At 45.0% G+C, this 464,920-nt stretch overlaps 6 protein-coding genes and 1 long non-coding RNA gene across 8 annotated transcripts; 3 read left to right on the forward strand and 4 right to left on the reverse strand.

Moving 5' to 3' along the window:
* Positions 1-15,002: 15,002 nt before the first annotated feature.
* TBC1D10A (TBC1 domain family member 10A) lies at positions 15,003-70,912 on the reverse strand. The gene is made up of 9 exons (XM_040416702.1): positions 70,731-70,912; positions 37,133-37,232; positions 32,616-32,723; positions 32,431-32,537; positions 31,034-31,148; positions 30,889-30,954; positions 26,734-26,923; positions 22,751-22,905; positions 15,003-15,782 (listed from the first exon to the last, which is right to left on the reverse strand). The coding sequence occupies exons 1-9, from the start codon at positions 70,910-70,912 to the stop codon at positions 15,276-15,278; spliced, it is 1,530 nt and encodes a 509-aa protein (XP_040272636.1). The 3' UTR covers positions 15,003-15,275.
* Positions 23,363-24,520, reverse strand: LOC120988917. The gene is made up of 2 exons (XR_005776202.1): positions 23,787-24,520; positions 23,363-23,459 (listed from the first exon to the last, which is right to left on the reverse strand). It is a non-coding gene; the product is annotated as an uncharacterized LOC120988917 (long non-coding RNA).
* Positions 70,913-134,939: 64,027 nt separating the features above from the next.
* Positions 134,940-175,096, reverse strand: SF3A1 (splicing factor 3a subunit 1). 2 transcript variants are annotated; one of them, XM_040416704.1, is made up of 16 exons: positions 174,920-175,096; positions 168,177-168,292; positions 167,865-168,066; positions 167,243-167,500; positions 149,602-149,676; positions 141,961-142,111; positions 141,424-141,617; positions 139,071-139,188; positions 138,783-138,968; positions 137,670-137,791; positions 137,284-137,574; positions 136,536-136,746; positions 136,266-136,420; positions 136,066-136,167; positions 135,482-135,553; positions 134,940-135,282 (listed from the first exon to the last, which is right to left on the reverse strand). In XM_040416704.1, the coding sequence occupies exons 1-16, from the start codon at positions 174,971-174,973 to the stop codon at positions 135,181-135,183; spliced, it is 2,409 nt and encodes an 802-aa protein (XP_040272638.1). In that variant the 5' UTR covers positions 174,974-175,096; the 3' UTR covers positions 134,940-135,180. The 2 variants fall into 2 exon arrangements, with proteins under 2 accessions (XP_040272638.1, XP_040272637.1); XM_040416703.1 differs by having other exon boundaries at positions 168,177-168,295; positions 174,920-175,094.
* A 266-nt stretch (positions 175,097-175,362) lies between these two features.
* On the forward strand, positions 175,363-233,393 carry CCDC157 (coiled-coil domain containing 157). Its single transcript, XM_040416705.1, has 11 exons — positions 175,363-175,492; positions 181,082-181,333; positions 189,897-190,059; positions 190,243-190,879; positions 190,973-191,050; positions 194,748-194,935; positions 202,235-202,411; positions 202,593-202,755; positions 210,833-210,972; positions 228,047-228,144; positions 233,098-233,393. The coding sequence occupies exons 2-11, from the start codon at positions 181,086-181,088 to the stop codon at positions 233,282-233,284; spliced, it is 2,079 nt and encodes a 692-aa protein (XP_040272639.1). The 5' UTR covers positions 175,363-175,492; positions 181,082-181,085; the 3' UTR covers positions 233,285-233,393.
* Positions 233,394-246,153: 12,760 nt separating this feature from the next.
* Positions 246,154-306,773, forward strand: SEC14L2 (SEC14 like lipid binding 2). The gene is made up of 12 exons (XM_040416706.1): positions 246,154-246,306; positions 263,520-263,601; positions 277,988-278,031; positions 279,755-279,817; positions 285,391-285,579; positions 286,533-286,628; positions 288,164-288,224; positions 296,540-296,623; positions 297,457-297,563; positions 299,094-299,233; positions 299,842-300,011; positions 305,604-306,773. Exons 1-12 carry the CDS (start codon positions 246,253-246,255, stop codon positions 305,744-305,746), a joined length of 1,233 nt encoding a protein of 410 aa, XP_040272640.1. The 5' UTR covers positions 246,154-246,252; the 3' UTR covers positions 305,747-306,773.
* A 10,374-nt stretch (positions 306,774-317,147) lies between these two features.
* On the forward strand, positions 317,148-351,941 carry MTFP1 (mitochondrial fission process 1). Its single transcript, XM_040416708.1, has 4 exons — positions 317,148-317,522; positions 339,867-339,994; positions 340,545-340,777; positions 351,635-351,941. The coding sequence occupies exons 1-4, from the start codon at positions 317,456-317,458 to the stop codon at positions 351,717-351,719; spliced, it is 513 nt and encodes a 170-aa protein (XP_040272642.1). The 5' UTR covers positions 317,148-317,455; the 3' UTR covers positions 351,720-351,941.
* A 58-nt stretch (positions 351,942-351,999) lies between these two features.
* On the reverse strand, positions 352,000-385,130 carry LOC120988922 (zona pellucida sperm-binding protein 3-like). Its single transcript, XM_040416707.1, has 10 exons — positions 385,069-385,130; positions 376,697-376,893; positions 371,387-371,496; positions 368,884-368,972; positions 365,334-365,511; positions 363,857-363,965; positions 363,249-363,334; positions 361,695-361,786; positions 361,488-361,607; positions 352,000-352,164 (listed from the first exon to the last, which is right to left on the reverse strand). Exons 2-10 carry the CDS (start codon positions 376,811-376,813, stop codon positions 352,016-352,018), a joined length of 1,050 nt encoding a protein of 349 aa, XP_040272641.1. The 5' UTR covers positions 376,814-376,893; positions 385,069-385,130; the 3' UTR covers positions 352,000-352,015.
* Between the last annotated feature and the right edge of the window lie 79,790 nt (positions 385,131-464,920).

Raw genomic sequence — 464,920 nt, forward strand, 5'->3', positions numbered from 1 at the left:
AGGAGAAATGCTAGCACAGGCTTCCAGTATCCGTAGTTTCAGGTGCTGCACATCTCGTATCTTCACAGCATAGACGATTGCCTTCAGATGATACGAGATGTGCAGCACCTGAAACTACGGATACTGGAAGCCTGTGCTAGCATTTCTCCTGCGGTGTTTGATGTGTCACATGACCCTCTTCCTATTGAAAAAACAAAAGTTGGATTCAAAATGGCCAACTTCAAAATGGCCGCCATGGTCACCACCCATCTTGAAAAGTTTCCCCCCTCACATATACTAATGTGCCACAAACAGGAAGTTAATATCACCAACCATTCCCATTTTATTAAGGTGTATCCATATAAATGGCCCACCCTGTACAACTCCCACCATGCTTTGCTGTAGTCTGATAACTGTAGGCAGTCTGGGCATGCTGGGAGTTGTAGTTTTGCAACAGCTGGAGAACCTCATGTTGGCCATCCCTGTAATAGGTCATCAATATGAAAAAACCCGGAGAACCTCTTGAAGCTACCCCCAATACTGTGCCTGTTGTGCTCCCCCCCCCCCCCATGTCCACAAACACTATATTATACTATACACCCAGACTGCCCTCATTAGTAATGGTGCCCCCAATAGTGAGAATACTCCCCAAGACAGCCCCCATTAGAAGCAATGCCCTCCATATTGCGTCAAATAATAACGCCCCTACAGCACCCTAGTAGTAGTAATATAACCATAATGCTCCCAGTGGCTCTAATGTCCCGCTGTAGTGCCCCCCCCCCACTAGTTCCAATATATAATGCTCCATTCATAGTGCCTATATATATATATATATATAATGTTCCCCCGTAGTGCCAGTATGTATATAATGCTCTTCCATTCCTCCCCAGTAGTGCCAAGTATATATAATGATCTCCTTTTTCCCATCCCTGCTGCCCCCAGCAGTGTGGACATTTAGTATAATAATAAAATTTAAAAAACTCCTGCATCCCTGTCGCTGTCTGCAATGCAGACTACAGTTTTATCTGTAGCTTGTGTTGCTGCGTCCTGATGCATGCGATCCCAATTATATCACCACTCCTGCACCGGGTCTCACTTGATGACGCTATCATGCGAGACCCAGAGCAGGAGGTTGCGCTGTTCTAATGCCTCACAGGCTTGAGGCCTGGCGGCCTGAGGCTTGTGAAGTTAGACGGCCATAAGTGCGCCCCTATTTATGGGTAGCGAAGTGACACCCTAATGATTACCCTCCCCTATCCATCGTCCTGGCCCTAATTCAGAGCACATTACTGCAGGCGGTATAACAGGAGAGGACTATAACTCCCAGCATGTCTGAATCATTATTATTTAATATCAGAGCACATTACAGGGGGACATATAAGAGGATGGGACTATAACTCCCAGCATGTCCAAGCCGTTATTATGTAATATCATAGTACATTACAAGCGGAGGTATACAACTACCAGCATATCCAAGGTGTTGTAATGTACCCTGATATATAATAATGGCCTGGACATGCTAAGCGTTGTATTCCTCTCCTCTTATACCTCCTCTTGTAATGTACTCTGATATTACATAAGCTGGACATGCTGGAAGTTGTAGTCCTCTCTTCATACCTCCTCTTGTAATGTACTCTGATATTACATACGAGGAGGTATAAGAGCAGAGGACTACAACTCCCAGCATTTCCCTTGCACTTACATTGAATCCATACTTCTTCACATTATTATTATTATTATTATTATTATTAAAGCGCCATTCATTCCATAGCGCTGTAAATATGAAAAGGGATTTACATACATAATAGACAATTGCACTAATCATAAACAAGACGAGTTACAAACTGGTACAGAAGGAGAGAGGGCCCATGCATGGCTGGTCTTCTTCATTACTTTCCTGCTGAGCTCCGCCTCCTGTTCTGGTCACATGATGGTGAGGTCATCACAGGTCCTTCATTCCCTCTTCCCTGCTGAGCTCCGCCTCCTGCATCTGACATTATGGCAGGTCCTGTCAGCACTGTGGTAATGATTTCTCTTATATTTGAGGGAGGAGACCATACACTGCATTGTAAAGTGCAGCTGTTTAGCTGTCCACCCGTTTGCTTCCTCGGACGTTCAGCTGAACAGCAGCACTGAAGCAGGGGGCGCCTTAGACAATGGGGGCCCTGGGCCCTGGTGAAGAAAACACCCTTCACAACAGTTGGCCAGATCAAGAACACTCTCCAGGAGGTAGGTGGATGTGTGTCAAAGTCAACAATCAAGAGAAGACTTCACCAGAGTGAATACAGAGGGTTCACCACAAGATGTAAACCAATGGTGAGCCTCAAAAACAGGAAGGTCAGATTAGAGTTTGCCAAACAACATCTAAAAAAGCCTTCACAGTTCTGGAACAACATCCTATGGACAGATGAGACCAAGATCAACTTGTGCCGGAGTGATGGGAAGAGAAGAGTATGGAGAAGGAAAGGAACTGCTTATGATCCTAAGCATACCACCACATCAGTGAAGCATGGCGGTGGTAGTGTCATGGCGTGGGCATGTATGGCTGCCAATGGAACTGGTTCTCTTGTATTTATTGATGATGTGACTGTTGACAAAAGCAGCAGGATGAATTCTGAAGTGTTTCGGGCAATATTATCTGCTCATATTCAGCCAAATGCTTCAGAACGCATTGGACGACGCTTCACAGTGCCTGATGGACAATGACCCAAAGCATACTGCAAAAGCAACCAAAGAGTTTTTTAAGGGAAAGAAGTGGAATGTTATGCAATGGCCAAGTCAATCACCTGACCTGAATCCGATTGAGCATGCATTTCACTTGCTGAAGACAAAACTGAAGGGAAAATGCCCCAAGAACAAGCAGGAACTGAAGACAGCTGCAGTAGAGGCCTGGCAGAGCATCACCAGGGATGAAACCCAGCGTCTGGTGATGTCTATGCGTTCCAGACTTCAGGCTGTAATTGACTGCAAAGGATTTGCAACCAAGTATTAAAAAGTGAAAGTTTGATTTATGATTATTATTCTGTCCCATTACTTTTGGTTCCTTAACAAGTGGGAGGCACATATGCAAACTGTTGTAATTCCTACACCGTTCACCTGATTTGGATGTAAATACCCTCAAATTAAAGCTGACAGTCTGCAGTTAAAGCACATCTAGTTTGTTTCATTTCAAATCCATTGTGGTGGTGTATAGAGCCAAAAATGTTAGAATTGTGTCGATGTCCCAATATTCATGGACCTGACTGTATGGTGAATGATAATTTCTAACTAACTTTGTGAGGTATTAGTATCTGTCTTAGGGCTCAATCACACGACCGTATGTCTTTTTCAGTTTTTTGCGGTCCGTTTTTCCGTTTGGATAAGTAAAAGCGTTCCAAAGTTACTACCACATAAAGTGACACATCAGATTTGCTAAATTAGACTGTCATGAAGATGAAAACTGGCTGTAGCAGGAAAGGGCCAAATGTGCAAACAGGTGTTTGCAGCATGCTAAGGCGGAATTCACACTTCAGTTATTGTTGAGCCAAAACCAGGTGCGGGTAAAAAAAAAAAAAAAAACACAGAACAGGAGGAAATCTTTCCATTATATCTCTGAGTAGGCGTCACCACTGGTTTTGGCTCATGATAACCGAAAAATAACTGACCAAATAACTGGTGTGATCTTGACCTTATACAGGCTAAGGCCTCATGCACACGAACGTATTTTCTTTCCGTGTCAGTTCGTATTTTTTTGCGTATACAGAACCATTCATTTCAATGGGTCCGCAAAAAAAAAAACGGAAGTTACTCAGTGTGCATTCCGTTTCCGTTCCGCAAAAAAATAGAACATTTATTATTGTCTGCATTACGGCCAAGGATAGGACTGTTCTATTAGGGGCCAGCTGTTCCGATCCGCAAAATATGGAATGCACACGGACGTCATCCGTATTTTTTGCGAATCTGTTTTTTGTAGACCGCAAAATATATACGGTCGTGTGCACATCGTGTTTAGCTTAAAACAGGAACCTAATTGGATCCTGTTTTAAGGTGATGTGCCTAATTGTTGGGAACAAACACTTTTTTATGAAAACTTTTCCCCAATAATTGTCCTGCTAATCATTCAGTGTAACAGGATCTTAAAGTCCTGTGAGAACAGTATAAATGGAATATAAAAATATGTATATTTTTATTTTATTTTTATTAAAGAAATCGGGTGGCGCTACTCCAGACAATGAAGATCTGCCACAGAAAATTCGGTGGTGCTCAGCAAGGCTACATTTACACAAACGTATTTTGTTTCCGTGTCCGTTCCATTTTTTTTTGGCGGATAGGATGTGGACCCATTAGTTTCAATGGGTTTGCAAAACACCATGTGCTGTCCGCATCTGTATGTCCTTTCCGCAGCCCTGCAAAAAAGATAGAACTTGTCCTTTCCTTGTCCATTTTGCGGACAAGGCTAGGCATTATTACAATGGATCCGCAAAAAAAACGGATCTCAATTATTTTTGCGGACCGCAAAACACATACGGTCGTGTGAATGTAGCCTAAAGCAACAGTAATTCGTCAAGAGTTCTGGAAGTATTTTAAATGCAGCGCTACAAAAAAAAAGAAAAAACTTGAGGCAGGAGGAAGCATACATCCTGTCAAAGATAAAGTGTTCCAAAAGTTCTTGAAGTTGATGGGGGAGATTTATTAACCCCTTAAGCCCTATTTCACCTTAAGGACTTGGCCATTTTTTGCACATCTGACCAGTGTCACTTTAAGTGCTGATAACTTTAAAACTCTGACTTATCCAAGCCATTCTGAGATTGTTTTTTCGTCACATATTGTACTTCATGACACTGGTAAAATGAAGTAAAAAAAAAATTCATTTTTATTTATTAAAAAAATACCAAATTTACCAAAAATGTGTAAAAAAATTGCAAATTTCTAAGTTTCAATTTCTCTACTTCTATAATACATAGTAATACCTCCAAAAATAGTTATTACTTTACATTCCCCATATGTCTACTTCATGTTTGGATCATTTTGGGAATGATATTTTATTTTTTGGGGATGTTACTAGGCTTAGAAGTTTAGAAGCAAATCTTGAAATTTTTCAGAAATTTTCAAAAACCCAATTTTTAGGGACCAGTTCAGGTCTGAAGTCACTTTGCGAGGCTTACATAATAGAAACCACCCAAAAATGACCCCATTCTATAAACTACACCCCTCAAGGTATTCAAAACTGATTTTACAAACTTTGTTAACCCTTTAGGTGTTCCACAAGAATTAATGGAAAATAGAGATACAATTTCAAAATTTCACTTTTTTGGCAGATTTTCCATTTTAATAATTTTTTTCCGGTTACAAAGCAAGGGTTAACAGCCAAACCAAACGCAATATTTATCGCCCTGATTCTGTAGTTTACAGAAACAGCCCATATGTGGTCGTAAACCGCTGTACGGGCACACGGTAGGGCGCAGAAGGAAAGGAATGCCATGCCATACGGTTTTTGGAAGGCAGGTTTTGCTGGACTGGTTTTTTTGTTACCATGTCCTATTTGAAGCCCCCCTGATGCACCCCTAGAGTAGAAACTCCATAAAAGTGACCCCATCTAAGAAACTACACCCCTCAAGGTATTCAAAACAGATTTTACAAACGTTGTTAACCCTTTAGGTGTTCCACAAGAATTAATGGAAAATAGAGATACAATTTCAGAAGTTCAATTTTTTGGCAAATTTTCCATTTTAATCCATTTTTTCCAGTAACAAAGCAAGGGTTAACAGCCAAACCAAACGCAATATTTATGGCCCTGATTCTGTAGTTTACACAAACACCCCATATGTGGTCGTAAACAGCTGTACGGGCACACGGCAGGGCGCAGAAGGAAAGGAATGCCATACAGTTTTTGGAAGGCAGATTTTGCTGGACTGTTTTTTTTTTACACCATGTCCCATTTGAAGCCCCCCTGATGCACCCCTAGAGTAGAAACTCCAAAAAAGTGGCCCATTTTAGAAACTACGGGATAGGGTGGCAGTATTGTTGGTACTAGTTTAGGGTACGTATGATTTTTGGTTGCTCTATATTACACTTTTTGTGAGGCAAGATAACAAGAAATAGCTGTTTTGGCACAGTTTTTATTTTTTCATCTCCATTTTACTGGGATCAAAAGTTTTGCGGCCATAAGCAGGTGCGTGGCCAGACTATTTTTCCCCGGGTGAAAATCTGGGGTGGGCAACCAGAGTAGTACCAGCTGAGCTGACAGCCTCAGGGTCGTTGCGCAAATCTTGTTCATAGCGCATTCAACATCTGCCCAGAAAGATCGGATGGCCGGACAGAACCACCAGATGTGAGACAGGGAACCAGTGGCGGCAGTACACCTCCAGCAAAGATCAGTGGGGAGCAACTTGATTTTAAAAAGGTACTCAGGGGTTCTGTACCATCATAACGCTATCTTAACAGAGTTTTCTTGAATTTTTATGCATTTGGAGAAACCATGCGAGGATTTTTGGATCCACTTTCTGTCAGTGTCATCAAACTCAAGGTGGAGTTCTCTTTCCCACTCAGCAACCCATGGCGGCAAGTTAGAGTCTCTCGCACTGAGGATCTGTCTATAAATGAGGGTGGTGCACTTATGGGGCAGGCTTGGCAATAAAACGTAATTCTCTAACCACATCGGTTCAGGTAATGGGATGAACTTAGAGGTCATAAACTGCCTACAGATATTCTCAAAGTCATTCCTTTGGATGAAGTCCTTCCCAGGAGCTGGATCACCTAAGAGGGTAGTATAAAAACCGGTAGAGGCCTGGATCCCTTTCGTATCTCCTAATTTGTGACGTGACAATGAGAGCCAAATGCCCGATGGAGATTTAATTTGTGGGAACATTAGTGTGGGAATAACTGAAATAGGAGCCAAGGTAGAAATCTTGGCATGAGTAGAGGTTAATACCTTTGACTTGTGGCAGACATGAAGCATCCCTCTGGTAAGTTCGCTTTCTATTTTAGTCCCTTCTCCTGCCCTCTCAGGTATCCACAGCCTGTGAAACGATTGCTTGCCTAACAGGGCCAATTCTAAGTCTACATGCATACAGTGAATCTCTTGTCTGGTTAGTCTAAGCCACCTTTCTAAACTAATGGCCTGGATGTAGGTCGATAAGTCCGGGAGGGAAATACCCCCATGTTTCTTCCTTCAGGAAAGAAAACGAAAGGACATTCTAGGGCGACCCTTATCCCATAGATATCTGCTCATGATGGATTGCAGTTTATTAATGAAACTGCCTGGGACTAAAATGGGAAGGGCTCTTAAGGTGTACATTACCAGCGGCAGAATGTAAGTGGTGAGGACATTCTTTCTACCTAGCCAGGTAAGAAAAGGAGAGCCGCTCTTCGAGAGAATGGAAGTGACTTTGGAGAGTAGCGGGGGGAAGTTAAGACTAAACAGTAATTTGGGGTCCATCGGGATCAAAACCCCCAGATATTTTATTGCTTGTGTAGGCCATTTAAATGGCGTGAGGGCCTTAACCTTAGTACGTAAGGCAGCCGAAAGGGAAATGCCCAAGGCCTCCGACTTATCAAAATTTATCTTGAAGTTTGAGATGGTCCCAAAAGATTTGAATACCTGCATAACCTCCGGCAGAGCCTCTTCAGGGTTTGTCATCAAGAGCAGTAAATCGTCCGTGAAGGCAGCCATCTTGTGGGTGTAGCTACCTAATTTCACCCCTTTGATCATGGGGGATTGGTGAAACTTAAGTAGAAGCGTCTCTAGGGCGAGTACAAATAAGGTGGGGGACAATGGACATCCCTGACGGGTACCATTATTAATTTGGAAGGCGTTCGATAGGGTGCCGTTGACTAGTACTCTCGCAGATGGTGCAGAGTACAAAGTGTAAATAGCTCTAATGAAGTCCTCGGGGAAGCCAAAGGCATTTAGTACTTTACTCATATAGGCCCAGCTGACCCTATCGAACGCCTTCTCCGCGTCTGTGCCTAAGAGCACAAGGGGGAGACTTAGTTTTGATGGCGTGGGTGATCGCATGTATCACTCTACTAATATTATGCCTGCCCTCTCTGCCTGCAACAAAACCTACTTGTTCTTCACCCACCAGCCCAGGAAGCAACCTCGACATCCTACTATTAAGCAATTTAGCCCACCATTTCAGATCAGTATTCAGCAGCGAAATCGGCCTGTAACTTCCACAGACCTCCTTATCCTTCCCTTCTTTATGGATAATCGTTATGTGTGCCTCCTGGGCTTGAGGGGTCAAAGAACCACCCCTGAGGAGGAGGTTACATAGATCAACAAAATGGGGGATTAGAATGTCCTTAAACTTTTTGTAATAGGAGATTGGAAACCCATCAGGCCCAAGACTCTTGCCAGAAGGAATAGAGACTAGGACCTTGTCTATCTCTTCTACTGTAAACGGCTGAAGCAGCTGGTGCATATCATCCGCAGATAGCTTCGGGATATTGATGGAGCTAAGAAACTCCGATGTGCGTTCATCGATTTGCTGTCTAGTTAGGGGTACCGGGAGGTTATACAAGGTCGAATAGAAGGAGCAAAACTCCTGAGCTATTGCTGGGGTATTAATAAGTCGGGAGCCCGAGGCTGATTTGATGGCTTGAATAAAGGACTTGTTCCTTTGGCCCTTGATAAGGTTGGAGACAAGTTTGGAGCCCCTATTCCCGTGAAGGTATTGTTTAAAGCGCAGGGTCCTCAGTGCCCTAGCCGCTCAGATGTTCAAAAGGTCAGTAACCTTATGCCTCAAACACCAAAGTGACACCAAGACCTCATCTGAGCTTGTTTTCTTGTGAAGAGTTTCAAGTGTGGAGATCTGCTGAAGGTGGGAGTCTAACTGTTTCTGTCTGCGTCTCTTGGCACTAGAGCCCAAGCTTATAAGTTCCCCTCTGACCACAACCTTATGTGCCTCCCAGAGTGATGTCCCATTAGCGAGATCCCCAGCATTTTCCTGAAAGTAGTTTTTAAGACATTGCTAAACGGCCTGCCTATGTGGTTCCTCCTCCAGGAGCGTCTCATTTAACCTCCAGACCCAGGATCTCGGAGGTAGGGCGTGAATTCTCACCTTCACACTCACCGGCGCATGGTCAGAAACGACTATGTTCCCTATTCTGGCCTCAGTAACCGAGGACAGCAGGTGGTTAGCGAAGAAAATATAATCCAGACGCTGATATGTATTATGCGTCCGTGAGTGGAAGGTGTAATCTTTTTCCTCAGGATGGACGAGGCGCCAGACATCCGAGACCCCTAAGTCCCTGAGGGTGATAAGTAGTCTCCTCAGCTGTCTCCTAGAGGTAGGGCGACCTGTAGAGGTCGAGTCATTGGAAGGGTCAAGTGTGAGGTTAAGGTCTCCCCCCATGATGAGGTATCCCTCCTTAAATGTTTTTAGGGTCTCCAAAGTGTGGAGCAGCCAAGTGAACTGCCCACTGTTTGGAGCATACAGGTTCACCAGTGTGAACATAGTGTTTGCTACTTTACCTTTCAAAAATAGGTAGCGCCCATCTGGGTCAGCTAGTTTGGACGCCAAAGTAAAAGGAAAATTCTGCCCTAGGGCTATGGAAACTCCTCTGGCTGCTGAGGAATAGGAGGCATGATGCCATACAGGAAAATGTTTGTTTACAGTTTTGGGTATGTGTAAGTGTCTAAAATGGGTCTCCTGCAAAAGCACTAAGTCAGCACCCTCTTTTCGGAGCAAATGATAGATTTGACTCCTTTTCTGCGGGGTGTTCATACCATTCACATTAAAAGACAGTACCTTCAAGTCAGACATGTCAATAATGGGTGGTTCTGAGCAGATAGGCTAGAAGGCCAGGTGAGGGGGCGACACAGGGCAACAAATAAAAACACTAAATATGAACATAACAGCTGATAAAAGGTATTGAAGGTAAATACTGAAAAGGTAATATCTACCTAGGGGGACACGGACCCCAACAGGGGGGAATTAGTGTGAAAACACCCAAGAACCAGGTCCCACACACTAAGCCCAACACAGGGAGAACAGACAGTAGACATATGAAAAGCTATGTAGAGCAGGAGCGTGGTATATGAAACAAACTCTCTGAAATACAGCATAGTGTCACCGCCGCAAGCGCAAATAAGACCAGGGTGACTGGACCCCATATGCGATCAACAAAAAGCAGTCGGGCGGCGCACACTATACTAAAGATGGCGGTTTGGTAACAAAACAAAAAGTAGAGCAAGGGGGAAGGAAAAAGAAGGAAAAAAGGGAGGGGGATGGAAAGGTGAGGGAAAAGCAAGTGGGGATAAAATCAACAGCATGGAGATCAAGGAAATTGGACTAATAGAACATACAAAGGGGGCAATGAAGGGGTAGTTAGGCAGGAGACATAGAACCTGCAAGGCTGAGACACAGCAGCCGCCACAATCTCAATGGCGGTGGGCCCCAGAGTCCCAAATCAGATGGATCTCAGAAAACTCCTGTGAGAAGCAAGTTAGGGGATCCTCTTTGGGGATCTCTTCTTTTGCGCTAAACGCCAACCCTCCGTATGCGGCAAACTTGGAAGGTCCGTTATCGGGTTGCATGGAAGGCATGATTGAATGTCCAGGGCTTCTGACCCCAAGGCCTCCCATATAGGCGGCAAGTCCTCCAGGAGTCTCACAGTGTACTGTTTTCCTCCAATTGCGGTGCTAAGGCCGAAAGGAAACAGCCATCTGACCGGTAATTTCTTATCTCTTAACAGCGTGGTTAATGGGCGCAGGTTCCTGCGCTTGGCTAGCGTGCTCGCCGCCAGGTCTTGAAACAAAATCACCTTATGGCCATCCAAGGAGACATCGCCCTTCTCCCTAGCCGCTTTCAGAACGGCTGCGGTGTCTAGAAAGTTCATGAGGGCACAGACAACGTCTCTGGGCGGTTCACCCGCAGCCAGTTTGGGCCGAAGAGCTCTGTGAGCTCTCTCAATGACAATGGCGGCGGCCTGCTCTTCACCTACTAGGGAGGCAAACAGACAGCGTACAGTATCGGTCAGGTCCTCCGCTTGCACCGTCTCAGGTATTCCCCTCAGGCGGACATTTTTTCTCCGTCCCCTGTTTTCCTGGTTCAGGAAAGCTGTGTTAATCATCTTGGACATAGCCGTCAGGTGATTGTGGACTCCAACTTCATGCTGGACTAATAAATCATGGCTATCTTCCAGGTTTTCCACCCGTTGGCCAAGCTGCTGGAACTCGGCCTTGATATCCGACAGTTCTTTCATGACCGGGGTAAGGGCCTGGGCCAGCGATTGCTGTAGGAAGCTTCGGGTGAGAGGTAGGGAGCCCGACTCACCTCTATTGTATGTTTCAGCGTCTGAGCTATCGGCTTCCGAATCGGCTCCTTCCCGTTCAGAGAGGTTGCGCGCCTCCCGCGCCATCAGGGTGCGATGTAGATCGCCTTGTAAGGAATTTGTTCAGGTCCCCCTGAGTCTTTTTTGTCTTCAAAGTGGTCCCCCGAAGCTCCGATCTCTGAGAGTTTTCCCCATCTTGGGATCTGCGTCTACTGATTAAACCTGATAAAGCTGGGCTAGCGGTGTGGAGCTCTGGTGAAGACGACCTACACCATGGCTTGCTGGCTCCGCCCCCCCCCCCCACGTGTGACTTTTTGATCGCTTGCCATTACACTTTTTATGTAAGGTGACAAAAAAATTGTTTATTTAGCACAGTTTTTATTAAAAAAAAATTTACGGTTTTCATCTGAGGGGTTAGCGCATGTGATATTTTTATAGAGCTGGTCGATACGAACGCGGCGATACCAAATATGTATACTTTTTATTTTATTTATGTATGTTTTACCCAATAACAGCTTTGTTCAAACCAAAAAAATGATGTTTTAGTGTCTCCATATTCTGAGCCATAGTTTTTTTAATTTTTTGGGCGATTGTCTCAGATGGGAGCTCATTTTTTGTGGGATGAGGTGACGGTTAGATTGGTACTATTTTGGTGGGCAAACGCCTTTTTGATCGCTTGCTGTTGTACTTTTTGTGATGTAAGGTGACAAACAAAATGGTTTATTTTGCACAGTTTTTATTTCTTACGGTGTTCATATGAGGGGTTAGGTCATGTGATATGTTTATAGAGCCGGTCGATACGGTTGCGGCGATACCTAATATGTATACTTTCTCCCCCCCCCCCCCCTATTTTTTTTTTCACTTTATTTGGGGAAAATGACGTTTTTGTTTATTTTTACTTGAAACTTTTCATTTTTTGGGGGGAAAACTTTATTTTTTAAACTTTTCTTTTCACTTTATTTTTTTGTCCCACTTTAGGACTTGAACTTTTGGGGGTATATTCCTTTACAATGCATTCCAATACTTCTGTATTGGAATGCATTGGCTGTATGAGTAATACTGTGTGTATTACTCATACAGCTTCCGGGGCCTGTGAGATCCAGGGGGCTGGATCGCACAGATGCCTCAGGACGGCAGCACAGATGCCTCAGGACGGCAGCACAGATGCCTCAGGACGGCAGCACAGATGCCTCAGGACGGCAGCACAGATGCCTCAGGACGGCAGCACAGATGCCTCAGGACGGCAGCACAGATGCCTCAGGACGGCAGCACAGATGCCTCAGGACGGCAGCACAGATGCCTCAGGACGGCAGCACAGATGCCTCAGGACGGCAGCACAGATGCCTCAGGACGGCAGCACAGATGCCTCAGGACGGCAGCACAGATGCCTCAGGACGGCAGCACAGATGCCTCAGGACGGCAGCACAGATGCCTCAGGACGGCAGCACAGATGCCTCAGGACGGCAGCACAGATGCCTCAGGACGGCAGCACAGATGCCTCAGGACGGCAGCACAGATGCCTCAGGACGGCAGCACAGATGCCTCAGGACGGCTCATTTAGCCGAGGTGCCTGCTCAATGATTTGAGCAGGCACCTTGTTCCGATCACCGCCCGCCGGGGTTAAAACTGGTGTAAAGAAAAACTGGCTTTGTAGCCCATAGCAACCAATCAGATTCCGCCTTTCGTTTTTCAGCGCTCCTTTGGAAAATGAAAGGAGGAATCTGATTGGTTGCCATCGGTGACTAAGCCAGTTTTCCTTTACACCAGTTTGCCAATTTTTCCTGTTTTCAACACAGAGGGAAATTTATCAAACACAAGTGCAACAGAAATTAAGAGTACGTCCGATGCAAGACACGAGAGCCCTACAACCTGATTGAGGGCTGATGATGGGTTTCCAAGAGAGCTTGGAGGCCTGACGATCGCCAGAGACATCTACCAGAGGGAGGACTGAATAGTTTTTCTCCTGCCGAATCAATATTTGCCAGGTAGCGGCCGGATCTCTGCCGGATTCGAATATAGTGAATGCTGGATCCACAGAGCTCCGCAGGGCTCGGCCGGAACTCAAAACAGCCTTACGGTTCACAGGCAATACTGGGATACTAAGTTTTCAAAAGCATTATGTAAGCGATCAGAGCTTCTATTACCCAATGAGGGCGCACAGCCTTATAATGACATGTGTCTCTGCTTTACCTTAAGCTACCGAATTAGGGCTCATCCCGATGAACATAAGGCCTCCGTGCCCATGTTGCAGACTGCAAACAGCAGGTCCACAATACACGGCACTGGGCGTGTGAACTCCATGCTGCAGTGCGGACCCATTGACTTGAATGGATCTGCTATCCACAACACACAGCAAAAGATAGGACATGTCCTATCTTTAGTGAAGCGGAGGCACGGATTGGAAGCGCACGGAAACCTTGCCTCCTCACTGAGAAAGATAGGACATGTCCTATCTTTTGCCATATGTTGCAGATCGCAGACCCATTCAAGTCCATGGGTCTGCACTGCAGCATGGAGTTCACACGGCCAGTGCCTGTATCACGCTCACACACGGAGAGCGATTTCCCCACAGGACATGCTCGTGTGAAAAAGTCCTTAGTCTGTCCATATACTTGCACACTTGGCCTATGGGAAGACTGGAGCAAGCTTCTGTCAAACAGCTTATCTTACCTTAGAACAAAAGGATGAAATGTTTAAATGTCCAGAAAGGAGCAGTCCATACCTCAGAACCTACCAAGTAGTATGGAATCAATGAGAATCAGTCATGGGACTTCTAGAAAGAAAGGAAGCTAGCTTGCTCATGGGCCCGGTGATCACTGGAATTCACAACTCCCAGATTTCAGGGATGGGAGGACACTAGGGAGGAGCGAACTTGTGTTCTCAAGTTCGGCGTACAAGGTTCTCTAAGAATTCCTTTATGGATTCTGCTACCACGGACCATAAGTTATAGTCCGTAGTAGCAGAATCCATAACAGAATTCTTAGATAACCTGAACGCTGAACTTGAAAACACAAGTTCGCTCCTCCCTAGAGGACACCATACACATTAGATGATAGATGGGTTTGGCCAACATAGATCTAATGTGTATGGCCAGCTTTATCAATAAGAGGACGGTTTCCGTACACAATGAGCAATACGAATATGGAAAAAAGAAATACCACAATTTTATTAGACTCTGAGTATTGGCAAGCGTCTTTATTCTTTTTTTTGCAAGGGCTAATACCATAGATAAATAAATATTCCTGCTTGGCTGTGTTTAGTGTAACTATAATACACTGTGAAATACAAACCCTTCCCGGCAGCATCGGGAGGGTGGATAGTGTTGGTTGGTCATAGAATTCAGAGGATACAGTTCATTCCTAGAAGCTCTGGCAGACTTGCACTTCCTCTTGTAGTACGAGATCTAATAAGACGTCAAAGAACTGAACAGAAGCGCTATTGTGTGGTGATATAGAGCAAAATTCATTCTCTTTTAATCCATTTATTGGTACAAAGAGTGTCTGTGGGATGGAGGAAGGGAGCCGGTTTCATTTCTCTGGTTGGTCCCATGTAAGTAGGAAACAATAAAACCGTTGTGCATAGTAGAAGACGCTCCACTTTCAGCAGCAAAACATCTGGAATGACAGCGGGTGCAGAGTCAGCACCCATTTTCCTTTCATGATTGGTCAATACACAGAAAGGATCCCCCTGCAGCCTATACTGGGTGGTATTTCTAACTAGTCCAAGGAGAACCCCAACACAATACATAACGTGAGGTTTCATGTTCCTTGGGCAATGAAGACTTTTGGAAGTATAAAGAGATTAGGACCAGGAGACAAATTCTACAAATATACAACTTTTTTTTTCTTTTTTTTTTTTTACAAGTAATAATGCTGGTTTCAGTATCTGTCCCTGCCTTATTGTCTCCAATGTACATAACGATGCTTCTGTTACAGGAAGGTGTCTGAGGGATCTCTAGTATAGGGGCTGAAGAACTCTTGAAGCACACCGAAGAGCAGAATTTTGAGTGAGCATTTCTCCAGATGGAAACATTGTGGAAATTATAAATAGGTGTCTTCGCTCTCCTTGGAGCACAAGCTTTCACTAGACTGATGCACATTGAGAGAGTCTTTTTGGATTACTTTGGCCAACAAAGGCTGTACCGGTTCCTGCCGGTGATCTCTGGTCCCCTCACCACCATTTTCCTCTTTCATAGCCCCATTGGATTGGTCACCTTTCCCTTTACTCTTTTTCTTTTCTAACTTCTTTTTCTCCTTCTCCATCTTTTCCCTTTCCCTCATCTCCTTGTCTCTTTGCTTTTCTTGTTCCTTTTCTTCCTGTTTCTGCTCCTTTGTTTTCTTCCTGGAGCTTACATTGGATGGAAGAATAATGGACGGCGCGTGAACAAGAGGCTTGTGACCCACTGGGTCAGCGTCGCTGATGGCTTTGGCCCCATGCAAACGAGTGGGTGATTTGCACTGCAGTTCTCCATACTCTTCCTTCCACTTCTTTAGCTGAATTAAATGCTCACGTTCTACATCTCGTTCGGTAATTGGCAACTCCGCAATCTAAAGAGAAAATAAATAAAATATAATTCAACCTGGACACCGAGTCAACCATGAGCTATATATATGATGGCAGTTTGTAGAGGGAATTCATTGTTAATAAAGTGCTTTTATTTTGCTTAGAGTTAAAGGGTCTCACCTCAGATATTGGGGGCACCTCTGCGACCCACACCTATCTTTAGAACGGCCTGCAAAGTGAAGGTGGGCGCTCCACGCATCTGCATTCATTCCTATGGGAGTGTTCGAAAGTAGCTGAGCAGCGCGCTTGGCTATTTTCAGTAGTCCCGTTGAAATGAATGGGAAGAGCACCACGCAAGCACATCCACCGATCCATTCACTTCTATGGGGCTGACAGAAATAGCCGAGCCAGCACACTATTTCGGCGTTCCCATAGGAATGAATAGAGGGTGGTTGCGGGCTCCATTCTAAAGATAGCTAGCGATGTGCCCCAATGTCTGAGGTGAGACAACCCCTTTAACCCATTTAAAGAGATCCTGTTACCAAAAAAAGCGAGTAGATTATAGAACAGGAGAAGCAGAGCAGATTGATACTTGGTTTTGTGGGAAAAGATTCAGTAAATTGTGTTATGTATACATTTATATCTCAGCGTTTTCTGAACTTAAAGGGGTTGTGTCATCTGAGGATGTTGGAGAAAAGCGAGATCAGGCAAGGTGGGTTTCAACATGGTTAACTTTCCATTCCTACAGGAGACTAGGCACTGTCAGAGTCATCTAGCAGCCGCTTATTCCCTTCAACCCATTGAAATAAACCTGTTGTGGAGTCAGCAGAAATAATGAATGGCTGAACAAGTTTGGCCAACAGCTATGTCATGTAAAAAGCCTCTCCATTTTGCTGATTAAGTCACATGCACGCCTGATGGCTGACAATACATTGGTATTCTTCTCATTTCTATTTTGGAAAAAATTCTATTATATTATATGGTTTAATTTAGAAACTAACCTAAGTGGATTCTCCTAAGCCACCATCTTATTTAGGGTAAAAAAAAAAAAATTGTAAAAAAATATGGAGATACATTTTAACCACATGATGGTACTGGAGGAGATCAGAAGCTATGTCATAATATTTTACTGAAACTGTAGTAGATACTTCGGACAAACTCCAAACTTGTGGCTGGAAATTCTATAGTAAGTAGATATGCCTGGGATATACACTGCTCAAAAAAATAAAGGGAACACAAAAATAACACATCCTAGATCAGAATTCATTAAATATTCTTCTGAAATACTTTGTTCTTTACATAGTTGAATGTGCTGACAACAAAATCACACAAAAATAAAAAAATGGAAATCAAATTTTTCAACCCATGGAGATCTGGATTTGGATTCACACTCAAAATTAAAGTGGAAAAACACACTACAGGCTGATCCAACTTTGATGTAATGTCCTTAAAACAAGTCAAAATGAGCCTCAGTAGTGTGTGTGGCCTCCACGTGCCTGTATGACCTCCCTACAACGCCTGTGCATGCTCCTGATGAGGTGGCGGACGGTCTCCTGAGGGATCTCCTCCCAGACCTGGACTAAAGCATCTGCCAACTCCTGGACAGTCTGTGGTGCAACGTGACATTGGTGGATAGAGCGATACATGATGTCCCAGATGTGCTCAATTGGATTCAGGTCTGGGGAACAGGCGGGCCAGTCCATAGCATCAATGCCTTCGTCTTGCAGGAACTGCTGACACACTTCAGCCACATGAGGTCTAGCATTGTCTTTCATTAGGAGGAACCCAGGGCCAACCGCACCAGCATATGGTCTCACAAGGGGTCTGAGGATCTCATCTCGGTACCTAATGGCAGTCAGGCTACCTCTGGCAAGCACATGGAGGCTGTGCGGCCCTCCAAAGAAATGCCACCCCACACCATTAGTGACCCAGTGCCAAACCGGTCATGCTGGAGGATGTTGCAGGCAGAACGTTCTCCGCGGCATCTCCAGACTCTGTCACGTCTGTCACATCTGCTCAGTGTGAACCTGCTTTCATCTGTGAAGAGCACAGGGCGCCAGTGGAGAATTTGCCAATCTTGGTGTTCTCTGGCAAATGCCAAACGTCCTGCACGGTGTTGGGCTGTAAGCACAACCCCCACCTGTGGACGTCAGGCCCTCATGGAGTCTCTGTTTAATGACCGTTTGAGCAGACACATGCACATTTGTGGCCTGCTGGAGGTCATTTTGCAGGGCTCTGGCAGTGCTCCTCCTGTTCCTCCTTGCACAAAGGCAGAGGTAGCGGTCCTGCTGCTCGGTTGTTGCCCTCCTACGGCCTCCTCCACGTCTCCTGATGTACTGGCCTGTCTCCTGGTAGCGCCTCCATGCTCTGGACACTAGGCTGACAGACACAGCAAACCTTCTTGCCACAGCTCACATTGATGTGCCATCCTGGATAAGCTGCACTACCTGAGCCACTTGTGTGGGTTGGAGACTCCGTCTCATGCTACCACTAGAGTGAAAGCACCGCCAGCATTCAAAAGTGACCAAAACATCAGCCAGGAAGCATAGGAACTAAGAAGTGGTCTGTGGTCACCACCTGCAGAACCACTCCTTTATTGGGGGTGTCTTGCTAATTGCCTATAATTTCCACCTGTTGTCTATCCCATTTGCACAACAGCATGTGAAATTGATTGTCACTCAGTGTTGCTTCCTAAGTGGACAGTTTGATTTCACAGAAGTGTGATTGACTTGGAGTTACATTGTGTTGTTTAAGTGTTCCCTTTATTTTTTTTGAGCAGTGTACATACCTATCCGAAGATATAAAGGAAATAATACAAGAATAGACTAGAGGGACCATGCTGACTTTTTGTACAGTCATTTACTAGTAGAGATCTGCAACCTGCTGGTAGGTTACCAGACTGGGCAATCAATTGACAGCATGGGTTCAAAGTAGGGTTGTAGCGGGTATCGAATTATCGATACCCAATCAATACTTTTGTACCGGTATCGATTAGATACTGGGATTTGACATTTACCAATACTAGGCTGCGCTACTGCACAGCCTAGTATCAGAGAACATGGTGCACGCTGCTCTCAGCGTGAGCCATGTTCTCCTCAGCAGCACAGGGGAGGAGTCTCTCCCTCCCTCTCCCCTGTGCTGCTGCCGCCAATAAGAAGAGAGGGGGGCGGAGGAGGGCAGGGGCTGTGGCCACTGCGCCACCAATGAAGATAACTCACCCATTAATACAAATATAGGCGGCGGGTGCCGATGGCAGAATCACATAGCCGGCACCCGACCTCTATGACAGGGCGCTGCAATCCGCGACAGTTAACCCCTCAGGTTAAATGCCGCGGATTGCTGCGCCCTGTTCGGGTGCCGGCTATGTGATTCTGCCGCCGGCACCCGCCTCCTGTATTTGTACTAAAAGATTATTTATCTCCATTGGTGGCGCAGTGTGCGCCCTCCCAACATTAAAGTCATTGGTGGCAGTGGCCAAAGGGTCCCTCCTCCACTCCTTCTCATTGGTGGTGCAGTGGCAGCTTCTGATCGGCGCCCCAGCAGTGTAATCCTGGGGCTCCAATCGGTTACCATGGCAGCCAGGATGCTACTGAAGCCCTCTGGCTGCCATGGTAAGCTCCTGCTGCTGTGTGCACTATGCACAGGGCAGCAAGGAGAGTGTGAAGTCCTATTCACCCTAATAAAGCTCTATTAGGGTGAATAGGACAAGGGATGAAAAGATCCCAGGTTCTAGCCGCTAAGGGGGTTAATAGTTAAACAAAAAGTAAAAAAAACAAAAAAACATCTAAATATTAAGTTTAAATCACCCCAATTTTACATATAAAATATATAAAACAATAAACATATTACATATCGCAACGCCCAAAAAAGTGCGAACTATGCGCTAAACGCCATAACACAAGACGCAATTTTTTTGTCACTTTGTCCCCCCAAAAAATAGGATCAGACTGATTATGGGCCGGATGTTCCATAAAATGCGGAATGCACGCTGCTTTTTTGGAGTTTTATTTTTTTCGCGTGGTATCGAATGGTATAGAGTATCGCGATACTTTTTTATGGTATTGAAATAGAATCAGAATTTTGGTATCGGAACAACCCTAGTTCGAAGCCACTCTGGTGCCACCAAGGTTGATTTTTATGCAAACCAACTATCATACACAGTATGGTGCAAACATTTTAGGCAGGTGTGGGAAAAAATGCTGCAAAGTAAGAATGCTTCAAAAATAGAAGTCTTAGGTCCCTTTCACACGAGCCAGTTTTCCGCGCGGGTGCAATGCGTGACGTGAACATATTGCACCCACACTGAATCAGGACCCATTCATTTCTATGGGGCTGTGCACGCGAGCGGTGATTTTCACGCATCACTTGTGCGTTGCGCGAAAATCGCAGCATGTTCTATTTTCTGCGTTTTTCACGCAACGCAGGCCACATAGAAGTGAATGGGGCTGCGTGAAAATCGGGGATGCGGTGCGATTTTCACGCACGGTTGCTAGGAGACAATCGGGATGGGGACCCGATCATTATTATTTTCCCTTATAACATGGTTATAAGGGAAAATAATAGAATTCTTAATACAGAATGTATAGTACAATAGGGCTGGAGGGGTTAAAAAAAATAACCATGATCCATTACCATGGTAAAAGATCATGTGATGAGCGCAGTGACGTCATCAAAGGTCCTATTACTGTGCACAGCAAAGAATAAGACAGAAGAGAAGCCGGGCTGCGCGAACAAGTGGATTAAGGGGAGTTTATTTTTTTATTTTTTTTTTAACCCCTCCATCCCACATTTACTTCTGTATTAAGAATGCTATTTTCCATTATAACCATGTTATAAGGGAAAATAATAAAATCTACACAACACCTAACCCAAACCCGAACTTTTTGTGAAGAAGTCCGGGTTCGGGTCTGGGTACCAAACATGCAGATTTTTCTCACGCGCGTGCAAAACGCATTACAATGTTTTGCACCCGCGCAGAAAAAACGCAAACATGGAACGCAATTGCAGTGAAAACTGACTTGTTTTAGTGTCAAAATCGCACCATTTTACCTGAACGCACCCTGAACGCATCCGGCCCCAATCCGCAACGCCCGTGTGAAAGGGGCCTTAATTGTTTATTTTTATCAATTAACAAAACGCAAAGTGAATGAATCTAAATCAAATCAATATTTGGTATGACCACCCTTTGCATTCAAAACAGATCTGTTCTTCTAGATACACCTGCACACACGGTATTTGAAGGAATTCTGTCTTTTGCTCCAGACATCTTGGAGAAATAACCATAGGTCTTCTTGCTCAAAGTTCTTAATTACATGTTGTTTAACTGTATGTTTGGTTGGGGGCATTGTCCTGCTGCAAAATAAATTTGCAGTCAGACGCCTGATGGTATTGCATGATGGATAAGTATTAGACTGTATGTGTCAGTACTGAGGACACCATTAATCCTGACCAAATTCCCAGCTCCATTTGCTGAAAACTTAGCACAGCAGACAAAAGACATATCATTGTTACTTGTCTTCGAAATTGGAAGATGTCCCGTGGTGTTGTCAGCTTAGAAATGGCAGAAACCAATGGGACCCAGATACATTCATCTACTGTTTGCGGCCTAAAAGCCATACCTTTAACCTAAAAAGAAGCGCCAGGCGACTCAACTATGCATGAAAACATAGGAACAGTGGTGAAGAAAAATGGCAGCAGGTGCTTTGGACTCATGAGGCAAAACTTGAAATATCTGGTTGTAACAGAAGGCAGTTTGTTCGCCAAAGGGCTGGAGAGCAGGCAACAGTGAAGCATAGTGGTTACATGCAAGTTTGGGTCTACATTTCAGCAAATGGAGTTAGGGATTTGGTCAGGATTAATGGTGTCCTCAATGCTGAGAATTAAAAGGGACAGAATTATCCATCATGCAATACCATTAGGGAGGAGTCTGACTTCAAATTTATTCTGCAGCAGGACAATGAACTCAATATACAGTCAATGTCTCTCACGGTACCTTCTGTGACAGAAGTTAGAAGATCAGAGAGACTGACTGCACATGAGGTTAACTGACAGTCTCTTGATTCTTAGTGTTTGGTAATGACCACACCTCTTGTCAGGTGCAGCTAGCGGTCATTACGGCTTCCCTATTTAGTTTGGTTTCACACTTCATACCATGCGGTTGATACTCTCTGCTTGGATTTGGAAGAGTTGTTGTGTGGACCTTACCTGTGTTCCTGCTGATCCATTTTCTATAAGATAAGTTGTACTGCTCTTTCTATTTGGTTGTTCCCCTGTGCTTGTTGTTACTAGGCTTTAGGGAAATGCTGATTCGTTCACCTGGGAAGGAACTAGTAGTCTCATTCCCTGTGACTACCTCTAGGGCATCTCAGGGCTCCTAGGGTTTAGGTTACGGCATATGTATTTTCCCACCTTCAGGGTCTGTACATACTGACAGGAGTCAGGGCCAGAGCTAGGGGTTTCCTAGGAGGTGACCCTTCCCTTCTCCCTAGCCTTGAGGCCTAGTTCTTTGTCTTCTCCCTTCTGTTGTCTTTCTGGTGTCCCTCCCCATTATTCGTGACAATGTCATTAAGAGGTATCTTCAGCGTAAAGAAGAACAAAGAGTCCTGGAAGTGATAATATGGCCCCCACAGACCCCTGATCCCATCATCATCAAGTCTGTCTGGGATTACTTGAAGAGCCAGAAGGATTGGAGCAAGCCTACATCCACAGAATATCCGTGGTTAGTTCTCCAAGATATCTGGAGCCACCTCCTTGCAGAGTTCCTTCTAAAACTGTGTGCAAGTGTACCTAGAAGAATTAGTGCTTGTTTGGAAGGTTTGGTTACACTAAATATGGATTTGATTTAGATTTTTCTTTTAGTTTGTACAGTACTGTACATATATGAGTTAACAACACATTTAGTGTCCTACAGATAAACTATAGGCATACAGATAACAATAGTAAAGTGTGCATTTCAGTCCACAATTATTTAGCTCTACATACATTAATGTCTATTAGTATTTCATCTGCTCACCTCTGGGATAAGGAATCCTTCCTGCATGTATTTTGGATCAATTGCCCTTAATTTCTCCATAGTTTCATATTGACCTTGACACGACTTGAGCTTTTCAGAGGAACCAAGTGTATACTTCAGGAGAATAAGAGCCACCCGGAATATAATCTTGACACCTGTAAGGTTAAAGTTGGAACAAAGAAAATAAAATTATCTTGGTTCTTCTGATTTTCTGAAACCTACGGTAAACTAGCTATCAGTATATTATACAGAGTGTTCCAAAAGTCTCCATATATAAGGAATAGGCACTGGGCCTTATTCATCAAGCCGTAACAGAGAAGCTGGCCCCATTGCTTATAGCAACCAATCACAGTGCAGCTTTCATTTCCCCACAGCAATACCAGAAATTAAAGCTGCGCTCTGATTGGTTGCTGTGGCACAAAAAGACAGTTTTCTCTTTCAAGGAATAGTCAATAGTGGGCCTCATTTATCAGCACAGTCTAGGTATGGAGACTTTGTAGAATTCTGTAGAATCTTAGACTACTTCTTAACTAGGTCTTGTTATATTCTTGTTCCTTCCCACACTGCAGCCATGGCCCTGTTAATTTCAATGGGCAGGAAATATTGCACCACCATTTCTCTACAGCCATGGCTCCGGAAACAGAATACAGCATGCAAAAGTTAAAACATTTTTTGAAAAACTCTAAAGTTGTTTTTTCACAGGGATTGTCTGCGATTTTGATATTGATGGCCTATCCTCCGAATAGGTCATAAGTATCTGACAACCCCACCAGTGAGCGGTTTGAAGAGGCAATGGTGCTTTGTCAAGTGCTGCAGCCTCTTCCTAGGCCAGTCACGTTCATCGGAAGGGAACGAGCCTGGGCCACAACATTCTACAATGGTACAGTGCTGTGCTTCTTATGCTAGGAGAAGACCATATTGCTGGGTGATCTTCAAACAGCTGATCAGTGGGGGTGCCGGATGTCTGATCCCCTCCGTTAAGAAATTGACAACCTATCACGAAGATGGGTCATCAGTATCCTACTCCCGGAAAAACCTTTTGCATTTTTGTTTCCAAAGTAACACATACAGGGAAGGGTGGACAGACGACAACACATGCTAACAGACCGTAACCAAAACAGTCAGTCAGCTCCTCACAAGCAGGACGTGTACAGGCAGGCAACACAGCGCACACACCCTGCAATGAGTAACTGCTCCCTACAGCACTGTACTTGCCCATGTAATAAGGACAATGCACACCTCACACTGTGAGCTGGCACCAGACTGGGAATGCCCGCTGAAACCCCCCTCCCAAATGGGTGACTCCAATCCTGAGTCACTAGAACAGGTTCACCATTCATCAGCTGTTCTTGGTATACACACCTCTCACGGTGCTGCCAGTGCACATCGGATTGTTTTGGACACAGTCTATACAATACATGTGCCAATAGCTTGTGAGAAAAGAACTGGAACCCTGGCTGTATATGTCCACCCAGAACAATGGAGTGATGAAATGCACCCAAAATGAGGTTGTCAGTTATTTACACAGCCATGCTGGAATGTATACATTCCCATCAGTCCTCCCCCCCGTATGACCTCACATCCATAGGGCGCACCTACACGCAGAAGCTGGTCATACACCATTGTTTAGGACCAAGTGATTATTGCTCATGTCAATTTTATATTGCCCAGTTGTGACTTTTTATACATGATTTTTTTTTTTTTACATTTCGTTTTTTTTCTACCTTTCTCTGATCAGTCAGTCTGGCATAGTACTGGTTGTATGAGCAAATGTGGCCACTATTTTTCACAGGCCACATAGACAATAATAGTCTTCCTGAGTCCTGATGGCACTTTTCTAACCGCAAAGCAGTCAGAGCCCTACCCCAAGTCAGATTAATGTGGAGTAGGCGCTCATGCACACAGTCTGTGGTGGTGGTGCAGCCAGAGAATATCTGTGCCATCTTACAGCTCCCTAATAAATCCCTGAGAAAAATCTAGGGCGCCTCCGTCTTACAGCTTCCTAATGAACCCCTGAGAAAAATGTAGGGCGCTTCTGTATAAAACTGGCTATGACTGGTGTATTTTAAATCTATAATCATTGACCCATCATGGCTTTCATGTTTCTGTGGCTATTCAACAATGGAATAGTGTACCACATTGCACTGTTCTATTCAGTCAATAAAAGCTAGCAAAAACGTAAGGCATGGCGCCAGTATGAACAGAGCCTGGGAAAATGGACACAACATGCAAGCCTCTGATAGACAGACCTATGGCCACAGCACCGCAAAACCGCAATGTAAGTGATATCAGCAATCTGACAAACACACAGAATTTCTGTTCCGGTCATTAAAAATTGTAAATAGCGAAGGAAAGGCCATCAATTTCTATACGATATGAAGAGACTTTTATTCAAAGCATTATAGCATTATCATTATGATGCTATTATGCTTCGAATAAAAGTCTATTCATATAGTCAAGAAAGTGAGTGCCAGTCCTTCTTCGATATATACTAGTGGGGCGCCTTCCCTGGACGCGCGCACCGCGTGCAAACCGCAATGCTGACCCATCTTCTTTGATATTAAAAATTTTAAGTCACTACCCACCATCCCCACGCTATTAACTGGAAACCAATATTACGTTTAGAGCATTTTTCCTATCATTTAGAAGGCATTCAAGAATTTATCGTCATACCTCCGTTCTTACTCCCTTGTCCAATATCAGAGCTCACAACATTGCAGCGTTAATTGTAGCTACGATCTAAAACAAGGCTGGTTTGTTCTAAATAATGACAGACCGGACCTAGAAATACGTGCAAAGCAGCGATTCATCCTCCACCATTGATGGTGCACTCCCCACCTCATGCAAAAATTTAAAAATAAAATAAAAAACACACAGCTCAGCAATGCCACATGGTGCGTCTTGTGTTACTGAAGCCAGCCATATAAAAAACGGCAATTCCTCATCCTCTGTCTTGCAATAAGCAATTATCAGCCAAAATAGAGCAATGATATATCACATCTCCACTGCTGCACATCAGCACCCAGTATCGAGGTCACCATGCGGCGGTGCCACCAACTGTAATCCACAGATTAACACAAACCTTCGTTCTCCTCTTCAGTAATCTGGAGGGCAGAATTGTGATTAGACATGCAGCATCTGCTGCTTTATTCCCTCAATGGCGGGACATGTTGGTGTTACAAGAGTCATATGGCGTTATAGGTTTTAAAGAGCAATCTACTACATAGTAAGCTTTGACATAGAATATGTATTTGTCATATACATTTGTTGCGACACAAATTAATACCAGAGAATCCATCATGGAAATATCTAACGGCTGAAGAAATAAAGTTGTGTGCAATTGGAATTAAAGGGAACTAGTCATCAAGATTTAGCTTCTCCTCCTAAAGTAGCACTCCCAGTACACCTCCTGCCTCACTGTGCATGCTTATTTAGACAGTTTGTGATGGCGTACCCGGTCTGTGGGACATCAATCAAGCTCGGAGGGGTACGGGCCACTAGGACTACTCGGGAGAGTGGTTCCACCCACATACCTCCTTACTGCCATCTGAATGCATCAGTCAACGTTCTTCATTAAGAAGAAACAGCCAGAAGATATAAAATTATATCTTTGTAAATCTCTCACCATAACAGTGGCAGTTTGGTGGGGGGTGTCAAATCCCAATAACAGGTTCAATTTAAAAGGGATGTCCACCTTCTGGGGCCGTTTGGCAAGTCCCCTCCACATTGCAAGACTTGCAAAGGGAAGCATGCTTATCTGCTCCATGCTGCTGGGCTCTGGCTCCTTTAGCCGCTCCTGTTTGATGGGGGTCACGTGGCCACTGCAGTCAATGACCGGGTACAGCTGTGGCATGTACCCTAAGCATCATGTCAGAGGATCACGAGATATGCTTTCCTTCGCAGGCCTAGGGATGTGGGGAGGTTCTGGCCAAAAAGCTCCCAAAGGGTGGACAACCCCTTCTTGAGGGATAGAACATAGTTACCTTCGCAGAAAAACATGTCCCACACACGCAAGACCGAGCTCCAGGGAAGAGTCCGTGAGAATGCACACATGAACCATTCAGTCATGTACAAGATGGGGTCAATCTTCTGCTTGCTTAGATGCTTGTAGGCCACCGGGGACACCTTCCGAAGCATTGAAAACAGGATTCTACCATCTAATTGGATCGCTTCCTGCAAATATTAGATGCAAAATACTATACGGTAAACCATTTTCTTTGGATTGGGACATGAATGTTAGGATAAAAATACACATTCATTAAAAAATGGGATTTGTCTAGTACAAGACTTAGGCTACTTTCACACTGGCGTTTTGGCTTTCCGTTTCTGAGATCCGTTCAGCGCTCTCACAAGCGGTCCAAAATGGATCAGTTTTGCGCTAATGCATTCTGAATGGATAAGGATCCGCTCAAAATGCATTAGTTGTTCACTCACATAGAATATGTATTTGTCATATACACTTGTTGGGACACAAATTAATACCAGAGAATCCATCATGGAAATATCTAACGGCTGAAGAAATAAAGTTGTGTGCAATTTGAATTAAAGGGAACCAGTCATCAAGATTTAGCTTCTCCTCCTAAAGTAGCACTCCCAGTACACCTCCTGCCTCACTGTGCATGCTTATTTCAGTCACCATTCCGCTCTGGAGGCGGACACCAAAACGCTGCCTGCCTGACGAAGCGGAGCCAAACGGGTTGACATTCAATGGTGTTCAAGACGGATCCGTCATGGCTATAGAAGACATAAGGGTACTCTCACCTTAGCATTATTCTTTTCCGGTATTGAGTTCCGTCCTGGAGGCTCAATACCGGAAAAAAACGCTTCAGTTTTATCCCAATTCATTCTGAATGGAAAGCATTCCGTTCAGTATGCATTAGGATGTCTTCAGTTCAGTCCCTCTACAGTATTTGGCCGGAGAAAATACCGCAGCATGATGCGGTATTCTCTCCGGCCAAAATTCCGAAACGCCGGATCCGGCATTAATTTCCATTGAAATGTATTAATGCCGGATCCGGAACCTAGTGTTCCGGCAAAACGGATCCGGTTTCCCGGTATGCGCAGACCTTTAAAAACGCGAAAAAAATAAATACTGGATCTATTTTTCCGGATGACACCAGAGAGATGGATCTGGAATCTCAATGTATTTCTCAGACGGATCCGCATCCGGATCCGTCTACAAATGATATCTGTTTGCATACGGATTTCCGGATCTGGCAGGCAGTTCCGGCAACGGAACTGCCTGCCACATCCTCACAACGCAAGTGTGAAAGTAACCTAATAAAACCGGATCTGTTCATGATGGATGCATGCGGTTGTATTATTGTAATAGAAGTGTTTTTGTGAAAGTAGCCTAACTCTTAGGCCTCCTGCACACGAACGTGTGCGCCCCGTGGTCGTGCTGCGGGCCGCAATGCACGAACACCGTCCGTGAGGCAGCCGCAGCAGATCGGATTGAAGTGAATGGGTCCGCATCCGTGATGCGGAATGCACACGGAACGGTGACAGTGTATTGCGGATCCGCAATACGGTCACGGAGCGCACACGTTCGTGTGCAATAGAGCTTAAGCTTGCAGTGCAAGACTGTTTTCAAAAGTTGCCAATACAAGGAATCTTAAAGGGGATATCCCATGATTAATGTAAAAATGATCATTAGACATCATATAGTACATGACAGTCTCTTTCTAACAGAGCTAGAACCAGCCGTGTACCTCACATAGATCCAGGGGTCACCCAATTCATTGCTCTACACATTTATTTCAGGCTGGCAGCTCAGAGGGTATGCTCTTTCTCAGGGGATGTGTCCCATCTGCTGCAGCTAATGGCAGTGGAAGAGTGAAACTAAGAATGTGCATCCACCTCCGATGGTGGACAAAGAAATTACAAAAAATAGCAAACAGCAGGTGGCGCTATACAGATGGATTTTACTGAATAGCTCAGTGGCTATGATAAATTTATATTTACATGTAATTACAAAAGTATTCAGATCCAGGTGCTGGTTTGAAAACTGTAGAATATTTTTCATGGGACGACCCCTTTAACACAGTACGTTGTATAGCTCTGTAATATGGAAATCTATCATCATGGTCTAAGGAAAATAAAAATGAATCCCCTGCAGAATTAGGGGAACTTGAAATATTGCCCAGTGTGTTCGGGCAATTGAAACATCCATGCCACAGGTCCCTTGAAGTCTAGGTCAACTAGGAGAAGCTAAATGAACACATGACCAATCATTTCCCATTACACACATATCAAGAGAATCTGGGGCAGTCCAATAATAGACACAGAGGGTTGCCAAATCTCTGCGCCTCTGAAGCAAGCCTAGTTAATGGACAGCAAAGTCTTCTAGAATCATTGCATAGGTTAATAAATACTGGGCGGGAGAAGCACTTCACATAATAAGACTATCAGAATAAAAGTAAAAATATATTAAATATTAATTCCAATAGTAAACAATTAACCACAGACTTCAAACATTTCCCTCAATGCACAAATAGCAAAAGCCACTGAAAGGTTCAATGAATAGTGTTTACAGCAGAAAAGGTTCCCTCCATGTTCATCCCAGACACTTGAGGGCTAAATGAATACATCTATTGACCAACACATTAATAAACGGACACCTTTTTTTGTTGAAAATCTGATTCACAGGCATTCATTCTTAACCGGGTTATCCGAGATAGTTAAACTGTGCAGGAACCACTTTAAAATAATAAATAATAGTGTTTCCCACTGGTCCTACAGCAATAAAATGTCGTTCATAGTCAGAAGACCGCTGCAACCAATCACTGGTCTCCGCAGTCACATATGCACGTGTCTGCTGAGGTCAGTGATTGGCTGCAGTAGTCAAAAGAATGATGAAGATGGTATCATTACTGCAGGACTAGAGCTGCAGGGACCTGAGCAGCAAAACATTTAAAGGGCAAGTCATATTTATCCTTTATTAAATAGAAGCTCCTGCTCTTTGCCAACTTTTAAAAAAAATCTGAGTCAACCCCTTTTAACATTTAAATCGATGCATGGCTTGTCAATACTGACATTACCCAGGATACAGAATTGCTGAGTGAGTAGCAAATATTACCCGCAGGGCACTGTTTCCCACAATTCTCTTGCCTAGCCTTCACTGAGCACAATTGTTCCATTATAGGAGCGGCTCATTACATGGTGCGATGAATGGAAAATATGGAGACAGCTGAATGCTAGTGTGTTCTCCAGCCCAGTGGTCAGTCCCCACTGAGAACACATTTATGGCAGATCTAATCATATATAATAGGAAAGGCCCTTTAAAAGTTGCTAAAGATGACAAGCTCTACCCAACGCAGCTTGATTTTTTTTTTGTTATTACCAATTTATAGATTTTTTTTTTAGATCATTGGATCATCTTTGCTGCCCTGCTCAGCAGTCATTGACTGGCTACCAATACACCGATACATGGCAATCCATCAATCACTATGGAGAGGGTCAAGAGGAGGCAGAGGGGGCACTGCCCCCACAGTATGACTGTGTGCAGGCCGGAGAGCACAGCACTAAAGAAATGGAGATTAAATGGCAGAATTTGACATTTTACTCCAAGAGGGGAGCTGAAGATGCAGGTATAACGTAATAGCATCCCTCCTAACCTTCAGAAAGCCATGCATGCAGGGGAAACTGTGGACCATATCTAGTTGTTTGTTTGCACCATTGTGCTATAGTTAAGGGGCAAAAAAAAGAGCCAGCTACAGCCCACCTACCCTCATCTACAGTACAAGCCTTGGTCTCCTGACATACATTGCTCCTGGGTAGCCTCCCATGGCTGCCCCCATTAGGTCTCAGGGAACATTAATTATTGTAACTTCCCAAGACCTGTAATTTGTTAGGAAAGAAGTCAAGGTCACAAGGGTGGACCCATGGAGCTGCAGACGGCCTGTAGGATGCCCTCCACTTTCCTATACTAACCTTTATAGAGTCCATTTAGATGCAAAGCACATCTCACTTCCTTCAGACTACTTACATAAAGCTGATAGTATACAGTCAAATATTTGAGCTTCATGAATGAACCATTTTGACTGCGGTAACAATTTTAGCTTTAAAAAAAAAATTTAAAAAAAAGGGTCAAGTGTTTTGTGACAGAAAGAAACCCAAAATTCTCCATCAGTTCTTACCAGCTTCTCACTGTAATATCCCGGCAGATACTTCTCACAGATCTGTACCAAACACCAGAATGCTTGCTGTGGAAGAAAGGAAACCTGTAAGTGCAGAAGACCACATTCATGTCCAGTATGCTGGAGGCCGCACTACCCTACTTGCCTCCGCTGGCATATGCATAAGCAGGACAGCTGCAATAGGTGCCTGGGCTTGACAGTATCCTTCATCTGGTCGGTGAAGAGTGTAAGCTTTTAGTACCCTAAACAGATCTTGTTGACTGCAAGAATAAAAGGAGACCAGATTACTTTGCTCCATCTCATGCTTGTACGATTTACAGTGTGAAAGCATATAACTAGATACGCATAGCGGTTTTGTTTCCCCAAAATAAATCATGACCCCTCGGTACAACTGAATGACAATGCAGAACATGGGAGAAAAGTCCACAAGAACAACACAATATAGTTAGAAAACCGGTGGCATATTGGTGGTGGTTGCTGGCTTATGACTGATGGCGGGTGTTTCACTTGAAATCTCGGGCTCCCAATTTACTGCTGGAAAGTCACCCACACTTAGGGGGTCAATGCTGGCACATTTTAGCACCCATATTACATCTGCAAATCCTGGGTCTAATGATGCAGACTTACAGCACCATAGATTCCTGCAGTCTGGCCAGGATCTTGCAGCCATCTGCATGGGTCTGTCACTTCTCCAAGCCTGTGGCACAGGGCAGTAGCCGTTCCACCCACTGTTTGCAGTCTCCACAGGACCTCCCTGTAGGGACCCTCACTCTGCTGTTTCTTGATAGGTCTGGAGAACTCTTGATCCACTGCCCCACTGACTAGCAGAACCGGAGGGGAAGGTGTACTAGAACAGGCATACACTCCTTTTATTACCCTCCCCAAAGTATTCTATGCTCCTGCCAAAGTGGGGAACCTTTGATGCCTCAACACACTTATGGGCACAAAGCCAGCACTCATCAGGCCAACCTCTCTGCACACTCACATAATTATGACCGAAGTGCTAAATAAAAGACTCCCTAGCTTGGAGGACGGTGACCAGGCCAGTTATTCAAAGCAAAGAAAATGAACCGCGCCTTATTAAAACAGAAATAAAATGCTGCAGTCTACTATACATCACAAGAAACACACAGCAATTAAAGCAGCATATACATCTTATAACACAGTGTAACTAACCCGTTCTGCGCCAGTGGGGACAGCTCCACCACCCTGCACAGGACCTATTTCCATTAGAATGGGTTAAATGCATGTACAGGGCAGGGAGTTAGTCTAATTATACAGCACTTAAAGCTCTGTTCTAAAATAATCGTGGCATTGTGCCATTACATGATTTCATAAATCTGCTGTCCTCAGGCTTGCAGCCCTAAATCAATAACCTGAGCAAAATGTGGTCACATAGTCAGGAAAAGCCTGAATAATGCAGAACAGACAACCGCCAATAAAGCCATCTGAAAAGCACTGGTATTAACTTCAGCATGCCAAGACTCGAAAAATTAATAATCAATAGTGCTCATCTGCAGCAAATATCTAGAAATAACTCACCCGTGACCCCCTCGAGCGACAAACATCTCATGAAAAGGAAACTGCCGGTGGAGGTCTCTTTCTATGATGTCCACCCATTTTGGGTCACCTGCCATTGAGTCCAGCTCCTGAAAGAACCTCAAAGTTTTAGCGGTGGGACTAAAAGGCTTATCAGAACTCACAGCATTATTTCCAGTTACCCTTACAGTAAATTTGTTGGGGTTCTGGTCCATCTTAACCCTGCTTCCGGAAAGGTACTGCCAGGCACGGCCACGCAGTGAAGGCGGGATCCCCTTCTGACATCTCAGCTTTATCTGAAGATTAAAGAGGATTTCCAGGTGTATGTATAGTAATAAGAAACATTACATGTGATATGATCCATGCTTCCATTACATAGCTGTGATCACAGGGGAGCCTGTGTAATAAGAAGCCACCTGAAAGCAAACCTTGCATCTGCACCTGCAGCGGACACTGAGAATCTGCCACTGATGTATACATCATCTCATGGGAAAGGGTGGAGGAGGAGAACTGTGTAAAGGCTCATGCACACGACCGCTGCCAGTTTTGCGGTCCGCAAATTGCATGGATACCGGCTGTGTGCATTCAGCATGTCCGGCCGCTAATAGAACAGTCCCATCCTTGTCCGTAATGCGGGCAATAATAGGAGATGTTCTGGACGTACACGGAAAAAAATTTAATAATATATAAAATACATGTGCATGACACCTAACACAGGGGTGCACAACCAGGTCTGAGGGGTATTCTCATCTGAGGTATTTAAAGGGAACCTGTCACCAGGATTTTGTGTATAGAGCTGAGGACATGGGTTGCTAGATGGCCGCTAGCACATCCGCAATACCCAGTCCCCATAGCTCTGTGTGCTTTTATTGTGTAAAAAAATATATGCAAATTAACCTGAGAGGAGTCCTGTACGCGAGATGAGTCAGGGACAGGACTCATCTCAGGTTAATTTGCATATGTATCAAATCGTTTTTTTTCACAATAAAAGCACACAGAGCTATGGGGACTGGGTATTGCGGATGTGCTAGCGGCCATCTAGCAACCCGTGTCCTCAGCTCTATACACAAAATCCCGGTGACAGGTTCCCTTTAAAGCATATTCTATTTCTGGGACTGCTCACCTAATGGAAAAATGGGGGTCCTAAGCACGTGTGTGTCTCTTTGTATTGTAGAATTTGAGCCTTATGGAAACACCGGCGAGAGAGAGGCATAAACTAAAATGGAGATCGCCACACACATGCACAGCCATCTCTCCACCTTGTCAATCAGAGGACCCACAGTCTCCTGATATTTTGGGAGATATGAAATATAAACATATGCGTAGGTTAGAAGCCACACAACGCCATTGCAGGGTACTTGGGCCACACAGTCAGAGGCTGTACACCCCTGGTCTCACCAGTCATTGTCCAGCTTCTATTTTTCCAGAATAAGTTAAGAAACACAAGTGGTTGGCTGTGGTGTTACAACTGGACAGTCGACTTCTGATTTACCAATATAGGATCCCATGGCAAAGCATGGGGAAATGTTCTTCAACTTTAAAGGGTTTGTCCCATGAAGAGAACTTATGCACAAGTACGTCTGATTGGCAGGGGTCCAACCGATCATACGAGCAGAGTCCAATGCTCTCAATTTGAATGAAACTGCAGACACACATGCATTTCCACTGCTGCATTAATCTCTATGGGACGGCTGGGACAAGCGCTCGGCAGCCCCATAAAGCTAAATGGTTGATCCCCGCTCCATTCAAATGGGCAGAACAAGTCCGCATTCACGTGATCGGTGGTCAGACCGCTTCCAATCAGACACTATGCTGTGGATAGGGGATAAGGGGTCTTCGTGGGATAACCCCTTTAAGGTACTGTCAAACCATTTTTCCTTGGATATTACAGTGAATTTTACTCAAATAATCCATGTCTATAGTAATAAGTAAATGGTTTCCTTCAGATGGAAAACAGTTCATTAACACCATGGTGGGATTAATACCTAAAAACCTCTATTCGGTCTAACATTTGAAGTCTCTATTTAAAGACTGCATGGGATTTTCTCTATTCATATACACAGTTGGACACATTTCTGCAGGTTGCCCTTGGAAACAGACAGCAGATTGGTATCCCTGGATTATCAGACATGTGAGCTAACTGTGCACTGGTCAGCTGAGTTCCCACAATGCAATGCCCTCGGGAAAGAAGAAGCCAGCAGAATTTCCAAATGACCTTTAGCCATGAACAGAGGGAAAAATATACAATTTTAAAAACAGACCAGTCATCTATCCTCTGTTTTAATACATTTCTTTTAGTACATTTCTGCTACTCCTCCCAGCGTATTTTCTCAGAATTCTGTGTTCTGCTGTTCCTCTGTTATCCCTCCCATCAAATATTTGAACTGTCATCTGGATAATACCATTGTCAAAGGGGCATACCCTAACAATTTGACACGGTCAGCACTGATTAGAAAGTGTCAGTGTGCAGGGACCAATTGGTACAAATCAGTTATCCATATACTCAATTTGTAGGAGGAATAACAGAGGAACAGCACAGAAAATACAATTTCATGGCATACGCAAATATTTACTAAACAGACATGTCAGAAGAGGTGACAGGTCCTCTTTAAAATGGGTACAAAAGATATAAGTACAGCATTTGCTCAGCGTTCTCAGCATTTAACTGTTACCATCTTTGGGTCTGCAGTGGAATTTTCCCTTTAGTCATATTCTAAAATCACCCTACATGTCCAGCCCAACAACCCGAGACATAACACTTGGCTCATGGAGGTTCTGTCTAGACAAACTGCTGCAATGTTAAGTCCTGAGCTTCACCATAAGGCGGTATTAGCTATACTTCATGCCATCCACTAAGTGCTGAAGTCAGTAGAGTCAGAAGAATCAAGACTGGGCTTGTTTACTGTCTACAGGAGAGAACACTCCAAACAATATGGAGAATCAGCACGGTATACTGCGACCATACTCAGGGACCGCTGCCGTATGGAGAATCAGCACGGTATACTGCGACCATTCTCAGGGACCACTGCCGTATGGAGAATCAGCATTGTATACTGCGACCATACTCAGGGACCGCTGCCGTATGGAGAATCAGCACTGTATACTGCGACCATACTCAGGGACCACTGCCGTATGGAGAATCAGCACGGTATACTGCGACCATACTCAGGGACCACTGCCGCATGGAGAATCAGCACTGTATACTGCGACCATACTCAGGGACCACTGCCGTATGGAGAATCAGCACGGTATACTACGACCATACTCAGGGACCACTGCCGTATGGAGAATCAGCACTGTATACTGCGACCATACTCAGGGACCGCTGCCGTATGGAGAATCAGCACTGTATACTGCGACCATACTCAGGGACCACTGCCGTATGGAGAATCAGCACTGTATACTGCGACCATACTCAGGGACCGCTGCCGTATGGAGAATCAGCACGGTATACTGCGACCATACTCAGGGACCGCTGCCGTATGGAGAATCAGCACGGTATACTGCGACCATTCTCAGGGACCACTGCCGTATGGAGAATCAGCATTGTATACTGCGACCATACTCAGGGACCACTGCCGTATGGAGAATCAGCATTGTATACTGCGACCATACTCAGGGACCACTGCCGTATGGAGTGTCAGCACTGTATACTGCGACCATACTCAGGGACCACTGCCGTATGGAGTGTCAGCACTGTATACTGCGACCATACTCAGGGACCACTGCCGTATGGAGTGTCAGCACTGTATACTGCGACCATACTCAGGGACCACTGCCGTATGGAGAGTCAGCACTGTATACTGCGACCATACTCAGGGACCACTGCCGTATGGAGAGTCAGCACTGTATACTGCGACCATACTCAGGGACCACTGCCGTATGGAGAGTCAGCACTGTATACTGCGACCATACTCAGGGACCACTGCCGTATGGAGAATCAGCACTGTATACTGCGACCATACTCAGGGACCACTGCCGTATGGAGTGTCAGCATTGTATACTGCGACCATACTCAGGGACCACTGCCGTATGGAGAATCAGCACTGTATACTGCGACCATACTCAGGGACCACTGCCGTATGGAGTGTCAGCACTGTATACTGCGACCATACTCAGGGACCACTGCCGTATGGAGAGTCAGCACTGTATACTGCGACCATACTCAGGGACCACTGCCGTATGGAGTGTCAGCATTGTATACTGCGACCATACTCAGGGACCACTGCCGTATGGAGTGTCAGCACTATAGTGTAGCTCCTGCAGCTTCTTACTGTATTAACTACCTCCTACATCAGAGCTCCCCCAGCATTTACTAGGCTATACAGCGCCTTTGTAGTGCTGCAAGCGTCTGACCTCATTTATTGTGTAAGTATAGGCCTTGTTCATAGTGTATACAGTCGGTGTACAAAGTACAAGCCAAAGCAGCACTCCTTCCTGACCTGTGCACGTTCCTCACAATCTACCCGTCCACGTGAACTTGCAAGTCTTTCCAGTCAAACCCAGGCCCGTTCTTCTGGAACAGACAGGAGTCTTCTCTGCGAAACACAAATATGTCCCAAAACACCCAAGGGTGCTCTGAGCACACCCTTCCTTGCTGCACCCAGATGATAGGGTGGTGGTGTTACTGAATGGCAATGTACAGACTAGTTAATCTGCTGCCCATTTTAACATATCTGCATATTCCATTCACACATCAGCCTACCTTCTTGTGCCTCTTCGCCATCCATTTGTCCCAATTTAGCAGCATGTCCAGCCATTTTGCTTCCCTCTGTCTTAAGACCTCAACGGGCAATTCCTGCTCCCTGTGGAGAAAACACAAGACATAAACCCACATGTGGTTGGCAAGGTTTTACTAGAAAACACAGGCTAAAGGACTGCTGCCATCAGGGACCCCAAGGAGTAACTTGGGGCCCTCTATGGCATTAACACCTCTCAACTAATTGCAAGATTAAAAGGATTATGCGCTTTGGACAACAGGCGTCTGTCAGCAGTTTTGACCATCCGAAATGCTGACCGCACTAGGTAGGCAGGGGAGAGCAGTACAAACATATCTTTGTGGCACTTTTATTCTGCTCCTTCAAGTGCCAAGGAGGTGCAGCTTTAGGCCGGGTTCACACGAACGTGTGTGACCCGTGCCTGTGAAGCGGCCCGCAAATAGCGGGCCGCAATGCTTGTTCACCGGCCGTAGGTCAGCCGCATCGGATCGCGGACCCATTCACTTTAATGGGTCAGCGATCCGGCCGTTCCGCGAAAAGATAGGACTTGTTCTATCTTTTAGCGGAACGGAACAACGGGACGTAACCCCAGGAGGCACTCCGTAGTGCTTCCGAGGGGTCCCGTCCCGTGCGGCCGTTCCGCGATTCCGGATTAGCGGACCCATTGAAGTGAATGGGTCCGCATCCGTGATGCGGAATTGACACGGAACTGTGGCCGTGTATTGCGGGCCGCAATACGGCCACGGGTCACGCACGTTCGTGTGAACTTAGCCTTACTGTGAAGAGCTCTCTGCACTGAGCCGCTTCACACGCTCCTATGCTCTGAGTGATGGCTGTACCATCCAACCCTGAGACCACCAGTGGACCTCTGCCTTCAGTGTGCTGAAAGAGGTTCTCTGAGAATGGTTTAAGATGGCTGCCAGCAAGCGGTCCTAAAATGTGAACAGGGCGGGTTGTCTCCACTTGCTTGGGGGGGTATAGAACCTAACTATACTCCAGCACTTGCACATACTACATACTGGTTGCCATATCATAGGCAGGATCCCATCATTACCATCTATTGTTGAGCAGTGTGAGGCCCTGCCCCTTTATGCCCCTAGGAATCTCTGCAAGTGGATGCAAACAGTCCGGCCAGTCCTGCTCATACACTAGGACAATTTGCTGGCAAGCCATTTTAAATCATTCCCGGAAAAACCCTTTAAGGAGCAGAATACAACATCATATTCACACTACTCCTGATGATAAAAACTACAAAAATGTATGTTTATACTGCTACCCGAGCCCCTACCTAGTGCAGTCAGCAGTTTAGCATGATCATAACTGCTGACAGACTTCCTTTAAACAGTTTCCATTTAAATCAATGTGTTGCCAGTACAATACACAGAAGTGCTAGGTCCCTAGGAGTAAGACACACTTAGCTAGATTGAAGATCTACTGTAAACAGAAGAAAGTTCAGAATGAGGGAAACCCTATAATTTTTTGATTCATTCATTTTCAGACCCCTTGATACTGAGTTTACAACCTGATCTCAGGCTAGTTTCACACCAGAGTTAGAGACATCTGGTAGAGAACAGCCTAGCAGAGTTCTCTGGATCAGACATAGCCGATAAGTGCCACCTTCCCGCTGGACCCCATTGACTATAATGGGAACCAGACGAGATCCGGCCGCTCCCAGGATTCTGCCGGTCAGAAAAACCTGCAGCATGCAGGAAGGGAGGGGGTGGGAAGAACAGAGAGCAGTCTGCAGTGCTCTGAAGGATTTATGTCAGATGCAGCAGCACCACCAGCTAGGTGAAGGAATTATACATACTCTGCAGAAGTAAATTGTTAGGAAATATTTAATGAAAACTACGGCATTTACAAAGTTACTTAATTTTGCATGTGGGAAGCAAATAAACAAAAATTAAAAGAAGGGGAAAAATTCAGCACAAGGGTGTTTTTTAAAAGGCCATAGTAAAATGTGGGGCATTATTATAGATCTTATTTAGTGCTAAAACCAGTTTCTCAATAGGTCTTTATTTAAAAAAAACTGTTGTCCTTACAGCGAATTCCATCAGAGAAGCTGCCTGACGACTTGATATGTAACCCCTTATCTCTGTATTCCTGAAAGCTCATAAACAAAAACACTCATTTAAAATGGAATCAAATTCATATTCACACAAATTTGATTTTTAATCTGCAAAAAAAAAAATGGATCAATGAAAAAGGATAGTTTTGGTTTGCACTGGATATTTTACTCACTCCCATCAATAGCAATTTGATTGGCTATTCTGATGAGAAAAATGGACCAAAATAGGACCTACAGCGGGTTTCTCAGATCAGGTATGTGAATCTGTTAAAAAAAAAAAAAATGTGTGAATAGTCCTACTGACTACGGTCCTTTTAAAAGTGGATAGCGGATGGACGAACAATACAGTCATGTGAATAAGCCCTTACTGTATTTCTAGAAAAAGTTGATTATAAAACCAATTTGCACTTATTCTACATTTATCAATCACCACCTTTTTTTGTTTCCAATGTGCTCTTTTTCCATGTCCCCAATTTACTTCCACAGTACTGTACAAAGGGGAAAAGCAAGCACACTGGCAGATTGCTCAGTCTAGTATTTGCATGCAGCGCACAGAGGTTGTGTGTGGTGTGGACTAATAAAGGGAACAAATACAGTGTACAATGCTATTATCACATAAGCATTTCTGGCAGAGGAACAGCTTCCCGAAGTTCCCCGGTCCTAGCCTAGCCACATAATACAGTTCTCTGCCGGACCCCACTAACTATAGTGATATCTGGCTGCTTTCCAGCATAAATGTCAGGTTTCGGCCAGACAAAAATTTTGCATCTGCAACTTTTTGTCTGGCCGAACGCCGACATTTCACCGGATCCCATTTTAATCAAAGGGGATCTGGCCATGCATGGCATTATCTGACGGATTTGTAAACGCATATATGAATGTACCCTAAGAGAGCAACGGCCACAACTTATGACATAACCATGGGGCTTGGCAGTCACACAAGCGTGTAGTTGGCATCAATGTGTGTAAACGTCCTTCGATACAACTACAGAACAAGAATCACCCTGATCCACTTAGGTAGCCATGCCCAAGGGCTCTATTAAAGGGGTTTTCCTCATTCATATTGATGATCTATGCTCAGGATTGGCCATCAATATTTGATCGGTGGGGCTTCAACACGCTGCCGATCAGCTGTTCCCAAGTAGCTTCACTGCTGGAAACAGGGGCCGGAACTACAAAGATCTGTCCATTGTGTAGTGGATGAGCTGGTTACTGAAGTGAATGGCTACAGCACGGCGGTAACCACCTCTGTCCACTACACAATGTATGGAGATGTGTAGTACCCATGCCACAGCTACGCGGTAACAGTCCATCGGTCGAGATGTTAGCGGATCAGATATTGATGGCCTATCCTGAGGATAAGCCATCAATAAGACTATACTGGAAAACCCCTTTACAGTACTGTTTGCATCAAATTATTTAGGTGGACTTGAACATAAAGGTCTTCTACAGTATTTCATGTAAATTCCTGCTCATTCTGGGCTTTGAAGTCAAAGAGGCGGTCGATTGACAGATATCCCTGTATACACAGTCATAGAGGGGAGGCTGTCAATCACTGATAGGACTGCCTCCTTGACTTCAAAGCCCAGAACGAGCAGGGATATAATTTAATGAAATACAAGTTAGGGCCAATTTACATGATTTTGGAGGTCGGATGCGGACCCATTCATTTCAATGGGACCACAGCACACAGTGTACGGTCTGCATCCATACTGCTGTTCCGCAGCCCTGCAGAAAAATAGAACATGTCCTATTCTTGTCCATATTACAGATTAGGATAGTACTGTTCAATTATGGGCCAAACACATTCCGTTCCACAAATGCAGAACGCACATAGCCGGTACCCATGTTTTGCAGATGCATCATTTGCGGACCGCAAAACAGGCAATGGTCGTGTACATGAGCCCTAAGAAACACCCTTGAACATGAAATGCCAGTAATCACAAGCTCAGCCTCACAGAACCTTCAATAAACACATGTATTATGTATCATACATACTAAATTCTTCAAAAGGTCCACCACAGAGGAAAGTCACCATGCTACCTATGATAGGAAGGTAAAATCATATTTCTTTTCAGCTGTATGTATTGTAATTGTGGTGAAATCTGAACAGGAAATGACTACCCCTAGTGCTGAAGAGGTTAATTTCATCCCCATTATTTAGCATCATTATTGCAGGCCATTGAGAAAACATAATTACAAGCAAGATGTCTATCAGTGCCAATTAAAACCCCGCCCATGTTTTTGCCAGAACTACGAGTCATTCTGAAGGAGTGTAAGATAGATAGACTATGAAGGATAGGTACATACAGGCTCGGACTGGCCCAGCGGGGAGGTGGGGGATTCCTCGGTGGGCACCCAGTCTCCTGCGCCCAAGATAAGATGGAGGAGTAATTATTTCTCCTTTCTCAGGAGATAATTATTGTAACAAACCAGGTGGCAGTATCGCAGTGATGCTGCCTCCTACTGCTGTACATTGTACAGGAGGCCCCGCAGTATCTTCTAGACTTCTGGGGCTGCTGACTGTGAAGGAGGAGAGAACATGTCTGGCCATCCTTCCGCCCTCCCTGCTGTCAGGAAACTGTGGCTGCTGGAGAGAAGGACTCCTCTGCGGTGCTGGGCTGATTTCTCAGGTGTGTGTGACAGATGCCCCCCCCCCCCCCCCCCCCAATGCCCCCACTCTGAAAGCACCCCTAATATTGAATCTTCTCCAGTTGCCCCCTAATACCACTGCAGCTGCTCCAGGATCCACTATTACCCTGCCTCAGGTGACCCTAATGTCTTTAGTTACTTTAGGTTCACCCCCATAAGTGCCCCAACTCCAGATGCCCCCACTCTAAATGCACCACTAATATTGCCTCTTCGCCAGTTACCCCTGCTCCAGGATCCCCACTATTACCCTGAATCAGGTGACCCCAACATCTCTGTTTCAGTTATGACCCTCTGTTTGTGCCCTTTGTTCACGTTGCTCCTCTAGCACCTTTGCTTGGGCTTTGTTAAAGGTTGTGACCTGCAAAGGGGGTTGGACTTCTGCCGGAAAAATTCTGCACAGTGCATCACATTCTCCAATATTGACCCGTATGGTTTACATGGCAGCAGTGATGATATTCCGTATTTACAGGCATCACTGCTGCCATGTAAAGAGGTACTGGCAGCCACTCAGTCAAGAAGGGGGATTAGTGGGGGCTCCAGCATTCAGACCCCCACGGATCACTTAGTTATCCCTGATCCTGTGGATAGAGGAGAACTAGAAAAGTGGACACAGGCCCTCTAACAGGCGAGCATTTCTATTTTAGTTTGACAAATATTTTGGGCTAGATTTTTTAATTTTTATTTAATTTGATTTTTTTTTACACCCAAAGAAAACCTTTAAAGGGAGTCTGTCACCACATTTGGGCATATTAGACCGATCAAACAGAGTTATATGATCCACCCAGAACTTAAAAACGGTACCTTTGTTGTAGAAAACAGACTTTTCTTTTAGCCGAAAATGAACTTATAAGGTTATGTTAATGAGCCCTCTCAAGTGCCCAGGGCGGTCTCTCAATTCTCGGAGCCCCAGGCAGCACCTCCTCAACGGCTCATAACCCCGCCCTCCGTGCGCCTCTGCCCGCCCGTTTACTCCCCTCCCCTGTCCTTTTTCACTGCGGCTGTGCGGTCCAAATCGTAGCGGGCGCATGCGCAGTAGGTATTGCGATGCCCTGCCAGGAGCGGGCATCGCACTGCGCATGCGCCCGCTACGATTTGGACCGCACAGCCGCAGTGGAAAAGGACAGGGGAGGGGAGTAAACGGGCGGGCAGAGGCGCACGGAGGGCGGGGTTATGAGCCGTTGAGGAGGTGCTGCCTGGGGCTCCGAGGATTGAGAGACCGCCCTGGGCACTTGAGAGGGCTCATTAACATAACCTTATAAGTTCATTTTCGGCTAAAAGAAAAGTTTGTTTTCTACAACAAAGGTACCGTTTTTAAGTTCTGGGTGGATCATATAACCCTATTTGATCGGTCTAATATGCCCAAATGTGGTGACAGACTCCCTTTAAGGATAGGGAATGTGAAAAGGTAAGCAGCTATGACACATGGTCTTAAAGGGGTTGTCTCACTTCAGCAAGTCGGATTTATCATGTAGAGAAAGTTAATACAAGCCACTTATTAATATATTGTTATTATCCATATTGCTTCCTTTGCTGGCTGGATTCATTTTTCCATCACATTATACACTGCTCGTTTCGATGATTACGACCACCCTGCAATCCATCAGTGGTGGTCGTGCTTGCACACTATAAGATAAAGCACTAGCCTATGTGCGCTCCCATGGTCATGTGACCTATCTAAGAAGGTATATGTATCTGGTTCTGTTCACATTGTCAGTTGCTTGAAAAAAGACCACACAGGTCAAAACGGCACATTTTTGCTGGTGAATAAACCTCTGGAAATTCAAGGTTGGAGAGTGCTGCGGTTTTCTTTACAAGTGTACCCATGGTCCCGGCCACCAGAGAGGCTGACGCTTTTGCCTATAGTGTGCAAGCATAATCGCCACTGATGGACTGCAGGGTGGTCTGTAACCATGGAAACGAGCAGTGTATAATGTGATGGAAATAGGAATCCAGCCAGCAAAGCAATATGAATAATAACAGTATATTAGTAAGTGGCTTGTATTAACATGGATACCGGATGTGTGCATTCCACATTATGCAGAACAGAACAGCCGGCCTCTAATAGAACAGTCCTATCTTTGTCTGTAATGCCGACAATAATAGGACATCATTTTGTGTAAACAGCCATGCAGACATACAGACACTGAATGCACATGGAGTAATTCCCGTTTTTTGCGGCCCATTGAAGTGAATGGTTTCACATACAGGCCACAAAAATAATAAATGGTACGGACACGGAAAAAAAATAAGTTTGTGTGCAGGATCCCTAAGGTGGGCCCCCAGAATCAGTTACACTGGTGGACTCTAGGTACCCCAGTACGACACTGGGTACGTACAGATATATAGATAGGATACACACACAACCCAATTTCAAAAAAGTTGGGACGTTGTATAAAATGTAAATAAAACAATGCAATGATTTGTAAATCTAATAGACCCATATGTTATTCACAATAGATCATCTATCACATATTTAAAGTGAGACATTTTACCATTTCATGAAAAAAAAAAAAAAAAAATTTTGAACTTTATGGCAGTAAAACATCTCAAAAAAGTTGAGAAAGGGCTATGTCCACTATTGTGCAAATGTCTGTGAAGTGTGGAGACCAATTGCTGGAGTTTTGGGATAGGAAGATTGTCCCATTCTTGTCTGATGTAGGATTCTTGCTGCTCTTTTCTGGATTTTTCGTTTCATGATCCGCCAAATGTTTTCTGTTGGTGGGAGGTCTGGACTGCAGGCCGGTGCAGCACCCGGACACTTCTTCTGTGTATGCAGTATGTGGTGTATCATCATCTTGCTGAAATATGCAAGCTAGGCCTTCCATAAAAGAGGTTGTCTGGATGGGAGCATATGTAAAACCTCTATATACTGTTCAGAAAGTGCCTTTCCAGATGTGTAAGATGCCCACGCCATGGGCACTAATGTAACCCCATACCATCAGAGATGCAGGCTTTTGAACTGTAACAACTGGATGGTCCCTCTCCTCTGGAGTCCACAGAACACCTTGTCCGTAGTTTTAACAAAAAGTTTCAAATTTTATTTCATCAGACGACAGAACAGTTTTCGGTTTTGCTTCAGTTCATTTTAAATGAGATTTGCCCCAGAGAGGAAGGTGGCGTTTCTGGAAAGAGTTGACATAGGGCTTCTTGTTTGCATGATACAGCTTTAGAAAAGAATTGTAAGCGGCTCACCCACCAATGCAGAGATGGACCTGTATGTATATAAAATAAAAAATAAAAATGTGGGGAGCACTCAATCCTAAGTGAGTGCCCCCCACATTTTTCTTTTTTCTATGATACAGCTTTAACTTGCATTTGTGGATAGCACAGCGAACTGTGTTTATAGACAATGATTTCTGGAAGGGTTCCAGATCCTGAGCCCACTGGTGATCTCCAGTACAGAATCATGCGTGCATTTAACGCAGTGCTGCCCGTAGATCACAAGCATCCAATATTAACCGTCTGCTTTGTCCCTTGCACACATGGATTTCTCCAGATTCTCTGAATCTTTTGACAATATATACTGTAGATGGTTGGATAGTCAAAGTCTTTGCAACTTTACGTTGAGGAAGATTTATCTGAAATTGTTCCACAGATTGATGACCCTCTGCATTTCTCATGTGCTCTTTTAATACCAGTCAAGTTATAATTTGCTCCTCCAGCTGTTTTAAAAAAAAAAAAATTATTAGTACTACTTATTTTTCTTCTGTTGTTCCTGTCCCAACTGTTTTGAAATGCGTTGCCGCCATCAAGATCTAAATGAGTAAATTTTTTGTAAAGCATTGCATTCTGTTTCTTTACATTGTACACCGCGTCCCAACTTTTTTTTTTGGAATTTGGGTTGTGCTTATATATACACAGTATACATACTCTATATGAAGGATGACGCTCTGCTGTGGATCTGATAACAGACACATTGCTCAGAATAGGAGGATTTATCAGGCACTTCCTTTTCTGGCGATGCAATGAATGGAATGGGGGATGACTGCCCCTTCTCTAACAGCCGTGACCTTAGGAAGGAAAGTAAACTCATCCAGAGGAAGTTGGAGCAGTGATTTCTGGATCTCACGCATTAGTCAGTGAAACAAATGAACGCCCTACTGTCTCATCCACCGGCCCTGCACATGACTGAGGTGTTGCATCAACAATGCCTTCTTAACCCAGAAACAGCTCCGTGACTCACAAGGCTCGGCAATTTCAGAAAGCGTTTGGGTTTACCTGAATATCCACAACCCTAAAAACAGCACCAGGCCTTGGAGAGAGGTTTGTTTCTGGTCTGATCTCCACTAAATGTTCATCTATATTTGTAAAGAATGACATTATATATTATATATATATATATATATATATATATATATATATATACACACACACACACACACACACTGTATTTTCCTGTGTATAAGACTACTTTTTAACACATGAAAATCTTCTCAAAAGTCGGGTGTCGTCTTATACGCCGATATACGGCGTGCGGAAACTTACTTCCTACCTGGACTAGAGGCTAGCTGAGCCACCGTGCGCTGCATCCCAGCCAGCCGCTCCTGAAGCAGCCCCCTATCCCTGCTCTCAGTGGTTTTCTAATGCCGACAGTATCACATTCCGTACTACCGCTCAGATCGTCTTGAAGACGGGGAGGGCTGGGCAGGCAGGGAGAGATGACCCACCCAATCCAAGCAGGCTTTGTAAGCAGTGTGCACAGAAAATACCGGTACATCGCTTGCTGTGATTGGCTGGTTGTTGTGTACTGCGTTGGATTGGCGATTCTGAGGCGAGGCAAGGGGAAGCAGGAGCATCTGCACTTCAGCCAATTCTAATGTTGGAACGGCGGATCTCTAATGAAGTTTGGTGTGCATCTTATCTGTGGTGAAAAAACAGAGTCTATCTGGGGAGCAGATACATGTGGTGCTGAATACAGTACAGCTACAGCACCAGCATCTGTACACACGGTACAGCACCAGCATCTGTACACACGGTACAGCACCAGCATCTGTACACACGGTACAGCACCAGCATCTGTACACACGGTACAGCACCAGCATCTGTACACACGGTACAGCACCAGCATCTGTACACACGGTACAGCACCAGCATCTGTACACACGGTACAGCACCAGCATCTGTACACACAGTACAGCACCAGCATCTGTACACACTGTACAGCACCAGCATCTGTACACACTGTACAGCACCAGCATCTGTACACACAGTACAGCACCAGTATCTGTACCGGTTCATACAGTACAGCACCAGTATCTGTACCTACAGTACAGCACCAGTATCTGTACATACAGTACAGCACCAGTATCTGTACCTACAGTACCAGTATCTGTACCTACAGTACAGCACTAGTATCTGTACCTACAGTACAGCACCAGTATCTGTACCGGTTCATACAGTACAGCACCAGTATCTGTACCTACAGTACAGCACCAGTATCTGTACACACAGTACAGCACCAGTATCTGTACCAGTTCATACAGTACAGCACCAGAATCTGTACCTACAGTACAGCACCAGTATCTGTACATACAGTACAGCACCAGTATCTGTACATACAGTACAGCACCAGTATCTGTACATACAGTACAGCACCAGTATCTGTACATACAGTACAGCACCAGTATCTGTACATACAGTACAGCACCAGTATCTGTACATACAGTACAGCACCAGTATCTGTACATACAGTACAGCACCAGTATCTGTACCGGTTCATACAGTACAGCACCAGAATCTGTACCTACAGTACAGCACCAGTATCTGTACATACAGTACAGCACCAGTATCTGTACATACAGTACAGCACCAGTATCTGTACATACAGTACAGCACCAGTATCTGTACATACAGTACAGCACCAGTATCTGTACATACAGTACAGCACCAGTATCTGTACATACAGTACAGCACCAGTATCTGTACCGGTTCATACAGTACAGCACCAGTACATACAGTACAGTATACAAATGGCTAACAGTCAAGACCCCATCATGGCTCTACCAGCAAGAAGAAAGAAATATGAAGCCAGTTTCAAACTTAAAGTTGTAAACTTTGCCATGGAACATAATAACTGCGCTGCTGCAAGACAATATGGAGTAACAGAAAAGATGGTTCGGGACTGGAAAGCAAATGAAAAAGCATTAAAGAGTATGCCAAGGGTTAAGTTTGCATTAAGAAGAGGCACCCCACATTGGCCAGAACTCGAAAAACATGTAGCAGACATGGTGAATGAGCATCGCCAAAACGGTTGTGTAGTGACACGAAATCAAATGCGTTTGTTTGCACTTCAGTGGCCAAATCTAACCCAGATCACAGCAACAGATTTAAGGCCACTGTATCCTGGTGTACTAGATTCTTGGAAAGGCATAATATGGTACTGAAGCAAAAGACGAAAATTGCACAACAATTACCTGCAGACCTTAATGCCAAAGAATATAGCATTGGAAGAGGGGTAGTCTTATACGGCAAGTATAGCCCAAACCCTATATTTTAACTGGAAAAAGTTAAGGGTCGTCTTATACCCCGGAAAATACGGTATATATTAGGGCTGCAACGATTAATCAACATTATCGATAATATTCGATAACGGGATTCGTTGTCAACGAATCTCGTTATCTAATAATCGCCCGATTCGTTGCTATGCGGGCGGTCAGGCACTATGCCTGCGGGTCCTTGAACTTTAAATCACTGCATCTTTATTACCTTACAATGAAGCTCCAGTAACAGGCAGAGCGGGCGGCTGCGTAACGTCACTTACTCACGTGACGCGCATGCTCCGCCTGTTTCATTCATAAAGTGAGCAGAGCAGGCGCGTCACGTGACTAAGTGACGTTACGCAGCCGCCCGCTCTGCCTGTTACTGGAGCTTCATTGTAAGGTAATAAAGATGCGGTGATTTAAAGTAAAAGTTACTGCCGGTTAAGGAATACTGCTGTGAGCGGCGGGGCCAGGGCTGTTATGGGGAGGGGGATCTGTGGATGATACTGCTATGGGGGACATCTGTAGATGAGACATATAGCACAAGATGCTATATAGTGCCATCCACAGATCCCCTCCATAACAGTGCCATCCACAGAACCCCCCCCCCCCCCCCCCCCATTACAGTAGTTAACAGTGCCATCCATCGTTAGCTGCAGCCCTTGAGCGAGGCTTGAGAAAGGCTCATATGCGAGCCGAAACGTCGCTTGTGCCACCTATGGGTGAATAAACCTTTTTTCACTGAAGATTCAACTGGAGTGCAGTCCTATTTCTTTATTCCGTATTAGTGGGTAAGCACCAGTTACCATACTCGGACAGTGCACCCTCTCTACCTGTTTTTTGGCTTGGTGGTGCTGCTGGTAATTTTTATATATATATATATATATATATATATATATATATATATATATATATATATATATTTATTATATAATATATATATATACATATACATATACACATACACACACAGGGAGTGCAGAATTATTAGGCAAATGAGTATTTTGACCACATCATCCTCTTTATGCATGTTGTCTTACTCCAAGCTGTATAGGCTCGAAAGCCTACTACCAATTAAGCATATTAGGTGATGTGCATCTCTGTAATGAGAAGGGGTGTGGTCTAATGACAACACCCTATATCAGGTGTGCATAATTGTTAGGCAACTTCCTTTCCTTTGGCAAAATGGGTCAAAAGAAGGACTTGACAGGCTCAGAAAAGTCAAAAATAGTGAGATATCTTGCAGAGGGATGCAGCACTCCTAAAATTGCAAAGCTTCTGAAGCGTGATCATCGAACAATCAAGCGTTTCATTCAAAATAGTCAACAGGGTCGCAAGAAGCGTGTGGAAAAACCAAGGCGCAAAATAACTGCCCATGAACTGAGAAAAGTCAAGCGTGCAGCTGCCAAGATGCCACTTGCCACCAGTTTGGCCATATTTCAGAGCTGCAACATCACTGGAGTGCCCAAAAGCACAAGGTGTGCAATACTCAGAGACATGGCCAAGGTAAGAAAGGCTGAAAGACGACCACCACTGAACAAGACACACAAGCTGAAACGTCAAGACTGGGCCAAGAAATATCTCAAGACTGATTTTTCTAAGGTTTTATGGACTGATGAAATGAGAGTGAGTCTTGATGGGCCAGATGGATGGGCCCGTGGCTGGATTGGTAAAGGGCAGAGAGCTCCAGTCCGACTCAGACGCCAGCAAGGTGGAGGTGGAGTACTGGTTTGGGCTGGTATCATCAAAGATGAGCTTGTGGGGCCTTTTCGGGTTGAGGATGGAGTCAAGCTCAACTCCCAGTCCTACTGCCAGTTTCTGGAAGACACCTTCTTCAAGCAGTGGTACAGGAAGAAGTCTGCATCCTTCAAGAAAAACATGATTTTCATGCAGGACAATGCTCCATCACACGCGTCCAAGTACTCCACAGCGTGGCTGGCAAGAAAGGGTATAAAAGAAGAAAATCTAATGACATGGCCTCCTTGTTCACCTGATCTGAACCCCATTGAGAACCTGTGGTCCATCATCAAATGTGAGATTTACAAGGAGGGAAAACAGTACACCTCACTGAACAGTGTCTGTGGTTGCTGCTGCACGCAATGTTGATGGTGAACAGATCAAAACACTGACAGAATCTATGGATGGCAGGCTTTTGAGTGTCCTTGCAAAGAAAGGTGGCTATATTGGTCACCGATTTGTTTTTGAATGTCAGAAATGTATATTTGTGAATGTTGAGATGTTATATTGGTTTCACTGGTAAAAATAAATAAATTGAAATGGGTATATATTTGTTTTTTGTTAAGTTGCCTAATAATTATACACAGTAATAGTCACCTGCACACACAGATATCCCCCTAAAATAGCTAAAACTAAAAACAAACTAAAAACTACTTCCAAAAATATTCAGCTTTGATATTAATGAGTTTTTTGGGTTCATTGAGAACATGGTTGTTGTTCAATAATAAAATTAATCCTCAAAAATACAACTTGCCTAATAATTCTGCACTCCCTGTACACTATATGTTCCGCGATCACTCAAAAACGCAACCATTGATTTGCACTAAACTTCGTATACACATCCCTTGCTACCTGGAAAGAAATCAGCTCTCTAGGACGTACAGTTCCTGAGATATTCCCAAAAAATGCAAATATGGAAATCGGTATTAATTTCTCACTGTCCCCAAGAGCTCTGGGGAATAAAATTGTTTGGTAAAAAAGGCATGTCAGGAGTGGCAACACTTAGGCTGGGTTCACACGAGCGGATGCCGTGCGTGACATCCGCTCCGTGAATGAGAGCCAAGACCCGATGCAGACTGCAGAGGCACGGAGCATTAACATGACTGATAATGCTCCGTGCCTCTCTGTGACCTCTTTACTACGAAATCACAGAGCATTATCAGTCATGTTAATGCTCCGTGCCTCTGCAGTCTGCATCGGGTCTTGGCTCTCATTCACGGAGCGGATGTCACGCACGGCATCCGCTCATGTGAACCCAGCCTTAGTCTTTTAGTCCAGACTGTGTCTTTATTTTTGGTCATCTATATGATGCCCTGTAATGCACACTACCATCATTTTCTTGAGTGTGCTATGCGCATTTCTTGTGGACAGCTCAAATACCATGCATTTTTATCCATCCGTACTTTTTTTATTTTTTGCAGTTATTCCAGAAATTTAAAGGGGTTCTCTGGGAGTTCCATATTGATCAGCTGTCTCAGCTAATCAGGCCTGAGCGACCCAATGAGATTACTAAGCACAGCGCCGACATTATATAGTGGCTGTGCTTGGTATTGCAGCCCTGGCCATTCACTTGAATGCAGATAGGCCATGTGACCAATGAACGTGATGTCACCAGCCTAGGAAGAGAATGTAATGGTCACCGAAGCGATATGGACTCTTCAAGAAGCTGATCGGCGGAGGTGCTGAAAGTTGGACTCGCACTGATCAAACATCGATGACCTATCCCAGGGATGGGCAACTGCCTACAGTTATCAGCCTATAGCAGGGCATGATGGGATTTGTAGTTTTACAACAGCTGGAGAGCCGCAGTTTGCCCATCACTGACCTATCCCAAGGATAAGCCTTCCATATTGAACTCCTTAAATGAACTACAGCCAGGTACATAACTCAGTATGTGACTGCACTGCCCAATGTTTAATAAAGATCTCACTAATTATGTCACATTAAAATAAAGTACATTACAGGAATGTGTAATAGAAGTCAACTGGTGTACAGACTGCAGCTTTCATGGGACCTCAAGGCCCACAACACAATACCAAACCAACAATGCCCCTCGGGTCAAAAATACCCACAGGCAACAGAATAACAATTCATTATATACATAAGGTCCAATGTTCACAGATCCGTTTTGCGGTTCACAAATCATGCATCCACAAGATACTGGCGTTTTTTCCACCCAAGCTGGACATGGCGTCTAGCGCTGGATATCAGCCTCCATCTCAGATCCTGGCACATGTGTCGCCCACTGCTTCTTCCAGCCGTACTGAGGTGGGAGAGAGGGACACCATATGGTGTGTAGTCCCGTCTGACATAGGGCTGGACAAACCCCAGGAGCCAAGTAGTCAACGATACAAGTTTCCTTCCAATTGTTAGAGATGGTTTCTAATGTTGTATATACAAGGCCATTAAAATAAATAAAAGGGCACAGACCGGTCTGCCTAGCTCCGACAGTCTACAGTAATTTGGTCCATCCCTGTTTATATGTGACATTACCATTTCACCATAGTTAGTCATCCCAGGGATAAAAGTAAAAGCTGAAGTGGTTTCTTTTTTCCAGGAGAGCAGTCCTCGTGAACAAAGGATCACCGCCATAACTAAAACATGCCAAACATGTCAGGTATGTGAGCACTTTAAACAAGGCTGAACACCAATACATAAAGGAGTGGTCCTTCACCCAGACGCTTCCTTCTTATGACAAGCACAATGGGCCAGGATTCTTCACATTTGCACCAAGTTATTGTAACATATGGACATCTCTTTTCGGTTTGTGTCCACGGCTGAGTGCGTAATCATGAGCTTCCTACATAACACGTCAGGTCTTGGCCCTCGTACCTGCATGGTGACATTGATCAAACATACCTTCTACATCTGCTGGAAGATTTCTTAGATAGCGCTGTTCTGTGTCCCAAACACAAATGTGCACCTTTAATCGGAAGATAAGCTCACATACAGGGCGAGACGCTGATAGATGGTGGGGGGGGGGGGGGATCCCTGGAGAAGCTGGAGAACAGCAGGAACCCATTGAAATGTTTGTCTAGCAGTCTGGACGTCCGATGACGTGAATGGAAAATACACAGAACCATACAGCAGAAAATGACTGATTAGACCGGCCATACCGCATAGTAGTAACATCCGCAATACTGAAGTCAAGCAAACGCACTTCCCACTCTATGTACTAGTAAGAAATGGAGGAGAGGAAGTGATGACAATATGCTCGGGCATGGGGGCGTCTTTGGGTCAAACCTCAGACCTAAGATTAGGGAGAATTTTTCTGGCCATAAGAAGAGGCTACTTTATGGTCTGCAAACAGATTTGCAAAATACGGATACTTGCCAAGTACATTCCACATTGTGCTCATTCCCGTCAATGGAAATGACTACGCTTGTCCAGAATACAGACAACAGGACATGCTCTAAGGCCTCGGTCACATTTCCACGTCCGTTGAAAATCCATCCATGAAGTAGCCATGTGTCAGTTTTCGCCCTCCACATGTCATCTGTATTCCACAGACACTGCTGGACAGAAAATTAATCTTCTACCAGTGGTCCGTGAAAAACTACTGACAACATGGACGCTCTGGATGGAGCGCGCCCCCTTGCTCTGATGCCAGTAAAAGGGGCTGTTCAACACAGACATTTTTTTTTATATTTTTTTACTAGCTCCACCATGCCAGACCTGTGATGGGAAGCATACCTACCTGCTGTTCTGGCTCCCTGGGTTCACGGTTGTCTTCACTGGGCCTCCGTTCCTGAAAGTAAATTTCTGGTATGGACACGGTCATGTGCCAAGCTGCAACCAATGACTGACCGAAGTGGTGATGTAGCACTAAGTGGCACATCACTGCGCTCAATGCCACTTGGGGGACACATCACCAGGAACACAATGGCTGCAGCGGCACGAGTGACCACGTTCATGCTAGTTTACTTGTGGGGACCAATGCACAGTGAAGACAGTGGTGGAGAACAGGTAACGATGCTTCCCTTCACCGGGGAGGGTGGCATTCAAACAAGAAGGCAATCCTGAAATACCTCTTTAACCCCTTAAGGACCGGGCTCATTTTCACCTTAAGGACCAGGCCATTTTTTGCAAATCTGACCATTGTCACTTTAAGTGCTCATAACTTTAAAACGCTTTGACTTACCCAGGCCGTTCTGAGATTGTTTTTTCGTCACATATTGTACTTCATGACCCTGCTAAAATTGGGTCAAAAAAGTTAATTTTTTTGCATAAAAAAATACAATTTTTACCGTAAATTTTGAAAAATTAGCAAATTTCAAATTTTCAGTTTCTCTACCTCTGTAATACATAGTAATACCCCCAAAAATTGTGATGACTTTACATTCCCCATATGTCTACTTCATGCTTGAATTGTTTTGGGAATGATATTTTATTTTTTGGGGATGTTACAAGGCTTAGAAGTTTGAAACCAAATTTTGAAATTTTCAGAAATCTTCAAAATCCCACTTTTTATGGACCAGTTCAGGTTTGAAGTCATATTGTGAGGCTTAGATAATAGAAACCTCCCAAAAATGACCCCATTCTAGAAACTACACCCCTCAAGGTATTCAAAACTGTTTTTTCAAACTTTATTAACCCTTTAGGTCTTCCACAAGAGTTAATGGCAGATGGAGAAACAATTTTGAAATTTATATTTTTTGGAAAATTTTCCAATATAATCCATTTTTTCCAGGAGCAAAACAAAGGTTAACTGCCAAACAAAACTCAAAATGGGTTGCCCCGATTCTGTAGTTTGCAAAAACACCCCATATGTGGTCGTAAACTACTGTTTGGCCGAACGGTAGCACATAGAAGGAGGGGAACACCATATGGGTTTTGGAAGGCAGATTTGGCAGGACTGGTTTTGTTTATACCATGTCCCATTTGAAGCCCCCTGTTGCACCCCTAGAATAGAAATTTCAAAAAAGTGACTCCATCTAAGAAAGTACACCCCTCAAGGTATTCAAAACTGGGTTTACAAACTTTGTTAACCCTTTAGGTGTTCCACAAGAGTTAATGGCAGATGGAGAAACAATTTTGAAATTTCTATTTTTTGGAAAATTTTCCAATATAATCAATTTTTTCCAGGAGTAAAACAAGGGTTAACTGCCAAACAACACTCAAAATGGGTTGCCCTGATTCTGTAGTTTGCAAAAACACCCCATATGTGGTCGTAAACTACTATTTGGCTAAACGGCAGGACATAGAAGAAGGGGAACGTCATATGGTTTTTGGAAAGCAGATTTTGCTGGACTGGTTTATTGACACCATGTACCCTTTCAAGCCCCCTGATGCACCCCTAGAGTAGAAACTCCATAAAAGTGACCCCATCTAGGAAACTACGGGATAAGGTGGTTGTTGTTTTGGGACTATTTTTGGGGTAAATTTGATTTTTGGTTGCTCTATATTACTCTTTTTTGAGGCAATGTAACAAAAAAATTTAATTCTAAAATTGTTTCTGCATTCACTATTTGGTTTTGTGGAACACCTAAAGGGTTAACATAGTTTGTAAAGTAACTTTTGAATACCTTGAGGGGTGTAGTTTCTTAGATGGGGTCACTTTTTTGGAGTTTCTAGTCTAGGCTACATCAGGGGGGGCTTCTAATGGGACATGGTGTAAAAAAAAAAAACTGTCCATCAAAATCTGCCTTCCAGAAACCATATGGAGTTCCCTTCGTTCTATGCCCTGCCGTGCGGCTATATAACCATTTACGACCACATATGGGGTGTTTCTGCAAACTACAGAATCGGGGCAATAAATATTTAGTTTTGTTTGGCTGTTAACCCTTGCTTTATTACCGGCAAAATGGATTCAAATTGAAATTTTGCCCAAAAATGGGTGTTTTGGCACAGTTTTTATTTTATATTTTTAACACCGTTCATCCGAGGCGTTTGGTCAAAAGTTATTTTTATAGCGACGACTTTTACGCACGCGACGATGCCCAATATGTATGGCTCTCAGACTTTGGAGACACTAAGCAGGCATCCTAAAACTGCGGCCCTCCAGATATTGTAAAACTACAATTCCCACCATGCCCTGCTGATGGCAGTAGGTTGTCTGGGCATGCTGGGAGTTATAGTTTTACAACATCTGGAGGGCCGCAGTTTGAGGATGCCTGCTCTAAAACTAATATTTTTTGGGGAAAGAAAAATTGTTTCCGTGTCTCCAAAGTCTGAGAGCCATAGTGTTTTATGTTCTCTAGTGGACTGTTGAGGATTATAAAAATTTAGTACTCCATGGAAGTGTGATACTCCCTGAAGCAATTGATAATGCAGAGGCCCGGATGATCGGGGCAAGTGTCACATTGAGTAGTGGTGTCCTTCCGTATCCCCCTCTTGTGACACACTCTGCACTTTTTTTGGGTTCGTCCCTTCTTTCCAGTATGGGGGACCACACCTGGAAAGTGTTGGCCAGGGACGATCCGGGCGCCTCCAATTCCCGAGGTACTCCGGCCTGCTCTTTCCCGGTCCGAAAAGATCAGGTCCTTGAGGACTGCCTCATAGAACTGGAGGAATGTCCCTGTGCTGCCAGCGCTTCGGGATAGTACAAAAGAGTTGTACATGGCAACCTGTACCAAGTAGACCGCAACTTTTTTGTACCATGCCCGGGTTTTGCGCATGGCATTATATGGCGTGAGGACTTGATCAGAGAGATCAACTCCTCCCATATACCGATTGTAGTCGACGATACAATCGGGCTTGAGGACCGTTGCCGCGGTACCTCGCACAGGGACAGGGGTGGTGCGGGGGGCAAGTGGCAGGAGGGGTCTGGGTTAGGGTTAGATGGAAGTTTGGAAGTTTGGAATAAAAGTACTTTTTTTATTTTTTTTCTAACTTACTTTTTCCTTCTTTCCCTGCCTAACGGTGCCTCTCCCTCACTGACCCTAACCTACCTGGGTGGCGATGGGTGCAGGAGGGTGATTGATTCCGATTAGGGGGACACAGGAGCTGGTGCTGGACGATGCTGCACGGTCAGGGTGCTGGACAGGAAGAGGAGGGGAGAGAGGAGCGCAGGAAGTTTGAATCTCGCGCCTCTCTCCCCTGCACCAATCAGCACCCTGGACAGCGGCATTCAGCACCAGGGCCAGCACCGCCTCTCCAAATCCTCAGACTGCGATAGGTGGTGTATAATTACGCCACCGATCGCAGTCTTTTTTCGGTTCATCGGGTCACAGGACACCCGAATGGACCGGAAACGCAGAAAACCGCAGGTCTGAATTGACCTGCGGTTTTCTGCGATCGCCGATACGGGGGGGTCAAATGACCCCCCCTGCATTGTTACGGGATGCCGGCTGAATGATTTCAGCCGAAATCCCGTTCCGATTAACCCCTGCGGCGCCGGAGTTCCGATTTTAAGTCAGGACGTACCGGTACGTCCTCGGTCCTTAAGGACTCGGGAAATAGGGTAAATAGGGTGTACCGGTACGTCCTAGGTCCTTAAGGGGTTAAACCCTGTAGTTGGACATTTGCTACAGTTGTGTCCTGTAGCCTGAGCAATCATCTGAGGAAAATACGGAATGTAGGCGGATACATTTTACCTGTACTGATACATTGTAGCAAACTATCAGGGTACGGATTTGCCTCAATTGGATACAACTAATATATATATATATATATATATATACATATACATATACATATACACACACACACACACACACACACACACACTAAAAGAAGCAATAAATCTGTGCAGGTCTTTAGATTGTGAATAGAAATATATATTCTCATTCAATTACAGCAAACAGAGATCTTGACAATGGTGGGCAAATTAGAAATCTGTATAACTTTTCATTAAATAAGGATTAGGCTTTATTGTAAAATAAAATCCTAAAACCCATTAGTGGCGACCACAGATAAATTACGATTTGGAAAGCAGTGGCGGCGGTCTCGTCCACTTTGAATTGCACTATTATGTGGATATCGAGGACAATAATGGCCGCATACGGCAAGTTCTGGACACTGGAAAGACTGCCAATGTACATGGGACCAGTGCCAGTTGGCCCCACTGATTACGGTCCAGAAGAAAGCCACAGAATACAGGGTTGAATAAACGCCCATGAACATTATTTTTCTTACACTTACATAATGGAAACAGGATGTTGTTGAAGAGGAACTAAGGGTAATGGTTAATATTTCGTTCAGACGGTATCTCTGGAAGTTCAATTTAGAGAAAAATAATAATAAATTGCCATTAAAGGCAACTTGAAAGGAGTTCTCCCACTACAGAATGTATAGCTAGAATATATCATCAGGGTAGAAAATCCTAAGGAGTAAGGGGCTACAGAGCTAGTCCAGGTATCTGGGGGAAGCAATCTACAGAGAATTTGGTCAGTATGTGGGGAAGTTATGATTCATTTCCACCAGTTTTAGGCCTCATGCACATGGCCATTGCTGCTGTATGAAAAAACACGGATACCAGACATTCCGCATTTTGTAGAGCAGTACGTCCTGCCCAGTTAGAACTGTCTTTTCTTGTCTGCATCTTTTGCGGCCCCATTGAAATTAATGGGTCTGCATCCAATCCACAAAAATAAAATTAAATAAAAAAAATGCAGATCGGTTACGGACCTAAACCATGGTCGTGGGCAAATCTACATCTGCTCTAAGCTGGCATCCTTTTGATTTTGGTTCCCTAATTATTAGGGCCTAATACATCAGAACAGTCCATCAAGTTGGCTGGAGTAATGGGCGTTTGTTCTACGTGATTGAGCACTTGTTGTTAATGAGAATTGTCAGTATAATGTGCTCTACATTTTGGCCTACAGATATAGAATTATACATTATTTGGTGAAATGTATTAGGACACACCTCTTAATTGTTGAATTCAGGTGTTTTATTCAGTCCCATTGTCACAGGTGTATAAAATCCAGCCCCTTGCCGTCCAGTCTGCCTTTACAGACATTGGTCAAAGTACAGATCCTTCTAAAGAACTTAATGAACTCCAGTGTAGTACTGTAATAGGATGTCAGCATTATAACAAGTCAGTTCATTACATTTCTTACTTCCTATATATTCCACCATCAACTGTGACTGGTATGATTGTAAAGCGATAGCGTTTAGGAATCACAGCCTCTCAGCCACAGAGGACCACATAAAGTTACAGAGCGGGGTCACCATAAGTCACCAATGCTCTGCTGACCCAATAACTGCGGAGTACAAACCTCCTCTGCCATGAACATCAGCACAAAGACTGTGCCTCAGGATCTCCATGGCTGGACAGCTGCATGCAAGCCTTACATCACCAAGTACGATGCCAGGCGTCACAAAGTGATGTAAAGCACAGCATCACTGGAAAGGTGTTCTGTGGGGCGACGAATCACACTTCTCTGGCTGGCAGTCTGATGGACAAGTCTGGGTTTGGCGAATGCCAGGAGAACGTTATTTGACTGTATTGTGCCAACTATAAAGTTGGGAGGAGAAGGGATAATGCTATGGGCTTGTTTTCAGGGGTCGTCCTAGGCCCCTTAGTTCCAGGGAAAGGAAATCTTAATACTACAGCATACCAAGAGATTCCAGACAATTGTATGCTCCCAACTCTGTGGGAACAGTTTGGGGAAGGCCTTTTCTGTTCCAGCATGACTGTGCCCCAGTGGTCGGGTGAGTTTAATATGGAAGAACCTGTCTGGCTGCACAGTCCTGATCTCACTGGGATGAACTAGAACCGGAGATTGTGAGCCAGGACCCCTCATCCAACATCAGTGTCTGACCTCACAAATGTTCTTCTGGATGAATGGGCAAAAATTCCCACAGACACACTCCAAAATGTTGTAGAAGAGAGGAAGCTGCTTTAGGTGCAGGGGAATCTATGTTATTGACTATGCATTTAAAATTGGAAGTCATAAAAGCCCCTGTAGGTGGGATGTGTACGTGTCACAATACTTGTGTCCATATAGTGTATATCGCAGAACATCTTAGCTGCAGAGCCCACATAGTTTGGGAGGAGACCTTGAAAGACTGTGGACTCAAAGCAAACCACTGAGTAGAAGGCAGCTGGTGGACTAATGGAGAAGATAAGTGCCTGACCAGCTAAAACAGGAGCTCTTCTTTCTACCAGTGTGTATAGGAGGCCACAGAGAGACTTGTACTTGCTGTACTTGCTTCTGCAGTGTTGGAGCTGAATATATATATTTGATATCATTTGTATTTTTGGACGTTGGACTGGTCTTAGGCTACTTTCACACTAGCATTTTTTCTTTTCCGGCACGGAGTTCTGTCAAAAGGGTTCAATGCCGGAAAAGAACTGATCAGGTATATCCCCATACATTCTGAATGGAGAGCAATCCGTTCAGGATGCATCAGGATGTCTTCCGTTAAGTCATTTTGACTGATCAGGCAAAAGATAAAACCGCAGCATGCTACGGTTTCATCTCCGGCCAAAAAAACGGAAGACTTGCCTAAATGCCGGATTCGGCATTTTTTTCCCATAGGAATGCATTAGTGCCGGATCCGGCATTCAAAATACCGGATCCATCCTTCCAGACCCCAAAAAAAAAAAAAAAGGGAGGTGAAAAAAATAAATGCTGGATCCGTTTTGCCGGATGACACCGGAAAGACGGATCCGGCATTTCAATGCATTTTTCTGACTGATCAAGAATTTTTAAGACTGATCAGGATCAGTTGGCATACGTTTTACCGGATCACTTTGCCGCAAGTGTGAAAGTAGCCTTACTGCGGTGGTACTGCGTTTTTTTTATGTATAGTGTATATCAGTCCATCATGTGGTCCTAAAGCCTGCTGGATCTTACAACACACACTAAAAATACGGAAAAGAGAAATTACTAGTAAGCTTTTTACTAAGGCTACTTTCACACTAGCAGCAGGACAGATCCGACAGGCTGTTCACCCCGTCGGATCCGTCCTGCCTCTCTGTCCCCATTGACTATAATAGGGGCGGAGCTCCGGCGCAGCACAGCGAGAGGCCGCCGGACTAAAAGTACTGCATGTCCGACTATTTAGTCCGGCGGCCTCTCACCGCACACTGCCGTGCTGCGCCGAAGCTCCGCCCCCGTCTCTATTATAGTCAATGGGGACGGAGAGGCAGTCCGGCGGCAGGGCCGATCCGACAGGGTGAACAGCCTGTCGGATCCATCCAGCCGCTAGTGTAAAAGTACCCTAAAAGGGTCAAGAGACACAAATCCTGCTTGGCTCCTTAAAAAGGGATGGGCATACAACGGGTGCCCAAGAAACAAAATATGAAGAAGGTGGTCTTGCTGAAGGGAGCCTCCATAATGAAAGGATATGCTTGTAAAAGGGTCTCTTTTTCCCTGCAGTGCCTCTGTGGTTAAGAGAGGGCATCCCTAATTTCTGGTATCCAAACACTCTGGGGTTTAGTTAACTGTATATTGAGGGAAAATTTGTGGCAAACAGAAAAGAAAAATCAGAACGCAGAATCCCGACCAGAGTCCACAAGTATATGAAACATAATTGTCTTTAGTAAGCTCCTATAGTAAGCCAACAGCTCTGATCAGAGCAGCATTTCATTCTCCATGCTATTATCTGAAGGATGGCAAATATTAAGGATTAAAACTTCTTTTTATTGAGAGAGAATTATACAACATTTAAAATGTGTGGTGCTGCCAGGTCCAAAATGGGCGGCGCTGCCAGGTCTACAATGGATTACGGAAACAGAGCTTAAATTGTGTTAAAAGGGTTTTCCCAACTAATTATTTTTCTGATATACTAATGCCATAAAACTCTGTTTGGTAGAAGTCCGACTACTGGAACCTGGATCTGGAGAACAGACTTGTGCAGTTCTTGGAAGAGAAGTGAAGCACTTGTATCTGCCTGACCTTCTGTCATCCTGTGCCTGTACTAGTGTGTTACCCAACCCTAAGGCCCCTTTCACACGGGCGAGATTTCTGAGCGGGTGCAATGCGTGAGGTGAACGCATGCACCCGCACTGAATCCGGACCCATTCATTTCTATAAAGGCTGTGCACATGAGCGGTGATTTTCACACATCACTTGTGCGTTGCGTGAAAATCACAGCATGCTCTATATTCTGCGTTTTCCACGCAACGCAGGCACCATAGAAATGAATGGGGTTGCGTGAAAATCGCAAGCATCCGCAAGCAAGTGCGGATGCAGTGCGATTTTCACGCATGGTTGCTAGGTGACGATCAGGATGGGGACCCGATCATTATTATTTTCCCTTATAACATGGTTATAAGGGGAAATAATAGCATTCTGAATACAGAATGCATAGTACAATAGGGCTGGAGGGGTTAAAAAAAATTATTAATAAATAAAAATAAAAATATTTAACTCACCTTAATCCACTTGTTCGCGCAGCCGGCTTCTCTTCTGTCTTCATCTGTAAGGAATAGGACCTTTGATGACATCACTACGTTCATCACATGGTCCATCACATGATCCATCACCATAGTGATGGATCATGTGACGGACCGTGTGCTGAGCGTAGTGGCGTCATCAAAGGTCCTATTCCTCACAGAAGACAGAAGAGATGCCGGCTGTGCGAACAAGTGGATTAAGTTGAGTTAAAAAAAAAAATATTTATTTTTTTAACTCCTCCAGCCCTATTGTACTATGCATTCTGTATTAAGAATTCTATTATTTTCCCTTATAACCATGTTATAAGGGGAAATAATACAATCTACACTACAACTAACCCAAACCTGAACGTCTGAAGTTCGGGTCTGGGTACCACAGTCAGTTTTTTTTTATCACGCGCATGCAAAACACATTGCACCCGCGCGATAAAAACTGAACATCGGAACGCAATCGCAGTCAAAACTGACTGCAATTGCGTTCCTACTCGCGCGGGCTTGCCGCAATGCACCGGGACACATCCGGACACGCTCGTGTGCAAGGGGCCTAAGGGAAAAGCACATGAATTATACCCATTTTCTTGGCTACCTGGGATCTGACAGGCTTTGTCACACAGAACATCTAAAAAGCTGGGATGACTAATTATTGTTTAGCTAGAATGACTCACTGTATTTTGTCACCAAGTAGTATATTTTGCTGAAGGATTTTGAATAATTTTAAGAAACCTACATTAAAGGGGTTGTCCGGGATTGGGGACTTTGGTTTAAGTGGACCCCAGACACCTAAACAGTCCATACATGCGTGTCCTACCTTTATATGCATTTTCTGATGCCCCTTTTCCACATCTGAAAAATCGGAGCCGTAAATGAAGATTTTCTCAAAGTGAGTGACGTACCGGGCCCCTTTGTGGAGAGCGAAGCCTCTTCTTCCGCTTCGCAAGGAGCCCGGTGACGTCACTGCCAGCCACACTCATTATACAGAGAGCACGGAGGGCGGTAACTAGGCGGCAACTCACAGCGCTAAGCCACGCCCCTCTGGTCCGGTGACATCACCGGCACAGAAGCTAATTATGCAGAGCACATTGAGTGCATGTTAGAAGGGGGGGACTGAGCGTGCAGGCGTAAGATTAGGCTGGTTTAGGGGCGTAACTAAGAAGGGGGAGGGATATGTGCGGCAGGAGGCAGAATGTCAATGAGGGGGGCGGATGCACGGAGGAGTAATATGATGGACAGCTCAAACAACGCGATGCTGAGCTGCGCTAGGACCCACAAGGCAGTGCGGCAGGAAGTTACCGCACACGTAACATACATGTAAACAATCATTGGGGGAATGTCGGAGCCTTGGAGAAGTGGAAAAATACATAAAAACATCATGGGGGACCTTGAATCAGCTATATATGGTGAGATAACATGTTTTTTAAAATAATTTTAATCCCGACAACCCCATTAAATCACTTAAATGGCAATTTCTGCTCAGATTTATCCTGTTGTAGTGTCCTCCAATCACTCCACACTGAACACAGGAGGGAAGGGGAACAGCAACTGGGCCTGGAAACTAGGGAAGAAACAGGTCACCTCCTAGACAACCCTAATCCGGGCCCTGACTACCTATCAATATGAATAGTCCCTGAAGGTAGGAATATTCATATGCTGTATACCTATGCCCTTCTATCCCTATAATGCCCTGGAAAAGGTTAGGACCACAGATACAAACAGGGAACATAACAAATACAAACAAAGGTTAGGACCACAGATACAAACAGGGAACATAACAAATACAAACAAACGCGACACTTAACTTCTGTAGAGATGAAAGAACAGGAACACCAGAGACAAACTCACACCAGCTCAGCCAAACCCAAATGAAGCTATCTGCCGCATAGTCACAAGGGTGGGGTGAGACTATAAAGGGTAGAAGTGATGACCACTGAGCAACAGCTGAGAAAAGGGAAGTGGTCATTAACCCTATCAACACTGAATCAAGAGAAATCAAGGAGACTGTTAGATTCCTCCACGCTCAGCCAATCTCCTTGATTTCCTGACATCAGTCACCTGAGGGACCCATGACAGTGACAACTTGAAAGGTCCTTTTTATTTCACAGCTTCAGGCACATTTCCTAACTTATCAGGACAAAACCTCATTCCATTCTTGGCTGTGCACACAGAGCCTTATGAAATTCACCTAAAAAGGTATAAAAAAAAAATATATATATAATAATAATGTACAGATGACGCAAAACGTTTATCAGACAAGGTTCAGAACGGTCAGATAAAGCGGTTATCAATCTTACATGCTTGTCTTTATACAGTAGACAGTCTACAATACAGCTGAAAACCCTGGAGAATAAAGGTCCTAAAGCTACCTACACAGAAGCTGTGGGTGAAGTGTCAGGGTAGGTTCAGAAAGAGGATTTTGGGTGCCGTTTTCAGCGTGGTTTCTGTGCAGAAACCACCTCCCATTGTTTTCAAGAGTTCACAAGGCCACGGTTTTCAAGACTGTACCAAGTAGGGATGTCCCAATACCATATTTTTAAGACTGAGTACGAGTACCGATACTTTTATTTAAGTACTCACCGATACCAATTACCGATACCAATTTTAACAATAAAATACACACACACACACACACATTTTCTGACCACTGACCAACCAAAAGGCCCAAAAACAGAACTATAACATTCCAAGGAGACGTTATACTGTGTGGGGGGCAGCCACAAGGAGACGTTATACTGTGTGGGGGGCAGCCACAAGGAGACGTTATACTGTGTGGGGGGCAGCCACAAGGAGACGTTATACTGTGTGGGGGGCAGCCACAAGGAGACGTTATACTGTGTGGGGGGCAGCCACAAGGAGACGTTATACTGTGTGGGGGGCAGCCACAAGGAGACGTTATACTGTGTGGGGGGCAGCCACAAGGAGACGTTATACTGTGTGGGGGGCAGCCACAAGGAGACGTTATACTGTGTGGGGGGCAGCCACAAGGAGACGTTATACTGTGTGGGGGGCAGCCACAAGGAGACGTTATACTGTGTGGGGGGCAGCCACAAGGAGACGTTATACTGTGTGGGGGGCAGCCACAAGGAGACGTTATACTGTGTGGGGGGCAGCCACAAGGAGACGTTATACTGTATGAGGGCCACAAGGAGACGCTACTGTAAGGAGTCAGGAAAACAATTTTTGAAGCCCCCCTCCTCAGTATAATAGTCTTGTGGCCATCATACAGTAATGTATATTTCTTCTTGCCCTAATGCCTGCTTTTAGAGATCAATGTGCAGCTTGCAGGCAGGAAGTGAAGGACCAGGGCCATAGAAGACAGACACAACACCTTTATTTCTTTCTGTCTGTGACCACTTGGGCTGCTTATAATCTTCTAACTAAGCTTTATACACTTACTAGGGTCGGTTCCTATAACTTTTAAAACTACTGGCAGGCGAACTCTGTTTGAGGAGGCCGGAGGGTGTCTGGACTCTGGAGAGGCATTTCCCGCGGCTGGTTTGCTCCTGTGCTCCGATGTCTGTGTGGAGTCATCGGGAACATGGGGGGAGGAGCCGGAGACGGCCGCTGGTAATCCGGGCGAGGGGCGGAGACTGGGAGCAAGAAGAAGCTGTATTTGCTGTGCGAGATGCAGGGGCAGGCCGCGGACGAACACAGACACATTTAGAAGCGGCGCACAGGTATCGGGGACATTTGCACGAGTACAAGTACTCGTGCAAATGTCCGGTATCGGTCCCGATACCGATACTGGTATCGGGACATCCCTAGTACCAAGACTGTCCAAGTCCATTCTTGGTTCAGTTACAGCATGGACCCTCAGACAAAGCCGTAGCGGGAGTCTGCTTGTGGTTTAGCTGGATTTAATGGAGTCAAACCTAGAACGAATGAAAATCCACAGCAGACATTGCAACGCAGAGGTTTCTGCCGTGGGATACATGGAGGATTTTGACGAAGACAAAACCCATCGTCTCAACATACCCTTGAGCCCTTATTAGTCTGGACGATAAGCGGGAAAATTATCGGGAATGTGCATTCAGAGGATATTTAGCTTGTATAATCAAGCAGACGATCAGCCAATGAACGAGTGTAATCAGGCTGGTGCAAACATTGGGCAGTGTAATATCACTCTAAGGTCAATTCACACGTCCGTAGAATGGGTCCGCATCCATTCAGCAAATTGAGGAACGGGTGCGGACCTATTCATTCTCTATGGGGCAGGAATGGATGCGGACAAGAATAGGCAGTTCTATGGGGGTGCCGGCCGGGTGTATTGCAGATCCGCAATACACTACAGACGTGTGAATGGACCCTTAGGGCTCATGCATATTAACGTATTTTCTTTTCAGTGTCCGTTCCGTTAGTTTTTTTTTGCAGCCCGTATGTGGAACCATTCACTTCCACAGGGCCGTTACACACAAAAAAAAAAAAAAAAAGTAACATCTCCTATTATTGTCTGCATGATGGACAAGGTTAGGACAGTTCTATTAGGGGCCAGCTGTTCCACTCCGCAAAATGCTGCGTTTGCGGCAACTCGCGAGTCACACTGAAACCCCGTTGAGTTCAGTGGATGCACTGCTACACAGCCAAGTGATGAGTGTCGCGGCCAAGATCATCATGTAGTCCCAGCCTAGCACTCACTATTCCATAATATATGTTTCCTGTATGTAACCCTGATAATACACTGCAGGATAGCAGGACGAGAGCAGATCTCATGGCACTGAAACAGTTAATCAGAATCATGGCTTGAGGCCAGTGGTAAATGACAACTTTGGGGCTGAACTCCCCGTCACACGACCTGAATTGCGTGATGCAATTTTCTAAGTATGTGAGGCACATAACCTACTTAATGTAATTTCAGCGACTGCCTGACCACATCGGCCCCCGCTTATTCCAGCCTTGCCTATACCTAGGCCTATAAGGGGGTGCAACTTTCTAACATACAGCAGGAATATTCCAGAAATGCTCACTATGTGATGACCAGCGTCTCAGGACAATCTGTGACTGTGCACAGATGTACGCAGTAAGACGCGGCAGCACACCGGAATGTACTGAGCTGGAACCTCACCAAGCCCGGAACTGTGCAGAACGTTAGAGTGATCTAGATATTTCTTGGCACAGCATTGCCGGAAAGCCACCCTACTAACCAAAGTGGCAAAGAGCTTGGCAGTCTCCTTTACTCTACCCATTTCGTGGCACCAACGCCTCTTCTGATAGGGGATACTGCAGGTCAGGAACTTTTCTCCACCAAGCCTCAAGGTATGGAATTGGTGATTTTCCCAGAAATTCATCAGTGTGCTACAGATCTTGCAGTGAGGGGCCTACACATGCGGCAGAAAAATCTGTTCCATTCATAAGGGTCCATTCACACGTCCGCAACAGACGCACATCGCCGGCACTAATAGAATATGCCTATTCTCGTCCCCATATGCGGACAAGAATAGGACATGTTCTATTTTTTTTGCGAACGGAATTGCGAACCCATAAGTGCGTGTCCGCAATTCCGTGTCTGGGCAGCACATCGTGCTGCCCCATAGAAATAAATGGGTCTGCAATTCCGTACATGTGGCTTGCAGAAATCCATGTGCTTGCCCCCATTCAAATGAAAAGGTACTGATTTTCAGTTGCGGGATTTTCTGCCACAAACTCTGCTGTGTGTGAAGGCGCCCTTAGGCTGGGTTCACACTTGAGCGTTTTACAGCGCGTTTGAACGCGCTGTAAAACGCTCAACACATGAAAACCAATGCTTCCCTATGGCCCTGATTCTCACTTGAGCGTTTTACAGCGCGTTTGAACGCGCTGAAAAACGCCCTACGCTCAAACAAGTTCTTGAGCTTCTTTGGGGCGTTTTGACGCGCGTTTGTGGCCATAGGACACTGCAGTCAATCACACAAATTACTATTGCAAACAACGTGCATAAAAAGGCGCATATCAAATACGCTCAGGTCTGAACCCAGCCTTAGGGTTGAACCTACTGAGTAAAAGCATGCCTTTTCCTATGAAAATCTATTGGGGACGTTCTTGAGGAATTCCACTTTGAAGGATTATGCATATGAGGTGTTCAGCGTCAGGCCCAAGCCCCTTGGTGCACCTTAGCATCTCTGCTGTGTATCAATAGCTACCCCCCCCCCCCCCCCACCTTCTATTGATTAACAGGGATCGCGCCTGGCACAAAAATCCCACACTTGTACCACAGATTTACACTACTAGCGCAGTACATCTGCTTCCCCAGCAGCACAGAGGACGTCATCCTCCACCCCAAAGAGGAGATGCTTGGAGAAGACGTAGTGCGGAGGATCGTGACCTTTTGCTGGATGGAGGATGACGTCATTGCCGCTACTTGGAAGCAGAAGTAAGCCGGTAGATCTACGTCAAGGACTACTGGGTCAGATGCCTCGCTTTGTCAATCAAGGGGAGTAGGGAGTGTCAGTGGAGGAGCTAAGGTGCACCAAGGGACTTGGGCCTATCCCTTCGTGCAGTGAACATCTCGTTGCATAGTCATTAAAAGTTGAATTCCTCATGAATGACCCAGCAGGGTCAACCCTACCACTCGTTATGGCTCGTTTGATGGGGTTGATCCTGCTGGCATATGCCCTTTAATGTGACAAGTGTGAAAACATTCTGAGGGTTCATGAGCTATGTTGTATGGATCTGCAACAAGGCGCTCCTGGTTTTTGCTCACAATCACCGATGAAAATCACTGACCAGAAACTGACTATGTGAATAAGGCCTCATGCACACGAATGTTGTTTTGGTCCGCATCGGAGCCGCCGTTTTTGCGGCTTGGATGCGGACCCATTCACTTCAATGGGGCTGCAAAAGATGCGGACAGCACTCCGTGTGCTGTCTGCATCCGTTGCCCGCAAAAAAAAAAAAATATATATATATAACCTGTCCTTATTCTTGTCCATTTTGCGGACAAGAATACGCAGTTATATTAACGGCTGTCCGTGTCGTTCCGCAAATTGCGGACCGCAAAACACACAACGGTCGTGTGCATGTAGCCTATGGCTGTTTGACTTTTTTTTTTTGGCCAAAGCCAGTAACGGATTGTAAATTAATGTGAATATAGAGGAAGAACTTATACTTCACCTTCCTATCCACAAAGCACAAGACGGAGCCTGTACGACAGCAGAGGAACCAGATCACAGACATAGGCCATTGCCCCCAGAAGGCGGCGAAACTTGAGTTGGGCACTTAAGGCTCTGCCACACATTTTAAAGATGTAGATTCAAATAAAAAGGTAAAATAGTATCTGTATTTAATATTTTCTCTCCTTTAATAATTTTCTCCTGATTTGGGCTTAAAAACTGCATTAAAAAAACATGACCGTGTGGCAGCACCCCGAGGGTATGTCGTTTTTTTATTTTGAATGGTGCGCTCCTGCTCTCAGTTAGTGCCATTGAATGAAGCTAGATGGCAGCGGCTTTCCAAGGTGTCTAAGCGGTGACCGTGCCACGTATAGGCATGTACATTCTTGCCGTGGCCTGGAAAACTGCATGTGAAAAATCCTTGGCTGCAAGAACTGTGCCACAGCCTCCAATGGGAGTAGATTTGGTGCTGAAACCAGTGCCGAAAACCCATCTACCAACCACTTGTGGACTTTTCATTTGTTACATCCGATTTTACCAACTCGTGTGCGAGTATGAACAAGGTCTAATTCACAAACCAGGAGCGGGACCACATCACAGAACCCATGCCCATCTTTCCATTACACCTTATCTTGGTGGAGGATCCGCTCCTGGTTTTGGCTCACAAATCACTACTGGAAGACGCTGACGTGTGAATTAGCCCTCATGAACACAGAAATATCAGATTTTTCAGTCCACAAAATACTTTTTTTTTTTTTAAACTGACAGCTTTTCATGTACATCCCTTTGTTTTCTCTCCCTCCCATCAATGGAAAGGGCTCGTCATCAGCAAAGACAGATAAGAACAGGACGTGCAGAGATTTGCAGATCAGGCACAAGGATTTCTAATAATAAATAAAAATAAAATAAAAAGTACTGATGAATTTTCCCACCCACAATCATCTGCGCCTTTTTCAGGTGAAACACCTGGCAGGTTGATGGGACGCAGGATTTTCGCCCCATTACAGAAGAATGGGGCACTGGGAGAGGGCACCACTTGTCTACTGCATCACCCACCAAACATGGGTAACATGTGGGTGCAATCTGATGGTTCGTGTTGCCAACAGGTTTTAAGTTCTGAATCTGTGTTCCCAGAAGGAATGGAGACCCTGACAGACAGGTAACAGGTAACCCCTGCCCTCTGAGTGACAGCTGCCTGGCCCGACACATCACACACAGGATCCCTCCGAGGATGACCCGGGTGACGCATGGACTCCACAGTTTAACGCCCCCGATACTCACCGCTCGCCGTTCTCCTCGGTCTTGATCAGGAAGCCGTACTTGTCAGTCTTCCTCTCCGCGGTGAACCCGTTGATTTCAGAGTCGGAGCCTATAGACTCCAGTTCCGGGTCACTGAGGGTCTCCCTGGTTCCACGTAGGCTAGCAGAGGGAGACACGCTGCCCTCTCCGGGGCTCCGCGCCATCCCGGTTCCCCTCCACCTCTTCAACAGCTCGGAGCCATCACCTCGCCCCAGCCCCCGCAGCACCTCTCACTCCTCTGCTCCCAGTACAGCAGCAGACACCTCCTGGGGCCTCACTTACTTTCCCTGCCCCACTACTCCACCAGCCAATCGCTCGTCAGGGAGCAACACAGTCAGCCAATAGAAGCACGCGGCCGGTCTTAATCAGCCAATCAGAGCAGAGCACTGCCTGTCAGTCACGTCAGTATCCAGCAATACATAACATTAATTATCAGCCGTCCCGTTCTGCTCGTCAGCCAATAGGGAGGCGCGTTTATCGTCGGGAGCCAATAGTAGCGTGGAACTCCAAAGAGTCCTCGTGTCAATCTACATGACGTCTCCATGTGTGAGACCGGCGCTCCTGCAGTGTCCCATAAACATTCTCATACTGCCCTCACTGAAGCCCCGCCCTAATAGGTGTCACTCACACATGAGCCCGCCCACTAGTGTGTCAGTCAACATTGGCCCCTCCCAGGTCCTGGAAACTGTCAAGAGTAGGTGGCAAGTGCCATACGCAGAAGCCACCTGGTCAAAAGACCAGTCAGGGAGAGAGGGCAAGACTCAAGGGGAGTCTGCTGGTGTGCTGCCTGCCAATGCCCAGAGAGCCCACACACCTATAACCCTAGTGCAGGGATTCAGCAACCTCCTGCACTCCAGCTGTTCAGAAACTACAATTCCCAAAATGCTTCCTTGACTTCTGTGGGAGTTGAAGGAACCACTGAGTTGTAGTTGTAGTTTTACAGCAGCTGGAGTGCCCAAGGTTGCTGATCCCTGCCCTAGTGTGAGAGTGGTGCAGCCCCCTGCTGGCAGATAAGAGAAAGCCAGTATGTGTCTGCCAGTTTTTACTTTTGTGAAGGCATCAGGGATAAGGATGGGATTCCTTGTTTATGTCTAAAAATGTCCGACCGGTATGAAAGCAGGAGGACATCTGGCGGCCCGTGGTCAGCTTTACCTTGTGGAAAATTACAATGATGAAGACAACTGGGGTTTATCATAGGATCTGAGCAGATGAGTGTGAAAGTCAGACACAGTCCAGTTCTCCATAGGAACCATCGCTGGGAGAACACAACTTGTATACAGCGTTGGACCTGGGTGGTGACACTCTCTAGTTTACACCCAAAGCTGCTCAGCCCCAATATGCAATGGGCAGATAGCTACCACAATATCAAAGGTGGGTTTCCACACAAAAAGCTTTGGTGCTTCTCACATCGCCCTAAGCGTCTGCACTGCCACTCAGTCCTTAGGACCTACCACCCATATGGCGCCCAGGGCCATATCTCCCCTCCATGCTGCGAGACACAGTAAAAAGAATGACAAAAAGAAATGAACAATATGATCAATAAGTAAAAATATAAAGAGAGGTATAATGAGCTCCTGAGCTTCTTAGACGTGGAATTCTATGTGCTTCCCAGACATGAAAAGAGCAGGATATATGTGGAGATTATAGTGGAATCAACACATATTCCACATATACAGTGATTTTCAGCCCAAACCAGATACAGGTAAAAAAAAAACAGAGAACAGAGGCAAATCTTTCCATTATACCTTATTTCTGTGTAGCCTCTACTCCTGGTTTTGGCTCTTAATCGCTTATGGAAATTACTGACCAAACACTAACTGAAACACTGACCAGTAATAGAGGCCTTAGGCCTCCTTCACACAGTCAGTATTCGAAACGTTTGTTCATCGGGTGATCCTGTCTCGCGGGACCTTGTTTTTTTTTTATTCGTGGTTGTGGTGTCTTAATGGCCACTGGGTTCTAGGCAGCAGAGTCATTTGCAGTTAACTGTAAGTAAGGACCCTGCTAGTCAGGTGGAGTGATTGCTTGTTGAGCAGCTAATGTTTCCTCTTCTTCAAGAAGTCTGTCTCTGATGGGAAGAAGAGGAGTAAGAAGTCTAAGCGTAGACAATGTCATATTTAGAATCAACCTTGGCCTGACTCATGGAAAGGGGATATATGTGACATATGCAGCTCTCCTCAGGATGATCCCTCTGTTAATACTGAAGCATTTGTATTCTTTCTATGAGGAGCAAGTCTGATGGCGAGATATTGTCTGATGCTTCTTCTAGCGGTGATAATCACTTCTACCTTTTCCATAAACATAAAATTTATGATCTATTAAAATCTGTGAAAGAAACTGTTGAGTGCAGTAATGCCATAGAGGGAATGGCCAAGAACAAAGCTTTTACTTACCTAAAAAAGAACAAAGTTTCTCCTGATCACACTGTATTAAAAAAAAAGTTATCTGAGGCACAATTAGGCAGGACTGTCAAGAAATTAGACCCAGTTCTCAGGTTTACGACAGTTTACAAAACAGCCCCTAGGTCTTCTTAGCCCCGGGAGCTGCCACCCAATGATAATCTAGCCATTATCAAATTATCTGTGAATTCTGTTTTTCCTGCAGAGGATTCTTCTATGTTGAGAGATGACCTCAAAATGGACTCTTAAGCTTAAAAGAAATAGACCACCAACATTCAGATTGGCAAGACTCCCCTGTCCTCAGTACCGATTGCCAGAGCATTAGGCATCTGGCTTAGCCAGTTAACTAATCACCTAAAGGACAGTGTACACAGGGATTCCATTTTACAAAGCATCCATTTGATGAAGTCAGCAGCAGATTTCATGTGATGTTTCTATTGATAATTTGAAGTTCTCTGCTAAAAATCGAACCACTAACAATTCTACATGTAAAGCAATGTGGATCAAACAGTGTACTGGTAATATTCCATCTAAAGCACACTTGTATTCCTTGCCATTTCAACCACACAGCCTCTTTGACCCTCAACTTGATTAAATCCTTAAGGCCCTCAAAGGGATATCCTTTACTTGGAACAAGAAAAGAACGTCTTTTAGGAATCTGTTTCTGATTCTGGAGGTCTCCCAGGAACAGAGCAAACCTTAAACAGGATTCAAGACCAAGCTTTAGAAGCAACAAAAAATCTATGGCAGGTCCCTCTAAAAATCCTGACTCCTAACGCGAGGAGTCTGGTGGCTGGGGCCAGGTTAACCCTCCTCTCTTTGGTCCCTTATTGGGTCTTCTCCATCATCAACCACGTTTATGATCTGGAGTTCTCTGAATTCCCCCAGAAAAAAGTATTTCTCAATATCCCATGCAATCCAGTGGTTACTCAATCGGTTCAATTATTACTTCACAAGGGCACCCTGGAGAAAGTTTCATCTGCACAAGAAAGAAGGGGAGTGTATTCAAGGATGCTCCCAGTACCAACACCTGAGACAAATGGTGCCTTTTTATAGATTTTCATCTTGATGTTGTAATAGAGGCCTAGCTCCATCTTTAGTTCCAGTCTTGCTCCAATTTCTCCAGGAGGGTCTGCATAAAGGACTACCTTGAAAATTCCGTTTCCTGCCATCAACTTGACTCAACAACCTTATCATCCACACATTCTCAAAGCAGTAAGGAATATTAGACCTCTGGTTCATCTTCAATCTTCCTCCTTGGATCTTTCTTTAGCGTTAAAACATATAGTGGGACCATCATCTGAACCCATCCAAGAGACCTCCTTTCAGCATCTTTCTTGAAAGATGCTCTTCGTGGTCTCCATTACATCTGCAAGACGAGTTAATGAAATACAGGCCTTCTCTTCCAAACATCCATATCTGCGTGATGTGTTTAGCTTTAAGAACTATGCCAGATTTCCTGTCAAAAGTGGCTTCACAATTGGCTTTGGACTATGAGATCATCCTTCCAGGGTTATGTCCTGATCCTCAGGGTGAACAGCAGTACAAACTTCATACTCTGGATGTAAGAAGAACTGTTAAATGCTATCTGGACAAACTTAGTGAGTTTAGGAATTCAGAAGGCTTATTCCTTCAGTTCCAGGGCATACTAAAGGTAACAGGACAAGTAAATCCAGAATGTTCTGTACATGTTACCAATTGGAAGACTTGGACTGTCCTCATCAAGTCCCATCCCAAAAGGTCCAGAGTTCGCCCATATATCCCTAGATAAATTTGTAAAGCAGGTATTTGGACAAGTCTGAACACATTTATCAAGCACTACCGCCCAGACATTAGTATTGCAAGCAGCTTAGCCTTTTGCAGGGAAGCACCTAAAGCTGCATTTCTTTTTTTCCAACCTTTGATATTGATTTTCAGGTCCCTTCTGTGCTGGCATAGAACATCCAGGAAAATGATAATTTGCTTACCAAAATTTTTGTTTCCTGTAGGAGGCAGGCACCACAAACATATGCAATAACCCACTACGACATAGCTGGTGATAGGATTTGATATGCTACATGTTCTTAATGTTTTGTAATGTGTATGTTGTTTTCATGTACTTCAGACTGACTAAATTGGTTGGTGCTAGGCAGGAGTGTGAGCATCTAGCATCATCTCCAGTCCTGTAGCAGCCACAAACCACATTTGGGACTAGGAAACTAGGAAACTTTCCAGGGAAGGATTGTAGATCAGCATTTTTAAGAAGGTTGAGCAGCCATAAAAAGAGGATGTGCATGGAATCTGTAAAGGTAATGTTTGTCTAAGGCTGCTGGACTTTACAGCCTTCATTGAATCTAAAGGCTCCAGGACCTCAGTCATATTATTGTGGGAGCTTGCCAGTGCTGCTTTTGGGGATCTACACCCCATAGTGGGAATTGTAGGCGTTTTCTGATTAATTGCACCCCTCAGCTGGATTGAGGTATTAAGTATTGTTATATATGAAAGCGCATCTGAGCAGGGGAGCTTCTGGAAATAACACACTGATTTAGCCCCTGGAGATAACCCACTGATTGAGTGTCACGGATGGTTTTGCAGAAAACTAGAAGACAAAAATGAAGATCCGACTGACTTGATCCCAAACTAAGGAACATTAGGGTGAGCCCTATACAAGCCCTAGCGCTCTCCCTGACTGCTCAGCCCATGCAAAGATCTCTATGATAGATAATTGCATGCCCTCGTGCCTCGACTGTATGACACCTGAACACCCTATAATAGTGAGGGGACACGAACACCGGCTCCCTACACTTAATACGGAGGGAGTCAGGGTCACCTAGGATCAAGCCAACAGGAAAACACAAATAAAGGAACAGACTTATCTGAGGAAGCAGCAGTTGCAGCATCTAGCATAGCACAATCCAGGAAGTTGTATAAACCGCAAAGTGATGCAGTATGGGAGGGGATATAAAGGGATGCAATCAGTGCAACTAGATGACAGCTGAGAGAGGGAAATGAGATGACAAAACAAAAGCAAAACAAAAGAACCTCAAGCAAGAGGTACTGAAGAACATCTGTCAGAGCTTCTCAGATATCTGGCGGTGACATTGAGCCTCAGATCCTGCTGCAATTTTGTTGGAACTATTTAAGAACTGTACCTCGATAGGTTAACTGTGAATTTCTTGCTGTAGCATTGCTCAATTACAGCCCTACTCAGCGGGGAAAAATAATTCCTATCTGCAATCTTGACTATTGTAAATGTCCCAATAGGAGCGGGAAAACACAGGCCTCCTCACCAAGAAGCCTGCAATACATCGGGGCTGCTCCTATTCCACTGTTATGACGACGTTCCGTCTATGCCAAACAGAAAGGGCTGTACTGCTAATATGGCGAGTGGTGGATTTCACTAAGTCAATTTATTTACTTGCGATTTACTGACCTTCATGTAGGAACTCGCCTGCCATGAGTAGGGAGAGCAATCAGCCATTTCAGAACCAGAAACTTACAACAAAAAAAATTATTTAACTTTAAAACAGCTAAAAAAAATCTCAAACCGCAGTGTTGCTTGGAGCGCAGCAGGTCTATGGTGAAGTAGGTTAAAATTCACACTCAGTCCTCAATTTCATATATAAGACCGCGCAGCTCGGAAATTTCCCATTAAAGTGTCAATAATGAACATATGTAGAAAGTATCCTTCAAATGTGATTAATCACTGGGTTCCAGATCCGGGCTCCCTCCACAGTCAGTGTTTCTATCTCCTGGATGTTATACAAGAGAACTAGATATAGTGAAGTACCGCAAACCCTTCAGTAATCACGCTTTTTTATTATACTCACATTATTAAAAATAAATCAATGCATATAAAATCATACGAAGTACTACTGATTCCTCGCCTGCCTTACCCGGGTTTCGCTCTCGCTTGCTTCGTCAGAGGCTACTCTATACTAGATTTACAACCCGGGGCGTTAACTAAAAACGTATAAAAGACGTAATAAAAAATATTCTTTCCTATAAAATCAACAGAGATTCAGTTTATCAACATACACATAGTGCTCTCATCCAATATACAGTATATCCACCAACATCAGACTGTAACACAATTTGGTTATTATATATAGCCGCCAGAAAAACCTTTACATCTCACACATGCACTGCATTCACATTCATAGAAAAAAAAACATTCTTCTTAAAAAACTGTATTACATGTAACTTCCACATATTTACAGTATATCAGTTATCCCATAAGACAGGTCTTAATATCAAACTCTACAGTCGTGGCTAAAAGTTTTGAGAATGACAAAAATATTAGTTTTCACAAAGTTTGCTGCTAAACTGCTTTTAGATCTTTGTTTCAGTTGTTTCTGTGATGTAGTGAAATATAATTACACGCACTTCATACGTTCTCAAAGGCTTTTATCGACAATTACATGACATTTATGCAAAGAGTCAGTATTTGCAGTGTTGGCCCTTCTTTTTCAGGACCTCTGCAATTCGACTGGGCATGCTCTCAATCAACTTCTGGGCCAATTCCTGACTGATAGCAACCCATTCTTTCATAATCACTTCTTGGAGTTTGTCAGAATTAGTGGGTTTTTGTTTGTCCACCCGCCTCTTGAGGATTGACTACAAGTTCTCAATGGGATTAAGATCTGGGGAGTTTCCAGGACATGGACCCAAAATGTCAACGTTTTGGTCCCCGAGCCACTTAGTTATCACTTTTGCCTTATGGCACGGTGCTCCATTGTGTTGGAAAATGCATTGTTCTTCACCAAACTGTTGTTGGATTGTTGGAAGAAGTTGCTGTTGGAGGGTGTTTTGGTACCATTCTTTATTCATGGCTGTGTTTTTGGGCAAAATTGTGAGTGAGCCCACTCCCTTGGATGAGAAGCAACCCCACACATGAATGGTCTCAGGATGCTTTACTGTTGGCATGACACAGGACTGATGGTAGCGCTCACCTTTTCTTCTCCGGACAAGCCTTTTTCCAGATGCCCCAAACAATCGGAAAGAGGCTTCATCGGAGAATATGACTTTGCCCCAGTCCTCAGCAGTCCATTCACCATACTTTCTGCAGAAGATCAATCTGTCCATGATGGGTTTTTTTTGGAGAGAAGTGGCTTCTTTGCTGCCCTTCTTGACACCAGGCCATCTTCCAAAAGTCTTCGCCTCACTGTGCGTGCAGATGCGCTCACACCTGCCTGCTGCCATTCCTGAGCAAGCTCTGCACTGGTGGCACTCCGATCCCGCAGCTGAATCCTCTTTAGGAGACGATCCTGGCGCTTGCTGGACTTTCTTGGACGCCCTGAAGCCTTCTTAACAAGAATTGAACCTCTTTCCTTGAAGTTCTTGATGATCCTATAAATTGTTGATTGAGGTGCAATCTTAGTAGCCACAATATCCTTGCCTGTGAAGCCATTTTTATGCAACGCAATGATGGCTGCACGCGTTTCTTTGCAGGTCACCATGGTTAACAATGGAAGAACAATGATTTCAAGCATCACCCTCCTTTTAACCTCCTCAGGACCGCCGTACGCAGGATTGCGTCTTTGCGGCGGTCCTGTTGTTCTGGGTGGACGCGCCGGTGCGTCCTCTCGCGAGACGCGAGATTTCCTGTGAACGCGCGCACACAGGAGCGCGCGTTCACAGGATCGGAAGGTAAGCGAGTGGATCTCCAGCCTGCCAGCGGCGATCGTTCGCTGGCAGGCTGGAGATGTGATTTTTTTAACCCCTAACAGGTATATTAGACGCTGTTTTGATAACAGCGTCTAATATACCTGCTACCTGGTCCTCTGGTGGTCCCCTTTGTTTGGATCGACCACCAGAGGACACAGGCAGCTCAGTAATATGTTGCACCAAGCACCACTACACTACACCCCCCCCCCCGTCACTTATTAACCCCTTATTAGCCCTTGATCACCCCTGATCACCCCATATAGACTCCCTGATCACCCCCCTGTCATTGATTACCCCCCTGTCATTGATCACCCCCCTGTAAAGCTCCATTCAGACGTCCGCATGATTTTTACGGATCCACTGATAGACTGATCGGATCCGTAAAAATCATACGGACGTCTGAATGCAGCCTTACAGGGGAGTGATCAATGACTGTGGTGATCACCCCATATAGACTCCCTGATCAACCCCCTGTCATTGATTACCCCTCTGTCATTGATCACCCCCCTGTAAAGCTCCATTCAGATGTCCGCATGATTTTTACGGATCCACTGATAGACTGATCGGATCCGTAAAAATCATACAGACGTCTGAATGGAGCCTTACAGGGGAGTGATCAATGACTGTGGTGATCACCCCATATAGACTCCCTGATCACCCCCCTGTCATTGATTACCCCCCTGTCATTGATCACCCCCCTGTAAAGCTCCATTCAGATGTCCACATGATTTTTACGGATCCACTGATAGACTGATCGGATCCATAAAAATCATACGGACGTCTGAATGGAGCCTTACAGGGGAGTGATCAATGACTGTGGTGATCACCCCATATAGACTCCCTGATCACCCCCCTGTCATTTATTACCCCCCTGTCATTGATCACACCCCTGTAAAGCTCCATTCAGATGTCCGCATGATTTTTACGGATCCACTGATAGACTGATCGGATCCGTAAAAATCATACGGACGTCTGAATGCAGCCCTACAGGGGCGTGATCAATGACTGTGGTGATCACCCCATATAGACTCCCTGATCACCCCCCTGTCATTGATTACCCCTCTGTCATTGATCACCCCCCTGTAAAGCTCCATTCAGATGTCCGCATGATTTTTACGGCTCCACTGATAGACTGATCGGATCCGTAAAAATCATACGGACGTCTGAATGCAGCCTTACAGGGGCGTGATCAATGACGGAGGTGATCACCCCATATAGACTCCCTGATCACCCCCCTGTCATTGATTACCCCTTTGTCATTGATCACCCCCCTGTAAAGCTCCATTCAGATGTCCGCATGATTTTTACGGATCCACTGATAGACTGATCGGATCCGTAAAAATCATACGGACGTCTGAATGCAGCCTTACAGGGGAGTGATCAATGACGGAGGTGATCACCCCATATAGACTCCCTGATCACCCCCCTGTCATTGATTACCCCTCTGTCATTGATCACCCCCCTGTAAAGCTCCATTCAGATGTCCGCATGATTTTTACGGATCCACTGATAGACTGATCGGATCCGTAAAAATCATACGGACGTCTGAATGCAGCCTTACAGGGGGGTGATCAATGACAGTTGGGTGATCACCCCATATAGACTCCCTGATCACCCCCCTGTCATTGATCACCCCCCTGTCATTGATCCCCCCCCCCCCCTGTAAGGCTGCATTCAGTCTTTTTTTTGGCCCAAGTTAGCGGAATTTTTTTTTTTTTCTTACAAAGTCACATATTCCACTAACTTGTGACAAAAAATAAAATCTCACATGAACTCACCATACCCCTCACGGAATCCAAATGCGTAAAATTTTTTAGACATTTATATTCCAGACTTCTTCTCACGCTTTAGGGCCCCTAGAATGCCAGGGCAGTATAAATACCCCACATGTGACCCCATTTCGGAAAGAAGACACCCCCAGGTATTCCGTGAGGGGCATATTGAGTCCATGAAAGATTGAAATTTTTGTCCCAAGTTAGCGGAACGGGAGACTTTGTGAGAAAAAAATAAAAAATATCAATTTCCGCTAACTTGTGCCAAAAAAAAAAAATTTCTATGAACTCGCCATGCCCCTCACTAACTTGCGACAAAAAATAAAAAATTCTAGGAACTCGCCATGCCCCTCACGGAATACCTTGGGGTGTCTTCTTTCCAAAATGGGGTCACTTGTGGGGTAGTTATACTGCCCTGGCATTCTAGGGGCCCAAATGTGTGGTAAGGAGTTTGAAATCAAATTCTGTAAAAAATGACCTGTGAAATCCGAAAGGTGCTGTTTGGAATATGGGCCCCTTTGCCCACCTAGGCTGCAAAAAAGTGTCACACATCTGGTATCTCTGTATTCAGGAGAAGTTGAGGAATGTGTTTTGGGGTGTCTTTTTACATATACCCATGCTGGGTGAGATAAATATCTTGGTCAAATGCCAACTTTGTATAAAATGGGAAAAGTTGTATTTTGCCAAGATATTTCTCTCACCCAGCATGGGTATATGTAAAATGACACCCCAAAACACATTCCCCACCTTCTCCTGAGTACAGAGATACCAGATGTGTGACACTTTTTTGCAGCCTAGGTGGGCAAAGGGGCCCATATTCCAAAGAGCACCTTTCGGATTTCACAGGTCATTTTTTACAGAATTAAACTCCTTACCACACATTTGGGGCCCTAGAATGCCAGGGCAGTGTAACTACCCCACAAGTGACCCCATTTTGGAAAGAAGAGACCCCAAGGTATTTCGTGATGGGCATAGTGAGTTCATGGAAGTTTTTATTTTTTGTCACAAGTTAGTGGAATATGAGACTTTGTAAGAAAAAAAAAAAAAAAAAGAAAAAAATCATCATTTTCCGCTAACTTGTGACAAAAAATAAAAAGTTCTATGAACTCACTATGCCCATCAGCGAATACCTTAGGGTGTGTACTTTCCGAAATGGGGTCATTTGTGGGGTGTTTGTACTGTCTGGCCATTGTAGAACCTCAGGAAACATGACAGGTGCTCAGAAAGTCAGAGCTGCTTCAAAAAGCGGAAATTCACATTTTTGTACCATAGTTTGTAAACGCTATAACTTTTACCCAAACCATTTTTTTTTTTACCCAAACATTTTTTTTTTATCAAAGACATGTAGAACAATAAATTTAGAGCAAAATTTATATATGGATGTCGTTTTTTTTGCAAAATTTTACAACTGAAAGTGAAAAATGTCATTTTTTTGCAAAAAAATCGTTAAATTTCGATTAATAACAAAAAAAGTAAAAATGTCAGTAGCAATGAAATACCACCAAATGAAAGCTCTATTAGTGAGAAGAAAAGGAGGTAAAATTCATTTGGGTGGTAAGTTGCATGACCGAGCAATAAACGGTGAAAGTAGTGTAGGTCAGAAGTGTAAAAAGTGGCCTGGTCTTTCAGGGTGTTTAAGCACTGGGGGCTGAGGTGGTTAACATGTCAAGTCTGCCATTTTAACCCAATCAGCCTGACATAATGATCTCCAGCCTTGTGCTTGTCAACATTCTCACCTGAGTTAACAAGACGATTACTGAAATGATCTCAGCAGGTTTAATGACAGCAATGAAATGCAGTGGAAAGTTTTTTTTGGGATTAAGTTAATTTTCATGGCAAAGAAGGACTATGCAATTCATCTGATCACTCTTCATAACATTCTGGAGTATATGCAAATTGCTATTATAAAAACGTAAGCAGCAACTTTTACAATTTACAATATTTTTGTCATTCTCAAAACTTTTGGCCACGACTGTACATTAAACCCGTTTGGCTGTAATGTACCCAAACGGTAAATCCATTCAACCTCTTTTTTGTTGATTTTTATAATAGCGTCTTCCCCTCTCCATTTTATCCACACTTTTTCCAAGCCCACAAACTTTAAACCCTGTGGATTTTTGTTGTGCACCTTTTTAAAGTGGGCTGATACACTATGTGTATCTACTCCATGTTCTTGCATGCAGGTTTTAAATTTCCTCAAAGTTCTTCCTACATACTGGAGGCCACATGGGCACTCCAGCATGTAGATGACCCCCATGCATTCACAAATTAATTCCCCTTCTATCTTGAAAGCCGTTCCCTTGCTCTTGGAGGTAACTTCCTCAGTCCGAAGTTGCTTATTTCCCTTTGTGCGAATTTTACAAGCTACACAAAAACCGCACCATGTGTGTGCTTTTTATTTTTCTGTTGACGCGTGGGTAAACAGCTATGTACCAATCTATCTTTGATATTAGGAGCTTTTCTATAGATAACAATGGGCTTGTTTGGAATTAACCCTCCAAGAACTGGATCATTTTTTAAAACAGACCAATTTTTACATACAGAATTTTTAATCAAGCCTGCACTATTACTGAACTGTGTGATGAAGGCCAGTTTCATTTCTTTTGTATTCATCTCTATAGGTGCCAATTGTTTCTCCTTCTGTTTTTCATCTATTTCTTGTCTACTTTCTTTAACACCTCTTCCTTACATTCCTTCAAAAAGCTTTTTTTATATCCTTTTTCAAGAAACCTCCCCTCAATCAATGCACTCTGTAGATAATAGTCTTGCACCTTAGTGCAATTGCGATATATTCTTTTAAACTGGCCTTTAGGAATATTTTTCAACCAAGGTTTGTAATGGCAGCTCATAGTTCTTATATATGTATTTGCATCAGTTGGTTTAAGATAGGTTCTAGTTTTAAAAGTGCCCCTTTCTATACAAATCTAGAAAATTAACTGAGGTTGCACTAACAGTTCCAGTAAAATGGAGATTCCACGTATTATCATTTATATATAGTAGAAAATCTTCCAAGTCATGTGTATTTCCTTTCCATATAAATAAACAATTGTCTATATATCTATTCCAAGATAATAGACCTTTCCCCTCTTTATTGGTACATAGCTTGGGGCTAATAAACATCTTCTCCCATACAGCCATATATAGATTTGCAAAACTGGGGGCGAATTTCGCCCCCATCGCCATCCCAGTGCATTGTAGGTACAAGCTCCCATCCAACCAAAAATAATTATGCGATAAACAAAATTTTAAACATTCCATTAAAAACTCCCTTTGTTCAGATGGCATTCCGGTATCTTTTTTCAACATATAATCGACCGCAGTGATCCCATTCTCCATTGGGATCACTGTGTACAATGATGTCACGTCTACGGTTGCTATAAGAGTGTCTTCAGTACGAGATCCAACATTTTCTAGATGACGTATCTCCCGTGTCTTTCAAATACGATGGATTTTGACAACATACTTTTGTAGGTAAAAATCTATATGTTCCGATAAGCGGCTAGTGAGGGAGTTGATACCGGAGACTATTGTTCTCCCAGGGGGGTTGGTAATACTTTTATGAATTTTAGGAAGGTAATAAATGACCAGGATTACTGGGTGTTTAATTCCCAAATATTCATATTTCTTTTTATTTAAAATAATTTCCTCCCTTCCTTTTTTTAATAATATCTTCTTTTTTTAAATTGATTTCCGGATCTTTTTTGAATTTCTTATATGACGTCTCATCTTGTAACAAACCCCTCATCACCGCTTTATAATTTTCTTTATCCAAAACCAACAGGTTTAATGTAGAGTTTGATATTAAGACCTTTCTTAAGGGATAACTGATATACTGTAAAAATATGTGGAAGTTACATGTAAGGCTACTTTCACACTAGCGTCGGGGCTCCGCTTGTGAGCTCCGTTTGAAGAGTCTCACAAGCGGCCCCGAACGCATCCGTCCAGCTACTAATGCATTCTGAGTGGATGCGGATCCGCTCAGAATGCATCAGTCTGGCAGCGTTCAGCCTCCGCTCCGCTCAGCAAGCGGACACCTGAACGCTGCTTGCAGCGTTCGGGTGTCCGCCTGGCCGTGCGGAGGCAATCGGATCCGTCCAGACTTACAATGTAAGTCAATGGGGACGGATCCGTTTGAAGATGACACAATATGGCTCAAGCTTCAAACGGATCCCTCCCCCATTGACTTTCAATGTAAAGTCTGGACAGATCCGTCTGAACTACTTTCACACTTAGAATTTTTTCTAAGCTATAATGCAGACGGATCCGTTCTGAACAGATCCAAACGTCTGCATTATAGGAGCGGATCCGCTCTAAACGCTAGTGTGAAAGTAGCCTAATACAGTTTTTAAGGAAGAATGCATTTTTTTCTATGAATGTGAATGCTGTTGGATAAGTGATTTACGCAGTGCATGCGTGAGATGTAAAGGTTTTTCTGGCGGCTATATACTGTATAATAACCAAATTGTGTTACAGTCTGATTTTGGTGGATATATATTGGATGAGAGCACTATGTGTATGTTGATAAGCTGAATCTCTGTTGATTTTTATAGGAAAGAAATATTTTTAATTACGTATTTTCTAAATTTTTAGTTAACACCCACCTTATTATAAAAAGGCGGGTTGTAAATCTAGTATAGAGTAGTCCCTGACGAAGCAAGCGAGAGCGAAAACCCGGGTCGGGCAGGCGAAAAATCACTAGTACTTCGTATGATTTTATATGCATTGATTTGCTTTAATAATGTGAGTATAATAAAAAAAAACGTGATTACTGAAGGGCTTGCGGTACTTCACTATGTCTACTTCTCTTGTATAACATCCAGGAGATAGAAACACTGACTGTGGAGAAAGCCCGGATCTGGAACCCAGTGATCAATCACATTTGAAGGATACTTTCTACATACCTTTCATTACTGACACTTTCATGGGAAATTTTCGAGCTGCGCGGTCTTATATATGAAATTGAGGACTGAGTGTGAATTTGAACCTACTTCACCATAGACCTGCTGCGCTTCAAGCAACACTGCGGTTTGAGACTTTTTATCTGTTTTACAGTTAAATTATTTTTATTGTTGTAAGTTTCTGTTAGGTGGGTTCGGTTTCTCCTGCATTAGAAATTGACATTTTTGAATTTAGAGCTTATTTTAAATGTAATATTGACAGTGTATTTTCTGAGGATTGTGGTGAAGAGAAACAGAAAGACCTTGATGGTGTTTTCTCTGAGTTAGAGAAATTGATGACCAGGGAGGTGAACAAAATATCTGGCTGAGAGAAAGATCCCAAAAGGTCTTAGGCCTCTTTCACACTTGCGTTGTCCGGATCCGGCGTGTACTCCACTTGCCGGAATTACACTCCGGATCCGGAAAAACGCAAGTGTACTGAAAGCATTTGAAGACGGAACCGTCTTCCAAATGCGTTCAGTGTTACTATGGCACCCAGGACGCTATTAAAGTCCTGGTTGCCATAGTAGTAGTGGGGAGCGGGGGAGCGGTATACTTACAGTCCGTGCGGCTCCCCGGGCGCTCCAGAATGACGTCAGAGCGCCCCATGCGCATGGATGACGTGATCCATGTGATCACATGATCCATGAGCTTGGGGCGCCCTGACGTCACTCTGGAGCGCCCGGGGAGCCGCACGGACTGTAAGTATGCTGCTCCCCCGCTCCCCGCTACACTTTACCATGGCTGCCAGGACTTTAGCGTCCCGGCAGCCATGGTAACCACTCTGAAAAAGCTAAATGTCGGATGCGGCAATGCGCCGAAACGACGTTTAGCTTAAGGCCGGATCCGGATCAATGCCTTTCAATGGGCATTAATTCCGGATCCGGCCTTGCGGCAAGTGTTCCGGATTTTTGGCCGGAGCAAAAAGCGCAGCATGCTGCGGTATTTTCTCCGGCCAAAAAACGTTCCGTTCCGGAACTGAAGACATCCTGATGCATCCTGAACGGATTTCTCTCCATTCAGAATGCATTAGGATAATCCTGATCAGGATTCTTCCGGCATAGAGCCCCGACGACGGAACTCTATGCCGGAACACAACAACGCAGGTGTGAAAGAGCCCTTAGATGGCAACTACCTCTTAGTGCGGAAGAAGATAATGAGCTAGAGGGGTGGGAAACACTCATGAATGAATGTGCTATTAAAGTTATGCTGCATATTATAGGGATAAGATTTTTTTTATTAATAAATAGGGAAATAGAAGTAATACACAAGAAATTGGAACCTTTTAAAGCATTAGACGATTATAGAGAGTTGTCACAAGTCTGTCAGGAAAATGTAATAAAAATAGAGGCGGAAGTAAAAAATAAAAAACATAAAAAATATATTAAAGTAACAGATGATTATAAAAGAGGAAAAGTATATAAATGGAAATCAAAGGAATCAGGAGAGTTGACAAGTTTGAGAAGGAAATGTAGAAAGAGATGTGATTATATCTCATAAAGAGGAATTTACTGGGCATAAAAATAATTATTATAATAAGGGTCATGCCCAGATAAGAAGATATATGAATAATAAATAAAATTACCATTTAAATAAAGTGGGACCATATAGACGGAGAAATATGTATGGGAATGGTAATCAACAGAACTATAAAACTATAAAGAAATTATAGAACATATCCAAATAATATATATCAGTATCAGCAGAAAAACCAACAAGGATACACAGATGAAAATTCAGGATATCGTGTGAATAATTATCACCAACAGCAGCCAGAAGAGATGAAGGAAATAAGATACTAAATAGAGAAGATAAGCAGCAAAAAAAAAAAAAATCCCCACCAGAACATCAAAGGGATCCAAAGTGAAGCAAAACAGGTGAAAGAAAATGTAATGAGCAGTGATGAGTGGCAGGGGCAATATTTGAATTTGCGATATTTCGCAAATATTTGGGCAAATTTGTGTCATATATTCGCGAATTCGTGATCTCCAGTCATTATTTTCTTGATTGCGAAAATCGGCTTTCGGAAAATTCACGATAAAAAAGATTTGCAATAAAAATTTGCGATACAAAAATGCACGATCAGCACTACTCCTCTCTATATGGCTGTATGGGAGGAGATGTTTATTAGCCCCAAGCTATGTACCAATAAAGAACACGTGGCACGCCGACCGCGGTGATCCAAACACGTGACACGCCGACCGCTATAAACCACAGCACTAGCCGGAAGTGACGTCACCGGAAGGAGGATCGCGGCGGCTGAACTCGTGGAAATCACGCGCGCAGCGAGGAGGACGCCACCTACCACCCCGACGGCCGCAGAAAGATACAGGAAGATCCTGCACAGGAGTGGTAACGTACCCATTGTGGGATTTTTGCCTTTCAGGTTGTGATCCGGCCTAAATACAAGTCGAAGCTCCTATAGAGAGCACAGACATTCAGAAGCCAATAATAACTTATACTTATATTTACAACTATTTATTACCATCTATTGCTACAAGGGATCACCAACTACCCTGCATTCAGAGCGGCCAATATCTGGATCGCCCAACGACCCACATTGACCTATATTTTGAGACAGTCATTGGACACATGAACTACCTTTTTTCATGACTTTTATATATTTTTCATATATATTTTTCATATTTTTTTACATTTTTTGATTATATGAACTTTTATATGGACATAAACTAATACTTATTTATTTATTTATTCACCTATCTCTTTAAGGAGTGCGCACATCCTAACTTTTAACAAAATCATATATTTTAAAGAATAAATATAAAACCACATGTTAACTACCATCTGGTATTTTTAATAACCCTATTTTTACAACCTATCTAATGAATAGTATCCATAGACCCCATTTGCTGTGAGTGCCGTCCATTTATTCTATATATATAACTTAATATGTGGAATCTCCATTTTACTGGAACTGTTAGTGCAACCTCAGTTAATTTTCTAGATTTGAATATTTGTATAGAAGGGGTCACTTTTAAAACTAGAACCTATTTTAAACCAACTGATGCAAATACATATATAAGAACTATGAGCTGCCATTACAAACCTTGGTTGAAAAATATTCCTAAAGGCCAGTTTAAAAGAATATATCGCAATTGCACTAAGGTACAAGACTATTATCAACAGAGTGCATTGATTAAGGGGAGGTTTCTTGAAAAAGGATATAAAAAAAGCTTTTTGAAGGAATGTAAGGAAGAGGTGTTAAAGAAAGTAGGCAAGAAATAGATGAAAAACAGAAGGAGAAACAATTGGCACCTATAGAGATGAATAAAAAAGAAATAAAAATGGCCTTCATCACACAGTTCAGTAATAGTGCAGGCTTGATTAAAAATGCTGTATGTAAAAATTGGTCTGTTTAAAAAAATGATCCAGTTCTTGGAGGGTTAATTCCAAACAAGCCCATTGTTATCTATAGAAAAGCTCCTAATATCAAAGATAGATTGGTACATAGCTGTTTACCCACGCGTCAACAGAAAAATAAAAAGCACCGATTCACATGGTGCGGTTTTTGTGTAGCTTGTAAAATTCGCACAAAGGGAAATAAGCAACTTCGGACTGAGGAAGTTACCTCCAAGAGCAAGGGAACGGCTTTCAAAATAGAAGGGGAATTCATTTGTGAATGCATGGGGGTCATCTACATGCTGGAGTGCCCATGTGGCCTTTGAGGAAATTTAAAACCCGCATGCAAGAACATATTCGTGACATCATAAAAGGAGTATAGTGTATCAGCCCACTTTAAAAAGGTGCACAACAAAAATCCACAGGGTTTAAAGTTTGTGGGCTTGGAAAAAGTGTGGATAAAATGGAGAGGGGAAGACGCTATTATAAAAATCAACAAAAAAGAGGTTGAATGGATTTACTGTTTGGGTATATTACAGCCAAACGGGTTTAATGTAGAGTTTGATATTAAGACCTGTATTAAAGAGGACCTTTTACCTAGATATCTATAATCTAATTGGTCCCCGTATCTTTTGGCGCCTCATATGCTAATGAGGCGACTCGGTTATACTAGGCTTGGACTTGAAGTTCTCCTGGGCGCGGTTATCTTCTCCCTGGCTGCGAGCGAATCCAATCAGAGCGCCCCACTCTTAGCCAGGGAGAAGGAGCTCAAGTTCTCGCGAGTTCTTTACAAAAAAAATTTTGGGGTCAAGACATCACTGGGGGGACGCACTATAAGGTAGTATAATAATTAGATTATAGATATCCAGGTGAAAAGTCCTCTTTAAGGGATAACTGATATACTGTAAAAATATGTGGAATACAGTTTTTGGGGAAGAAGGCGTTTTTTTCTATGAATGTGAATGCTATTGGATACGCAGGAGTGCGATTTACGCACTGCATGCGTGAGATGTAAAGGTTTTTCTGGCTACTATATATAATAACCAAATTGTGTTACAGTCCGATGTTGGGGGATACAGTATATATTGGATGAGAGCACTATGTGTATGTTGATAAACTGAATCTCTGTTGATTTTATAGGAAAGAAATATGTTTAATTATGTCTTTTATACATTTTTAGTTAACGCCCACCTGATTATAAAAGGGTGGGTTGTAAATCTAGTATAGAGTAGCCCAGATCTGGAACCCAGTGATCAATCACATTTGAAGGATACTTTCTACATACCTTCATTACTGACACTTTCATGGGAAATTTTCGAGCTGCGCGGTCTTATATATGAAATTTCAGAACCAGAGGCTGGTCTGCCAGAACACCCCAACACCTCCCGGCTGGAGTGTCGGACCGCATCAAAATTGACTAAATTGGTTGGTGCTAGGCAGGAGTGTGAGCATCTAGCAGCATCTCCAGTCCTGTAGCAGCAACAAACCACATTTGGGACTCACTCAATAATATTGTAGGCGATAGGCGACTAACAGGAAATTGAGTGTTGTCGCTAAAATATAACTTTTATTCTAATAGTTCAAAAATTTGGGTATTTTCAACTTAATGTGTAGATAAAAAACATATAAACCGTCCTAGGTGGTGTAATTACCAGGTGTGAGTATATTGTCAGCCACTCAGACCCAGGGCCGGCGCCACCCATAAGCAAAGTACGCCACCGCGTAGAGCGCACTCTTGCTGGGGCCGCCGGAGCCGCTCTGGCCAGGCTTAGCATTAGGACCTTTTTATCCGGCCCGCAGCGCCGCCTCCTAGCTAATTTATTCACTTCACTTGCCGCTGAGGTAAATGCATAGAAGCGCCATAATCTCGCACAGGCGCACTGGATACAGTAGTCTGCGCCTGGGCCGTGCGGACTACTGGCAGAGGCATCGTCGAGCGAAGTGCCCATGCGCCGTCTTCCAGCACACCTCACTCGACGATGCCTCTGCCAGTAGTCAGCACGGGCGTAGACTACTGTATCCAGTGCGCCTGTGCGAGATTACGGCGCTTCTCTGCATTTACCTCAGCGGCAAGTGAAGTGAATAAATTAGCTAGGAGGCGGCGCTGGGCACGGGAGGGGATCTGTGGATGACACTTATGGGGATCTGTGGGTGACACTTGTGGGGATCTGTGGGTGACACTTGTGGGGATCAGTGGATGACACTTATGGGGATCTGTGGATGTGACACTTGTGGGGATCTGTGGCTGTGACACTTGTGGGGATCTGTGGATGTGACACTTGTGGGGATCTGTGGATGACACTTGTGGGGATCTGTGGGTGACACTTGTGGGGATCTGTGGATGACACTTATGGGGATCTGTGGATGTGACACTTGTGGGGATCTGTGACTGTGACACTTGTGGGGATCTGTGGATGTGACACTTCTGGAGATCTGTGGATGTGACACTTGTGGGGATCTGTGGATGACACTTGTGGGGATCTGTGGATGACACTTGTGAGGATCTGTGGATGACACTTGTTGTGGATGACACTTATGGGGATCTGTGGATGACATGGTATGTAGCTGGAGGGAGAAAACGTGGCCTTACCACAATGAAGTCTGTATAAATAGGTGGGTGACAAAAAAGGGGCGGGTCAAAGGGCGTGGTCAATAGGCGGAGTCAAGGGGCGGCAAAATTAGCTTTTGCCTAGGGTGGCAAAAATCTTTGCACCAGTCCTGCTCAGACCCAAACCTAGGACTGTGTATATTACAAAGGGAGCAGATAGGTGACTGGAAGTTAGGGGGTGGAATTGTTGCATTGAGTGCTCCACCACCTACATTCCCTCAACATACAGCAAGTCACCCAGAATCAATCTATATTGGTCTGCAAATCTTTGTCTGTAAACTAATTGACCTGGCTACATATATGTGTCACTTCTTACATAAAGGCTAACCCCTATCTCATTCAGGGTGAGTAACCTAACTCGCTCGACGCGTTTCTTTGGTTGCTATCAGGTGTGCAACCAAATCATCAGGAGCGCTTTAGAACACACAAACAAACAGAAAGTGCTACAGGCTCTAGTACATGGCATGCAGCACGTAGCCGCTGGTAATTACTCACACCTGGTAATTACGCCACCTAGGACGGTTTATATGTTTTATATCTACACATTAAGTTGAAAATACCCACATTTTTTAACTATTAGAATAAAAGTTATATTTTAGCGACAACACATTTGGGACTCAGTGAGAAAAGTAGGAAACTTCCCAGGGAAGGATTGTTTTTATTCTAATAGTTAAAGAATTTGGGTATTTTCAACTTAATGTGTAGAAAAAAAACATATAAACCGTCCTAGGTGGCGTAATTACCAGGTGTGAGTGTATTGTCAGCCACTCAGACCCAGGGCTGGTGCCACCCATAAGCAAAGTACGCCACCGCGTAGAGCGCACTCTTGCTGGGGCCGCCGGAGCCGCTCTGGCCCGGCTTAGCATTAGGACCTTTTTATCCGGCCTGCAGCGCCGCCTCCTAGCTAATTTATTCACTTCACTTGCCGCTGAGGTAAATGCAGAGAAGCGACCGTAATCTCGCACAGGCGCACTGGATACAGTAGTCTGCGCCTGGGCCGTGCGGACTACTGGCGGAGGCATCGTCGAGCGAAGTATGCATGCGCCGTCTTCCAGCACACCTCGCTCGACGATGCCTCTGCCAGTAGTCAGCACTGGCGCAGACTACTGTATCCAGTGCGCCTGTGCGAGATTATGGCGCTTCTCTGCATTTACCTCAGCGGCAAGTGAAGTGAATAAATTAGCTAGGAGGCGGCGCTGGGCGTGGGAGGGGATCTGTGGATGACACTTGTGGGGATCTGTGGGTGACACTTGTGGGGATCTGTGGGTGACACTTGTGGTGATCTGTGGGTGACACTTGTGGGGATCTGTGGGTGACACTTGTGGGGATCTGTGGATGACACTTGTGGGGATCTGTGGGTGACACTTGTGGGGATCTGTGGGTGACACTTGTGGGGATCTGTGGGTGACACTTGTTGTGGATGACACTTATGGGGATCTGTGGATGACATGGTATGTAGCTGGAGGGAGAAAACGTGGCCTTACCACAATGAAGGGTACAGTCTGTATAAATAGGTGGGTGACAAAAAGGGGCGGGTCAAAGGGCGTAGTAAATAGGCGGAGTCAAGGGGTCGGCAAAATTAGCTTTTGCCTAGGGTGGCAAAAATCCTTGCACCAGTCCTGCTCAGACCCAAACCTAGGACTGTGTATATTACAAAGGGAGCAGATAGGTGACTGGAAGTTAGGGGGTGGAATTGTTGCATTGAGTGCTCCACCACCTACATTCCCTCAACATACAGCAAGTCACCCAGAATCAATCTATATTGGTCTGCAAATCTTTGTCTGTAAACTAATTCACCTGGCTACATATATGTGTCGCTTCTTACATAAAGGCTAACCCCTATCTCATTCAGGGTGAGTAACCTAACTCGCTCGACGCGTTTCTTTGGTTGCTATTAGGTGTGCAACCAAATCATCAGGAGCGCTTTAGAACACACAAACAAACAGAAAGTGCTACAGGCTCTAGTACATGGCATGCAGCACGTAGCCGCTGGTAATTACTCACACCTGGTAATTACGCCACCTAGGACGGTTTATATGTTTTATATCAAAATACCCAAATTTTTTTAACTATTAGAATAAAAGTTATATTTTAGCGACAACACATTTGGGACTCAGTGAGAAAACTAGGAAACTTCCCAGGGAAGGATTGTAGATCAGCATTTTTAAGAAGGTTGAGCAGCCATACAAAGAGGATGTGCATGAAATCTGTAAAGGTAATGCTTGTCTAAGGCTGCTGGACTTTACAGCCTTCATTGAATCTAAAGGCTCCAGGACCTCAGTCATATTATTGTGGGAGCTTGCCAGTGCTGCTTTTGGGGATCTACACACCATAGTGGGAATTGTAGGCGTTTTCTGATTAATTGCACCCCTCAGCTGGATTGAGGTATTAAGTATTGTTATATATGAAAGTGCATCTGAGCAGGGAGCTTCTGGAAATAACATACTGATTTAGCCCCTGGAGATAACCCACTGATTGAGCCTCAGATCCTGCTGCAATTTTGTTGGAACTATTTAAGAACTGTACCTCGATAGGTTAACTGTGACCTTCATGTAGGAACTCTTCTGGCATAAGTAGGGAGAGCAACCGGCCATTTCAGAACCAGAGGCTGGTCTGCCAGAACTCCCCAACATCAAAATTGTGTCGCCGTAAACCTGACGGGAGGCCCAGACTCTATGGGATTTGAAGGGAGTCATCTAAAGGCAAAACTAATGTGAACCCGCAATGTAACAGCTAAGAAGCAACTACCAGAAATGGTTCCACACTAGCGTTGTCTGCTTGGCATCCCCCTTGGTGCACTTCCAAGTCCAGATGATCCTCCCATTATAAGAGGGTGAGCCGACTTGTGTGTTCTCCACTTGCCAAAATATGCAGCACAAATTGCCTTTTTGGACGGGCAACTTTGGCCAAAACACACACACTCAAACATGTAATAACCTGGTAATCTGGACGGCTGCATATCTGACCAATGAATAATGTAATGTCTTCGTCTCTGGATGCTGAAGGGCCCCATTGAGACATGCGCAGTGTTCTGTCTATGCAAATTTTCATGGGGCTGCCATTTTAATTTTCTAAAGGCTGCCATCCTGATTTAAAATTGGACAGACATGTCAATCCAATGAATTAGAGCTGTTGCGAGTGGGTTGGATTACAGCAATGAAGACAGGTGCAGTCTCCATCTCCCTGGCTTAAAACTCTTTAGAAGGTATGATATCCTACAGAGGAGGACAACGTAAACACAATACTGATGTGAACTCACAATGCAGTGACCAAGAACAACCTGTAATGGTTTTGCACCGACAGTGGCCACTTGGTGCCTTTTCTTGAAGTGACGAGGTGCAATGGTGCACTCATCAAGTCCAGAGGGTCCTTCCAAAATTAATAGGTGAGGTGTCTTGTTTGTTCTGCGCTTGCGAAAATATGTTGCAGCCTTTTTGGACCACTCCCCTCTCCCTATTGACATGCACCCTAGCCTGACACATGCACACAAACAAGTTGTCGCATGATGATGTGCATGGTTAAACAACTAACAAGCAAATGAAGCCATCATGACTGCCACCAGGGAGCTGAAAGATGCAAAAAAGAGGCACCCCCACTTGAAACGATGAGAGTGCATCAGTGCACTCTATAAGTTCAGTGAGCCCTCTGGGCAGTAAGAGGTGAGCCTACTGTTTTGCACTTGCAGTTGGGGCCATTTGTGATGTCATCATTTCTGGATGCTGAGGTGACCCATTGTGACACCTGCAGTGATCAGTTTAAAAAATTTTGATGAGGACTGTCATACTGATTTTCTGGAGGTTGACACTTTGATATGAAATAGGACACGCCAGTCAATCCAATGAATTAGAGCTGTCATGAATGGGTTGCATTGCTACAGAGGAAGACAGGTGCATTTGCAGCGTCCCACTACGTGTGTGTGGGCACTGCTTAAAAGCACTTTTTTATATTATTACAAGCATTTGGTTGTTATGTGTAACTTCGCATTTGTGTGACTGCAAAATCCCTGTTAACAGGCCTATTAGGTGCAATTTATACATCCCACCACTAGATGGGGATAAAGTGCAGGTCCTATATACACTCACCTAAAGAATTATTAGGAACACCATACTAATACGGTGTTGGACCCCTTTTGCCTTCAGAACTGCCTTAATTCTACGTGGCATTGATTCAACAAGGTGCTGATAGCATTCTTTAGAAATGTTGGCCCATATTGATAGGATAGCATCTTGCAGTTGATGGAGATTTGAGGGATGCACATCCAGGGCACGAAGCTCCCGTTCCACCACATCCCAAAGATGCTCTATTGGGTTGAGATCTGGTGACTGTGGGGGCCATTTTAGTACAGTGAACTCATTGTCATGTTCAAGAAACCAATTTGAAATGATTCAAGCTTTGTGACATGGTGCATTATCCTGCTGGAAGTAGCCATCAGAGGATGGATACATGTTCTCATTCTGTTTAGGCCAAATTCGGACTCTACCATTTGAATGTCTCAACAGAAATCGAGACTCATCAGACCAGGCAACATTTTTCCAGTCTTCAACAGTCCAATTTTGGTGAGCTTGTGCAAATTGTAGCCTCTTTTTCCTATTTGTAGTGGAGATGAGTGGTATCCGGTGGGGTCTTCTGCTGTTGTAGCCCATCCGCCTCAAAGTTGTGCGTGTTGTGGCTTCACAAATGCTTTGCTGCATACCTCAGTTGTAACGAGTGGTTATTTCAGTCAACATTGCTCTTCTATCAGCTTGAATCAGTCGGCCCATTCTCCCCTGACCTCTAGCATCCACAAGGCATTTTTGCCCACAGGACTGCTGCATACTGGATGTTTTTCCCTTTTCACACCATTCTTTGTAAACCCTAGAAATGGTTGTGCGTGAAAATCCCAGTAACTGAGCAGATTGTGAAATACTCAGGCACCAACCAGGTCTAGTACCTACAACCATGCCACGCTCAGAATTGCTTAAATCACCTTTCTTTCCCATTCTGACATTCAGTTTGGAGTTCAGGAGATTGTCTTGACCAGGACCACACCCCTAAATGCATTGAAGAAACTGCCATGTGATTGGTTGACTAGATAATTGCATTAATGAGAAATAGAACAGGTGTTCCTAATAATTCTTTAGGTAAGTGTATATTCAGGTCAGGCCTAGTGAGACAGATTAGTCAAGGCAGATCAGATTAACTAGGATGTAGTCAGCAGAGAGCAGATCTGAGGTAGTCAGATCAACTTAGTGGGAGGAAAGATAGAGTGAAGACTTCGCAACACAGATTAGTGAGTGGAGCCAACTTCGCTAGAAGGTGTTTACTCAGATGTTTAGGTGCAGAAGAGCGTTTTCCTTCTGTAGCTGGACTATAGACTTGCATCCCCGACCAGTAGGAGAAGAGTTTGCCTCCCTGGAAAAGAAACAAGCATTCCTAGGAATTCATCGGTGATAAGAGCCATTATTTAGGGCCACAGACACCTTTGCATGGTGGAGGTTTATAGCTTCAGGCAGCCACACCAACCTTCTGAGGGACAGTTGAGTTTTCCTGTCTACACATACTTAGCTTGTAGGGGAAAGTCAAGGAATAGGATCCAAGGCATCTAAAGGAACCAGGTACACCTAACCCACTGCTCCAAAACCAACCAAGCACCTGACAAGCCCTAAACAGTGGATTTGCAGTATCGTCTCTGTACCATCTAAAGACTGCATAAGTGTACCACAGCAACTGAAAATCCACTAAAGTGAAAGTTGTGAGTTGCATCTTACCACTGTCTACCTCATTATTACTACCTATGGTTGTACCACCATTAACGGTACTGGCGTCACGACAAATTACATCAAAGGACTCAGCCGCAACAAGCACCCTAAGCACCCTTAACATCAAGGGCACCTCAACCACCATCTTGGCTGATGCTTCCTACCACAGAAGCGTGCCCCGGAGGATTTCGAGCTGTCCACCTCAACACTGTGCTGCCAGCCCAGGGAGGCTATCTGCTGACCGTGAGTAAACTGATGAACTGGGTGTTATACCATTTGACCCCTTATCGGTCTACCGTGAACCTCACGTGTACCCCCTGCAACTGGCTGGCTGCACATTCTCCATCTTCTCTGGCTCAAAAATCCATATGGTATCCCACAGAATTAGACAGCATAGACACAAAATTGATGCAAATTTTAAATGCAGAGGCCAAGAAGCAACAACCAGAAATGGTTCCAAATTGGCAGTGGCCTCTTCGCATCCTCTCTTGAAGTGACGGGGGGTGCAATTGTGCACTCCCAATATATACTGTGGCACTATTTTAGTTTGCACAAAAGTGCACTTTTGAACCATCCCATCCCACCCTTGGCCAACACACACAAACACAAGCGTCCTCAACTGCTGATGTGCACAGCTGCACACTTGACCAACAAATGCAGCTGTCATGGCTGCCACCAGGGAGGTAAACAGCTGAGGCCCTTTGTGATGTCATTGTCCCTGGATGCTGAGAGCCCCATTGTGACATGCACAGTGTTCCTTCTATGCAAATTTTCATGAGGGCTGCCATACTGATTTTCTGGAGGGTGATACTTTGATTTAAAATTGGACAGATCTTTAAATCCAATGAATTAGTACTATTTGAATGGTTTGGATTGGAACAGAAGAAGCCAGCAAGAAGGCAACCTAGTTTACATACACTGTTGCTTGCAGCTGCAGACCACTGGGATGGATCTGGCTTTCAGAAACCTGGACCAGGTAAGGTCATTGCAGCAGTTCTGGGAAAGTGTGGTACCAGCACAGAGAGTGGAGAAGACAGAAAGGTGCACTCTCCATCTCCCTAGCTCAAAAATCCATGGAACATATGGTTCCACATCAGAGGTGGCCACTTGGCATCCTTGCTTGAAGTGACTGGTAGTGCATTGGTGTACTTACCAAGTCAAATGAAGGTGCTGCGGTCAGGGAGGTACAGTTGGGGCCCTTTGTGATGTTATCCTGCAGGATGCTGAGGGGCCCCATTGTGAAACACGCAGTGCTCTGTCTATGCCATACTGATTTTATGGAGGCTGCCACTTTGACTTGAAATTGGACAGACCAGGCTAAATTGACGTAAACCTGAAATGTGGCAACAAAGCAATAACCAGAAATTGTTCCGCATTGGTGATGGATGCTTGGTGTCCCTCCTTGAAGCAACAGGGGGGTTGAGGTGTGGGGGGTGCGGGTGCAGTGCTGCACTCCCCAAGTTAAGAGGGCCCTCCATTAAGAAATAAGTAAAGTAACTTGTGTGTTCTACACTTGCCAAAATATGTTGTGGCCCAGGGTGCACCTAGCCTACCGAAAATTTAAAAGCTGCCCAACCCCTCTAGCCTACTGTTTAAGCCATACTGTGATACAGTTGACTATAGAGAGATATTCCCAGAGCCCTAACACTGCCCCCACTTGTCTCTAGGTCTTGCCTCCTGAGGCAATCGCCTCACCTGAACTCATTGGTGGTGTACCCCTTTCTGTTGCAGTATTCCAATCTGCACAAACTTCCATTTTGTACCACACCATTCATTCCTATGGGCACACATCTTTGGCCAAAACAGACACACAAACATGTCCTTACCTACTGATGTGGGTAGCTGCACAACTGACCAAATAATAAAGCTGGCAACTAGCAGTTGGAGCCCTTTGTGATGTCATCATTCCTGGATGCTAAGGGGTCCCATTGTGACATGCGATGGATCCTGCTTTTAAAATCCTAGATCAGGCTGGGCAGATGCAGCGATGGAAGTAGCACATTACATAAACTGGACAAAAAGTTCTCCATCTCCCTGGCTCAAAAATCAATAGACCATTTGGGATTCCATGAAAGGGGGCGGTGTAGATGGTACACTGTTGTGAAACTGCAATGCAGCTACAAATAAGCAACATTCAGAAATGGTTCTGCACCGATGGTGGTGGCTTGGCACCCCCCCTGTTGAAGCAATGAGGGCACATAAGTGCACTCTCCAAGTCCAGAGGGCCCTTCCGGCAGAAACCGATATGGTGGCTTGTGTTTTCTGTACTTGCCAAAATATACTGCGAAAGTATTCCAATCTACACATATTGCCTTTTAGGGCCACGCCTCTCCCCTTATGGACAGGCACTTATAGCCATTAGACACACAAATCTACAAAGATGCCCTCATTTGCTGATGTACACAGTTATACACCTGGCCGATGAATTCACCCCTTAAGGACCCTGCCATATTTCACCTTAAGGACCCGGACATTTTTTGCAAATCTGACATGTGTCACTTTATGTGGTGATAACTTTAAAACGCTTTTACTTATCCAGGCCATTCTGAGACTGTTTTCTCGTCACGTATTGTAGTTCATGACAGTGGTAAAATTGAGTCAAATTTTTTTTTTTATTTATAAAAAAAAATTCAAAATTTACAAAAATGTTGAAAGATTTGCAAATTTGAACATTTCTATTTCTCTACTTTTATAATAGATAGTAATACCTCCAATTACTTTACATTCCCCATATGTCTAATTTATGTTTGGATCATTTTGTGAATGCCATTTTATTTTTGGGGGACTTTAGAAGGCTTAGAAGTTTAGAAGCAAATCTAAAACCCACTTTTTCAGGACCAGTTCAGGTCTGAAGTCACTTTGTGAGGCTTATATCATAGAAACCACCCAAAAATGACCCCATTCTACAAACTACACCCCTCAAGGTATTCAAAACTGATTTTCACAAACTGTGTTAACTCTTTAGGTGTTCCACAATAATTAATGGAAAATAGAGATAACATTTCAAAATTTCACTTTTTTGGTAGATTTTCCATTTGAATCAATTTTTTCCAGTTAGAAAGCAAGGGTTAACAGCCAAACAAAACTCACTATATATGGCCCTGATTCTGTAGTTTACAGAAACACCCCATACGTCACATACCGTATTTTATCCCCTCTGCTGACACGGAACAAAGCCGACTTGGTATTATTGGTGTAAGCAAATAATTTCATTGAGAGACTAGGATTTTGTTAAATAGCTTAAGGATGGTATTTAGGAGATCAATAGGTCTATAGTTTTGACAGTCCAGAGGGTCTTTGCCTGGTTTTGAGACTATAGTTATAAATATGAGTGAGAAATAGAAGTAGGAATCAGGGCACCACGTGGAAAGGAGTTAAAAAGAGAAGACATATGAGAGATCAATTCTGGCTTAAAGGTCTTGTAATAAAAATATGAAAAACCATCTGGGTCCAGTGCTTTAGCTGCTGGAAGCTTATCAATAATACCTGCAATCTCCTCTCCTGTGATAGGTGCATTAAGAAATGCAAGAGCTTAAGGCGAGTAGGTAGGCAATTTACAAGAACTCAGATAGGACCCCCGAAGCTGCAATTTGGATAGGCTATTAGCTGGCATGTTGTCCTGTGGGCTGAGCGTGCATGTGGAACCTGCATTTCCTGAATTTAATGGAGGCCAGTATGGCACCAGAGGAAGTAGTATTTAGTGTAGGTTCCTTTCCTAAAAAGATTGCCTTGTCATTGGTGGACCGGCACAAATGATTTTTTACAAAATGTTTTTGCCAAGAATCTCACATTTATAATGTAAACATTATCATTAGTACATTTACTATAGTGAGTATGGCACTATTGAATTTACTTATTTGTGTTTGCAGAGTGCTGTTGCATTGTGTTTGTTTTTTAAGTTGTCCTGTATGGCATACCAGTGGCATAACTACTGGGGAAGCAGCTGCTTCGGGGCCCGGCCTGCCAAGGGGGCCCGGCGTCCTGGCAGCGTGTGTGACAGTTTATTTTCAAGTTCGTTAAATATCGATGTCTTACTGTTCAGGGCCCCTTCACAGCAGCTGACCAGGCCCCCTCGCTAATGTGATCTAATCTTACTGTCTCCTAAAGTTTTCTGATGTGTCTGGGATTCGAACCCACAACCTCCAATGTCTGAGTGTATCAGAGGCAAAGCATTTACCCTCACAACCATAAAGGCTGCATTACAACTGATTGAAAAAAAATGAGACTTCTACTGTTATAGCTGGCTAAGTGTACATCTATACACATGACAGCTGCCCCAACACACCCAGCACTGCTATATCTCTATATGACAGCTGTCCCAGCACACTCAGCTCTGCTATATACTCTAAATATGAGCAGCTGTCATTGTGTATAGATGTTCACTTAGCCAGCTATAACAGTAGAAGTCTCATATTTTTTCAGTCAGCAGAAAGGCATCTCTTATGGTCTTGTGGTTAGATGCTTTGCCTCTGATACAGAAGGTCGTGGGGTTCGAATCCCAGCAGAAACCTTTTCTGAAAATACAAGCACTGACTCCATATATGGACATACAGGGCGGGACACAGGAAGAGGCTGCATCGCATCGCTGACATTGGAGGTAAGTAGAAGTGTTTATTTATTTTTTTAAATACCCGACTGTTACTGCCATGGGGGAGCGGGGGGCACTGATACTGGCACATGGGGAGGCACCTGATACTGGCACATGGGGGGGGGGGGAGAGAGGCACCTGATACTGGCACATGGGGGGGGAGAGGGGTTGGCACCTGATACTGGCACCTGGGGGGGGGGGGGGGGTTGGCACCTGATACTGGCACATGGGGGGGGGGCACCTGATACTGGCACATGGGGGGAGGCACCTGATACTGGCACATGGGGGGGGAGAGGGGTTGCACCTGATACTGGCACCTGGGGGGGGGGGGGGGGGTGTTGGCACATGATACTGGCACATGGGGGGGGAGAGGCACCTGATACTGGCACATGGGGGGGGATAGGGGTTGGCACCTGATACTGGCACCTGGGGGGAAGGGGGGGTTGGCACCTGATACTGGCACATGTGGGGGGGAGAGAGGCACCTGATACTGGCACCTGGGGGGGAGAGGGGTTGGCACCTGATGCTGGCACCTGGGGGGGGGGGGGGGGGGTTGGCACCTGATACTGGCACATGGGGGGGGGAGAGAGGCACCTGATACTGGCACATGGGGGGAGGCACCTGATACTGGCACCTGGGGGGGGGTTGGCACCTGATACTGGCACATGGGGGGGGAGGCACCTGATACTGGCACATGGGGGGAGGCACCTGATAATGGCACCTGGGGGGGGGGGGGGGGGGTAGGTGGGGTAGCACCCTGATACTGGCACATGGGGGGGGAGAGAGGCACTGATACTGGCACATGGGGGGGGAGGGGTTGGACCTGATACTGGCACTGGGGGGGGGTGGGCTGGGTTGGCACCTGATACTGGCACATGGGGGGCGGGGTGTGGCACTTGATACTGGCACTTTTTTTGTGTGGGGGCGGATGGCACTATGAAACTGGGACATGTGGGGGGGGGGGAGAGAGGCACTTGATACAGGCACATGATGGGGGGGCAATTATGGGGGACACTAGGCGGCAGCCTATCTGTCACGGATGGTTGTACAGGAAACAAGACAATGCAATATAATCAATGAATCACTGGATCCAAAACTAAGGAACAAAAGGGAGACCCCTGCATTAGACTGCCACTTCCCTGACTGCTCAGCCTATGCGAACACCCCAAAGGTGGATGGGCGCATATCCACAGACCTCGGCTATCTAATACCTGAAGACCCTACAATAGTGAGGGACACGACCACCGGCTCCCTACACTAGACACGGAGGGAGTCAGGGTCTCCTGAAATCCAGCAGACAGAAAATCACAAATAAAGGAACAGCACTTATCTTGCAGAGGACTGGAAATAGGAACAGCATGCACACACACTCCAGGAAGTTGTATAAGCCGCACACTACTGCATTATGGGGAGGAACTTAAAGGGAAGCAATCAGTCCAACTGCATGACAGCTGAGATAGACTAACGAGATGAGGAACTGAAACCAAAACAAAGAAACTCAAGGAGGAGGATCTGGAAGGCTCCTGTCAGAGCTTCTCAGCTGTCTGGTTGTGACACTATCAGAGGCCGGACACTGAGGGGCATCTACTGGGGCACTATATATGGGGCATTTTATATTGGTACATTATGGGGGGCACTAGCAGGAAGGGGGGAGAGGAGCACTATGGAGGCATTTACTGGGGGCACTATATAGGTGTATTTTATACTGGACATTATGGGGCACTATGGGACATTAGCTCAAGTGGGGGCATTACAAGGGGGTATTTTTGCACTGTCACATTATAAGGAGAATTATTACTACTGGGGGGGCATTAGATGGGCTTATTACTCCCCCATGGTATGACCCCCTAGTAGCAGCACCAGCCTATCCTGCTCTGCTATCCTCTGCCCTTCTCCAAATCCTTATTATGAAATCTTGCTCATTAGGATAAGCACAACATCAGCTCCGCCGAGCCCTCCGGCCAAGTGTGGAAGTGGTGTACCCGGAGATCCCCTAGGGCCAAAGGGGCAATTGTAAGTTTATCATTGAAATAGTTTATGTTATACACATATAGCCTACACTGTGCCACACAATAACAGTATCCGCTACCTATGCCCCACAATATACAGTATACCGCTACCCTGAGCTAAGGAGTGGGATTACACAGGAGGAGGGAGGTGCGAAGCGCGCTGGGGGGGGCCCTTACAAATATTTGCTGTGGGGCCCAGTCACTTCTAGTTACGCCCCTGTGGCATACAATTTAGAATAAAAAGAATGGAATCTGCCCGATATAGCCATTGGATCATAAAGAAGATGTTCATCTGCACCCATAATAACAAACAGTGTGGCTTGCTTGGTTTGATTCCAAAGCTGTTTAGCTAAAAGAGAATGTGGTTTACGACCCATCTCGTAATATCATTCCCTAGAATATAGTAGGAGTTTATTCACTTGGAAACTGAATTTCCATTGGTATTGAAATAGTTCATCAGGTGTGCACGCAATTTCTAATCAACGGTCTTTTAAAGTAGGAGTCATTCAAACTCCAGTGACCTATCCATATATGATCTTGTGAGGGCAGGCGGGAGATCTCAACAAGGGCATGGTCTGACCACATCACAGAACCCATAGTTGCCATTGTCAAAAGGTGTAACATGAGAATATTACTTAAAAAAGTAGTCAATTCTTGTATGGGTTTCATGAAGGGGTGAGTAAAAGTAAAAGGATCTATCAGTGCGATGGTTAATCGCCAGAGATTGTGTAAGGAATATCAGCAGATTCGTTTATGGAAGTCCCTAGATAATCGTAACTGGGATGCATTGGGAGGCCAGAAACTCTGTCCATGGTGTCAGAAAAGGCTATGTTAAAATCCCTCCCCTTACCCAAAAGAACTGTGGAGTTAAAAATGGACCTGGGAGGTGTTAGGGGCATAGACATTGCACAAAGTAACAGGATTACCCTCCAAAGAGCCCTGAAGAATAATATAAGGACCCTGAGGGTCCAAAAGGGATCTGGAGGGGGCATGAGCGGGATATAAGAATAGCCACACCGACTCTTTTTCAAGGCTGGATCGCGGAGTAAACTGCTGGATGGTATCTACAGGTGAAATTAAACATACAATGTTAATCAAAGTGCATTTCTTGCAAAGAAAAACTATATGAGCTTTAAGGGATTTCAACTAATTATGCAATAAGTGTCTTTTGACATTAGAGTTGAGCCCTTTCACATTTAGTGACACACTTTGTTTACCATGATAATTTGCATGGGAAATGCAAATTGTACACTCACCCACAGAGGTAGAGTCAACTCAGGAGGCAGGAATAAATGGAGCATTCAGTTAAGGGCTCGTTCACACAAATGTGTGATGGCCGTTACCGTATTGCGGATCGCATTTGCGGATCCGCAATACACGGGCACCGTTCCGTGGCTATTCCGCATCACGGATGTGGACCTATTCATTTCAATGGGTCCGCAAATCCGGAGATGTGGAACGGAAGAACGGAACACTACGGAGTGCTTTCTGGGGTTCCGTTCCGTGCTTCCGCACCACAAAAAGGTAGAACTTGCTCTATCTTTTTGCGGAACGGAAGGATCGCGGACCCATTAAAGTGAATGGGTCTGCGATCCCCATGCGCCTGCCCCATGGACAGTGCCCGTGCATTGCGGACCGCAATTTGCGGTCCACAGCACGGGCACAGGCTTTACACGTTTGTGTGAACGAGCCCTAAGGTAGCTGTAGTAATAGATTCTTGGGGTGACGTGACATGTTCTAAATATATGGGGCTCTACCGGAAAGGGAAACAAAGTGAGTAGGTGAGGGGAAAACACAATAAGGGCAGACAGGATAAGATAAGACAGACACCAAACACAGGAACATAAAAAATGTAGAAAGCTATGCCCAGGAAAACACATACTGAAATAAGGTCAAACAGTGCTAAGTAGTAGTGAGCACTCAGCTAAAGAAAAGATACATTATCTGAGAGTAAACACCCCGTCAAACTAGGTGGAAGAAGAGCTTAGATGCCTCTAAAGAGGTTAATATGCCAGAAGAAGATTACATGAGACTATCACAGCAATAGACAAACTGGACATAACAGTTTCTTAGGCTACTTTCACACCGTTCAGATAATACATCCGTCTGCATCCGTTCTGAACGGATCCATTTGTATTATCTTTAAAATAGCCAAGAGGGATCCATCTTGAACACCATTGAAAGTTATTGGAGGACGGATCCGTTTTCTATTGTGCCAGATTGTGTCAGTGAAAACGGATCCGTCCCCATTCACTTACATTGTGTGCCAGGACGGATCCGTTTGGCTCAGTTTCAGCAGACAGACAGCAAAACGCTGCAAGCAGCGTTTTGGTGTCCTTCTCCAAAGCGGAATGGAGACTGAACTGATGCAAACTGATGCATTCTGAGCGGATCCTTTTCCATTCAGAATGCATTAGAATGCAAACTGATCCGTTTTGGACCGCTTGTGAGAGCCCTGAACGGATCTCACAAACGGAAAAACAAAATGCCAGTGTGAAAGTAGACTTAGGCCTCTTTCAGACGGGCGTCACGGATTTGGTCCGGATAAGATGCGGGTGCGTCGCGGGAAAATGTGCGATTTTCCCACGCAAGTGCAAAACATTTTAATGCGTTTTGCACGCACGTGAGAAAAATCGGCATGTTTGGTACCCGAAACTCTTCACAGAAGTTCAGGTTTGGGTTAAGTGTTGTGTAGATTTTATTATTTTCCCTTATAACATGGTAACATGGTTATAAAGGAAAATAATAGCATTCTTAATACAGAATGCTAAGTAAAATAGTGATGGAGGGGTTAAAAAAATAAAATAAATTTAACTCACCTTAATCCATTTGTTTGCGCAGCCCGGCTTCTCTTCTTTCTTCTTCTTTGAGGAAAAAGGACCTGTGGTGACGTCACTGCGCTCATCACATGGTCCATCACCAGGGGTGGCAAGGGGGGCTTTAAATCCCAGTCGGTAACAGAGGGCACAGGAAAGTGCAGGGTAGTACAGAAATGCTGCAGATCAGCATAAGAGCGAATAGACCCTGAACAACCATCTTGTCTATTAGAGCAAAAGGAAATCCCTATCTGTGTGAGAAGAGACGATCACACAGTAGTGTAAGAAGGGATTGAAGGTGATGTCGTTTCTGCAGAGTAAACCAGGAAAGATCTGGAAATAGCTTAAGTGGGGCACCACCAAACTCAAAGTTACGCAGTGACCTGGCTTTCATCATAATGGAATCTTTAGGATGCAAGTCATGCAAAGCAGCAGATTACAATCATGCGGACGCGAAGTAGACCTTATGTGGGGCCCCGCTCCAATTTGATCCTATGAGAGGGAGGTTTCAACAAGGATTAGATTAATATACAAACTATAAGATTGGCGTGGTATTAGAAAGCAGGAGTGCTCAACCCCCATATGCAGTGTGCATCTATACAGGGGGAGAAGATCCTGCACTTGTGGTCCATTGCTAATGGCAATCCCAGCAAAAATGCATACCATGGAGGATGCCTGCAGTGGCCACAAGTACCACAATAGACATCCTACACAGGATAGAAAATGTGTGGATGTAATAACAGTAAAATTAATATAACAAAAACAGGTGCACACTGCGTCTTACTAACCCTCGTACTGGTGTAAAATTGAGAGATTAGCCAACATATCCTGCTTGGAGGACATGTCCGAGCCAAGTTTCTCAAGTAGCTCGGGACCTAACGCTAAACCTACTTGGGCCGTATGGGCAATACCAGAGGCCCAGTTGGCAAATTACAGGGGGCACAAGGTCCGACTCACAGTCACTCTCCCAGTAACCTCCAGCATGTGACCCATGCATACAGTGGGAGGAGGGAGAGAGACCTCTGAGCCCTACCCAAGACCAGGCTGATATAGCCTGGGCCTCACATGTGCACCAGAATACTGCCTGTGGATGGAAATAAAGGCGCATTCAAACTAGGAGTTTATACCTCCAAAAAATTCAATATACAAACTATAGATTGGCGTGGTATTAGAAAGCAGGAAGTGCTCAACCCCATATGCAGTGTGCATCTATACAGGGGGAGCAGATCCTGCACTTCTGGTCCGTTGCTAATGGCAATCCCCAGCCAAAAATGCATACAATGGAGGATGCCTGCAGCGGACCACAAGTACCACAATGGACATCCTACACAGGATAGCAAATGTTTGGATGTAATAAATAGTTAAAATTAATATAACAAAACAGGTGCACACTGCGGTCTTACTAACCCTCGTACTGGTGTAAAATTGAGAGATTAGCCAACATATCCTGCTTGGAGGACATGTCTGAGCCCGAGCACCGCGCAAGGTTTCTCAAGTAGCTCGGGACCTAACGATAAACAGACATGTCTCCAAGCAGGATATGTTGGCTGATCTCTCAATTTTACACCAATACGAGGGTTAGTAAGACTGCAGTATGCACCTGTTTTTGTTATATTAGATTAAATATAGCTCCCAGAATCACAAATAAGTCCTCCTCTCCTGTAAGCTCAGGAAGTTCTCTCACGCTGATTCTCTCACAGGTCTTCTAAATGACAGTTAAACTTTCTCGTAATGCTGTGGCATTGCTGTAATGGTGGAGTGAAGCTGTGATATATTTTGTCTGGTGCCAAATACTTAATAACATTGCAGACAGCCGGGATCTCTGACCTGCAGGTCAATTTGACTTCAGAAATAACAGCCTTAAAGTCCTCCTTAGTTGGGATCTTCTAGAAGTATGTCTACTGATTTTGTTGATCAGCCTGGGTGGGTCAAACCTGAGAGGGAGCTGGGCAGCCACACTGCTGTGCTCACAGGGGAGGTGCTGGAGAGAGAAAGCTGTGGATAATGGGGCCGGAGTGTTTATTCTCCCAGACCTTGTCCAGTAGGTGTCTAGAGTTTGTGATGGCACAGGATGGTTAGGGGATGTTGTAAGCTTCTGAGCCAGAATTTGTTTTCCCCCATTAAGGCCAGGCACCACAGTCAGGGTTGCCAACTGTCCAGAAGTTTCTGGACAGTCTGTAAAAATAAGCAACTTTTTTCCTGTGTCCATTAAAAAAAGGATGTGTCCATGATTTTTGAGGCTGGTGGTACTTGACTAGATTATTTTGGTGGTAATTATCATCAATTTACAGCTCACAGTTCTTATCAGTATACTGAGCTATAGACAGGTATTACTTATTATCGTTAGTATTCATTATGGTTTTCCAATTTGTTCATAAAAATATTGGCTGTCCATGATTTTGTGATAAATTTTTCCAGAAAAATTCAAGTTTGCAACCCTGACCACAGCATTAGGCTAATGTAAGTCCAGTGGAAGGCAGGAGCTGAGCTTTTAATTGTCTATATTGAGTGATTTTTGGACACAACACCTTTGGCCTCAGTACTGAGTGTTATGTCTGGAGGAAACCACACAGTGGTCATCTTCTGCTAAATATCAACCCTACAGTGAAGTATGGTGGTAGAAGCATCATGCTGTGGGGGTGTTTTCAGCTGCTGGGACAGAGTGATTGGTCAGGGTTGAGAGAAAGCTAAATGGAGCAAAGTACATAGATATTCTTAGTGAAAACCTGATCCAGAGTGCTCTAGAGACTAAGCTGAAGGTTCGCCTTCTAACAAGACAATGACCCTAAGCACGCAGCCAAGACAACACAGGAGTGGCTTAGGGAAAACTCTGTGAATGTCCTTAAGTGGCCCAGCCAGATGCCTGACTTAGGCCTCTTTCACACGGGCGTCATGTTTTTGGCGTGCGTCGTGGGAAAATGTGCGATTTTTCCGCGCGAGTGCAAAACATTTTAATGTGTTTTGCACGCGCGTGAGAAGTTAGGTGTTGTATTGTGTAGATTGTATTATTTTCCCATATAACATGGTTATATGGGAAAATAATAGCATTCTTAATACAGAATGCATAGTACAATAGGGCTGGAGGGGTTAAAAATAAAACATAATTTAACTCACCTTAATCCACTTGTTCGCGCAGCCCGGCTTCTCTTCTGCCTTCATCTGTGAGGAAAAGGACCACCATGGTGATGGATCATGTGATGGACCATGTGATGAGCACAGTGACCTCACCACAGGTCCTTTTCCTCACAGATGAAGGCAGAAGAGAAGCCGGGCTGCGCGATAAAGTGGATTAAGGTGAGTTAAATTATTATTAATTTTTTTTTAAGCCCTCCAGCCCTATTGTACTATGCATTCTGTATTAAGAATGCTATTATTTTCCTTTATAACCATGTTTATAACCAAAATAATAAGGGTCCCCATCCCAATCGTCTCCTAGCAACCGTGCGTGAAAATCGCACTGCATCCGCACTTGCTTGCGATTTTCACGCAGCCCCATTCACTTCTATGGGGCCTGCGTGTCATGCCCTGCTCAGACGATGTGCGGAGGTCTGTCAGATTAGCAGCACGTGTCTAATCATTTGTTTTGTTTTGGAGTCGTGCTAGACCCGCCTTCCTTCAGGTGCTCTGGGTGGGGTCATTGGCTTAAATTACTTTCATTCCCAGGGTGCCGTGCGGGTTATAGCTTTAGTCAGTCTGTGAAAGTAAGGAGTGAAGGATTGGCTTTTCCGGCTCAGATAAGATAAGTTGGTTTCTTATTTCTTTGGTTTGCTGTCTAGGCTTTTGTGTGTCGTCTGTCCCCTCCTGGTTCTGAGGGAACAGGCTGTCCCTTTTTCCCCTTTCACCATCTCAGGGATTCTAGGGTATTCTCAGCCCAGGCACGAGGACACATTATTCCTACCTTCAAGGTCTGAATGTGGGCAAAGCAGAATAGGGAGAGAAGTTAGGGATTAGCTAGGAGGTGACCTTATCCCCAGCTTCTCGCCTAGAAAACTTGTTTTGTGATTTATGTATCTTATATCCTGTCCGCCGTGACACTACGTTGCGTAAAAAATGCAGAATATAGAGCATGCTGCGATTTTCACGCAACGCACAAGAGATGCGTGAAATCACCGCTCGTGTGTACAGCCCCATAGAAATGAATGGGTCCGGATTCATTGCAGGTGCAATGCATTCACCTCACGCATTGCACCCGCGCGGAAAACTCGCCGTGTGAAAGGGGCCTTAAACCCAATCAAACATCTCTGGAGAGACCTGAAAATGGCTGTTCACCAACAGTCCTCATCCAACCTGACAGAGATTAAGAGGATCTGCAGAGAAGAATGGCAGAAAATCCCCAAATCCAAGTGTACAACCCTTGTGGCATCATACCCGAGAAGACTAGAGGCTGTAATCACTGCCAAATGTGCTTCCACTAAGTACTGAGGAAAGGGTCTGACTACTTATGTCAATGAAATACTTCCGTTTTTTCTTTTCAATAAATTAGTAAAGATTTCTAACACTCTGTTTTCACTCTCTCATTATGTGGTATTGAGTACAGATAGATGGAGAAAAACTTGATTTTTTTTTATTTTAGCACAAGGCCGCAACATAAAGAGAACAAAGTCAAAAGCTGAAGCCTTACAGAATGCATTGTATCCTGTTCATTCTACCATAAACTATACATATATCCTATTCATCCCATGTTTATGAAGCTCAGATAACTCATTATACCTCTCCTTGTATTTTTACTGATTGCTAATATTGTTCACTCATTTTCTTCCTTCTTTTTTATTATTTCCCCCATTTGCTACAGTGCAGGAGGCCAATATCTGTCACACAATGAGAGCCACCAACTGCCCATTATCACAAATACAATAAATATGGTAAGATTACCAAAGTATACGTACAGTATATTAACATCATACACAGCTGCAACAAAGTTAAAGGAATCATACACACAACTCACAACAGAATACACTCTGAGATGCTCTGCATGGATTAGGAAGCTATAAATTGCACATAATAATATGGTCTTTAAAGGGAACCTGTCACCTCTACTATGCTACCCTCACTGAGTGTTTCTAAATGTTCATTGTGTTACCCTAAACATATATATTACACTTTTAATTTCATTTGCAGACGAATTCAATAAGTATTATGCATTTTTTTTACTTCTCGCCTTTTATGTAAATTAACATAAAAGAGTCATATCTTACTTGTGTGACCAGAGAAGAGTCATATTTCCAAGCTCTGACTCATCTCAGGTTAATTTGCATATGTATCAAATCGGTTTTTTTACACAATAAAAGCACACAGAGCTATGGGGACTGGGTATTGCGGATGTGCTAGCGGCCATCTAGCAACCCATGTCCTCAGCTCTATACACAAAATCCAGGTGACAGGTTCCCTTTAAGGGTAGGGCTACATGGCAACATGTGTCTGACTTGCATAGAATTTTTGCGACTGTCGCAGTCACAACCTGTCACAAGTCACGTTGCAACATCATTTAAATATATTACATGAAATATCCGTGTTTTCCGCATCCGTTGGTCCGTTCCACAAAAGATAGAATATGTCCTATTCTTGGCCACAAAATGCGGTTTATGGACCCGTTGAAGTCAATGACGTCAACAGATGCAACACTGAAATCATCCGTATTTTGAGGATTGCAAAATATATAAGGTCATGTGTATGAGGGCTCAGGCTGGGTCCACAGCAGAGCTAGCAAGTTCTGTTAATCTGCTCTGTTAGGCTACTTTCACACTAGTGTTTTCAATTCCACTATTGAGATCCGTCATAGGATCTTAATAGCGGAAGAAAACGCTTTACTTTTGTCCACATACATTGTCAATGGGGACAAAACTGAACTGAACGAAACGGAATGGCCAAAATGCATTCCGTTCTGTCTGGTTGCGTCCCCATCGCGGACAAAAAAACGTTGCAAGCAGCCCGCAGTCAGACCCCACTGACTAGAAGGGTTCATTTGGGATGTAGACTTTTTCCTCCACTATTTTTGATAGAATCTGCCTCAAACAAAGCCTCCATATCATTAGAGCTCATGCACACTGCCGTGTTCGGCAGTGTGCAAATTGCAGATCTCTGAAATACAAACTATGTTCGAGTGCCTGCCACCATTTATTTTTTAACTTTCCTAGAAATGTCCTATCTTCATCCGCAAAATGGACAAGAATAGGACATGTCTGTGAAGGTTCTCATTTATCCAGGTCATGGTATATACAGTGGGGGAAATAATTATTTGACCCCTCACTGATTTTGTAAGTTTGTCCAATGACAAAGAAATGAAAAGTCTCAGAACAGTATCATTTCAATGGTAGGTTTATTGTGACAGTGGCAGATAGCACATCAAAAGGAAAATCGAAAAAATAACTTTAAATAAAAGATAGCAACTGATTTGCATTTCATTGAGTGAAATAAGTATTTGAACCCTCTAACAAAAAAAGACTTAATACTTGGTGGAAAAACCCTTGTTTGCAAGCACAGAGGTCAAACGTTTCTTGTAATTGATGACCAAGTTTGCGCACATTTTAGGAGGAATGTTGGTCCACTCCTCTTTGCAGATCATCTCTAAATCCCTAAGGTTTCGAGGCTGTCTCTGTGCAACTCTGAGCTTGAGCTCCCTCCATAGGTTTTCGATTGGATTAAGGTCCGGAGACTGACTAGGCCACTCCATGACCTTAATGTGCTTCTTCTTGAGCCACTCCTTTGTTGCCTTTGCTGTATGTTTTGGGTCATTGTCGTGCTGGAACACCCATCCACGACCCATTTTCAGTTTCCTGGCAGAGGGAAGGAGGTTGTCGCTCAGGATTTCACGATACATGGCTCCGTCCATTTTCCCGTTTATGCGAATAAGTTGTCCTGTGCCCTTAGCAGAAAAACACCCCCAAAGCAAAATGTTTCCACCCCCATGCTTGACGGTGGGGACGGTGTTTTGGGGGTCATAGGCAGCATTTTTCTTCCTCCAAACACAGCGAGTTGAGTTAATGCCAAAGAGCTCTATTTTGGTCTCATCAGACCACAGCACCTTCTCCCAGTCACTCTCTGAATCATTCAGGTGTTCATTGGCAAACTTCAGACGGGCCTGCACATGTGCCTTCCTGAGCAGGGGGACCTTGCGAGCCCTGCAGGATTTTAATCCATTGCGGTGTAATGTGTTTCCAATGGTTTTCTTGGTGACTGTGGTCCCTGCTAATTTGAGGTCATTAACTAACTCCTCCCGTGTAGTTCTAGGATGCTTTTTCACCTTTCTCAGAACCATTGACACCCCACGAGGTGAGATCTTGCGTGGAGCCCCAGAGCGAGGTCGATTGATGGTCATTTTGTGCTCCTTCCATTTTCGAACAATCGCACCAACAGTTGTCACCTTCTCTCCCAGCTTCTTGCTAATGGTTTTGTAGCCCATTCCAGCCTTGTGCAGGTCTACAATTTTGTCTCTGACATCCTTGGACAGCTCTTTGGTCTTTCCCATGTTGGAGAGTTTGGAGTCTGCTTGATTGATTGATTCTGTGGACAGGTGTCTTTTATACAGGTGACTAGTTAAGACAGGTGTCCTTAATGAGGGTGACTAATTGAGTAGAAGTGTCTAACCACTCTATGGGAGCCAGAACTCTTAATGGTTGGTAGGGGTTCAAATACTTATTTCACTCAATGAAATGCAAATCAGTTGCTATCTTTTATTTAAAGTTATTTTTTCGATTTTCCTTTTGATGTGCTATCTGCCACTGTTACAATAAACCTACCATTGAAATGATACTGTTCTGAGACTTTTCATTTCTTTGTCATTGGACAAACTTACAAAATCAGTGAGGGGTCAAATAATTATTTCCTCCACTGTATGTAAAGAATAAATCAAGGCAACTGGACTTACTGTAGATTTCTTGAAAACGTTTCACTCGTTCTTCCAACGAGCTTTCTCAATTCTGAGTGATTCTTTCTCAGAATTGAGAAAGCTTGTTGGAAGAACGAGTGAAACGTTTTCAAGAAATCTACAGTACGTCCAGTTGCCTTGATTTATTCTTTACAGATAAGAATAGGACATGTTCTATTTTGTTTTGCGGTGTCATGGACCGGACATGCGGATGCGGACCGTACATGGTGTGTTACCCACATCTTTTGTGGCCCCATTGAAATGAATGGGTCCACATCCGATCCACAAAAAATGCTGATTGGATGCAGAAAGAAACTACGGCTGTGTGCATGAGCACTTACTGTGCATATGGAGTAAACTGTCAATCAGCATCTGGAGGGCAAGGGCTGGGGATGCATATCACTGACACTTCTCTGGCAGTGAAAATGATGATTACTCACCAGTAATTGGATTTTCCAGAGCCCACAACAGTACCACGAGAGAGGAGGATCCGCCCCCCATAGACAGGAAACCTGCAGAATAAAAGGGCGGACACTCTCCTCCCAATTCAGTGTGATATCCAAACATCTGAGGAAGTCCGCCCATTTAATGTTTAGATAACAGACAATAATTTTCAACTTAGTATACATATGAGTCTTTTTTTTTTATGCTATATAAATAGCAAAAAAAATCTCCCCCATATGTTTGGTATTGCCGCGTCCGTAACTACCCGGACTACATAAATATCACGTAAATAAAAAAACTTTTTTTTCTAAAAAAAAAAAAAAAAAAAAAGGGAGGTTTTATTGCAAAAAAGTTGTAAAACATTAAAAACTATATGTATTTGGTATCACTGTAATCGTACTGACCCAGAGAATAAAGATATTATGTTATTTATGCCGAAAAATTAACACCGCAAAATTTATAATATAAAAATGCAGTGGCAGTATTGCTGTTTTTCCCATCTCCCTCCCAGAAAGAGTTAATAAAAGTTAATCAGAAAGTTATGTGTACCCCAATATGGCGCCATTAAAAACTACAACTTGTCCCACAAAAACAAGCCCTCATAAAGCTATCTAGAAGGAAAAATAAAAAAGTTATAGCTCTTGGAATGCGACGATGAAAAAAGGAAGAAAAACGATTGGTCAATAAGGCCCAAAACAGGCTGGTCACTAAGGGGTTAAAAAAAGGTTGAAGGAGAAGACCAGGTAGCCGCCCTGCAACTATCCTCTATGGCAGGGGTGCCCAACCTGCGGCCCTCCAGCTGTTGAAAAACTATAACTCCCAGCATGCCTAGACAGCCTACAGCTATCTGGGCATGTTGAGAGTTGTAATTTTGCAACAGCTGGAGGGCCGCAGGTTGGGCATCCCTGCTCTATAGAAACTGAGGATCTTTCTGCCTAGGAGGCAGCAACTGCTCTGAAGAATAGGCCAAAGAAATGGCAGAAAAAATCCACTTAGCAATGGACCCTTTGGTGGCCACTTTTCCCTTCTTCACTCTTTGTCCTCTTCCAAGGAGTGAATAAGATTTTCGCCAGCTTTCCGTGTGAGACAGGTAAATAATCAAGGTTCTTCTTACATCCAAGCAATAAAGTGACTTTTCTTCTTCTGACCTCAGGTTTTTAAAAAAGGTAGGAAGCCGCTTTTGGAAAAAAAAGCTAGATCAGGACGAATCAACACCTTGTCTTCCAAAAAAGAGGTGTATGGAGGGTTAATGGATATGGCTTGGATTTCATTAACCCTTCGAGCTGATGTTAATGCTACTAGAAGACATACTTTCAAGTTAAGACATTTAGGCTAGGTCTACACGACGACATTTGTTGCGCAACAGATAGGGCACAACTACACTGCAACATTTGTCGCGCAACATTTTGTTGCACCAATGTCGCACGACAATTTTTATAATGGCGGTCTATGGTGTCGCACTGCAACATGCTGCGACTGCGTCAGTTGCAGATAAAATCCGCAGCACAAATCTGTTTGAGCGGGACTAAACTTCTTTCCGCAAAGGAAGTCGATATTGCCCTCGTGGAGTGGGCAGTGACAAAGGATGGAGGAGCTAACCCCTGGGCTAGAAAAGCTTCCCGGATTGCCTCTTTTACCCATCTACTCAGAGAGGGTTTGAAGGCCTTTAGACCTTTGTTTTTACCCGAGAAGGAGAGCAGAAGGTGCTCTGATTTTCTAAAGTCCGCAGTCCTGTTCAGGTAGATTCTGAGATTCCTGGAAATGTCCAAGGAGTGAAGGGCTTCCTCTTCAGGAGATGACGGAGTGGGACATAGGACCGGCAAGGAGATGGTCTGATTTCGGTTTCCGAATGATGGAACTTTGGGAGCAAAGGTCGGTAAAAATCTCAACAGGACACAGTCATGGAGAAAGAGGGTATAAGGCTCAGCGGCCGCCAAGGCCTGTAACTCTCCAATCCTTTTGGCCGATGTTATGGCCAGTAGGAATGTGACCTTTAAAGATAGGAATCTAAGGTCTACATTCTCCAGGGGTTCAAAGGAGGGAGAGGATAGCCCCTTTAGAACAACGGATAAATCCCAACCAGGGATAGGTCTCAGGATTCTAGGTTTTAATCTTTCGGCTCCCTTGAGGAACCTCCTGAGTAGGGGGTCTTGAGATAATGGTCTACCTAGAAAGGCAGAAAGAGCACTGGTATGGACTCTGAGAATAGACGGGCTTAGACCCTTGTCCAGGCCGTCCTGCAGGAATTGTAAAATAGCTGAAAGAGGAGGATCTGAGGGTACTACCTCTTAAACAGCACACCACTGAAGAAAGATCTTGTGAATTCTTGAGTACGCCTTGTTTGTAGACTTCGCACGGGAGTGTGAAATAGTTCTCAAGACCTCCGCAGAAAGCCCTCTAGCTTCTAGTAGGGACCTGTCAATCTCCAGGCTGTCAGATTGAGTTTTCTCAGATCCAGGCAGGGACCTGTGTCCTGATACACTAGGTCCTGCATTAGGGGAAGTCTACAATAAGTGCCCTGACTCATCTTCATGAGCTGGGTGAACCAAGACCTCTTCGGCCAGAATGGTATTATTGCAATGACCGGTGTCTGGTCTTGTTTGATTTTCGTCAATACCCTTGGTATCATGGAAAGTGGAGGGAATATGTATGCCAGCCTGAACCTCCATGGTATGGACAGGGCGTCTATCGCCACAGGGTTGTCCTCCTTGTAGAGGGAGCAGAACTTGTCCACCTTCGTGTTCAACCGGGTCGCCATCAAGTCGATCTCTGGAGTGCCCCAACGTAGAGTGATCTGGGTGAAGATGTCCCTGTTCAGTGACCATTCGCCTGGAACTGGCAGACCCCGACTGAGCCGATCCGCAACTATGTTGAGATCCCCCCTGATGTGAACCGCGGAAAGGTGGGATAGACTGAGCTCTGCCCAAGAGAGAATTAGACCAACTTCTTGGAGAAAAGGTCGAGACCTCGTACCTCCCTGTCTGTTGATATAAGCAACCACAGTCATGCTGTCTGAATGGACTCTCACCGCCTTCCCGCGGATGAGAGGAGCAAAATGATAAAGAGCTAGACATACGGCTCTTAGTTCTCTCATATTGGACGAGAGAAGCCTCTCCTGTGGAGTCCAGGTACCCTGTACTGGACTGTCTTCCAGATGGCTCCCCAACCTAGAAGGGAGGCGTCTGTGGTAAACGTGATCGAACGAGGTTGAATCAAGTACCTCCCATCTGATAAGTGTTCTGATGGACACTCGTCGAGGTGCCATGAGGAACTGTGCGGCTCTTATGACTCGATCTTTCCTTTCCGGAGAGAGAGAAAGCGTCATTCTTTGAGAATCCACTATAAATCTCAGGAATACCCTGGAGGTGGAAGGCAGGATCTGGGACTTCTCCCAATTTATCAGCCAGCCTAAGCGCTGGAGTGTCTGAAGAGCCAGCTGAAGATGGGTTTGAAGAACATCTAGAGAAGCGGCTTTTAGAAGCCAGTCGTCTAGATATGGCACGATTTCTAGCCCTTGAAGCCTGAGCCTGGCAACAACCGGAGCCACAACCTTGGTAAAGGTGTGCTGAGCGGAAGAGATGCCAAAGGGTAGAACAGCAAACTGGTAATGTTTTACCACACCCTTTATGGAGACCGCAACTCTTAGGAACTTCCGGTGAGTTGGATGAATAGGGACATGAAGATAAGCGTCCTTTAGATCTATGGTGACCATGAGGTCTCCGGGGTTTAGGATGTTGATTAAGGAGCGGATGGTCTCCATACTGAAGCGCTTCTGCTTTATGAAGCGATTTAGGTAGCTCAGATCTATTATTATGCGCCAGTCTCTGGAAGGCTTTGGGACTAGAAAAATGGGGGAATACACCCCCCGCCCTCGTTCGTGGGAGGGAACCTCCTCTAGGGCCCTCTTGTGAAGGTAAAGGAGGACCGCGTCCTCCAGGATCTTCTGTTTGGTTTGAGGTAGAGTCCGAGTTAACACAAACTTCTTCTGAGGGGGAGACACGAAATCTATCGTGTAACCGGACAAAATTATATTTAGGACCCACTGGTCAGGAATTTCTTGCAGCCAGGCCTTCCAAAAAAAAACTTAGACGACCTCCGACCGGAGGAGAACTTAAAAGTTGTGTGTCGCACGGAGGGCCCGGAGGGGAAGGGGAAGGTAAGCGGGAGAGTCATAGGTCTGCTTTGCGATCTTTGCCCCGACCGAGATCCTCGTCCACGTCTGGAAGACCCCTGGCGTCTCTGGGACCTACTGCGGCCCCGAAAGGACTGTTGAGGTAGATTTTTCCCTTTTTTGTCTGCCAGGCTCTCCATGAGCCTGTCAAGCTCGGAACCAAATAGCCTCCCGGGCTCATAGGGCAGGCTGCATAGATTGAACTTGGAGGCGTTGTCGGCGATCCAAGGGCGCAGCCAGAGGGGTCTACGGCTGGCAGAAGAAAGCGCCATACCTTTCGCAGCAAACTTTAAATGTTGCGCCGAAGCAACGCATAAAAAGTCCGCTGCCAGCAGAAGGGTTTTGAATTGATCCAGAATGTCCGTTCTGGCCACCCCAGCCTCTAGGTCAGACTGAATCCTCAGGATGCGGGAGCGTACGAAGTCTGCGACCTCGGAGGAGGCAACAGCCACCGAAGCGGAGGCTGCTGCCGCGGAGTAATTGCGCCTTAAGGTGCATTCAGCCCTCCGATCTAACGGGTCCTGGAGGTTACTACCGTCATCTGACGGGACTAGGGTCCTTTTAGAAAATTTGGAAATCGCCATGTCGACCTTCGGAGGCGGTACTCCGACTCATGGAGGGGAAACATTAGTTTGAACCTCTTATTGAGGACTGGACCCTTCTCCGGGTGCTTCCACTCGGTTAGCATCAATCTCTTAAGATTCTCGATCACTTTGAAGGTCCTTAGCCCCCTAGAGGTGGACGGCGGAGCTTCCCCTTGCTCGACATCACGATCCCTTGACCGGATGGAGCGCAAAAGCCTTTGAGTCTTTTCGGCTGGAAACAAGTACGAGTCTTTATCATCCGAGGAGGAGGAGGAGCGGTCGTCTACGGAGATAGCGTCTTCCGCCATAGGCACCGGATCCGGTAAAGATATTCTTGATCTCTTGGAAGAGAGGGCACTTTTGATCTCGGAAATGGAGTTAACCATGAAGTCTTTCATCCAGCCAAACATGTCGCTCATGGTGGGCTGAGACTGAGGAGGACGACACAGCGGACACCTATTGTACTCATAGGAGTCCGGCATTGGCATCTCGCAAGAGGCGCAGGTTAGGTGTCTCTGCTTGTGGGAAGCCTTCCCGCGCAGGTGTCCTGCTTGTGGAAGAAAAAAACTTGAGCAAGTTTTAGAAATAACCATATTATTTTCTTTATCCCTTTGTAATTTTTGGTTTTATGAATATATTATATAAATATATTAATAACACTCCTACTAGGGCACCGCTACCTAGTTCTATCTATAGTTTAAAAGAAATGGGGCGAGAGAAACCGGCAGCGCAATAGTGGGGCCGGCGATTGGAAACGCGAGGCGGCCCGAACGCCGGACAGCCGAGCAAAAAGGTACAGTGCTGCCGCGTTAGGCTCCGCCCCTCCCGCTGATGCAAAGAGGCGGACGACCGCAGCACGAACAGCGGATCTTAGGAGAAAAGGCTGGAAGGGAGTAGGGAGTCGGCAGGCAGATGGGGAAACGTTAACCTGAAGAAAAATAAGGATTTAGCTGGTAGGGAAAAAAATAAATAAATAAAGAATTTTTAAGGTAACAGGCCGCAGCCTGACCCGTCCTACTGTCCACAGGGACAGAGGAAAAAAAGCACTGTGAATGGGGCAGTCTGCCCTTTATAGGGGTGGGTTTTACTAATTATTTAATTAGTGCTTGGTAGGGAATTTAATGTCAACAAAAATCCCACCTGTCCTACCAGTTTCACAGGGGAGAACTCCCCACTTGTGCTGCTGGTAGGACGTAAGGGAACACCGTTTTGTTGTCCGTCATAACTCTGAGATTCTTCCCCCTTATTCTCGGAAGGACTGACCTCATTGCTAGACCTACTGCTGCCAGTTATTTTTGGTTTGTAGGGAGACTTCCTGATTATGAGCCCCCACCCCCAGGGACTTGAATTCGTGGTTAGACACCAGGTCTTCTAACCTCCATGAAACTCCCTGAATCAAGTTTTTTCTTTCTAACCACCATCCTAAGTTAATGAGAGTTTAGTCTGAGATTCTTATTTTTGATTCTAGGGAGTCGTTTCCCACTGGAGAACCCTTAAGTAAAGCTGTGCCCATTTTACTGCCGTAAAGCCGTGAGGGACCCCAAGACAGACATTCTTTTCCTTATAGAAACCAATGGGTTTCTGATCAGATCTCTGATTCTCTCCTGAATATGTCTGAGCTTTTCTTCTGGCAACATACATTTCTTTGAGGATGAGTCCAGGATCAACCCCAAAAATGTCTGAGTTCTTGTAGGAAGAGGCCTTGATGGGAGGGCCTGAAACTGAAGATGTTGTAGCTGCCCTCCTATTTTTACCACAACTCTTAAGAACTTTTTATGTCCTTGGAAGATTGGAATGTGATAGTATGCATTCCTGAGATGAGTACTGCCATGAAACAGTGAGGAGGAAGAAGGTTTATTACTGATCTTATAGTTTCTATCTTGAATTTTTGTTTATTTGTAGGAACCGGTTTAGCTTTTTTTAAGTTTATCGTTCTGAAAGAACCATCTTTTGTTTTTTTAACTAGAAATAGGGGAGAGTAAAACCCCTCACCTTCTCCTCCTTTTGGGATGGGCACTAAAACAGATTTTTTTACTAATTTTAGCACTTCTTCCATAGTCGATTTACCTTGAGCCGAAGTCCGAGCGTTTGTCATTAAGAATCTTACCGGAGGGACCATACAAAATTCTAGTTTTAGTCTGTTGAGAATAGTGTCTAGAATCCACGAGTTGCGAGAAATCTGAGACCAGGCGGGGAAAGAGTTTTAATCTGCCCCCTACCTAACCTCTGGCGTCCTTGCTGATCCTGTTTCTTTTTGTCTCCAAAGGGTTGGTTGAAGAAATTATTTCTTCCCTTTCTTTGGGTTTTAAATCTATCATCCCTTGATTTTCTGCCTCCTTCTCTGCTGTTCCTAAGGGGACAAAAGGATGGCAAAATCTACAGGTGAAACTAAAAAAATTAGAATATCGTGCAAAAGTCCATTTATTTCAGTAATGCAAATTAAAAGGAATTGCATTAATGCAGCTTAAAATTTGAATTTTGTGAAAAGGTTCAATATTCTAGGCTCAAACTGTCACACTCTAGTCAGCTAATTACTCCATATCACCTGAGCAAAGGGTACCTCAAAATTGTGACTTTGGGGTTTCATAAGCTGTAAGCCATAATTATCCAAATTATAACAAATAAAGGCTTGAAATATCTGGCTTTGCATGTAATAAGTCTATCTCAACTGTTAGTTTCACCTTTTAAGTTGCATTACTGAAATAAATGAACTTTGCATGATATTCTAATTTTTCAGGTTTCACCTGTACTTCGCGAGGAGAAGGAACCCTGAAAACCCGGAATTAGACTTACCGGTAATTCATTTTCCACGAATCCACCATGACGGCCCAGAGAGATTGACCCCTGACCTCTGTAGGGGCAGGAACAGAGACAGGTTAAAAGGACCCCTCCCACCACCATTCACCAGTGAGTTCCAGATTATAGTGCCACAACCACCGGTTAAGAAGTGAAACACTCAAAAGTTTATATATATATATTTCTTTTTTGGTATTAACTCATACCAAGTCATTAGAAAAAATTTTTGGGTGAGATATCATGCTGTCATGGTGTATTCGTGGAAAATGAATTACCGGTAAGTCTAATTCCGGCTTTCCACTTCACCACCATGACGGCCCAGAGAGACATAACAGATTATATACGTCTTAGGGTGGGCCAACGGCCTGTAGGACCTTGCGACCAAAGGCCAGGATAAGTCGAGTCTATAATGTTTAATGAAGGTGTTTACACTGGACCAGGTTGCGGCCTGGCATATTTGATCTAGGGAAGCTCCTGCCCTTTCAGCGAATGAGGCAGATATGGCTCTTGTGGAGTGAACCCGAATGACGTCTGGACAACTGATGCCTTCGATCTTGTAGCAGTCTGTAATAGCCTTTTTTACCCATCGGGCAATGGTAGATCTGGAAGCTGCCTTCCCCTTATTTTTACCACAGAAGAGTACTAGTAAATTGTCCACTTTTCTAAGGTCTCTAGTGACCTCTAGGTATTTTAGTACTGTTCGTTTGACGTCTAGGTGTCACGGCTGAGGATGGGGAAAACCCTCAGCCGTGCGATGCCACGAGATGTTAGTCGCTGCTCGGCCAGGACAACAGAATAAGGAGCAGGTCACCTCCTAACGCATCCCAAATCTGACCCTGTCTCCTAGCTGCATGAGCCGACCTTGAAGGTAGGAGGGCTCATGCTCAGGAACCTCGGATCCCTACTAACCCTCCGCCGATCCCTGAACTAGGAGCTGGGTAGACCACCTGTTCCTCCTGGATGCGGAGAAACAGGAGTCTAAACTGGCCGAGCTGCAAGGGGATATAAACATAAACAGACTCCACATAAACATAAACTTAACATCACAACATTTATGACCACAAGGGTGGCCCTCACTGGCAGATGGTATAAAGTAGGGGGATGACTCCAGCAGACCATGGCTGAAGTACCCCCCTGACTACTGCTCTCAGCAGAGGCTATATAGGCCCAGTAGCCACACCCACGCAGACACACCCAGTGTTCACACAAACAGAAGGGAGTTAACCCTTCCTAGACCAGGCAAGGGAAAACAGCCACATACAGGGGAAGTGTACAAACCCTTATCACACTGCAGCTGTTACCGCAGGCAACGACATGCGTGGCAACCGTGTCCTGGGAGTCAGCCAGAAGGCCGAGACACTGCCACCACATGTACAGAATACAACACGTTACCTCGGGCAGCCACAAGTGAAGGGAAACTATCACAGTGCACACACTCAAACTTCGTGCACACCAAACATATAAAAAGGCACACCTACAAAGACAGGTTGCCATGTGTAACCGCATGCAGATTGCAGCAAGCTGCCAAGCACAAACATGTTGCCAGCGGCAACCACATGTGAGGCAACAATCCAGCCGCCCTCACCATGTGATTGACAAAAACCAAACCGTAGGCAACTGCATGCGGATACAGGAGTCACGACCATGAACATGGTCGTGACACCAGGGTATGGAAACGTTCCTCTCCAGAATTTTTAGGATTCTCACAAAAGGAGGGAAGAATGATCTCCTGGTTTCTGTGGAAGTCGGTTACTACTTTTGGCAAAAACGTCAGGTCTAGCCTCAAGATAATTCGATCCTCCTGGATTGTGAGGTATGGTTGTCTTATTGACAATGCTTGGATCTCACTCAGTCTTTTTACTGATGTTATAGCTATAAGAAAAGCCACCTTCCGAGAAAGATGCTTCAGGGAACTCGAGTCCAAGGGCTCATAAGGCGGACCTTTGAGTCCCCCAAGGACAGTGTTTAAGTCCCAGGTAGGCACCCTTGATCTGAGAGATGGTCTTAGTCTGGCTGCAGACCTCAGGAATCTTTGGATCCATCTATGGCTGGCTAATTCAGAATCGAAATAGGCACTAAGCGCTGAGACCTGGACTCTAAGGGTAGAAGGACTTAACCCTGACTCTAGTCCTTTTTGCAGGAAGTCCAGGATCCTCTGTATATTTGGTTTAGTCTGGTCTGGGGCCTCGTCACCTGTCCAGGTGCAGAATCTTTTCCAGATTTTAAAATAAATGGAGTTAGTCACCTTCTTTCTGCTGGCCTTTAAGGTAGATATAACACCTTCTGAGAGACCTCTGCGTCTTAGAAGGTCGGACTCAGGATCCAAGCCGAGAGGTTGAAGATTTCCGGATGAGGATGGAGAACCGGCCCCTGGATAAGGATATCCTTCCTCCTTGGGAGAATAAATGCTTCCTGTGGGGAGAGGTTGGTTAGAATCGAGAACCAGCTCCTCTTGGGCCAGTACGGGGTGACCAGGATTACTCTGGCCCTGTCCCTGATGATTTTTTGGATAACCCTTGGGATTAACAGGAACGGAGGGAAGGCATATGCAAGATCCCAGTTCCAGTGCAGGGAGAAGGCGTCGATCGCTAGGGGCCTGTCCCTCGGGTTTAGGGAGCAAAAGGTTGATACTTTTGCGTTTTTATTTGTAGCGAATAGATCTACCAGTGGGAGGCCCCATCTCTGGACAAATAGATAGAAGATGTCGATGCTTAGAGACCATTCTCCCTGGTCTATCGTAGTCCTGCTGAGGAAGTCCTTTTAAATGAATTGCAGATATTGACTTTACATTTTTTTTCTCCCCAAAGGAAGATTTTTCTGGACAGACCTTCTAGTTTTTGAGACCGTTTGCCCCCCTGATGCTTGAGGTAGGACACGGTCGTTACATTGTCTGAATAGACCTTTATATGTTTGTTTCTTAGTTTTGGAGCGGCTGCTCGTATTGTCTCCCAAACTGCCCTGAGCTCCCTGTAGTTTGAGGACTGAGCTACAATTTTCGGAGGCCAGTCTCCCTGGTAGAGGTCGGAGTATATTTTTGCCCCCCACCCTTTTATGCTGCCATCGGTCAGAACATACACTGCTGGGGTTTTGAGCCAGACCATGCCCTTCTTTAGATTTTTTGTTTGAAGCCACCACCGGACTGAAGATTTTGGATTCTTTCTGCTGGAAGGAAGGTTGTTTGTTTTACCGAATCCAGCAAAAACCCTAGGAATTTTACCTTGGTATCTGGAACTAGGGATGACTTCTTTAGGTTTATCACCCAACCTAGAGCTGTCTGAAGGGAGCAGAAGATCTCTCGATCTGCTATAGACTGATCCACCATGTTTGAAATCAGTAGAAAGTCGGCTAAGGAACGACAGTCACCCCCTGAGACCTCAGGGAGGCAACCATCTCTACCGCCAGCTTCGTGAAAATCCTTGGGGCTGAGGCCAGCCCGAAGGGGAGAGCCACGAACTGGAAATGGTGAACAGACCCTCTGTGATCCCTTACTGCAAAACGCAGAAGCCTCCGAGACTGGGTGTGAATAGGAACATGATAATATGCGTCCTTCAGGTCGATTGTACAGAGGGACGCGTCTTTTTGAATTAAAGGAATGGTAGAATTTAGGGATTCCATCTTGAACCTTTTGTAAATTACAAATTTGTTTAGCCTCTTGAGGTTTATAATCATGCGGAAGGAACCCCCCGGCTTCTTTACTAAGAAAAGGTTGGAGTAGAATCCCTGCCCTTGTTGAAGCTCGGGAACAGGAATCACTACTCCTAAATCCAGGAGATTCTGGACCTCCTTCCAAATCTGGCTGTGCTAAAAAAGGAGAAGAGTGGTGAGAAACTAAAGTTTAGTCTTACCGGTAAACGGTTTTCCAGAAGTCCGACATGACAGTACCCACTGGAGGATGTCCTATTGGATATCTGTAGGGACAGGAAGCGTGAAAAGGTTAAAAGGCCCCTCCCCTACCATCCCACCAGTGTTCTTTCCAATTACTACACCAGATAGGATCCAAACCATTTATTGAACTTCCATGTTAATCTCACATTGGAAATGTAATTAGGGACCCTGGCAATAATCGAAAAGAAATATGGGGGGGAAAATAACGGGTACTGTCATGTCGGACTTCTGGAAAACCGTTTACCGGTAAGACTAAACTTTAGTTTCCAGGACGTCCCTCCATGACAGTACCCACTGGAGAACTACCAGCTAAATAACTAGGGGGGGACCACAGCCTGAAGGACCTTACGACCGAACGCTAGGTCCTGGTTGGCCAGAGAATCAAGTCTATAATGCTTAACAAATGTAGAGAAACTGGACCAGGTAGCGGCCCTGCAAATCTGCTCCACCGAAGCATCCGCTTTTTCTGCCCATGACGATGCCACTGCTCTGGTGGAGTGGGCTTTTATGGATAAAGGGCAAGTAAGACCTTTTTGTATGTAAACCTCTCGAATCAAGTCTCTGATCCAACGGGCTAGAGTCTGTTTCGAGGCCTTGCTGCCTCTGTTCCTTCCCCCAAACGAAACAAAGAGGCTCTGAGATTTTCTCCATGGCGCCGTCCTCTGAAGGTAAGCGAGAATGGATCTTCTTACGTCCAGGCAGTGGAATCTTTCCTCCTTCGTATTCTTGGGGGAGGCACAAAAGGAGGGAAGGATTATTTCCTGGTTCCTGTGAAATGAGATACCACTTTTGGTAAGAAGGACTGATCTAATTTTAAAATGACTCGGTCATCTAGAATTTTCAAGAATGGTTCCCTGATGGAGAGGGCTTGAATCTCCCCAATTCTACGAGCTGTGGTAATGGCTAGAAGAAAGACAGTTTTTAGGAAAGTAATTTATCTGATAATGGTCAATAGGCTCAAAGGGAGAACCACAAAGACCGTCTAAGACTATATTTAAGTCCCATGGGGGGACCGTCTGCCTAATCGTAGGTCTCAACCTGGAGATTGATTTAACAAATCTTCTAATCCATCTGTGGTCTGCCAGAGGGGTATCCAGGAAACTACTCAAAGCTGATATTTGGACTTTAAGGGTACTGGGTTTCAGACCCAAATCGAAACCTGCCTGTAAGAAGTCCAGGATGCAGCCTATGGATGGGACCGAGATCCCTGGATGAGTATCTGAGAGCCATGATGTAAACCTCCTCCATATCTTTAAGTATATGGCTGAGGTTACAGGTTTGCGGCTCGGCTGCAAGGTTGAAATTACCTTATCTGATAGGCCTTTACTTCTTAGGATTTGCCTTTCAGGATCCAGGCTGTTAGTTTCAATTTCTCGAGGTTCGGGTGTTCCAGGGGCCCCTGTACGAGAAGGTCCTTCCTTCCTGGAAGGGTTATTGGATCGTCTATGAGTAAATCCTTTAGCAGCGGGAACCAGGCTCTCTTCGGCCAGGCCGGGGCTATCAGAATAAGGGTCGCTGAGCAAGTTTTTAGCTTCTTCAGGACCAAAGGAATCAAGGGAAAGGGAGGGAAGGCATATGCCAGGTTTGTGTCCTAAACCTGGGATAAGGCGTCTACCCCTAGTGGATTGTCTCTGGGGTTCAGAGAGAAGAACTGATTTACTTGGGTGTTCCTCCTGGAAGCAAATTGGTCTATTTGTGGGAACCCCCACTGGTGGCAGATCTGAAGGAAGACCTCCCGGTTTAGGCACCATTCGCCTGCGTCGAGACAGTGTCTGCTTAGAAAGTCTGCTGCTGAGTTGTCTGCCCCCTTCAGGTGAACGGCCGTCACAGAGAGGATCTTCCTCTCTGCCCAGTGAAAAATCTTTTCTGACAGAACCTGAAGATGAGGGTTCCTGGTTCCCCCTTGCCTCTTCAGGTAACACACCGTAGTCATGTTGTCTGACAGGATTTTGATGTGGTGGTTGTAGAGAATGAAATCGGCCGATTCTAGGGTCTTCCATACAGCCTTCAATTCCCTGTAATTTGAGGACCTGTGGCTGTCCAGGCTGGACCATCGACCCTGGAAGACATGACCCTTCAGATGGGCACCCCAGCCCCACTGGCTTGCATCCGTGGTGATGACCATGGAAGGAGACGGGTTCCAGGCTACCCCCTTCCTTAGATTTTCGGGGTTGATCCACCACGAAAGGGATTTTAGACACCGCTTTGTAAGCGCTATCCTTGTGTCTAGGGAATGATGATCCCTGTTCCATGATGACAGGATTGCGGCCTGTAGGATCCTGGAATGAAACTGAGCCCACGGGATTACTGATATACATGATGTCATCAGGCCCAGAATTTTCATAGCCTCTCTTAGAGTATGGACCCTCCTTTTTTGGAACGCCACTATCTTCTCCTTTATGATCACCTGCTTGGACTCTGGAAGGAAGGAAATTTGATTTCTTGAGTCCAAGAGAACTCCCAGGAATTGTTTTCTGGTGCTTGGTCTTAGGTCGGATTTGGGGTAATTTATTATCCAGCCGAGATCCTTGAACAGAGCTAGGGTCTGATGGATGCTGCTCTCGAGGTTCAGTTTGGTGTCTGCTATTAGGAGAAAATCGTCGAGGTATGGAACAATCTTTATCTGCTGTACTCTCAGATACGCCACTACCTCTGTGATGATCTTTGTAAAGATGCGAGGGGCCGACGAAATTACCAAAGGGAGACACTGGAATTGGAATGAAGGAGAGTCCCCTCCTGGATGACTGCAAACCTGAGATATTTCTGGTGTAAAGGATGAATCGGGATGTGATAATACGCATCCTTCAGGTCCATGGTACATAGTAGATCTCCAACTGAAATTAACGGGATTACTGATCTTATGGATTCCATCTTGAACTTGTGATAGGTTATTGACTGGTTCAAGGATTTCAGGTTGATGATTGTCCTGTAAGAACCATCCGGCTTTTTTATTAGAAAAAGGCTTGAATAGTGTCCCAAGTATTTTTGATCTTCCGGAACCTGGACTATAGCATTTAAACTTAGAAGCTTCTGCAAGTCCAGACCTAACTGATCTTGTTGCTCCCTTGAATGGAATTGGTGATTAGGAATCTTTCCGGGGAGGACCGCGAAATTCTAATCTTACCCCTTCTCGGATGGAATTGAGGATCCACTGATTTTGGGTAATCCGAGTCCAGGATTCCCAAAACAGGCGGAGCCTGCCCCCTACTGGCCTGATGTCATTGTTTGCTTGGGCCTGAGTTAGGATTGAAGAGGAACCCTCTACCTCTCCCTCCTTTAGGGTAGCTCCATCTACCCGTTTTACCTTTTCCTCTCTCTGAGGATGTGAAGTGCCTAGAGGTCTTACGAAAGGGCTGTACAGGTTTCTTAGCCTTTTCTTCTGGAAACCCCTTCTTTTTGTCCGCTGCACTTTCCAAGATGGAATCTAGGACCTGGCCAAAAAGGTATGCTCCAGTAAAGGGGATTGCACATAGTTTGTTTTTTGATGCAATGTCTCCCGTCCAGGATTTGAGCCAGAGGGCCGTCTTGCAGTATTTGTAAGGGCGTCATTCCTGGCGGAGAGAAACAAATCGACTCTGCCGAAGCGTCTGCCATGAAGGATGCTGCAATCTTTAGTAACGGTAAGGACTCGAGTATTTCCTCCCTGGAAGTTTTCATTTTGAGATGTTCTTCCAGTTGCTCAAGCCATAGGCACATGGCGCGAGCAACCGAAGTTGCTGCAATATTAGCATTAATAGTAGCCGCTGAAGATTCCCAGGCTTTTTTCAGAAGAGCATCCATCTTCCGATCCATGGGGTCCTTTAACTGTGAGGAATCCTCGAATGGAATGGACGTCTTCTTCACCACTTTGGCGACCTGGATGTCGACTTTTGGAACTTCATCCCAAAGTTTTGTTTCCTCCGGGTTGAAAGCCATCCTGCTTTTAAACTCTCTGGGTACATAGAGCTTTTTATCGCCCTCTTCCCACTCATCTTTCTTAAACCGCCGAACATCTCGTCCTGTACAGAACGCTTCGGCTCCTCCTCCTCAACAGCCATGGTTTGTCTCACTGCTGTAAGGAGCGAGTCCAGATGTTCTGAGGAAAATAGATATCTCTTGGGTTCCTCTGACACGGAAGGGGGGATCTCCTCCTCCATTTCGTCCGAAGGATACCCGGTTTCCTCCTCCGACTCTGATACCACATGTACTCTGGCACGCTTGGACGGAGGGGAAGAGGGAACTGGAAGGGAAGGGGGCTGACTCATTCCTGCCGCCTGAACTTCCTCTCTGACAATGGCCCTCAGCTCTTCCAGAAAAGATGGTTGCTCCTCCTTTAGGATTTTTGCCAAGCAATCCGTGCAGAGGGCCTTCTTATACGACTCAGAAAGCTTTTTAGTGCACGTAGCACATTTCCTAGCTTTCTTCCTGGAGTCTCCATGTGGTTTGTGTCCCGTCTCCTTTTCCACCTTAATAGGGGGAGAAGGAGATATAAAAACTGGTCTAAAGGATTTATTAACCTAACCAGCCGGATACTACTTACAGTAGTCTGGATGAGGGGGTCAGCTACCGCATCTAGCCTGCTCAACCCTTGGGCCTCCATGATGTACCTGCCTGGAGCACACATCACAGCGTTTTATAAAGGATCTTACCTTACTGGCCCATCCCTCATCGCCGCCGGATCGCCTCCTCTTCCGGGGGACTCATCCTAAGAGGAGTCGACCTCTCATGCGAAGCCTCCGGCTGAGGCTCCAGCCTGAATGCGTGCCGGTATCCTGGCCACGTCACTTCCGGGTCGCACAGGAAGTGACGTGGAACGCATCATCGGAGGAGGACGGAGCCGCTGCTGTGCGCAGAGCTCCATCGGAGAAGCCGCAACAGCGTCCTGGTACCGCGGCGTCAGAAAAAAAGGTACCCGGAAAGCTAGGGGACCCCTTCCCGGAGGGGTGCTGGCTTTAGGCCGCAAACGGAGGCTGAAGAGGAGAGGCATGAGCCCCCCGACCAGCCTGGCCTAGTACTGATCCCTACACGTAGCAGAGATCCCTTCTCACAGCTCCTATCCCCGTAGGGACAGGAAGAACACTGGTGGGATGGTAGGGGAGGGGCCTTTTAACCTTTTCACGCTTCCTGTCCCTACAGATATCCAATAGGACATCCTCCAGTGGGTACTGTCATGGAGGGACGTCCTGGAAATCAGAAATACATTCAGAGGGGGGGGAAGATAACTCTATCCTGTAGCCGTTCTTGATAAGATTTTGCGCCCAGTGGCTGGGAGAAGTCTGCTGCCACTGAGCAAAAAATTGGGATAGTCTTCCCCCTATCCTGGCGTCACTCTTTCTCAACGCCCTTGTTCTGGGGATTAAGGAGGTACCCTCTACCCCTCCCCCCTTTTGGGTAACTCCAACGTCCGGATTTACCTTTACCACGAAATGAGCTATTTTGGGAATATTGACTACGAAAGGGGGGTTCTCTCCTCAGGGAACCCTCTCTTTTTATCAGTAGCCTTCTCGAGAATCTTGTCCAATACAGGACCAGACACGTATTCACCCGAGAAGGCTATAGAACACAACTTCATCTTTGAAGAGATGTCTCCTGACCAAGATTTCATCCAAAGTTCCCTCCGGGCAGCATTGGACAAGGCCGCGTCCTTGGCTGAGAATCTAATTGTCTACGGGGAGGCGTCCGCTAGGAACACTGTTTAGGAACCCTGTGGCAGATTTTAACAAGGGAATAGAGTCTAATATCTGTTCCCTGGACGTCTTGTTAATTAGATGATTTTCTAATTCATTCAGCCATAGGTACATAGACCTGGCGACTGAAGTAGCGGCTATGTTGGTCTTAACACTAAACATAGCTGCCTCCCAGGATTTTTTTTTAATTAACTGCCTTCCTTTCCATGGTGTCCCTTAACTGACAGGAGTCCTCGAAAGGTAGCGAGGTTTTCTTATTAACCTTGGCCACCTGGACGTCAATTCTGGAGACTTCGTCAAAAATCTTAGAGTCCGACGGGTCAAATACCAGGCGGTTCCTGAATTCCTTGGAAATCCCTAGTTTCTTTTCTGGATGGGGCCATTCATCCTTCACCATCTCCTTAATGTTTTCATTTATGGGGAATACACGGGAGCGTCTGACCTTCAATCTCCCAAACATCTCCTCCTGAACTGCATGGGGTCGCTGGATGTCCTCCACCCCCATTGTATCCGACCGCCTTTAAAAGGTCACTCATCTCGCTAGGAGTGAAGAATTTTTTTGAGTCCTCGACGATCTCACCCTCAGATAGGTCGTCCTCTTTTTTGGAGGATGAGGCATCGCCTTCTAAATCCTCGGAGGAGGAAATGTCCACCATCCTGGGCCGTTTGGGTGGGCAAGCCCCCAGGCTATCTTCACGGAGGGAGGCCAGAGAAGACTTAACCTCCTCCTGAATCATAGATCTAAACTCCTGCATAATTGAGGGTTGTTCTTTTCTCACTAACTTGGCAATACAATCCTTGCAAAGTTTCTTAGCATAATCATCGGGAAGCCTGATGGAGCACTGAATGCATCTGGCGGTCTTCCTCGGCTTTTTTAAAGCAAGTTTGGCCTAAAGTGAGAGCAGCCCATCAATTTTATGTCGATCCAGTATAGGTGCATAAATCTAGATGCAGTATACTAGAAGACCCCAGGGGGAGGGGCTCATACTAGTGGTTATCAGAACAGCCATACTAAGGCACCCTCCCCACTGGCCCCCATCTGTCAAGCTGCAAGCATGCCCAGGTGGGCTACTCACGCAGGGGCGCTCTGGAGCGGTCTGCTCCTTCTGCTGCGGCTCCTTCTCCGACATGTCCTCCGTGATACAGAGAGCGATGCAGAGAGCGCAGCGGGAAAGTGCTTGAGCATTTTTGTAGAAGACATCCACTTCCGGGTTTCATCCGGCGGCCTGGAAGTGACATCAGATGCGCGCGCCTGCGCAAAACGTCCTTCCGGTCAGCTACCTACACAGGGAGGTAGGCGACCCAGCGGTTGTTATCCGCAACTTCTCTGTGCTGCACACCGTTCCACGTGCTTTCCCTGGCCCATCTCCTTGCCGGAAGCTCATCCTCCCCCTGTGGCCAGGAAGTCTGTGCTTCTAGAGCAGTGGTGGCGAACCTATGGCACGGGTGCCAGAGGCGGCACTCAGAGCCCTATCTGTGGGCACCTGTGCCCTGGAAAAAGTCTATGGTGTACCAATATGCCTTAGACTTTTCCTGCCATTCATCAGCGTAGGGCGCACTATGAACAGCACAGGCAGCCCACTGAATGTAGGCAGGCTATTATAGCTAAATGATAAAGTATGTGGAAGATGCACTATACTGGACTGTAGTATTCAGGTTAAACTGCCGTGTTGGCACTTTGTGATAAATAAGTGGGTTTTGGGTTACAGTTTGGGCACTCTGTCTATAAAAGGTTCGCCATCACTGCTCTAGAGCATCAGCGATGCCGCCAGGCACATAGCACTCCAGCACCCAAGACGCTCCCCTCCAGAGGCTTGCTGTGCCTCTGCTCGTCCCCTCAGTTCACCAATTGATGCCACTCCTTACCTCCGGGGACTGCAGGTATGCCCAAAAGGTTTAAACCCACGTTCCAGCCTAGAAACCGGGGTCAGCATAGGAGCACCACCAGGGGGAAGGATCTGAGAAGAAAATTGCAGGCTTCCCCAGACAGGAAACCACACACTGAATTGGGAGGAGAGAGTGTCCTTCCTTTTATTCTGCAGGTTTTCTGTCTGTCTATGGAGGGCGGATCCTCCTCTGTCACTGCCATTGTGGGTCAAGGGAAAAAAGTGTTAGTAAGTTATCAAAATTGTTTGCACTTAAACACACAAGTGAAAGACTACTTAATTTGGTGTGCCCGTGACACCTTTATGCTGCTCTGACACAAAACAGCATAATAGAGTAAAATGCTCCCATGGGGTTGTGCTACCATTAAATATTTTAATGTCAGCATGAAAAGTTACCTTTGTAATTTACGGTCACAAAAATACTCCAGTTGTGAAATATACTTTATTATAATGCCTCTACAGTGTTTAAATCTGCATGATAATGTGAACATCCACCTAATGAGGAGGTCGCACATGATCAAATACATCCTTCAACCACCAGTCTGATCTAGCTGCGACAGTTACAGGGAGAGAGCAGCACTAGAAAGGTCATGGCCCCTGAGCTGTGATAAGAAGAAGATGCAGCAAATAAGCCACATTCCCCTAAACATTTTATGTTAACGAAAAAAGTCCACAGTCTCAGAATTTACAACCTTCCACAATTCAAATCCACATAGAATGCTGAATATATTTGCTTTCCATTTTAAATATATTTTATTCTCCAGTCAAACAGAATGTTACATCAAAAGCTGCTGGTTTCTGGTGAGCAGAGAGCAGTGCACTTTGGGCCTTCATATCACAGTTACAGTCAGAGCACATGATCACCTAGAAGTAAACCACATATATAACCCATGAAGAAACCAGCAGAATTACTTTCACTGGGTGTTAATGGCAACAAAACCAACATATATCTCAAATCCAATTTTTTTTAAATTAGCCACATTTTGTGGTATTTTGAATTTGCAAGATAAAACGACAAAACCTTTCATTCTCAGAGACTTTATTAATACAAATCAGTTTTTTCCACATCATCCATATGTTACAGTGCAGTCTGCATGATGGCATGCTCATTTATGGCAATGATGAGGTTCTCTCATATCTAACATTAAAACTAAATGTTTGTGATACAGACATGAAGAAACTAAATTAGCGCAACTTATGTATTTGAATCTCAGAGAACAGACAATGGTCAAAATAGAGCCCAAACTTTGCAGTTATTAAATCTCATTTCTTTCGGCCTCCTCTCTCTTTCAAAGCCAGGTGGATTGTCGCTCCATTCTGCATGTTGTAGTAAGCCAGGGAGTTTGAGTCCTTAATAAAGATACCCTGTAGAATAGCAAAGGCAACATTTAGTCAGACAACTTATCTAAGCATCTCTATCAATTGGCAACTACTGTGGAGATACAAATAAAGTAAGGTACATTCATTCACGAGAAATAGGACATGTATTGTAATTTATAAAGGGCAGCAATTATGGAATTGCTTTGTAAATGTCAGTTTAAATCTACTGGAAACTTGTACTTACATCATACTGAAGTTTCTGTTTCCCAGCTGGCATGCCAGTTGCTTCATGAATTTTAACCTTTATTACAGAGACCTATAACAGAAAAACATAAGTTATTGATGGGCGTCTTCTTGAAGGGGTTTTCCCGAGGGTTTAATACGGATGACCTATTTTCAGAATAGGTCATCAGTATCTGATTGATGGGGGCTCCTACACTCGGCAGCCCCGCCGATCAGCTGTTTGAAGAGGCTGCGGAGCTCAGCTGACCACCAGCTGCATACCAAGCACCTTGGTGTCCATTGGATAGCAGCTGTGCTTGGTGTTGCAGCTCAGTCCCATTCACTTGAATGGCACTGAGCTGCGCCTAGGCGATGTGACCAACGAACGCGATATCACTAGCCTGGGAAGAGGGGCTCTGGCTACTCCGTTCTCTTTAAACAGCTGAAGGGGGAGGGTGCCTGAAGGCAGACCCCCACCAATCAGATACTGTTGACTTATCCTGAGGATAGGTAATCAGTTTGAAACATTCAGACAACCCCTTTAACCACAGATTTGATAAAAATTGGTAATTATACCACATGCTACAATCTGTATTATAATTTTACCTGATCAGAGAGAGGCAGAGTGAACGCCTGCACTTGACCGCTCAGCTTCCATTCAGTCTTATCTTGCATGTTGGGAACTTGTACTTTGACTGTGACAGGACCCTGTAACAGAAAAAAAAACATAAGTGAACAGTGTCCAATACGGAGTTTAGTTTCATAGTCAAGGTTTGAGAAAACAATGTTAAAATATCTTTACATACTTTGTTCCTACGCAAGAACTCATCTTCTGGAATTAATGACTCTTCATTCTTCATTTTCTTGGCAGATGGTTCATCTTCCATTGGTGGTGGAGGATGAGATGGGGGCAGTGGCGCTGGTGTAGGTACAGGGGCCACAGGTGGGGCAGGAACAAATGCTGAAATTTAGAGAACTTCAATTACAAGCTGTTTAATCCAGGACACTAGCAGAGTTTGCACTTGGTGTAAAAACAACTGAATGAGGTACATCACAAACTAACATTCCATACTCACCAGCTGGAACAATCATGTGTGGTGCTCTCTGTGCCATCACTGGGGGTGGGTTTGGCGGCATTTGCACCACATTAATCCTAGGTGCGTGCAAAATTGGTGGCATAGGAGCAGCCAATACAGAACCAGGAGGAAGACGAACCACAGATCCCATCGGGGGCCTTTGCATTATAGGAACAGCAGACACCATAGTAGTACGTATAGGTGGTGGCATCTAAAAGACAGAACCTTGTTATTTCTGTAACCACATTTTCGTTAAACAGTTTAAGCCTTGCAATACAATTTTATGTTCAATTTTTATATATTCGTTACAGTTGTTTAGAGCATTCAACGTGGGAAAAATCATTTTGACATATGTTTTTTCAGGGGAAATAAAAAGTTGCACCAAGGTTGTCTGCAATCTTAATTTCAATTAATGAATTTCAACCTGCTCTAAGCTTCTGAATTTTCTTACGTAGACATGTCACCCAGTAATACATGCCTGGAGGACTGAGTCCAGGATGCTGCTGTCTTCCCTCCACAAATGGTCTTGTTTGTGCTTTCCTTGTTTTCTGCTCCCTCTCCAAACATTCCCATGTATTCCCAGTCATCGTGGGCAGGCGTCCGCTGCATTACACATTGCCACCCACTAGTCTCCGCCTAGCATAATGATGTGAAGCCCAGTATGTCACCGGCTCACAACAAACAGACCTTGCCCTGCGTGATGCAGTGCACTGCAAGGGGAGCCTTGGACCTTAAATGTAGTACTTACGGTTGGTGGTCGAGACACAGGAGGGTTGATCTGTTGGTGAAGTGACACTGGTGGAGGTGGCCTTGGAGCAGAATTCATTGGTGGTGCAGAACTAGGAATGGTAGGTGCAGAAGGTGGTGGTGGTTGGTTGATTTCATTAGGCTTGCTAGGACCAATTTTGTCCTTGCCATCTTCATCTGGTACCAACCCCTTAGCCTTATGGATAGCTTCAATTTGCTCCTGCAGAGTTATATTTGCCTGTGCTGCTTGTTGCGTACGTGCCATGCTGCCAGAATGCCCATCCCACGTGACCTATCAGAACAAAAATATTAAGAATTGTGAAGTGGTCAGCAGTATAGAATTATAATTCTACCCAGCCTAAAAAGGGAGAAAAACAAAACGTATACCTTCTCCTCTGGTTTCTGGATCTCTTCCTCTCCAATCTTTTTACCAATAGCCGTTTCTTCAACACCGAAAATATCGGTACGGCGTTCAGCCAGCTGCTTCAAGCTGCTTTCAATATCCAATCCTAAAAAAAGAGGAACAAAAATAATGAGGATAATAAAAGCAGAACATTTCCAATAACCACATCAAAAATCTTATATTTAATAATAAAGTAATGGGGGTAATGCTGTTTGCAGTTTAGACCAGTACTTGCATCGTAATAGCACATAAACTAAGTCAGTCCTAGGTAGTTATATCAGCTCCAAAAACTTGGAAAGGTATAAAGGTATTGTTCTATTGCATTACTTGAAGAATGTAATCTCATCTATTTTTCAATAAAAAAAAACAGAAGAGGGAAGCAGCAGTAAATTCACCTGTTCTCACATGGCAACACTTCAGCTACTTCACTGAACCATTTTTAAGCATTAATTTTATAATAATTAACAGAGGTGTACTTTATTTAGCACCATTTATACCAAACACGTTTTTAAAGACTCACATAACTGTCGTTTCAGGATAACCAGTTACGTACACAAGGAATTACACTATATGTGGCCATTATTTCACTTGTATTCTGCATTTATCAGCAATTTCCCCCTTTGTCAGTTTTCCTTTAGCTAGTGAGCAGAGACTAGCTGCTATGGCGACTCAAACACAGCACAAGAAATCCTGCTTCCTTTTCCCTATAGCAGAGAAGCAGCAACAAAAAGCAGTAATAAGCAGTGTAGCTGTGAATCCAGCACCGGAGTGAGCAGTCTGTGTCTGTCTGCCTCCCTCTAACTCCAGCAGAGCACTCTTCCTCCACCCAACTCTCTCTCCATGGACTTCTATTGGCAGCATGTAACCTGATCCATCAAACAGCTGAGAACCAAGGGTGAATTATCAACTCGGGGAGATAAGAAGTGGCTCATACATGGAGAGGGGCATTTTCTCGATAAGATATCTTATGAAACTTCTTATATTTGCTTGTACTTCTGATTTAGGCTAATTGTGTTGAAAGTTCAGTGCCTTTTGAAGAACTAATATTTCAGGAGCAGAGGACAATATGTAAATAGCAAAGGTAAAACTCCTCTCACCTGGAGCATATACTTCATCATCTCCTTGTTTTTCACGAATAGAGCGATCTCTCTGCTCTAGCCAACGTGGATCCAAAAGTCCAATGCGCATGTGCTCCTGCATTTTGCTGGCAGGAATCTTCTCACCAGTGATAGGCGATACTAGATACTCATCTGATGCAGGTGCAGGCGGCTGTGGCTTAGAGGCTGTAAGTATAGGAAAAAATAAATAAACGTGGAACATAAATTAAGTACAAGATTTGCAAAGAAGTGGTCATCTGTAAGACAACGAAAACAAAATGTACCAACCTTTGGGATCATAGTCTTTACGAACAATTACTTGATCTGGAGTTGGAGGTAAAGGTGGAGGCATTGGCGACTCTGGAGGAAGAGGAGCCTTTTGAGCATAATCCTCATCATCTGAGCCCTGAGAGAAAGACCATACACCAGTTAGAGTAAAACCATTGAAAGCAAGGGCTCATTCACACAAATTGCTTAGAGCTTTAAGCTGTAAAACAGCATGAGTTTTGAGCATTTTTAAAGGCTTTTTTTTTTTTGACAAGCAGAATTGCTTAATTTTGTACAATGCCAAAAAGGCTACATACAGAGCATGCTACATTTTAAAAGACATTTCAATATTATGTGGACTTAAAGGGGTTGTGCAGTGGCATAATACTGATGACCTATCATCAGGATAGGTCATCAATATCAGATCGGAGGGGGTATGACCCCTGGGCAACCCCGCCATTCAGCAGTTAATGCAAGTGCTGCTCTCTCTTCAATGTTTACCTACACGTTGTCAGTTTTGCAGCAGCGTTGCAATGTAGTGAATGGGACAAGCAGTTGTATTTACCTGCACTGCCGCAACAAAGAAGATGGCGCACAGGTAAAACACAGTGATCCCTTTAAATATCTGTGTGTGTACTGGGAGTCGACCCCAGCTGATTGATATTGATGACTTATCCTGTGGATAGGTCATCAACATTACACCACTGCACAAACCCTTTAAAGTACAATTAGAGATTTTAAATAAGCCATGAAAAAAAAGTTAGGTTTTTATATAGTTTACTAGGATTTGGACATCTCTATAGGGAAGGGGGCACCGTTAAAATAAATAAATAAATACATAAAAAACATGTGATATGAAAAAAAATATGAGCCATTTCTACTCCATTTTCTTGAGTGAATAAAAAGCATAGAAGGGCCCTAAAGTTTTTTGACTTATTTGCCGCTTTTTCTTTAACATCAAACAGAAAAATGCCACCAGCAGATATTAGCTGCAAGTCTGAGACTGAAACTCCGTCCACACATTTCATTTTTTTTTAAAATGTTGGTTTAACGCCTGAGAAAAAGCCAAAAACGTGTAAATAACAATGCAAAAAAAGTTTGTCTTTAGCTGCAACACTTATGTGTAAATGTATACAATTTCCCCTGCCATCTCTTGGTTGAACTTAATTGACATGTCTTTTTGCACCATACTATGCTACTATGAGCAGAGGTGCCATTTTGTTGTCCACTGTTCAAACTAGTTATATAGACATCACACAATGAATAAAAAAAGAAGAAGGTCAGAACATCTAAAAGGTGAAATAGCTGAGCAGCCAAAGATCCACAAGACTTAGCTGCAATCTGCTCCAATACTTTATGTGAGAAAGTACTAAGGCCTCTTTCACACGGGCGTCATGTTTTTGGGCCGGATAAGATGCGGGTGCGTCGCGGGAAAATGCGCAATTTTCCACGCGAGTGCAAAACATTGTAATGAGTAGATTGTAATGTAGATTGTATTATTTTCCCTTATAACATGGTTATAAGGGAAAAGAATAGCGTTCTTAATACAGAATGCTTAGTACAATAGCGCTGGAGGGGTAAAAAATAAATAAAATAATTTAACTCACCTTAATCCACTTGTTCGCGCAGCCCAGCTTCTCTTCTGTCTTATTACTTCAGGAGCTGGGTAAAGGACCTTTGATTATGTCACTGCGCTCATCACAAGGTCCATCACATGATCCATCACCATGGTGATGGATCATGTGACAGACCATGTGATGAGCGCAGTGACATCACCACAGGTCCTTTTCCTACTGCACAGCAAAGATGAAGACAGAAGAGATGCCGGCTGCGCAAACAAGTGGATTAAGGAGAGTTAAATTATTATTTTTTAACCCCTCCAGCCCTATTGTACTATGCATTCTGTATTAAGAATGCTATTATTTTCCCTTATAACCATGTTATAAGGGAAAATGATAATGATCGGGTCCCCATCCCGATCGTCTCCTAGCAACAGTGCGTGAAAATCGAACCACATCCGCACTTGTTTGCGGATGCTTGCGATTTTCACGCAGCCCCATTCACTTCTATGGGGCCTGCGTTGCGTCAAAAACGCACAAAGAGGGGCATGCTGCAATTTTCACGCAACACACAAGTGATGCGTGAAAATCATCGCTCATGTGCGCAGCCCTATAGAAATGAATAGGTCCGGATCCAGTGCGCGTGCAATGCGTTCACCTCACGCATTGCACCCGCGCGGAAAACTCGCCCGTGTGAAAGAGGCCTAAGAGCACATATCTTTCTGCCACTTATGTTTCACTTGGATCCTCATTGAACTTTGGTCAAAAAAGGAAATGTCCATAAAACAAAGTGGACAATCAAAATAGAATCTTACTTCATCCATGTCTTGCACTTGAGTATCCTGATCCATTTGAGAAGATTCTTCATTCTTGCCATTCTTAGCGTCTTCCTCATCATCAGATTCAACCTCCATCTCCACTTCCTCACTTTCTCCAAACTTTTCGTATCGTTCTTGGATTAAAATACGAGCACCCAATTCTTCAGGCGTTGTTGGAGGAGGAAAGTTACCTTTAAAAACACAATGTAAAGTTATTAACAAGATTCTCAATTCACATTACCACTATTAATAATGAAAATTAAAAGGAAACATGACAATCTTCAGGAACTGCAATTTAGGCAAGGAATCGGCAACCCACGGACCTCCAGCTGCTGTGAAACCACAACTCCCAGCATTCACACTGACCCTGCTGTTCTTTTAACTTCCATAAAAGTGAAAAGGAGATTCTGGGACTTGTAGTTTCCGAACAGCTGAAGTGCTGGATGTTGTGCAGCTATGTCAAGTGTGTAAGAAATGGAGGTACTCATTCAGCAAATCCCTAAGTTTGATGGTAATATTTAGTTTTCCTGTTACCTTGCTCATTGGGTTGGAAGTCAACAATCTCTACCACAACAAAATCATGCCAATCTATTTGAGCATACGCCACTCGCTCTCTTTCTTTTTCCTCCTCCTCTTTCTTCCTTTCCCGCTCTTGAAACTTTGCCCACTCTACACGGTAACGAACCTAAACAAAAAACAAAAAACAAAAAAAAGACAGAAATGCAAAATGAGAATTCAGCATCTTAATCTATTTATATATATATATAAAAAAAAAAAACAACAACATACATGAGCTTTATAGGAAGCATTTAACCAAACATTTTATATATTAAAGCATACTGTTGATGCAGAAGTATTTTTGTACAATAGCAGATCCCTGCTGAAAAGTTACTTTAAGCAAAAACGAGATTTTTGTGAAACTCACCTGTAAAATCTTTCTCGCTTAGTTCATTGGGGGACACAGGACCGTGGGTATAGCCGCTTGCTGCTACTAGGAGGCGACACTAGGCTGAAAAGTGATAATTCCTCCCCTGCCGGCTATACCCCCTCCAGCCTGGAGAGAGCATATCAGTTTGTGCCCAAGCACAATAGGAGAAGGAGGGGGGAGAAAAAAAAACAAACACACACATGCGGTAAACAACCAATAACTGACCAAAACCAGTCGGATCGAACCAGAACTGAGGGCCATACTGGCTCCACAGCCGCCAACATTTACGGCAAACAGAAATTACTGGGTGGGAGCTGTGTCCCCCAATGAACTAAGCGACAAAGATATTTTACAGGTGAGTTTCACAAAAATCTTGTTTTTGCGCTCGTATCATTGGGGGACACAGGACCGTGGGACGTCCTAAAGCAGTCCACGGAGAGGGAAACAAATCACACGCCCATGGAGAAAAACGCCCTCGAGGATGCGTAACTCACTGCCGCCTGCAAGACTGTGCTGCCTGGAGCAGTATCCGCCGATGCCTAGGAAGGCACCCGGAAAAACTTGGTGAACGTGTGCCCGGAAGACCAAGATACTGCTTTCCACACTGGAAAGCTACTGCATGACTGAGATGGACCCGAGAAGTGCCGACCGCTGGGCCAAGACTAAGCTGGGCGGTGTATTACCCTGGGAGCGGAATGCCCGAGCAAAAAACGCCAAACAGCTGGCTCCTGGCCGCAACTGTGGTAGTAGAACGAAAAACCAGGTCCGCAGAATCCTCCTCTGGCCAAGAGAACGCCCCCTAGGGAGCGGAATATTGGTAAACCAATGCCCTTATAGCCGTAGAGGCTTGTGGTGAGATTTATAGTGAGAAGCTGCCTGAGATACCACCGAAAAAAAAACGCCTGAGCCAAGCATGCCCCCACTGCAGGGCCAAGAATCAATACCTCGAGAGAAAGGTAAAGTAAAGCCGATGTGAGCATCACCGGTGATTAAAAGCCCCGTCAGTGACCATATATTGACAATGTGGCAACCCTGCCTGGAAGGGCAGATGAGTGGAACAAAGATGAGAGAAATACTCTTGCCGGGTGGAGTGCGATTACGACGTCCAACGCCTCCACCGTACTCGAGTAACCCTGGGCCCGTGAAAAAAATTGAGATGGGCTTCCAGAGTCATACAACCCATGGCTACTGGTCAGCTAGAAAGAAGGAGGTGGTGATCAGTTATCCAGCTCGAGGAGAGACAGGGAAGGAAAAGTGTGTTCCGTTCCAGGGATGAAACCCCCACCAGAGGTGGCAAGTCGTGACAGACACCCATTCTACCAGTCGTGGGAAGACTCAGTCCACCCTCGGAATGAGCAGAGAAAGAATGACCACCATTGGCTTGAGGTGACGTAGACATTACTGATATCTGAAGAGAGGTAGCACCGATGGCGTCACGGCATCACTAGTAGAACCCAAGTCCTGCTTATAACGGCAATCTAGTGGTTGACGAGTGCTGAAGGGATTAAGCTACTCAGTAGAACGCACTCGAAGGTAGGTGCTGATCAGCAATGGCAATTACACCATCGCCACGCCCGAGTTGACGACAGAAGAACAACAGTTGTCAGAGCAACGGTCCATTATCGGTAGTGTAAACCAGAAAGAGGCCAGAACTAAAGCCCATTCCCATCTGAGACTGGCGCTCTACAAAATCTAGTGGTAATGCGATACTCCGCCTGAAGATGAGGCTATACAAGGGAAGCCACAAGAGTAATGCTCACGCCATACTCCAGCTGAGGAGTAGGCCACACCGTAGAGGTCACTGATTCTCGTGCTAGAAGAATCAGTCACCTGACGAAAGAGCTGTGCAGTAGGAACCTTAGCATGTAATGGTCACGCAAAACACCCTTGTGCAGTAGGAGCTACCGCATGCTCCGCCAGCGTGAAACTGAGGGGAAGGCCTGAGGACATCCAGTAGAAGTCATGGTATCATGCTGTCTCAGTTATTAGAGCTAACCTTAAACCCTCCACCTGAAAAGGGCGCTGAACAGGAGCAACCGCCGAAGTAGTGTCAGGTTAGAACCCCTACCTGAGGGGGGCTGTCCCACTACAGCGATTACGATCATCTAGCCCCAGCGTGAAGACTTCCCTGCGAAGGAGAACCCGTTGTAGTAGTCACTGCAGAGTGCCAGCATAACACCCTCACCTAGATAAGGAAGAGTGGTGGACGAAGCATCCAGAGTCAGTGGAATATTCTGCTTGCTGGAACGTGATCACAGTATTCTGTGTAATGTGACTGACCTGAACGGTGGAGGCTCATGGGGATGGGGGGGGTCTCTAGGACACAAGTGTTGCTGGGTGACCCCCCTGAGAGCACAAAGGTCGACATTTTTGTGTCCCCAACCAGTGCCGGAAGAAAAGAGGGATACAATATGGGAGCAGCCATAGTATCTAGTGGCAGTATTCATATGCCACTAGATGGAGAGTACCAGGCACCAGCGGGTACCGACTGTTGCCACGGACCACCTGTGAAGGAAGCCAAGGCATCTAAGTGTCGTGGCGTAGTTGAATTATAGCATGCAAAGATCCTTAGCGATTCCCTCGTTAATGGATAATTTGTAGAGGGTAATGTCACAGGAAACAGGTGATTGCAAATGAGTGATGGAATAGCAACCAATGGTAGTGCAATCCCCCGGTTAGGGAAGGGGGTAGCACGATAGTCAGAACCACAATCTACGGAAGTGTAATTAACCACCCCATGGAGGGGGGTAATGCCTACGGTAAGCACTGCACTCAGTGGCAGTGCAATCACTCCAGCTATGATAGGGAGTAACATATTCAGTAAGTACTGTAACCAGAGGTAGTGCAAATACATCACCTATCGAAGGGGGTAACGCACTCAGCAGGAACTTGCATATGACGAGTTCTGTACCCGGTGGGAAGTGCAATTATTCCACCCCAGTAAGGGGGTAATGCATACGTAAACACTGCAACGGCAGTGAGAATGCCATAATGCCACATACAAGAGGCTAATGCATACTGACAGTACTGTGCCCAGTGGAACTGCAATTCCGCCATTTACCAAAAGGGGGACGCCTATGGCTGGCATTGAGACCACCTAAGGAAGGAGGTAATACATAAGGTAAGTACTGTATCCAGTAGAAGTGCAAATACCGCCTAAGGAAGGGGGTAATGCATACACCGCCGGCTAGCACGGACGTAATCTTGGAAGATTGAACTGGATTCATGTCAGAGTCCGAATAACTGCTCCCCCTCCCCCCCTTGGAACTAACCCCTCCAGTGAGGGAGGGTCTGAGCGTGACCATGGGATGAAGAGTAGGGCTTGCGGAGGTGAGTCAGGAGGAATTATGTCCTGCTTCGGCCCGCTCGTGCGCAGTTCCACCTCTAGCCCATGGCTGTTGCAGGCTGTGTCGGTGTTGATATAACAACCCAACTACCCCGGAGGTGGAATGGAACTAAAGGTCCGCTTACCAGATTGCGCAGACGGTGCTCTATTAACCAAACGACCCTGGAGGGTGGATTGGGAACTTCCAGAGGATTGGGAAGTTTCAGTGGTTCTTCACTGGCTTTGCGCAGTTGGAGCATTATCAACCAAACTGCCCGGAGGGCGGATTGGGAATCCTTCAGATGTAGTCCACTGGATTTGCTCAGTTGGAGCATCATCAACCAAATGGCCTCAGAGGGAGGATTGGGAATCCTTCAGATGTACTCCACTGAATTTTCTCAGGTGGAGCATTATCAACCTTTAGGCCCCTTTCACACGGCCGAGTATCCCGCGCGGACGCGATGCGCGAGTTGAACGCATTGCACCCGCACTGAATACCGACCCATTAATTTCTATGGGGCTGTTCACATGAGCAGTGATTTTGACGCATCACTTGTGCGTTGCGTGAAAATCGCAGCATGTTCTATATTCTGCGTTTTTCACGCAACGCAGGCCCCATAGAAGTAAATGGGGTTGCGTGAAAATCGCGAGCATCCGCAAGCAAGTGCGGATGCGGTGCGATTTTCACGCACGGTTGCTAGGAGACGATCGGGATGGAGACCCGATTATTATTGTTTTCCCTTATAACATGGTTATAAGGGAAAATAATAGCATTCTGAATACAGAATGCATAGTAAAACATCGCTGGAGGGGTTAAAAAAAAATATATTTTTTTTTAACTCACCCGTTCACTTGATCGCATAGCCCGGCATCTCCTTCTGTCTTCATCTGATCTCTGTGCAGCAATAGGACCTGTGGTGACGTCATTCCGGTCATCACATGATCCATCACATGATCTTTTACCATGGTGATGGATCATGTGATGACCGGAATGACGTCACCACAGGTCCTGTTGCTGCACAGAGATCAGATGAAGACAGAAGGAGATGCCGGGCTACGCGATCAAGTGGACTAAGGAGAGTTAAATTTTTAATTTTTTTTTTTAACCCCTCCAGCGATGTTTTACTATGCATTCTGTATTCAGACTGCTATTATTTTCCCTTATAACCATGTTATAAGGGAAAATAATTCAATCTACAGAACACCGATCCCAAGCCCGAACTTCTGTGAAGAAGTTCGGGTACCAAACATGCGCGATTTTTCTCACGCGAGTGCAAAACGCATTACAATGTTTTGCACTCGCGCTGAAAAAACGCGGGTGTTCCCGTAACGCACCCGCACATTTTCCCGCAACGCCCGTCTGAAAGAGGCCTTAGATGTACTTGGATTTGCGCAGGTGGAGCATTATCAACCAAACGACCTCAGAGGGCGGATTGGGAATTGTGAGAAATCCTCCACTGTCCGGGATAGGGCACAGGCCCAGTTGGGTACACCAGCCAGGGTGATCCTGCAGTGATGTGCGCTGAGGAGGGCAGGATCTGTATGGCGTATTTTTTTATTTTTTTTGTGAGGACCTAGCCTTAGCCTCACTTGGAGAAGAGGCAGGAAGGACTGAATACTGCAATATTAAGGCACATTGTGCCTGCAGATAGAAACCTAGGGTAAACTGGTGCCAGCCTTAAAGAGGTGGCTGTGCAGGGAGGGTTAAACTGCCCAAGGACCGGGGCGGAGCCAGCGGGCTGCCCGGGAGATTCGCACCAGAAAGATGGACCCGCCTCCCCATACCTGAGGGTGGAAGTTGCGGCCTTGAAGGCCGCAAAGCCGGGGGCTACGTTTTTACGCAGGCCGACCGGGACTCACCGCCGGTCGGAACACAGCGGTACCTGGATCGGTGTCCACAATGCGGCCGCCTTCCACTGGCTGCGGCGGCCCACCCTGTGTGCCGGAAGGAAAAATAAAATAAAAATATAAAAATCGGTAGGCCCGAATAAAGCCTAGATTTTGCGGCGTCCGGCCGACTGGGGTATCCGTTCTGCCTGCTCTCCCTCTGGGAAACGAAGGGACCCAGAACGGCATTAGCGGGCGCCCGGGATGGATCTGTCGAGAAAGTGCGGCGCTTGGCCGACCGGAGAGCCCGCCTGGTTGGTCGGAGAACGGGGGCCCGGAATGGGGCGCAGAAGGTGCCTGTTTGTTGAGAAAGCCTCTTGAATGTCCCCTGTCCTGATATGTCTAGATCGGAGAGGGGTGGGGAGACAGAAACTAAGATGCCGCCGTGGAATGGGATTAACCCTTTCATTGCTGAGGTGAGATGGGCGACGGGTGGATGATTCGCTACCCCCTTAAGAAGGGGGTCATGGTGTGAGGGGGACAGGGAGGAACAGTAATACTCACCTGTCTTTATCTCTTCACCCTTAGTCTTGTACCAGCAGGGCCACCACACGACCGCTGGCACCAGGCATCAGGGTCCAGGCAGAGAAGGGCTGGAGAGGAGGTGGCCCTCTTGCTGGCGGGAAGCAGGGGAGCGAGGCTGCCCTGGTTCACTTCGTCTTCTTGGGGGAGGCAGGGCGGTGGAACAAGCAACACCGGCCAGCCTCCCAGGGAGACAGGGTCGCAAGCGTTCCTGTGCCCCATCCAGGAAATCTGTAAAAAAAATAACAAAATGAAAAGATCAAAAAAGCAACCCTGCTAAGGGAGGTCAGCCTCCTACGACAATAAGCTAAAAACTGATATGCTCTCTCCAGATTGGAGGGGTATAACCGGCAGGGGAGGAGTTATCACTTTTCAGCCTAGTGTCGCCTCCTAGTGGCAGCAAGCAGCTATACCCACGGTCCTGTGTCCCCCAATGATACGAGCGAGAAAATTCCTGTTTCATCATGAGCTGCATTACTATATCCTCCAGGGCTGTCGCTGTACATGTACGGCTGAGTCCAGTTTTTTTTTAGTTTTTTTTTACTCGTTTTATTGAAGTTTAATAAAGAGGCATGGACATTACATTATGACAATGATGTATCCCGCGCAGGGGAGATTCGATCTTTATCTCATAACCGTAAAAGGTGATTGCTGGAGTCCAGGGTTTAGCTGCTGGGTTTCTACTGTTAACACAGATCGCAGACATTCAACCCCTCAGATACTGTGGTCAATTATGACCACAGAATCCGAGGGGCTTTCCCCAGGAGCACTGCGCTCCCGGGGCCCGAATGGCTTCCCCACACAGAGATGGGGGAAGCCGTGGGTTCTCTGTAATAGCATGGGGTCTCTATGAAGGAATGCAGGCTATTAAAGCTGTAGTTCCCATGCAGGCCTGCAAGTAGCAGTGCTACATAGGAAAAATAGTGAATCTCCCATACACTGCAACGGTAATTCACTGCAGTGTAAGAGAGAAGCGATCTGAAGATCTTATATTCAAAGCCCTCACTCAGCTCCATAGACATAAATATAAAAATTTTATTTGGGTCAGAATATGGCAAAACAAAAAGAAAAAAGTTCTCCAAAAGGGTTTTTCTCTTCAATATTTAAACACAAGAAAAACAAAAACAAAAAAATGTGGTATCGCTGTAATTTTACTGACTGAGAATAAAAGGGAACAGATCACTTTCTCTTCATAGTGAAAGCCTACTATGCAAAATTAAATGGTGCCATTAGAACGTACAACTTGTTCTGCAAAGAACAAGCCCTCATATGGCTATGTGAACAGAAAGATAAAAAAAAAAAAGTTATAGCCCCAGGAAGGCAGGGAGGTGGGAAAAAAAAAAAAAACACAAAAAAGAAAAATTGCCTGGTCTTGAAATGGTTAAACAGTTAAGATGCTCATTAGGCATAAAAAGCAGTTAAGAAAGTAAGTTACATTATTTCATTTTTTCAGCAAGAAGACTACAGCAGCAAACACAATAAGATCCATAAAATCAACAGGTTTTACAATTACCTGATCTAACACCTCGGTGGGGTTCTCAGCCTCTTTCTTCAGCTTGATGTGTAATCCCTTTGGAGGAATCAGGATCTGGAACAGATAAATGGGATCACTTACAAAGTGCTGTCCGTTGTCAGGGCTGCAGAGCTCGCACAGTCATCTTTATTAATAACTTTGAAATAAAGCCAGAGCGGCGCAGATAACCGACTCACAGCAGCTTTACCAGCTGCCTCGCGAGGCATACCGTCTGTAAATATTCATACACTGGCAATAATACTTGGCAGTCTCATACATTTAACAAATGTCAAGTTCAACAGTAAAAATTTGATTTTTTTGTACTCACCGTAAAATCCTTTTCTCGTATTAGGCATTGGGGGACACAGCACCATGGGTATATGTCCAACTACCACTATGAGGCGACACTAGACAAAAAAAAGTGTTGGCTCCTCCCCGTTGGGCTATACCCTCTCCACAGACACTAGGCAGCTCAGTTTGTACCAAAAGCAGTAGGAGAGAGAGGAAAGGCAAGGAACCAACAACTCCCGTACCGGGAAAGATCAAGAGACCAGCCCGGAGAAGCGGAAGTAAAACATAGGGTGGGATCTGTGTCCCCCAATGCCTACTACGAGAAAAGGATTTTACGGCGAGTACAAAAAAATCCAATTTTCTCGTGCATGGCATTGGGGGACACAGCACCATGGGACGTCCCAAAGCAGTCCCCGAGGGTGGGAAAAGAACAGCCATGCCATCTGTTGGGCATACAGGTGCGGAAGAACCATGTAACCCAACATGAGAAAAGCATGGAATAGGCAGGAAGCCGCATAACCAGGTAAAAACCTCAAGGAAGCCACAGTGACGACTGCCAGCACCCCAGGATAAATGCCTGGGAGAACGACCCAAATGCAAGAAGAAGGCAAAGGGGAACACCGAGCTCAGCCGAAGGCTGGAGAGAAAGTAGGACAGCACCGCGTATCGGAGCTACCCAACATTCTAATGGGGAGCAAGGGAACATGGAATCACTGAAGGCCAAATGAGTGAGGGAAGCCATTTCAAGGCTCACATGTGAAGGGAGCAGGTCTCCCCTTACCGCAAAGCAGGTGAAGAAGTTAAGCGCCCTATTGAAAGGAAAAAAATCCCAAAAGGCGCTAAGGGAAACCGCCAACCCTTGCAAGGGGAGGGGGTTGTAAGTAAAAAACTGAAAAAGAGAAAAGATAAGACCTGAATCCCCAAAATAGGGGACGAGGAACAAGCCTCTGAAAACAAAATACCGCTGAGAAACGCAAGACCGGAGAAACTCCGGCCAAATGAAGTACCCTCACTGGCCGGGATCGCATCGCGCCTGCGCACAGTCTCATTCTCAGAGGCTGCTTCTGAGAATGAGACTGTGCGCAGGCGCGATGCGATCCCGGCCAGTGAGGGTGCCGGGCGCATGCGCTGAAGATAGCCGGAGACACTAGTAGCCGCCCAGCGCAGTGAATATTGATGAGCTCGGCGGCGCTTCAAACGGCAGTTGCGGCGAGGCTGGCTGGGCACAAGCTGAGGTGAAGCACCGCCCCTTGGGCAGATTGAACCCGATATCAGCAGGTTATAAAACTTCACATTACTGTAGTTATAAGGTGGACAGGGGGGATACTTACATGATTCTTATACACTTTATAAGACCTGTACGGTCATATATATACCTTAATATGCTTTTTGGCCCTGTCAGTGTCCCTTTAAGATTAGAGCGATGTGGCCGCATGGTGCACCCTAGGACCAGAGAAGTGCAACGGGTGCCCCGTAGCAATGGTACCTATATTCCGCTTGGGAAGGGGAAAATAGGGCAGCACAGTACCACAAAGAACGACAGGTGCACACCACAATTAAGTAAGTGCAATGGCAACTGAAGGAGGCCCTCTATTCCACCAGAAAAGAGGGAAACAGGGCCGCATAGTACACCATAGAGCCAGACAGGTGTAACGGCTGCAGCAACAGAGACGGTGCAGGAACTCTAAGAAGGCAGTAAGATGGCTGTTTGGTGCACACTATGATGAGGTAGGTGCAGTGGCCACGGCAATAAAAGGTGGCCTCAATATCTCGCCCGGTAAGGGAGAAATAGTGCCGCAAGGTACACCATAGGGCCAGACAGGAGCAACGGCAACAGCCTCTGGAGATAGTGAAGGTACTCTACCGTGAAGGGACCAAGGTGGCAGCCTGGTGCCCACTAGAACCAAACAGAGGCAATTGCTACAGCAATTGAGAGTGGCCTCTATATCTCGCCGGAAAGGGAGAAATAGTGCCGCACGGAACACAATAGAGCCCGCCAGGGATACTGGATACAGCATCAGGAGATGGTGTAGGTACTCTACCCGTGAAGGGAGCAAGGTGGCTGGAAACAGACAGTTGCATATGCTACGGCAATTGAAGGCGGCCTGTATATCTCGCCCGATAGGGGGAAATAGTGCCGCATGGAACACCATAGAGCCAGTCAGGAGTAATGGCTACAGCATCTGGAGTAGGTGTAGGAACTCTACCTATGAAAGTAACAAGGCGGCTGGAAACAGACAGATGTAATCGCCACGGCATAGACAAAAGAACCTTTAGAGGCAGAGAAGGGTTGCCAACCCTACAAGTGGCGTCTGCCTGAATCATCAGCTTGCCCAGAACATAGCCCCTGGATAGGGGAACCAGGAAGGTCTGTCGTGTACAGCCTACGAGGGCGTACGTACCAGAGACACCGCGTAGGTGTGCCAGTTGTTAAGCACTGAGACGGCTGCCTTACCTGTGCGGTAATTACCTGTGCAGGCAGGAGAGCGCCATCCGAAAGTCCACTAGAGGGGTACCAAACCTGGGTAGGGTAGGTACCACCATGCACGTTTGACTTGACCACACAGAGGGATTCTGCATGGTGGAAGACCGCCTGATGCTCTGTTCCGAGGGAATTGGTGCAGAGGTGTCCCCAGAGGCAACTGACAGAGAAGGCTTCGTCACCAGCCTCAGGCCTGTCCTGGGGCGACCCAAGGATGCAGAGGAGGGGTGGAAGCTAGTTGAGACCACCCGAAGAGGGTCCGTGGGCTACTCCTTGCGTGACCCAGTACCTGAGCGTGACTCATCTGTAGGGAGGACCCTGGGGGGGGGAGAGGAGACCGCAATTTGTAGGCAGCGCTCCAGGAACTCCGCCAGGGATTGGGCGAGTCAGGCAAGGATCCCATGGCTTGACATGGAGGGAGCCTATTCAGGGGGGACCTACACACAAAAGGGTGGGAGGGGGACAAAGCGACTACATGGAAACCTCCGTAGACAAAGGACGCACGTGAAATACGTGGCGATCCGATAGGGAGGCTGGGAGAGGAGGCCCTCATAGAGCAGCAGGGCTGTCCTATCTGTCCCCGGATGTCACGTTCCCCAAGAGGTGCTGCAGCAGCTATAGAGCAGGTGGCAGGGCTGCAGGAGAATGCTGCAATCGAGAGGGGAGGGAAGGAAAAGAGCCTGCGGAGTAATTCAGCCAGAGGCTGCCTACCAGACCCCAGGAGCTGTGCAGGGCACCCCAAGCAAGATGGCGACCGGAGAGAGCAGGAGCCGACAGCCGAAGGAAGAACCGCCCCTCTGAGAGAGAGCAGGGAACCTGGGGCTGGATTGGCAGGCAGGAGAGGCCCCTCCCACGGAGGGGAGGTGACGGAGTAAGCCCGGGAAGGACAGAAAGTGGGCGGGGAGTTGCGGCCTAGTAGGCCCGAAAAGCCGGGGCCTAAATTAGTGGAGCGCGGCCGCGACGAACGGGGGCCAGGTGGGGGAGAGAACCTAAGAAGCGACCCCCAGAGAGTGAAAAACTGAAGGCCAGGGGGCTTCTGGGGCCAGGATACAGCTGAGAGATAAAAGTTTCTGCTGGGGCCTGAATCCACAACCTACTGTATCAGAGGCAAGGCACTTTCAGAGGCAAGGCATTTACCCACACAGCAATGAGCGCTGTATTAGGTATCCGGGAAGGAGGGTGGGAGACCCTAATCTAACATACTCACCCTCAGACGTCTTCCGGCGCAGCAGTTACCACCCCCTCGGCGGACTCAACACGGGAACCGTGGGACTGCCGGAATTCCACTGCGGAAGCAGATTTGGGGACTGGGTGGCTGCCAGGTACCTGAGTACGCGCCCGCAGGGGGGCAACTAAAGTGGAACACGATGGAGCCACCCCTGCCGCAGCCCGGAACCTGCAGAGAAGAGAAAGAAAAAATAAAAAAAGTAGCAGGATGACCTGCACAAAAAGCAGGTCAGGTCTGCCTCCTACGGACACTAGAACAAGACTGCTCTGCCTAGTGTCTGTGGAGAGGGTATAGCCCAACAGGGAGGAGCCAACACTTTTTTATGTCTAGTGTCGCCTCCTAGTGGTAGTTGGACATATACCCATGGTGCTGTGTCCCCCAATGCCATGCACAAGAAACAATAAGTACTGCATCATTCAAATATTCTGGACTACTATAATGTAAATGTATCAGAAATCTGCATTAATATGCCATGATTGTGATATAAAATATGTGTCCTTAACTTCTAACAGAACATACGGCTGGTGGCAGTTGAAGATTTAAACGGAGCATGTTCGACCAGTTCAGTGAGATGGAAATTACAAACAGCAGGTGGCGCTATAAAGATACTCACACTAAACAAACGCGACCCTATCTGGGAAGGTTCAGCCTCAGCACTGACAAGGCATGAGATCGTTTTAACCCCATTTCTTTTGCTCACATGTACTTGTATCTACAATAGTGTTAAAATAATTATAGTAAAAGTTAAGTTTTAATATCTGGGACAAGTGAGGTTATTGGCCTAAATAGGCTTTGTTTTGGTGAGCTATAAAGATACAGGGCCAGATTTATCATTACACTTAGATCTTACTCCACTTTTACATATGTCCAAAGTCACCTTTGGCTAAGTCAGATTTATTAATGGTCCTTTAATACTGTGATAAAGGTGGTTTGACGGTAGCAGTTTATCCTTCAGTAAGCGGCTTTACAAAAGTCGCACGTCTTTACTATTAAAAAGTCGCATAAGATGAGCATGGTCCTCACTGGAGTGAAATTGCACAATAGTAAATCTGTCTATAGAATTATTTACATAAGAAAACACGCCCACTTTCAGAAAACTGGCGGGCATAGCGCAGAGCTAATAAAAGTCACACATTTTTGCGCAGTTTTAGCGATTGCGCAGAAATTTGCGACTTTTTCACTTCATTATTTTGATTTGCGCTAATGATAAATCTGGCCTACAGTCTATTGAATAGCTCACTGGCTATACATTTTTTTTTTTAATTCCATGCAATTACAGAAGTATTCAGATCCAGGAGCTGGTTTAAAAAATTACGACAACCCCTTTTGGCCTCATGCACACGACCATATGTATTTTGCAAAAAATACGGATGATATCCGTGTGCATTTTGCGGAACGGAACAGCTGGCCCCTAATAGCCTAATTGAACAGTACTATCCTTGTCCATAATGCGGACAATAATAGGACATATTCTATTTTTTTGCTGAACGTTAATACGGACATATGGGAACGGGATGCAAACGGAGTAACTTTTTTTTTTGCGGACCCATTGAAATGAATGGTTCCCTATAGGGTTCGCAAAAAAAACAAAACAAAAACAGAACGGACATGGAAAGAAAATACGTTCATGTGCAAGAGGCCTTAAAGTTACACACCAGACAAACAGATCAGACCTACTGAGGCATGGACTCAACAAGACTGTTGAAGGTGTCCTGTCATATCCATAACCAAGTCCGGTAAATTGTAAGGTAGGAACTCACAGATCATATTGCACAGAAGCTGGATCAGATTGAGATGTAGAGATTTTGGAGACCAAGACAACACCTTGAACGTTTGTCATGTTCCCCAAACCATTCCTGAACGATTTTTGCAATGTGGCAGGACCTGGTATTCTGCTGAAAGACACCATTTCCTTTAGGCCTCATGCACACGGCCGTGTTATGCGGCCGAGAGCGGTCCGTGGTAACCCGGCCGGGATTCCTTGGGACAGCAGGAGCGCACGGCGTCATTGGTTGCCATGACGCCGTGCGCTTCATGCCGCCGCTGCTGTACAGTGATACACTCTTATAGATCATACGAGTGTATCACTGTACAGCAGCGGCGGCATGAAGCGCACGGCGTCATAGCAACCAATGACGCCGTGCGCTCCTGCTGTCAGAAGGAATCCCGGCCGGGCTACCACGGACCGCTCTCGGCCGCGGAACACAGCCGTGTGCATGAGGCCTTAGGGAATATGGTTGCCATAAAGAGATGCATTTGGTCTGTGACAGTTGAAATATGTCAAGCTATATCCACATGCATGCCATGAACAGAACACTACACAGAGCATCACACTGCCTTCTTCCTGGTGCCATCTCCACCCCAGGTAGCGAAACACATGCATCCGACTGTCCACATGATGTAAAGGAAAACAGATTTATCAGACCACACCGCCTTCCATTGCTCTACACATGGATGTGCTGTGCGTTCAGATACCTTTCTATCATAGCTAAGGCTACTTTCACACCTGCGTTAGGTGCGGATCCGTCTGGTATCAGCACAGACGGATCCGCACCTATAAGGCAAATGCTTAGATCCGTTCAGAACGGATCTGTTTGCATTACCATGAACAAAAAAAAAAAAATAATTTTTTTTTTTTTTTTTGTTCATGATAATGCAAACGGATCCGTTTTGACTTTACATTAAAAGTCAATGGGGGACGGATCCATTTGAAAATGGAGCCATATTGTGTCAACTTCAAACGGATCCGTCCCCATTGACTTACATTGTAAGTCTGGACGGATCCGTTTGCCTCCGCGTTCAGGTGCCCGCCTGCTGAGCGGAGCGGAGGACAAACGGTGCCAGACTGATGCATTCTGAGCGGATCTGCATCCACTCAGAATGCATTAGGGCTGGACGGATCCGTTCGGGGCCGCTTGTGAGAGCCTTCAAACGGAACTCACAAGCGGAGCCCCGAACGCAAGTGTGAAAGTAGCCTAACTTACTTTTTCTGCAATTTGTGCCACAGAAGCTCTTCTGCAGCAATGTACCAGGCAGGCTAGCCTTTGTTTCCCACATGCACCAATAAGCCTTGGCTGCCCATCACCCTGGTTTTCCTTCCTTGGACCACTTTTGGCAGGTACTAAATAGTGCACATCAAACGCACCCCACAAGATCTGGCATTTTGGAGATGCTCTATCCCAGGTGTGTAGCCATCACAATTTGATCCACATCAATGTCGCTCAGATCCTTACTCCTATTCAGTTTTCCCAATTCCAAAATATCAACTTCAAGAGCATTGTTCATTTGCTGCTTAATATCCTACACCTTGAAAGGTGCCAGAGTCACAGGATGGTTTTAATGTTATGGTTGACCAATGTATACCAAGTTTTAGAGATCAAAACAGTTAAAAGTTAAAATTAGACATCATATAGTACATGACAACTTTTTTCTAAGAAAGCAAGAACCAGCCCTGCACCTCACATGGCATCTTCCCATTCATTGCTCTGCTAGATTTAAAGGGAATCTGTCACCCGTTTTTTGGTGTTCTAAGAACAGCTTAAAGGGGTATTCCCATCACAGACAATGGGGGCATATCGCTAGGATATGCCCTGTGGGGTTTCGCTCTGGTAGATAGGGTAAGCGGGCGCAGTACAGATGCAAAAGACAAGTCCTTAGCGTAAAACTTCAGTATTTATTCACACGAGGCAAATGCACAAAACAATGCATTACTTTGCAGTCTTGGTGTTACTTCACACAAATTGGAAAGTTCATATAAGACAAGTCACCTTGATGTCGGTTCTGCCTCCAGCAGTCCACGGCAGGCTTTAGGGGGCCTGTTTCCTCGGCCCATGGGTCTCAGCCCTCCAACCTGGCACCAAGCCTCAGATCCCAACACAGAGATCCTGCTGCTGAGCCCAGCTGCCTATTTAAGGACAGCCAGGTGCTGCCAAAAACCCAGACCGGCAATTAAAATCCAGTCCAGTATTTGACCCCACCTGGCTGCAAATCAGCCCAGCAGCACACGCTGGGAGGAAAATACCTGTTTTCCCAGACCATTCCCCCCACTGTGTCACATACCCCCACCCCATTTTGTTCAACTCTGAGGGGGTGAACACTCGCTAGACAATGTACTCATGAAAGGGCATCCGCATTTTCCTGCAACCGGCATGCTCTGTGTTCCACTGTAAATTTAAAGTTCTGTAGAGAAAGGAACCATCTGGTGACCCAGGCATTTCTGTCTTTGGCCTGGCTCATCCACTTGAGAGGGGAGTGGTCAGTTATCAGGCAGAATTTTCTCCCCAACAAATAACGGAGACTCGAGTGCCCACTTGATGGCCAGGCACTCTCTCTCCACTATCCTGTACCTGGTCTCGGCTGGAGTGAGCTTACGGCTGAGGAAGACAACGGGATACTCCTTCCCGTTGACATCCTGAGACAGTACGCCACCAAGGCCTACTTCGGAGGCATCGGTCTGTACTATAAATACCTTTTTGAAGTCAGGCGTCACCGAAACCGGGGACCTGCACAGGTCTGACTTCCAAGCGGAGAAAGCCTCTTCCGCTCGATCATCACAGCGAACCATCACTGACTTGCGTCCCTTCAAGAGCCCCGTCAATGGCATGGCCACCATAACATAGTGGGGGACAAACCTCCTGTAATAGCCCACCATTCCCAAGAACGACTTTACTTGCCTAGTAGTGACAGGTCAGGGCCAATACCGTATCGCCTCTATTTTGTTCACTTGGGGTTTGATGACTCTGCGCCCAATGACATATCCCAGGTATTTAGTCTCCTCTAACCCTATCGCACATTTTTTTGGGTTAGCGGTTAGTCCAGCTTTCCGAAGGGAGTCCACTACAGCCTGCACTTTGGGTAGGTGACTTTCCCAGTCGGTACTGTGGATGACAACATCGTCAATGCGCAGACCGGAAGAACGGATCGGTCAATGCGGTAAATTTTAATGCCAGATCCGGTACTAATACATTTCAATGGCATGTGTGCGGGATTTTTGGCCGGAGAGAAAAATACAGCATGCTGCTGTATTTTCTCCGGCCGAAACCGTAAGAGGGACTGAACTGATGCATCCTGAACAAAACGCTCTCCATTCAGAACGCATTAGGATAAAACTGTGATGGAACTCAATATCGGAAAAGAAAAACACCAGTGTGAAAGTACCCTTAACCGGACTTTTGCCTGAGGCTCAGTGACAATGTCATGCTGAATTGTGGAAGTGCGTCCGGGGAGGTCTGAGAACACATCCGTGTTCCTGCTGACGAACTCCCTGGCCTCCTGAGTCTGTTTAGAGGAGAGGCTGTCAGCAATCTTCACTCTGGCAACCGCTTCCCTCGCATCAGACCGAGGGGCCGGAACCTCTTTCCATAGAAAACTCGGCAGCGGGCTGTGTTCAGTCCCAGTCTCTATCTTTCTAAGGTTTGAGTAAATTCAGATGGTACAACTGCTCTGGCTTTCGACGCCCTGGCTGGTGTACCTTGTAGTTTACCTCTCCAACTTTTTCAATTACTTTGTAAGGTCCCTGCCACCTAGCCAGGAACGTACTGTCCACAGTCGGTACATGAACCAAAACCCGATCTCCCGGGTTAAAGATCCGAAACCGAGCCTGCTGATTATAGACCCGACTTTGAGCTCGCTGAGCGGCCTCCATATACTCTCTTACAAGAGGCAACACTGTTTCCATACGTTCCTGCATCTGGGTGACGTATTCAATAATACTTTTATATGGGGTGGGTTGTTGCTCCCACGCCTCTTTGGCTATGTCCAACAGACCACGGGGATGTCTGTCATTTAGAAGTTCCAAGGGCGAGAACCCAGTAGAGACCTGGGGCACCTCTTGCACTGCGAACATAAGATAGGGCAGAAAGAGGTCCCAGTCCTTCCCATGTTTTTTAATGTTTGGTTAAACCTTTCTACCAGGTCGTCAGTTTGCGGATGATAAACTGACATCCGTAGCTGTTTGATGTGCAGCAACCTAGAGTTCCCTCATGACCTTGGACATAAAAGGGGTCCCCTGGTCAGTCAGAACCTCTTTAGGTAGCCCCACTCGGGAAAACATCTCCATTAACTCTTTAGCTATAAGTTTGGCCGATGTATGTCACAGTGGCACCACCTTCAGATACCAAGTGGCGTAATCTAGGACGACCAAGATGTGTTGGTGTCCTCTAGCGGACTTCGGTACTGGACCTATGAGGTCCAAAGAGATTCGCTCAAATGGTACCTCGATGATCGGGAGAGGTACTAAGGGACTGCGGAAAAGGTGCTGGGGGCTAGTTGTTTGGCAGGTCGGGCAAGACATGCAAAATTCGTCCACCTCTCTAAACACACTGGGCCAGTAAAACCGTTGTAATATCCAGTCCTGTGTTTTCAGCATTCCCAGATGACCCCCGAGAACATGTTGGTGGGCTAACTCCAACACGAGTTTGCGATAAGCCTGGGCCACCACCAACTGTTCAATATGTTCACCCCGCAGCTGGTTTACCCGATACAGCATATTCTGATGAACCACAAAACGGGGAAACAGACTCGGCCCCAGGTTGTTGTGGTTCACCATCAATTATTACCACATTCTCCCAGGCTTGGGTCCCAGTGTTGTGCTGTGCCCAAATTTTCCCCAGAGATGTTGAGGTCTGCCAACTCAGGACCCGGTGGCAAGTCCTTCACGTCTCCCACCATTACACTCAGCGGGGTTGTCTCCCCCTCTTCCACCGAAGTGGCGGTCACCCCTACTGCTGGCCATTCGGCCTCAGGCTCCCAGGGTTCTTCCTCCTGAACAAGGCCAATCTCCTGGGTTTTCCCCTGACTCACGGGTATCAGTAACTCTCACAACCGGCCATAGCTACTGCCACCTCGTGGGTCCACCTGCCGGCTACCGTGGTTAAAGACACCAGCGGGGTGGGGTAGTCTTAAGTTTCCATGCATGCACATCACCCCGACTTTCCGGCCAGTATACTCAGTGGGCTGTACTAGAGTAGCCCTTACTAGGGTCACCAGGCATCCCGAGTCCAGCAGCGCCTCCGCTTGAGTGTCTCCCACTTCCACCTGGCACAAGTGGTCTAAAGATTCCGGGGTACCTGTTGCACACAGTTTCCTGGCATACAGCGACCGACGGTAACCACAATTAGTGTCTATGGGCTCAACGCGATGAGGACAGTCAGCCCTTATATGGCCAGGCTCCTGACACTGCCATCAGACTAACAGAGCCAGGCCCATAGTGGGTACATCCCGGGTGGGTTTCCTTGGCTCAAATCTCCGGGCCTGGGGTGGAGATTTCCGGGGTTTGACTGCCCCCCTCCAAAAAGAACCCTCCTGTAGATTCTTAGTAGCCTCATAGCGTTCCACCATGTCTAGGGCATTGCCAGGGGACACCTGGCCGATACAGTGCTGGAGAGTGGGTGGCAAAGCCCTCCAGAACATATCAGCTAATAGTCGATCCAGCATAGCCGTGGGACTCAGCACATCAGGCTGTAGCCACTTTTGCAAGAGGTAAAGTCTTAATAATGGGGTCTCGCGGGCTCAGCCGGGTTAAACCCCCACTGATGTACCCGCTGGGCCCAGACCAACACATTCACCCCCAGTCTCACCAGAATCTCATCCTTTACTTTCTTGTATTCGGCCGCTTGATCGTCCGGCAAGTCGAAATACACCCGCGGACAATCGGATGCCAGGAAAGGAGCCACGACCTCAGCCCACTGGTCTCGGGGTAGTTTCTCCCTTGTGGCCACCTTCTCTTATATCGCCAGGTAGGTTCCGACATCATCTAAGGGTGTCATCTTGGGGATAGCCGCACGGACTGCTTTCCGGACATCATGGACGCTTTGGGATGTCCCTGCAGTCTGTATAGCCATCACGTGTTGTAACAGCAGCTAGTTTGTTTCTTGCTGCTGCCTGTTAGCCTCCCGTTGTTGCAGGTTAGTTTCTCGCTGCTGCTGCTGGTTAGCCTCCACAAGAGCCTTCATTATGGCCTCCACTTTATGGAGAGTCACGGATTGAAATTTAGCGGGTTTAATGCAAGACATACAACCGTGCCCGGAGCAAAAGTGAAAAACAACAATACTTCGGCGATCACCCCTGCCTCACTGCGCTTGCCCGCATCCTCCACCAATTTTGGGGTTTCGCTCTGGTAAATAGGGTAAGCGGACGCAGTACAGAGGCAAAAGACAAGTTCTTAACGCAAAACTTCAGTGTTTATTCACACGAGGCAAATGCACAAAACAATGTGTTACTTTGCAGTCTTGGTGTTTACTTTACACACAATGGAAAGTACATCTTGGTGTTACTTCACACAAATTGGAAAGTTTAGGCTTTAGGGGGCCTGTTTCCTCGGCCCATGGGTCTCAGCCCTCCAACCTGGCACCAAGCCTCAGATCCCAACACAGAGATCCTGCTGCTGAGCCCAACTGCCTATTTAAAGGGGTTGTCCAGGTTCAGAGCTCATTTTCACACCGGCAGCCCCCCTGACATGACATGAACTGCTGCGATGCTCTCCTTTGCCCTGCGCTAAATTCAAGTAAAACGGCTAGGGCAGCACTAAAGCCCGCCCATCAGAGCCGGTGACGTCACCGAACACACTGCAGTGTGTTATTGAAAACAAAAGAGCCAGTGCCCTGCGGAATTTAGTGCCTGATGCCAACATCAGGGGGGCAGTCGGGGTGAAAATAAGGGTATGTCCAGGTTCAGCTCTGAACCCGGACAACCAGGTGCTGCCAAAAACCCGGACCGGCAATTAAAATCCAGTCTGGTATTTGACCCCATCTGGCTGCAAATCAGCCCAGCAGCACACGCTGGGAGGAAAATACCTGTTTTCCCAGACCATTCCCCTCACTGTGTCACAGCCCCCATTGTCTGATAGGTGCGGGTCCCACCTATGGGACCGCATTTACGCCGAGAACTTACACCTTTCCCCGTTCTGTTCTCAGTGTAGATGCGGGTCCCAGAGATGGGACCCGCAGCTATCAGACAATGGGGGCATATCCTAGCGATATGTCCCCATTGTCTGTGAAGGGAAAACCTCTTTAACTAGTGCTAGATCCTCTAAGCAAAACACTGGATCACTTTCTTTAATATAGGACTGAATAGCTCCAGAGCATGCCGAGAAGGGCTATTAATTATGTGTTCCTGGCTGGGAGCTCATGAATAAGAGGTCTCATCAACATGCACTGGAGCCTTTAGGATTTAAGAAGTCAGGGAAGCATAAGGGTACAGCTACGGGACAATATTTGTTGTTTTTTGTAATGATATCGCACAAAAGTCCCACTTGGAAGGATTTTTCTGCCACTGTCGCGTGGCAGCATGTTGTATGTCGCAGTGCAACACCATTGACTATTATTACAAAAAAATACCAGGCGACATTGCTGCGACAAATGTCATCATGTATGCAAGCCCTAAAACTAATGACACATTCCTTTAACCCCTTAAGGACACAGCCTTTTTACACCTTAGGACCAGGCCATTTTTTGAAAATCTGACCAGAGTCCCTTTAAGTGCTGATAACTTTAAAACGGTTTGACTTATCCAGGCCGTTCTGAGATTGTTTTTTCGTCACATATTGTACTTCATGACACTGGTAAAATGGAGTCAAAAAAAAAATTTTTTTTGCACCAAAAAATACCTAATTTAACAAAAATTTGAAAAAAATTAGCAAATTTCAAAGTTTCAGTTTCTCTACTTCTGTAATACATAGTAATACCCCCAAAAATTGTGATGACTTTACATTCCCCATATGTCTACTTCATGTTTGAATTGTTTTGGGAATGATATTTTATTTTTTGGGGATGTTATAAGGCTTAGAAGTTTAGAAGCAAATCTTGAAATTTTTCCGAAATTTACAAAAACTCAATTTCTAGGGACCAGTTCAGGTCTCAAGTCACTTTGCGAGGCTTACATTATAGAAACCACCCAAAAATGACCCCATCTAAGAAACTACACCCCTCAAGGTATTCAAAACTGATTTTGCATACGTTGTTAACCCTTTAGGTGTTGCACAAGAGTTATTGGCAAATAGGGAGGAAATTTGAGAATTTCATTTTTTTGTCTAATTTTTCATTTTAACCCATTTTTTCCACTAACAAACCAAGGGTTAACAGCCAAACAAGACTGTATCTTTATTGCCCTGACTCTGCCATTTACAGAAACACCCCATATGTGGCCGTAAACTACTGTACGGGCACACAGCGGGGCGTAGAGTGAAAGGTGCGCCGTTTGGTTTTTGGAGGGCTGATTTTGCTGGACTGTTTTTTTGGCACCATGTCCCATTTGAAGCCCCCCTGATGCACCCCTAGATTATAAACTCCATAAAAGTGACCCCATCTAAGAAACTACACCCCTCAAGGTATTCAAAACTGATTTTACAAACTTTGTTAACCCTTTAGGTGTTGCACAAGATTTAATGGAAAATAGAGATACAATTTCAAAATTTCACTTTTTTGGCAGATTTTCCATTTTAATATTTTTTTCCCAGTTACAAAGCAAGGGTTAACAGCCAAACAAAACTCATTATTTATGGCCCTAATTCTGTAGTTTACAGAAACACCCCATATGTGGTCGTAAACAGCTGTACGGGCACATGGCAGGGCGCAGAAGGAAAGGAACACCATATGGTTTTTGGAAGGCATATTTTGCTGGACTGGTTTTTTTGACACCATGTCCCATTTGAAGCCCCCCTGATGCACCCCTAGAGTAGAAACTCCAAAAAAGTGACCCCATTTTAGAAACTACGGGATAGGGTGGCAGTTTTGTTGGTACTAGTTTAGGGTACATATGATTTTTGGTTGCTCTATATTACACTTTTTGTGCGGCAAGGTAACAAGAAATAGCTTTTTTGGCACCGTTTTTTTTTTGTTATTTACAACATTCATCTGACAGGTTAGATCATGTGGTAATTTTATAGAGCAGGTTGTCACGGACGCGGAGATACCTAATATGTATACAATTTTTTTTATTTATGTACGTTTTACACAATGATTTCATTTTTAAAACCAAAAAAATGTTTTAGTGTCTCCATAGTCTAAGAGCCATAGTTTTTTCAGTTTTTGGGCGATTATCTTAAGTAGGGTCTCATTTTTTGCGGGATGAGATGACGGTTTGATTGGCATCTATTTTGGGGTGCATATGACTTTTTGATTGCTTGCTATTACACTTTTTGTGACGTAAGATGACAAAAAATGGCTTTTTTTACACCGTTTTTATTTTTATTTTTTTACGGTGGTCATCTGAGGGGTTAGATCATGTGATATTTTTATAGAGCCGGGCGATACGGACGCGGCGATACCTAATATGTATACTTTTTTTTTATTTATGTAAGTTTTACACAATGATTTCATTTTTGAAACAAAAAAAATCATGTTTTAGTGTTTCCATAGTCTAAGAGCCATAGTTTTTTCAGTTTTTGGGCGATTATCTTGGGTAGGGTATGATTTTTGCGGGATGAGATGACGGTTTGATTGTTACAATTTTGGCGTACATGCGACTTTTTTGATCACTTTTATTACCTTTTTTGGGAAGTAAGGTGGGCAAAATTTCAATTTCATCATAGTTTTTTATTTTTTATTTTTATGGTGTTCACCGTTCGGGTAAAGTAACATGACCGTTTTATAGATCAGGTCGTTACGGACGCGGCGATACCAAACATGTGTAGGGAATTTTATTTTTTTCATTTTTTATCAGTGATAAATGTGTTTTTTGATTTTTACTTTTTTTTCACTTTTATTCACTTTTTTTTGACCCAGACCCACTTGGTTCTTGAAGATCCAGTGGGTCTGATGTCTGAATAATACAGTACAGTACAATATATATTGTTCTGTACTGTATTTTACTTACACTGAACAGATCTATGCCATTCAGCACAGATCTGTTCAGCACCATGGACAGCAGGACGCCTGAGAGGCGTCCTGTTGCCATGGGAACCTTCCCCGTCTGCTCAGTACTGCTCAGAACTTCGCAGACGGGGAAGGGTAAGGAGGGGATCTCTCGGGGGGCTCTCTGGGGGCTCTCTCCCTCCCCATCGGGGGGCTGCAAAGGCACAGCAGCCCCCCGATGGGAGAGGGAGGGAGCTCCCTGCGCTGTTAACCTTTTCCATACAGCGGTCCGTACGGACCGCTGTATGGAAAGGGTTAAACGGCTGACATCGCATCGCAGATGTCAGCCGTTTATACCAGGGTGCCAGCAATGTGCTGGCACCCTGGTATCCCCACTAGACACCAACGATTATACAAGGGGAGGCGGGCGGGGGATCGCGATCCCGCCTGCCGCACCGCCCGCCTCCCGCACCGCCCGCAACCCTCCCCCTGCACCTCCCGCCACCATAAAAATCATTCGGGGGTGCAGGGGGGGGGTAAATAAAACTTTTTTTATGGCATATAAAGTTTCTGATCCCTGCGGTCAGGGACTGCGGGGACCAGAAACTTCAGAAATCGCAGCAAACCGCAGGTCTGAATTGACCTGCGGTTTGCCGCGATCGCCGACATGGGGGGGTCACGGGACCCCCCCGCGCATTTAGCCTAGGTGCCTGCTCGATGATTTGAGCAGGCACCGGGTTCCGATCACTGCCAGCCGCACGGCAGTGATCGAAAATACACAGGGCGTACATGTACGCCCTGTGTCCTTAAGTACCAGGGCACAAGGGCGTACCTGTACGCCCTATGTCCTTAAGAGGTTAAAGGGCTTCTGTCACCCCCAAAACACATTTTTCATTTTTGGGCTTGTTAAAATCCTTAGTGAACGACTATTCCCTATATAGGGCTCTTACCTTGGTCTGTGGCTTTGTTTCATAAAAAAAAAACAAAAAAAACGATCTTTTAAAATATGCAAATTACTTCACTACCAGCAAGTAGGGCGTCTACTTGCTGGTAGCCGCCGCATCCTCCTTTTAAAAAACCACCCCCTTCTCCTGTTGATTGACAGGGCCAGCGAGCGCTCTCCTCCTCCGGCTGGCCCTGTCAGCATTTCAAATCCCGCGCCTGTCTTCATTTGGCGCAGGCGCTCTGAGAGAAGGACGCTCGCCTCCTCAGCACTCCCTCAGTGCGCCTGCGCCGATGACGTCACCGAAAGAGAAGACGTCATCGGCGCAGGCGCACTGAGGGAGTGCTGAGGCGGCGAGCGTCCTTCTCTCAGAGCACCTGCGCCGAATGAAGACAGGCGCAGGATTTGAAATGCTGACAGGGCTAGCCGGAGGAGGAGAGCGCTCGCTGGCCCTGTCAATCAAGAGGAGTAGGGGGCGGTTTTTTTAAAAGGAGGATGCGGCGGCTACCAGCAAGTAGACGCCCTACTTGCTGGTAGTGAAGTCATTTGCATATTTTAAAAGATCGATTTTTAATGAAACAAAGCCACAGACCAAGGTAAGAGCCCTATATAGGGAATAGTCGTTCAATAAGGATTTTATCAAGCCCAAAAATGAAAAATGTGTTTTGGGGGTGACAGAAGCCCTTTAAAGTTGCCAGCTCAGGGGGCATATCCCATCTGCTGCAGCTTCTCCCTATCACAGCTGAGGAAGCACGTCCTTTCTGCTGTAGATACATTTACTGAATAACTCAGTGTCTATACTAAATATTTGATCACAAAAGTAATCAGGTCCAGTTGCTGGTTTGAAAAATGTATAATATTTTTAGTGGGGTAACCCCTTTAAAACAATGAACTGTTTGAGCTAATACCTTGGTGTACTGCTCCACAAGCTTGGTGAAGTAATTGAAGAGACTGTGCTGAGGCCGAAGGAAGTCAAACTGGTAATTTCTCTGTTCCTTTTGCATAAGTTGTGTGAGGAATTGGCGACCGTTACGTGCAACGAATTGAGCTGTTAGTTTCACCACATCAAGGTCAAAGGCAGATATAGAAGGCGGATCTGCCACAAACTCATACTCTGGAGGAGGTTCCTTTGGAATGATGGTCTCTTGAACGACCTGAGCCTGGACCTGACAAGAAATTGGTCAAAAACTGAATATATTAGATTTAGAGCTTGAGTTCTGCTTCATTTCAAACATTTTTTAAAATTAGAGAATTCTCTTTGCTTTTGCCCAACAGGATAAAGTTTTAATTGATCTTTAAGGGCCCCTTTTCATTAACTATAATGAAGAGTCGCCTACATCAACAGGGGCCTTCACACTCCACTAAGGTGGGGAGTACTGAAATGTAGGATCCCCCCATCTAAATATTAATGTATTTGATTGGACTATCCATTCAAATTAATATTTTACATTTGTCAACTACATTTAGCAAAGCATCTGTGCTATATACCAACCTAATGCTTCTAGCTAAGGTTCAAGAGCATGGACTTACCTTTTGAGGAAGCTGCTGTACAGACTGTTGCTGCTGCATGACCTTAGGAATGGCTGCAGACGGTTCCTGTGCTTTCCCCTCTTTGAACTCATTGACTTTGTGACGGTAGTAAGCATGGTAAGGATCGTTTGGGTTTAAGAAATTAAATTTGGGATTGTTAATTTCATTCTGGCGAATTCTGGCTTCAAACTCTGGGCCATTTCTGGATGAAGAGAAAGACCAGATTACTTTTTACCATCCAGTTGACTTCCTACACGAAGGAGCTATACTGTAAAAGAGCAGGGGATGTAGTCATAACGGTCATACAATCACCTCGCCACAAAGCTTGCCGTCTTGTCAACAATATTGCGGACCTCTGGAGGAGGGTAGATGATTCCCACGATGGGCTTAGATGGAATAACATCTTCTTTCTTCTCCTCCTCCATCTGCTGCTAGAGGGGGAAAAAAAAACAAAAAAAACTTTTATACCACAATTACATACTGGTCTAGAAACAGATAATATAGGAAGGATCCAAGTAAAAACAGGATTAAAGAGAACAGTGTAATCTGCAGGCCGCAGGTTATAGAGCAGGAGGAGCTGAGCAGACTGATATATCGTTTTATAGGAAAAGTGTAACTTGTAATGTATATCTCTGCTCTTCCTCTTTATATTGGATAACCCTGACATCATTATGTCCATGTTATCCAATACATTCCAGACCTCTAACGGTTACATAGCATCATAAATCATTATAATGCTATGCGACCCCGACACATTAGTGTCGCTCTGGCCGCCATCTTCCTTCCCCACCGCATGAAATCCGCCTGGACCGCCGCAGGGGGATCTTCGCATGGGACAGCAACAGTCTGCGCCCGTGCACAGGCCACCAGAAGAGGAGGGAGAGCCGCACGGTGGATCCGACCTCGGCCTGCGTTTCACAGGTGGGCCCCAAAGAGTCTCCATGCACCTCTCCTGCGTCCTATCCTGGTAGGACAGGAAAAACACTGGTGATGGAGGGGAAGGGATGGGATTTAAACCTCTCTGTGTTTTTCCTGTCCTATCAGAGGAAGTCAGTGTCAGGATGTGGTGTCAGGAAAGGGGCCTTATCCAGTCAATGCTTCCAATATCAGACTCTGCTGGGACACCCCAACTTCTTCTGACTGCCGGCACCACCGCTGATCAGCTGTTTGAAGGAGTGGCGGTGCTTATGCGAGTGCTGTTTCTGCTACAAAATTACCTCCGCGTTATCTCCTTTGTAGAGGCGCCATAGAGCAATTACAGCTGCTTTTCCCATGAATGCTGTTCGCATTTTCCACGGACAGCACATGTACATATTGATTTAAATGCGTCTGTTCACATTTCAGTATTTTTTTTACCGTGTGGGTCAGTAAAAAAATAAAAAATAAAATCATGGGGACTAGGGTTGTTTCGATACCAAAATTTGGATTCGGTTTAGATACCATAAAAAAGTATTGCGATACTGAATACCATTCGATACCACGCAAAAAATAAATAAAAACACCAAAAAAAGCAGCGCGCATTCTACATGTTATGGAACATCCGGCCCATAATCAAACAGTCCGATCCTATTTTTTGGGGGGGGGGGGGGGGGGGGGGGAGGTGACAAAAAATAAATAAAAAATTTTGAATCGCGCGGTTTTTATTTTCTCTTTCACGGCATTCAACACATTGCCAACACCCGACCTCTGACAGGGCGCTGCGATCCGCAGCAATTAATTCCTCAGGTGCTGCTGAGGGTGTGTGTGGCGCTGCGCAAGCGCACATCCACTGGATTAGCAGTGCTCCAGACAAAAAAAAAAAAAGACCAGGAGCCATTGGCCCCTAAACTAAAAAATTTAGGAGCCAAATTACATTTTTTAGTCGCCAATTTTAAAATGCATATAATAAAAAAATAGGACTTTGAGAAGATGAGACGCAGGTCACAGTAGTGAGCCAGCACTACATATAGGAGAAAACAGCACCACATGCCTCTCACATCCAGGGACATCTTCTGGGGGACAAGGTGACTAAAAATGACGAATTGCGTGGTTTAAAGTTTTTTTTTTCTGTTACGGCCTTCACCGAGCGGAAATATTTTTTTATATTTTAATAGCTCACACTTTTTGGGACGTGGCGATATGTAATATGTTTATTCTTTATTGTTTGTAAATTTTTTATGTAAAACTGGGAAGGGGGCCATTTAAACTTTTAGTATTTTGGTGTTTTTTTAAACTTTTTATTTAATAACCATTTCTTCCCTTAGGGACTAGAACCTGGATCTTTTCATCCCTTGTGCTATTCACCCTGATAGAGCTCTATCAGGGTGAATAGGATCTCACACATCTCCCTGCTGCCCTGTGCATAGTACACACAGCAGCAGGGAGCTGAACATGGCAGCCAGGGCTTTAGTAGCGTCCTGGCTGCCATGGTAACGATCTGAGCCCCAGCAGTGTAATCTGCCACTGCCACCACTGGAGGGGATGGGACCCTGTGGCCACCATATAACAATGGGGGACGGGGGACGGGGGGATGGACTTGTGGCATGTGATAATGGGGGGGGGGGGGGGGGGGTGCGAGGCGCACTGCACTACCAATGAATGTAATTAAAGAGGACCTTTCATAGGTCCAAAGAATATGAACTTAGTAGCAGGCTGCATAGAGCGGCGCCCAGGGATCTAAGTGCACTCACTATTATTACTGGGCGCCGCTCTGTTCACCCGCTGTGGCCCCCGGTATTTTCAACATTCAGAGCAAGGAGGAGGAGACGCCAGTGTCTCTCCGTCTCCATGACAGCAGCGCTGTCCAATCACAGCGCAGAACTCAAAGCCAGGGAGAAAAAAAACCTCCCTTGCTCTGAGCTCTGATTGGACAGCGCTGCTGTCAGGGAGAAGGAGAGACACTGGCGTCTCCTCCTCCTTGCTCTGAATGTTGAAAATACCGGGGGCCACAGCGGGTGAACAGAGCGGCGCCCAGAAATAATAGTAAGTGCACTTAGATCCCTGGGCGCCGCTCTATGCAGCCTGCTACTAAGTTCGTATTCTTTGGACCTATGAAAGGTCCTCTTTAACTCCTTTATACAATTGTCTGCAGCGGTATCACAGACCCAGCCTCAATAACAGGGCATGCGATCCGCGGCAATTAACCCCTCAGATGTGGCACCTGAGGGGTTAATTGCCGCGTATAGCATGCCCTGTTATTGAGGCCGGGTGCCGGGTCTGTGATACCGCTGCCTATACTTATGTTTTACATTCATTGGTGGCGCAGTGGCGACAGCTCCTCCCCTGCTATCGCCCTATTGGTGGTAGTGGCGGCCGCGTCACAGTGGAGAGGGAGGGACTCCTTCCTTCTCCACTGTGCTACTGAAGAGAACTTAGGCTGCGCAGGAGCGTGGCGGTAGTCGCAAATAGCAACAAGACTAAAAAGTCTTGTCGCCATCTGCAAATTTTAAGTCGCATTGGCGACCATTTTGGTCGCCATCTGGAGCCCTGATTAGCAAAAAATCATTGCAGCGCCGCGGGAGAAGGACTTCATGCACGTGCGCGAAACCGTACACCGCGCGTGCGCACTTAGGGGTAGGTAAATGTTCCATCAGATATCCCTACCCCTGAGTACGCACAAATCATCAGGAGCAGTTCATCCTTACCGCAGAGCTGAGTGCAGAATATCGATGTCTCCACATAGAGCTGAGTGCTGGATATTGGGGGACACCGCTTATGTGGTGAGCCCAATATCCAGCACTCAGCTCTGCGGTAAGGATGAACTGCTCCTGATGATTTGTGCGCACTCAGGGGTAGGGATATCTGATGGAACATTTACCTACCCCTAAGTGCGCACGCGCGGTGTACGGTTTCGCGCATGAAGTCCTTCTCCCGCGGCGCTGCAATGATTTTTTACTTCTGCCGCCTGTATTTGTAATGTATTAAAAGTTGGTTATAATTGGTGGCGCAGTGCGCCCTCCTCTTCCTTCCCAGTGGAGGCAGCAGCAGCACAGGGGGAGGGAGAGACTGCTTCCTTCTCCCCGTGCTGCTGAGGGAACATGGCTGCGCTGAGAGCAGCGCGATCCATGTTCTCTGATACTGGGCTGTGCAGTATCACAGCCTAGTATTGATAAAAGTTATCGATACCGGGACAAAAGTATCGATTGGGTATGCACTACTTTAATCCGTGATGCAGACAAAGCACGCCAATTCAAGTCTATGGGTCACACATCCGTGTTGTGACCGTTTTTCACTAAAGACTAATAGGAGATTCTTTGGAATACAATTTTCAGCTGAACAACATCAGTGAATTACAGATGACACACGGACCTACCAAGGATCCTTCACAGGTCGAACACGTATGCTTTTTTTTTCATGGACGTGACAATGACATGGAAATGTAAACAAGGCCTTAGAACGATACGGATTGGCAACGGATGCGTTCAGGGTGCGTTTAGTGAAACTCGCACCATTTTGCAAGCAAGTTCAGTCAGTTTTGTCTGCGATTGTGTTCAGTTTTTTCCGCGTGGGTGCAATGCGTTTTTATGCGTTTTTTCTCGCGCGTGATAAAAAACCTGAAGGTTTACAAACAACAACTCCTAGCAACCATCAGTAAAAAACGCACCGCATCCGCACTTGCTTCCGGAAGCTCTGCGTTTTTCACTGAAGCCCTATTCACTTCTATGGGGCCAGGGCTGCGTGAAAAACGCAGGATAAAGAACATGCTGCGTTTTTCACGCAACACAGAACTGATGCGTGAAATAAACCATGTACACAGACCCATTGAAATGAATGGGTCAGGATTCAGTGCGGGTGCTATGCCTTCATGTCACCCATCGCACCTGCGCGGAAAACTCATTCGTCTCTGTAAGGCCCCATTCACACATCATACAATTCTTTCTTCCATCCAGGGAATAGAGACACTACCAGGTTCCCTCAAGGATTACGGCTGATCACTGGGAGCAGAATAACCTGGACTATTCTCAGGAGACTCTTCTACTATAAGGACCAAGGAAATATTTCTATGGTGTATTATCCACTCCAAGTGTACTCCTCCAGACTCACAGTACAGTGTACAGATCACTGAGGATTATGCAGGATTTCACACTATACATTGAAAGGGATTTGCAGCATGCTTAGATGTGGATCGGGTTGTAATACAGATGAGGTATGCTGCGGGGCTCTAATCTACAGGTGTGTTGTTTTTTTTTAAATGCTGTAAGTGAATGGGGTTCAAGTTTACATTTTTGAATTAAAAAGATCTGCCGGTGACTTTGGCCCCATGCATTAGGGGGGAGGTGCCCATGGCTTAGTACTCCCCCATTGTGTTGAATGGGGCTCTCTATAAAGTGCTGAGGACATTTCTTCTATTTGATCTCACTTGTAATTAAAGGGGTTATCCGAGACTAAAAAATGTCCCCCCATATGCCTGGACCCCTCACACTGAATCTACATACCTGGCTCCCCGCACCGCTGCTGCCGCTTCTCCCCGTGCACAGATGAAAACATCCGGTGTTGGGGGGGGCAACCAATGGCTGGTTGGGACGAAGACGAACCCACAATGCTTTCATCCGTGCACAGGGAGAAGCAGCAGCGCGCGGGGAGCCAGGTAAGTAGATTCAGTGTGAGGGGTCCAGGCATATGGGGGGACAGAAATGTCCTCAGCACTTTATAGAGAGCCCCATTCAACACAATGGGGGAGTACTAAGCCATGGGCACCTCCACCCTAATGCATGGGGCCAAAGTCACCGGCAGATCTTTCTAATTCAGAATCCATCCATCAAAATACGTGGCAGGAACCTGAGGATCAGTATGCAGTGATGGCTAACCTCCGGCACTCCAGCTGTGGTGCAGCTACCACTCCCAGCATGCTCCACTCTTTTTTATGGAGTTCTGAAAACAGACAGGCACGTGTACATCTTGGGAGTTGTAGTTTTACCACAGCTGGAGTGCCGGAGGTTAGCCATCACAGGAACATTCCCTAACACTACTTTCCCCAGCAGGCCAAATCCTTCCTCTGCTGAAGCCATATCTACAGCATGTATATTACAGGGGTCATCTGTGGCGAGCCCCTCACTGCTAATCAAGAAAGCAGATTTGTACCTATGACAATGGCTGACCCGTTACATGTGCGCTTGGCAGCTGAAGACATCTGTGTTGGTCCTAGGGTGGCCACCCCAGAAAGCCGGACAGGGAGCCTGAAAACCGGACATCTGGCCACCCTAGTTGGTCCTATGTACCGCATTGCTGTGAACAATGATGTTTAATATCTGCAAATGAGCCTCTAAGAGCAATGGAGGCGTTCCCATTACACCTAGAGGCTCTGCTCTGACCGCACTTTGATTCACAGGGCCAAGCACTGTTAGGCTACTTTCACACTCGCATTTTGTGCGGATCCGTCTTGTATCTGCACAGACGGATCAGCACGAATAATGCAAACGCTTGTATCCGTTAATAATGGATCCGTTTGCATTATTCTTTCAAAAAAAGTCTAAGTCAAAACGTCTTGACTTACATTGAAAGTCAATGGGGGGACGGATCCTTATCCATTCAGAATGCATTGGGGCTGAACTGATCCGTTTTGGGCCGCTTGTGAGAGCCTTGGAACGGATCTCACAGGCGGACCCAGAAACGGCAGTGTGAAAGTAGCCTAAATATGATCACACTCGACCCTGTCAATCAAAGTGCAGAGGACGCAGCAGAACCTCTAGGTGTAATGTCAACGCCCCCATTGCTCTTAGAGGCTCATTTGCATATATTAAAACTATCCCGCCAGCGGGTTTCCTGACCATACTGGTTAAGTGGCCACCACACTGTGTATAGGTCTCTCTATTCACTTCTATGGGAAGTACTGATCACTCCCCATTCTCACCACAGTCCCACTGATGACATGGCGGTGGGCATGCTGGTTATGCCCCTTAAATAACAGTTTCCCTTATCTGTATTCACACATAAAAACCTAGAGCGAATAACTGCCATTACAGGGCACAGGCGCACACATGGAGGCCAGCCATGGACGCGTGGGCACTTTTCATGGCACCTGTGACCCGGGCAGTGTTCTCTATAAACAACGCGGGGCACCTACAAATATTACCTACCTGCCCTCCATCGGGCGCCTGAGGCGCTAGCAATTGTACGGGTCCCGCCGGCATGTTGTCCTCCTTTCCCGGTGCGCAGGCGGAAAACACAGTCGCAGGACACCAAAATGGCGGCTCAGGCGGAACAGGAGGATTGGACTGAAGCAGGGGGACGTACCACTAGGGCGCTAGGTAGTCAAAGTAAACCTCATCTTACGTGACGCATAAACACACCGCCAGTCAGCGTTTACCGAGATAGGAGTCTAGGTGGAGTACACTAATTCCCCTAATGTTAGACAAAAGGTCGACAAGAAAATAAAACACACCCCTTTTTTTCAAATGGTACATTCTAAACCTTAACGTACGTACTGCCAAGTGTACGCACGCACGACGTCTGTCGTCAAAACGCACTGTGCGTCGTTGTCATGGCGATGACTTTGGTTGACGGATGGAAAAGAAGTCTTCGCCGCCAACTGTCGTGCGCACAAATGTCGCTAGACGTTGAAAACATGGAGGACACTTTTCATTGATTATCCAAGGCTCGTGTCTGTATCCTGTGTGACCTGCCTGATTCATTAACATTCAAGTTAAGATGTAAGTCTAGATTGCTTCAAAAGTCGTCTGCCACTAGAAATAGTATTTTGTGGAAAGGCTGTATCTTTGTGCTACCTGTTAGTATTTTCAGGATCAGTAAAGGTCCGATCTATGGGATCCCGACTGATCCAGAAAAATGGGTACCCTGTACCCTATGGGGACCCCCTGAAATGAATGAAGCCATAGGTTGAGCATGTGACATCTCTATGGGGCTGCTGTAAATAGCCTTGTGCTGTACTTGGTTATCTACAGTAGTACACTAAATGTTGAATGGAGTGGCAGCGCACATGGTGGACCCACACCCCATTTATATGAGGGACACAGACCTCTGCGCGTGTGATCAGTGGGGTCCCAGTGTTTGGAACTGCACAGATCAGATACATAGGTGACAAGTTGTCACCCCTTCAATACATTTTGGGTTTACAAAATGCATTTCAAAATCTTTAGAAACAGTAGCAACCCTCCCAAGTAGTAACCCTCCTCCTCCCAATCCTGTTGCTAGTGAATTCCATTGTAATGTGAAATGGGTAGTCTCCTCTGGGACATTCATGGCTTATCGACAGGATATGCCATAAATGTGTGATAGATGCAAGTCCCACCTCTGGAACCCACTCCTATCTCCAGAAAGGGCCCCCAAAGTGAACAGAGAGCAGCCGCACATTGCTCTGCTGTTTTCGGAAGTCCTGTAGTGGTCAACGGAGGGTGGCCACACATGGGCAGCTTGTTCTTCATTCACTGTGGGGCCCCGTTCTTCACAAAGGTGCATGTCCCACTTCTGGGACCCAATCCTATCAGACATTTATGGCATATCTTGTTGATAAGCCAGAAATGTTCCAGATGCGAATACTCCTTGAGCGGGCCATATGTCCTGGAGCGGCATACATCGGGAGCACACAGCATCATCTATGGGTTACTATAATGCTGTGCGCATCGGGCCGCCCGCGAGACTATTGTCCCACACTCATATGATATTATGAGTGCGGGACAATGCGGTGCGCTCCAGTGCGCACGATGTATGCCGCTCCGGGACATATGGCCCGCTCATGGACCCCGTGTGTCTCGGAGGGCATACAGTCGTGTGCATAAGCCCTTAATCGGACATCAGTGGGAGTTGATACGTGCTGTTTATTAGATAATGGTAATGATCATATAAAGCCTCGATGACAACACCAGATTTTTGGGCCAAACAGCAGGAAAAAGCGCTAATGTAATCGTGCTGGCGATCATCTGATAAATGAGAAAATGTTTGTTTGTTGCCTGATTGCATCTTTCATTGAAAGTAGAAGATGCCTGATTATCAGCAGCACATCCCCCAAATGAATGAGCGAGGAGCGATCGCAGTAGCAGTTGTTCCCCCACCATATACTTTGCATTGGCCGATGTAATAGGCCGATTCAAGATGAGTGCAGATCAACGCATTTATCATCAATTCGTGCTTGTCCTGCCCGAAGATTGGGCCAGGGGTGGACTGGGAACTCAAAGTGGGCCTAGGAGTATATGAATTGGTTCACCGTGAGAAGTCCCAGCATAAAAACGTATTCTAAAATCTACTGCTGTCATTGAACTCAACATTGAAATTGCAACATCATGAAGGACATACTGTAGGGTTTACAAATCGAGGAGCTGGTAGCTGGTGTTCTGCATTTTCACACACCTTGCTCCAATCATATATATGAGAGGAGAATGAAATCCAGATTGAAAGTAGTTTTTTTTTAGCCACATGACACCTCACAAAGTCACATGGGATTATTGTGTGATGTCTCCTGTTCGTCAACATGCCAGTTATCGCCACGTGTCACAAACTGAGAGGGACAGAATCCTTGTACTGTGCCGCGGCTGAGATGTCAGGACTGTTCAATGTTACGTGTCCCCGTGGTTGGGAAACAGTGAAGAATCAGAATGACAGCTGGAGGTGCAGAGAGGTGAACCTCTGCACAGACGAATCGTCTGTTTAGAAGAATGGCGCATAGTCATCCATTCTGTATTGCAAGCGAAAGTGGACGTCACATCCCAAGCCTAGGGCGGCAAACATTATCTACACAAACTATCAGAAGGCATTTGCACGACAGTGGGCTACAAGCCAGATGTCCAGCTGCAGGTGTTCCATTGACTTAAAGGGGTTCTCGGGGAATTAAGAAAATGAAAATGCTTAAAGGGAGCCTGTCACCAAAATTTGACAATCTAAACTACACAAGATTCCAATGGTACCTTTCTTGTATTCTTCTGACTTTCACTGCTGAAAGAAACTATGTTTAAACCATATGCAAATGAGGGCTCGCAAGTGCCCGGGGCGGGGTTTTTGTTGTAGGTGCCCAGGCTGCTCTGCCTTCTTTTCATATTAACCCTCCCAGCCTCTTGCTAGTCCCGCCCTTTAAGACCGTTTCATCATCCCAAGCACCAGCTTTCACCGCCGGCCCGGGCATGCACACTGTGATGCCTATTATGGGCAGCAGCATCGCTTCATGTTGTGCGCATGTGCCAGCGAACGGCAAGCAGGAAGACTGGAGGCAAGCCGAGTGAGAGAAAGGTAAGTATATCCCCATCACAGTGCGCTTGCCCGGGCCAGCAGTGAATTGCGCACGCGCCGGATCTCGGACGGTACTTTGGATGATGGGACCAGCAAGAGGCCCGGGAGGGGTAATATGAAAAGAAGGCAGAGCAGCCTGGGCACCTACAAGAACATATGGATTAAACATAATTTTTTAAGCTGGTGAAAGTCAGAAGAATACGTAAGCAGTTTATATTGTCAAATTGTGGTGACAGACTGCCTTTAAATATTACTTTATTATAAATATATTCTCAAATACCTTTCATTATTTATAATGGCTCATTTTGTCTGGAAGCAATAATCCGGGGAAACAAAATGGCCGCTGTCCTATTAGTACACACAAAACCTGTCCTGATCACACATGAGGACAAGTTGCTTTACAACACTGAGCTAAAGAGCTGCCTCGTCCTCCTCTCTATTTGTCAGGGATTATGATCCTGAATACAGCTGATAAGAACTTTAGCTGAATCTCTGGGGAATGGAGTTCATGAGGAGACCTGAAGTACAGAGAGGACGGACAGGACAGACTGTGGTAATGTGGGGCTGTGGTAATGGAGACTGTAAGCAAGTGCTGCTGCTCATTAGTCACACCTCACCCTCCTCTCATGTCTCCTCATCATCTCCATTCCCACAGACATTCACCTGTATTCAGGATCATGATTCCTGACAAGCAGAGAGGAGGAAGAGGCAGCACTATAGCTCATTGTGGTGAAGCAACTTGTCCTCCTGTGTCATTAGGACAGGTTTTGTGTGTACTGATAGGACGGCGGCCATTTTATTTCTCCTAATGATTGCTCCCTAGACAAAACAAGCCATTCTAAGTAATGAAAAGTATTTGTGAATATATTTATTATAAAATAATATTTAAGTATTTAAAAAAAATTTATTCCTGGAGAACCCCTTTAACTTCACTGCTGTCAAAGGCACAGTAAGAGTATGGCAATGGAATGGAAGGTTTATCCTCTTCAGCAATGAGTCCCGCTTTTGTCTCGGATACAATATTAGTGTACGGGCCGTTTTTTTGTGTTCCGTATACGGTCCGTATACAGAACCATTCATTTCAATGATTCCGCAAAAAAAACGGACTGTACTTCGTATGCATTCCGTTTCCGTATTTCCGTTTTTCCTTTCCGTTGAAAGATAGAACATGTCCTATTATTGCCCGCAAATCACGTTCCGTGGCTCCATTCAAGTCAATGGGTCCGCAAAAAAAACCTGAACACATACGGAAATGCATCCGTATGTCTTCCGTATCCGTTCCGTTTTTTCTGAACCATCTATTGAAAATGTTATGCCCAGCCTAATTTTTTCTATGTAATTACTGTATACTGTACATGGCATATGGAAAAACGGAACAGAAAAACGGAAACCCAACGGAACTCAAAAATGGAACAACGGATCCATGAAAAACGGACCGCAAAAAACTATAAAAGCCATACGTTCGTGTGAACTAGGCCTTAGGGTCCATTCACACGTCCGCAAAAGGGTCCGCACCCGTTCTGCAATTTTCTGCAATGGGCCCGGACGTGAAGCGGAGAGCACACTATGTGCTCTCCGCTTCCGCATTTGCAGAGCGTGGCCCCGAACTTCCAGGTTTCGGCCCCGAACTTCCGGTCCGCAGCTCCGTAAAAGATAGAACATGTCCTATTCTTGTCCGCAGCTGCGGACAAGAATAGGCATTTCTATAGCGGGTGCCAAGGAAATGTCACACTGGTCGTACTCCTAGGATTATGGTGTGGGATGACATAATGTATGGTATCTTGACCCCTCTAGTCTTCATTTCGGGTACACTAACAGCTCGGCATTACATTGATTTGGTCATGGAACTGGTGGTACGGGCATCTTTCCAGAGTGTCTCATGAGCTGTTTTTCAACAGGACAATGCCGGGCCTCATGTTGCTCATGCTACTGTGAGCAGACTGTGTGGCCTAATCATGCTACCATGGCCTGCAGCATCTCCAGATTTCTCTCCCATCAAGCACATCTGGGATGTCATTGGTCAGCTATTGCAAAGGGAGCTGCCAGCTGCGGATCTTGATGATTTGCATGCCCAAGTGCATTCAGCATGGCAGAACATTCCTCAGACAACCATTAATAATCTCATTGATGTCATGCCAAGGTGTGTAAGTGCGAGTCACCCATGCAGCAGGTGGCCCATGGGTGACATGTGACTTCCGAAGCAGTCACATGACCAGAGATCACAATAATGCCTGTACAAGTGTCATAGACGCTTGTACAGGACATTTGACTCTCTAAAAGAAATCCTAGGCGTATTAATACGTGCTAGACTTTTTCGCTGCCATTCAAGAGTGCTGTGAACGGCAACGAAAGCACAGTGATACTGCTGGGGTCTGAACTATCCAATAACAAAGCTCTATACAGCAAGGAACTTCTTTGGAAGGAAGCTGCCGATTGGTCAGTTTGTGGGACCATTTGCACACTGCTTTGAAGCTGTGGAGGGAGACTGGGCAGCCTCCTGGTGGGCAGTGAGCATTAGTGAATGTTGCCTGGGTCCCTGCCTGGGGTTTCTAAGTCCCTGAGAGAGGTTTAGCCTGGAGTGAATGCAGAACAGGTAATAATAGCCAAGTGATAAAGTACAGGGAAGTCAGACACAGTATATTGGACTGTACTTCATCACTTGGCTATAATTGCCTGCGCTGCATTCACTCCAGACCCTTCCTAAAGGCCTATTAACCCTCTCCTGGAGTAATGGCAAAGCTGGTATTTACATGGGACTGCCTGAAAAGTGTAGTGCCACCTCTGCACATGACCCCATGTCTAACTAGATGGCGACATAGGGATACCCGGGAGCTGCAGTCGGTGTTTCTGAAAACTGATCATGCATGCTGAAATCTAAAAAAAACAATCCTTTTTTCATCACAACCAGGAGGCCTCCATACACATTAGATGGTCATCTGGTCCCACAGAATCAGTGGATTTGGCCGAGAATCGTCTAATGTGTATGGCCCCCTTGAATCTAAAACTTTTGCAGTTTATGTCCCTTTACTGTGTTTTATCATATGTTTCTGCTTTAATACTAGAAACATGACGTGTCTGTTGGGAGATCGTGCGTGTATGGAAGGTCTAAGAAAGGACATTACAGATCTTCAGGGTACTCTGATCGATGTCTTCTCTAGAGTTGGTGCTGTACGCTTCCCATCCTGGAAATTCCCCGATAAGATGTCCTGTGATCTGGACTTGGTGCAGTTGTTGGATAGATATGATTTTGTAGAGGATGATCCAGACTACACGCAGCTTTCACACATGGTTTTATTGGAGCTTGTGATTGACAGGTATGGCTAATCCTCCATTATGTATAAGAGAATTATTTGAAGTTTGCATGTTTAGCATCTTAAAGGGATTTGGTCATGAGATTTGAGCCCTATAAGCTAAACATATGCCCATGTCCGTACTAATAACATGAATCCTAAACTGCCCTTATTAAACCTGCTTGTGGCTCTATTAGCCCAAAAAACAGGTATTTATAACCGGTCAATCGCCTACCTAAGGTGCCCAAGGGGACGTCAGTTAATACAGGGTGCCCGGCCGTCTGGTGCCCAGCGCCTCCTTCCCTGGCTCGGGCGCATGCTCACTTCGCTCAACGAAGCCGCTGACAGGCGTCCGCGGCGCATCAGGCTGAGCATAGTGCGCAGGCGCCGGATCTAGCAGAGGGCCGGCCGGATCTGGTCGAGGCGGCGCTGAGGTGAGGAAGGCGTCACTGTAGACAGGGAGGGCGGCGATTAAGACTGGGAAGGAGGCGCTGGGCACCAGACGGCCGGGCAACCTGTATTAACTGACGTCCCCTTGGGCACCTTAGGTAGGCGATTGACCGGTTATAAAAACCAGTTTTTTTGGGCTAATAGAGCGGCGCCACAAGCAGGTTTAATAAGGCCAGTTTAGGATTCATGTTATTAGTACGGACATGGGCATATGTTTAGCTTTTAGGGCTAAAATCTCATGACAGAATCCCTTTAAAGGGAAACTGTCAGCTAGATGTTGCCCCCCCCACCCCCACTGTCTAGAGTACCTGACCTTCTGTTCTTCATGTCCTCAATGTTGTCTTTAAAGTGATCCTAATATTTTAATCGACTTTGCATTAATCAGTAGTACAGTCTGTGTACATGAGGAATAACACTATTTCTGGCCACTATATGACTTGTATCTGGCATTTTTAGCAGTTTTCTGTGCATGCTTAATGTCTAGTTTGCAGTTCTCCCACACATGGAGAGTGGAGACTAACTGCCATCCATTGCACACAGACAGTAGAGGAGAATCTGATTCCTAACCTTCTCTTACTCACTCAGAAGCAGCCCCAGGATTATGAAGGGCATTAGGGAGAAGTACTGCCCTATATGGATGTGAATAAAGCACTTGGGCTGGGATAGAAACTTATTTACTTCTCCCACCTCCCCTCTTCATAGACTTGTATGAGATAGTGTAATCTGTTCCTTCAGTGAGCAGACAGTTGTTCTAGTCATTTTAGAAAAGGAGGGGAAGAAACAACTGATAGCTCTAGAACAAGGCATTTTTCTCTGATAAGATGTATTACAAAGTTTCTTATGGTGGCTTGTACTATTGATTTATGCAAAGTTGTGTGAAAATTTTTGACCATTTAAAGGGGTTGACCTGGCCTATTCTCAGGATAAGCAATCACTATCTTATTGGAGGAGGTCTGACACCCTGCACTCCTGCCGATCAGCTGTTCTGCAGTAGCTCCGTCCATTGTGCAGAAGACAGAGCTGGCTACTGCAATGCTGCTCCCATTAAAGTGAATAGGAGTTAAAAAAAAACGGCCATATGAATAGCCCCAAAGTCTTTGACACGGCCGCGTGAATGTAGCCTAAAAAGTATTTAATTAGCAAAATCTACTGAACAACACACGCTTATCATGTCTAATCTTTAATTATTCATCAGGGATGTGTGTTGATCCTTGAGCTAATGTTTCAAGGCGTACTGTAAAGTGAGAACTGAATGTACTTTCCTGTAAGGCGCAGTGAATTGAAAGAAAAAGTTTAATTTGTTATTGAATAATATATGCTAAAAGAATAGACATTGAAAGGATCTGCAGGACACATGCTCAACTGCCGCGCCTTTCAAGTGACTACTCACTTCATTCCTGTAGTGTGGACGAATTGGGGGGGATGGGGGGCTCGGAGGGGATCCAGGCGGTTAGACATGTGGATAGGTGATACATGCTCCTTGTGAAAGAACCTTCTCGATTGACTTTTGTTACATTAGTTATACTTTGTGTGTTATTCCTTGTAGTTTGTGCCATTGCTTCAGAAAGTGGGTATTACACAGGATGAGCATTGTGAGCACTGATGGATCATAAAACATCGGTGCTTGATTACACAGGCTGAGGGCGGAGCCTGACCGCGTTAGATGGTGGAAGCTTGAGAGCTGAGCTCCCGCCACCGAGCCTCTTCTAAGCCTATTTACCTGCACACCAACACATCGGTATGGTGAAAATACAGCCGAAGAACTCTCTGGACTACACGGCACCTTCCTCGGAGAGCTCACATCAGAGCATGGAGAAGTTTGTGAGCCGTCAGTCCCAGCAGCAGGCTGGGCGCGCTGCCAAAATGGCGCCTCAGCTGAAAGAAGCGCCGCTCCCTCGCTCTGAATCTCCGGTCTCAGGCGCCACTGATGCAAGGGAACTCTTACACCCTGAGGTGAGCGATCCTGCAACCCTCACTAGGAGCTATCTGGACGAGGCTCTGTCCAGGGCTCTGGCCCCTATAACCAAGACGCACTGCTAACATTTAATACTGCAGTTAGGGTCACTCTGGACACTCATCGCACGGCAATAAATAACTCCCTTCTGCTCCTGGAAGACCAGGAGAACAGGAGCCGAAGGAGAAACCTGAGAATCAGGAACTTTTCAGAATCTGCAGATACTGAAGATTTATTTAAAGTCATGGGGTCCCTTTTTGAGCTTCTGCTCGGCTCTGACAGGGCTAATAGTGTGGTAGTGGAGAGAGTCCACAGAGCCCTGCGCGCAAAACCCTCACCCTCTGAAAACCCCAGAGATGTCATTTGCGGGCTACTTAGCTTCAGAGATACTGAGGCCATATTACAGAAAGCCAGATCGATGGGAGAAATCCAACTGCTGGGCTCAAAGGTCCAGATATATCAGGACATTGCCTCTTCTACTCTGCAAAAGAGGCGGCAGTTAAAACCCCTCACGGACACGCTGCGCTCCTCAAAAATTGCTTATCGCTGGTTATTTCCCTTTGGCCTCCTCATCACTCATGGGAATAAGCGTTTTATGATTCGCACGCCAGAGGATCTCCGACAGATTTGGATGCCACTTAATCTGGAGCCTATGGTCCTGTCCTCATGGTTGCCGATCCCACTAGAGGAAGATTTGCCACCGTTGCAGATCCCGTCGAAATGGTCTACAGTTAAGAAGCAAAAGACCAGAAGAAACGGAGGCCCCTCTAGGATGGACGCTAATGATTGATTTAGCTATAAGCCATTTTATGTTTTTTCACTTTACTGAATGTGGCACCTAGATGTGCCTGTTTTTCAGATACCTAATGTGACCGGCTGCTCTTGTTTGAAGTTAGTCTGATTCTAGCTGTGTTTCCATCCCCCCCCCCCCTCCCCCTCCAGCCCACTTCCCTTTCTTCCCTTCCTTACTTTCCACATATTCCTTGCACCCTTCAGCTCCGGTCTTCCTTTTGCAGTCCATCAGGACCTGCAAACAAAATGTTCTGGTATTTTCCTTGTTCACTATTCCAATGATGATGTTGGTTCATTTGACTTCTTTCTGTCACAGGCTTGGATCACGAGGCTTGGGCAGATCAGGCTACATATGGTTGTTCTCCCCAACCCACATGACTGTGTGTATACCTGGTATGCGCTTAAGCGGGGCCTAAGTTCCAATAGGCTCCTGTTGATTTTTGTTTGTATTTTTTGTTGGATCATAGAGCAAACTTCAGACAGCCCGCGATCTAGTTTTAAAATCATAGATGTCTGACCTAAAACTTAATGTGACCACCTTTAATGTTAACGGAGGTAATAATCCTATTAAGAGGAGCCGCATCTTCCAATTGCTGAGGGCAAATAGGACGCAGATAGCTATGCTGCAGGAGACTCATTTCAGGAGTGGTCAGGTTCCCAGCCTGGCACGCTCCTCCTTTCAGCATTGGTATCACGCGTGTAATTCCTCTGCGGCTACTAGAGGGGTTAGCATCGGAATTCATAAAGATGTCCCCCTATGTGTAACAGCGGAATTAGCAGACCCTGAAGGCAGATTTCTTCTTCTAAAGGGTACCTTGGGAGGCGTTGAAGTTACCCTTTGCAACCTATATGCCCCCAATAACCATACCCCCAAATGGCTATCCAAGATTCTTCACAAGATTTCCATTTTTGCCTCAGGTATATTGATAGTGGGTGGAGATATGAACTTAGCGTTGAACCCCCTTTTGGACACCTCTGCTAACAAATCTGCGATCTCTGCCGGTGTACTAAAGGGGATTCTTAGCAAGCTCAGGAATATGGGTCTGTGCGATGTGTGGAGAACTCTGAACGCCGATAAAAGAGATTATTCCTACTATTCTCATCCCCATAAATCCTTCCAACGCCTGGATTACTTTTTTGTCTCTGACAGGTTATTGCCTCAGATCAGGAATGCTATAATTCATAATATCACTATCTCGGATCACGCTCCGGTTTCTTTTACATTTATAGCCCCTGGAGTATCTGGGAAGGAGTGGGTTTGGTCCCTGAATCCTACACTTTTGAATTCTCAGGCGGACACCATCTCGTTTGAGGGAAAGCTGACAGAATATTTTTCTATTAATGCCCAAGCTGGTGTAGCTTCAGCTTCAGTATGGGAGGCCCATAAGGCTGTTGTGCGGGGAGAATTTATAGCATTAGGTGCATTTTTAAAGAAGAAGAGGGACAGTCGTCTAAATTCCCTACTTTTAGAGATCTCTTCTCTTGAACAAGCACACAAACGATCTATATCAGATACTGATTTGAAGGCTCTGACTGCATTAAGGAGGGAGCTGAAAGACCTTCTGAATGTTAAGGCTGCTAAGGCTTATCTAAAAATCCGTCACCGGCAATATGCTCATGGAAATAGAGGTAATAGATTACTGTCAGCCCAAATCAAACAGAGAAATGATCAATCCTATATTGCCAAGATGTGCAATGATAGAAATGAGACAGTTGTAGACACCCCAGGTATAGCTGGGATTTTTACCTCCTACTACTCTGCCCTATATAACCTCCGGGGGAAGGAATCTCCTGATACTATCCAGGACAGAAACACCCTTACCAACTCTTTCCTATCCTCGCTCAATTTACCAAAACTGTCATTGGCAGACAGTGAATCCTTGACCTCCCCCACATCCCTTTCAGAGATTCAGAAAATCCTCTCCTCCACCCCCTCGGGTAAAAGCCCTGGCCCCGATGGCCTCCCAATTTCGTACTATAAGAAATTTTTTCAAATACTGGGACCTCACCTGGTGTCTTATTTTAATTCTATGCTAGATGGTGCTCCTCCTGCTAGACAGGCTCTGGAGGCTCATATTGTGGTCCTTCCAAAACCTAATAAAGATCCAGTAATCCCTTCTAGTTATAGACCTATATCCCTTCTAAACGCCGACATAAAATTATGGGCCAAATTGTTGGCTTACAGAATAGCCCCCTTCTTGAAATCTCTAATCTCTTCTGACCAGTCCGGCTTCGTGGGTGGGCGTGAGTGCAGGGACAGCACATTTAGGGTTCAGATGCTAATCCAACATGCTCTACGAACTAAAAGTAGTCTGGCTCTATTGAGTACCGATGCCGAAAAGGCCTTCGATAGGGTGGATTGGGGTTTTATGGAGGCTGCTCTCATCAGATTTGGTTTCCATCCTAAATTCGTGGGAGCTGTGCTGTCCCTGTACTCGGCTCCCCATGCCCGGGTAAGGGTTAATGGTGTTTTGTCCCCTTATTTTGACATCTCTAACGGAACTCGACAGGGGTGCCCATTGTCCCCATCCCTCTTCATCCTCTGCCTAGAAGCCCTTGTTCAAAAAATTAAGCAAAGTAACGTTATTAAGGGGTTAAAAGTCGGCTCCACTAGCCACTGTGTGGCGGCCTTTGCAGATGATATGCTGCTTATAATGTCGGACCCGGTCACTGCTTTCCCAGAGGTTTTGAGATTGTTAGACGAATTCGGTCATCTCTCTAATTTCAAAGTCAATTTGGCTAAATGTTCAGCCATGGGCATTAATCTCCCTAGGAAGACCTTATCTAGCCTTTCATCCTCTTACCCCTTTCTCTGGTCTACAACTCATATTAAATATCTGGGCGTCAATTTAACGCCCTCCCCTAGTCAGCTGTACCATTCAAACTATTTGCCCCTATTGTCGGACATTAAAGCACAATTAGAGAACCTCAAAATTCCCTTTCTGTCCTGGATAGGTAGGAAAAACCTTTTAAAAACGTACGTCCTCCCTAAGCTACTGTATCTGTTCCAAACCCTTCCGATTTCCCTTCCAGCTTCCTACCTTTCTCAGATCCAGAAACTTTTTTCTTCCTTCGTGTGGAAGAGGTTGAAGCCGAGACTTTCATACAGCCGTTTGTCCCAGCCTATTGCCAGGGGAAGGTTTGGCCTCCCAGACATCAGAAGTTATTATTTGGCCAATCTGATGAGACTCCATTCAGAAATTCTCAACCCTCATTCTCCTAAACTAGGCTGCCAGATAGCTAATATTTCGTGGGAGCCTGGGGAACTGATTAAACTCTGGGAGTCCTCGCCCTCTATGGTAGGGGGTGACAACCTAGCTAGCCCCTCATTTGTTGGGATCTGTAGGGAATGGAAGAAATTTGCGTCTCTACTGTCGCTACCAAAGGGACTTACCCCTTTCACACCAATCCGCCTAATTCCATATCATCTGAACCCAGGTTATGTAGATGTTCTTAACATATGGTCTGGCCTTGGTAACGTTGCTGTAGGTGATGTGTTGAAGGGCGATAAGGTCCCTGACTTAGAGTCCTTGAAAAAGTCCTTCGGGGCGTGCAATTGGTCTCACCTACATTACTTACATTTCAGGAAAATTTGCGTAGCCTACTTGAACACCACCCCTAAGGAGGAGTACATTCCATCTTGGTATGATGTCGTTCTCCAGTCCCCTAGCCCTAGAAGTAAATTACTTTCAAACATATATAACAAGACTCTGGACCTGGGGGATTCGGGTAGACCTCATTACATTACCCAGTGGGAATCTGAACTTAATATGCAATTCTCAGATGGTGATGTGAAAAGGATCTTGAGCCACTCTCATGGTTTCTCCCGCTGCATATCCATACAAGAGAACGCGTTCAAGATAGTTACAAGGTGGTACCGCACACCGGATGTATTAAGCAGAATGTTCCCTGGGGCATCTGAGAACTGTTGGAGGTGTTTGACGGGAAAAGGTACAGCTTTGCATGTTTGGTGGTCCTGCCCGGATATCCGCCCTTTTTGGGATGATGTGGCTAGCGAAATAAGGAAAATATGTCCGGCCAGTACAGCCCTAACACCCACAGCTGTTCTTCTAAATTTTTCTGATCTCAATTGCCCCCTTAGCAAACACTCCCTATTATCACACCTTATCTCAGCTGCGAAACTTTTAATCCCATTAAAGTGGCTCTCGGTTCAGCCTCCTACGGTGCAGATGTGGAGGGAGAAGGTGCACGAGATCTGTAGATTTGAGGAGCTGACTAGTTGGGAGACATTGTCACACGATAAGTATCTGACAATCTGGGCTAAGTGGTTGGGTAAATCCTAGGAGTACTTGTTTTAAAATCTCTATTCCTCTTAGATTAACATGGTCACCCTTGTTTCCTTCTAAGTGCATACATCATTTGTCGTGGTTTTCACATGAGGTATTGTATGTATGTGTACTTCATATGCGCGCCATTGTCGAGTTTTTCTATGTAAATGCTCTGCTTTATGATCCTTGGACATGTTGTCCTTTATGTTTATAAGTGTATATTTCGATTTATTATGCTTAATAAAAAGAAATTTGAAAGAGATTACACAGGCTGATGTGTGGGCAGTGCAAGCACCGAAGAATGATAAAACATCGGTGCTCGATTACACAGGCTGATGTATGGGCAGTGCAAGCACCGACGGATGATAAAATGTACATTGGTGCTCGATTACACAGGCTGATTCAAACAGAATGCGGAAGGATCGAATCATTCCTCACTCATTCTGTTCTATTCATTATCGGCAGTGCATGTCTGATTACACAGGGAGACGTGCTGCTGATAATGGGGCATCATTCATCCTGATGAAAAATGCACATCAGTCGAAGAACGTGCTTGCTCGTTCATCAGCTGATTGATACGAGTCAGTGTTCCTATGAACGCTTGTTCTTGATAATTTGCCAATAATCGTGCAGTCTTATATGCCATCAAATGGGTTATTCCATGATTAATGTAAAAAATGAAAATCAGACATCATATAGTACATGACAGTCTCTTTCTAACAAAGCTAAAACCAGCCCTGTACCTCGCTCCCTACAGTATTGAAACAAAGTTTTATGCGAATCGACTTCGGATGTTACATCCGAAGTCGATTCGCTCATCCCTACTCACATTCATTGCTCTGATTACGCTGCTAGATTGATATCATGCTGGCAGCTCAAGGGGAGTGTCCTTTCTGCTGTAGCTCAGGGGACGTGTCCTCTCTGCTGCAGCTATTTTCTTATAACCGCTCAGGAGGCAGTTGAAGGATGAAACTGAGCATGTGCGGCCATCTCAGTGAATTGGACAAAAAAATAAGAAAAACAAACAGCAGGGAGCGATGAAAACCGTTGAATATTTTTCGTGGGGCTGGCTGCCATTTTAACACTGTCTTTCTATGTCCAGACTTTTGCTGCTTCTTCAGAGCTTTGATGTGTATGCAGAATTAATAAACAGTGATGGTGGCTTCATACAGCCTCGAGATCACGGACCCTCAATGTCAGTTGGACTTACAGTACGGAAGTATTGGAGCAACATGTTGAAGTTGGGGAAAATTTACCAAAAAGCTGTGAGTTTAAACGTTCACATCAGTGTTATATATCCTTGTCCAGTTAATAGTATACTTTTCATTATGAAATTGGACTGTATTCATTTGCATTTTGTAGTCCATTTGCCATTTTCAGGAAGAATTTTGATGAATATGCATAGATTTGAATTCTGTTGTCAGTTAACACTTGCTTTCTATCTCCAGAAATCTTGTTCACCTGAAATTTTCATTAAGACCAAAGAGCCCAAGACACCGCAGGAACGTCCTTGTTTGTCTTCACGCAAGGCCCATTCGGTCCTATCACGCACAGAAAGCCGTCATCCTACTGGTGTCCCTCAGGAAACTGACCTTTCCATTGCAAAGCATGTATGCACCGTTGGCTCACAGACTTTAGAGTCTGCTCTTGTTCCATGCGATGCGTGTGCCATTGCTCAGAGTAGTTTAAAAGAGGTTAGTGATGCCATTGTTAGTGTATGCAAAAGTCAGAACTTGCCATCTTCTCTTATAAAAATTCAAGAAGTCTTGCCACGTGAGGGAACCCTGTCTCCTTCAGAAATGAAGTACTGGGCCAGTGAAGAAAGCAAGGATCTAGTTCGAATCGGCAAACATCTGACCGAGCTCACACAGCTCATTCAGCCTCTGAGAAATCAGTGTCAGGCTGCTAAGATAGAGAATCAGCGTCTAGAACAAAACCTAGAAGACTACAAGCACCAGCTAAAGCTACAGAAAGAAGAGCTGCAGCAACAGGCAAATGACCATGAGAAGAAGCTACAAGAGAAAGGACAACGGAACCAGGATATGTTGGACAGGCTTGAGAGGGACAAAGATGAACTGAGGAAAGGTTAAAAAGTTATCTTACAAAGTTTTTTAATACATATTTATGTAGACCTCCCTGCTGATGGTGTGCATTAATGAATGACCATGCTTTATTTAGGGTCTGCAGTCCTAGAAGAAAGAGTTTCCATCCTGAAAGAAGAGTTGAAACTTCAGCACTGTACCATACGAGATCTGGGTAAGGTCCAGCTTAAAGATATTTTACATGTAAAAATAATAGTCAGTCTGGTCCTCCATATGGGGAAAGTACAGATTTCTATTCATTAAAATAATTACAATCCTTAATTTTTTCCAATCATTATGACTTCTACAGTTTTAAGAAGAGCTAGTAATATTAAAGGTAAAAACAACTTAAAGAGGACCCGTCACCACTCCTGACCTGCCTGTTTTAATACCTCTATACATCCCCCATGTAATAACAATTCTGGAGCATTTGTTCTTATGTCTCTATGTTGTGCCGTTCCTTTATTATTTCTACTAGAAGTTATGAATGAATTGCTAGCAGTCTGCAGTAAGGGTACAGATGCAAAAACTGAAAAATTGCTGTCTCAGGAAGGGGTTAAAGTCTAGCAAAACCCTTTCATTCTAGACACTCCGATCAAACATGTATTACTAGCAGTGTCTGACTGAGCTATACAGGGCCCACCTTCTATCTCCCATACAAATTGAATAAAAATAATATTGTACATAAATTAGCATATACATATAAATAATACAGTCATGTACTGTACAGATAGGACTCTGTTCATATCTGATTTATGGGCTCTATTTCACATATGTGCCTGACATAGATGTTGAACAGATGCCTCAGAAAGATACTGTACAGTAACATTTAACATATCCTTTTTACTGTATAGAGTTGTATGGAATATTGATGAATACCGGCCCAATGGAGGCCAAAAGCACGCTCTTTTGGCGTCTGTATCACTAATGTAACCCCATGGACACATTTACCCTGTATGTCAGCCACTTTCCTGGTGTGCACGCTAAATATGAATCCCAAACATGATATGGACCTTTCCTATATAAAAAAGTATACAGCATATGTTTACTCACACATAACATATAAATGACACACATACTGTACACATTCACATTACTTACACAAATACACGAATGACATACATTATACCAATACATACGCATTCCACCTACATGAGCTTTTATGACTCCTCCATCATAGGCATTAATATTTCCTCCACCTTTGCACCTAAATCAGCTTCCTCTCTTCTACAACATTTTGGAGTGTGTCTGTGGGAATTTTTGCCCATTCATCCAGAAGAACATTTGTGAGGTCAGACACTGATGTTGGATGAGAGGTCCTGGCTCACAATCTCCGGTTCTAGTTCATCCCAGTGAGATCAGGACTGTGCAGCCAGACAGGTTCTTCCATATTAAACTCCCCCGACCACTGGGGCACAGTCATGCTGGAACAGAAAAGGCCTTCCCCAAACTGTTCCCACAGAGTTGGAAGTGTCCAAAATGTCCTGGTATGGCTAGTTTCACACTAGAGCTAAAATCGTCTGAGGGACTGTTCCAGCAGAGGGACAGCCTGCCGGAGCTCATCGCATCTAGCATAACTGGAAACTACCGGAGCACCGCCAGGCCCCATTGACTGTAATAGGATCCAACCTGTTTCTGGCATTAGAGCCGAGATTTGTCCGGCTGGATCCTGGCGCTAATGCTGGAAACAGACCAGATCACCGCCGAGTCCTGTTGTAGTCAATGGGCTCCGATGGGAAAGGTAGTATCCGGCTATGCTGGATACAATTAACTCTGGCAGGCTGTCCCTCTACCGGAACAGCCTGCCAGACGATTTAGCACTAGGGTGAAACTAGCCTATGCTGAAGCATTAAGATTTCCCTTCACTGTAACTAGGAGGCCTAGGTCACCCCCCTGAAAAAGAAACCCCATAGTATTATCCCTCCTCCGCCAAACATTACAGTGGGCACAATGCCGTCAGGTAGGTAGAATTCTCCTGGCATTCGCCAAACCCAGACCACCAGATAGAGAAGTGTGATCCATCACTCCACAGAACATTTGCACTGCTCCACAGTCTGGTAGCAGCGTTCTTTATACCACTACATCGGACGCTTGGCATTGTACTTGGTGATGTAAGGCTTGCATGCAGCTGTCCAGCCATGGAGATCCTGAGGCACAGTCTTTGTGCTGATGTTCATGGCAGAGGAGGTTTGTACTCCGCAGTTATTGGGTTAGAAGAGCATTGGTGACTTATGGTGACCCCGCTCTGTAACTTTATGTGGTCTGACACTTCATGGCTGACTTTCGCTGGTTCTTAAATGCTATCGCTTTACAATATTACCATAGTTGATGGTGGAATATCAAGGAGGAAAGTTTCATGAACTGACTTGTTATAATGGTGGCATCCCATGACAGTACTACACTGGAATTCCACAAGCTCTTTAGAATGACTCATTCTTTTACAAGGACAGCAGACTACATGGCTACTTTACACGCCTGCAGCAATGGGACTGAATGAAATACCTAAGAGGTGTATATTTATTTTATGCACTTATATAGCACTACTATATTCCGCAGCGCTTTACAGACATTAGCATCCAACTGTCCCCAATGGGGCTCCCAATCTAAGGTCCCTATCAGTATGTCTTTGGAGTGTAGGATGAAAACCGGAATACCCGGAGGAAACCCGCGCAAACACGGGGAGAACATACAAACTCCATGCAGATGTTGTCCTTGGTCAGATACAAACCTAGGACCCCAGCGCTGCAAGGCACCAGTGCTAACCACTGAGCCACCGTGCTACCCACTAAGCATACACATTAGGCTACATGCACACGAACGTTGTTTGTTTCCGTGTCCGTTCCGTTTTTTTTTTTTTTTGCGGATAGGATTCGGACCCATTAATTTCAATGGGTCCGCAAAAAAATGCGGACAGCACACCGTGTGCTGTCCGCATCCGTATGTCTGTTCTGTAGCCTTGCAACAAAAAAAAATAGAACATGTCCTATTCTTGTCCGTTTTAGGCATTGTTACAATGGATCCGCAAAAAAAAACAACGGATAGCATACGGTTATGGGCATGTAGCCTTACACAGACATTTCCTGCGTATAGGTGGAGATACAGTAGGTCATAAATAGTCAAATACTGGCTCTCAAGGTACCCATTACCTATACATCAGTTTATTTCACTAGCAATTATAGTCTGAGATCTTCAGTGGAAAACAGTTAATTATACATGAAAGTAAAATTGCATTAAATACACAAAATATCTTCATTAAAACATACATTTTATTATACTACAGAGAGAAATCAAGAAGTAGCTCCTATATTATAAGGTAATACCATAAGCATGATAGTAGACCCAGTAATGTAATAAAGAACACGGTGGATGGACCTCTAGCCCCACTCACAGATTAGAAAGCATATGGTAAATACTGTACACTGGACATCACATGCGGGACAGGGATACAGTCCATTGGTTACTATAGGTAACACTGATACTTTGCACTAGAACAGGTTTTATACAGAAGGCCCATAGCTAAAAACACGGTACCAGTAAATTACTTGAATATTGTGGGAACTTGTGGAGAATGGATCAATGCATGAAAATCTGATTCATTGAGCAGACTTTTAGGTAGTGAGAAAAGTACAGGGCCTTTAGCCCCTAGAGATGTTGCAGTACTTGTTACAACATGTAGGTGGCGCTTGGTACTTTACTATTCATCATCCTTCCTGCAGAGAATACGGCTCTAGACTGCATTATGATCTATTGAACCAATGCTGTATTGAATGTGTCTGAATGTAAATGGCCAGAATGTTCCATACATCTTTCTGGAATATGTTCACATAATTAGCAGCTTGTGTCTTAGTGATGGAATTTGTTCATGTAATTAGAACTGGCAAGACAGAAACTTTTAGGAGAGATGCAGAGCATGGTGCGCAAGGAAGAAGTGTCTGTACTGGAGAAAAAAGTCAGTGACTTGACAGTCCATCTAGAAAATACATTACAGAGACGTCAGGAATCTGAGGAGGCCATATCTAAAGAGAGGGCTCGTGGAGAGAGCCTTCAGCACCACAAAGAGGTGAGCTATGAAGATACCAGTGCCTTCAGGCAGTAGAGTAAGGTCCACTTACATGAGGTGGGAATTCTTTAAGCAATGGAAACATTGAACCCCCTTCAGAAAGACCAGTAGTGGCAGGTTTTGTTTCCTTGTACAAGTCACTTTATGCCACTACCAACTGTGAAACAAACTCCTGCTTCCCACACAGGAATCTGCTTTGACCAGAGAAGCTAGACCTCTCCTAGACCAGACCTGGATCTCCAGGGCCAGGTGGCCACCCCAGTTAAATTTAAAAACGATACTTTATGTATTTACTCCTGAGGCGAGTTCCCTCCCTGCTTCAGTTTCCAAACTAATCAGTGACTATTCCTAAACCAGAATTCACTGAAACACAATGGGGGAGATTTATCAAAACTGGTGTAAAGGAAAACTGGCTTAGTTGCCCATAACAACCAATCAGATTCCACCTTTCATTTTACAGAGCCCCTTTGGAAAATGAAAGGTAGAATCTAATTGGTTGCTATGGGCAACCAAGCCAGTTCTACTTTACACCAGTTTTGATAAATCTCACCCAATGTCAAATAGTTTGCAAAGTATTGTATTCACTGAAAATCCATTTAATAGTAAATATTAAAATACAGAATACAAAATTACACCCAACAAGAAAGCACACATGTATGTGATGATACACGGGTCCAATAATAAGGCCCTTATTGTATATTTCATCGGTTTTAATGTCAGTGGGGGCCAAAAAAAACAACAGGTCAGGTAGTGTAGAGGGGAAGGACAGCAAGATATGAGCCTAGAGGTCTGTAATACACCCTAATACTCCCTATACTAGAGATACTCAACTGCCGAACCACGGATGCCAGCTGTCCAGACCAACGCATGTCCTAATTTTCTGTGAACACAGATACAGTGGAGTACAAGGGTCAGCTCCCTGCTTCACCATTCACTTGCCATCAGTGCTTCAGCGCAGGCAGGTACAATGCAGTGACTTCCTTGTACCATGGCACAGAGCAGACCTGGGGGCATGTGAGGGTATCAGTCTGTGTGGGAGGCACCTAAAGGGGTTATCCAGTTTCAAGAAAACCCCCCCCCCCCCCACATGTGCCAAGCCCCTCACCGGTAATATACTTACCCCGCTCCCGGCGCCGCTCCTGGTCCCCGCATCGCCTCTGCTACTTCTCCCTGCACACGGATAAAAACATTCAGTGTCAGGGGGGAGCAGCCAATGGCAGGCGGGGACGAGCCTTCCTATCATCCTCCGCAATGCTAGAAAGGCTCGTCCACGTCCCCGTCTGCCATTGGCTGCTCCCCCCGACACCGGATGTTTTCATCCGTGTGCAGGGAGAAGCGGGGAGCGGGGTAAGTATAATACTGGTGAGGGGCCCGGCACATTTGGGGGGGGGGGGGTTCTTGAAATTGGATAAACCCTTTAAGGGGGCACATAAGGGAGTATCATACCATGTGGGGGGCACCAAGGGATCATCCTGCTAGAAGGGTAGCACTTGACATCCTACTGTGAGGGGGCACCTGGAGGTGTCCTACTGTGTGGCGGCACTATGAGAGCATCATACTGTGGGGGGTGGCACTAAGGGTGCATCATTAATGTCTGTGGTGCACTAATGGGCTTCATTACTGTTTGAGAGGCAATAATCGAGCATCCTTACCATGTGCGGAGGCACTAATGGGGTACTGTTACTGTGTGGAGGGCAAAAGGGAATTGGGTGGGATTCTGCAGCGCACTACGTGCCACTGGTGTTGTCCCGCCTTACAGTTTTTCCACTCAAACCTTCACCCAAAAGCAGACCCCAGAGAAATAGCAGGGTTGTTGCCCCAAAATCTGGAATCTGGGTCCTGTTTGGCCATGCAGAGTCCCTACCATAGAGAAAAATATTCTTGTTGCTGCTATACAGGTGAAACTCGAAAATCGTGCAAAAGTTCATTTATTTCAATCAGTTATTGGGAGCCAAAACCAGGTGCGGGTCAAAAACACAGAACAGGTGGATATCTTTCCATTACACCTTATGTCTGAGTAGCCTCTACTCCTGGTTTTGGCTCAAAAAAACTGATGGAAATAACTGATGTGTGAACTGGGCCTTAGCTGTAAGCCATAATCATCCAAAGTATAACAAATAAAGGCTTGAAATATCTCGCTTTGCATGTAATGAGTCTATCTCATATGTAGTTTCACCTTATAAGTTGCATTACTGAAATAAATTAGCTTTGCACGATATCCAAATTTTTGGAGTTTCACCTGTAATTATCCATAAATCAAGAATCTACAGATACCAGCACTGCAAAAAGTAACTATGTCCAAGAAAACTGAAAAAAATGTTGAACCCTGGTCTATATAAACCTTGCCAGCTATTCATAGCCTATATCTGATAATGCACATATACTCCCAAGCCCTGACTCGTTTCTCTGCTTGCACGTTCATTAGGGGACGCTAGTCAAACCCAAGATGTCAATGAAGAGTAAGGCTACTTTCACACTTGTGGCAGAGTGATCCGGCAAGCAGTTCCGTCGCCGTCTGCATGCAAACGGACAGCATTTGTAGATCGATCCGGATGCAGATCAGTCTCACAAATGCATTTCAAGAACGGATCCATCTGTCTGTTTGTCATACAGACAAACGGATCCGTTTCTATTTTTTTTTTACATTTTTAAAGGTCTGCACATGCGCAGACTGGAAGGACGGATCCGGCATTGCAGTATTTTTAATGCCAGATCCGGCACTAATACATTTAAATATAAATTAATGCCGGATCCGGCATTCCGGCAAGTGTTCCGGAATTTTGGACGGAGATAAAACAGCAGCATGCTGCGGTATTATCTCCGTCCTGAAAAGTCAAAAAGACTGAACTGAAGACATCCTGATGCATCCTGAACGGATTGCTCTCCATTCAGAATGCATGGGGATAAAAGTGATCAGTTCTTTTCCAGTATTGAGCCCCTAGGACGGAACTCAGTGCCGAAAAGAAAAACTCTAGTGTAAAAGTACCCTTAGGAGTGCTGGGTGTAAAAACAGGCTTGTCAAGGAATAATTCACAAATACCACCTCCGTGAAGAAAAATGGACACACACAGTTTTTCATGGCTATTTTTCAACCATTTTACATAAATTATTCTGGCCATTTTTAACAGCTGTTTAAAACAGCCATTAAAAATGGATGATTTTTATTGGCTTAGGTTACTTTCACACTCACGTTAAGCTATTCTAGCAGAGGAACAGCCTGCCAGCTCCGTACTACTGTTTGCACACATGCGCTGCCAGCCCATTCACACAGCCCCATTCACTATAATGTGGACTGGCCGGACATCCGGCCGCAGCACCGCAAACATGGAGAAAGGCCGCCGGACAAAAACCACAGCGTGCAGTATACATAATGTCTTCCAGCTTTAATAATGTCCCCCTGCAGTAATAATGTCTCTGATAGTGGCCCGCAGCAGTAATAATGGATCCCAACAGAATCAATGTCCAGCACGCACAGGGACAGTGTTTCTTCACTTGGTGCAGAAGGACCTGCGCTCCCAGCGTGATGACGTCACCATGTGTTCCCAGCGATCACGACAGACAGCCTTTTTTTTCACTGTAAGGCCCCTTTCACACGAGTTTGACGGATTAGGTCCGGATGCGTTCAGGGTGCGTTCAGTGAAACTCGCACCATTTTGCAATCAAGTTCAGTCAGGCTACTTTCACACTAGCGTTCGGAGCGGATCCGTCTGATGTTTCATCAGACGGATCCGCTCCAATAATGCAGACGTTCGCATCCGTTCAGAACGGATGCGTCTGCATTAAAACTTAGAAAATTTTCTAAGTGTGAAAGTTGTCTGAGCGGATCCGTTCAGACTTTACATTGAAAGTCAATGGGGAACGGATCCGCTTGAAGATTGAGCCATATTGTGTCATCTTCAAGCGGATCCGTCCCCATTGACTTCCATTATGAGTCTGGACGGATCCGCTCGCCTTCGCACGGCCAGGCGGACACCCGAACGCTGCAAGCAGCGTTCAGGTGTCCGCTCACTGAGCGGAGCGGAGGCTGAACGCTGGCAGGCGGATGCATTCTCAGTGGATCCGCCTCCACTGAGAATGCATTAGGGCAGTACGGATGCGTTCGGGGCCGCTCGTGAGCCCCTTTAAACGGAGCGCACGAGCGGACACCCGAACGCTAGTGTGAAAGTAGCCTTATATGTTTTTCACGCACGTGATAAAAAACTGAAGGTTTACAAACAACATCTCTTAGCAACCATCAGTGAAAAACGCATTGCCTCCGCACTTGCTTCCAGAAGCAATGCGTTTTTCACTGAAGCCCCATTCACTTTTTTTCATGCATCAGTTCTGAGTTGCGTTAAAAATGCAAATGTTCTATATTCTGCGTTTTTCACGCAGCCCTGGCCCCATAGAAGTGAATAGGGCTTCAGTGAAAAACGCATTGCATCCGGAAGCAGGTGCGGAGGCAATGCATTTTTTACTGATGGTTGCTAAGAGATGTTGTTTGTAAACCTTCAGTTTTTTATCACGCGCGTTTAAAAAAAAGGCATCAAGACGCATTGCACTCGCGCTGAAAAAACTGAATGCAATTGCAGACAAAACTGACTGAACTTGCTTGCAAAATGGTGCGAGTTTCACTGAACGCATCCGGACCTAATCCGTCACGCTCGTGTGAAAGAGGCCTTAGGCCTTGTTCACACTTCAGTGTTTGGTCAGTGATTTCCATCAGTGATTTGTGAGCCAAAACCAGAAGTGGAGCCTCCACAGACATGAGGTAGAAGGGAAAGATCTGCTCCTGTTCTGTGTTTAGAGCAGCACCTGGTTTTGGCTCACAAATCACTGATGGAAATCACTGACCAAACACTGAAGTGTGAACGAGGCCTTATAGTGTATAGTCTTGATAGGTTAACACCTATTAACTTTTGTAGACTCATGCCAGAATGGTCAGTGTGGATGAACCAAGAACATTTTAAAGTCAGTTTTTGAGAGTGAAATAAATGCCAAAGTAATGGGAAACGTCTGCTGGTCAGGAAATCGGAATAATCTTGGGCTACTTTCACACTTGCAGCAGAGTGATACGGCAAGCAGTTCCGTCGCCAGAACTGCCTGCCGGATCCGGCAAAACGTATGCCAACCGATGGCATTAGTAAGACTGATCAGGATGCTGATCAATCAAAAAAATGCATTGAAATGCCGAATCTGTCTTTCCGGTGTCATCCGGCAAAACGGATCCGGCATTCCGGTGTTTTGAATGCCGGATCCGGCACTAATACATTCCTATGGAAAAAAAATGCCAGATCCGGCATTCAGGCAAGTCTTCAGTTTTTTTCGCCGGAGATAAAACCGTAGCATGCTGCGGTTTTCTCTTTTGCCTGATCAGTCAAAATGACTGAACGGAAGATATCCTGATGCACCCTGAACAGATTACTCTTCATTCAGAATGCATGGGGATATACTTGATCAGTTCTTTTCCGGCATTGAGCCCTTTTGACGGAACTCGGTGCCGGAAATGAAAAACTCTAGTGTGAAAGTACCCTTAAACATTGGAACATAGGGCATGTGCCATTCGTTCCCATTTGCACTTTTCATGACATTCCCTAAGTATATGTTGTTAGGACTCCATACAGTATATACTTAGGCCTCTTTCACACTTGCGTTGTCCGGATCCGGCGTGTACTCCACTTGCCGGAATTACACGCCGGATCCGGAAAAACGCAAGTGTACTGAAAGCATTTGAAGACGGATCCGTCTTCAAAATGCGTTCAGTGTTACTATGGCACTCAGGACGCTATTAAAGTCCTGGTTGCCATAGTAGGAGCGGGGGAGCGGTATACTTACAGTCCGTGCGGCTCCCGGGGCGCTCCAGAATGACGTCAGAGCGCCCCATGCACATGGATGACGTGTCCATGCGATCACGTGATCCATGCGCTTGGGGCGCCCTGACGTCACTCTGGAGCGCCCCGGGGAGCCGCACGGACGGTAAGTATACTGCTCCCCCGCTCCCCACTACACTTTGCCATGGCTGCCAGGACTTTAGCGTCCCGGCAGCCATGGTAACCATTCAGAAAAAGCTAAACGTCGGATGCGGCAATGCGCCGAAACGACGTTTAGCTTAAGGCCGGATCCGGATCAATGCATTTCAATGGGCATTAATTCCGGATCCAGCCTTGCGGCAAGTCTTCAGGATTTTTGGCCGGAGCAAAAAGCGCAGCATGCTGCGGTATTTTCTCCGGCCAAAAAACGTTCCGTTCCGGAACTGAAGACATCCTGATGCATCCTGAACGGATTTCTCTCCATTCAGAATGCATTAGGATAAAACTGATCAGGATTCTTCCGGCATAGAGCCCCGACGACGGAACTCTATGCCGGCAGAAAAGAACGCAAGTGTGAAAGAGCCCTAAACCGGTTACAGGCCATGGGGCACCCCCTTCTGATATAAGGAAAACATGGTAAAATAACTGCTTTCTAATATACGCTGTATTAGATACCATTACTGCCTGTCTGAGCACATTTCTATGCCAAAGATCTACAATTTAACACTGATCCTGATTGTGGCATTTTTTAGTATACATTCTAGTAATGGAAAAACTCTGCTCATGGCTGATGTCTATGCTTTTAAAAGGGCATGAACTTCAGGGAACTTTGGCAATGGTGAACTTTGTGAACAGAAATGCAGAGATTACAATTGTTTAGACAAAGTGCAAGTCCATATTCAGATGTGATGGAGATCTCACGATTTTTCTGTACAAATTCACCAAAAATAAGTGATTATTTACTGTACAAAGCGTAAAAATCAGGGTATGCCTATTTTGTTTCTGAAATGTCTTTACTACCCTTTAACTGTAAATCATATAGATTTTGCCATGGATTCACTGCAAAATGTGCTGAGCGAAGCATGCCGGGTAAAATAAATACACTATAGTATACATATTACTGTGCTGTATTATCTCACCCTAGTTCTGGATTCACAGCAACACTGCTCATTACTGTTGTATAATGTACTCCATGCTACGTCTGAGGGAGAGTCACTCTCTCTGTGCACTATGTATAGGAGACATCTGAAAAGCTTGAGCTGAGGGAAACTGAGAATTTGATATGAAGTTTGCAGAAGAGGAAACTGGGTAAGTCATATAATGGCCAGAAATAGTGGTACTCCTTACATACTCCCACAGAGAAGTATTCAGTTAAGTGCAGGTTACCTTTTGACATAATGATCTCTGTACCCTTCTAGATATTTTTTATGTTTTTTAAAAATAATTTTTTTCATTTTATTGGCATAATTTGTACATAATGTTATGAAACTAATTCTTCTTCTGGAACCAGTCCCTCCAGGCAAAGCAGAAATCACTGTTACAGCAGTTAGACAGATTATCACAAGAGTGTGAAAACTTGCACGGTATCCTGGGGGATGCAGATGAAGAAAGAGCCAAATTGGAAGATCAAATAGAGCAAATGAAGACACAGGAGGAAAATCTAAGGAGCCAAATGAAGGAACAGCAGGTGCTATTAATGACTGATTTCTTTTTGTACCAAAAGTAAATTTACTATACAGAGGTCTGAAGAGGAATATCATTCCAGCTCCACTCGATGCATGGCCATTTTACTTATTTGTGTGATCAAAAGACAAATATGCAGTGATCTGCTGCTCTTATTCTCTATTCATCCATCTTCCCACATGTAGGACACGACAAAGACTCTTCAGCAGGAGAAGGTGACACTAGAGATGTCCGTTGCAGCGGTGACCAGCCAGCTAACAGAATTACAAGGGTGCCTACAGGAACAGAAGGAAACCGAGAGATTGCTGGTGTGCTACCCAGACTTACACCCTCTCCCAGAATTTGCGAGTAAGTCAAGAGAATTGTCTTTTATCACAACAGATCTACGTTTCAGACTATAGATTCGATTTAGATTGGCTTGTTATGTAGGCTTTTAGATATTATACAATATCTTTACCAAAAGTGTATGTTGATTTAAAGGGGTTATCCAACAAAAAGTATTCCTATTCAATGAATAGGAAATATTACTGCAACATACAGGCATTAAAAATATTGTTTGGTTTTCTATGTACATTACATTTTCCTCTCTGGTAGCGCCCCCTGCTGTTTATCCTTCTGGACCACCTTCCCCTGGTGGTGGACGCACATGCTCAGCAGCTTCCCTGCTCTCCTCCCCTCAGTGCTATCATAGTAAGGCGGGTGAAGACGCCCAGGCACCATTTATTCCTATTTCTGAATTCATAGAAATATATCTTTATCTCTCTCTAGATAGGGGGGAAGGAAATTGTGGGGGCAATTACATACCATATGTATCTCTGGGGCTATATGTCAGGGACCATTTTCTATGCATGGGAGAAAGTGATTAACAGGAGCTAATTGCAGTGCATCCTGGGAAATGCCCACCCACGGAAAGGAAAGAAAGTCCGCCAGATACTATGAGTGAAAAAAAAATTAAAATAATATGTTTTAAAGAGGGTCTGTCAGCAGGATCAACACTATTAAACCAGGAATACTGTCTGTTATGGTCAGGGGCGGACTGGGAACTGAAAGTGGCCCTAGAAAAAACTAAAAGTGGCGACACTTTGTAGGCGGGACTAAATTAACAGAAGGCAGGGCAACACAAGTAGGTGGGGTCAACAATACCATAGTGAAAAATACCATCCCAGCAGAACCAAATAACACAGTGTAGCACAATATACCCCTGTGGTGGCCATCAATAGCTACCAGGTTCGCTGACTGGGTACATGGGTACCTGATTCTAACTGCGTTAATTACTGTTGAGAGCTCAATTTTTACCTGGTCAGCGGCAGAGAGGAGGTCTTGGGTAGCCCCCTGGGGCATCGGCCCACCAGGAAATTTCCCTGTAGGGTCTATGACCAATCCGCCCCTGGTTATGGTTGATTCAGCTGAGTGAAATGAACCCTCTCTTGTTCAGATCCCTGGCCCCGTTTTTGAGAAATGAGTCTTTCATTCCATATGCTAATGAGATCTCCAGTGCACCGAGGGGCAGGCCAAACCACTCACTGCACCCTCACCGTCTTTCTGCTTGGCCCTGTAATACTGCACAAGTGGTGAATCTTCGATCTGCGCATGTGCAAGAGATCTTAGTCTTCTTTCCCCGATGAGGAGATCCTAATCCTAACGGCTTGAAAGGCTAATTTCTTAAATATGGAGCCACGGATTTGAACTAGAGAGGTGGTTTCACTGAAGAGGATCAACCCTACCAGGCAGTATGCCGAGTTTAATGGGATTGATTTTGCTGACAGATGCTTAAATTTGGGGGATAACCTTAATTAGGTATTATTTTCCAGTGTTTAACAGGGGTTGTGTAGGGTTTTACATACCTGTCCTCAGGATAGTTCATCAGATCGGCCAGGGTCCAACAGAGCTGGCGCCCCCGCAGATCAGCTGTTTGATGAGGAGGTGGTGCTCCATGTGAGCGCTGCTTCCTCCTCATTCCACGAAGCGTTGTCTCCTTTGCCGCAGTCAGGGGCGTAGCTAAAGGCTCATGGGCCCTGGTGCAAGAGTTAGACTTGGGCCCCCCTTCCCTCAGTGCTTTGTGTGTCTTCTTATGCAGCACAAGGGTCTTTGGGCCCCCTCAGGCTCCTGGGCCCGGTAGCGACTGCTACCTCTGCACCCTCTATAGCTACGCCCCTGGCCGCAGTGTAAGTGAATGGAGCGAGTACTTGAAATTACACTGTGCTTCTGAGGCAGGCAGTGTAATGAACAGGAGGCAGAGCACACATGCAGACAGCTGATCCGACACCTAGCAACCCCCACCGATCTGATATTGATGACCTATCCTGAGGATACGTCATCAGTATAAAACCCCTGCACAATCCCTTTAAAGATTTAGAGGGGTTGTGTCACTTCAGCAAGTGGGATTTATTATGTAGAGAAAGTTAATACAAGCCACTTACTAATGTATTGTGACTGTCCATATTGCCTCCTTCACTGGCTGGATTCATTTTTCCATTAGATTATATAGTGCTTGTTTCCATGGTTACGACCACCCTGCAATCCATCAGCGATGGCCGTGCTTGCACACTATAGGAAAAAGTGCCGGCCTCTCTAGTGGCCAGGACTAGCTCACATAGGCTAGAGCCAATGGCATAGGTGCTATCTTAACACTATAAGGGCCCATGCACACGACCGTATGTATTTTGTGTTCTGCAAAACATGGATCTGAAAAAAATACAGATGACATCCGTGTGCATTCCGTATTTTGCAGAACGGAACAGCTGGCCCCTAATAGAACAGGAACAGACAAGGACACGGAAAGAAAATACGTTCGTGTGCATGAGCCCTAAAGGCCCCCCCACTGTCCTTGGATGGACATAACACCTACGTCATCACTGCTTGTCCATCTGAGGGCAATTTTTTTAATCAGATAATTTTTATTGAAAATTTTCAATTTTAGTCACATACAGAACATTATCCCCCCAATTCCCCCTCCCCCCAACATATCCCCTTGAGACAAGAGCAGTTAAATACAGATAAATGATATTGCATCATATGGTCTGACATATCGGCACATTAGTTTTACATATTATAGTGCGGGGTCAGCAACCTCCGGCGCTCCAGCTGTTGCAAAACTACAATTCCCAGCATGCTCCATTCATTTCTGTGAGAGTTCTGAGAAGAGCAGAGGAAGTATGCATGCTGGGAGTTGTAGTTTTACAACATCTGGAGTGCCGGAGGTTGCCTACCCCTGTTATAGTGTATCAAATCCGTACATTACAATTTGAGCAATATAATACATTTTGTAAAGGTAACTATTCAGGTACACATGGTATGTAACGCTTTTATCCCCTAGCTAGTTGAAGACTACCCTTTTAAATGCCCATTCCTCTTATCTTCCTTCTCTCTTCTCACCACCTGTTCCTATATCTCTCTCTCATACATTCCTACTCATTCTTTCATTCAGTCCCTTACATTTGCAGATTATAATGTTGAATCCAGAGTGCCCATATCTTTTCAAACTTTTTCATACAGTTCCTCTTTTGGTATACATATTTTTCCAGGCTTATCAGCACATGTACTTTTTTTCCCATTCATCCACTGATGGGGGTTGAACATCTATCCAGTGGAAAGCAATTACCTTTCTAGCTTGGTAAAGCACTCTAATAATAGCCAATCTTTTTTCAGGCACCAATCCCGGTACATCCACGCTCCCCAATATACACGTCGCAACATCCACACTAAGGTCAATATCAAAGACAGTTTTCACTATCCCTTCTACCCCACTCCAGTACCTTCTCAGTCTAGGACAGTTCCACATCAGGTGAATGAGGTCCGCATTCGTTACATCACACCTCGGGCAACAATCATCCGCTCTATACCCCATTCTTTTCAATAGGACAGGCGTTTTGTATACTCTGTGTAACAGTAAGAGTTGAGATACTCTTTGGGCTTCACTCACCGCTACTTGTGTAAACTCCTCCAGGACAGTGTCCCATTGCTCCTCAGTTAATTCGGGGGCATCCCTCCTCCATTTATCGTATAGCGGGAAATCCTGTTTTTTAAATTGCGCTTCCATAAGACACGTGTAATTTAAAGATATCACACCTGCTGTACCTCCGCCAGACTTTACCAAGTCAACTATTGAATTTTTCTGTGCAGGACGTACTGCCACTACCTGTTTCTGAGCACGTAGGGCGTGCCTAAGTTGCAGATAAAGGTAAAATTGGGACTTCTGCAATCCAAATTCCTGTTGTAGCCCTGAAAACTCTTTGAGGACATCATTGTCGAACAGCTGGCTCATATATTTAAGCCCCGCATCGGCCCATACCTTAACTCCTTTGACTTTGTCCTCCTCTGCGTACATATAATTCGGCCAAATAGGAGTGATATCAGAATAACCCTGTACTCCTATTATTCCCCTGACTTTCCACCAAGTATTATGAATGGCGCGCAGTACCCGATATGTACTACCCAGTGCATGGAAATTACCCTCCTCCAGGGCAGATCTCAAATATTTACACCCTACCAATGACTGAATAATTTTACTAGCAGTACCCATGCCATCCGTCGACTCCCATCCTCTCATATGCTGCATTTGTGCCGCCAGGTAATACATCCACGGATCCGGAACTCCCAGACCCCCATTCGTCTTTGGCCTACACAAAGTTGCCAACTTGATGCGAGGCACTCCCTTCTTTCATATAAGATCCCTGAAAATTGCATTAATTACATAGAAAATCCTCAGGGGGAGCCATACAGGGGCATTGTGCAGCACATATAGAAGCTGTGGCATCAGTATCATTTTTACTAGATTCGTTCTACCTATAATAGATAACTGCAGTTTTGTCTATGTATTAACCTTCTGTTTAAACTTCTGGAGTAGAGGAGAGATGTTCAGTCTCTCAAAATCTAGGTCATTGCAAGAAATCTGAATGCCCAGATATTTGAAAGAGTGCACAACTGGAGTTGGAGTAAAATCCCCTCATAATCTCCAGTATATGCTCCGGAGCACTACACACATTCCCAGCTGGATCCCTGAGAGTCGTTATATAATTGGGGGGTCGCTGTGCCCTAGATATCAGAGCCAGCATTCTTCCTGTCTTTTCTCCTTCTTCATAATATACTTGTTTTTGGAAAAACTGTTTGTTTTTAGCATTAAGTAGTAGCCTGTCATTTAACTCCTTTTACGCTCCCTTCCATAATTCCCTACGCCTATCATCCGGTTTTTCCACATAATTAGCTTCAGCCACTTCTACCGCCCGTGTTAGATCCTGAACCTTAGCTCTAGTTTCACTCTTTTTCTTATTAATTTGTGCTATAAGTAACCCTCGCATGAAGGCCTTCATGGCATCCCAAACTATTAACCTTGCGGTTGCAGGCAGATTAATCCTAAAGAACTCCTCCAACTGCTCTTTAATATTACCAACCTCCGGCAAAACCGTTAACCAAAAGGGGTTAAATGCCCACATCATTCCATGTCCTATTCTAATGGGCCTAAAAGCAGCTGAGACCATCAGTGGGGAGTGGTCCGACAACCGGCGAGGAAGATATGCAGCTTCTTGTACCAACCTACCCATTTCAGAATTTACTAATGCCAAATCAATTCTGGACAATGAGCCAAATGTAGTAGAACAACATGAGTATTGTCTCTCCCTCATATTCCTCTCCCTCCATATGTCTATTAGTGATACTTCCTGTATGAGTCTCCCAAATGTGGTATATTCTCCTAAAGGATCTCTGTCCGCTGTCCCCATCTTATCAATGTCGGGACTTATTACATTATTAAAGTCGCCCAGTATAAGAGTTGGCCCCCCTGGGAAATCCGTCATGAAAGATAGAACCTTCCTGATCACTAGCGGGGAGTATGGGGGTGGGATATACACTCCACATATCACACACGGTTGGTTGTAAAGCGTACCATATAGGCACACATAGCACCCATCAGCATCCACTCTGCTAGAAATGCAGCAAAAGGGTATATTTTTATGTATCAAGATACTAACTCCTCTAGCATAGAATACGTGGAGTGAAACCCCACCCCCACCCAAGCCAGTTTGAGCAAATGTACCTGTTCCGGCAGCAAGTGTGTCTCCTGCAGGCAGCTGTCATGACTGTGACTGATCCAGACAGGTCTGGGAGGAGAAGGTCGCAGCGACTTGCTACTCGCGATAGCTTGTGAGTTTGCTCCGTGGTTCAGGGTATGTCATCTGGGTTTTGCCTTGTGAACCTTTTTGTCCTGACTGGGAGTTTGTAGGCATCCTTCTCAGGTGAGTCCTGTCTGCCACTCCCAGCTACTATATTAGTTTCAGTTTCACTTGCAGTCATTGCCAGATATAGTCCTTACTTCCAGTGCTACTCTGACCTTGGAAGGAGATCGTTTGATGGTGTTGCTGTGGAGCTCTTGTCCGGCGTGGACTGTCGTGTTTGGGATCGCCTTCTCTGCTCGTGACTGGATAAGTCTATCTCTGCTGTTGTTTGTTTGTTGCTGTCTTCCCCTGTTGTTTTCCTAGACGTGAGTGATGGTGACTAGCGCTCCCATCGGCCTTTCCCCAGTCCAGTCTTGTTAGGGCGACTGAGGGTTTAGGCATCCTGCTCGCCGCACGGGTTCACACCCCGTCTAGGGTATCAGGGCAGACAGGTGCCAGCTTAGGGTTAGTCAGGGGTGGCCATTCTATTTCCCATCCGTAGATAAGGGTCCCCCTTCCCCTCCGTCTGGTGCGACACGACTGCTGCTGGGATAGCGGTCTTGACAGCAGCATATGAGAGGATGTAGCGGACGAACACTTTCCAAAATCGCCTTCCTTTTAGTCTTTTCTTTAATTCCCCGAACATTCCAGCTAAGGAATTTAATGCAGTTAGCCATTAATATTATAAGATAATCTCCTGCATATCATCAGAGTCACAACCCTTACAATAATATCTCTGTCTCTCTGCTCTGGAGGAAGGCACACCCCTTTCCATTCCACACTCAGCCAGCCATACTTCCATTCATAACCAATACTGCTCTGTCCCGCAACATACCCTAAACCTCCCCAAGATTGTAACCTTGCCATTAAGTGGCAAAACACTATAGAGAACTACAGTTCACTGGACTGACCGATAGGCTCCACACCACGCCCAAAATTTAGGCCTGTGGAATTATGCTACACCCGTCGGTAAGACCAGATGAGTTCCCCAGCTAATAAACCGTATCAGCCGGAGGAGCGTAGCCAGAACTGACTACTAATAGTTTTTTATCAATGTGAAAACTAAAAACTGTTAAGCACACTCTTTTTGTAACTGATCGCCCTCTAGCTTCCCGCACCTTACCCGGGAATACATGACATATCTATTGCAAATATATAACGCCCACAATTAACATAGGGATTTTAGTATTCTACCCGTAGTATCCTGACCAACGATCTGGTTTCAAAGGCGGCAAAGCATTCATGTCTATATCTATGGTAGACACATCAACATGTAAATTCACTGCAATATGTGTCCTGTATGGCCTAGCATATCAGTTTCCCCCCCCCCCCCCCCCCCCCTCTTCTCTGTAGCCCACCTAATAAGGATAATCAATGGGAAACAGACATTAAGAGAGGGAGAACAACACATATAAAGGACATTCAGGTAATCACTTGTATAGTAAAAGCTGAGTCCCATTAAGTAGGGGGCTGAAGCTCCATCCTAATCTGACATTAATTTCTGTCCATCCATTTTGTCGCTTCCCTAGGATCTTCAAAGAAGCTGGTGGTATTCAGGGCCACTACACGCAGCCTAGCTGGGTATAACATAGAATATGGGACTCCCCAATTTCTTAGTCGCTTTTTAACTTCTATAAATCGAGCCCTCCTTTTTTGAACTTCCATAGCGAGATTCTCTGACCGTCAATGGAAAGTTCTTGTAGCTCCCTGGCCGTGCGCAAGAGGATATCCTGGTCTCTATAGTGTAATAACTTAGCCAAAACCGTTCTCAGAGGTGCTCCAGGAGGTAAAGGTCTAGTTGGCACCCTATGGGCACGTTCGACTGCAAACATTGGGGTTAGTGATTCCTGTCCCACCTTTTCTTTCAGCCATGCCTCAAAAAATTCTGTGGGATTTCTCCCTTCCACCTTCTCAGGTACTCCAACAATGCGTACATTATTGCGGTGCAGGCGATTCTCCATATCGTCTTGCTTAGCCAATAGTACATTTAGCAATCTGGAATGTTCTGCAGTGGTTCATGTTTAAAAGGGCATTATACATGTCATAATATGTTTGTAGATGTACATGTGCATTGAAATGTTGAGACCTACTCCTTGATGTAACCTTAATGTACGATGCTTATATTCTTTGTGATATACGGTACACTGGAAACGAATAAAAATGATCAGATTTAAAAAAAATATTTGTGTAATGTAGATAGCGTGTTGTTCAGTTTGATGAAGCTCCTTCTGCTTCCATTGCACAATAAATACAAACGATGTTGTCGCACCTCATAGGCTCCGGGGATATTACCGAAGATATGGAAAAACAGCTTCAAGCCAACAGTATCCGAATAAGCATTCTGGAGGAGGAGAATTCAAAACTACGAGTCAGCCTGCATAAACTAGGGGAGAAAAGCAAACTAGGGGCGCTGAAGGTGAGTGCAGAGACAAGGATGAACAAGAAAGGGATTAACATGTCTAACTACAAAACATACAATCCAAACTCATCTTACATTTTGTGTGAGTTTAATCAAAGGTGACTTTTTTTCTTTTTTATTGCTCTATTGCATTTAAAATCTAAAAAAATGCATTGTTGCTTTTATCGAAGGGGTCATATTAGCAAGAAGAGGAGTTGGAGGGAGCTTTGTAACATGACTGCAGACTCACACTATTGGCCCTGGAGTTGAATACACAAAATTGTTGACTTAGTAAAGTTGCTCTTTTTTCTTATTTTCGAAATATGAAGCAATTAAAAATGGCTTAAAATATATACCATATTTTTCGGACTTTAAGACGCACTCCCCCCCCCCCCCCCAGAAAAGTGAGGGGAAAAATAGCAGTACGTCTTATAGTGTGAATGCTAATGACCACTTCCTTTATGGAAGTGGTCATTAGTATGCAGGAGGCGCGGTGAGGAAAGCGATGTGCGGCTGTACTGTCCCTCCCTGGTCTTCTTCTGGGCCCTGCTCTGCACTGTGGCCTGACTGTGTACAACTTCAGGACGTAATGCAAGTAGGTGCACACTATGACCTGACGCGGTGCACACTATGACCTGACGCTAGTAGCGCCAACCAGAGCAAGCAAGGTAAGTTTTTTTTTTTTGTTTTGTTTGTTTTTTGTTTTAATGTCTGATCTGAGGTCTGATGGGGTTCTGATCTAAAGCTGATGGGGGTCCAATCTGAGGATGATGGGGGTCTAAACTGAGGCTTATGGGTGTTTGATCTGAAAGTCATGGGGTTCTGATCTGAAGCTCTTGGGGATCTGATCTGAGGCTGATGGAGGCTGGAGATCTGATGAGGGTCTGATCTGAGATCTGATGGAGCTTGGGGATCTGATCTGGGGGTCTGATGAAAAATAGGTCTGATCTGATTTTTTTTTTTTTTACATTTTCCTCCTAAATCCTGGATGCATCTTATAGTCCAGTGTGTCTTGTAGTCCGAAAAATACAGTACATATTCTTTAATAGGGTTGTTTCGGGTATCGAAATTTCGATACCCAATCAATACTTTTATGCCAGTATCGATTCGGTATCAAGATGTTAATTTTTTCGATACTAGACTCTCCTCTTATGGCGCTCGGCGTGCGGTCAGACAGTGGAGAAGGAGGGAGTCCCTCCCTCCTATAAGGCGGCCGCGCTGAGCCCAATGAAGTGAGCGGGCTCTGAAGCTGCCCACACCACTGCCACCAATGAATGTGCCGCTATTAATTAAAGCAGGAGGGGGGATGGGGGAGGGAATACACTGCTGCGCCGTCTGAGCTAGTGAGCGCTGCGAACGGCAGCAGCCTCCTCCTCCTGAGTGTCCTCCCCAGAGTCAAGCAGCCAGCATAGCAGGTGCCTGGCCACTGTGCCACCAATGATAATTAACCTTTAATACAAATACAGGAGGCGGGTCCCGGCGATACCCACCTCCTGTATCTGTAGTAAAGGTTAATTATCATTGGTGGCGCCGTGCACCCCCCCAGTATTAAAGTCATTGGTGGCGCAGTGCCCCCCCCCCAGTATTAAAATCATTGGTGGCAGTGGCCACAGGATCCCCTCCCCTCCTCATTGGTGGTACAGTGGCAGTTCTGATCGGAGCCCCAGCAGTGTAATCCTGGGGCTCCGATCGGTTACCATGGCTCCTTGCTGCTGTGTGCATTATGCACAGGGCAGCAGGGAGAGTGTGAAGTCCTATTCACCCTGATAGAGCTCTAGTAGGGTGAATAGGACAAGGGATTAAAAGATCCCAGGTTCTAGCCCCTAAGGGCAATAGTTATTAAATAAAAAAATAAAAAAAGTTTAAAAAACAAACAAAATATTAAGTATAAATCGCCCCCTTTCCCAATTTCACATATAAAATATATAAACAATAAATAAATATACAAACCGGATTCCAAAAAAGTTGGGACACTATACAAATCGTGAATAAAAACTGAATGCAATGATGTGGAGGTGCCAACTTCTAATATGTTATTCAGAATCACGGAACAAAAGTTTAAACTGAGAAAATTTTCAATTTTAAGGGAAAAATATGTTGAATCAGAATTTCACAATCCCATTTTCACCACTGTGTGGCATCTCCCCTTCTTCTTACAACATTCAACAGACGTCTGGGGACCGAGGAGACCAGTTTCTCAAGTTTAGAAATAGGAATGCTCTCCCATTCTTGTCTAATACAGGCCTCTAACTGTTCAATCGTCTTGGGCCTTCTTTGTTGCACCTTCCTCTTTATGATGCGCCAAATGTTCTCTATAGGTAAAAGATCTGGACTGCAGACTGGCCATTTCAGTACCCGGATCCTTCTCCTACGCAGCCATGATGTTGTGATTGATGCAGAATGTGGTCTGGCATTATCTTGTTGAAAAATGCACGGTATTCCCTGAAAGAGATGACGTCTGGATGGGAGCATATGTTGTTCTAGAACCTGAATATATTTTTCTGCATTGATGGTGCCTTTCCAGACATGCAAGCTGCCCATGCCACATGCACTCATGCAACCCCATACCATCAGAGATGCAGGCTTCTGAACTGAGCGTTGATAACAACTTGGGTTGTCCTTGTCCTCTTTGGTCCGGATGACATGGCGTCCCAGATTTCCAAAGAACTTTGAATCGTGACTCGTCTGACCACAGAACAGTCTTCCATTTTGCCACACTCCATTTTAAATGATCCCTGGCCCAGTGAAAACGCCTGAGCTTGTGGATCTTGCTTAGAAATGGCTTCTTCTTTGCACTGTAGAGTTTCAGCTGGCAACGGCGGATGGCACGGTGGATTGTGTTCACTGACAATGGTTTCTGGAAGTATTCCTGAGCCCATTCTGTGAGTTCCTTTACAGTAGCATTCCTGTTTGTGGTGCAGTGTCGTTTAAGGGCCAGGAGATCACGGGCATCCAGTATGGTTTTACGGCCTTGACCCTTACGCACAGAGATTGTTCCAGATTCTCTGAATCTTCGGATGATGTTATGCACAGTTGATGATGATAGATGCAAAGTCTTAGCAATTTTTCGCTGGGTAACACCTTTCTGATATTGCTCCACTATCTTTCTGCGCAACATTGTGGGAATTGGTGATCCTCTACCCATCTTGGCTTCTGAGAGACACTGCCACTCTGAGAAGCTCTTTTTATACCCAATCATGTTACCAATTGACCTAATTAGTGTTAATTGGTCTTCCAGCTCTTCGTTATGCTCAAATTTACTTTTTCCAGCCTCTTATTGCTACTTGTCCCAACTTTTTGGGGATTTGTTGACACCGTGAAAATTGGAATCAACGTATTTTTCCTTTAAAATGATACATTTACTCGGATTAAACGTTTGATCTGTCATCTACGTTCTATTACAAATAAAATATTGACATTTGCCATCTCCACATCATTGCATTCAGTTTTTATTCACAATTTGTTTAGTGTCCCAACTTTTTTGGAATCCGGTTTGTATTACATATCAAAGTGGGGGGTTGAGTCAGCACAACCTGCCTGCAGGTGCAGATCACTATGGCGAAATACATATACAAACGGAAAATGCAAATGTGATCGCACACTGCATCCAGCACTCTGCCCTCCATGCTGGATGAGACATTGGTTTATATTTTGGCCAAAGCATAGTAAGCCACTCACCGCGTCAAGGTCGTCTCAATTGAGTGGTCCCTAACTCTTGTTCCTACCTGTTCATGGGCCATGACAGCCACATAAAATCCAGGGAATGCAGGTCAGCATGCAAGCCAAGTACACTTTGCTTGTAACCCCGTCCGGTGCCATTACAGCTTTCATCGGATCCAGGGATGCAAGTACCAACATGCATGCTGAACCCACCATATACTTCTCCTGGAGCCAGATGGCTAATGGTAGGTTCTATACAAGCAGACTCAGTTTTATACTGACTTTAAAACCAGCCTCCAGGACAGATTGACTGGTCAGGTGTGCTTGACTCAAAGGAGATCGCCACGCCTCCAATATATGCTACAAAGAAAAAAAGTGGGGGGTTGAGTCAGCACAACCTGCCTGCAGGTGCAGATCACTATGGCGAAATACATATACAAACGGAAAGTTAGGGACCACTCAATTGAGACGACCTTGACGCGGTGAGTGGCTTACTATGCTTTGGCCAAAATATAAACCAATGTCTCATCCAGCATGGAGGGCAGAGTGCTGGATGCAGTGTGCGATCACATTTGCATTTTCCGTTTGTATTACATATCGCCACATCTAAAAAGTCCAAACTATTAAAATATAAAAAAACTCCTATGCGGTGAACGCCATAACATAAAAAATAAATAAATAAAAACCGCACGATTTGAATTTTTTTAGTCACCTTGCCCATCCCCCCCCCCCCTTCCAAAATAGGATAGGACTGTTCAATTATGGGCTGGACGCTCGATAAAATGTGGAATGCACGCAGCTTTTTTGGTGTTTTATTTTTTTCGCGTGGTATCGAATGGTATCAAGTATCGCAATACTTTTTTATGGTATCGAAACTGAATCAAAATTTTGGTATCGAAACAACCCTATTTTTTAACTAGCCATAAACTGGGTTGTGTATAGGGGAAAATTAAACCATATCTCATATAATGATCCTATGTGAAAAGAGTACTCTAAAATAACGTACCCACTCAGTGTACATCAACATACACGAACCAAAGATAAACTGAGACTAAACGGGTTTTTGTAGCAAAATATAGATATACTTTATTGAATAATTGTCATAAAATATTAGATGTGATACATCGGATAAAAAAGTGGACTACACCTGAGGGGACATAACACATTAGACCAGTAGGTGGAGGACGATAAAAAAACAACCACAATTGGCTGAAATACACACTAGGTACACTGATGTATACAAAAATCACACAAATATCCAAGTCGTATCAAAGTGCAAGTGCATAGCTCTGTAAACATGAAGGAAATAACCATCAATACCCTAGAATTGGGCCGTAAGCAGAGATATATACATACATATAAATTGGTCACTTAAATGGCCGTGTCCACTGTTAGTGAACACAAACTCTATAAAAAAGGGATTGCAACAAGTAAATGCAACAAATAATCCCTCTATCACATATAGCAAATGGCCAGGTGTACTAAAAACATATAGCATATGCAGGCACCAACCACTTTTACAAAAGCCTCACACCATGGAATAACATACCCATAAACCAGTAGTGTCCGCCTCAGGAGAGCCACGTACCCCGACGCGCGTTTCGGCTAAAATGCCTTCCTCTGTGTAGGAACGCTTCCTCTCCTACAATCTTTCTGCTGAGTTGAGCAGTGTAAAGGGGTCTTGAGAGCCTAATTGAATGATGACATGGAATATACTATATGGTACATAATTAGCTGAACTTTGGAAAAACTTTTGATATGTCATGGTGACGTATTAAAGGTTTTGATCAGTGGGGGTCCGAGTGCTGAGATCCCCACCAATCGCTCACATAGCACTTTCTTTCTCCTTGCTGCAGGAGACAGGCTCAATAGAAAGTCTGTGGGCCTATCTTGATTGACTCTACTATAGCGAGGAGAGAGAGCGCACTATATGAGCGCTTCCTTCTCCCCCTCCTAGTTATCGGTAGTGGTCTCAGCACTCAGACCTCCACCGATTAAAACCTTTGATATGTCACCATAATATATCAAAAGTTTTTTTTCAAAGTTCTCAGTACACTTTTTAACCCCTTATCGGTCAGAGCCGTACATGTACGATGCTGGGCGGGTTTCTAAAGATGGCGCCTGCTGCGCTCGCACAGACACCCAGGGCTAATGTACGCAGTCGACGATAACGTCTATTGCACACATTTAACCATCCAGATGCCATGGTCAAATGTGACCTCGGCATCTGGATGCTAAAAAAAAAACGGGAGTGCAATGTCTCCCCCTAGTGGGGATTGAGGGAGCCGGATAGTGTGTGCAGTAGTCTCAGTCCTGAATGATCCCAGGCCGCCACAGATAGGTCTGTGTCAGGGCTCCATAGGAACATAGGGGGAGATTTATCAAGACTGGCACTTTCTGCTGGAGGATGCACCCAATTTATAATGAGGCGCAGGTCTCGTCAGAAATGTATTCATCCACATGTACAGATATACAAAAAGATATCAATGGGTCCAATTTATCTACAAAGTAAGGCTACTTTCAGACTCGCGTTTTGTGCGGATCCGTTATGATAATACAACCGTCTGCATCTGTTCAGAACAGATCCATTTGTATTATCTGTAACATAGCCAAGATGGATCCGTCTTGAACACCATTGAAAGTCAATGGGGGACGGATCAGTTTTCTATTGTGCCAGATTATGTCAGAGAAAACGGATCCGTCCCCATTGACTTACATTGTGTGCCAGGACGTTTGGCTCAGTTTCGTCAGACAGACACTAAAACGCTGCAAGCAGCGTTTTGGTGTCTGCCTCCAAAGCGGAATGGAGACTGAACGGAGGCAAACTGATGCATTCTGAGCGGATCCTTAACCATTCAGAATGCATTAGGTCAAAACTGATCCGTTTTGGACCGGTTGTGAGAGCGCTGAACGGATCTCAGAAACGGAAAGCCAAAACGCCAGTGTGAAAGTAGCCTAACTAAGTTCAAGAAATATCAAAGAAAGACCCTTAAAATAACAGTTTTATTAGAATCATTTAAAATAGGACCTGACCTTGCAGGTCACAATGGATGGCTGTCACAGCCCTGATCAGTAGGTAAGTACACAATTAAGAAAATACAAAAAATAGAGAATGCGAAAACAATGGCTATGGATAGTGTAGAAGAAAATGGAGGGGGGGGGCTCTCTCCAGTGGGATGATTTTCCCTATAGAAACCCTATTATTCCCTTAGCCTAGAGACAACCCCTGATGGTGGAGCCGGTCCATCCTCGTAAGATATCCGAGGCTGGATTTAAATAGCGGGACATTGTGAGCCTTCCGCCCGCCAGAATGAACATTTCTGGCGGATGGAACGCATCACTCCAAGACGCCAACTATTTCCGGGTCCATGGAACAAAGGCGCTACTTACGGATCTATGGGACGCAGCGCTATGGGTCCATGGAACAAAGACGCTGCTTCCGGATCCATGGGACGGAGCTCTATCGGGTATGTGGAGAGAAGGCGCAGGCGCAGAAACTGCTACTGATACCTCACGAGATATACGGGTGTGTGACTAAGACCTGGAGGGGCCTGGGCATTGGGGCGCCTTGCCACTCCCAAGCCCAGCCCATCAAACAGCTTCAGTTCACAATGTGTCACAAGTATCACCCATCTCCCTCACTACAGTCGTGGACAAAAGTTTTGAGAATGACACAAATATTAGTTTTCACAAAGTTTGCTGCTAAACTGCTTTTAGATCTTTGTTTCAGTTGTTTCTGTGATGTAGTGAAATATAATTACACGCACTTCATACGTTTCAAAGGCTTTTATCGACAATTACATGACATTTATGCAAAGAGTCAGTATTTGCAGTGTTGTTGGCCCTTCTTTTTCAGGACCTCTGCAATTCGACTGGGCATGCTCTCAATCAACTTCTGGGCCAATTCCTGACTGATAGCAACCCATTCTTTCATAATCACTTCTTGGAGTTTGTCAGAATTAGTGGGTTTTTGTTTGTCCACCCGCCTCTTGAGGATTGACTACAAGTTCTCAATGGGATTAAGATCTGGGGAGTTTCCAGGCCATGGACCCAAAATGTCAACGTTTTGGTCCCCGAGCCACTTAGTTATCACTTTTGCCTTATGGCACGGTGCGCCATCGTGCTGGAAAATGCATTGTTCTTCACCAAACTGTTGTTGGATTGTTGGAAGAAGTTGCCGTTGGAGGGTGTTTTGGTACCATTCTTTATTCATGGCTGTGTTTTTGGGCAAAATTGTGAGTGAGCCCACTCCCTTGGATGAGAAGCAACCCCACACATGAATGTTCTCCGGATGCTTTACTGTTGGCATGACACAGGACTGATGGTAGCGCTCACCTTTTCTTCTCCGGACAAGCCTTTTTCCAGATGCCCCAAACAATCGGAAAGTGGCTTCATCGGAGAATATGACTTTGCCCCAGTCCTCAGCAGTCCATTCACCATATTTTCTGCAGAAGATCAATCTCTCCCTGATCTTTTATTTGGGGAGAATTGGCTTCTTTGTTGCCCTTCTTGACACCAGGCCATCTTCCCAAAGTCTTTGCCTCACTGTTCGAGCAGATGCGCTCACACCTGCCTGCTGCCATTCCTGAGCAAGCTTTGCACTGGTGGCACTCTGATCCCGCAGCTGAATCCTCTTTAGGAGACGATCCTGGCGCATGCTGGACTTTCTTGGACGCCCTGAAGCCTTCTTAACAAGAATTGAACCTCTTTCCTTGAAGTTCTTGATGATCCTATAAATTGTTGATTGAGGTGCAATCTTAGTAGCCAGAATATCCTTGCCTGTGAAGCCATTTTTATGCAACGCAATTATGGCTGCACGCGTTTCTTTGCAGGTCACCATGGTTAACAATGGAAGAACAATGATTTCAAGCATCACCCTCCTTTTAACATGTCAAGTCTGCCATTTTAACCCAATCAGCCTGACATAATGATCTCCAGCCTTGTGCTTGTCAACATTCTCACCTGAGTTAACAAGACAATTACTGAAATGATCTCAGCAGGTCCTTTAATGACAGCAATGAAATGCAGTGGAAAGTTTTTTTTGGGATTAAGTTAATTTTCATGGCAAAGAAGGACTATGCAATTCATCTGATCACTCTTCATAACATTCTGGAGTATATGCAAATTGCTATTATAAAAACTTAAGCAGCAACTTTTCCAATTTCCAATATTTATGTAATTCTCAAAACTTTTGGCCACGACTGTACATTTCCATAATGAATGAGCAGATACAAATAGTGGGTGTCTCCTCTATCATCCTCCCAGTACCCTTACCAGGTACTGTATACACGCCAGTTACTGTATACAAGGATTTAAATAGCGGGACATCGTGAGCCTTCCGCCTGCCGGGACATTTCCGGCGGGTGGAACGCAACACTCCATGACGCCAACTATTTCCAGGCCCGTGGAACGCAGGCGCTACTTTCGGATCTTCTCACTCCAGAAAGACCACCAGAGGAAGGACAGACCTTTAGACATGTTTCGTTGCGGGGCATGTAAAGCATGTGAGTTCATCTCCATATCAAACACAATTATATGCTCTGTGTTAAAGGGAATATTAATTATTGATCTTTATGCAATCTCAATAATTAAAGAGGACCTTTCACCGATCCTGACATTGTGAACTAAGTATGCTGACATATACAGCGGCGCCCAGGGATCTCACTGCACTTACTATTATCCCTGGGCGCCGCTCCGTTCTCCCGTTATGTCCTCCGGTATGTTCGGAGACTTGGTTATAGTAGGCGGAGTCTGCCCTTGTTCTGCGGGCGTCTCCTTCTACTAGGCTGTAGCGCTGGCCAATCGCAGCGCAGAGCTCACAGCCTGGGAGAATATATACATAGACATACATATATATATTCATAGATGTTTGGGGTACATCCATAAATAAATAAATATATATATATATATATATATATATATATATATATATATACACACATACACACCAATAAGCCCACCCATATAAAATATATTATACACTTAGAGATGCATGCTGCCAAGGGGTTATACATACATCTCTATGTATATATCCATCCCACCTGGACAGGCCCATATAAAAGGGCCAATATATATACATATATATTTAAATCTAACACTTCCCTCAACACTCTGCCGTCTGACGAATCAGACTTTCTCAATAGGTGAATTTGTAAACTGTAAGAGTAGAGGTGTTGTCTAGATCTGTCAATGCCCATGCCCTAAATACTACATCGGGAAGACAATTAGGGAATTGAGAAGAAGGGTGTTAGAACACATTAATGACATCTATAAAAAGAACATCACACCTGTAGCCAACCATGTAATTAAGAAACATGCAGGTGATCCTCGGGTCCTCAGATTCTCGGTCTTGGAAATAATTCTTCCATCGCCAAGAAAAGGGGATTGGGATAAGAAAATCCTTCAGAAGGAATCCGAATGGATTCATAGATTTAGATCACAATCCCCGATTGGGCTAAATGAGAGACTGACCTTCAGTTGTTTTATTTAGATGAAAGATTTAATTTTGAACTTTTTTATGTTTATCGTTTCCTCCTTTTTCCTTTTTCTCTCGAATTGCTTCAGTCTTCAGTCCTGAACTTGCCAGTGATGCGAGAAGCATCCAAAATGACTATAGTGGCATTTATCCTGCCACGTAGATCTATTGTCTTTTCGGGATCCATATATATCAAGGGTGGATCCGCAGTAGGTTAGTTGGGTATTAAAGGGTGTGTAAAGGAGGAATATTTTATCTTCCATAAATGTAATACTAGAGACACCGAGGCACTAGACATAGCTATCCTTTCTCAGACAAAAAAGAAGGCTCACAATGTCCCGCTATTTAAATCCAGCCTCGGATATCTTATGTCTCTGCAGCATCACGCACCCTCAGAGACCTGGCCAAACATTGGGGACCTACACCCAGGGCTGGTGCAAGGATTTTTGCCACCCTAGGCAAAAGCTAATTTTGCCGCCCCTTGACTCCGCCCATTGGCCACGCCCCTTTTTCCGCCTTCCGCCCCTTTTTCAGCCACCTATTGCATGCAATATTTAACTATGGTCGTGTACCCTGTGCCAGTCTGACTATGGTCGCGTACCCTGTGCCAGTCTGACTATGGTCATGTATATATAATATCCAGCCATTGTCTGCCACCTAGTACCATCCCAGTGATGCCAATCACTCTGCGCTGTTCAGCAGGTTGGCACACCAAACACGAGCAGTGCCACCTATTCACTGCCAGGCGCCATTCAGCCGCTGTCTGAAATCCTGTGCTGCCAGGGCAACATAAAACAGTATGCTGCCTTGTGCCCTCTGCCAGTCTGGCACTGTCCTGCACCCTGTACCATTCATAGCCCTTTAGACAGTCTGTGCCACCTATTAGGCTCCATGTGCCACTGCTGGGCACCCTGTGCCAGTCAGAATCTATGGCCCCTATTCAAGCAGCAGGTGTGCCCTGACCCCTGTACACAAGTGTGTGCCACCCTGCTGCCAGTCACTGTCCTGCAGCCTCTGACACCCTAGTGCAGGTTGTCAGAGTGCGGTTGCTAGGGGTGCTCACCAGGTTCTGCTCCTCACTGTGCTCCAGGTCCACATTGCCTTGGCTCTTGCCAAGATCATGTGTCTTTGGCGCGTGATCCCGCGAGACCCACCTCTGGAGGTCACTGGTCTCGCGGGATTGCCCACCCGAAGTCAGGGCCGGTGCAAGGATTTTTGTCAACAGAAGAAAATGTACATTTTGCCCCCCCCCCCCCCCCCCCCCATCATTTCACATTTCTGCCCCTCATGATTCATGTCCATTTCTTGCCCCCTCCCCATCATTTCACATTTCTGCCCCTCATGATTCATGTCCATTTCTTGCCCCCCCCCCATGTGCTAATATCCTAGTGCCATCCTCTCCCCCTGCCCCCTAATGTGCCAGTATCAAGTGCCTCTCTCCTTCCCCCTCCATGTGCCAGTATCATGGCGCCAATAGCCCCCCCCTCCCCCGTGGCAGTAAAGTAACAGTCCGGTATTTAAAAAAAAAAAAAAAAACACTTTCAGAAAAGTTTCTCCTGGGACTCGAACTCACAACCTTTCACATCAGAAGCAAGGCATTTAACCACACAGGTATGCAAGCAGTGTAGCCAGTTACTTAAAAAAAAAAGTTAAGTAGCAGTCCGGTATTTAAAAAAAACAAAACAAAAAAAACACGTTCAGAAAAGTTTCTCCTGGGATTTGAACTCACGACCTTTACACATCAGAGGCAAGGCATTTACCCTCACAGCCATGAAAGCTGTATTACCAGTTGCTTAAATAAAAATAAAATATAAGACTTCTACTGTAGGTAACTTTGATACTTAAAGGGATTCTGTCACCAGGTTTCACCCCTGTCAGCTAAACATATGCTGATGTTCAGGACCTCATCAGGATTCCTAATGTGGGCATCTAAATGTGATTCGTAGCCTTATTTTGCTAAAAAACAGGTTTTACTAACCTGTCACTCAACGAAATAAGGTGCCCAAGGGGATGTCAAGGGATGCAAGGTACCGGCCGAACCCACACCGCCGTTCGTGCCCAGCGCCGCCTTTCCAGACTTCTGCACCGCCTCCTAATCCTCTGTGCCGCCTCTCGCTCTCTCTCCCTCCGTCCCCCCTCCTGCTGTAAGATATCGCGCGTGCGCACAGGGCTCTGAGAGGCTGGCACCAGAGTGCAGGTCATACCTGGGTTGAGCGAAGTGCCGGCGCATGCGCACTTCGCTTTAATAAGCCAAATCGAGAAGTCCGCACGGGCGCATCAGGCAGAGCCCTGTGCGCATGCGCGAGATCTTACAGCAGGAGGAGGGGGGATGGAGAGGGAGAGCGAGAGGCGGCACAGAGGATTAGGAGGCGGTGCAGAAGTCTGGAAAGGCGGCGCTGGGCATGGACGGCGGTGGGTGCGGCCGGCACCTTGCATCCCTTGACATCCCCTTGGGCACCTTATTTCTTTGAGTGACAGGTTAGTAAAACCTGTTTTTTAGCAAAATAAGGCTACGGATCACATTTAGAAGCCCACATTAGGAATCCTGATGAGGCCCTGAACATCAGCATATGTTTAGCTGACAGGGGTGAAACCTGGTGACAGAATCCCTTTAATGTACATCCATACACATGACAGCTGCCCCAGTACACTGTGTATGGATATAGCAGAGCTGGGTGTGTTGGGGCAGCTGACATGTGTATGGATGTACACTAGGTATCAAAGTTACCTACAGTAGAAGTCTTATATATATATATTTTTTTTTTTAAGGAACTGGTAATACAGCTTTCATGGCTGTGAGGGTAAATTCCTTGCCCCAGGCAGAGTGCGCTCTACGCGGTTGCCTACTCTGCTTATGGGTGGCGCCAGCCCTGCTTACACCTGTGAGTAATGGTCTGTGGCACAACAAATTGTCGCTACAGCACATTTGTTGTGTCTTTTGTGATATAGTTTAATCTTTGTGTCCTAGGTGGAGTTGTTTTATCCGGATCGCCTGGAACCACATGCGATATATCTTGAGCTCCCTTAGTGGATATCAATATAGCCAGTCTCTTTATGTAGTCTATCAGGATTTATCAGTTCTGTATTGAATCTTTGGCCCTTCTATCCTTCCCATACGGACCCGCTGAGGAACCCGAGTTGGGGGAAACACGTCGGGGTAAAAGGGAAAACCTCAATTACTAGGGTGAAATAGGATAGGTACGAGGACGGAGAGGCTCCACCATCAGGGGTTTTCTCCGGGCTAAGGGAATAATAGGGTTTCTATAGGGAAAATCATCCCACCGGAGAGAGACCCCCCCCCCCCCCCCTCCATTTTTTCTACACTATCCATAGCCATTGTTTTCTCATTCTCTATTTTTGGTATTTTCTTAATTGTGTACTTACCTACTGATCAGGGCCGTGATAGCCATCCATTGGGACCTGCAAGGCCAGGTCCTTTTTTAAATGATTCTAATAAAACTGTGATTTTAAGGGTCTTTCTTTGATATTTCTTGAACTTAGTTACCTCGTCATAAATTTGGCGCATCCTCAGGCAGTCCATGCTGACAATAATACTGACAATAATAGGACATGCTCTATTTTTTTGCGGAAAGCACATCCGGAAACGAAATGCACACGGAGTAACTTCTGTTTTTTTTGTGGACCCATTGAAATGAATGGTTCTGCATACAGTCCGCAAAAAAAATTAAATGGACACGGAAAGAAAATGCGTTTGTGTGCATGAGCCATTAGTTAGTGATTTCCATCAGTGATTGTGAGCCAAAACCAGTGTGTAGGCTATACTGACATTGGGGTCATTCACATGACCGTGGTTTGGCTCCGCATCTGATCTGCATTTTTTGCGGCTCTGGTGCAGACCCATTCACTTCATTCACTGTCCGCATCCGTTGCTCCGTTCCGTGGCCCTGCAAAAATTATGAGGCATTTCTATAAAGGGCCGTCCGTTCTGTTCCACAAATTGTGGAAGGCACACGGGCGGCATCCGTGTTTTGCGGATCCACAATTTTCAGACCGCAAAACACGGCATGGTCGTGTAAAGTTATAAGGGAAAGATCTGCTCCTGTTCTATGTTTAGAGTCGCACCTGGTTTTGGCTCACAATCACTGATGGGAATCACTGACCAAAACACTGACGTGTGAATGAGGCATTAAAACGGAAGAAAAACTATACAAATGTGGTATTGCCGTAATCGTACTGATATGAGAATGAAGGTAAGGGCTCTTTCACACGAGCGGATGCCGTGCATGGAATCCGCTGCGTGAAAGAGTGCCAAGCCCCGCTCCGGACAGCAGAGACACGGAGCAGTAACACGATTGATAATGCTTCGTGCCTCTCTGATCTTTTTACTACAAAATCACAGTGAGATAAAGTTGTCACCGTGGTTTTGTAGTAAAAAGGTCACAGAGGGACACTGAGTATTATCAATCATGTTAATATGTCTCTGCTGTCCGGAGCGGGGCTTGGCTGTCTTTCACGCAGCAGATTCCACGCACGGCATCCGCTCGTGTGATAGAGACCTAACAGGTCAGTTTTACCGCATAGGGAATGCCATAAAAACAAAACCCATAAAATTGTGGCGGAATTGCTTTTTTGTTTCCGCTAAATTGTATGCAATATTAAATGGTGCCATTTCTTACAATTTGTTCTCCAAAAAAACAAGCCATAATACGGCTATGTGAACGGAATGATAAAAAAGTTATGGCCCTGTGAGTGAAAAATATAAAACGAAAAAACCACCGGAGGTAAGGGGTTAAAGATAATATTACAATAATACAGGGAGTGCAGAATTATTAGGCAAGTTGTATTTTTGAGGATTAATTTTATTATTGAACAACAACCATGTTCTCAATGAACCCAAAAAACTCATTAATATCAAAGCTGAATATTTTTGGAAGTAGTTTTTAGTTTGTTTTTAGTTTTAGCTATTTTAGGGGGATATCTGTGTGTGCAGGTGACTATTACTGTGCATAATTATTAGGCAACTTAACAAAAAACAAATATATACCCATTTCAATTATTTATTTTTACCAGTGAAACCAATATAACATCTCAACATTCACAAATATACATTTCTGACATTCAAAAACAAAACAAAAACAAATCAGTGACCAATATAGCCACCTTTCTTTGCATGGACACTCAAAAGCCTGCCATCCATGGATTCTGTCAGTGTTTTGATCTGTTCACCATCAACATTGCGTGCAGCAGCAACCACAGCCTCCCAGACACTGTTCAGAGAGGTGTACTGTTTTCCCTCCTTGTAAATCTCACATTTGATGATGGACCACAGGTTCTCAATGGGGTTCAGATCAGGTGAACAAGGAGGCCATGTCATTAGATTTTCTTCTTTTATACCCTTTCTTGCCAGCCACGCTGTGGAGTACTTGGACGCGTGTGATGGAGCATTGTCCTGCATGAAAATCATGATTTTCTTAAAGGATGCAGACTTCTTCCTGTACCACTGCTTGAAGAAGGTGTCTTCCAGAAACTGGCAGTAGGACTGGGAGTTGAGCTTGACTCCATCCTCAACCCGAAAAGGCCCCACAAGCTCATCTTTGATGATACCAGCCCAAACCAGTACTCCACCTCCACCTTGCTGGCGTCTGAGTCGGACTGGAGCTCTCTGCCCTTTACCAATCCAGCCACGGGCCCATCCATCTGGCCCATCAAGACTCACTCTCATTTCATCAGTCCATAAAACGTTAGAAAAATCAGTCTTGAGATATTTCTTGGCCCAGCTTGTGTGTCTTGTTCAGTGGTGGTCGTCTTTCAGTCTTTCTTACCTTGGCCATGTCTCTGAGTATTGCACACCTTGTGCTTTTGGGCACTCCAGTGATGTTGCAGCTCTGAAATATGGCCAAACTGGTGGCAAGTGGCATCTTGGCAGCTGCACGCTTGACTTTTCTCAGTTCATGGGCAGTTATTTTGCTCCTTGGTTTTTCCACACGCTTCTTGCGACCCTGTTGACTATTTTGAATGAAACGCTTGATTGTTCGATGATCACGCTTCAGAAGCTTTGCAATTTTAAGAGTGCTGCATCCCTCTGCAAGATATCTCACTATTTTTGACTTTTCTGAGCCTGTCAAGTCCTTCTTTTGACCCATTTTGCCAAAGGAAAGGAAGTTGCCTAATAATTATGCACACCTGATATAGGGTGTTGATGTCATTAGACCACACCCCTTCTCATTACAGAGATGCACATCACCTAATATGCTTAATTGGTAGTAGGCTTTCGAGCCTATACAGCTTGGAGTAAGACAACATGCATAAAGAGGATGATGTGGTCAAAATACTCATTTGCCTAATAATTCTGCACGCAGTGTATAACCGCATCATAAACAGCCAAATTATGGAATGGAACCATAAGTCACACATTTGTCATTTCATTATGCACATTTCTTGTTTGTTTTGTTAGGTCATTCAGTTACTCATTCTTGTAACAGTTGCCCAAACCAGCATCAATTATTTGCTGTAATCAGTCTTAGGGCACATGCATATGAACGTATTTTCTTTCCATGTCCATTCCGTTTATTTTTTTTTTTTGCGGATCATACGCGGAAACATTCATTTCAATTGGTCCGCCCCCCAAAAAATGGAAGTTACTCCATGTGCATTCAGTTTCTGTATGTCCGTTCCACAAAAAAATAGAACATGTCCTATTATTGTCCGCATTACGGACAAGGATAGGACTGTTCTATTAGGGGCCAGCTGTTCCGTTCCGCAAAAAACAGAATGCATATGGATGTTATCCATATTTTTTGCAGATCCTTTTTTTGCGGACCGCAAAATACATACGGTTGTGTGCATGAGGCCTTACCATACAAGTATACTACAACAGTCCTTCACCGTTGTATCGTGCAGTTGCTATTTGTATGGCCACTCTTAGCTCTGGTGATGATATTAAGTACTTTGCGCACATTTTGAAACAAATGTTATCATCCAGTTGTTATATCATAGGTAATCCCTCAAACTCAGCTCTGGACTCTTCCTGCCACAGTAGAGCCTTTGACCCCCGAATCTTATTTGCCAAGCAGCAGCAGAAGTAGCACAACAAAGTGAGTATTCTATCACTAGCCTTCTGGAAAATGTCATATTTCATGGTGAGCTTTCCTCTGTTGATTCATTAGTCATACACTCTTTGGAAAAACTAGATATAATTTTTGCACTCTGTCTTAGGCCTCTTTCACACGGGCGTGTGCGCCCCGTTGCCGTATTACGGACCACATTTGCGGATCCGCAATACACGGGTGCCGTTCTGTGGGCATTCCGCATCACGGATGCGGACCCATTCGCTTCAATGGGTCCGCAAATCCGGAGATGCGGAATAGAAGCACGGGACGGAACCCTACGGAAGCACTACGGAGTGCTTCCGTGGGGTTTCGTCCCGTACTTCCGTTCCGCAAAAAGATAGAACATGTCCTATCTTTTTGCAGAACGGCCGGATCGCGGACCCATTAAAGTGAATGGGTCCGCGATCCGCTGCGGCTGCCCCACAGACTGTGCTCGTGCATTTTGCGGGGCGCACACGCCCGTGTGAAAGAGGCCTTAAAAGGGGTTTCCAGTTACACAAAAAAGTAAATAACATCAGCAGTCAACCTCACTGCATTATAAGTCATATCAGTGCATTTTGACTCATCCAGCAGAATTGGGATCTGTGACACACACCCTGTGTTTACATCCCAGCACAAGTCTCAAAGGAAGTATCTGTAGCATTAGGTCTCTGCCTCTCCTTCCCCTCCCAGCTGGAACATTATAGATCAAAACAGGCCGACAGCCTCATTTGTATTCACTTCGATGAATATTAATGTAGCTTTGTTGGATGTGGGTTGGGCCCTCTTCCAGCATATAGACTTTTAAATGATTTAACAGGTCTTCATCAGAATTTGAACTCCAGACCTTCTCTGTATGTCAGGCAGAAGAGTTGCCATTACACTACAGACATGCTCTGTTGGAAGGGCTGGATTTTCTGTGTTAAAAAAAGCTATTTTCTTAATAATATATTACTGAAACGAAAGGGAACAAATGTGCCATCTACCGATCATGATAATTAATATGTTAACTATATCGTACAGCTCGCTATGATTACAGGGATACCAAATACTGTTTTGGGATATTTCATACTAAGGATATTACAAAAACTTTAATGGTTTTTGCTTCGTTATTATTTTATATTTTTTTTAACAATAACCTTGCAAAAATTTTTAACTTTTATCATAAAAGAAAAAAAGCTGGAAAGTAAAAATTCTGTTTTTCTGCCATAACTTTTACTATAAGGATTATTTTACAGGTTTCAGTGAGATATGAACCCCAGACCATCTGTACAGTAAACAGCTGCCTCACCCACTTAATTAAATATCACAAAACAGTATTTGGTATCCCTGTAATCATAACAACCCATACAATATAGTGAATATATTATTTATAGTGATTGGTAAACAGTATGAATAAAAATGCGGGGCACAAGGTTTGCCTGTATGGGGCCCTGAAATTTCTGATGGCAGCCCTGGGTCAAAGCCTGCTTGAAGCCCTGCTGGAAATACCCCATCTTAAAGTCCCTTTCACACGAGCGAGTTTTCCACGCGGGTGCAATGCGTGATGTGAACGCATAGCACCCGCACTGAATCCTGACCCATTAATTTCAATGGGTCTGTGTACATGAGCGTTGTTTTTCACGCATCAGTTCTGCGTTGTGTAAAAATCGCAGCATGTTCTATATTCTGCGTTTTTCACGCAGCCCTGGCTCCATAGAAGTGAATGGGGCTGCGTGAAAAACGCATTGCATCCGCAAGCAAGTGCGGGTGCGATGCATTTTTCACTGATGGTTGCTAAGAGATGTTGTTTGTAAACATTCAGTTTTTTATCACGCGCGTTAAAAAACGCATTAAAACGCATTGCACCCGCGCGGAAAAAACTGAACTAAACGCAACCGCAGACAAAACTGACTGAACTTGCTTGCAAAATAGTGCGAGTTTCACTGAACGCACTCTGAACGCATCCGGCCCCAATCCGCAACGCCCGTGTGAAACCAGCCTAAGACACAGCATCATGGCTGACATCCCATCTACAGGGCAGGGTCCTGAGCATGAGCAGAACACTGCCCTGAGAGGCAAGGTGACGGAGGACGTTATGTATACAGGGCAGAGCCTTACAAGGCTTGCCATGCCTCAGATGTAGATGCAATGTCATCGGGATAGGGAACCAACACAGTGGAAAATGTCACACAACCATGTTGGAGTGCAGGAAAACGGAGCACTACAGATAAGCAATCACTATTAGTAAGTGATAGTATATGTTGTTTTCTATCAATCAATGCTGAAAATTGCGAAATCGGAATACCCCTTTAAAAGGGTTGTCTTAGTTGGACAAAAAAAATGCTCAAGTAGGATGAAAAGTGCTAAAAAAATAAAAGCAGCATTACTTAGCTGTTCATTCACCACACCGATCCAACGTTGCCTCTCCATTTACTTGGCTGCAGCGGTGCTGTGCCCATATACATACGTGACTACTGCAGCCAATCATTGGCCTCAGCACTTGCTGAATACTGCAGTGGCCACGTAGGTATAGGGGCCGGCAGGGTGGACCAGAGAAGAGGCACTGGAACAGTGTGGATCAAGCAGTAAGTAATGCTTCTTTTATTGTTTTATGACATTTCCCTTCCCCATCTATCCGATGCCCCCGGGGCAATTTGTTTCCCACTAATTAGGCTGGGTTCAGACCTGAGCGTATTCGATATGCACTTTTTTCAGGCGTTTGTATCGGGCGTTTTTAATGGGTGGAAACAAGCGAACGCCCATTTAGGCGTGTTCCCGGTGAAGTCTATGGGCGGGAACGCGCGACAATACGCCCCAAAGAAGCTCCTGTACTTCTTGAGGCATAGGGCATTTTACAGCGCGTTCGTACGCGCTGTAAAACGCTCAGGTGAGAACCATGCCCATAGGGAAACATTGGTTTTTGCCTGTTGAGCGTTTTACAGCGCGTAGGAACGTGCTGTAAAACGCTCAGGTGTGAACCCAGCCTTAGACCTTTTAAGATATGCTCTTTTGATGGTTCTAAATTGAATGGGTCCGGAGTCAGAGTATACATGTGTGAATGGGATACCACACACAAGATAAAAAAGTAATACAGCTAGTGATGACCGTATAGACAGCCTTTCATGTTTATACAGGACTAGTAATACCACATACCTGACTCCATTGTAAAGAGGGTGTAGTTATCCATCAGATTATAAATATCTCTACAATGGGTGTCAAAATGCAAACTGCAATTGAAAGAAGTTGATCTCCTATCCCTGCTGTGCTGCAGCTTGTAAGGAAAAGGACGCAGAGTACAGTGCCCATTAGTTATACCGTAGCATTTAAAGAGGGGTTTCAGCTTGCTTTTTCTTTCTAAAGGGAACCCTTTAGCAAAAAGTAGTGACGGACGTGCTGATTTCAGCTAAAGTTTGCCAAGAAACAGCATCACATTCTTCGCACCCTGTGCCTGGAAAAGAGTCGTGGCTGCTTGAAAAGAGTCATGGTTATTCATGATCCCCCATTTTTCCCCACCGTTCTCCTTAGTTTTCTCCCTTTGGCGAGAACCGCCAATCATCAGGCAATGATTATAATTCAAGTTCTTGACGACCACTTGCTTTCAACTCATGTATGACACACCGCTGAAATCAGCATGTCGGTCACTACTTTATGCTGCCCTCAGTGAGCTCTTTTCATGGCTCTTCCAGTCAAGATGGACGGGGTCACATATGCCGCTGCGGTGGCTTGTCTCCCGTCCATCTGGAAGTTTATAGGTGAGGACTGGAAGACCAGAGAAGGGAGCAGCTGAGTATCACACACTCAGTTGGAAATAAAAAAATATATAGAAAAGTCCTTTAAGGCTACTTTCACACCTGCGCTTTCCCTTTCCGCTATTGAGATCTGTCATATGATCTCAATAGGGGGGTAAAACGCTTCAAAACTGAACTGAATGTAACGGAATGCACCAGAGTTTTTCTGTCCGCGATGTGGTGCGGAGCAAGACCGATCCGTCATGACTCGCAATGTAAGTCAATGGTGGCAGATCTGTTTTCTCGGACACAACAGAAAATGGATCTGTCCCCCATTGACTTTCAATGGTGTTCATGACGGATCCGTCATGGCTATATTAAAGATAATACATCCGGATCCGTTCATAATGCAGACGGTTGTATTATCGTGACGGAAGCGTTTTTGCTGATCCATGACGGATCCAGGAAAAACGCTGGTGTGAAAGTAGCCTTAGGCTATTTACACCTGGAATAATTGTAATAGGATTGATTCGCTTTTGTGCTCTGATAAAACTAATAGCATACTCTAAGAAAAGTTTGAGAAGGATAATTTACATGTAACAATTCAAGAGATGATGGTGATAGTTATCCTATATGGACAATCAATTTTCACCAATTATTAAAGATTTTGCTATTATTCATCATGATGGTTTTCTGCATTTACCCTTGGTGATTATGACTGCGAGCTAGGAGAATATTCTATATGTTATTGCTAACAGCACATTAGTCATTTCAAGGTTGTCTGACAGAATGAATGTCACGTTTCCTATAAAGCTCAACGCTTCCGTTTTGTCCCCATTCATTGTCAATGGGGACAAAACGTAACTGAACAGAACGGAATGCTCCAAAATGCATTCCGTTCCGTTCTCATACCGGAGAGCAAGTTTGCTTTCCGTCCTGGGATACGGAGCAAAATGTATCTGACACAATAGAAAACAGATCCGTCCCCCATTGACTTTCAGTGGAGTTCATGACGGATCCGTCTTGGGTATGTTAAAGATAATACAACCGGATCCGTTCATGCAGATGGTTGTATTATCAGTAACGGAAGCGTTTTTGCTGAACCCTGCCGGATCAGGCAAAAACGCAAGTGTGAAAGTAGCCTAACACGGCCTTAGACTTGTTTACGAATTATGATTTGTCTTTTTATTGTGTGTTATTGCTTAATTTTGTAACTTTTTTTTTTTATCTATCTCTTTGCTGTCTGTAGACCTCCTAGTCCCGAACTAAATACAGCAACACTTCAAAAGTACCCAATGAAGTCTCAAGAAAGAAAAGGATCACATCACTCTCTAAACCTTCTTACTTTCCCACCTGAGAACTCCCCCATAGCAGCTTTCGCTCGTGTCAGACAAGTGAAAGGGAGAAACCGAACCCCTAGTTCAGATCGCAAGTAACTAAAATGTACAGTATTCCCCCAAAAGATCTTATTGTATCAGGTGGGATTACTGCATGCATTGATTGTTCTTCATATAAGCCGGAATCACGTGTCTATTTGGAATTACAGCCTTCCTGCGATAATGTGTCGGCTGCCTCACACCATTGCTTTGTGGTTTGGCTACATGACCACTTTAGTCATGCTTTTATAAGGACACACATGAGACAGAATATAAGGTTCGGCAGCAGAGCTATGAGAGGTAGCGTTCTCACTCTGTGAGCGCAGTGCATGTGATCCTGCATAACGGAGATCCGATGGACCCCATCATAGTCATACATCAGGGACCGGGGTGCTTCCATTTTCTTTATTCTTCTGTTCCTACACCTGGACAACAAGAAATATGGACAGTGCACTGCTGACATATCACAGAGAATTGCCTATACTGCGTAGTGGAGATTTACTAATCAATATGCCCCAGAAGTCTGGCGTACATGCTTTGCACCACATTTATTGTTTTAGACACTTTTTGGACTAAAAAGTATTATAAATTTAAAGGGGTTGTCTCACTTCAGTAAATGATATGATATGTAGAGAAAGTTAAAGAGGACCTTTCACTGGTCCTGAGATTACAATGTTGAGGAGATCTTCTTGCGCTTATTTTTTTCTGATGGGCTGCTCGGTTCCCCGCTGTGTCCCCGTTCTGGTTTCCCGCCCTGGAGGAGGAGACGGCCGTGTTTCTCAGGGAGCGTCTCCTTCTCTCTGGCTGAAGCGCGGTTCATTTGCAGCGGAGCGTGTCACATCCAGGGAGAAATAAAAGCTCACCTTCTCCCCAGGGAGAAGAAGACGTCCCCTGAGAAACACGAACGTCTCCTCCCTGGTATGGATTTAGCATATATAGCGGTAAACCAGAAAAGGCGGCACAGCGGGGGAATGGAGCAGCCCATAGCAAAAAATAATAAGGCAAGGACATCTCCTCAACATGCCCTACATTGCCAGGTACTTATCTTGTAATGTCGGGACCGGTGCGGTGAAAGGTCCTCTTTAATACAAGGCACTTACTAATGTATTGTTATTATCCATATTGCCTCCTTTGCTGGCTTCATTCATTTTTCCATCACATCATATACTGCTCGTTTCCAATGGTTTCACATGCACAGCAGCTCCCGTCCAGAACAAAAGTTGTTGTCCATGCATCCCTATGCGCACTCTCATGGTCTCAGCCACTAGAGAGGCCAGCACTTTGTACTATAGTGTGCAAGCACAACCATTGCTGATGGATTGCAGGGTGGTCGTAACCCCTGGATATAAGCAGTGTTATGATGTGATGGAAAAATGAATCCAGCCAGCAAAGGAAGCAATATGAATAATAACAGTATATTAGTAAGTGCCTTCTATTAACTTTCTCTACATGATGAATGCATAAAGAACAATTCTTATCAAATATTCATAATGCAATTGAATGGGACAGTAAAGACTCTACAGTGGAGCCTCAGTTAAACTGCTTGATGAAGTGTAGACAAAAGTACAAGCACATCCTATAATAAATGTGTGTACAGAAAGATGTTCTATGGATGGTTAAATCCTGTAGGCCACTCCCTGCTCATTGCTGCTCGATTCTACTGGATTCTGGCAGAGAAAACCCTGACCGGGCACATTTCCTTGCACTTGTTTGATTTTCTATCTGTAAAACTGGATTTGGGCTATTGAGTAATCAGAAGCTTGATATGTTCTTTATAGCATTATGCCAACTGAGCTGGCACTATCTGAGTGTTCACCACAATATATGATCTAGCGAATATGATGTAAGGGAAGGGACAGACGCATAGCGATAATCCATACTAGTTTGTCATGTACACCAAAGGTAACACACAGAAAAGAGCTAAAGAGCTAAAGAGCAGGAGGAGTTTTCTAAGATTTCAGATTTTAATAGTCATGGTCATGGTTTAGTCAACCCATATCTATGTACCGTATGTGTCCCTGCTAGCGAGGACTCACCCTAGGTTTAGGGAGGGGGACCCAAGTCACTTCACATAACACATTTGTGTATGCCCGATAAGCATCGTTCACATTAGACAATAGTTCTTTTCTTGCTAAGTCTTACAGACCATGTCAAGCTGATCTTTTCTCCTATGTGGTCTTTCTGGAACCAAGAAACCGCAAAATAATAATAGCTGTCACTGTAGCCCAATTTGTAGCGTTTCCCATATGGGATTGTATTTGTGTTTTGCCGAGTCTTGAAGATGTATATTTCACCGACAAGCTAGTGTACACAATTTTTAGATCAAAATTTCATTTTTGGAAAGTATGTAATATTGTAAATAAATAATTAGTTGTAGAAGATCTGGTCTACACACTTCTGTTCCCTCCTTCCTGTAATATTCATGAAATGCTGTCTGTCATAACCCTTCAATAAGACCTCATGCACAGGGGTGTATTTGTTGTGGCACTTTTTGGATGCGTGCTTATTCATTTCAATGGGGCCGCAGAAAATGCGGACAACAAAGGGTGTGATGTCCCCATCCGTATCTCCTCGTGTCCATCCCGTAAAAAAAATAAAAATGGAACAAGTCCTATTATTGTCCATTTTGCGGACAAAAAACGAGATTTTTGTATAACTTACCAGTAAAATCTCTTTCTCGCTCTTCCTTGGGGGACACAGGAACCTTGGGTATAGCTCAACTCCCTAGGAGGCATGACACTAAGTGAAAACTGTTAAGCCCCTCCTCCAGCAGCTATACTCTCAGCCTGGAGAGAGAGACTACCAGTTGCGTGTCCAAGTAGTGAAAAAAAGGCAATGACCAACCATGAGAAACCAAACAAATCAACTACCCGACAGGGGCAACTAAACCGTAACAGTAAACAATGGGTGGGTGCTGTGTCCCCCAAGGAAAGAAAGAGATTTTACTGGTAAGTTATACAAAAATCTCGTTTTCTCGTCCATTTCCTTGGGGGACACAGGAACCTTGAGACGTTCAAGAGCAGCCCAAGAGGGGAGGGACTACAGCCCAAGAAGAAACCACCGAAGGTATCAAGAAACCGCCGCCTGCAAGACCAGGCGGCCCAAAGCAGCCTCCGCCGATGCATAGGTGTTCACCCTGTAGAACTTGGTGAACGTGTGCAAGGAAAACCAGGTGGCCGCCTTGCACAGTTGTTCTGCCAAAGCGCGATGCCTCTGAGCCCAAGAGGCACCGACCGCTCTGGTAGAATGAGCGGTAACACCAAAAGGCGTCTCCTTGCCCTTGGCGCGGTAAGCCTCGGCAATAGCCATCTTGATAAAGCGGGCAATAGAAACCCTGGACGCCGCCAACCCCTTGCGCGGGCCTTCCGGAACCACAAAAAGAGAGTCCGTGTGCCGAAAAGGTCCGGTGACCTCCAGGTAAATCTTCAGGGCCCTAACGACATCCAGGTGGTGAAGCTCCCGTTCTCGAGGATGAGAAGGAGACGGGCAAAGGGAAGGGAGGACGATGTCCTCATTAAGATGAAAGGCGGAGACCACCTTCGGGAGGAAGGAAGGGACTGGACGGAGAACAGCCTTATCCTGGTGGAAGACCAAAAGGGGCTCAGTACAAGAAAGCGCCGCCAATTTAGACACCCGTCGTAGAGACGTGATGGCCACAAGGAATATGACTTTGCAGGACAAAAGGCGAAGAGAGACCCTCCGTAACGGCTCAAAGGGGGAGGATTGGAGCGCCGAGAGCACAACATTAAGGTCCCAGGGTGGAATGGGAGAGCGATACGGAGGAACAGAGTGAGCGACTCCCTGGATGAAGGTTTTGACAGGTCCGAGAGGGGCCAAAGGACGCTGGAAGAGGATGGAAAGCGCCGAGACCTGACCCTTTAACGAGCTCAGACCCAGGTCCAGGCCAGACTGTAATAAGGAAAGGACCGTGGGGAGGGAAAAACAAAGAGGATGAACATCCAGATTTTCGCAAAAACCTAGGTAAGACCGCCAAGTCCGGTAATAAATCCTGGACGAGGCCGGTTTCCATGCGTGGATCATGGTACGAACCACATCCGCCGAAAAACCCCGTTGCGTTAAAACTGCGGTCTCAACAGCCATGCCGTTAAACGTAAGGACCCTAAATGCTGTTGGAAGATCGGCCCTTGAGAGAGAAGGTCTTCTCTTAGAGGCAGCGGCCAAGGCGCGTCTCCCAGGAGCAGCATCAGGTCGGCGTACCAAGATCGGCGAGGCCAATCTGGGGCTATCAGGATCGTAGGCATGCCCTCTGTCGCGATTTTCCGGAGAACCCGAGGCAGAAGTGGGAGGGGCAGAAACACGTACAGGAGGGAAAATTCCATCCACGGAAGAACGAGAGCGTCAGCGCCGTACGCCCTCGGACCTGGACAGGAAGGTGGGGAGCTTGTGGTTGGACCTGGAGGCCATGAGATCCACATCCGGACGACCCCAACGGAGGCAAATGGACTCGAACACATCGGGATGCTGAGACCACTCGCCCGGGTCGATCGTGGTCCGGCTGAGGAAGTCCGCCGCCCAGTTTTCCACCCCCGGGATGTAAATTGCCGACAGGGCCGGAACATGAGTTTCCGCCCAGCGGAGGATGTGAGACACTTCCCACATAGCTGCTGCACTGCGAGTGCCCCCTTGATGATTTATGTACGCCACGGCCGTGGCGTTGTCCGACTGGACACGGACGGGATGGCCCCGAAGCAGGGGAGTCCAGTGCCGGAGCGATTAGGAGAATCGCCCTCAGTTCCAGGATGTTTATCGGCAGCTTGGACTCCGATGGGGACCAAGTGCCCTGGACGGACCAAACACCCTTCCCCAACCATGCAGACTGGTGTCGGTGGTGACCACCCACCAGGTCATCGGCAGAAAGGATTTTCCCTGGAGGGGGGTCCGTAACCACCAGAGGAGGGAGGTCTGAACATGGGGAGGTAGGGGGAAGGGCCTGTCCCAGGCAGACAGGATCGCCGTCTGGAAGATGCGGGAGTGATATTGCGCAAACGGAATCGCTTCGAAGCAGGACACCATCTGACCCAATACCCGCATGCTGGACCGGAAGGACGGACGACGGTGGAGAAGGAGGGGAGGTACCGAACCGTGAAGGGTCAGACGCTTTTCCGGTGGGAGACTAACCTCCGCCGCTTCTGTATCCAGCAGCATCCCCAGGAAGACGAGTTGTTTGGAGGGGGTAAGCGAAGACTTGGGAAGGTTGATAATCCAACCGAACCGCTCCAGGGTTTGCAGCGTGAGGTCCACGCTGGTGGACGTCTGGGAAAAGGAGGGCGCCTTGATAAGCAGGTCGTCCAAGTAGGGAAGCAGAAAAACATCCCTGGAGCGGAGCAAGGCCAGGACAGGGGCTAGGATCTTGGTGAACACCCGAGGAGCCGTTGCCAGGCCGAAGGGGAGGGCGACAAATTGATAGTGGTCGTTGCCCACCACAAAGCAAAGGAAACGCTGGTGACACCGAGCGATCGGGATGTGGAGGTAAGCAGCATCCTGGATGTCGATAGACAACATAAACTCCCCTTTTTCCAGGGAAGCCACCACGGATCGGAGGGACTCCATCCTGAACCGGCGAAGACAGAGAAACCGGTTTAACCGTTTGAGGTCCAAGATCGGTCTCACCGAGCCTTCCTTTTTGGGGACCACAAAAAGGTTCGAGTAGAACCCCTTGAATCTGTCCCTTGGAGGAACGGGAGTAATCACTCCCTTGTCCAGAAGGGTGCGAATGGCTTCGGAGAAGGCGGCCGCACACTGGGGGTCACTCTGGGCACGGGAGCAAAAGAAACGATTCGGAGGGAGGGACGCAAATTCGATTTTGTATCCGAATGACACAATCTCGAGTGCCCAGGCGTCGGAGACGTGTGCCTGCCAGATGTCCCTGAAAAGGAGGCGGCCCCCACCCGGGTGGGTGGGGGCGCACCTTCAGGCGGAGGGCTGCTTGGCCGAGGAGGGGCAAGCAGGTTGGGACTTACGCCAGGAGGGTTGAGTTCGAAAAAAGGGCTTTTTACGCCTATCCTGGGAGGAATTAGAGGAAGGACTGGTCGCGGGTCGAGGGCCGGAGGACCTGCGGTAGGACCTAAAACGAGAGAAACCAGGACGGCCCCGAGTGCTGCTCTTGGTCCTGGGCTGGGGAAGATGGGTGCTCTCTCCCGCCCCCCCCGTGGCTTCAGAAATGATCTCGTCCAAGCGGGTCCCGAGTAAACGAGAACCCGCGAAGGGAAGTCCAGCAAGAGACCGTTTTGAAGCGGCCTCCGCCATCCAAACTTTTAGCCAAAGTTCTCTCCTGACTGAGACAGCCAGAGCAGAGGAACGGGCAATGAGGGCACCCGCATCAAGTGAGGCCTCACAAATGAATTTCCCTGCCTGAACAACGAGCTGGGCTAAAGAACGGAGATCCTGAAGGGAGACGTCCGAATCAAGTTCCTGGTCCAGTTGGGAAGCCCATTCCGAGACCGCCTTCCCGGCCCAGGCGGAAGCAAAGACTGGTCTGAGGGCTGAACCGGAATGGCCGTGCTTTTAGACAGGCGGGCCACGGGAGGGTCGACCTTAGGTGGAGACGACCAAGTGGAGATGCAATCCGCTGGGAAGGGATAACAGATATCCAACTTCTTAGGGGGAGTAAAACGGGCATCGGGGCGAGTCCAAGCCTTAGAGACCACCGACGAGAAGTCGGCGTGGAGGGGGAAAACCGTGGACGCCTGTTTGGGGCGGAAAAAGGATACACCGGCCTTGTCAGTGCTGGGAGGGTCGTCGTGAATTTTGTCACAAATATTGGTAATGAGATGACCCACAGCAGAGGCTAGCTTGGACGGCAATGCCGAGTCCATGTCCCAATCCGAATCTACCAATTCTCCCTCAGAGGGCATGTCCTGTGAGGAAGAGGGGCCCGACTGAGTCCGCCCCCTTGGAGGAGACAGGGACGCATTCGAGGAAGACGCGCACTCCGCCCTGGAGCGCTTCTGGAGGTGCCGGGCCCTGGAGGCTGGGAGCGAGGGACCCATCACTGGGAGCGAGGGACCCAGACAGGTCGGCAGAAGTAGCGGACCCGGAGGGTACGACAGGGGGTGTAGCAGACTGCGTGGCAGGCTGTGTGTCTACAAGGCGGCCCACAACATGAATGAGGCTTTCCACGGCCTGGGACAGGGATCTTGCCTAATCAGGTGGATCCAAGGAAACAGGGGACGGCACAGCAAGTGGCGGACCCTGCATTGGGGCCTGGCATGCAAAGCAATGCGGGTCTGATTGCCCCCGTGGAAAGGGTGCTTCACAGGCGGTGCAGGCGTGATACCAGGGCCTAGAGGCCCCTGAGGGGTCAGACATGTTGGTGATGATAAGGTTGGCAGAAAAAAAAGGAGGGCTGTCCAGGCTAGGGTTGCTGGTACTAGGAAGGGTTAACAGTCCTACCAGACCGAAGACCTCAGGCAGTGCAGCAGCAGTGGCAGGAGAGATCCAACGACGTCACGGCAGCAGAGGAGAAGAGACAGCAGCGGTGGCCAGGCTGTTGCGGTGAATCGTAAGGCGGGAATGAGAGGGGAGCGGGAAGCGAAGCCCCGCCCCGTCGATGCTTCGTTCGCGCGTGTGATTCAAATATAGAGAAGGGAAGAAGGGGGAGGGGCGGTCAGCGGCGCTGTAAATGAAAAGGCCGCGACTCCATAGCGCACCGTTGAACGCCACAGATGTGCCTCCAAAAGTAAGGGAGAGCCTTTCCACCCCCGCCGTATGCCTGCCAGATGAGGATAGAGCGATCGCCGCAAATCACCTGCTTGCGGACGTCGCGAGGCCGGCCGGCAGTGAAAGAGTGTGCCGGCTGCTGCGGCAGGCCTTGCCTGCCTGGATGTAGTGGGGCACCAATGATGATGTTCCAGGGTCCATGTGCAGGTCGAGGAGGCCTTGGGGGGGGGGGGGGGGGGGGGACAAAAACTCCCCTAGCAGAGAGCAGAAGGGGAGGGGGGGGGGCTGGAACAGCCACTCTCACCATCCTGACGTCTTCGACCCTTACTCTGGCGGGATGCAGGGGAGCTGGGCTGCCCTAGTCCTCCTTGTCTTCTGTGGGGGAGGCAGCAGTGCGGCTAACCGGCACTGGCGCTGCTCGACCCCGGGAGAAACAGAGAAACAAAAATTAAGGAGAAAAACAGCCCTGCGAAGCAGGGAGTGTCTTGCCTCCTTGGACACTAAGCAAAAACTGGCAGTCTCTCTCTCCAGGCTGAGGGTATAGCTGCTGGAGGAGGGGCTTAACAGTTTTCACTTAGTGTCACGCCTCCTAGGGAGCTGAGCTATACCAAGGTCTCCTGTGTCCCCCAAGGAAATGGGCGAGAAATAGGCATTTTGACAATGGGCCAACAGAAATTGCAGGATGCCCACAGCCAGTATTCGTTTTTTGCGGATTTACGGTTGTCAGACTGCAAAATACATACCATACGAGGGGATTGCAGTTTATGCAGTGTCCTAACATGATCTTCATGGCGGCTCCACCGGTAGAGCTTCACTTTACCCTCTTTGTAATGATATTGTTCAAGGTTATGCCTTCAGTTGATTGAATGCTATCACTATCATTTCACGTTCTATCTACTTGAGCTTTAGCAGACGTTATGTAAGAACATGATAGCAGATAAGTAATATGCTGTAAACTGCAGTAATAAATCTAATATTAGACATTTTTGTTGTGTCATACATGTCCAACACATTTCACAGTGTGGTCTTCATGTTACTAAATAACCCTTCCATGTTTCACAGTAGTCAATAGGGGAAATATCACCAAGGAAGACATTACTGCTGTACATGGTGTAGGACAGGCCCATGATGTTATTCTGGGCATCCCTCAACCATCGACACAGAACTGCATGTTTGTATGTGGGACACAGCTCAGGAGCAGGGATGGGTACCAATGGGACACTGTAGCTATCTCTGGGTCATCCCTACATTAGGAGAATTAGGTCCCTTGACCACAGTTTGGCACTGCTGAAAAGAGTATATGCGGCAGAGTGGCGGTCATCTATGCCGGTGGCTTTCTCCACCACAACACCTATAATCCTAAATGAACTGAGGCACATGCACACAAGGTCTCCACCTCTGTGCGGTGCTGACTGGAGAAGGGGACCACCATTCTTTAGATAGATTGGAATCCCTGGACGTGGTTCCATAGGACAACATGACCCTCAGACCAGAAAAGGCCAAGCATCCCTGGTCTAGGGCTTGATTTTTCAACAATGGTTCCTCAGAACCCGGTCAACACTTAGGGCTCTTTCACACGAGCAGATGCCGTGCGGGTAATCCGCTGCGTGAAAGAGTGCCAAGCCCCGCTCCGGACAGCAGAGACACGGAGCATTGACAAGATTGATAATGCTCCGTGCCTCTCTGATCTTTTTACTACAAAATCACGGTGACAACTTTATCTCACTGTGTCTCTGCTGTCTGGAGCGGGGTTTGGCACTCTTTCACGCAGCGGATTACCCGCACGGCATCCGCTCATGTGAAAGAGCTCTTAAAGAGGTGTACAGGTTTAGAAAAAAATAGCTGCTTTTTACTGCCATTGGGTTATTTCCGGTATTGCAGTGAATGGGGGCTACCATACAGTACCTAAGGACAGGTGTGGTCCTGTGTTTGGGAGAAAGCAGACATGTTTTCTTCTAATCCTTTGCAACTCCATTAATTAGAAGTCTAAAGGCTGTATTACACTGGCTGATGGTCAGCCAGATAAGCGTTCATAGTAACGCTTGTTAGCGATCATCTGGCAGTGTAATACTGCTGCCGATTGCCCGATGAACGAGCGAACACTCCTTCATCAGGCAAACAGGTCTTAAAAATCTTTGCCAGGGGCAGATTGTGCTGTCTAATCGCGATCTGCTGCGGCAAACAACTATACAGTATGGGGGAGAGTGATGGCATTAGCCTATACTGCGGGGTCTCCTCCACTAACAAGCAGGTGATTACCGGGAAGGAACATTTCCTTCCCTACCATAGTCCGCAAAATCTTTTTATGTAATACAGCCCTTAATCAATGTGGGGGAAAGACTGGATTTTCATGCAATTTTTTTTTAAATATGGTTTTAGGACAAAAAAATAAAAATACTGCTGAAAAAAATGCATCCAAAATGCATCAGGACCATGTTGTGACAGGAAACTGATCTACACTTATGGCTGGCATGTAGTCAACCACTCAGTGCCACACAAATAGCTGGCTGTTCTTTGAGGGTACAGTCACATGTGGTGTAAATCTGTAGCATGTGGATTTTACGTGTATCATGTCAATACATCCTGTGGCTTATACCTGCGACTTTCATCCCTTTGCAACACAGCAGAAGACTCCTTGAGATGCCAACAGCAGTGCCACCACAAACACCAGCTTATTTCAGACTACATGTGGCAGGCAGTATACTTACAGTGGAGGTTTCCTGCCAATTTCCATTGTTTCTACAGTGGTAAGAAGACTGTAAAACCACCGGGCTGTAATAAACACTTATTATATACGAAAAATACTCTGGTTCCCTCCTGTCAGGTTTCTGTGGCACCTCATGGGCAGATAATCTGCCTGGTATAAAAACCAAGGAGTCTGTTGCATTGAAATGGGGGAGACAAACTGGTACAAATGGAAATGAACCAATCCAACATCTGAAACATGAAAGCTGGGATCTAAAGGCCGGTATCACACATAGGGGGGTCATTTATTAAGACTGGCATTTTAGACGCCGGTCTTAATATGCCTTTAGCTGGTGGTAGAGGCGCCGGCCTCTGAATAACTTCGGCGTATCCACCGCCTATCTAAATCTACACCAAATTTAGACCATTTTGTGCGCCTAAAACAGGCCCTGCCCTTTGCGCCGCAATCTGTAACATAAATACATCAAAAAGTGGCGTACATGTGTTTGTAAATGACCCCCATAGCTTTTAGCGGCTTTTTTCTGCACTTTTTGAGTTTACTTGAGGCATTTTTTGTGGTAAAAACACCAACTTCAGATATTAGCTGAAGGTCTGTGAAACAGGACACACAGGTTTTTTTTTTTTTTTTTGCTACTGGTGTTTTTGTCTTTATTGCTTCTTTTCAAAAGCTCTGCATCCTGGAGCTCTGGCATTTTCACATCACCTTCTCTATATAGGAAAAAGCCATGAAGAAAACTGGCTTAGTTGCCCATAGCAACCAATTAGATTGGTCCTTTCGATTTCCAAAAGAGCTCTGAAAAATGAAAGGTGAAATCTGATTGGTTGCTATGGGAAGATAAGACATTTTTCGTTTACACAAGTTTTGATAAATCAACCCCCATTGTGTGCAAAAAACATAAGAACAAGTGGCCAAAAAAGGTGTGTGAGGACCCTAAGTCTACCTGCACATGTTGCATATTTCGATGCAGAAAATCAGCACCAAAACCGCATAGAAAGGCACATAAATCAGTATTATTTATCACGCTTTTGGTATCTTTTTTGGTGTGGATTTTCTGTTTATGTTGACAATCCTATGGAAGTCTATGAGGAAGGCCACTATATACAAGGCGGTGTCGCAAATATTTGACATGTCGCGGATTCTAAAATCCACACTGCAGGTCAATTTCTATACGTACAAAATACACAAACGGGGAGATTTATAAAAACTGGTGTAAAGTAGAACTGGCTTCCCATAGCAACCAATCAGATTCCACCTTTCATTTTTCTTAGCTCCTTTGAGAAATGAAAGGTGGAATCTGATTGGTTGCTATGGGCAACTAAGCCACTTTTCCTTTACACCAGTTTGATAAATCTCCCCCACAGTATACCTGAGATATGACAAGTCTCATTCACTTGGCTGGTACTATATTAGGCCGCTTGCACACGACCGTATGTATTTTGTGGTCCGCAAAAAATTTGGATGACATCCGTGTGCATTCCATATTTCACGGAATGGAACAGCTGGCCCTTCATAGAACAGTACTATCCTTGTCCGTAATGCAGCCAATAATAGGACATGTTCTATTTTTTTTGCGGGATGGAAATACGGACATACGGAAATGGAATGCACACGGAGTAACTTCCGTTTTTTGCGGACCCATTGAAATGAATGGTTCCGTATACTGTCCGCAAAAAAACCCGGAACGGACAGGGAAAGAAAATACGTTTGTGTGCAGGAGCCACTGTGGTTTTTCCGCAGTGGGTGCAGGTAGGGTAGCCTTAGTGTTGTACAGAACACCAGCCGCAGTGGGTGCAGGTAGGGTAGCCTTAGTGTTGTACAGAACACCAGCCGCAGTGGGTGCAGGTAGGGTAGCCTTAGTGTTGTACAGAACACCAGCCGCAGTGGGTGCAGGTAGGGTAGCCTTAGTGTTGTACAGAACACCAGCCGCAGTGGGTGCAGGTAGGGTAGCCTTAGTGTTGTACAGAACACCAGCCGCAGTGGGTGCAGGTAGGGTAGCCTTAGTGTTGTACAGAACACCAGCCGCAGTGGGTGCAGGTAGGGTAGCCTTAGTGTTGTACAGAACACCAGCCGCAGTGGGTGCAGGTAGGGTAGCCTTAGTGTTGTACAGAACACCAGCCGCAGTGGGTGCAGGTAGGGTAGCCTTAGTGTTGTACAGAACACCAGCCGCAGTGGGTGCAGGTAGGGTAGCCTTAGTGTTGTACAGCGGTAGCTAAAAGTCTGTGGGAAATATGAAGGGCAGAGCTCACTAGTGTTTTTTGGCTACTGGTGCTTTTCTTAATTAGGTTCCTTTTTTTAAAACAAAAATGTAGTTCATACAGTTATTTAAAAAAAATATAATAATATATAAAGGCATGGAAAAAAATCAGGTGCGGTTTCTATGGCGTCAGAGCAGAATGGTGTGTAGGAGAGGGGTCCTCCTCTATACCAATCCTGACAGAACGGGAGGTAGCCCGTCAGAGGGGCAGGGAGAAGCCCAGAGAAGAAAGGGCGCACTGTGCCTTTAAGGAAGCAGAGAGGCCGGCTAGTCATCCCCGGAGGAGGAACCTGGGCTGCTCATATAATCGGACAGGGAAGCCCAGGGACTGCGTGTGACAACGGGCACAGGCAGCAGCTGGCGGAAGAGGGCAGAGCAGGTGCCAGGATGAGTGGAAGGGTCGGTGATCTGAGTCCTAAGCAGGAGGAGGCCTTGGACAAGGTGAGCTCCGCAGACATGCCTCTAGCCGGGGTGGCATCACTATTAACTCTTTCCGCAGCCGCCCCTGGTATCTGGGAGGGACCCTGTAAATGCCATTGTGCCCAGTTACCACAGTATTCCCTGCAGTGTGGCACCTGCAGCAGTCACAACACACACCCCTTCATGCCCAGGAGGAATGCTGGCTCTCCCTCCATGTAACATGAGATGCTGAGGAAGGAGCAGAATTACTCATACAAATCTGCAACTGTCCTCAGAAGCTGCTCTACCTGTGTAGGAGATGGGTTCTATTCTTCACTATGTTTAATATCTCTGCTTGCTGTCAGTGAATCTGCCACTCTTGTTCACAGATCGAATATTTCTCTAAGCTGACAGTTTAGGAAATCCTATGTGATCTACATACATGAGCCATCTTCCTCCTGTCCTGATATTTAGCCTGCATTGCCTAGACTAGATACAATAGTAGCAAACCCGCAGCTGTGAGAAGTTTTAGATCTCTATAGGGACTGGTGCACAGGGGAACAGATGAATCCCCTGAGCAAGGTGGGCCCCTAGTGCCCCACCCTCTGCACATGGCACAGGGTGCTTGTCCCCATTCAAATGATTGGACCTGATTTTCAATGGCGAAAATTTCTGTAAAAAATCTGCAGTGTGTGAAGGCGTCCTTATAGTCACAGAGCCAGTATCCTCTTCACCCAGGGACCCCCTTAATCAATCATCTTTTTCCGAATTTATTGAAAGGTGTATTTACGTAGCACTAGATAACTTAATAGATCCAACTCGCGGGTTAGTTACCGGATAATGCACCCCTTGCATCTTATTGGTTCAGACTGATCATATGACCAGCTTTGACCATCTCCATTGTTTTTACCAGGCAGGTGAGTCGGCAGATCCCTTTTAGCCAATAAACCAAGACTGATGCGCTGATCTTTTCCCCATTAAACAGGTGGCTGGTCCACAAGGCAAAACCAGCCCTTTAAATGCTTTGTCCCACACCCCTCATGTCCTGTAGATTGGTAAATGGTTGTCCCACAAGGCACATTTATAGCCGATCCTGTAAATGTCTGATTGCCGGGGGTCCACTGCTCAATCGGCCACTAGAAGAAAGGTCTTTAGCCCCTATTTCTGACTGCATTGAGTGGGTGTTTTGAATGGAGCAGTGGTGACGCATGTAAACTGCAGTTTCATATTGTCTATGGGGCCTGCAGGAACGGCTGAGACACTGAATGGAACAGCGGGGTGCACTAGTGATCAGTGGGGGCCCCAGTGAGGTGACATTTATCACCTTCCTGGGGGTTTTCAGCAAGCCAGTAGGTCATGTAAACCCACCTTAACTACACATAACTTGCATGTAGAAGAAAGTTTGCAATTGCAGGGATTGGCCACTCAAAGATCTGGTCATGTGAATCTCCTCGGAAAATCCTATGTTCACTGTCATCATGTGATGTACCAGCTCTGGCCTGAGCTACGGAGGGACGTCACTTCTAGAGATAAGCAAACTTCCCCCTATGAACTTAGTTCACGCTTCGTTTACTGGCAAAAGGTGAACTGCGTTATGGATTCCGTTACCACGGACCATAACGCGATTCTATGACGGAATGCATAACGGAATTCACCTTTTACCACCAAACGAAGTGTGAACGAATTTCAAAATCACTTCCTCTATATAAGGGGTCAGAGATGTTCCTCTCACCGATGCATGCTCCAGTGAGAGGGATAGTTCTAGTCCCCTCCTGGGAATGATTTAAAAATGGTCTCCAGCAACCTGTCCTAGAACATGAGCAGGACTGGTTGCTTCCACTTGCAGAGCAGCCTAAGGGGGGGAATGGACGGGGCCTCACTACACATTACGCTCTGGCACTTACATATTCTACATATTGATGAGCGTTCCTGTCAGGCTGCTCAGCCAAGTATTGTAGGCAGGATCCCATCATTACCATCAGTACAGCAGTGTAGTGAGGCTCCATCCACTCAAAAAATACGGACAGCACAACACGTGCTGTCCGCATCCGTATGTCCGTTCCATAGCCCCGCAAAAAATATAGAGCATGTCCTATTCTTGTCCGTTTTGCGGACAAGGATAGGCATTGTTACAATGGATCCGCAAAAAAAAACAGATGCAATACGGCTGCCAAAAGGAAGTCATCTGTATTTTTGGTGGATTGGTGTTTTGTGGACCGCAAAACACATATGGTCGTGTGAATGTTGCCCTAGGCTGCTCTGCAAGTGGAAGTCCAAAAAATTGTTGAAATCGTAGCCTGTAAAGGTTTAGAAAGTGAAGTAACATTTCAAGCCTGAAGTGTTACTTAGGCTACATGCACACAACCATATGTATTTTGAGATCCGCAAAATGCGGATCCACAAAAAATGCGGATAACGTCCATGTGACATCCATGTTGCATCTGTTTTTTTTGGGGGGGATCCATTGTAACAATGCCTATCCTTCTCCGCAAAACAGTAAGTATATTACAAACTTTCTTACACCCGTGAGTCATGTGTAAGGCCTCTTTCACACGAGCGTGTCCGGATGCGTCCCGGTGCATTGCTGCAAACCCGCGCGAGTAGGTACGCAATTGCAGTCAGTTTTGACTGCGATTGCGTTCCGATGTTCAGTTTTTATCGCGCGGGTGCAATGTGTTTTGCGCGCGCGTGATAAAAAACCGACTGTGGTACCCAGACCCGAACTTCTTTAAGGAAGTTCAGGTTTGGGTTAGTTGTAGTGTAGATTGTATTATTTCCCCTTATAACATGGTTATAAGGGAAAATAATAGCATTCTTAATACAGAATGCATAGTACAATAGGGCTGGAGGGGTTAAAAATAGGGTTGTCCCGATACCGATACTAGTATCGGTATCGGGACCGATTCCGAGTTTTCTCGGCGGTACTCAGCCGCCGATACCCCGCCCCGATACATAAATAGAATACTTTTTTTTTTTTTTTTTACATCAAGCGGGCTGGTGAGCGGTGCATAGAGGGGGCAGTGAACGGCAGCTGAGAAGGGGTGGAGAGAGCCGGCAACGATAATTATTGCTGGTATGTGACTGGGTATTACTTACTGCATGGGTGTCATGCGGCCCGCAATGAATATTTTTGCGGCCCGGCAAAGATGCAGCATCGGGAGAGAGGAGGGGCTGGAGTCCGTAACTAGGGGCGGGGCCCGGTGCAGTCACTGTACTCTTACACCGGCCCCCGCCGCTCACCAAAGTATTTATAAACGTGAATCCTTATCCTGTTATTAAGTTGAACTAACGCTGCCCTCTCCCATGTTCCCATGTTCCCCTGTATCCCCCTGTAAGCTTCAATAGCAGGCAGAGCGGACGGCAGCAGTAACGTCACTCACTGACGTAGAGCGCCTGCTCCGCCCACTTTATGAATGAAGCAGGCGGAGCAGACGCGCGACGTCAGTGAGTGACGTTACTGGTGCCGTCCGCTCTGCCTGCTATGGAAGCTTAAGTAAGTGCTGTGGGGATACAGGGGGATACAGGGGAACATGGGAGAGGGCAGCGTTAGTTCAACTTAATAACAGGATAAGGATTCACGTTTATAAATACTTCGGTGAGCGGCGGGGCCCGGTGTATTGGGGGACACTGTTATGAGGGGGATCTGTGGATGACATATAGCAGTGTCATCCACAGATCCTCCCCATAACAGTTCCATCCACAGATCCCCTATAACAGCACCATCCACAGATCCCCCACCAAATAACAATGCCATCCTCAGATCCCCCCACCCCATAACAATGCCATCCACAGATATCCCACCCCATAGCAGTACCATCCACAGATCCCCATAACAGTGCCATCCACAAATCCCCATAACAGTGCCATCCACAGATCCCCCATAACAGTGCCATCCACAGATCCCCCATAACAGTGCCATCCACAGATCCCCATAACAGTGCCATCCACAGATCCCCATAACAGTGCCATCCACAGATCCCCCATAACAGCACCATCCACAGATCCCCATAACAGTGCCATCCACAGATCCCCCATAACAGTGCCATCCACAGATCCCCCATAACAGTGCCATCCACAGATCCCCCATAACAGTGCCATCCACAGATCCCCCATAACAGTGCCATCCACAGATCCCCATAACAGTGCCATCCACAGATCCCCATAACAGTGCCATCCACAGATCCCCCATAACAGCACCATCCACAGATCCCCATAACAGTGCCATCCACAGATCCCCCATAACAGTGCCATCCACAGATCCCCCATAACAGTGCCATCCACAGATCCCCCATAACAGTGCCATCCACAGATCCCCCATAACAGTGCCATCCACAGATCCCCCATAACAGCGCCATCCACAGATCCCCCATAACAGTGCCATCCACAGATCCCCCATAACAGTGCCATCCACAGATCCCCCATAACAGTGCCATCCACAGGTCCCCCATAACAGTGCCATCCACAGATCCCCCACATGACAGTGCGTCATCCACAGATCCACAGATCCCCCAAAACGGTCACATGACATTTAAAAAAAGTATCGGTATTCGGTATCGGTGACTACTTGAAAAAAAGTATCGGTACTTGTACTCGGTCCTAAAAAAGTGGTATCGGGACAACCCTAGTTAAAAATAAATAAAAAAATAATTAAACTCACCTTAATCCACTTGCTCGCGCAGCCGGCATCTCTTCTGTCTCCTTCTTTGCTGATTGCAGGAAAAGGACCTGTGGTGACGTCACTCCGGTCATCACATGGTCCATCACATGATCCATCACCATGGTAAAAGATCATGTGATGACCGGAGTGACCTCACCACAGGTCCTTTTCCTGCAATCAGCAAAGAAGGAGACAGAAGAGATGCCGGCTGCGCGAGCAAGTGGATTAAGGTGAGTTTAATTATTTTTTTATTTATTTTTAACCCCTCCAGCGCTATTGTACTATGCATTCTGTATTCAGAATGCTATTATTTTCCCTTATAACCATGTTATAAGGGAAAATAATAATGATCGGGTCTCTATCCCGATCGTCTCCTAGCAACCGTGCGTGAAAATCGCACTGCATCCGCACTTGCTTGCGGATGCTTGCGATTTTCACGCAACCCCATTCATTTCTATGGGGCCTGCGTTACATGAAAAACGCACAAAGAGGAGCATGCTGCGATTTTCACGCAACGCACAAGTGATGCATGAAAATCACCGCTCGTGTGAACAGCCCCATAGAAATGAATGGGTCATGATTCAGTGCGGGTGCAATGCGTTCAACTCGCGCATCGCATCCGCGTGGAATACTCGCCCATGTGAAAGGGGCCTAAGGGTTTGTAGGACCTTCAGGATCACAGAAAACCCCTTTGAGCTCCTTCACTATCTGCGTTGCATTTGCATTGTGTGTGGATCCTTTGATTTCAATGGGTCCACAGTCCACAGGTTTCAGACAAGTATAGGACATGTTCTATCTTTTTGCGTAATGGACATAGAAATGTAGAAAGCACACTGATCAGCCATGTGCTTTCGGCATCCATATGTCCCTTCCTCAAAAAAAAAAAGTAGATTTTTTGCATGCGGCTGCACGAACGTGGAAGCACACAGAAGGGCTTCCATGTGCTTTCACTTCTGCGCAGCCACGTCGCAAAAGATCGGACAGGTCCTATACTTCGCCACAACATGCAAACCACAGACCCATTGAAGTATCCGCCAGTATCTGTGTTTCACGGTTTGCGGACCGCAGAACACTTACTGTAGCGTGAATGCCCCCTTGATCTCTAAATCAATACCACTTTTATCAGTAAGCAGCATTACCGGATTTTATGTAATTCATAAAAGATCAGGAGAACATCATAATAGTGAGTTCTAGAAAATATTTCTATGTGATGTAGGTCCCCAGACTGAAGAAGAATATTTCAACAAGTGACATAACAGTTAATGTGAATAAAGCTTTATCTATACAGTATATCATTTAAAAACCAGCCTCGTCCAGCAACCGGGGCATTTATTGTGTGCAGAAGCTGAATGTCATCCAAGAGTTAATGCGACTGATTTATCTAATCAGGTTCATAGAGCAAAGTAGGACCTTGACTTTAAGGCCACTGTGTTTATGACCTGAGTGCCATCAAACGCCTGATACCAGACAATGATCTCTCAGGGGGGGGGAGTTATCATAAGGGGATTTTTTAAAGTCACGTTTTGCAGAAGTTCACGATGCTGTAATTTGCTCAAAATGATCAAATGTTGCATGATGTTTGCTAAATTTGGTGCATCTTTAAGTCTAACACTTCAGGCCAGGAATGTTACTCCGCTTTCTATACCATTTCACCCAATTTTCTGACTTTCTAAAAAGTGTCAGTTGATAAATCTGTCTTAAAGGGGTATTCCTCTTGTGGCAAGCTATCTTTTATTCCCATGATAAGGGGATAAATAAATGCAGGGACCTCCACTGATCACGGAAATAAGGACCCTGTACCCTGCGGCGCCCCCTGAAATGAACAGAGCAGCAGGTCAAGCATTAATATTATGGAAGTTCTGAAGATAGCAGAGTACAGCGCTTGGCAACCTCTGACAGTCTCCGAGCGAATGGAGCAACAGTGCGCATGCTCGAGCTGCCACTCCATTCACTTTGAGGGCCCTTGGGGGTACGAGATCCCTGTTCTTGTGTTCCTACCTCCGGGACCCCCACCCAGTCAACAGTTTACTAGGATAGGGGATAACTTGCTACAAATGGAATCCCCCCTTTAAATCACCTTGACAGGCTCACCACTCCAACTTTCCTACCTACTTTTAAAAATTTGTAGTGAGCAGTGTAAGGCTACTTTCACACTTGCGTTCGGAGCGGATCCGTCTGGTGTCTGCACAGACGGATCCGCTCCTATAATGCAAACGATGGTATCCGTTCAGAACGGATCCGTCTGCATTATATTTCAGAAAAAAATCTAAGTATGAAAGTTAGTCAGACGGATCCGTCCAGACTTTGCATTAAAAGTCAATGGGGGACGGATCAGTTTGAAATTGCACCATATGGTGTCAACTTCAAACGGATCCGTCCCCATTGACTAACATTGTAAGTCTGGACGGATCCGTTTGGCTCCGCACGGCCAGGCAGACACCCGAACGCTGCAAGCTGCGTTCGGGTGTCCGCCTGCTGAGCGGAACGGAGGCCAAGCGGAACCAGACTGAGGCATTCTGAGCGGATCCGCATCCACTCAGAATGCATTGGGGCTGGACGGATGCGTTCGGGGCCGCTTGTGAGAGCCTTTAAACGGAACTCACAAGCGGAACCCCGAACGCAAGTGTGAAAGTAGCCTAAAACAGCTAAATGTATATGCAAATAAGCCCAAAAAGTCTCAAAGTCCTATTTTGCAACTTTTTGACGCTAGGATTGTGGAATGCAGGGCTGGAATTATTTCCCCTTCTTAGGTCACGTTCACACAGTCAGGTTCCACTCCTGGTTCTGGCTTACAAATACTGACTGTGCGGGACGGCAGTATGGCTGGGTTTCTTACCTTCTGGTTTTGTGAAGCCAGGAGTGGAGAAAAGAGGATTCGATCTTTGGCTTTGTTCACATCATGTTTTTGTCCAACGTTTAACGTATACACTTGACGTGTCTCAAACAGATGGCATCTGTCACCCTACAGTTCCATTGTAAAAAGATATATACAGTACAGACCAAAAGTTTGGACACACCTTCTCATTCAAAGAGTTTTCTTTATTTTGATGACTATGAAGGCATCAAAACTATGAATTAACACATGTGGAATTATATACATAACAAACAAGTGTGAAACAACTGAAAATATGTCATATTCTAGGTTCTTCAAAGTAGCCACCTTTTGCTTGGATTACTGCTTTGCACACTCTTGGCATTCTCTTGATGAGCTTCAAGAGGTAGTCACCTGAAATGGTCTTCCAACAGTCTTGAAGGAGTTCCCAGAGATGCTTAGCACTTGTTGGCCCTTTTGCCTTCACTCTGCGGTCCAGCTCACCCCAAACCATCTCGATTGGGTTCAGGTCCGGTGACTGTGGAGGCCAGGTCATCTGGCGCAGCACCCCATCACTCTCCTTCATGGTCAAATAGCCCTTACTTTCAAAGTTTTCCTAATTTTTCGGCTGACTGACTGACCTTCATTTCTTAAAGTAATGATGGCCACTCGTTTTTCTTTACTTAGCTGCTTTTTTCTTGCCATAATACAAATTCTAACAGTCTATTCAGTAGGACTATCAGCTGTGTATCCACCTGACTTCTCCTCAACGCAACTGATGGTCCCAACCCCATTTATAAGGCAAGAAATCCCACTTATTAAACCTGACAGGGCACACCTATGAAGTGAAAACCATTTCAGGGGACTACCTCTTGAAGCTCATCAAGAGAATGCCAAGAGTGTGCAAAGCAGTAATCAAAGCAAAAGGTGGCTACTTTGAAGTACCTAGAATATGACATATTTTCAGTTGTTTCACACTTGTTTGTTATGTATATAATTCCACATGTGTTAATTCATAGTTTTGATGCCTTCAGTGTGAATCTACAATTTTCATAGTCATGAAAATAAAGAAAACTCTTTGAATGAGAAGGTGTGTCCAAACTTTTGGTCTGTACTGTACGTTAAAGGGCTTGTCCAAGTTATTTTTATTGATGACCTATCCTCAGGATAGGTCATCGATATCAGATCGGCAGGGGTCCGACACCACCACCGATCAGCTGGTTGAAGAGAAGGCCACGCTCTGTGCCAGTCCTGCCTTCCCTTCATAGTTTACCTGCGCACCGTCAACATCGCAGCGCTGAGCAGGTGTAAAAACAAGAAGCCGTCCCATTCACTTCTATAGGACAGCTCTGTAGTTGAATAGGAAGGAGCCGTGCCATAGAAGTGGATGGGACAGTTTCTTGTAATTACACCTGTTCACTGCTGCGAGAAGGTAAACTATGAAGAGGAGGCAGCGCTGGCACGGAGCGTGGCCTTTTCTTCAACCAGCTCATCGGCGGGGATGCCGGGTGTCGGACCCCTGCCAATCTGATATTCATGACCTGTCCTGGAGCAGCCAGATGTCACATATAGAGCAATGAGGTATTAGAAATCCCCTGCTGCCAGCAGCGTGTTCTGTCTCTAGAGTTTTCAGGTTCCTTTCCTGATGGTAAGGTAATGTAACGCACAACTGTACATAAAAACCTTCCTGTGTGAACATGACCTAGATTGCTTGGCTTGAGCAGTTTTACATAAAGTATCCTTTTAGTGTTGAGCAAAGTGAGCTTCAGATGCTACATCCGAAGTCGTTTCGTTCAAAAATTTGGATTGTACGGAGATCCATCTACGTACAGTATTAGAATGTATGGGCTCTGATGAGCCAAAGTAAGTTATTCGCAAAGTCGCGTGACTTCTCTGAGTAACTTCGGTAGTTGATTTTTACAGTGGAAAACCACCTTAAAACTTGAAACTGAACTCTGCTTCGGTTCCGACTGGTACCTCAGAACCGAAGTTGAGTTTGGATCCAAGTTTTAAAGTAGTTTTCCACTTAAAAAAATCAAATACCGAAGTTATTCAACGAAGTCACGCGCGACTTCTCCAATAACTAACTTTGGCTCATCGTAGCCCATACATTCTAATACTGTACGTAGATGGATCTCCGTACAGTATTAATCCGAATTTTGGAACGAAGCGATTTTTGGATGTAGCATCCAAAGCTCGCTTCGCTCATCTGTAATCCTCATATACCATGCAGCGTGGACAGAGAACCGCCCTTCTCTGCGTTGGCTTTGTTCTTGACCTATGCAGACATTTTACTTTCTCTTAGACGGCTTAAGCACCCCTTCACCGTGTTTGAGGTACAAAGGTACACATATCCAGAATGTGAAACCCTACACCAGACCAACTGAAAATCACAGCAGCGAGTGCCATGGGAACATTGCTGAATGCCAGTCTGCCACTATAGATTCCTAGTGAATAGGTTGCCATAGCAACCAAGGTACACATTTTACAACTGGAACAATGTGTATCGAATGCCAGGGCTACCATCTATTCAGGCAGTGGCCGTGAGGTGTCTGCCCGCAGTTTAAAGTCGCAAACGTGCCAAGAAGGGACATATAATTTCTTAGAGCACTGTCCAATTGCACGCCACTTGAAGCTGAAGCAGGTGTTCAATCAAGGTTCGGATCCATTCAGTGGAGCTAAGCTGTGAGCAGGTGCATGGCATTCAAAGTGAACAAATCCTCCGTGTGAACGTACCCTTACAGGAAGAGAGCTGCAGCAGAAAGGACACGCCTCCTGAAAAAGGACATGCCCCATAAGCTGACAGCTTGAAGTATCTAGCACAGCACAGAATGGGGCAAACTCTGGATCCAGGTACATGGCTGGTTCTAGGTTTATTAGAAACAGAATATCATACTATAGGATGTCTTCTGCCCACTGATCCCTAAAACCTCACTCTGTGAAGTGTACAGTTTATAGCTGTCCTTCAGTAGTTGTGCCATATTCTTTCCATTTAGTTATTTAGAGTTTGGCATAATTTTCCATAACCCAGCCCTGTTCTGTACTTCTCCACAACCTTTGTTTCTGACCTGTTTGGATCGCTCTTGGTCTTCATGTTGCTTTGCAGTGTTACAGACTCTGGGCCCTTTTAGAACAGGTTAGTGATACTCACATCACGTGACTTCACAATCATTTAGGTGGGGATTCGGACAGAGAGGATGATGGAAGGCCTAGTGATATCAGAGGAAATGCAGTCTCCACAGAGGACGCAGTCACGTGACCAGTCACCGGCGTGAGACAGAAAAAGTAGTGCAAGTGCGTTAGTAAGTTCCAGGGGAAGCACAGTGAAAGGAATAAATTTATACCAAGATAACCCCTCTAAGGGTCCATTCACACGTCCGCATGTGTTTTGCGGTCCGCAAATTGCGGATCAGCAAAACACGGACACCGGCAATGTGCGTTCCGCATTCGCGGACCGCACATCGCCGGCACTCTAATACAAAATGCCTTTTCTTGTGCGGAGTTGAGGACAAGACTAGGGCATGTTCTATTTTTTTCGGGAACGGAATTGTGGATCCGGAAGTACAGATGCGAACAGCACATAGTGTGCTGTCCGCATCCGTTCCGGCCCCATTGAAAATGATTGAGTCCGCACCTGCGAAACGGATCCGGACCCAACTTGCGGACGTGCGAATAGTAGTGTTGATCGAGCACCATAGTGCTCGGGGGCTCAGGCCGAGCACCCGAGTATAATGGAAGTCAATGGGAGAACCATAGCATTAAACCAGGCACCCCTTGCTCTGAAGAGAGGACGGTGCCTGGTTCATAGGAAAAGGTCAGAAATTGATGGAAACACCACTGAAATGGTTCGGGAACAGCATGGGGAGGATGTCTGGATGCATCTTGGAACCCCAGGTCGCTGCTGGGAACAATGTTGTCCGAATAATACGCCACTTTTCCTGTATATTTACTTGTATATAAAGTGCGAATGCTGCCAAAAATTACAAGGAAGGGGCACTCAGATACTACCTGTATATCACATAAAGGAGGGCCTCATTCACATTGTGGTACAATTGTTCAGGTAGTGGGACTCCTACACTCATAAAGCCTATGCACTAAGTGAAAGGGCTGCCAAAAATTACAAGGAACCGGCACTCCAATACACCCTTTATTACACATAAAGGAGGACTTCATACACAGCCTTGAAAAATTATGATTGATGGCCTGCTGGTGACCCTCAAAAACATTTGGAGCAAGGGCCTGCTGATCTGACCATCTAAAACATTAAGGGTAAGGGCCTGCTGCCGCTTTGGTGACCCCGTGACAGCGACGATCCATTCAGATGTCTGCCCGATGTTATTGTCAGCGCAAACCATGGTGACTACGGGTAACGGGGAATCAGGGTTCGATTCTGGAGAAGGAGCCTGAGAAACAGCTACGGCTACCACATCCAAGCAAGGCAGCATGCGCGTAAATTCACTTAGGTATAATTAGGTTAGGGCCTGTAGGTGAGCTGACCCTCTAAAAGGTTGTAGGTGAGGGCCTGCTGGTGAGATGACCCTCTAAAAGGTTGTAGGTGAGGGCCTGCTGGTGAGATGACCCTCTAAAAGGTTGTAGGTGAGGGCCTGCTGGTGAGATGACCCTCTAAAACATTATATGCGAGGGCCTTCAGGTGAACTGACCCTGTAAAAGATTGTAGGTGAAGACCTGCTGGTGAGCTGACTTTGTAAAACATTATATGCGAGGGCCTGCTGGTGAGCTGACCCTCTAAAAAATTATATGCGAGGGCCTGCTGGTGAGCTGACCCTGTAAAACATTATATGCGAGGGCCATATTCATGCTTAGCTCAGCCAACTATGCCTATGTAGTGATTGGGATGGAGGAGAAAGACCTATCTCTCTACTAGCAAAAGAATCGGGCAATAGAATCCAGCGTGCCCCATCTTTATCTCCTCCAACATCACCTGCTGGGTAGGACTGGACAGGCGTATGGTCAGTTATACAGTCCTGATCAAAAGTTTAAGACCACTTGAAAAATGGCAAAAAATCAACATGCAACAAGAAGAAATGGGAGTGAGACAAAACATTTTTTGAGCATTCAATTTAATGAAAACAACGAATAAACTGAAACAGGCTGTTTTTTAGCTGATCAAATGTTTAGGACCACACCTCCAAAAAAAATATAACCCCCCCCCCCCCCCCCCCCCAAAACAGAAATTCAACTTTCAAACATGAACTCAGTAATGAGTAGCTCCGCCGTTATTGTTTATCACTTCAAAAATTTGTTTCGGCATGCTTGATGCAAGCGTTTCCATGAGGTGAGTGGGAACTTTTCTCCAAGTGGTGAAGACGGGCGCACGAAGGCCTACTATCTGGAACTGTTGTCCATTTTTGTAAACTTCCCTTGCCATCCATCCCCAAAGGTTCTCAATTGGATTTAGATCAGGGGAACACGCAGGATGGGCCAAAAGAGTGATGTTATTCTCCTGGAAGAAGTCCCTTGTCCTGCGGGCATTGTGTACTGTAGCGTTGTCCTGTTGAAAAACCCAGTCGTTACCACACAGACGAGGGCCCTCAGTCATGAGGAATGCTCCCTGCAACATCTGGACATAGCCGGCGGCCGTTTGACGCCCCTGCACTTCCTAAAGCTCCATTGTTCCACTGAAGGAAAAAGCACCCCAGACCATTATGGCGCCCCCTCCACTGTGGCGCGAAGAAAACATCTCAGGTGGGATCTGCTTGTCATGCCAGTAACGTTGGAAACCATCAGGACCAAGGTTAAATTTTTTTCTCATCAAAGAATAAAACTTTCTTCCACCTTTGAATGCCCCATGTTTGGTGGTCTCTTGCAAAGTCCAAACGAGCAGTTCTGTGGCGTTCAAGGAGACGAGGTCTTTGAAGACGTTATTTGTTTTTGAAACCCTTCAGTCTCAGATTCCGTCTGATGGTTATGGGGCTGCAGTCAGCAACAGTAAGGGCCTTAATTTGGGTCGAGGATCGTCCAGTGTCTTGATGGACAGCCAATTGGATCCTCCGGCTCAGTGCTGATGACATTTTTTTGGGTCTTCCACTTGACTTTTTTGTTCCATAACCCTCAGGATCATTTAAGAAATTCCAAGTGACTGTCTTACTGCGTCCCACCTCAGCAGCGATGGCGCGCTGTGAGAGACCCTGCTTATGCAGTTCAACAACCCGACCACGTTCAAAAAGGGAGAGTTTTTTTGCCTTTGCCATCACAACGTGTGACTACCTGACAGAAAATGACAATGAATCCACATCTTTGCACAAATTTGGCCTTTTAAAGGCATGTGGTCCTAAAATTTGGATCAGCTGAAAAACAGCCTGTTTCAGTTTAATCGTTATTTTCAATTAATTGAATGCTCAAAAAATGTTTTGTCTCACTCTCATTTCTTCTTGTTGCATGTTGAAGCTCTACTTGGAACCTTGTTAAGATCCAACAATGTAAAATATGATTTTTGGCCATTTTTCAAGTGGTCTTAAACTTTTGATCAGGACTGTACATTCAGTAGAAGTGGTAGTGGTCATTAGAGATGCAGAGCTAGCAACCCAAAGCTGAAGACTGGATATCTTGGGGGGTCTCCTGCCAGAGCTTCTCTTTTAAATCTAATTTGTGACTGGAAGTGCTCTGATAATCAGCCATACAGAAGATTATACCATTATAATAATCACAGGTCGGCACTGCTGTTTGAAGTCGCTGTGCACGAGTCTATGGGATGGCGTCCCAATGTAGAATTTGTAGAAAAGACCGGCACTCGCTGTAGATAAATCTTGTATTTATTCAGTCACATATACAGGCAATAAATGACGCGTTTCGGTGCTACCGCACCTTCATCAGACTTATCATCATACAAGAAACATCTCATGTTTAAATAGACCGCCAAAACACAGGGAAATGACGTCACACAGAAAACCACTCCCACCAATCAGTGTTAAATCAAGACATATGAACAAAATGAAAACACACTTTATAGTGACATTTCTCTGAATTCAATCCATATTATTCCTTCCTTATTGTGTTCTTCTTTGCTTAGGTCCGCTGTAAAAAATGTATAAGAAAAAAGATCTGTTTTATTTCTCTTTTCAAAAAATTATTTTTTTTGATTTTCAAAAAAAAATTATGTATTTTTCAAAAAAGAAATTTCAGTTACATGATTATACTATTTATAAAGGTTGTTGTTATTTGTTTTCCAAAAAGAGAAATCTTTGGCATTTTTTACCAAGAATTCTTTTTATTTTTTTTTGTATTTTTAGTAAGGTGATCGATCAAAGGAAGCTTTGTACATTATATTCACGGTTAAGTCCACGGGGCTCAATCGTTTGTAATCGGTGTATCCAATAAGCCTCCCTTTGAAGCAATAATTTATTTCTATCTCCACCCCGGCGTGGAAGGGGTACACTCTCAATGATCTGATAACGTAACTGTGCCACAGTGTGTCTATGTTCGTGAAAGTGAAATGGTACAGGAAATAATAAATTTTGCTTTCTAATAGTGGATTTATGGTTGCTTAATCTGTCTTTCATCCTTGTGGAAGTTTCTCCCACGTACAATAGACCACACGGGCACTTCAAGATGTATATTACGAAGCGGCTATCACATGTAAAAAAGCCTTTAATAGGTATGCGTTCACCCGATTGTGGGTGTGTGAAATGTGTACCCTTAATCACGCTGGAGCAGTGTACGCAATTTAAACAGGGAAAAGTTCCCATTTTCGGGGTAGCCAATACTCTCTGTATGGGTCCAGTTCTACTGCTGCCAATATCTGCCCGTACTATCCTGTCACGTATATTGCTAGCTCTTTTAAAACACATCATGGGTGGTTGTCTAAATTCCACCACTTGTGGGTAAGATCTTGATATCACATGCCAGTGTTTATTTATTATTCCTCTCAATCTCTGGGTCCATGGATGATACTTGACTACAAGTGGGATCCGTGATTGTTTCAAGGGTTTGTCCTGCTGTATTGCCTCAAAAAAAAAAAATAATAATAATAATAATAATTTTTTCTTGGTAAAAAATTCCAAAGATTTCTCTTTTTGGAAAACAAATAGCAACATCCTTTATAAATAGTATAATCGTGTAATTGAATTTTTTTTTTTTTTTTAATTTTTTTTTTTGAAAAACAAAAAAATAGTTTTTTTGGAAAGAGAAATAAAACAGATCTTTTTTCTTATTCATTTTTTACAGCGGACCTAAGCAAAGAAGAACACAATAAGGAAGGAATAATATAGATTGAATTCAGAGAAATGTCACTATAAAGTGTGTTTTCATTTTGTTCATATGTCTTGATTTAACACTGATTGGTGGGAGTGGTTTTCTGTGTGATGTCATTTCCCTGTGTTTGGGCGCTCTATTTAAACATGAGATGTTTCTTGTATGATGATAAGTCTGATGAAGGTGCGGTAGCACCGAAACGCGTCACTTATTGCCTGTATATGTGACTGAATAAATACAAGATTTATCTACAGCGAGTGCCGGTCTTTTCTGCAAATTGAAGATTATACCATGTGACTTTTAGTAAAACAGACCCCCTTTTATTTGTCATTTTAATGACATCTCTTGTTCAATAAAGTTTACTTGTAATAAATGATCTCCTTGTTTGTAGCAACTTTATAAAACATTTTATTTTCCACAAACACATTTTTGATCTAGTTTTCAAAGCCAAGACCAGGAGTGGATTTATAAAGAGACATATAGACTCTTCTCCTTTATACATGCCCTTTGTTTATAATATGTTCTTGCTTTTGGCAGGAGATAAAACTGCATAAAAAGAAAACCTGACAGTGGAAACCCAGCCCATGCCTCTACGTCAATGGTATAATTAATAATATCGTTAAAGGGGATGGCCACTTTCTGGTTACTGTTGATCGATGTGTCTGTGAGATGATTACATGGCACTTACTTTGTTGAAATTCTGCACCATTTTCTATATTTTATAAGGTATTTTCCTTATTTACAAAGTCTTTTGTGCTGTCCGCGCAAAGGTCTATAAAATGGCTGCTGACGGAGGGTCATGTGACCAGACACATCACCTCCATGGGATGTCTCCTCCATTCAGATACACTGCACCTGCCATCTGTACTTGTCCTGTTGGGAGTTTAGTGCAGGTACAGTGTGTTTGAAAAGAGAAGACATCCCATAGAGATGATTTGCCTTGTCACATGACCTTCCATCAGCGGCCATCTTATGGACAGGACCTCTGTGTGGACGGCAAAATAGACTTTGTAAACAAGGCAGAATACCTTATAAAATATAGAAAATGGAGCAGAATTTCAACAAAGACTATATTAGTAAGTGCCATGTAATCAACTCACAAACACATTGGTCAACAGTAACCAGAAAGTGGCCATTCCCAATAAGAGAAACAAAAGGATAAATACTATAAAGCAAAAGTTCACCAAAACATGTATAAACACTAAAGCAAATGGGATTGCACTCTCTCTGACCGTGTTAAATTGACCATAGGCATAGGATGATTTGGCCGACAGCTATCGTCCAAGGCTTCTCCACTGGCATGCCTGTTCAACTCCGTAAAATGGGAATGTTCTTTCTACATACAGGATGCTGATTATGTATGAGGAACAAAAGGCCACACAAGTAAAAATCCAGCCAGTCCAATGGGGACCATTGAACCAATCTGAAAAATTGTCAGCAGATCCCACTGATTATCTAATGTCTACAACCAGGATTATTATTGTGTTTGACGATATTTCATCAATGTTGTGTGATTGGATATGTTCAGCTCTTTAGGGTAACAAGTATTTTACACCCATTTTTCCTTGTCCACAGTTTCGTGAGAATGTAAAAGACCTTTTGCCCCAGCTCCCTTCATTCAGCCAGGATGACCACTTTCTGCTGAGGTGGCTTCGAGGTAAGAGGAATATGAAACAGGGGAATACCAGTAATGTACTAAGACACCAGGGTTTAAAATACTGTCCTTTTTATTACCACTCAAGGCCAGAAATCTTTAATCATTTACCCCTTGCCAATTTAGTATGAAGATGGAATAGAGTTCAACTAGTCAGTCCTCCTGAGCTGATTCTTCTTGGAACATAATAGCTGAAGCTTCACTATCAGCACTGGACCTTCCACTTTCAATGTGGATCATAGTGGTTGTGATGACATTTCTGGCAACATTACAGTAAGATATGCCGAGTCAAACACCATGACCATTACATGACCAATGATATCAAACCAGAACACCAGCTATTGATAACGGGGATGAAAGGTAAAAGGTTTTACCAGTACATGAGGTTTCTATGGAATTGAAGTTCAATTGTTATCATCAAACTTTATTAGCAGCCTTGAAACCTTGCTCCATAAGATAAGAATTAATTTTGTTTTGGGTTTATTGCCCCACATCATTATAAATGAATTGCTGTTTTATCCTATGTTACATAGACCACTGTGTGTTACAAGCAATGTGATAATCATAGCAACTATTTCTCAATCACTTTGTGAAGGCAACTGGAAATGGTTGCTTACAGTCAATACGGTGTGCACATACTGTAGCAGTAAAACATGGGTCAGATTTACTAAGCCTATAGAATAGCCAAGCCAAATATCCATCCGTAGACTACTGTTTCAGGGTGCTTGTCAATATGGAGTAACATTCTGGCTGGCTGAGTTTGATGCCTTGGATAAGTACTGATGAGAGGCAAGCACTCGAAACTGCTGTCTAAGGATGGATATTTGGCTTGGCTATTTTACCTTGTCATGTCCCAACTCATTAGAGGTAGTCATTACCCTGCCCAAAAGTATTACCTCAGATTATGAATAACCTACATGGTAACACTATATGCACCTATATGATTTTTACTCAGCATCTGCAAACAACATAAAAGAGTAAAATAACCAAAACGTACAAACTTTTTTTTAAGCAGAGCGCTGGCTCTCCTTAACCGCCTCCGGACCGCCTAACGCAGGATCGCGTTCCGGAGGCGGCAGCCCTGCGCAGAGTCACGCATATATGCGTCATCTCGCGAGACTTCCTGTGAACGCGCGCACACAGGCGCACGCGTTCAACGGATCGGAAGGTAAGCGAGTGGATCTCCAGCCTGCCAGCGGCGATCGTTCGCTGGCCGGCTGGAGATGCGATTTTTTTTAACCCCTAACAGGTATATTAGACGCTGTTTTGATAACAGCGTCTAATATACCTGCTACCTGGTCCTCTGGTGGTCCCTTTTGTTTGGATCGACCACCAGAGGACACAGGCAGCTCAGTAATAAGTAGCACCAAACACCACTACACTGCACCCCCCCCTGTCACTTATTAACCCCTGATCACCCCATATAGACTCCCTGATCACCCCCCTGTCATTGATCACCCCTCTGTCATTGATCACCCCCCTGTAAGGCTCCATTCAGACGTCCGTATGATTTTTACGGATCCACTGATACATGGATCGGATCCGCAAAACACATACGGACGTCTGAATGGAGCCTTACAGAGGGGTGATCAATGACGGGGGTGATCACCCCATATAGACTCCCTGATCACCCCCCTGTCATTGATCACCCCCCTGTCATTGATCACCCCCTTGTAAGGCTCCATTCAGACGTCCGTATGATTTTTACGGATCCACTGATACATGGATCGGATCCGCAAAACACATACGGACATCTGAATGGAGCCTTATAGGGGGGTGATCAATGACAGGGGGGTGATCACCCCATATAGACTCCCTGATCACCCCCCTGTCATTGATCACCCCCCTATCATTGATCACCCCCCTGTAAGGCTCCATTCAGACATTTTTTTGGCCCAAGTTAGCGGAATTATTATTATTTTTTTTTACAAAGTCTCATATTACACTAACATGTGTCAAAAAATAAAATCTCACATGAACTCCCCATACCCCTCACGGAATCCAAATGCGTAAAATTTTTTAGACATTTATATTCCAGACTTCTTCTCACGCTTTAGGGCCCCTAGAATGCTAGGGCAGTATAAATACCCCACATGTGACCCCATTTCGGAAAGAAGACACCCCAAGGTATTCGCTGAGGGGCATATTGAGTCCATGAAAGATTGAAATTTTTGTCCCAAGTTAGCGGAATGGGAGACTTTGTGAGAAAAAAATAAATAAATAAATTTCCGCTAAGGCCTCTTTCACACTTGCGTTGTCCGGATCCGGCGTGTACTCCACTTGCCGGAATTACACTCCGGATCCGGAAAAACGCAAGTGTACTGAAAGCATTTGAAGACAGAACAGTCTTCAAAATGCTTTCAGTGTTACTATGGCACCCAGGACGCTATTAAAGTCCTAGCTGCCATAGTAGGAGCGGGGAGCGGGGGAGCAGTATACCTACAGTCCGTGCGGCTCCCGGGGCGCTCCAGAATGACGTCAGAGCGCCCCATGCGCATGGATGACGTGTCCAATGCGATCACGTGATCCATGCGCTTGGGGCGCCCTGACGTCACTCTGGAGCGCCCCGGGAGCCGCACGGACGGTAAGTATACTGCTCCCCCGCTCCCCGCTAGACTTTACCATGGCTGCCAGGACTTTAGCGTCCCGGCAGCCATGGTAACCATTCAGAAAAAGCTAAATGTCGGCTCCGGCAATGCGCCGAAACGACGTTTAGCTTAAGGCCGGATCCGGATCAATGCCTTTCAATGGGCATTAATTCCGGATCCGGCCTTGCGGCAAGTCTTCAGGATTTTTGGCCGGAGCAAAAAGCGCAGCATGCTGCGGTATTTTCTCCGGCCAAAAAACGTTCCGTTCCGGAACTGAAGACATCCTGATGCATCCTGAACGGATTTCACTCCATTCAGAATGCATGGGGATAATCCTGATCAGGATTCTTCCAGCATAGAGCCCCGACGCCGGAAGAAAAGAACGCAGGTGTGAATGAGCTCTTACTTGTGCCAAAAAAAATAAATTCTATGAACTCGCCATGCCCCTCATTGATAACCTTGGGGTGTCTTCTTTCCAAAATAGGGTCACATGTGGGGTATTTATACTGCCCTGGCATTTTAGGGGCCCTAAAGCGTGAGAAGAAGTCTGGGATCCAAATGTCTAAAAATGCCCTCATAAAAGGAATGTGGGCCCCTTTGCGCATCTAGGCTGCAAAAAAGTGTCACACATCTGGTATCGCCGTACTCAGGAGAAGTTGGGCAATGTGTTTTGGGGTGTCATTTTACATATACCCATGCTGGGTGAGATAAATATCTTGGTCAAATGCCAACTTTGTATAAAAAATGGGAAAAGTTGTCTTTTGCCGAGATATTTCTCTCACCCAGCATGAGATGAGTATATGTAAAAAGACACCCCAAAACACATTGCCCAACTTCTCCTAAATACGGCGATACCACATGTGTGACACTTTTTTGCAGTCTAGGTGGGCAAAGAGGCCCACATTCCAAAGAGCACCTTTCGGATTTCACAGGTCATTTACCTACTTACCACACATTAGGGCCCCTAGAATGCCAGGGCAGTATAACTACCCCACAAGTGACCCCATTTTGGAAAGAAGACACCCCAAAGAGTTCCTAGAATCTTTTATTTTTTGTCACAAGTTAGCGGAAAATGATGATTTTTTTATTTTTATTTTTTTCTTACAAAGTCTCATATTCCACTAACTTGTGACAAAAAATAAAAACTTCCATGAACTCACTATGCCCATCACGAAATACCTTGGGGTGTCTTCTTTCCAAAATGGGGTCACTTGTGGGGTAGTTATACTGCCCTGGCATTTTAGGGGCCGAATGCGTGAGAAGTGGTTTGAAATCAAAATCTGTAAAAAATGGCCGGTGAAATCCGAAAGGTGCTCTTTGGAATGTGGGCCCCTTTGCCCACCTAGGCTGCAAAAAAGTGTCACACATCTGGTATCCCCGTACTCAGGAGAAGTTGGGCAATGTGTTTTGGGGTGTCTTTTTACATATACCCATGCTGGGTGAGAGAAATATCTTGGCAAAAGACAACTTTTTCCATTTTTTTGTACAAAGTTGGCATTTGACCGAGATATTTCTCTCACGCAGCATGGGTATATGTAAAATGACACCCCAAAACACATTGCCCAACTTCTCCTGAGTACGGGGATACCAGATGTGTGACACTTTTTTGCAGCCTAGGTGGGCAAAGGGGCCCACATTCCAAAGAGCACCTTTAGGATTTCACCGGCCATTTTTTACAGATTTTGATTTCAAACTACTTCTCACGCATTCGGGCCCCTAAAATGCCAGGGCAGTATAACTACCCCACAAGTGACCCCATTTTGGATAGAAGACACCCCCAGGTATTTTGTGATGGGCATAGTGAGTTCATGGAAGTTTTTATTTTTTGTCACAAGTTAGTGGAATATGAGACTTTGTAAGAAAAAAAAAAATATATAATTATCATAATTTTCCGCTAACTTGTGACAAAAAATAAAAAAATTCTAGGAACTCGCCATGCCCCTCACGGAATACCTTGGGGTGTCTTCTTTCCAAAATGGGGTCACTTGTGGGGTAGTTATACTGCCCTGGCATTCTAGGGGCCCTAATGTGTGGTAAGTAGTTTGAAATCAAAATGTGTAAAAAATGACCTGTGAAATCCTAAAGGTGCTCTTTGGAATGTGGGCCCCTTTGCCCACCTAGGCTGCAAAAAAGTGTCACACATCTGGTATCCACGTACTCAGGAGAAGTTGGGCAAAGTGTTTTGGGGTGTCATTTTACTTATACCCATGCTGGGTGAGATAAATATCTTGGTCAAATGCCAACTTTGTATAAAAAAATGGGAAATGTTGTCTTTTGCCAAGATATTTCTCTCACCCAGCATGGGTATATGTAAAATGACACCCCAAAAAACATTGCCCAACTTCTCTTGAGTACGGCAATACCACATGTGTGACACTTTTTTGCAGCCTAGGTGGGCAAAGGGGCCCACATTCCAAAGAGCACCTTTCGGATTTCACCGGCCATTTTTTACAGATTTTGATTTCAAACTACTTCGCACGCATTTGGGCCCCTAAAATGCCAGGGCAGTATAACTACCCCACAAGTGACCCCATTTTGGAAAGAAGACACCCCAAGGTATTTCATGATGAGCATAGTGAGTTCATGGAAGTTTTTATTTTTTGTCACAAGTTAGTGGAATATGAGACTTTGTAAGAAAAAAAAAAATCATAATTTTCCGCTAACTTGTGACAAAAAATAAAAAGTTCTATGAACTCACTATGCCCATCAGCGAATACCTTAGGGTGTCTACTTTCCGAAATGGGGTCATTTGTGGGGTGTTTGTACTGTCTGGGCATTGTAGAACCTCAGGAAACATGACAGGTGCTCAGAAAGTCAGAGCTGCTTCAAAAAGCGGAAATTCACTTTTTTGTACCATAGTTTGTAAACGCTATAACGTTTACCCAAACCATTTTTTTTTTACCCAAACATTTTTTTTTTATCAAAGACATGTAGAACAATAAATTTAGAGAAAAATTTATATATGGATGTCGTTTTTTTTTGCAAAAGTTTACAACTGAAAGTGAAAAATGTCATTTTTTTTTGCAAAAAAATCGTTAAATTTCGATTAATAACAAAAAATGTAAAAATGTCAGCAGCAATGAAATACCACCAAATGAAAGCTCTATTAGTGAGAAGAAAAGGAGGTAAAATTCATTTGGGTGGTAAGTTGCATGACCGAGCAATAAACTGTGAAAGTAGTGTAGGTCAGAAGTGTAAAAAGTGGCCTGGTCATTAAGGGTGTTTAAGGCTGAATTGGTTAAAGAGACCAGCTATGCATGGAGACGTTTTAGCAATGCCCCATGGGGAAAAATATGCAAAGAGGTATCTTTCCAGTGAAAGAGAACCAGCTCGCTAGTGCCAGCTTCTGGAAGTGGTCTCATGCACACGACCGTATGTATTTTGCGGTCCTCAAAAAACGGATCCTCAAAAAATACGAATGACGTCCGTGTGCATTCTGTATTTTGCAGAACGGAACAGCTGCCCTGTCACTACCAGAGCTTTGGGACGTTCTCACAGCTCTGTTTCTCCACCCCTGTGATGATGTCACTACTAGAGCTGGGAGGAGTTCTCACTGCTCTGTTTACTTTTGGTTTCCTTCCACCCAGCTGTTCCTCATGCGTTTGATTTCCCTCTCTTTATATCACCCCTCCTCCTATTGTAGGGCGTGGATTATAGTTCTCATTTCAGTTGTAGCTCTTGCTTTAGTATCTTCACTTGTAGCTATCAGTTCACTGGACCTGTGTTCTGCTGCAGCAAGCACTCCGGATATTGCCAGCTGTCCTTGGATCCGTCTTCTCTGCGGCTCCATATACTGAGTAGGGCACCGGTGGCCGTGCCCCTTCCACTATTGTAGGGGTTACAGTGGTCATCAGTCTTAGGTACGTGGGCATGCCTCGTTCCGCCATTTGGATCCGGGCATGTGCTTTAGCAGAATAGGGAGAGCTTTGAGGGTCTGACAGGGGTCACCCTTTATCCTCCCTAGTTTGGGTCCGGTCAGTAGCTCTTTTACTGTGTATACTATTGTTGCTCACATACAGCCGTGACATTATAATCCACCAAAACCATCCTTTTTTGACATGGATCCGCTTTCTGGCCTGGTTGACCGCATGCAGGGTCTTTCTTTGGAAGTAGCGGATTTCCGTCAATCTATGACTCAGCTTCAAGCATTGGGCTCTGCTCCGGCTCATGGAGTCTGTTGCGAGCCAAAGGTCTCACTTCCGGAAACGTTCTCCGGGGGCAGTGAGAATTTTGTTCGCTTCAGAGAGGCATGCAAACTCCATTTTTGCTTGTGTCCCCACTCCTCTGGTAAGGAAGAGCAGAGGGTGAGGATTGTCATCTCCCTGCTCAGGGGTAATGCTCAGACTTGGGCTTTTTTGCTGCCATCAGGGGATCCCTCCCTTCGATCCGTGGAAAGATTTTTTGTGGCCCTGGGGCAGATTTATGATGACCCGGATCATGTTGCTCTGGCCAAATCTAACTTACGTGTTTTATGCCAGAACAAACTGTCTGCGGAGCTTTATTGTTCTGAATTTCGGAGATGGGCAGCTGATTCGGGTTGGAATGATGCTGCACTCCGGAGTCAGTTCTGTCATGGTCTCTCAGAGAGATTGAAAGATGCGTTTGCTTTCCATGAGAGACCAACGTCCTTAGAGTCTGCCATGTCATTGGCGGTACGCCTTGACAGGCGTCTAAGAGAAAGAAACGAGACCTCTCTGTCCAGCCATTGTCAGTCTAGGGGCAGTGGTGCGGACTCATTCAGTGTGCAGGGGCCTCATCCTGTCTCGCTCCCCTCTGAGGAGGAGCCCATGCAGCTAGGTCGACTTGCCCCTGATAAAAGAGTATTTAGTCCTCAGAGTATGGTGTGTTTTTGTTGTGGGGGCATAGGTCATTTGGCAAATGTTTGTCCGTCTTGGAGATTCTTGAACTGTACTAAGAGCGATAATAAGAGAAAAACCTCAAAAGGTAAATCATCAAATTCTGCTTCATCTGCTACTTTGGGCAAAGTTGATGTAGGAATTGATGCTTTTCCTCTGACCTGCAGTTCCCGTTTCCTCCTGTCTGCCAGGGTGGCGCTAGAGAGCAAAGTCATTTCTTGTGAGATTTTTGTCGATAGTGGAGCGGCCGTCAATCTTATTGACACTCAATTTGTAGCCATGCATGGTTTTCAGGTTTGCACATTAGAAAAGGATATACCTGTTTTTGCTATTGACTCTGCTCCACTCTCACAGAGATCTCTGAAGGGCATTGTTCACAATATCCGGCTAGCTGTAGGTGACACTCATGTGGAGGATATATCTTGTTTTGTCCTTAACGGATTGCCTTCTCCTCTAGTTTTGGGGTTACCCTGGCTCACTAGACATAACCCCACTATTGATTGGCAAGGAAGGCAAATAAATGAGTGAAGTGACTTTTGTAGAGAGAATTGTCTCACAGCGACTTTTGCAGAGGTGTCTACTAAAACTGTGCCATCATTTCTCTCTGATTTCTCTGACGTGTTTTCCGAGAGCGGTGTTCAGGAGCTACCTCCTCACCGGGAGTTTGACTGTCCCATTAACCTCATTCCCGGCGCCAAGCTGCCAAAAGCACGCCTCTACAATCTCTCACAACCGGAAAGAATCGCAATGCGAACTTATATCTCCGAGAGTCTCGAGAAGGGGCATATTCGTCCCTCAAAGTCACCTGTGGCCGCGGGTTTTTTTTTTGTTAAAAAAAAAGATGGCTCTCTGAGACCTTGCCTAGATTTTAGGGAGCTGAACCATATCACGATTCGCGATCCCTATCCCCTTCCTCTGATCCCGGACCTCTTCAACCAAATTGTTGGGGCCAAGGTGTTTTCCAAATTGGATTTGAGAGGCGCGTACAACCTGGTCAGGGTCAGAGAGGGGGATGAATGGAAAACGGCCTTTAATACCCCTAACGGGCATTTCGAGAATCTCGTTATGCCTTTCGGCCTGATGAATGCTCCGGCCGTCTTTCAGCATTTTGTTAATAGTATTTTCTACCATCTAATGGGGAAATTTGTATTGGTGTATCTTGATGATATTTTGATTTTTTCCCCTGATGTTCAGACCCATCAGGATCATCTTTTTCAGGTTCTGCAGATTCTGCGGGAAAATAAATTGTACGCCAAGCTGGAGAAATGTCTTTTTATGGTATCGGAGATTCAATTTCTGGGTTTTCTCCTCTCTGCTTCTGGTTTTCGCATGGATCCGGAGAAGGTCCGTGCTGTACTTGAGTGGGAGCTTCCTGAGAATCAGAAGGCATTGATGCGCTTTCTGGGTTTTGCGAACTATTACAGAAAGTTCATTTTGAATTATTCCTCTGTTGTCAAACCCCTTACTGACATGACAAAAAAGGGGGCGGATTTTTCCTCTTGGTCGGAGGAGGCGCTTGCAGCCTTTTCTAAGATTAAAGAGAGTTTTGCGTCTGCTCCCGTCTTGGTGCATCCCGATGTTTCCTTACCTTTTATTGTTGAGGTGGATGCTTCCGAGGTGGGTGTGGGTGCGGTTTTGTCCCAGGGCCCTTCTCCTGCCAAATGGCGACCCTGTGCCTTTTTCTCTAAAAAACTCTCCCCGGCAGAGAGAAACTATGATGTGGGAGATAGGGAGTTGTTGGCCATCAAGTTGGCTTTCGAGGAATGGCGCCATTGGTTGGAGGGGGCCAGGCACCCTATCACCGTTTTTACCGACCATAAGAATCTGGCATACTTGGAGTCGGCCAGGCGTATGAATCCGAGACAGGCCAGATGGTCTCTGTTCTTCTCCAGATTCAATTTTGTTGTTACATTCCGACCTGGGATAAAAAATGTGAAGGCTGATGCTCTCTCTCGCTGTTTTCCGGGAGGAGGAAACTCCGAGGACCCGGGTCCCATTTTGGCGGAGGGGGTAGTTGTTTCTGCTCTATATTCCGATTTGGAGGCCTAGGTCCAGGCTGCCCAGACCTAGGCACCTGCCCGTTGTCCTTCTGGGAAGTTGTTCGTGCCTCCTGAGCTACGTCACAAACTCTTTAAGGAGCATCATGATACGGTTCTTGCTGGTCACCCCGGGAGTAGAGCCACGGTAGATCTCATTGCTCGGAGATTTTGGTGGCCGGCTCTTCGTAAGTCGGTGGAGGGTTTTGTGGCTGCTTGTGAGACGTGCGCTCGCGCTAAGATCCCTCGTTCACGGCCTTCAGGTTCCCTTCTCCCGTTACCCATACCTTCCCGTCCTTGGACACACCTGTCCATGAACTTTATCACGGATCTTCCTCGTTCCTCGGGGAAGTCGGTGATCCTGGTGGTGGTGGACCGTTTTAGCAAGATGGCTCATTTCGTACCTTTCCCTGGTTTACCCAATGCTAAAACGTTGGCGCAAGCTTTTGTCGACCATATTGTTAAATTGCACGGCATTCCCTCTGATATTGTTTCCGATAGAGGCACGCAGTTTGTGTCCAGGTTCTGGAAGGCTTTCTGTTCTCGCCTGGGGGTTCGGATGTCCTTCTCTTCTGCTTTTCACCCGCAGTCGAATGGTCAGACTGAGCGCCTCAATCAGAATCTGGAGACATATTTGCGCTGTTTTGTGGCAGAGAACCAGGAGGATTGGTGTTCATTTCTCCCTCTTGCTGAGTTTGCTCTGAACAACCGTCGTCAGGAATCTTCTGATAAGTCACCATTCTTTGGTGCATATGGGTTCCATCCGCAGTTTGGGACATTCTCGGGAGGGGCTCTTTCTGGTTTACCTGAGGAGGAGAGATTTTCCTCGTCTTTGTCTACCATTTGGCAAAAGATTCAGAGTAATCTTAAAAAGATGAGTGAGAGGTATAGGCGTGTGGCTGATAAGAGACGTGTGCCTGGTCCGGACCTGAATGTGGGTGATCTGGTGTGGTTGTCTACAAGAAATATTAAACTGAAGGTTCCCTCCTGGAAATTGGGTCCCAAGTTTATTGGGCCTTATAAAATCTTGTCAGTCATCAATCCTGTTGCCTTCCGTCTTGATCTTCCACGGGTTTGGAAGATACATAATGTATTTCACAGATCTCTCTTAAAACCATATGTCCAGCCCACGGTACCCTCCTCTTTGCCTCCTCCTCCGATTTTGGTTGATGGCAATCTGGAGTTTGAGGTTTCCAGAATTGTGGACTGTCGCATTGTCCGCGGTTCTCTTCAGTACCTCGTTCATTGGAAGGGTTATGGTCCTGAGGAGAGGATGTGGGTTCCAGTGTCGGACATTAAGGCCACTCGCCTCATCAGGGCATTTCATAGGGCTCATCCCTAGAAGGTGGGTCCTGGGTGTCCGGAGTCCACCCGTAGAGGGGGGGGTACTGTCACTACCAGAGCTTTGGGACGTTCTCACAGCTCTGTTTCTCCACCCCTGTGATGATGTCACTACTAGAGCTGGGAGGAGTTCTCACTGCTCTGTTTACTTTTGGTTTCCTTCCTCCCAGCTGTTCCTCATGCGTTTGATTTCCCTCTCTTTATATCACCCCTCCTCCTATTGTAGGGCGTGGATTATAGTTCTCATTTCAGTTGTAGCTCTTGCTTTAGTATCTTCACTTGTAGCTATCAGTTCACTGGACCTGTGTTCTGCTGCAGCAAGCACTCCGGATATTGCCAGCTGTCCTTGGATCCGTCTTCTCTGCGGCTGCAACACCTTCAGCTAAGTGTACAGACATTGTTGTGTACCTGATTATTTTCTGACTGGATCTGAGGTGGCCACGGTTCCCTCCATATACTGAGTAGGGCACCGGTGGCCGTGCCCCTTCCACTATTGTAGGGGTTACAGTGGTCATCAGTCTTAGGTACGTGGGCATGCCTCGTTCCGCCATTTGGATCCGGGCATGTGCTTTAGCAGAATAGGGAGAGCTTTGAGGGTCTGACAGGGGTCACCCTTTATCCTCCCTAGTTTGGGTCCGGTCAGTAGCTCTTTTACTGTGTATACTATTGTTGCTCACATACAGCCGTGACATGCCCCTAATAGAACAGTCCTATCCTTGTCTGTAATGCGGACAATAATAGGACATGTTTTATTTTTTTAACGGAAATGGAATGCACACAGAGTACCTTCCGTTTTTTTTGCAGACCCATTGAAATGAATGGTTCTGTATACGGTCCGCAAAAAAAAGGAACAGAAAATACGTTTGTGTGCATGAGCCCTAAGTCAAAGTTTTAAAAAAGCCTTGGAACATGACAAGTGAAAATAGCCAAGCCAGATACCCATCCGTAGACAGCTGTTTTGGGGTGCTTGCACCTCATCAGTATGGAGTAGGATTCTGGCTGGCTGAATGTGATCAGCTTAGGTGGGGTGCTGGCTCTCCTTAAAGAGACCAGCTATGTATGGAGATATGGACCGAGACATGGACCAGAGCTCCATGGTTTGAAGACTAATTGGGAGTGCTCAGTGGGGGGAAAAAGTATGCAAGGAAGTATCTCCCAGGAAAAGAGAAGCATTCTGGCTGGCTGAGTGCAGGATACAGGCTATTCACAAAGAGACCAGCACTGTATGGAGATGTACTTGAAGTGCTCCATGGTATGAAGACTTATTGGCAATGCTCCATGGGAAACAAATATGCCACGACCTATCTCCCAGAAAAAAGCAGAGTGATTTTCTCCGGCAGACTCTCCTCCAAGGGCTTGAATCAACATACATGACTTACTATGTAGGCTAAATGCTTTGCAGCCACTGACATGACAAGTAAATATTTCAAAAAATCCATGTCAACCATATTTCCACAGGGACACAATAAGGGCTCATGCACACGACGGTGCCGTTTTTTGCACGTCCCATTTACACGTCTCCAAAATGGGTCCGCATCTGTTCCGCAATTTTGTGGAACAGGTGCGGACCCATTCATTTTCAATAGGGCCGGAATGTGCTGTCCGCATCCGCATTTGCAGATCCGCACTTCCGTTCTGCAAAAAAATAGAACATGTCCTATTCTTGTCCGCAATTGCAGACAAGAAAAGGCATTTTATATGAGAGTGCCGGCGATGTGTTTTGTGTATCCGCAGAACAAATACGGACATGTGAATGGACCCTAAGGTATGTATGTGTTTTGCAGATCCGCAAATTGCGGATCGGCAAAATACGGACACCAGCAATTTGCGGACCGCACATCGCCGTCACTCTCACAGAAAATGCCTTTTTGCAAATGTGGATGCGGACAGCACATTCCGGCCCCATTGCAAATGAATGGGTCCGCACCTGTTCTGCAAAATTGTGGAACGGATGCGGACACATTTGGCAGACGTGTGAATGGACCCTGATGTGTTCTTCCAGAACCAGATGTAGTAAACTGTAGACAGTTCACAGCAATGAAGAACAGCTTGCTTGTGCATCTATGACTGCAGAAAAACAGGGAAAACTGTCACTGTTCCCAGCACTTTTCAGCTGGCACCGCTGACAAGGGTATACAAGGTTGGCAAAATCAATTAAGTATGACAGCGCACTGCAGATCCCTGAATGAGTGTTCAATAGTTCCCCGCAGAATGGTAGAGGAACAGTGATTCCGAATTTTGCTAGCAGAGATCATTTCCAGCCTGAATTTCCACAAGTTTTCATTACAAACTTCTACTGAGAAAGTAAATGTTCAAAATGTGACACATACTGATTCATTCACGATTTTAAAGAAGACCTGTTACCATGAAAATGCGAAGTAATCGGCCTGCAGCATGTTATAGAGCAGGAGGAGCTGAGCAGATTGAGGTCTAGTTTTATGGGAAAAGATTCAGTAAAACTTGTATTTTATTCATGTAAATCTCTGCTCATTCCTGGCTGTGAAGTCCAGGATGCGGTCCTATCCGTGATTGACAGCTATCTCTGTATACACAGTCATAGGGCAGGCTGTCAATCACGGATAGGACAGAGTCCTTGGGCCAGATCGATCATTAGCTCAGGTCAGAATAATGGAGTGAAAAAGTCCCAAACGCTAAAACTGCGCACAAATTTGCGACTTTTTTCTGCTCTGCACTATGCTCGCCAGTTTTCTGAAAGTGGGCGTGTTTTCTTATGTAAATTAATCTCTAGACAGATTTACTATTGGGACTATTTAAAAAGTCGCAAAAAAGTCGCAATTTCACTCCAGTGAGGACCATGCTTATCTTATGAGACTTTTTAATAGAACATGCGACTTTTTCATAAAAACGTGCGACTTTTTCATAAAAACTTGCGACTTTTGTAAAGCTGCTTACTGACGGATAAACTGCTAACGTCAAACCACATTTATTACAGTCTTAAAGGGCCGATCATAAATCTGACTTGGCTAAAACTGACTTTAGCCATATGTGAAAGTGGAGTGAGCTGTCAGAGTCATGATAAATCTGGCCCCTTGACTTTACAGCCAGGAATGAGCTGGAATTTACATGGATAAAATACAGGTTTTACTGAATCTTTTCCCATAAAACTATACATCAATCTGCTCAGCTCCTCCTGCTCTATAACATGCTCCATGTTCAACGTGACAGGTTCCCTTTAATATTTTTTTACATTTTACTGTCAGTCTTTAAAGAAGTGTGACAAAAAATACTTTAAACATGGCACATGTGAACACAGCTGTACAGTAAATGGAGATCTTTATGGCAAGGATTGCCTTTGATTTTACAGTCATCCCTGTGGACTAGGCAGGCTGGAGGCAGGGGTTAGTGATACAGGTTACAGTCACTGTATACTTTTTGCATGCTGCTTTACTGGTTATTTTTTTGCAGTCAGATGAGCGTACAATTATTATTCTTGTTACTGCATGGCACTCTTATCATAGCAGGGTTAAGGATTATGGATTATGTGTCTGTAATGTAATATCCCTTTAATCTCTGTCTAATCTCTTCTCCTCTCTGCCCCATCTCCCAGCCCGATGCTTTAACCTGCAGAAATCAGAAAGTATGCTTCGAAAGGTGAGGACTTTATACCTGCAGGAAAAAATGATAACATGTGTGAACTTTAACCCCTGTATTAATACTCCGCAGTTTGCTCACAAACAGAGAGCACTTTTCACCTTCCCGGAGTTTCTGTGTGTGCACATGCAATAACAGGCAATCAAAGGATACACTAACAAATTGGAACTATTGCACTAAATTGATCCTGAAAGAAGTAGAAGTGTTACCCTTCTTTTTTCCAGAATAGCAAGGCTCACAGAGCAGGGGCTTACGTAGCACCTTAGGACGCTTCACACACCATGAATGAAACCATGTGCTTGCTGCACCATTAAAATAAATGGAATTGATTTTCAATCACTGAACATTCTGCAACAAAATCTGCATCATGTGAAGGCACCCTTATAGTCCCTCTCGTAGGCACAGCCTAGTCCCATACTGAATACATTTAGCCCAGACTCAGCAGCCACACTTTATTTGAATTTCTGCACTTTGTACTTTAAAGGGGTTGTCCCACTAAAAATATTCTACAGTTTTAAAACCAGCACCTGGATCTGAATACTTTATATATTACTATATATATATATATATATATATATATATATATATATAAAATTTTGCATAGCCAGTGAGCAATTCAATAAAATGGATCTGCTTAGCGCCACCTGCTGTTTTATTTTTATTTTTTCCCTTGTCCTGCTCACTGAGAAGGCCGCACATGCTCAGTCTCATCCTCCAACTACCTCCTGGGCAGTGATAGGTAGAGCTTGGACACGCCCCTGAGCTTCAGCAGAAAAGACACTCCCCTTGAGCTATCAGCCTGATATAAATCTAGTAGAGCAATGAATGGGGAGATCTCTGGACCCCTGTTCGGTACAGGGCTGGTTCTAGCTTTGTTAGAAAGAAGTTGTCATGTATTATATGATGTCTGGTTTTCATTTTTTACATTAGTCATGGGATAACCCCTTAAACAGACGAAAGGTCATTGGGCGCTTATTGCTGCTCTAGCTTCTGATACCTATTATTTTTTAATATTGAATAATGAATATTAATATTAGGTCACTAAAAAATCCGGATTGCGTTAGGATCTGTTCAGGGGAAAACTGATGGTTTTGCAGGCAAGTTCGATCACTTTTGTCTGCAATTACTTTCAATGTTTTAGTGAGTTTTTGATGTGTGCCAAAAAAGTGAAAAATAACACTCAACCTCTCCTAGCATCAGTGAAAAACACATTGCATCTGAATGCCTTCAGTTTTTCACGTCAGCCCCAGTCATTTCCATGGAGCCAGGGCTGCATGTAAAACACACAGAATAGAACTAGGGATGAGCGAATCGACTTTGGATGAAACATCTGAAGTCGATTCGCATAAAACTTCATTTGAATACTGTACAGAGCGAGCACTCCGTAAAGTATTACTTTGCGAAGTCTTGCAAGACTTCGGGAAATAACTTCAGAAATCAATTTCTACTGTAAAAAACCTTTGACCGAACTCTGGTTCGGTTCCAAGGTACCACTTGGTTCATCCCAAGTTGATTCGCTCATACCTAAATAGAACATGTTGCAAATTTTCCTTAAGGCAGAAATGATCAGTAATAAACAGTGCTTGAATTCAATGGGTCAGGATTCAGTCCGGATGCTAACCGTTTGCAACACGCAAAGAGTCCTAAAGCCGCCACTTCAGTTATACTTTATCTCACGACTGTTCACACTAGGCAGTTGGGTAATTCTTTTCTTTTTCTACAGCATGTGGAGTTTCGGAAGCACATGGATTCTGACAATGTGCTGGAGAAGTGGCAGCCTCCAGAAGTGAGTATAGCACAGAGCATGGCCTTTTTTCTCCATTCTGCAGAGCTGAGGTTGAAACATTAAGAATTTTACATACCTACAGTATTTAGGACTGGTCATAAACTTTATATAGCAGTTGACTACTGTTCCTACTGAGACCCCCCCATGCACATTTAGGCTCGGGTGGGTTGAGTGTGGATATGTCCTCCGCAGAGAGAGGGGAATAAGGTGGCCATACACTTTAGATAAATATTAACTGACAATTTAGGTAAGAGTGAATGACCATCTAATTTTTCCGGGGACTCCCAAGTCTATCTTCTTAGTTTGTGTCCCAGAGAACAAAAGGATAGAGCAGCTGCAATTCATCTGCCCAGTCCTTTTGTTGAGGTGTCTGGCAGTTGCTTTCTCCCCGTTCAGTCGTGCCCGGTGTGAATGTGTATGGGGTGTCGGGGGCGATAGCTTTGCGCTGAACAAGCGTTTGTCCATATGGCTAGCTTATCTCTGCTGAAAACAAAAGTATCAGTCATGTTGAAATCCATTATGCCCGACCCTTTTTACCCTAAGATCTGCTGTTCGGAGAGTCAGGACACCCCCAAACACATTAAATGGTCCTCCAGTCCCAATGTAATCTGAGTTTGGCCAACATTCATCTAATATGTTTGGCCATTTTAAGGCGTAGATTGACCAAAACTGGTGTAAAGGGAAACTGGCTTAGTTGCCAATAACAACTAATCAATCTTGAGAGCTTCTTTGGACAACTATGGGCAACTAAGGCAGTTTTTATTTACACCAGTTTGATAAATCTCCCCTTAAGTGTTTTCTTGCTAAGTTGTACTCAGTATGATTAGTATTTGCAATGCACCACAATCTGGCCTACAGCTAAAATTACATTGAGAATATTTGCAGATTCAAACCAAGTCACATTCCAAGAATGTTGCACATGTTCTACATATTATGACTGCTGTAGACAATTTGTGCCTGGATGATAAAACTTCTATTCTAGAAGGGCATTAGATGTCTACCTTCCGTAGACCTCTGAGGAGAAAGGGAGCTTCCTGCCAGCCAGAAGAACTGGAACATTATTTGAAGAGGACCTGTCACTTCTCCTGACATGTCTGTTTTAGTAACTACTTGAGTACCATTCTTATGACTCTATGATGTGCCATTTGTATTCCTGCTAGAAGTTATTCATGAATTGCTAGCAGTTTGTAACAAATGTGCAAATGGGTGTCCCTGCACAGTATGACTCTGGCAGTACTGATTGGATAGTGTAAACCCCAACTGTTAGCACTCATCCAGACCTTCACTGTAAACTGTTACCAATTCATTCATAACTTCTAGAAGGAATAAAAAAAAATCAAGAATAGATGCTCCAGAATTCTTATTACAAGGTGGATGCAAGTAGTTGCTAAAACACATATGTCGGGAGAGCTGACATGTCTTCTTTAATCTTTCACTACACAGCCTACGACATATTGATCATTTTTTATATATTTTAGATGGAAACTATACTGTCAACAGACTTTACATTAAAAAAAGTAGTACAAGTGAATCTAAAAACTTTTTCCAATACATAATATCAGAGAAAAATGCTTTCTTCTCCACTTGTCCAGCTTTGATCCTGGACCCCTGTTCACTTACAGTGAATTCATTGCTAAATCCATATTGAAAGATGAGATGGATTATCAGTTTGAGGATCATATTACATGCACCCTATAGAACAGTGGTGGCGAACCTATGGCACGGGGGCCAGAGGCGGCACTCAGATCCCTCTCTGTGGGCACCCGCATGCTGGAAAAAGTCTATGTTGTACCAATATGCCTTAGACTTTTCCTGCCATCCATCAGTGCAGGGCGCACTATGAACAGCACAGGCAGCACACTGAATGTAGGCAGGCTATTATAGCTAAATGATAAAGTACATATATATATTGGACTGTAGGATCCAGGTTAACTTGCCATGTTGGCACTTTGCGATAAATTAGTGGGTTTTTGGTTGCAGTTTGGGCACTAGGTCTGTAAAAGGCTAACCATCACTGCTATAGACGTTTATGAAGTGGGGAAGGGAGGGATGAGCAGCTGAGTGAGACAGAAGCAGAGAGACACACACAGACATGCTGCTACAGCAAAAACTGTTTTTCTTCCAGCTACTGGATTCTACTGGATCCATGATGCTCAGTCCTCTATAGTTTCTTGCATGCTGCTGCTTCTCTGTATGGGAGATAGTATTAGGTAAAAGGATCTCTTCTTCTCCGTGTGTGCAGTGTATGGGAGACATCATAGCATCTACTCTCCACCCACTACTTCAGGGACAGCTAAGAAACAGAGACGTGGCCTGCAGGGGAAAACATGTGAAAAAGGCAGAATACAAGTGCTATCATGGCCACACATTATTGCACATGTGCACACACATGAAAGCTTATTCTGAAAAGTATCCGTTAAATGTTTAAAATTCATTCTAGTGTAATGTATGAACTAGAAGCGAGCGCTGAATAAAGTATGAGGATGTTTATTTTAAGCTGAGCGGTTTATCCGGCTGCAAAATCCCTTCCACTGATCCACTCGCAAAACCTGTTCAGGATATAGAAAGGTGTCCGATTAGTGGTAACCCCTACTGACACCTTGTTTCTGTGTGCCAGCAAACAAATATGGGTAAGCGTGGGAGCACATGATCTATAGTAAAGTGCAAAAGCCACCCCTTAGTTTATGATACTTCCAGCCAAACATGTCTTTACTCTCCAGTCTCATGAAAAGCAGAAATTTACACAGCAGCCCCAACAGCCAGATGTTGAAGCCTATAGTAAAATATTGTGGTCTACATACACAGCATTTTGGGGTTTGGAGTGTTTTTGAGGTCATTGCCATGTTTTATCATGCTGTAGGTATGGTGTTCCCCCCCCCCCCCACCCCCATTTTTAAAAACATTCAAAAACACTACAAAATACACTGCAAATGAGGTCTTACAGCATCTATTTGTTCAGGAGACTTTCTTTACATTTTTAAAGCCGTTCTCATGCTTCTTGTAAACACTTGCATGGCTCAGCCTTAGAGCATATTTACACAAAAGTGTTTTTTTTCAGTTTAGAGAATTACGTAAGCCAAGTACAGTGAGAAATATCCCATAGAAATGAATGAGTCATCTCCAGTCTGCAGATTCCTATCATCCATGTGGCTACTGCAAGGCCCCATTTACATGGCCTCTTTCGGGATTGGAAATTTGGCACGGGTTCTGTGCTGAAAAGCTGCCGGCTGGCCGCACCTTTCATTGTTTTGAATGGGGGGGGGGGGGGGCTACACTGCAATTCATGCAGCTGCAGTTTATAGTTGTGACAACGCCAACAAAAGGGCATGTCCAATGGGAGGCAGATTCTGGGCGGCATTTTGACTGGAAATTTGCGCCAAATTTCCAATGTGAAAAGACGCCATGTAAACAGGTAAGGTTACAAAACCTAGAAAAAAAATAAAAATTCTGTAATATACTTACTGCCAAAATTTCACACTCGTCCCCCACTCCAGTTTACCAATAGTAACATTACACCAAATGACCGCATCATCCAGTGGCTGCAGGACAGTGCTGAACTTTCTGACCATCAAATCCACTGCTTCTTTTCACACAGTCATGAAAGAATGCAGTATGGCTGTCTGGAGCAGACACGAAGGGGAGCTTACTGAATATGGATTTGTGGCCTCCACTGACTGCTTCTCCCTGCTCCCTGCATAGAGATAGAAATGTAACAGTTGTTTTTAAGGCAAGAATCGTAAGTCAGGCAGTACTATGGGATGAAAAACACCAGTCTAGAACATTCTTAGGGCTCAGGCACACAAATGCACGGGCAACATCCGTGTAGCTGGCGCAGACGAATGCAGACCTATTAAATTTGAATAGTTACGCATCCATGATGTCGTGCACAAACGGCCGGTGCTTGTATATTGCAGGCCGCAATACAGGCACCGGCCAAGAACGGTTGTGTGCATGAGCCCTTAATGTGGACCTCTTCAGTTTTTGATTGATTGAAGCTCCAAATGGAAAAAAAAATTGAGAAAAATAAGAACATTACGCTTCCATCACACACAGGGGAGATTTACTGTAGTATACCTCTATGGCAGTTTTCTGGCATAGAAAAGTCACAAAGTGGCAATTTGCAATAAAATTTGGGACTTTCTAGCTTTTTCTGACACTCTCGCCACTTTTAAAAAAGTTGGCAGCAGGAAGTGGGCTGTGGGTGGGACCTCCATGGACAGACACATTTAACAACAAAAAAACGAACAAAAAAAAATATCATCTCAACAGGCTATTGTACTATGATATTTGTGTGTTTCCTCCTGCATCACGGCTGGGAATGAGTTTTTTTTTTCTTTTTCTCTCCATGCAATTGTGTAGTATTGGCCTGGTTGTCAATACATTCTTTAACCACCAGATGTCCCCCCATTCTTGTATATCGGTAATTTTGTGGACTCACTTTTAGGCTCCATTCACACGACCGCAATTCTGTTCCGCATTTTGCGGACCCATTCATTTCTATGGGGACGCACTATGTGCTGCCCGGATCCGGAATTGCGGATCCGCACTTCTGGGTCCACAATTCCTTTCCCGAAAAAAATAGAACATGTCCTAATCTTGTCCGCAATTGCGGACAAGATTAGGCATTTTCTATTAAGTGCCGGCAATGTGCGGTCCGCAAAATGCGGAATGCACATTGCTGGTGTTCGTGTTTTGCGGATCCGCAAAACACACACAGACGTGTAAATGGAGCCTTAATATGAATTTTGAATCAAATCATTTTTATTGATCAGATATAATAGAAAATTTCTGATAGCACATTGTCTCTTCATCATAATGCAGAAAGTAGAAAAGTACAATACTTAATATGAATTTTATCTATATTTAATAAAGTCAATTTCAGTTGTTGCTTACTTTTGTGCAGCATAGTTTTGAGCTGACAAAATACTTTTTAAAAAGTCGCAAAAATTGTATGTGGCGTAAATAAAGGTGGAGTAGTATTTATAGACAAAAATGTTAGTTATCTTTAAAGGTGTGGCAGATTTCACAATGTGTGAAACTGGATACATTTGGTACAAAGTGCATCAATACCTACAGAAGCCAAACTGACCATCATGATAAATTCCCCCATTTGTCTGTAGTAAACTTCATAATTAGCTATAGACTTTAAAGTAACTATGAAAATTAGCAAAAATGTGAAACCAGCCTTAAAAGGGGTTGTCCAGGACATTTAAACATGCGGCAAATAGCAGGGTATGAGCTGAAAAAAACCAAGGAAGTATTACAAAGAAAATCTGCCGCTGCTCCAACTGCAGCGATGAAGTTGCAACTACCCAAACATGACCACTGCAGCCAGTCACTTTCACTGAACTTGGTCATGTGGTCACATGCGGGTGACCGCAACATCATTATTGCAGGACATCATCAGAGACTTGCAGAAGCACTGGAGCGGTGGTGGATTTTCCAGGTAATACTTTATTATTTTAGCACACCTCCTGCTATTTTCCACAACCCCCTTAATATTGGAAACCTCAGTACTGGTTACCAACTGACATGTATGATGCTGTACTTCACTTTGTTTGTGTCCTCTCCAGGTAGTCCAAAAGTATTTGTCAGGAGGGCTGTGTGGTTATGACCAGGAAGGCAGCCCTATCTGGTATGATGTTGTCGGGCCCTTGGACCCAAAGGGTTTGCTGTTCTCTGCTTCCAGGCAGGACCTCATGAAGACCAAAATGAGAGACTGTGAAAGAATGCATCTGGAATGCCTTAAACAGGGTGAAAAGGTGACAACCCTTGATTAATTAAGGTTTCTAAGGTAGAAGACATGGAAAAATGATGAGAAAATTAAAGGGGTTGTGTCACTTTGGCAAATAGCATTTATTATGTAGAAGTTAATACAAGGCACTTACTAATGTATTGTTACAATACTTATTGTTTTCTTTTGCTGCCTAGACTAATTTTTCTATCCCATTATACACTGCTCGTTTCCATGGTTACGACCGCCCTGCGGCCCCGCAACGGTAGCCGTGCTTGCACACTATAGAAACAAGCACCAGCCTATGTGCGCTCCCACGGTCCCGGCCACCAGAAAGGCTGGAGCTTTTTCCTATAGTGTGTGATCACGGCCACCAGTGATGGATTGCAGGGTGGTCGTAACCATGGAAACGAGGATTGTATAATGTGATGGAAAAATGAATCCAGCCAGCAAAGGAAGCAATATGGACAAATCACAATACATTAGTAAGTGCCTTGTATTAACTTTCTCTACATGAGAAATATAATTTGCTGAAGTGAGACAACCCCTTTAAGTTGCAGGCTTCGATTAGTAACCTGGCATGTTCTAATAAACATAATGTATGTCCCATAAGGTTCTCAAAGAAGTGTGGATATTCCTGTTATTATAGCAGGCCCAGTTACAGAATCGAAGCCGGTTTTTGCTGTTATGTAAAGTCCTACCCCATGTTTTCCTGTCGTTTTTTAGTCTTTCATGCTTTAGATTCAGAATATATATTCTTTATGTATGTATATAATTAAATATCCATGTGTTTTGGGGTTTATTGGTTTGTACCTTTTGGATATTAGCTTACTATTATTGTTATTACCTCACCATTTTATTGTCACTGGTAGTGAGTTTTGGAATCTTGCATGTATTTGTAAGTCTGGATGTTTGTCAGCCGACAACCTTTTTCCTCTTGGCAGTATCGGTATATACGGTATGTGTTTTTGTCTGTTTCAGCTGGGCAGAAGGGTTGAAGAGGTGGTGATGATCTATGATGTTGAAGGTTTGGGACTAAAGCATCTGTGGAAACCAGCTGTAGATTTATATTGTGAGGTAAGATATCTTGCCTTTTAAAGGGCTTCTGTCACCCCACTAAACATTTTTTATTTTTTTTTGGGTTAGTTATAATCCCTATACTGCGATTTTTTTCATACATTCATTTTTTTCAAACTTATTTTTAAAATATGCAAATTACCTTGCTACCAGCAAGTAGGGCGGCTACTTGCTGCTAGCAGCCGCATCCTCCTATCCTAAAGACGCCCCCTCCGCATGTTGATTGACAGGGCCAGCGGACGGGATCGTCTTCTGGCTGGTCCTGTCTGCTATCAAGATCTCGCGCCTGCGCCGTAACGGTATTCAGTCGGCGCAGGCGCACTGAGAGGAGGACGCTCGCTCGGCCGCTCCATCCTCAATGCGCCTGCGCCGATGACGTCATCAAGTACACCCGGAAGAGAAGACGCCGGCATTGCTGGAAGGAGGCGGAGAGTCTGGTGACGTCGCTGGATGCTCGAATCAGGTAAGTATGTACGTAATAAGCATGCTGCCACAAAAACCACCAACGAAACGGGAATAAATAATTTTATAAAAAGGACAGTTATTAACACTATACCACCAACGATTATTAATAATAAATCTCTTCCGGGTGTACTTGATGACATCATCGGCGCAGGCGCATTGAGGATGGAGCGGCCGAGCGAGTGTCCTCCTCTCAGTGCGCCTGCGCCGACTGAATACCGTTACGGCGCAGGCGCAAGATCTTGATAGCAGACAGGACCAGCCAGAGGACGATCCCGTCCGCTGGCCCTGTCAATCAACATGCGGAGGGGGCATCTTTAGGATAGGAGGATGCGGCTGCTACCAGCAAGTAGCCGCCCTACTTGCTGGTAGCAAGGTCATTTGCATATTTTAAAAATACGTTTTTAACATAATCTACTGAACCGAAATGATTAATTACAGTATGTATGAAAAAAATCGCAGTATAGGGATTATAACTAACCAAAAAAAATAAAAAATGTTTAGTGGGGTGACAGAAGCCCTTTAAATGCCATTTGCAATGTTTGAGTGTCACCACATGGCACCATCTTTTTGCCGCTCATCCAATTACCACATAGCAAAACCATTTGTGTGTTACTATGAATTGCACGGTTTTGCGATGCGTTTTTTGCTCGCATGTCTTTTATAGGTGAAATAAGTTCTTTCTGCTGTGCAGCCGGACAACGCATTGCAAAACCACAGGAATTTCCGGTAGAACATGCACAGTTTTTCAGAGCATTAATGAGACACATTTTTCATAGCAAGCAGCATAAACACCCTAAGGCAGGCATCCTCAAACTGCAGCCCTCGAGCTGTTGCAAAACTACAACTCCCAGCATGGCCGAACAGCCTACAGGTATCAGCAGGGCATTGTGGGAGTTGTAGTTTTACAACAGCTGGAGGGCCGCAGTTTGAGGATGCCTGCCTTAAGGTTATGTCCACACATCACTGAAACACTGCAGAAAGTACACGACGGCACCGTACAGTACCAGCAGAGTGGCTGAGATTTTAAGAAATCTCATCCACACTGTGTAAAAAATATTCATGTTTTCCAGGTTTTACAAATGTTTGAAGACAATTATCCTGAAGCTTTAAAGAGGCTGTTTGTGATTAAAGGTCAGTACTTCATGTACATGGTTAAGGTGTAGCACCAGCTAAGTTACTGAAATATTACATATAGGCCTCATGCACACGACCGTTGTTCTGGTCCGCATCTGAGCCGCAGTTTTTGCGGCTCGGGTGCGGACCCTTTCACTTCAATGGGTCCGCAAAAGATGCAGACAGCACTCCGTGTGCTGTCCGCAGCCGTTGCTCCATTCCGTGGCCCCGTAAAAAAAAATTTAACATGTCTAATTATTATTATTTATTATTATTAAAGCGCCATTCATTCCATAGCGCTGTACATATGATAAGCGGTGCACATACATAATACAGACAATTGCACTAATCATAAACAAGACAAGTTACAAACTGGTACAGAAGGAGAGAGGGCCCTGCCCGTGAGGGCTTCCAATCTACATGGCATGGGAGAAGGACACAGTAGGTGCGGGTGAAGTTGGTCATGGCGGTATAGAGGCAGCAGGGTCACTGGTTGTAGGCTTGTCTGAAGAGGTGGGTTTTCAGGTTTCTTTTGAAGGATTCCAATGTAGGTGAGAGTTTGATATGTTGGGGTAGCGAGTTCCAGAGTATGGGGGATGCACGGGAGAAATCTTGGAGGTGATTGTGGGAAGAGGTGATAAGAGGAGAAGAGAGAAGGAGGTCTTGTGAGGATCGGAGAGTGCGTGTGGGGATGTATCGGGAAAGTAGCTCAGAGATGTAGGGAGGGGACAGGTTATGGACGGCCTTGTATGTATTTGTTAGTACTTTGAAGTGAATTCGCTGGGCAATGGGGAGCCAGTGAAGGGATTGGCAGAGGGGAGAGGCAGAGGAGTAATAGGGTGAGAGGTGGATTAGTCGGGCAGCAGAGTTGAGGATAGATTGGAGGGGTGAAAGAGGGCTAGATGGAAGGCCACAGAGGAGGATGTTGCAGTAGTCTAGGCGGGAGATAATGAGGGCATGTACAAGAATTTTCGCAGATTCAAAGTTAAGGAAAGCACGGATGCGGGAGATGTTTTTGAGTTGGAGGCGGCAGGTGGTGGCTTGGATTTGCGGTCGGAAGGAAAGGGCAGAATCCAAGGTCACTCCAAGGCAGCGGACTTTGTTGAGTGGGGAGAGTATGCAGCCATTGATCATGATAGATAGGTCTGTTGGGGGGGTTGAACAAGATGGGGGAAAGATTATGAATTCTGTCTTATCCCTTAAAGGGGTTATCCGAGTTAACTTAACCTTATCTCTATGGCTTTATTTCTCCTATCCCTTAGCTTTCCTAAATCACTTACTGTACCTATCTTGTGCCGTTTCTCTGCTACACTAAACAGTCATGTGACCGCCCACATCATCAGCTGTGACGTTCCGTTGACATGGAGCTCTCTGCTTGTTGGAGTGACTAAGCCATGTAAACGGAACGTCATCAGCCTTGGCCACGCCCCCACCTCTCTGCATTACAGTCCGTGCGGCTGTGAGTTGATCGCGCATGCGCGATCCTCACTTGTGCCGCGGCTACCTCAACGGAACGTCATCAGCCTTGGCCACGCCCCCACCTCTCTGCAAATTAGACTGGAAAAGAAAACCATACAGGAACAAGATGTATGTAAAATAGCAGAATTTACCTTGTCTAACAGCAATGTGACAGGGAAATCTTTTGCCTGTGTGAGATAGAAGATGTTGATGTGACGTTTATGCAAGGTCAGGATGTGCAGAGCAGGGTGAGGAGAAGGTCAGATCAACCCCTCCCACAAATATTCATGAGGGAGAGATGAGTCATTGTTGTTACTGCTGCATGTAAACACAGCAATAACAGAACCTGGAAAAGGTGTAAGGATCGTTCTTTTTTCAAAAAAATCAAGCTTGACTAATGTATATGTATATCCTGATTAATTTTGTTAGGTTTTATTTTTTTTCACATAACTCGGATAACCCCTTTAAGTTTTAGAAAGCGAGAGGCGAAGAAGGATGATATAGAAGATAGACATTGTGGTATTCTTGATAGTAAGGTGGTGATGTCTGGACCAGAGAGGTAGATTTGTGTGTCGTCAGCGTAGGAGTCATACTGAGAGCCATTGGACTCTATTAGCTGTCCTAGGCCAAAAGTGTAGATAGAGAAGAGCAGGGGTCCTAGGACAGAGCCTTGCGGGACACCAACAGAGAGGGAATGAGACAAGGAGGTGGTGTGAGAGTGGGAGACGCTAAACGTCCGGTCTGTGAGGTATGATGTGATCCAGAAGAGGGCCAGGTCAGTGATGCCAAGAGATGAGAGAGTTTGCAACAGAAGGGAGTGATCAACAGTGTCGAAAGGCAGAGGACAGGTCAAGGAGAAGGAGGACAGAGTATTATTCTTGTCCGTTTTGCGGACAAGAATAGGCATTTCTACAATGGGCCGCCTGTTCCATTCCGCAAATTGCGGAAGGCACATGGATGGCTTCCGTGTTTTGCGGATCCGCAATTTGAGGACCGCAAAAAAACGGAACAGTCGTGTGCATGAGGCCATATACTGTATTTTACTAATACAGCAATTCCGTAAGAGTTGAGTAACTGCAGTGAAAATATAGGTTCCTCACAAATTTCCTACAACCCACCGAGTCACTGCCTATTAAAGTTCTCCAGAAACCAGTGCAGTAGATTTGCAGTGGGGTAATAATATTAAAGAGATAGCTCCATCAGAACAGGGTACCTGTTTAAACTCAAATATTCATGGAAAACATATTTTTTTACCGGTCATCACATGGTCCATCACATGATCCATCACCATGGTAAAAGATCATGTGATGGACCATGTGATGACCGGAGTGACGTCACCACAGGTCCTTTTCCTGTACACAGCAAAGAAGAAGACATAAGAGATGCCGGCTGCATGTTATAAGGGAAAATAATAATGATCGGGTCTCCATCCCGATCGTCTCCTAGCAACTGTGCGTGAAAATCGCACCGCATCTGCACTTGCTTGCGATTTTCACTCAGCCCCATTCACTTCTATGGGGCCTGCGTTGCGTGAGAAAACGCACAATATAGAGCATGCTGCGATTTTCACGCAACGCATAAGTTCATGCGTGAAAATCACAGCTCATCTGCACAGCCCCATAGAAATGAATGGGTCCGGATTCAGTGCGGGTGCAATGCGTTCACCTCCCGCATTGCACCTGCGCGGAAATCTCGCCCGTGTGAACTCAGCCTTAAAGGGGTTGTCCAAGTTATTTTTTTGTTCTTTCTATGTTTCTAACTAGGTAAATGTAACAGCTTTCCAATTAACTCACTTTATCTCCAGTGGCTGGTTTCTCAGATTTCACTAAGGGTCATATGACCTGTGATGTCAGCTTCTCTCCCTGCTCTGATAATGTTGGTGCACAAGCCTGAGAGATCTGTACACCAGAGGCCACGCCCCCCTGCACTGCCAGCTGCTGCTTATTGCTCTCTCCCAGGATTCTTAACCCCTTTAGCTGCACAGACTCAGGGCTGAAGTGTTTACTGTGTAGCTGCAGGCAGGAGGAGACAAATGCTGGGCACAGGAGCTGAAAGAGAAGTTCTGTGGAGCATTGCAGGTAGGACTTGTAGTTCTACACATACAATATCCTGCTGAGTCTCCCAGCAGGCAGACAGGTCACTCAGGGCAGCACTTGTATTCACTCCCTTAGCAGTGTCATTATACAGCTGGGACTTGTAGTCCTACACATACAACATACTGCTGAGTCTCCCAGCAGGCAGACATGTCACTCAGGGCAGCTCTTGTATCCACTCTCTTAGCAGTGTCATTATACAGCTGGGACTTGTAGTCCTACACATACAACATACTGCTGAGTCTCCCAGCAGGCAGACATGTCACTCAGGGCAGCTCTTGTATCCACTCTCTTAGCAGTGTCATTATACAGCTGGGACTTCTAGTCCTACACATACAACAAGCTGCAGAGTCTCCCAGCAGGCAGACAGGTCACTCAGGGCAGCTCTTGTATTCACTCCCTTAGCAGTGTCATTATACAGCTGGGACTTGTAGTCCTACACATACAAGTTGCTGTTAATTCTCCCAGCAGGCAGACATGTCACTCAGGGCAGCACTTGTATTCACTCCCTTAGCAGTGTCATTATACAGCTGGGACTTGTAGTCCTACACATACAACATGCTGCTGAGTATCCCAGCAGGCAGACATGTCACTCAGGGCAGTACTTGTATTCACTCCCTTAGCAGTGTCATTGTACAGCTGGGACTTGTAGTTCTACACATACAACATGCTGCGGAATCTCCCAGCAGGCAGACATGTCACTCAGGGCAGCTCTTGTATTCACTCCCTTAGCAGTGTCATTATACAGCTGGGACTTGTAGTCCTACACATACAACATACTGCTGAGTCTCCCAGCAGGCAGACATGTCACTCAGGGCAGCTCTTGTATTCACTCCCTTAGCAGTGTCATTATACAGCTGGGACTTGTAGTCCTACACATACAACATGCTGCAGAGTCTCCCAGCAGGCAGACAGGTCACTCAGGGCAGCTCTTGTATCCACTCCCTTAGCAGTGTCATTATACAGCTGGGACTTGTAGTTCTACACATATAACAGGCTGCTGAGTCTCCCAGCAGGCAGACATGTCACTCAGGGCAGCACTTGTATTCACTCCCTTAGCAGTGTCATTATACAGCTGGGACTTGTAGTCCTACACATACAACATGCTGCTGAGTATCCCAGCAGGCAGACATGTCACTCAGGGCAGTACTTGTATTCACTCCCTTAGCAGTGTCATTGTACAGCTGGGACTTGTAGTTCTACACATACAACATGCTGCAGAATCTCCCAGCAGGCAGACATGTCACTCAGGGCAGCTCTTGTATTCACTCCCTTAGCAGTGTCATTATACAGCTGGGACTTGTAGTCCTACACATACAACATACTGCTGAGTCTCCCAGCAGGCAGACATGTCACTCAGGGCAGCTCTTGTATTCACTCCCTTAGCAGTGTCATTATACAGCTGGGACTTGTAGTCCTACACATACAACATGCTGCAGAGTCTCCCAGCAGGCAGACAGGTCACTCAGGGCAGCTCTTGTATCCACTCCCTTAGCAGTGTCATTATACAGCTGGGACTTGTAGTTCTACACATATAACAGGCTGCTGAGTCTCCCAGCAGGCAGACATGTCACTCAGGGCAGCTCTTGTATTCACTCTCTTAGCAGTGTCATTATATAGCTGGGACTTGTAGTCCTACACATACAACATGCTGCAGAGTTTCCCAGCAGGCAGACAGGTCACTCAGGGCAGCTCTTGTATCCACTCCCTTAGCAGTGTCATTATACAGCTGGGACTTGGATTCCTACACATACAACAAGCTGCAGAGTCTCCCAGCAGGCAGACATGTCACTCAGGGCAGCACTTGTATTCACTCCCTTAGCAGTGTCATTATACAGCTGGGACTTGTAGTCCTACACATACAACATGCTGCAGAGTCTCCCAGCAGGCAGACAGGTCACTCAGGGCAGCTCTTGTATCCACTCCCTTAGCAGTGTCATTATACAGCTGGGACTTGGATTCCTACACATACAACAAGCTGCAGAGTCTCCCAGCAGGCAGACATGTCACTCAGGGCAGCACTTGTATTCACTCCCTTAGCAGTGTCATTATACAGCTGGGACTTGTAGTCCTACACATACAACATGCTGCAGAGTCTCCCAGCAGGCAGACAGGTCACTCAGGGCAGCTCTTGTATTCACTCCCTTAGCAGTGTCATTATACAGCTGGGACTTGGATTCCTACACATACAACAAGCTGCAGAGTCTCCCAGCAGGCAGACATGTCACTCAGGGCAGCACTTGTATTCACTCCCTTAGCAGTGTCATTATACAGCTGGGACTTGTAGTCCTACACATACAACATGCTGCAGAGTCTCCCAGCAGGCAGACAGGTCACTCAGGGCAGCTCTTGTATCCACTCCCTTAGCAGTGTCATTATACAGCTGGGACTTGTAGTTCTACACATATAACAGGCTGCTGAGTCTCCCAGCAGGCAGACATGTCACTCAGGGCAGCTCTTGTATTCACTCCCTTAGCAGTGTCATTATACAGCTGGGACTTGTAGTCCTACACATACAACATACTGCTGAGTCTCCCAGCAGGCAGACATGTCACTCAGGGCAGCTCTTGTATTCACTCCCTTAGCAGTGTCATTATACAGGTGGGACTTGTAGTCCTACACATATAACATACTGCAGTGTCTCCCAGCAGGCAGACATGTCACTCAGGGCAGCTCTTGTATTCACTCCCTTAGCAGTGTCATTATACAGGTGGGACTTGTAGTTCTACACATACAACATGCTGCAGAGTCTCCCAGCAGGCAGACATGTCACTCAGGGCAGCACTTGTATTCACTCCCTTAGCAGTGTCATTATACAGCTGGGACTTGTAGTTCTACACATACAACATGCTGCAGAGTCTCCCAGCAGGCAGACAGGTCACTCAGGGCAGCTCTTGTATTCACTCCCTTAGCAGTGTCATTATACAGCTGGGACTTGTAGTTCTACACATACAACATGCTGCAGAGTCTCCCAGCAGGCAGACATGTCACTCAGGGCAGCACTTGTATTCACTCCCTTAGCAGTGTCATTATACAGCTGGGACTTGTAGTCCTACACATACAACATGCTGCAGAGTCTCCCAGCAGGCAGACAGGTCACTCAGGGCAGCTCTTGTATTCACTCCCTTAGCAGTGCCATTATACAGCTGGGACTTGTAGTCCTACACATACAACATGCTGCAGAGTCTCCCAGCAGGCAGACAGGTCACTCAGGGCAGCTCTTGTATTCACTCCCTTAGCAGTGTCATTATACAGCTGGGACTTGTAGTTCTACACATACAACATACTGCAGAGTCTCTCAGCAGGCAGACATGTCACTCAGGGCAGCACTTGTATTCACTCCCTTAGCAGTGTCATTATACAGCTGGGACTTGTAGTCCTACACATACAACAAGCTGCAGAGTCTCCCAGCAGGCAGACATGTCACTCAGGGCAGCTCTTGTATTCACTCCCTTAGCAGTGTCATTATACAGCTGGGACTTGTAGTTCTACACATATAACATGCTACAGAGTCTCCCAGCAGGCAGACATGTCACTCAGGGCAGTACTTGTATTCACTCTCTTAGCAGTGTCATTATACAGCTGGGACTTGTAGTTCTACACTTACAACATGCTGCAAAGTCTCCCAGCACTCAGGGCAGCTCTTGTATCCACTCCCTTAGCAGTGTCATTAATTATACAGCTTGGACTTGTAGTTCTACACATATAACAGGCTGCAGAGTCTCCCAGCAGGCAGACATGTCACTCAGGGCAGCTCTTGTATTTACTCCCTTAGCAGTGTCATTATATAGCTGGGACTTGTAGTCCTACACATACAACATGCTGCTGAGTCTCCCAGCAGGCAGACAGGTCACTCAGGGCAGCACTTGTATTCACTCCCTTAGCAGTGTCATTATACAGCTGGGACTTGTAGGGGTAAAATATTGCTTGAGGGGTTAAAAAAAATAAATAAAATTAACTCACCTCATCCTGTTGTTCGCGCAGCCGGCATCGTCTTCCTTCTTCTTCTTTCAGGACCTGCAAAAGGACCTTTGATGACGTAATCGGGCTCACCACGTGGTGAGCGCAGTGACGTCAGCGCAGGTCCTGCTGAATGAAGATAGAAGATTTCTATAATCATTCAAGCAGGACCTGCGCTGACGTGCTGAGTGCGATTACATCATCAAAGGTCCTTTTGCAGGTCCTGAAAGAAGAAGAAGAAAGAAGATGATGCCGGCTGCGCGAACAACAGGATGAGGTGAGTTAATTTTTTTAATTCTTTAACCCCTCAAGCAACATTTTACTAAGCATTCTGTATTAAGAATGCTATTATTATCCTTTATAACCATGTTATAAGGGAAAATAATACAATAAATTTACTTTTATCAATTTACTAAACTCATCTCCTAGCAACCATGCGTGAAAATCGCATTGCATCCGCATTTGCTTGCGGATGCTTGCGATTTTCACGCATCCCCATTAATTTCTGTGGGGCCTGCGTTGCGTGAAAAACGCAGAATATAGAACACCTCACGGATTGCACCCGCGCGGAATACTCGCCCGTGTGAAAGGGGCCTTACTGACTAGGGACAGCGGGGGAATTCAGGAGCCTGGACTGGCTTGGGATGAGGATCCTCTTGTCGCGCAAATAATGTATAAAGTGTAAGTTCAGACTGGACAGGAACTAGTTTTTAAAAAAAAAAATCATGTTTATGCAGCTTGCTGGTTTTCCTCAAAGAGATGAGTGCTATTATCACTATATTCTACATGTTATATGTGTATTTATGTTTGTACCCGTTACAGCTCCCAAGCTTTTCCCAGTGGCATATAACCTTGTCAAACATTTCTTGAGTGAAGACACAAGGAGGAAGATCATTGTGGTAGGAGGTGAGTAACCAAGATACATAAAAAAAAAAAAAAAAGTTTTAACCGTTTATGGTAATATCCTGTACATGTGGGGAAGTGGTATATTGCCACATATCTATGTACATGTTAATGAGTTTGCCTGCAATATCAACCTATAAAGTACACACAAGTAATAATCATATACATGCTTTCTATCCTGCTACTCCTAAAATCTACACAAAAATGTATGGTTCTTTTAGTTAAAGAACTCATATATTAAACACTAACTAATATATACCGTAAAATGATGGCTAAAAATGTGCAAATCATCTTGCAAAAACAAGGCTTCACATAGCAGTTTAGTCATTATAATAAAAAAATTATGGCTGGCAGCATTCGGGGAGATAAAAATGAGATTTTTTTTTGGTCCTGAATACGAAAATGGGACTGTCATTAAAGGGTTAAAGTACATTCAATTAAAGGGGTTGTTTTCACACGACAAACTTCTTATATGGAATCCATCCACGATCCGCTGAGTACTGCATGTCTGGCTTTATAAACTCCAGCCATAACAGCTACAGCTTTCCATAAATTCTGCCTGTGATGTTACATATCACGGCCCATGTAATGTATGGATGAGCCACGTCTGCCATATTGAGAGACGCCACTGTGCAGGGAATCCCTGTCTGTTACACCCATATGCCCAAATGGGGCATACTGACAGGGGATATATTGAGAAGATAACCCCTTTAAATATTAGAACATTTGTCTTTTTTTGGAAATGTCTTATGTCTTTTAATCGTTCATTGCACCAGAAATGTCTACTTTTGACTGTACTGCTAGAATGAGCAAGTAACACATGTTCTATTCTCTAGACAACTGGAAAGAGGTTCTTCAGAAATACATTCCAGCAGATCAACTCCCCAAATACTATGGAGGAACCCTTACAGACCCAGATGGTGATCCAAAATGTAAATCCAAGGTACTGAAACAACAAAAAAAAAAAGACATAACCTCACTCTGAAACATTATCTAATAATTATTTTTCATTGGGAGTTAAAGGAGTTGTGCCACTTCAGCAAATGACATTTATCATGTAGACACAATTAATACAAGGCACTTACTAATGTATTGTGATTATCCATATTGTCTCCTTCGCTGGCTGGATTCATTTTTCCATCACATTATACACTGCTCGTTTCCATGGGTTATGATGACCACCCTGCAGTCTAGTAGTGTGGCCGTGCTTGCACACTATAGGAAAAAGTGACAGCCTATGCACTCCACCAGAGAGGCCGGCACCTTTTCCTATAGTGTGCAAGCAATGAATATGAGCAGTGTATAATGTGATGGAAAAATGAGGCAATATGGACAATCACAATACATTAGTAAGTGCCTTGTATTAACTTTCTCTGCCTGATAAATGCTATTTGCTGAGGTGAGACCACCCCTTTAACAGCGCACATGCATGTCCTTAACCCATTGTATGTACAATTTTCAATAAATACAACCTTTATTAAAGATCTAAGATACCAGTAAAGATATAGATATGTAGTAAAAACATTACTTGTGACAATACTGATACTTAGGGCTCTGTGTATTGTCAAGGACCTCTGAGGCCTGCCATACACATTAGAGTGCCTTCACATCATGTTTTATGCCTCCATTTGACATATACGTAAAAAATAAATAAAATAAAAAAGGCAAAAAAAAAAACGCAGCACACCACGTTCTTGCATCCTGCAGAGTCCGGTAAAAAAAAAAATGTTTTTATTTTTATTTTATGGAACTCTATGGTGAACGGTTGCCACTGTATGGCATCAGTCTGAGGCATCTGTTTAACATATACGTTTTTTGTATACGTTAAATGGATGGTAAAAATGTGATGTAAATCCACCCTTAGGTAGCTCTCTCTCCCTACATCTCCATAGCATGGCTGAGCAAGCATGTATTCTGAAAGGGGAGAAAGCCACTGCCAGACAGTCCCAGACACAACTTGCAGAAATCTGGTTGGCTACAATGATTACATGACGCAGCAGTCTCAAATAATAAACCATATCGGTCCCATAGCATACAGCTCATGATAGTCTGGCACCTTTGCTAAGTGCAGATGAAGCGATGTTAACTTCTGTTACCTGTGCACCACACGGCTGTCTACTTGCCACCATACTACATCTGACACGTAGTAGTAATAACTTTGGAAAGAAAGCGAAATCTTACGTTTGACAGGATTAGACCCAACTCATGGTTTTTTTGTAGCAGCCATGATGACTGGAAACAAATACTTTAAAGGGGTTATTTCACAAAAATACTCCTGAACAGCTCATCTGCCAGGGTGCGGGGTGTCAGACTCATGCCAATCTGATATTGATGGCCTGACTTGATGATAGGCAATCAATATAAAGGGGTGGACAACCCCTGTTGTGATAGATTACAGTTCTAACAATCCAAAAACAACAGATCACAGTCAATCAAATTTACATTTCTGATAATTCTGTCAATTGTTTTTCAGATAAATTATGGAGGAGACATCCCTAAATCATACTATTTGCGAGACCAAGTGCAGCAGAATTATGAGCAAAGTGCAACTATCAACAGGGGCTCCAGCCATCAAACGGAGTACGAGATTCTGTTCCCAGGATGTGTACTAAGGTAAGCAGTAGAGCCACTTATTTGGAGGCTTGTAAGCGTACAATCACACGGTCAGGTTTCTGCATGCAGTTTTGGAAGGCAAAACCAGGAGTGAATTCAAAATTCAAAAAAAAGAGGAGAAGTCGTATCTGTCCTTTATACTTTCTCTCATTCCATGATCCACTCCTGAGTTTGGCTTCTAAAACTGCACGCAGAAACCTGACCGTGTGGCTGGCCATGTTTTTGCCCACACAGAGAGTTAACAAGGTATTGATTTGATTATTATGCACAATAACAGTTCTCATATATCACATAGAAAGGGAATACTGTTAATTGTAATTATTCACTAGGAAGGCTTTAAACTCCCTAATGAAGCATTTTAATTGCTTCTGGCTGCTCTGTAGCCGTCCCCATGGCTGATGAGTGACGTCACTGGAGAGTCTCTGGTGTCACATCCAGTTGAATCTGATTAATGCCACTGTTCTAACACTGGCTCGAGTAGTATAGTATGTCCCTTGGATGACTGTGCTCAGAACACATTACATATTATACCCTATATTGGTGCCCTTGTCTAAATTGTGGAATTTATATTGCACTGGTCACACAGGGCCCTCTTTTCATTTACTTAGGTGGCAGTTCCAGTCGGATGGCGGTGACATTGGATTTGGAGTTTACAGGAAGACAAAGGCAGGAGAGCGACAAAAAGCAGGAGACATGATTGAGGTGCTGCCAAGTGAAAGATACAATTCCCACATGGTACCAGAAGATGGCACCTTGACATGCACTGATCCGGGCGCATGTAAGTATAAAAGAGAGTAAATCATTTCCATGTGCTCTTCTCAGAAAGATCCTGGGAACCAGTACATGTTTACAATGGAAGGAAGTTATGGCATCTAAGCCTTGTGGAAGATTTGTAGCTATTTTTTAAAAATTTAACTTTTTTTAAAAAAAACAAACAAACAAAAAAAAACACTATCATCAAACTATTATTGACCAGGTTTCTAAACAGGTCAAATTGATTCTTGGTTTAAATTAGAGGGGCAAAGGTTTAAAAGTAATATAAGGAAGTATTACTTTACTGAGAGAGTAGTGGATGCATGGAATAGCCTTCCTGCAGAAGTGGTAGCTGCAAATACAGTGGAGGAGTTTAAGCATGCATGGGATAGGCATAAGGCCATCCTTCATATAAGATAGGGCCGGGGGCTATCCATAGTATTCAGTATATTGGGCAGACTAGATGGGCCAAATGGTTCTTATCTGCCGACACATTCTATGTTTCTATGGTTTCTGTGGGATGATTCCCCTCTCACCGTCAGAAATGGCTGGCAGCCAAATGATTGTTCTGCTGACAGCTTTCTCTCCCTACTCCTGCACTGGGTAGAGGGGAATGGGCTGCTCCTAGACACCTCTGTATATGCAACAACTTATCTTCGAGGGTTCGAGTGCGATAAACACACTTTTAGCCATCTTTGCTGAAATCATGTCTATGGCCAGCTCTGCATCTATACACACGTCCTGATTTGATCAATGCATTTGCCAGAAGTATATGGAAGGCCAAATGAGCATCACAACAGATATACTGTGCACCTACTAGAGAGTTCAAGGGGTTCTTTACCTTTTTCTTACTGATGATATATCCTCTACATGGGTCATAAGCATCTGATCGGCGAGGGTCTGACATCCAGGACCCCTGCCGATCAGCTGTTTGAGAAGGCAGTGGCGCTTGCAGTAGCGCTGCAGCCTTCTCGCTGTTTACCGCAGGCCAGTGACGTCAAGACTATGTCACGTGGCCTGGGCACAGCTAAGCCCCTTTAAAGTAGCACACTTGTACCACACAAAAAATTGTATTCTATGACATGTTAGAAAAGTACATGTTATAAACTATAGTGAATGTAATTTTCTTACCAGTGTTACACCTTTAGGATAGGTCATCAGTATCAGATCAGTAGGGGTATGGCACCCGGGACCCCCACCAATCAGCTGTTTCGAGCAACCGTGGCACCAGAATTTATACACGGTATGGAGCTGGACGCAGTAGGTTCTGTACTCTGTATAGTTTCACTCACCAGTGTACTGCAGCCCAGCTCCCTTAAATTGGAGTTGAGCTTCAGTACACATGCATTGCCGCTATACCATGTACAGAGCTGTGCTCCGTACACAGTATAATATCTGGCGCCGCGGCTGCCTGAATCAGCTGATCAGTGGGGGTGCCGGGAGTCATACCCCCACTGATCTGATATTGATGACTATATGTATATATATAATGTCTCATGTAACATGTTATGTAATGTACTAGTAATGTGATGCACTAGTATACACTGCAGATCACATTACTAGTATATATACACATAATACACAGTATATTACTTGGACAGCACGTACCACCATGAGTCCAGTCACCAGGGCAGCTGAGGGCCTGAGCGGGCAGCAGCTGGGAGGCCTGGGGCATTGACTGATAGTTGCCATGAAGTCAGCTGCGGCGCCCATACACTAGATGACATCACTGTGACAGTCAGCTACATCTTGGTGTCTGCCAGCCTTATGATCTTAAGAAAAGTCCACGTGACTTTCTGACGCTACGAGTGTCAGGTCCTTATCCTGCAGCTTCCATTACAGGTCTTCAATTACCACCCCTATGACGTCATTAAAGGGAGTCTGTCACCACATTTGGGCATATTCGACTGATCAAATAGTGTTATATGTGCCACCCAGAACTTAAAAACAGTACCTTTGTTGTAGAAAACGGACCTTTCTTTTAGCCGAAAATCAACTTTTAACATTATGTTAATGAGCCCTCTCAAGTGCCCAGGGCGGCGTCTCAATCCTCCGAGCCCCAGGCAGCACCTCCTCAACGGCTCATAACCCCGCCCTCCGTGTGCCTCTGCCCGCCCGTTTACTCCCCTCCTCTGTCCTTTTCCACTGCAGCTGTGCGGTCAAATTCGTAGCGGGCGCATGCGCAGTAGGTATTGCGATGCCCTGCCAGGAGCGGGCATCGCATTGCGCATGCGCTACTACGAATTTGACCGCTCAGCTGCAGTGGAAAAGGACAGAGGAGGGGAGTAAACGGGCGGGCAGAGGCACACGGAGGGCGGGGTTATGAGCCGTTGAGGAGGTGCTGCCTGGGGCTCGGAGGATTGAGACGCCGCCCTTGGCACTTGAGAGGGCTCATTAACATAATGATAAAAGTTGATTTTCGGCTAAAAGAAAGGTCCGTTTTCTACAACAAAGGTACTGTTTTTAAGTTCTGGGTGGCACATATAACACTATTTGATCAGTCTAATATGCCCAAATGTGGTGACAGACTCCCTTTAAATACTGCGGTAATTAAGAAATGGTGATCGTCATATCACTATTTCTTGATACCGCGGTATATTATAGATACCGGTATATTGCCCAACCCTACCTTCATTACAGGTTACATCATGTACCTTTCTAACAGGTCAGAGAATAAAACATTTTGTGGGAGTGCTTCTTTAAAGGTTAATAGAAATAATTTATATGCAGTTAATTTAGACAGAATCAACTTTCCTAGATCAGAGTATAATAATATGTCAGTAATATTGTGGGGGGGGGGGTTTTGTGCAAAAAAAACTAAACATGACCACACCATGTGAACAAACCCACAGTCCTATCTCTAGAGATAACCTAAAGAAATTCAAGTTCTAGCTCTTGACTGATTCATGTGCATTCCTACACTGCCCCCTAGTGTGTTTGTAGGATTCTATCACTTAGGCCTCCTGCACGCGAACGCATTTTTTTGCGGTCCGCAAAAACGGGTCCCGTTTTTCCGTGATCCGTGACCGTTTTTTTGTCCGTGGGTCTTCCTTGATTTTTGGAGGATCCACGGACATGAAAAAAAAGTCGTTTTGGTGTCCGCCTGGCCGTGCGGAGCCAAACGGATCCGTCCTGAATTACAATGCAAGTCAATGGGGACGGATCCGTTTGACGTTGATACAATATGGTGCAATTTCAAACGGATCCGTCCCCATTGACTTTCAATGTAAAGTCTGGAGTCCCTTTTATACCATCGGATCGGAGTTTTCTCCAATCCGATGGTATATTTTAACTTGAAGCGTTCCCATCACCATGGGAACGCCTCTATGTTAGAATATACTGTCGGATATGAGTTAGATCGTGAAACCTCATTTCCGACAGTATATTCTAACATAGAGGCGTTCCCATGGTGATGGGGACGCTTCTAGTTAGAATATACTACAAACTGTGTACATGACTGCCCCCTGCTGCCTAGCAGCATCCGATCTCTTACAGGGGGCCGTGATCAGCACAATTAACCCCTCAGGTGCCGCACCTGAAGGGGTTAATTGTACTATCATATCCCCCTGTAAGAGATCAGGGCTGCCAGGCAGCAGGGGGCAAACCCCCCTCCCCAGTTTGAATATCATTGGTGGCCAGTGCGGCCCCCCCCCCTTCCTCCCTCTATTGTAATAATTCGTTGGTGGCACAGTGTGCTCCCCCCGCCCCCCCCCCCCCCTTCCTCCCTCTATTGTAATAATTCGTTGGTGGCACAGTGTGCCCCCCCCCCCCCTTCCTCCCTCTATTGTAATAATTCGTTGGTGGCACAGTGTGCGCCCCCCCCACCTTCCTCCCTCTATTGTAATAAATCGTTGGTGGCACAGTGTGCGCCCCCCATTGGCCCCCCCTCCCTCTATAGCATTAACAACATTGGTGGCCAGTGTGCGGCCTCCCATCTCCCCCCCCCCGATCATTGGTGGCAGCGGGTTACTAGCAATAGTACAATAGTAAAAGATTCATACTTACCTGGGAGCTGCGATGTTCGTGTCCGGCCGGGAGCTCCTCCTACTGGTAAGTGACGGTTCATTTAGCAATGCGCCGCACAGACCTGTCACTTACAGTAGGTGGAGCTCCCGGCCGGACACGAACATCGCAGCAGCAGGTAAGTATGAATCTTCTACTATTGTACTATTGCTAAGTAACCATGGCAACCAGGACTGTAGTAGCGTCCTGGTTGCCATGGTTACCGATCGGAGCCCCAGCGATTAAACTGGGACTCCGATCGGAACTACGCTGCCACCAATGATGGGGGGGGGGGGGGTGGAGATGGGAGGCCGCACACTGGCCACCAATGTTGTTAATGCTATAGAGGGAGGGGGGGCCAATGGGGGGCGCACACTGTGCCACCAACGAATTATTACAATAGAGGGAGGAAGGGGGGGGGGCGGGCACACTGTGCCACCAACGAATTATTACAATAGACGGAGGAAGGGGGGGGGGGGGGGGGGGGGGGGCACACTGTGCCACCAACTAATTATTACAATAGAGGGAGGAAGAGGGGGGCGGTGCCGCACTGGCCACCAATGATATTCAAACTGGGGGGGGTTTGCCCCCTGCTGCCTGGCAGCCCTGATCTCTTACAGGGGGATATCTTTTACTATTGTACTATTGCTAGTAACCCGCTGCCACCAATGATCGGGGGGGGGGGGGGGAGATGGGAGGCCGCACACTGGCCACCAATGTTGTTAATGCTATAGAGGGAGGGGGGGCCAATGGGGGGCGCACACTGTGCCACCAACGAATTATTACAATAGAGGGGGGGGGGGGCCGCACTGGCCACCAATGATATTCAAACTGGGGAGGGGGGCAGTCTTGTACACAGTTTGTAGTGTATTCTAACTAGAAGCGTTCCCATCACCATGGGAACGCTTCTGTGTTAGAATATACTGTCGGTTCTGAGTTTTCAGAAGTGAAAACTCAGCTTTGAAAAAGCTTTTATGCAGACGGATCTTCGGATCCGTCTGTATAAAAACTAACCTACGGCCACGGATCACGGACACGGATGCCAATCTTGTGTGCATCCGTGTTCTTTCACGGACCCATTGACTTGAATGGGTCCGTGAACCGTTGGCCGTGAAAAAAATAGGACAGGTCATATTTTTTTCACGGCCAGGAAACACGGATCACGGATGCGGCTGCAAAACGGTGCATTTTCCGATTTTTCCACGGACCCATTGAAAGTCAATGGGTCCGCGAAAAAAAACGGAAAACGGCACAACGGCCACGGGTGCACACAACGGTCGTGTGCAGGAGGCCTTAATCAAATGGTACAATTACGCAACAGTGAAAAACGGCCGTCACATGGCTGTTTTCAAATCGGTTGCAGTCCATAGAGTGAATTCTCCCACAGCGCTCATACAGTTTTTCACTGTCACAAAGCAGGTCATTGCATAATGTATTTCTTATTGGAGAAATGTCATGAATATAATTGATGCACTTGGAAATGCCTTTTCTAACCAGCCTTTGAATATGCAGCACATAAATGTTCCACAAATTTTAGAAAACATCTGTTTTATCACACTGCTGATGCAGTTACCACAGCTAGCCTCTTATTGTCACTGCTCTTCTCCCTCCACAGATGTGCTTCGCTTTGATAATACGTACAGCTACATACATGCCAAGAAAGTCAGTTTCACTGTAGAAGTCCTGCTGCCGGACCGAGGCTCCGAAGAGAAGATCCAGAAACTAGAGGAAAAGTTGGAGACCAGTTGCAGCCTCTAAAATATACTGTGCATACGGAAAGTCTTCAGACCCTTTCACTTTTTTTTATTTTGTTATGTTGCGGCCTTGTTTTTCGCAATCATTCTGCACTCAATACCCCATAATGCTAATTTATTGAAAAGGAAAAACTAATAAGTATTCAGACCCTTTATTGAATTAGATGAAGCACCTTTGGCAGCAGCTACAATCTCCAATCTTCTTGGGTACGATGGTACATGGTTTGAACACCTGGATTTGGGGATTTTCTGCTCTGCAGATCCTCTCACGCTCTGTCAGATTGGATAGGGACCGTCTGTGGACAGCCATTTTTAGGTCTCTCCAGAGATGTTCGATTGGGTTCAAGTCAGGGCTCTGGTTGGGCCCCTCAAGGACTTTCACAGAGTTGTCCCTAAGCCTCTCCTGTGTTGTCTTGGCTATGTCCTTAGCGTCATTGTCTTGTTAGAAGCTTAATCTTCAGCCCAGTCTGAGGTCCAGAGCACTCTGGATCAGATTTTCCTAAAAAATATCTATGTACTTTGTTCCATTCAGCTTCTTCTCAGTTCTGACCAGTCGCCCTGTCCCAGCTGCTGAAAAACACCCCCACAGCATGATGCTGCTACCACTATGCTTCACTGTAGGGATGGTATTGGGCAGTGTCTGGTTTCCGCCAAAGATGACACTTAGAATTGGTTTTATCAGACCGCAGAATGTGCTCTTAGGAATTTTCAGTGCAGCAGAAAGTTTTGCAACCTTCTCCAGATTACATAATCCTGTCTTAGGGCTCTACAGGCAGTTCTTTCCCCCCTCAGGTCTTGGATATTGCTCTGATATGCATAGTCAGCTGTCAGACCTTATATTAGACAGGGCTGTGTCTTTCCAAATTTTGTCCAATCAACTGCATTTACCACAGCTGGACTGCAATCAAGGAGTAGAAACATCTCAAAGATAATCAAGAGAAATGGGAGGCCCCCAGAGCTAAATTTCATGTGTCATAGCAAAGAATCTGACTAAAATTTCTAACATTGTTTTCACTTTCTCATTAAGGGGGGCTGAGTGCATTATTTTATTTTATTTTAGCACGCTGTATTACCCCGATGTGCTGGAGATGTCACAAGGCAGTTGGTACACTCTCTCATATATGGTGGTCATGTGAGGGTATTTCTCCTTTCTGGTCGGAGATTAATGGACTTCTCCAGCAGATCATGCCTCCGGGTCCCAAGCTCTCTCCTTCTTTGGTCCTCCTTAATGTTCCCTCACTGGGCTATTCCCTCCACAAACGCTCTTTATTAGCTCATTTACTGGCTGCAGCCAAAGTATTAGTCCCTCTGAATTGGTTGTCCGTCAGAGCCCCCTCCATTGCTGATTGGATACTTAGGGCTAATGAGATCTGCAGGTTTGAGGAGTTATCAAGCTGGGAGACTCTCTCTCATGATAAATTCCTGGTGACATGGGGACCTTGGATGGACTGGTGTCGGTCGAGATCTGGATAAGTCTTCCTTGTTTTAGTGCCTCCTTAATGCGCCTTTTCCACACAGTTTTTTCTCCCATTTGTAAGAACCTTTGAATTTATTGCTATTGTTTAGGCCTCCTGCTTAGTCACCTATGCGCTTGTATTTTCCAATCGTATGTACTATGCTGTCTTTTCTGAAATACTGTCTAACAGCAAATATGTTCCTATGTATGAGGTCCTACAGATACATTTTCTCCATGTATACGATGTAATTTGTATGCTTCCTCGAATTTGGGCTGGTTGCCCTTTTGTTATTGTTACTTCTCAATATGCTGGCAAAAACAATAAAATAAAGATTTGAGATATTTTATTTTAGCACAAGGCCACAACATAACAATGTGAAAAAATTGAAAGGGTCTGAAGACTTTCCAAATGCACTGTAGTCCTTTCTGTAAAGCTTGTACAAGACCCTAACATACATCCATGAAAAGTATGTAACAGCACTGTGTGCAGGAACCGGCTATGGTTCTGAAACTGCAATAAGATATTTGGCCACCATTAAAAATCTATTGTGGATCTTTCATGTGCCTCATTTCATTCCATATACAGGTGAAACTCGAAAAATTTGAATATCGTGCAAAAGTCCTTTTATTTCAGTAATGCAAATTAAAAGGAATTGCATTAATGCAGCTTAAAATTAGAATTTTTAAAAAATATTCTAGACTCAGTGTCACACTTTAATCAGCTAATTAATCCATACCCCCTAAGCAAAGGGTACCTGAGATTGTGATTTTGGGGTTTCATAAGCTATAAGCCATAATCATCCAAATGATAACAAATAAAGGCTTGAAATATCTCGCTTTGCATGTAATGAGTCTATCTCATATGTAGTTTCACCGTTTAAGTTGCATTACTGAAATAAATGAACTTTGCACGATATTCTAATATTTCGAGTTTCACCTGTATATGAAACAGAGCAGCAGCCACAATTACCTATAGGTAGATAAGAAAATATCAGTGCTTGAAATGACTACTAAAGGCATAGAGATACTTGAAGCACAGTTCTTTTTTGCTTTTTTGTAGAGTCTATCCTTCATGATGATTAGGAATAGTATTCATACCTCAGAAAACAGGGATAAAGTTTAAGAATTATTTTAATGAGATTTTAAGAGATTGAGATATTTTACCGTTTCTTTAACCATTTCTGCACTGTGTTGGCTATATTGACCTTATTATTAGTCAATACTAGGTTCATGAATCAATAAAGAGACAATGTAATTACCATGACCAGCTTCCTTCAGTTATTTACTGACCATGTCTAACCCTTTTCTGTAACTAGTAATAATGCCATTTCTAGACTCCCCTGTGTGTGATCGTATAGGATAATGACCTCCATTTTTAAAATAAAATGAGCTCTGAATTTAACAAACTTTGCATAAATCAATAGTACAAGCGAATATAAAAGACTTTATAATATATCTTATTAGAGAACAATGCGTTTTTCTCCACTTATAAGACACTTCTTCTCCTCCCCCTGAACTGATTATTCACCCTTAGTTCACAGCTAAAATCCTTATTTGGAGATGAGATGAAATATCAGCTCACTGAGGGATCAGGTTACTACAAGAAAAGAGAAAACAAGCAGCACTATTATGTATACTTCACTGGTGGGTGCAAGAAAACTGCTACTTTCACACTAGCGTTTTTGCTGGATCCGGCAGGGTTCAGCAAAAATGCTTCCGTTACTGATAATACAACCATCTGCATCTGTTATGAACGGATCCGGTTGTATTATCTTTAACATACCCAAGACGGATCCGTCATGGACTCCATTGAAAGTCAAAGGGGGATTGATCTGTTTTCTAATGTGTCAGATTGTGTCAGAGAAAACGTATCCGTCCCCATTGACTTGTATTGTGGGTCATGACGGATCCGTCTTGCTCCGCATCTCAGGACGGAAAGCATCTCCGGTATGAGAACGGAACGGAATGCATTTTGGAGCATTCCATTCTGTTCAGTTACGTTTTGTCCCCATTGACAATGAATTGGGACAAAACGGAAGCATTTTTTTCCAGTATTGAGACCCTATGATGGATTACAATACCAGAAAACATTAACGCTAGTCTGAAAGTAGTCTTAGGCCTCATGCACACGACCGTATTTTTTTGCGGTCCGCAAAAACGGGTTCCGTTTTGCCGTGATCCGTGACCGTTTTTTCGTCTGTGGGTCTTCCTTGATTTTTGGAGGATCCACGGACATGAAAAAAAAGTCGTTTTGGTGTCCGCCTGGCCGTGCGGAGCCAAACGGATCCGTCCTGAATTACAATGCAAGTCAATGGGGACGGATCCGTTTGACGTTGACACAATATGGTGCAATTTCAAACGGATCCGTCCCCCATTGACTTTCAATGTAAAGTCAGGAGTTAATATACCATAGGATCGGAGTTTTTCTCCAATCCGATGGTATATTTTAACTTGAAGCGTCCCCATCACCATGGGAACGCCTCTATGTTAGAATATACCGTCGGATTTGAGTTACATCGTGAAACTCAAATCCGACAGTATATTCTAACACAGAGGCGTTCCCATGGTGATGGGGACGCTTCAGGTTATAATATATTTAAAGAACTGTGTACATGACTGCCCCCTGCTGCCTGGCAGGTGCTGCCAGGCAGCAGGGGGCAGCCCCCCCCCCCTGTAGTTAACACATTGGTGGCCAGTGCGGCCGCCCCCCCCCCCCTCCCTCCCCTGTAGTTAACTCATTGGTGGCCAGTGCGGCCGGCCCCCCTCCCTCCCCTGTAGTTAACTCGTTGGTGGCCAGTGGGCCCCTCCTCCCTCCCCTGTAGTTAACTCGTTGGTGGCCAGTGGGCCTTCTCCCCTCCCTCCCCCTCCTAATTAAAATCTCCCCCCTATCATTGGTGGCAGCGGAGTGTACCGATCGGAGTCCCAGTTTAATCGCTGGGGCTCCGATCGGTAACCATGGCAACCAGGACGCTACTGCAGTCCCGGTTGCCATGGTTACTTAGCAATTTGTAGAACCATTATACTTACCTGTGAGCTGCGATGTCTGCGTCCGGCCGGGAGCTCCTCCTACTGGTAAGTGACGTCCGGCCGGGAGCTCCTCCTACTGGTAAGTGACATGACCTGTCACTTACCAGTAGGAGGAGCTCCCGGCCGGACGCAGACATCGCAGCTCACAGGTAAGTATAATGGTTCTACAAATTGCTAAGTAACCATGGCAACCGGGACTGCAGTAGCGTCCTGGTTGCCATGGTTACCGATGGCAACCAGTAACATTTATTCTCTGCCCACTGGATCAGAAAAAGTTGACAATTAGAGGTAGAGTCTGCAGAAGGGAGAACTGGTGAAAAATGGAAATCTACAAGCCATATAATGGGCAGATAGATTCCTCATGTACAGTTGAAAAACCAGAAGTTTACATACACTATATGAAAGACACATATGCATTTTTTTTCTAAATATCTGACATGAAATCAGAATAAACCTTTCTTGTTTTTGGTCAATTAGGATTACCATAATTATTTTTTATTTGCCAAATGCCAGAATAATGAGAGAGAGAATGTTTTAAGGCATTTTTTATTACTTTCTGCAAAGTCAAGTTTACATACATTTCATTAATATTTGGTACCATTGCCCTTAACCTGTTTGACTTGGGTCAAACGTTTTGGATATCCTTCCACAAGCTTCTTACAATAGTTGGTCGGAATTTGGGCCCATTCCTCCTGACAAAACTGGTGTAACTGAGCTATGTTTGTTGGTCGCCTTGCTCGCACCTGCCTTTTCAGCTTTGCCCATAAATTTTCAATAGGATTGTGATCAGGGCTTTGTGATGGCCACTCCAAAACATTGACTTTGTTATCCTTAAGACACTTTGTAACCAGTTTGGCAGTATGCTTTGGGTCATTGTCCATTTGGAAGACCCATTTCCATCCAAACTTTAACTTCCTGGCTGATGTCTTGAGATGTTGCTTCAGTATTTCCACATAATCTTCTTTCCTCATGATGCCATCCATTTTGTGAAGTGCACCAGTCCCTCCTGCAGCAAAACAACCCCACACCATGATGCTGCCACCCCCGCGTTTCACAGTTGGGATGGTGTTCTTAGGCTTCCCAGCTTCTCCCTTTTTCCTCCAAAAGTAACGATGGTCATTATGGCCAAAAAGTTAAATTTGAGTTTCGTCAGACCACAGGACATGTCTCCAAAAATGTAGGTCTTTGTTCCTGTGTGCATTTGCAAACATTAATCTGGCTTTTTTTATGGAGTAATGGCTTTTTCCTGGCAGAGTGGCCTTTCAGCCCATGTTGATACAGTACTCGTTTCACTGTGGATATTGACACAATCTTACCAGCTTCCACCAGCATCTTCACAAGGTCTTTTGTTTTTGGGTTGATATGCACATATCGGACCAAAGCACGTTCATCTCTGGGACACAGAACCAGTCTCCTTCCTGAGCGGTATGATCGCTGGACATTCCCATCTTGTTTGTACTTGCGTATAATTGTTTGTACAGATGAATGAGACACCTTCAGGTATCTTGAAATTGCAACCAAGGTTGAGCCAGACTTGTGCAAGTCCACAATTCTCTTCCTGATATCTTGGCTGATTTCTTCAGATTTTCCCATTATGCTACACAAAGAAGCAGTGCGTTTCAGGTGTGCATTTAAATCCATCCACAGGTGTGTCTCTAATTAAGGCCGAATGCACACGGCCATGTTCAGCGGCCGAGAGCGGTCCGTGGTATGCCGGGCTGGATTCCTGTTCAGAGCAGGAGCGCACGGCGTCATTGGTTGCTATGACGCCGTGCGCTTCATGCCGCCGCTGCTGTACAATAATACACTCGTATAGATCATACCAGTGTATTACTGTACAGCAGCGGCGGCATGAAGCGAACGGCGTCATAGCAACCAATGACGCCGTGCGCTCCTGCTCTGAACAGGAATCCAGCCCGGCATACCACGGACCGCTCTCGGCCACGAAACACGGCCGTGTGCATTCGGCCTAAGGCCTCATGCACACGACCGTTTTTTTTGCGGTCCGCAAAAACGGGTTCCGTTTTTCCGTGAACGTTTTTTCGTCCGTGGGTCTTCCTTGATTTTTGGAGGATCCACAGACCCGAAAAAAAAGTAGTTTTGGTGTCCGCCTGGCCATGCGGAGCCAAACGGATCCGTCCTGAATTACAATGCAAGTCAATGGGGACGGATCCGTTTGACGTTGACACAATATGGTGCAATTTCAAACGGATCCGTCCCCCATTGACTTTCAATGTAAAGTCAGGAGTGAATATACCATAGGATCGGAGTTTTCTCCAATCCGATGGTATATTTTAACTTGAAGCGTCCCCATCACCATGGGAACGCCTCTATGTTAGAATATACCATCGGATTTGAGTTAGATCGTGAAACTCAGATCCGACAGTATATTCTAACACAGGCGTTCCCATGGTGATGGGGACGCTTCAAGTTAGAATATACTGAGAACTGTGTACATGACTGCCCCCTGCTGCCTGGCAGCACCCGATCTCTTATAGGGGGCTGTGATCTGCACAATTAACCCCTCAGGTGCTGCACCTGAAGGGGTTAATTGTGCATATCATAGCTCCCTATAAGAGATCAGGGGCTGCCAGGCAGCAGGGGGCAGACCCCCCTCCCTCCCCAGTTTTAATTTCATTGGTGGCCAGTGCATCTCCGGATTTGCGGACCCATTGAAGTGAATGTGGAACGGCACCCGTGTATTGCGGATCCGCAATTGCGGTCCGCAATACGGCAACGGGGCGCACACGCCCGTGTGAAAGAGGCCTAAAAGAGATCTATTAGGGTGAATAGGACCTTACACTCTCCCTATGGCCCTGTGCTTTGTGCACACAGCAGCAGGAGCTTACCATGGCAGCCAGGGCTTCAGTAGCATCCTGGCTGCCATGGTAACCGTTCAGAGCCCCAGGATTACACTGCTGGGGTTCTGATCGGAACTGTCACTACACCACCAATCCGCCGAACTGCAGCAATTAACCCCTCAGGTGTGGCACTTGAGGAGTTAATTGCCGCGGTTTGGCGGCTCACATGCCCTGGTATTGAGGCTGGGTATGTGATACTGCCGCCGGGCACCCGCTGCCTATACTTGAATTAATGTGTTTTACATTCATTGGTGGCGCAGTAGCCACAGTCCCTCCCCTCCTCCTCCCTGCTATCTCCCCATTGGTGAAAGCGGCAGCAGCGTCACAGTGGTGAGAGAGGGAAGGTCTCCCTCCTTCTCCACTGTGCTAGTGAAGAGAACATGTAGCACGCGGAGAGCTGTGTGTGTCATGTTCTCTAACTGATACTAGGCCACGCAGCCTAGTATTATTATTAATTATTAAAGCGCCATTCATTCCATAGCGCTGTACATATCAAAAGGGGTTTACATACATAATGCAGACAATTGCACTAATCATAAACAAGACGAGTTACAAACTGGTACAGAAGGAGAGAGGGCCCTGCCCGTGAGGGCTTACAATCTACATGGTATGGGAGAAGGACACAGTAGGTGCGGGTGAAGTTGGTCATGGCGGTATAGAGGCAGCAGGGTCACTGGTTGTAGGCTTGTCTGAAGAGGTGGGTTTTCAGGTTTCTTTTGAAGGATTCCACTGTAGGTGAGAGTCTGATATGTTGGGGTAGCAAGTTCCAGTGTGGGGGATGCACGGGAGAAATCTTGGAGGCGATTGTGGGAAGAGATAAGAGGAGAGAAGGAGGTCTTGTGAGGATCGGAGATTACACGTGGGGATGTATCGGGAAAGTAGCTCAGAGATGTAGGGAGGGGACAGGTTGTGGACGGCCTTGTATGTATTTGTTAGTATTTTGAACTTAATTCGCTGGGAAATGGGGAGCCAGTGAAGGGATTGGCAGAGGAGTAACAGGGTGAGAGGTGAATTAGTCAGGCAGCAGAGTTGAGGATAGATTGGAGGGGTGCGAGAGTGCTAGATGGAAGGCCACAGAGGAGGATGTTGCAGTAGTCTAGGCGGGAGATGATGAGGGCATGTACAAGCATTTTCACAGACTCAAAGTTGAGGAAACTGCGGATGCGGGAGATGTTTTTGAGTTTGAGGCGGCAGGTGGTGGAAAGGGCTTGGATGTGCAGTCTGAAGGAGAGGGCAGAATCCAAGGTTGCTCTAAGGCAGCGGACTTGGTTGACCGGGAAGAGTGCGCAGCCATTGATCGTGATAGATAGGTCTGTTGGGGGGGGGGTTGAGCAAGATGGGGGGAAAGATGATGAATTCAGTTTTATCCATGTTAAGTTTTAAAAAGCGAGAGGAGAAGAATGTATCAATCCGGGTCTAAAATCTATAGACTGGGTGTCGATACTTCGATAACCGGTGCAACCCTACAAGTATCTAACATGCACCGAATGTGTCATACGTGAGCCACTGTGATAAATTTGGCTTATCTTTAGACTCCCTAAGGCCCCTTGCAGACGAGCGTTTGTCACGCTGCGAGTCCACAGCACAGCTCCCGGCCTGGACTAACAGCACTGATGGGGTCACATAGCATTATATTGATTTATGATGCTATGTAACCCTTACAGTTCCGGAATGTATTGGATGACACTGGCAGCATTATGTCACTGTTATCCAATACATTCCAGACCTGTAAGGGTTACATAGCATCATAAATCAATATAATGCTATGTGACCCTGTCAGTGCTGTTAGGCCAGGCCGGGAGCTGAGCTGCGGACTCGCAGCGTGACAAACGCCCGTCTGCAAGGGGCCTAAAGGTCACTTGAGATGATGCATAGGCAATGACTGGGAATGAACCATTTGTTCCTGATAATTGCCTGATTGTCAGCAGAGGGGATACCTCCATTTACATGTATGGGTACAAACAATGACTGCTGCTATTGTTCATTCCCATTCAGATTGATTGTTTGCTGGCAGCACAAGGCGATCTGATGCTGGCAAACAATGATTTCATGTATCAGATAAAAGATGTCATCGCCGAAAAGGGAAACGGAAATGAGAGACAGTGCGATAGTCAGTTTTGCTCGGATGGACAGTAACTGATTTGCTTTAACATGGGCCGATAATCGGGGATGAGCATTTGTAGAAACACTTGTTCCCGATAACTGGCCTGTGTAGGTGTCGGCGATCAACTGATGAACAAGCGAACGTCTTTCAGCCGGCACCTAGAATCATCCTTTATGTGCAGTACTTCCACCTGTGTAGTGATCTGCTGCCCAGAAACAATGAATGTAAATGCAGCTCTCATCTCCCTGACACAAAGGCAATTATTGTTCGTAGTTGATATTTGCCTGATAAATCGGTCAGTGTAAGAGCATCTTGACTAGTCTGCAGATGGGAAGTGTATCTTAGGCCTTCTGCACACAACCATATCTGTATTTGCAGTCCGCAAATCACGGATCCACAAAACACGGGTTACCAGCCGCATGCGTTCTGCATTTTGCAGATCAGTACGTCCTTCCCTCTTTTTAAATGGACAAGAATAGGACACACACAAAAAAAAAAAAAAAAATCCATTGAAATGAATGGGTCTTGTACCCGAGGACCCAATCTACGGCCGTGTGGATGAGACCTTAGGGTGCCTTTGCACATGGCAGATTTTGCTACAGAACATCTAGGGCTTGGAAAAATCCATGTGCTTACCGCCAAAACCACGCTAATCAAATGATACGTGAAGGCACATGTAGATCAGTTTTACGCACAGATTTTCAAGTGGAAAATCCGCAAACTAAGACTCCCGTTGCCGTATTGCGGACCGCATTTGTGGATCCGCAATACACGGGCACGGTTCCGTGTGCATTCCGCATCACAGATGAGGACCCATTCACTTCAATGGGACTTCAAAAGATGCGGACAGCATTCCGTGTGCTGTCCGCATCCGTTGCTCTGTAAAAATTATAGATCATGTCCTATTCTTGTCCATTTTGCGGACAATAGGCATTTCTAGAATGGGCCACTTGTTCCGGTCCGCAAATTGCAGAACGCACATGGGCGGCTTCTGTGTTTCGATGATCAGCAATTTGCGCTAAGGGGAATAAAACGTTTTTTTTTTTTTTAAATGCACAGAGGCCCTAGTTATATGGGGGAATCACTTTTATTTTAACCCCTTCCCGACCTCCGCTATACATGTGCAGTCTATTGGAGCAGCGATCAAACAATTCCATAGTCAAGTCCCCTAGGGTGACTTAAAATAGGTTAAAAGAAATGAAAACAGGTTTTTAAAGCTATATATATATATATATATATATATATATATATATATATATATATATATAAAAATATATATAAAAATTTTAATCAGCCCCTTTGCCCATATTAATAACAAAAATAAACAATAAAACGTAAAGATCATTGCTGCCCACAAATTACCTGTATTATTAAAATATAAATGTATTTATTCCGAATGGTGAACTCCATAATTTAAAAAAATTAAATAAAAATGCGGATTCGCCTTTTTTTGTTTCTTCATGTCCTAAAAAAAATTGATCAAAAAGGCATATTCCAAAATGGTATCAATAAAAACTACCAATTGTCCAGGAAAACCCCTGCCTACTTGGCCACACCCTCTGCCAGTTAGGCTCCACCTACAACATGGGGTTCTTCCGCACAAGAATGGAGCGCGGGTCGGATTCCTCATGGGGGGAGGCAGGAGACCTGACAGCCCTGTATGGAGCTAGAACAGTCGCAGGAATTTCTGAAGCAAATCTGCCAGGTGTGAACACTCGCTTATAGGGACACTACCTGTTATCCTGCTGCAGGGATGCATTACATAGCCATGTCCTCAGCCCAGGACAGTTGTCACATCACATCAGCTGCCTCCGTCTTCTGCCGAGTTCGGCTTTCAAACGCCGAGCCCTTAGGTATGGATTGTCACATGACCATGTTAATGACTTGTCATTGGCTAAACCCGGACAGCACTATGGGACTGTGTGACAAGTACATACCTTTACTTGCGGCGTAGAGAGTGGCCGGGGCAGTGGTGGCTCACGTTTGCAGCCACTACTGTGGCACTGGGTTTAGGCGCGGCTCCTTAGAGCTATAGTGGTGGAGTTGCGGCTTTTCCCTGGCTTGTTGTTCCCACACAATGCAGTGCATTACTACTTACCCTGCCCGGAGTCATATCGCAGTCCATCCAGCATATTGGAAGGATGGAGCTGCCCTGTGGGGTCTAGAGCTCCTCCTTATAACTGTGACCGATAGGTGGCTCTTGTGTGACGGTCCCTGGCTGCAGTGTCCTTCTGCTGACAGGAGCAGGGGGAGTCACTGACCGTCATGGCACAGCACCCGCTGCACAGTGCGGAGCCAGACCTCTACCGGGACACGTGGGTCCGGTACCTGGGTAAGTCTTGTCCTGTCTTCAAGGTGAAGAAGTTCCACATCTGCTCCACCTTTATATCTAGCTCAGTCTGCTGCTACACTGCATGTGTCGCTGAAAAGTCGCGCAACATTTTATGTAATGATAGTCGATGGCAGGGGTAGGCAAACTCCGGCACTCCAGCAGTTGTGAAACTACAACTCCCAGCATGCATACTTGTTCTGCTCTTCTTAGAACTCTCATAGCAATGAATGGAGCATGCTGGGAGTTGTAGTTTCACAACAGCTGGAGTGCCGAAGGTTGCTGCCCTGGTCTATGGTGTTGCACTTCGACATGCTACCACTGCGATTGCGACCGTCGCAAAATCCATCCAGGTTGGATTTTTGTGTGACATTCGCAGCATGGTCGCCGTGTAGCGGTACCCATTTTGTCTCCAGACCCTTAAAGGGGTGTTCCCATCTTGGACATTGACGACACATCGCTAGGACATACCCCTAATATCTCATAGGTGTGAGTCCCACCTTTGGGACCCGCACCTATACTTAGGGTACTTTCACACTAGCGGCAGGACGGATCCGACAGGCTGTTCACCATGTCGGATCCGTCCTGCCACTATTTCGCCGTACTGCCGCTCCATCCCGATTGACTATAATGGGGGCGGAGCTCCAGCGCAGTACTGCATGTCCGACTTTTTAGTCCAGCGGCCTCTCACCGCGCACTGCTGTGCTGCGCCGGAGCTCCGCCCCCGTCCCCAGTATACACAATGGGGACGGAGCGGCGGCACGGCAAAATAGCGGCAGGACGTATCAGACAGGATGAAACAGCTTGTCGGATCCGTCCTGCCGCTAGTGTGAAAGTACCCTTAGAATGGAGCCTACAAAGTGCAGGGGAGTGCACCGCGCTTATGTGGCCGCCCTCCGTTCATTTCTATGGGAGCGCTGTTCTTGGAAGTCCCATTAAAATGTATGGCAAGCGCGGCCACCGCTCCATTCACTTCTATGAGGCTTACGGAAATAGCAGAGCCAGCGCTCAGCTATTTTTGGCGCCCTCATAGGAATGAATGGAGGGCGGCCGCGCATGAAGGGTGCACCACTAAGTATAGAACCTCTGGAACCCCACCTATCAGACATTGGGGGCATTTCCTAGCGATGTGTCCCCAGTGTCCAACCCCTTTAAAGAGGACCTTTCACCAGAGGAAAGCCTCTAAACTGACTATACAGAGGTGTAGAGCGGCGCCCAGGGATCCCCCTGCACTTACTGTTATCCCCAGGCCATTGGCCAGCGCTACAGCATAGGAGAAGAAGACGCCGGCAGGATCAAGTGGGTGGAGCCTAACTACTTACATACCGGAGGCTATACCGGGCGAACGGAGCGGCGCCCGGGGATAACAGTAAGTGCAGGGGGATCCCTGGGCGCCGCTCTACACCTCTGTATAGTTAGTTTAGAGGCTTTCCTCTGGTGAAAGGTCCTCTTTAAGCTAGGGCTACACACTGACAAAAAATGGTACAGCAACACCGCAACAAAAGTCAGGTAAAATTTTTTGTATTGATAGTCAGTGGTGCCGCAGTGCAACATACCGCGATGTGACAGCACCAAAAAAATCCGGCTTGGATGGATTTTTTGCATCTGACTTTTCAGCAATAAGAAGTCGCTGTGTAGCCGTAGCCTTACTACAATGGCCGCCTGCTGACTATAGATGTAGTAGGCGTTGCAGTCAGAGCCGAGCCTCTAGGTGTAATGACAACGCCCCCGTTGCTCCTAGAGGCTCATTTGCATATATTAGACTAAATTAAAGAGAAGGAGCGGCATATGGATTTTCTAACATGGAATTTTCTGTCAGAGTTTTCAAGAGCAATAACTTTTAAAAAAAATTGTTGAATTATCTGCATGAGGGCTGTAGTTTTTATTGTCACCATTTTGGCGTACATTTGGCTTTCTGGTTGCTTTTTATCTCATTTTTGGGAGGCGAAGTCAGAAAAAAAGCTTTTTGGTGTCATTTTTCTATTTTCTTTCCCCCCCCCGGTTCACTTGATGGGGTAGATCATGTGGTATTTTTATAGATCCGGTCATTATGGATGAAACAATACAAAATATGTCTAGTTTTTCTTTTATTTTTACGTTTTACACAATAAAAACATTTTTCATAGAGACAGATTTTTTTTTATTTTTCTGGCTATGGTCTTGTGTGGGGGCTCATTTTTTGCAAGATGAGGTGATGTTTTTATTGCTACCATTTTGGGGTACATACGACTTTTTGATCGATCTTATATTTTTTGGGAGGTGAGCTTACTAAAAAAAAAATCTGTTTTGGCGCAATTTATTTATTTTACGGCGTTCAAAAAAATTTTGACTTACTTTTTTGTTCTATTTTTTAAATAACGGATTTGGGCGGAATTATTATTTTTTTTTATGTGAAACTTTTTTTTTTTTTTTTTCAATACACTTTTTTTTTTTATTGTTTACATTTTTTTTATTTTACACTTTGTGTTCCCCATAAGGTCATACAAGACCTCTGGGGGACATTTAACTTCATTTTTTTTTTTTTTTACTACATTTTTTTTTTAACGCACATTGCCGCTTTCCGTGTTTTGTGGATCCGCAAAACACGTTGCGGACGTGTGAATGATGCCTAAGAATGTAGGTCAAGTCTGGATCCCAATGAGGACATTTTCTGCAGTTTGTAGATACGACTTTTTTAATATCACATCCACTTTGCTGCTATTCTATAAGGGCTCATGCACACGACTATGTATTTTGCGGTCCGCAAAAAATACAGATGACATCCGTGTGCATTCTGTATTTTGCGGAACAGAACAGCTGGCCCCTAATAGAACAGTACTATCCTTGTCCGTGATGCGGACAATAATAGGACATGTTCTATCCTTATGCGGAACGGAAATATGGAAACGGAATGCACACGGTGTAACTTCCGTTTTTTTGCGGACCCGTTGAAATGAATGGTTCCACATACGGTCCGCAAAAAAACCCGGAACGGACACTGAAAGAAAATACATTCATGTGCATAAGCCTTAATACTAAGAATCTTCCATGTGCAGTTCTGCTGCAGAAAATCCATAGCATATCTGTCCCATGTGACCAGGGGCATACATATTGACGACCGATCCTAAGGCTACATTCACGTATGCGCTGTGAACTTCAGCAGCCTGTTCTGGCAAATGAACACACTGCCGGAGTTCACAGTGTCCAACCTGGATACTGCAGCAAACGGCCAGATCACGCGCTTGGTATTGAAGCCCTGTCCCATTCAACTAAGCTGCAGTAACACCATGTAACAGATTAATGTGATGTCACATAGAAAATGCCATTGAACCGTCAAAGGATAGATTATCGGTATTTAAAGGGAACCTGTCACCGGGATTTTGTGTATAGAGCTGAGGACATGGGCTGCTAGATGGCCGCTAGCACATCCGCAATACCCAGTCCCCATAGCTCTGTGTGCTTTTATTGTGTCAAAAAACCGATTTGATACATATGCAAATTAACCTGAGATGAGTCCTGTCCCTGACTCATCTCACGTACAGGTCTCCTCTCAGGTTAATTTGCATATGTATCAAATCGTAGTTTTACACAATAAAAGCACACAGAGCTATGGGGACTAGGTATTGTAGAAGTGCTAGCGGCCATCTAGCAACCCATGTCCTCAGCTCTATACACAAAATCCCGGTGACAGGTTCCCTTTAAAGGCATGCTATAATCACATTATATTTTATCACATATAAACAACCTATTGTATATGTGAATATTATATGTAATAAAAAAAGGGTGGATAGTTTTCTGGGTATAATTTTTTTGAAGTCCCTCCATGTATTCTACTTAATGTCCTGGCTTCTAACTTCCTCCTTTCTCAGTCAGACCTTTCATAGTGACTAGAGAGGGAAGGGGATGAGTTACTCAATTGGAGCATCACACATTACACTGATAAGCACAATGCTCTTCTGTGGGCAACTGTACCTAGGCCTATCAGGAGAACAATACTGTCATACCAGTTCTACACCTACTGTTATAATAAGGATTACCTTGCAGATAAAAGCTTCCCCTCCACAGCAGCAGAATACGGCAACGGAGGGTCAACGGTCGTGTGAACGAGCCCTAATTGACATGCCGCAGATTTAAAATCCACACTGCAGTTCAATTTACTCTGTATTTTTGTATGAAGACCACTGTGCTGAATCAATGTGGCAGCTTGTTCATTCTAAGGATGGATGGGTTGGATCCCTGCCGAGTATAAATGATGGTGTACCCTAGCCATGAGATGCAGTACCCCTCTGATAATTTTGGTTGACATCTTCTTTTCTATATGTGTTGATGTATTTCCTCATAGCATCTACACCTTCACGTGCACACAGACGGGAATGTGGTGCCACCCTTTGGTAAACACACCCGAGTTCAATGACCTGATCTCACCATCTGTAACCTATTCATACTGTATGTCTGTAATAAAGCCGTATACCCTTCACACACAAGGAGCAGGTTTTATCAGTCTTGACAAGACTATTTATGGCCGGCAGAAGCACACGATCATCTTACAGGAGAGTGCGGCTAAGTAAAGGTTGTTCTGTACCTGGAACAATGCTATTATGAGCAGTCGCCAGCTGCTTTAACCCTTCCATTGTCTCATCCCTTATGTCTGCTTTTCACTGTGATCAGTAGGGCAGAAGCTGTGGTTCTGATGACTGTAAACCCGACAGATTTTATGCCCTAACAGGCCACAGGGGAATTGTCCCATTTTCATAAAGAGCGGCTGAACATCAAATCTGGTACATTCCCAATCACTCCTCTAAATCTCAGAGGAAACACTGTGACAGTACTGCAGACAGTGGAAAAGTAGTATTTTATTTTAAAGCAAATGTAGGAAAGGAGCTTTAAGCCTCATGCACACGGCCATTGCCGTATTGCGGCCCGCATACAGCGGGTCCGCAATACACGGGCACTGGCCGTGTGCACCCTGCATCACGGATGCAGACCCATTCATTTGAATGAGTCCGCAATCTGGGAGATGCATTGCGGAACAGAAGCACTCCATAGTGCCTCTGTGGTGTTTGTCCGTGCCTCCGCACCGCAAAAAAATATAATTTTTTTTTTACGGTGCAGACTGATCAGGAACCCATTCAAGTTGAATGGGTCTCAATCCGTCCCGGCCGCAGCACGGATGTTGCCCGTGCATTGGGGACCGCAAATTGCAGTCCCCAATGCGCGAAACGGCCATGTGCATGAGGCCTTATCCTGTCAAATAAAATTTTCAATATCTTATCCTTTTTTTACATAATACTTGAAGGTATAGACTTCTCAGATCCCAACCTATCAGGAGAATAGGTGCCTCCTATCCCAATTTTAAAGGTATGCCATAAATGTGTTTTACTGGAATACTTTAGGCCGGATTCACACATTTTGTATGTGTTATGATGTGAAAAGGTACAATATAACTAAATAGGGTTTTATTAAACTATATTCACTTCAAACTAAACATGCAGCAGATTTTCAGATGGCCAGCATGTTCTGTCTGTTGTAGAATTGCCATGGATTTCTTAAATTGCAATACAATAGCTGAAGTCCGTAACACGTGCAGAGCTAATTCCTAGGCTGGTTCGACAGTGTGACATTTACTGCATGTGTGACTCCAGCCCTCAAGCTGCATTACTGAGAGGACATGTCCCCTTGTAATTCCAGTCTGCAGTGCTGTCACTTTGGGGGAAAGTTCATCAAATAGATCAGTGTCCCTGTGTATACACACACTGCCTATACTAACCATGCCACCTGATAAATATCCCAACTAGGAATTTTGTCATCAGTCTTTCTAAACCGCATAATTTGAAATGGTCGTATCTCAGTGTTGTTCTTTCCGTCAAGACGACATAGTCCCAACTGGCCATATTGTCAGTCAATTGAGGCCATTGGTATCAGCCTTAGGGCTCATGCACGCGAACGTATTTTAACACGCACTCATGTTTCGCACTCAAGTCTAGCCCTGTACCTCTAGTGGTGTAACAGTCTGGTGCTCCAAGGTCTCTGGGCTGCCCCTCAGTGCTCTAGTAAGCATATTTGTATATAAATAAAAATTGCATGATTTTCCTAACATATGACGTAAAGTCATGATTTTTTTTTTTTAACCACTACAGGACCGCCGTAAGCAGGATTGCGTCTTTGCGGCGGCCCTGTTATTCCGAGTGGACGCACCGGCGCGTCATCTCACGAGACACGAGATTTCCTGTGAACGCGCGCACACAGGCGCTGCAGGTAATCGAGTGGATCTGCAGAGGCGATCATGTTTTGATAACAGCGTCTAATATACCTGCTACCTGGTCCTCTGGTGGTCCCTTTTGCTTGGATCGACTACCAGAGGACACAGGCAGCTCTGTAAAGTAGCACCAAACACCACTACACTACCACCCCCCCGTCACTTATTAACCCCTGATCACCCCCATATAGACTCCCTGATCACCCCCCTGTAAGTCTCCATTCAGACGTCCGTATGTGTTTTGCGGATCCGCAAAACACGGACATCGGCAATGTGCTTTCCGCATTTTGTGGATCCTCACATTGCCAGAACTTTATAGAAAATGCCTTTTCTTGTCCGCAATTGCGGACAAGAATAGGACATGTTCTAAAGGCTCTACAAAAAACGCAGTGTTCGCCCGATCAGGCCTGATCTTGTGCGCACACTTGCGTTCAGTCCGCCCCACCGCAGTGACAGAATATATTTTTTTCTGATCACTGCAAAAACACCGTAAAATCGCTGCGGCGCTATAAAAAGATCACTTTTGAGGGGCATGGCGAGTTCATAGAAGATTTTTTTTTTTGTCACAAGTTAGCGAAAATTATTTTTTTTTTGTTTTTTCTTTCAAAGTCTCATATTCCACTAACTTGTGACAAAAAATAAAATCTCACATTGAATCCAAATGCGTAAAATCTTTTAGACATTTATATTCCAGACTTCTTCTCACGCTTTAGGGCCCCTAAAATGCCAGGGCAGTATAAATACTCCACAAGTGACCCCATTTCGGAAAGAAGACACCCCAAGGTATTCGCTGAGGGGCATATTGAGTCCATGAAAGATTGAACTTTTTGTCACAAGTTAGCGGAAAGGGAGACTGTGAGAAAAAACTAAAAAAAAACAATTTCCTCTAACTTGTGCCAACAAAAAAAAACTTCTATGAACTTGCCATGCCCCTCACGGAATACCTTGGGGTGTCTTCTTTCCAAAATGGGGTAACATGTGGGGTATTTATACTGCCCTGGAATTTTAGGGGCCCTAAAGCGTGAGAAGAAGTCTGGAATCCAAATGTCTAAAAATGCCCTCCTAAAAGGAATTTGGGCCCCTTTGCGCACCTAGGCTGCAAAAAAGTGCCACACATGTGGTATCGCCGTACTCAGGAGAAGTTGGGCAATGTGTTTTGCGGTGTCATTTTACATATACCCATGCTTGGGTGAGATAAATATATCGGTCAAATGCCAACTTTGTATAAAAAAATGGGAAAAGTTGTCTTTTAGAGAGATATTTCTCTCACCCAGCATAGGTATATGTAGAAAGACACCCCAAAACACATTGCCCAACTTCTCCTGAGTATGGCGATACCACATGTGTGACACTTTTTTGCAGCCTAGGTGGGCAAAGGGGCCCACATTCCAAAGAGCACCTTTAGGATTTCACAGGGCATTTTTTACACATTTTGATTTCAAACTACTTCTCACGCATTAGGGCCCCTAAAATGCCAGGGCAGTATAACTACCCCACAAGTGACCCCATTTTGGAAAGAAGACATCCCAAGGTATTCCATGAGGAGCAGGGAGAGTTCCTAGAATTTTTCATTTTTTGTCACAAGTTAGCGGAAAATGATGATTTTATATTTTATTTTTTTTTCTTACAAAGTCTCATATTCCACTAACTTGTGACAAAAAATAAAAACTTCCATAAACTCACTATGCCTATCACGAAATACCTTGGGGTGTCTTCTTTCCAAAATAGGGTCACTTGTGGGGTAGTTATACTACCCTGGCATTTTAGGGGCCCTAATGCGTGAGAAGTAGTTTGAAATCAAAATGTGTAAAAAATGCCCTGTAAAATCCTAAAGGTGCTCTTTGGAATGTGGGCCCCTTTGCCCACCTAGGCTGCAAAAAAGTGTCACACATGTGGTATCGCCGTACTCAGCAGAAGTTGGGCAATGTGTTTTGGGGTGTCTTTCTACATATACCCATGCTGGGTGAGAGAAATATCTCTCTAAAAGACAACTTTTCCCATTTTTTTTATACAAAGTTGTCATTTGACAGAGATATTTAGCTCACCCAGCATGGGCATGTGTAAAAAAGACACCCAAAAACACATTGCCCGACTTCTCCTGAGTACGGCGATACCACATGTGACACTTTTTTGCAGCCTAGGTGGGCAAAGAGGCCCACATTCCAAAGAGCACCTTTCGGATTTCACAGGGCATTTTTTACATATTTTGATTTCAAACTACTTCTCACGCATTAGGGCCCCTAAAATGCCAGGGCAGTATAACTTCCCCACAAGTGACACCATTTTTGAAAGAAGACACCCCAAGGTATTTCGTGATGGGCATAGTGAGTTCATGGAAGTTTTTATTTTTTGTCACAAGTTAGTGGAATATGAGACTTTGTAAGAAAAAAAAAAAAATCATCATTTTCCGCTAACTTGTGACAAAAAATAAAAAGTTCTATGAACTCACTATGCCCATCAGCGAATACCTTAGGGTGTCTACTTTGCGAAATGGAGTCATTTGTGGGGTTTTTCTACTGTCTGGGCATTGTAGAACCTCAGGAAACATGATAGGTGCTCAGAAAGTCAGAGCTGCTTCAAAAAGCGGAAATTCACATTTTTGTACCATAGTTTGTAAACGCTATAACTTTTACCCAAACCATTTTTTTTTTACCCAAACATTTTTTTTTTATCAAAGACATGTAGAACAATAAATTTAGAGAAAAATTTATATAGAAATGTCATTTTTTTTTGCACAAATTTCGGTAAATTTCGATTAATAACAAGAAAAGTAAAAATGTCAACAGCAATGAAATACCACCAAATGAAAGCTCTATTAGTGAGAAGAAAAGGAGGTAAAATTCATTTGGGTGGTAAGTTGCATGACCGAGCAATAAACCGTGAAAGTAGTGTAGTGCAGAATTGTAAAAAGTGGTCTGGTCATTAAAGGGAACCTGTCACCTCTACTATGCTACCCTCACTGAGCATTTCTAAATGTTCATTGTGTTACCCTAAACATATAAATTACACTTTTAATTTCATTTGCAGACGAATTCAATAAGTATTATGCATTTCTGTACTTCCCGCCTTTTATGCAAATTAACATAAGAGAAATATCTTACTTGTGTGACCAGAGAAGAGTCATATTTTCAAGCTCTGACTCATCTCATTTTAATTTGCATATGTATCAAATCGTTTTTTTAACACAATAAAAACACACAGAGCTATGGGGACTGGGTATTGCCGATGTGCTAGTGGCCATCTAGCAACCCATGTTCTCAGCTCTATACCCAAAATCCAGGTGACAGGTTCCCTTTAAGGGTGTTTAAGCTAGGGGGGCTGAGGTGGTTAAAGACACGGAGGCGAGTATTGCTTTCTCTTCCTTTAATGACCAACCAATAGCAGCAAAGAAAACAAGTAACCATGGTAACAGGACCCTCCCACATAAGACCCCTATAATAGTCCTGCTTTGCATAGATTCCTCCTCTTTCTTTGGCGGTGACACTCTTCTGAAAACACTGAAGGTCTATCCACTAAACTCCAACAAAGAACTGAACTCGAACAGCACATGAACTCCCCAACTGAAGAACGGCACTAGAGAATAACTGAAATCGACTGTAGGTGTCAGGCGTAGCTTGCCGGAAATATTCATCCTAAAGAAAACAAAAAAGAAGAAAAAAAACAGTAATCGGGACTGCTCAGAACTATGGATCAAGCACCAAACCTTGAAAAATGCATAAACAAGCTTCCGAAAATTGCAATATACAAATGAAGGCAACAATAGACCCCACACAAAACTAGGGAGGGAAGCAAAAAATTGGGAGGGGCAATACTCGCCTCCGTGTCTTTAATAAAATCATGACTTTACGTCATATGTTAGGAAAATCATGCAATTTTATTACATGACACGGAGGCTCCTATTGCGAGTTTAAAGCTGACTTACCATCGAGGAAAAATTATGAACAGGAGGACGAAAATAAAATTCACGAAACGTAGACACCAGAGACCAATCTGCTAGCTTCATGATGTCCTCCAACCTGGCCCCTGCAACTGCCATGGATGTCGCCGAAGCACCTCTCGTAGAATGTGCAGTAAACACCGAAGTGTCTACTCCTGCCAAGGACATAATCCACTTAACTCATCGAGCCAGAGTGATGCTAGTGACAGGAAGAAAAGGACGTTGGTATGACAGAAAAAATTGAGGGCGTGTTGTCTCGCGGTGCGAGGCCGTGCGTGACTCACTTCCTCAGACAGGCGACTGAGCAGAGAGCTGGAGCATCCGGGAAGCTGGGATAGGCCACAGATTTAATGTTGGTCTTGGTGCACCGTGTAATATTGAACACGACCATGATCGGAGTGAAGGAAAGAGCATCATGATCCAAGGCTCGGACATCTGAGACTCTTTTACAAGAAATCAAACAGAATAAGGAGACCAACTTGGCCGAAAGCTGACGCAAAGAAAGTTCCGCGTTAGGAGGCCAAGAAGAGAACAAGGATAATACGGAGGCCACATCCCACGGGGCCTAGGAGGACGGGAAAGACGAGCGCCTTTAAGAAGGTGACACACCAAAGGATGTTGACCGGCTGGGCAACCGTCGAATCCCTGATGAGAGGAAGAAATGGCTGAGCGAAAAACATTGATGGTACGATATGCCTTATCCTCGAAAAGTGAAGTGAGGAATTGAAGGATCTCCGTTACAGGAGCTGAAACGTGATCCACGTGCCTAGCCAAGCACCAATCAGCCCATGACTTCCAGGCTGCCCGATAAGCTCGTCTAGTACCGGGGGCCCATGCGTCCTCCAAGAGGCGTCTAGTAGATTCCAAAACTCCTGCGATGTCCCAGGGTTCCCTGAAATCCTGCAGGCTAGGAGTTGGAGGGTTTCGTCTAAGACGAGAGGATGTTGCAGACCTGACGGGTCTAACAAGATATCCGGAAAAAACGGGAGAAGGAGAGGACACTGGATCAGGCATTCCATCAGCTGAGAAAAACCAAGACTGGGAGGTCCAAAAAGGAACCACCAGGACCAGTTCGGCCTCCTGTTGACGGACTCGGGCTAGCACTCGGGGAATCAGAGCAAATGGGGGAAAGGCATACATGAGGTTGCCGGCCCAGTTCTGTAGAAAGGCATCGGTGGCTTCCGCGTCCGGATCCGGGCGCCAACTGAAGAATCTGGAAAGATGGGTGTTCAAGCGGGATGCGAATAGATCTATACAGCAGGGACCCCATCGGGAGGATATGGATGATAAGACCGTCTTGTCCAATCGCCAATCACTGGAATCGGAGAGAAAACAAGAGCTCCAGTCCGTGTGCGTATTGTGAAGGCCGGGAAGATACTCCGCAACAACGGTGATCTCCCTGGACAGACAAAGTCCAGAAATCCTGAGTCAGATGTGACAATGCAGTCGAGTGCGTGCCGCCCATGGCGTTGACATATCGCACTGCAGAAATGTTGTCCATCCGTAATCTGATGCAGGTGCTGGTCAGTCCTCCTGCAAAACTGCGAATAGCGAAGAATCCTGCGAGAAGCTCCAAGGCGTTGATATGGAGTCTGGACTCTTCCTCGGACCAACGTCCCCCGATGTTCACACCGTCGCAATAGGCGCCCCATCCCAACAGGCTGGCATCTGTTTCCACTGTGAAGTCCGGATGTGGGCTGAAAATCGTTTTGCCATTCCAAACCTCCAAGTTCCGGATCCACCACGTCAGCTTGTCCCTGGATTCCTCGTTGAACGTGATCAGGTCTGCGTATGATGCACCCACGCGAAGGTGAGATATCTTGAGGAGTTGCATGGCACGATAATGTAATGGCGCTGAAAAAACGGCGTGGATAGGAGGACGAGAGGAGGCCTATGATGCGGGCCAGGTGATGTAAGGATACCTGTGGAAGGGATAACGTCTGGCGGATTTCCTTGCAGATGGCCCAGACCTTGGATGAAGGAAGACTGAGGGTCTCAGTCGTTGAATTGATTGTGAAGCCTAAAAACTCCATGGATTGGGAAGGAGTAAGGCAGGATTTCTCCAGGTTGAGGAGAAACCCGAGGTGAGACAACAAGTCCATTGTCCAGGATAAGTGTGTGAGCAAGGTCGGACGGTCCTGGGCCAAGAGGAGGATATCGTCTAGGTACACAATTTGCCGAACTCCGCGACTGCGGAGGCAGGATACAACCGGCCGTAGTAACTTGGTGAAGCACCAAGGAGCTGAGGACAGGTGAACCGCCACATCTCCAGTAGGTTCCTGGACGTCTCGGAAATCGGTACTGTTAAATAGGCATCCTTCAGGTCTAATTTGACTAACCAATCTCCATGGAGGAGCATGTCTCTGAGGAGGTGGATGCCCTCCATCTTGAAGTGGCGATAACGGACAAATGCGTTCAATGCCCGAAGGTTGATCACAGGACGCATCTGTCCTCCTTTTTTGGCCACCAGAAACATGTTGCTGATAATGCAATTGGAGGGGTCTGAGGCGGGTTCTATCGCGCCTTTCAGAAAAAGTTGCTTCAACTCCCTGTGTAACAGGAGTTGCTTTTGGGCCGGGAGGACAATGGGATGAGGGGGTGGAATGAAACTGGGAGGAACCACCAACTCTATGTGAAAACCCCGTACGGTATTGAGGATCCATGGGTCGGCCGTGATGGCTGACCAAGCGTGGGAAAAGAGACGGAGTCTGCCCCCTACCCAAACAGTTGAAGATAGAGGGATTGGTAGACTCACCGAATGGGCGTCTGGACCCCGAGAATCCTCTGGTCCCGCGGGATCGCCAAGAAGCACCACGTGTGGGGAAGGTGGAAGGCTGGCGGAATTCCTGGCTGGACGATCTGAATCACACGGAGCCTCGACCCGAAGCGCGGGTCTGGAAAGATGACCAGCCGGACAGACGGCCCCTAGCACTGCCGGCCCTGGTAGAGACCCGTCCATGAAAAACCTGTCTAATTGACAATTGGGCTTTATCCAGCGCCGTAAAGGCACCAACAAAACGGGACAAATCTTTAATAAAAGAGTCTCCAAAAAGGAGACCCTGGGCATCTTTGCCCGCCTCAGTCAAGGCCAAATTGGAAAGCTTCGGTTCTATCTTGAACAGAATGGCCTTCCTTCTCTCAATAGATAGAGGTATTAGCGTTGCCAGTGAGACACAGAGCACGCTGTGTCCACCCCCGGAGTTCCTCCGGATCTACCTGAGTGTTCTGGGTTCTGGCGGATTCCGCCAACTCAAAGATCTTAGTAAGGGGGCCTAGGACATCCAGTAATTTTGTCCTGGCAGGCCTTTAGAGTTGACTCAAGACCCTTACGTGGGTTCCACCCAGATTTGGCCAGAAACTGGATAATTTTTGGATCCACCACGGGTGTGTCACAGACCTTGTTAGGGACAATGGGCCTAGGGCACTCAGCCCTCAACTTATTCCTAGCCTCCTTGCTAAGGGGCTGACGTACACGTGACTCCAAATATTTAGCAATGTGGTCCGATGGGAGCCACTCTGCGGACCTCGGGTGATGGAGCGCATCTGGGTCGAATAGTGGCTCTCCAGAAGGGTCCATAATAACCTCTAATGTATTAGAAGGGACCTTGGGGGGGTTGGAAAAGGGGGGGATTAGGAACTGACGATGGCCCAGGAGGGTCCACCTCCAATAGTTCCGGGTCCTCTTGCTCTGAACCAAAGTCAGGCTCTGACTGCGCCTCCTCTTCTGATCAGAGTTCGGACTCGGACTGTGTATCATATTGCGCTCTGGTGCATTTCCATGACCTCGCCTTTTCTGCCTGGCGGGCATAGGCTCTTTTGCGCGAACTCAGCGTGCTCTCTTGGGTGGCAAGTATCACACCAGTCTTAGTGGTTCTGGAGGCTGGAGGATCAGAATTAGCTGTCCCTGAGGTCAAGGGTCTAGGGCGGCTACTGGGACCGGAAGAAGATGAGTGTGCCAGAAGGGCGTCCAAAATAACACTGCGAAATAGCAGTGGACATGGATCCCATGGCGGCCTGGATAGGCACAGCCACAGAACGTTGGATTGCCATAGCCTGATCCGAATTGGAACCTGCTGCCTGGGCATGGGGGGGGGGGGGGGGGGGGTGACCTCCATGTCCTCAGGAATACGGTTACTGGGGAGGCCGTCCTCTGACATGATCACTGTAAATATGGCGAAAGCAAAATACCCCTGACTATACTAGCTATAACCTACTGTGACCACAGTAGGGGAGAAAAACCTGGCAGAGCAATCTAAAAGGATAGGGTACCACCAGCAGGACGCCAGAGCTGCCAATGTGACTGAGCGTCCGGCGTACACTGAGAGCGCGCACGAAATCCCGCTATTTTGCGACGCTCTGTACAGAGAAGGGATTCAGTGATAACTGCGCCCGAAGTCCCGCGAGACTTCGGGCGGGACAAGCGGAGCTGACGGAGAAGCGGGAAGAAGATCCCGCTCCAGGTATGTAGAAGAAGAAGAAGATGGCGGCCGAAATCGCGCGCGATTTCGGCCGCCGATAAAGGGCAGCTGAGGAAGTGCTGGTGAGGTAGCCGGCAAGAACCGGAGGCAGTGGAACAGGATAAAGGCCGAAATAAGAACCGGAGAGAGGGGAAAATAACAGGTAGAATAAGATATAGGAACGATACCCAATTGGGAAGCGACTCCAGTAGACAAAGGGAACGAGACCGCAGGGCAAAATCAGAAAAGAGGGGGGAAACAACCCTGTACAGGAAAGGAATAGATATTAAATATATAACACATTGTGTATATGTATGTATATATATATGTATGTGTATATATATATATATATATATATATATATATATATATATATATATATATATATATACACACACACATATACACACACACACACATACACCAATGCAATAACACAGTAATATATACTCAAATCCCTGGGTCTGATTTCCGGTATCCTCACAGATCTGCTGTTGGAAGAGGTCGCTGCTCTCCAGTGAGCGCCATGGCTTCCTCACACCTTACAAAGCACAGTGCCGCCCACTGGATAGTTGGCTGTGTTTGGTATTACAGCTCAGCTCCAATAGCTTGAAAGGAACTGAGATTCCTAGGCCACGTGACTAATGTACGGTGACATCCCTGGTCTCGGAAGAGGCCACGCTGCTTACCGGAGGAAACCTTTCCTCAGGATAGGCCATCGATGACAAAATCCCAGAAAACCCCTCTAATCTCTAGATTAAGCAGTGATTTTATTTTCAAGAGATTTTCTTGTTGCTCTATGGAGGAAAAAGTGGCCTGGAAATCACTCTGAAATCCCAGCATGTAGCAATTAAAAAAATAATCGCTAGCTACTCACTTGCCTGCAGCGATTTTATCTCTAGCATTTAAGGTACTCCAGCAATACTTGCGTATTTGCTGTGCTTTTCAAGCCGCTCGATGCATACCCTGTGTACAGCGATTTCACAGTGATTTTTATTTTATTTTTTGTAATGTGTTAAAAATAATGTCTAGGTCCAGCCTCAGCCATATTGTAGAAGGGTTACTATACTTTTAGTTTGAGATGCAGATCATATCTGCACTGTGCAGTGTTGTAGATACATCATTGAGTTTCCTCCTGCAGTTTTACGTGGGTTTAATGAACAATGACAAGTGCATCTGTAGCAGACACGAGCCAGGACTTTCCATTATTAATTCATGTTTGATGAGCTCAAAGCCATGAAAGCATTTTAAGAAAATAAAAACTTTAGGGGGAGATTTATCAAAGTCCGACGTTTTAGCAGTTCCGTGATTTACACGTGGACCTAGGGGTGGGCGATATGGCCTAAAATCTATATTGCGATATAATTTTAAGCATGTGCGATATGCGATATATATTGCGATATATTGTTTTCTATATTTGGGGGGGCGTGTTTAAACTTTTTTTTACTTTTTATTTAATAACTATTAGTCTCCTTAAGGGCTAGAACGTAGAACCCTTGTCATATTCACCCTAATAGAGCTCTATTAGGGTGAATAGGACTTTACACTCTCCCTGCTGCCCTGTGCTTTGTGCACACAGCAGCAGGGAGCTGATCCCCCTCCCTCCCCTAAACGGTGCCATCCACAGATCCCCCCCCCCTCCCCTAAACGGTGCCATCCACAGATCCCCCCCCTCCCCTAAACGGTGCCATCCACAGATCCCCCCCCCCCTCCCCTAAACGGTGCCATCCACAGATCCCCCCCCCTCCCCTAAACGGTGCCATCCACAGATCCCCCCCCCTCCCCTAAACGGTGCCATCCACAGATCCCCCCCCCCTCCCCTAAACGGTGCCATCCACAGATCCCCCCCCCCCCTCCCCTAAACGGTGCCATCCACAGATCCCCCCCCCCCCTCCCCTAAACGGTGCCATCCACAGATCCCCCCCCCCCCCCCTCCCCTAAACGGTGCCATCCACAGATCCCCCCCCTCCCCTAAACGGTGCCATCCACAGATCCCCCCCCCTCCCCTAAACGGTGCCATCCACAGATCCCCCCCCCCCTCCCCTAAACGGTGCCATCCACAGATCCCCCCCCTCCCCTAAACGGTGCCATCCACAGATCCCCCCCCTCCCCTAAACGGTGCCATCCACAGATCCCCCCCCTCCCCTAAACGGTGCCATCCACAGATCCCCCCCCTCCCCTAAACGGTGCCATCCACAGACACCCCCCTCCCCTAAACGGTGCCATCCACAGACACCCCCCCCTCCCCTAAAAGGTGCCATCCACAGACACCCCCCCTCCCCTTAAAGGTGCCATCCACAGATCCCCCCCCCCCCCTAAAAGGTGCCATCCACAGATCCCCCCCCCCCCCCCTAAAAGGTGCCATCCACAGATCCCCCCCCCCCCCCTAAAAGGTGCCATCCACAGATCCCCCCCCCCCCCCCCCCTCCCCTAAACGGTGCCATCCACAGATCCCACAAATCAAATTGGCTTCTCAGGAGATATATATGTTAAAGGCATCTCATTCAGTAGTACTGCCTATATATGCCTTTAACATATATATCTCCTGAGAAGCCAATTTGATTCTAAAGGGTTAATTTAATTCATCCTGTAATCTAAACTCTGTGTCATCTGTCCCTTCTCTTATCTCTCTGCTCCTTATCACTGCTGCAACAAGAGCCGACAGCCTCAGTGTAATGTAACCTGTTCTACAGTCTGACTCCCGGCTCTTCTAACTCAATGAATCGAATGAGTCACTGACCGAGTCGGATCTTTAGATTCTTGTGACTCATTCGATTCCTTTAGACTCCCTGACCCTGCACTACTCCGAGGACTCGAGTCAGAGCTGCTAGTGTGCTGTGCTTGCCTCGCCCCCTCAGCTCTGGTCGGTGATTGGTTGGTGGGCGGGGAGGGGTGGGGCTGGCAGAAGCAGCTTCCACTCTAAGATCATATTACTGACTCCTCCCCAGTCCCTCCCTCAGGCTCCTGCTGCCAGCGTGAGGTGAGGTGAGGTGAGCGTCTCTGTCTGCAGTGTCTGTGTGCTGGGACTGAGAGCCGATTCAAACAGATCGGATCATTCAAGTGAATCGACTCCTCCGGTTCACTGAACTGAATCGATTCAAATGAACAATTCGTTCATGAACCGGACATCACTAGTTACCGGAGCTAAGACCTAGTAAGGTATACAGTAAAGAGATCACCAATTAATAAAGTTAAAGTTACTGATTAGTTTTTAAATGTTCTACTGTCAGCGGCGTGGCCCTGTATGTTCTAACCCCCAGGCAAGCGTCCCTGTCACCATGGGAACGCCTGGGGGTTAGAATATACCATCGGATTTGAGTTTTCACGCGCTCACTGAGATCGTGAAAACTCAATGATTTACAGTCAGTCCCTCCCCTCCCCTCCTCCTCTTTTGTCATTGGTGGTCAGCGGCAGCCGCGCACAGTGGGGAGGGAGGGACTCTCTCCTTCTCCACTGTGCCGGCTCAGGATCATATCGCGGTCCGGCGATATAGGCGATATGCTCAAAATCCATATCGTGGCACAAATTTATATCGCATATCGCCTATATCGTCTATATCGCCCACCCCTACGTGGACCAATTCATATCTATGGGGGCCGCAAAAATGCACACGGATGTCATCACATATTATAGAGCATTATCCATTTTGCGATTAAGAATAGGCATTTCCACAATGGGGGCCTAGAAAATTGAGGAATGCTCATGGCCGGTATCCGTATTTTGTGGATCCAAAGCAGTGAAGCACAAAGCAGTCTTCCCCATGAGTCAGTCAGTAGATCTCGGCGCTATTGCATGTTGCCCACTGAAGATGTTAGCAGCAGGGATATTATATCCTTACTAGAACCATACCCCTGGCATAAAACTCTAGGGTACAAGCCATACCAGTCAATGACATCTGCACACGGCTGGTGAACACACACAAGATCCGCATGAATTTCCATGCGGATTTACGTGCATTTCTGCAGCATTTCCACACCATAATCCTCAATGTCTAATTGTGGTATTTGATGCGGTTTTGCCACAAATCTCAACCTTCCATTGAAAAGGGTGAAATCCACAGCTAAAACCACAAACATAATTGAGATGCTATTTATTTTGAAATTTGCACAGCAGGTCAATTTCCGCACGGAAAAAAATCCACAAAGTGTACATTTGGTACTGTACTACGCTGCGGTTTTTCCAGCACATATTCCACAACGTTTGCAGGCGGCCTAAGGGTGGTGTCGCACACAGCTTTTTGTTTAAGTTTTGATTGCAGATTTTTAACCCAAATCTAGATGCAGGTTGGAAAAGAGAAATATGCTGTATGGAGATGCAACGAGCCGGGTCCACAGGGGAAACACATGAGGCTCATGGTGGGCCGATGGGGGTAGTAGTTCATGTACTCACGGTTAGCAGAGCCTCCCTGAGCCAGCAGTGCAGTGGATGGGAAGACAGCACGAAATCCTCCGGGGCACTCTATTGCAGGGAACACCAGCCAGATGGAAGTTGAGGTGCCCTTGATAGTATAGGTGTTAAAGGTGCTTTAGTGGCTGGGCCCCCGTGACGCCAGCACCGTAAGGTGAAATGGTTGAGTGTAGTAGTAGAAATGATGAGGAGTCGGTTGTAATCAAATAGTTGAGCATTTACTGAATCAATTGTCTTCAGGTAGTCAGTACAGATACAGTTCATTTGTATGGCACGAGTGAGGACTCAAAAATAGGTTCAGTAGTAATCCTTTTATCAGGTTTAGGCAATTGTCAGTTGAGGAGTTCTCTTTGAGGCCTCCTGCACACAAACGTGTGCGCCCCGTGGTCGTGCTGCGGGCCGCAGCATGAACACCGTCCGTGGGGCAGCAGATCGCGGACCCATTCACTTTAATGGGTCCGCGATCCGGCCATTCCACAAAAAGATAGGACATGTTCAGTCTTCTGCTCCATTATTTGCAAGATGCTCTCAGGTTTTTTGGTTTCCACTATATCTCGGAAGGCTTCTAGTTAATAAGGACAATTCTGCGCACTAATTATCCATTCGTGTCCCGGCACTCCTAAAGTTGCTCTCAGGCACTTGTGCTTGTGAGGTCCATATGCTGGATTCACCTGTAAGCCTCACTAGGTTTACTTCATATTTAGACATAGACATTGGTCTTGTGCTTTGCTGCTGTAGATAAATGTTTGCTGTACTCCCTTAGTTTGGCCAGAACCAAGGGGTAGAAATAGCAGACTACATGGTGGATGATGCCTGTTTCTTTCCTCCTCTCCTTCACTACACTGAACTAACTGAATTCACTTCCTGTTAACTAACTATTAGCAAACCCCTGGCCATACATATTATGTGGCGCCAGCACCACCTAGGGGCGATGGGTGTAATTGCATTGCCAGCCTGATAAATACCATACATTGCAGATACATTAGATAAATAGGCAGATGTTTAAAGTGTCCCTTTTACACACATGTGGGACGCTGCAGAGAAAAGTATTGAATTCAGTCCCATTACCACAGGTGTACAAAATCCAGCCCTAACAATGCAGTCTGCCTTTACAGACATTTGTGAAATAATGGCTTGTTCTAAAGGGCTCAGTGAATTCCAGCGTGGTGCTGTAAGGCCACCTGCATATGATGCAGATTAAGTGCATTTTTTTTCAAGTGGATTATCTCATGTACACTTTGCTTTTTTTCTTCCGTGCGGAAATTGACCTGCCGTGTGGATTTTAAAATTATGATTATTTGTGTAATCTAAGGCTCCATTCCCGAGTTATGATACATTTTCTTAATTAGCAAATTAGGGCTTTGGCAAACTAAGGCTACTTTCACACTAGCGTTCGGGTGTCCGCTCGTGCGCACCGTTTGAAGGGGCTCACGAGCGGCCCCGAACGCATCCGTCTGGCCCCAATGCATTCTCAGTGGAGGCGGATCCACTGAGAATGCATCCGCCTGCCAGCGCTCAGCCTCCGCTCCGCTCAGTGAGTGGACACCTGAACGCTGCTTGCAGCGTGCGGAGGCGAGCGGATCCGTCCAGACTTACAATGTAAGTCAATGGGGACGGATCCGCTTGAAGATGACACAATATGGCTCAATCTTCAAGCGGATCCGTCCCCCATTGACTTACAATGTAAAGTCTGAACGGATCCGCTCAGGCTACTTTCATACTTAGAAAAGTTTTAATGCAGACGGATCCGTTCTGAACGGATGCGAACGTCTGCATTATCGGAGCGGATCCGTCTGATGAAACATCAGACGGATCCGCTCCGAACGCTAGTGTGAAAGTAGCCTAAGGGCGTCACCGTTGCTCTCGTTTCAACCAAGCTCCACTCATTTCTCTGGCCAGCCCCTCCCTCGCTGCTTTGATTGACAGGGTCAGCCAGTGCAAAGGCAGTGAGGGAGGGGCTGGTTACAGAAATAAGGGGGGGAAACAAGAGCACTGGTGATGCCCTCATTGCACAAAATGCCTAATTTGCATATTAAGAAAACATAACTACTCAAAAGAAAAAACATTGTTTTAATCAGGTGAACCTCAACTATGTGTCTAGGCCAGGGATAGGCAACTCCCAGTATGCCTACAGCAGGGCATGATGGGATTTGTAGTTTTACAATAGCTGGAGAGCTGCAGTTTGCCCATCCCTGGTCTAGGCTAACACTTTGATAGGGAGGTTGCTGGTGACAGATTCCTTTTAGGGTCCATTCACACGTCCGTATGAAAGGGTCCGCATCCGTTCCTCAATTTTGCGGAACGGGTGCAGACCCAATTAATTTAAATGGGGCCACAAAAGATGTGGACAGCACACAGTGTACGGTCCTCATCCGTAGTCCCATTCCACGGCCCCACAAGAAAGATAGCTCTTGTCCTATTCTTGCACGCAGCCATGGAGAATAGGCATTTCTATCACAGGGTCAGACATGTACGGTCCGCAAAATGCTGGTGTCCGTCTTTTGTGGATCTGCAATTTGCGAACTGCAAAACACTTGTTGTGACTGGACCCTTAAAGGGAGTCTGTCAGCAACTTTACATGTTTTAAACTGCTCACACTGCTATGTGGGGAGACATATACAGAAAACACAAGATACCTTTCTTTGGCTTTTCTGAGTCTGTAAAGCGCCAAAAATGAACTTTGAAGTATATGCAAATGAGGGCAGCACATGGGCAAGCACCCCGGCGTTACATGTGGATAAATCCTCCCCCTGTTTAGCTTTCAGCTAACCCCGTATCTTCTTCGACATCTGAACTCCTTTGCCTGCGCACATCACTGCCAGGCACTGTACACTACCCCCTGTGGGCAGCGGCATAGTGGAATGTAGTGCCCATGCACCATTTAAAGCCGCAAAATTGGAGAACATGAAAGAAGTAGATCAAGAGCAGCACTGGAACCTAGAGAATAGTCCATCTGGAGGGTAGTTTACAGAGCATGCCCAGGCCTGGCAGTGATGTGCGCAGGCGCAGCATTTCAGATGTCAAAGAGAGTGACGTCAGGAGGATACAAGGCTGGCTGAAAGCTAAACAGGGGAGTTATCTACGAGTAACGCCTGCGCACCTAGGCACTTAGTATAAACATCGTCCCTGGGCACTAGCAATGTTCATTTGTAGCTTTACAGACTCAGTTTCCTGTATATGTCCCCCACATGGGGGTTGGACCCCCGCTGATGTGATATTGATCACCTATCCTGAGGATAGGTAATCAATATTAAATTCCTGGATAACCGCTTTAAGAATAAACACGAGTTTATAATTTTTCTATCTTTCAGGCTATGCCAATGAAGTTGGTGAATCATTTCGTGCCCTGGTACCTAAAGCTCTTGTTTGGGCAACCTATGGTGTAGCCACAGCCTATGTAACTGCAGATGCAGCAGATAAAGGGCGCAAAGCAGCTCAGGTATTTCGTCCTGGTTAATTACAGATTCTTTTTTATTTTTAAGATGGATTAGGCCAGGCTCTAACATAATGCTGGCCACAATTACTACTACTCCCAGTTATATGTTGGAGGTATCTTCACATGTGGCAGCTAAAATTCCATGCATGTGAATGGAGATGTTTCTGCAGCAGGTGCATGGGTTTTTACAAACCATGTTGAGATGTATGGGACAGTCAGATCTGCCATACTTGAACATATCCTCAACCACTTGGCAAAGTTTGCTATAATTTATGGTGGTATGTAGTTAATACAAAGAACTGTAAATGCATGGCACAGGGATGGTGCAGGCACAGCCTCTGCTGAAATGGCTGGGTCCAGAGACTGACCTCGACAGTTCAATATCTTAAATGGCGTAGTCAATATCAGACCTTAGCATCTAAATTGTTAACCCCTAAGATGTTGGAGTTAAAGATATTTTTTTTTTTCAATGCGTATCACTTCACACTTTAGGTGGGCAATACTAAATCTAAACATTTCAATTAAGTGTGTGTATTACCTTCTCTGTCTACAGGTAAACGCTGATGGTCCAGGTCGGACAGCAGATATCACAGTGGCTGTGGTAGATACCTTTGTTTGGCAAGCTCTTGCATCTGTGGCCATTCCTGGATTTACCATCAACCGACTATGTGCTGCTTCTCTTTACTTGATGGGACGTGTCACCCGCTGGCCGCTCCCAGTACGCAAGTGGGCTACGACTGCAATAGGACTCAGCGCTATTCCTGTCATTATAACACCAATAGACAGGTGGGTGTTACTGTAGTGTTATGGTCTCTAAAGGGGTGGGCAAGAGCTTCCCAATAAGGCTAGAATCACATGTAGTTCTTGAGCCAAAGCCAGAATTGGATGGAGAAGCATACTTCCTTACTTAAAGGAGTTGTCCACTTTATTTATAATTTATGTCCTACCCTCAGGATAGGTCATCAATATCAGACTGGCAGGGGTAACACCTGGCACCCCCGCCAATCAGCTGTATAAAGACAAAGCAGTGCTTATACAAGCTCTACCTTCTCTTTCTCGTTTACCTGCTCGCCATTGCAACCACAGCCAGGGGCGGATTGGGAACTTAAAATGGCCCTGGGAAAAAAACTAAAAGTGGCCCCCTGTTGTAGGAGGGTGTAAATTGACAGGAAGCGGCGCAACGTAAGTAGAAGGGTTCAGCAAGACCATAGTGCAGCACAATATATTGCCCCAAAGGCTTTTGCTCTGTGGGGGCCATCAATAGCTGCCATTTTATGTTCTCCTCCTCTTTCAGTTGTCTCTGATTAACATATGGGCAGGGGTGAGGTGAGATGTGGGCCATACCAGTTGAATTTAGGAGGGCATGTTCAGTCACTGGCTGGGTACATGATTACTTGATACTCACAGCATTAATTACCACATTATGTACCCAGCCAGCGGCAGATAGGAGGGGTAAGGTCAATGACCAATCTTCCCCTGACCAGAGGTGAGCAGGTGTAATTACAAGTAATCTGTCCCATTCTCTTCAATGGGATGGATCCTTCCCATTCAAATGTATAGGAACAAGTCATCCTGTTGAAGTGAATGGGATGGCTTACTTGTAATTACACCAGCTCACTGCTGTGGTTGCAACAGCGAGCAGGTAAACAATGAAGAGAAGGTAGCACTTGCACGAGCACTGCTCTCCTTAAACAGCTGATTGTCAGGGGTGCCTATGCTGAGGATAGGTCAATTTAGGGCTGCAGCTATCGATTATTAAATTGGTAGAATACTTGATTACAAAAATTGAGTACTCTAAGAAAAAAAAAATTAAAAGAACGTTTTCCTTAATAAAAACTCAGACCCCCTTGCCATCAGCTTCTTCTCCTCCTCCTCCACAGAAACAGGGGGAGACGCCCCGGATACTGAATACGCCAAGGATATAGCTTCTCTGATCCAGCGGGCAATAGATGCCTTAGAGGCTGTATTACCTTTTCTAGCCCCACCGAACAGGACAAATAAGGCAGAAGATTTTCTCCAGTCTTTAGTCACATCCAGGTACTGCAAAATACACCTCCTAACATCAAGGGAATGCAGCTCCTTCTCTCTGTCATCTTTTGGTACTGAAAAGAAAGCTGGAAGAACTACCTCCTGAGCCCTATTTGTCCTAGAAGGGACCTTCGGCATAAAACCAGGATCTGGTCTGAGAACTACCCTGTCTTCTCTAATGGACATAAAAGGGGGATTAATGGAGAGGGCCTGAATCTCCCCAACCCTCCTGGCTGACGTTAAGGCCACTAGCAAAACTAGCTTAAGGGAAAGCACTTTAATTGAGCAAGAGACTAGAGGTTCAAAAGGATGTCTGGTAAGGGCATTTAACACTAGGTTAAGGTCCCAGGGAGGAAATCTAGGACCTGCTACCGGGGTAATCCTATCCACTGCCTTAAAAAACCTAACGACCCAAGGGTCCATGGCTAAACTCCTTCTCCCTAAGACAGACAAAGCTGACACCTGCACTTTGTGTACTTTTTGCCAATCCGAGCGACAATCCCTTTTGTAAAAAAATCCAACACCTGAACCACTGAAAATTCTAACGGCCAGGAAACCCTTACTGCGCCTATAAAGGACAGGAACTTTCTCCAGACCCGCGCGTAGATAATATTAGTCACCTCCTTCCTACTTTTCATTAGAGTGGAAATGACCTCCTTAGAAAATCCCTGACTAGCTAGAAATGACCTCTCAAATTCCACGCCGAAAGATGTAGAGACTCTACTTCCGGGTGGAACACTGGGCCCTGTGACAATAGGTCCGGAATTCCTGGCAGGATCCATGGATCCGAAATCGACATGGCTCTCAACAGGGAAAACCACGCCCTCTTGGGCCAGAAGGGCGCTATCAGAATTGCTCTTGCCCCTTCGTATCTGATCTTCCTTATCACTAGAGGAATCAATTGTAGCGGGGGAAAGGCATAACCTAGAGGAAAGTCCCATCTCTGGAGGAAGGCGTCCACCCCAGATGGGCACTCCTCTGGACTGAGGGAGAAGAATTTCCGTACCTTTCTGTTCTCCCTTGTGGCGAACATGTCTACTGAAGGCAGACCCCATAAATCTACTATCTGGGAAAAAAAATCTGATTCAGAGACCACTTCCCCTGACGTAACCTGTGGAGACTCAGGAAGTCCGCTCGATAATTCTCAACGCCTCTGATATGAATGGCCGAGAGATGAAGCACTCTTCCATCTATCTCTTCAAAAATCCAATTAGTCTCCTTTTGTAAGGAGTCTGACCTGGTTCCTCCCCGATGATTGAGATATGAGACCACCGTCCGATTGTCGGACATCACTCTCACATGTCTGTTCTGGATCAAAGGAAGAACCGCTCTCAAAGCCAGCAAAACCGCCCTCAGTTCCTTTCGATTTGACGAGAACCGTCTCTGACCCTGGGACCACTCTCCCTGAAAATTCTGATCTTCCAGGTGAGCCCCCCATCCCCAGGGGCTGGCGTCCGTAGTCACAACTACTGGTTCTGGAAATGACCAGGGAAGTCCCCGAGTCAGATTCTCTACTTCCTTCCACCAATTTAGGGATGAAAGCGCTCTGACCGATAACTCTATACCTGACTCCAGGGACGTCCCTGCCAGTCTCGAGGCGGCCAAGATCTCTCCCTGCAACTGTCGAGTGTCGCTGCACCCACTGGACCGCTGGCATGCAGGATGTTAGAACTCCTAACAGGGACATAGCTTTCCTTACGGATAGGGCCTCTCCTGACTGAACCCTGTGAATTCTTCTCTGAACCCCAGCTACCTTCTCCTTTGAGGAAAGTTTTTTCCAGCCTGGAATTTAAAACCAGACCCAAAAAAAATCTGGTATGTTGACGGCTCCATCCTGGACTTCTGAACATTTAACAGCCACCCCAGGGACTGAAGTACCTCCATCACCCGATTCAGAGCCCTAAAACACTCCGCTTGAGATTGGGCCACCACCAGAAAGTCGTCCAGGTAAGGCAAAAACGTGATGTTCTCCCTTCTGATGAAGGAGGCCATCTCCGCCACTACCTTGGTAAAGATCCGAGGCGCCATGGAAAGGCCAAAGGGAAGTGCCTGGAATTGATAGTGTAGAAGACCCGCCTCGGTTCTTACAGCTACCCGGAGAAATCTCTGGTGATCTGGGTGAATCGGAATATGATGGTAAGCATCTTTTAAATCCAGAACCGCCATGTGACAGCCTGGAGATAAAAGCTATATCGCTGACCTGATAGTTTCCATCTTGAATTTCCTGGGTTTCAGGAACTTGTTCAGGTATCAGATTTATTATAGTCCGGTATGACCCATCTGGTTTCTTCACTAGAAACAGGATGGAATAGAAACCTTTCCCTAGCTCTGACTCTGCGACAGGAATTAACACCTTTTTGCTTATCTATTTTTTTATTTCTGGCAGCATAATGAGAGAAAATCTTGAAATCACAAACCTTTCTGCGGGGATCTCAGGAATTCCAACCTTAAACCCTCCCGCAGAAGACCTATCAACCATTTTCCTGCCATCTTTTCCCAAGCAGGAAGGAAGAATTTTAATCTTCCTCCTACCAGGATCATGGCGTCATTGCTTTCCCGCACGAGCTGCGGCTGATCTAAACAAAAAGCCCTTATTTCCTGATCTAGGCCTTGCTTCCTGCTCTGTCCCCCGTCTGCTTCTTACTTTGAAATCTTGACTGGTTTCGAAAGGGCCGTCTATACTGCTTGAATTGAATAAAAGATTCTTGGGGAAATTTTCTCTTTCTATCCGCCGCTTTTTCGAGTAGGGAGTCAAGTTCCGACCCGAAAAGAAACTGGCCATCACAGGGGATGCTACATAATCTCAGCTTGGACGGTATATCCCCCCCTTTCCAATTTTTAAGCCACAAAGCACGTTGCGCAGAATTGGAAAGGGAAGCAGCTCTTGCTTCCAGCCTTACCGAGTCCACCACGGCATTAGCAATAAAGTCTGCGGCTTTTTGGAAAGTTGGTAAAGATGCTAGTAACTGCTCTCTAGGGCATTTATCCCTAATCTGCCCTTCTAGCCTATCTAACCACAGTGACATAGACCTTGCAACAACGGTGGCAGCTATACTAGGCCTAAAAGCCGCCGCAGCAGATTCCCATGAGTTCTTAAGGGAAGAGTCTATTCTTTTATCCAAGGGATCCCTTAAAAATCCCATATCCTCAAAAGGGCAGTGAGGATCTTTTAGAAATCTTAGAAATGGCTACATCCAGTTTCGGGGCCTTGTCCCAAGATGTAGAAGCCTCTTCCTCAAAAGGGATACTTCCGTTTAAATGTTTTAGAAATGAATGGTTTATCTGGTTTTCTCCACTCTATCACCGCCGAAATAGATCTATGAACAGGGAAACATCTGCGCTTCCTTTCCCTAAACCCCTCAAACACAACATCCTCTACTGATCTATCCTCTTTGGAATCCTCCAACTCCAGGGTAGATCGGATAACCTTTAACAATTTGTCCGTATCCTCTGCTGGAAATAGGAACTTCCCTTTAGTGTTATCTTCAGAAGAGGAGGAATCAGAGTCCTCATTCCCGGAGAGAGAATCACTATCCTCCGATTCTACGTCAGACTCCTGCCTCACCGCTCTCTTCCTACCGGCTTTCAGGGTATTTTTAACTTGACATAATCGATCTTAGATCTTTCAGAAGACTCAGGGTCTCCTCAGCCACAGTCTTCTCAATGCACTGTTGACAGAGCTTCTTAGTGTAAGAAGAAGACAGCGAACATTTGCAGATAGGGCATTCCTTGTTCTTTTTCTTGGCCACCACCTTCTTAGGCACCGTCTAAGAAAAAAGGAAGATACCCAAATCTAAGGAACAGCCTATACCCTTTAAGGACCGAGATTAGGACTCACAATACCAGCGGCAGGATCTCAATATCCACACTTTCAGCCCTTCTCTCTTCATCCATAATGAAGGAAAAACCTGCACTGATGAAACATTGTCAAGTTACCTTCTGCCACCAAGTATTGCTCTCACCTGAGAGATACACAGCTTCCTGCAGACCCACCACTCCACAGATAGCACTGGAACAGAATCGGGTCCACTTTCTGGCACTCTGAATTCAGACACCGGCGTCCAAATAACCCAGGCACACTCATACCTGAATAGCTTGTTTTTAAAACTGCCGGGCTGCCGAACTTCCGGTCACCTGACCTGGAACCGCTTCGGCCGTGGAACGCATGGCACTTCCTGCCGGGACGTCACTTCCGGTGGAGTCCTGGCTGATCTGCAGCAACTTGGGACCTTCTGGCCACACTCAATCCGTTGGTGCGGTCTTCCTCGCCTGAGGGACTGGTGCCTTCTGCCTCCCGGAATCTCAGTCCCCGGCATCCTGCCCCCCGACGCCTGTGGGTGAGGAATAATCGGCAGGTACAACACGCCGCCGCTAACCCTCCAGCATCTACAGGGACTTCCAGGTTAGGACGACAACTGCAGGCTCCCGTACCAGGACAGGAAACCTCACTGAGGTGGGAGAGCGGCTCCACCTTTTTATGCTGCAGGTTTCCTGTCCTGGGGCAGAGCCATCTCTCTAAGGTGCTGTCGTGGGGGAGGGGAAAAAAATAAAATAATGTGTGCATGCAACTACCCTGGTGGCCCTTAGACAAAATTTGCTCTGCCATTTTTTCCCCTCACAAAAAACAAAACTGCATGCAGTTTAGGCCGCTTTCACAAATAGATTTTTGCTGGCTTTAAACACCAGCCTGATGTTAACTGAAGGTCTTTAGTAAACACGATATGTAGGATGTACAAAATGGATTTTCTAAATTGTGTTTTTTTGCTTTTCATTTCAGAAACACAGCATGTTATAGTTTTGCTTATTTGTTTAAATCTTTCACTGTAGGGAAAAAAAAAATTTCACATAGCCTGGGGGGGGGGGGGGGGGGGGAGTTGAAAACCACCAGTGCAAAGTTAGTGTGCAAGAACCTTTGGAGATTTTTTTTCGTGGCATTTCTTTTAAAACCAGTGTTTGAGCAGCATTTCACTCTATAGAGGAAATGAAAAATACCTAAAGCTTCAATATGCTGCATTTTGAATAAACTAAAAAAAAAAAAAAAAAAAAAAGGGAAAAAAGGTGCCACCATGCAGAAAATACTTCTGTCCTGCATTTTATAAATCTCAGACTTTGATAACACCTAGTGCTGATATTTGTACCTTAAAGACAACAGGGGGTAAAACTAAGGCCCCTGTGGAAATCAGAATCTGTGTAGGAGTGAGATTTCCACAATGGACAGGACCACTGCTCCTTTTAATAATTTATAATGCTGCGAGTCTCTTCCTGACCTCATTTCTACAGAATTCAGCCTCTTGCTCACGACCATGTACCCCCCCCCCCCCCCCCCCCCAAAATATAGTGGCCTGCATACGGCAGGTCCACCATACACAGGGCACCAGTGTGCATTCCGCATCATGGATGGTCCACAAATCCGGAGATGCGGAACAGAACCCTACGGAGTGCTTTCGTTCTGCAAAAAGATAGGACAAGTGCTATCTTTTTGCAGGACAGACAGATCGCGGACCCCATTCAAGTGAATAGGGTCGCAATCCGCACATGGGGTCCCCACGGTCGGTGCCTGTGCATTGCGGACCGCAGCACACGTTCGTGTGCATGAGGCCTTATACTGACAGTGCGGTCAGTATTAATTCTGTAGAAGTAAGGTCATGGAGAGACACGGAGCATTATAAATTAGAATGCCATGTGATCCTGTGAAAGAGCAGTGTCCATTCGGGGAATCGCGCTCACACAGAGCCAGTTTTCCCACACCAAACATGCTTGTCTTACAGGGGCCTTTAAAGGGCTTCTGTCACTCCACTAAACTTTTTTTTTGTCTCCTTAAAATCCTTATGCTGCGATTTGTCAATATATAGGGCTATTACTCAGTTTGGTTCAGTAGTTATATAAAAAACGGACTTTTATAATATGCAAATTACCTCTAGCAGCAGGTAGGGCGGCTACCTGCTGCTAGCAGCCACATCCTCCATTCATAATGACGCCCCCTCATGTTGATTGACAGGGCCAAAGAATGCGCTAGTCCTCTGACTGGCCCCGTCTGCGTTTTAAATCTCACGCTGGTCTTCAGTTGGCGCAGGCGCACTGAGTGGAGGACGCTCGCTCGATCCTCAGTGCGCCTGCGCCGGGTGTACATGTGATGTCATCGGCGCACTGAGGATGGAGCGGCCGAACGAGCGTCCTCCACTCAGTGCGCCTGCGCCAACTGAAGACCGGCGCGAGATTTAAAACGCAGACAGGGCCAGTCAGAGGACGAGCGCGTTCACTGGCCCTGTCAATCAACATGAGGGGGCGTCATTATGAATGGAGGATGCGGCTGCTAGCAGCAGGTAGCCGCCCTACCTGCTGCTAGAGAGGCAATTTGCATATTATAAAAGTCCATTTTTTTATATAACTACTGAACCAAACTGAGTAATAGCCCTATATATTGCGAAATCGCAGCATAAGGATTTTGAGATAAAAAAAAAAATAGAGTTTAGTGGAGTGACAAACGTCACAAAATACCCATGTTTTAACTCTAAGGCCTATTGCACACGACAGTATGGAAACTGCAGATCCTTAAAAAAAAAAAAAAAAAATGCACGTTGCCAGTATATGTCAAGTCTATAGAAATGTCCTATCCTTGTCTGCAAAACAGACAAGAAAAGGACAATTTTCTCTTTGCCAGGCAGCAGAATGGACATATGGATGCAGACAGTGTGCCATCCACGTTATTTGCACCCCCCATCGAAATTAATTGTTGCCGATCAGATGCAGAACAAAAATAGTCATGTGCATGGGGCCTGAAACAAGTGTCTAACACTTTCTATGCAGTGCACTTGGTCATACAAATAAAAGTAAGAGGATTGGTGGTAGAAGCATAATAGAAAAGTTCCCTTAGGGCTCATCCATAAGACAGTGAAAAAATAATAATTCATGTCCATTTTCTGACTGTTTAGAATCAGTTTAATGGCTGTTAAAAATTGATAATTTTTATAACCTCAGTATAAATTATGCCCCCTGGACAGCCCCTGTTCCCTCAGTAAGTTACTGTACAACAGCACAAAGTGCACGGCATCATAGCAATCAATGACGCTGTGCACGCAGAACAACAGGCTGGGTTTTCACAATCCGTGGTCTACATGTGTGTAAATGAGGCCTTAGGCTGCACCAGGTAACCACATGGGGGGGGGGGGGGAAGCTCTCCACAGCATGCACTATCCAGTAGCACAGGAACTGGTGTTACAGGGGCAGAGCCCCTCCTTAACCCCTTAAGGACCCAGGACGTACCGGTACGTACTGTGTAGTTTTGATCACTGCCGCATGGCCGGCAGTGATCGGAACAGGGTGCCTGTTGAAATCATTCTGCAGGCACCCTGTGACAATGCCTAGGGGGATCCTGTGACCCCCCCCCCCCCCCCCCCACATTGCCAGTCGCTACAAACCGCAGGTCAATTTGCAGCCCTCTGTGGGAGGCGGGCGGCAGTTGCACGATCTTCCACCCGCCCCCGTTTATTTTCAGGATGGCCGAGCGGTTGAATCAGATTGTCAGCTCATTGCTGACACTCCGATTCAAACGGCTGACATCTGTGCAGATGTCTGCTGTTTTAACCCCTTCCATGCCGTGGTCCATAGGGACCGCTGTATGGAAGAGGCGAAGAGGGAGGGAGCTCCCTCCCATCGGGGGGCTGCTGTGCCTTTGCAGCCCCCGGACAGGATGGTGTGACAGAGGGAGGGAGCCCTCCTCCCTCCCCTGTCTGCTCAGTTGTGGCAGACGGGGGAAGGTTCCCATGGCAACAGGACGCCTTCTCAGGCATCCTGCTGTCCATGGTGCTGAACAGTTCTGTGCTAAAGGCAGAGATCTGTTCAAAGTGTGAGTGAAATACAGTGCAGTACACTATAATGTACTGTACTATACAGACACCAGACCCACTGGATCTTCAAGAACCAAGTGGGTCTGGGTAAAAAAAGAAGTTAGTGAAAAAAGTAAATAACAAAAAAACATTTATCCCAGATTAAAAATAAAAAAAAATTCCCTACACATGTTATATATCACCGCGTCCGTAACGACCCGATCTATAAAACGGTCATGTTACATTCACCGCACGGTGAACGCCATAAAAACTATAATGAAATTTACATTTTGCTCACCTTACTTCCAAAAAAAGTGTAAGTGATCAAAAAAGTCGTATGTACGCCAAAATAGTACCAAACAGTTGTCTCATCCCGCAAAAAAATGAGCCCCTACATGACAGGCCCCAAAAATAAAAACTATTGATCAGACTATGGAGACACTAAAACGAAGTTTTTTTGGTTTAAAAAAAAAAAAGTGTAAAACCTTAATAAATAAAAAAAGTACACATAGGTATTGCCGTGTCCGTAAGAACCTGCTCTATAAAAATATCACATGATCTAACCCCTTAGGTGAACAACGTAAAAATAAAAATGGTGTAAAAGCCATAATTTTGTCACCTTACTTCCAAAAAAAAAAAATTAAAAGTGATCAAAAAAGTCGTATGTACCCCAAAATCATACCATTAAAACAGTCATCTCATCCTGCAAAAAATGAGACCCTAACTAAGACAATCGCCCAAAAACTATGGCTCTCAGACTATGGAGACACTAAAATGATTTGTTTCAAAAATTAGTGTAACGCTTAAATAAATTAAAAAAGTAAACATATTAGGTATCCCTGCGTCCGTAACAACCTGCTCTATAAAAATAGTACATGATCTAATCTGTCAGATGAACGTTTTAAATGAATAAAAACTGTGCCAAAACAGGTATTTGGCAAATTTTCCATTTTAATCCATTTCTTCCCGTAACAAAGCAAGGGTTAACAGCCAAACAAAACTCAATTTATTGCCCTGATTCTTTAGTTTACAGAAACACCCCATATGTGGTTGTAAACCTCTGTACGGGCACACAGCAGGGTGCAGAAGGAAAGGAATGCCATATGGATTTTGGAAGGCAGTTTTTGCTGGACTAGAGTAGAAACTCCAAAAAGTGACCCCATTTAAGAAACTATAGGTTAAATATCCACGGCACTCCAAAAAGTTTTTTGCAAGAATAATTTCATTTAATTCTTAGTAAACAGAATGCTGTTAATATACATCCAGTGCAAATTCATTTACATATAGTAAGTATTTTATGCCATATCAGATAGAAAAATCCCGAACGTTTCGGTCTGTACGACCTTCAGCGGGGTCTGAAGGCAGAGAGAAATATATGTTCCCCCTCCCCAGTAGTAATAAAATAAAAATTTGCTGTCGTTTGACCTACCTTAGATCAGTAAAAAGCAGCACAAGAGATCTTGATCAGACAGCAGTTGTAGGATTAGCTCCTTCAGAGCACTTTAAGCATTTAGATATCAGATGGTGTTTGGCGCACAAATGTATATGTGGATTGAACATTAGCATCCGAGATTAGTCCATAGTAAAGCCACCAAATACTTATCTGAGCACAGTACTGTGTCAAAAATCCAACTAAGGAGCCATTCACAGCCCAAACATGGGCTTATCTGACCCAAAATGCTGTGCGTTCCAGTCAGGTAAACCCATGGTACATGATAGATATGGCTCTTTGAATCAGTTTATGCGAAACAGTTGTAGTCCAACTAACTATACACGTTTCATTCTTCAGATCAGTGGACTTCTTGCTGGACTCAAGCCTTCGGAAACTCTATCATACACATGACAAGAAGCCGGCTGAGTCTCGGCCTACTTAATGCATCATTGCTTCTGAATATCAAGAATTAACCAGAGGAGGATTTCAAGATCAAGTGCTGCACTGGACAGGACTATACCTACTATCCAGTTTCTGAACTATGCAACAATAAAGCCAACAGCCTAATTAACGTTGGTTGGGGTGAAGGGTCAGGGCTAATGGACGTGGAATAAAGAGGGTTTTCTAGGATCAGTTTCTCCAGTATACAATTCATTGTGGTTGAGTGGAGTGTTCAATTTAAAAACATGCTGTAATAATGATCACATGGCATAGTGAGAAAGATTTTTTATTTAAGATTTAGTTTTCATGAGTAACAAGCAAGTGCTTTTCAAGCTCTTCAGATTCCTGGTTGGCTGCACGGCCATATACAGCAACCCCAAAAGACAACAGCAGAAGGACCACCAGCTCCAGGAAGAGTGCTCCAACAGCAGGCGGTATTGGGAAGACTAGATTGGAAAAAAAAAAAAAAAAAAATTTTTTTAAAATAATCAGGCTTACCTTCAGTCAAAAAATAAAGTAAATTCTTTGCATAGTCATTTTCTGACAATCATAACTCATATTGCTGTCTGAAGTGGGCTTTTTTGCAGGGCGAGCCGCAGTTTTTATTGGTATTTTTGGGGTATGTACGGCTTTTTGATCACTCATTCAAATTTGTTAGAAGAGGTAAATGACAAATCATGTTTTTTCTTCAGTATGGCGTTCACCACACATGAAACTTCTATTCTAGTAGTTCAGGTATTTTGTGACCTGGCGACAGTTTTTTTTTTTTTTTATGTACACAATTGGGGGAGAGGGCAATTTTAATTGTTAATCTTTATATTTTGTTTTTACAACTTTCTCAAAGTTCCAGTCTCCTAAGGAGACTAAAAAAGTTACTATCTTCAATTGCTTGTCCCACAAATTACAGTAGGATGCCTTTGTGGTCTGTGGGATTCGGAAACACTACCATTAGTCTGAGGCACGGCTCAGCAGGCAAACAGTCAGCTCAGATTTCACTGTGGGGGCTCCGAATAGAAGGCAGAGGGAGCTTCCTCCCTCTGCATAACCCCACATTACTATTGACTGGCATCCGAGGGTTTAAGTGACTGGGTTCGGCATCACCAATCTTAGTCATTGCAGCGGGTGCCTGCTGTATTATACGCATGTATGGAGTGTGGCCTTAAAGGGGTTGTCCCATTTCCAATATTTATGATCTACCTTCAGCATAGGCCATCAATATCAGAACAGCAGGGACCAAGCTCACGATACCGGCTCTTTACGGTGCATTCTTAGTGTTTGGGAAGCAGCAGCTGTAATTGCACCTGCAATGATGGTGAGCAGGTGTAATTACAGCTCCAGTGTAAACTACAACTGCTCCTGCCCATTCACGAGAATAGGACCGAGGAACAGTAATTACACTGCTCCACTCTCCAAAGAGCGGGTAAACACTAGAGAACAGTGCCCATACAAGTGCTGCAGTCTCTCCAACAGCTGTTCGGCAGGGGTGCCAGGAACAAAACCCTGCTGATCTGGTATTGACCTATGCAGAGGAGGTCAATATCGGAAACTGGACAGCCTCTAAGCATAATCATGTACGTACTTATGCGTTAAGGGCTTAATGGCTGTTAAAAAAACAGCCATTATAGAAAAATGTATGCAATTAGTTTTAACCAACCCATACAATGCGCTCAGTATTCATAATGCCCCCTGGATAGAAATTATATATATATATATATATATATACACATACACACACACACATACACACACACACACTACCCCATAGTGCCATCAGTTCATTTTTTTAACCACCTCCCATCGGCATGTTGACTATAAACATCCAGGAGATAGTTCTCTGAATGGACCTTTCTGAACGTCTATTCAGAGATCGCAGCTGCAGATCGGGTTGCCCCGATTTAACAGCCACTAGATTGCTGCACTCCTGTTTAAACGGCCGTTAAAAACTTTACTACTAGTTTGAGGGGGCCATCTTGCCGTGAAGCCAAAAAGCACATGTCCCATTTTAGATGGCCCATTATTTACTGGCAATTTTAAAAAATATGGCAGTACCAGCAACATGTACGAGATTAGACAAATGCACCCTTCTTAGATGCGGAAAAAGACCTGCTGTGTGGATTTTGAAAGCTGCAGCATGTCAATTGTTGCTTTTCTCTTGCATGGTTTTCATCCTTTTCCATGGAAGGGCGAGAGGTGCTGAAAATCCACACAAGAAAAAAACAAGCCATGATAAATAGTGCAGATTTATGCAAGTTGTGTGTTTTTTCTGCATGTGAGACAGTGTGCAGCCACCCCAATAGTCAAAGTGAAAATCCCATTGAGGTCCAATCGTTTAAACACCATTATATAAGTTTGGCATGCCAGTACAGCGAAGAGGCTCTACATCTTCACCTTTAATACACATTGGCCCAGATTTACTAATGGGACTGCACTTAGATTTTGGCATAAATTGCACCAAGCAGTTGTGCAATTTCGCACATCGCTTTACGGAGTTTCTGCTCCTAGTACGGAAAAGGTCCATGGCCTAGGATGAAACTGTCGCAATTCTGACAAAATTGGGTCTCAAATTAGGCCAGACAATAGCTGGTGTAAAGTCAAAGGGGGAGATTTATCAAGACTGCCACCTTCTTTAATATCCTCTACGCCGGAGGGTGCACCTAAGGCCTCTTTCACACGAGCAAAGTTTCTGTGTGGGTGCAATGCTTGAATTGAAGTCATGGCACCTGCACTGAATCCCGACTCATTTTATTGGGTCTGTGCACATGAGTTTTTCACGCATCATTTATGCGTTTGAGAATCGCAGCATGCTCTAGATTCTGTGTTTTTTATGCAGTTCTGGCTCCATAGAAGTGAATGGGGATTCAGTGAAAAAAACAAAAACACATTGCATCCGGATGAAATAGGTTTTTCACCAAGTGTTTTTCACTAAGAGAGGTTTGTAAGTCTTCAGGTTCTCTTCACACGCGTGAAAACGCATCAAAACTGATTGCATCTGTGTGGAAAAAAACTGAACACTAATGCAGAAAAAAAAAACACTGACTCAACTCGCTTGCAAAACGGTGCTTGTTTCACTGAACGCATCCTGACAATCCATATAATTCATGTGAAAGAGGCCTAAGGCCCGTTTCACACGAGAGGATGCCGTGCGTGTCATCCGCAGCGTGAATGAGAGCCAAGCCCCGCTCCGGACAGCAGAGACACGGAGCATTAACACGATTGATAATGCTCTTTGCCTCTGATCCTTTTACTACCAAATCAGAGTGACAACTTTATCTCACCGATTTTGTGGTAAAAAAAAAAAAAAAAAAAAAAAAAAAAAGCTCATTATCAATCGTGTTAATGCTCCGTGTCTCTGCTGTCTGGAGCGGGGTTTGGCCGTCTTTCACGCTGCAGATTACCGACACGGCATCCGCTCGTGTGAAGCAGCCTTAAGTTATACATTTTGGGGTGCTCCATTTTTTTAAATTACTTATGCCACTCCTCACTTTGGGAAGTGAGCATGGTATCTAGGAGAGTAGTTGTATGGCAGATTTACCGGAGGCAACTTTAACCCTTTCTGACAGTGATTTTCAGTTTACTCCCTGCCTTCTGGGAGCCATAGCGCATTTTTCCATTCACATAGCTGTAGCAGGGCTTTTTTGGGGGACAAGTTGTACTTTCTAATGGCACAGTTTATAATATTACATACAGTTTAGGTTGAGTGGAAATGGAAAAAAAATAAATAATCAGTTTCACGAATTTAGTTCCTGGCTTTAAATATGTAGAAAGGAAAAAAATTAAATAAATGTGACATGTAAGGCTACTTTCACACTAGCGTTCGGAGCGGATCCGTCTGATGTTTCATCAGACGGATCCGCTCCGATAATGCAGACGTTTGCATCCGTTCAGAACGGATCCGTATGCATTATTACTTAGAAAATTTTCTAAGTCAGAAAGTAGCCTGAGCGGATCCGTTCAGACTTTACATTCAAAGTCAATAGGGAACGGATCCGCTTGAAGATTGAGCCATATAGTGTCATCTTCAAGCGGATCCGTCCCCATTGACTTCCATTATAAGTCTGGACGGATCCGCTCGCCTCCGCACGGCCAGGCAGACACCCGAACGCTGCAAGCAGCGTTCAGGTGTCCGCTCACTGAGCGGAGCGGAGGCTGAACACTGGCCGGCGGATGCATTCTCAGTGGATCCGCCTCCACTGAGAATGCATTGGGGCCAGACGGATGCGTTCGGGGCCGCTCGTGAGCCCCTTCAAACGGAGCGCACGAGCGGACACCCGAACGCTAGTGTGAAAGTAGCCTTAACTTCATTCTCCAGGACAGTATGATTACTGTGATACTAGTTTGTTTTTTTTAAGCACAAACCTAGAAAAATAACTTGCATCACACCATTCTGCACCCCATTACTTTTTATATTTATGTATATGAAGCTGTGTGAGAGCTCATAGGGTGATCTGTAGTTTTCATTGATACCTTTTGGGGTATTACTGTTCATTTTTTGAGGGGCAACAAAAAAATAAAATCAAGTCAGCCATTTAGAATTTTCTTCATCATAAAGGATAAATGCTTAAAAGGGTTATCCGACTTAAATAAATCTATTCCAATTGCATTTATTGTAGTCCAGTGAAAGATTCTTAAAATCGCTTTCATCACCTATCACTATTTGGCCAGTTCAGTTCTGGGTCATGTGACCCCTGACGTCAGCAAGCCTGCTCTGCTGATGACGTTTCGTTTACAGCCGTCTCCCTGCTTGAGGGAGTGTCCAGGCTGTGTAAACGAGACATCAGAGCCTCTGGTGCCCTCCCCCCTCCCCCTCCAGCTCTTGTCACTGCCTCGTCTCTGGTATGCGATCGCTCATGTGCAGTACATACCAGAGCCGAGGCGATCTCTTCTCCAGCAGCACAGGGTATGTTTATAGCTCCTGCATTCACTGGGGCTAGAGGTGGCAGTTTGTAAACATTCCCCTCTGCATCTGGGGATAGTTATTACAGCCCTGCCCCCCCCCCCACACGCACACATTGAACACCCCCTGGGAAATATAAATAAATTATTGGCCATCATTATTATCAACATCATTATTCAGCTATATAAAATCCTTATCTGCCACCAATATATGTATTTATCTAAGCAATATCCATATTGAATATATATTTGAATAATATAGATATTGCTTAGATACAGATAATGCTAATGATATTTTCACACTAGCGGCAGGACGTATCCGACAGGCTGTTCACCCTGTCGGATCCGCCCTGCCGCTATTTGACGGTGCCGCTGGACGGATCCGTTATTGCAATGCATTTCTAGACGGATTCGCACCTGGATCCGTCTACAAATGCTGTCAGTTGTCACACTGATCGGCGGATCCAGCAGGCACACAGCTCTGATGACGGAGCTGCCTTGCGGATCCGGCGTTGCAAAACAACTGAAGGACGGATCAGTCCTTCCGGTCTGCGCATGCGCAGAACATGAAAAATGTGAAAAAGCCTGCCAGAGGGATCCGTCCATCCGCATGACAAGCAGATAGACGGATCCGTTATTGCAATGCATTTCTAGACGGATCCGCACCTGGATCAGTCTACAAATGCTGTCCGTTGTCACACTGATCGGCGGATCCAGCAGGCACGCAGCTCCGACGACGAAACTGCCTTGCGGATCCGGCATTGCAAACCAACTGAAGGACGGATCCGTCCTTCCGGTCTGCACATGCACAAACCGGGAATACTGTGAAAAAGACTGAGAGGGATCCGTCCATCCGCATGACAAGTGTGTATTTTTTATTTTTTTTTGCAAAGTGCAGAGCAGGGTGAGGGAAAGGTCAGGTTGTTCACGCCCAGAAATATTCATGAGGCAGAGCTCAGGCTTTGTTGTTATACGCCCCCTCAGCATGTACTTCAGCATGTAAACACAGCAATGACAGAACCATGAAAAGGTGTAAATATGGGTTTTAACTTGATGAAATCTAGCTTAGGCCTCTTTCACACTTGCGTTGTCCGGATCCGGCGTGTACTCCACTTGCCGGAATTACACTCCGGATCCGGAAAAACGCAAGTGTACTGAAAGCATTTGAAGACGGAACCGTCTTCCAAATGCGTTCAGCGTTACTATGGCACCCAGGACGCTATTAAAGTCCTGGTTGCCATAGTAGTAGTGGGGAGCGGGGGAGCAGCATACTTAGTCCGTGCGGCTCCCCGGGCGCTCCAGAATGACGTCAGAGCGCCCCATGCGCATGGATGACGTGATCCATGTGATCACATGATCCATGCGCTTGGGGCGCCCTGACGTCACTCTGGAGCGCCCGGGGAGCCGCACGGACGGTAAGTACACTGCTCCCCTGCTCCCCACTACACTTACCATGGCTGTCAGGACTTTAGCGTCCCGGCAGCCATGGTAACCACTCTGAAAAAGCTAAATGTCGGATGCGGCAATGCGCCGAAACGACGTTTAGCTTAAGGCCGGATCCGGATCAATGCCTTTCAATGGGCATTAATTCCGGATCCGGCCTTGCGGGAAGTGTTCCAGATTTTTGGCCGGAGCAAAAAGCGCAGCATGCTGCGGTATTTTCTCCGGCCAAAAAACGTTCCGTTCCGGAACTGAAGACATCCTGAACGGATTTCTCTCCATTCAGAATGCATGGGGATAATCCTGATCAGGATCCTTCCGGCATAGAGCCCCGACGACGGAACTCTATGCCGGAAGACAATAACGCAGGTGTGAAAGAGCCCTTAACCAAATTATATGTATATCCTGATGGATTTTAAGTGTTTTATTTTTTTATTAACTCGGATAACCCCTTTAAGGCTTTTCCAAGACTTTACTTCTGATATCAGCTGACCATGGAGACTAAGGAGCATATCTGGTCAAGAAAGCAGCAGCAGAGTCCTCTGCCAACCACCTGAACTGGCTAATTTGGCAGTGCATATGAAAAGGAAGATACTGCTGAAACAATCCCGTTTCTACCAGTGAGAAGATGAGGAATTTAAGTAAGAGCCCAGAAAACCTCTTTAATGAGCAAGTATCAAAATAAAAAGACAACTCAATCACAGACTGCCATTTCCAGGGAGAGATTTGGGGGAGGGACCCCTTTGGCTAATCTTAGACAGCTCATTTAAATCTAAAAGCCCTCTCACCTATTAAAACATGGAGATATTTTTATATATATAAAAAAAAAAAAAAAAGAAGAAGTTGAAGATTTCAGGGTGCAGCGAAACACAATTATATAGTAGTAGATAAATTGCAGTCTACCATTGCTTGTGGCATCAGGTTAAAGGCATATTAGATGGGCAGACTTTCTGCCAAATGCTAGCCAACGAGTGTTCATAGTAAGGCTCGTTAGCCATCTGGCAGTCTAATACTGCCGCCGATTGCACGATGAAAGAGCAAGCACTTGTTCAGCATGCTGAAAGATCAGGATTTGCCAGCGGCAGATTATGATCTGCCACCAGCATACCACTGTAGAGCATGGAGGCATGGCATATCGATCGCTCCTCCCCATGTTGCTGAGGAGATTGCTGCATGCAATAGCAGTCTCCTCAGAAAGCGAGCAGGCAATTGCCGGGAGCGGACGCTTCCCTCCCGACAATAGTCTGATCGGGGTGTCCAATACACCCTAAGGCTACTTTCACACTTGCGTTCAGAGCGGGTCCGTCTGATGTCTGCACAGACGGATCCTCTCCTATAATGCAGACGTATGGATCCGTTCAGAACGGATCCGTCTGCATTATAGTTTAAAAAAAATTCTAAGTGTGAAAGTAGCCTGAACGGATCCGTCCAGACTTTACATTGAAAGTCAATGGGGGACGGATCCGTTTGAAGTTGACACAGTATGGCTCAATTTTCAAACGGATCCGTCTCCATTGACTTACATTGTAAGTCTGGACGGATCCGCTTGCCTCCGCACGGCCAGGCGGACACCCGAACGCTGCAAGCAGCGTTCAGGTGTCCGCTCACTGGTCGGAGCGGAGGCTGAACGCTGGCAGACTGATGCATTCTGAGCGGATCCGCATCCACTGAGAATGCATCAGGGCTGGACGGATGCGTTCGGGGCCGCTTGTGAGAGCCTTCAAACGGAGCTCACAAGCGGAGCCCCGAGCGCTAGTGTGAAAGTAGCCTTAACTTGCGCTTTACTGCCAATCACCAGACTGCGTCTGGAATTTCAGCTTGGAACAATGGCAAGTCTCAGTGCAACCCATTTGCGCAATTATGCCATTTAAGGGGTTCTCTTTTTGGCTACTGTTGACCATTGTGAATACAAGATTATAGGACACTTACTAGTCTAACCTTTAATATTCTGCACCATTTTCTATATTTCATAAGGTATTGTTGGGAATTTAGTGCAGGTGCAGCGTGTTTGAATTGAGGGCTGAGTGATGTTTCTGGTCACATTAGTGGTCATCTTATGGACAGGATTTGGACAGCACAGAAGACTTGTCCATCAACAGTAGATGGCTTATGAAATATAGCCAACATTACAGATCAAAGGCTATATCATACCTCCCAACTTTTGAAAATCGCAAAGAGGGACAATATGTGCAGTGCGCATCAGAGCAGTTTTTTTCCCCCCGTACTACGCCTAACTGCCCAAAGCATAATCAACTCAGTCACTACTGCAGCAGCTGGGGATCGGTTATTGTGGACCCCCAGGGATAATTTTTTCTTGCACTTCAATATCCATTTAAACATTAGCACATAAATCATCGGATTATAGATATTTTAAAGGTTCAAATTGCACCAAACAATGAATGTATGGTCTAATATACAGGTAAAAACCATACAGACACTTTAGTAAGGAGCAGTTTAGCAAATTTATTAATGCACATTTATGCATTTCCCCCAGGTCAAAAAGAGGGACATTTAAGGATCAGAGGGACTTGGGTCAAAAAGAAGAACTGTCCCTTCAAAAGAGGGACACTTGAAAGCTTGGCTATAGATTATATTACTTATTGAAATACAATGCAAATCTGTTTCATCTGTATGCGCAATTGTACAATGTAAAATGAACAAGGCAGAATGCACAAAGTATTCAGCAAAAGAACACCATATGCCATATAAAATCAGACAAGCCAATAAAGGCTACATGATAGCCCAGCTTTTGTCGTACTTAGTTAAAGGGGTTGTCCGGGTTCAGAGCGGACATACCTCCATTTTCACCCAGAAACCCCCCTGACATGAGCATCGGAGCAGTTCATGCTCAGATGCTTTCCTTTGCCCTACGCCAACTCGTGCAGGGCAAAGGCATTTTTTGTAGTTCCGGTGACATACTGGGGCTCTCCATGGGGCTGCCACGAAGCCTGGTGATGTCACTGGCACCGATAGGCAGGCTTTAGCACTGCCCTAGCCAGTAAAACTGCTAGGGCAGCGCTAAAGCCCGCCCATCAGAGCCGGTGACGTCACTGAACACACTGCCGGGCATAAGCTTCCGCCCGGCAGTGTGTTATGAGAAAACAAAAAGAGACCGTGCCCTGCGTGATCTAGCTCAGTTCAAGGGAGAGCATCGGAGCACAAGATGCTCTGATGCTAGTCTCAGGGGGGCTGCCTGGGTACAGCTCTGAACCCAGACATCCCCTTTAATTGAAAATAAAAATATATATAAAAAACAAACTAATATCAGTGGTATCAGCATGGCTATATTAGTAAATACCATTAGTCATCTTACATAAACATTGGCCTAAAGTAGCCAACCAAGTATGAAAAAAAAAAAGCCAGAAGTCTCCATAATTTCAGCATTACATACACCCTTATACCATTGAATGCATGGCATCAAGCAAATAAGCATTACCTGATGCAGTTTCCAGTGTCTTTGAATCATTACTGGAGTTTGAGCTTCCATTAACGGGTGGACTATTTACTGTGAATGGCCCCAGAACCATCGTATGAATAATTCCAGAATCACTTGTATCTGCACAGTGGAAAAAAAAAGCTTTTGGAATATTACAGTTTAAAGTGCAAGGCCATGGCTGTCAGCCAAATGTCTAATGCTACCTACCTGCAGCATCTCTCCTCCTTCTGGAAGATAGCCTACAGATGGAATCACAGCAGCTGCAGAGGTCACTTCGGGGATTGCCCAAAAGCTGCCATCTGATTAAAGAATTAAACGCACATCAAATAAAAAAAAGGTGCATCCATCTGAGGGGTTTCTTCAAATATCTTAATGTTTCACATAAAACAGCATAGGACAGGGATGGCCAGCCTGCAGCTCTCCAACAGTTGTGAAACTACAACTCCCACAATGCCCTGCTGTAGGCATGCTGGGAGTTGGAGTTTTGCAACAGCTGGAGAGCCTCAGGTTGGCCATCCCTGGCATGGGATATACAGTCTGTGTCTGCCGGACCTCCCAGACTGAACTTAGTGACCCAGGAAAACATACAAATGGCCCCATTTTGTAGTTAGGTCTAAATTGATGGAAGGAAAGGCCAGCAATACCACGTTGTGGTACATTATACCACCCCAACAAAGCCAACTACCACAGTCCATTACAAAATACTGCCAGCAACAGAGCACATCCCCAAAAACTTCCACTGGCCGGCAATAAGGGCCCAGACGGCCCCCTGGGAAATTTCCCTGTAAGGTCTAGGCCAATCCGCCCCTGTTGACCACTCTTCCCTGCACAGACCATCATGTTTTATGATGCAGTCAGTTCATGTATGATCGCAGATCTCTTGTACTGAACTCACAGAATGATGCAAGTTCACTACAAGAGGTCCGTGTTCTTGTCCGCCTTTAATGAATTTCAAGCATTTTTTGCCCTGATTCATACAGTGTTTTGTTCAAGGATTTCCATCAATACTTCTGAACCAAAAAGACAGGACGGGCACAAATCTTTCCACTATACCTTCGTAGACTCCACTCCTGGTTTTGGCTCACAAGGCCTTGTTCACTTTTGGGCGTTTTCAATCAGTGCTTAAGGTTTCAGGTTTCTGACATTTGTTAATTTTGGGGATTTATGTAGCCAGACTACTTTAAAGATGGGCTATTTCAGTAATTTTGAACAGCCTCCCCACCCCCCTTTACTAAATGTATGGAGGGAAGCGTACATGCCTGCTCCCATTGGTTTGCTGCTCTAAGGTTCCCTGCTTTTGAACTTTTAGAGTGGGGGGGGGGGGGGGCGCTAGCACGTGACCCACTTCCGCTGGACATCTGGTGCATTATGAAATGCACTACACAGAATGAGTTTTAGGCAGTTGTAGGTTTGTTTTTTTAATAGTCTTTCTTTTGGTTTTTATCCCATAGGAGTTGAAAGGTCTGTAGAAAAACTTAATGGGGAGAACAGCAGGGGGGGGGGATCCTAGAACATTTATTATAAGATGATGGGGGGGGGGGGGGGGGATATATATATATATATATATATACACACACACCTCAAACTATGCTTGTAGATTTTGAATCTCACTGCAAACAAAACCAGCCCCAAAAAAGGTGTTTTAACCCCAATTCTCACAAAACACTGGTTACAGATGAACCAAAAATTAAGCTACTGGATAGAACATTTGGTCAGAAGGAAGGCTTCAGTACTTGAAACTGGAATCCAAATCAACCTCACCTGTCAACGTCGCTCAGATAGGAGCACATCTTCAGTCCATTTACAGTTTTAGGATCCCAAACCATCAGCTTGAAGTGAATGTAGATCTGCACAGAAAAGGGAAAGTTAAATGGGTTGTGTCACTTCAGTAAATGCCATTTATCACGTAGAGAAAGTTAATACAAGGCACTTACTAATGTATTGTGATTCTCCATATTGCTTCCTTTGCTGGCGGGATTAGTTCTCCCCCACCACCACATTTTACACTGCTGGTTTCCATGGTAACGACTGGCTTGCAATCGAGCAGCAGTGGTAGTGCTTGCACACTATAGGAAAAGTGCTAGACTATAAGCACTCCCATGGTCCCAGCCACCACTTTCCTATAGTGTGCAAGCACGGCCACTGCTGCTGGATTGCAGGGTGGTCATAACCATGGAAACGAGCAGTGTATAGTGTTAAGGAACAATGACTCCAGACAGCAAAGGAGGCAATATGGACAAGTACATTACATTAGTAAGTGCCTTATATTAACTTTGTCTACACGATCAACACCATTTGGTGAAGTGAGACAAGCCCTTTTATATAGTCATCAGTTTTTATACTGGTTTCTTGCGGGTGCTCATACTTGCCTTATCATTGGCCCCTACAAATTTCATAGCTGGGAATGTAAGCTTGACAGTATCCAGCAGAGGAGGCTCCACAAACCTTGAAGAAGCTACTTTACCATCTACAAAACACCTGGGGGAGGGGGGCGGGAATAAAAAAAAAAAATTAAAGTTTAAATTTTATAGAAGTTACTACTACAGATGAGCGAAATTCGCTCATCTCTAGTTACTACAAAACTCAAGCACTGTATCCTGCAGAGTATAAAGTAGAACATTTAATCAGTGCTATTACATCACAAAAGAGCAGCAAGTTATGCGTGCGCGGTGCGCCATGTGTGTGTTTTTCCCACCTTTCTAAAGGGGTGAGAAAAGAGGACAGGCCTTCGGAGTGGTGGTGGCCCCCTGCAGCCTGTCAGATTCACTCCATGGGGATTCTGAGGATCAGCCCATTCCATTCATACAAGACACTTTATTCAGGCAGGAGTGCACTCATGTTCCAGTATACATGCAATCTAGCACTGTACTAGCATTGGACCCCCTCCCAAAACTAAAAAAAAACTGTCTATATGAATATACACCTTGCAACACTACGTAGAAACTCATCTTTATTCGTATATCCTTAATGAATAAAGCAAATACATGGCAGCAGGGATCCACCCATAAAGACATGAGGGCGCCATCACAACGGCTACAAGTCATCAAAATGCTAAATCCAGGAAGACATCCCGTACATGGTCGGTATATTACTTGGATTTTCTTATCCATCATTACATTTAGCAACCACTGCTTATGTGGTGATTATATGACATTGTTTAGGCTTATTCGCTTATCAGATGCTGTTCCGGATTCAGCATTTTGATTACTCACAGCCATTATGTGATGGCACCCTCTTGTTCAGACTAGTACCTCAGAGCTGAAATGAAGTTCAGTTTCAAATCTTAATGTGGTTTGCCCTCTTTTAAAAAAATCTATTACCGAAGTTATTCAACGAAGTCAAGCGCCACTTCGCCTCAACGGAGCCCATACATTCTATTACTGTACGGAGACGAGTCTCTGTACAGTATTATTCAGAAGTTTTGAATTAAGTGACTTCGGATGAAGCATCTGAAGCTTGTGTCACTCAACACTAATGAGTTTCTATATCGTGATCCAAGGACTCATTGTTTTTCAGTGTATGTTGTAACCTTCTTGGACTAAAATGAACAGCGAGCCAGTCGTATTTGGCGTTTCACTGTAGTAGCATTGAAAAGTTCGAGGACTTCTGCCTGTGCCAGACTTTGCTTCAGGAACAAAGCCTTATGGTCCTTCTCTATGCAAATGTACCTCATCTCTGCTGATGATCTGACAGACAGAGAGTTTGCTTCAGTCCCCATAATCTGCCAGATCTGTACGTGAAAAGGACCCTTAGGGTGTGATATGATACAAATGTAACAGGCAAGTTATAGTTCTTTGTAGGGTAACTTCTAAGCTGGAAGCAAGCATGGCTTATGATGACTTTTACCCATGATTGTTGATCAAGACATATTGAGCTGAATCACTAAGGACTTCTGTAGCAGCAACAATGCATTCATCCACGAAGAGCTGCAGAGGCAAATGATTTCCTGTGTCCACGGATATAGACAAGAAAATTGGAGAGCCAAGAAAGAATTGTTTTACATCTGAAGGTGCTGTGAAGTCATCTGGGATGGGAGAAAAAAAAAAAAAAAAAAAAAAAGAAGTCAATATGCAGTCTTGGGCCTCATGCAGACAACCATTTTTTTCCATCTGTGTGAATTGTTTGTGGATAGCACACTGACCCATTACTTTCTATGGGGCTATTCCGCAAATTATAGAACATGTCCTATTCTGGTCTGTGTTGTAGCCGATAATAGTTCTAAAGAACCTGTACTCTGCAGATACGGTTTGCAGACTGAATAGACTATAATGGGGTCAGTTAGGTTTCCGCTCAGAAGATTATTTTGGAGCGGAGACAAAAGTCCTGCATGCACAACTTTTGTCTCCGCTCCAAAATCATCTTCTGAGCGGAAACCTAATGGACCCCATTATAGTCTATGGGGGTCTATGAGGTCCGTAGGCTCAGTTATGAGCCGAATCCGTCCTTTCCATTTTCCTGCTCCTATAACGGAGAAGGAGAACGGAAAGGCTGAACGCTGATGTGAACAAGGCCTTATCAGTGAGAACTGTCTCATGTTATCATCGGTTTACTTCTTCTCTTGCCAATTGCTTTTCACTTTGAAAAATGCCTGAAGCCAGTTGACCATCCAGCTTTAAAATTGAGTTTAGCGTTAAAGTGAAGGAATAGTATGGGTATTGATGAATTGTGATGTACTTGTTAAGAAAATAGAGGTCCCAGGTGATTGATTAAAACATGTTCTGACTAGGACTAACTAGTTGAGATAATTTAGTTTTTTTTTTCCCCCATACTCCAGTTTTATTTTATGGCAAACAAATACTCAAAGATAATGGAATCAGCACTAATTATTAAAAGGTTAAAATGTGTTAGCTATTCATTCTCATACGTGTTGGAAAACAGCCAATTAAATCATTAAGCCTTCCTCATGCATATTGATGGTTGGTGGTGGTCACGTGGAACTTTTAACCAGTCAAGAAGTGTACACGAGGTGTGACTTATGCATGATGTTCTAATGTGGTCATAGAAATTAATATTGAGGGGGGGCAGTCTCACTTCAGTAAGTGGCATTTATCATTTAGAAAAAGCTAATACAAGGCACTTACTAATGTATTTTTTATATTGCCTCCTTTGCTGGTTTCAATAGTTTTTCCATTGCATTATACCCTGCTCGTTTCCATGGTTACGACCACCCTGCAATCCAGCAGTGGTGGTAGTGCTTGCACACTATAGGAAAGCCACCGGCCTCTGGTGGCCGGGAATATGGGAACGCACACAGGCTAGTGCTTTTACCTATAGTGTGCAAGCACGACCACCACTGCTGGATTGGAGGGTGGTCGTAACCATGGAAACAAGGAGTATATGTGATGGAAAATTTAATCCAGCCAGCAAAGGAGGCAATATGTACAATCATAATACATTAGTAAGTGCCTTGTATTAACTCCTACATAATAAATGCCATTTGTTGAAGCGAGACAACCCCTTTAAGCTATTAATGATGTAATGTATGAAACACTGATGTCTATATAGACTGCAGTACACTGGAAAAATTGAATACTAAAATATTTTTTGTCCTCTGGGGTATAAAAGACCATATTTGGGGACAATGGCTATTTAACTGGGACCAAGGGCGTAGCTAAAGGCTCAAGGGCCCTGGGGCAAGAGTTTAGCTTGGGCCCCCCTTCCCTCAGTGCTTTGTTGCCAGGGAAGCACATAACCTTCCTGCTGGCCAAGTCCAAAATGTTAACTGTATCCCCCCCATACCCATACCAAATACCTGACCTAACCCCTTCCCTCCAGCCAGAGGTGTAACGTGAAGATTCTGGGCCCCAGTGCAAAATCTATAACAATGCCCTCCCAGCATGCACTTTCTAGAATACTGTTGTCTTATGTGGCACAAGGGTCTTTGGGCCCCCTCAGGCTCCTAGGCCCGGTAGCAACTGCTACGCCCCTATCTGGGACTGTATGTTAGGGAGGTCATTTACATGGGACTGAATGTTGAGGGGGTGAGGTTTACATGGGATTGCATGTTTGAGTTGGCGATATTTACTTGGGACTGTATATTGAAGGGGACTGGAGAGATTGTGTGATGCTATTTACATGGTACTGTCAGAGGGAGGGAAAAAAGTGTTATTTACACAAGACTATATATTGGAGGCACAGAAGGGAGGGGAGTGATGTCATGTACATAGGACTAATTTGGAGGGGCAGGAGAAATTGTGTGATGTTATTTACATGGGACTGTATGGTAGAGGGAGGAATAAAACTACAGGGGGCACTTCAGGGCAAGCATTATAACAGTATGGCGCAGTAGAAATACTGGGGGCAGTGTAGGAGTAATATAAATCCAGGGGACACTATAGGCGTTACTACTGGGGGGATCTATAGGAGGGACATAGATCTGCCTTTTTACTAAGCACTATGGGAGGGGCGCGCCTTATTACTACTGAGGGCTCTGTGAGGTCATTATTAATACTGGAAGGCTCTTGTACTAATGGAGGCACTCTTGGGGAGCGTTATCACGGTTGGGGCAGTATTACTAATGAGGGCCTTCTAGAAAGGAAACTACTATTGGTTGGACTTTAAGGAGCACCATTACTATGGGGGGGGGGAAACCATCTGTATGGCAGTATTTCTTCAGTATTTGGCCTCATGCAAATACTGCAAATTGAGGATCCGCAAAACACAGATGGTGTCCGTTCCGCAATTTATGGAACGGCACAGCCAGCCATTGATATAGCTGCCTATTCTTGTCCGCAAAACAGACAAGAATAGTATCAATTATTTTTTTTGCAGACCTCGGAACAGAGCTGTCCGCATCTTTTGCAGCCCCATTGAAGTGAATTGACTGCGGCTCGGATGCAGACCCAAACAACGGTCATGTGCATGAGGCCTTTGGGGGTATTGGGGAGCGCAGTGAGCAGCAGGATAACAGTGGGGATTCTAGGTTAGGGGATGATAGAAAAGTGAGGAATCCAAGAGGTCTGTCACACTTTGCAGAGACAAGGTGCGGCTCAAAGAAGTGTCCAGACCGAATGGAGAGGATAATATCTACATCAGAGGAGACGTCACCTGGGATGCCCTGGATGTGAGAAGGTACGTGCTGCTGTATAGCAAGTACAGTAAAATGGTGTGAGGGTAGAGACTTGGGCCATATTCATTGGGGCTTGGGCCCCAGATCTTTTGAGACCCTAGCAACGCCCCAGCTTAGCAGGCTATAAGAGCTGTATTCAGGAACTATGTGAAATTGATCCAGAACATAAGCATGTGCGTCATACACTATTCTGATCAATAGTACCAGGCAGTTCAGTTTACCATCCTCAGGAAAGCAGATTATTCTTGCGTTAACAGACAACTACTAGTAGACATGTCCCAATTTAACACTCCTGGGACGGCTTCCAAAGAATGACAAGATATTTACCATTCATGAACTGGAACGAAAAGCTAAGTTGCCCTACTCCGAATACTTGCACCATCACTGTAGTTTCGATAGGTGTAGGGTTGAATGATCTAAAAATTTAAACAAGGAGTTAATTTTTAACTAGTATTGTTACATACCGTACATTTTACATAGTAACCCTTAGAGAAAAAAAAAAAAAACACAATGTTTCCAACACATTTAATACTTTTCCCATAGCAAATAGTCACATCACCACAAACTTGCCACCGCAGTCTCCCCCAAGCTGTAGGAGGATCCTAAAATTCACTTTTTAAAAGGGGTTCTCTGGGCTTCCAATATTGATCCCCCATCCTCAGGATAAGTCATGATTATCAGATCAGCGGGGGTCTGACTTACAGCACCCCTGCAGATCAACTGCATGAAGGGAAGGCACATGCAGTGTGCACGTGCCACCTCCCATCTCTTCCTGCTCCTTTGCTATAGACCAGCAGGAAAGGACAGCACATGCACACCTTCCCTTCATATGGCTTACGTGCCGGGTATCAGAACCCCGCCAATCTGATATTGATGACCTGATATCCTGAGGATAGGTCATCAATATTAAAAAAGTTCAAAGAACCCCTTAAGTTTTTAATAAAGACAAATTAAAAGTTTTATTCTACAGCGTTCAGTTTTATTGCATTTGCAAACAAGCAGGCTGTTGGATTCACATTGAATCGGTCATCTCCATTACTGAACTTCTGACAGCTTATACACTCATCAGCAGATCTGCACCGATGACACTGGCTGATCTGTTACATGGGCACTTGGCAGCTTATGACATCTGTGTTGGTCCCATGTGCCCACATTGCTGAGCAAATATATGCAAATGAGCTTCTAGGAGCAACAGGGGCTTTGCCATTACACCTAGAGCTGTGATGGTTAACCACATGACTGGAGCATGCTGGGAGTCGTAGTTTCACTACAGCTGGAGGTTAACCATCACTGACTTAGAGGCTCAGCTCTCTCTACAACCGTTGTGCCCTCTGCACTTTGACAGGGCCAGGTGTAATTACATTTACACTGCCTGGTCTTGTCAATGTGCAGAGAGCAGAGCCTCTAGGTATAACGGCCACAGGATGCCGTTAACAAGCCCGGAAGCATGAGCTTCCAGGTTTTTGACCATTCAGATGCTGTGATCTCAATTGATCACGGCATCTAAAGGCTTTAATTACCTGGAAATTAGCCCGTGTGAGCAGGCGCCATGTTTGCCTATCAATCCAGTGCTGTACATGTTTGGTACTGGTAGCAATAGGGTTAAAGTGGTTGCCAGCTTTTTACCATTATTTATCCTCCGGATAGGTCATCAATATGAGATCGCTAGGGGTCTGACACCACAGCAATTGCAGTGGTGAGCATGTGTAATTACAAGTATGGCATCCCCATTCACTTCTATGGTATGGCTCCTTCCTATGCTCTTGGACACAGCCGTTTGTGAATGGGAACACCACACTTAATTATAACTGTTCACCATCGCAATAGCTGCAGCAAGCAGGTAAACAGCAGAGAAAGCAGTGCTCTTACAAGTGCCGCCTTCTCCTAACACAGCTGATCAGCAGGGGAGTTTGACCCCCACCGATCTCATTGATGACCTAGCCTCAGGATAGGCCATCACTAGTAAAAAGTGGACAACCCCTTTAAAGAAAATTTTAGCTGGATAATGAGGATAGTCATGTTTTGGATTGTAAACACAGACACGTTTGACACTTCCTGTGTGGTCCCATTTTCCAAGACTCATTCACATGGTTAAAGGCCCATTTAGAAGTGTTGAAAATTGACAACCATGTGAGGCACAAAGACACATTTACATGTGCCGATGGAGCATTTATTGGGAAAGAATCGTTCCTGAGGATTGTCTTTGTCGGTGGAGGTAGAGGGCTGTATGTAGTGTAGAAGTCATAGTGATGAGTGATCACTACTGCCATCGCTCGTCTTTATACATGGTTTCTGGGCAGCAGGTTGTGGTGTAAATGGTGATCTGCTGCCCAGAAACAATTTGGTGTCCGTATGAACAATCATTTTGCTTATTCATGCGATCAGTGGCACCTTTACATAGGACGATCAGGAACGAGCGTTCATACTAATATTCATTCCCGATAGTTGCCCTGTAAATTTGCCCATAAATGACAAAACTTTAAATGGATGGATTGTGAGTGTTCTCTCTATAACTTAGCATTTACTCATTTTTAGTTGATACCCCCTTTACACATGTGGAATTCATGCTGATTAATAATTTAACGTGAGAAGTGATCAGTGAAAAAAAAGTTCTAGTCTCCTTGTCTGATCGCTGTATGGCTTCACATTACTCAATGACCAGTCACTCAAATTTCAAATAATTATCCACACGGCTAAAGGGGCCTCAAGTCTTGCAGGAAAAGGGGACCAAAATATAACATTGCCCATGTGAAAACACCTATTGAATGGGTCAGTGTCCACCCATCTGAAAGGGTTAACGGTTGTGGGGAGCGCCTGAAGGAGAACTTACATATCCGATATGCAGGTGATCTGCTGTTGAAAAGGCCGAGAAAACACATTTGGTGCAGCATTAGGCCTGTAGACCAATTCCGTAAAGAAAGTTACAGTATTGCCAGAGGTCTGTGAAGAGAAAATATCTAGTGTGGGGTTATGGATGTTTGCAGTGAGGAGCTGGTGAAGACATTACTCAAGTTTTAACTCATACACATAGCAAAATATTAGTGAATTAATGTTAATACCACTTTAAAAGTAAAATTTGCATTCTGACCCGTTAGAAAGGTACATGATTTAACCTGTAGGAAATGTAATCTTCTTACCAGTGTCCATTTGTGAGGTATCCCCTCTCTAATTGTAGCTGTGTGAGGTGACCAACTGACACAGGAGAGGAAGTCAGTTACTTCTCTATTTATTCCTATGAGATAGACATTGCAGCTCCCATAGGAATACATGGAGAAACTGACTTCCTGTCCACACATAAGATGCTGTGTCAGTTGGAGAGTCTGATTGTCGGTCACACGACACAGCTGAGAAGCAGAAGGGAGGGGATAACTCGCAAATACAGACACTGGTCAGAAGATTACACCATGTACCTTTCTAGCAGGTCAGTGAACAATTTTTTTTTTTTTTTGCAGGAGTTTAATAACCAAATCTGCACACTGGTAGTATGCCAATTGTACCTCTAGATGGAGCTAATGCCAAGTTATAGGTTCATCTCAGATTTGTTTTTTGCTAGCGGAAAATGTTAGACTGATAAATGTATTCAAACTAAATGCTAAGCAAACTTAATTTTTTTTTCTGTTTTTTTTGTGTCAGTTCATTTTACACATATTTTTAGCTTTACAAATTTTCGCTCCCCCTTTAAGTTGTTAAGTTAGGCTACAGAGACACTCAAGCTCTGCCCACACCACTATCCCTACCTACATGCACAATCCATCCTGAAGGACAGCCCACAACTGGCTAGCAGTCACCGGGACAAATGGGCAAGGAAATGCACCAATACTCCACTCATACATAGGCAACGAGTTCATACCCAGACAACCCCTTCAAGTACAAAAAGTAAAGCCTAACCCAGTATCATCCCCCCCCCCTCCTCCTCCCCCCCTTACTTTCCAGCACTCATTGTATAATAAGGATTGCAGTTGCTTTCAGAGCTTTTCTCAACTAGCTGGTAAAGTGAGCAGCATCATATGGTTTGAAAAAGGTATTTACACCTACTGATGTGTCCAACTATCGGAGATTAGTGTTTGTAGAAATACTTGTTCCCGATAATCTAAAATCATTGTTTCTTTCGCAGAAGATGGCCCTGTGTAAACAGATCTGCTGCACAGGAAACAACTATGGGGGCAAGCAATTGCTGTATCTAGAGAGGAGCAAAGTCTTCAAAAATTCGATTTGGACACCGCCAACACTCTCCAAGAAATTTGGTTAGTTAAATTAATTTGTCATGAAGTGCATTAACTCAGGTCTGTCCTAGTCTGCAGTTAAACTAATCCTCTGCATCTGGAGGAAAAGGTTTGTACACAAATATAGAACAGGATTCTCTATGGTAATAGCAGTGAGACTATGGAACTCTCTGCCTGAGGAGGTGGTGATAGTGAGTTCACCAAAAGCGTTCAAGAGGGGCCTGGATGTATTTCTTGTGTAATATTACAGGCTATGGCTACTAGAGACGGGTCGTTGATCCAGGGAGTTATTCCGATTGCCTGATGGGGGAAAAAATTGGCTTCCACCTAATTTTTTTTGCCCTTCTCTGGATCAACTTGCAGGATAACAGGCTGAACAGATGTCTTTTCAGCCTTATAGAACTAGGTTACTATGTATGTAACTTACGGAAAAGTATCAGTGTACATTGCACCAATATGCATAGCTAATCCTTTCTGGTAGCTAAACAGTTAGGCCAAGTTCACACTTCAGTTTTTCTGAGCCATCATCATGTATGCCAACAATCCTAGCTTATCCCTTCTGTTAGGCCAAAAGAAAAGCATACAGCAGCCTTCAGTAAAACAAAAAAAATAAAAAAACTGCATGCCCCTGCAGGAGCTGTGTCCCAATAACACTTAGTGGAACAAAAGACAGACATGGAGGCAGTGCCAATAAAGTAAAAGCAGATCTTGTTCGAACTGGTCAGAAGAATGAAAAAAATGAATGGTGATGTCAACACAGCCAAACAGATACACTATTGGCCCCATAACAGGGTGGCAACAGCATGAAGAGCTACAATAGTGGCCTGAGAACAGAGTGGGGTGGAGGCCAACAGCAGTGGCAGCAGATGTGTGGCATCATAATGAGGGCAGAAGTAAAGGGCCATTTGTCACCAGAATGATCTAGTCTGTTGCATCAGACACCTGTCTGGAAATCCTGGTTGATCTACACCCGATTCACCATTACGAGTTTCCATGATATTTTCAAGAGGTCTTGCAGTTGGGAAGACTTCAGGAACCGGGTGACAGCGAGCGTGAAGACATGCACCATGCAGGGCACATAGGTTAGCCCTCCCTGACGCAGTGCAGACAGAATGTTCTTCCCGTTATTGGTGACCAAGGTTCTAATCTCCGGTTGGTGAGGGGACAGCCAGGATTTGATTTCTTGGTTTACAACGTAGAGCAGTTCCTCCCTGGTGTGACTGTTTGCCCAGGCTGACCAGGTGCAGAACAGCATGACAACACTATGCATTGCATAGGTGGTATGCTGGAGGACTAATCTGACCTGTGTCTATAGTGGAGGCTGAGGACAAGTTAGAGCATGAGAAGGCCATTGGCGCAGAAATTCCACAATTAAAATGGAGGCAGCATTGCCATCACCTGGCTAAGTTGCTGGTGTGCCTGGACCAGAACCACATTTACCCAGTGGGCTGTAAAGGACATGCATTGTCCTTGACCATAGTTAGAACTCCACACGTCAGCGCTGACATGACCTGTACCAGACGCCGACAGGCTCAAGGACTGACCCACTTTCTGCTCAACATACGTGTGCAGGGCTTATATAGCTTTTTTTTTTTAAGTAACAGCTTGGGACTCTCCACCTTAGCTGGGTACAAGCCATCAGTGCTTTGGAATTTTCAGAGTCCATAATATGGAAAGGGAGAGACTTTAGTACCAGCAACTTGGCCAGGTGCACGGTCAAGCTTCTGCGCCATTAGCCATTGCTGGTGAAACACGTACAATGAGGAGAAGCATCAGGAGGAATAGACAAAAAGGGAAGAGATGACAGCTTCCTTTTGCAGATGTTAAGCAGCCCTGACTGCTGGAGGTGTGCAGGCCGCTGGGAGATTCAGCAGTTGCCGTGTCAGGCTGTACCACGGCTTTCCCAGGCCACTTTATGGTGACGCTCCATGTGTTGAAACAGGGCCGTAGTGCCAACATTAGCACCCTGACCGCATTTCACCTTCTACCCACATGTCTTCATATAGCCATACTAACGTCCTACACTGCCAAGAATAGCATTTTTACCCCCCCCCCCACTACTCAGTGCTGACTGCCTACTGCCTTTATGAACCCATACACTGCTAGTGGTTTCATGACAGGTAAGCTCCGAGTAGCAGATGGTCTACCCCCAGATCTCCCACCCTGCTGCTTTCTCATGCGTCTGCTGCCAACCTCACCCCCTGATGATGCCCCCCCATTCACCTGGCTCCTATGTGCAATCGGCTACATCATCATCCACTACTGTCTGGTCATCTCTTAGTAACCCTCATGGCCATGTCCCTGACTGCTCACAACATGTGCTCCCATCCGACAGGCATGCAACTAGCGATTATGACTAAGGGAGGACAAAACGGACCTCTCCTCCAAGTCTGTGCTGGCCTGTAGCTGCTGACTGTCCTCACTAAAAAAAAAGTGGAGTAGATCCAGCAACATGCATTACTTCCTGAGTAGGAGGAGCAGCAAAAGGAGGCAGTTGCAGGACAGCGGGCACAGAGATTGTTGCTGGGCCATGCCAATTAAGCATAGTGGGAACGAGAAGGACGCTTGACTGTTTCGGTCGAACGTATGGACAGTAGGAGGCGCACTATCACAACTGGATAATTTGTACTGTCCATACGTTCGACCGAAACAGTCAAGCGTCCTTTCTTCTCGTTCCCACTGTCTAACCCCAGTGGTGGGGTGGCTCCCACCCAAGGGATTCCGATATATCTGGGTTGCACCAACTGAACCGTCTACATACAACCTCTACTAGGGTTGCACCCAATTAGGTGCAACCTTAATAGGTGAGCATACATAAAACATTTATTTTAGTGCATTCTCCACTTATTAAACACACTCACCCCATGAGCGCCTTTCTCTACCCTCTGGCCATCGTTAACAAAGCATGGTGTCAGAGGAACCCACAGATTCCTGGCTGTGTGTCTGACATCAATTGAGATGTTGAAAAGAAAGTTAACCATTCCAGTACAGCTGGTTTGTTGGTCAAAACTCAACTGCTGGATGGGATGACAGTGGCAGCTCTGGCCTTTTGCTGTGGCTGTTGCTACAGCAAAATTTGCCACTGCTCATTCCTTTTGAGGGCTCAGGAAACTGTTGGCCATAGTGTACAGTAACTGAATCAGTAACTATATGAACGGGGCAGCATGCAAACTAGAAAAATGCACCTAAATATTACATGGCCTGTTGATGCCAAGTCTGATGCTCATGAAGTCTATGTAAAACAGAAAAGATTAAGTATGAATGGCACAGCAGGCGAACTAGATGTAAAGGGCAATTACACTGAGTCTGCACTGTCCCTGCAGTCTCCCCATGCTCCCTACACTGTCCCTGCAGTCTCCCTATCCAATATTCTACAATTAAAAGATTTGTGAAACACTGTCCCTAGAGCTTACCACATCTGTCCCTATGCTCTGCTCACAGTAAAATGGCAGAGGCTGGGGTGGGATGAGGCTTCTCTAGGACATCACAGGGGATGGCCATCAGCAGATTGGCTGGCTGCACATGTGTTCCTGGGTTTCTTACTCTTTGTAACATGAGTAGCCACCATTTGACAAAAAAATTAAAAATAAAAAGTTGATTTGTTATGACTAAGTGCAAGAAAATTAAAATTCGTTGTGAACAAAGTTATTCCTAAACTTCAGATCAAATTCCACTTCTGATGTATATCTCTTGTCCCTATACAGCAGAGGTGATAGCTGGGCAAGATCTGTGGCAAAGATCCATAAATTGACATACTGCTGGTCAAGTTTTCTGCAGTGGGGTGGATGAGATTTTAATTTAATCCATTCTGCTGCTCCTGTAAATGCTGTAGATAAAACATGCAATTCAATTGCAGAAAATAAGTGTACACATGTGTGGCTACACAACACTTTCCATAAGGATTTTAAAAAGTTTACCATCCTGGAGAACCCACAAATATTGAGACTGTACTCAAACACCAAGAAGCCTTGTAGTGCAGTGGTACTGGAGACAGGACACTTCCCCAAGGTCAGGCTTCCAGGATCCAACAACATTTTGTTGTTTAAGGGATCACTTTTAACAGCAACACCTATAGATGTTCTGTTGCACTGATAGAACACAGTATTCGGAGGAGCTGCCAAGAAAAGGAAAGAAAAAAAAAACAACAACTTAGTAACATTACAAAAATAAGCTGGCATCAATAGGATGGTTGAGCAATTACAGTATGGAGGTAAAGCTATTGTACAACTCCAAAACACATTGAAGTCAGAAGCCAAAAGACATACCATCTTCAAAACTGGCTTGAGTGATTGTTATTCCGATAGCATAAACAAAAAACATGACTTTAGAACTGATGACTTATCCTCTAGATAGGTCATCAGTACCTGTTGGTGGGGACCCTCACCGGTCAGCTGTTTGAGCTTGCAGCTTACCAAGCACAGTGTTGTACATTGTATAGCGGCTGTGCTTGGCATCTCGCTCAGCCCCATTCACTTCTATGGAGTTGAGGTGCTCCAAAGCCACATGACCAAGGAACGAGTCATCACTGGCCTAGGAAAAGCTGTAAGAAGGCTGTGGTGCTTTCTCAAACAGCTGATCAGTGGGGTCCAGATACTGATGACCCATCCAGAGGAAAGGTGACCAGTATTAAACTCCTAGAAATCCCCTTTAACTGTAAACATAATCTAGTCTCCTACAGAGTACAATAGTGTACCTGTCAACTTTTCCCTGAGTCTTCACTTCAATCTCCATGCTCCTACTGCATGCCATTGTTTACAACCCAAATAAAATGTGCGATCCCAGGAATATAAAATGAGCAGCAGTCCCAATAACGTCGGAGTAAGTCCCTTCTCCAATAAAATCCAAGAGAGTACATACATATGGGTCTGTGCTAAACTTGACTAGGGAGTGTTTCACAAACAGGCGGTCTTCACAGCTTCACAGATGCATCCCTGGTATAGGGTCTCGATAGCAACCAGCAATGCTACAGCAATGGCACAGATCATAGTGCAATACCCAAATCTTTTTAAAAAGGTATAATTTATTGTACTTACAATAAAACAACCGGAAATGACATGTTATTCTAAGCTCATGTGATCAGGGATCATTTAAATCAGAGTTCGGGTGGATTTGATTGTTACGCTCCAGACGAAGCCAAGGAGAAACCTGGGTCGGGCATGTTTATACGCTATATGCAAGTTGTTTTATTGTAAGTACAATAAATTCTCTTTAAAAGGTATATTCGGGTATTGCACTATGATCTGTTCCTTTTGAAGGAAGTCGCATTTCTGGTTGCTAGAGACCATATAGCGGGGATGCATCTGTGAAATCTCTGAAGACCGCCTGTTTGTGAAACACTGCCCATTCAAGTTTAGCGCGGACCCATATGTATGTACTCTATCGTTTACAACCCGAATTTCCAGGACAGCACAAGTCAGTGAAAAATGTAAATGTAAACAAGGCCTAAGGCTTCATTCACAGTAAATCGCAGACGTGTGCCGTCCATGTTCTCCATAGATACTACATGTATCCATTGACAAGTGTTTATTCACACATCCTTGTTTTTCCATTGACTGTTGGTCAATGGAAAAAACAGACATGCCCTACTTTAGTTTGTGGTGCAATACCACCACTGAAGGCTATGCCCCCCAGATGTTCTGATCCACGTGACATCTGTGTTGGCATTGGGAGCCATGCTGGTGCCAGGGAAAAGAACAGACGCAGAAGGAAAATACGTTCATGTGCATGAGCCCTTAGGGATGGGCTTTGAACCTTATAACTGAGCAATCTGCAGTACTTCAGAGTTCAGTGGGGCACATTCAGTGTCTGCGCCACATTCATCGCATTCTCTCCTTGATACCCTTGTTGTGTCTATACAATTTATTTACTTTGTTGCACCTGTGTTGCAACACCTGCACAATTTTCTGATTTTACAACAAATGGTCGTTAAATCTTTGGAAAATGAAAGGTGGAATTTGGTTGTTAGGTGAAACTAAGGCTACTTTCACATCTGAGTCATGGATCAGCAAAATCACTTCCGTCATAATACAAATATCTGCATCTGTTGTGAATGGATCTGGTTGTATTATTATCTCTAAAACCATTGTCAATGGGGGACGGATGCTATGGCTAGCATAGACTTCTATTATGACAGAATGCCTCTTCTAGGCCGCCGTGGCACATGCCATCATAGAATTCCGTTGTGGTCCTGCAATTTTTAGATTAGCGAACTTGCGATTTGCAAGTTCAGGTTAACACTAAGGGCTCATTCAGATGGCTGTATGCTGTCCGCAAAAATACTGAATGCCATCTTTATTCGCGGATCCGCAAAAAAAAACTGATGGCATTCAGCATTTTTGCGGACCCATAGACTTCAATCGGGCCAGGTCCTGATTTTCACTGACAAAGTATAGGACATGTTTCATTTGTTTTGCGGAACTGTGGAATAGAAAAGGGCTCCATATAAGTTAATGGGTCAGCATCTAATCCGCAAAAAAACGGATCTGCATTTTTGCAGATAGCATACGGCCGTCTGAATGAGCCCGAATTGTGATCCAAAACCCATATTGAAGCCTAAGATATAATATATCTGCCCCTGTTCTGCGTTTTTGCCCCACACCTGGTTTTGGCTCAATTACTGATGGAAATAACTGAAGTTTTTACTCAGTCTAAGGGCTCGGTCACTCAAACGTATTTTGCGTTCCGTATAAGGGCCGTTTTCTGCGTTCCACATACGGTACCATTCATGTTAATGGGTCCGCAAAAGATGGACAGCACTGATGTCCGCATCCGATGCTCCGTTCGTGGCCCCGCAAATATTAGGAGTCCTATCCTTGTCCGTTTTGCAGACAATAGGCATTTCTATAATAGGCCTCCTGTTCCTTTCCACAAATTGCGGAAGGCACGCAGGAGCCATCCGTGTTTTGCAGATCCGCAATTTGTGGCCGGCAAAAAACAGCTTGGTCATGTAAATGAGCCCTAAATTAGACCAGTCTAAGTGAATATGAATCCATCTAACTGAAAAACCACCAGAGGTCAGACCAGGGCCGGCTCCAGCTTCACATGGGCCCCCTTGTGGCATTTTGCACGGCGCTTACAGCAATGAAACTGCATGTATTATAGTTTAAATACCTTACACAGAGCAGATATATGCGAATCAGTCCTTATGTGCCTACTTTTATTTTCTACCCAGTGTTTGTCCCTCAGGTCTGCTCAGATATGTGCCCCCTCACAGTGGATATGCCAAGATATGTGCCCAGTGCCCCCTTCAGTGGTTATGCCCAGATGTGCCCCCTTCACAGGAAGTGAAAAAACAAACAAATAAATACTCCTCGCCTCAATCACCTGGCTCCTCCCATGATCTGCGCTCCCCAGCACCAGGATACTGTGACACATCGCACTGCTGTGTAGGATGAGCAGAGGCAGAGTCCCAGCTTGCCCCACTCCTCCTCCTACATAGAGCAGCAGGACGATGTGTGAGGACATCATGCTGCTGCTTTGAGCCACCAGCGCTCCACGGTGGAGCAGGGAGCAAATAGTTTTCTGCTTCAGTGGCGTGCCTATGGTGTTTGGCACCTGGGGCAGGTCCTTTTTCTGGCACTCCTCCGCCCCCCCCCCCCCCCTTCCCCATACAAAAAATAAATAAATAGCACACCTTCACAGTAGTATTGCCCTCTTTGTACAACCTTCACAGTAGTTTTGTACAGAAGTGTGCCCTGTGCCACAGTTGTAATGCCCACTATGCCCCCTTCACAGTAATAAAGACCTCTGACCCCTCTTAAAATTACAGTAACTACTCACCTTGTCCTGTTCCTGAAGCTCAGTCCTCTTCCCTGCAGGCACAGATAGCTCTGAAGCACTGTGGGGCAGAGCCTATGCAGATTACCGTGCTGCAGGCTCTGCCCACACAGGCCGGCAGCATGATCTGTGACTGCAGGCTGAATAGTGGAGCAGGGAGAAGTCTTCCTGCTTCACCATTCAGAGCGTGGCTGGCCTGAAGGAGGGGAGGAGCACAGGGAGCTGAGTGGTGGGTGACAGGACCCAGCAATAAGCGCTTCCATCTGTATTGATAGAAGTGATCATTGCTTCTGGCAGCTGTGCTGTGGGCCCCGGCACTTGCCCAGGTATGCCGGGTGCTGACACCGCCCTTGGGTCAGAACAACAATATGCCTAGTCTAATTTATCAGCGTAATTAAATTGGGCTGCACTCGCTGTCCAAAGGGTCAGGTGCTTCAGTGGAGTGGATATAATCCAAACAATAAGTAATACTACTGCACACTTAAGGTTTACATGCAAATAAAAAAAATGAATAATGATCTTTTATGACATATCTTCCTTATGGTATAAGCAAATGAGAATGCCTATTTTTGTGCGTGTTATATCCAGACCTTGGACAAGTCACTAATGAAAAAGCAAAAAATAAAAATAGATAACATTGGTTTAGTTCATAAAAAAAAAAAAAAAAAAAAAAAAAAAAAGAAACAAGTCTAGTTCACGGTGAAGAAAGGGAATGCAGGTCCTAGCCTGTATAGGGGTACGCAGGTTTGTGGCTGGTACAGATAGAGCCATAGTTTATCACCTAGGCTGAAATGAATCTAGATGTAACAAGGTAGAAAGTTGCTCATAGTAATTGGTACTATATAATATACAGCATACCAACCTTAAGGATATACTCATTAAATGTAGGAAGAAAGATACTTCAGCTGAGACAAACCTTCCTTAGGACACAGCACCTTTCCTTGTCTTCATTGCAGCTCCAAAATTATAAAAAGGAGACCACATCACACACAGTTAAATCCTATCCAGAGATTTCTGCTCATGCGACTCAACATTTGTCATATACCTTATCAAATGCCATGCGGGCTACTCTATGTGGGAGAAACCACGTAATATGTGACCGTATCATTAGCCACAAATCTACCATCAGATGCAAGAAGAACTGGCTTCCAATCCCTGATCACTTCACCAAATCCCAACATTGCCCAATCTAAGTTCCAAATCATCGAAAAAGTACAATGCCCACGACGAGGCAGGAACCATGTACGTCTGCTAAAGGAACGCAAAGCATTTTGGAGAGGACTCCAGCATAACAGAAACCGGACGGATCTGTTATGCAGGCCATAGACTATTATGACGGAAGGCCTCTAAAGGCATTCCGTCATGTAATTGTGTTGCGGTCCGCGGTAACTAAATCCATAACGCAATTCAGTAAATACCACAACCCAAACTTTAAAATATGAAATTCGCTCATCCCTAGTTTACCATATATGCGTGTGTTATGTGAAGCCTTCTTTTGGTGCTTTGTAACTAATCAAAAATTTTACCTTCCATACCCATTGACCCTACATGGACACTAGAGGTAGTATGCACCCCAGACCAGCTTTTTTTTTGTCCCACACATCACACCTATTCTCCACATAGGTTACACCTTTCACATCCCTCCCCCCCACACATAATCACTCACCCTTACCCCCCCCCCCCACCATCTTTCCTCATTCTTAAACGCACACCATCCTATCCACACACTTTACCCTCACCCATCCTCAATACTTAAATACACGTCTATTTTTTTTTTTTTTTTTTTTTTTTTTTTTTTTAGACAGTTCCCATTTTCCAAATCACCACTCACTGTCATCACAATTATCTTAATACTTCATTCCCCTTGCCCTTCTTTCCAATATCCAAGATGGCTGCGCTGCCTATAATGAAACTCCACCCTGCCTCTCGCTCCCATCAGCCTCAAGAGACCCTGTGGGACTTACCACGCTACCTCCTACCATGCCTCACGAGACCGCGTGGTCGACATCTCCCCTGCAACCCTTACACTCTGTGCCACGGGGGTCCCTTCTATACTGCCGCTTCTCCTCTGTGGTAAGCTCTTAAATGCTGGCACTGGGGTTGCCCCCGACTCTCTACATAACCGTTCAAATTGTCTTTAACTCTATTCCTTAGTTTACTTACTACCTCGTCATCTTCTGCCATACGATACACCATTGTATGCGGTTCATTATATAGTACCAATTATTATGAGCAACTTTCTACCTAGTTACATTTAGATTCATTTCAGCCTAGGTGTAAAAAGATTAAAATAGACAAATCGCCGGAACCAGATGGCATACACCCCCGTATCCTGAGAGAATTAAGTAATGTCATAGCCAGACCCTTATCTCTGATATTTAAGGACCCTATACTGACAGGGAGTGCTCCACAGGATTGGTGCATAGCAAATGGTGCCAATATGCAAAAAGGGTCCAAAAACAGAACCCAGAAACCATAGACTGCAAGTTTAACATCTGTCGTGGGTAAACTGTTTGAAGGTTTTCTCTGAGATGCTATCTTGGAGTACCTCAATGAAAATAAGCAAATAACGCTATATCAGCATGGCTTCATGAGGAATCGGTCATGTCAAACTAGTTTAATCAGTTTCTATGAGGTGGTAAGTTCTAGACTTGACAGTGGCAAGTCAATGGATGTCGTATATCTGAACTTCTCCAAAGCATTTGACACTGTACCACATAAAAGGTTAGTATACAAAATGAGAATGCTTGGACTGGGAGAAAATGTCTGTATGTGGGTAAGTAACTGGCTCAATGATAGAAAACAGAGGGTGGTTATTAACGGTACACACTCAGATTGGGTCACTGTCACTAGTGGGGTACCTCAGGGGTCAGTATTGGGCCCTATTCTCTTCAATATATTTATTAATGATCTTGTAGAAGGCTTGCACAGTAAAATATAAATTTTTGCAGATGGCACTAAACTGTAAAGTAATTAACACGGAAGAGGACAGTATACGGCTACAGAGGAATCTGGATAGATTAGAGGCTTGGGCAGAGAAGTGGCAGATGAGGTTTAACACTGACAAATGTAAGGTTATGCACAGAGGAAGGAATAATGCAAGTCACCAGTACATACTAAATGGTAAAACACTGACATGGAAAAAGGACCTAGGAATTTTAGTGAACAGCAAACTAAGCTGCAGAAAGACTATGGAACGCTCTGCCTGAGGAGGTGGTGATGGCGAGTTCACTAAAGTTCGAGGGGCCTGGATGTATTTCTGGATTGTAATATTACAGGCTATAGCTACTAGAGATGGGTAGTTGATCCAGGGAGTTATTCTGATTGCCTTATTGAGTCGGGAAGTGAGGAAAATTGGCATCTACCTCAGTTTTTTTTGTCTTCCTCTGGATAAACAGGCGTCTTTTCGGCCTTCTATAGTTTGTTATTAGGTGATAAACTATGGCGCCATCTGTACCAGCCACATACCCTTATACAGGCTAGGACCTGCATTCCCTTTCTTCACCATGAACTAGACTTGTTTATTCTTTTTTTTTATCACCTAAACCAATCATGTTCTCTTTAGAGAACAATTAAATATTTTAGTTTTTTTTCTCATTATTGACTTGAGTGACCAAGGTCTGGATTTGACCAAAACATCAAGATTTATAGTCACAAAAATAGCAGGCACTCTTATTTTGCTTATATACCACAAGGAAGATATGCCATAGAATTTTTTTTTATTTGCATGTAAACCTTGTGTGCAGTGGTATTACGCTTACTATAGTCTAATTTAGTGACTGTGCAACATTTGGAAAGAGACGGCCGGAATACACCTGATTAATTAAGTCAGTTAGAAAACTTCTGAATTAGTAAAATATTTTGGCAAAAGCCTCCAAAACAGTAAATACCAAAAAAAAAAAAAAAACACTTTTTTTTAGACTACAAACAGACACTATAGTAAATTTTACTGGAGCTGCTCATCTGAGGACACAATTTACCACAATTATAAGCATAGGACCACATGCCACAGTCAGAACATGGCCACGCTGTGGTCTCAAGGGTTACAATGGGCTCTGATTAAATGAATGAAGACCGCACTGTTTAGTTGATTTGCATCATTAATGGCTGCGCTGTATTGAAGGTGCTGTAGCCATTAACAATGCAGATTGCCTAAACATTGCAGTCTTCATCAGTTTAGGAGCTCATGCACAAACGTATTTTTGGTACACATTTTCTTTCCATGTCAGATGCAGAATTATTCACTTCTGTGGGGCCACAAAAGATGCGGAGAGCACACCCATGTGCGGTTTGCAACCGCACATCCATCCCACAGCCCCAGAAATAAAAAACAAAACATTAGAACAGGACATTCCGTTCCACAAAATGCAGACTGCAAAAACGGCAATGGCCATAAAACCCAATTAGAGCCTGCTGCAGCCCATGCTGCTGCACAGCGCACAACAGCGACATGACCATGCCGTGTGGTCACACCCAACACACTACATTTCACATACAGTACAAGACCACTTACCATTTTGTCCTGTAAGATAAGTGACCCAGGAAAGCAACAGAACCAACACCCTCCAGCTCCCCATGCTGAATACACTGAACACTTCCAGTTCACAACCTGAAGATATAAAGCAATACAACGTAATTATGCAATTATTAGGCTCAGGTGAATCTAGCTTGCTGCACCTAATTTTAACCCTTAACTGGGGGGGATTTAAATTATCAAAAAAATCCAACATTGTGGGATATTTTGTGATCACAAAACCCTTTCAACAAGGTTTTTACAAGCCCAAATAACTCTCAAATTTTTTTGGAAGAATGAAATCTAATGCTTTTTGTTCTTTTTGATCCGTCTTTTTTGTTTTGTATTCTTTATTTTTTTTGGTACAAAAAACGCTATGGAGAGATATTAACTGAAAAATTGTGTGAAGGAGGTTATATGGCTGTGATGGCTAACCTCCGGCACTCCAGCTGTGCTGAAACTACAACTCCCAAGATGCACACTTGCTTGGCTGTTCTCAGAACTGAAATGAATGGAGCATGCTGGGAGTTGTAGTTTCACCACAGCTGGAGTGTCAGAGGTTAGCCATCCACACAGATTTGCAAGGATATGTTCCTTTTTAGGCCTCTTTCACACAAGCGAGTTTTCTGACCGGATGCGTTGCGTGTAGTGAACTGATTCATTTCAATGGTTATGTGCACAGTTTTGCTGCATCATTTCTGTGTTCAGGAATAATCGCAGCATGTTCTATATTCTGCGTTTTCACGTAGCCCTGGATCCATAGAAGTGAAAGGGGCTTGTCTGAAAAACTTAAGGCATCCGGATGCAATCTGTTTTTCATTGATGGTTGAGATGAGATGTAGATTGTTAGTCTTCAGGCTTTTTTTCCACATAAAAACTGATTGCACCTACGCAGAAAAAAACGCAGAACTTGCTCTATCTTTTTGTGGAACGGAAGGATCGAGGATCAAGTGAATGGGTCTGCGAACTCCATGCGCCACAATTTGCGGTCCACAGCACGGGCACGGGCTTCACGTGGTTGTGTGGATGAGCCCTTAGGCCTCATGCACACGAACGTTTTTTCTTTCGTTTTCTGTCTGTTCCGGGTTTTTTGCAGGTCCACAAAAAAACCTGAAGTTACTCCATATGCATTCCGTTTCCGTATGTCCATATTTCCGTTCTGTAAAAAAATTGATCACGTCCTATTATTGTCCGCATTACAGACAAGGATAGGACTGTTCTATTAGGGGCCAGCTGTTCCGTTCCACAAAATACAGAATGCACACGGAAGACATCCGTATTTTTTGCGGATCAGTTTTTTGCGGACTGCAAAATACATACTGTTGTGTGCATGTGACCTTACAAGAAAAAGACCACTAGATGTCAGACTTAGGCCTCATGCACACGACCGTTGTGTGCATCCGTGTCCGTTGTTCCGTTTTCCGTCATTTTCTGCGGACCCATTGACTTTCAATGGGTCCGTTGAAAACTCAGGAAATGCACCGTTGTTTATCCGCGTCCGTGATCCGTGTTTCCTGTCCGTCAAAAAAATAAGACCTGTCCTATTTTTTTGACGGACAACGGTTCGTGGACCCATTCAAGTCAATGGGTCCGTGAAAAAACACGGATGCACACAAGATTGTCATCCGCGTCCGTGATCCGTGTCCGTAGGCTACTTTCGCACAGACGGATCTGCAGATCCGTCTGCATAGAGCTTTTTCAGATATGAGTTTTCACATCCTGAAAACTCAGATCCGACAGTATATTCTAACACAGAGGCGTTCCCATGGTGATTGGGACGCTTCAAGTTAGAATATATTAAGAACTGTGTACATAATTGCCCCATGCTGCCTGGCAGCACCCGATCTCTTACAGGGGGCTATGATACGCACAATTAACCCCTCAGGTGCCGTACTCTGTGTTAGAATATACTGTCGGATCTGAGTAAACTCCGATCCGATGGTATATTAATAGGGACTCCTGACTTTACATTGAAAGTCAATGGGGGACGGATCTGTTTGCAATTGCACCATATTGTGTCAACGTCAATCGGATCCGTCCCCATTGACTTGCATTGTAAGTCTGGATGGATCCGTTTGGCTCCGCACGGCCAGGCGGACACCAAAACGACTTTTTACTTCATGTCTGGTGATCCTCCAAAAATCAAGGAAGACACACGGAAACAAAAACGGAAACGGATCACGGAACAACGGAACTCCGTTTTGCGGACCGTGAAAAAATACTGTCGTGTGCATGAGGCCTTAGGCTAGGGGTACACAACGACATTTTGTCGCACCAATGTCGCGTGACAATTTTTATACTGATAGTCTATGGTTTCGCACTGCGACATGCTGCCACTGTGACACCATCCAAGATGTATTTTTCTGCGATAGTTGTGTCGCAGCCGGTCGCATGTCGCAGTGTGACACCAAAGACTACCATTACAAAAATTGCCTTATGAAAGGATAATAAATGAGGTGCAAATTAAAGACGGACTTTGCCAATACATCAGTTTTTTTTGTTTTACTCCAATAAAAGGCGATCTTAGTACGTTTACCTCAGTGTTTTATCAGTGTTTGGTCAGTTATTTTCATTAGTGATTTTGAGCCAAAACCAGGTGCAGGTCAAAAACACAGAACAGAATACGCTCGCCTTTTGTTTTGGAGTAAAAAACACAGTTGTATTTGCAACATTTATTATCCCTTAAAAAGGCCTGTTTCACACAGTCAGTATTTGTACGCCAGTTTGCAAGATCGCATATTCCATCATTTGTAAAACAGACGGTTGCATGCTGTTGTGGACAGACTTGCATAATGGAAACCAGGACGTATCCGTTCTGCTGCCCATAGACTTGTATTATGAAGGATCAAAACAGAATGCCTCTTAAAGGCTTCCGTTTTGACTTCCGTCTTATGGATTCCGTTATTTTCCGTTATAACCATGTTATAACGGAAAACAATGACGGAATCCATAACGGTGATGTGAACAAGCCCTAATCCTGATTACACATATGAAATCGTTAAATCCAACAACGATGATGATTATGCCCACACAATCTATCGAACCAACAAGAAATCTACCGATTGTCGATTTAACGATAATTTACATGATAATCAGCTAGTGTAAAGGTACCTTTACAAATACTGACCGTGTAAAATAGGCATAATTCAGGTTTTTCTTTTTTGATTTAAAGGGAACCTGTCACCGGGATTTGATGTATAGAGCTGAGGACATGCAGTGCTCCAGACTAAAAAAAAAATAACCAGGAGCTATTGGCTCTATAAATAAAAAAAAATTGTAGCCAAATTTAAAATGCATATAATTTGAAAAAGGACTTGGAGACGATGAGACGCAGGTCACAGTAGTGAGCCAGCACTACATATAGGAGAATACAGCACCACATACCTCTCACATCCAGTGACATCTTTTGGGGGACAAGGTGACTAAAAATGGCAAATTGCGCGGTTTTGATTTTTTTTCTTTTACGGCCTTCACCAGAGCGGAAATATTTTTTTATATTTTAATAGCTCACACTTTTTCTGATGTGGTAATATGTTTATTTTTTTATATATTTTTTTTTTTCTCATTTAGGTTTTATTAAGATTTTCCAACATAACACATTAGAACAGTTTCAAAGTCATGTGACATGAACACTTCTGTTATGGTACTTATAAAGTTGTAAAGGGTATATACAACCCGGTATCGAACGATATGAATCATGAAACAACATGGAGTTAAATGCCCTAAGGCTGGGTTCACACTTGAGCGTTTTACAGCGCGTTCAAACTCGCTGTAAAACGCTCAACACATGAAAACCAATGCTTCCCTATGGCCCTGGTTCTCACTTGAGCGTTTTACAGCGCGTTTGAACGCGCTGAAAAACGCCCTACGCTCAAACAAGTTCTTGAGCTTCTTTGGGGCGTTTTGACGCGCGTTTGTGGCCATAGGACACTGCAGTCAATCACACAAACGCGCGTCAAACGCGCGTTTACTATTGCAAAAAACGCGCATAAAAACGCGCGTCAAAAACGCGCGTTAAACGCGCATATCAAATACGCTCAGGTCTGAACCCAGCCTAAGTGGACATGATATTAAGGCCTCATGCACATGACCGTTGTTGTGTTCCGTTCCACAAAATGGGGTTCCGTTGTTCTGTGATCCGTTTCCGATTTTGTTTCCGTGTGTCTTCCTTTATTTTTGAAGGACCACCAAACATAAAGGAATGTAAAAAAAAGTCTAAGACATGTCTGCCATGCAAATGTTAGGAATAAAACGGACGCGGACGCACGGACGCGGATGACAATCTTTTGTGCCTCCGCATTTTTTAGCGGTCCCATTGACTTGAATGGGTCCGCAAACCGTTTTCCGCGTAAATAATAGGACAGGTTATATTTTTTTTCGTCGGACTGGAACCACGGATCACGGACGCGGATGGCAAAAAGTGCACTATCCGCATTTTCAACAGCTCCATAGAAATGAATGGGTCCGCACCTGAAACGCTAAAATCGGCAGAACGGACGCGGAAGCAAACAGTGGTTGTGTGCATGAGGCCTAACCAGAAGAGACATACAAATAAGACAATAGACAATGGGAGAAGGGAGAGGGAAGGAGGGAGATGGAAAGAAGGCTGCAATTGACCATGGGGACCTGTGCATTCCGAAATAAGTTCGAGGAACGGAAGGCTTCCCAGGGGCCCCACATTTTCACATATCGTGAGGTGTCTGAGGGCGTAATACTGATGAGGTCTTCCAATCTTTAATATAGGGTGATTTCATCAAACCACTCCTCAGTTGAGGGAGGAGAGGTGGATTTCCAATGCCTAGGAATCACCGCATTCGCCGCTTGCACCATATATTTTAAGAGGGATTTCTTATATGCTGGGACATCCAGGACACAGTCGAACAGCAGTAAGGCATCTGGGGAATTCTGAATGGGGACGCCCATGATTTCCTTCATTGTTTTATGCACAAAGTTCCAGAAAGGGCGCAAGCTGCTACAATGCCACCAAACGTGGATCATCGTGCCCTCCTCCGTAAGACATCTCCAACAACGATCCGACACTGTTGTGGCGTAACGCTGGCACTCTATACTATCTACAGTCGTGGCCAAAAGTTTTGAGAATGACACAAATATTAGTTGTTTCTGTGATGTAGTGAAATATAATTACACGCACTTCATACGTTTCAAAGGCTTTTATCGACAATTACATGACATTTATGCAAAGTATTGTCAGTATTTGCAGTGTTGGCCCTTCTTTTTCAAGACCTCTGCAATTCGACTGGGCTTGCTCTCAATCAACTTCTGGGCCAATTCCTGACTGATACAAACCCATTCTTTCATAATCACTTCTTGGAGTTTGTCAGAATTAGTGGGTTTTTGTTTGTCCACCCGCCTCTTGAGGATTGACCACAAGTTCTCAATGGGATTAAGATCTGGGGAGTTTCCAGGCCATGGACCCAAAATGTCAACATTTTGGTCCCCGAGCCACTTAGTTATCACTTTTACTTTATGGAACGGTGCTCCATCGTGCTAGAAAATGCATTGTTCTTCACCAAACTGTTGTTGGATTGTTGGAAGAAGTTGCTGTTGGAGGGTGTTTTGGTACCATTCTTTATTCATGGCTGTGTTTTTGGTCAAAATTGTGAGTGAGCCCACTCCCTTGGATGAGAAGCAACTCCACACATGAATGGTCTCAGGATGCTTTACTGTTGGCATGACACAGGACTGATGGTAGCGCTCACCTTTTCTTCTCCGGACAAGCCTTTTTCCAGATGCCCCAAACAATCGGAAAGAGGCTTCATCGGAGAATATGACTTTGCCCCAGTCCTCAGCAGTCCATTCACCATACTTTCTGCAGAAGATCAATCTGTCCCTGATGTTTTTTTTGGCGAGAAGTGGCGAGAAGTGGCTTCTTTGCTGCCCTTCTTGACACCAGGCCATCTTTCAAAAGTCTTCGCCTCACTGTGCGTGCAGATGCGCTCAGCCTGCCTGCTGCCATTCCTGAGCAAGCTCTGCACTGGTGGCACTCCGATCCCGCAGCTGAATCCTTTTTAGGAGACGATCCTGGCACTTGCTGGACTTTCTTGGACGCCCTGAAGCCTTCTTAACAAGAATTGAACCTCTTTCCTTGAAGTTCTTGATGATCCTATAAATTGTTGATTGAGGTGCAATCTTAGTAGCCACAACATCCTTGCCTGTGAAGACATTTTTATGCAACGCAATGATGGCTGCACGCGTTTCTTTGCAGGTCACCATGGTTAACAATGGAAGAACAATGATTTCAAGCATCACCCTCCTTTTAACATGTCAAGTCTGCCATTTTAACCCAATCAGCCTGACACAATGATCTCCAGCCTTGTGCTCGTCAACATTCTCACCTGAGTTAACAAGACGATTACTGAAATGATCTCAGCATGTCCTTTAATGACAGCAATGAAATGCAGTGGAAAGTTTTTTTTGGGATTAAGTAAATTTTCATGGTAAAGAAGGACTATGCAATTCATCTGATCACTCTTCATAACATTCTGGAGTATATGCAAATTGCTATTATAAAAACTTTAAGCAGCAACTTTTCCAATTTCCAATATTTATGTAATTCTCAAAACTTTTGGCCACGACTGTACACACTTGAAGTCTTTTCCGATACAATGTAATTTATTTCAAGTAGATAGCTTCTTTTGGACGGTGTCTGAACAATAGTTTCTAGTTCAAAAGGTTTCTGCACAGGTGTGCTGTCTTACTTTCATCTGCTGGTGTAATGACTTCTGATTGTTTCCCAAATTTGACCCTTTACTGTCTGACCTGACCTCTTCCTCATCTCATTTCTGACCCTGTGCTGCACACCCTGACCTTGGACTGTTTCTTGGATTGCACAAACTCTGCCTGCCCTGACATTGGCCTGTCCCTGACTACAGTTCTGCAAAGGGGTCTCTTGACTCACTTGAATAGAGACTACTCCTGGAGGTAGCGGCCTGGCGGTTTCCCTGCAATCCATATATGACTTAAAGGATGAAGACTGGGGAAGGGGGCTCTTAGATAATGCCCTTGGGAGTAGCCCCAAGCCAAATCTGTTCAAGTGACACAGTGCGTCCACACCTGCTGAATAAAATTATTGGTTTATTGAGTATAAGATTTTCATCATGTATAGAATAAGAAATTATAAAAGCAGAAATTACTAAAGAAATGTTAAAAAATAATCTAGAATAGAACATGCAGACAATAGGCTTTATCATGGTCTCTGAGTGAATGTGATACAAATGGTAAATAAATGTATTAGACTAGGAGAAAGCAAGACGAAACGTACGTCGGGGTTTCTCACCCCCTGTACTTTATTATGCTTGTTCCATCATTTCGTTAACTGTATATATACTCAGTTGGTATTTAGCACCTTATATTATGCTGTAATTTATTATACAATGTGATGGTCTTGCAGCATGTTGGTATGGCTCTTATACAGGTATGATGACTTGCTAGCCACCCTTAGGATTTATGTGTATTGGGTTACAGCTTACATATACCTTGTCTTGGTTAAACTTATTATGAGATTACCATTTGGATTATGTGCAACCCACTAATTTTTGTGTTGGGTGGGATTTTACTAGACCTGGGCTTTGGGAGGTGGGGTCTGTCTATATTGTATAAGTATATACTGCATTTTTGTAATTTTTTGTCTCCATTACATTTTATGATGAAATAAAAGATGCATTTATATTGAATATGTGGTCTTGGATTTTTGGCAGGTACTGTAGATCTAATGAAAATGTAAAGAGTATATATGACAGCTAAATGAAGCATTACATCATTTCATATTGATAAACTTTGTAACCTGGACATAGAGTAAACACACTGTCAATGTATATAATATTATTCAATCTATATACAGAAGCTCACCCTACACAAAATATGGATAGCCTTTTGTGGCGAGTAATATGATGTAACTGTGTGCCTATAGAGCTATGGAATAAATAACAATAGCAACAAAAGAAAAACTCCAGGCAGAGGTTATATAGATTAAATGATATAAAGGATCTAATAATAAGATAATACTATCAGAAATACAGATTATAATTAATAAAAGTTAAGAAAAGAGAAGTTAAAAACAATTCATTACAATAATAATATACACTCACCTAAAGAATTATTAGGAACACCTGTTCTATTTCTCATTAATGCAATTATCTAGTCAACTAATCACATGGCAGTTGCTTCAATGCATTTAGGGGGGTGGTCCTGGTCAAGACAATCTCCTGAACTCCAAACTGAATGTCAGAATGGGAAAGAAAGGTGATTTAAGCAATTTTGAGCGTGGCATGGTTGTTGGTCCCAGACGGGGAGTATTTCACAATCTGCTCAGTTACTGGGATTTTCACGCACAACCATTTCTAGGGTTTACAAAGAATAGTGTGAAAAGGGAAAAACATACAGTATGCGGCAGTCCTGTGGGCAAAAATGCCTTGTGGATGCTAGAGGTCAGAGGAGAATGGGCCGACTGATTCAAGCTGATAGAAGAGCAACGTTGACTGAAATAACCACTCGAGGTATGCAGCAAAGCATTTGTGAAGCCACAACACACACAACCTTGAGGCAGATGGGCTACAACAGCAGAAGACCCCACCGGGTACCACTCTTCTCCACTACAAATAGGAAAAAGAGGCTACAATTTGCACGAGCTCACCAAAATTGGACTGTTGAAGACTGGAAAAATGTTGCCTGGTCTGATGAGTCTCGATTTCTGTTGAGACATTCAAATGGTAGAGTCTGAATTTGGCGTAAACAGAATGAGAACATGTATCCATGCATACTGTATGTTTTCCATAGTAGGCAAATTAATGGAAACCCTATTAAAGGATAGGATTGTGGGGTTCCACAGGGATCTGTACTGGGACCAATTTTGTTTAATATCTTCATAAGTGATATTGCAAAAGGCCTCGATGGTAAGGTTTGTCTTTTTGCTGATGACACAAAGATATGTAACAGGGTTGATGTTCCTGGAGGGAAACGCCAAATGGAAAAGGATTTAGGAAAACTAGAAGAATGGTCAGAACTCTGGCAACTGAAATTTAATGTGGATAAGTGCAAGATAATGCACCTGGGGCGTAAAAACCCAAGGGCAGAATATAGAATATTTGACACAGTCCTGACCTCAGTATCTGAGGAAAGGGATTTAGGAGTAATTATTTCAGAAGACTTAAAGGTGGGAAGACAATGTAATAGGGCAGCACGAAATGCCAGCAGAATGCTTGGACTTATAGGGAGAGGTATAAGCAGTAGAAAGAGTGAAGTGCTTATGCCGCTGTACAGAACACTGGTGAGACCTCACTTGGAGTATTGTGCGCAGTACTGGAGGCCATATCTCCAGAAGGATATAGATACTCTAGAGAGAGTTCAGAGAAGAGCTACTAAACTAGTACATGGATTGCAGGATAAAACTTACCAGGAAAGGTTAAAGGACCTTAATATGTATAGCTTGGAAGAAAGAAGAGACAGAGGGGATATGATAGAAACTTTTAAATACATAAAGGGAATCAACTCGGTAAAGGAGGAGAGCATATTTAAAAGAAGAAAAACTACCACAAGAGGACACAGTTTTAAATTAGAGGGGCAAAGGTTTAAAAGTAATATAAGGAAGTATTACTTTACTGAGAGAGTAGTGGATGCATGGAATAGCCTTCCTGCAGAAGTGGTAGCTGCAAATACAGTGAAGGAGTTTAAGCATGCATGGGATAGGCATAAGGCTATCCTTCATATAAGATAGGGCCAGGGACTATTAATAGGATTCAGATATATTGGGCAGACTAGATGGGCCAAATGGTTCTTATCTGCCGACACATTCTATGTTTCTATGTTTCTATCCATCCTCTGATGGCTACTTCCAGCAGGATAATGCACCATGTCACAAAGCTCGAATCATTTCAAATTGGTTTCTTGAACATGACAATGAGTTCACTGTACTAAAATGGCCCCCACAGTCACCAGATCTCAACCCAATAGAGCATCTTTGGGATGTGGTGGAACGGGTGCTTCGTGCCCTGGATGTGCATCTCTTAAATCTCCATCAACTGCAAGATGCTATCCTATCAATATGGGCCAACATTTCTAAAGAATGCTATCAGCACCTTGTTGAATCAATGCCACGCAGAATTAAGGCAGTTCTGAAGGCAAAAGGGGGTCCAACACCGTATTAGTATGGTGTTCCTAATAATTCTTTAGGTGAGTGTAGACGGAACCGATATAACAATGTAACAACCTGTTCTAATTTTTCCTGTCTATGCATGTGTGTGGACCCACTTACATATCTATCTATGGCTAACCATTTATTAGTTATTTAAAACTACTTAATATAGACTTTTCTTGCAATATATACAGGTACTTATTAGAATCTGTTGTAGTTAAGTGTTGGTGCACTAAGTACATACGAACCTGTTGTCAAGAGACAAAATATATTTAGAGTAAATGATAATGGTTTCAGAACCTCAAAATATTGTTTAGAAAACACATGAGGCAGTGGAAGCTATAATTGAAAGCTGGAGATTGCCCGACCAACTGTTGGTGTTCAGATTAGCAGAACATAAACATAAATCAATTTTTATAGTTCAGCTATTTAACCCATTCTACCCCAGGCCATTTTTCACCTTTCTGCTCAGGCCCTCTTTTGCATTTATGTGGCAATAACTTTGGAACGCTTTTACTTATCCAAGCCATTCTGAGATTGTTTTCTTGTGACACATTGTACTTCATGACAGTCATAAATTTGAGTCAATATATTTCATCTTTATTTATGAAAAATCCCAAATTTACAAAAAAAATAGAAAAATTAGCAATTTTCTAAATTTCAATTTCTCTGCTTTTAAAACAAGAAAGTGATACCTCATAAAATATTTATTACTTAACATTCCCCATATGTCTACTTTATGATGGCATCATTTTGTAAATGTCACTTTCTTGTTTAGGATGTTAGAGGGCTTTGAAATTTAGATGCAATTTTTAGATTTTCCTGAAACTTTCAAAAACCCATTTTTTGAAAGGACCAATTCAGTTATTAAGTCACTTTTACGGGTTTACATCATAGAAATTGCCAATAAATAACCCCATTTCAGAAACTACACCACTTAAGTTATTAAAAACTTTGTTAACCCTTTGGGTGTTCCACAAGAATAAATAAAAAACATAGCTTTTTTTGGTAGATTTAAAATTTTTATCCATATTTTCCTGTAACACAGAAAGGGTTAACAGCTAAACAAAAGTCAATATTTATTACCCTGATTCTGCAGTTTATAGAAACACTTCACTTGTGGTCGTGAACTGCTGTATAGACAGAGGGCAATCAGCAACATATGGAGGGCAGTTTTTACAGGAATAATTTTCATGCGCCATGTTGCAATTGAAGACTGTCTGATGCACCACTACAGTAAAAAAAATCCCAAAAAGTGACCCCATTCTGGAAACTACACCACTCAAGGAATATTTCAAGGCATGTAGTGAGCACTTTGGCCACAAAGGTGTTTCATAGAATTAGTGAAAATAAGAAATTAAATTTTTTTCACGCAAAAGTGACTTTAGGCTCAAATTTTCCACTTTCACAGGGGGGAACTGTAGAAAATTGCCCTAGTTCTTCCAAACCAAGCAGAAGAGGGTCCCAGTACTTCTGTAAGTTACAGTTGGTGTTTTGTACCAGGACAACATTTCCCAGGTGAAGTCCCCCAGACAGCAAGACAGGGAAGGACCCAAAAAAGATGCAGAGTATGTTCAAAAAAGGGGATTAGAAAGGACACCATTTACCACTGCAAAACCTACCCTGAAAAGCCTGGCCTGTGCATGAAGGAGTGTTTTAGAATCTACCACTCATCCATGGAATAATTTTATCATTGATGCTCCCTGTAGTTTTACCACCTTATATCTCTAATTTTGTCAGCATTGCTTACATATCCACTTTTCACCAACCAAAACATACCTGTTTGCTGAAAAGTACCCTTTTCACAACTTAAAATGTTCGTACAGGGGTGCACTTTCCAAAATGGGGTCACTTTTTGGGGTTTTTAATTGCTGGAGACCTCAGGAATTTTTTAAATGAGACATAGCACCTACAATTCATGTCTGTCTATTCAGGGCTGCTTGCAAAATCCATATTTTATAGATTGCTTGCTGTGCGCCAATACAGCGAACTACAAGCACATATGGGGTGTTGCCATAATGGGGAGAAAATGGGTAACACATACTGGGGTGCATTTTCTCCTTTAACCCCTTGTTAAAGTGAAATATTGGGGTCTGGTAGTAATTTTTCATTTTTACATTTTTGTGCTTTAAAATCCTTTGACAATGTTTCTGTCTTCTGTGAGACACCTGTTTGCTGAAAAGTACCCTTTCCACCACTTAAAATGTTCATACGGGGGTGCACTTGGGGTCACTTCTTGGGGCATATAAATTTGTTTGGGCCACGATAAAATTTACTAAATCTGAACTGAAAAAAAGATTTTTTGAAATCCATTTCTGTGAAGCCCATGCAGTCAATTTGGATTCCAGAGTTTCCCACAAATTTTGGAATTTGTGGCTGATAATCATCAGGGGGTGGGGTCCATATGGGCTCACTCTGGGGGGCTGCCTCAGCTGTTGTTCTAGGGCATCTCCTAGAGGGTCCCTCATCAGCAGATGATGATGATGAGAGGGTAAAGGAGTAGAGTAAAGTGGAGTCCTCTTCTTCCTCGCTGGCAGACTCAGGATTGGAGACAAGGACGGCGTATGCCTCTTCAGCCGAGTACATTCTCCGGTACATTTTTATTTTTATGTGTGTGTAAAGTGTCAGGGAGGTGTATGTAATGATTTCACACGTGAGGGGGATTGTAATAAATTTCCAATAAGATTTAGGGGAAGGAAAAAAAAAAGAGAATAAAAAAAAAAGATAAGAAAATGAATATTAACATTTAGGGAAAAATGTTATGTTATGCTATACATATAATATATATATATACTGTATATAGAGCGAGAGAGAGAGAGAGAGAGATATTTATATATATATATATATATATATATATATACAGTACAGACCAAAAGTTTGGACACACCTTCTCATTCAAAGAGTTTTCTTTATTTTCATGACTATGAAGGCATCAAAACTATGAATTAACACATGTGGAATTATATACATAACAAACAAGTGTGAAACAACTGAAAATATGTCATATTCTAGGTTCTTCAAAGTAGCCACCTTTTTCTTTGATTACTGCTTTGCACACTCTTGGCATTCTCTTGATGAGCTTCAAGAGGTAGTCACCTGAAATGGTCTTCCAACAGTCTTGAAGGAGTTCCCAGAGATGCTTAGCACTTGTTGACCCTTTTGCCTTTACTCTGCGGTCCAGCTCACCCCAAACCATCTCGATTGGGTTCAGGTCCGGTGACTGTGGAGGCCAGGTCATCTGGCGCAGCACCCCATCACTCTCCTTCATGGTCAAATAGCCCTTACTTTCAAAGTTTTCCCAATTTTTCGGCTGACTGACTGACCTTCATTTCTTAAAGTAATGATGGCCACTTGTTTTTCTTTACTTAGCTGCTTTTTTCTTGCCATAATACAAGTTCTAACAGTCTATTCAGTAGGACTATCAGCTGTGTATCCACCTGACTTCTCCTCAACGCAACTGATGGTCCCAACCCTATTTATAAGGCAAGAAATCCCACTTATTAAACTTGACAGGGCACACCTGTGAAGTAAAAAACATTTCAGGGGACTACCTCTTGAAGCTCATCAAGAGAATGCCAAGAGTGTGCAAAGCAGTAATTAAAGCAATAGGTGGCTACTTTGAAGAACCTAGAATATGACATATTTTCAGTTGTTTCACACTTGTTTGTTATGTATATAATTCCACATGTGTTAATTCATAGTTTTGATGCCTTCATTGTGAATCTACAATTTTCATAGTCATGAAAATAAAGAAAACTCTTTGAATCAGAAGGTGTGTCCAAACTTTTGGTCTGTACTGTACATATACAGTTATGCTCATAAGTTTACATACCCTTGCACAATTTATGATTTCTTAATCATTGTTCAGAGAATATGAATGATAACACAAACTTTTCTTTCACTCGTGGTTAGTGGTTGGCTGAAGCCATTTATTGTCAAACAACTGTTTTTACTCTTTTTAAATCATAATCACAACACAAACTACTCAAATGACCCTCAAAAGTTTACATACCCCAGTTCTTAATACCATGTATTGCCTCCTTTAACATCAATGACAGCTTAAAGTCTTTTGTGGTAGTTGTGGATGAGGCTCTTTATCTTCTCAGATGGTAAAGCTGCCTATTCTTTCTGGCAAAAAGCCTCCGGTTCCCCAAAATTCTTGGGCTGTCTTGCATGAACTGCAAGTCCCAGCAAGAATATACAGCACAGAGGGGCACAGGTCCTCTCTGCATGCAGTCGCCAGCTAGAATGGCTGCATGCAGAAGGATTTTTCCTGTTCCATCTGCTGCTGTACCGCTGTCATTGGCTGGAGCATTGTTCCAGCCAATCGCAGCGCTGGTAGGGGACCCCAAACACTGGAGTCCCCTGCCTGACCTCGGGGGAGACAGGTGGTGACTAATTCAGCACCTGTCACCTCCAGGTGACCCACCCACCCCCAGCCTCCCCTGCATCTCCGTATCGCAGCCAGAGGTGCGAAGGGCCAGTCTATGGAATCCGGCCAATAGCAGCAGGGGGGTGGAAATACCTCCCCCAGCCCTTAGTTAACATGGCTACCTGGGCCCCCGAGGACCCCCTTGTGGCAATTTTCCTTTACCATGGGGTCGGTGTTCCCCAGTCTGGCGCTTTTTTGAGGAAAAAAAGATAAAAGAATGATAAGAATTGTCATTTGCAACCTGTGCCGTACCAAAATGAGCAGGGGCATGAAACCTCTCAACCTCACCACAACCAGCATGATCCACCACATGGCATCAAAGCACCCTAATAGGTGGGCCGAACGCCTGGGTCCACAATAAATTTCTGCGGGTTACACCACTGCCTCCTCTCCCCTGTGTTACGTGCTGGCCAATCCCCTGTCCAAGACGCAGGCCCGGATGCCTCCCGCCCTGCACTTTTGCAAACACCATCAGCTAGCACATCTACTTCAGCGTACAGAGGTCCATACCCCAGATCTTTGAACGATAGGGAAAATACCCAGCCACTCACAGGCCATAGCACTAAATGCGCACCTTTCCAAATTGCTGGCCCTGGAACCGTTGCCATTTAGGCTTGTGGACACTGATGCTTTCCGCAGCGGCAACAGGCCATGCTGAAACTAATTTGCTTAGGTGACAAACAGCACACTGCCGCAGAGCTGTGGCAGGGTATAAGGGACCAGACTGAGCTGTGGCTCTTGCCACTCAACCTACAACCAGGCATGGTTGTGTCTGATAATGGCTGTAACTTGGTGGCAGCTTTGGAACTCGGCAAGCTCCCACACATACCATGCCTAGCCCACGTATTTAACTTAGTGGTTCAGCGGTTTCTCAAAACCTACCCCAATTTGCCTGAGCTACTGGTGAAGGTGCGTCGCGTGTGTGCAATTTCCAAAAGTCATCTACAGCTGCCGCCGCTCTGGCAATGCTGCAGCAGCGCTTGCAATTGCCAGCTCACCGACTGTTCTGCGACGTGAGCACGCGCTGGAACTCAACATTCCATATGTTGGCCAGGCTTTGTGAGCAGCAGAAGGCAGTAGTGGAATACCAGCTGCAACATGGTCGTCGCCTTTCCAGTCAGCTTCCGCTTTTCACAAGCGACGAGTGGGCATGGATGTCTGACCACTGAGGTTTTACGCAACTTTAGGGAATCAACACAGATGTGAGCGGCAATGCCGCTATTATCAGTGTAACCATCCCACTTCTGTGTCTACTGAAACGCTCGCTGCTCACAATGAAGGTGGATGCTTTACATGTGGAAGAGGTGGAAATGGGGGAAGACAGTACACAGGGTGATAGCCAGACCACCCTCAGTTCGTCTTCTCAGCGTGAATTGGATGATGGTGATGAGGAGGAGGAGCAGGAGACGTTGCCTCCGCTACAGAGTGTAGCAGATCTATTCCATCTGTTCAGCGTGGATGGGCCGAAGAGGAGGAAGAGGATAAGGAGAGTCATCCTCCTGATGAGGACAGTGAAGTTTTGTCTGTTGGGACTCTGGCACACATGGCTGACTTTATGTTATGCTGCCTTTCCCGTGACGCTCACATTATACACATTCACCCTCCTTGACCCCCGCTACAAAGAGAAATTCTCATTTCTCATTCCTGTGGTGGAGAGGACTAGCAAAATGGTGCAATATCAGGAGATCTTTGTGGAAAAATTGCTCCAAAAATTTCCAGCTGACTACACTGGTAGCAGAGTACGTAGTTCCTTGGGCAACCGAGGAGGCGAGACGAGGGGAACACACAGCAGTTCCAAAAGAGGCAGGGCAACACTCTCCAAGGCCTGGGACAGTTTTATGACACCTCGCCAGCACCCTCACCCTGATGCGTGGCCTAGTGTCAGTGAAAGATGGTGAAGGAGTACGTAGCAGACCGTGTCAGCGTCTTCCGTGATCCCTCTGTGCCTTACAACTATTGGGTGTCCTAGCTGGACACGTGGCACGAACTGGCACTCTACGCCTTGGAAGTGCTGGCCTGCCCTAGTGCCAGCGTTTTTGTCAGAGCGGGTATTTAGTGCTGCTGGGAGCATAATAACTGATAAGCGCGTCTGCATCTCAACTAAAATTGCTGACAGGTTGACTCTTATCACAAAATAATATTACCTGGATTGCCCCTGACTTCTCTACTCCACCAGAGGAAAGCGGCTGAACATAAAGGCAATTTAAATGTGGCTTTTATGGTGTATTGTGTTGTGCTTTTTCATAAGTGTAAACAGTTATATCTACTTATTTTAGTTATAATGGGTATTCATTGCCTTTAAGAGCAATGTTGATTTATATTCACTGTTTTGTATGGATTTTCATGTAGGCCGAAGTAAGTCCATGAGAAGATCACTGTGCTGCTCAAAAGCTAGTGTTATAGTAACAATATATTATACATTTAGAGAGTTAGAAGATACACCGCACCTGCAGATTCTGAGACTTCATTGTTTTTCATATCTGAACATGAATTTCACAGTGTGAATTGTCTAGATGTTCCTCAAAGTATACATGCATGTATCAAAGTTTGTCCCTCGGCCCTGAGACAAGGCCTCTAGACGTCAGAGGTGTAGTAGTAAAAATATCAGGCATATATGAGTTAACCCTTAATGGTATGATGCCTATTGCTTACACAACAGTGCCACCTAGATATGAGCAGTTAATACTACATCAGTAGCAAAAGTGCATTCTGGGTGGTATTATGACGTCATGCTCCTTATCAATGCCCACGCCTACCCAACAATGATTGGAAAGTTCCAAACTCGGAGGGCGTGTTCATCTGATAAGTTTTGGGTTAAGAAACCAGTTACCAAAGAAAAAGAAAAGGGGGAAAAAAACAAACAAACACAAAGAAACATTTGGATTATAGATCTCTGGAAAATCATTGGGTTTATCGGGAAAAACTCTTGAGAGCTGGCTGCCCCAAGACTCTGCACATCACTTGACCCTTGGGTAATGTATATTTTGTTTTATGTAGTATTGATCTAAATTAATTGGCTTGATACTTAGTCAGGTACCCGCTCATTTGTGGACGTGTATCGTTAGTTGCCACATCAGTATTCTCTCTTGTTTCAGTTACGATGCATATAACTGAATAAAGGGGATAATATTGGAGAAACTTTCTGTTGGGAATCTTAGTATTCCCTAGTTTGACATCAAGCCAATAATTTATAAGTTTTGTGCAATACTACCATCATTTTTTCTTTGGGCGGAGCAAGGGCTCGTATCTGTCATCTTCTTGATTGAGTTTTCCGCATAATCCATTGATTGTATATCTCTCACAGATTTAAAGCTGTATTGCATAATATTCTTGTGTTGGTTGAGTATTGTTTTGTTGGCATCATATAGTGGTGAATTCTGGGTACTGCATATCATTGTATATTATTGAAATTTATGTTGATTCATTTTTGATTGTATTAAACTATAGTATAATAAACCATTTATATTTTTGCATAGACGCTTGTACCCTGTTTTACTGATTGCACAAAATAATCAGGTTCTTGATCGAACTCGTTTGGAGATGATTATGTCAATCTCCCGGATCAATATCCTTTGCATAATGTAAGATCCTCACCTGCTTTGCACTCCAGGGGAACCAAGAGGGGTCCTCGTGGAGTTGCGGGACAGGTTATGCGTGTCTCTGATGCACCAGCGCTGACCCCTTTGCGAGCCAGTGCGGGGATGCGTTCGCGTGGACATCGGAGGCGAGGACCGTCGGAGTCCCGGGGACAGAGTGGCCAGGCGAGTGACAAGACGCCGCGGCCAGGGTTGTCTCCGGTGTCTCCTGCGACTTCCGTTTCCGCATCTGGGTCCACGCGCTCGCATACTCGCGCTGAGTCAATCATGCGTCCGTGCGTACGCACGAGGGCAGGTTCGCAAAGGGATACACGGTCGCGAGTACGCGCTTCTTATGCGCTTCGTCGACCAGTGGCGCATAATATACTGACTCACAAGAGCAAAGTGGATTAGGGAGCCAGCCATGGGTTAATCAACTTGTGATTGCCTTAGGCCATGTACTCAGGTGCAGGGCAATTTGTTCACCTATGGTAGTGGACACTTGGCACCCTGGGATTGGTCAGCAGGCATTTAAAAGGAGGTCTCTCAGGGTGATCAGTGCCCACTGTTATTTTCCCTCAACCAGGTATAGGTCACAACAAGAGGAGAACCCCCTAGGTGCTATTATCCCTCCTCCAAGCCGGGTGATGGTATCCATATCCTTACGGTGGCAAGACAAGGTCCATGAGTTTTCAGCACTAATCGATTCTGGGGCCGCTGGGAATTTTGTGGACTCAACCTTGGTTCGTCGACTTGGCATCCCGTTGATCCAGCCGAAAACCACCATGTCAGTGACCGCGATTGATGGTTCCCCTCTTCAAGATGGTCGTGCAGTGTGGATGACTCCGGGAATACAGGTAACGGTGGGGGCTGATCATCGGGAGACCTTAAGCCTTTTTGTCCTTGACATGCCATCCACTCCCGTGATTTTGGGTCTCCCTTGGTTAAGGCTCCATAATCCAGTAGTGGACTGGCGCTCGGGTCTTATTTGTCAGTGGAGTACGGAATGCCTTACTAAGTGCATTCGTCCCGACCTGTCACTAGCCTCCATGGAAGTATTAAGTACTTTACCACAGCAGTATCATAATTTCGGAGATGTGTTGAGTCCTCAGGGGGCTGATGTGTTACCTCCCCACAGGTCATATGATTGTCCTATAGACCTGTTGCCAGGTACCATGCCACCACGAGGGCATCTTTATAATCTCACTGGGCCTGAGGTTCAGGCTCAGCGGGAGTATATTAAAGAGAACCTTGAGAAGAATTTCATTCGTCCATCCACTTCCCCTGCTGGAGCTGGATTCTTCTTTGTGGAGAAGAAGGATGGAGGCTTGAGACCTTGCATCGATTATCGTGCCCTTAATCGGATTACGGTGAAGAATCGGTATCCACTGCCTCTGATTGATGATCTGTTTTCTCAGGTGGCAGGGGCCCGAGTCTTCACCAAACTCGATTTAAGGGGTGCTTATAATTTAGTTCGCATTAGAGAGGGTGACGAATGGAAGACCGCATTTAATACCAGAGACGGGCATTACGAGTATCTCGTGATGCCTTTCGGTCTCTGTAATGCTCCCGCGGTCTTCCAGGAGTTCATCAACGATGTTCTCAGAGATTTCTTGGATAGATGTGTTGTTGTCTATCTAGATGACATACTAATCTACTCTTCGGATCTGGTCTCTCATCGGAGACACGTGTGTCAGGTTTTCCAGAAGCTGAGGGAGAACCGCCTCTATGCCAAACTTGAGAAGTGTCTGTTTGAGGTGAAGGAGTTGCCTTTCCTGGGGTACATTATCTCAGAAAAGGGATTGGCTATGGACCCATCCAAACTTTCTGCTGTCTTGGATTGGCCTCAGCCTAAGGATCTTAAGGGGTTGCAGCGTTTCTTAGGCTTTGCCAACTTCTACCGCAAGTTTATTAAGAATTTTTCTGCGATAGTAGTACCTCTCACCAACCTCACTAAGAAGGGAGCTAATCCTTCTAAGTGGACGAGAGAGGCAGTCAGAGCCTTTGAGACGCTGAAACAGGCCTTTTGCACGGCACCAATTCTTACTCATCCAGACACCTCCAGACCTTTTGTTCTCGAGGTCGATGCCTCAGAGGTCGGTGTAGGGGCAGTTCTCTCACAGTATTCTGGGGACCCTGAGAGGTTACATCCCTGTGCCTTCTTCTCTCGGAAGCTCTCTCCAGCCGAGTGTAATTATGATATCGGCAATAGAGAGCTTCTGGGAGTAAGATTGGCTTTTCAAGAGTGGAGACATTGGCTAGAGGGTGCAGAACATCCCATCACGGTTTACACTGACCACAAAAATTTGGAGTATCTAGAGAGTGCCAAAAGACTCAACTCCCGACAAGCCCGGTGGGCATTGTTTTTCACCCGCTTCAATTTCCGCCTCACTTATAAACCAGGTTCCAAAAACGTGAAGGCAGATGCCCTGTCCCGCTGCTTCCCCGAGGCTGCTTCCGTCCTGGACTCTGAGCCAGAAACCATTCTCCCAACTAAATGTTTTCTTGCTGCCCTGGGGGCCGCAGAAGTAATGGAGGACTTGTCCTCTCTTCTTGAGCCTTCACAGGCAGAGAGTCCACCTGACAAACCCGAGGGTCGATGGTTTGTACCCATTAACCTTCGATTGAAGGTCATCCAACAGCTTCATGACTCAAAGTCTGCCGGGCATTTGGGTGTTAAGAAAACACTTGCCCTTGTTAAACGTCACGTGTGGTGGCCCAACATGTCCGTGGATGTTAAGGCCTATATCCAGGCATGTACTGTTTGTGCCAGATGTAAATCGTCCCGGTCTGCCCCTTCTGGGACTTTACTCCCACTGCCAATTCCCCAGGCTCCATGGACTCACATTTCCATGGATTTCATCACAGATTTGCCAAGGTCCTCTGGAAGTACGGTAATCTGGGTAGTGGTGGACCGTTTTAGTAAGATGGCCCATTTTATCCCACTCCCTGGATTGCCCTCGGCCAGAGAATTGGCAGATCTGTTCTTGAATCATGTCTTTCGATTACACGGAGCGCCGGATGACATTGTTTCAGACAGAGGAGTGCAATTCATCTCTCGCTTCTGGCGTTCTTTCTGCTCCCGATTGGGTATTAATTTGTCTTTTTCTTCTGGTTTTCACCCAGAGACCAACGGTCAGACGGAAAGGACTAACCAGACTCTGGAGCAATATCTCCGGTGCTTCGTGTCAGACTGCCAGGAGGAATGGGCAGCGTATCTACCCTTTGCGGAGGTGGCTTATAACAACTCTGAGCATGCTTCCACTAAGATGTCTCCGTTCAGGTGCGTGGGGGGCAGGGATCCAAGACTCTCTTCTTTGGCCGGACCCTCCACTGACTCACCGGTGGTGGATCAATGGTTCGAGGATAGACATCCCATTTGGTCGTCGGCCCAGCGGAATCTCTGCAGTGCGGTGGCGCAACAGAAGAAATTTGCTGATCGTCATCGCACCGTAGAGCAAAAGTTTAAGGTGGGAGATCAGGTGTGGGTCTCCACCCGGAACATTCCGCTGCGTCAGCCATCTTCCAAGTTGGGTCCTCGATTCATTGGCCCATACCCAGTGACACAAAAGATCAACCGAGTTACGTACAAGGTTGCTCTTCCACCGTCGATCCGAGGAGTGAACACCTTTCATGTTTCACTTCTCAAATCGGCAGCCGACTCCGCTCCCTTCATTCAGACCCCATCCCCGCTGGAGGTCCAAGGGGTACCGGAGTTCGAGGTGAACCGAATTTTGGACTCTCGTTTTGTCCAAAGGTCTCTTCAATACTTGGTGGACTGGAAGGGTTTTGGTCCAGAGGAGAGATGTTGGATACCTGCTCGCCAGGTGCATGCGGATGAGTTGGTGGCAGCCTTTCACCGGGATAATCCGGGGAAAGCTTGCTTGGAGTATTCAGAGCCGCCTCCTCGAGGGGGGGGGGGTAATGTAAGATCCTCACCTGCTTTGCACTCCAGGGGAACCAAGAGGGGTCCTCGTGGAGTTGCGGGACAGGTTATGCGTGTCTCTGATGCACCAGCGCTGACCCCTTTGCGAGCCAGTGCGGGGATGCGTTCGCGTGGACATCGGAGGGGAGGACCGTCGGAGTCCCGGGGACAGAGTGGCCAGGCGAGTGACAAGACGCCGCGGCCAGGGTTGTCTCCGGTGTCTCCTGCGACTTCCGTTTCCGCATCTGGGTCCACGCGCTCGCATACTCGCGCTGAGTCAATCATGCGTCCGTGCGTACGCACGAGGGCAGGTTCGCAAAGGGATACACGGTCGCGAGTACGCGCTTCTTATGCGCTTCGTCGACCAGTGGCGCATAATATACTGACTCACAAGAGCAAAGTGGATTAGGGAGCCAGCCATGGGTTAATCAACTTGTGATTGCCTTAGGCCATGTACTCAGGTGCAGGGCAATTTGTTCACCTATGGTAGTGGACACTTGGCACCCTGGGATTGGTCAGCAGGCATTTAAAAGGAGGTCTCTCAGGGTGATCAGTGCCCACTGTTATTTTCCCTCAACCAGGTATAGGTCACAACTGCTAGTGACTGAAGACTGCCAGGAACTTTGTCCTTTGCAGCGGACCCAAGATCTGGAGTGACTCGACTGCCAAGTGCACAGCATCATTCAGCACTGGTTGGGACTATTCCTGGAATCTCCTTGCCTGGTTTTTGTTATTATTCCTTGTTACCAGCAAGTGTCCTGGACGTTTATGTTTCTGGTGAATAAACACCTTTTTGCTTTCATCACTGGTCTGTTTGTTGGTGCCTTGCATTACAGAACAGTGGGCCCAACTAACAGTTGCCATGGACAAGATCCAGCAGCAGCTGAGTGAATTAACGGGAGCCGTTAACCTGCTGTTCCAACGACGCCCAAATATACCAGCAGCCGCTGCAGCGCAAATCCAAGAGCAACTGACAACTGTGATGGAGGAGGTTCAGCAGCTTATCCAGGGAGCCTCAGCACTACCCGTCACTATCGCAAGGCATTAAACAGAACCTAAGATCCCTCTGCCTGACCCCTTCACAGGAGAGCGACAGGAGTTCTTAAACTTCAGGGACTCCTGTCTCCTTTATTTCCAGTTGCGTCCGATGGCTTCTGGCACTCTCAGGCAGAGAATTGGGATTGTAATGTCACTGCTACGTGGAGACCCCCAACGTTGGGCATTTAATTTGCCTCAAGACCATACAGCTTTTTCGTCAGTGGACGCCTTCTTCGAGGCTATGGCTGTGATTTACGATGACCCGGATCGTACTCGCACCGCAGAGACCAATCTTGAGCATATTCAACAAGGCCGCCGCCCAGCTGAAGAATACGCTGCAGAATTCAGGCGTTGGGCAGCTTTCACCACCAATTTTTTTTTTTTTATCTTTATATAAAGCATTTGCTTTATATACCCGACATAAAATGGAGGCCCCGGTAGCGAGATCGAGTTAATTCTTTGATTATTTGTGCAAATAGTAAACCGTTCCATACCTTTCTTGGCTAACCAGATTATTCATAAATCTGTGTATAACTTTATTGCAAGAAAATGAGTACAGCCGGTAGTGATGTTGCAACAGGAGATAGTCCATCTAGCCCGGAGCAGTTAATCCAGAACGTTGTTGAATATGTAAAATCACATTTAAATTTGGATCATGATGTGGCTGCATGGATAAATGAGTTGCAGGCAGAACCCAAGAGAGAACGTGTGGATGTATGGACGCCACTTGGCACAGTCAGGAGACAACTAACTTATCTTGATGTGCTTAAAAATACTGCCAGTAAAAACCAACACCTCTTAAAGATGTTGCCACCAATTTTGTATGCATTATTAGAGGTCAGCATTCTCTCAGAGAGTAGACATGTGCATATAACGAAACGAAAGTGCAAGCATATGTATCCCATATGGAAGAAAGATTAGAATCTGCAAAGGCATCGATCGAGGATTTAAAATGCGAGCTCGATCACAGCCATGCTGCCTATCACAAATTAAAAAGTGAGGCAGAGGATCTACACATCCGTTATAGCAGTCTGCAGCAAACAAATGAACTAAGCCAAACTGTAGCTAATGTTCAAAGTGATCTGTCTGATCATGAGGGATCTCCGGACCCTCCAATTCTCACACCCCAAAATGTAGATATGTCATCATCACATGCTCTTAAAGCGCAATCCATCCGAGACCCTAAGCCACCCGAGGGTGATGGCATGATTAAACAGGAGGCCTTAAACCAATTAAATCAGGCGTTTCAAGCTGTAACCGCCTTACTAGGCGCTAGCAACGCAAAAGGGTACAGAAATGCCCCTCCACGTCCTCCTCTAGAGAGGAATGTTAGGGTTAAGTCACCTGTGCCAAGTGGGTCTGATGGAAGTGAGCGGAGCGTGAGTGATTGTGACAGTGATGTGGGAAAGCGCGTGATCCATTCCCTACCACGCAGGCATAAGATTGCCCATCAGAGGGATGAGAGTTTCAGACGACCAACATATGCTGAGGTGGTCTCTAGAAAGAAAAATACTCAGTGTTCAGAAAAGGATCAGAACTCCTCGAGTATCATTAAGTTTCTAAATGTCACTGTGCCCAAATTCTCTAAAAAGGGTTCTCCTGAAATTGCCAATCACTTAGAACTGTACCAGTCCACCATGAATTCTTTAAAATTGTATTCTGATGCGGACAGGATCAGATTCCTACCATGGGCATTTGATGGTAAATATCGCCACTACTTTGTTTCATTTAGGGAGAGGGGAATTCAGGATTGGCAGGATGTTTTGCATGAGGTCAAATTAGAATTTGGCCCTTACCGTACTGTGACTGCTGCAAAACGTGATATCTATAAACTCACATGTAGACCCAATCAGAGTCCCCGGGAATTCCTCCCCATCCTTAAAAATGCCTATGGGTTGGCGTATAGATCCCCAAACTGGGAGTCTGAGGAGTTCAAATAGCTGTTTTATGATGCAATGCCCATGCAAATTAAGCTTAGCTTGGCTAGAGATCTTGATCTCCAAGCCCCCTTGGACAGGTTGGTGACGGCTGCCACCTCACTGTATAACATCAGTGAATGCCATGCTACAGGTGAGAGGAGATATAAAAAGTCCCCAGAACAAAGCGTAGCAGAAGCTAAGGTAAACCCTGGCTTCAAATTTGAAACGCAGCCACGTAAGTACCCTCAGTCTACAGGACCTGTCCAACAAACCCAGCGACAACAGGTAGGACCCAAGCAAGCAAGACCTCAGAGCCCCAAGGGGCCAGAGGGGGATAACTCCAGTGCTGGGAGGTCTAACTACCGTCCCCAATATTACAATAGAGGTCCCCAAGGATACAGGCGCTGGAACAACAGGCCCAGACAACAGAAGGAAAATAGGCCTGAATCCCCTACCTCACCTAGAGGTCGGTCACCCACTTCTAATAAGGGAGCACCAGAAGTCCAAACTGTGCGCAAACCAAACAATCGTTTGGATCATTTGGCAGATCAAGTAGCCAAATTACAGGAGATCATTAGTAAAATGTCACAGGTGTCAACTGGAAAACAGCCTGAGTCTTTTTTAGGGGTAACTGCAGGACCCAGCTCAGCCCCATAATGCAGGCAGGGCAGGGTCAGAGCCCAGGCCGGTGCAAGGCTACTGAGATGGTTGTAACAGAATCTAATATGATTTCTAATCCTACTTTGCCTTGCAGTGTTCTTGACCCTAAAATTGAGGCCAAGGAGGAGATGTCTAACATGTTGTCTATATTACAGTCTAATCATGATGATTCCTGCACTAATGTGTCTTCTCCAGTGAGTGATCCTATCATCTCAGCGTCAACCTGCGAGCTGCCGTCTGTAAGCTGTGATGTGATCCAGTGTTCTCCAAAGGTGGGGGCTGCTGCTGCCGCCGCGAGCAGCAGGAATTCCAAGAATTCACCAGAGGTCGCGACGCTGCAGAAAGGTCAAATCCTTAACAAATGTCAAATAAGTGATCACCCTAATTTTTTATGTGATTTGTTTCAGATCAAAGGCCGATATTTTCTTGATTCCTATCTCCAAGATGAACTTATTGGGCCAATCAGGGGTTTACTTGACACAGGATCACAAGCCACTATATTGTCATATAGTTATTTCGAACAAGTATCGGAGGTGACAGCAAAGAAGCCGAAACTGAAATCGTTTGATGGCTCTTTGATAAGTGTCAGTGGAGACGCTTTGCAGGTAAAAGGTACATCATGGTTAAAATTCAAAATTGGCAAGAAGATAATTAGACATCCCACACTGATTGTGGACCTACCCTATGATCGGCTGATCATAGGAATCGACCTCCTGAGAAGATTGAGTTCCATAGTAGACTTCATCAATGAAGCCGTCTGGACTCAGGTGAAGGCACCCATTGCCTATGAGTACTCTTGCAATGCACAATCCCAACGTAATTGTCATGTGATTGAGGAAAGGTTTAACTCTGTTGAAGTGCATTTTAGGAACAATCAAACACCGGATGTCACGATCCTGAAAAATGGTGAGCCCGAGGAAGCCGTCAACGGTGCCGCACATACCATAACCATCCAGAAGGACAGAATTGAAAAGGTAACCCTGGATGGGGATGCATTAACTATTTCTCTTAAAGGGAGAAGTTACAAAGTCGCGGACCTGACCAGGCATACTCAATCCATGGTACGGATTGAGAAGGTTAATGATAACTTATTGATTCCCGTACAGGTGAACAATATGGCCCGGGTGAAATACGCCAAGTTGGATCTGAAATCCGAAGCCAGTTACATAAGCCTGAGTCTCTTGAAACAGATTGCTAATCCTAAAATGATTAAAGTTTCCTCTCCACAGGACCAATGGGTTCATGATCTGGATGGAGATTCACAGAGTCATAATGTGATTGCAAGATGTCTTTTGTCTATTTCCATAGGAGATAAAACCACAGAACATTTATTCATTGTGTTGAATGAACCACAATACCAGATGTACATAGGTAATGACCTTCTACACCGATTTGCCGTGCAGATTGATATGATCAACAATACTCTATGGTCCAGATTACCTGGGAACCCGGAGGGATTCCAGAATGAAGACCAAGCCTTGAGATGGGGACAACAGATGCCCTATGCCGTGAGTATCGTGGTTGCAGATGAAGTTAAAATCCCTGAAGGCTGTAAACCATTTCTTCTTCCCATTCAAATAAAGAAGGGACAAAGACTGAAGAATGCAGATGCTTTGATCTGTTTGTCCAACCGGATGCAGCAACTCGGCCTGAAGGTAAAGCCAACTCCTATGGTAAACATTCATCAGGATCCATTGCATATGGTAATTCATAACATGGCTCCCCATAGTATATCTCTACAAAAAGACACTATAATTGGTCTGGCTATAGATTCAGAGTATTACACTTTCGGTTTCCAAAATGATGTCATTGGACTTATTCCTGATGAATACTTGACAGAAGAACAGGTAGTGGAGCAACATTTTTCCTCAACACCTGAGGGGTTATTTAATATCCACTCTGTTTATCCTTTCAGCTCTGAAGAAGGTACATGCCACATCGAAGAGTCATCATTGGTTTTCAACCATGAGATCGATGAGATAGAGTACGAGTCATGCCAACAAGGAAAGGATAAGGTACGCAATACTCAAAACGATTTAACTAGTGAGCTTGAAGAAGCTTACGAGTTAAGTCAGCCTGAAATCTTTCCAGAATTTCAGGAACGGGTGGAAGAGCAAATCTCTGTGGCTGACGCATGTTCCGAGGAGTCGGAGCGTCAACAGCTAAAGGGGCTCTTCGCCGAATTCCAGGACATGTTTGCTAAGGATTCTTACGACTGTGGGGAAACTGACCTACACGTTGCAAAAATCCAAACGGATCCCAATGCACCCCCTGTATATGTTAAACAGTACAGACTTCCGCTGGCGGCATATGAGTCGCTATCGGAAATCGTCAAAAACTTGGAGAAGCGGGGGATCATCCGTCCAGTGCACAGCTCGTTCAACCATCCTGTACTTGGGATTCTCAAACCCAATGGTCAATTCCGCCTCTGTTCGGACCTAAGGCAGTTAAACAAACGTGTATACATGTCCGGATGGCCCGTGCCGTATATTGACCAGAGTTTGGCGCAAATACAGGGATCCAAAATTTTCACTGCTCTGGATTGTGCGCAAGGATATTGGACAATTAAAGTGGACGAGAGGGATCAATACAAACTGGCCTTTACGTTTGGAAAGCAACAATATGCATGGACCCGATTACCTTTTGGGTACATAAATGCGGGTCATGAGTTTGCTGTGTTCATGCATAAGGCAATGACTGATGCCACTGAACGAGGTACCTTATCCTATGTGGATGACATCCTAATCAAAAGCACAACTTTTGAGGAGCATATTATGGAACTTAGGCATGTACTAACCCAACTGAGAAACGCTGGTGTAAAACTTTCTTTACAGAAGGCTCAATGGTGTCGTACCAAAGTCAATTTTTTAGGTCACGAAATCACTGCCGATGGAATTAACCCACAGAAGAAGAAGGTGGAAGCAGTGATGAACACAAAGTCACCTACAAATACCAAGGAGTTGAGATCTTTCCTGGGCATGATGAACTATTCACGTAAGTTCATAGATAACTATGCCGAGATTACAAAACCTCTTTTGCAGTTGCTGAAGAAAGGAGTAAAATGGGAGTGGAGTGAGCGTCACGAGCAAGCTGTGAATGAGCTCAAAACCAGACTTATCCAGGCCCCATGCCTTGCCTATCCAGAAGGTGGAAAACCCTTTTACATTGAAACAGGCTTCACCGACAAAATCGTGAGTGCAGTCCTTTTCCAAAAACAGGACAACCTAAACAAGATCATCGCCTATGCCAGCAAGTCCTTGTCACCGGTTGAGGTAAAATTCAATGACTGTGAAAAAGCATTACTGTCAACTGTGTGGGCTTTGCAATATTTCAGGAGTTTTATCCAAGGCGAAAAGATCATTGTGGAAACTGCACACCAACCCCTGCAATATTTGCAGAGTGATAGAATCAAGGATGGGAATTTTTACCGCCTGGACGATGTCCTTAATGGGATGGCCATTGGAAATCAGGTACAAACAAAATAATAAGAATCCAGTTGCTCAAGGATTAGCCGAACTTCATGATTGTTCCAATTCAGGACATACAGGTGAATCACCACAAAATGATTTCCTGGAAGAGCAATCTGCATCTCCATACAAGTCTTATGAAGAAGAATACTGCAAATCCTTACCATGTGTATATGTTGATGGCTGTTCTTTCCATACTGATGTAGAAACTGAACGCAAATTGGTTGCAGGTATCGGAATCGTATGGAATAACACATTCCCAGACATTTCCGTCGGATATAAAATTGGTTCCAAAAGTAGCCAGTTCGCGGAGCTCAACGCTGTGTATAAAGCTGTACAAATGGCTATTGATTCTGGTCTTAAAGAGTTTGTTATAATCACAGATTATAATTATGTTCGCAGTAGCTTCGTGGAGTACTTCCCTGGATGGAAAAGGTCTAATATGGCAAGGAGTAACAATAAGCCTGTCAAGCATGGTAAAATGTTTTGTAAGATCGACGACATGGTTACCACCCATGGTCTCACCATTTACTGGAAGAAGGTAAGAGGTCACTCAAAATCTCCAGGTATGGATAAAGAGGGGAATGATTTGGCAGATTCCCTCGCTAAACAAGCAGCCATTAATGGAGAAGTCTTGAACGTTGATGACCTCATGGGAACTATCCAAGTGGATGCAATGACAAGAAGACAGGCCCAAAAGGAAACCGAAGCCAATGTGGCACAATGGAGCCAAGATTCCCCTAGTGAGGATCTCATCGCGAGTCAAAAGGGGGATCCAGTCATTGGTATGTTTTACAAACACATTGAAGATCCGCAGAATTGTCCTGTAACTATGGAAGACTGTGCAGGCAAAGAAGAGTTACGAATTTTGATGAAGGGTAAGTCCCAATTCTCGTTACAGGATGGATTGTTGGTAAGAACCTCGAAGAATGGTATCTCACAATGGGTGGTACCCACAGCATACCGAGGTTTGATGTTACAACACGCCCATGACGCCCCAACGGCTGGTCATCGAGGTGAGAAGTTAACGTATGAATTACTACGGGATTACGCTTATTGGCCTCATATGTTGCAAGACGTTCGGACATATTGTCAAGGATGTTTAATATGCCCTCAATTCCAGCCGCAAGCACCCACTCATCGGGCACCGCTGATGAAAAGGGGGATGTCCATGCCATGGTCAGACATTCAGATTGACTTTATTGGACCAGTAACAACTTCATCAAAAGGCAACAGATATATGTTAACCGTGACTTGTCTATTCACAAAATGGGTAGAATGTTTGCCTTGCAAGACTTGCAGTTCAAGTGTGTGTGCGTCTCTACTCATTAACCACGTGTTTTCCAGGTTCGGTCTTCCCCAACGTATTGAGTCCGATCGCGGAAGTCATTTCACTAGTGAGGTGATGACAAAAACATGGGAGATACTGGGAGTAAAAAGGAAGCTACATATAGCTTACCGGCCAGCCTCTAGTGGTGGAGTGGAACGCTACAACCAAACAATTGTCAACATTCTAAAGAAATTTGTCAATGAATCCGGTAAGGACTGGGATGTAAAGTTGCCTCTGGTTCTCATGGCCATCAGAGCCACTCCAAGCGCAGCAACAAAACTTTCTCCCTTCGAAATGATCACAGGAAGGAAGATGGTGTTACCCCAGCATTTACTCTACCGGACAACAGACCAAAATTTGATAAATGCTTCAACAGCCCATCAATACATAGAGAATCTACGTAAGCACCTTCAGCATGCTTTTGCATTTGCCCAGAAGAATCTGGAAAAAGCAGCCGTAAGCGCCAAAACCTACTATGATCTGAAGACTACTCAAAAGGAGTACCAAATTTCCGATCAGGTTTATCTCTATAACTTCGCCCGGGATCAGGTGAAGGAAAAGAAGTTCCTGCCTTCCTGGAAGGGACCCTATGTCGTCATTGACAAATTGTCACCTGTGGTCTACAGAATCAAAATTCCTAAGGGGGATGAATTTATAGAGAAATGGGTGCATATTAATCAATTACGTGTTTGTCATCCTAGGTCACAACTTCGCCAAATGGAAGGATTGCCGGATGATGAGGAGTAAAGAGATATCAAGGTTCCAGCTAAAGATGGAAACCCAGGATTGGTATAGTATGAACATACAAATGTACCAACCTATCCTCATGTATTTTCCTCTGTAACTAATTATCTCTTGACTCACTTTTGTATCGAGAACTTGCTCTGTCCAAGAAAAGAAACGATGCCAAATCAAAGATGTATGGTAGTATTAACTCTTTTCTTGCAGGAGTGATGAAAAGTGGAAGATGTATGTACTTATATTTGTCATACAATATATTTCAGGCGCAAGATGGCATCGAGTGTTGTTGCCGTTGTCTACATCATCCTGATCTTGGGGAAGGAGTTCCAGGCCGAGCCGATTGCTGTACCAGGCCCTTTCATCTGGGATCATGCTACATGATACCGCGGGATTCCTCTTGACGAATAAGAGGATTCTATCCCAAAAGATCTACGTCAGTTTGGATCCACGTGTCTTCGTCGAAAGACAGTTCAACATTTCCGAGATTTCGTATCCGGAGATAAAGATTTGGTATCAAATGCATATCGGCTATTCCCAAGAAAGGATTACACAGATCCTGGAACAGACGAGGAAAACCATGACTAGAGAACAGTTTTCAACAAGTCGGCGACCAAAGCGATTCATTTCTGCGATTACAGCCGCCATAATCTTTGCCGTAGTGGGCACTGTCACTGCCACTGGTGTATCAGCTGTTAATTCCATCTCCATTAAGACATTGGAACTTGAGATTGGTTCACTGAAAAGGAACCTAATGAGTATTCATGCAGAGATGGAGAATCAGAAAAAAAACATTTATCGGACTTATATTCCGTTGTAGAGGATACTGTCGTTACCACCGACTTACACTCAAAATTATTGACTCATTCAATAAATCTTCATGAGAGTCACGAACAGTTTAAACAAGAACTAATGTCTCTGAAGAATCTGAATGAAAAGCCCTTTGTGACATTCCAATGTAGTCCAACTTCTCTATTGGATTACATTGTAATGAAGGGGGATTTGTTGTGCTTTTTCATAAGTGTAAACAGTTATATCTACTTATTTTAGTTATAATGGGTATTCATTGCCTTTAAGAGCAATGTTGATTTATATTCACTGTTTTGTATGGATTTTCATGTAGGCCGAAGTAAGTCCATGAGAAGATCACTGTGCTGCTCAAAAGCTAGTGTTATAGTAACAATATATTATACATTTAGAAGGAATCATTTTTATTGGCATTTTTGTAAATTGGCAAAATGAGCCATACTTCGCAATATTTCAAAGTATAACATTAGGTGCCTACGCAGTAAGACAATAGTATGCTCTTAAGACAATAGTATACAAGTAGAAATTGCATATCTGGTGAGGTCTGTAACAAATAGACCGTAACATTGAGGGAAAATGGGGGGGAGGAAAGAGAGGGGAGGAGAGAAGGGGTTTGGGATGAACCCTAACTCAGTCTATCCGAGTCAGAGAGACCTGTGTCCACTAGGCTTATCCTACTGTCTTCACTCTTAGTGCAGGAACGTCTTGGTTATTCAGGGGGTATAGTTGGAGTTATGGAGCCATGGATCCCAAGTGAGTATCCTGGATTTAAGGGAGATAATCGTGGGAGGCAGTAAACTCTCGTATCTACATGACTTGTTAATCTCCTGTATAACCTCTGTTATAGTCGGTGAGATGGATTGCTTCCAATAACGTGTAACAATCAATTTAGCGCTAAGTAGGACGTGACCTACCAGGTTTCTACAATTTAAGGGGATGGAATGTATACCCAAGAACAAGAGAGCCAACTCAGGGCAAGGATCCACAGCCCGAGCTAGTATCCCAGAGATCAGGTCAAAAACACTGTGCCAGTAAGGGGTAATTACGGGACATGCCCATAGGATATGAAGTAGAGAACCTCTAGAACCGCATCCTCTCCAGCAGTTGGGGGAGGATGTAGGATAAATTGTATTTAGTCTCTGTGGGGTGAAATACCAGTGTAGGAGGGTCTTCAACCCCGCTTCGTAGTGGGTAACGCATTTGAAATTGGAAACCAGAAATCTGATAGCTTGTGCCCAATCTTCTACTGGAAATGTCTTCCCCAGGTCTATTTCCCATTTTTGGATAGGTAAGGTTTTGACAAAAGTGGCTTTGTCCCCTAGAACATCGTACACATATCGCGTAGTATGTTTTTTAAAAAGGAGCGGGAACTGGAATAATCTCAATATGTCGGAATTTATTGAGGGTGGATTCTGCGTAATCTGCGCAACAAAGTGTCTAATCCTAAGGAAATTATAGAATTCGGTATGCGGCAATGCGAATAAACTGTGAATAGAATCAAAGGGGATAAGACAGCCGTCTGACATAATTTGAGATATAGAGGTGATCCCCTTTTCTCTCCAATTTGTCAAATTGATGTCAGGAATATTTAATTCCAATGTTCTCATGGTGGCGTGTGTTAAGAGGGTGGACGTCATGTCTTTCTGAACAGTATGAATCATGGACCACAGGTTACAAACATGCTGTATAGTGAGCAGATTCCTGCGTGATTGGGAAGGGTTCCACAGTTGTTGAATTAAGTAATCTTTCAGAGAAGCGGGTTTTATAGTGGAAGATTCAATCTGAATCCAGGCCTTTGTGTCGTCAGGGATCCACCATTCCCGGGCAAAGGAAAGCGCTACCGCTCGAAAGTAGTCTCTAATATCAGGAAGGCTTAGTCCGCCAGCGCGCTTTTTCTTAGAGAGTAATGCTCTCGCTACTCTGGGTTTGGTTGGACCCCATATGTATTTACCTACATTCAACTGCGCTTTTTTGAAAAATGTCATAGGGATCGGGATTGGGAGAGCTCTAAATATATATATAAACTTAGGAAGGGTCATCATTTGAAATGATGCCACTCTACCCACCCAGGATAATGCTTTCATAGAAAAGCTGTTGAGATCGCTCAACATGGTGTCTAGGAGAGGGAGGTAGTTCCTATTGTATAGTAGAGAGCAAGGAGAGGTAATCTTTACCCCCAAATACGGGAGCTCTGATGTTTGCCAGTCCAAATCATGAGAGGATTTTAAAGAGGCCACCTCCGCTAGTGGCATATTAATAGGGAGAGCTTGAGATTTGGCATTGTTGATTTTATAATATGAAAGGGACCCATAATCTGCAATCATTGAAAGGGCAGCGTCTAGTGAGTTACTGGGGTCAGTTAACGTGAGGATAATGTCATCTGCGTATAGCGTGATTTTGTGAGACTTGTTACCTATTTCCATTCCAGCTATTAAAGGTGAATTCCTAACAGATTGCGCCAAGGGTTCCAGTGCCAACACGAACAATAGAGGCGATAGGGGGCAGCCCTGTCTGGATCCGTTAGTAATACTAAATGGATCTGACACCACTCCATTAACCCATACCTTCTCAGACGGAGAAGAATATAGGCTATGAATAGTCTGTAATATTTGCCCTGAGAATCCCATTTGACGGAGTGTAGAGAATGTGTAGTCCCAATGCAAGCGATCAAATGCTTTCTCTGCATCTAATGTGATTGCCAGCATTGGGAGGTTGTGTAACTCAGCATAGTTGAATAGGTCTACAATTCGTCTAGTGTTGTCAGATGCTTGCCGACCAGACACGAACCCAGTCTGGTCAGGGTGGATCAGGGAAGGGAGGAGAGGAGCTAATCTATTGGCAATCATCTTGGCAAAGATTTTTATGTCGGAGTTGAGCAATGAAATGGGGCGGAAATTCTGGGGTATGTCCGGCACTTTGCCAGGCTTTGGGATAGTAACTATTAGGGCTTCTAGCATGTCCGAGGGGAAAGAGTGTCCATCTTGCACCAATTTAAACATCTCGTGCATGTATGGAGCAAGGATATGCTGAAAGTGGCGATAGTATTCATTAGAGAGCCCATCAGGACCCGGGGATTTACCCAGCTGGAGAGACATAACAACTTTTTGAATTTCTGTGAGTGAAAATGGTGCATTGAGGGACTGCAATTGTGTTTGAGTGAGAGTAGGGAGAGCCGCCTGTGAGAGAAAACTCTCCACCAAGACAGAGTAATTGTCAGGAAGAGGAGTGCTATCTTTAAGGTTATAAAGGGATTGGTAATATACTTTAAACTGGTTGGCAATCTCGCGGGGATCTATCAGTTTTGCTTTAGTTATGGGGTGGATTAAGTGTGGTATTTTAGACTTTGCCTGTTGGGTTTTTAGTTGTTGCGCCAAAAGTCTACCTGCTTTATTGCTCTGAGAGTAGTATTTGGAGCGGAGCCGTAGGAGTGATTTTTGGTAATTTTGGGAAAGTAGGCTACTGAGCTTATTACGTGCGTCCCGAAGTGCAGTAGAACATTGAGAGGTAGGAGCGGATTTGTTTGTGGCCTCTAAGTTAGCAATGTGTTCTAGGGCTTGGGTAATGTCTCGTTCTCTGAGCTTTCTCACAGTAGAATTAAGTTTAATCAAGGAGCCCCGCATGTATGCTTTGTGGGCTTGCCACAAGATAAACTTGCTCGAAACTGAGCCGTCGTTAAATTGAAAATACTCATTCAACTGCGTAGAGAGCTCTGACACATAGTTTGGGTTATTAAAGAGAAATGTATTATTCCTCCAAATAGGGGGTCTAGTCGATTGAAACTGTTCCTCTAGGGTAATAGTAATCGGGGCATGATCTGACCACTTAATAAGGCCTATCTCAGTGGAAATTGTTTGAAGCAGAGCAGTGTGATCTACCATAAACATGTCTATTCGCGAGTAGGACATATGTATTGGGGAGAAAAAGGTAAAATCTTTTTCGAGGCTATGCTGCGCTCTCCACATGTCCGTAAGGCCCTCAGAATGTAAGAAAGAGGCAACCCCTGTATCTGGTCGCCTGGTAGGAGAAGTGGAGTCAATATTGGGCTGTAAGACGGTGTTGAAATCTCCGCAGAGGATTACTTTCCCCTGTTTGAGTTTATTCACATTGCGCATAAGTTTACGTAAAAAAACCAATTGATGAGAGTTAGGGGCGTATAGGTTAACTATAGTGTACGTGATGTTGTTAATGGAGCAAACTAGAATAACATAACGACCTTGCGGGTCTGTTCTAGACTTAATCAGGGTATAGGCAACAGTGTTTTTGACTGCGATCAGGGTACCTCTCTTTTTCTTGTCACAATGCGAGTGCAGGACCACAGGAAACAGGCGGTGGTGTATTCTATCAGTGTCTGCTTGCAGTAAATGAGTTTCCTGTATACACAAAATATCAATGTTAGCTGTCAGAGCTTCTTTCCACATATAAGACCTCTTCTGAGGGCAGTTGAGACCCTTAACATTAAGGGACATAATTTTGAGACCCATAATGTCAAAGGGAACTGCTTAGTCGACCTCTAGGTTAAGTAGGGGGGTACAACGTTTTGCTTCAAGATCAATAAGGCAGAGTTTCAGGCACTAAGGTTTTGAAGGAAAGAGGGGGGAGGAGAGTGGTAGAGAGGGAAGAACAACAATTAAACAAATAAATGAGACGGAGGTAACCGCCTGAGAATTAAACGGGACGGAAACAACCGTCTAGGCAGAGAAAGGGCGAAAGTTCAGTGCTAGAGTTGAAATAAATCAAAATTAAATGGTGACAAAGGACCTGCACCCAATTTGGAAAGTACTGTTCCAACGCCCAGTTGGGGTAATACAGAAGGAATTTCAGCATAATAGACAGAACAGTGTATCGCCACAACGGTAACTCCCAATTTTTGGCTGTCAGGTATAGGGGAGACACTCAGGGCTCAGCCCTCAGACGTGCGTGAGGTGGCAGGAACTTCAGTAGCAATGTCCGCATCCACATTTCTGGAGGACAATGGGATCTGCCAGAGATGAAGTAGTTGCTTTCCTTCTTCCAGGGTTTTGATGGCATGCGTCTGTCCGTTTCTACGGATGAGGATTTTTAATGGGTAACCCCATTTGTAGGCGAAGTCATTATCCCTGAGGGCACTAGTAATAGGTTGTAGTGCTCTGCGCCGGCGGAGGGTGACCATAGAGAGGTCCGTGTAGAGTTTGACCTTCTGATATGGAGCAGGTAGCGAAGGCGTATTCCGTGCTGCCATCATGAGTGCTTCTTTAGTGTGAAAGAAATGGATACGTGCTAGAGTATCACGCGGAATATCAGGACCCAGGTGTGAAGGTTTAGGAAGTCTATGGGCCCTGTCAATGATCATATCTGGGATTGGGATCTGTGGCAGTAGTGCCTTTATTAACCCTTTCAGGTAAGCTTGCAGTTCCTGGGGGGCAACATCTTCAGGAATACCCCTGAATTTCACATTATTCCGTCGGGATCGGTCCTCCAGGTCCGCCATTTTCATCTTGACAGCTTCCAGCTCATCAGCCATAGTATTATGGGCATCAATTATAGCATTTTGTGAAGCTGCAAATTCAGCCATTTTCACTTCCACATGCTGCACCTTGTCCTCTGTGGTCTGCAGTCTGGCCGAGAGAGGGTTAATCAGTCCGGCTATGTCTGTCTGCAGGGAGGATTTCAGGGCTAATAACATGGTTTTAAGAGAGTCCTCAGTAACAGGCTTATCTGAGGTGGGAAGCATTTGGAAAGGATCCAGGGGTGGGACACTGTGAGAGGTGTACTCACTCAGCTGTGGCTGGCCTCCGGTACGTCCGACATGCGGCTGGGTATGCTGGAGACCGAGCGATTGTTCCCGCTGCGCCATAAGACGGGCGCCATCTTGGATCCCATGCTGTGATTTTCCTGGAGCTCTGGCCTCTTCTGGAGTCGGCGGGAGCGACGGAGGCGACACATGCAGCAGGTTAGTGCTGCCAGAAACGTCCGGTGGGGAGGGAGAGCGGGCTGTGGGCGCTGGTGACATCGCGCTGATAGGGGATCCCAGTGCTGCCCTGTCTGATCCATCGGGGCCATCTTTGAATCGCCCCCAGTCAAAGTAGCTCTCTAAGTTTCCGTCTTGCAGTTTCTGCAGTTGCTTTTTAGTCTTCCCCATACTGTCGGCGGGGGAGTAGAGCATCTAAGGGAATCGGCAAATGCTGCTGTGTGCTGGATTAAGACGGGCTAGCAGGTTACAGTCGCTGAGGTGCAGGAGCCCTTCACTCAAGCGGCCATCTCCTTCGGCAGCCTAGCCACGCCCCCTATATTATACATTTAGAGAGTTAGAAGATACACCGCACCTGCAGATTCTGAGACTTCATTGTTTTTCATATCTGAACATGAATTTCACAGTGTGAATTGTCTAGATGTTCCTCAAAGTATACATGCATGTATCAAAGTTTGTCCCTCGGCCCTGAGACAAGGCCTCTAGACGTCAGAGGTGTAGTAGTAAAAATATCAGGCATATATGAGTTAACCCTTAATGGTATGATGCCTATTGCTTACACAACAGTGCCACCTAGATATGAGCAGTTAATACTACATCAGTAGCAAAAGTGCATTCTGGGTGGTATTATGACGTCATGCTCCTTATCAATGCCCACGCTCACCCAACAATGATTGGAAAGTTCCAAACTCGGAGGGCGTGTTCATCTGATAAGTTTTGGGTTAAGAAACCAGTTACCAAAGAAAAAAAAAGGGGGAAAAAAAAACAAACAAACACAAAGAAACATTTGGATTATAGATCTCTGGAAAATCATTGGGTTTATCGGGAAAAACTCTTGAGAGCTGGCTGCCCCAAGACTCTGCACATCACTTGACCCTTGGGTAATGTATATTTTGTTTTATGTAGTATTGATCTAAATTAATTGGCTTGATACTTAGTCAGGTACCCGCTCATTTGTGGACGTGCATCGTTAGTTGCCACATCAGTATTCTCTCTTGTTTCAGTTACGATGCATATAACTGAATAAAGGGGATAATATTGGAGAAACTTTCTGTTGGGAATCGTATCTGTCATCTTCTTGATTGAGTTTTCCGCATAATCCATTGATTGTATATCTCTCACAGATTTAAAGCTGTATTGTATAATATTCTTGTGTTGGTTGAGTATTGTTTTGTTGGTATCATATTGTGGTGAATTCTGGGTACTGCATATCATTGTATATTATTGAAATTTATGTTGATTCATTTTTGATTGTATTAAACTATAGTATAATAAACCATTTATATTTTTGCATAGACGCTTGTACCCTGTTTTACTGATTGCACAAAATAATCAGGTTCTTGATCGAACTCGTTTGGAGATGATTATGTCAATCTCCCGGATCAATATCCTTTGCATAATTTTTCTTTTGATCCGCTAAAAATTATTATTTTTTTATCTTTATATAAAGCATTTGCTTTATATACCCGACAATTGAATACACTGTATTCCCATGCACCCCTTCCACCACAAAAAAGGGTATATGGTTTAATCCTCCTTTTCTCGTCCTCCTCCATCATATAAACATGCTTATTAGACTGCCCTCGCTCCTAATGTTTTAGAGGGTCAGCTCAACAGCAGACCCTCACCCCGAATGTTTTAGAGGGTCACCAGCAGGCCCTCGCCTATAATGTTTTAGATGGTTAGATCAGCAGCAGGCTCTTGCCACTAATGTTTTAGATAGTCAGATCAGCAGCAGGCCCTCGACCCTAATGTTTTAAAGGGTCAGATCAGCAGCAGACCCTTACCCCTAATGTTTTAGAGGGTCAGATCAGCAGCAGGCCCTCGACCCTAATGTTTTAGAGGGTCAGATCAGCAGCAGGCCCTCGACCCTAATGTTTTAGAGGGTCAGCTCAGCAGTATATCCTCACCCCTAATGTTTTAGATGGTCATATCAGAGGCAGACCCTCACCCCTAATGTTTTAGAGGGTCAGATCAGCAGCAGACCCTCACCCCTAATGTTTTAGAGGGTCAGATCAGCAGCAGGTCCTCGCCCCTAATGTTTTAGATTGTCAGCTCAGCAGCAGACCCTCACCCCTAATGTTTTAGAGGGTCAGATCAGCAGCAGGCCCTCGCCCCTAATGTTTTAGAGGGTCAGATCAGCAGCAGGCCCTCACCCCTAATGTTTTAGAGGGTCAGCTCAGCAGCAGATCCTCACCCCTAATGTTTTAGAGGGTCAGCTCAGCAGCAGATCCTCACCCCTAATGTTTTAGATGGTTAGATCAGCAGCAGGCCCTCGCCCCTAATGTTTTAGATGGTCAGCTCAGCAACAGGCCGTCGCCACTAATGTTTTAGATGGTCAGATCAGCAGCATGCCCTCGCCCCTAATGTTTTAAAGGGTCACCAGCAGGCCGTTGCTCCTAATGTTTTTGAGGGTCACTAGCAGGCCAGCAATCATAATTTTTCAAGGGTGTGTATGATGCCCTCCTTTATGTGTAATAAAGGGTGTATTGGAGTGCCGGTTCCTTGTAATTCTTGGCAGCCCTTTCACTTAGTGCATAGGCTTTATGAGTGTAGGAGTCCCACTAACTGAACAATTGTAGCACCATGTGAATGGGGCCCTCCTTTATGTGATATACAGGTTGTATCAGAGTGCCTCTTTCTTGTAATTTTTGGCAGCACTTTATATACAAGTAATTATACAGGAAAGAATGTTTCCTCTAAAATCGATTTTATCTTCGGTTTTGTGTGTATTATTGTCAGTCTGTAAAAGTGCCGTACTACTCGGACAACAGCGTTCCCAGCAGCGACCTGGGAGTCCAAGATGCATCCAGACATCCTCCCTATGCTGTTCCCGAACCATTTGAGTGGTGTTTCCATCAATTTCTGACCTTTTCCTGTGAACCAGACACCCTCCCGTCTTCAGAGCAGGAGGTGCCTGGTTTAATGCTCGGGTTCTCCCATTGACTTCCATTGTGCTCTGTAGAGCACCCGAGCATCCCAAAGTGTTCTACTCGAGCACCCGAGCACAAAACCGATGCTCGATCAACACTAGTGATGACTACAGGGGTGGTTTTTATACTATTGCTTGTTATATAAGATTTTGTTTAGGCGATCATATAATCAGCACCTCATAATGTAGACGGGATGGTTGCCATACATGTGATTGGTTAAGAAAAAATTAGAGTGGGCTCTTCCCAGATATATATCTATATATATATATATTCATTTTTTTTTATGTGAAAAAGTTTTAGGGGAAAAATGAATAAGAATATGGATGTCCTGAAATGGGGGTTGGACAATGTGTGTGTGACGTCACTGCCTTATATATACGTCCATTCTCCATGACAGGACTATTATCTATCATTCTTTGGCAGAACAATTGTACAATTATACTAAATACTCCAATAAAAATGAGGAATTTATTATACCAGTTACCAGATTTTTATTAACACACAATTACTTTAGTTTGAATGGAGTTTTTTAATTGCAGGTCTAGGGATGTCATCGCAGGCAGGATTGAAAACTTGTAAGAGCTGAGTGTTGTTGTAGTAGGGAGGAAACATATATTCTAGAAAGTAATAGAATTGCACAGCAGTTAATAAAATGAAAATATTCTCCACAGGTTATATCTAAGGCAAAGGAAAACTCTTATAGCAGGCACATTTACACTATCTTCATGAATATACCAAGCAGGGCAAAGAAAAAAACTAATAGTATTCAGCACTTGTTATAGTGTAGATTATTATGAGATTATATGAATCTTAAAAAGATATTTACCAATTATCAATAAGGATAAGGATTTACATTCTATCTTGAAAGAAGGATGTCTGTTTGTGACCAAAAGATCCGCTATTTTAGGAAATCGGCATAATATACCTATAATAATAGAAACAATCTGTGTGGCTAGGTTTATTTTTAGTGGTTCTTCCCCTTCAATTCCTTGTAATGTAGTTGGTTAGTGGTACCAGTTACCAGGCCGTGTTCCTGAGGTCTGAAGTAACTGCACTGTACATGCATACTGCACACTGAAGTCCTTTAGGAGGGGCCCAGGAAGCTGGAAAACATTTAGGCACGTAACAAAGAGCTCCAGCTCCATTGAGGACATCATCAAGGTGAAATGTGTCTTGCTACCAACACCTCTCTTGGTATCATATGGGCGTTGGCTAGAGGATGTGTTGGAAACTGGTGGCTCATTTGTTCACAGCTTTGGTGACTGTTACTTACATTACATGTTATCTTTTGTATGTATTTTATGAAAGTTTAGTAAACTTTTTATGCCCCTAAGCCGTGTTATTTATTCCCAGTGTTACATACTTACCTTTCTGTGCTTTAGCGGCGAGCTCTCTGTTGCGGCAGAGCCAGGGTCATAATTCCATTGCTGTGGCAACCAGCCAGGCCATTCAGGATTGGTGCCAGCGTCACATGCTACCTGTCAGTGGAAGATTCACACAGACAGCTGGTGGAAACAGGTGCCTGTGATTGGTCTTCTTGGCTTCACTAGCATTTATTGTACTTTTGTTTGGATTCCTGGTATTCCGACTTTTAGAATGTCCCTGAACTTGCTCCTGAATGCTGGTTATTCCTCTCTTGGTACTGACCCTGTCCGGTATTTTACTCTGTGTTTGTATCTATTCTTGGTTCTGACGAATCTTTTTGGTTTGAACTCTGGCCTTATTTTGACTAAGCTTTTGGGTTCTGATCTGGTCCTGGTTTTACCTGTCTGGTCTTTCTGTTTGACTATTCTTTTACCCCACTAGGTTTAGGCCCCTGCACCTAGTCAAGTCAGGGACTGTCTCCAAGTTGTGGGCCACCATTAAGGGTGGGTTGTGCAAGTAGGTAGGGACAGTGGTGCAAGTGGAGTACAGAGCTGCACTGTTCCCTACCCTACATGACACCCAGATCTCACAGTATTACAGAATTTTACATGGTTGTATACTTGTGGATCATATGAGTACGGTGAGGGGAGACTCACTGTGTCCTATGCAAGTATTTTGATAAAACCATGGAGATCAGATCGTACACTAATGATCATCAGTTTATGATTAAAGATCAGAGCTGAACCCGGACATATCCCGTTTTTCACCCAGGCAGCCCCTCTGATATGAGCATCTGAGCATTTCAATTTTCTTGAGATCCGGTGATGTACCAGGCTCTTCATGGGTAAGCGAGATGGAGGCTTCTGCCTAGCATTGAGCCCGGTAATGTCACCGGCACTAATGGGTGGGCTTTAGCGGTGCCCCTAACCTGTAATACAGGCTAGGGCAGCACTAAAGTCCGCCTAGCTGTGTAAAAAGTATAAACAAACAGCTTTTGACCTGCGCGATACAGCTCCACTCAGAGGGGCTGTCTGGGAGAAGAAGGGGAGCTCTGATGCCGGACAACCCCTTTAAGTCATTTATCAACTGTGCCACCATGTTCTACATTGCACTGAATATGTTTCTTGCGATTTGCAATATGGATCTACTACTAAACAACTACGTAAACAGATTGGTGATCACATATGGGATATCTCTAATCTGGAGGCACACCATATGTCAGCAATTTGTCAATATTTTGTACAACATTATGCAGGCATTGTGGATACTTTGAGACTGATAGGAATTGATACTGTTGTAAAACCGCTTAGAAATGGAGATTAGAAAAACAAAGTAAGTAATCGGGAGTGTCTTTGGATCTGGAATCTGGATTGGAGACATCCACATTGCCCTAATTTTCCCATATTTTGTGAATGTACTGTATATTGTATCTGTAACACACTTGGCAATGTTATCACTATTCATTTAGATTGTTAAGAGTTAATATGTGCTATGCTGCAGGTTCGTGTAATTGTTTTAAACTGGGGCGGGGAAAGGTGCATATCTGAATGTTGTACAACTAAAGACTGTTATGCCATGAGGAAGGATGATGGGTTTTAACTGAAAAGCGTAGTATTTGTTTTGAGCTGCTAAACTGCACATACAGTATGTGATTATAATGTTTTTCCTAATTATAGACTGAGATGACTGAGATTTTATCTATGACTACCAGAGGATTACTTCAGATTGATTTGCTCCATATTTTGACTGAGCTGATACAATGGTGGAAAAAATTCAGCACAGTAAGAATGCTTTCAGAAATAGATGTGTTAATAGTTTATTTTATCAATGACTAAAATGCAAAGTGAACGAACAAAAACTAAACCTTAAGCAAATCAATATTTGGTGTGACCGCCCTTCAGAACAGCATCAATTCTTTTAGGTATACTTGTACACAATTCTTTAAGACTTGGCAGGGAGCTGATATCTTCCGTTTTCGAAAGGAAAAAAACATGATGTGTTTTGCAAGTTGGGGTCTGTATTTCAACAAATTGGGTTTGGTGTTTGGTCAGGATAAATGGTGTCCTCAATGCTAAGAAATAGATGCAGATACTTATCTACTATGCAATATCATCCGGAAGGCATCTGTTTGGCCCCAAATGTATTCTGCAGCAGGGCAAATTAGTAAAACATACAATGTCATTAAGAAATATCTTTGTGTAAAGGAGTCCTGCAAGTGAGGATATTGCTCCCACAGCCTTGCTCCCAGAGTCTTGATCTCAACAGCATCGAGTCTGTCTTGGATTACATGAAGAGACAGAAGGATTTTTAGCAAGCCTACATCCACAGAAGATCTTAGTTCTCCAAGATGTTTGGAAAAAATACCCTGCCGAGTTCCTTCAAAAACTTTGTGCCTAGAAGAACTGATGCTGTTTTGAAGGCAAAGGGCGGTCATCGTTACACCAGATGTTCATTTTATTTACATTTTTCTTTTGTTCATTCACATTTTATTAGGCTCCTTTTACATCTGCGCTTTTGCTGGATCTGACAGGGGATCAGCAAAAATGCATCCGGTCTATAATAAAATCGTCTGCATCCGTTCAGAACGGATCCGGTTGTATTATCTCCAAAATGAACAAGACAGATCCTGCACTCAAACCATTGTAAGTCAATGGGCGCCGGATCTGGGGGTTTTTGCCTAAAAACCCTAAGATCCGACACTATTGACTTACATCGTGTTTCATGTTGGATCCATCTTGATCAGTATCCCATGCCACAACAACACTGCTTGCAGCAGTTTTGTGTCTGGCATGGGAACGCAACAAAACAGAATGGAATGCATTCTGGTGTACTCCGTTCCGGTTTGTTCAGTTTTGCCGCCATTGACAATGAATGGGGAAAAAAACGGATGCGTTTTCCTCCGGTTTTGAGATCCTATGATGGATCTCAAAACCGGAAAGGAAAACACAGATGTGAAAGTAGCCTTAACCCCTTCTATCCCGGGCCAGTTTTCACCTTCCTGCTGTCACGGACTAGAGTGGGGGTAACTGTAATCCATGTGATGTTATCTTAAGTGGAAGCTGCTTGACCAGGACAGCAGAATTAGGGAGCAGGTCACCTCCTAGCACATCCCTAATCTGACCCTGACTCCTAGCTGTATGAGCCGACCCTGATGGTAGGAGGGCTCATACTCAGGAACCTCGCTTCCCTACTAGCCCTGGACAGATCCCTGAGCTAGGAGCTGGATAAGACAACCTGTTCCTCCTGGATACGGATGAACAGGAGGCTAAAACTGGCCAAGCTGCATGGGACGAGAAACATAAACAGCCTATGGATATGGCAGGAGATTGAAAAGCACTTCCACACCTACCTGTCACAGAAACACTGACTGGAGAGGGAATTAACCCTTCCAACACCAACCAGGGAAGTGAAACCACTTAAAGGGGAATACACACACAATAAACACACTGGAGCTGTAACCGCCGGCAACGACATGTGTGGCAACCATGTCCTAGGGAACAGCCAGAAGGCCGAGACACTGCCACTACATGTATGCAAATCCACACGTTGCCAGGGACAACCGCAAGTGCAGGAAAGTCTCACAGTACACACATACAACAACCTTGTGCACAACAAACAGGGAAAGTGCACACAAACAAAGAGAGGTTGCCAGGTGTTACCGCATGCCCTTCACAGCAAGCTGCCTAGCAACAGCTCAGGCTGCTATACTGTGAATACAATCATGTTGCCAGCGGCAACCACATGTGAGGTAACATACCAACAGTCCTCACCATGTGGTTGCCAACAGACCAAACCGCAGGCAACTGCATGCGGGGGAGTCACGACCATGACCATGGTCGTGACACTCCCACCCCTCAAAGCCCCCCCACCAAAAAAAAGGGGAAACTAATGTGGAACTCAAAAAGGGATGGGAGAAGGGAAAAAATGGGGGAATCAGCGCCAGTACATGCGGGTCTCCCCAGGACTGCTGCCGGACCCTGGAGCAACACACAGAAACCATGGATCCGACTGCCAGGCTCTGGAGCAACACACAGGAACCAGAGACCAGCAAAGAAACAGCCCGAGGAGACCGCATTGACACTGAGTCCACTCTCTACTCACGTTCCCACTCCAGTCGCTGCCAACAGACACTCCTAACCAGCACACAGCCGGAACACTAACAGAATGCTGCCAGCAGACGACCAGAGATAGGAACATAGAGAGGGACGAGGGATCACCAACAAAGGACACGGAAGGTAAGGTGGCGGGGAATAAGCCACCAACCGCGCTGTTAACGGTGATCCCCAAAACGCTCTCCCTCCGGAGAACTCGCATGCACCCCACAAACATATGGCGATGCATGCTGCACCCTCTTCCGAAGGTTACCAGGTAAGGAGCTATTGTGGTCATACTGTCACGGACTAAAGTGGGGGTAACTGTAATCCGTGTGATGTTATCATAAGTGGAAGCTGCTTGACCAGGACAACAGAATAAAGGGAGCAGGTCACCTCCTAGCGCATCCCTAATCTGACCCTTACTCCTAGCTGTATGAGCCGACCCTGATGGTAGGAGGGCTCATACTCAGGAACCTCGCTTCCCTACTAGCCCTGGACAGATCCCTGAGCTAGGAGCTGGATAAGACAACCTGTTCCTCCTGGATACGGACGAACAGGAGTCTAAAACTGGCCAAGCTGCATGGGACGAGAAACATAAACAGCCTATGGATATGGCAGGAGATTGAAAAGCACTTCCACACCTACCTGCCACAGAACTTCAAATACTATGCTTTCCCTTTAAGTACAGGGATGTGGTATGTTATACAACAAAACATTACTACTAGTGTCCCTAGGACTATATTACACCTATTGATCCTGCACCTACCTAATTAACTAAGACTTAACTTTTATTGTTTTTGCTAATAATACTTATGTTAATAACTAAATCATTAAAACTTCCAGTACATCGCAGCCTTTTGTATCAGTTGAATTGTCCTGTCATCTGATCAGGTTGCCTGCTACTAGGTAGATACACACTAGTGCCTACCTGGCTACGCGCTGCCAGTGTTGTGTGTAGGCACTGTGTGATTTCTTAACACTATAGTACTAGGCTGCAGTGATGTGCTGTTTTAAAATTAGAGCTTCACGCTGCCCCCCGACATGTTTTGCCGTGTACCGGCGTCTTCAGGGGTTAGGGCAGAATGTGAGCGTGTCCGCCTCCCTGCTAGCTTATAAGACCTTTGTTTGTGACGTAATTCCTATGGGATTCACTTAGGGGTGTGATTAGGCTCCACTATTGAGGTGATGATAGGAGGCGCTGCAGGGCTCCACCCCCTGACGTCAACATCCTCCTATCCTTGGCCTTCTGATTGGCCTGCGTCAAAGTCGGAGAACAAAGCCGAGAACAAAGTCAGGTGACATGCGTACTAACACACACATCGGGAAATGTCTAAGTCTACAAGACATGCGTGGCACAACCCGATGACACAGGCCAATCAGAAGTACTATAATGTTAAGAAATCACACAGTGCCTACACACAACACTGGCAGCGCGTAGCCAGGTAGGCACTAGTGTGTATCTACCTAGTAGCAGGCAACCTGGTCAGATGACATCCTGACAGGACAATTCAACTGATACAAAAGGCTGCGATGTACTGGAAGTTTTAATTATTTAGTTATTAACATAAGTATTATTAGCAAAAACAATAAAAGTTAAGTCTTAGTTAATTAGGTAGGTGCAGGATCAATAGGTGTAATATAGTCCTAGGGACACTACCTGCCACAGAAACACTGACTGGAGAGGGAATTAACCCTTCCAACACCAACCAGGGAAGTGAAACCACTTAAAGGGGAATAAACACACAATAAACACACTGGAGCTGTAACCGCCGGCAATGACATGCGTGGCAACCATGTCCTAGGGAACAGCCAGAAGGCCGAGACACTGCCACTACATGTACGCAAATCCACACGTTGCCAGGGACAACCGCAAGTGCAGGAAAGTCTCACAGTACACACATACAACAACCTTGTGCACAACAAACAGGGAAAGTGCACACAAACAAAGAGAGGTTGCCAGGCGTTACCGCATGCCCTTCACAGCAAGCTGCCTAGCAACAGCTCAGGCTGCTATACTGTGAATACAATCATGTTGCCAGCGGCAACCACATGTGAGGTAACATACTGACAGTCCTCACCATGTGGTTGACAACAGACCAAACCACAGGCAACTGCATGCGGGGGAGCCACGACCATGAGCATGGTCGTGACACCTGCCCAGGCCATTTTTTCCAAATCTGACATGTGTCACTTTATGTGGTAATAACTTTGGAACGCTTTTATTTATCCAAGCCATTCTGAGACTGTTTTCTCGTGACACATTGTACTTCATGACAGTCATAAATTTGAGTCAATATATTTCAACTTGACTTCCGGTTCCGGCGCCAACATGGTGAAGAGCATGCACTAGGAGCTCCGTGCCCCGTCGCACCATACCTTATAAACTCCCCAGTATACTTACCGCTCTAGCTCCGTGCAAAGTCGGGACAATATATATACTTGAAGACCATCGGTCTATGGACTGCTTTGTTATACAAATGAGGAGAAAAACGAAGGAACTTCAAGGGAAGCAGGGAAAGGCGCCTATGGAGGACAATCTGGCGGGAAACCCTGAAGCAGACGAAGTCAAGCACCCTCCCTCGTTATCGGAGGACAAGGCGGGTAGCCAGAGTACAGGAGAGGAAAAGATAGTTTCCACTACAAACACCTTGCTTTAGAGGTGGCATCTTGTATCCTCCCGGACCTCCAAAAAGCACTGTCTTCTACAGTCGCACAATATTACGCTACACTGCAATCCAAGGTGACATCATACCACGCGACTGGATGACCTCGAACAAAGGATTGTGACGGTGGAAGCTGAAAACGAATCGATGCACTCACGTTTCAAAGCGACTAAAGAAGAAAACGCCAGATTGTGGGAAAACTAGACGATCTGGAAAATCGCTCCAGAAGGAGCAATCTCCGCATAGTAGGAATACCGGAAAACATTCCAGCTCGAGAGCTAATTTCCATTTGCGAACAAGAAATACCTACAGCCCTGGGAATATCTTTGCGCTGTAAAGTAGAGAGGGCGCATCGAGTCGGTCCTGCCAAGATGTCTGACACCATCTCCAGATGACCTGGGCCACCTGCATCCCCAGTTCGTGACAACAGACCGCGCCAAGTTATTGTCAAGTACTTAGACTACACAGATAAAGTGGCAATCTTAAGAGCTTACAAGCAGGGAGGCAACGCAATCACCATGAGAGATCACAGAGTCCTATTATTCGGAGACTTCTCTGCGGAGGTGACAAAGCACAGGAGAGCGTTCACACCTATCTGTTCCATGCTCTTTAAAAAACAGACTCGCTTTGCGCTTCTTTTCCCAGCCACTCTGAAGATTTACTATCCTGATGGAAGGTCGACGACCTTTACTGATCCAGAGGAAGCTACAAGTCTACTGATGGACACTCACATGTGTGCAAAAACGCTTCCAGCTCTCACTTACAACGAGGAACCGGCCGCATCTATGAAGAACAAGCCTGAAGCGGACCTTTTCAACAAGAGACTGTCATCGAATTATGAACAAGGATCACCATCGTCATCGACTAAAGATATGGGTTGACAAAACGACTATCCATGCTAATGGAACGATAAGTATCTTATTATAGCCCACAGGGTGGGGAATGTTATGTGTTACTGTCATAGAAAAGTTAAACTTATACTCATGATGACGGTCTACCTATTGTTAGAGGGATCTTCTATGTTGTTAAAATAATAGGAGGTTGTTGAATACTCTTCATTAATGAGAGAGGGGGGAAATAAGGATATTAATAATAATAAAAAATAAAAAAACTGAAAATATATATATGTATATGCAGATATATATACTTAACTCTAAGCTAAGCCTTCTTAACTAGTTGATTGGTGGAACAAGGCAGATTTTTCGCTATAATAGGTCAAGTTATTCTAAACATGTTAAGTTTTATCTATTCAACGGTGCAGTGCGGGGAACGGAATCTTTTGCTTTTGGATCATGACTTCCTCTCAGTTGGAAGAAAGAGAAGTCAGAACCATTAAGGTTAAAGGGATTCCTCCAGTAGTTGGGGTTAAAACTGGGGAAAGTTTGGGGATTTACGGGGAATTAGGTGCTCTATTGGTCCTGTTTGCAGAATTTTACAAGTAAACACAAGTCTTTCTTAATGGCTAGCCATATAAAAATAGTGTCCTGGAATGTCAAAGGTTTAAGATCCCCCAACAAACGCAGGATGGTTCCGAAACACCTGAAACGGCTAGGGGCAGATATAGCTCTCCTACAGGAAACTGACCTGTCACAAAAAGATCTTACTAGGCTGAAATGTGGTTGGGTGGGGGATATTTATGGATCAGGAGCTAATGGTAAAAAAGCCGGAGTAATAACGTTATTAAGACGAGGCCTTCCTTTTGTGGCCCTGGGGCACTCGCACGATATTTGGGGCAGAATTTCACACTTACGATTATCCTCCCCAGGGGGAGATGTTAGCATTTATAACATATATGGCGCCAATGATTCAAACTCAGATTTCTTTAAAACACTCAATGGAACAGTGGCAAGTGACACCACAGAAAACAGAATTATAGCTGGGGACATGAATGCAGTAGTGGATCAGAAGGAGGATAGGAAACGAGGAAGAGGATTAGGGATAAAACAAGACCATCATGACCTAAGCCTACAACAATTTATGGAAGATACAAATCTGACAGACACTTGGAGCTCCCTTAATCCAGAAGGCAGGGAATACACGTTTTTTTCGCACGCGCATCAATCGTGGTCGCGTCTAGATTACATTTTTATTAATACAGGGGGAATAGGTTGAGTTTCAGACCCTAAAATAGAAGACATGATTATATCTGACCACTCCCCAGTATCAATCCAATTTACAAATAATATCCCCAGAGGAAATGATTTCTTGTGGCAATTCCCATCAACTTTTATACAAGATGAGGATTTTAGAGAAAAGTTACGAGGATGGTGGTTGGAATACAAGCAAGATAATGAGGACACAGATAACCTTAAGCTTCTTTGGGATGTGGGGAAGGCAGTGTTAAGGGGAAGAATAATGGCATATATCTACAATAAAAAGAAAACTGTTAAACAAAAAATGGCTAGCTTAAGCAAGAATCTGCGAGAAGCCTATATGGCATTCCAAGGAAACCCATCTCCCTTGTTACAACAAAAATGTAGACGAGCTAAACAGGATTACGAGATATGGGTGCAGAAAGGGGAAACTCTGGCCCAATCGCATTGGGAATCACACTTATATAGACACGGAAATAAAGCAGGTAAATTATTGGCTAGATTAGCTAAGGGACAAAGACCACTTACCAATATTTTAGCACTTAGAGATAAACGGGGGGAGATGAAATCTCACCCAAAAGAAATAAATGAGATCCTGAGGGATTATTCTCACAATTTATACCAGCCCCAAACCAAATCAGATGTTAATATATCAGACTGGTTAAAAATGATACCATTAACGGTATTGACGGAAGAGGAAAAAATGTTGTTGAAGTCTTGAAGCGGGTGAAGTCACAAGTGTTATCAATAAACTGGCGTTAGGTAAAGCTCCGGTTCCTGATGGGTTCAGAGGGGAATTCTTCTGCATTTTGGCAATGGAAATAGCTCCATTACTATCTCAATTATACTCGGGTTATATGCAAGGCTCAAACATACCTACTCTTACTAATACAGCGTATATCAAAGTATTATCAAAACCCCGCAAAGATCCAACATTGGCAGCCTCTTACCGACCAATTTACGGTAACTAATCAACACCGATATTAAAATAGCATCCAAAATACCAACTGATAGATTAGCTAACATTTTACCGCAGCTAATATTCCCTGCTCAAGTGGGTTTTGTTCAGGGGAGGGCAGCAGTCACCAATATAAGGAAAGTCCTTGAGGTGCTTGATGAGGTCAAGTTGAGACCTAAATCACATCCATCCCCAGCTATTGTCACCATTGATGCTGAAAAAGCTTTTGATAATATAGACTGGGGATGGATGAACAAGGTGTTGGATGCAATGGGGTTTATAGGCCCGCTCCGACAATACCTTAAGGCAATTTATTCTAATCCTCAAGCGAGGGTACACACTCCTGGTTTCATCTCCAGCCCCATCATCATGAGCAAAGGGACAAGGCAGGGTTGTCCGCTATCTCCACTCATCTTTAACTTGGCCATAGAACCTCCATCCCGAAAGATCGAACAAGACAATGATCTTAGAACGCCCACATAGGGATCTAAAACACCTGTTCCAAATTCTAACTGAGTTTGGTAATGATTCAGGTTTTAAGGTTAACACAGATAAGTATGAGATTCTGTTCCTGGGAAGGAGGACTCCGGGCTCACCCAGGCAAGATCTGGAAATACCCATCCAAATTCCTTCCAAATTCATAAAATACTTGGGCATCCCCATAGGTAGAAATCCTGAATCCTTGTATATGCTAAATTACCCTCATTTGTTCAAGAAAATTCTAACTGACATAGAGAGGTGAATAAAATTTCCACTTCATTAGGGGGTAGAAGCCAATTGTTAAACATGATGAGCTTTTCAAAACTTCTCTATCCCATGCAAACCATCCCTGTTCTACTAAAACATTCTGACATAGCTGCTTTAGAGACAGCATTTAGGTCCTTTCTGTGGGGAGGGAAAAAAAGTCAGGATTTCGCTGACCAAGCTTCAATCCAAAAAATTTGGGGGGGCTGAATTTCCCAGACTTGAGATGTTATAATTTGGCCAGCCTTATGAGGCATTGCTCGGATTGGATATTTGGAATGGAATACTATTCAAATAGCACCTTGGAAGTGCACTTGGTTCATCCTTGGAGTCTATCTGCTTTGCTACACACCAAATATAGTTTAATTCCCCTTCCTGTAAAGCATAGTCTATTGGTTAAAGACACTGTCGCCGCTTGGAAGGCGACATGTAAAATCTTTGATCTTCCTTTCACACTTTCAAAGTATATAAACATTTGGGGACACCTGGAGTTCCCACCAGGTATAGACACTAAACACTTTACTCATTGGAAAAACAGGAAGATTAAAACTGTGAGGGATATGTGGAACACACAGGACAAAAGATATTACTCTTACACAGAGACCACAGAAAAATACCATTTGGGGAAGGCTCAACATTTACTGGCATATTTTCAGGTTCAGGGGTTTCTTTTTTTAAATCAGATATTTTTTATTAAAGTTTTGTAAAAAAACATTATATTATTACAATAACAACCCCTCACCCTCCCACTCCCTCCCTCCCTTCCACCCCTTTTTCAGTCCTGTAACCAATTAAAGTCCAGAATTATCTCCATGGTGTTCTTTGTAATACCATACATCATTAACATGCCCTCTTCTGTATGTCTCATGCGACCATAAGTCTTCACTCCTTCATCAACAGATAATCACATTTCACCCATCAAACATGTAATTAGCATCCATACTTCCCAACAGGCAGTGATTAATCTAGCATACAATATTATTGGTGCATTTTACCCATTATACTTTTAAATAGAGTTGTAGTATCTTAACCACGAGAACCATATTATCTCAAATTTTTTGACCAATCCTCTCTTCTGATAGACATATCTTTCTAACTTTACCAAGGTATGTACCCTGTTTACTAGCTCTTGCAGTGTTGGCAGTTGTGGATCTATCCAATGCTGTGCAATACTTTTTTTGGCTTGATCTAAAATACGCATAATGGCTGTTTTTTTCTTTGCCATTCCTGGCTGTACTTTAACACATCCTAAAACACATATTAGTGGTGTAACATCTATATTTGTTTGGAACACAGTATTTATCAATTCCACAATATCTATCCAGTATCTCCTAAGTTTTGGACAATTCCACATTAGATGGATTAGGTTTGCGTTATGCCGATTACATCTTGGGCAGCAGTAATCTGTTCTGTATTCCATCTTTTTTAACAGAACCGGGGTTCTGTATACCCTGTGCATCAAGTACAATTGTGATACCCGTTGTGCTTCGCTCAATGCTATTGTTTGAAAGTTCTGCGTTACTTCATCCCATAAATCCTCAGTCAGATCCCCAATGTCAGACTTCCATTTCCCATACAATCCTAATGGCCTATTTTTATGTTGCATTTTCATCAGGGTCTTGTAGTGGAGAGATATCACCCCATTTGTGCTCCCCTGTGTTGTGGTGAGGTCTATAATACTATGTTTTGGTGCCTGAACAATACTTTCTTGGTTTTTTTCTTGCGATTGTATTGCATGTCTGAGCTGTAAATAAAGATAAAAGTATTTATGTGGTATATTAAATTCCTGTTGTAGTTGTGCAAATTAATTTAGGGTATTATTAGAGAATAAATGAGCCATCCTATTAAGACCGTACCGCTCCCACGTCTTCGTTTCTGACACTTTACCTATTTCTTTATACATATAGTTTGGCCATATTGGTGTATATGTTGTATATCCAGTTATTTTAGCCATAGACCTGGCTTTCCACCATATTTTGTGTATCACTCCTAATATCTGATATTGCGTGCCTCTATCATAGAAAGTACCATCCTCTAAGGCTGATAGCAGACATTGTTTTCCTATAAGGTGTTTCACAATTCTCCCCGTCTTGTTTAGGTTTTCACTATCTCCCCAACCCCTGATATGTTGCAGTTGGGCCGCGACATAATATACCCATGGGTCTGGTATAGCTAATCCCCCATGTGTTTTAGGCCTCTGTAGTGTACATAATTTTATGCGTGGGATCCATGTTGGTGCATTGTGGACAAGATATAACAATTGGGGCATTAGAATCATTTTAATAAGGTTGGCTCTACCAATCAGCGTAAGAGGTAACTTAGCCCACGCTTGCATTTTGCTTCTGAACTTTTCAAGTAAAGGTACCAAATTTAGATCTCCATAATCTCAAGTATCAGTAGATATTTTCACCCCCAACTATTTAAAAGATGTAACGACTTTGAGTTCTGGTGCCACTAGCGGAGTCGAATTCTCTTTTTTAGACAAGGGCATTATGACGGATTTTGACCAATTTATGGTTAATCCAGATAGTTGGGCAAAATCATTTATAACCTTAATGGCTTCCGGAAGGGATGTCTCCCAATCCTCCAAAAATAACAGTAAGTCGTCCGCATACAGTGCGACTTTTTCAGTAAGATTTCCATATTGAAAGCCTTTTACTAGGCCCGCGGTTCTAAGGGCTTCAGCTAGTGGCTCTATTGCCACCGCAAATAATAATGGTGACAAAGGGCATCCTTGTCTAGTCCCCCTATAAATGTGGAATGGGTCTGATAGATTACCATTCACTCTCACTGACGCTCTGGGACTAGCATATAATATTCGTATCCATTTTATGAACTCAGGGCCGAAGCCCATTTTCTGGAGTACAGTCCACAAATACCGCCATTCCACACTGTCAAATGCTTTGGCCGCATCAAGAGATGCGACCGCCGCATTCGAGGTGTGAACCTGGCCCGCTTGGATATTTAAATACAGGCACCTAATATTCACAGCTGTGGACATATTTGGCATAAAGCCAGCTTGATCAGTATGTATGAGAGACGTAATTACCGTATTTAGGCGATTCGTCAGAACTTTTGCCAATATCTTCACGTCTACTGGAAGTAAAGATATAGGTCTATAAGAGTCGGCTTCTAAAGTATCTTTACCTGGTTTTGGTAGCAAAATTATGGCCTCATTCATGGATGGCGGTAATCTGCCTGAATCCTTAGCTTCCTCACACACCTCCAACAACTGAGGCAAAAGTGTTGAAGCATAAGATTTATATATTTCTACCGGTATCCCATCTTTGCCTGGGGCTTTATTATTGGACATATCACTTAGAGCTAATTCCATTTCTTTTATTGTTATAGGCCCATCAAGCATGCTCCTTTGTTCTTCTGAGAGGGTATTCAAATGTAGTGGGTGTAGGAACCCCTGCAAATTCTCATCTGATGCACACATCTTGGCTTCATATAACGAAGAGTAAAATGAGTGCATGATTCTGAGATGTGTGTATGTTCCCCTCCCTATCTCTAAGGGCCGCAATGTATGTTGTTTGTTGTTGGGCTTTAGAGATTATTGCTAACAGCCTGCCTGCCTTTTCGCCTTCCTCATAGTAGGATTGTTTCTGAATTTTTTATTTATTTTGTGCAGTTAGTAATAGATTGTCGTTCAGTTTTTGCTGTGCCTCCCGCCATCTCTTTTCCATTGTTATTTATTAATACTGGTCTTGGGGGTGCGCCTGGAGGTAATGGGCGAGTCGGAAATGGGCTCTTTCAACTGCAAATAGTGGTGTCAGCGCCACCTCCCCAAATTGTTATTTTAACCAGGTCTCAAAAAAGTCCGTAGGATTAGCCCCTTCGGTTTTTTTCAGGCACTCCTACCAACCTGATATTGTTACGGCGTGACCGATTCTCTAGGTCATCTTGTTTAGCCGCAATAACATCTAGACGCCGCGCGTATTCTTTAGCATCTCGTTTCATGGGTGGTATGGCATCTTCAACTGCTCCCATCCGTTCTTCCAAAGCTGAGTTGCGTTCTGCCAGTTTTTTCAGGTCGTGACGAACTATAGTTACATCCTCTTTTATGGCTCCCACTTGTACAGTGAGGGTATTAAGTGATTTGCCGCACTTTGATATAGCATGCATAACATCTTTCAGGGTTGGTTCATCAGAGTCAGAGTCCTGCTCCCCTGTTTCAATGTCATCTTCTTCTGCCTGCAGGGCACTGTATCTGCTAGATTTAGTAATGTGCGCCCCTGCAGCTTCATCTCTCTCAGCCTAATCGTCTGCCAGCGGTTCCTCTGGCAGTTGCGCTTGCCTTTTATTCATACCTCTGGTGTTTTGTGCCATCGGCATCCTGGCATACTTTTCCAGGCTCGCCGCTGTGTTTCTCTGCACCTCCACCATGCGGCCCTGCTGGCCTGGAGTTGCCGCTCCGTCATCTTGGATTTCTCTCTCCCCGCTTTTCTTAATCAAATGGTGTTAAACCTTTCTAAAGAGATGAACAACAATGACTTTGACTCCCTAATAGGCCACGATGGGAGGAAAAAATCTCTATCAGAGCTCTATTTGGGAATTAGAGACAAAAAACATGCTCACTCTGCAGAAATGTTATTTTCCCAATGGAGGAAAGATATTCCTGTGGATGAGGACATAGATATTAGGAAAACGATTCTACAAGGGTGGAATAAAATAAGACAAGTAACTCCTAACGAGACATGGAGGGAAACTCATTTTAGGATGATACACAAAGCTATTTATGGGTTCCAATTTACTTCACACACTTCATCACAGGGCAGATTAAACAAATATCCTAAATGTCACCTAAAGGGGTCTGATTTATTCCACAGCATTTGGTCTTGTTCAGAAGCGGAGAAATATTGGAGGATGATCAGACACCAAATTAAACACCGAATCCTGAATTACTTTTATTTCATGTGGCTCCAGAGGGGTCCAGAATTTCTCCTCTAATACATCTACTGATTCTGGCAGCCAAGAGGTGCCTATTTAGAGAATGGTTACATTCTAATGTACCTTCACCAAACGATGTATTCACTCATGTCAAATTATGTTTTGAGATGGAAAAAACAGAAGCGGAGCGATTAAAAGGAAAACACATCAATACATTCTTTCACAGATGGGAAGATTTTATTAGAATTGTTTTTGCAGACAATGAAATGAGGGGAGTGATGACGCCATTTATACACTCAGAATGGTACCTGAAGAGAAAGATTGCGAACCAGCTAGGAAGGCTACAGGTTGACTAAGGGAAGTTAGAGAACTAGCAGACAGGATAGACACCTAAGGGAGGGAGGGAAGTTTTCTTTTTGGTTAATGGGGATAACCTGTTTGTTTGTTAAATTCTGTATAGTACATGAAATCATTGTAATACATTACTATTATATACAAATTTAAATGTATAAACTCCAATTAAAGTATATTTAAAAAATATATATATATTTCACCTTTATTTATAAAAAAAATCCCAAATTTACCATAAATTTAGAAAAATTTTCAATTTTCAAAATTTCAATTTCTCTGCTTTTAACCACTTAAGGACCACAGGTTTATACCCCCCTAGTGACCAGGCCCTTTTTTACAAATCGGCACTTCACAACTTTAGCGGTTTATTGCTCGGTCATGCAACTTACCACCCAAATGAATTTTACCTCCTTTTCTTCTCACTAATAGAGCTTTCATTTGGTGGTATTTTATTGCTGCTGACATTTTTACTTTTTTTGTTATTAATCGAAATTTAAAGATTTTTTTGCAAAAAAATGACATTTTTCACTTTCAGTTGCAAAATTTTGCAAAAAAAACAACATCCATATATAAATTTTTCTCTAAATTTATTGTTCTACATGTCTTTGGTAAAAAAAAAATGTTTGGGTAAAAAAGAAAATGGTTTGGGTAAAAGTTATAGCGTTTACAAACTATGGTACAAAAATGTGAATTTCCGCTTTTTGAAGCAGCTCTGACTTTCTGAGCACCTGTCATGGTTCCTGAGGTTCTACAATGGCCAGACAGTACAAACACCCCACAAATGACCCCATTTCGGAAAGTAGACACCCTAAGGTATTTACTGATGGGCATAGGCAGTTCATTGTGTCAATACCTACACATACACTATTTAAACCTCCAGGTGGCTGCGGCCACTCATTGCTGTCCATTGCCCCTGAAGAAGCCAGAAGTCTGGCGAAACATGTCGGGGGACAGCTGTAGATTTTAAATTGCTCTGCGCCTCCCCACTGTATCAGCACCTAGCGGCCAGACATTGATGGTGTTGTGTCGGTCTCACTGTTAAATCAACAGGGCGACTATTGCTGGCCACTGAGTTGGCTGTAACGGTTCCTAACGTTACTGCTTCCTCCCATCAGCAAAGCCCTTTGTATGTAGAGGGAGTAATCACTACTCCCCTACTAGTTTATTAAGTTGTCATTACAACCATACTGCTTGTTACAAGTGAGCCACACTTGGTGCTGTGGTAGTGTCAACTTTTAGTAGAATTACTAGTAGCAATTTGTGCATAACTATACAAGGTGGGAGATAGTGCACATCTCTCACACTTTCACTGTGCACTGCTTGCCACTTACAGTGTAGAGGTGCATTGTGTTTTTAATTTATAATTTCTTGGTCTTGTCCTATTTCAATTAAAGAGTATAATTGCACACATGCTCAGCACAGTTCAATTTTTAGCGAATTATAATAAAAGTAAAGTATTAATTTGTACCTGGGTCAAGACAGGTTCTATTGCCCAGTCGGGCATCTGTAAATAGCATAGTGAGTTCATAGAACTTTTTATTTTTTGTCACAAGATAGTGGAAAATGATGATTTTTTTTTTTTTTCTTACAAAGTCTCATATTCCACTAACTTGTGACAAAAAATAAAAACTTCTATGAACTCACTATGCCCATCAGCGAATACCTTGGGGTGTCTTCTTTCCAAAATGGGGTCACTTGTGGGGTAGTTATACTGCCCTGGCATTCTAGGGGCCCAAATGTGTGGTAAGTAGTTTGAAATCAAAATGTGTAAAAAATGACCGGTGAAATCTGAAAGGTGCTCTTTGGAATGTGGGCCCCTTTGCCCACCTAGGCTGCAAAAAAGTGCCACACATGTGGTATCGCCGTACTCAGGAGAAGTTGGGGAATGTGTTTTGGGGTGTCATTTTACATATACCCATGCTGGGTGAGATAAATATCTTGGTCAAATGCCAACTTTGTATAAAAAAATGGGAAAAGTTGTCTTTTGCCAAGATATGTCTTTTGAGTACAGCGATACCTGATGTGTGACACTTTTTTGCAGCCTAGATGCGCAAAGGGGCCCACATTCCTTTTATGAGGGCATTTTTAGACATTTGGATCCCAGACTTCTTCTCACGCTTTAGGGCCCTTAAAATGCCAGGGCAGTATAAATACCCCACAGGTGACCCCATTTTGGAAAGAAGACACCCCAAGGTATTCAATGAGGGGCATGGCGAGTTCATAGAATTTTTTTTTTTTTGGCACAAGTTAGCGGAATTATTTTATTTTTTTTTCCTCACAAAGTCTCCCTTTCCGCTAACTTGGGACAAAAATTTCAATCTTTCATGGACTCAATATGCCCCTCATGGAATACCTTGGGGTGTCTACTTTCCGAAATGGGGTCACATGTGGGGTATTTATACTGCCCTGGCATTCTAGGGGCCCTAAAGCGTGAGAAGAAGTCTGGAATATAAATGTATCCGTGGATCCGTAAAAAACATACGGACATCTGAATGCAGCCTTACAGGGGGGTGATCAATGACAGGGGGGTGATCAATGACAGGGGGGTGATCAGGGAGTCTATATGGGGTGATCACCCCCCTGTCATTGATCACCCCCCTATAAGGCTCCATTCAGATGTCCGTATGTGTTTTGCGGATCCGATCCATGTATCCGTGGATCCGTAAAAAACATACGGACATCTGAATGGAGCCTTACAGGGGGGTGATCAATGACAGGGGGGTGATCAGGGAGTCTATATGGGGTGATCACCCCCTGTCATTGATCACCCCCCTATAAGGCTCCATTCAGATGTCCGTATGTGTTTTGCGGATCCGATCCATGTATCTGTGGATCCGTAAAAAACATACGGACATCTGAATGCAGCCTTACAGGGGGTGATCAATGACAGGGGGGTGAAAAATGACAGGGGGGTGATCAGGGAGTCTATATGGGGTGATCACCCCCCTGTCATTGATCACCCCCCTGTAAGGCTGCATTCAGATGTCTGTATGTGTTTTGCGGATCCGAACCATGTATCCGTGGATCCGTAAAAAACATACGGACATCTGAATGCAGCCTTGCAGGGGGGTGATCAATGACAGGGTGGTGATCTGGGAGTCTATATGGGGTGATCACCCCCGTCATTGATCACCCCCCTGTAAGGCTCCATTCAGATGTCTGTATGTGTTTTGCGGATCCGATCCATGTATCCGTGGATCCGTAAAAAACATACAGACGTCTGAATGGAGCCTTACAGGGGAGTGATCAATGACAGGGGGGTGATCAATGACAGGGGGGTGATCAATGACAGGGGGGTGATCAGGGAGTCTATATGGGGTGATCAGGGGTGATCAGTGGTTCATAAGGGGTTAATAAGTGACAGGGGGGGGTGTAGTGTAGTGTGGTGTTTGGTGCTACTTTACTGAGCTGCCTGTGTCCTCTGGTGGTCGATCCAAACAAAAGGGACCACCAGAGGACCAGGTAGCAGGTATATTAGACGCTGTTATCAAAACAGCGTCTAATATACCTGTTAGGGGTTAAAAAAATCACATCTCCAGCCTGCCAGCGAACGATCGCCGCTGGCAGGCTGGAGATCCACTTGCTTACCTTCCGATCCCGTGAGCGCGCGTGCCTGTGTGCGCGCGTTTACAGGAAATCTCAGCTCATGCGAGATGACGCCAATCGGCGTTAGCGTAGCCTGGGGGAGCCGCCGCAATGACGCCTTTCGGCGTTACAGTTGCGGGAAGTGGTTAAAACAGAAAGTGATACCTTATAAAATATTTATTACTTAACATTCCCCATATGTCTACTTTATGTTTGCATCATTTTGTAAATGTAATTTAATTTTTTAGGACGTTAGATGGCTTAGAATTTTAGAAGCAATTCTAAAAAATGTTAAGAAAATTTCCAAAACCCACTTTTTAAGGACCAGTTCAGGTCTGAAGTCACTTTGTGGGGCTTACATAATAGAAACCCCCCATAAATGACCCCATTGTAGAAACTACACCCCTTAAGAGACTCAAAACAGATTTTACAAACTTTGTTAACCCTTTAGGTGTTCCACAAGAATTAAAGGAAAATGGAGATTAAATTTCGAAATTTCACTTTTTTGGCAGATTTTCCATTTAATCAATTTTTTTCTTTAACACATCGAGGGTTAACAGCTAAACAAAACTCAACATTTATTACCCTGATTCTGAGGTTTACAAAAAACACCCCACATGTGGTTGTAAACTGCTGTACGGGCACAGGGCGCAGAAGGAAAGGACTGCTGCATGGTTTTTGGAAGGAAGATTTTGCTGAACTGATTTTTAGACACCATGTCCCATTTGAAGCCCCCCTGATGCACCCTTACAGTAGAAACTCTGAAAAAGTGACCCCATTTTGGAAACTAGGGGATAAGGTGACAGTTTTATTGGTACTATTTTGGGGTACATATGATTTTTAATCGCTTTATATTAAGTTTTTTTGTGAGGCAAGGTAACCAAAAAATGGCTGTTTTGGCACTGTTTTTATTTTTTACAACGTTCATCTGACAGGTTAGATCATGCACTATTTTTATATAGCAAGTTTTTACGGATGCGGTGATATCAAATATGTCTACTTTCTTTGTTTGTTTGTTTCAGTTTTACATAATAAAGCATTTTTTTTAAAAAAATATGTTTTTTGTGTCTCCATTTTCTGAACGCCATATTTTTTTTCATTTTTCTGCCAATCGTCTTGTGCACGGGCTCTTTTTTTGCAGGAACAGTTGACGTTTTTATTGGTACCATTTTTATGTACATATGATTTTTTGATCATTCATTATTACACTTTATGAGGCAAGGTGACCAAAAAAATAGGTTGTTTTGGCCCAGTTTTTATTTATTTATTTTTACAGCGTTTACAGTGGTTAGGTCACGTAATAAGTGACGTACTATTACGTCATTTATTTATTTTTTGGGCGATTGTCTTATGTAGGGGCTTCCTTTTTTCCAGGATAAGTTGACGGTTTTATTGGTACCAATTTTTGGGGGCATACACCTTTTTGATCGCTTGGTGTTCCACTTTTTGTGATGTAAGTTGAAAAATATGGCATTTTTTTTGTACAGTTTTTTTTTTTTTTTTACGGTGTTTATCGGACGGGGTGGATCATGTGATATATTTATAGAGCCGGTCGTTACGGACACGGAGATACCTATTATGTGTATTTCTTTTTCTATTTTGTTTTATATAAAATCAGGGGAAATGGTCTTTTTTTCCTTGAAACATAATTACTTTTTTTAAAACTTTATTTCTTTACTTTTGGGGGTCTGATTCCCTCTGCAATGCATTACAATACATCTGTATTGTAATGCATTGCCTGTTAGTGTATTAAACTGAGTAATTCACTAACAGGTTGCCTAGGAGACCCAGCCCGAGACTGGACCTCCTGGGCACCCGTAGAAGGCAGGTCCCAATGCCGTGCAAGGCATTGGGCAGTCTCTGCATGGCACCGGGCTGCCTTCTCACCCATCGGGTCCCCGCCACAGCAGCGCGGGGACCCGATGGACTCCCTCACCCACCGCAAATCCCTTCTATGCCGCAGTCAGCGCTGATCAGGGCATAGAAGGGGTTAATCCGCCGGCATCGGCTTTTACAGCGATGCCAGCGGATACAGAAGGGGCCCGGCTACCAGGGACTGCCGGGCTCCTTCAGTGATCACCATGACGTAATAGTACGTCAAAATGCGGAAACTTCATATGTCGGGAAGGGGTTAATTGATAAAGGTAAATATTTAAAAATCTATTTTTGAAAGTTTTCTTATTTGCAGCATTTCTACAACTGCCTAAGAGTTTTGAAAACTTTTGTTATTATATATATATATATATATATATATATATATACACACACCTAAAGAATTATTAGGAACACCATACTAATACGGTGTTGGACCCCCTTTTGCCTTCAGAACTGCCTTAATTCTATGTGGCATTGATTCAACAAGGTGCTGATAGCATTCTTTAGAAATGTTGGCCCATATTGATAGGATAGCATCTTGCAGTTGATGGAAATTTGAGGGATGCACATCCAGGGCACAAAGCTCCCATTCCACCACATCCCAAAGATGCTCTATTGGGTTGAGATCTGGTGACTGTGGGGGCCATTTTAGTACAGTGAACTCATTGTCATGTTCAAAAAACCAATTTGAAATGATTCGAGCTTTGTGACATGGTGCATTATCCTGCCGGAAGTAGCCATCAGAGGATGGATACATGTTCTCATTCTGTTTTCTCATTCTCACTCTACCATTTGAATGTCTCAACAGAAATCGAGACTCATCAGACCAGAACATTTTTCCAGTCTTCAACAGTCCAATTTTGGTGAGCTCGTGCAAATTGTAGCCTCTTTTTCCTATTTGTAGTGGAGATGAGTGGTACCCGGTGGGGTCTTCTGCTGTTGTAGCCCATCCGCCTCAAGGTTGTGCGTACCTCGGTTGTAACGAGTGGTTATTTCAGTCAACGTTGCTCTTCTGTCAGCTTTAATCAGCCAGCCCATTCTCCTCTGACCTCTAGCATCCAGAAGGCATTTTTGCCCACAGGACTGCCGCATACTGGATGTTTTTCCCTTTTCACACCATTCTTTGTAAACCCTAGAAATGGTTGTGCGTGAAAATCCCAGTAACTGAGCAGATTGTGAAATACTCAGACCGGCCCGTCTGGCACCAACAACCATGCCACGCTCAAAATTGCTTAAATCACCTTTCTTTCCCATTCTGACATTCAGTTTGGAGTTCAGGAGATTGTCTTGACCAGGACCACCCCCCTAAATGCATTGAAGCAACTGCCATGTGATTGGTTGACTAGATAATTGCATTAATGAGAAATAGAACAGGTGTTCATAATAATTCTTTAGGTGAGTGTATATAGTAGGTGAAATTGAGCAAGTCACCAATTTTCTAAGTAAATGTATTCCTAAAGGTGCTATTGACATGAAAGTCTCACCCGATGTTGATACCAACCCATCCAATCCACACAGGCAAAGAAATCAAACCATAGATGTCCATAAATTAAGTTACTGCATGTGTAATGCCTGTCACTTACTGCGTATGCCTGTCAATAACTGTGCGATTAGGTGTTTCTGTGTTCACCTTTTATTTTTATTCTAGGAAGTGGTGAGGGGCATAAACAAACACAAAAAAAGTTTTGTTCAGTGGGTATTGCTTGATGTTGATGTTTGCCTTGTCAGCAAAATTCTCAGGTACTTCCCTTCATATAGGAGTCTTACTCTACATTTGTGCATGTGCTGGTTGTGACAAGTGATAATAGAGGACTCTCTCCTTGGACAAGAGGCTCCTGTATTAACTGTTTTATTATTTTTGTTTTGATGCCCTGTAAACATTGTATATACAACACAGTAGGGGTAGGTGTCTTTTGAAGGCTAGGTCCCATTAGGACAATCGCTATTATTCCTATACACCCTCTATGACCAAGAGTAAACAGCTAGTAGTATGCAGTGGGTCTTGTCCCGACAGACTCGGCCCACTTTCAGCTGTTTGCCAGGATTCACAAGAGCTAGACCCACTGCAGTCACAGACTTTATTTGAAATGGGTTGTCTGTAAATAGACAATAGATCTGTAATTGAGAGTAAAGGTGGGTTTAGACGGGACGATATTCGGAAAGCTTATCGGGTACTAACTTTCCTGCAGACGCTTCTGCAATCTGCCCGTCTAAAGATGCAGGCGAATCCTGACGAACTGTCATTAGTGAAGGCAAGTAAATTATCATTTTAGGGCAGCAAATCGTGCTGTCTAAACTGCTGCCCAGAAACAATGCAGCTGTATGAGAATGATTGCAGTAGCCATCTCTTGTCCTCATACTGTGAAGGGGATCGCTGCATGTAAATGTAGCACTTCACCTCCACTTAATGAGCAACTGACTGTCAGGAAGGAAGGTTTCCTTCCCAACAATCGGCTTCTAGTCGCCCTATGTAAATCCACCCTAAAGGCCCTTTTAAATGGGGAGAGGATTGGAACAATTATCTATTTATTTGTCTGTTAGCAGCTCTGCATAAAAAAAACATGTGCTGTAGAAAAACAAAGAAACTATATCGGGACAAATGATAGTAACAATCAATCAGCCTAATACAACCCAGATCATTGGTGAGTGTGACAGCAATGAATGCATCTACCGAGCAGGCAATGCTCAGGAATATTTGTGCAATGTGTAACTGCCTGCATTCTGGGCCTGTGTAAAATTGTACTATATACATTGAATGTCAGCTCGTTAATGGCGCATCTACAAACCAGATTCCAAAAAAGTTGGGACACTAAACAAATTGTGAATAAAAACTGAATGCAATGATGTGGAGATGGCAAATGTCAATATTTTATTTGTAATAGAACGTAGATGACAGATCAAACGTTTAATCCGAGTAAATGTATCATTTTAAAGGAAAAATACGCTGATTCAAAATTTCACGGTGTCAACATTGCCCAAAAAGTTGGGACAAGTAGCAGTAAGAGGCTGGAAAAAGTAAATTTGGGCATAACGAAGAGCTGGAAGACCAATTAACACTAATTAGGTCAATTGGCAACACGATTGGGTATAAAAAGAGCTTCTTAGAGTGGCAGTGTCTCTCAGAAGCCAAGATGGGTAGAGGATCACCAATTCCCACAATGTTGCGCAGAAAGATAGTGGAGCAATATCAGAAAGGTGTTACCCAGCAAAAAATTGCAAAGACTTTGCATCTATCATCATCAACTGTGCATAACATCATCCGAAGATTCAGAGAATCTGGAACAATCTCTGTGCGTAAGGGTCAAGGCCGTAAAACCATATTGGATACCCGTGATCTCCGGGCCCTTAAACGACACTGCACCACAAACAGGAATGCTACTGTAAAGGAAATCACAGAATGGGCTCAGGAATACTTCCAGAAACCATTGTCAGTGAACACAATCCACCGTGCCATCCGCCGTTGCCAGCTGAAACTCTACAGTGCAAAGAAGAAGCCATTTCTAAGCAAGATCCACAAGCTCAGGCGTTTTCACTGGGCCAGGGATAATTTAAAATGGAGTGTGGCAAAATGGAAGACTGTTCTGTGGTCAGACGAGTCACGATTCGAAGTTATTTTTGGAAATCTGGGACGCCATGTCATCCGGACCAAAGAGGACAAGGACAACCCAAGTTGTTATCAACGCTCAGTTCAGAAGCCTGCATCTCTGATGGTATGGGGTTGCATGAGTGCGTGTGGCATAGGCAGCTTGCATGTCTGGAAAGGCACCATCAATGCAGAAAAATATATTCAGGTTCTAGAACAACATATGCTCCCATCCAGACGTCATCTCTTTCAGGGAAGACCCTGCATTTTTCAACAAGATAATGCCAGACCACATTCTGCATCAATCACAACATTATGGCTGCGTAGGAGAAGGATCCGGGTACTGAAATGGCCAGGCTGCAGTCCAGATCTTTCACCTATAGAGAACATTTGGCGCATCATAAAGAGGAAGGTGCAACAAAGAAGGCCCAAGACGATTGAACAGTTAGAGGCCTGTATTAGACAAGAATGGGAGAGCATTCCTATTTCTTTTTTTTTTTTTGTAAATTCTTTATTTTAATTTTTCAATTTTCAATAGAACAAAGCATGACAAGCAATGAGACTGATGTTGAATACATCTCAGCATCAAAGCATTGGTAAAATAAATGACCTCAAATCATGACAAGCAACGAGACAGATGTTGAATAAATCTCAGTATCACAGCATAGGTAAAATAAATGCCATTCAACGGGTCGTAGAAATCTAGATCCCTACTCGGGAGAAACCACAAGCGACTGTGGAACAGTATTATGCAAATTAAATACAAACATAATGTAGACTCGAAGAGGGGGAAACAGGGAAGGGAAGAGGGAGAAAGGGGAGGAGGGGTAAAGGAAAGGGGGGACAGCATTCGCAAACCTTACTTTCACTCAGGTAACAATAGCGCCTTACATTCAGCCGATTCATAAAAGATCAACCAGTGACTCCATGTTTTAGAGAATCTTTTCTCCGTGCGTCTCAAAGAAGAAGTGAGATCCTCCATTCTCATAATCTCCTGGACTCTACTGATCCACATTGATATGGAGGGAGCAGAAGACTGCCTCCATAGGCACAGGATGCAAGCTCTCGCCGCGTTCACCAAATGTCTTACCACAGATTTGTTGTAGGATGACAGAGGAATCTCGCACTGATGGAGCAGGAAAAAGGCCGGCGCCTTCGGGAGGGTGTATGTAGTAAACTTCGATGTGATCCCCCACACAGAATCCCAGAATGCCGAGAGAAGGGGACAAGACCAAAATACATGTAATAATGTACCCCTCTCAGAGCCACAACGCCAGCACATGGGCGAGGTAGAAGGAAAGATGGAGTTGAGCCTAGTTGGGACCCTGTACCAACGTGACATGAGTTTGAAACCCGCCTCCTGAACATTGCTGGCCATAGATGATTTGTGAATACATGTGTATAATCTCAACCGTTGTTCTGAAGAAAGAGTTATTGCTAAATCAGTTTCCCATTGGGAGATAAAATTAGGGGGAGGTTGGTCCGGGGGGGATGTTAGCAGACTATATGTGCGGGAAAGGGTACTTCTAGTCACTCCAGACTGCTCACAGAGGACCTCAAAATCTGTCTTAGCACGAATGTATGTAGTGGCAGGAGGAAGTGTAGACAGGAAGTGCGTGAGTTGTCTAGACTGCCAGGGGTTGAGGGTAGGCAGTCCCACAGTCTCTGAGATCTGTTGTGGGGTGAGCCATTGATCCGAGGTAATCAGATGGTGGGCCCTAAATTTGTTGCAGTTCACTAGCTCTTTGAAAGGACCTCGCTCTAACCCTGGGGGAAATTGAGGGTTCCCGAAAATAGGGAACATGGGAGAGGGGGATGGAGAGATACCTGGGCGATTCTGAATGCAGGCTAAGGCTTTCAAGGAAGGGCCAATTGTTGGGTGTAAGCGAGCCTCCAATGGGACCTGGGTGGACAACCAAGGAATGGCTGACAATGGAGCAGACAGGAAGGACTGCTCAACTGAGACCCATTGTTTATATGCCTGGTGTCGACACCAATCAACTATCCTAAGAAGATGCGATGCCCTATGATAGGAAAGGAAATCAGGGAGCCCAAGACCCCCCTCCACCTTGGGACGAAAAAGTATTGACCTGGCTATTCTGGACGGTTTGCCTGCCCATATAAAATGGGTCAGCATTTTCAAGAGAGTGTGGAAGAAGAGTCTGGGGATGTGAATCGGTAGGGCTTGGAAGAAAAATAGAATCTTTGGCAGTATATTCATTTTAAAAATAGATATCCTTCCAAACCAAGAGAACGTACCAATATGCCACCTGTCCAAGTCTGCTTTTATGGTTCGAAGAAGGGGTGGATAGTTGACCTGGTAGAGCTCCGCGAGTGTGGGGGTCAGTAGAATCCCCAGGTATTTCAAGGATGATCGAGCCCACTTAAATGGAAAGTTCTCTGAAATAGATTGAACCAAGGAGGGGGGAAGGGTTATGTTTAGGGCCTCCGATTTTTGATAATTAATTTTAAAGTTCGAGAGGTGAGCATATATTTTAAGCTCCTGAAGAAGGTTTGGGAGGGTAACTCTGGGATTGGTAAGAAAGAACAGAAGATCATCAGCGTAAGCTGCAACCTTGTGCGAAGTCTCATGAATCCGTAGCCCTGAAATATCGGGGTTCCCTCTTATGTGACATAGAAGCGGCTCTAGACAAATCACGAATATTAGAGGGGATAGGGGGCAGCCCTGTCTCGTACCATTACGGATGGACAGGGGCATGGAAATCTGACCATTCACCTTGACCACCGCCGAGGGGTTGGAGTAGAGGTTAGTAATTCGAGCCATCATTTTGTCCCCCATACCCACACAGCGTAGGGTCTCGAACATAAATTCCCAATTGACCCTATCGAACGCCTTCTCGGCGTCGGTAGATAGGAATAAAGTTGGAGTCTTGGAAGTAACGGCACGGTAGATCATGTTAATTGCTCTCGTGGTACTGTCGCGGGCTTCCCTTAGAGGTAAAAAACCCGTTTGGTCTAAGTGGATTAATTTCTGTAAATGAGGTAGCAGGCGAGTGGCTAGTATTTTGGAAAACAATTTTAGATCCACATTGATCAGGGAAATGGGACGGTAGCTCTGGCAACTTAAGGGGTCCTTCCCTTCCTTGGGGACTACTGTGATATGCGCCCTTAGGGTGTCATTTGGAAGCGTGCGGGCCCCATTCAATGAGTTAAAGGCAGCTATAAAATGAGCAGGCAAAATGTCCTTAAACTGTTTATAGTAGGAAAGCGTAAGTCCGTCCGGACCCGGGGCCTTCCCTGTCTGGGAGTCCTTAATAGCTGCCTGTAACTCAGACAATGATATGGGTGACTCCAAGTCAGAAACCGCTTCTGGGGGCATAGATGGCAAGCCCGCAGATTCAAGATACGTTCTCACTGAGGGTCTGGATTCAGGGCTAACGGATTGACGAGAGTCGTCAAGATTGTACAGGGTATGGTAGTAGGATCTAAATGCTTCTGCTATTTCCTTCGGGAGAGAGGTCTTTCTACCGGAGGGGAGAGATACCTGGGGGACAAAGGAGCGCAGCCTTTTCTTTTGTAACGCCCGTGCAAGGGTTCTGCCTGGTTTGTTACCATGTTCATAGAAATGTCTACGGCACTTAATTAAGGTCGCTTTGGCTTTTGAAAGGCATAAAGAGCGAATCTGGTCCCTCAGCTGGGTAAGTTCCGCTCCCAGCTGCAAGTCCAGTGTCTCCTTGTGCTGCTGTTCAATCGCGTGTATGCGCGCTAGGAGAGTAGATATCTTTGCTGCCCTTTCCTTCTTCAAACGAGACCCTAGTTTAATAAAGGTGCCTCTGATATAACATTTATGGGCCTCCCATATGGTAAGAGGGTCGCTCTCGGGAGCTACATTAGTCGCAAAATACTCAGTCAGGTCTCTCTGGACTTCCGGAGTGACCTGGAGATCCTGGAGAAGCGAATCATTTAACTGCCAATGCCAGGCTCTGGATTGGTGGGCTGGGAGGGAAAGGGAAATGGAGACCAGGGCATGGTCCGAGAATGTAATAGGGTCAATCTCTGCTTTAGAGAGGAGGTCTAGTCTAGCATGGTTCAGGAAGAAATAGTCCAGTCTGGAGTAGGAATTGTGGGGATGTGAAAAGAATGTGTAGTCCCGTGATGTTGAATGAAGGATACGCCAGGTATCAGCAGGTTGGTGGGAAAATAAAGTTCCTTAAGTCTGGAAATGGCGGAGAGAGGGAAGGAAACCTGGCCCTTGGAGGAGTCCAAGCGAGGATTCAGGACAATGTTAAAATAACCACCGAGAATTAGTAAACCCTCTGTGAAATCCTCCAAGGCCCTGAGGGTTCTAGACAAAAATCCCACCTGACCATTGTTGGGGGCATAAACAGATGCTAATGTAACTTTAGAACCCGCTAATTTACCCTTTACAAAAAGGTACCTGCCTGCTCCATCAGTGCGAGAGTCAATCGGGTCCCATGAGATATCGTTGGAGATGAGAATGGAAACACCTTTCGTCTTGGTGTCAGGATCAGTGCTATGGTAGACATGTGGAAAGCGCCTGTCCGAGAGCTTCGGAGTGGAAGACGAACGAAAATGAGTTTCCTGAATGAACGCCACATGCGCGCGTTTCTTCCAGAGGAGACGCAGAAGGGACGATCTCTTCTCAGGTAAGTTCAACCCCTGTACATTAAGGGAGACCAACAAAACATCAGACATGGTGCAGTACTGCGAGACAGAGACCAGAGACAAGCAGAACTTCTCAGTAAGAGTAAGGAATGCTGACAGCAGGGATAAGGGAGAGGAGAGGGAGGGGGGTAGGAACACAGGGACGGAAAGAAGCATTCCTATTTCTAAACTTGAGAAACTGGTCTCCTCGGTCCCCAGACGTCTGTTGAGTGTTGTAAGAAGAAGGGGAGATGCCACACAGTGGTGAAAATGGCCTTGTCCCAACTTTTTGGGGATTTGTTGACACCATGAAATTCTGATTCAACATATTTTTCCCTTAAAATGGTACATTTTCTCAGTTTAAACTTTTGTTCCGTGATTTATGTTCTATTCTGAATAAAATATTAGAAGTTGGCACCTCCACCACATCATTGCATTCAGTTTTTATTCACGATTTGTATAGTGTCCCAACTTTTTTGGAATACGGTTTGTACTTGCAGCAATTATCCCCTAAGTATCGGAATGATCATTTGCCACAAACGATAATTATATGACTGTATAATGATGGATCACCAATAAACTAGTGTTTTCCTTATTTGTTAGATGACTGCCGAACCTTACCATGGGTCATAAGACTGTTCAGTCCTTATAATTATCTGCTTGTGTAAGTGGGCTATTAGTACAAGATGGGAGGAAGATGCAGGAGAAGAGCTTGAAGAAAAGAAGAATGAAGCTTTTTCCTGTGATAAGATATATTACAAAGATTCTTAATTTTGCTTGTACTATTGGTTTATGCAATAAATAAAAAGAAAACGCCTATCTACCTGCAAATAACTAATTCATTTCTGAGCCAGCCTACATGTATTTGTTATTATTTTTTTATCAAGGGACACCTTAGGCTACTTTCACACTGCCGTTTCAGGGTCCGCCTGTGAGATCCATTTCAAGGCTCTCACAAGCGGCCCCAAACGGATCAGTTTAGCCCCAATGCATTCTTAATGGATAAGGATCCGTTCAGAATGCATCAGTTTGGCTCCGTTCTGCCTCCATTCCGCTCAGGAGGCGGACACCAAAACGCTGCTTGCAGCGTTTTGGTGTCCACCTGGCGATGCGGAGCCAAACGGATCCGTCCTGACTTACAATGTAAGTTAATGGGGACGGATCCGTTTACATTGACATAATATTGGTGCAATTGTAAACGGATCCGTCCCCCATTGACTTTCAATGTAAAGTCAGGACGGATCCATTGGACTTACACTTAGACTTTTTTTGACTAAGTTATGCAGACGAATCCGTACTGAACGGATACCATCGTTTGCATTTATAGGTGTGGATCCGTCTGTGCAGATACCAGACAGATCCGCACCTAACGCATGTGTGAAAGTAGCCTTAGACTTTTCTTTTGTGCCATTAGATAACATATATAATATTTGAAAAGGAATAGCTGCAGACTCGGACTGGCCCACCGGGGAGGCGGGGGATTCCTTGGTCGGCCCCCAGTCTCCTGTGCCTGAGATAAGATGAAGGAGTAATTATTTCTCTTGTTTCTCAGGAGAGATAATTATTGTAGCCACTAGGTGTCAGTATTGCACAGTTATGTAGCCTCCTACTGGTGTAAACTGTACAGGAGACCCCGCAGTATCTTCTAAACTTCCCGGGCTGCTGGCAGTAAAGGAGGAGAGAACATGTCTGGCCATCCTCCAGCCCTCCCTGCTGTCAGAAAACTGGCTGCTGGAGAGAAGGACTCCTCTGCAGTGCTGGGTTGATTTCTCAGGTGTGTGACAGTAGTGAGCTGTAGGAGACTGTAAGGGGGAAATAGGGGATTTGTTTATAGCAGACACATATCTATGAATGTGTGCTGCTCTCTTCAGAGTGGCATTGGGGGGACACTGCCCTAGGTCCCCCCAATGCCTCTGCTTTAAAAAAACAAAAAAACACACATGCTGCATTAACAACATGTTGTCCCAGGCAACCAGCATGCACGGCTAACGTGTCACGTGAACAACAACGAGACCGTGACACAGCCGTGACAGTGCCCCAGCTTCAGATGCCCCCCAATACCCCCACTCTAAATGCACCCCTAATATTGCATTTTTTCCAGTTGCCCCCCTAATACCTCTGCTCCAGGATCACCACTATTACCCTGCCTCAGGTGACACTAATGCCTCTGTTTCAGTTATGAACCTCCGTTTGTGCCTTTTGCTCACATTGCTCCTCTAGCACCTTTGCTTGGGCTTTGTTAAAAATTATGACCTGCAAAGAGGGTTGGACTTATGCCCAAAAAATTCTGCACAGTGCATCACATTCTCCAGTATTGACACGTATGATTTACATGGTGGTAGTGATAATATTCCGTATTTACAGGCATCACTGCTGCCATTTAAAGAGATACTGGTGGAGTGGTGGAGGATTTAAAGGGGTTGTCCAAGTTTTCAAGTTATCCTCTCCACACCATAGGACATAACTATATGATTAGTGGGGTCCGATTCTGCGACCCCCCACTGATTCCAGGAATGGCTCCTGTTCCCCCTTTTTGATGGTGTGCAAGGCCACACATATGCCCTGCTACTCCATTTATTCTTTTTAGAGACCACTGGAAATAGCCAGCGCTGTACTCCACCATCTCCGGCGACCCCATAGAGAATGGATGGAGAGGCAGGGCATATGCTCGACCTGCCACTCAATCAAGAAGGGGGATCAGTGGGGGCTCCAGAGTTCAGACCCCCACGGGTCACTTAGTTATCCCCGATCCTGTGGATAGAGGATAACTAGAAATGTGGACACAGGTCCTTTAACAGGCGAGCATTTCTATTTTAGATTGACACATATTTTGGGCCAGATTTTATTTTTATTTTTTACACCCATAGAAAACCTTAGGAAATGTGAAAAGGTCCAACAGCTATGACAGGACGGGTGATAAGTGTCTGATTGATGGGGGTCTGTCTTAAGACCCTTGTGTACATAGATTGGTGGTAATGTAATTGAATGTCTCAGGACCCCTTTTCTCATGATCAGTGGGTGTTCCAGCAGTCAGACCCCAGCAATCTGATATTTATCACCTATCCTGAAGATAGGCAATAGGTCATTATGGTAGGACAACCCTTTCAATTATAATGTAGATTATGTACAATTTTGCTTAAAGGGGTTAAAGGGTTTGTCTCACTTCAGTAAATGGCATTCATCATGCAGTAAACACAAGGCACTTACTAATGTATTGTGATTGTCCATATTGCCTCCTTTCCATCACATTATACACAGCACGTATCTGTGGTTATTATCACCGTGTAATCCAGCAGTGGTAGCTATGCTTACTGTTAAGGGAAATATTAATTATTGAAATTTAGGGTAATCTCAATAATTAATATTCATAAATAGGCATGAGTCGTCTATTTATACCTAAAATAGGAATACTAACTATGTTAGCTAGCTAATTGTTTAACTGACTAGCTACACCTCTGTTGCCTATACACTCCACTGAACTAAACTACGTGCGACTTACTACTACTATACTACGGCGGTCGCTAAAAACACTATAAACAGTGCACTATGAATAATAAAATATTTATTACACAATACAATTATGCAAGTCTAATAATACGCTATATCTATATATATTTATACCGTAGATCAATGGTTATAAATATATATACATATAGACGCACACACCGCAATACAATAATCACACTACAATAACTACAGTATTAAACACAATCCTAACTACACTACACAATTCCCAATTCCACCCCACACACTAACTATACATTACACTTACACACATATAACTACCAGCAACCCACCCGCCTGGCTACTCACTGTCCCTACGGGGTACAAAGGGTAAAACACAATTGTGGCACTGCAGGGGTTAATACTTGCAGGCCAGGGAAATAGCCGTTAACAGGTTAGTGTCAAGGGGTAACTAGGCAGGGGTAACCCAGGAAAGGGTTAACAATTCAAGGGTTCCTGGATGGAGGGGTTCAGCAGAAGAGCAGCAGTGAAGGGGTTAATACACTGCAGGGGTATCAGGGTTAATGCTGGGGCTGCACACAGGGTCTAAGGGGTTGATTCTGCAAGGATTCAGCAGCAGGCAGAGGTTAAGGATTAGTGGGTGGCAGGGGCAGGGGTTAATGGTGCAGCAGCAGGGGTTGGGGCTGCAGGGGTACAGGGGCAGCAGCAGCAGTGAAGGGGTTACTGCTGTAGGGGTTAACACAGGGATAGGAGGCAGGGATACTCAGCCAATCCATGACTCGGTCAGCGATGCCTCTTCCTGCTCTCTCTCTCTCCTGGGGCTGCCGGTGATCTGAGCGCTGCCTGCGCTTCTGTCCAGGTGGGTTAGGGTTGGGGCAGGTGGGGGTCACTCCTCTAGCGCAGGGAAGCCTGGCACATGGCTGCCTGCGCTCTCCTATGGGGAGAAGGCGGCTGGTCTTCTCCTCTGGTGCTGGGGTCGGCTCTTCTGAGCGCAGCGCGGTCTCTCCCCCCCAGCAGGCACATTCCAGATGGGGGGGGGGCAACCATGGGAGCTTCTGGCCACAGCTTAACTCTACATACATATTTATAGATGCTTGGGGCACATCTATAAATATATATATATAACTACGTAGATATAAAACTGGGATATATATATATATATATATATATATATACTTACAGATGCTTGGGGCACATCTATAAAGATATACTGTATATATACACTGCTCAAAAAAATAAAGGGAACACAAAAATAACACATCCTAGATCTGAATTAATTAAATATTCTTCTGAAATACCTAGTTCTTTACATAGTTGAATGTGCTGACAACAAAATCACACAAAAATTTAAAAATGGAAATCAAATTTTTCAACCCATGGAGGTCTGGATTTGGAGTCACACTCAAAATTAAAGTGGAAAAACACACTACAGGATGATCCAACTTTCATGTAATGTCCTTAAAACAAGTCAAAATGAGGCTCAGTAGTGTGTGTGGCCTCCATGTGCCTGTATGACCTCCCTACAATGCCTGTGCATGCTCTTGATGAGGTGGCGGACGATCTCCTGAGGGATCTCCTCCCAGACCTGGACTAAAGCATCTGCCAACTCCTGGACAGTCTGTGGTGAAATGTGACGTTGGTGGATAGAGCGAGACATGATGTCCCAGATGTGCTCAATTGGATTTAGGTCTGGGGAACGGGCGGGCCAGTCCATAGCATCAATGCCTTCGTCTTGCAGGAACTGCTGACACACTCCAGCCACATGAGGTCTAGCATTGTCTTGCATTAGGAGGAACCTAGGACCAACCGCACCATCATATGGTCTCACAAGGGGTCTGAGGATCTCATCTCGGTACCTAATGGCAGTCAGGCTACCTCTGGCGAGCACATGGAGGGCTGTGCGGCCCTCCAAAGAAATGCCACCCCAAACCATTACTGACCCAATGCCAAACCGGTCATGCTGGAGGATGTTGCAGGCAGCAGAACGTTCTCCACGGCGTCTCAAGACTCTGTCATGTCTGTCACATGTGCTCAGTGTGAACCTGCTTTCATCTGTGAAGAGCACAGGGCGCCAGTGGCGAATTTGCCAATCTTGGTGTTCTCTGGCAAATGCCAAACGTCCTGCACGGTGTTGGGCTGTAAGCACAACCCCCACCTGTGGACGTCGGGCCCTCATATCACCCTCATGGAGTCTGTTTCTGACCATTTGAGCAGACACATGCACATTTGTGGCCTGCTGGAGGTCATTTTGCAGGGCTCTGGCAGTGCTCCTCCTGTTCCTTCTTGCACAAAGGCGGAGGTAGCGGTCCTGCTGGGTTGTTGCCCTCCTACGGCCTCCTCCACGTCTCCTGATGTACTGGCCTGTCTCCTGGTAGCACCTCCATGCTCTGGACACTACGCTGACAGACACAGCAAATCTTGCCACAGCTTGCATTGATGTGCCATCCTGGAAAGCTGCACTACCTGAGCCACTTGTGTGGGTTGTAGACTCCGTCTCATGCTACCACTAGAGTGAAAGCACCGCCAGCATTCAAAAGTGACCAAAACATCAGCCAGGAAGCATAGGAACTGAGAAATGGTCTGTGGTCACCACCTGCAGAACCACTCCTTTATTGGGGGTGTCTTGCTAATTGCCTATAATTTCCACCTGTTGTCTATCCCATTTGCACAACAGCATGTGAAATTGATTGTCACTCAGTGTTGCTTCCTAAGTGGACAGTTTGATTTCACAGAAGTGTGATTGACTTGGAGTTACATTGTGTTGTTTAAGTGTTCCCTTTATAGAAGGTATAAAAGTTCAGAGCAGCACACCTGGTGAAACAACCAGTAGCAAGGGGTGCCAGCGGTATTGCACCTTACCAAGGTGATAATCGATAAAAAATAAATACACCGCAGCACTTCCAGTAGGTGAAAATAGTGGGATCCTTTTATTCACCCATGCAACGTTTCGGTCCACTTGCTGGGACCATTTTCAAGCTTGAAAATTGTCCCAGCAAGTGGACCGAAACGTTGCACGGGTGAATAAAAGGATCCCACTATTTTCACCTACTGGAAGTGCTGCGGTGTATTTATTTTATATATATATATATATAAAAATAAAATTATATATACACTGCGTGCAGAATTATTAGGCAAATGATGCATGTTGTCTTAATCCAAGCTGTATAGGCTCGAAAGCCTACTACCAATTAAGCATATTAGGTGATGTGCATCTCTGTAATGAGAAGGGGTGTGGTCTAATGACAACACCCTATATTAGGTGTGCATAATTATTAGGCAACTTCCTTTCCTTTGGCAAAATGGGTCAAAAGAAGGACTTGACAGGCTCAGAAAAGTCAAAAATAGTGAGATATCTTGCAGAGGGATGCAGCACTCTTAAAATTGCAAAGCTTCTGAAGCGTGATCATCGAACAATCAAGCGTTTCATTCAAAATAGTCAACAGGGTCGCAAGAAGCGTGTGGAAAAACCAAGGCGCAAAATAACTGCCCATGAACTGAGAAAAGTCAAGCGTGCAGCTGCCAAGATGCCACTTGCCACCAGTTTGGCCATATTTCAGAGCTGCAACATCACTGGAGTGCCCAAAAGCACAAGGTGTGCAATACTCAGAGACATGGCCAAGGTAAGAAAGGCTGAAAGACGACCACCACTGAACAAAACACACAAGCTGAAACGTCAAGACTGGGCCAAGAAATATCTCAAGACTGATTTTTCTAAGGTTTTATGGACTGATGAAATGAGAGTGAGTCTTGATGGGCCAGATGGATGGGCCCGTGGCTGGATTGGTAAAGGGCAGAGAGCTCCAGTCCGACTCAGACACCAGCAAGGTGGAGTACTGGTTTGGGCTGGTATCATCAAAGATGAGCTTGTGGGGCCTTTTCGGGTTGAGGATGGAGTCAAGCTCAACTCCCAGTCCTACTGCCAGTTTCTGGAAGACACCTTCTTCAAGCAGTGGTACAGGAAGAAGTCTGCATCCTTCAAGAAAAACATGATTTTCATGCAGGACAATGCTCCATCACACACATCCAAGTACTCCACAGCGTGGCTGGCAAGAAAGGGTATAAAAGAAGAAAATCTAATGACATGGCCTCCTTGTTCACCTGATCTGAACCCCATTGAGAACCTGTGGTCCATCATCAAATGTGAGATTTACAAGGAGGGAAAACAGTACACCTCTCTGAACAGTGTCTGGGAGGCTGTGGTTGCTGCTGCACGCAATGTTGATGGTGAACAGATCAAAACACTGACAGAATCCATGGATGGCAGGCTTTTGAGTGTCCTTGCAAGGAAAGGTGGCTATATTGGTCACTGATTTGTTTTTGTTTTGTTTTTGAATGTCAGAAATGTATATTTGTGAATGTTGAGATGTTATATTGGTTTCACTGGTAAAAATAAATAATTGAAATGGGTATATATTTGTTTTTTGTTAAGTTGCCTAATAATTATGCACAGTAATAGTCACCTGCACACACAGATATCCCCCTAAAATAGCTAAAACTAAAAACAAACTAAAAACTACTTCCAAAAATATTCAGCTTTGATATTAATGAGTTTTTTGGGTTCATTGAGAACATGGTTGTTGTTCAATAATAAAATTAATCCTCAAAAATACAACTTGCCTAATAATTCTGCACTCCC

Source organism: Bufo bufo, chromosome 2 (assembly GCF_905171765.1).
Source record: "Bufo bufo chromosome 2, aBufBuf1.1, whole genome shotgun sequence".
NCBI lineage: Eukaryota > Metazoa > Chordata > Amphibia > Anura > Bufonidae > Bufo > Bufo bufo.

What these genes read in the sequence shown, in the direction of transcription:
- TBC1D10A (XM_040416702.1), bottom strand. Translation starts at nt 70,912, where the DNA reads ATGGCGCGGAGCCCCGGAGAGGGCAGCGTGTCTCCCTCTGCTAGCCTA. An exon ending in GTCGCTCGAGGGGGTCACGG is followed by an intron (nt 31,149 to 32,430) that starts GTGAGTTATTTC and finishes TTATTCTTGCAG; the next exon opens with TCAACAAGATCTGTTTAGGG. An exon ending in GATATTACAGTGAGAAGCTG is followed by an intron (nt 26,924 to 30,888) that starts GTAAGAACTGAT and finishes TAATATTTGCAG; the next exon opens with GAAGCGATCCAATTAGATGG.
- SF3A1 (XM_040416703.1), bottom strand. Translation starts at nt 174,973, where the DNA reads ATGCCGGCGGGACCCGTACAATTGCTAGCGCCTCAGGCGCCCGATGGA. An exon ending in AGGCGCCCGATGGAGGGCAG is followed by an intron (nt 168,296 to 174,919) that starts GTAGGTAATATT and finishes TTCCCCCTCTAG; the next exon opens with CAGCAGATGGAGGAGGAGAA. An exon ending in AAGTGCAAGACATGGATGAA is followed by an intron (nt 139,189 to 141,423) that starts GTAAGATTCTAT and finishes TCTTTCTCTCAG; the next exon opens with GGCTCAGATGATGAGGATTA.
- CCDC157 (XM_040416705.1), top strand. Translation starts at nt 181,086, where the DNA reads ATGACGTGTCTGTTGGGAGATCGTGCGTGTATGGAAGGTCTAAGAAAG. An exon ending in TTGGAGCTTGTGATTGACAG is followed by an intron (nt 181,334 to 189,896) that starts GTATGGCTAATC and finishes TTCTATGTCCAG; the next exon opens with ACTTTTGCTGCTTCTTCAGA. An exon ending in GGAAAATTTACCAAAAAGCT is followed by an intron (nt 190,060 to 190,242) that starts GTGAGTTTAAAC and finishes TTCTATCTCCAG; the next exon opens with AAATCTTGTTCACCTGAAAT.
- SEC14L2 (XM_040416706.1), top strand. Translation starts at nt 246,253, where the DNA reads ATGAGTGGAAGGGTCGGTGATCTGAGTCCTAAGCAGGAGGAGGCCTTG. An exon ending in GCCTTAAACAGGGTGAAAAG is followed by an intron (nt 285,580 to 286,532) that starts GTGACAACCCTT and finishes TGTCTGTTTCAG; the next exon opens with CTGGGCAGAAGGGTTGAAGA. An exon ending in ATGCACTGATCCGGGCGCAT is followed by an intron (nt 300,012 to 305,603) that starts GTAAGTATAAAA and finishes CTCCCTCCACAG; the next exon opens with ATGTGCTTCGCTTTGATAAT.
- MTFP1 (XM_040416708.1), top strand. Translation starts at nt 317,456, where the DNA reads ATGGCACAGCACCCGCTGCACAGTGCGGAGCCAGACCTCTACCGGGAC. An exon ending in CACGTGGGTCCGGTACCTGG is followed by an intron (nt 317,523 to 339,866) that starts GTAAGTCTTGTC and finishes TCTATCTTTCAG; the next exon opens with GCTATGCCAATGAAGTTGGT. An exon ending in AAGGGCGCAAAGCAGCTCAG is followed by an intron (nt 339,995 to 340,544) that starts GTATTTCGTCCT and finishes CTCTGTCTACAG; the next exon opens with GTAAACGCTGATGGTCCAGG.
- LOC120988922 (XM_040416707.1), bottom strand. Translation starts at nt 376,813, where the DNA reads ATGTTGTTGGATCCTGGAAGCCTGACCTTGGGGAAGTGTCCTGTCTCC. An exon ending in TATCTGAGCGACGTTGACAG is followed by an intron (nt 361,787 to 363,248) that starts GTGAGGTTGATT and finishes TTCTTTAATCAG; the next exon opens with ATGGCAGCTTTTGGGCAATC. An exon ending in GACACTGGAAACTGCATCAG is followed by an intron (nt 352,165 to 361,487) that starts GTAATGCTTATT and finishes TTTCCAATCTAG; the next exon opens with TCTTCCCAATACCGCCTGCT.